Below are 497,010 nucleotides of genomic sequence, written 5' to 3'. Positions count from 1 at the left end.
TATTTTATACCTAGTATTTCTACCTCTCATTCCCCTTTCCCCTCTCCACTGGTAACCACTAGTTTGTTCTGTGTATCTGTTAGTCTGCCTTTTTTGTTGTTGTTGTTATAGTCACTAGTTTGCTTTGTTTTTTAGATTCCACATATAAGTGAAATCGTATAATATTTGTCATTCTCTGCCTTATTTCACTCAGCATAATGCCCTCCAAGTCCGTCCATTTTGCTGCAAATGGAAAAATCACATTCTTGTTGATGGCCGAGTAGTATTCCACTGTATACATACATATACCACCTTTTCTTTATCCATTCATCTATTGATATGGTCGTTTCCATATCTTGGCAATTGTAAATAATTCTGCTGTGAACATTGAGGGTGCATGCAGCTTTCCAGGGTGGCCTTTTCAGTCTGTGAATTTGTGTCACTGAACTCTGGGAAGTTTTTAATCATAGAATTCTCTAGGCAAGAATACTGGAGTGGGTAGCCATTCCCTTCTCCAGGGATTCCTTTCGTTATGATTCCTCTATTATTTCTTTTTGGAACTATTATTTGACTGTTGCACTTTCTGGATTTATCTTCTAATTTACTTCTGTGGTCTCTTTGTGATTTTTGTTTGCTTTCTTGGAATTGTCCCTTAAGCTTATCTTCCAACTTCTCTCTCAATATTTTTCCTGCTGCCATAATTTTAATTTTCAAATGCTTATGATTAAGTTTTATTTGTTTTTAGCATCTTTTTTCTGTTTCATGGATGTAATACCATCCCCTACTGTCTGAGGATGTTAATCATTTTAAGGCATTTTTCTCTGTCCATCTGTATTGTCTCTGAGCTCTCCACTCCTTTTTTTCTTTACTTCTGTCTTCTATATTGAATGCTTTCTTCAGATGTCTGGTGATCTGTTGTTTTTCATCTTATATTTCTTTTCTTTTCCTTTTTTCCTTTCTTTGCCGTGCTATGCAGCTTGCAGGATCTTGGTTCCCCAACCGGGGATCAAACCCATGCCTTCTGCACTGGAAGTGCAGAGTCCTAACAGTGCTTATGTGTCAGTACTTAGAGATCACTGTCCTGGGGTCCTTGTGTTTCTCTAGGGAAGAATGTTCCAGTGTCCTGCCTGAGGTGTACCCATCGGGCAGAGAGAATTCTGAGAATGGGGTGGCAGAAATCGGGAGGACTTAATCTCTCACTTAATCCCTGTTTTAAAATACAGAGCCTTGGGGTTTCCCTGGCAGTCCAGTGGCTAAGACTACACTTTCCAAGGCAGGGGGTGCAGGTTCCCTGGTCAGGAGCTAAGATCCCACATGCCTTGTGGCCAAAAAGCCGAAACATGAAACAGAAGCGCTATTGTAACAAATTCAGTGAAGACTTTAAAAATGGCCCACATTAAAAAAAAATCCTTTAAATAAATAAAGTAAAACACAGAGCCGCATCCCTTCCACTGTGCCTGTTTCCCCGATTCAACCTCTGCTCAGAATAAAAGCCCAGCTTCCTGTGTGGGTGTCAGAGGCTGGGGCATGCTTGGGGCTGCGTGGAGCGGGCCAGTGGGTTGGGGACTCCACTTCCAACCCTGCCTTCGGCCCCACCTCCATTCCTACCTTCTGCCGGAACAGGTGCCTCTGAGTCCTCGTGGTCCTGCCTTCTTGGCTCTGCCACCTCCTTCCACTGCTTCTCATCTTCCAAAACATCAACCTCTCTTCCCCCTGTTGTTGCTGCTCCCATCCTCTTTGTCCTTCCTATTTCATCAGTATCTTGTTTCTCTCCCGTCTATTTCGCGGGGCTTTGAGAACAAACAGCTGAATGCATGTGCTCCATCATCCACGTTTAGCTGGCAGACCGGCGTCTGCCATGCAGGAGCAGAAGGGCAGGGTGAAGTGAGAGGGTGGGCTCCAGAGCCAGGTGCGCCTATGGCTGAGCTGCGGCTTCACGCCTCCATACCCCTGTGTGACCTTGGGCAAGATGATCAGCCTCTCTGAGCCTCGGATTGCTTATCAGTAAAATGAGCCGAAAATGACCTGTTAACTCACGGAGGTGTTGTGAGCACTAACTCTGATGAGGCCGGATTTTCACCCCAGGCCTGCTGGAGCGCAAGGCCGCACTCTGAGCCATCACACCGGCCTGCTTCCCTAGAGAATGGCGCAAGTCAGAGAGGGGCTTTCTTGGCCAGCCAGGGCTCTGGGGTGAAGACACATGGAACAGAACAACCCCCAAGCTGACTTAACAGTTAGTGAGATAAAAATATATATTTTTAAAAATTGTGAATGGCCTGTATAAGAGGAAAAGTTCTTTAACAAATTGAAATGACAAAATTATTCTATTATCACTCCAAATTGCATGTTTGTTAGAGAGTTCACAGCAATGCCAAATCCCATATAAACCTTGTGTTCACATTATGTACTTGTCATGGTGACAACTATTGGGTTAAAAATGTATTTGGTTAGCATTTTTTTTTAAAAGATATATTGATTTATTTTATTTTTTTGGCTGTGGTAGGCCTTCGTTGCTGACAAGGGTTTTCTCTAGTCGCAGCTGCCAGGGCTGCCCTCCAGTTGCGGTGCGCTGGCTTCTCACTGCAGTGGTTTCTCTTGCTGTGGAGCAGGGGCTCTAGGCACCCGGCTTCCGTAGTTGCAACATGTGGGCTCAACAGTTGCAGCAAATGGGGGCTCTAGAGCGCAGGCTTAGTAGTTGTGCTGCACAGGCTTACTCGCTTCAAGGCACGAGGATAGTTGAGTGGCTGATTCCAAAGACTGCGACTGGAAGAAAGGGAGGAGGGTCCCTTGGTGGAGGAACAGCAAGGGGCGTCCCTGGGTCTGTTTCATCCAAACCCTGTTGAAGCAAGGGATGGATTCTCGGGACTGCGGAGTGCGCTACCTGAGACCCAGTGTCTTACCAGTTCAGCGGTATAGTGACTTTGAGTCAGATTTAAATTGAATTAGAAAAAAAAAAAAAGAAATAGGCCAGACCACTGCAGGTTTGCAGTCCCTAAGCCTGGTGCTTGCTCTCACGCCCACCAGCAAGCACGTGGCTCCCTTGTGGCCCTCCCTGCAGCAGTAGATGCCCACTGATTGTGTGCTCCTGAGCAGGGCCCCTCAAAGCCTCCATCCTGAGGTCCCGCTAGAATGGCCTGTCAAAACACCTCCTGACCAGAGGGACGGGGGCAAGCAGGGCCCAGCTCTGGAAGCAGGGGAGAGGCCACCGCACCCAGTGGTGGGCAGGGGGTGGGACGCCCGTCACCCCGTGAGTGGCAGCGGGCAGGGCTGGTTCATCTTCAACACTGGCCTGGCCTGGATACCTTCCTGGGGGTCCTGGTACATCTCATCTTCTACCATCTGCCACTGCCCACCAGGCCAGTTCATGACGGCACTGACTCAGGACACGCCGTGGACGACAGCTGAGCGGTACACAGGTACCTGGGTGGCTAAGAGGCAGGAGGTCCAGGCGTCCTTTCAGGCAGTGTCAGCTCCTCATCGTGGCTCATGAAGACTGTTGTGATCCACCTCCTGATGACCCCCCATCATTCCATCTCTAGCCACTTCCCAGCACAGCTTCATATGACGCAGCCATGAAAAGGAGTGAAGCTCTGACACAGGCTACAATGTGGATGCCCCTTGAACACGATGCTCAGTGAGAAGGACGCACTGTCTTAGTCTGCCTGGGCTGCCATAGCTAAACAGAAGGCTGGGGGCTTCAGCAACAGGAACGCATTCCCTACAGCTCTGGAACCCAGACGTCTGAGATCAGGGCGTCAGGATGGTGAGGTTCTGGTGAAGCTCTGTTATTGGTGTGGGCCGGGGTCTTCACTGCGTCCTCACGTGGAGGAAGGGCTGAGGAGGCCTCTTGGGGGTCTGTTTCATAAGAGCACTAATCCCATTCATGGGGTCTCTACTGTCATGACCTCATCACCTCCTCAAGGCCCCCCTCCTCACACCATCACCGTGGGGGTTAGGTTTCAACCTGTGAATTTTCAGGGAGGACACCAACATCCAGCCCAGAATAATCACAACCTATATGGTTCCATTTACAAGAAACATCCAGAACAGGCAAATCCAGAGACAGGAAGTTGGTGAGTGGTGCTAGGTGCTGGGGGAGGGGAAGGGCAAGGGCAATGGGAGGACCTGAATAAACCCTGCACTTTAGGATGCTCAGGAATAAGCCAGTCCTGACTCCACAACTGTTGGAACTGTGTCTTTGACTTGCTCTGTTACTTTTGTTACTATAATCATACTTAAGGGCCGGCCTGCCTGGGAGAATCCTGCCTCTCTGCCTGGCTGCTAAACTGAAGTGCCTTTGTTCAGAACCCTGTCTAAGTGTAGATGGCAGGAAGGGAGAAATTAACATATCCCCTGCCTGAGGCTTGCCTTTCTACCAGATATTTGCAAGATTAATGGCCTTTTTAGTTTGTTTCTTCACCTCCTCCTTCTCTAATTTGTAAAAGAACCTGGCATCCAGACCCGGACAAGATGCTTATTTGGAGACATTAATTGGCCATCTTCTTGGTCAGCCGGCCCTTAGGATACAGTTGTATTCCTTGCCTCAACACCCCGTGTCATGGAGGGAGCATAGCAAGCTTGGACTTCTGCGTGTCCACACCTGAGGGACCCCTGACCCTGCTCCTGACCTCTGTCCTTGGCTGATTTTAATCTGCATCCTAAGCAGCTCTGTGCCAGCTGCAAAGAGAGGGAGACTGTTCACACGCCCCTCCCAGGGCAGGCAGAGGGCCCCTCCCAGGGCAGGCAGGGGGCCCCTCCCAGGGCAGGCAGGGGGCCCCTCCCAGGGCAGGCAGGGGGCCCCTCCCAGGGCAGGCAGGGGGCCCCTCTGCTAACGTGGGCAGAGCCCTCCCAGGGCAGGGGGCCTGTCTGGGCAGGGCTCAGCACACAGGAACTGTGCAGAGCACACTTGCAGAGCACCTCCCAGCCCTCTTCCTGAGGTCAGGAAGAGCTGGCCCTGAGCACCTCAGAGCAGGACCTGGACTAAAACAGCTAGCTGCTCCTGGGCAGGTCAGTAACCCTGGACTTCACTCTGTGCGCCCTCCTTCCAGCGGGTCTTCAGAGGCTTCCACTGCACCCTGTCTGCACCTACCACCCCTCTTCTCCCTGACTCCTGGGTTCCTCTCCTTAGGAGAAGGTCTTGAAATTTTCTCCCACTCCTGGGCTAGATACAAGGATTAGAAATTAAGTCAGAGCTGCAGCCCCATGTCTATCCCAACCCTCAGACCCACACTTGTTCCTTGCACCTGGCCAGCACGACAAGGCCCATTTTCTGCAACTATGAGCCCCTGATGGGTGAGGATTGGCTGCCCTGGATGAGTCTGCCAGCCCTTCCCAGCAGCGCCTGGGTTGAGGTCTTTATAAACAAGTCCCCTCCAGGCAGCAGGGCTTCCCTGGTGGCTCCGGTGGTAAATGAATCTATCTGCAATGCAGGAGACACAGGCTCGACCCCTGGGTCAGGAAGATCCCCTGGAGAAGGGAATGGCAATCTACTCAGTATTCTTGCCTGAGAAATCGCATGGACAGAGGAGCCTGGTAGGCTATAGTCCATGGGGTCACAAGAGTCAGACACGACTTGGTGACTAAACCACCACCACCACCCCCTCCAGGCAGCAAGAGTGCCTGCGGCTGCACCTGACTCCCTCTTCTCTGCCCCTTAGGAGCATCGCTGGGCTGGTGACAAGTGGTGAGGGGCCACACCTTGTGGGCTGATTTCTTATTTTTGGTTTATTTTTCATTGTTCTAAGAGGTGGATCCCAAAAGAGCTTGCTTCAATGAATGTCATAGCTTCTCCTGCCTGTATTTTTTCCTCAAGAATTTCATAGTATCCAACCTTACATTTAGATCTTTATCCTCCCTTCTCCAGGAAATCTTCCCGACCCAAGGATCCAAACCCGAGTCTGTTGCATTGGCAGGCAGGTTCTTCACCACTGAGCCATACTAAGGTGGGGTCTTTATCTGTTGTTCAGTCGTTCAGTCATGTCTGACTCTTTGCCGTCCCATGGACTGCAGCATGTCAGGCTTCTCTGTCGTTCACCATCTCCCAGAGTTGCTCAAACTCATGTCCATTGAGTCGGTGATGCTGACCAACCTTCTCATCCTCTGTTGTCCCCTTCTCCTCTGCCTTCAATCTTTCCTAGCATCAAGGTCTTTTCCAATGAGTCGGCTCTTTGCATTGGGTAGCCAAAGTGTTAGAACCTCAGCTTCAGCATCAGTCCTTCCAGTGAATATTCAGGGTTGAGTTCCTTTAGGATTGACTGCTTTGCTCTCCTTGCAGTCCCAGGGACTCTCAAGAGTCTTCTGCAGCACCACAGTTCAAAGGCATCAATTCTTCAGTGCTCAGCCTTTTTTATTGTCCAGCTCTCACATCTGTACATGACTACTGGAAAACCCATAGCTTTGACTAGGTGGACCTTTGTAGGCATAGTAATGTCTCTGTTTTTTAATATGCTGTCTAGGTTTGTCATTGCTTTTCTTCCAAGGAGCAAGCGTCTTAATTTTATGGCTGCAGTCACCATCCACAGTGATTTTGGAGCCCCAAGAAAATAAAGTCTGTCACTGTTTCCATTGTTTCCCCATCTATTTGTCTTGAAGTGATGGGACTGGATGCCATGATCTTGGTTTTTTGAAAGTTGAGTTTTAAGCCAGCTTTTTCACTCTCCTCTCACTTTCAACAAGAGGCTCTTTAGTTCCTCTTTGCTTTCTGCCATAATGGGTTGTGTCACCTGCTTATCTGAGGTTATTGATATTTCCCCCGGCAGTCTTGGTTCCAATTTGTGCTTCATCCAGTCCAATATTTTGCATGATATACTCTGCATATAAGTTAAATAAGCAGGGTGACAATACACAACTTTGACATACTCCTTTCCCAGTTTTTGAACCAGACAGTTGTTCCATGTCCTGTTCTAATTGTTGCTTCTTGACCTGCATGCAGGTTTCACAGGAGGCAGATAAGAAGGTCTGGTATTCCCGTCTCTTTAAGAATTTTCCACAATTTGTGTGATCAACACAGTCAAAGGCCTTAGCATATCAGTGAAGCAGAAGTAGAGGTTTTTCTGGAATTTTCTATCTCTATCTTATTTGGAGTTTATTCTTGTGTGTGGTGTTTGGGACTATTCTAATTTCATTGTCGTTTCCACTATTGAAGGAACCAGTGAGGTAGGAGATAGATGGGCTCCAGGTTGGAAATTCACAATCAGCCGGCCTCTTCTTTTCATTTCCTGAGGCAACATAGGTAGGTTCCTGTTGAGAAATATACAACCAACCCCGTTTGCGCTTGGAAGTTGAAGTAACAACAGAAACAGGTAAATAGCCAGTCTTTGTCTCTTGTAAACACCTCAAGGGAATAATCTTGGCAAGGACAAAGGCAAAACCCTGTCTGAGTAAAGGATAAGGGAGAACATACGTGTGCAGCAGAAAGGCTCCTTGGAGTCAAAAGTCAGAGGATGATTCCAGGCCATAATGAGTCTTGCTCCTCCCAGAAGCCTTCACTTTGAGATCCATCTTGGCTAAGGTGTGTGTGTGCACCCCAGGGGAGGGTCCTGAGACACAGTAACTGGGTCGGTTGGTGGGGGGAGACAAAGCAAGATGATTGGCCTGAAGGAAGACAAGGACCCGGAGAACTGGCCCCTTCTAAAGAATATCAGCTTCCAAAGGCAAAACTCTGTCTCTGAGCTCGCCCGTTCACCTTTCTGCATATACTTTTCTTTTCAGTAAACTTTTTACTTTACTTTCCACCTTCTGTCTCCTCACCTGAATTCATTCTTGACCAGGCAGGCAGGACTAGGAACCTTAGCCCTGACTGCTGGCTCTGTGGTCCAGTGGTTAGGACTCCTGGTCTGGGAAACTGCGACCCTGTTTCCAGGTCCCCCTTGCTGCCGCTTACTGCTGGGCACATCAGAAATGACCAGCGCACTGTCCTCCAGACTGGCTGTCACAAATTTGTATTTCCAGCAGCAGAGGAGGAGGGTTCCCTTTCCTCCACAGCATCTGCAGCATTTAACCTTCGTGGCGTGTGTAACAGTGGCCGCTCTGACTGGTGTGAGGTGATGGCTCATTGTAGGACTGACAGGCCTTCCTCAGCGATGCTGACATCATGTCATGTGACTTTTTTCTTAAAGGGCGTGAGTTAGAGGTGAAATCAGCTCCCTGAACATCGGCCCAGTTTTGAATTCTTTTTCGTTGACCACCCCTGGGGGACAACTGGAGGGCAGTTGTTACTTACCTCCAGGCCCAGGGACCTTTGGAATAGGAAGTGCCAATCAGCACAGTTGCTGTTACAAAACATGTCCACAAGGAGGCAGGATTTCTTCGTGTCCACTTTAATTTTTCCTTTTTCTGGACATTGTTATTTGGCAGTAGAGTTGCTTTCTGACATTGTGTTTGTTTCAGGCATATGGGAGCTTGATTCACTTATACACAGACGTTTATCAGTTCCTTTGCGGTTCTCTTTCCCATATAGATGATTAAAATGTGTTCCGTAGACTACCCTGTATGTTTCAATGTATTTATTTTGATCAACTGTTCAATATATATTAATGAGCATGTGGTATTTGCAAAATCTTAATTTATGCCTCAATCCTAAGATCTTTTTGGATAATCATGTTTGTTTTCTAAGCTTGTGAGTCTGTTTCTATTGCATAATATCCGACATTTGCATTCATTTCAAAACTATACCTGTCGGAGATGCCCTGTGGTATTTGTCTCTCTCTGACTTGCATTACTGAGTCTGGTAATCACTGTCCATCCACGCTGCTGTCAATGGCGTTATTCTGTTCTGATTCACGGCTGAGCAGTGTTCCAGTGCAGAGGCGCACTACTCGGTCCTCATTTTTCTGTCGATGGATTTCTTGGTTGAATTTGTTGCAGGGAAAAGGAAGAAAAAGAGGAACGAGTTTTTTCTTTCACTTTCCTGAGAACACAGACGATAAAGAGAACAGTGAGCAGACCCGCCCATTCCTAGTTTTTTCACTTTAATGCTCCTAACTCTGCGTGTCTGTGACTAAGTTTGCTTTTCTGCCCCCTAACTCTGCAGGAGCCACACTTTGCACCCATTTTCCTTTGACTCTGTGCTAAATACACCCCCTATCTGGTGTTTACTCTTCTGCTTGTAGTTGCACCTCAGAAAGAAGGCCGCAGAGCCCCCGAACCCCAGACTCAATTACTCGGTTACTGATGTCAGTCTATGACTGTCTGAAATGATGCAAGAGGAAGGAATCAAGACCCTATCAGCTTTCCTCATGACTGATTCCTGACTGAAGCCCTCATCTTATATAAGCCCCTAAACTCCTCATGGTGGGGAGGCACAAAGTTCTTGAGGCACGAGCCTCCTGTATTCCTCTCTCCACTAGCTGAGAATTAAAGTCACTTTCTGTTTCCTCCAAACTCTGTATCCGTAATTTTTATTTGGTTTCAGTGGGCAGAGAAGGCCATTATTTTGTCCAGCAGCAATTCTAGTTCTTGGCCGTTGTTAACCGTGCTGCCCTGAAAAGAAGGGTGCATGGGTCATTGTGAATTCTGATTTTCTTTGGGTCCACGTCCAGACGTGGGATTGTCGGACCATGTGGTTTCTGGATATTAAGTTTATAAAGGACCTGCTTGCTGGTTTTTATAGTTCCTGTACCCATTTACATCCACACCAAGACTGTAGTAATTTCCCTTTTGCCTCCATGCTCTGCAGCACAGATTCTTTGTCAATGTTTCAGATGGTGGCCGTTCTGACCAGTGTGAGGTGACTTTTCATAGTAGTTTTGATTTTGTTGTCATTGTTCACTCGCTCAGTTGTGCCCGACTCTTTGCAAGCCCATGGCCTGCAGCACACCAGGTTCCCCTGTCCTTCACCATCTCCTGGAGTTTGCTCAAACGCGTGTCCATTGAGTCGGTGATGCCATCCAACCATCTCATCCTCTGTTGTCCCCTTCTCCTCCTGCCCTCGGTCTTTCCCAGCATCATGGTCTTTTCCTATGAGTCGGTTCTTTATATCAGGTGGCCAAAGTATTGGAGCTTCAGCTTCAGCATCAGTCCTTCCAATGAATATTCAGGACTGATTTCCTTTAGGATTGACTGGTTTGATCTCCTCAAAGTCCAAAGGACTCTCAAGAGTCTTCTCCAACACCACAGTTCAAAAGCATCAATTCTGCAGCGCTCAGTCTTCTTTATGGTCCAACTCTCACATCCATACATGACCACTGGAAAATTAGTCATGTAGGACTTTTAATTTCATGGCTGCAGCCACCATCCGTAGTGAATTTGGAGCCCAAGAAATTATTATAGTGTCCTCATTATACTGCTGCCTGATCCATTTATGATGTACACATACAGCATATCTCTCTTTTTGGATTCTTTTACCATAGAGGAGTTGCAGAAGGTCTAGCACAGTTCCCTGTGATGAACATCAGGTCTTTGTAGAGTATTTATTAGAGATACAGATTTCTGTGTATATGTTAAAGATACAGATTTTGGTAATATATGTTAGACATACAGACTTTTGTTTATATCTGGAGGAAGGAAGCAAGGAAGGAGATAATCTTGCAGATTATTTCTTACAGATATAGATTTCTGTGTATATGTTAGTGATACAGATTTCTGTGTATTCACAGAGATTCTGAGATTTCTCTATTTGTGGGAGGAAAGTTTAAAAAAAAAGTGAAAGTGTTAGTCTGTCATGTCCAACTCTTTGCTACCCCATGGACTGTGGGATTCTCCAGACAAAAATACTGGAGTAGCCAGTTCCTTCTCCAGGGGATCTTCCCAACCCAAGGATGGAACCTAAGTCTCCTGTGGCTCCTGCATTGGTAGGAACAGCCCCAGAGCCCTTGTTAATTGGAGGTGCTCGTAAACACGCAGTGGGCAAGTTGTAGTCACAGGAAATGTCCACAAGGCGGCAGCACTTCTTCATGCCCAACTCTGGTTCCACCTGCAACCAGAGCCTCAGGGCAAGCGGGCTTCCTGGTCTATGAATGAGTGAAATGTGCCTGAGCAAACTTCCAGAGGCTTGTGTCTCACTAGTGCTTCCCCCTGAAGCTGCGCCCCTTCCCTCCAGCCTCATCTGAACCTGGGGCACGGCTCCCTGCTGAGGCTGCGCTCTTAGGAAGGAGGCTTCAGCTGGGACTCCAGCACCAGTGAACCTGGATTCTTGGTGACTTTACCCTGGTCCAGAGGGTCAGGCCACCATCGTTAGGGGGCACTAGGGATTCTGGTTCCAGCCAGGGCAAGCCAGACAGTGCGGGTTTAACAGGGGTGTCAGTGAAGGGCACCTCCCGGCCTGTCTCAACCCCACCCCAATCCAGCCCTGGGACTCAAGTCTACTCAGGTTCCAGGAATGAGATATCAGCCCAAGTTAAGGAGGTGGCAGGGTATAAACTAGTAATTCCCTTTCTTTAATCTCATGGGTAGCTGTGCTGGGACAGTTTTCCGGTTTGTGCTTGTTGGCAGTGTACAGCCACCTGAGTCAGTTGTGACATATACAGACAGCATATCTGTTGTTTCCTTCAATTCTTTTCCATAGAGGATATTGCACAAACTCAAGTAAAGTTCTGTGTGATGATCCTCAGGTCCTTGTGGAGTGTCTATTAGAGATACAGAGTTTCTGCACATGTGGAAGGAAGGAAGGAGATAAAGCCTTTATTTATTCATTTCTTTTGGCTTATTTTGTTTGTGTTGGAAATCTCAAAGTCTCTTTTTGTCTTGTAAATTAGTTCCCTGTATCTGCTTTTTTAAACTTTCTAGAATGGACTCATATGCTATGGTCATTCTCTGTCTGGCTGGCTTCACTTAGTGTGTGATCTTCAAGGTCCATCCCTGTGGCTAGCAGTGGTGTTATTTCAGTTTCAGTGGCAGTTTCTTTCGGGTGAGTGACAGTCAATTACCTACATGTACTGCACCTTCTATAAGTTTTAGCCCACGGGCGACATCTTGCTGGTTCTGTGTCTTGGCTATTGTAAGGAGTGCCACAGTGAAGGCCAGTGTGCACATGCCTTTTTGAATGTTGATTTTCTCAGGATATCAGCCCAGGTGTGGGAAGGTCAGATCAGAGGGCTGGCTGTCTAAAGGGGCTGTTTCTACCCCACCCTAGTCCTTCTTTCCTTGTTTATCTTTTTTGGCCAGGTGTGTGTTTCAATCCTTACAAAATTTTATTCCGGTTGTTTGGTATCGTTTGAGTACAGATCCTTTATCTGATATGTGGTTTGAAAATAGTCTCTTCCAATTTGTGGTTCATTTTTTGATTTTCTGAATGAGGTGTTTCATAGAGTAGAAGTTTTTAATTTTGTAATTTTTATTTTTCTGAGGAAGGTTTTAATTCTCTAAAGAAGTTTATTTTAATGGTATGAAAGTGAGTAATTGGATGGAAGTGAGTAATTCTATGAATATTATTAATGTATGAAAGTTATTTATTTTAGGAAAGTTAATAATTTTGTGAAAGTTATTCAATATATGATAGTTATTCAATTTATGAGAGCTATTCATTTTATGGAAGTTTTAATTTTATGGAACTTTTCAATTTTATGGAGGCTATTAATTTTATGGAAGTTATTAATTTTATAGAATATCTATCTATGTAGCAAAGTAAGTATTTATCTACCAAGAGATAAATATCTATCTACCTAAACGTGTAAACATCTATCTACAGAGAGATATAAACAATTCTCTATATATTGATATAAATTTCTATGTACATATCTGTTTATATTCTTTGGCCAGGTATGTATTTCAATCTTTATCAAGCTTTAAGGAACTGTTTGGTATCATTTGAGCACAGATCCTTTCTATGATATGTGTTTTGGAAATAGTTTCTCCCAGTCTGTGGTTCATCTTTTGGAGTTCTGAGTAAGGTGTTTCATTTCATGGCTGTAGTCACCATTGCAGTGATTTTGGAGCTTGTTTCCATTTCTTCCCCATCTCTTAGCCATAAAGTGATTGGACCAGATACCATGATCTTAGTTTTTTGAATTTTGAATTTTATTCCTGTTTTCTCACTCTCCTCTTTCACCTTCATCAAGAGGCTCTTTAGTTCCTCTTCACTTTCTACCATTAGGGTGGTATCATCTGCGTATCATTACGGAGTAGAAAAGATGGCAGAGTAGAAGGACGGGTGCTCATCTTCTCCTGCGAGCACTCCAAGTTGCAACACGTTGCTGAACAACCATCGACCGGAAAATGTTGGATCCCACCAAAAAAAATACCCCACATCCAAGGGCAAAGGAGAAGCCTCAGCAAGATGGTAGGAGGGGTGCAATTGCATTTAGAATCAAACCCCATACCTGCCAGAGACACTCAAAGGGCTCAAACAAAACCTGGTGTGCACCTGGACCCAGAGACCCCACAGAGACTGAGCCAGACCTGCCTTTGACCTGCGGAGACACAGGTCAGCAGTGGCCGCACGGGGACGGGGCTCTGGCTGCAGCAGTCCTGGGAGGCGCCGCATGTGGCATGAGTCCTCTTGGAGGAGGTCACCATTAGAGCATAGAGCAGACGACCCATAAACTGGAGAACAATTATATCAAAGAAGTTCTCACACTGTTGCAAAAGTTCTAGGGCCCACAACAGACTTCCCAACTTGGGGATCTGGCAAAGGGACTGAGAACCCCCAGGGAATTTGACTTTGGAGCCAGTGGGATTTGATTAGAGAACTTCTACAGGACTGGGGAAACAGACTCTTGGAGGGCACAGTCAAAACCTGTGTGCACCAGGACCCTGGAGAAAGAAACAGTGACCTCACAAGAGACTGACCCGGACTTGCCTGTGAGTGTCCAGGCGTCTCCAGTGGAGGCGTGGGTCAGCAGTGACCAGGGGCATGGAATACGACAGTCCTGCGAGCTGCAGGGTGTGCTAGCATAAGCTCTTCTGAAGGGGGTCGCCATTACCCCTACCATAGTTTGGCCTGGGGCCACAGCCTCACCCTGAGGAGGGAACACAGCCCCACTTGTCAACAGAAAATTGGATTAAAGATTTACTGAGCATGGGCCCACCCATCAGAGCAAGACCCAGATTCCCCTACAGCCAGTCCCTCCCATCAGGAAGCTTCCACAAGCTCTTATCATGATCATAGATAACTAACCAAACTGATCACAGGGACCACAGCCTTGTCTAACTCAGTGAAACTATGAGCCATGCCATGTAGGGCCACCCAAGACGGGGGTCATGGTGGAGAGTTCCGACAAAACATGGTCCGTTGGAGAAGGGAATGGCAAACCACTTCAGTATTCTTGCCTTGAGAACCCCATGAACAGTATGAAAAGGCAAAAAGATAGGATACTGAAAGATGAACTCCCCAGGTCAGTAGGTGCCCAATATGCTACGGGAGAAGAGTGGGGAAATAGCTCCAGAAGGAATGCAAGAGGCTGAGCCAAAGTGAAAACAACACCCATGTGGATGTGACTGGTGATGGAAGTAAAGTCTGATGTTGTAAAGAACAACATTGCATAGGAACCTGGACGGTTAGGTCCATGAATCAAGGTAAATTAGAAGTGGTCAAACAGGAGATGTCAAAAGTGAACATTGACATTTTAGGTATCAGTGAACTAAAATGGACTAAATGGGAAAATTTAATTCAATGACCATTACATCTACTATTGTGGGCAAGAATCCCTCAGAAGAAATGCAATAGCCCTCACAGTCAACAAAAGAGTCCTAAATGCAGTACTTGGGTGCAATCTCAAAAATGACAGAATGATCTCTGTTCGTTTCCAAGGCAAACCATTCAGTATCACAGTAATCCAAGTCTATGCTCCAACCACTAATGCTGAAGAAGCTGAAGTTGAACAGTTCTATGAAGACATATAAGACCTTCTAGAACTAACACCAAGAAAAGATGTCTTTTTCATCATGGGGGACTGGAATGCAAAAGTAGAAAGTCAAGAGATACCTGGAGTAACAGGCAAGTTTGGCCTTGGAGTACAAAATGAACCAGGGCAAAGGCTAACAGAGTTTTGCCAAGAGAACGCACTGGTCATAGAAAATACCCTGTTCCAACAACACAAGAGATGACTCTTCACATGGACATCACCAGATGGCCAATACTGAAATCAGATTGATTATATTCTTTGCAGCCAAAGATGGAGACGCTCTGTACAGTCAGCAAACAAGACCAGGAGCCGACTGTGGCTCAGATCATGAACTCCTTATTGCAAAATTCAGACTTATATCAAAGAAAGTAGGGAAAACAACTAGATGATTCAGGTATGACCTAAATCATATCCCTTATGATTATGCAACGGAAGTGACAAATAGATTCAAGGGATTAGATCTGATAGACAGAGTGCCTGAAGAACTATGGACAGAGGTTCATGACATTGTACAGAAGGCCATGATCAAGACCATCCCCAAGAAAAAGAAATGCAAAAGGACAAAATGGTTGTCTGAGAAGGCCTCACAAATAGCTGAGGAAAGAAGCAAAAGGCAAAGGAATAAAAGGAAAGATATACCCATTTGAATGCAGAGTTCCGAAGAATAGCAAGGAGAGATAGCAAAACCAATACAATATTGTAAAGTAATTAGCCTCCAATTAAAATAAATAAACTTATATTAAAAAATAAATTAAATAATGCAAATATTTGAAGAAGAAGAAAAAAAAAGAAAGCCTTCCTCAGTGATCAATGCAAAGAAATAGAGGAAAACAATAGAATGGGAAAGACTAGAGATTGCTTTAAGAAAATTAGAGATACCAAGGGAACATTTCTTGCAAAGATGGGCACAATAAAGGACAGAAACAGTATGGACCTAACAGAAGAAGAAGATATTAAGAGGTGGCAAGAATACACAGAAGAACTGTGCAAAAAAAGATCTTAGTGACCCAGATAATCACAATGCTGTGATCACTCACCTAGTCAGACATCCTGGAATGCAAAGTCAAGTGGGCGTTAGGAAGCATCACAATGAATAAAGCTAGTAGAGGTGATGGAATTCCAGCTGAGCTATTTCAAATCCTAAAAGATGATTCTATTAAAGTGCTACACTCAGTATGCCAGCAAATCTGGAAAACTGAGCAGTGGCCACAGGACTGGAAAAGGTCAGTTTTCATTCCAATCCCAAAGAAAGGCAATGCCAAAGAATGTTCAAACTACCACACAATTGCACTTATCTCACACACCAGCAAAGTAATGCTCAAAATTCTCCAAGGTAGGCTTCAACAGTATGTGAACCAAGAACTTCCAGATGTTCAAGGTGGATTTAGAAAAGGCAGAGGAACCAGAGATCAAATTGCCAACATCCGTTGGATCATAGGAAAAGCAAGAGACTTACAGAAAAACATCTACTTCTGTTTCACTGATAATTTAAAGCCTTTGACTGTGTTGATCACAACAAACTGTAGAAAATTCTTAAAGAGATGGGAGTACCAGACCACCTTACCTGCCTCCTGAGAAATCTGTATGCAGGTCAAGAAGAAATATTCAGAACAGTACATGGCAACATGGAATGGTTCAAAATTGGGAAAGGACTACATCGAGGCTATATATTGTCACCCTGCTTATTTAACTTATATGCAGAGTACATCATGCAAAATACTGGACTGGATGAAGCACAAATTGGAACCAAGACTGCTGGGAGAAATATCAATAACCTCAGATAAGTAGATGATACCACCATGGCAGAAAGTGAAGAGGAACTAAAGAGCCTCTTCATGAAGGTGAAAGAGGAGAATGAAAAAGCTGGCTTAAAATTCAACATTAAAAAAATGAAGATTGTGGCATCCAGTCCTATTACTTCGTGGCAAATAGATGGGGAAAAAATGGAAATGGTGACAGACTTTCTTTGGCTCCAAAATCACTGCAAATGGTGACTGCAGCCATGAAATTAAAAGACACTTGCTCCTTGGAAGAAAAGCTATGACCAACCTAGACAGCATATTAAAAAGCAGAGACATTAATTTGCCAACATAGGTCTGTCTAGTCAAAGCTATAGTTTTTCCAGTAGTCATGTATGGATGTGAACATTGGACTATAAAAAAAGCTGAGATTCAAAGAACTGATGCTTTTAAACTGTGGTGTTGGAAAAGACTGCTGAGAGTTCCTTGGACTGCAAGAAGATCAAACCAGTAAATCCTAAAAGAAATCAGTTCTGAATATTCATTGGAAGGACTGATGCTGCAGCTGAGACTCCAATACTTTGGCCACCTGATGCAAAGAGCTGACTCATTGGAAAAGACCCTGATGCTGGGAAAGATTGAAGGCATGAGGAGAAGGGGACGACAGAGGATGAGATGGTTGGGTGGCATCACTGACTCGATGGACGTGATGGACGTGAGCGAGCTCCATGTGTTGGTGATGGACAGGGAAACCTGGGTACTGCAGTCCATGGGGTCACAAAGAGTTGGACATGACTAAGCAACTGAACTGAATAGTTACTCCACAGGGAACTGATGTTCGGCACAGAGAACTTTACTCGACCTTGTTCAATAACCTCTTGGCAAAAGAATCAATAGAAAGTAACAAAAACTGTATGTATATGTCATAACTGAATCAGTCCATTGTATACTGAGGACAAGCACAAAACTGCAACTGACTAGACTTCAACATAGCATCGGCATGAGATGAAAGAAAAGAAAAGGAAAGAAAAGAAATTCCCTCCAACCTCCTTGACTTGAGATGCTATCCGATCCCTGGAGCCTGAGGAGGCACGAGACCCAGGGCTGGACTCATGTGGAGTCAAGGTGAATGGTGTCCTTCATACAGGCTCCCCTTAAACCTGTGCTGCCTGCTTTTCTCTGGCTGGGACCAGAGTCCCTAGTGCACCCCAAAGATGGTGGCCTGACCCTCTGGCCTTGAGGACCAGGGTAAAGGCACCACCAGGCGTTGGGGTACCCAGTTGCAGCCTCCTTCCTGAGAGTGACACTTACTAGGACCACAGCAGGGAGCGCTGTCCCAGGTGCAGAACAGTCTAGCAGGGAGGGGTGAAGCTTCAGAGGGAAGAAGTAGTGGGATTCAAGCCCTCAGGTGTTTGCTCAGGCACATTTCACTCTTAATTCACAGCCCAAGAAGCTGACTTTCCCTGAGGCTCTGGTAGCAGGTGGAACCAGAGTTGGACATGAAGAAGTGCTGCCGCCTTGTGGACATTTCCTGTACCTACAACTTGACCACCAGCGCTTCAGTTCAGTTCGGTCTCAGTTGTGTCCGACTCTTTGCGACCCCATGGACTGCAGCAAGCCAGGGCTCCTGGTCCATCACCAACTCCCGGAGTCCACCCAAACTCATGTCCATCGAGTTGGTGATGCCATCCAACCATCTCATCCTCTGTCGTCCCGTTCTCCTCCCACCCTCAAACTTTCCCAGCATCAGAGTCTTTTCCAATGAGTCAACTCTTCGCATCAGGTGGCCAAAGTACTGGAGTCTCAGCTTCAGCATCAATCCTTCCAATGAACACCCGGGACTGATCACCTTTAGGATGGACTGGTTGGATCTCCTTGCAGTCCAAGGGACTCTCAATAGTCTTCTCCAACACCACAATTCAAAAACATCAATTCTTCGGCGCTCAGCTATCTTTATAGTCCAACTCTCACACCCCTACATGACTACTGGAAAAACCATAGCCTTGACTAGACAGACCTTCGTTGGCAAAGTAATGTCTCTCCTTTTGAATATGCTATCTAGGTTGGTTATAACTTTCCTTCCAAGGAGTAAAAGTCTTTTAATTTCATGGCTGCATACCTGGGTCTATATTACGAAAAATCATCACTCAAAATGACACATGCATGACAGCGTTCACTGCAGTGGTACTTCTGGTTGCCAAGACACAAACCAGAGTCGGGAATCGAGAAGTGCTGCCGCCTTGTGGACAGGTCCTATAACTACAACTTGACCACCAGAGCTAAGTTCCGTTCAGTTCAGTCGCTCAGTCGTGTCCTTAATTGCAGCACGCCAGGCCTCCCTGTCCATCCCCAACTCCCGGAGTTCACTCACACTCACGTCCATCGAGTCGGTGATGCCATCCAGAGCTAAGGGCACCTCCAATTCACAAGGCTTGTGGGGCTGCTAATGGCGTTGCCCTCAGGAAAGGTCCTGTGGTGGGTATTGCAAAAATAAATTCCAAACACAACCGACTTATGAGAAGTCAATTGAAACAGGCAAATTTTCCCTCATCTTTCAAGGGAAAAAAAAGAAAAAGCCAAAAACCAAACAGCCACAAAACAAGATGCTCAAATTCCCTAGTTATTACAGGAGGAATGTCAGTTAAAATGACAACAAGAAACCAAATCGCATCTGACAGAGAGCCATCCTATCTGCAAACAGTAAATGGTGGAGAGAGCTGAGAGGTGATGGAACCCCCCCCCCCCCCACACACACAGAGGTTCCGTGGGAATGGACATTGGCAACAGTCCCTAGAAAGGATAGCCTCAATAGGCCAGAAAGAAAATTTCGAGAGAGCTAAGCCTAGGATTTTCATACCCACAGCTGGGCCTATATTACAGAAAAGCCATCATTCAAAATGACACGTGCAAGCCAACATTCACTGCAGTGCGACTTCAACAGCCAAGATACTAACCCCAAAAATCGTCCATGAACAGATTAAATCTTAAAGAAATGTGGTACTTATACACAATGGGCTTTACTGAGACATGAAAGACCACCACTGAAATTATGAAATTCTGCCAATGGTCCCCACAAGGATGGAATTTGGAGGATCGTACACTTAAGTAAAGTTAGCAATAGACGAAGAAACTAGAAGATGATGTCTCTTCTAGGCAAAATTTTAAAAAGAAATACAGGGTAAGTAATTTACAACACAAGAAGAGACTCTGAGAATTAAAACACAAAGTTTTCCCAAAAAAAGGGAAAAGCCAGGGATGAATTGGGAGGCTGATACTAAGATATACCCAAAAAGCTGTATCTGTAATAGGTAGTCCACAAGGATTATCTCCTTCTTTCATTCTTCCACATTTACACAGAAATCTGTGTATCTAGCAGATGCTGCACAAACACAGGGAACTATGTTTGAAATTCTGCAATAACCTCTAGGGCAAAACAATCCAAAAAAGAACAGATATGACATATGTTAATATATGTCTTACTGAATCAGGCGGCTGTATAATGACCGCAGGCACCAAATGGCAAATCAACTATATTCCCACATAGCATCACCATTAGATTAAAGGAAAACAAAGAAAGCCAAAGCATAGTTAGTTTCCTCCCACCTCCCTGACTTGGGCTGCTCTCCCATCCCTGGAGACTGGGCAGCCTTGGATCCCGTGACTGGCCTGGAGTGGGACTGAACAGCCATGCTGACTGTCTTGAATTGAGCCCCCTCTTAACCTGTGCTGTCTGGCTGCGACCAGACATCCTAGCTCAACCAAAGGATGGTTGCCCGACCTGCTGGCCTTGAGTTTTAAAAAGTAACCTAGACTCCAGGTCTCTTGGTGCTGGGGTCCCCAGATCAATCCTCTTTCCTGCGAGAGGAGCCTCTTTAGGCATCTCAGTAGGGTTCTGTGGGCGAGGTAGGGATGAGTCGGGGGGTAAAGAGTGAAGTGAAGCTTTAGGGGGAAGAGGCAGCGGGACACAAGCCCTTGGGTGTGTTCAGCTGCCCAGTCGTGTCTGCACTGGAATCTCCCCATATTGTTGGGGATCTTCCCAACCCAGGGATCGAACTCACATCTCCAGCACTGCAGGCATATATCCTTTACCACCTGAGCCACCAGGGAAGCCCTTTGGCTTCCTAAAGGTTTTCTGAACATTCCCTAGGAAAGCACGTCACTTCGGAGATAACGTCCAGCCATCTCCAAAGGTCTTGGCATTTCCTTTTTTCCAGGGCATACGTGACCTTCCAGAGCCCCTCTGGGGAGGAGTCAGGAAGATGTAGATAGCCTGTATTTGCAGCAGTGTTGCAGGTCTCTTCCTCAGGACACCAGGCCTGCCCGTTCATCAAAGGCCTCTGGGTCTGGGAACTGACTTCAGTCTGGAAATGTGGCAGCTGAGCCACTGGGGAAGCCCAGCGGTGAGTTAATTTGCCTGGTCCTGGGAATGTTTAGTACAGGGGTGGGAAAGTATTTTCACTTCAGCTGTCCAAGCTGAGTGCAGAGGACAACTCAGCCATGCTGGAGCAGGTCACGAGGTTTTGGAGGGACACTTACAAACAAATGAAAGTGACAGCACCCCTAAGAAATGCCCTAGGGACGTCTCAGCCTCTTGAGAGAGGTCAGGATAGATCAAAGTCTGGGATCCCATATAAGTAAGCGAGTAGACAGACAAAAGTCAATTATTTACTCAAGGGAAAACCAAAGCATTTTGCAAGGATGGAAATCATAGTACACTATATAACTCCATCATGATTATGCATAACTGTAAAAATGGAGTGTAGGGAATTCCCTGGGTAAGGATTTAAGGTTTTATTTTAAGGTTTTATCAAGGCCTCAGAAAGAGGAAGAGAATCAGAGCTACTCGACTCTGAGATTCTGACCTGCAGGCAGTGATGAAAAAAACAGTAATTCTGCAGCATTAACACACTCAGAAGAATATCCCCCAAAGGATGGTAGAAACAAGGTAGCTCTCACTGCTAAGGGCACAGGTTTGATTCCTGATCCAGAATTAAATCCCACAAGCTGCACAGTGTGGCAAAAAAGAAAAGAAAAGAAAAGAGTGTAATAATAGTATAATACAAACACCTAAAAATGTTAAAACTAAAATTATGTTGGGGTGTGTAGGGACTGGATTATCAAGGAGAAAAGCTGAAAAATGGAAGGGACAGCGAATACATGAGGAGAGTCAGCAGCTCATGAGAGCCCCAGCCACCTGGTTCTAGACTCACACGTTCGGCCCTGGAGGGGCCTGTGACTCTCCGTGAGTGTTGTGAGCAGACTGTCTGCTGAAACTTGAAGATGAGCATCAGCATACAGGGTTGTGAGCATGAAAACATGTGATGGAACTAAAGGCTTTGGGTTGGCGAACATGGAGTACGTTTTTGAAACCTTGGTATTTTTTATTGTATGTTGCAATGACTCAGAAGGATTTTGTTCTTTTCACTGAAGAGTCAATCTGTCTTCTCCAGAGACACCTGGGAATGCCTCTTGTTTATTGGCAGCCTTCTTGTTTGTTTATTGGCAGCCTCGGCCACAAACAATAGAATTGCTCCCTCCAAGCCTTGTGTGTGTTGTCAAAGAGAGATGCTTTTAGAAAAACTAGCTAGGAAGCGGTCAGCTGGCACTCAAGCCCAGACAGCCAGCTCCAGGAGTCTGAGGCACGTGCTGGGACAGTTCCCCGGGGCGCCCAGGGAGTGATCAGGCTTTAACCTGAAAAGAAGAGGGGCATATGGACAGCAGGGGCACACAGCACGTGGTCGAAAATGACCGTTACTGGGGAGGAGGGCAGGGGAGCGAGGCAAGTTCCAGACAGGGAGAGGTGGACTGGAGGGAGGGGATGGGTGCAGAGGAAAAGTGATCTAGACGTAAGAGGGAGAGTGCTGACTGTGTTCTAGAAAGAGCGGGGCGACGTTCTGACTGGTACAAAAGGTCAGTGTGGGAAGGAGGTGGGATCGTGGAGGGTCCTTCGGTATTGGGGGGAAATTAGGATCTCCATTTGGAGGCAGGAGCCTCAGTCGTCTTCACATCCCCGATGCCGATGCCTGCTGTAGAGCCTGACCTGCCCCAGGTGCTCAGCGAATGTTTGCTGAGTGGCAGAAAGGGAGAAGGAGGAGGGAACTGCAGGAGGTCACAGCGCAGCTTCTCAGCCGGCTGTTTGGACACTGATCTCCTTGGAGCCCAGAGAGAGGAGAGGAGACTCTGCACTCTGAGTGGTTAGAGTAGGTGTGGCTGGACAGGGTAATGAGCATTTGGGCGGGGCACCGTGTCCCTGGTTGGAAGTGGAGAAGCGGAGTCAAGGCTGTTCCTGAGACAGGAGAGCTGTGCCCATGCAGCCCATGTGTGGTCAAGACTGCAAGAGATGAACGGCCCACTCCAGTATTCTTGCCTGGAAAATCCCATGCACAGAGGAGTTCATGGGGTCTCAAAAGAGTCAGACATGACTGAGCACATACACACATCTGGTTTGTCAGCCTCTGTGTCATTTCTGCACAGAAGTATCAAATTAGATAAAGTGTTTTAAGTACTGTCATTTATAGAAACTCATTATGAAACAGGTGTGACCAGAGATTGGAAGGCAGCGTATATCAGGAGCCTAAAAGTGTCATAGTTTGTCTCAGAATTTATGTTAAATAATAACAGTGGAAAATTATGAGTGTGAATTGCAGAACACTCAACAATAAAATCTAGATCATCTAAATCAGCAACAGGTCAAACCTTAGGGCAAAATTCCTTTACATCTGTGAATCAGTGAACCATGACATCAACAGGGCCCTTGCTTCCAAAATACAGCAATGGGATAGGCTTATTGTCAGGCGAGTGTATGCTCCTCGGTTCCGTCTCATCACAACAAAGATGTGGAGTGACGGACATTAAAGCCTTCGGCGTGTCACAGCTCTCGGGTCTTGGACAGACCGTGTTATAGCTCTCAGGTCGCGAACGGACCGTGTTATAGCTCTTAGACAAATCAGTGTTGCAGCTCCATGTTACAGCTCTGTGTTATTTAAAAAATAGCAGAAAAATCCATCCTTGACGCGTGAGGGCGTGTCGACCCAAAGACACAAAAAGAGCGCCCCAGTGTGTCGGGGCGGGGCTGGGGAGGGGTGGTGGAGGGAGAGAGAGAGTGAGAGCGAGCCCTTTGGCTTCTCTTTTTATATGTTTTTTCCTCCCCACGGGCCTGCCCTATGTAAATTGGGCTGGCCAGGAGTGTTGTTCTACCTGAGGTCCTCACTCCAGTCCTCGGACCTTCCTTTGTTCTATTTTCGTGGGTTTTTCCCGTCCTCGTCTTTTAGACACCACCATTCTGGACTCTGTTTCCTATTCTACCTACCTAACATTCCCCCCTTAAGAGATGGGAGGCCCAATTATTTGGGAATAGGGGCGTTGAGGTCTTTCTGGCTACTTCCTGCTGAACTGGGATGGCAAGGGGTATTGGGCCTCCCCCTCGGCTAGTCACAAGTCTCAGAGTCCTTATAGCGGTGTCCATCTAAGGGTGAGTGATATTTTCCGTGGTCGGCTGTAGTTTTATATCTTTGTTGAGCTGGCACTGCATGTTGTAGCTTGTTGACCTGGGCAGAGACAAAACGGGTTAGACAACTGATAATACATGGAGCAATCATAAGCAGCATCAATATGGTATAACAGGGACTGCTGCTGCTGCTGCTGCTAAGTCGCTTCAGATGTGTCTGACTCTATGCAACTCCATAGACGGCAGACCACCAGGCTCCCCCGTCCCTGGGATTCTCCAGGCAAGAACACTGGAGTGGGTTGCCATTTCCTTCTCCAATGCATGAAAGTGAAAAGTGAAAGTGAAGTCGCTCAGTTGTGTGCGACTCTTAGCGACCCCATGGACTGCAGCCCACCAGGCTCCTCCATCCGTGGGATTCTCCAGGCAAGAGTACTGGAGTGGGCTGCCATTGCCTTCTCTGATAACAAGGACTAGTAGGGGCATTCAGTTCAGTTCAGTTCAGTCGCTCAGTTGTGTCCGACTCTTTGCGACCCCATGAATCGCATTAGCCAACTCCAAATTCCCATCGCCAGGATGGCTCAAGTCCCTCCCTGTTCAGGGATCAGAGTATCTATCTCCTGTCTGTTTTGGAGTACAATCCCTGCCAAGCTGTGTTGGCTCTATAGAGCTATCCTGAGAAATCTTATCCCCAGAAACCAGATTTTGGGGGTGTTCACTAGAATGGCACTCATCTGTAGTCCTGAATAGGTATCTGAGCTCTCCCAGGGCTCACAGGTGTATTGAGTGTCCTCTTCTGTTTTCTTCCATGGCTTTACTAGTGAGCAGTGAATCCAGGAGTCATGTCCTGGTACCTTGACTGCTGTGGGGGTAGAAAGTATTACAGGGTAGGGGCCCTTCCATGTGGGCTGGAATTGAGCCTTTGGGGACCCATCTTTCCAGACTTTAATTAGGACTTGAGTCCCTGGAGCATATAGTGGTGACCCCTTAGAATCTTTTGGGTCCTGGTTCATACCCCACAAGCGTATATCCTGTTGGAATTGCCCAATGGCCATGGTATAAGACTGGAGGGTCTGAATCTCTGAATCTAGGAAGAGGTCATTGACATAAACAAAAGCTCTCCCATATAGCATCTCATAAGGACTAAGACCAACCTGTTCCTTAGGGGCAATACAGGTGCGGAGGTCTCCTCGTTATCGCTGATTTTAAGAATTGGTTGGCTCTTTCTACTTTTCCTGAAGACCTCCTGAGGCCTCCAGGCACAATGGAGATAATAAGGAATGCCCAATTCTTTAGAGACTCCTTGGGTGACCTTAGAAGTAAATGATGTCCCATTGTCACTTTGTAATGACCTGGGAAGACCAAATCTTGGAATGATTTCATGGAGCAGTTTTTTTTACCACCTCCTCAGCCTTCTCAGTCCAGGTGGAAAAGCCTTCAATCCATCCTGTGAATGTATCTATCATGACTAATTGGTATTTATACCCTTGAGAAACTGGCATCTGGGTGAAGTCCATCTGCCAGTCCTCTCCTGGGTAGGCCCCATGTCGTTGGACGGGCTGGGCCAGCTGGGGTCTTCGAGCTCCTTGGGGGTTGTTTAATTGGCAAGTGGGACAAGAGGAGACAACTTTCCTTATAGTTGTTTGGAGGCCTGTTCCTCTGAAGAATCTTTCTAGTAATCTTTGGAGGGCCTTTTCCCCTAAATGAGTGGTGGCATGTAAGGAGTTAACCAACTTCTATTGGAGGTTCCCAGGCAGAAAAGGGAGTCCCTCCTTTTGGAACCACCCCATATGATCTTCTTGAAAGCCCCCACTCTTAGCTTTAAGAGTCTCACCTTCAGTATATGAAGGAGTTTCTGGCAAATTAGTCTGTGGAACTAGGGTGGCAAGCCCTATTAGGTCATTGTTCTGTAATGTTGCTCTCTTAGCTGCCTGATCAGCTGCTTGGTTCCGTCGTGCCATTTCTGTGCTCCCTTTTCGGCATCCTTTACAGTGGGAGACTGAAACCTCAGTGGGCATATGGACTGCCTCCAAGAATCTAGGAATTTGATCACCATATTTGATTGGGGACCCTCAGGTGGTCAAGTGGCCCCTTTCTTTCCACGTGGCGGCATGTGCATGTAGCACCAGAAAGGCAGACTTGGAGTCAGTGTAAATGGCTCCTCTTTTTCCTTTTCCCAGCTCTAAAGCTTGAGTCAGGGCTATGAGCTCAGGTGATTGGGCTGAAGTACCTGGTGGCAGAGGCTTAGCCTCTATGATCTCAAAATTGGAGACTACTGCATACCTGGGCTCTTCTTTTTCTATCCAAGACAAAGCTGCTTCTATCAGTGTACCAGATTTCCTCAGGATTGGTCAGAGGATCTTCCGATAATCCCTCTTGGGGTTTTGTTCAGTGGTCCAAGGTTTCTAGACAAGAGTGAAAGGGGAGAGAGCCCTCAGAGGGTTGGCAGGAGGGTGGCTGGGTTAAGAACCTCACACGGGGATATAGTGAGGCCCGGATTTTCCATCAGCATTACTTGATATCTGAGGATTCTTTGATCAGATGTCCTCTCCCATTTAGGAGTTGTTTTACTTGGTGGCTGGTAAAAATAGTTAGTTTGCCCCCAAAGGAGAGTTTTAAAGCATCTTCTATCATGATTGCAATAGCTGCAAGATTTAGAAGGCAGGGGGTTGGGGGGGGGATGGGGAGGGCAGCCTTGGGCAGTTGGATCGAGCCTCTTGGATAAGTAAGCTACAGGCTGGGGCTCAGATCCCAACCTTTGAGTTAACACTCCCAAGGCTATTCCCTCTCTTTCATGGACAAAGTTGGAATGCTTTTTCTGGGTCTGGCAACCTCAAGGCAGGTGCCCGAGTTAAGGCCTGTTTTATTGTAGCCTCTGCCTTCTTTTGAGGAGTTCACCACATCAGTGGGATTGAATCAACCCATCTGTTTAAGCTTTCATATAAGGGTTGGGCAATTAGACCATAGTTGGGTATCCAGATTCTACAATACCCAGTTAGCCCCAGGAAACCTCGCAATTGTTTTCGAGTCGTGGGAGAGGACAACTGGAGGATTCCTTGTACCCGATCAGAGGACAGCCTCCTGGACCCGTGTGTAATCTGAACTCCTTTGTCCCAACCATCTGTTCCTTAGCGTGGGAGACTTTATATCCCCTTTCTGCCAAAAAGTTTAGAACCTGAATTGCATGTTTTTGGGCATTTTTCTCATCTGGAGAGCAGATTAGTAGGTCATCTACGTAATATTTCCCAGGTCCAAATCTAGGAGATCCCGGCTGAGGGCCTGTCCAAACAAGTTGGGGTTATCTCCAAACCCCTGAGGTAATACTGTCCAAGTCATCTGTTGGTGTTTTTCTCCTGGGGCCTCCCACTCAAAGGCAAAAAGATATTGGGATAATATCAATAACCTCACATATACAGATGACACCACCCTTATGGCAGAAAGTGAAGAGGAACTAAGAAGCCTCTTGATGAAAGTGAAAGAGGGTCGGTGCTACCGTTTGCCCAGCCAGTCGGCTCCTTTTTGAGAGTGGTTGCTCGGTTTCCTGGGCTTGGAGCGGGGGCTGGGTTTGTGGCTGGAGGGCTCAGGTTGGTGCGAGGCGGACGTGGCGGTCAGTCGCGGTTCCTGGGCGATGGCGATTTCCGCAGGCGCCCGGTCTGCGCCTGACCGCTCCGCGCCCCACGGCGCCTGGGTCCGTGGCCCGGCCTTCTTGGGGGACGGTCATGGCGTCTCAGCCGAATTCATCTGCGGGGGTAGGGATGAAGCGGGGAGGAGCGTCCAGGTGGTGGTGAGATGCAGACCATTTAATTTGACAGAGCAGAAAGCTAATGCCCTTTCGGTAGTAGAATGTGCTCATGTGCGGAAGGAAGTTAGTGTTCGAACTGGAGGACTGGTGGACAAAAGCTCAAGGAAAACATACACTTTTGATATGATTTTTGGAGCAAATACTAAACAAATTGACGTTTACAAAAGTGTTGTTTGTCCAGTTCTGGATGAAGTTATTATGGGCTATAATTGCACTATTTTTGCATATGGCCAAACCGGCACAGGCAAAACCTTTACAATGGAAGGTGAAAGCTCCCTAATGAAGAGTATACTTGGGAGGAGGATCCTTTGGCTGGTATAATTCCACGTACTCTTCATCACATCTTTGAGAAACTTACTGATAATGGTACTGAATTTTCAGTGAAAGTGTCGCTATTGGAAATCTATAATGAAGAGCTCTTTGATCTCCTTAATCCATCTTCTGATGTTTCTGAGAGGCTGCAGATGTTTGATGATCCCCATAACAAGAGGGGAGTGATAATCAAAGGTTTAGAAGAAATTACAGTACACAACAAGGATGAAGTCTATCAAATTTTGGAGAAGGGGGCAGCAAAAAGACAGCCGAGCAACTTTGATGAACGCCTGCTCTAGTCGATCCCACTCAGTTTTCTCTGTTACAATACCTATGAAAGAAACCACAGTTGATGGAGAGGAGCTTGTTAAAATTGGAAAGTTGAACTTGGTTGATCTTGCAGGCAGTGAGAAGAACATTGGCCGTTCTGGAGCAGTCGACAAGAGAGCTCGGGAAGCTGGAAATATCAGTCAGTCCCTGTTGACTCTGGGAAGGGTTATTACTGCTCTTGTAGAAAGAACACCTCATGTTCCTTATCGAGAATCTAACCTGACTAGAATCCTCCAGGACTCTCTTGGGGGACGTACAAGAACATCTTATCATTGCAAAAGTTTCTCCTGCATCTCTCAATCTGGAGGAAACTCTGAGTACATTGGAAACTCTGAGTACATTGCTCTCATAGAGCAAAGAACATACTCAATAAGCCTCAATTAACCAGAAACTCATACTCAATTAACCAGAAACTCACCAAGAAAGCTCTGATTAAGGAATATACAGAAGAGTTAGAGTGTCTGAAACGGGATCTTGCTGCAACTCGTGAAAAAAATGGAGTGTACATTTCTGAAGAAAATTTTAGAACGCAGGGAACTATGAAACAGGAAGGTCTGGTTCCTTCAGAAAATTGCAGACAAAATCCCTCTCCTCGGACAGCACAGGAAGAAGCCCTGCAGCAAAGCCCAGGGCTCGGAACCCTGCAAGCTCGCCCTGCCTGCATCTCACCACCACCCGGATGTTCTTCCCTTTTGGTCTTTCTTCTTCGCGGATGGGTTCTGCTGGGACGCGGTGACTATCCCCTGGGAGGGCCGGCTCGCGGACTCGGGCACCAAGGGGCGTGGAGCGGCTCGACAGCTGACGCGGACCTGGGTGCCCTCCTCACCTGGCGGGTGCTGGCGTGCCTGCGGAGGTCGCTGTCGCCCAGGAACCGTGACTGACCGTAGCGTCTTCCCCGCACTGGCCAGAGCCTTCCAGTCGCAGACCTGGTCTCCGTCTGGGCCCGGGGGGCCAGGCAACCACAGGGCGCCTCACTTTTGGAAGGGAGCCGACTGGCCAGGCCAATGGCAGCGCTGGCGGGCAAAGCACCATGGGACGCAGTGTCGTCACCAGACCCTGCCCCAGGGCGTGGCCCGCGGAAAAGCAAATATCTGGTCTTTCGGTGCCAGCCTGGAACTCGTAGTCTAGTGGGAGACTGTCCCTGAGTAGTGAACGAACGTCTCTAGGCCAGAGTTTCCTCATCTGCAGAATGGGACTGACAGCAACTGTCTCAAACTGTTGTGTGAAAATTACTGAGCTGGTGAGGGTAAATAGTTTAGGCTAGAACGACCATGTAAGCGCTCGGGAAACCTAGCCGTGATTGTATATGATATTAGAGAATTGTAAGATAGTGCTGTGGAAGCACAGAAAAGAGAAGTCCAAAGCAAGTCCCTTTCTCGGAGGAAGCATCCAGAATCGTCTTGAAGAATAATTAGGAAATGTTAAGGCTACCACGGGTACTAAATCATGATGAAAAAGACACAATGTTACTTTGGGACTATGAATTTATCCTTTGAGTGATGAGAACTCATCCTCGCCAAATGATTCCAAGCAAGAAAGCAAGGTCAGATTTGTGTTTTCCGACCACGGTCCTGCAGTAGCTGTTGCAGGCTCAATCTACATGGCACAGCATCCCACAGTCCTCTCAAGGAGGTTGCGCAAACGCCTGTGGCCGTCAGCCTACAACTCCCTGCAGGCAACACTACCCGGCTCCTCTGGTGCTCAGTGACCGCCGGCTTCCGTAGGCGTACTCTGGGCGTTTTGGCAATGTTTACGGTTACTCGACCAGATTAGATGTGGGTCGCAGACCCAGGAAATAAAGAATCATGGGACTGTGCTAAAAAAAAAAAGAAAAGAAAGAAAGTGAAAGAGGAGAGTGAAAAAGTTGGCTTAAAGCTCAACATTCAGAAAATTAAAATCATGGCATCTGGTCCCATCACTTCATGGGAAATAGATGGGGAAACAGTGTCAGACTTAATTTTTCTCGGCTCCAAAATCACTGTAGATGGAGATTGCAGCCATGAAATTAAAAGACGCTTACTCCTTGGAAGGAAAGTTATGACCAACCTAGATAGCATATTGAAAAGCAGAGACATTACTTTGCCAACAAAGGTCTGTCTAGTCAAGGCTATGTGGTCATGTATGGATGTGAGAGTTGGACTGTGAAGAAAGCTGAGTGCCGAAGAATTGATGCTTTTGTACTGTGGTGTTGGAGAAGACTCTTGAGAGTCCCTTGGACTGCAAGGAGATCCAACCGGTCCATCCTAAAGGAGACCTGTCCTGGGTGTTCATTGGAAGGACTGATGCTGAAGCTGAAACTCCAATACTTTGGCCACCTCATGTGAAGAGTTGACTCATTGGAAAAGATCCTGATGCTGGGAGGGGTTGGGGGCAGGAGGAAAAGGGGATGACAGAGGATGAGATGGCTGGATGGCATCATTGACTCGATGCACATGACTTTGGGTGAACTCTGGGAGTTGGTGATGGACAGGGAGGCCTGGCATGCTGCGATCCATGAGGTCGCAAAGAGTCAGATATGACTGAGCAATTGAACTGAACTGAACTAATGCAAAAAAATGCATCTTTGAGATCCAAGACTGTAAACCACTTGGCACTGGGTGGGATTTCTCCCAAAATTACATAGGGATTGGGTACTGTGGGATGGAGGGAGACTACAGCTTCATTTATGATCCAGAGATCTTGAACCATTCGCCAGGTTCCATCCTTTTTCTTTACTGAGAGGATTGGGGTGTTACATGGCGAACTGGTGGGGCCAATAGCCCACAAGCAAGGAATTTATTTATTAAAGGCTGTAGTCCCTCCTGAGCCTCTCTTTTGAGAGGATACTGTTTCCGGTTAGGAAACCGAGTGGGATCTCAGAGAACAACGATGACCAGTTCAGCTTGGTGGGCTCGTCCAGGAATCCCCTGGTCCCACACATGGGGGTTAATTTTGTCTTCCCATAGTTTTTGGTCCCTCTCTATTGGAGAAGGTGTAATGGGTTCTTCAGTAGTAATCAGAAGCTGTAGGGCTCTAGGGGCTGAAAAGCTTCCCATCACAAGTCTTTTCCCCAGTTTAGTGAGTGTATCTCTTCCCAATAAGGGAGTAGGACACTCAGGGACCATCAGAAACCGGTGGGAAAATATTTGTCCATCCCAGCAACAAAGAAGTGCTTGAGTGAATCTTTTAGTAGTTGTTTTTCCTGTAGCACCCAAAATGGTACAGGCTAATCTCCAGATTAGGAGATCAAGACAGAGTAGGTAGCCCCCGTGTCAACAAAGAAATTCTCAGACCTACCTGCCACATCCAGTTGCACCCTTGGCTTCAGCCCCGTGATGGTTATCTGTGACAGGCGGGCTGGCTGGAGCGGGTCGCTTCAGTCCTGTTGAACCATTGTGAGGGAAGGCTTGGCGCTTGACCTTGAGGCTCTTGGGTCCCCAGGGTAGAGTACCGCCCAATGTCCCAGTTGATGGCATTTGTGGCAAGCCATTTTAGGAGACTTGTTATGGTTTGGACACTCTTTGGCCCAATGTTCTGCCTGTCTACAGATTAGGCTTTTGCCTCGTGCCTTGTCCTTCAAGGACTCGCGGTTTGCCATAGGGCTTCCCTGGAGGGCGGCCAGCATCTGGGCATGCCTTGTCTTTTTCCTTCTCTCCCTCTCCTGGGCCTGGGCCTCCTTCTCCTGTTCTCTGTTATAAATGGTGGCGGCCTGGACCATCTCATCTCAAGAGACAGCAGGGTCCTGCTGGTGTAACTGTTGTAACTTAATTCTGATAGCTGATGCACACTGGGACACCAATTTGTCCTTTAAAATCACCTGTCCCTCGTAAGAGTCTAAATCCAGATTGGTAAACTTTTGGAGGGCCTCTTTTAGCCTTTCCAGAAAGGCAATGGGGTTCTCATTGGGCTCCTGAGTTATTGCTGAGACCCAGGCACAGCTAATTACTTTTTGTTGGGCTGCTTTCAGTCTTGCCTTCACATAGATTAGAATATGATCTTTTTCCCAGATGTGCTCAGGGTCATTATAATTCCAATTAGGGTCCGAGGAGGGGACTGCAGTTTCCCCTACTGGGTATTTATCGATTGACATGTGAAGTCCTGTTGCACACCTTCGGGCTTCCTTTAAGACCCTAGTATGTTCAGGGTCACATAAAGTTTGACTAAATATGACCATGATGTCCTTCCACGTCAAGTCAAAGGCCAAGGTAATATGTTGGAATGTATCTATATATTTGCCTAGGTCATCTGTATAGCTTCCCAGGTCTTGTTTGATCTGTCTTAGTTCTAAGAGGGAGAAGGGCTTATGGACCCAGGTTGGTCCAAATTCTCCTCCAGTTTCAACTAAGGGACATACTCCAGCTGGCTTTTGTGGAGGGGGTGCTCCTGGATATGGGGGCACGTTTGGATACAAGGAAGGAGCACCAGGCAACTCGGGAGCTATGGAAGGCTCCAGTCTCTTTGGGAGTATGGGAGGTGAGCCTTTACGGGGTGGGGGGGGGGGGGGGCGGGGAGTTCCTTCTCTTGGTTGCCTGTGCCTAACACCATTTGCCTAGTGGGCTCACTTTTAGGGTGTACAACAATCTCATACTTAAGACAGAGTTCTTTCATATCTCTTAGTTGGAAGAAAATATAAGGGGTTTCTGTCCATTTCCCTTGTCTTTTGCAGAATAATTCTAGTTGCAGGATAGTATTGTAATTTAAACTCCCATCCTCAGGCCAGTGTTCCTCGTCCCCCAGTGGATACTGTGGCCACGCAGTGGCACAAAAGAATTTTAAGCGACTTCTCCTTAGAGGATCGGACAGCTTCCAGTTATCAAGGATGCATCTCAAGGGCATCTGCCGGGAAGTGGATTGGTTATTTCCCATCTAAAAGACAGTCACGACAGGGAGAAAAAGAAAAAAACTAATAGGCCTCCTTCAGTTTCCATGGGTGGACTTCCTTAGGGGTGAGTCTTTTTGAAGCTTATTGTCACGCGGTTCTTTGTCTTGTCGCAACAAAGATTTGGAGCGACGGACATTAAAGCCCTCGGCGCGTCACAGCTCTTGGGTCTTGGACAAACCGTGCTACAGCTCTTAGGCAAATCAGTGTTACAGCTCTATTTTATTTAGAAGACAGCAGGAAAGTGAGAGAGAGAGAGAGAAAGAAAAGAGCGCACGCATGCGGGAGAGAGAGTCCGTGAGAAAGCGCTTTGGCTCCTCCTTTTATATGTTTTTTCCTCCACCTGGGCCTGCCCTATGCAAATTGGGCTTAGCCAGGAGTGCTGTTTGTTCTGTTTGTTCTGCCTGAAGTCTTCACTCTGGTCCTCGGACCTTCCTTGTCTTTTAGCCACCGCCATTTTGGACTCCTTTTCCCTATTCTACCTACCTAACACTTATCCTACCCAGTACTGTTGCAACCTGAAAGCCAGGTGTCCCCCGGTCGGAGTGCAGATCTCCAGGCAGGCTAAGGCGTGACAGCCTCCTGAAGATCGAATCTCTGGGCAGGTCGAGGCAAGTCGGCCTCCCAAGAGTTGGGTCCCTGGTCAGGTCGAGGCGTGACGACCTCCTGGGACCCCTGGACTGGCGGATCCCAAAGCAGGTTGAGGTGTGACAACCTTTCGAAGACCGACCCCTAGGCATGTCAAGGCAGGTCGACTTCCTGGGACCCCCGGACTGGAGTTGGGCGTCCCCAAGGTCTCCAGTGTGACCAGTGCTGGGTAGGATTAAGGGGTTGTGATCTTAACTCATTGCTGGTTTGTCCACCGTAGATGGGAATAGATATCATGATGTAAAGCAATCCAAGCCTGTGCCCTGAGACTGGGAAACAGTGTAACAGTCATAAGCCTTGTCCTCTTACTCTAAGGGAGTGTAAGTCACTGATTTCTTCCCCTAGTCCTTCTTAAGACCAGGTTAGGGTGTCTCCCCTGGTAAGCATTTCATTGTCATAGACCCACTTTAGGTAATAACAGAAGTAGTGACAAAGGAGTGGGTTATCTGGCCCTGTTAGGGACATTAAGGTATTTTAATAATAGGCTGGGTGGAGCAATGTTGCCTACAAGGGGGTAGGGTCCTGATTATGAGTTAGTAATTGGCTTAAGAGCAAACTTGTTAAGAGGCAACAGACCAGATGTTCCATAAAAGTGGAGTGGAGATTTGATCCAAGGGTTTGTTTGTAACTTTAGGAGAAGGGTGGTAAGGGTTTGGGCCCAAACGGACTGCGGGGCTAACTCCCAAAGTGGCAAACATTATCCCTGGAAGCCCAGTTGCCTTTGAAGGGATGCCAGCTGATGGATTTCTAGCAGGCATTGTGTGCCTGGCGCCCGCCCTAGCGGGTCCACTGAGAGATGCTGGTGCTGCATATGTTGTAGGAAACATGGAAGATGAAGGGCTGAATATCTAGAGGGGTTGGATATTATAGAGCATTTCCCTCCCAAGGGCCATCTATTTTCTGGTTGTACCTCCAGAAGATTGTAGAGGCGACATTATGGGTCTGGACGGGGCTCAGGAAAAGAGCATGAAACAGGAGGGAAGGGGGCAGAGCACAACCTTTGAAAGAATGACATAGCACAAGCGCATAATGTAAACTGATGAAAATCAGTTGGGTCCAAGACGACAAGTCAAATTCAAGTAAACCTTAATCCCCAATCTATAAACCAAAAGACACACCCAGAGGTGGCAGGACAGCTCTAAGGCACTGTCAGGAGACAGAGGAGTGGGTGGTTCCCCAATGGCTGCGCTGATCCTCCCACTCATTAGCATATGAATTTACCCGGCACGCGCGCTTGCAAAACCTAGCCAGGCCCCATTCCATGGCTTGCATCCTGCAGAGTGTGCTTCTCTCTGAATCCTAAGCAATCTACCTCTTACCTATTGCTTTTGGCCGGGCTCAAGTCTCGGGAGAGAGAGCTGAAGGACAGGACGAAAAAGCAGTGGGAAAAACGTGGCAAGGAATCCCCTTCATAGCCTGCTGGAAAATCTAAATATCTGACTGGTGCTCACAATTTCATTGGCCTGATCCTTGGCACAAAGAAGAGTAAGGACAGAAGAACCCCCACCGGCTTGGGTAACAGCTACTGGGGCTCAGCAGATAGTGCCTTTGGGACATACCAGAGAGCAGCCTCTCCAGAGTCCCTCAGTTGCGCCCACTGCCGCCCACCTGTTCTCCAATTGGGGGGGTGGGGGTGGGGGCTGGTTCGAGGAAACAAGAAACGAGAGATTGTAAAGGAATTAAGATTTTGTTAGGCATATGTCCCTCCAGCTATAGGAGCGAGGACCTCCTACCTTAACCAGAGGTCTTCTGGAATCTGAGACTGAGCTGTGTGAGCTTTCTGCTGAGTTCGTTTTTCGGTGTTCCGGTTTCCAGCACGATAGGCCTCTTGTCACTTCCCTTGCACTGGGTTTTCTTTGCGTTCCGCTTCTACCGCCGGAGCTTTCAGCTTTCGCTGAGTTGGCTCCTGCTGTGCTTGGCCTCTTTGCGGCCCTGCTGAGGTTGCTTCAGCCAGGTTAAATCCGAGTCACGGCACCATAGATGTCAGGCGAGTGTATGCTCCTGGGTTCTATCTCGTCACAACAAAGATGTGGAGTGACGGACATTAAAGCCCTCGGCGTGTCACAGCTCTCGGGTCTTGGACAGACCGTGTTATAGCTCTCAGGTCTCCAACGGACCATGTTGTAGTTCTTAGACAAATCCATGTTACAGCTCCGTGTTACAACTCTATTTTATTTAGAAAATAGCAGGAAAATCCATCCTCGAGGCGTGAGGGCATGTCGACCCAAAGACGCAAAGAGAAGAGTGCCCGTGTGTGTGGGAGGGAGGAAGGGAGGGAGGGAGGAAGAGAGAGAGAGCCCTTTGGCTCCTCTTTTTATATGTTTTTTTTCCTCCCCCTGGGCCTGCCCTATGTAAATTGGGCTGGCCAGGAGTGTTGTTTGTTCTACCTGAGGTCCTCACTCTGGTCCTTGGACCTTCCTTTGTTCTATTTTTGCGGGCTTTTCCCTTCCTTGTCTTTTAGCCACCGCCACTCTGGAACTCCTGTTTCCTATTCTAACTGCCTAATACACAAGATAATAGTTACAGACATTCCTATTCCAGGAAGGAAGTAAATGGAACAGACATAGAAAGGAGTTCCTTGTCCTGATGAGTTTCAGAATTTGGCCCGGCAGAATCCCTTTCCCTGGTGGCTCAGATGGTAAATGTGGGAGACCTGGGTTGGGAAGGTTGGTCCCTGGCTGGGAAGATCTTCTGGAGGATGGATTGGCAACCCACTCCAGTATTCCTGCATGGAGAATCCCATGGACAGAGGAGCCTGGAGGGCTACAGTCCATGGGGTCACCAAGATTCAGAAACGACTGAGCGACTAAACACACAGCACAATAAAATACACCACCATTAGAAATGATGATCACAGACAATTTAATTACAGGGGAGGAGGAGCACTTTCATGATGTAATCAAATCCCACACCTGCAGAGGTTCTCCCACAGGAATGAGTTCTGAGCCCATGTTAGGCTCCCAACCTGAGGGTCTGGCATTGGGGGGAGGAGCCCCAAGAACATTTGGCTTTGATGGCCAGCTGGGTTTGAGTGCAGGAGCTCCACGGGACTGAGAGAGACAGACTCCATTCTTGAGGGCACACACAAGGTTTCATGAGCAGTGAGGCCCAGGCCAGAGGAGTGACTCCATTAGAGCATGAACCAGACCTACCTGCAGGTTTTGGAGGGTCTCCTGGAGGTGGGGGTCGGCTGTGGCCCACTGCAGGGGCAGGAACACCAGTGGTGGAGGCCCTGTGGTAAATTCCTCAGCTGAGCTCTCCTAGAGGTCACCGCTTTGGCACTGAGACCTGTCCCCCCCACCCACCCCCACCAAGCAGCCTGAAGGCTCCATTTCTGGGATGCCTCTGGCCTTCTTGGATTGGAAGAATCAGTATTGTCAAAATGACTATACTGCCCAAGGCAATCAAATTCAGTTCAATCTCTGTCAAATTACCAATGGCATTTTTTACAGAACTATAGCATTTTTTTTTAATTTGTATGAAAACACAAAAGACTCCAAATAGCCAAAGCAATACCAAGAGAGAAAAACAGAGCTGGAGGAATCAGTCTCCCTGACATCAGGCTATATTGCGAAACTATAGTCATCAAAAGAGTGTAGTATTGGCACAAAAATAGAAATACAGATCAATGGAACAAGATAGAAAGCCCAGAAATAAACCCATACACAGTGTGCATATTTGTGTGTGTGTGTGTGTGTGTGTGCTCAGTCATGTCTGACCCCCTGGACTGTAGCCTGCCAGGGTCCTCTGTCCATGGCATTCTCCAGACAAGAATACTGGAGTAGGTTGCCATTTCCTTCTCCAGGAGATCTTCCCAACCCAGGGACCGAACCCACATCTCTTGTGTCTCCTGCACTGGCAAGCAGATTCTTTACCATTGCTTGTGGGAAACAATAACACTAGCGCATGGGTATTGTGAGGCTTAGATGCAAAATTTCAGTCCGAGGCCCAGCTCGGTGTGGCTAAGCTGGTGGTTCAGGCCTGGATCTCTCACGAGGTTGTGGTCAGACTGTTGGTTGGGGCTGCAGACCCTTGAAGGCCTGATCAGGTCTGGAGGGTGCATTTCTAAGATGGCGCCCTCCTAGGCTGTTGGTTAGAGGCCCCAGTTCCTCTGTACATGGGCCTCTCCTAGAGCCGCCTGAGTCTTCATCCCACCACGGGCTTCCCTGGAGGCTCAGGTGGTAAGGCTGCCTGCAATGCAGGAGACTCTGGTTTGATCCTTGGGTCTGAAACATCCCCTGGAAAAGGGAATGGCTACCCACTCCAGTATTCTTGCCTCAAGAATTCCATGGACAGTGGAGCCTGGGGGGGCTACACCCCACAGTGTCACAGAGTGTTGGACATGACTGAGTAACACTTTCACCCCACCTCAGCTGGCTTCCTCCAGAGTGAGCTGTCCAAGGGACAGAGCGAGGTGGAAACCACAGTGACTTCATAGCTTAGAAGTCACCTGCTGACATTTCTGCAGTGTCCTGTCATCTTCACATCACAGCAGTACTTAACATGAGAGGGATCACACAAGGGTGCAGGTACAAGGAGGTGAGGGTCATCGGGTCATGTTGGGGGCTGGGAACTACGTGACCCCTCTGAGCCACCGAACCAGTCCTGGAGCACCCGTTGCTTCGCTTCTTGTTATTCAACATGAGAAGTCCTGTTATTATTGTGCTATTTAGAGGCTGAAGCATCCTGATAGCCTTTCTCCCAAATTCCTTTTTTGCTTAAAACAGCCAGTGTCGGATTCTGTGACTCACAACCTAAGCCCTTGGCAGATACAAGAGAGGAAACCTAGATCACCAGCCTTGTTTAGGGAAGAGGGAGAGGTGGGTTCCTAGGCTGCAGGCCCCCCTGTGGCCATCACTCCAAACCTCACAAATCTGACCTGGTCATCTAGGGTCTAAGAACAAGCACTGCAAGGGGAAAGAAAACTTGGCTTTTACATGCCTAAGTAGTCACAGTTAGGTGAGAATACAAAAGAAAGGGGCTTCCTTGGCAGTCCTGCAGTTAAGGGGCTTCCCAGGTGGCTCAGTGGTAAAGAACCCACCTGCAATGCAGGAGATGTAGATTTGATCTTTGGGTTGGAAAGATCCCCTGGAGAAGGGAATGGCAACCCATTCCAGTATTCTTGCCTGGAGAATACCTCGGACAGAGGAGCTTGGTGGGCTGCATTCCATGGAGTCGCAAAAGAGATGGGCACAACTGAGCAAGTAAACAATGACACCCAGTGGTTAAGACTCCGAGCTTCCACTGCAGGGGCCACAGGTTAGTTCCCTGGTAGGGAATTAAGATCCCATGTGCCACGTGGCACAGCCAAAAAAGAAAAGAAAATTGCTTGCTGTAATGATACAACTTTGGTGCTGCCTGCTTCTCCAGCTAGGTCTGTGACTAAGTGTCTGTGGAGGGGTGGAATCCTTCCCCTCCTTCTCTCCTGTCTGAGATTCCTTGCTCAACTTTGGAATGGAGCTGATTCCAGCAGAGACTTCCAGCTTCTGTCCTTTGGATGGCCAGAAACCCAGAGGATCTCAGAATTTGCCACCAAGAGCCAGGAGAACAGTAAATTTACACAAGTCTGGTCTCCTGGGCTTCCCTGATGGCTCAGATGGTAAAGAATCTGCCTGCAATGCAGGAGACCAGGTTTGATCCTGGGTCAGGATGATCCCCAGGAGAAGGGAATGGCAGCCCACTCCAATATTCTTGCCTGGAGAATGCCATGGATGGAGGAGCCTGGCAGTCTATAGTCTACAGGGTCGAAAAGAGTTGGACACGACTGAAAGACTAACTCGAGGTTCTCCTCCTAAAGGTGGGCCAGAAATCAGAATTCCCTGAGCTCTTTGTATCCTTCATGTGGGTGCTGGCGGGCTCTCACTTTTCAGAAGGAAAAGGACTCTTTTTGAACTCTGATCCTCTGATCAGCTGCAGCTGGGAGCACAGTCATCGGGGGGGTCCATGGAGGCCGGCAGCACCCTCACTGCCAAGGTTACTAATTACGAGCTGGGAAAACATCCCGCCCCCATCCAGACTTCTGGACATGTTCTTCTGGGTCTCAAGGGCACACATGCAGAGGGGCAGGCTGCAGGGCGGGAGATTATCTAGGATCGTCTTTATCCAATCTTGTATTCCCCTCCCACTCAGAGAAGTTGTGAGTGACATGATGAAGCATTTCTTAGAAACAAGAACTGACCTCCATCATTGTAGTAAGGCCCAGACAAAGCAGGTAAGGTGGGGGAGGCTGCAGCAGCCTGGAGTCTGAATTCTGTCACACACAGTGTGGCCTTGGACAAGTCCCCTCTTGCCAACCCTGCTTCCTTCTTTGAAAAGAGAAGCCAAGTCAAAGAATGTTAGATCTAAAAAGGACAGGGAGAACTTCCCTGGTGGTCCAGTGATTAGGAATCCGCCTGCCAGTGCAGGGTACTCGGGTTCAACCCCTGGTCCAGGGAAGATCCCAATGCTGCGGGACAACTAGGCTCATGGGCCACAGCTGCTGAGTCTGCACGCCCAGGGTCTGGGGAGGATGGATACGTGTCTGTGTACGGCTGAGTCCCTTAGCTGTTTACCTGAAACTATCACAGCATTGTTAATCGATTATACCTCAATACAAAATAAAATGTTTGAAAAAAAAAAGAGGGAATTCCCTGGTGCTTCAGGGGCTAAGACTCTGTGTTCCCAGTGCAGGGGCCCAGGTTTGATCCCTTGTCAGGGAACTAGATCTATCATGCTACTGCCAAGACCCAGAGCAGCCAAATAGATATTTTTTTAAAAAAGAAAAGCCCGCACAGCACCACTAGAGAGTGGCTGCTACTCGCTGCAACTAGAGAAAGACCACAGGCAGCAACAAAGACCCAGCGCAGTCATAAATAAATACATAAATTTTTTTTTAATTAAAAAAAAAGTAAAAGAACAGGGAAATTCAACTGGTGGCCTTGTATGTCAGGTAGAAGGCTTTGGGCTGCAGATGACAGGAGACCCAGCTGAAAGTGGCTCACACAATGAAACTTTTACACCATGTAACAAGGAGTTCAGATGCTGCGCAGGTCTCTGATGCCCCGGGGACAGTGACGGCACAGTTTCGGTCCATCTTTCCGTGCCACCATTCTCAGGCGTTGGAGGCTGTCCCCTCACGGGGGCCAGGTAGCTGAAATGGCTCCGAGCATCCTTTTCTCACCCAGTCATTCCAGAGGAAGAAAGCAACCAATCTCTCTCTCTCTCTTGTTTTTTGGATATGGATCATTTTTAAAGTCTATTGGATTCGTTACAATATTGCTTCTATTTTATGTTTTGTTTTTTGGCCTCGAGGCATGTGGGAGCTTAGCTGCCCAACCAGGGACCAAGCCTGCACCGCATACATTGGAGGGTGAAGCCTTAACGACTAGACCACCTGGGAAGTTCCCACGTGTCTTTGTTGTGTTTCTGTTTCAGTGAGCACACCTTCCCAGAGACCCCTCTCCACACCCCCCACACCCCCAGAGCACCCCAGACGTCGCATGGGCCAGGGGTATGTCACATGCTCATGACCAGACCAATCTCTGATGTGGGGAAAGGCACGACCACGATTGGCTGGAACCAATCAAGCATCACCCCATGGACTGGGAAGGACCTGGGAAGCAGGTGAGAGGGGGACAGCTACCTGTCGGGGAGGAAACAAACCTTGTCTGCCATGGCTGGGCTCCTCCTTTTATAGATAGGGACCTGAGAGTGAGGGGGCCTTTCTCTAGTCCATGGCCTTTCTCCACCAGGAGTTGGTGGCAGTCAGGGGTGAATGTAATTCTGACTCTCAGACAAACTATTTCATCACAAGCTGTTGGTTTCAGCCTGGGTGATCTCAAGTCTGGAACTACACATCTGATTCTCTGAGAAAATATTTTTTCTCTGGAGTCACCGCAAGTCCATGGTCATCCTGGGACATAATTCTTCTGTGTTAACTCAAGCCCTTGAAATGTGTCTGCCTCCAAATTCAGTATAACCTTAATGAGAAGTTGCTGTAGCACAGTGGTTAAAAGCTCCCAAGGCAGAGCAAGCAAGATTAAACCCCATCTTCCTCTGTCTTATCTGCTATTTCCTAAGCCAGCAGACTACCCTGGCAGCCACTGGGAGTAACACCTTCTGCCAATGAGAGCAGCGGTTCATAACAGTCACCCCATCGGTGATTACATCCATCAGTGGCCAACCAGGAAATTACAAACCTCTCGAGATATCTCAGGCAAAGGTAACAATTTAATGAGGGGAATGGGCCAACAGGTGTTGAAAGAGCTGGAGACATAGAAACGTGACAAGGGTGTTTCCCAGGGGTCAAGAAGCTGCTTGGCTCCAGGAGGACACACACCTCACTGCTGAGCTGCTAGAGGTCCTGCCCCCTATGCTCACCCCACCCCCCACTACTGCTGCCACCAACCCAGCCACAGCCACTGCCACGATGCTGCCAGAGCCAGACTGGCTTTTCCCTTCCTCCTGCCCGCTGATCCCTTCCCTGGTGGCTCTGATGAAAAGAATCTGCTTGCAATGCAGGAGACCCAGGTTCGACCCCTGGGTCAGGAAGATCCCCTGGAGAAGAGAATGGCTATCCACTTCAGTATCCTGGCCTAGAGAATGCCATGGACTGTATAGTCCATGGGGTCACAAAGAGTTGGACACGACTGAGAGACTTTCACTCACTCACTCATTCACTCACTATTATATATCCTATATATGACTTTCTGACTCATCCTTGTAGCTCAGATAGGACATTTTTAGTTGCAAGAGACCAAAATTTTAGACCCACAAAGAGGCTTAATCAAAAGCAGCAGTTATTAAAGCTGAAAAGTCCAAATGTAGTTCTAACTTTAGGTATGGCTTGATCAGGGGTTCAACCAATAACACTGACACTCATTAACTCTGGATTGGATCATGTGCCTATTTCTAGATTAATTTCTATAGCCAGGGATGTGGTGCATCCTAAATATTCCACCCAAATAGCTTGAGGTTATACTAGAGGTGAAAATGAGATAGCTTCAAGGATGAATGCTGGAGAAGACTCTTGAGAGTCCCTTGGACTGCAGGAAGATCCAACCAGTCCATCCTAAAGGAGATCAGTCCTGAGTGTTCATTGGAAGGACTGATGCTGAAGCTGAAACTCCAATACTTTGGCCACCTGATGTGAAGAAATGACTCATTGGAAATGACCCTGATGCTGGGAAAGATTGAAGGCAGGAGGAGAAGGGGACGACAGAGGATGAGATGGCTGGATGGCATCACTGACTCAATGGACATGAGTTTGAGCAGGCTCTGGGAGATGGTGAAGGACAGGGAAACCTGGTGTGGTGCAGTCCATGGTGTCACAAAGAGTTGGACACAACTGAGCGACTGAACAATAAGGATGAATGGGTGCCGGGCATGGAGAATAGCTATCTAGTCATATTTCAGCTTAGGGAAAACATCCTGGTGCTCACCCTCCTCTATCCGAGGTTAAGTCATTTCCTGCTGTGATACACTCTCAGAGCTCCTCGTGCGTCACAGCACTCATCAACTTATAATTATACTCTTACGAAGTTGAACGACGCCTGCCTTATGAGCAGCTTATGAGCTCCATTAATAGGCAGGGGCTATGTTGCCATCGCTGTGTCCCCAGTATCCAGCCTAGTGCCTACACGTGCTAGACACTTAAGAGAGACTGTGCACGAGGGGATAAATCCGGGACCCTGGTTATGATAATCAGACTCCGCCTGTCACCTTGACTTTTTCAAGCTACACTTGCCTGTTAGGCTAGAGTCTTCCCCCTCGGAAGCCTTCTCTCCCCTGCAGGCAGGCCTGGGAACACTTACATAGGACACACCTCCCCAGGGAAGCAAATGACAATTTTCCCATGGAACCTGGGAGGCCTGAGACCCAGAACTCTGGACTGGTGATTCAGGCAACTCGATGAATCAGGAGAGGAGCCAGCGGAAAAAGGAGGGTTACTCTGGATTAAGGGCTTTAAGAGGAGTGATTCACGATCATCGCGGCTGACATTTCAAAAGCCCCAAATACTTTTGGTAAACAGTGTGCTGCCCTGCATTTCATCTCCCATTTATCCTGGTAGTGAAGCAGCCTGTATTTGCTCTGGGATGTGTCATATTTCACTTTCTGCCTCTCGAGTATCCATGATGTTCAGCTCCTCAGTTTCCCATATGTAGCTTATTTATCAGGGCTGCCTTGGTGGCTCAGCAGTAGAGAATCTGCCTGCTAATGCAGATGATGTGGGTTCCATCCCTGGGTCTGAAAGATACCCTGGAGAAGGAAATGTCAGCCACTCCAGTATGTCCATGGGAAAGCCCATGGACAGAGGAGCCTGGCAGGCTACAGTTCATGGGCCCGGACAAGACTTAGCAACTAAATAACAAGAACAACAACTTATTAAAAATAAGCCAAAGCTTATTTTTGTGGAAATGCTGGCACAGTAGGGACAGGTTGGGCTTTGGCGTCAGCTCGGGGAGCCTGGTTCTGCTGTCTGGTGTCTGTGTGACCTAGGATAGGTTATTTAACCTCTCTGAGCCTCCCTGTCCCCCTCCAGTAGATAACATTAACCTCATGGGGCTTTGGGGAGATGTAGATGGTGATGCTTCTATGTAGGGCAGGCTCCACGTTTAGCTGATGCTGCGGCAGGTTGACGGAAGGGGTGGGAAGGAGCAAACTGTCTGGTGAGGGTGGAGCACAGGGCAAGTCACCAGGCTCTGGGGTCTCCCTGCACTACCCAGGCACGGGTGTGAGTCTGAGTCCCCAAGAGGAAGTCTGTGGACTGACGCTGGAAGGGTTGCAAAAGTAGCCATACATGTTTTGCCCAAAGTTTTCACTTTCGTCTCAGGTTTAAAGGATTTGTTAACAAAAGAAGCCACTCATTATATACAAATAAATAATACATATATTTATTAGAGAATTATCTAACTTACTTTCAATATACTAACATTAAAAGAAAAGAGAAATATAAAAAGCAGAGGACACATCATCAAACTGGGTTTTGACCAACATCCAGACTTAAACAGCGCTGGCAAGTCCCTTGTCAGCACGTCTGAAGCCCAGGTCCCAGGCAGCACGTCTGCTCCGTGGTAAGACTTCAAAGATTGCAGTTCTGGGTTCCTGCTTATAATCCCAGGACTCAAACTGATATCATCATCAGTGACCAAATCGCAAGCCTGGTTTCATTTTAATGCTGTTTGTTTTGTCTTGTAAAACTTGGAATGTTGTTAAGCCTGGGGCTTGGTTGGCCAGGTCCCCTCCAGGGGCTCACTAATCTCAAAATGCTTCCCCCATGTTATCTATGGTGCTGCAAGTCTTGCACTCACAGCAGGCAGTCACTCATAGTCAGGGCAGTGTCCAGGCAGGTTAGAAGCAAGGGTCAGAGGCCTGCTCTGCTTTGCTTCCTAAGCCTAAACAAAATGATTTATTTAATTTCCCTAACAATAGACAATGTGTAAACAAGCGGGTGTGACTGTGTTCCAGTAAAACTTCATATATGGATGCAGATATTTGAATGTCATAGAATTTTCAAATGTTAATATATATATGTGTGTGTGTGTGTTTAGTCATGAAGTCATATCTGACTCTTTATGACCCCATGGAGCCCACCAGGGTTCTCTGTCCATGGGATTTTCCAGGCAAGAATACTGGAGCAAGTTGCCATTTCATTCTCTAGGGGATCTTCCCTACCCAGGGACTGAACCCCAGTGTCCTGCCTTGCAGGCGGATTCCTTACTGCTGAGCCATCAAGGAAGCCTGGAAGGGCTCTTTGCCCAGATATAAACTCTGCAAGACACAGGGCACAGACAGCATGGCTTTCGGGCCTAGGAGACAATGTGAGACATTGTGTGTGTGTTTATATGTGCACGTGTGTGAGTGCATACATGTGTATGAAGGAGGTGTAAGATGATCAACCAGCCTGGTTTGCCTGGATTGCGGGTTTCCAGGGTGCAGGACTTTCAGTGTTCAAACCAGCAGAGTCTTGGGCAAACTGATACATGGCTGGTGACCCTGTAAGTGTGTCCTTTTTCCCCAGTGTGTGCCTGGAGCCCAGTGCCCTGAGGAGCTTCAGTGCCCTGAGGACCCCAGAGCCTCAGCTCTCACAGCATCAGGAGTCTGTGCCAGAGGCCCTGCAGTTACCATGCTACAGGGGTACCAGCAACGAGAGGATGGTGGGTGATCTCACTACCTTCCCTCAGACCCACCTTCAGACACTCCCAGAAGTAACTGGGGGAAACGTGGCTGGAGGCCTGCCTTAGTAGAGGGGAAAGAGCCAGCAAAATGTGGGTTATGACCACTATGGTGACCCAGGTGAAGTCTGGGGAAACCTGGGTTCCATTTTGTCATTGTATTTTCTGACGGGCCATTGATAGTCTAGAGTATCACTCTTTTACTTAGTTAAGTTATGTATTTATTTGTGGCTGCGCTGGTTCTTTGTGTCTTTGCTTGGGCTTTCTCTAGTTGCAGTGATGGAGGGCTACTCTTTGTTTGGCGTGTGGGCTTCTCTTGTTGTGGGCAGGCTTCAGAAGCCGTGGCACGCTGGCTCAGGAGTTGTGGCGCACCGGCTTAGTTGCTCCACAGCATGTGGAATCTTCCCAGACCAGGGATCGAGCCAGTGTCTGCTGCACGGGCAGGTGGATTCTTAACCACTGGACCACCAGGGAAGTCCTCCCGGTCCCTTTTAGATCTAACATTTTGTGATTCAGCTTCTCATTTCAAAGAAGGGAAGTCTCACTTATTTACTTCTAATCTCGTCACTTTAGAGAAATCTTTCATCTTAATAACTCTTGCACTGATTACTGAGTATCTTACATATAAAGCTATATTGTCCACCATTAATGATCAATTTTCTCTCCAGTCCAAATATCTGTGCTGTCATTTCTAAGCCATACCTCATTGCATTTCTCAGACCATCTAGACAATACTAGGTAACAGTAGCGAGGGTGGTTGCCCTTTGTTTTATTTCTGAATCCATTAATTATGCTCCATTCAAGTGCTTTTTGGTCTTGGGACTCTCTTTAGAGTAGACCTGCTGTGTCCTAGCCCTGGGGAGTATTCTAGGGCTTCACTATTAAATGTCTTGAAAGCTCTTAGCTGGAAATAAATACACTTAATTGTATTAAAGAAGCATCCTTCTGTTTTTCATAGCCTTTATAGAGGATAGGTATTGGGTTATTAAAGACCTGCATCAGCCCTCGTTCTAAAAAGCCTCAGTGCCTTTGGAATAAATGAGGTCACACACGTGGTGTGCTTGGCAGAAATCCTAACACAGTCTGGCTGGCTAGTATCATCAGGGTCCCATCTCAGGGCTGTCTGGACACACTGCTCTCCTCCTCTAGGCTGGGGGACCCTGTGTTGCTCCCCTACTCCTGCTCTCACAAAGGGGAAGCCAACAGTTATCCAACCCCTGTGGCCTGCTTCTTGAGGTGACCATTCCTGAGGCAACCTGAGGCCTGTCCCACCTGCCAGGGAGGTAGGGTGAGGCCAGAGGCTGAGCCGGGCTGGGGTGCTGGGTCCAGGGCAGATGGAGACAAGGACTGTTGTTGTGAAATAACAGCAGGACCTTCAGGGAAGGCCCTGTGAATTTTTCCTGAGACACCACCTTCTTTGCTGGCACTACCCTGTGCTTCTTTCCCCTGCACACACCTGAACAAAGCACTTCTCAGAGGAGGGAGGCAGAACCAGCTGCAGAACTTGTGGGGCCCAGTGTGACAGGAAAATATGGGGCTTCTTGTTCAACACTTGTTAGGAATTTCAAGATGGTTGAGCATCAACCAAGACTGGGGCCTCTCTAAGCATGGGGTCCTGAGGGTAGGGAACCTACCAAATTAGGAACCTCGGACAAGGAACTTACTCTGCAGTGGAAACCGACAGTGTCATTGTGGGGCTGGGAAGGTAGAGATGGGAGTTCCGAAAGGTCATGTTTTCAGCATCACAAGAAATTATGTCGAGAGTCGAGCAGTCAGGACTGTGAGATGGTCCTAGTGGCATCTGAGGCCCTGATCTGCGCTCCCTTTCCCTTCCTGTATTCTGAGGAAATGAAGCAAGAAGTACCTGGGTTCGATCCCTGGGTTGGGAAGATCCCCTGGAGAAGGGAATGGCAACGCACTCCAGTATTCTGGCCTGGAGAATCCCATGGACAGAGGAGCCTGGTGGTTTATAGTCTATGGGTTCACAAAGAGTCGGACACAACTGAGCAACTAACACTGGCTGAACTGGCAGAGTGTGGCTCTGACCTTTACAACCAGATACAGCAGTGTTTGGAATCTGAGACTGTTTCTAGTAGGTGGGAGAGGTGTGACCCCCTGACCTGGTGGGAGAGTGTGGTTGGAGTCAAGGGTGGCGGGGAGCCAGCACTGGAGGCAGAGCCCCCTTGTTGGGGAGTCTGAGATGGCAGGAGCGAATATGGTCATTCTGAGAAAGGGGTGCATAGTGGGTGGTCAGTTCTAAGCTCCAGAAGAATCCTGAGTACCAAGATCCAGAGCCAGAGGAGAGAAGTGCTGGGGCGCACCTGGGTTGTGGAGTCAGAGGACAGCATCCGGGGGCTTCTCTCTGCCGTCCTCACCTATGGGAACTGCTGCTCTCTCCTTGCAGTTCTGGCCTTCAGGGTGGATCACCCAGTCCCTTACCCGAGAAAGGCAGGAACATTCAAACACAGTACTCAGGGCTTGGGAGTACGGAGAGAGATGAATGTAAGCCGGCCAGGGGCCTGGAAAGGATGATCAACAGAAGTTTTGTATCTGGGGTGGCTAGATCCTCCCTACCCAGGTGCAGAGGGTGTGGCTAAAGGGTTCCCCCTTTCAATCGCACAGCTAGTCCAGCTCTATGTTTTCATTTCCTTCCATCCCTTCTGGAGCTGGGATGGGATGAGAGGGTACATACCTTTTCACCAAACAATTCAACTTTTAGGAGTCCATCTTAACAGAAAAAGATGCATTCGAGGATGTTCACTGCAGCCCTGCTTGTGATATTCTAATAGCTGTGTGTGTGTGCGTGTGTGTGTGTGCGTGTGTGTGTGTGTGTGATTATTTAACATAGAAACAGGTCTGGTAGCCTATGGTCCAAGCTGTTGACAATAGTTACCTCTACGGAAGGAAGGGAGTGGGGAAGGAAGAAAGGCTTTCCTTTGCCTCTGCACATTTTATATACTTCTGCTAAGTTTAATTTTTTTTTTTTTTTACTATTTTTCTAGCACATATGAACGTGATTTAAGAAGATTTAAAAATCACATTGTACAAAACCTTGCAATTTAGAGAGATGAACCGAAGTCTGACGCCACAGATGTATAGTGGTATGGATCCTCTGGGTAATTTTATTTCCTCCAGCAGTTTTTGGCAGTCTAGGGGCAGGCCTGCAGGAAGATGGTGTTGAAAGGACCCAGGAGAAGCTGGCAAAAGCTAAGACACAGGCGCTCAGTAATTATTCTGGGCATCTGACATCAGTTAGCCTATTTAATCCCTGAAGGGTAGATATCATTAATCCTAGATTTACAGTGAAGGAAAGTGGCTTGGAGAGAGGGCGTGTGGCAGGACTGGGATTCGCACCTCAGGGTGTGGGATCTCTCCCGCTCTTGGCTGCTTCCAGCCCAGTTCAGGGGAGGCAAGGAGAGGAGCGGAACACTGGGTGCCATGGCTGCCAGGAGCAGCCTTTGAATGCTGACTCCCAGGGGAGGAAATAAAGCCGGAGGGAGCACCAGTTGTAAAGAAAAGGATCAGCTTACGAGTGAGAGGCGAGGAAAGTAAGCTGGTTTGGGTTTTACATAGAATAAAGCTGCGTGGAACGCTGCATCTTCATGTCTCTCATGAACTGGGGAGGGGGTCAGAGGACTGAGGAGTCTCCTGGAAATGGCCTGTGTGTGGGGGGGGGGGTGGGAGTGGGGGTGCCAGGCTGGCCTCTGTCCCTTGGCTGAGTCCTTTCCCAGTCCCGTAGACCTCATGCAGAATAAGAACTGAAGTCGACATTCATTGACAAGTTTGAGCCTGGTGAGGGGTCAAGCAGTCCTGTTTGGGGGTCCCTGCAGTTGTGGGGGAGAATGGATTGGGGTGGTGGGGGAGTATGTTCTCCTGCATGCCACCAACTTCCAGGTACCCACATGGCTGGGGGTGCTTCTCCTGTAGCAGGAGTGGGGTTGTGTGTGAGCTCTCTCCATACACATCCACATGGAGGGATTCTTCACAGGGGCTCAGGAGTCCTGGGTGAGCCAGTGAGTGGCACATGCCAGTGAGGTTTGGGTTAGTTCTGTCACCGTGACTCCTTTTGTGTCCCTTGTCACTGAGGTCTGGGGAAACTGGGTAGAGAAGTGTTCAGGGACTTTGAGGTTCAGATGATGGCCAGGGAAGGAGGGCTGTGGTGGAATTGATGCTAGGCAGTCGAAGCTGAGGTGAGGGGGGAAGCTGTGACTTCCTGGAGTGTTCCAGACTGAGTTCCAGAGTATGGATGAAAGTGAGTGGGGGGTTGCTCCTTGTGACCCCAGAAGTAGGCAAATGTCTCCCACCATTCCTGCCTTCTCCTACTTCATTCTTGGTTTTAGGTCTCTAAGTTTAGCATTCCTAAATTGCAGACCTGGAAATCAGTTAATGTGGCTATGCAACAGTTCTCTGAGAACAGAGGGTAAGTGACCAGCTCAGGACAGCACAGGGCAGCGCAGGAGGCCAGCTATGGATAATGGGATCAGGGTCAGCTGGGGGTAAGTGTCCTCACCCGTAATTAGAGCAGGGCTCAAGGATTTCCAGAGAGAGGCCAGGACAACAATGTCCTGTATTAGAAGGTGGGCCCAGGCAGCACCCTGGAGTGCTGGAAGGAGGCAAGGTCAGTGCTGGTAGTCATCAAGGCCAGACTTCTCAGTGAGGCAGGGCAGGGAGGACAGAGGATTTGAGACAGACTTTCAAACTCTGTGATGGTTGAAAGCATTTTCTTCACCAATTACTCTTTATTTAGAAGAGTCAGGTTCTGCCTGAAAAAATTACCTTCTAAATCCAGGAGCACTGAGGCAGAAAATACTGCAGTTTTGGTAGAATTACTGGTGATAGTAAAAATCATCCCTTGTGTCTTTTAAGACATCGTCATTAAGCCGTTGGTACTTTTATAAGGCAGGGAGGGTATTATGATTATTGCTAAATGTGCTTGAACTTGATAATGTAAATCATGTGCCAGTGGATTGGGCCAGCTAGGCTAATAAAGAGGGCCGATAGCGGTAGCGGGTAGCGGGAAGCTGCTCCCCGGTTACCGGGCCTTTCTGCTCGGCTGCCCTCGGGGAACTGCCCGGTGCCCACCTCGGGCCCTAAAGATCCCTGCTGGAGGGGGCACGGGGGCTGTGGATCTTCGGTTCCCTGGTACCCTGAAGCCTGAGCCGCCGCAGGGTACCCGGCGCTGGAGCCCCTGCGGGAGTGCCAGCGCCGCAGCAGGGACTCCAGCCCGGAATACCCCTCCAGGTCTTCAGAGTAGCCGGGACCAAGGCGGGAGTGGGCGGCACCTCAGGGTCGTTCCAGGGCCGCGCTAGGAAAGGTGTGGACGGCGGCAGAGGAAAGGGACTAGCCGTGCTGTGCCGGGGTCTCGGCTGACCGCGAGCCGCAGGGATGGAGGGGCGGGAGTGAGGGTGGGTCCGAGGTGGGCAACTCCAGGGTACGTGATGCACACCCAGGGGTGCCACCCTCCAGTTTATCGTGGGAGGAGACCCAGCACAGAGAGGCTAAGGGATTCGCCCAAGGTCACACAGTGAGCGGGTGGCGATGTGTGTGGGGTGCCCTTCTGCCAACGCGTCTGGCGTCATCACAGGCCTCCTCTGGTTAAGGACGAGTAGGAGGGCATCCCCAGCCTGCCACGAAATGTGGCTTCTTGTCATCCCAGCCTCCCAGTCGCCGGTGTAGGCGGGCCTAGGGCTCCAGGTCTTGGCGCGCGAGGACACGGACTGAGCCCGAGTCAGTAACACCCGTCACCGCCCCCGCCCTCCTGGCTCTTGAATGGCTCAGTGACAGGGCCCTGACCGAAGTCACACATCTGCTAAGTTCCGAAGCCGGGATTCGAACCCTGCGGTATGGGTTTTAGTGGCCACAGGCCGGAGATCAAGACCACTGGCTCGGGGGTGACCACGTGCAGCCATGGGTAAGTCCTTTTCCCTCCGGCAGCCTGGCCGCGCGCCCCTCCCGTCGTGGCCGCGCATGCTCCGTGGCGGGCGGAGCCGGGAGGCGGCGGCGGGCACCCCAGCTGCTTTGCATTGACGCCAGCACCCGCTGGAGGTCACCGCTGGGGGCTGGGCGCGGCGTGCTGCCGGCAAGACCCGGCCCGGAATGCGGAGCCGGAGCCGCGCCGCCCGCAGCTCCTGGGCGAGCGCCGCCGCTTCAGCGCTTCTCGACGGCGCGGCCTCAGGTCCGCGTCCCTCCGTCCCTCCCGGGGTGGACGCGGCCTTGCTGTCCCGACGGGATTCTTCCGGCCCGCACCGCTCAACCGCCAGAGATCTAGTCTAGGTTTCTCCGCCACCAGCCCTCGGACCAAGGGCATTTATCCGTGGGGCGGCCGGCGGAGGGACGTGAGAGCCCGGGGCCTCCGGAGGTGCCGGCCACAGCGCCTCCGGAGCCGGAGCGGGCGTAGCCGGGAGCACACCTCCCCCGGGGGGTCGCGCCGCCTCACGGCGAGGGCGGCGTCGCTCGCGCGGCGGGGACTTGTCGGCTCTCGGGCCGGGAGAGCGCAAATCTCCTCCCCCGAAATTCCCCGGAAGCGCGGCGCGGCCGAGGCGAGCGCGGCGATGTGAGGGAAGACGGCCGGCGGCTCCCTCCTCTGGAAGGGCATGTTCGGAGGGGCGGCCGCGGTGCGCTGCCCGCCCCACCGCCCCCTCCCCGCCGCCGCAGCCGCCTCCGCCGCCGCCGCGCCCGCACCGCGATAAAAGGGGCGGCCGCACTTCCTGACGGGAGACCCGCGCTCGCCGCCGCCGCCCGCCCAGGCGGAGATGACACGGCGCACGCGGCGGCCCCGAGGCGCCGGGCGGGCCGTTTACTGACCGGATCGCGGCTGCCCGCCAGCGTGTCCGCGGCGCTGCCGCCAGCATGGGCTGCGCCCCGAGCATCCACATTTCCGAGAGCCGTGGGGTGTACCCCGGCGGCAAGGAGGCCGAGGACGTGCCGGGCCCCGCGGCGGCGCCGCTCCCGCCCGGTGGGCCGAGCCTCCCACCCGGCCAGAAGACGGCCGCCTCGACCCGGGCCCCCGGCTCCAGCCTCGCAGAGTCCGAGCCTCGCGGAGGCAACGGCAGCAAGGTAAAGGGGCGCCGGGCGGGCGGGCGGCTCCGGGACTGCGGTCCGCGGTGAAACTCGGGCCCCGCGGGGCGGCAGCCTTCCCGCAGGGCCGGGCGGGGCTCCGTCCTCGGCCGCGTTGCCCTCTCGCTCGGCTTTGACGGACGCCCGCGGACTGTCCTGGCCCGGGCGGCGCCGGGAGGAGGACCGACCCCGGTCCTGGGGGCCCCGCTTAGCCGAGTTGTGAGGAGGACGCTCCCTGAACCGCGGCGTCGGTTCCTGGGGCACGTCTGTCGTGCCGTCTTGTGAACTTGACCGAGGCGCTTGAATCCATTCCCTACCGGACAGCGGGTGCGGAGGACGCCCCCCGCCCCGGATATTCTGGCGCGACCCTGAACGTTCAGTCAGTGTGAACTTTGTTCTTCTGGTTCTCCCGGTGGAAGGGAAGGGCGGCCAGCCTGCGAAGCCGGGGTACTGGACCCTGCCGCCCAGTTGTGTTTTCCCGGTTTGGGCTTTGCGCAAGCCTGCAGTTGCAGTTTTCCATTTTCTTTGAACTATTTAAAATGTAATCTGGAATATCAGCTTTGCTTCATTGCACATGTATTTGAGGTCCCCGTTTATTAGCATACATGTTGTTCTTAAAGCCTGTGTAATTAGAAAATACTATCAGAAACACAGTTTTTGAAGCATTCAGCAGAACGAAGTTAATTTATCAACCAGTCTTACTGGGACATTTGGTAACTTTTTTAAATTGCGTGTCTTCTCCAGCGCCTGTTGCCTTGACTGTGTTTTGCCAAAGTTTCTGGGCTTCGTCTTTGTTAAGGTTTTCTAAAGGAAAGGTGTTTTTCCTTTTTTAAAAAAGGAAAAAAAGTTCGTGAAGACAGACTGCAGACGCTTTCTGGTTCTCTGATTTGAAATTTTAGAGCTGGAATTCATGCTTTTGTTTATGTATTAATCTAGGGGGAAATATTCCTGTATGCACGGCTATATAGATTGTTGAGGCTCATCAGTCTCTTTGCTGCTGTGTTTTAAGAGTAATTTGTAGAATTGTCTTGATTTTCTTGCTTACTGCTAGATCTTCCAGTTAGAGGGTTAGAAATTGGTTCATTTTCTCTCTTAAATTTCCAGCAGTCATCATTCCTTTTCTACATGAAAGTGAAAAGTCTTTTTCAGTGTTGCATAACGTAGATGCAACACTCTTCCCCTCTCATACGCTCTCTGAAAATTCAGGTTCACTCTATTCCTCCGATTTGGGAGTCCTAGAGTCATTGAAGAACTCTGTGATAGTTTTGAACTACTTACCTAAGCTGCACTTAATACCTTTGTAATGCTTGTGGGTTAAGTAAGCTACCTAACTGGCTTTTTCTTTTTTTTAAAGTGTTACACAGGTGAAGTTGAATAGCGAAGCTTTAACTGCTTTCAAGTTTTTGACCCAGATCTGATATTGGTTATCTTGCATTAAGTAATAGTAAGGTTTTAGTTAACACCAGTAGTTTTTCAAGAAGTCTTGTGCCTTATTGGCCTACTGGGGGCAGTTGTGGATGTCCTAAATTCACTCAGGTGTCTTGTAAGCATCTGTAAGTGCAGCAGTTTGCTCTCTGCCACCCACATTGTCAGGAGAACCCCTGAGTTTCTAAGAGTCTTGTCAGACCATTGTCTTGAGTGGGGACCCGGAAAAATACATTCATCATTACAGTGCTTAATCCAGTGGCATGCATATAATAGGTGCTAAATAAATGTTGAGTTTGATTTTTGTTGTTAACGGAATGATGAAACGTTTTCAGTCACTGGAATTGGATTCTGTAAAACCTCCGGTGCAGGATTTAAGGTTAGTTTTTCAAGAGGAGGAGCCAAATTATAAATAACACCACAGCCACAGAATCAATAGTCCCATGCTTGTTATTCATGAACTCCAGCATGTTGATGCCGCATCTCAGTTACAGATGTTTGTGATTAGGCCTGTCTAGTGAGCCACCAGGGAGCCCAGATCAAGTGATGGTGGTGGTTTAGTCGCCAGGTCACGCCCTGTCAAGTGACAGGCAGAGGTAAATATCAGCATATTTTTAATTCACTATTTTTCCCTTTAAAGGAATGAGTCTTCTGAAATTAAGATACTCAGTATGTTCTGGAAATTTAAAAACCCATGTTTAGAGAAGATAAGCTTTCAGCAATTTAGCAAAGTCAAATTATTACACAATGAACTTAAATTCCCTTATATAAACATACAAAGATCCAATTTTAGCTCATTAAAAAATAACTTCTTATTAAAATATAGTAAGTCAGCTTATTGAGTGAATTCCAGTCAGAAATTCACTGGGGAAGTTTTTGTATTTCTATACCATGTAGTAAACACCAGTTCATCAGAATGCTTGGGAGATTGATAATCAGTTGTATTTTCAGATTAATTAAGCACTGCATCCCCTGCACCTGTAGCGTATCCCACGTGTGTTCCATGAAGCAATTTGTGGACCATTAATAAGTATTAAATGAATAAAGGGTCTGTGGTCAAGTTAGGGAAATACTGGCTCAGGCTAAATTTGTCAGATTTCTGTAATACAGGATTTGTCGAAAACTTAATTTCCTGAAACACATTGTGAACCTCCAAGCCGTATTCAGAATGTGCAACACTTCCCAAATGTGTTTGATTATGGAGCCCATTTGTTGCGGTGTACCTTAGGCAGGCCACATGTTAAGTCGTGATTCCTAACATGAGATAACCAGTATTCAAAGTGCAAGAAATATACTGAACAGTACAACTCAGTAAATATAACTTGCTTCTTAATGATTCCAAAGGTACTTCAGGATCTCGTAATACAGGAGGTTGGCTCATCTTTATGAACTCATTTAAGTATTACTAAAAATACGCTGGCTGTTTATTCATTTCAGGAGTTATAGTCTCTGTGGTTACAGATAATGAATGCTGTGTTCAGTTTGAACACTTACAGTTTTGTTTTGTTTTGAATCAGGGTGCACTTTAACTGTAACATTTAATATTTTCTTGTCAGTCTTTAGATTTACTCCGTTTTCCTTCTCCTTGGCTAGGACTCTGAGTTGCCCTTGAAAGATCTGAGTGTGGGGGCGGGAGTGTCCAAGGAGACCTTCTGCTCCCCAGCTCCCTTTCTGGAGACACGCAGGGAACAACTAAAGGTGGGTCCGCCCTCCCCCTGTGTCACTCATCAGCCCTGTGAAGGGGCAGCCCCTCTGTTTTGTTCTGCTGTGTCCGCCCCACTGTCCGCCCCCCTTCCCCCACCCCAGACAGTAGGCCTTCCACAGACATTGGTTGAATTGGAGAATTGTGTGAACTAGGCTGTTAGAAGTGGAAAATCCAGCCAGTCCTAGTAAAGGAGAAATAGAAGCCAGTTTTAACTAGAGTGAAGGCTGTAGAATTTAGACTTGAGTTTTTGCAAGTGTCTGGTATTCCTCTTTCAGCGCTTTTGTACCCAGGAAATAATCCATCTTTGCTCTGGTGAGCCCAGATTTCCCCGTGAAGACTTAAGGATTAGTGCAGCCGGGTGGGCAGTACACAGAGGTGACCGGTAACGGCGCGGCCAACGCTGACCTCTGACCAGGGGTTACTGCCGTCAGCTCTCAGGCTGACTCGCCGTTTGTCCTTCTCTAGTATTTGCTGTGTCATTTTCTTTCCCTCCACCTAGTTTTCTCTTAATTTTTCACCACCTTCTCCTTCTTCCCAGTCTTTTCTCCCTCCTTTTCCCCGCCAGCCCACCATCCTCCATAAAATTGGTGACATGAATCATCCTAGGCCATCAAAATTTGCTGGTTTCTTAGTGTTTCCTAGCTCTGGAGTAAAATTTGTTGTCTGCTGTTAATATATAGAGTGGATTAATCCAACTCTTATATTTCCCTAAAAGAAAGTGAAGTCTTCTTTTTGTGTGACCTGAGTGACCACTCTCCCTGCACCGCCCCCCCCCCAAGTTAGGGTCATTGACCCTTGAATTATAGATTATATAAAGTACTGAAAGTTTCCCTGTAAAAGCATAGTTGAGAAAATGGGACCCAACTTTCTGTTCCTGAAGTAAGTGACTAGAATTTTATCTTGAGCTCATGGGCTCTGAGTTCTCTAATCCCTTGTGTTCTTATGCCTTTTGGTGTATAGAATCTCATTATCTTGCTAAGCCTAGCTATAAAGATAACTGCTTTTTAAATTTTCTTGAATGCCTATTATATACATAAAATATTTTGTATTATACACTTTTTTTTTTAGTGCCTAATGTCATTACCACCATAACTGTAAAAGCGTGATGTGATGAAGGTCACAGCTCTGTCAGCTCAGACCTACCCTCGGCCGGCCTTGACTGTCTCCTTGCTGAAGTGAGTGTTCGGTCCCTTCTGGCACAAACGTTCCCTGTCAAGTGTCTTGTGATGCTGGTGACCCCTTGGACTGCTTGCCTGTTTGGATTGGGTTCTTCCGTAGGGGATGGTTCGGGATGTGAGGCCATGGGGTGAGGCAGTCATCTCAGAATTACCTAAAATGCCTTAAAGGACAGAGTATTTTTAAAAATTAAAAAGAAATCAGAGAACAGAGGGAGAAGTTGACTGGCACATGGGTAAGCCCTTGGGTGTGTCCACCGTTGGTGGCTCCCGCCTGGTTTCTCCGTGCACAGGGGTTGGTGGTAGGAGGCCTCGGACTCTGAGGTTCTGGAGTGCAAGCTCTTCGTCCGAGTTGCACCTGGCTTTCCTCGATGCCTCCTGTATTGTAGGCACTTTGCTGGATGCCTTGCGGACCTTATCTCTCTTCAGCCCTCTGAGGTGGCTGGTGTCATTTCCTTTCTGCAAATAAGGTGCCAGAGGTTAGAAACTCACCCAGGGCAAACAGTTAAGCAGGGATGCAAATCCGTTGTTCCTGGTGCTTATCTCCTGGCTGGTTGCTCTGATAACCAACCACCTGTCCCAGTGTTATATCCACCATTCTCTGGCCTCCCACTCAGCTATGAGCATCGTGGGTCCACCTGGGCTTTAAGCAGGCATCCTGAATCTGTTATTAAAATTTCAAGTCTTGATTTACTGTGGAGATCCAGTCCTAGCTTAGGTTCTCATGTCTGTGGATGTTGCAGCTGTATTTGGCCCTGTCCCAGGTAATGCCTCTAATCTCCCCTCTTAACTCTCTATAATCAGTCGGCAGGCATCCCTCGGGGCTGCTTTCTCCTCCCTTTCCTGCTCAGGCTGCAGGTAGCCTTCCTTAGCTAGGACCTCCGTAGGAGCCAGCCTGGAGGGCAACCCCTCACCCCTTCTTCTGCCCCCAGTTCCACACGTACATGTCCTGTCTTGAGCCCTCGGTTGCACTTGCACTCTCCTCTGCTCTTGCCACCTCTCCTATAGCTCTCGTGGGCTCAGAGTTCTCTCCCAAGCCTGCTGCTTGATGATAGGCCTCTGGAGGTCAGGGGCTATGCACTGGTTTCAGTACAGTTCCCAAAGCATTTGGTGCACTGAGTAGGTGTTTGGATAAATACACCCGTCTCTAAGGCTGAAAGGGCTTTTATTTCTATTCCATGGATCTATCTCACCTGTTTAAATTTAACAGAAATTATTGGGGTGTGTTATGCTTTAACAAAAAGCCAAAATACCCTGAAGCCAGTGATTAATCCGCAGGGTGATCAGTAAAGCTTTTGCCTCTCATGTTGGCCGTGTCAGGGTTGAGCAAACGTGCCTGGGTCCCGTCCCTCTGCTCTGCTTCTGTTCTGCTCTATAAGATGAGTGCTGGACTATCTTGGGAGAGAGCTGTTTTGACAAGTCTTGTGCTGGAGTTTCTTTGCTACAGGCCTCATCCGCATAGACGGAAAGGCAAGCTCAGCTTTCCCCACACTTTCTGGATGGGCTCAAAGAACACCAGGACTTCCCTGGTGGCTAAGACAGTAAAGAGTCTGCCTGCAATGCAGGAGACCCGGGTTCAGTCTCTGGGTCGGGAAGATCCCTGGAGAAGGGCATGGCAACCCACTCCAGTATTCTTGCCTGGAGAACCCCATGGACAGAGCGGGAACGGTCCGCTTTTATTCTGTGTGGGTTGAAAATTCACCTTCGGTTAAGATGGTGCTCGTTGCCTGTCAGCACGCATCTCCCTTTCGTGTCCTGCTCGTCAGTGCAGCACTGCTTCAGCCTTGTCCTTTGCTCCTGGGACGAGCGAAGGGCTGGAGGCCCATGGACGGTTTCCACATGGTCTTCACATGTTTGAGGTTTATAGCAGCTCCCAAGTAAGGTGTGTTGGAAAGAATAGAAGTGGAGGAGCCACAGGTGTGTGTTTTTAAAGCCAGCACCATGAGGTACCAGCTGTGTGATATTTAGCAAGTTCTGACCCACATTTTCTCAAGCATAAAATGAGACTAGAATACCTGGATTTTGGTGAAGATCATTTAAAATAGTCTGTGTGCATATGTTTTGTTAATTCCAAAGCACCAGTACATGTAAGGATTGATCTTTTTCTTTCAGTTACCTTTCTCAAGGACAAACTTTGCTTAAATATATTTGCTTATATTTAATTTTTTTTTTTGACTGTGCAGCACAGTGTGGGAGATCTTAGTTCCCCGACCAGGGGTTGAACCCAAGCCGCCTACATTGGCAGTGTGGACTGGACTGCCAGGGAAACCCTCTATCTGCTTCTTTTTTAAAGCAAATCTCTTCCTTTTAAAAATATATTTTTATCTTTCCCCTAATATTTTATTAGTTTGAAAAATTTCAAACATATAGCAAAGTTGAAAGAATTCTCACATGTGTACCCACCACCGAGATTCTGTAGGTAACACTTGCCTTTGTTTGCTTTATCATTCTCTATCCACCCAGAAATCTGTTTTATTTTTGGAGCCATTTCCAAGTAAGTTGCATACATCAATATACTTAACTCCTAAACACTTCACTATGTATATCACCTAGAATTCAAAATTTGTCTCTTTTTTTTGACAAATGTGTATGCTTATGTAATGCAGAATCTCTGTCAGGATACAGAATATTACTGTCACCCCAGAAAGTTCTCTGTGCTCCTTCTCCATTCCTAACCCTACCCATCAGCAACCACAGTTCTTATATTTTTTTCCATTATAAAGTATTTTTGCCTATTCTAGGCTTCATAGAGATAGAGCCTTGAATGTATTCTTTTGTCTAAGGCTTCAGCATAGTATTTTTGAGACTCATCTGTGTCACATGGGTCAGTAGGTGGCTCCTTCTTGCTGAGTCGTACTCTGTTGTGTGACTAGATCACAGTTCACGTACTCATTCTCTTGTCAGTGGATGCTAGGCCTGCATTCCATTTTCGGCTACTAAGAGTACAGCTGCTATGAATATTTTGGTATAAATTACTACGTGGGCATGTACTTTCATCTTTCTTGGGTTAATGTCAAGAAGTGGAATTGCTGGGTCATAGGATAGCTATTATCTATTATGTTTAGCTTTCTAAGAAACTGCTTGACCTTTCTTCAGGGTTCCCCAGTTTCACCTTCCCACTAACAGTGTATAATGAAAGTTTGGTTGGTCTACATCCTTGGCCCAGTTTGGTGTTATCAGTCTTAATTTTAGCCATTCTGGTGGATGTGTAGTGATATGTCCTTGTGGTTTTGATTTTCATTTCCTTGATGGCTAATCATTTTGTGAATGTTTTCATGTGTTAATTGTTTATATAACTTCCTTTTTTGAAGTTTTCATTTTAACAGTGTATTAAAAGGAAATATAAATGTGTCATCACGGTTTCTGGGTTCTGTTGTTCAGTCACTAAGTCACCTCCGACTCTCTGGCCACCCCATGGATTGTAGCCTGCCAGTCTCCTCTGTCCATAGGATTTCTTGGGCAAGAATACTGGAGTAGGTTGCCATTTCCTTCTCCAAGGGATCTAACTCTCCCAGGGATTGAACCCAATGCTTCCTACATTGGCAGGTGGATTCTTTACCGTTGAGCCACCAGGGAAGCCCAAATGAGAAACAGTCTCCTGTTTGCACTAAATAAGTTACTCAAAGCATTTACGTGGAAGGAAAAGGGTGATAAATTCAAGTAGGTTAAAATAAAGAACTTCTCAACAAAAGAGAGTGAAAAGGAAGGAAACCATAAACTGAAAGATGACATTTGCAACACCTAATACCAATGAAGGATTAGTATTCAGAATATATATAGAACTCCTACAATAGATAAGAAAAAGTTTAATTGAAAAATAAGCAAAGACTTGGACAAGGAGCTCATTAAAGAGGAAACCAAATGGCCAATAAATGTGTGAAAAATGTCAGCCTCATTGGAGAAATGCAAATTAAAACCACAATGAAATAACATTTTATACCCACCAAATGGGCAAATGTTTAAAAGCCTTACAGTATTTTAACTTTTTATTTTGTACTGAGGTATAGCTGATTAACAATGTTGTGACAATTTCAAGTGAACAGTGAAGTGACCCAGCCATACATACACACATATCCATTCTCCCTCAGATCTCCCTCCCATCCAGGCCACCACTTAGCACTGAGTCGAGTTTCACGTGCTATACAACAGGTCCTTGTTGGCTGTCTATTTCAAACCCATCAGTGTGTGTGTGTCTGTCCGAAACTCCCCAATTAACCCTGCCCCCCATGCCTTCCTCCACCCCGGCAACCATAAATTTGTTCTCCAAGTCTGTGGGTCTCTTTCTGTTTTTAAAGTTTATTTGTATCATTTCTTTTTAGATTATACATGTAAGGGATGTCATACGATATTTCTCCTTCACTGTCTGACTTATTTCGCTCAGTATGACAGTCTCTAGATTCAATCTGTATTGGTGCAAATAGCATTATTCCATTTTTTTTTAATGGCTGAGTAATACTCCACTGTATTTATGTACCACATCTTGTTTATCCATCCCTCTGTTGGTGGATGTTTAGGTTGCTTCCGTGTCTTCTAAAAACCTGACAGTATTTTTGAGGAATTCTTCAACAGTGTAAGTAAAAGTGTAAATCAGTTCAACTGCTTGGAAAACCATTGTCATTACCGAGGAGAGCTAAACATGCGACCCTGTGAGCTGGCAGTTTTAACCCTAGAAATACATGTGTGCTGAGATATGGATACGAATGTTCATAGATGCATTGCTTTTATTGATAATAGCAACCTTTTTGATAAAACACAAGTATCCCTCAGCAACATAATGGATGAATAAGTTGTACTGTGCAAAAGAATGCTTTTCAGCTTTGAAAATGAATGGCTTAACATGGAACTCAGTGTTATGTGCCAGCCTGGACGGCAGTGGGGATTGGGGGAGAATGGATACATGTGTGTGGCTGAGTCCCTTTGCTGTTCACCTGAAACTATCACATTGTTAATTGGCTACACCCTAATACAAAAGAGAAAGTTCAAAGTTCAGGGAAAACAAGCAAAAAAATGAATGGCTTATAGCTTATAGCTACCGGTGTCAACATAGATCAGTCTCAAAACAATGTTGAAAGAAAACTTAGAGAAGAATTTGTAAAGTGTGACCCTTTTAAAGATTAATAGCTAAGCAGTATATTATGTGGGAATGTATGTGATATGCACATGCATATTATATTAAAACTATAAAGAAAACCCAGAGAAATAATTACTATAAAATTCAGTTAGGCAGAGAAAGTTTATTTTACAGACTGAAATGATTGGCAGGTTGATTTGAGTGCCTCCTACAGAAGATCTGGAGCCAAGCAGGAGGCCCTGCCCTCAGGACAGTAGTAGTCTTCCCTGGAAAGGTGGGGCCTCTGACCTGGAAGTGAGGGTGGCGCCTGAGGGGTGGAGTGGGTGTTCAGGGAACAGGCAGGATCTTGGTCTGGGCCCATCATCGGTGCAGAGGGCGGAAGGCGGGAGGGGCTTGGCCTGCCTGGGGCTCGGCTCAGAAGACCCGAGGACTTGGGTGGGTAGAGAGTTGACTGTTCCACAGGCAGTGAGGAGTTGACCAGGGGCAGGAGGGGAGGCTTGAAAGCCAGGATGAGGTGTTCGGAGTCCATCCTCTGAACCTCAGCATTTTCATTTTCAACACTGTGGTTGCAGGATGAATATATTATATGAAGTTTTAGGAGAAAGATGCACTGATGCTGGAGGTGGGGTGTGCCTCGGGGCTGTGGTGCTGGGCCAGGCGCAAGGTGTGGTGCAGTGCTCTGGGAAGGGAGGCAGGGCCTGCCCGCCAGCCGGCTGGGGAGTGGAGTGGGTTCAGCGGGTGAGGGGTGAGGGGCGGTGCAGACGGGGTCTGCAGCTCAGGACTGATGGCCTGCCTCCGTTTGTACTGTGCTGTCCAGGTGACTGGCTGCTGGTTTTTAAAAATGGAAATATAGTTGGTTTGCACTGTTGTGTTGGTTTGCACTTTGTGTTGCTTTCCACTGTATTAGTTTCTGGGGGACAGCAAAGTGAACAAGTTTATATATATATCCTTTTTCATTGTAGTTTATTACAAGTTAGTGGATATAGTTCCCTGTGCTATACAGTAATAGGACCTTGTTTATTTTATATGTAGTAGTTTGTATCTGCTAATCCCAAACTCCAGATTTATCCCTCCCCTCTTTCCCCTTTGGTAACAAGAAATTTGTTCTCTTGGACTGTGAATCTCAGAATTGTTTCTCTCCATGGAAATCTTCATTAAAAGGGGAAAGATTTATTTGATCTGAAGAGAAATCAGATTATACTGAGTGCAGTTTTTATCCATTATCTCATTTGATGTTCTCCAAACTCCTGTGAAGTAGAAAGGACAGCGTTATTTTCCCTGTTGAAGACCTAAAAGAAGCAGAACTTTAAAGAGATCAAATGACTTGCCCAAGGTCGTGGTAACTTATTTCAGCAGCAGGTTCCTGTAATAGCATAGGGTAGAAGCCAGAGGAAAGAGAGGCTGGGGAGTTTTTAGAAAAGCCTTTCTTGTCTCGTGGTTCTGGATTTATTTCATAAGTGTTTACATATATATTACCATATGTAAAATAGATAGCTAATAGGAAGTTACTCTATAACACAGGGAGCTCAACCCAGTGCTCTGTGACAGCATGGAGGGGTGGGAGGGAGGCTCAAGAGGGAGAGGACGTGTGTGTACTTAGAGCTGACTGACATTGTAGTACGGCAGAAACCAACACAATATTGTAAAGCAGTTACCCTCCAATTAAAAGTGAAATAGAAAACAAAAAACCCCACAAACCAAAACAAGAAAAGTAAGCTTTTATTTTTCTCATTACAAAAGTAATATTCTTCTTAGAAAACTTGCAAAAGGACATGGATCACTTGAATTGCATAATCAGGAGATAGATAACGCGTAAATTGGTGGTGTTGCCTTGCGTTCATGTAGATTAATTAAAATATTTCTTGATAGTTTTATTCTTCACTTGTTCTTTATTAGTTCTAGGAAACACTTAGCTGTTCTTCTTTGGATCGGTGCTCTCCCACTCCTCACTCCCCGTCTGCAGCTTGCTCCCACATGGGAGTAGGCACATCTTTGTGCTGTATTTCTGTACTACTTGTGCTTCCCCATCTCTGTGCTGGCATCTGTAAAGGTTTTTGAACTCTCTTAGCTCACTGAGTCATTCCTCAGGGTCTACTCAGCTATCTAGTCCATTGAGTTTTTAAATGCTGCAGTTTCTGTGTTCAAGATTTATGGTGTGTGCTTTTTATAACTGCTAATTCATGGTTTTCTTTCTTTTTTGGTTAGAGCATACTCTGTTATCTTTTTGAGTATATTAATTACATATGCTTTGAAGTCCTATTCTGAATGCTGTTTATTTAAACATTTTTTGACGTATAAATGCAGTTAGCAAAGTATATAGAATCTTAAAGAGTGTGGCTTGATTGAATTGTACCCATATATGCTACATATAATGACCACCCAGACCAGGAGGGAATATTCCAGCACTCCAGAGGACTGCCTTGTGGCTATTGACTATTATTTAGTATTTCTAATATTTCTAACATTTCATTAGACACTATGTCAAAATTCTTGAAGGAATTTTGCAGTGAACACTTGTATACCCCAAACTTCTGTATTTTATGGTAGCATTTTACTCTACTTGCATATATGTTGCATCATATATGTTCTTTACTGTACTTTATCATATATGCTCATCCATCTGTTTCCATGGGTTCTACCTCTGGGGATTCAACCAATGAGGGTGTGAGAGGGGGGTGATAGGGGAAATCTAGAACGTTCCAAAAAGCAAAACTTGAATTTGCCTTGTGGTAATGATTTACATATCCTTTACGTTGTGTTTCCAGCAATTTATGTAACATTTACATAGTATTAGGTGGTATAAGTAATCTAGAAGCCATTCAAAGTACAAGCATACAGAAGGCTGTACTTAGGTTGTGTGTAACTTCGGTGCCTCTCATATAAGGGACTTTTGCATCCATGGACTTGGTATCTGAGGGAGTCTTGAAAGCAGTGCCCACAGAAGCCAGGAGACAAGCGTGTGTCAGTCTCTGTCGTCTCTACTTCCTTTTCCTTTGATGCATTTTATTTTATTTTTTTTTCCTTTGATGCATTTTAAAGTAATTGCAGACATCTGTACTTTGCCTATGGAGGAGGAAATGGCACCCCACTCCAGTGTTCTTGCCTGGAGAATCTCAGGGACGGGGGAGCCTGGTGGGCTGCCGTCTATGGGGTCGCACAGAGTCGGACACGACTGAAGCAACTTAGCAGCAGCAGCAGCAGCAGCAGACTTTGCCTAAAATATTGCAGCGTGTATATCATTAATTAGTCCAGTATTTAGATTTTTCTTTTGAGATAAAATTTATATGCAGTCAAATGCATAAACATTTATTGTGCATTTGCTGAGTTTTGACAGATGCATACATTTATCTGTGTAAGTCAAACCTCTGTCAAGGTTAGAATATTGTCTTTCCAGAAAGTTCACTCTTGCTCCTTCCCAGGCTCTTTTCCTGCCATCCTTGCAACCACCTTTTCATTTTTTTCCCCACCACAGGTGAGCTTTGTCTGTTTAAGAGTTTCGCAGTAAGTGGAAGTATGTAGTATACAATCTTTTATATAATATTTCTTTCACTTCGCATTATGTTTTTGAGATTCATCTGTTTCACGTATGAGTGATTCATAGTACTGTGACTATTAACTTTTTTGTTTGGGTCTTTGTTGCTGCGCCGTGCTTCTCTAGTTGCTGGGAGCCAGGGTTGCTGTTCGCTGTGATGTGTGGGCTTCTCATTGAGGAGGCTTCCCTTGCTGCGAGCACAGGCTCTAGGCGCGTGGGCTCAGCATTTGCAGCACACGGGCATTGTTGCCCTGAGGCATGTGCAGTCTTGCTGGATCAGGGATGGAACCCGTGTCCCCTGCATTGGCAGGCGGATTCTTACCTATTGCACACCAGGAAGTCCCATGACTGTTAACTTTTAAAGGCTCATGATCCACATTGTTAAATTGCCCTCCAGAAAGATGTGATCAAATTTTAATATCACAGGAGTATATGATAGTGCTTCTTAGGCTTTCAGCAATCCGATTGTGGGAGAGTGATATTTTGTATTGGTATTTTAGTTATAATTTATTTCATTTATGGTTACCTTTTTATTTTCCAAGTGTGTTTTGAACACTTGAACTTTGCCTTCACTGAATTTATGTCTGTTGCCTATTTCTCTGGGTTTTAGAATTTAAAAAATTTTATAAGAGCTTTCTAATGTGTTTGGGAATTAAGTTTTGATCACTCATGCTTATTGCATATCTTTTTCTCTAGTCTTTTTCTCTTTACTGAATATTTTATTTTTAAAATTGTAAACATTTTATGTTTTTGTGAAATCAAATCTATACTCTTCCTTTTATGTTTTTTCTTATTTGCTTTATACAACATCCTGTCTTACTACAGAGGCAGTATACAGAGTATGGAAAATTAGCTAGTGCCTCCACAGCTAGAGATCACTTATTATAACATGTTAGTACATGTCCTTCCAGATTCTTTATCTCCCCCTCCATCTCCTTCTCCTTCTCTCCCTCCCCTGTCTCCCTGTCCTCCCCCCATCTATCTTTGTATATAATTACATTTTTCCACTGAAATTAGATTACACAGTACATAATGGTTTTTAAAAAAATTATAAAGTATACATAACATTTACCAGTTTAATCACTTTTAAGTGTACAATTGAGTGGCATTAAGTACATTCACATTTTTCTACAGTCTCCACCTCTGTCAACCTCTAGAACCCTTTGATCTTCCAAAGCTAAAACTTCAGACGTTAAACTCTTAATTTCCTCCTCCCCAGCCTCTGGCAACCACCATTCCCTTTGGACTACCCTAGGTCCCTCATGTAAGTGGAACCATAGAGCACATACTTTGTCACTGTCTGATTTCACATAATACAGTGTCTTCAGGGTTCATCCATGTTGTAACATGTATCAGAGTTTCGTTTCTAGGGCTGAATAATATCCCATTGTATGCACACACCACATTTAGTTTATCCGTTCATCCATTGATGAACACTTGGATTGCTTCTGCCTCCGGGTTATTGTGAATAACACTGCATACAGACATGGGTATACATATCTATGAATTCCTGCTTTCAATTCTTTTGGGGCGTGAACTTGATGGATCATATAGTAATTCTGTTTCTAATCTTTTGAGGAACCACCATAAGTACATACTGTTTGGCAGTAGACTTTTTGCAGCCAGTAATCTGCATATTTCCATTTTAGTAATTTGTTTTATCTAATAGCTGTATCATACCATACCAATATCCCCGGTGATCCCAGAAATGTCTCCTGCATTGCATCTGCTTGTCATGACCCTTACCTTGCTTTTAAACTAGCCTGCCCATCCCCACCTTTTACATTACACTGAGTTGTTGAAGAGACCTGACCACTTCCTTGGTCCTGATTTCTGGATTCATCTTACTGGTTCCTTCTTTTCCCCTCTATCTGCTGTATTTCCTATAAACTAGAAATCACATCCAACATGGATTAAAGTTAGATGTTTTGGGTTAGGCTGTATCATTGGCAAGTCACAAATCACATCAGAAAATACACGATGTCCTGTTGGCCCACCGTTACAGATGCTCAGATTGACTGCTCGGTTAGGGTGATGACCATCTGATTACTCCACTAGAACTTATAGATTCTCTTCATATGACTAGAAGGTGACCTTGTGGCCCTTGGCATAATATAGATGTGTGTGTGTGTGTGTGTGTTTAAAGCGTATCTGTCTATTTATTGATTTGGCTGTGCCCCAGGGCATTTGTGACTTTAGTTCCCCAACGGGGGATCAGCCTGCACCCTCTTCGGCGAAGTGTGGAGTCTTAACCACTGGACCCCCAGGGAAGTGCCTACAAATGTTTAATTCACCATAAGCTGTTCACCTAAGCTTTCTCTTTCTGCCTGCCTCCCTTCCTTTATAGCACCACTTGATAATCCTTATCTAAAGTAACAGTTCTCCCTGGTATTAGGAAATGATGTTTCCTAATTCATTTTACTTTTCCATGAAGTAGTTAGTGTTCTTCTGTAAAGCAGAAGTTTCTTCAACAGTTAGGCCTATCACTACTATAAGATACAGTTCCTATTGGAAAGGTATAAGTATAAGGTATAAGTGCTTGATTTTTCCCTTTAACAGTTTTAATAGTAAGGAGTTGGTGCCTCAAATGGTAATGAATGTGTTGGGTTTTAAAATATTACTTTTAGGGCTTCCCTGGTGGACATAACTCTCCAAAATAGTCATTATTCCAGCATCTTTTTATGTGGATGATTATTTTTATTCGCAGTTGATTTATACTCTCACCTTTATCATATCTTTGCACTATTTTTAATTACCTATCCTTACTCGCCCTGTTACAGCACTGACTTCATTTTTATAGCTTTATATGTTTTAATAGTGTCTGATAAGGTTAAGAAGAAGGAGGCTGAGCGCCAAAGAATTGATGCTTTTGAACTGTGGTGTTGAAGAAGACTCTTGAGAGTCCCTTGGACGGCAAGGAGATCCAACCAGTCCATTCTGAAGGAGATCAGCCCTGGAATTTCTTGGAAGGAATGATGCTAAAGCTGAAACTCCAGTACTTTGGCCACCTCATGCAAAGAATTGACTCATTGGAAAAGACTGATGCTGGGAGGTATTGGGGGCAGGAGGAGAAGGGGACGACAGAGGATGAGATGGCTGGATGACATCACTGACTCGATGAATGTGAGTCTGAGTGAACTCTGGGAGTTGGTGATGGACAAGGAGGCCTGGCATGCTGCGATTGATGGGGTCGCAAAGAGTCGGACACAACTGAGCGACTGAACTGATAAGGTTAATCCTTTTTCTCATTATGCCCCATTAAAGAAAGCTTCCTTAACCCATTCTTCTCTATCCTTCCATATCAATTTTAGAATGATTTTGTTCTACTCTCAAATTTGGGGGAGATTTTGTTTGTATTGGAGTTAGTGAGTGCAAGTCACTCAGTCATGTCTGATTCTTTGCAACACCATGGATTGTAGCCCACCAGGCTCCTCTGTCCATGGAGTTTTCCATGCAAGAATACTGGAATTGTTTGCCATTCCCTTCTCCAGGAGATCTTCCTAACCCAGGGGTCAAACCCAGGTCTCCTGCATTATAGGCAGACTCTTTTACCGTCTGAGCCAACAGGGAAGCCTGTATTGGAGTTAAATCCACTGTAATTTGAGAAGAATCGGTAGCTTTATAGGATTCTTCTGTCATAAGTATGAATTTATTATTCATTTATCTTTAAATATTTTAATATGGGTCTCATTCCTTTTTATTAATAGGATAATTCTGTTGTAGCCAGAATCTTTATTAAATCTACTATTTCAATTAGATGAAATATATTGATGTTACCTAATTTAGTAAACAATCGTGTAGTTTCTCAGTTGATTGTCTTTTGTTGTTGTTGTGAAATATATGAATTTTAACTGTATAGTGTCTTGGGTTTTTGAGGTAAATGTTCATGTTATTAGCTGACTGATGGTTTTGTGTTTTCCTTTGTAAAAGTAATACTTCATCTCTTGTTTTCTTATTGGCTTGGAGTTTCAGAACTTTGTTAAATAATAATGGTGTTAATGTGCATCTTCGTTTTATCCTGATGTTAATAGCAACATGTCTCGTTCTTCACCCTGAGCTGTGATATTTGCTTTTGGTTTTAAGACAATATGCTTCAAGATATTTGTACATAATATATTAGTAACTCCTTGCATTCTTTGTTCTTATGCATGCATAGGAAATTTTAAATTAAAAAAATTGTTTTTTGCTATTTTTTTTAAATTGAAGTATAGTTGATTTAATCTTCCCTGGTGGCTCAGACAGTAAAGAATCTACCTGCAATGCAGGAGACTGGATTTGATCCCTGGGTCGGGAGGCTCCGCTGGAGAAGGGAATGGCAACCCACTCCAGTATTCTTGCCTGGAGAATTCCATGGACAGAGGAGTCTGGTGGTCTACAGTACAGTCCATGGGGTCGCAAAGAGTCAGACACAACTGAGCAACTAACACACACACACACACACACACACACACACACACACACACAGAGTTGATTTACAGTTTTCAGGTGTACACCAAAGTGATTCAGTTATATATATATAGCCTTTCCAAATTTTTTTCCATTATAGAGTATTATGGGATATTGCATATAGTTCCCTATGCTATACAGTAGGTCCTCGTTGTTTATAATTTTATATATAGTAGTGTGTATCCATTGAATCAATTTTTAAATGTAAATTTTAAGCAGGTACTTTGTACAGTTTTATATCCTGACTTTTAAATTTAATAATAAATTGAAACTGTAGTCGATCCTTGGTTATCTTTTTTTTTTTAAAGATCCGTGGTATCTTCAGGAGATTGATTCCAGGACCCCAGTGGTTTGCCAAAGTCCGTGGATGCTCTAGTCCCTTGTATAAAATAGTATAGCACAGTGGGCCCTGTGTACCTGTGGGTTCTCTACATGTGGGTACAGAGAGCTCACTGCATTTTCCCATGTCATTAAAAGTTATTCAAAACCTAATTTACATGGCAGTACTGTGCTGCCGTGTCGATCTTAAGTTTTTATGCATATCTGTGACCATTTTATTAGGGTTTATTTTTAGGTGGAGAATCTATTATTTTTGAGTCTTGATTTAAAAATAATTCTGGTACAGCATGTTTTAAGACCTTTTGGGGAGTCTGTAATGAAAAAGCATTGTGTTTTTTGTAAAATTTTTATTTATGAATTTGGCCAGATAAATTACATTTACGTATCGAAATCTTTCATTTTGTTAGAATTTTATTACTTAGTGAGATGTTTAACTTTACTCTTGCCAAGCTTCCATTTTATGGAGGAGGAAATGGCATAGTGTACTCTGCTGCTGTTGCTGCTGCTGCTAAGTCGCTTCAGTCGTGTCCGACTCTGTGCGACCCCATAGACGGCAGCCCACCAGGCTCCCCCATCCCTGGGATTCTCCAGGCAAGAACACTGGAGTGGGTTGCCATTTCCTTCTCCAATGCGTGAAAGTGAAGTCGCTCAGTTGTGTCCGACTCTTCGAGACCCCATGGACTGCAGCCCACCAGGCTCCTCCATCCATGGGGTTTTCCAGGCAAGAGTACTGGAGTGGGGTGCCATCGCCTTCTCCGTCTAGCGGTTTGATTGTATCAGAAGCAAAAAAGAAATCAAACACGTGGAATTTCTGATATCATTTGGGTATCAGAATTTGGATATTGTTAGTGGAGTTGGGTATTGCGGAATGGTTCTGTATTCATTTTAATGTCATGTACAGATATCTGTCTTTCTCTCTCTTTTAATTTTTAAATTGAAGGATAGTTGCTTTACAGATACCTGTGTCTTTATTCTCTTTATACCTGTGTATTTATTCTCTTGTAACTCATACGTTTGGACTTGGAGTTGGCATGCAGGGAACCTACAGTGTTTTTGTAGTCATTCAATACGTACTTGACCAGCTCTCTTTACTGCCCTAACATTTGTAGGGAAAAGCAGAAGGTTTTGTTTCTTTTTCTTCCCGAAGCGCTGAAGTCATGTCTTTTTGTTATTCTAGCATTAAGAAATAGTCTTTAAAAGCCAGAGATTCCAAGTGAAGTAAGCTGCAGTGAAGCCTTGCCTGGGATGAAGGTGTGCATGAGGTTTGGTCAGCCTGGCAGTGAGTCGAGCAGTGTTATCAGAGGCTCAGAACACTCTTATGGGGACACCTGGTAGGTGACAGTATGAGCCAACATACACTCACTTTTAATACTCAAAAAAGTCAGTCAGTACTTCTACGAGACTCTGATCTCCAGTGAGATTAGTTTTCAGAGGCTGATTTGGAAGTGTTTTAGAGGTCTTCTGGTCTCATTTCTCCCCAGTGTAGGAATTTCCGCCTCAACTTTCCATCTCCATGAAGAACTCTGGTTTGGTGAGTTGGCATGATGGTCCCTGATTCTTTATTGGACCACGAGGTATTGGATCATAACAAAGTCTTGCTTCATTCAGGCCACATTTACGTAGAGCTCCCTGTGCACCAGAGTCTGCAGTAGGCATGGCAGTAACGCGAGATGAGTGCTCGTAGCCCCCCACTTTAGGGTACACATGCCAGGGAACTGGCTTGCCTCTGTTTGTGTCTTCCCAACCCTTGATTCTCCAGTGCTTGTCCAGAAATCTGAACATACCTCTTTCAGTGATACAGTCAAAGAGGAGAGGGAATTGGCATCAGACTTGGGTTTGCATTCTGGTGTTGGTACTCAGCTGGGACAAGCTGTGTCACTTGTCCGTGAACCACAGTTCCTCATAGTTGAAACAAGTGTTGGAGAGAAGGTGTGGAAAGATACTTGTCAGGCACCATAAACGTGACAGACTTTTCTGGTGTCTGTTTGCTTATGGATCAGAATTGCATTTTCTCACCAGTGGGTTAGGAGAGTAGGAAGCTGTTACGGTCCTTTCGGTGCTGCTGAATATACAGATAATGGAAAAATAAACAGCGGTGCCGTGGTTTGCTGGCCTGTAAACCAAAAAACAGTTTTCAGTGCCAAAACCTGTGTTTGTTTTGAGAGGCCAAGGATATTTATGCCTCAGATCCCAAATGGATCTCCGGGTACTCCCGGGTCATCACACAGCTTTGGTTTGGGGTCACTTGTTTATATGGCTAGCTTTGCTACAGTGTGAAAGCTTGCTTACTGTGCTCGGTTTCTGCTGGAATAGAATCGTGTAGGCTGGCCGGAGGGGGTCTCTGGTCAGGGCTAGAGGGCTTTGACCTTACTCTTCCAGTGGGCAGGCACTGGCCAGTTCCAGCAGCACTCCTGACCCCTGGCTAGGCTCTAGAAAGCCCTGTGGGCCTGACACTCTTGCTGGGCCCCTGTTCTTCCCCACCAGGTTGCTTTGGAGTTGGGGGTTTTTGATGGGTGTCCTGAGGGCTTTGCCCCCTCCCAGTGTTCTTAGCCTTCTCCACGTCTCCAAGTTTCCAGAGAAGCGGGCCCCACATGCAGATGTCTGGAGGCAGAAGTTCAGAGGAGGTGCAGAGGGGTCGTGCCATTCCCTGCCTCAGACCCTCTGTGGCTGCCCACTGCCCATTCCTTTCCATGACCTCAACACCCATCCTCCTCTAGCTTCATCCCATGCCTTTACAGACTGAACACTTCAAGCTCTTCCTTATACTTCCAGGGACTTAATAAACTGTGCAGTTTCCAGAAAAGCACTCTGCTGAGAATTTCTCCCCAACTTAATCAGCAGAGAGAGCAAAAATAACTTTGAAGGCAGAGCTCTATGAAGGAAGTAGGTGATTGTCATAGGAAGCATCTTATGTCTGGAACAAGTACCCTCAAACTTTTGTGTTTGTGAAATTCCCTTATGGGGAAGGGAAGACAAGCCTAAGATGGGATGAAGGGTTCAAATGGTCAAGATCACGCATGCTCAGAAGATGGATGAGGTCCCCATGGGCAGGTCTGGGGCTGCATTTGTGTCCCTGCCGCCCCCAACCCTGCTATCTCACTGTGGCTCCTGGGGGCCCAGGGAGTTGAAGGAGATTGGAGAGAACAGATACCCTGGGGGACAGAGGGGCATGCTGGTGTCTGATACAGCGCATCCTTGCTCACCTCCCAGAGAGCCTGAGGTGGTTGCTATCCTTAGTGGGCACCTGAAGTTGTCCCTTCCTTACAGATGGAAAGAGCGTCAGGATTAGATGGTGTGCTGTGATGGTGAGGTACTGTGGGACAGACGTGTTTTCTTCTGTGGTCAGTGTGGTGCCTGCTTTCACCTGGCTTGATCCACCTTGACTTGCTTGGGGGTCACTAACAGCCGTCAGCTGATGTTGACGGAGCGTAACAGTAACGCACATGTTGACTGCTCACTGCATCCCAGGTGTTGTTCCAAGTGCTTCATGTGCATTAACTCATTTAATCCTCAAGGAAACCCAGTGGGCTTGGTGTTATCCTAAAGGCTCCCCTGTAGGAGTAAGAAAACCGAGGCAAATGGGAGGTTTAAAACACTTTCCCCGAGGTTTCCTGGCCGGAAGCTGGCAGCACTTGGGTTAAACCCCAGTGCCCTGGTTTCTGATTCCACACTTGTCATTGCTATACTTGTGTACTTTTCATTTCACTTTAGGAGATCTGTGAGATGTTGTGAACTTTTTTGTCTTAGCTCTTGAGGCAGTTTTGCTGATTATATTAGTCAGGATTTTGTTTTTTTTCTTTTCAATTTTTTATTTTGTATTGCGGTAGAGCTGATCAACAGTGTTGTGACAGTTTCAGGTGAACAGCCAAGGGACTGAGCCATACACGTATGTGTATCCATTCTTCGCAAAACTCCCCTCGCATCCAGGCTGCCACATAACACTGAGCAGAGTTCTCTGTGCTGTACAGTAGGTCCTCGCTGGTTATCCATTTTAAATATAGCAGTGAGTACATGTCCATCCCAAACTCCCTAACTAGCCCTTTCCCCTATCCTTCCCTCCTGGAAACAGTTAGTTTGTTCTCTAAGCCCGTGAGTCTCTTTCTGTTTTGTAAGTAAGTTCATTGTATCATTTCTTTTTTAACTCCACATATAAGGGATGTCATACTATACTTCTCCTTCTCTGACTCACTTCATTCGGTATGACACTCTCTAGGTCCATCCATGTTGTTGCAAATGGCGTTATTGCATTCTTTTTAATAGCTGAGTAATATTCCTTGTATAGATGTACCATATCTTCTTTATCCCTCCTTCCGTAAATATCCGTTTAGGTTGCTTCCATGTCTTGGCTTTTGTAAATAGTGCTGCAGTGAACACTGGGGTGCATGCATCCTTTCAGATCATGTTTTTCTCTGGATACATGTCTTGGTCTGCTTTTTTCTGCTTAGCAAGAAGCAGTGCCCACCGCTAGCTCTTGGCTTTAAATTTCACAGCTTTGTCAGTGGAGTGGGACTGAGTCTCTTCCAGTAGAGGCTAAACTCTCTACTTAAGAGTCCGTAGGAGGAACCAAGACGAGCCTAGCTCGGAACATCTACCTTCCCAGTGGCCAGCAGTGGCTTCTCTGATGAGCAGCGGCTTTCACCGAAGTAGAAAGTTGGATGGGAGCAGCTCTCACAGGAAGAGAGGAGTGTTGGTCAGACAGACAGTAGCCTCCCCTACACTGGGATCCAGCCCAAGTCCCCAAATGCTTTTCAGCTTGAGAATTAATCCCACTTTTATGTGTAATGAGAGTTATTGTTCCTAGCTGTGACTCAGAGGCAGTTTGCATTCTCACTTACCAGAGAAACTTTCCAGTAATTCTGTTCAGTAAAAGAAAAATGGATGACTTGTGGGGAAATTTCTACCAGTTTGGACATAGAAAGGGCTTCCCGGTTGACCTGCTTCCTTACTTGTGCATTGTGCCTCAAAGATGCTGTGTTGCTCATCACTTCTCATTTTATCTGGTGCTTATATCTGTCACTTGTCTTCTCTTCCCTTTTTGCATTCTTGTGGCAGGATCATTGCATCCTGTTTTTGTGTTTGTCAGTTAAGTGTATCTTGGGCAAGTCATTCAAACTTGCAGACCTTAATTTCTTCACCTATTAGGATAGGCTGATGTAACAAACCCCCAAATAAACAAAAGTCTTAACCTCCAAAGAAGTTGCTCAGTCACGTAAAGTTTAAAATTGTTGTTGTTTAGTCACTAAGTCATGTCCAACTCTGTAACCCCATGGACTATAGCCCACCAGGCTCCTTTGTCCATGGGATTTTCCAGGCAAGAACACTGGAGTGGGTTGCCATTTCCTTCTCCAGGGGATCTTTCCAACCCAGGGATCAAACCCATGTCTCCTTCACTGCAAGTGGATTCTTTACCACTGAGCCACCAGGGAAGCCCAAAGTTTAAAATAGGTGTTCCCAATCAGTGGAGGACTCTTCTCTAAGTGGCAGCTCTGAGACTAAGGCTCATTCCATCTTGTGGCTCTGCCATCTTCAACACACGGCTCCCTGAGATCACCCTGCCTGTCTGCACAGACAGCTTGCAGAAGGGGAAAGAGCATGAAAGATTGTGGGTGAGAGGTTTTGAGGGACCAGACCTGGAAATAGTTCATGTCTGTCCGTTCCATTGGCCACACCTCCCTGCCCTGGAGGCTGGGGAATATGATCCGTCTACGCCTGTTGTGCCCAGCAAGGAGAGGAACTGGCTTTCAACAGCCAGCCAGTCTCCACCACACCTCTTTGGAAACATTTGTAATTCTTCTCCTTTCCCTTCTCTTGTGCAGAGCACTAGTAAAGTTTGGTTGGGATTGAGCCCACCCCCAGCTCCAGGGGGCTCTCTCATGTCCTTCTTGCCACAGTCATTTGTTCAGCAGTGGACGCATCACCCAAGCTGAAGCCAGAGTTCAGAGGCAGCCACATGACATAAACTGTCTCAGTCAGACTGCAGTAATTGGAGGGTGGATGTGCCCACCTCCACCCCCCAGTGAGGACCCTGCCAGCTCGTGTAGGAACAGGCTTGGGGAATTGCAGTCACAGAGCCAGAGCCTTAGGGAACTGATCCTGAGGCTCGGAAGATCTCACCCTGCCCTTCGCATTTGCATGAGTCCATAAATCCACTTTATCATAAAGTATTTGAGGTTAGTTTTCTTTACCTGCGGCCAGCTGTGTCCTGACTGATAGAACTTATGAAAGATCTCATGAAAGGGAGGGGGAACAGGGAAAGAGAAAGGATAGAATCTGGATCTCTAAGTTCTGCTTTGGCTCGTTGCTACCGTATCTGTGATGTTTCTCCGAATTCTTGAACACCCAAGCAGAACCTCAATGGACGTTATCCTAGTTTGACTTCTCAGTTACCTGGAATTACAGCTGAGATAAGTATTTTTTAACATTCTTCTCCTTTTTTTTTTTTAAACCCTTTAAACAATGATTTCTCTCTGAATTGAAAGATAATTTCATTGAAGAATAAATTCAGAATTTTTATTTATCTTCTACCAAAGTGAACAGAACATAGTTCATATGCTTTCTTTTCCCGTGTTTTATTTAGCAACTTCTCTAAAGTTTTCTTTTTCATCAGGAAAATATTACGGAATAAATATATCGTACACATTACAGGATACATTTGGTTTATATAGCTGAGTGTTATCTCTATAGTGTATATAGAGATATATATGTCCCTTCTTTATTTCTTGAGTTGAAGTGTTTAAGCCTTTCTGAAATTTGAACAGTTTGTCAAATTTGTTGATTTTATAGTAGCTCTATCTTTAAAAAAAATTGCCACATGGTGTTCTTTAAAAAACAATTTGGGAGAATTATGTGGTACTCACTAAGGCAATTGAAAATAATCTGGTATTTAGAAATTGTTCAGGAAGCTAATTTGCACAGCCAGAAGCCATCAGCTCAGCACACAGACACCTCCTGCCACTGTGGTGTCGAAATGTGAACCGTGGAGGTCCTGCCTGACTCACTCAGTCCGGAGAACAGCAGAGGGCTGACAGCCCCATCATTAGAGCTGCCCTCCTGTGCTTATTTCAAGAGATCTGAGGTAAAGAACACTTACTGTAGGCTTAAAAAGCAAACAGAGAGGACTGGGGCCGAGGAAGCACAGGGACAGGCGGGAGTCAGGTTGTGTGCAGCAGCGCCCGCCAGGGGGACTTGGGCGGTCACCAGGGGGTTGGGTCACACGTCTGGCGGGAGCTTCTGCAGCCTCCACAAATGGGAAAACAGCCCGAGTTCCCAAGAAGTCACAGGGGCTCGTGACTCAGGGGAAGGTGGTTTCTGAGCCGAAGCCTGAAGAAAGCCCCCTCCTGGGCCCTTTCTGAGGGTCAAGGCTCTCAATAATGTTCACGTAATAAATACGGTGGAGAGGGCCCCTCAGTGCAAGCTGAGGGCATCATGCTCCACGTGGGCTCCAGGTCAGACCAGAGTCCGTGGGCCCAGGCTCCCGCTAAGTGGAGTCAGGGATTAAAATTCATTCTCTGTGAGAATGATATTATCACTTCTTTTTTTTTTTTAAACAGTAGAACAAATTTATTTTTAAATGAAACAAAGGAGGATATTTTTATTGATAAAAGGTATATCATTTTCTAATCTTGGCCAATTTTATTTACATTTCTTTGATTAGAAGTCTTTTTCCAGATATTTATAATTGCTGTCTTGTATATTGTCTTTTACTTTGGCCATTTGCTATTGGAGAACCTGGAAGGAGCTCTTTTCTAATTTGCATGAAATTTCTTAAAAGTTAAGAATCTTATTAGTCCATTTGTCTTTTATGGTTAATAACTTTTTTTTCTAGTTTGCCTTTGAAATTTGCATATGGGAAACGTTTCTAGGATTGCCTACTGGAGTGCTATACTCGACTGTGCTGGGGGGAGGATGGGGTTAGGGAAGCTGGCTTGAGAAGGGGGAATGTAGGGAGCTGCCTCTCCGAGGAGTGGAGAAGGAGTGTGCAGGATGTACAGAGAGCGCCGTGGGCTGCACGGGCCCCCAGCCATCCCTTGACACCGTCCTGCAAGGTCATGTGACTCCAGCAGTGCTCAGCCAGTCTTGTGTGTGTGGGCCCGAGCTGGGCAGTTGGGCTCATCTGGAATTAGAGTCTGGCATTTCTCACAATGTCCACTAGCTATTGACAAGGCAGATGAGAGGGCAAGAGTAAGGGCTGTGAGTTTGGGTTTAACAGGAGTACCCGACCGAAGAAGAGGCCTGGGCACCCAGGAGAACAGGTGGGCTGAGACCCGGTAATCCCCGTGAAGGGAACACGAGCCTAGTGCTGAGCGCAGCGTCTGCCGTGTGGCCCCTCTCAGCTCTGCTGACTGTCCACAGCAGCCTGCCCCGGCGGCGAGCAGCGAGGCCAGCAGAGAGGCTTGGAGGCGGTAGACGAATCCTGCCCTTAGAGGTACACAGTGGCACCGGAAGGGGAGCCCGACGGCCTCCAGGACACTAGGAATGTGGCTTCTTCATCTGGTGCTGGTTGTACAGGGTGTTCAGTTTGTGAAAATTCACCTACTAATGCATTTATGGTATATGCACTTTCCTCTGTGTGTGTTCAGTAGAATGTAAGGAAATGAGAGAGCGAGAGCACACTTTGCGCCAGACCACTTGTTCTCAAAGCTCTCTGTATCCACTTAGAGCTGCGAGACCTTGGGAAAGTTACTCGCCTTCTGCACCTCAAGTTTCAAGTCATGTCATGTGAGATAATAACCGCACTCACACTCCAGGAGAACTGTGAGGGTTAAGTGAGTCAGTACACGTCAAGTGCTCTGAATAGTGCCTAACACATAGTAAACGCTCCTTAGTATTTGTTACTTTTGTTAACAGTGGTTATTGCTAGCATAAACTGAAAAGATAGGAGACAGAAGTGATGAATTGAGAATATGTGGTCAAAAAAAAAAAAAAAGAGAATATGTGGTCATAGAAAGCTGGTGGACACTCTGTTAGTTGATGTCCTGAGTGGGGTGGGGTGGACCTGGGAGCAGTCAGAATTAAATGGAAGGAACCCTGGTGTGCTGGCGTGGCCACATGGACCGTGGCCTTGCCTAGGACTCGCAGTGGAGAAGGCTGATGTTGAGAGGCCAGGGCCCTTAATGAGTGTGAGCGGCCCGTGGCATTTCGGGGTGGTGCAGATCTCAGACGGTCAGAGCTGGGGGCTGACTAGGGTGATGCGGGGGGATGAGGAGTGGCCTCCCTCTGACAGCATGGTTTGAAGGAGAGCAGCTGTGGCCTTCACGGAGTTTTATCCCAGGGCTTTCCCAGCAGTCTCTGTCGTGTAGCTAGCTGGTGGCCCAGAGAGATGTCAGAGCCAGGTGACGTATGCTGGGTTGTGGCAGTGAAATATAGGTTAATGACATCTGCTTTAGTGTTTTTTTTCTGAATTCCACTCCCAGTCTGCTCACACCTGTGGTGGTCTGCCTGGCTTCTTGTCAGTGCCTTTCTCCTTGGACCTTGGCTAGATTTGTTTGGCCCCACCTGACCGTTCCTTCTCAATGTGTAATTCCTCCCCCGCAGTTTGTGTGTGTGCACTCTGTTGCTTCAGTTGTATCCGACTCTTTGCGACTGGGGCCCCCCAGGCTCTTCTGTCCGTGGGATTCTCCAGGCAAGAGTACTGGAGTGGAATTTAGTTGGAGGAAATTAAAGTCATCCAAGTTCCACGCTCTGGGACAGTCTCATTTCTGGCAACTGGCCCTTGTTGCTGCAGACGTACTCCCATCTTTAATTCCACTGCCAGGTGTGGGTCTGGCTCTGACATTCTCTCCTAGATTCCTGCCAGTGCCCTGGCTTCCCCTCAACAGCTGAGGCCTCTGTTGAATTTGGCCCCAGCCCCCTTTTCTGCCTGCAGCCACAAGGGTGAGGTCCCAGCACCTGGCAGACGCCCACCCTCGCCCACCCTCTCCCTGAATCTTCTGCTGCCACCTCCACCCCGCCCCATCCTGCCCAATGCTGAGCCATCGCCTTTCACTGAGGCTCCCTCAGGCAGGGTCTGCCAGCATTGTGTGCCGGTTTGGTCTCTTCCTGCTTGAGGGAGCCTCCCTCTTGCAGTGTCTGAGGAGCCAGGCACCTACTCCACCTTCGTGAGCCTGTGAGGCAGGCCGCCCGCCTGCCTGGCCACCTCCCAGGCCAGCCGGTCCTTTGTCTTCAGGGCTGCTCTGCTGACAATGGGCACATGGGAGGGACAGATTTTTGAGTCCTGAAAAAAGAAAAAGGAAGGAAGTGCCCTTCACAGGACTTTTGCGTGTTTTTCCTTGTTCTTCCTGGGATGTTGTGTGTGTGTGTGTGTGTGTGTGTGTGTGAAAGAGAGAGAGAGGGAGAGAGATTTTGTTGTTTCGGGCGGGGGTGTGTGTGTGTGTGTGTGAAAGAGAGAGAGAGGGAGAGGGAGAGAGATTTTGTTGTTTCGGGCGGGGGATATTGAAAATGGAGAAGGTTGGGTGGGCAAGTGGAAGAGGAATTTTTACTTTGTGAGTAGGCAAAGGAAGTCTTGTAGAAAGTTAACCTGAGACCATCTTAGCTCCCTTCCGCCTTTTGATAGAGTACTGGAAGACCTTTCAGAAGTATTTACTCTCACCCATCGATTCCACTCCTGGATATATACCCCACAGAGATATGTGCACTACTCTGCAGCACTGGAAATGAAAGAACCATGCCACATGCGACAGCGTGGATGAATTTCAGAAGCCAACTGTTGAGTGTAAAATTTGTATTAAGAACCTCAGCTGTGTATCATCTTCGAGTCAGAGTTTTCGTGGACGTACAACATCTGTCCGTCTCGTCTCCAGGACTTGCTTGGCACGTGCCTTCACCCCAGTCTAAAATGTAAAAGTCTTTCACTCCCTCTGCCCTCAGCTCCTTCTCATCCTTTTGAGTCTCCCGTGATGACCTGCTTGCCTCCCTTCTCCAGTAACGCAGGGTCCAGTTTTCCTGTCACAGGTTCTGTTGGCACCATGTCCTGAAGCACAGCTTTGACGCCACATGTCTGTGTGAGTGTTTGCAGGCCTCTTCTGATCTTAGGGGCTTCCCAGATGGCTCAAAGGTAAAGAATCCGCCTGCCAATGCAGGAGACTCGGGTTCAATCACTGGGTCAAGAAGATCCCCAAGAGAAGGAAATGGCAACCCACTCCAGTTTTCTTGCCTGGGAAGTCTCACGGATAGAGAGGAACCTGGTGGGCTACACCCCATGGTATTGCAAAGAGTCGGACCCAACTGAGTGACTGAACATGCACGCACGCCTCCTGAGGCTCCAGGAGGACAGAGGCCAGGCCTGGCTCCACCAGCCACGGTGTCTCCAGGGCTGCCCCAGAGCTCACATCCGTTGCTAGTTGTCAAATGAATAAACTGAGTGTGCTGACTTTAAAGGGAGCAGCCTTTTTTCTCCATGCTTTTCTACTTTTAGGTGGGTGAAGTACAAGCTTGAAGGAGCTATGAGCTTGAACTTTCCTTATGAGATTGTGTGGAACGTTTTGAGATTATGGTGACTTTAATTGCCTTCAAATTTGACCTGTAGAGGAGTGGAAAGAATGATACAGAGCTGGCTGACCAGCCACTGTCCCTTAACCTAGTTTTGAGCTCTGTGCCCACTAGTCATGTTATTGAGGACAAACAGTTTATATATGATGACTTCATTTCTCCTGGCTTTTCTCATGACAGTCCTAAGGTCAAGCCTATTTTAAGCCTGAGAAATATGTCCTGGAAGTTCATTCCAGAGTCCCTATTTCCTTTTTCTTTCCTTAGTATTGAAATCTTGGCTGTCTTCCCTACACTTCCCTCCTAAATTGTTCTCTGAAGCAACTTTGAAAGAAATGTAAATATCTTCTATGTTGATCTCTGAACTTCAGTTGTCCCTTTCAACTTGATGTGGGAAAATGGAGAGTTCTCATATACTGTTCTGACCGGCAGCATTAAGCCAAGAGCTTTGCTCTCATTGACCCAGAAAGAAGCGTTTAAGACAGTGCATTTACATTAAGTTGGTTTGTTGGATGATTTTGTAGATTTTTTTCCTTCTTGTGTAAAGTGGTCAGGAGCCGAGTTGTAGAGCCAGGCGGTACTGGTCTGAATCCCAGCACTGCCTCTCCCTGCCTTTTGACCTTTGGCAAGTCACATAACCTCTCTGAGCCCAAGTGTTTTATTTTTAAAGTAAGGGTAGTCATCACAGTTTGATTACATGATGACTATAAAACAATCTGCTCAATGCCTAAAAAATTATAAACACTCAACAAACAGCAGTTGCCTAAAATGAAAGATTCAGCTTTGTCATAGTTTTAACATATAATATCTATTAGAGTCTAAAAAATAGATTAGGGCCTTTTGTTTGTTTCTTCTGTTTATTGGCTTGGGGTTCTCAGTTCCCTGACCAAATATTGAACCTGAGCTCCAGCAGTGAAAGCACAGAGTCCTAACCACTGGTGTGTGTGTGCATGAGTGCTCGGGCATGTCTGACTCTTTGCTAACTGTAGCCTGCCAGGCTCCTCTGTCCATGGACCACCAGAGAAGACCCTCAGGAATGCTTTTATACTTCTCTGCATAGAGGGTCTTATTAAGCTTAAGTTTAAAATTTTTTTTGCTTTTATAAGTAGTGTTTTCTTTTTGATTGTATTTTATAACTGAATTTCCTGTAAATGAAGCCCATTGGTTTTTGGTATGTTTATTGTATAACCTGCTACATTTTCTGATTTATAATATTTTTTCCATCAAGTCTTTGATAATACTATGATATTATGTGTATTGTTTTACCTCTTCTTTCCCAGTTCTTAGATCACTAATTGCAGTCTCTTGACTGAACTGAACTGACCCGGTTACATTAGATGGTATCTCCAGTGCAGTGTAAAATAGAAAAGAAAGTGTTTTGTTTTTAATATAAAATAGTATCTTATTTCTAGTTTTTCAGGAAATTTCTAGTTTTTCCTCCATTTTCTTCCTTAAACTTTAGCAGACTTTTACATTGAGAAAAGGAACAGTGGCAAGAAATTACATGGAGAAATTTTTTATTTGTTTTTCCTTTCAAAGTGGGGTAGGAATATACTCAAGGATGGTTGTAATAAATGTGATCATCTGTTGCTCTCAACTTTATAGTATCTAATCATTTTCTCAATAGTTGATGAAATTTCAATGGCTGTCTTCAAATATGTGAAAATATATACTATATTTAAGTGATTTAAAAAATAGTAGTGGCTTTTCTGGTGACTCAGTGGTAAAGAATCTGCCTGCCAGTGTAGGAGACATGGGGTCAATCCCTGATCCAGGAAGATCCCCCGTGCTTTGGAACCTCGAAGCCTGTGTACCACAACTATAGAGTCTGTGTTTCCCAAGACGAGAAGCCGCTGCAATGAGAAGCCTGCACACCCCAACCAGAGAGTAGCTTCTGCTCGCCACAGTTAGAGAAAAGCCTGAGAAGCCGTGAAGACCCAGCACAGCCAAATAAATAAATAAAATTATTTTTAAACAATAGTAGAACTGTTACTGTATAATTCTAATTTTAAAAACAATTGTATAGGAAAAAAGATAAATGAAGGTTTATCAGGGGCTCTGCCATCTTACGTCATTGCCATCTCAGCACCTCGTTCAGGATTTTCTGTGGGAGGTGCAGAAGACACTGGTGACTTGCACACCATCCAGTACGTGCCTCACTGACATGCATCAGTGCACAGTCTTTGGGGTAGAACTAGCTTAATGGCCTCCTTGCATGGGGTGGGAAGAGTAATCCTTGTGTGTGCCAGGAGAGAACCAAATATGGGTGAGTGTGAGACGTCCCTGCCACGCTCTAGAACCTTTGCTAGTGCTAGTTGTATAACCTTTTCAATTTTTCCTTTGGTTATTGTCCTGTTCTGGTTTTGTCCACTTTTATGAATTTCAGTTTGTTTCTAGAAAAAAAATTTTTTTCAAGATTTTTAAATGTATTTGCAGTGTATCTTGAATAAGCCTGGTTTGATGGGCATTTCAAAATGATCATTTTGATTCTCTCTGAATGAAGCTGGGGGAGAAAAAGCCCCAATTACTTTGGCTGCTGAGTGGAAAATGGATTATAGGGGACACATAAGTAGCAGAAGGCTAAGTCCAATCACAGAGGTAGTTTGGGCTTGGTGGTAGCAGTAGATTTGGACAGATGTGGGCAACCTTGGGATGTGATTTTGGGAGGTCGAGTCTGTAGTGGTGCTGTTCAGGTAGTCACGTAGGCAGACCGTTTCTGTCTCAGGACAAGGTCAGGAGTTTGTGCCAGGTGTAAATCAACACGCTGATTTCTTCATTGAGAATATCCTGCTGTTAAAAATTTTTTGTGGTTGATTCACATTCTGGCTCAAAGTCTTTATTTCATTGTGAGCTGGTAGCAGCAGGTCTGTGGGCCACTCTTTGAGCAGCACCAATCTCTAGTACTTTTGTTTTAATGCTACAATTTAGTTAACCAGTCTCTTACTATTGGACATTGAGATGCTTCAGCACCTCTTCCCCACATCTTCTTTTTGGTATTAGAAATAAATAATACTGCTTTGAATTCTTATTTAGTTAGGTGTGTATTTCTTATGATTCCTTTCGTTTAAAATGTATTGATTATTTTTGGCTGTTCTGGGTCTTTGTTGCTGCGCCTGGGCTTTCTCTAGTTGCGGTGCGCGGGGCTTCCCTCATTGTGGTGGCTTCTCTTGGTGTGGAGCACGGGTGGGAGGGCTTCAGCAGCTGAGGCACTTGGGCTTAGTTGCTCAGTGGCATGTGGGATCTTTCTGGACCAGGGATTGAACCTGTCCCCTGCGTTGCAAGGTGAATTCTTAGCCCTGGACCTCCAGGGAAGTCTTCTTGTGATTGCTTTAGCACAGTTCCTGGAAATAGAATAAGAGTTTTGGAACATATTGAAAAAATGGTTCTCAAGAAAGATTGTACCCACTTACAGAGCCGTATTTTTGCTATCACTGAATTTTTTTTCAAGAAATTTTTGCTAATTTAGATGACACATAGCAAGTCATTATTTTAATATGCATTCGTTTGATTACTGTAAGACTGAATAGTTTTCATGTATCTTTTTGAGAATTGATAGTTCTCTCTTTGCTAATTTTTTACGTTCTTCGATCATTCTTATTTTGGGATAGGACATTTACTCTTTGACTCTACAGTGAAAATATTTTCCCCCACTTAAAAACAGATTTTCATTCAGTAAAATATTTTTTTGCCTATGCTGCACGGAAGTGGGATCTTAGTTGTGCCATCAGGGGTCAAACACTGGCCCCCTACATTGGAAGTACAGAGTCTTAACCAATGGACCACCAGGAAAGTCCCCTCAATAATTTTTTTTAATAAATAAATAAAATTAGATTTTCATGCTTTTGTGTTACTTAGAAACTGTTCTGTGTAAGAGTCTCAGCAGCATAGTTAGTTGGGTGGGAGTGGTCCAGGCTCTCTGAGTCTTTGTCTAGAGAGGCTGCCCTCTGAAGCAGTCATTTCACTGATGGTCTGCCATTCTGGGCTGAAGGTCTTGGTGTGAGAAACTTAGGAGTTAAAAGCTCTTGTGTCAGGGACATGTGAATGGATGATAGATACTAATAGATTATTTTTAATTTTGTTAGACATAATAATGGAATTTTGGGGTAGAAAAGTAGACACACACACAAATCTTTAGGAGTGAAAAATTTCAGAGATGTGCCTTAAAATACCATATCAGAAAAGGCATAGATACAGCAGGTGTGTCCAAATGATGGTGATTATTGAGTCTGAGCCATGTGGAGGTTCTTTATACCATTCTTTATTTTTGTGTATGTTTGAAAGTTTTCATAATGAAAAGTTTTTAAAAGGCTCTTCTTGGATCTTTACAAGGCTGCTGGGGGGTTTTCTCTGGAGTGTCTAGAATTCCTCCTGAGCCCCTTTCTCTTGGCACTCTGTAGGTGATGACCCACATACCACAGATGGAGCTACCGCTGAAGTCAGTTTTGAGTCAAGGAAGGAGGCTCATTATTGTCCCTTTATTTAAATAGCCACGGTCATTTGCAAATAATGTATGTTCTCTGTTAGGTACAAAGTTCTGAGTGTGTCAGTTAAATCAAGGGGTTATTAATCTTCTGAATCCTGTGTCTGTGTTTATTTTGTACATGCCTAATCTGCCAAACAAGGGGGGTGGCATTTTGAAGTCCTTCACTACAGTTGTGGTTTTGGCCAGTTTTTCCTTATAGTTCTCACAACACTGGGCTTTAAAAAACAAACAAAACAAACAATTTTTAAAATAAATAATTTCAGATTTAACAGAAAGGTTGTAAAAAATATAGTACAGAGAATTTCTGCATACTTGTCACTCAGATGCCCCGAATGCTGACATTTTAGCAGGTGTTTTTATCATTCATTCTCTGCATCCATATTGCTGTTATTTTCAGAACCAGTTGAAAGTAAGCTGTAGATATGACACTCTTTTACCCCAGAATACTTCATTGTGTTTCCTAAAAGCAAAAACATTTTTTGTTCCCTTAACATTTTAAATTATATTTTTAATTGGCAGATAATTGCTTTACAGTAGTGTTAGTTTCTGTCATTGATCAACACGAATCAGCCATAGGGGGGTGTGTGTGTGTGTGTCCCCTCCCTGTTGAACCTCCCTCCAGCTTCCCACCTATCCATCCCTCTAGGTTGTCACAGAGCACCAGGTTTGAGCTCCTGTGTCACATGCAGATTCCCACTGGCTTCTCTGTTTTGCACATGGTAGGGTTGGTTTCAGTGTTACTCTTTCAGTTAGTTCCTCGCTCTCCTTTCCCGGTGGTGTCCACAGTCTGTTGTCTTTGTCTGCATCTCCATTGCTGCGCTTCGTATAGGTTCATCAGTACCTATGATGCATATATAGTGCATCAGTGCATATATATGTGTTAATATGCAGCTTGTTCTTCTCTTTCTGAAAGACATTTTCTGTAATCAATCCAGTTATTAAAATCATGAGATTAATGTTGTTACAATACTGTTACCTAATCCATAGATGTTATTCATATTTCATCAGTTTTCTCACTAATTTCCTCTGCAGCCAAAGAGAAAGTTATTATATTTTCTGATCTAGGATCCAGCCCAGGATCACACATATAGTGGTCATGTCTCTTTAGCCTTCAGTTTGAGACAGTCCCTTGGTAATTGTCTATTGGGATCTAGGCATTTTTGAAGAGTACAGCAACTTACTTTGTAGCATTGTTGTTATTTTGGTTTGTCTCATGTTTTCTCATAGTAGATTCAGATCATGCGTTTTTGTTGGAGTACCACCACAAGTGACGTTGCAGCCGCCTCAGTGCCTCGTATCGGAGGGCACATTTGTTCCATTATGGAAGCTGCTCACTGTGCTTCCTTGATTAACATGGTGTCTGCTGGGTCCCCTAACACATTTCTGCCTTTGAAATTAATGGATAACTTCTGGGCAAGTATTTTGAAGCTATGTAAATGTCCCGTTTTTTTCTTTGAACTTTGACCAATCAGTTTTCTTACCCGTTAATAATTTTTGCCTGAAAGAGTTCCCATGAGGATCACCAAGTGGGAAGTGTAGATGCTGGGCAGCATGCTTTGATGCTTTGTTTTTCAGCTACTCCAGGTCTGCTTCTTGCCTTTCTAGTTGAGGTACAGCAGCTTTATGGAAAAGAGCAAGTAGGTCTCGACAGTGGTCCAGGCACGCGGGTCCTTGGCGGTTCTGTTATACTTCCTTAGAGAGGACTTGTTGCTGTTCAGTTGCTCAACTGTGTCCGACTTTTTGCAGCCCTGTGGACTCTAGCATGTCAGACCCCTCTGTCCAGAAAGAATGCTTGAGTGGGTTGCCCTTTCCTTCTCCAGGGGATCTTCCCCATCCAGGGATTGAACCCGCATCTCCTGCATTGTAGGTGGATTCTTTACTGCTGAGGCACCAGGGAAGCCCATAGAGAGGACTGGTTGGGTCCATTTCTCCCCGCTGCTGCATGGGTGGGCACTGAGCTGCCTCTGCCTGTCTACTGTCCTCTGAGCTCCAGCACCAGTTGGTCCAGACAGCCATGTCTGCGTATTGGGAGCTGTGTCTAGTTGGTTTGTTCTGTGTCATGTAGATTAAGCTAGTTGAGGTTGCTTCGTTCAGGAGGGTGTGTGTGGGATGGTAGCATGTCGTGGAATTATAGCCAAAGGGCTTAAGGGAAGATTTGTTCTTTTTTTTTTTTTTCTTTTTAAAGTGAGAGCTATTTATGAGCATGTTAACATGCCAAAGAGAATAAGTCAGTAGAGAGATTAATGATTAAGGCAGAGGGTCCTCTGGTTGGGCTCTGAGCAGGAGGATGGACATTTCTTTTAGGAAGGCGTTGGAAGGAACAATGTGAGTGTGGAAGTGAACATCGTTTTTTTATATAGATTAGAAGTAGGCACAAATATGAAGGAATTGTGGCCTGATTGCCTCATTTTTCTTACGAAATAGGAGCTAGATCATATCTTGAAAGTGAAGAAGACATATCCTGAGAGTGAGAGGGTACAGACCTTGAAGACATCCCTGGATAGGGAGGAGGAAGAGCTGGCTGGGCTCGCAGAAATGCTTCCAGGCATCTGAGGGTAGAGATGGCCTCATTCTGTAAGGCTGTGTGGTTTTCTCCAGCAGTGTCCAGCAGTCCCGGTATAGAAATAGAGGAAATGAGCAGCTGCACTGATTGGGGCGTGTGGCTTTGCCACGTACTGTGTTGGAAAGGCAGGAGGAGGTGGGAGACCAGCAGGTGGGTTGGGAGTGTAGAACTCTGGAGCGGTGGTCTGTGTAATGGACCATGTGGCCTGTACAGGATGGGAGGTGGTGACTTGGGAAGAAGGAAGAGTGACAGGACTAGAAGTCAGAGAATTAAGGAGGAGGAATAAGTGTTCCAGAGAGCTGGCAGAGCCAGGTATGTGTCAGAGAAGAAGGACGTTGGAGTTTAGCATTTCACTGCGGGACAGTTCTGGGTGATGAGAGGCTGGCGTGGAGTAGGGTGGAGGTAGAGGTCGGAGGTTGTCAGGGACCTTGGAGTTGCTGGAAGGGCTGTGTACCTGGATGTTGACACCACCAGGGTACAGCAGGCCGTAGTTGGTGGAGGGGGAGGGCTGACTGTCCCAGTTCAGGGAAGGAGGGAGAGTTTAGCAGGGATGAAGCCGGGCAGCAGGAGCGCATGGACACCTTCAGGGAAGGTGACAGATCGTCTGCCAAGGTTGACTGTGGATGTGTGCTGGAACTGGCTGTCCACAGCTTCCACGGATGCCTGGAGGTTAGGGGAGAGTGCCGTTTGCTCGGGTTTCCAAACGGTGGTCAGTAAGTCTTTGCTGACATCGTTTCTTCTTCCTGTAGCCCCCTTTCCTGCACATTGTATATCTTCATTGTCTCTCTCCGGGACCCTGTAACCTCCTTGATGGAGGGTGGGACAGTGTCTTTGCATCCTGGGCACAGCGCCTGGCACACATTTGGTTGAACTGTATGGAATTGCCATCTCCTAAGTGAGTTTGCTCTAGTTTGTGATTTCTTCCCTAACAGATGACCTTCCTTTGTTAGCCCATGTTGAATCTTTTTTTGACGTCACAAGACTCTTTCTTAGTTTGAACTTAGCCAAGTTCCTTGGGCTGAGGAGGTGTTTCAGTGGTAAAGAACCCACCTGCCAATGCAGGAGACATAAGAGACATGGGTTCGATTCCTGGGTTGGGAAGATTTCCTGGGGGAGCGCATGGTAACTCACTCCAGTGTTCTTGCCTGGAGAATCCCATGGACAGAGGAGCCTGGTGGGGTCATGGGGTCATAAAGGGTCAGACAGGACTTAGTGACTGAGTAGCAGTAGCAGCCAAGTTCCATGCAGGTGAGTGAGTTGTTCCTTAGTGACCAGCTAATGTCTATGCAGGCCACAGTCCATCTCCTCATCCTGCTCAGGCTTCTGTTTTTGTTAACTTCCCTTTTGCTCCCTTCTGCATGTAGTAGAAGAGGTTAAAAGAAACTAGTTTGTCTTCATTCTTTCCCAGTTTCCCCAAAATTCCTAGCCTCTTTGTCCATGTATTTCATTCTCCTGTGGATTCTTACCGAGTACCTACATGCCAAGCAAAAAGCAGGCCTTTTTCTGTACTTCCTGTCTGTCTCCTGCTGGTGCTCACTGGCTTACATGTGTGAATGGGCCTGCAGTTGTGGTTGCTCCCTACTCTCGTCAACAGTGACTTCAGTTTATTTACCAGTTGCCCCAGACACAGTTTTTCAAATACCCAGTGACCTGTGCGCATTACACGTTAAAGAATTAATCAAGCAGCAGTACATCTAGATTAAAAAAAAGAAAAAAGGACTCAAACCAGATTTCTCTCAGGTAATAACAGTACAACATTTTCCTTTAGAGGTTAGGGGAAGACATGTATAAATCAGTTAAGTTTGCTTAGGCTTCTTCACTGGTTTCCAGTTTACCTTTCTGGTTGACCTTCCATTGTCTCAAGCTCAGATGTGTGTGTTCTTGGTTTTGCGGTCACTGAGAATCTAATATAGACTCTTCATATCCCAAGGCCACCATAAGTCCTGCATCAGATCTGCTGCCCTTGAAGTCACCTGAATTGTGACTTGAGAGCCCCTCAGCCCCTACTCCCACTACTTCTCTGATCTGGACCTTTCCTTTCAAGGGGCACTCCCTCGAGGCCAGTCCCTTGAGAGGTCCTGCTTCCATGAGGAGGGTGTGCTTAACTCGCTGCCCCTCCCTGGGGGGGTTTCCTCACAGTTCCCATCTGAGGCTGTCCTTCCTGGCAGTCCTGTGCTACTCATGAATTTCCTGCTTTTTTCCTCAGAGGCAGTACTGTAATATTAGGATAACATTTAAAGAAAGAAAAGCCCAATTAAAGAAAAGCCCAATGACAGTTAAAATCTCTGGCCCCAGACCCACTGGACATTCTCCATTCATCAGAAATGCTTTCATCCCCATCCTGTCTTTTTAAGAATCTGCTAATCCTTAACAGATTGATCTGAGTTTATATTTAGATAGAAGTTATCCATTGACAGAAAAGTCTGAAACCATAGGGCTCTGACAGCATTGAAAGTGGATATAAGTAAATAGGCAGCTTTTAGACCAAACCATTTTCGTGGAGACCCATAAGTATCCGTTCTGTCAGCTGTTCTGCAGTGGCACTGTGCCATCCCTCAGAAGCTGGGGACACCTGGAGAGTCAGACGAGAACAACGTGATCCAGCTTTCAGCATCATTCACCATGTTTCAGAGTTTGGCCCGAGTGAACTGGAAACCTTTCTGATGCTGGCACATTTATATGGGGTCCAGCACTCCACTGTCTACCTTACCCCACTCCATCCACCCTGTTTGCTCCCAGTTGTAAAAATTTCAGCTTGTCTGGGTGTGCACAGACTCAGCGGAAACTTTGGTTGCATGCCGGGCTTCTGGTACTGAGTCAGTGTCCTCTGAACCAGTCTGCCCGGATGGATCATGACATCGAGTTTGCAGGTTATGCCCAGCACTGTTGTTCTAGTTATTATGGCTGTGACCAACCCACCCCAAACTTAGTGGCATTCAACGATAGTCTTTTTCTTATACTCATGGATTCTGGGAGCAGGTATTCAGACAGGCATGATAGGGAGTAGATTGTCTCTATTCCAGGAGGCCTGGGGCCTCAGATGGCAGGGAGTGATTCAAATGACTGGAATTTAGAATGCTTTGAAGTCTCTCTCACCCGCATATCTGATCTTGGGGCTGGGATGCCGTGAAGACTGATGGGGGACCCACTGGGGTTGAGCAGAGCACCAGAGTGCCTGCATGTAGCCTCTTCATCTGGTTGGGACTTCTCACAGCGTGGTGGCTGGTTTTCTAGGAGAGAAGGTTGCTAAAGGAAGTGTCCAGAGAGCATATATTCTCTGTCTGAAACAGTCTTGACCCTGCCCAGATTCAGGGGGAGAGGTCAGGGTCGAAAAGTGTGTGATTGTCTTAAAAACCGTTACAGGTTATCTTATTTTTTGTTTTGTTGAAGTCTTTATTGAATATGTTACAGCATTGCTCCTGGTTTGTGTTTTGGTTTTTGGCCTCAAGGCACGTGGGATCTTGGCCTCCCCCGACTAGAGGTCAAATGTGCACCCCCTGTAGTGGAAGGTGAAATCTTAACTGCTGGACCACCAGGGAAATCCCTGTGTTATTTTTAAATGAAATGGAATATAAAATAAAGAAGTGGCCCCTGTAGTAAGAATAAATACTGGTGTGAAACTGGTGCTTCAGTTGTGTGTATCTGTATATTCTGGTTCATGATGTAACTTGTTTTCCTTACATTTCTACAAAATGTTTTTCTGAAACACTGCTTAACTGTAGTAACATCTAATTTGGTTTATGAACACCACATTTTATCTCTTAACACCTCAACTAATAGGTTACCATGTTTAGTTCTTGGTCACTGATGAAGGCCTAAGGAATTGATCGTTATTGCCTCTGAGGCCTTTCCTGTCTGGGTCTGTTGTCTCCCACCAGGAGAAACTTGAGGCCCCGTTGGAGAGTGAGTGCGCTTCAGAATGGGCTATGGGCTGGACTGGCAGCCTGAACGTCCCCTGAATTCTTTTTATTTTAATATTTATTTGTTTGGCTGCTCTGGGTCGTAGTTGCAGTACGTGGGATCTTGGTTGCATCGTGTGGGGTTGTGGGGTCTTTTGTCGTGGTGCACAGGATCTCGTCGTGTCACACGGGCTTCAGTAGTTGCCCCTTGGCCCCCGACCAGGGATCAAACCCACGCCCCCTGCATCGTAAGGGTGGAGTCTTAACCCCTCGACCAACAGGGAAGTCCCCTCCTTGGAATTTTAATCTAAGCTTTGCCTGTCAGTTTCCTAAAAGGGTAGGCAAGAGGTGCGAAATGAAGAGGGCATACTTCTCTCTGTAGATGGTCAGGAAATATTTAAAGATATGTTGGCTGAAGAATGACCCCGCTGTGAGGAAAGGGAAGTTTGCCGTAGACCGGTCTCAGGAGAGGTGTCCCCCGTTGGTGTTGAAACCACGGTGAAGTATTGATATTGGACTCTGCTAGGAATCTGCTTTCCTCTCTCCTCCCTGCAGTTACTTCTGTCCCTTCAAGGAAATGTGTAAAGTTGACTGAGCAGTGACATTCACTGTCATCTCACAAAATGTACTGTATTTGAGGAGTGAAGTGAAGTGAAAGTCACTCAGTCGTGTCCAACTCTTTTCAACTCCATGGGCTACACAGTCCATGGGATTCTCCAGGCCAGAATACTGGAGTGGATAGCCTTTCCCTTCTCCAGGGGATCTTCCCAACCCAGGGATCGAACCCAGGTCTCCTCCATTGCAGCTGGATTCTTTACCTACTGAGCTATCAGGGGTAGTACCATAAAAAAGACAACATTTTAATTCAGATATCTTAAAAACTTACATAATTCTATGTTTTCCTCAAGGTGAAAATGATACAGGTTCACTTTAGAAAGCTAGAAAATACAAATAAGTCAAAATAAAAATTGTCTGTTATTTTACCACTCAGAGAAAATCACTGAATTTTTTTTGTTGCATATCCTTCTTGTCATTTTTCTATGTCTATATATACATTTAAAAACAAATGATGGGCTCTTATAGTACATTTTCCTGAAACCTTTCTTAAAACTTATGTTAACACATACCATGCCAACTAATGTACTTCTATTATTTTAAACACTTCATAGCATCACATCGTATACGGATAGAACTTAACTACTTGCTGACAATATTTGACTGTTATAAACAATGTTGTGGGGACCCTCCATAAAATTAAATATTTTTTGCCACACCATCATTATTCTCAAGTTTTTCTGAGTATGTAATATATGCATTTGATACAAAATACTATGATTTCTCTTTAGGAGAAGTTTATGTAACTTGAACTGCTAAATCAAAGAGCATGAACATTTAGAGATACTTTATACTGCTGAATTGTCTTTTATCAGTTTATACTCCTACCAAAAGTGTCGTCTGTTGCTAGTATTTGGCAGTTTGATAGGGAGAAAGCTCACTTCTTGCTTGCTTGTGTGACTTGAGTTGTAGCCTCCTCTTTGCCCTTTTGGCGTCTGGAAAGCCTGCTTGTCCTTCAAGGCTCATCTCCAACCCCATCTCCTACTTGACCCCTCCCACACCTGCTCCCAGCAAGACAAAGAATTCCCTTCTGCTCTGCCCTGTGGGCTTGTCTGGTTCTTTTCAAACACCTGTAGTTTGCTTGAGAGCATCAGACACTATCTTTCTTATTTGATTTTTAAAAAGATTTCTTTATTGATTTCTGGCTGTGCTGTGTCGTCTTGCTGCATGGGCTCTTCTCTAGCTGCGGCGAGTGGGGGCTGCTCTGTAGTTGCAGTGCGCGGGCTTCTTGCATTTCTTGTTCTTTGGGATGGTTTTGGTCACTGCCTCCTATACGATGTTGTGAACCTCCATCCATGGTTCTTCAGGCACTTTGTCTACCAGATCTAATCCCTTGAATCTCTTCATCACCTCCACTGTAGAATCATACGGGATTTGATTTAGATCATACCTGAATCATCTAGTGGTTTTCCCTAATTTCTTCAATTCAAGCCTGAATTTTGCAATACGGAGCTCATGATCAGTGCCACAGTCAGCTCCGGGTCTTTTTGATGACTGTATAGAGCTTCTCCATCTTTGGCTGCAAAGAATATAATCAATCTGATTTCAGTATTGACCATTTGGTGATGTCCATGTGTAGAGTCGTCTCTTGTGTTGCTGGAAGTGGGTGCTTGCTATGACCAGTGTGTTCTCTTGGCTTGTAATTGCAGTGACTTCTGTTGTTGTGGAACACAGGCTCTAGGGCGTGTGGGCTTCGGTAGTTGCAGCGTGTGAGCTCAGTTGTGGCTCCCAGACTCTAGAACACAGGCACAGTAGTTGTGGTGCACAGGATCAGTTGCCCTGTGGCATGTGGCATCTTTCCAGACCAGGGACCATCTACAAAGAGAAGTATGCCCTCTTCATGTCACACCTCTTGCCCACCCTTTTAGGAAACTGACAGACAAAGCCCCTGAATCGGCAGGCAAATTCTTCACCACTGAACCACCAGAGAAGCCCTGTCTTTCTTATTTTTTAAAATCTTCTTTTGCATGCAGCATATTTCAGTGTGGGTGTTTAGGACTTAGTAAATACTGAGTTAAATTGGAGTCCACCAGAAAGGATTGATGGCTGCAGAAAGTAGGCTCTTAGGAGAGAGAGATACAAAGAATAAAAACGCCCATCAATTAAAGACCATGCAGAGCCCTCTGGAGAATGAATGGTATTTCATTTAGGCAGCCAGCCTTGAAATGCTTTGTTAATAATAACTGACATATTTTGTCAGTTACTTATTTTAACCATAGGTAGTAAGATCTCCTTAAGCCAAGAATTTTCTTTTAAATGACCCAACTTTCCATTAAAATTTCTTTTCTTAATAAATTGGGGAAGGGAGCCCAGTCTGGCGCTTGTGATGACCTAGAGGAGTGGGATGGGGGAGGGAAGGGAGGTGAGCTGAAGAGGGAAGTGGGGGGTGTGTGTGTGTATATAAAATTATGACTGATTTGTGTTGTTGTACAGCAGAAAACAACACACAATTGTAAGAATTTCCCCAATGTAAAAATAAATGAAAATTTAAAAATAAGTAATTTAGCATTGGCTGCAGTCAGGAAGTTAACGTTTCTTATTTTTATTGCTTTTCTCTTCCCTCCACACCTTGTATTTGCCTCGAACTTTAGTCTGTCCTCATGGGTGTTTTATTATTATTATTATTTTAATTGGAGGATAATTGCTTTACAATGTTGTATTAGTTTCTACCATATAACATCATGAATCAGTCATAACTATATATATATATAACCCTCACTCTTGAGCCTCTCTCCCATCTCCCACTCCTCATCCCGCCCCTCTAGGTCATCACAGAGCATCCAGGCGGAGCTCCCTGTGCTATGCAGCAGGTTCCCACTAGCTGTCTGTTTTACACGTGACAGTGTATATATGCCAATGCTACTTTCTCACTTCGTCCCACCCTCTCCTTCCCCAACTGTGTTTACAAGTTTGTTCTCTGTCTGTGTGTCCATTCCTTCCCTGCAATTAGTTTCATTTGTAAAAATTTTTCTAGATTCTGTATATATTCTTTAATATATTACGTTTGTTTTTCTCTTTCTGACCTACTTGACTCTCACAGGCTCAAGGTTCATCTAACTCAGTTCACCTGACTCAAATTCATCCCTTTTTTATGGCCGACTAATATTCCATTGTATATGTATACCACAACTTCTTTATCCATTCATCTGTCAGTGAACATCTAGTTGCTTCCATGTCCTGGCTGTTGAGAACAGTGCTGCAGTGAACATTGGGGTGCATGCGTCTTTTTCGATTGTGGTTCTCTCAGGGCATATATATGGCCAGTAGTGAGATTGCTGGGTCATATGGTAGTTTTATCCCTGATTTTTAAAGACCTCTCCATACTGTTCTCCATAGGGGCTGTATCAGTTTACATTGCCACCTGTAGTACAAGAGGGTTCTCTCTTCTCTACATCTTCTCCAGCATTTATTGTTTGCAGACTTTTTAATGATGGCCATTCTGACTAGTATAAAGTAAACCTTGTTGTAGTCTTGATTTGCATTTCTCTAATAATGAGAGATGTTGAACATCTTTTCATGTACTTATTGGCCATCCATATGTCTTCTTTGGAGAACTCATGGGTCTTTTTTAAACTTTCTTTAAACATCAGCACATCATTTACAAATTTGCAGAGATTTTTTAAAAAATATTTATTCATTTATTTGGCTGCACCAGGTCTTAGTTGCAGCATGTGGGATCTAGTTCCCTGACCAGGGATCGAACCTGGGCCCCCTGCATTGGGACCTGAGAGAGTTAACCACCGGACCAGCAGGGAGGTCCCTGCAGAGATATTTTTTAAACCAAAGGTTCTTTTCTGTACTTACAGTGCCCATTGCATTTACCTTCTATCCTACTTCTTCCCAAGTATACAGCATTCTATTTCCACTTTTTTTTCCTCCCCCTACTGGGATACTTTTGGTGATGCTGAGTAGAACTATGAGAAGGTCCAGTAGTGAAACCTTGGGGAAGACACATGTTCTGTGCCAGACTCTGCTTTACAGTTTCCCTTCCAGGCCTCAGCCAAGACCTTTCTTTGAAGCTGCCCCTTCTGGTCTGTTCTTCTCTGAGTCTTGGACTGTCTGTGCTGCAGCTAACAGCATTCACAACTACAAAGCTACTTACTTTTCTCGCGTAACAAAAAGTCTGGAGGAGGGGTCCTGGGATGGTTAATTCTATATCCCTGAGGCAGCCTGTCTGCCTTCAACTGCAGGGCAGCAGCTCTGTCCTCAGCATCATGTACTCACACGATATGGTCTCAGGCAGGAAGGTTCACTTTTTTTTTGTTTGTTTGTTTGGCTATGCTGGGTCTTCATTGCTGTGTGGGCTTCTCATTGCTGTGGCTTCTCTAGAAGCGTTTGGGCTTCAGTAATTGCGGCCCCCGGTCTCTAAAACTCAGGCTCGGTAGTTGTGGTGCATGGGCTTAGTTTGCTCCACAGCAAATGGGATTTTCCCAACCCAGGGATGGAACCCGTGTCTCCTGCAGTGTGGCAGGCTGATTCTTTCCCACTGAGTCACCAGTGGGAAGTCCAGAAAGCTTCATTCACTCTTTCAACAGGGAGGAAGCGGTTTCCCACCAGACTGTGTCCCATTGGGGCTTCCCAAGTGGCGCTAGTGGTAAAGAACCCACCTGCCAATGCAGGAGATGCAAGAGACTTGGGTTCAATCCCTGGGTCAGGAAGATCCCCTGGAGGAGGTGATGGCAACCCACTCCAGTATTCTTGCCTGGAAAATCCCATGGGCAGAGGAGCCTGGTGGGCTACAGTCAGGCTTTCCCCATTAGCAGGCTGCCCCTCAGGTCCCATTGGCCCTGAGCTCTAGGTGCCTGTGCTCCACAGAGGGCCACAGCATGAAGCGCCAGCGGGGAGGAGATGGGGAGATGCTGTGGAGAAGGCATCCTACAGAGGCCGTCTCAGGCATTCTCCTCTCTTTCATTCAGCTCGAACCTCTCTATCAACTTCTATGGGCCGGGCCTACTAGGCGAAATCCCACAGCCATTTCAGCTTTTCTCTCCGTGTATGAAGTCCTTGAGAAGTCTGACAGCGGCTGTCATGGCTTTTCCTGAGTTGTCTTCCTGCCTGTGAGGTATCTTGAGTTTCCTGAACCTCAGCCTCCACTGAACCCGACCCAGTTTGCCTTGATGTCCCAGCTGCTGCCTGCACCAGTCCCCCAGCCCACTGGTCTCCTCCTTCTGTGAGACTTAGTTGCTCACTTCTGGTTCTGGCTGTGATCAGAGTCGGGGATTTGGGAGCGGCTCGAACCTGCTGCTGGGGGTTGGGAGCCATTTTATTATTTTTACCTGGAATTTGTGCCTGGGCCCTTGAGTACTCACCTGACTGGGGCACTGCTAAATGTTGAGGCCTGCTGGTGAACCTGGCCGTCTGCTCTCTGACCCGAACCCTCTGCGGCCTCACCTACCAGGGAATCTTCCATCTCAACCACAATGAGCCACTGGCTGTTTCTGAACATGCTGGCTCCAGCCTGCCTTGGTACATAACATTTTCTTTTTCTAGAATGCTCCTTTCCTTCTCCTTACTGGGCACAGCCCTGCAGTTCCTTGAGGATTTACCTGAGTAGGCATCACTCTCCTGAACACAGTCAAGAATTTTGCGTCCCCCTCTGCCCCCCTGCCGGCAGGTTAATCAGTCACTTCTCAGCCATGCTCTGTACAAGTGTTTGTTGTTAAACATTCACAAAGTGTTGTAATTATTTTTTTTTATGTTTTTTTGCCCTTCTATGTTTATTCTATATTTAGCTTCTGGAAGATAAGATCCATATTTTTATTTCTATAACCTCAGTATTCAGTAAGGTTTAGCCCATAAAAAGTGGCTCTATAAATATTTGTTGGATGAAGGAATGACAATTTCCTATCCAAACCTGCTGATTAAATACCTAATTTCATATCCTTTTTACAAAAGGAAATTTATATATCCTAAAAGATTTTAAAATACATGAGATACGGTTATGGTACCTGAACGTGATTGCCCATTACATTCCTTACTTGGCTGACCAGACAGAGGCCCAGAGATGTAAGTGACTAACCCAAGGCCACATAATGATGAGAGGCAGAACTGGGACCGGACTCCTATCTTTGTCTCTCACACATCTCGTCCTCCAATTTCTTGAACGGGAGTTTGCCAGATAGATGGGACGCGGGAGGGGGCGGGCGAGGGGGAGGAGATTGTGTAATTAGCATCACCCACATGGCTGTCAAAGACTGCCTCTGCCTTCCTTTTCTGTATGCTTTTGCTTACAAGAACTTTGCCCTTTCTCTGCCTGCCTGCTCGCCCAAGTCCAGCCTGCCTCTCCAGACCCAGCCTGATTCTCGCCTCTTGTGCCTTTTTTGATCAAAGGCACCTTACCCCTTTTCTGAGTTCCGTTAACTGTTTAGCTCGTGAGGCAGTGTAGTGCAGTGCAGGTGTGGGTCTTGGGGTGTTACTCAGCTCTAGTTCCAGGTTCCGTTCCCCCACTTACAGATTAACGTTGTTGAGTCTGTTTAGTCTGTAATCAGGAGTAGTGATAACAGTTCCTATTTCATAGGGTTAATGAGAGTATTGAATTAGAAATTCCTTGGTACATAGTAAACACCCAGATGTTACAGGCTGTTATTGGTGGTGGTAGCTTGATTATAGTAAACCATTGGAGGCAGATCACTATGCTTCTTGAGCTCCAGGTCTTCTTGGGCCTGACTGCTTTACTGCTGAATCAGGCGTTGCCCAGTTTTGTAAGGTGCATATCCTAACCTCCAGGCTATGCTCAAGTACTTGTTGGAGTATTTTTGTGAATAATATTCACTCACAACTGTCGTTCCTTGGTGCCTGCCAGTGCTCTGCCATTTGGAGGTTTGCTTATTTGTGTCAGGGATGTTTTGTAGAAAGAAAAAATGTCTCTGTGGTCTGCTGAGCGAAAGAACAGAATGTTTTCTCTTTACTGAACAGCTCCAACCAGCTTTGAGGGTCAGTGTTTATATAGTTCTAAGTCTCTATTGTCAATAATCAAGGAAATGGATTAGAAAAGGCAATTTAGTGAAATCTCAGACTGCAGGCAATTTGCATGCATTCCCTGGTTTGACACCATGGTGCAGGCTCACCTTGGGTTGTGAAAGGAGCACCCTGAAATTCTCTAGACTTTCTTCTTGATTAATAACCTGTAGAGACTGTCCTTAGTATAAAACTTGGATAATTTTGTTGCTTGGATTTTCTCCCTCTTGTAAATGAGAAACCAGGAAAATACAGTGTACTTATTATATACAGGGAACAAAGGTCTTGGAGACAGTAACTTTTAAAAAGAACCCTTAGTAACCTAGCTTTTAAAGACCTAGGCCTCCTTGTTTTATTTCTAAAAGCCAGTGGAATAAGTCCCTCATTTTCTCAGATTTATACAGAAACTAAAATGTGGAAAATTTGGTCTTTAAAGAGGCACAACTTCTGGTTTTATTGGGTTGTTTCATTTTAAAGTTTAAACATTTCAGTGTCTCATGATACTCTCAGTTAAAAGGAAGTTCTTGTGAATATCATGTAGCTATTAAAAATTGTAACTTAGATCCATATTTGCAAGAAAATTCTCAGTTTTAAGGGAAAGGGTGGGAAAAGTTGATTTATGTGTGCATCAGGATATGTGCTCATTTGCTAACATGGAGTACTACTTTAGGTTAATGAGATAGATTTCAGGTCACAGCTCTTTTTTCCTTTGCATCCTTTTTGTACTGTCTGGATTTTGGAGTGACCATGTATTACTTTAGATTCAAAGAAACTATAAAAGCGTTTTCTTTTTGGAGGAAAAAAAGGAAAACTTAAGATTTGAACGTGGTAAAGTTAGCCTTTCTTCATACTTCCCTTGAAAATTATCCCAAGCAACTAGGGAGGGGGTTGAAAAAAATCCTGGAAATGAAAACTCTGTCTTTGGAGAAATTAGGAGATGTCTGCAACCCCAAACCAGAAAACAAGTGGAAAAAGTTCTTGAAAGATTGGACCAGGGATAGAGAGGAAGTAGAAAACACTCGTAGCTGCAGACCTCTGGAAAAGAAAACTCAACTAGCAAATAGCACTTTCCAAGGTGAGGGATACACCCTGGGGTTTAGAACCAAAACGTCTGGTTTGAAAGAGTGGAAGCGACCACACAGGCTGGTGGCGGGAGCTTTACCGGATCCAGTTTGATTCCAAGACGCAGAGGAGGGTGCACTGAACGAGGACTTACACAAGTAGTGTTTGTGGGGGCAGGAGGGACAGGACTCTGCTGTGAACAGCGCCCACAACCACCTGGGTGGGGGACGAGAAGCTCAAGAATATCTCCCCCCACCCTGAGTTGCCCACGTACACCAGAAAAGGAAAGAGTACTTCCACCCCCCTGGACGTGGCTCTGGCTCCTCTCCCAAGTGAACCTTCTTCAAATAGCTAAACCAAGATAGATAAAAAAAATGGACCAGGTCAGGATCTTACCAAACATAATTATTTTTTTTTAATGATGAAGAAACATGAAAATAAAGAGCTGACGATGAACAGTACTCACTAGAGAAACACTGGCACAGAACAAGTGAAAATTTGACCAAATATTTTACAATTTAAAGAAAAAAGTCAGCTCACTGCTGTGAAGAGTTGGAGCACAAATCAGAAATACAGGAACTTTGGGAAGAGGTGGCAGGTCGGCAGGCAAAGAAATCTAAATTCAGGAATGTGAAGCTAAAAATGAAAGCCATCTAAGAAGTGAAGGCAGAGTTAGCAGTGACATAAGACAATGTATAGAAAATAGTGAAGTAAATAAGTGAAGTGAAAATAGTTTATAAATCTGATAGTTATGAATGAAAAGTACAGAAATTTGCTGAAGGAGGAAAAAAACAGTAGACAAAAATTTGAAAATGTAAAGCATCAAAAGTGCCCAGAAAAGAGAATTTGAATCTGTAGTTTGAAAGGATGCACCATACTCAGGAAAAATTAGCAATGAATGGCCAGCCTTGCAGGGCATCCCAGTAAAGTTACTGAGCTTTACATTCCAAGTCCAATTTGGGGGCTTCCCTGGTGGCTGAGTGGTAAAGAATCCACCTGCCAGTGTAGGAGACATGGGTTCGATCTCTGGTCCAGAAAGATCCTATATACAGCAGAGCAACTAAACTCATGCACCACAGATATTGAGCCTGTGCTCTAGAGCCTGGGAGCAGCAATTCCTGAGCCCGTTCACCCTTGGGCCCATGCTTGGCAACAAGAGAAGCCACCACGATGAGAAGCCCACACATCGCAATTACAGAGTAGCATCCACTTGCTGTAACTAGAGAAAAGCCTGTGCAGCAATCAAGATCCAGCACGGTCAAAAAAAAAAAAAAAAGAAAGAAAAAATTATTTGGACAACTAGGCCAAAAGATGGACTAATGTATAAAAGGGGAAAATTTGGCTGCTGCTTATAATCAGTCAATCTGGGAAAAGACTGACAAAATCCTTAAGAAGGTAAGTTTGACTCAAGGATTTTATATTCACTGAAATTGTATTTTTTAAGAAGACAAGTTCTTAAATAGATGAAATTGAGAAAGAATATTCCCCTGAATTCTTCTTAAGGAATCTAGTCAAAGACAAACTTCAGTCCACCAAGTGGTAACTGGAAAAACTCCAGCAAAACAACTGCTACAAGCTCTGTTTACCTGTAGGTTGAAACAAATTTGAAGATCAGTGCAATAGAACAGAAAGTAAAGGTTATATGACCTGAAAATATGAAATTCTTTATCTAACCAAATTTGAGAGAAGGGGAAAGAAGACAGTTGTAAGTTTAGAATCTTTTCCCCTCATCTCTAATAGCTGAGGTTCAAAGGGTATCGTTTACAGCTAACAGACAAACTAATAGAGGTGTAGGTATATTTTCTGGGCTCCAAAATTACTGCAGATGGTGACTGCAGCCATGAAATTAAAAGACGCTTACTCCTTGGAAGGAAAGTTATGACCAACCTAGATAGCATATTCAAAAGCAGAGACATTACTTTGCCAACAAAGGTCCGTCTAGTCAAGGCTATGGTTTTTCCAGTGGTCATATATGGATGTGAGAGTTGGAGCGCTGAAGAAAGCTGTGAAGAAAGCTGAGCGCCAAAGAATTGATGCTTTTGAACTGTGGTGTTGGAGAAGACTCTTGAGAGTTCCTTGGACTGCAAGGAGATCCAACCAGTCCATTCTAAAAGAGATCAGCCCTGGGTGTTCTTTGGAAGGAATGATGCTAAAGCTCAAACTCCAGTACTTTGGCCACCTCATGCAAAGAGTTGACTCATTGGAAAAGACTCTGATGCTCGTAGGGATTGGAGGCCGGAGGAGAAGGGGACGACAGAGGATGAGATGGCTGGATGGCATCACTGACTCGATGGACGTGAGTCTCAGTGAACTCTGGGAGTTGGTGATGGACAGGGAGGCCTGGCGTGCTGCGATTCATGGGTTTGCATGTGATTCATGCAAAGAGTCAGACACTACTGAGCGACTGAACTGAACTGAGGTACATATTTGAGTACAAAGTTAAACATGCTATATAGTATGATGGACTAAAATAGGATAGTGGAGCGATGGTGCAAGAGAAGAAAATACCTTAATTGCATCATTCCTCATGGGGATACCCTCCAAAGAAAGATGTTTTCCAGCTATTAATAAAAGTAACTACTAGATTATAAACCTAAATATCAAAATATAGACACAAAGGAAAATAAACAGTCTCTACAAAGGGTAACAGAACTAACTGATGAAACTAAGGCCACAGACTATCATGTCAGTAAATATAAGTGGAAATTGGAGGTCATCAGTCGTATCACATACTCCACTGATACGGATCCCTAACAGCAGAGGCACTGCAGTGGGAGGGACACAGTTGGACACCCCAGAGAAACCACAAAACTCTGCCTCCTTGAGACAAAAAGCTTTAAAACTCAGCAGGCTCCTAGAGAGAGAGATGGGCGAATAGTACCAGTCAGGGGAGACCTCCTCTCTGGTCCTTCGCTCCCTGTCTCCTCTAGAAGCAGCTGGCAAGTAGGGGAGGAGGTGGGGGGGAGGAGTGACACCCCTTCCCTGGAGGCATGCTGCCCACCCTACCCTGCTTGGGGAGAGAGAACCTTCCTCAGCCGAAAACTGAAGAGCCGTTAAGCTGCTGGACGGGTGGTTTTCTTGTTAAAGTACCTAAACTCTTTTTGAAAGTTAATGCAGTTAATGCGTAACTCAGAAGTGTACAACCTGATGAATTTGGTAAATGTAATAACCAGCATCCCAATCAAGAGCTAGAACATTCCAGGAACCCATGAGGCTTCCTGGTATTCTCTTTCAGTCACCCACTGCCTCCCCCCTCCCCCCTGCAACTACCTCCCTGCCAAAATATGCTACAGATTAGTTTTGCCAGATTTGAGCTTTATGTGAATGAAGTAGACTGACCATTTTTAATTACTAAATTGAGGCTATACGAGTGACTTAGTGTACTGGGTTGAGTAGTGTCCTCAGAATGAATGTCCACTGGAACCTCAGACTGTGACTGACTTCAAAATTGTCTTTGCAGGTGTAATTAGTTCATTAAGGTCATACTGGATTATGTGTGCTCAGTCATTTCAGTTGTATCCAACTTTTTGTGACCCTGTGGACTGTAGCCTGCCAGGCTCCTCTGTCCATGGGATTTCCAGGCAAGAGTACTAGAGTGGGTTGCCATGCCCTCCTCCAGGGGATCCTCCCCACCCAGGGGTCAAACCCAGGTCTCTTATGCCTCCTGCATTGGCAGATGGGTTTTTTAACACAAGCACCACTTGGGACGCCCCATATTGGATTTGGGTGGGCCCTAAATCCAATGACTGTTGTCCTTCTAAGAGGGCCTTGCCATGGCCAAGGCAGAGATGGGAGTGACACAGCCACAGCCAAGGACTTCCGGCCACCACCAGAAACTAGGAGAGAGCCGTGAGATGGCTTCTCCCTCAGATCCTGCAGAAGGAACCAACCCTGCTCACACCTTGATTTTGGACTTGTAGTCTCCTGAACCATGAGAGAATGCCTTGCTGTTGTTTTAAGCCATCTAGTTTGTGGTCACTTGTTACAGCAGCCCTAGGAAACTAACAAAATGCAACTCTAGGATTAGGATAGAAAGGGCAGATCTGGTTCTCCCACCGCCCCCACCATGGGTCCTAGCAGCTTTGGCAGGGGGGAGGAGAGGCAGCGGTCAGGCTACTCTGCTTTGCAAAGGCTCTCGGTGAGCTGCGGCCTTCAGGCACCTGCCCTGCGCTATGATACCCGAGAGGAAGGTCACAAAGGAGGAGCTCAAGAGGAGATCGGCCTAAACCGGCTCCTGCAAAAGTGGAAATGAAGCCAAAAAAGGTGGTGGGAAAGGATAAGTCTTCAGACAGATAAGTGCAAACAAAAGGAAAAAGAGAAGCAAAGGGAAAACAGGTGGAAGTGGCCAACCAAGAGACTAAAGAAAACTTACTTGCAAAAAATGGAGAGACTGAAAACGAGGAGAGCCCACCTCTGATGAAGCAGAAGAAGCCAAGTCTGACTCATACCATACCCGGTCCTCTCAGTGGTCCCTGTTCCCTTCTTGTATAATCCAGAGGAATATTTTTATCAACTATTTTGTAGATGCAGGTTTTTTAGTAGCTCTAAAAACATTTTTAAAAAGGAGGGAATCCCACCTTATCCCATTTTTAAAGTGTAAATGCTTTTTATTAGAGGTGAAATCACTTGCTGGTTGCTTATTTTTTGGTACAACCAGAAAATAGCGGGATATTGAATACGGGAGGCTTTGATTGTCTTGGGTGTCAGCTTAACATTCCATAGATGGGAGATAGCTTTTATATCCTATAATACAAAGCATAATGAATGGCAGTTTGGAGTCAGTTGTGCATTTAATGTCTTGAACACTTTAAATTACTTCTCTTCCCATATTGTTTTGGTAGTAGTATTTCCTACAGCAAACCACTCACTCCTTGATCTTGGCTCTCCTGGTCAGGATTTTGTGCACCCTATAACATCTTTGGTTGTGGTGATCCAGTTTTCCTAGTTACTTCTTTAATGTGCTGTGAACGATTGACAGTTTGAGTATGTACTGTATATGATATTAAAATGTGAATCAGTGGGACTTAGGATGTAACAGCATATCAATATTTGAAGGTATTGGTACTTAATATCCTGTTAAGGAAAATATGCTCCAAATTTTAAGCTGGAAAGTCACTGGAATAACTGTTAAGAAATACAACTGCATGATTTTTTAGATTTTTGGTACATATGTGAAGAATTGCGTACATTTTGAAATGTCTATGTACTGATCCTCAAAACAACCAATAAAATCTCAATTATGAAAGAAAAAAAAAGGGCAGAAAATTTTACAAGACATATCTTTGTTTTGGGCTTCCCTGGTGGCTCAGTGGTAAAGAACCCGTCTGCCAGTGCAGGAGACAAAAGAGATGGGAGTTTGATCCCTGGCTTGGGAAGATCCCCTGGAGGAGGGCATGGCAATCCACTCCAGTATTCTTACCTGGGAAATCCCATGGATAAAGGAGCCTGGCAGGCTACAATCTGTAGGATTGGAAAGAGTCGTTCACAACTGAGCGACTGAACAACACAATTCACAGATATAGACACAGACATTTTCATTTTAGGAGTAGAGGAAGTACTCTTTCCATTAACAGGTTTAAAGTGGGGAAAAGATTTAAAGTCACTTTTGGTTACCCTGCACAAGAGCCTGGCGTATTCAACATACCAGTTGCAGACGCAAACTTTTGGCTCACTGGAATATCAAACTCTCCAGTGTTCACCTCCAGAAGGGCCATAGAGATAAAACTTTTCCCACATTTCTTTCATGCATTTCATTCACTATCAGCACTTTCTTCTGAATCCCCTTTCCGCAAGCACATTCACCTCTGTGAGCAGATATTCAGTGATTCCTGTGGGGCCCTGACTTCAGATCCACCACAGTTCAGATGCCCTGAAGTGATTGCTCTGCCTGGCAGTGCGTAGAGCTAATCCAAGTTAAATGGCCATGAAAACAAAACCACATATTCAGACTTTTTTGTTCTTTTCTGTTGAAAGTCGTTTTTCAGACTACCTATGGTATGGTAAATTAAGCTAGCCCCACCATGGATTCCCATAGTGTCTTTCTCTGGAAAAGTCTTCAGTGTGCTAGGAATCTGTGTGTTTCCCAAAATCCTTCAGCCACCTGTTTACTGAAAATTGTTTGTGAGAAATTAATGTAGAATAAATGAAAGTAGCTACTTATAGAAGTGGTCTGCCGTCATTTATTTTCTGAGGCTGATTTATGAATATAACTTCATGTTTTAGATTTATTCCTTATCACTGCCATGTATGTTTGATATTTTAACACTTTTTCATTTAAAAAAATATTTTTTATTTATTTGGCTGCACCAAGTCTTAGTTGCGGCACGTGGGATCTGGTGCCCTGATCAGGGATAGAACCCAGGCCCTCTGTGGTTAGCGCACATGGGAGTGCTTAGCCACTGGACCAGCAGGGAAGTCCCCTCTAATACTTTCTCTAATAAGTCTTTTTATTGGGAAAGTTTTCCTACACTATTAAATCAGTATGATAAAATTCAAGTTTTATTTACTTTGGTATGTAAAGATATTTTGAGTGTATATAGGTACACATTCAAAATTTGTTATTAGTCTCCAAAATATTTTTGCTTTTATTTATTGATTTTTCTTACACATTTTTCCACGAGTCATATGGTCATATCCTAACATTTTTATATGGAAATTGTGCCTTTGATTGATGTAGAGAGGGCTTACATCCTGTTTTTTTATATCATGCTTTCTTTTGAGAGTCCATTATGCATGCTCAAAACCAATGCTATTTTTCACTTATTATATGTTATAATTTAATGGAAAACAATTTTTCAAAAGGAGGTCAGGCCCTTTCTATGATACCTAAACAAAAGTGGTTGACAAGAGCAGTTCAACTAGAGAGCCAAAATGCCCAGAGCAGCAGCAAGACAAGAATCTAATCAAGCAGAACTTAGTTTGACTATTGGACTAATTGAGAATATACTTACCAGTAACAAAACTAAAGATTGGATCGTTGCTTTGGAGACCTTTGAGAGTGAGATGGAACATACATTCAGCTGGAAAGATCTCACAGTGAAATTAGAAAGAGAGCAGAGTGACTTATCAGGAAGCCTATCAGGAGACCTAGTCCATCTTGATATTACTCTAACATCTGGGATTATTGTTCATCCTTTATTTTCTTAGGTATTTCCTTTAGGAACATTTAATATGGAAACATGGGGCAATATTGGGGATTTCAGTCATTTAGTAATTGAGTTCAGAATTCATTAGTTGATTCAGCAGTTACCAAGCGCTCTACTTTCTTAGATTCCAGTTTTTTTAAAGTGAGGGATGGTATGGGGAGGGAGGAGCGTTCAGGATGGGGAACACATGTATACCTGTGGCGGATTCATTTCGATATTTGGCAAAACCAATACAATATTGTAAAGTTCAAAAATAAAATTAAAAAAAAAAAAGTGAATAGAACTCAGAAGCCAATTTGGTAGGAAAAACAAGTGCATATAATCCCACTATGATGGAGATAAACCCAGGATGCCTTGGAAACACATTGATGTGCGACACTTCATCCAGATGGAGGTTGGGGCCAGAGGTGTAGGTAGGGTTTCCCCTTGATACAGTTTAGAAAGATGGGGAGGAATTAGGGGAGAAGAGGAAGAAGTCAGGAATGTGCCACACCAAATGAGTGACGTGGCCGCAGCAAGAGACGTGGACTTCCAAGGAGTTCTGAGAGACTGGGGCAGTTAAAGTTCAGGCTTTAAGCACTGCAGGAGCCTTGAATGCCGTAACAGAGTCCAGGCTTTACCTTGGGCAGTGTGGGGCCATTGAAGGATTTTACACATACTGTATTTATGGCTCGTATGATGTTTCATTCCTTTGGAAACTTAACATTCTGATATTTTTGTGCTTTGGATTAATATGCATTCCTTACCCCTCCCATCTCCCACAGTATAGTTTATCTGTTAAATTCAGGTAGTGATGACAGAAGGAAGACAGAATTGACATTTTTGGTCTTACTGTTCACAAGACTGTTTAAATGTAATAGATGTGAAATGAGCAGGAAGACATCTTGAAATGTTTTATGTTAGTTCTTTATGTATTTTCGTACATCCTGTAGAAATGTGTCATTCCCTGTATATTTTCAGGCACTTGTGAAACTTTAGGGGTATGAATTCATTTTTAGGACTTGTGTGGATGTATTCTCATTATTAATTATTACTGAAGTGCAGAGGAAATGATATCAGCAGATGTGCAGAGCTTTTATTCGCACTGAATACACTATTCATTTAGACAAAAAGATCATTTCTCAATTCAAATCGGAATATTCTAATTTAAGGCCTAAATCAGTTGTGTCATAATCTCTATGGAAACAAAGCTTTCTACTGTGTAGTAATTGCATAAGTAACTCATTTCCCCTTGTAGATACACAAATTGTTAATGCAGATGCTTTTTCCATTTTCTCTCAAGAACTCTCTTAAAATAGAAGAGATTTTAGCTAATGACATTTGTTTATGTTTTATAAGGTTTAAAATATCTGTTCAAATTTCCTACTTACATACATTCTTATAAAATTGTTAAAACTTAAATTCTTGATGAGCTCACTTTCTTTTCCTGGTTGGAATTCCGACACAGAGGACTGAATTATCCTTCCCAGTTCCTAGCGTATTAACATCATCCGTCTGTGCAAGACTCTCTGCAGTCGGGTTGTCTAGTTTTGTCTTGCTGATCTTCAGGCATTCTTTATATATTATGGGTATGCATCCTTTCTCAGTTATATGTTTTGCAAATACATTCTGTTACTTAACCTTTTCAGTCTCAGACTAGGGTCTTTTGATGAACAACACTCCTAATTAAAAAATCTAATTTATTAATCTTTTTCTTTATGGTTATTACTTTTTAAAAAATAATTTTTATTTATTTTGTTATTTGTTTGTTTGGTCTGTGCTGGATCTGTTGCTGTGTGGGCTTTTCTGCAGTTGAATGAGGGGGTTACTGTCTAGTTGCCGTGCACGGGCTTCTCATGGTGGTAGCTTCTCTTGTTGTGGAGCACAGGCTCCAGGCACGTGGTCTTCAGCAGCTGAGGCACGTGGGCTCAGTAGTTGCGGCTCCCGGGCTCTAGAGCACAGGCTCAATAGTTGTGGTGCTTTGGCTTAGTTGCTCCACAACTTGTAGGAGCTTCCCAGATCAGGAATCTGACCTGTGTCTCCTGCATTGGCAGGCAGATTCTTTACCACTGAACCACCAGGGAAGCTTGGTTATTGCTTTTCTTTTTTTTTTTTTTAATTTTATTTTATTTTTAAACTTTACATAATTGTATTAGTTTTGCCAAATATCAAAATGAATCCGCTACAGGTATACATGTGTTCCCCATCCTGAACCCTCCTCCCTCCCCTGGTTATTGCTTTTCGTGTTTAACAATCCTTGCGTATTTCCCAGGATTCCTCTCTCATTTTGTTGTTTGGCTTGTCTTTATTTGGCTCTCCACCCCCTCCCTGCCTACCGCAGGTGACCGTTCTAATGTATTTACTGTGTGTCATTTTGTTTTTATGTATTCTTAGAGAATATGTTTTGTTACGTACTTAAGTATTTTAATTTATATAAATAGTACTGTATTCCAGATCTCATTCTGTTTTCTTTTTTCACTTAGCATATGCTTCTAAGATCTGTGACATTGAACTTCCTGGTGGTCCAGTGGTTGGCACTCTGTGCTTCCACTGCAGGGGGAATGGGTTCAATCCCTGGCTGGGGAACTAAGATCCTGGTGCAGCAAAACGAAAAAGGGTCTATCATATTACTGTCCCCCAGTTAGATATATCCGTATCACTTGTAACTCCTTGCCACTGTATAACCCTGGACAAACATCTTTGCACATGTCCCCTAAAGATCTTTGTGAATAGACCCAAAATTCTCACCTCTGGAATGTAGGGTATGCATAGGCAGTTTTGGCTTAACCTTAATAGTTGGTTCCTGAACATCACGTACTCTAAGTGAAAATTTCAAGTAGGAGTCATTTCTTACTATTTCGAATGGGAAAGATTACAATTCATTATAAGTGAACTCAAAACGCTGAACTTACTTCCTAAAGCATAACTGAAACTGACTAAACTACCACACATAAATAAGTCTAGCATATTAAAGTGTAAAATGCTTAAAATAACACCTTCAAATCACCGTGGTTATTAACCAGTGGTTGCTTTGAAGGCACTAATAAGGACCGTTTGCCTGCTTCCTGCAGCCCCATCACCTGTCAGAGGAAGCAGGGAGTGGGCCCAGGGAAGATGGTTCTAGGTTGGCCTCTCTGCAGCATTTCAGAGATGCACATCCCCTTAGACACTTCCTACTTTCCAAAATGCTTATACAGTTATGGCTACTGTCATCTAACAAGTATATTTGGATAATAATTTGAGACTTCCTGCACGTAATTTTATTCAAAATGTATTGGACTTCTGATTTCCAGTTCTGTATATAAGGTGTTTGGAAGTCAACACTCTGACCTAACAACTAAAGCTGTGTGTTAATCACTCAGTCGTGTCTAACTCTGCAACCCCTAGCCTGCCAGACCCCTCTGTCCATGGAATTCTCCAGGCAAGAACACTGGAGTGGGTTGCCATTCCCTTCTTTAGGGGATCTTCCTGACCAGGGATCAAACCTGGGTCTCCTGCATTGCAAGCAGATTCTTTACCATCTGAGCCACCAGGGAAGCTTTTAATGAGTAAAGCTGAACAGAGGCACTACATATGATGGAGAGATCAACTCTCCTAGAAGACATAACAGTTCTTAATATATATGCTCCCAGCAACAGAGCATCAGACTGCATCGGACAAAAACCAGTGGAACTGCGAGGAGAGATAGTGGATTAACATAGTAGGGAACTTCAGCACCAATCTTTTAGAAATGGACAAATCTAGCAGGCAAAAATCTATGTAAGGACATAGTTGAACTCAATAGTGTTGCTCAGTCACGTCCAGCTCTTTGCGACTCCATGAACTACATGTAGGCTGCCAGCCTCCTCTGTCCATGGGATTTTTCCAGGCAAGAATTCTGGAGTGGGTTGCCATTTCCTTCTCCAGGGGATCTTCCTGACCCAGGGATTGAACCTGTGTCTCCTTCATTAACTGGCAGATTCTTTACCACTGTGCCACTTGAGAAGCCCTGAACTCAATAGGACCATCAGTCAATTGGATAAAATTGACATCTATTGACTACTTCATCCAGCAGTATCAGAATACACATTTTTCTTAAGCTCTTATGGAACACTTATTAGAACCACATTCTGGGCCACAACATCTTAACAGATTTCAAAGACTAGAAATCAAACAATGTCTGGCCTCCAACCATGGTGGAATTAAACTAGAAATGAATAACATAAAGGTAGCTGGAAAATCCCCAAATAATCGGAGATTAAATAATATACTTCTAAGTAATACATGAGTCAAACAAGAAATTTCAAGATAAATTTTCAAATATTTTGAGCTGAATGAGAATGATAACATAGTTTATCAAAATCTGTGGGCTGCAGCAAAAGCAGTGCATGGAGAAAATTTTGTGGCATTGAACGCACATGTTGGAAAAGAAGAAAGATCTAAAATCAGTAATCTAAACTTAGAGGAAAAGAAGAGCAAATTACATCCAAAGTAAGCCAAAGAAAAACAATAAGAATTAGTATATTCTTTGCAGCTGAAGATGGAGAAGCTCTTTACAGTCATCAAAAACAAGACCTGGAGCTGACTGTGGCTCAGATCATCAGCTCCTTATTGCAAAATGCAGGCTTAAATTGAAGAAAGTAGGGAAAACCACTGGATCATTCAGGTATGACCTAAATGAAATCCCTAATGATTATATAGTGGAGGTGACAAATAGATTCAAGGGATTAGATATGGTAGACAGAGTGCCTGAAGAGGTATAAGCAGAGGTTTGTAACATTGTACAGGAGTTGGTGACCAAAACCATCCCCGAGAAAAAGAAATACAAGAAGGTAAAGTGGTTGTCTGAGGAGGCCTTACAAATAGGTGAGGAAAGAAGAGAAGCTAAAGGCAAAAGAGAAGGGGAAAGATACACCTAACTGAATTCAGAGTTCCAGAGAATAGCAGGGAGACATGAGAAAGTCTTCTTAAGTGAACAGTGCAGTGAAATAGAGGAAAACAATAAAGTGGGAAAGACTAGAGATCTCTTCAAGAAAATTGGTGATAGCCAGGGAACATTTCACACAAAGATGGGCACAATAAAGGACAGAAATGGCAAGGACCTATCAGAAACAGAAGATACTAAGAAGAGGTGGCAAGAATGCACAGAAGAACTATAGAAAAAATGTCTTAATGGCCGGATAACCACGATGGTGTCACTCACCTAGAGCTAGACATCCTGGAGTGTGAAGTCAAGTGGGCCTTAGGAAGCATTATTATGAACAAAGCTAGTGGAGGTGATGGAATTCCAGCTGAGCTATTTCAAATCCTAAAAGATGATGCTGTTAAAGTGCTGTATTCAATAAGCTAGCGAATTGGAGAACTCAGTAGTGGCCACAGGACTGGAAGAGCCCAGTTTTCATTCCAGTCTCAAAGAAAGGCAATGCCAGAGAATGTTCAAACTACCAACAATTGCACTCATTTCACATGCTAGCAAGGTAATTATCAAAATCCTTTAATCTAGGCTTCAACAGTACATGAATTGAGAACTTCCAGATGTACAAACTGGGTTTAGAAAGGCAGAGGAACCAGAGATCAAATTGCCAACATACATTGAATCGTAGAAAAAGCAAGGGAATTCCAAAAATATATCTACTTTTGCTTCATTCACCATGCTAAAGCCTTTGACTATGTGGGTCACAAAAAACTGTGGAAAATTCTTAAGGAGATGGGAATACCAGACTACTTTACCTACCTCCCGAGAAACCTGTATGCAGGTCAAGAGCAACAGTTAGAACCGGACATAGAACAATGGACTGGTTCCAAATTGGGAAAGGAGTACATCAAGGCTGTATATTGTCACCCTGCTTATTTAACTTATATGCAGAGTACATCATGCTAAATGCCAGGCTGGAAGACTCAACAAGCTGGAATCAAGATTGCTGGGAGAAATATCAACAACCTCAGATATGCAGATGACACCACTCTAATGGCAGAAAGCAAAGAGGAACTGAAGAGCCTCTTGACGAGGGTGAAAGAGGAGAATGAAAAAGCTGCCTAAAAACTCAACATTCAGAAAACTAAGATCATGGCATCTGGTCCCATCGCTTCATGGCAAATGAATGGGGAGATAGTGACACATTTTATTTTCTGGGGCTCCAAAATCACTGCAGACGTTGACTGCAGCCACAGAATTAAAAGCCACTTGCTCCTTGGAAGAAGATCTATGCCAAACTTGGACAGCATATTATAAAACAGAGCTATCACTTTGCTGACAAAGGTCCCTATGTTCAAAGCTTTGGTTTTTCCAGTAGTCATGTACAGATGTGAGAGCTGGACCATAAAGAAAGCTGAGTGCTGAAGAATTGATGCCTTCAAATTGTGATGCTGGAGAAGACTCTTGAGAGTCCCTTGGACAGCAAGGAGATCAAACCAGTTAATCCTAAAGGAATTCAGTCCTGAATATTCATTGGAAAGATTGATGTTGAAGCTGAAGCTCCAATACTTTGATGCAACACCTTACATGGTCAATACAATACCTGATGCGAAGAGCTGACTCGTTGGAAAAAACCCTGATGCTGGGAAAGACTGAGGGCAAGAGGAGAAGAGGACAACAGAGGATGAGATGGTTGGATGACATCACTGACTCAGTGGACATGAATTTGAGCAAACTCCGGGAGATAGTGACAGACAGGGAAGCTTGGTGTGCAGCAGTTCATGAAGTTGCAAAGAGTCGGACACAACTGAGCACCCGAACAAGAACCGAAATCAGTGAAATTGAAAACAAGACATCAGTAGAGAAAATCCTTGACACCAAAAGCTGGTTCTTTGCAAAGATCAGTAAAATGTATTAGCCTCTGTGGAAGGCTAATTACAAAAGAGAGAAGATACAAATTACTCATTCCAGAAATGAAAGAGGAGACTTCACTACAGATCTCATGGAAATTGAAAGGATAGTAAAAGAATACTTTCACAGCTCTGTGCTTGCACTTTGATTACCTGGATGAAATGGACCAATTCTTTGAGAAGACAGTATCTGCCAAAGCTCACGTGAAAAGAAATAGATCTGAATAGACCTATCTACTGAAGAAATTGGGTCAGTAGTCAGTAACCTTCCAAAACAGAAAGCCCCAGGCCCATATTGTTTTACTGGTGAATTCTACCAAACATTTTTAAAATTTGTATTTTATATTAGAGTATAGTTAACTAAGAATTTTTTTTTCAGGTGTACAGCAAAGTTATTAATTTATACATATACATAAACATGTATCTATTCTTTTCCAAATTATTTTCCCATTTAGGTTATGACAGAATATTGACCAAAGTTCTCTGTGCCGTACCATAGTTCTTTTATCTCTCTTAAATATAGCAGTATGTACATTTCAGTCCCAAACTCCCAGTCTGTCCCTCCTCTTTCCCCTTCCTCCCTGGTAACCATAAATTTTTTCTGTAAATCTGTCAGTCTGTTTTATAAATAAGTTTATTTTAATTATTTTTTTTTTTTTAGATTCTATATGTAAGCAATATCATATAATATTTGTCTTTCTCTGTCTGACTGACTTAGTATGATAATTTTCTGGTCCATCTGTGTTCCATCTGTGTTGCCGTAAATGGCATTATTTTCATTCTTTTTTCAGTGGCTGAGTAGAATTCTGTTGTAGATATGTACCACATCTTTGTCCGTTCAGCTGTCAGTGGACGTGTAGGTTGCCCTGTGTCTTGGCTTTGTAGACAGTGCTGCAGTGAACATTAGGTGCGTGTGTCCTTTCAAATGTTTTTCTCTGGGTATATACCCGAGTGGGATTATTGGATCAGTATGGTAGCTCTATTTTTAGTTTTCAAAGATACCTCCATACTATTCTGCATAGAGAGTGTACCAATTTACATTCCCACTAACATTCTAGGAGGTTTCCCTTTTCTCCATACCTTCTCCAGCATTTATTGTTTGTAGATTTTTTGATGATGGCCATTCTGACTGGTGTGAGCTGCTATCTCATTGTAGTTTTGATTTGCATTTCTCTAATAATTAGTGATATTGAGTATATTTTCATGTGCCTCTTGCCCATCTGTCTTCTTTGGATATGTCTATTCAGGTCTTCTGCCCATTTTTTTAATTTTTTTTTTTTTTTAATATTAAGCCCCATGACCTGTTTGTGAATTTTGGAGACTAATCCCATGTCGGTTGTACTGTTTTCCAATATTTTCTCCCATTCTGTGGATTGTCTTTTTATTTTGTTCATGGTTTCCTTTACTGTGTGAAAGTTTTTGAGTTTAATTAGGTCCCGTTTGTTTTTATTTCCATTACTCTAGGAGATGGATTGAAAAAAGATATTGCTGCAGTTTATGTCAGAGAGTGTCTGATGTCCAAAATACATAAACAAGTCTTAAAAACTCGATAATTAGAAGTGAACAATCTGGGATTGACATGTACACACTACTACGTATAAAATAGATAGCTAATGGGAACCTACTGCATAGCACAAGGAACTCGACTCAGTGCTCTGTGGTCGCCTAAATGGGAAGGAAATCCAAGGAAGAGGGGAGATGAGTATATGTACAATTGGTTCACTTTGCTCTACAGCCAGACCTAACACAACATTGTGAAACAACTATACTCCAATTAAAAAAAGAAAGAAAAGAAAATGAATAATCTGATTAAAAAATGAGCCAAAGGCCTTGACAGGCACCTCACCAAAGATATACAGATAGCAGATAAGCATATGAAAAGATGCACCCCATCGTGTGTCAGGGGAAATGTAGATTATAACAACAGTAAGATACTGCTCCACACCTATTTAAATGGCCAAAATCTGGAACACTGACAACACCAAATGCTGACAAGGATGTGGTGCAACGGGCCGGGGTGGGGTGGGAAATGTAAACAGTGCTGGAGGGAATGTAGAATGGCAGCCACTTTGGAAGACAGATTGGCAGCCTCTTACAAAACTAAACAGACTCCTGTCATAGATCTAGCATTTGCTCTCCTTGTATTTACCCAAAGGAGTTGAAAACGTACACTACGCAGACACCTGCACAAGGATGTTTTTAAGCAGGTTTATTCATAATTGTCAAAACTTAGAAGCAACTGAGGTGTCCTTCAGTAGGTGAAAGGGTAAATTGTGGTACATCCAGACAGTGGAATATTAGTTAGTACTGAAAAGAAATGAGTTATCAAGCCACAAAAAAGTTACGGAAGAACCTTAAATACATATTACTAAGTCAAAGAAGCCGATCTGGAAAAGGTACATACTTGTGTGATTCCAACTGCTTGGTAGTCTAGAAGAGGCAAAGAACCGTTGAGCCTGTGCTCTAGAGCCCAGGAGCTGCAGCTACTGAGCCCGCGTGCCTAGAGACTGTGCTCTGCAAGAGAAACCACAGCAATGCGAAGCCTGCGGACCACAACTAGAGAGTAGCCCCACTCAACTAGAGAAAAGCCCGTGCAGCAATGAAGACCCACACAGCCAAAAATAAAATTATTAAATATATATATATATATGTAGTTTGGAGGCTATAAATATGCATTTTAAAAATACAAATAAGACAACTTCTGGTCAAGATTTTAGCTTAAAACCATTAGGAAGAAGCAGCCCTGGGAGAAGACAGCCTCCCCAGGGAGCCTCTCGCCTGGGCTGTTTGCTGCTGTGAGCACTGCAGGGATTTTCCATGACTTAGGGCCAAGGCTCTAGCCATTCTCCCCTCAACCCCAATGCTGAACCCCCATCCTGGATCCAAGGCTTTCATCTGCCCCACGGGTTCCTCATCTCTGTTGATAATGTTACTGTCTTCACTATTTAATATATACCTCCCTCTTTTCCTAGTGGTTTCTCTTCTGAAACTCAGAGTAGAGTTCAGTTTTCTAAACCGAAAATGACTTCTTCCTGGATTTTTCTGAGCTGGTTATTTGAAATTTGGAATTAGACATAATTAGTAGTGAAAAATGTTCCAAAAGAAAGTTTTAAAGAAACCAGTATTATTTGTTAAACAAAACCATGTAGGCCCATTACTGAGACTCTCTGGATAGCCCTCGTAAAAGAGGACTGGGAGATGGTTTCAACAGTAGACCCTCGGGTTGAGAACTGCTGTGTTCAGGGCGTCTGATGATTTAACACAGGAAGGAGGTGAGGATGAGCAATGTTAACTCTGTGTCTTTTTAAAATAGCTTTCAGTTTGGAAGCCCACTTTTCTGCCAACACCTACGTGTTTAGCTTCCACACCTAGCAAGGATTTCGTCCTTGCTCTGGAAGCTGGTGAGGGGCACTGCGAATGTGTATGCAGCCCCTTTCACTAGTGATAATGGCTCTATGCCGGCACCATGCAGAGAGCTGCGAATCTGCTACTCATTTCTGCTTCACAGCCACTGCTTTTCCCAGGCGAGACTTAGCAAAACGAAGAAACTTGCCTAAAGTTACCGTTTTTTGAGGGAAGAGAGGTCAGAGTTCAAACCCCTCTCTCTCCCACCTCCCTTCCCTGGTGAAGGGAAGCTTGGGTGATAGTGGAGAATTCATTTTGTTGTGTGGGTTGCCATTCTCAGTGTAACCCACTTCAGAGAGCATTGAGGTTTATGAAGCTAACCTGGTAAAACCTGGGCTGGTGTTTGCTTCGGGATGGCTGGTGTGGTCAGCTAGCAGGCAGGCAGCTGGGGCTTTCTGAACAAGGTGGGCTGCTGTCTGAGTGTGCCGGGTACGCAATAAACATGACCTGTTCATGAAAATATGCCGGAAATAGACTTGTCCCAGACAGAGGCAAGGTGCTAACTTACTTCTTTGGTCAGGAATATCCTCTTGAATGCACGTCATCCATGCCTTCTGGATTCAGGTTTTCTCTGGGAGGGAGCTGAGTCAATAACACTGAGTTCTCAGCGTCTCTCTTTGCACTCCCTGGCAGCCTGTATAACCTTCTTCTCGTTCTGACCAGTTCATACAAGTGGTCATTCTCCTCTTTTAGGAGGATCTGGGGGAGAAGTGGGCTTCCCCCTTGACTCAGCAGGTAAAGAATCTGCCTGCAGTGAAGGAGACACGGGAGAGTCAGGAAGATTCCCTGGAGAAGGAAATGGCAACCCACTCCTGTATTCTTGCCTGAAAAATCCCATGGACAGAGGAGCCTGACAAGCTACAGTCTAGAGGGTTGCAAAGAGTCGGACACAATTGAGCGACTAAGCAGGTATGCATGGGTGAGAAGTAGACTCTCGTCTGGCCTCCGTGATGTTACATCTCAGATTTCTGCTGTTGGATTTGAGGGATTCTTAAATTTCAGTGACACAGTTAAAGAGAGGCACATGGGTTGGGTTATCCTTCAGTTGGCTAGCCTCATTTTTTTCTGGGTTGGTTCTTTCTGTTTTCACCTTCAGAGGCAGTCAGTCCTCTTCAAGGGTTTCAAGAAAACCTTGATTTGTCCCCTGTACCAACTACATTAATATTTAAGAAGTGGGTCCTATTTTGTACAGTATTTCAAGGTATTATGATGTTCATGGTTCTTACTAGCGATTACTTGAGTGCTCTGCAAGAAATAGCTGTTTGGAAAAATATAGTTTTAAAAATGCCTCTGTGTGTGTGTGTTAGTAAAAGTATACTTTCATAGCAAAAACTTCTTGGAAAACCTTTTCTGTAGATATTTAGAGTTTACTGCACATTACTCACTATCAGGAATTGTGTTAAGCTCTTTAAATAGCTCATTTAATCCAGACACCATTTTTTGCCCAACACTATGGGGTTTGGGGAAAAAAGAGCCTGAACAGTTTCACTGTAGCCTGTGACTTGATGTTGGAATCCAATTGAGATAACACATAAAAGGCTTCTTGTAAATATGTGCTGTGTAAATTGACTGGAGGGCAAATTAAGAGTAGGTAAGCGGAGAGAAGAGACTAGGACATTGGAAGTAGATATTGGGTTTCCCAGGTGGCGGTAAACATCCCACCTGCCAGTGAAGGAGACAGAAGAGATTCGAGTTTGATCCCTGGGTAGAAAAGATCCCCTGGGGGAGGAAGTGGCAACCCACTCTGGTGTTCTTGCCTGGAGAATCCCATGGACAGAGGAGCCTGGTGGGCTACAGTCCAGGGGGTCGCAAAAAGTCGGACACGACTGAAGCAACTTAGTACGTACACATGGAGTGCTTAGATTGCCCCGAGACAAGGACCAGGGGAAGAAGCTAGGAGGGAGCTTTGCCTCAGGGTAGCTCTTGGTGCCATCTTGTGGGTGGATCTGGAAAAGACCAAGCAGATCCACACCGCTTCTACCAGGATGCCCTGCTTCAGAACCCCAGATTTCTACACAACGCAGATACAAAACTTTTAGTCAGATATGACAGCTGTGATCTGGGAATCAGTGGATTTGGTTGTATTCTGTTCATCAACAAGTCCTGATCAGTCCATCTCCAAAACACTGCAGATTCATCTACCCATCTCCATGGCAACTACCAGGCCAAGCAAGCATCTTCTCTTACCTACCTGGACTACTACTCCAAGAGCTTTATTCCTGTTTCTCTGCCTCCCCTCTCACCCTCTCACTGACTCTTCTCCACAGGTAGCTGAAGGGATCTTTTTAGAAAACAAAAATCGGATCATATCATTCCCTTGTGTAAAACTCCCTGGTGGCTTTTCATGAAATTTAGAATAAAACCCTGGTTTCTTGTCCCGGCTTAGAAAGCTCTGCATCTTACAGCTCCTGCCTGGCCTTAAGCTCATCTCCCTCTCTCCCCCTCCTTTCCTCAGATGTCTTCCCTGGTCCCACCCCCAGTCCTATGCTCTGCCTGGTGCCCCCTGTCCATTCCCGGCATGGCTGACTCCTCGTCCAAATCTCACCTTCCACAGTGCCACCCTGTGCCACCTCAGAGAGACTTCCTTGACTCTGATTCCAAACAGCAGCCCACTTACTCTCCATCAGATCCCTCCCTGCTGTGTAGAGATGTTATTTGGTCTCTGTTGAATGCCCAGTGCTTGGGAAACCATTTGATACCTTGTGGGTGCCTGACAAAGGTTTGTGGAGTGGACAGATGCTGCTTTCCAGGTTCCTGTCTTGTTTCAGTTAGATACAGATTACAGTCAGGTGTCTTTCCCAGTAGATCATGAAAAGACCACGAGAATTAAGCTCCCAAGAATTGGACCCAGTTGCCACCATTGCCTGTTACCAGCGCTTTAACCATACTGCTCTAAGCTTCAGTTTGGTGGTGGTGGTGGTAGTTCAGTCATGTCTGACTCTTTGCTACCCCATGGACTGTAGCCCGCCAGGCTTCTCTGTCCATGGGATTTTCCAGGCAAGAATACTGGAGTGGGTTGCCATTTCCTCCTCCAGGGATGCTGTAGTTTGGTTATCAATAAAATGGAGTTGATGAGCTTATCTTACTCATAGGGTAGGGACATTCCCTGGTGGCTGAGATTAAAGTGTCTGCCTCCAATGCGGGAGACCCGGGTTTGATCCCTGGGTCGGCAAGACCCCCCTGGAGGAGGAAATGGTAACCCACTCCAGTATTCTTTCCTGGAGAATCCCATGGACAGAGAAGCCTGGTGGGCTACAGTCCATGGGGTCGCAAAGAGTCGGGCACGACTGCGTGACTTCAATTTCACTTTCAGACACCTTCTTTCTCTTTTAAACCTGCACCACATTGTCATCATTTACGTATTCCCCTGCTACCACTCAAGGACAGGGTGGGCATTTGGTCTTTGCACTCCTAGTACCTGGCTCTGTGCATGCCTTGTGGTCCACAAATGTCTGAACTAATTTTGACTCTTCCCACCTAAGAACACACCTGACTCTTTCCCAGGCTGGGCCCCTTTGATGAAGTTGCCACTCTGCTGGGAGAGGCAGAGGCAGACAGCCAGCCACTGGCTGCACCCGCAAGCCTGGAGGGCACGGACAGTTAGGCTGAAGACAAAATCTGATTTACATCTTCACTGTAGTTCCTGGGTTTGTAAACAATTAATATAAATTGATCCCAGCATAACTTTCTGTTTCTAATAAGGGGATGTAGGACAAAGATAGATCACATGATTCTTTTGTGGTTCCTGGTGTTCAGGCTTTTCCGAAGATTCCTCCCTTTCTTTGTGTTCCTTTAATAAGTGAAAATACTCTGAAACCTGGAAGTGCTGTGTTATGTACCCGTGTTATGTATAAGCTTGTATGAGTATGATTTTTAGATAAATGATTGGTTAAAAAAGATTAGCTGTTGAGTAAACATTGATTCAGAAATACTTTTTGACTGCCTACCATGTGCCAAGGACTGTTTTGGGTATTGGAAATTTAGCAATGAATAAGGCAGATAAATCTTGAGACACTCTTTTAATAAGAAGATAACAAAACATGTAGTGTGGGAAATGGGAACTAAAGCTACAGGGAAAAAAAAAAAGCAGGCAAGGGACAGGACAGGGAGGGTCAGGGGAGTAGAATATGTAGACAGGATGGAATTATATATCTCTTTCCTGTCCTCTCCCACTGTGATCAAGATTCATAACACGGTAACTTTGCCCTGCAGTGTCATGATGTTAGGTCAGTTAGGCAAACAAAAGAACCACTGAAAGGTGGTTCATCAAGGCGTCTAATAATAATTTATTTTAGACTTCCATGAGCCATATTAACAAAAAATTACTTTGAATTATTAAAGTACAAACATCATCCTAATCTAATATCCCAATTTAACAATAAATCTTAACAAACATATAAATATTAAAAAACCCGAAAGACTAACTCAGCCCCTTGTATAATTACTAATATAAGCCCACAAATATAGTGTTGTTTTTATATTACCTAAAAGTATCAATTGCTTTCGAAGCTGATAGCTGTGTTATTAAAATTGAAAATGACTATTCCCTTCTAAAATTAATGTGAAAAATAAAAAATTAAGAGGGCCGTGGTCTGAAGTATTAGGTCAGTTTGATTCTGATTTTGATACACAAAGAAAGAATGGATCCACCAATTCTAGTCATTCCGATCCCCTAATCCAGAGCTCTTGGGAAGTTGTTTACTCTCTGAGGACCAGCTGCTGACGTCTGCTTGCTGAGTAATGTCATCAGATTTCCTGGTGGTGGTTATTTTGGGGGGGCAATGGTAAGTAGCTGTCTGGCCCTGCCGGTACACCGCTCAACAGAGGTCCTGAGAGCCGGACATACCCCATAGACAGGATGTAAGGTTAGAATGCAGTCAAGTTAAGTAAATACAGTCAGTGTTCATGACAAAATAGAATTGCTGAGACATTAATGTTTGAAATGACACTGCTAAAATTATATTGAGGTGGAATCTAAGATCTTTAAAGACAATCTGGAGCTTCTTTTCCTTCTTAGAATTAATGCAATGGTGAGTTACTTTTATAAGTTGAGATCATAAAGTTACATTGTCCTTCGTAAAAGTTGCTTCATCCACTTTTGGTGAAGACCATATCCTCAGAATTGTTTTCCCAGGAGGAGTGGGACTTTTGCCCTTAGCTGCCCATATTTTTATCTTGTCCTTCAGCTTGTGACCAACACTATATACAAATACATATGTATTTTTAAAAATCAAGCTAGTCATTAGCATTTTAAAGTTTTGCTAATTATTGCCTTTAACTTATTGTTCTCTCCCCTACTTCTAAAGTTTAAACTGTTGATTTTCTCAAATTTAGTGAATTGGAAGCTTAGTATATTTACTTAATTCTTTTTTTGTGACAGAAAGATCTAAGACTAAGTTTTGCCTCTGAGTAAAATTTCCTAGTATCCTGTAGGCCTCGTTACATTATATCTTGTTTTTATTATTTTCCAAGTAATCTATGGGTAGAGTTTGTATTCCCCTCTCTGATCCAGCAATTACATGAGTTAATACTTTTAAAATTTCCAGGGAGGGGCCATTTCTTATGTTTTTATTTTTGGTTTGATTGCTTTATGGTTGGAAATAAAAACTGTACAAGTTTTGCTTTTAGGAATACGTTTTAAGGTTTTCTTTGTGACCTGGTACATATTTTTATGCTATTCATAAGTACTTTTTCTTCCCCTTTCAGACTTCATTTTTTTTCTCCTTGATCCTTCACAGCAAATGTCATGAGCATCCTTTGTAAGAGGCTGCAGCCCGTGGTTCACATGGAGGACCCAAGTGTTGCAGCTGCTTTATCCTGGGTGGTGACACAGCCCTCTTGTTGACTGTTTTCTCTTTTCTTTCATGAAACTCCACCTCTCAACACTGTAGAAAATTAGCAAAATGAATTTTCCTTCTTTTTCCTGTCATTTTCTTCCTTCTTCCTCAGTGGCTTCACTGTCTTCTTCATGGAGTAGGCTTCTATCATTTCTTGTTCTTTGATTTCATTCATTTCTTAATAAAAAACAACAAAAACCTCATTGTTCTTTGGTGTCTCTTGGTGCCTCTTGCCTTCCTTCCTAATGAATGCCTTGTGAGAGTGACTGTACAGAGTGCCTTTCTCTCTCTTGAGACTCTCTTGGGGCCTCCTGGATCATCATCTCTCAGAAATTCTGGCAGCATCCATCTGTGGCTCCTGATGAGGTTGGCCTGTGGCCGCCCAGCTCTGGAGGAGAGACGGTGCCATGGGATGTATGTGCTCACCCTTCCTTCACACTGCAGAGGTCCATCCTCAGTCTTGGGTCTAGAGGAGCAGCAACCCTCATTCTTACACCTTCTGAGAGATGAGGTCCCTACAAAGCAAGGAGACTGAGCCTTTGTCCCGTAATTAGTAGATATCAGCTTCTCACAGTTAGAAATAGACACGGATGTCCTCCATCACTCCACAGGTTTTGTTACATGGATTTGCTGTAGGATAGGAGAAGGCAGTGGCACCCCACTCCAGTACTTTTGCCTGGAAAATCCCATGGACGGAGGAGCCTGGTAAGCTGCAGTCCATGGGGTCGATAGAGTCGGACACGACTGAGCGATTTCACTTTCACTTTTCACTTTCATGCATTGGAGAAGGAAATGGCAACCCACTCCAGTGTTCTTGCCTGGAGAATCCCAGGGACGGGGAAGCCTGGTGGGCTGCCGTCTATGGGGTCGCACAGAGTCAGACACGACTGAAGCGACTTAGCAGCAGCAGCAGATCACTTCTTGAGGGGAGAGTTGTGACCTGGGCAGGCAGGTAGGAAGTTATCTTGTGAGAAGGTTTCCAGATCTAGTTCTACTGCTGCTGTGCTTTTGGTTTGAAATCGTACCATCACCCAGAGGCCTCAAGTAGTGTAGGAGTCCTGCCAACACTCACAGTGTTTCTGGAGAAACTGCAAAAATGTGTCTGTTCTTCGGGGTAGCAGCCCAGGGCCGGGGCTCATGGCTTGGGGCTGGATTTCAGCCTCCACTCCACCTCCCTTGTGCTCCTTTTGTAGCGCACAGACTTCCCAGCCCTTCCAGTGGCCCTGGGCTTGCAGCACAGTTTATAGAACTAAACAGACTGGTTGGCGCAGTCCCAGGAACTGTGTGGCCTTAAATGAAGTACTTGGAACCTCCGTTTCCCAGTGTGAACTCCTGGCATGTTGCAGAGATGCAGTGAGATATAACATATGTTCAGCCCTTAGTGCAGCACCCAGGTATGCTGAGCTCTCCATTGGCACTGTGATTCTTATTACTTGTTGGGGTTGGGTTATGACATTGTATTTTAAAAAATTATTAATTTACTTATTTATTTGGCTGTGCTGTGCCTAAGTTGCAGCACATGGGATCTTTTTTATGTTTGCGGCATGCAAATTCTTAGTTGAGGCATGTGGAATCTGGTTCTCTGACCAGGGATCGAACCTGGGTCCCCTGCGTTGGCCACGTGGAGTCTTAGCCACCAGACCACCGGAGAAGTCCCCAATGATACTGTATTTATCTTTGTGTGTTGGTTTTAAGTTCTCAAGTAGATAAGCTTTTTTTTTTTTTTCCTCTGTGTGCCTTGTGGGATCACAGTTTCCCTACCAGAGATCGAACCCGGACTCCAGCAGTGAGAGTGCGGAATCCTAACCAGTGGACTGCCGGGGAATTTCCAATAAGCATTTATTGATAACCATCGCATATAAGGAAGGTGTCTTTGGTTCTGATGTCCTGTGGTTCTCCTCACTGGATTTCATGATTTTTGTGCCGTTTTAGATGTAAGGGTTTATTGTCCGTCAGGGGAAAGATGGAAATAGACATGGAAGGACCCGGTGTTCGTTCAGTGTCTGATTTGTGGGGTTCTTTATAATTATATGCCTCTTGATCTCTGTAACAAGTGAGGAATTGAGGCTGAAGGTGGGCAGTTCACTTAGAGTCACACACAGCTAGAAAAAGAAAAGCCGAGAGCAGACACATTTTATTTGTCCTTCTCTGTGCTCCACCTTTCCTGGGGTTTATAAGGAGAAATCTGGGCTCCCTCCATCTAATAAGTATTTATGTAATTTCCCTCTAGAGTAGAAATTTCACTTTCATCTGTGGCACTGATTAGAGAGAGCAACATTTAAGCAAGTTTATCTTTTTTTTTTTTTTCTTTTTAATTTTAAGCAGATCTTTTTCTTTCAGGTAGCAATAGCTGATGTGCAATTTGGCCCCATGAGATTTCATCCAGATCAACTCCAGGTAATAATACACAGCGCTATAATCCTCACCTTAATTGTCTCTAAAGATGGGGAGGGAAAGGATCTAAAGGTATACACTGAAAGTAATCTTCTCTTTTAGATAAAACGTTGGATCCATGTTAAATTCCCTGAACTTGATAGCAGTACCAGAGTTATATCAGGGAATATTTTTTTCTTAGAAATATAGATGAATTTATTCTGTATTTATTCTGTATGAATCATCTGTATTTACAGATGAAGAAATGTCTGCAACCTACTTTAAAAGTTAAAAGGTTCAGCAAAAAAATAATAATAATTGTGTGTGTGTGTGTGGAAAGAGAGAGCAAAGGTGTAAAATGTTACCAGTTCATGAAATTAGAAGAGGGGGTCACTAGCATTCACTGTCATTCATAACTTCCTGTAGGTTTGAAATTTTCTAAAACAGAGTAAAAGCGTAGTCTATGCAAGGGTACTGAATCAGCTCCAGCAGAGAGAAACTATCTGCAAATTTTCTAGTTCAAAATCTTAAACAAAATAACCAACTGAAATTAAGCTCCAAAGTGACCTGATGCCTCACGTACACAAACTGTTAGACTTTTTAATATGTGAAAAACACTGGTGGAAATTTGCTGTTTGCTTTTGTTGTATTTGTGCACCCGAGTAAGCTTAGAGGAACCCAGTCCTCAGGAACAGGGTTTCTGTCGGCTTTGCATTCTCTTCTCCTGAGGCTGGTCAGCCTGGGTGTGAAGGGGGATGGGGCGGCACGCCTGTACCAGATTGGCACAGGGACCTGGCCGCACAGGGCAGAGGCAGCCGCAGGCCTCACCTGCCCAGGCAGGGCACAGGGACAGCCAGCTGCTTCTTGCACCTGGAGCTGTTCCCGTGTCACTAAATGAGCAGGTTTGAAAGTGTCACGTTTTGGTCTGCTTTGAATCTCCTCTCTTACAAACAAAGTAGTATTTTTTTTTAAACTCGGAGGAATTATGAAGTCTTGAGTCAGATTATTTAATACTTTAAATATTATTTAAAGTATTAAGTATTTTAAGAGCTTGACTGAAATATTGGTGTTTACCATCTAAGGACTTAACCTAGTTAACTTCCTGTTAACTAAAATTTGTGTTTTGATCAATTTGGTTTTAAGATGAAATACTGTCTTTGTTGATTCTTCCAGTGGGCTTATTAGCAAAAGAAATAAGCATTTGACCCATGCTTTGACTTCCAGACTCAGAACAGCTAGAATAGCACTTGTTTCAGGGAGCTGAGCAGTAACGTTGCTGAGTTACATGGAGGAAAAGGATTTACTCAACAGATTGTAATGCTTACATCTGTATACTTGCCTTGAAAACACCTGGGAGTTTTCTATGGGCTTCTAAGACATCACAGTTCTAACAGCATCTTTTTTTTTTTTTTTAAAGAAGTGTTCATGCTTTTTTGATTCAGGTACTTTTAGTGTTTACCAAAGAAGATAACCAGTGTAATGGATTCTGCAGGGCGTGTGAAAAAGCAGGGTTTATGTGTACAGTTACCAAGGAGGCTCAGACTGCCCTCGCCTGTTTCTTGGACAAACACCATGACATCATCATCATAGATCACAGAAATTCCCGACATCTGGATGCTGAGGCACTGTGCAGGTGAGCCTGAGAAGTGGGCCTCAAGAGTCCTGTGGCATTTGTGACAATAAATGCAGTCCTGAAATACATTCAGTTGAATTCACTGTCTTTTAAGGTGCCTTCCATGCTTGTAAAGTGAACAAGACGTTAGACTATATTATTGGGCTTCCCTGGTGGCTGATACGGTAAAGAATTCATCTGCAATGTGGGAGACCTGTGTTTGACTCCTGGGTTGGGAAGAGCCCCTGGAGAAGGAAATGGCAACTCACTCCAATATTTTTGCCTGGGAAATCCCATGGTCAGAGAAGCCTGGTGGACTGCAGTCCATGGGATCACAAAGAGTCAGACACAACTAAGCAACTAACACTTTCACTTTAGAATTTTATTACTTCTAGGAGTGGTCTTTATCTCTTTTGTTGCGTTTCACGTTGCTTAAAGCAGTAAGAAAATATGAATGTAAACTGTTAAGGGTTAAGATGAAATCCTATATGTCATGAACCACAACTGTCACCTGCATAGGACTGCAGCAACAGTTACTGTCATTTTCTAGATGTTTTAAAAGTTACGACACATTTGAAAACTGTCTTCCAGTCTTAGGCAAATGTGCCTTGTTTTTAATACTTGCAGAAAATCAATATCATGAGAGAATTTGTGTAGCAGACATAAATCTAAGAAAGGTACTTTCTCAAGAAAAGTCATTTGTTGCTGATGGAAGCAAAGCAAAAGTGAAATATCAGTTTTATTTAAAAGGAGGCTTTACTTGGGGGAAGACAAATCACAATTTGAATATAAAATTTTATAATGTGTTAATTTTCCAGTTCCGGTTCAGTCACTCAGTCGTGTCCAACTCTTTGCGACCCCACGGACTGCAGCATGCCAGCCTTCCCTGCCCATCACCAACTCCCGGAGCTTACTCAAACTCATGTCTGTTGAGTCGGTGATGCCATCCAACCATCTCATCCTCTGTCGTCCCCTTCTCCTCCTGCCCTCAATCTTTCCCAGCATCAGGTCTTTTCAAATGAGTCAGCTCTTCCCATCAGGTGCCCAAAGTATTGGAGCTTCAGCTTCAGCATCAGTGCTTCCAATGAACACCCAGGGCTGATCTCCTTCAGAATGGACTGGTTGGATCTCCTTGCAGTCCAAGGGACTTTCAAGAGTCTTCTCCAACACCACGGTTCAAAAGCATCAATTCTTCTGCGTTCAGCTTTCTTTATAGTCCAACTCTCACATCCATACATGACTACTGGAAAAACCATAGCTTTGACTAGACAGACCTTTGTTGGCAAAGTAATGTCTCTGCTTTTTAATATGCTGTCTAGGTTGGTCATAACTTTCCTTCCAAGGAGTAAGCGTCTTTTAATTCCATGGCTGCAATCACCATCTGCAGTGATTTTGGAGCCCAAAAAAATAACATCTGCCACTGTTTCCCCATCTATTTGCCATGAAGTGATGGGGCTAAGAGTTAATTTTAGGGATGTTTAAATCTTGGCTTTTAAGAGCTAGAAAAGATTAAAAGCTAAATATTAATGTAACGATTTAAAAACTGAGCTGACAAGAAGTTGACATCCCATCAAAAGGCTGTTTACAGGTACATGGTGACTTCCTGTGTACTTGAGAATTTACCTGTCAGGTGGTCAGACAGGGTAGCTTTTGCCTTGGTGTGATCCACGTCTGTTCAGACTTGCCCCCGGCCTTGGTCTCAGGCCTGCTGTGCTGCCTGCGTCCCTTTCCTGTCGGGTTGATTACAGTAACATTGTCCCTGGAGCCAGATCTGTCAGACATGCCATCTGGCAGTGCACCCGTGAGGGCTGCGGAGGTGTGGAGGGAGTCCTGACCCCGGGGCCTAGCCTCTGGCCTTCAGGTCACTTTACATCTTCTCTGAGGATGTGTTTTCTTAGCTGTAAATCTGGAACATTTGGTTTCCACAATCCTTTCTCTCTCAAACATTTGATGGATGGCATTCAGAGGAAGGGAAGAAAATGTCTCAGTTACATGGTGCTTATAGTCTTGATGGAGTGCTGCGAGGCAGGAGAGGTATCTGAAGAGGGCCAGAGAGCCCAGATAGAAGAGGTGAGAGGGGTGAGGTGCTGAGGAAACCCTGGCTTCCTTCATAGTCTTATTCAAGTCCATACCTGGCCACAGGTGTGTGCAGAACAGTGACCTTCACACTTATAAACATGGCCTTGCTAGACCGTCCAGGGCTCTAAGGGAGAGATTAAATTGTGGTAGTTATGTTCTGCCTTTTTTTTAACTTTTTGTTTTCTGTGGGAGTATAGCTGATTAACAGTATTGTGGTGGTTTCAGGTGCATAGCAGAGCAGCTCAGCCACACGTGTACATGTGTCCATTCTCCCTGAAACTCCCCTCCCATCCGGGCTGCCTCATAACACTGAGTAGGGTTCCTGGTGCTGTACACTAGGACCTTGTTGGTTATCTACTTTATTTATTTATTTTGGTTATCCATTTTAAATATATGCTCTACTTTTTTTTTTTTAAACTGTGGAATGCAAAAGTAGGAAGTCAAGAAACACCTAGAGTAACTGGCAAATTTGGCCTTGGGGTACAGAATGAAGCAGGGCAAAGGCCAACAGAGTTTTGCCAAGAGAATGCACTGGTCATAGCAAACGCCCTCTTCCAACAGCACAAGAGAAGACTCTACACATGGACATCACCAGATGGTCAATACCAAAATCAGACTGATTATATTCTTTGTAGCCAAAGATAGAGAAGCTCTATACAGTAAGCAAAAACAAGACCAGGAGCTGACTGTGGCTCAGATCATGACTCCTTATTGCCAAATTCGACTTAAATTGAAGAAAGTAGAGAAAACCACTAGACCATTCAGGTATAACCTAAATCAAATCCCTTACCATTATACAGTGAAAGTGACAAATAAATTCAAGGGATTAGATCTGATAGAGTGCCTGATGAACTATGGACAGAGGTTCGTGACATTGTATAGGAGACAGGGATCAAGACCACCCCCAAGAAAAAGAATTGCAAAAAAGCAAAATGGTTGTCTGAGGAAGCCTTAAAAATAGCTGTGAGAAGAGGAGAAGCGAAAAGCAAAGGAGAAAAGGAAAGATACAACCATCTGAATGCAGAATCCAAAGAAGAACAAGGAGAGATAAGAAAGCCTTCCTCAGTGATCAATGCAAAGAAATAGAGGAAAACAATAGAATGAGAAAGACTAGAGATCTCTTCCAGAAAAGTAGAGATACCAAGGGAAGATTTCATGCAAAGATGGGCACAATAAAGGACAGAAATGGTAGGGACCTAACAGAAGCAGAAGATATTCAGAAGAGGTGGCAAGAATACACAGAAGAACTATATAAAAAAGATCTTCACAACCAGATAATCACAATGGTATGATTGTTCACCTAGAGCCAGACATCCTGAAATGCAAAGTCAAGGGGGCCTTAGGAAGCATCACTATGAACAAAACTAGTGGAGGTGATGGAATTCCAGTTTAGCTGTTTCAAATCATAAAAGATGATGCTGTGAAAGTGCTGCACTTAATATGCCAGCAAATTTGGAAAACTCAGCAGTGGCCACAGGACTGGAAAAGGTCAGTTTTCATTCCAATCCCAATGAAAGGCAATGCCAAAGAATGCTCAAACTACTGCACAGTTGCACTCATCTCACATGCTAGTAATGCTCAAAATTCTCCAAGCCAGGCTTCAACAGTGTGTGAACTGTGAACTTCCAGATGTTCAAGCTGGTTTTAGAAAAGGCAGAGGAACCAGAGATCAAATTGCCAACATCTGCTGGATCATCAAAAAAGCAAGAGAGTTCCAAAAAAACATCTATTTCTGCTTTATTGACTATGCCAAAGCCTTTGACTGTGGATCACAACAAACTGCAAAACTCTTTAAGAGATGGGAATACCAGACCACCTGACCTGCCTCCTGAGAAATCTGTATGCAAGTCAGGAAGCAACAATTAGAACTGGACATGGAACAACAGACTGGTACCAAATCGGGAAAGGAGTACGTCAAGGCTGTATATTGTCACCCTGCTTATTTAACATATATGCAGAGTACATCATAAGAAACGCTGGACTGGAAGAAGCACAAGCTGGAATCAAGATTGCCAGGAGAAATATCAGTAATCTCAGATATGCAGATGACACCACCTTTATGGCAGAAAGTGATGAACTAAAGAGCTTCTTGTTGAAAGTGAAAGAGGAGAGAGAGAAAGTTGGCTTAAAACTCAACATTCAGAAAACTAAGATCATGGTCTCTAGTCCCATCACTTCATGGCAAATAGATGGGGAAACAGTGGCAGACTTTATATTTTTGGGCTCCTAAATCACTGCAGATGGTGACTGCAGCCATGAAATTAAAAGACGCTTGCTTCTTGGAAGAAAAGTTATAATCAATCTAGACAGCATATTAAAAAGTAGAAACATTATTTTGCCAACAAAGGTCCATCTAGTCAAGGCTATGGTTTTTCCAGTAGTCATGTATGGATGTGAGGGTTGGACTATAAAGATAGCTGAGCGCCAAAGAATTAATGCTTTTGAACTGTGGTGTTGGAGAAGACTCTTGAGAGTCCCTTGGACTGCAAGGAGATCCAACCAGTCCATCCTACAGGAAATCAGTCCTGAATATTCACTGGAAGGACTGATGTTGAAGCTGAAGCTCCAGTACTTTGGGCACCTGATGGGAAGAGCTGACTCATTTGAAAAGACCCTGATGCTGGGAAAGATTGAAGGTGGGAGGAGAGGGGACGACAGAGGACAAGATGGTTGGATGACATCACTGACTCAATGGACGTGAGTTTGAGTAAGCTCCAGGAGTTGGTGATGGGCAGGGAGGCCTGGCATGCTGCAGTCCATGGGGTCGCAAAGAGTTGGACACGACTGAGCAACTGAACTGAACTGAAAAATACATATAAGACTTCCCTCGTAAAGAATCTGCCTGCCAGTGGTGGAAGCACAGGTTCCAAATCCCTGGGAGTAGTAAGATCCCCTGGAGGAGATGACAACCCACTTCAGTTTCTTGCCTGGGAAATCCCATGGACAGAGGAGCCTGGTGGGCTACAGTCCATGGGGTCACAGAAGAGTCGAACACAACTTAGTGAATAAACAACAACCAATACATATAACATGCAATTATGCTCCGCTTTTTTAGGTAGGAAAATGTTCTATTTTTATACATTTTGGGAATGGAATCTTCCCGACCCAGGGATCAAACCTGGGTCTCTCACTTTTCACGCAGATTCTTTACCATCTGAGCCACCAGGGAAGCCCTGTAAACAAATAGGGTAAGTTATTCCGTAAATTTTTATTGATATATAAATGTCCAGTTTTACAGTTTGAAAATAGAGAAAGTGGCTTGAGTTGCTTCCTATGTGGTTTTAGAGACATATAGACTGTCATGTGTGCATGTCCTCTCCAAGTCCCCACCACCATCCGTCTAGCCTCTCCTGGGGGTTAGGGGTCCCAAGGGGCAGTCCTGAGTTTCAGAAGTTCTCCGTGTTGAGCCCAGCTTTGTCCATATTTGGCCCAGGGGTCACTAGAGCAGTTCTAATCCCTTTCCCCCACTCTCCAACATTTGAGGGCAGTGATGGTCTTTTCGGGGTGGCACATCCTCACTGCTGTCACAAAGTGTGGTCTCATATTCCAGTCCCAGAAAGAGGGTCTCCTCTCCATACCTTCCTCCAGTCAGGAGCTCTTGTCAGCCTGGCTCCAGAACTGAAAAGCCCACAGGTTTGGGAGGACGAGTGTGGAGCAAGCAGAGCAGTGTTCCCCCCTGTGTTGGCTGGAGAGCTGACCTCTACACACGCACCCCAGTCACGTTCCCTTCCTGATGGCTGTGTCACAGCCCCGTCGAGAATCCGGAGTCTCTCTCACTAGCTGTTTTCTACCACATCATATTTGTCTTGTTGGCTGAGGATTTGCAAGGGGGAGGGACCCTTGTGCCATTTGTAACGAGTTTTCTAGAGGCAAGAATGGGCCTTGATTTATCTTGCTGGTCAGTTTCGTCTCCATTTTGGCCCTTACCTGGTTTATGTCCCTTGAGATCATCCCTTTAAGGGGGCCTGCCCACTTTGGACTGTCCCTTCAAGGACTCTCTCCAGGATCTCCCTCCTGCCTGCTTGACTGTCCCTTCAAGGACTCTGTCCAGGATCTCCCTCCTGAACCTGCTCTCCACTTAAATGTCTCATGAGACCTTAGCCCTGGCGGAGCTCTGTCTATCCCTTCATCTTCCTTTTGGGACACCTGATCAACACCCCTGAGTAGGGTTTTTTGTCAGTTGCTGACTTTTCTCAGCAGTCGTGGCTGCCACCTGGAGAGTGAAGTAGGAGATGGACAGGGCCGAGCCCAGCCAGCCCGCTGAGGCCAGGGCCACCTCCCAACTTACCATGGCGACAAAAGCTGACCACAGCCATTAGCAAACCAAGATAAGATGACAGATGTGTCAGAAGTCGGGAGACAGAGGAGGACAGGTTCCCTGCCAAGTCTCTTATGCTATGGGGACTAGTAGAGGAGCCTGTTCCAGGAATGTCCTCTGCAGCTGAAATCCCAGGCCCTAGAGGAAGGAAGAGGGAAGAAGCTACCTTCACTCCGACTGCGTACCTCTGAGCCTGCTGCTGGAGCCACACCCACCAACCAGAGCCGAGCACCACCACTTCTGTGACTCGCTTTCTACATCCACTGGAAACACAGGACAGGGAGCAGAGGGAGGCAGACAAACATCTGGTTTCTCTTGCCGTGTTTAAGAAGGCTGGAGGTGTGAGGAGCCTGGTATCAGTCCTTCACCTACTACGGTATCAAAGCAGCGAACTGCATTAATTCTCAGTTTAGAGAAGGAGAGAGAGAGCAGGCCAGGAGGCCGCTCTGTGTAGCAGACCCGTGCACACCAGCTGGCGGCACGCTCTGAGCATGAACTTGCTCCTGTTGACTGCTCTGCAGGCCCAGACCTAAGAGAAGGATGGCTGCTAATGCCCAGGGAGATGCCTCCAACCCTCCCTGCTACAGACATGCTGCCTGGTTGATGATGCTCCAGTTCAAGAGCAAAGATGGGGCCCTGTGAAAAGCTGCCAAGTAATGGAGGGGGAAAGAATGGCCTTAAAGACTAAGAAAATTATTTTCTATAAGCAACTGAAGGGACTTCCCTGGTGGTCCAGTGGCTAAGACTTTGTGCTCCTAATGCAGGGGGCCTGGGTTCCATCCCTGGTCAGGGCACTAGATCCCACATGCTGCAGCTAAGAGTTTTCAGGCGAGAGCTAAAGACGCAGCATGCCACAACTGAGACCCAACACAGCCAGATAAATAAATCTATTTTTAAAAGCTGCCACAACCCGCCCCACTCCCCCCACCGAAGAACCTTTTAGAAGACATACACTTAGTGTCCTCAGAAGAAATGAAGAAATACTCCTCTGTGCAACAGGAGCAGGGCACCGTAATGAAAGGGGAGATTTTTATAAAAGGAGATGGGGGAAATAAAGCACCACACAGAAACCCCACATACATGGACAGAATGTTCTGTGTTAAGTGTAGAAGCGAGACTGCACTCAAGAGTGCTGGATGCTTTCATAACCATCTCTGCACTTACCGTGGTCTGAAGATCATCCTTTATTTACTACTGTAAATTCCATTCTTCTCCATGTGAACCTCATTCCCCATGGCAGAGGGAACAGTGTCAAAGTACATGTGATGGAGTTGGGCTTTTGTAAAATTTAACTCATGGAAAGGCTTTGCTGTGTTCTTACAGTAAGCCTCCGGCTTGTGGCCTTCCTCTAGTTTCGTGTCAAGACCATCATCAGAATTATTTGTAGTTTCCTGGTGCATCTTGACACTGGTAGTTGCCCGCCCCCCTCCCCCCCCTCCATATCCAGTTCTGCTCTTTTCATTTCTTCTTTTGGCCGTCCCATGGGGCATGTAAGATCTTAGTTCCCTGACCAGGGATCGAACCCACGCCCCCTGCAGTGAAAGTGCAGAATCTTAATCACTGGACCGCCAGTGCAGTCCCTACTGTTTTCTAAATAGTAGAATTTCTAGTGTTTGGGTGGGAAGACAGCCACCTGGAACATACACTGCGCCCCCTAGCTTTTCTTGCCGCTGGGCAGTGGGCATGTCACATGCATTGTCTGGAAAGTGTCCATGAAGGGAGAAGCATGCCCTTCTTAACGGTTCTCTAGATTATGGCTAGAGCTCGGCATCTATCTTGGATTATGGGAAGAAACCAGGACAGGAGAAGCCAGGTTCCTGATGTTGCAAAGTGCCATAGCAGCTTGGATTCCCTGCCTCTGCACATCTTCCATGTGGGAGCTGAGTCTTGCTGAAGCCGCTTTCTCTAGAATTTTCTGTTGTGCGCAGCTGAGTCAGACACAAGTGTCACACCAGGGAGCCTGGTTCTGGGGGCTTCCCAGTGTGCTTGCGCAGCCTGCAGAACATCACGCTGTGGACTCACGCCCCATCTTTTCTCCTGACTTCCTGAAGTCTTCCTTCCTCACATCTGGGGGTACATCTTGATGGCACCATGTCATTTCTTTCTTGGTTTTCATGAATTCTAAGGTAAAGAGGCTTAGTTTTCAATCCAGGTTCCTGACATTTCTATTTCCTGGCCAGTTCTTCTTTCTTATGGACCAGAAAAAGCCTAGAATACACTCCTACCTTTTTTTTTAATTTATTTTTTAATGGAAAGATAATTGTTTTACAGAATTTTGTTTTCTGTCAACATCAACATGAGTCAGCCATAGGTATACACATGTCCCCTCCCTCTTGAACCTCCTTCCTGTCTCCCTCCCCATCCCACCCCTCCAGGTTGATACAGAGCACCTGTTTGAGTTCTCTGAGACATACAGCAAATTCCCATTGGCTATCTATTTTACATATGGTAATGTAAGTTTTCATATTACTCTCTCCATACATCTCATCCTCTCTTCCCCTCTCCCCGTGTCCGTAAGTGTTCTCTGTCTGTTTCTCCACTGCTGCCTTGCAAATAAATTCATCAGAACCATCTTTCTAGATTGCATATGTATGTGTTAGTATACAATATTTCTCTTTCTCTTTCTGACTGACTTCACTCTGTATAATAGGCTCTAGGTTCATCCACCTCATTAGAATTGACTCAATTGTGTTCCTTTTTATGGCTGAGTCATATTCCATTGTATATATGTTCTACGACTTCATTATCCATTCATTTGTTGATGGGTCTCTAGGTTGCTTCAGTGTTCTAGCTATTGTAAATAATGCTGCAGTGAACATTGGGGTACATGTGTCTTTTTCAGTTTTGGTTTCCTCATATGCCTAGGAGTGGGATTGCTGGGTCATATGGTGGTTTTATTCCCAGTTTTTTAAGGAATCTCCATACTGTCTTCCATAGTGGCTGTATCAATTTACATTCCCACCAGCTGTGCAAGAGGGCTCCCTTTTCTGCACACGCTCTCCAGCATTTATTGTTTGTAGACTTTTTGTTGATGACCATTCTGAGCAGTTTGGGGTGGTACCTCATTATAGTTTTGATGTGCATCTCTCTGATAATGAGCGATGTTGAGCATCTTTTCCTGTGTTTGTTAGCCATCTGTATGTCTTTGGAGAAATGTCTGTTTAGGTCTTTTCCCCAGTTTTTGATTGATTTTTTTTTTTTTCTGGTATTGAGTTATATGAGCTGCTTGTATATTTTGGAAATTAATCCTTTGTCAATCTTTTCATTTGTTATTATTTTCTCCCATTCTGAGGGGTGTCTTTTCATCTTGTTTATTGTTTCCTTTTCTGTGCAAAAGCTTTTAAGTTTAACTAGGTCCCACTTGTTTTTATTTTCATTACTCTAGGAGCTGAGGTAAAGAATCTACCTGCAATGCAGGAGACCCCGGTTCGATTCCTGGAGAAGGGATAGGCTACACACACTCCAGTGTTCTTGGGCTTTCCTTGTGGCTCAGCTGGTAAAGAAGCTGCCTGTAATACAGGAGACCTGGGTTTGATCTCTGGTTTGGGAAGATACCCTGGAGAAGGGAAAGGCTACCCACTCCAGTATTCTGGTCTGGGGAATTCCATGGACTGTATAGTCTGTGGGGTCACAAAGAGTCAGACACAACTGAGCAGCTTTCAGTCTTTCAGGAGGTGGGTCATAGAGGATCTTGCTTTGATTTATGTCATCAAGTGTTCTGCCTGTGTTTTCCTCTATGTGTTTTATAGTTTCTTACATTTAGCTCTTTAATCCATTTTGAGTTTATTTTTGTGTATGGTGTTAGAAAATGTTCTAATTTCATTCCTTTACATACAGCTGCCCAGTTTTCCCAGCACTACTTATTGAAGATGCTATCTTTGCTCCATTGTATATTCTTGCCTTCTTTGTCAAAAATAAGGTACCTGTAGGTGTGTGGGTTTATTTCTGGGCTTTCTATCTTGTTCCATTGGTCTGTATTTCTGTTTTGTGCCAGTACTATACTGTCTTGATGACTGTAGCTTTGTAGTATAATCTGAAATCAGGAAGGTTGATTCCTCCAGCTCCATTCTTCTTTCTCAAAACAGCTTTGGCTATTCAGGGTCTTTTGTGTTTCCATATGAATTGTGAAATTTTTTGTTTCAGTTCTGTGAAAAATGAAATTGGTAATTTGATAGGGATTGCATTGAATCTGTAGATTGCATTTGGTAATATAATCATTTTCACAATATTGCTTCTTCCTACCCAGGAACATGGAGTATCTCTCCATTTGTTTATGTCATCTTTGATTTCTTTCATTAGTGTCTTAAAATTTTATGTATACAGTTCTTTTGTTTCCTTAGGTAGGTTTATTCCTAGATATTTTATTCTTTTTGTTGCATTGGTGAATGGGATTGATACCTTTATTTCTCTTTCTGATTTTTCATTGTTAATATATAGGAATGCAAGTGATTTCTGTGTATTGATTTTGTATCCTGCAACTTTGCTAAATTCACTGATTAGCTCTAGTAGTTTTCTGATAGTATCTTCAGGGTTTTCTATGTATAATATCACGTCATCTGCAAATAGTGAGAGCTTTACTTCTTTTCCAATCTGGATTCCTTTTATTTTTCTTCTCTGATTGCTATAGTTAGGACTTCCAAAACTATGTTGAATAATAGTGGTGAGAGTGGACAGCACCCCTGCCTTTTCATACAGTGTTAGACCTCCTTTGGAGGGATGTGCTTGTCTCTGGGAAACATGGTCTTTCCTTCCACTTTGTCCTCAGCCTCATGTCCCTTATCCCCGTGTCCCAACCTGCTTACTGAGGTCATCTGTGTGGTTGCCTACCTGCTCTGTTACCACTCAGATCTCTGTTTCTCCTGTAAAAAGACATGAGCTGGTTTGAGGTGGCTGGTGGCATACTTCAAAGTTGCCATTTCTCCCTCTAAATCTTCATGATATGATAGAAATATAAACAGATGAACAACTAGAAATGTCCTAAAGAGCCATGGAACTACTATTTGTGAGTCCACATCTTTCATTCCCTGTTTAAGGTTAGTGCTGTGGTGAGTATCAGCCAGTAGGTTTGAAAAGTGGCTGGGGCCCGTCTGTGTGAGTGTCTGCCATGCCAGTTATGCTTCTGAGCTCACACAGCCCTTTCCATGGCTCCTGCTCCAGGAAGGTAAGCTCGGCTCTGTTCCAAGCAGGCAACCACGGTGGGACTGGGGCCTGGTCAGCAGGCCCTGCAGTGACCTCCCTGATAGAGCCATGCAAGAAGCGCCCTTTAAGTTGGTTCCCTTTGGAGAGGCTAGGCAGAAATGGAAGCTATAGCACTAGAGTGGACACTGGGAAAAGCAAAAATGTTGACAGAGAGTGTGTATGTGTTATGAGCCGTGTGGCCCATGAGAGAGACTGGTTGTTCCCTGGAGATGGAGAAGCATCTCCACACTGAGCAGCTCCCCAACCTCAGAGCTGTTCTGCATATACTGTTGGATTCTGAGCCTTCCTCTGCCTGAGCTCCAGAAGAAAACTTAGCCTCAATACCCTGAGGCAGGGGTAAGCACAGGGGAGCACAGGCAGGCCCATTCATTTATGTTTTGTGTGTGCCTGCTCTCATGCTTCAGGGGCAGGACTGAGTACTTGTGACATAGTCCATATGACATGAAAAGCCGAAAATACTTACTGTCTGGCCCTCTGCAGAAAAAGTTTGCCCAAACTGAGGCATCCTTTGCATATGATGGCTTTTCCCTTACACATCTGGAATGGTAATGTGTCATCCTTGGGACAGTGGAGAAATAGTCATGCCAGTCATTTTCTATATTCTGTGATTCAGAAGTGACAGGAGTGATTCTTGAACCAGCAGAACTGAAGTAAGGCCGTGAGTCTTGGCTCTTCTCTGTCCCATCGTGGACACATCCTCCAAGGGCCAGCCTGCTTCTGTCTTGACAGGGGGAGTCCAAATCCAGCCCTCTGCATACCCCTCCATCTGCAGTCACCCTCTTATGTGTGTCTTCCTTCCAGACCAGGGGCCAAGTTCCTCCCCGTTCCTATGGCCTGCCTCTTCTTCTCCAGAGAGTCCTGCTCTTTCCTGCAGTGTAGGGTGGGTCAAAGCCATTGCACGTCTCAGTGGGCAGTTTATATTGCTTCTGCTCTTCTCCGTCATGTTTATCTCTGCCCTCTCTCATCTCATGGCTGAATTTTCATTCCCCATGGCTTCCTTGGGAGCTGCTTCTCCAGAAGGGTTAAATTCAGTCCCTTTGGAAGCCTCGTTGTTTAGTTGTTAAGTCGTGTCCGACTCTCTGCAGCACCATGGACGGCAGCGCAGGCTTCCCCATGGGCCCCACGAGCAGCCAGGCTTCCCTGTCCTTCACTGTCTCCCAGGGTTTACTCAGACTCATGTCCGTTGCGTCAGTGATACCATGCAACCACCTCATCCTTTGTCATCCCCCTCTCCTCCTGCCCTTAATCTTTCCCAGCATCAAGGTCCTTACCAATGAGTTGGCTCTTCGCATCAGGTGGCCAAAGCATTGGAACTTCAGCTTCATCATCAGTCCTTCCTATGAATGTTCAGACTTGATTTCCTTCAGGAGTGACTGGTTTGATCTGCTTGCCATCCAAGGGCGGCCTCATACTCCTTGGGTAACTTCAGTAGAGCAGTCAGTCTTCTGTTCTTAGTTTTGCCTGTGAGGTTTGATTCTCCTCTTTCTGATGCATAAGAATACTTTGCATTTCTGAGTTTTAAATATTTATTGTTACTGTTGTGCCTGCCTCCTGCTCAGGAGCCCTTCTCTGCACTGCTTAGGATGCAGTGGAGAGCTGGCCTCGGGCTGCCTCACCCCCACTGTAACGGTTGCCATCCGCTGGCTGTGATACATGTAGACCTGCATCTTCCTTTGACAGGAAGAGACGAATGACCCTTCTCGTGTAAGGGAGATTCCCCAGGTAGGGAAAATTCTCCATCTGAAACAGCTCAGACCAGAACAAGAACAAATAGAAGGCATGTCATCAGAGCTGGCTGCTGTCTTCATGCTCCATAATTTTGAGGGTCACCACGGGCCACTGGTTAGCAGTTTGTCCCCTGAAGAAAGAAAGGTCAGGTTAGCCAAGAAGGCGACTCCAGAATATGGAGGGATCTTTCGCTTTCCCCCAACTTTAACTGTTCTACCAAAATTTAGGTTTAGGTGTACTTAGTTTTTAAAGAATTGCTTTAAATTTATTTTAAAACTTTTTTTTAAAGGTCAATCAGATCATCAAAACTCTCAGAAAACACAGTTATTATTGGTGTAGTACGCAGGTAAGATAATTTTATTTTTTTAGTGTTGAAATTCAGATGTCAGTGTAATGTGTGTTCTTAACAGAGGCCTGAGTATCAGCTTGTGTCCTGTGATAGGCATCACCCTTTCTAGTTTGGCCTTTTCCTCTTTCTCATTTTCTTTCACTTTGGCAGTTAAATTCATGGCTGGAGTTTGTACTTTCACACTAGGTTTTGTGATTTTGGACTGTCTTTCACTTTAGAACAGGGCCAACCAAGGGAGAATGCCATTCCTGAAGTATGAATGTTTTCCGGATATATTTCTTAGGGACTTCTAAAATATCTATGAGAATTTACATTATACATAATTTGGGGAAACCTTATATTTCATTTTAAAATGAGAGGTAAGAAAAGAATAAAAATAATTTAGTCTAAATTAAAATTTTTACATATCACATAGCTACGTGCTCACTCCTGTGTTCTGGCTCTTAGTGTAATCTCTGTATTTCAAGCATTAATATCTATTGCCAAAAAGCCAGTGTGAAACTAAAACAGAAAATTGTTTTAACTTTGTACATTTGATTTGTATGTTAATCTAATTCATCTAAAACTATTCATTATATGCCAATGATAATATTATATAAATTAGTAAATAAAGATGTGAGCTGTACCTGATTAGACAAAACTGTCTCTAACCATGTACTTGTTCTTTTCAAGAGTGGAGAGAGAGGAGTCGTGTGTAATGTCCCTCATTGCTGCTGGCTTCACAAGGGTATGTACTCACTTCTTTGTTATGCAAGTGTAATTCAGCATGACACATTATTTTATCTCAGCTTTAGAGCCTGGCAATAGTTTTGAATTAATTTGAAAAAGAAAATTGTCCTTGTGCTGTGTTATAGTTTGATTTAATTTTGTAATCTGGTAATCTAATAATCCACAATACTTTGCTTTCTCAGTTGCTCAAAACTTTGCCTACTAAATGCATCTAAACATAAAAAAATCTCCTTTAATTAGTTTTATTTAAACTAATTAATTAATGAGTACTTAATCTCCTTTAATTACTTATTAGTTAAAAGTTGTACCGTAGGATGTGTTGTCATAATGCTTACAGGCAGACATGCAACTTTAAAGCCAATTCAAGGATTCTGGAAGTAAGACCTCCCCAACATGGCTCCATTTCTTTCTACCCCTGGCTCTAATCTCTTGGTTTCTCTTAAGCCAAAGAGCTTATGCAGGTCAGCTAGTTGCTAGTGAGCCTTGGGAATCATGGTGGAGAGAGCTCACGTAAGGCTGATCACTGGGCAGACTTGTAGCCCAAATATCAATGAGGTCATGGAGAAACCAGACCCCTTGATTCTGGCTGGTAGCACTACCGAGTATCTGGAAGAAGCAAATACCCATCCTCCCAGAGGGAGATTCCTTCGTCTTCGGCCTCAGAGAGTCTCTGCAAATAATCATTCAAGGGCGGCAGGCAGCCCTCAGTCAGCATTAACCCATCCATCAGGAAACACAGCATTGCAAGTGGGAACTAGCAGGGGAGAGAGGCAGCGGGAGCAGGCCCTCACAGTCCTCAGAAATTAGAATTGTCAGATAAAATTGTGAAACGATTATGCTTATTATATGTAAAGAGACAAAGACAGGACAAGCTTGGAAATATCTTCAAGGAATAGGAAGCTATAAAAAGTGACGTAGCAAATTTTAAACAGAACACAATTGAATTTTGAGAAATGCACATATAATAACTGAAAATTTTAAAACTTAGTAGGTCAGAAGAAATTATCCAGCATGTGGCACAAAGATCTAAAAACAGAAAATAAGTTAGAGAAGTTTAGAAAAGTGGAGGATAGAGCGGATGGTTTAGAATCTGTATAACTGGAGATCTGGAAGAACAGGAGAGAGAATGGGGTGTTATATTTGAAGAGAATTTTCCAGAACTGATGGAAGACTATAATCCACAGATCCCAGAATTCCAAAGTAGAATACATAAAAAGAGGACATATCATAGTGAAAAAACAAACAAAGAGACAATATTAAAATCAGCCAGAGGGGAAAAAGATTAGAGCAGTAGACTTAACAGCTGGCTTCACGGCAGCAGTAGGTTGAAGTTAGAAAACAGTGGAGTAGTGTTTTCAATGTGATAAAAGAAAATAACTGCCTTCCTAGAGTGTTATACCTAGCTTGTGCTCAGGTGCTCAGCTCAGTTGCTCAGTCATATCTGACTGTTTGTGACCCCATGGACTGTAGCCTGCCAGGCTCCTCTGTGCATGGGATTTCCTAGGCAAGAATAACTACAATGGATTGCGTCTCCTGCATTGGCAGGCAAATTCTTTACCACCGTGCCACCTGGGATCCCTTATACTTAGCATAAATACTTTCAAAAATGAAGGTGAAATCAAGACTTTCAGAAATATGAAAATTGAGGCAATTTGTAACTAGCAGATTCTCAAAGGACAATTCTGGAGGATGTACTTAAAGCAGAAGCAAGATGAGTCCTAAGTCCCAAGTGGGAGGCCTGAAAGACAAGAAAGAGGAGCAAGAACCTGAATGTGGGGTGAACACAAACACACTTGTTGTTGTTGTTGTTCAGTCGCTCAGTCGTGTCCAACTCTTCACGACCCCATGGTCTGCAGCACACCAGGCTTCCCTGTCCTTCACCATCTCCCGGAGTTTGCTCAAACTCATGTTCATTTGAGTCGGTGATGCCCTCCGGCCATCTCATCCTCTGCCGCTTCCTTCTCCTTTTGCCTTCAATCTTGCCCAGCACCAGCATCTTTTCCTACTGTGTAAAGCAGTAATAACAGCATCTCATCTGACTAGAGATCACAGATGGAAAATGACCATAACCTGAGAATCCCACAGCAACCAAGTGATTGTTACCCAGCAGGGCACAAGAGGCATTCCTTTGGGCATTATATTGATACGTAAAACTCAGAGATGTATTTCCCCAGAAGCCCTGTCTGAGGAAAATAATTAAATAAGGACTTCAACCATTCAACCAATGAAGTAGAACAGAACTCTAAGATGAGGGAGAAAGTATTGGAGAGAGGTGGTGTGTGCACATAACACACATTTGTGTGTGTGTGTGTAGTGTAGAATATGTATCTTTATATGTAACTATATAACATCCAATAATACCTCAGTCTTTAAATTCTAGGGTATCTAAGTACACCCTGCCCTAGGTGTCTTCAAGGTTTCAGGGGACAAAGTGGAAGTAAACGCATTCTTGTGGCTCATCTCGCAGACAGGGAAGTGGGTGGGCAGTGAAAGGATTCTGAAGCTTTCTTCTTTGTGGGAAATGTGCAGACTAGAGCACTGCTCATGGGAGAGACTTTGTTCTGGAACTAATTGGTATCTTGTTTTCAAATAATAGTAAAGAAATCTGTGTCTACGTTTGAGATCAGTGAAAAGGAAAGTAACCAATAATAGAAAAGTTTAAGAAAACTTCTGGGGGCTTTCCTGATGGCTCAGTGGTAAAGAACCTGCTGCCTAAATAAAATACATTAATTTATTATTAAATAAATTAGATTTATTTAATAATCTAAATCCACTTAGGTTATTAAAATAATCTAATAAATTTTAGACTCTTATTACACAGTTTTATGGTTCAAACCCAGGAGACATTGGTTTGATCCCTGGTCCCTGAAGATTCCACGTGCCCTGGAGCAGAGCAGCTAAGCCCATGAGCCACCAATACTGAGCCTGTAGAGCCCAGGAGCCGCCACCACTGAAGCCCGCACATCCTAGAGCCCGTGCTCCACAATGAGAAGCCTGCCCACCGCAACTAGAGGGTAGCCCCTGCTTGTTACAGCTTGTTACAGTAAAGCCCTCACAGCAACGAAGATCCAGCATAACCAAAAATAAATTGTTTTTAAAAAGAACTGAATTAATAAAATATGGAGTTTGTGGGAATTCCTTGGTGGTCCAGTGGTTAGGACTCCACACTTCACTGCTGAGGGCCCACAGGTCAATCCCTGGTCAAGGAACCAAGATCCTTTAAGCTTTGCAGCAACCCTTGCCCAAGAAGTATGGAATTTTTAGCAACTGGATACCATTGGCATATCCTAGGAAGAGGAAACAACAGTGCGAAATCAGTGATAAACAGAGGAAGATGGGAGCAAAAGCAAGTGCATGAAAACGGGCTGGATTCTCCCATTAAAGGATAAGCCATTAGACTGGGTTATGAAAATACAATTATATGTTGTTTATAAGATAGTGATAAAAGGAAGTTAATAATAAAGAAAAAGGTAACAAGTAAATGCAAACAAAAGGAGCACAGGAATTCCAATATCAACATCAGATATGGTGGAACTTAAGACTTTGTTTTAAATACACATTTTATATACAAATTTTACATTGTTATTATTACATAGTTTTGTGGTTCTCCTTTTTTGACACCACCCTCGCCAACGTTCACACATGTCAGCACCTGTCCGCATTCCCTGACTTCCATTTGAACTTGTATGAGAACAGCCATGCTAGCCAGCGTGCAGGTGAGCATCATAAGGATACGAGGTTGGAGGTTGTGGGTCACCTGTTCCCAGCGGATCCTTGGGTCACCCCTCCTTAAACTGCCTAGGGAAGCATTCACATGAGGAAGAAACTTCCCCTGAGAACTCTGAAGTTCCTTGTGTTAGTACTCTTAGGCTACAGAACTGGCCATTCTTAACAAGGACCTTTGATGTTTCTGACTTCCCAGTGAAGCTAATGAAACTAGGAGGACAGATTATTCATTTTGCCTCTAGTTGTTTGCTTACCTATAGCTGCCATAAACAGTGACAGACTTTGTTTTCTTGGGCTCCAGAATCACTGCAGATGGTGACTGCAGCCGTGAAATTAAAAGACGCTTGCTCCTTGGAAGAAATGCTATGACCAACCTAGACAGCATATTAAAAAGCGGAGACATTCCTTTGCTGACAAATGTCTGTCTAGTCAAAGCTATGGTTTTTCCAGTAGTTATGTATGGATGTGAGAGTTGGACTATAAAGAAAGCTGAGTGCTGAAGAATGAATGCGTTTGTACTGTGGTGTTGGAGAAGACTCTTGAGAGTCCCTTGGACTGCAAGGAGATCAAACCAGTCAATCCTGAAGGAAATCAGTCCTGAATATTCGTTGGAAGGACTGATGCTGAAGCTCCAGTACTTTGGCCACCTGATGTGAAGAACTGACTCATTTAGACAAGACTCTGATGCTGGGCAAGATTGAAGGCAGGAGGACAAGGGGACGACAGAGGATAAGATGGTTGGATGGCATCACCGACTCGATGAACATGAGTTTGAGCAAGCTCTAGGAGTCAGTGATGGACAGGGAAGCCTGGCATGCTGCAGTCCATGGGGTAACCAAGAGTTGGACAACTGAGCAACTGAACTGAACTGATAGCTGCCAGGAGTCATTAAGCTTTTTATTTGTATGAAGTTGCATAAGCAATATTGGAAATACGTGTTTAAAATTCTGTACAAGGAAGTCCATCAGCATAGCTTCATGGACTGCAAAGTATATCCCGGTAGAAAGTCTAGTTAACCATGGGCCTCGTGTTTTCATAGTACAATTGTGTTATCATTAAACTAATTGTAAAATTCAAAGGTTACTGACACATACTCTCTCCCTGCCCTCTCACCTGCACTACTTAATCAAGGTATTCCCTGCTGCCTCTGCCAGAATTGTGGTTAAGTGCATGTCTCTATGAAAAACACTTCCATGCAAAAAGTACAGGTTTGAAATAGTCATTTTAGAGGTCTGTGACTTAGGAAATATGGATGTAGTAGTCTCACCACTTAGTAAGTGACGAATCCAACTAGGTGACCAGTCCTCCAAGACCACACGAGGTAACTTGTCTTCTCACGCAGAGTCCCATACTGTCGGGTATCAGAAGGATACTGAGGTGACAGAGGGCACAGATTGCAGAGCATTCAGGCCTGGAGGCAAGGTGGTTTTCCCAAGTCTCATGGCTGGGAGGCAGTGTGGCCCAGGCTTGAGCCCAACCTCAGACCTGAAAGCCATCACTGCACTGTGATCTCTGGATTCATAGGGCAGACAGCTTTTCTGTAAATGGCCATAGTTCAGGATCCACAGTGGATGCACACTTGCTTACCTCCTCAGTTGGACTTGGCAGTTAAGCTTTCTGACTAAAATCTCAGAGGTTAGGGATTTTCCCCCCCTCTTTTTTATTTTTTCAGTTATGAAAACATGATAACACATTTACAGGAGACTTGGAAAATACAGAACAAAGTTACATATAGTTCCAGTATATATATTACAATTGTTTTTTTTTAAGTAGATAAATTAAGATTTTTTAGTTGTAGTTTCAATATCAAACTCTTAAATTAATAGAATGCATGTACAGAGAAGTAGAATCTTATGTAGACCTGAAAAGCACCATGAACCAATTTGAAATAATTATGATTTATTATACAATTTATTATACAATTATACAATTTATTATACAATTATACAATATATTATACAATATTATACAGTAGGATACAAATTCTATTCAAGCTCCCATAGATTATAAACTAGGAGACACTGAAAGATAGATATCCAGGGACATAAGACCAGGTGCAAAAATTTGGTGGTCTAAAGTTATTAAAATCATACAGAGTCTGTTCTCTTATCACTGTGAAATTATGTTAGAGATCAATATCAAAAGATATTTGAGAATAACCCAATCCACATATTTTCAAGTGAAGTGTAACTTTACCAAGAGAGATCTTTGACTTAGCCATTGAGAGCCTCAATAAAGTAAGAAGACTGAAAAAACACAGGGTGATTCAAGATAAGAAAGCATTTAAATGTGAAATTAGTATCAAAATTAGAAATTAATATCAAAGATACCTTAAAAATCCTAGGCATTTGGAAATTAAATGTCCACTTTTAAATGATGGATATATCTAAGAAGCCATAGCAAGGAAAATTAGAAATATATTTGTATTGGAATAAAAATGAAAAGAGAATTTACCAGAATTTGTTGCATGCATCTGAAGCTGCTCAGTGTAATTAAATACAGTGTGGAGTCTTGAATAAGGTATGAAAACAAATAATGGACACTAACAAAATTTTGTGAAATTTAACAAAATCTGTATTTAGTTAATAATACTGTATCACATGTTAATTTCTTGTTTGTTTTTTATAATATTGTATTTCTTTATATCCTCAGAATTGGATTAGAAGTTTCAAGCCTCATTCAAAAAAATTGTTTTAATGTGACTAAGATAAACTTTCTAGACTTTTAGCAGTGCAGTAATACTATATGCCAGAATACATGGAACTATGTCAAAGTTTTGAGTGAATATAAATTAGAAATCTAGCATCCTATTCATACTAAGTCAATTAAGTAGAATCAAAATGTCATAAATGTTTTAGATAGGCAAACATTTATGTTTTCTAAAATATATCTAATACATACTATTTATGTTTACAAAAGCTTTTTGACTGCACTTGGTAAAGGCTTGAGAAAGAACATTAAAAAAAGATGAGAAATTGGAAAACGTAAGTGAAATATGAACACTGAATATGAAATAGAAAAAGTGAAACCATCTAGATAAAAGTAAAAGATCATCATATAATCCAGTTGTTTCTAAACATAGCTGCTCATTAGAAACACATCTGGAGCTTTGGAGAGAAAAAGCAAAACCTGGGCATTTGTATTTTTCAAAAAATTCCAAGATCATTCTGATACACATCTGGATTTTAAAAAGTGATTACAGATTTTCTTATTAAATGGTAGTTTTAGTGATACAGAATTCTATTATTTTCTGTTGACCAATCATAGTACAATGGTATTAAGCAAATGATAGTTACATAATCCCTGTAGTAAAAGATATTTATCAGTTTTCACAATCAATAGTCTGACAAAAAATAAAAGATCATTACAATTGCAAGCCATAAGGAAAACATGATTAGCTGAACAGTATAAAATAATTTCATACGGTTTGGGGGTTAAGTAGAGTGATGTGGTAAGAGGAAGTGCATACATGCACATGTTTTCATCTGCCAGCCAGTCTATGTCTTTTTGTTGGTGCATTTAATCCATTTACATTTGAAGTAATTATCGATATTTATGACCTATTACCATTTTAATTGTTTTGGGTTTATTTTGTGTAGGTCTTTTCCTTATCTTGTGTTTCCTGCCTAGAGAAGTTCCTTTAGCATTTGTTGTAAAGCTAATTTGGTGGTGCTGAATTCTTTTAACTTTTGCTTGTCTGTAAAGCTTTTGATTTCTCCATCAAATCTGAATGAGGGTCTTGCTGGGTAGAGTATTCTTGGTTGTAGGTTCTTCTCTCATCACTTTCAATATATCATGCCATTCCCTTCTGGCTTGTAGAGTTTCTGTTGAGAAATCAGCTGATGGTCTTATGGGAATTCCCTTTTTTGCTGTTTGTTGTTTTTCTCTTGCTGTTTTAGTATTTTATATTTGTCTTTAATTCTTGTCAGTTTGATCACTGTGTGTGCTTGCTCCTCCTTGGATTTTTCCTACCTGGGACTCTCTGTGCTTCCTGGACTTGGTTGACTATTTCCTTTCCCATGGTAAGGAAGTTTTCAGCTATTATCTCTTCAGATATCTTCTCCCGTCCTTTCTCTCGTCTCCTTCTGGGACCCCTAAAATGCAAATGTTGATGCATTTAATGTTGTCCCAGAGGTCCCTTAGGCTATCTTCGTTTTTTTTTTCCATTCTTATTTGTATATTCTGTTCTGCATCAGTGATTTCCACCATTCTGTCTCCAGGTCACTTATCCATTCTGCCTCAGTTATTCTGCTATTGATTCCTTCCAGGGTATTGTTCCTCTCTGTTTGTTCTTTACTTCTAGGTCTTTGGTAAATGTTTCTTGCTTCTTCTCCATTATTTTTCTAAGATCCTGGATCATCTTTACTATCATTATTCTGAATTTTTTTTTTTCTGGAAAGTTGCCTGTCTCCACTGCATTTAGTTATTTTTGTGGGGTTTTATCTTGTCCCTTCATCTGGGACATAACCTTCTGCTTTTTCATCCTGATTAACTTTCTGTAATATGGTTTTCATTCTAGCCACTATGGGATTGTGGTTCTTCTTACTTCTTATGTCTGCCCTTTGGTGGATGAGGCTAAGAGGCTTGTGTAAGCCTCCTGATGGGAGAGACTAGCATGGGAAAACTGGGTGTTGCTCTGGTGGGCAGGGCTCAGTAAAGCTTTAATCCAATTATCTGCTGATGGGCGGGGTTTCAGTCCCTCCCTTTTAGTTTTTTGGCTTGAGGCAACCCAGCCCTGGGGGCTACAGGCTCTATGGTAGGGTTAATGGCGCCCTCCAAGGGGCCCCTTCCAGGATTGCTGCTGCCAGTGTCCCTGTCCCCTCGGTGAGCCACTGCCAACCCACGCCTCTGCAGGAGACCCTCCAACAGTCACAGGTAGGTCTGGTTCAGTCCCCTGCATCCTCCCCCTGGGTCATGGTGTGCACCAGATATTTTGTTTGTGTCCTCCAAGAGTGGAGTCTCTGTTTCCCCCTGTTCTGTGGCAGTCCTGTGATCAATTCCCGCAGGTCTTCAAAGTCAGATTCTCAGGATTCCCAGTCCCTTTGCCAGACCCCCAGTCTGGGAAGCCTGATGTGGGGCTCAGCCTTCACAACAGCAGAAGAACTTCTTTGGTATTATTATTCTCCAGTTTGTGGGTCGTCCACTCGGCAGGGATGGGATTTGATTTTATCATGATTGCATCCCTCCTACCATCTGATTGGGGCTTCTTCTTTGTCTTTGGACGTGGGGTATCTTTTTTTGGTGGGTTCCAGCATCCTCCTGTTGATGGTTGTTCAACAGCTAGTTGCAATTTTGGTGCTCTCGCAGGAGGAGATGCGCGCACGTCCTTCTACTTTGCCATCTTGAACCAGAACCTTGAGGTTAGGGTTTGGTGTCTCTTGCCCTAGTCGTGCATTAGAACTCCCTCAGAAGCGTCCCTGAGGAGGTCCTGGTTCTGTTGGTTTGGGGAGGGGCCTGCACGCTGGTGTTACTTTTTAGATTGCAGGGAGTTCTAATGTGCAGCCAGGGATGCAGATGCACTGGGGGTGGGGGGCCCCCGTGTGGGTGATGTGTTCTGGGGAGAGGCAGGTTGAGTTGGCTGGGTGCTAGTGGCCCTACCCCTCTCATGGGCTGGGATGGGGTGAAGAGACCAGCTGCTGCTCAAGCTGAAGGAACAGCAGCCTGATTCCTGAAGCTCCTTTGGCCTGACGCCCTTCTCTACCCTCCACAACCCCATGGAATCCTCAGGACATGAATGAAACCTGCAGAAGGCAGGAAAGACAGGATGTTTAGACACAGAGCCAAGCAGAGGTAGCAAGGTGGGGAGCAGACGGCAGGAGAAAAATGCAGTCCTTCTATCCACATGCACTGGTTTTCTAGCCTGAACATCCACCTTTGGGATAAAGATGTTTGGATGTACACACCCAGTGAGAACTCTGGCCACATGCACAGGAGGCTGTGACACACGATACACATGGCTCCCTGTCCCAGGATGTCGCCTGCAAAACAGGTGAGGCCGGGCAAGTGTGGGGATAGCTGGGGACCCCTGCCCATCTCAGGTCCCCCACCTCTTGTCTCCTGGCGTGGCACACTCTGTGCCCCAGAAATCTCACTGCTGTTCCTGCCCTGTCAGCGGTGGGCACCTGTGCAGATGAGCAGTGTTCTTGGGTGTTCCTGTGGGGTCGTGACTAACTGAGAGAGCTGCAGGGCCATTACTCTCTCTCTCTCTCTTTTTAATAATTTTGTTTATGTATGGCCTTCCTGGATCTTCATTGCTACACAGGCTTTTTCTCTAGTCCCAGCGAATGGAGGCTCCTTTCTGGTTGTGGTTCACAGGTGTCTTATTGCAGTGGCTTCTCTTGTTGCAGAGCACAGGCTCTAGGGTACATGGCTTCAGTAGTGGTGGTGTGAGGCTTAGTTGCTCCGTGACATGTGTGATCTTCCTGGACCAAGGATCAAGCCTGTGTCCCCTGCACTGGCAGGTGGGTTCTTAACCACCAAGCCGCCAGGACGTCCCAAGGCCAGCACTCTTAGCCCTCCCAGTTGGTGGGAGCTGGCGGGCATGTCCCCTGTCTGACTTGTGTGGTTAGGAATGGTTGTGTTTGGCCTGCGGGCCTAGGGACCATCATGCCCAGGGCCAGCAGGGCTGGCTCTCCCTCCCAGGGGCCCGCAGTGCCTGTGTGTTCATGCAGCAGTCTGCAGGCACAGTGCTTTCTCGTGGTCATTGTCAGAGATGTAGGGTGGTCTTGTTTTGCGGGTAAGGAAGCAGGCTCTGGAAGCTTCAGGGCCTCGTAGAGGATCATACAGCTCTAAGACATGAACCAGGGGCTGGGCTCTTAGGTTACTTGACACACAGATAAGATCATGGTTCCAACAGGGGGATGTCTGCCTTCACTGGTGGTAGAAGGAGCACCACAAGAGGCCCCATGCCCCAGGCTGGTCTGGCTTTGGCTTGTGGATAGTGACCTTCATATACCCTACCTCTGAGGCCTCAGCTTCCTCCTCACCAGATAGAATATTATCCATGTGTTGAGCAGGTGAAATCAAGAGTGTGCCACAGAAACGGGGGCAAGTAAATACAAATATTACAGCAGAGTGGAATTATGCGATGGTACATAGTGACGTGTAAGATGTCTTCATGAAATTCTTAATCTGGTGGGATGGGCTCAGGCTTCCTATTTCCATGTGGTCTGCTTTGTTGAGATGTTTTCATCATGTAGAGAATGGTTAGTGTCCGCAGGAATAGGAGCGCCTGGGGGAAGCCATGGCTCTGCAAGTCCCTCTGCTGTGAAGGATGATCCTTTGTCAGCTTAGCTGAGCTGCTGTTTGATGTTAGTACAGGGAAATGTTGCCTAGTGGGAGTGACTTCTGTGACACAGCTGCGAAGAGGTGTGCAAGTATGTTTTTGCTTACTGTGAGCTTGTGGAGCTCGAAAGAGGACAAAATACTGTTCATCTAAGTGACGAGACTCCAAAAGTTAATATAAATGGGACTTGCGTTAATAAATTTCTTCCTTTTGCATATTCTAGCCTCTACCAGTGACATGTAGACATCAAAAAAATCCTCATAGCTCAAGGCACTGAAAGAAAAGTATTCTTAAGCCCTGGTTTTTTTCCCTTGAGCTTTTTTTTAGTGGAAGAATAGTTGATTTACACTGTTGTGTTAGAACAACACAGAAAAGTGTACATAAAAGTGATTTAGTCATATATATATATATATGCTGTTCTTCAGCTGTTCAGTCATGTCTGAGTCTTTGTGACTCCATGGACTACAGCATGCCATGCTTCCCCATCCTTCACCATCTCCCAGTTTGCTCAGATCTGTGTCCATTAAGCTGGTGATACCATCTAACCATCTCATCCTCTTCTGCCCGCTTCTCCTTTTGCCTTTAATCTTTCCCAGAATCAAGGTCTCTTCCGATGAGTTGGCTCTTTGCATCAGGTGGCCTAAGTATATACATACGTGTATATATACTTTTTCAGATTCTCTTCCATTAATGGTTTTACAAGATACTGAAATGTAGTTTCCTGTGATACATAGTAGGACCTTGTTTTCCTGTCTTCCATACAGTAGGGTGTACCTATTAATTTCAAGTTCCTACTTTATCCATCCCCACATCCCTTCCCCTTTGGTAACTGTAAGTTTTTTTTCTATGTCTGAGTTTGTTTGTGTTTTGTGAATAAATTCATTTTTATATTTTTAGAACCCACATATAGGTGGTATCATATGATATTTGTCTTTTTCTTTCTTACTTCACTTAGTATGCTGATCTCTGGGTTTATCCATGTTGCTGCAAATGGCATTGTTTCATTTTTTATGGCCGAGTAATATTCTATTACACACACCCACCCACACACCTTCTTTATCCATTTGTCTGTCAGTGGACACTTAGGAGGTTGCTTCCCATCTCAGCTTTTGTAGATAGTGCTGCTATGAACTTGGGGATACACACACCTTCTTTAACACACACACACCCCTTCTTACTTGGGGATACACACACCTTCTTTAACACACACACACCCCTTCTTTATCCGTTCCTCTGTCAGTGGACACTTAGGAGGTTGCTTCCATGTCTCGGCTGTTGTAGATCGTGCCGCTATGAACTTGAGGGTGCATGTCTTTTCAAATTATAGTTTTCTCTGGATATGCCCAAGAATGAACCCTGTTTTTCTTATTCATTTATTGACTACTTAATTGAGATACAATTCACTTTCCATGTAATTCAGCTATTTATTTAAAGTTGATATAACATTTTTATAGAAGAAATACATAACTAATTATAACATGATTTTCCATGTCTTCGTTTCACTTGACGGTGTATCTTGTGCATCATTCCATATACGTTCACATCCCCACCACCGCGTGCTGTTCCGTTAAATGGTTATACTAGTTTTAAAAAACTATTTTAAAGATTTTTAATTTTATTTTTCTCTTTCCAGCAAACACTTTCCCTTTTCTTTCTTTCCTCCTTTCTGCCTTTTTTTCTCTAATGAGGTACAGTTGATCAATTCAGCCACTTAAAGTATACAATTCAGTGGTTTCTTAATATGTTCTCAGGTATGTGCAAGCAGTATTTTTTAAATGCTGATTTGGTATTGTAAGTTTTCATCTCATTTCCTGTTTATCATTGAAGATAAGTTATTTTTTAGATGTCAGATACCAAATTGAGAAGTCTGTTGGAAAGCATTATTTGTGTATAATAATTTAAAGGTACATGTGTGTTGATCCACACCATCCCCTTTCTGTTTGTAGAGGTATATAGAAAACCCCAGCCCCATGGCCTGTTACAATGAACTGCTCCAGCTGGAGTTTGGAGAGGTGCGCTCACAGCTGAAACTCAGGTAATTCTGCTGCTTCGGGAGAGCCCACCATACCGCCCAGGGTGTGGCTGCAACTGAGGTCTTGAGTGTGGGCAGCTGGCTCCATTGTGGCTGTTACTGACTTCCTGCTAAAATAGGATGGAGCGGTGGGAAAGCACCTCTCCTTGCATAAGACTTTCAGAGTCTGCCTGGATGTCTAACAGATAGGCATGTTAGTGATGTGAGACTTAACGTTTAAAGACGGGGCTCCAGTGGGGACTCCTGGTGATCCAGTGTTTGAAATTCAGTACTCTCACTGCCAGGACCCCAGGTTTGATCCCTGGTTGGGGAACTAAGATCCCACAAACTGCATGGCACAGCCAAAAAAAAACAGATGGGGCACCAAAATAATAGCAAATGAAAAAGCAGGATGTGAAAGTATATATATTGAATTACCTGTTTTGTTTTTTAATTAAAAATTCTTTTTGATATGTACATACATATTTCCGGTAGGTGACATGTTTTCTTTTCTACAATAAACATTTTGTAATTTGCTCTTGCTAAACAGTTTTTTTTTTTTTTTTACCTGAAAAGAATATAAACCTAGTTCTTTGTAGAGTGAGAAAAGCAGCAAAATTAGTAAAATTATCTGAGGTTGACAGAAGTGGAAAAAAAATGTCAGTAGCTCTTTCTCATCCTCAGTCTCTTCCTTGGGTTCTGTTTGACATTTCCTTTACCAGGATCCAAGAGAGAATGGAATCACTCTGTCTGTACATGCTCAGGGGGAGATAAGGGAGTTAGAATTTGGAGTATAAAGATTGGCGGGGACCAGCACAGGGTACCACATGCGGAGAAGAAAATACTTCATAGACGAAACGAAATGAAACGTGAGGTAGCAGAGAAGTGCTGTGAGCAGAGATGTTTCAGGGCTGGTGAGGTCTACAAAAGAGCTCCTTTTTGTTGCTAAACTCTTCAGGGTAGCTTGAGATGGATGGCTGGCCTTGAGCCTGCCCCTTTCCTTACTCCTGGGTCTTCCACAGCTTGGCTGCCACAGTCCCGCTGTGAGCCATGGAGCTTATTGTTGGCAGAAACCGATACCCAGGGAGGTTAACTGCCTTTCGTCCCAGCTCTCACACGTGGCACAGGACAAAGGTCATCCTCTGGCTGTAACCCACAGCTTCAGAGCTGCACTCACCGTCTCTCCTCATGCTGTGCTTTGTCTCTGGTGTGCCAGCTGACAGCCAGAGGGAGAGGTCTGCTGTGCAGGGAGATAGGATGATAGGACAGGGAAGGGGTGAGTGTGGGGCTGAGAATTGAGGGCCATAGAGAGAGACTTCATCTGAGATACTAAAGTACACTAAAAAGCTATGTGTCACAAGCATCTCTGTGTTACTGCTAGATCAGTAACCTAGAAATGTAAAGTCTAGAAACGAGCATGAGTGTATTTAAGAACTGAGAACATAAGTATATATGTTCACCATGGCAGTTCAAATCCACACAGGAAAGGGTAAATTTTTCCAGTGAACAGAATTGTGACAATTTATTAACTATGTGGAAAGAAAATTAAGTTATATCCCAATCTCACACCCAGTTCCAAAATAAACTGCAGGGTGCATCATGTTAAAAAGTAGGGCCACAAAAGTACTAAAAGTGTAAGTGAACATATGTCATTGGATAATGAAGCCTTGGTAAACCCAGTGTGGTGTTAAAAAGATTGCATAAAGGAAGAGAAGCAGATTAGGCAAGATAAAAATGTTAAGCTTGTCCCAGTGAAAACACCTTGTGTGTTAAGTTGCTTCTTTCGTGTCTGACGCTTTGTAACCCTATGGACTGTGGCCTGCCAGGCTTGTCTGTCCATGGGATTCTCCAGGCAAGAAACCTGGAGCAGGTTGCCATTTCCTCCTCCATGGGATCTTTACAACTCAGGGATCAAATGATCCAGTGATTGAATCCACATCTCTTGTGTCTCCTGCATTAGCAGGTAGATTCTTTACCACTACCTCCACCTGGGAAGCCCTGGTGGCTCAGACGGTAAAAATACCTTAACACCAGGCTCCTCTGTCCATGGGACTTCCCAGGCAAGAAACCTGGAGTGGGTTGCCATTTCCTCCTCCAGGGGATTTTCCTGACCCAGGGATTGAACCCACATCTCTTGCATCTCCTGCATTGGCAGCTGGGTTCTTTACCTCTGGCACCACCTGGGAAGCCCACATAATGTTAAAAATTTAGACAAATAGCAAACTAGGAAAAATACATTCATAACGTTCAGGACAGACAGATGAATATCCTAAATATGTAAAGAGCTTTGATGAATCAGTTTAAAGATAGAAACACCCAGTATAAAAAAATTACACGTGTATACTTGTGGCGGATTCATTTCGATATTTGGCAAAACTAATACAATATTGTAAAGTTTAAAAATAAAATAAAATTTAAAAAATAGTAATAAAAATAATAAAATGGAAAAAAAATTACAAAGGACATGTCATAAACAAGCAGTTTATAAGAGTTATTAATGGCCAGTGAACATGAAAAAAATGTTCAGCTTCAGTAGTAACCAAAGAAATTAAAATGATTCACCATTTTTTATTTACCAGATCAGCAAAAATTTAAAAACGTGATAAAACCCAGTAGGGCTTCTCACAGATCCATCTCCTCCTAGCTTGCTATATCAGAGGTAGAAACTTCTTATTTTTCATTCTTGTTTTTTTAAATAATAGCTTTATTGGGCTAATTCACATATATGCCAAGAAAGAAGGACTAGTTTTTATTGGCTAAGCTGTTTTGTCTTATTTACCTAGATAGCTTAGTAATACCAGGAATAATGTAACAGCACTATATGAACAATTACGAATTTTATGAAGAAGTAGACAGTTGCATTCTTTTTTTCATCATCTGAGGCATATGCAAAAAAAAGAAAAAAAAGCTGAAAGCAACCTAAATGTGTAGTAATGGAAAATTTGTTTGAATGAATTATTGTATAACTTTAGAATATTACATATGTTATTAAAAGTGATGATAAGGAACTAATTAATGATATGGAAACATATTAATATATTTTTTCAGTGGGACAAGATTATAAAACTGTAGGGTATGATTATATTTTTATAAATATATATATATTTTGCATGTATATTTATATAAGAAATTGCGTAGAACACCAATTGATTTGTGTAGGTGTTGGGATTTCAGATGATTTAATCTCATTTATTTTTAAACAGATTTATTGAGATATAAATCTGTATAAGGAGAAGGTAATGGCACCCCACTCCAGTACTCTTGCCTGGAAAATCCCATGGACGGAGGAGCCTGGTAGGCTGCAGTACACAGGGTCGCTAAGAGTTGAACATAACTGAGCGATTTCACTTTCACTTTTCACTTTCGTGCATTGGAGAAGGAAATGGCAACCCACTCCAGTGTTCTTGCCTGGAGAATCCCAGGGACAGGGGAGCCTTGTGGGCTGCCGTCTATGGGGTCACACAGAGTCGGACACGACTGAAGCGACTTAGCATTAGCAGTAGCATTGAGATATAATTCACGTTCTATACAATTCACCCATTTGAAGTGCCCCGTTCAGTGGCTTTGAGTATATTCACAGAGTTGTGCAACCACCGCCACAGTTTTAGAACATTTCCATGACCTCCGGCCCTAGATAACCACTAATCTAATTTCTCCGTATATATAGATTTGCCTATTCTGGACATTTCATTAAAATAGAATCACGCAATATGTGGCCCTTTTGTGACTGGCTTCTTTTAACTTAGCATCATGTTTTTTAAGATTCATCCATATTATGGCACACGTGAGGACTGTGTTTCCTTTTATATCTGAATAGTATTCCATTGTGTGGACACATCACATTTTATTCATCCATTCATAAGTTGATGGACATTAGGGTTGTTTCCACTTATGGGCTGTAAGTTTTTCTGTGGATGTATGTTTTCTTTTCTGTAGGGTACCTACCTAGGAGTAAAATTGGTTACTCTGTGCTTAACAGCTTGTGGAACTGCCAGACTGTTTTCCAAAGCAGCTGTATCATTTTACATTCCTACCAGCAGTGTATGAGGGTTCCTTACCAACACTGTCTTTGATTATAGCCATCCTAGTGGGTATGATGTAGTATTTCATTTATTTTCATTTTCTAATTAAAAAAAAAAAAACCGTTGTTACCTGTGTAACTCAAAAATGTTTTCAACCACCAAGGACAGGGAGAATGCTCACAATATAAGGCTAAGTAGAAGCAGGGAACAAAGCCAGTGATCCTGGTGATCTGTTTTGTGAAAAGAATTTGTTGAAGGTGGCAGCTGCAAACGATGGGCCGCCTCTTTTCTGCCAAAACTTGAGTCTGCTTTCTCTTTGAGTCCTCATGAGGACTCTGCACGTGGTGAGAAGGGAGACACCCAGGGAGGTTGAGTCACGTCCCACAGCCAGTGAAGGGCTGTGCTCTGACCCTTGTGTGGGCTCCCCCGGCCCACCTGTCCTTGGAATGGAGAGAAGAGCACCAGGTTGTGCAGAGTCATGATCCCAAGTGGCGGGGTTGCAGGAGGCGTTTATTTCTTCCTTCTGCTTTTTAATCTTCCCCCCTTCTTTTTCTCAAGTTAGCATCAGTTACCTTTATAATCAAAGAACTCAAGTAAGTTAATGTAGTATCCTAAGACTATAATTCATTTTATAATATTTATATTAATCAGTCCTTTTTCTTTTCTACCCATAAAGGGCTTGTAATTCAATGTTCGCTGCATTAGAGAAAAGTCAAGAAGCAATTGAAATTACAAGTGAAGACCACATTATCCAGGTTTGTTATTTTGGAAGTTTGTCCTGCATTTCTGGTTTATGTGCATTTTTAGGGTTGAACCCCTTTGGTATTTTTTTTTTTTTTCTTTCTCTCTTTGAAGTTCAAGGGACCGGTTTTTCCTTAGAGGTTTATCAGAACAAAATCTGTAAAATACAAAGTCTAAGATAAGTTCCCTCTGGGGTAAGAAAAGTTTCTTTCTAATAATTACTTAATGTGCTGGAAAGTATTCTGTAGACATATGGCACTGGTGTTTACTTTTTCTCTCCTTTTTGCTTGTTTATTACGTGAGGAGGGGCTTTTATCCAGGACTTTGGAGCTGGGTGGGGAGAGACTGTTGCAACAAGGAGAGGCCCTGCCCATAAGGGCTGTGTGCGCTTTCCTTTCTTAACTGTTTTTGATGGTAGTTTACTATAGAAACTATAGAAATTTACTGGACACTACTCAAAATTTCAAAAATAATCTAGTAGCTACTTAACAAATTATTAGCAAAGTGGCTTCATATAAGTGACTTAAGATAATATAGCTTTCATTTAAAAATGGTCCACAGTAAAAGGAAATAACCTTTAAAAAAATAGATAAGCAACAGGACCTATAGTACAGCACCAGGAACTCTACTCGGTGTTTTGTAATGACCTATATGGGAAAAGAATCTGAAAAGGAATAGATATATGTGTATGTATAACTGAGTCCCTTTGTTGTACAGTGAAAGCAATATTGTAAATCAACTAGACTTCAATAAAATTAAAAAGTAAAAGAGGGTCACATGGCTTTCAGATAACAGCAAACAGATAACACGTGTTCTAGATGACAGCAAAAGAGGGAGTTGTGCCAGGGGAATGTTCCTTGTGTCTGAGAGTGAGCCCCACTTTGATTTTAGTACTGAGCACTGCAGTTCTTCACTGTAACTGTGACTTTCTTGGTAAAGAGTCTGATGATGTCCACATTCAGGAGTCAGGGCCCTGAGACATGACACTGGCCGGTGGTTGAGAGCACAGGCTTGGTGTCAGTCAGGCCTGCGTTCCATTATTCTCGGCCTCTCCCGAGCTGAGCATCCTCAGGCAGGTTACTCAATCTGTCTGAATCTGCTCTCTCGTCTGTACAAATGGGAATAATATTAATGCTGACAACCACCTGCCTTTCGTAAGAATGTTCTGAGGACTGAAATGAGTTAATGTGTATAACTTGCTTGCTGTGGTGCCTAGCAAGGAAAACAGACCTTAAACAGCATGGCTGTTGTTTATCATCATCATTATTTGTTATTTTTATTAGCACACACACAGCTTTCCCAGGCATTTTCTTGTACTCTTACAGTCCTATTTGAAACTTAACCGTAAAGCCTTATATTTGTAAACACTTCCTCTGTCACAGCCTGCTTTCCAAACTCATTTTTCATTTGCATCATGTGAAAGAGGCTAAATAAATGTTTCATCCCCATTAAACAGGTGTGCAGACTGAAACCTGGGAGGAGCTAAGTGACTTTTGGAAGTAGGGGCTGGGTGGGTCAGACTCCCAGACAGTGCTTTCTTTCAGTATCGAAATCCCAACAGCCTTTGTGCAGCAGCCCCAGCTGTCTCCATGTGCCTTTCCTCCAAGGACATTTAAGTGGGAGCGAGCCTACCACCCTCCCTGGGCCTCAGGAGGACGGGGCAGCAAGCCCAGCCCAGCATCACTAGAGCAGAGGCTTCTCCAGACTCCAGGCTTTTCCTGGGCTTGTGCTCTTGTAGCTTGAGAACCGTCATAGTGAGCGCCAGGCTCCTGGCTTTCTGGGGGGAAAGTATGATGGTTTAGGTTGAACACCTTTGATTGTCCTCTTTACAACATTTCTTTTAATTCACTTGATTTTTTCTTTTGTCTCCCCACCCTCCCAGTATGCAAATCCAGCGTTCGAAACGACAATGGGCTATCAGTCAGGTGAATTAATAGGGAAGGAGATAGCAGAAGTGCCTATAAACGAAAAAAAGGCTGATTTGCTTGATACTATAAATTCATGCAAGGTGAGTAAGAGAGTGGCACCCTGGTCCCTTCCACAAACAGAGAGGGGTGGAAGGAGGTTGAGCACTCACTGAGTACTGCCAGAGCTGGGGGACCTCAGGCCTGGGGAACTGTAGGTGGTGTTATCCCTATTGTGCCCACTTTGCAGATGAGGAAACTGAGGCTAGGAAAGTACATACAACCTGCCCAGCCAGGAAGAGTAACTTTGACACATAAAGTCATTGTTTTCATTTTTGTAATAAGTAAGTTGATCTTTCTAATAATTAATCTTGTCAGTGATGGATATTTCCAGCGGTCAGGGTAAAGGATGGCCAGTGAATCCACACGTTCTCAGAACACAGCTGAGCCCATCAGTTCTCTGGGCCTTGTTCACTTGGTCAGCATTTTTTGAATGTCAGGCACTGTGCGGAATTCCCGTATAGAAAGACGAGCAAAGAAAAACTGCTCAGAGAATACATTCCAGGACACAGAACAGACAGATAAACTGTGACAAGAGAAGTCGCAGTTCCACGGTACTGAGGACAGGCAGAGAGGCGGGCTCCAGCTGGAGGTTGTTTCTCTCTCTGAACCATGGCTTCTGTCAGCGCCTCACTGGCATTAGCTTTTAAAACACGCCAGGAAGGAAAAGGCCACTGCTTTCCATAGTCATTCTCAGGCTTTTCTGCTGGGCTCTTTTTAACTTTTAGGAGTTGGGACAGTGAATGTGATTTTTTAAAACATTTGAGAAATTTGTGAGCTGCTGTCCTGCCGGCCATTGGAGACCCATGGAAGCCCTGTCCCTGGGGCACGTGGCCCCATGCCTGTCTGGTCACCCACGAGGGCAGGCTACCAGCAGGGGCAGAAGGGCTGTGCAGAGCTCATAGCCCCACTTGGCTTGGGCCTGCCAAGGACCCTGTGAGTGGGTGGGTGTCCTGTGCGCTCAGGGGTGGCTTTGCAGTGAGAACAGGGAAGGGACTGGCCAGCTGCAGGGCCGGGTGGTGCACCGTCGGGGAGTAGCTGATGTGGGCGCTGCACGCATCCTGATTTCCTTCAGCTCTTCCTTCTGTCAAGGATGAAGATTTTCTTACCCGAATGAGTGGCAGGTTCTCTGGAAAGAGAAAGAGGCGGTAATAAACAAAGAGAACGTAGGAACTCAGGCCCACTGGTGTTTCTTTGCTGGGCTGAGGGGGCCGTCCTCCAAAGGCAGCCACAGAAGAGCAGCCATGCAGACCCATGGTGGCCTCCCCAGTCCTGGTGCCCAGGTCCAGGGCAGCCACGGGGTCAGCCTGCGGTTCTGTCGCAAGGCTCTGTGGGGTGTCACACAGACACGAGGGCTCTCGCACCCCTCCATCTGGCAGCAGCAGGGTCAGTGAGGCACTCCTCTCCCTCTCAGGAGAGCAAGTGGAGATGGGGTGGGATGGGGGAATCCAGCGGATTAGCTGCAGGCCCAGGGATCCCCCCAGACCCCTGTGGGCAGCGTCTCACCTCCTGAGTCATGCCATGGGGCACTAGGTATGAAGGGCCTCAAACGCAAACAGTAGGACACGTGTTCTCTAACATCTGTGTTTGCTGTGAGCAGAGAATATGACATACTATCCTATTATCAAGCTCTATACTTAACTGCTTTATTTCAGAATGGAGCCAGGGCATTGGTTCTGCATGGTCTTGAGTTCCTGGGGAGAGTGTGAGAGCTGCCACGTGTCTGTCGTTGGTCATTCCTAGTTGGCTGGCCCTGAAGCAGGACAGACCACTTAGCTGGGCAGTTGTTTTTTTTTTTTTTTTGAGGAGAAAGATACATGGCCTTTCTAATGGAGTCTTCCCAGGGAGAAGAAGGGGTTGTTGAGAAGGGGCCAGCCTGGACAAACAGTGGGCTGTGGTCCGTGGAGAGGGTTCAGACCTGTGCTGGGGACTGGGCTGGAGCCTTCACAGGTCAGATGATGGGTGGGGACTTTGGAGTGTCAGGTTCTAGGTGTCCAACCAGCCAGATATTCTTGGGGGCACAGGAGAAATTCCAGTGATGTTCAAATGGAAAATATTGCAAACAGGGAGCCCTTCAGCTTTTTATAATTTTTTTTCTTTTGGCTGCGCTGTGCAGATTGTACCCTGAGCAGTGGAAGTGCAGAGTCCTAACCACTGGGCAGCCAGGGAGTCCCGGCTTTTCACCCCTTGTGCCCTCTGCAGCCCGCGGGAGTCTCCCACTCACCGCTCCAGCTCCCCTCTCCCATCCTTTCCTCCCAGATTTACAGGGCGCTTTGTCCCCTGCTGGTCCCTCAAAAGCTCTTGTGTCGTTGCGCATCCTTCCTCCTCTGCATACATGGCTCCCATTCCCCAGTTTTCACCCGAAGGTCTTTTCCAAGGTTTGTCTCAACACCTGCTGTCATCTTGGAACCAACATGTAGAGTGATGATTCTCTCTCATCCCCCACTGACAGAAAACCCAGTGTCTCTGGGTCCTCATCTGTCTTTGCTTGTTGACTGTCTTCACACTTGCTTGGACTTTGAATCCTGGAGTGGTTTTGGATTCTCCCTCGCCCTTCGTCCCCTCTTTATCAAATCCATCAGCAGGGCTGGGTCCACGGCCTGGTGCTGAGCACACTCAGGGCCTCCTCCCCACACTCCGAGACAGCGGTGGCTGAGCGCAGTGAGGCCTCCCGACCCGGGACCCACTCCCAGGCAGTCCCACGGCTGCTGGAGACGGTCTCGCCAGGTCGTCGCGCTGATGACGTCACCCCCTCGTGGAGCGCTCAGGTCCCTCAGCCTGGCCGCCAGGATTCCATGGTCTCACCTTGGTCTAGCTTTTCTGGTCAGTAAACGAAGGCCCCAAGTGGTCCTTGACCGTTTACCATGTGCCAGCTCTGTGCTCACCCTCGGGTAGGACAGCTGGATGGCGATGATGGAATTGTTCAGGCCGCGGACCCCACCACGCAGGGCCTGTCCCAGTAGTCAGAGACGTCCCGCTCGCTGCCGAGCTGGCTCTGGAGTAGAGGGAGGTGCAGGCCTCGTGTCATTCTGAGAGGAGCGCAGACAGACAGACACGTGCCAAACCAAACAGGCCACTTGCCGTCTGTGTGTCAGCACTTGGTGAGGAGTTTGTGAGTGTTACAGATTTTCTCTTCATGATAGCTTTCTAGGTAGGACTTTGTTATTTTCAGGATCTGAAACTTTGACTTCTGTTGTATTTTTGCTAAGAAATAGGATCTGTGTTGAGTAAATACTTTTTGTTTCCATCTGACTGGAAAACTTACAGGCAACTCTGCTATCTAAGCAGAGTCACTGGCTGAATTGTCCTCCTGAGCTGGATCTTGTTCTCCTAATTGCTCTAGTGGCCACTGGGAGTGAACAGGAGCCTGGGGTGGAGGATGTTCTTAGGTTCATGTTTGGAACACAGTGTATAATGATGCTCACATTCCATTTATAGGAATGGCAAGGAATTTACTCTGTCAGGAAGAAAAATGGAGATAACGTACAACAAAATGTGAAGATAATACCTGTCATTGGACAGGGAGGGTAAGTAGAAAAAACAAGTACTTCAGTCGGTATACCATGTTTGGCTTATTGCAGCATATGCTTTAAATACTTAAGTAAGCTAAGAACTGCACATGGAAACTTCCAAGAAGGACTGGTAACCAGGTCAGTTACCACCAAAGTGTGACCTTCCAGGGTGGCTTCCCCATGGTCACAGCCCGACCCTCCTGCTGGCAGCCCAGAGCCACCAGACTCCAACAGTCCTGCTTAAGCTGTGTGAGCACATACATAAAAGATGAAAGCATTTAAATCCGATGCCACCTCACTGAGTTTTGTGCCAAGAACACTCACTGGGACTCTATATTTAAAAGTTTTCTGTCTGGCTTAGGTAAAGAATCTGCCTGCAGTGTAGGAGGCTCAGATTCGATCCCTAGGTTGGGAAGATCCCTTGGAGGAGGAAATGGCAACCCACTCTAGTATTCTTGCCTGGAAAATCCCATGCACAGAGGAGCCTGGCAAACTACACAGTTCATGGGGTCTCAAAAGAGTCATACATGACTGAGCACATGCACACATCTGGTTTTGGTAGCCTCTGTATCATTTCTGCACAGAACTATCAAATTAGATAAAGTATTTCCAATACTGTCATTTATAGAAACTCATATGAAACAGGTGTGACCACAGGTTGGAAAAGGCAGTATATATCAGGAGCCTAAAAGTGTCATAGTTTGTCTCGGAATCTATGTTAAAAAATACAAACAGTGGAAAATTGAGTGTGAATTGCAGAACACTCAACAATAAAATACACCACAATTAGGAATGATGATCATAGAGAATTAAATCACAGGAGAAAATGTTTATGATGAATACAAAAGTCAAATGTAAAATCATACCTAGTGTATGTTCTTGGTCATGAAGACGAGGAGGAGGTGTGGAGACAGTGTTGTAACCACGCTGCTGTCTGGGAGCCCTTCCCTCCCTGGGCAGGTGCTCAGGGCCTGCTGGGCGTCCCTTCTCCTCCTCCTCACCACGGCCCTGCAGTGGTGGCACTGTGACCGTCTCTGGTTGACAGATGAGGAAGCTGAGGCTGAGAGAGGTGGGCTCAGCCCAGGGCCTGGTTACAGCGCTTGGTGGAGCCGTGCTACAGACCCCCACACTGCCCATGAGGCTCATGTGTTGGTCAGCAGACCTGGTTGCCAGCTGGCGACTGCCTCAGGGAAATGGCTCTGTGTGCGCTCTCTGTTCTGACTCTGCCTTTTTATGTCCTTCCCTCGTTGGGTGGGGGCTAACTGTGTAGGGATTGGATTATCAAGGGGAAAAGCTGAAAAATGGAAAGAACAGTAAATAAGTGAGGAGAGTCAGCAACTCGCAAGAGAACCTCAGCTGCCTGGTTCTAGACGCGCACATTCGACCCCAGAGGGGCCTGTGACTGTTTCCACGAGTGTTGTGAGCAGACGCAGCTGAAACTCGAAGACGAGCATCAGAGTAAAGGCTTGTAAACATGAAAACATGTGACAGAACTAAAGGCTTTTGGTTGGCTAACGTGGAGTATATTTTTGAAACCTGGGTATTTTTTTTATTGTATGTTGTGATGACTTGGAAGGATTTTGTTATTTTTACTGAAGAGTCAGTCTCTCTTCTCCAGAAACACCAGGGAATGCATGTGGACTCTTGTTTGTTTATTGGCAGCCTTGAACACAAGCAATAGAACTGCTCTCTCCAAGCCTTGTGTGTGTTGTGAAAGAGAGATGCTTTTAGAAAAACTAGCTAGCTCTCCACCAGAATTGTGGGCCAGGAGGAATATAATGCATTGTTTTCTACTTGCAGAAAAATTAGACACTATGTGTCCATTATCAGAGTGTGCAATGGCAACAATAAGGTATGTAGGGGGGGCCCTGGGGGCCCTAGGGGCCCAGCAAGATTTCCCTTACTGCGTCACCAGGCACTCAGAACTAATGGCTTCTGATATTCATTTCTAGGCGGAGACGATAGCTGAATGTGTTCAGACGGACAGTTACGCAGGTACGGTGCCCTGTATTCATCCTTAGGGTTCATTGAGCTTTGGAAAAACTGAAAACAGGCCCTACCTCCGATGAGCTCACCTGGTGCGTAGGTGGGACTGTGTTTTCCTAGCGCTGTAGCAGCATCTCTCTCCCTGACTCCTGGGTCCTGAGCACAGGAGGGCATTCTGACAGGTGTCCTGGGCAGGTCTTACCTCCAGTGCGTGCACGTCCGTGAAGTGTGTTGAGCAGAGTGTGGTCTGTCAGCCTGATGCTTGAAGAGGCAGTGGTGTTGGTGTCGGACCACATGTCTTCAGCAGGGACACCCCATCAGACCTGCCTCACCTCAGGGCTGTCTCCAGAGGACTTAAGTGCGGGAGACACCTTACAGACCAGGTTCCCTTTTTACAGACAAGGAGATGAAAAGCCCCATGATTTGCTCCCGGACATCTAGCTACGAAGCGGTCAGCTGGCACTCAAGCCCAGATGGCCAGCTCTAGGAGTCTGAGGCACGTGCTGGGACAGTTCCCCGGGGCGCCCCGGGAGTGATCAGGCTTTAACCTGAAAAGAAGAGGGCCATGTGGACAGAGGGGCACACAGCACGTGGTCGAAAATGACCGTTACTGGGGAGGAGGGCAGGGGAGCGAGGCAGGTTCCAGACAGGGAGAGGTGGACTGGAGGGGAGGGGACGGGTGCAGAGGAAAAGTGATCTAGACGGAAGAGGGAGAGTGCAGAGTGTGTTCTAGAAAGAGCGGGGTGACGTTCTGACCAGTACAAAAGGTGGGAAGGAGGTGGGATCGTGGAGGGTCCTTCGGTATTGGGGGGAAATTAGGATCTCCATCTGGAGGCAGCAGCCTCAGTCGTCTTCACATCCCCATGCCTGCCGTAGAGCCTGACCTGCCCCAGGTGCTCAGCGAATGTTTGCTGAGTGGCAGAAAGGGAGAAGAAGGGAACTGCAGGAGGTCACAGCACAGCTTCTAGCCTGCTGTTTGGACATGGATCTCCTCTGAGCTCAGAGCAAGGAGACACCACAGTCTGAGTGGTTGAGAGTAGGTGTGGCTGGACGGGGTAATGAGCATTTGGGTGGGCACCGTGTCCCTGGTTGGAGGTGGAAGAGCGGAGTCAAGGCTCTTCCTGAGACAGGAGAGCTGTGCCCATGCAGCTCACATGTGGTCAAGACTGCGAGAGATCAACGGCTGGCTGCAGCCAGCACACTGCTCCTGTCCTTGACTGCCAGGGAGTTCCTCTTTATCTCCAAGGTGCTGAGGGTGTTGAGCAGGTGAGCCATGGACTCGGAGTGGTTTGTTAGTGGTGCTCTGGTTTGTGTGTGTGCATATGTGTGGAGAAGCAGACGCGTGTCTGTTGAGCATCTGCAACGTGCTGGCAGTGCTGGTCACCCAGGAAGGGGCGGGGAACGTCATTTCTGCCTTCACGTCGTTCACAATTAGTGAGCTGCAGAGTAAAGCCAGTGGTTCCTGGCGGGGTGGGGTCGGGGTGGGGCTGAGGCATTAGGGGTAGGCTCCCCAGAGGGCAGGATACCTGAACTGCATCTCCAAGAGGACTGAGTGTTAACCAGGTGGAGAAGGCAGAGAGGGAGGAGAAGGCAGCCGGGGAGGGGCGCCCTCCTAAGTGGGGGTGAGCAGTTAGTGCCACGGCAGAGAGGTCTGGGAGGTGGCCTAGCACATCCTAGGTAACTCATGGTAGCTGGAGAGACGAGGTTCAGACACAAGGGACCCTGGGTCCACACTGGGGAATTTACATCTGACCCTAAAAACAGTGAAGCACCATTAAAATGTTCTAATCAGAACAGTGAGCACTGTCTGGAGAGAATGGGTCGGAGAGGGCAAGGTTGGGCCTGGTAGGACCGGTGAGGCAGGCTGTCCCTGTAACCCAGAGGACGATGACAGGTGTCCGAGCCTGGACAGTGAAGGAGCGGGAAGAGATGTTTAGGAGGTAGAATCTAGACAGTTACCACACCTGCGCACTTGAGGGAGAGCGGCAGGGAGGCGTCACGGACGACTGGCCTCCAGCTGAGTGGACAGGTAGATGCTGCCCAGTGACTGGGATGAGGAGTGGCCTGGAGAAGACGGCTAGCTCTTCTGAAGCTCTGAGGGCCGTCCGCATGGAAGTGACGAGTGACTGGGGAGGATGGAAGTCTGGGGCTCGGGAGAAAGGCCCAGAATACAGTAGCAGCACGGGACTGAGTAAAGGCTGTAGGGAAGAATGAGGAGACTGTGCTGTCTGAGAAGAGAAGGGGGTGCAGAGGATGAGCCTATGGGAACAACAGGGTGCTGAGGAATAGGAGACTTGGTGATGGAGACCAGGAAGGAACAGCAAGAGGCACAGAGAAAGCCAGGGTGGACGTGTGCGGACCAGAGTTTCCAGAAAGCGAGCTCAGTCTAGCACTGACTGGTGTCTAGTACACAGGTCAGACGAGTCAGGTTACGACTGACTCGAGTCCTTCAGAGGTAGCAACAGGGAGGTCATCAGCGACCTTGGCAAGGTCATTACCAGTGCCCACAGAGAGGAGAACGTACCAGCGAGCAAGTGGAGAAGGTTCTGGATGGTGGAGAGGAGTACCAAGGGCCGGATCCTGTATGCAAGCAAGAGTCCAGGGAGGAAGCCAGGAGAAGGCAGAGACGAGCTCATCTCACGGGGCTCCCAATGTCCTCATCTGTGAAATGAGGACAGGCTGGAGAGGCCTGGCACCACGGGTGACACCGAGGAGGGCTCAGGAAGGAAGGTTACCTTGGCCTTGTCATTGATTGGCGAGGGGTTGCGGGGAGAGAGGAGTCGGACCCCTCCTGTTTGGGCTGGAGGGTCAGTGGTGCCATCCACAGGAAGTGGGAGCAGAGAAGTAGACCCCAGACCAGCGCTCCCTGTCCTGCCTCCAGAAGAGAGGCACAGTCTCCCCCGGGACATTTTAGGGCTTGTATTGTAGAAAAAACACAGAAAAGATTTTTTCACTTTGGGACAAGGGTGGACGGGGATCAAAATTTTCCCACCACTTGCCCAACTATGTAGAAGTAGGTGAAATTCTCCTGAGTTCATTTCTGACAGTTTTTGTGGCCTGAGACCCTCGTTTATGGTGAGTGGAAAATTTTTTGAGAAAGTTGGTCTCCCTTAAACCCAGTTGTTCAGAGAGTTCATCTTGGTGTACTGTGTTGATTTTTGCAGCATCCTAAATGGCATTCTAAATCTTAAATTTTGCCTTTTAAAGCTTTCATATTGGTAATTTTACTAATATGTTGTTAAAATCTCTTCATGGAGGTAATTTATCATTTATTTCCACAGATAATCAGTCAGGCAAACATAAAGACAGGAGAAAAAGCTCCCTCGATGTCAAAACTGTTGCCTCTCGAACAAATGAAGGTAGGTGACAAAGATGAGGAGAAAAACATGCTCCTCTGAGTGGTGGGCCCGTGGAAACATGAGGCTCCCTTCCTCATCTTGTCTGGGTCACTGCCCCACCCTCAAGCTCAGCAGGCAGGGGGCCCCTATAGAAGTCTGCGTGCGTTTCTCCCTCGCCCCTGACTCCTTTGCCAGTAGGTTCATCTGACCCTTCTGATGGAGTCAGGGAATAAAGAATAGATGCCCCCCTCTGCTGCAGGGGCAGGGGGCAGAGGTGGTACAGGGAAGTGTGTGGGTGCAGGCCTCAGCTTGACCTTGGTTCAGGTCCCAGCTTCATCTACTTTCTGTGCAGCCTTGGGGGTGGACTTGAGTTCTTCCATTTCCACGTCATCAGATGGGGATAATTCTGCAGTCCACAGGGGACAACGTAAGGATTAACTGAGTGTGTGTGGTGCCTGGCAGGGGTCATGGCAGCTGCTGGCACCATCTTCACCATGGTCCTCCCTGTCACGGCCCTTGAGCAGAGCAGAGGTCACTCGGGTGCCCCAGACCATCTTCACTGCCACACTGTGACTCCTCTTCATCCTTTGCATTCCTTCGTCCCTTTCTCTGTTTTGAAGAGTTAAACATTTTTCTTTTAATGTTTTTGGGTTTTAACCTTTGTTCTTTTTGATTGCCTTGAAATTTACATATAATTCATATTAAGTGTTGAGTTCAATAAGTTTTGACAGTTCTGTACCGTTGACCTGTATAGACTGTTACCACCCACCCCAAAATAGATTCAGAAAATACACACCTGCAGGCCTGCACTCGTGCACAGGTCCCACCACACAGAGGCATCCACTCATTTCTTGCACATGAGTTAATCTGGCCTCTTCTTGTGCCTCACAGAAATGGAGTCATACAGCATGCACATAGCATGGCTCCTTTCACTCGTCTTCGCGTCTGGAGGTTCATCCACGTTGCTGGGGGTGGTTAGCAGTTGGTTCTTTCCTATTGCTTGGTAGTACTTCATTGTATGTGCCACGATTTGTTATCCATTCTCTTAGGAATGGTCCTTTTGTGTTGACCTTTCCATTTGAGGGCTGTTAAGGGTAAGGCTGCTGTGCATGCTTCTATGCAGGTCTTTCTTTGTGGACATGTGGGTCCGTCGCCTAGGACTGGCACCTTGGGCCTCTGGGCACCTGTGCACAGTTCTCCCTCATGCCATCCCTCATCTTCGAGCGTTCCAGTTGCTCCTCATTCTCTCACACTGGGTTACACTAGGCTCTAAACTATAGTTACTCTACCAGATGTGATTTTAATTTTAATTTTCCATGTGACACCCCTTTCATATGCCTACTGGCCATTTGGATATCCTCTTCTGTGAAGTGATATACATAAATTTTGCCCACTTTTTTCATTGGGTTATCTCTTGCTTGTTGGTTGTAGGAATTCTTTTCATATTCTAGATGTGGATATAAGTATTCCAGACACACTGATCTTAGTTTGTGGATTGCATTTTCACTCTTAATAGTCTTTTAATGAACAGAGGTTCTTAATGAATCTTAAAGTTCATTTAATCAGTGTTTTCTATTACACATAGTGCTTTTTTGTGTCGTGTTTAAGAACTCTTTCTCTATCCCAAGGTCATGAAGACTTTTCCCACATTTTCTTCTATAAGCCTTATTGTTTTATCTTTCAGTTTGGCTCTATGATTCATTCCAAATCAATTTTTATATTGAGTGAGGGTAGGGATCAAGGATGAATTTTCTCCCTACAGGGAAACCCAAACCGGCCCATCACCATATGGAAAAACCATCTTTTGCTATAGTATCATTCTTGTAACCAGGTGACTATAAATACATGGTCTGTTTCTGGACTCATGGGTTCTGTTTCATTGTTCCGTTAGTCCTTGCTTGCACCAATACCATGATCAGTTACTACAGTTATATGGTAAGTCTTGATATCTGGTAAAGTTCTTCAAGATTATCCTGATTATTCTAGGTTCTTTGCATTTCCATATAGCATTTAGAATCAGCTACTTAGTGTACACACACACACACACACACAACCTCCTGGGATTTTATTTGGGAGTGTCTTAAATCTATAGATCAAGTTGGAGAAACTTGAAATCTTGATAATACTGAGTCTTTCAAAACATGAACATGCTCTTTGTCTTTATTTAGGTTGTCTTTTTTCTCAGCAGTGTTTTGCATTTTCAGTATAGAAGTCCTACACTTAGATATCCATTAGATTTATTCCTGAGTACTGATTTTTTTGATGCTGTCATAATGGTTTTTTAGTTTCCAGTTGTTTGTTGCTAATATGTAGAAATATAATTGACTTTTGTGTATTGACCTTCCACCCAGTAATCTTGATAAACTTAGTGATTGTAAGTGTAGCATTTGTAGAGTCTTTCAGATTTTCTGCAAACATAGTCACAACAATCTTTATTCTTTTTCACTTTATTGTATTTACTGTATTGTTTGGTTTTTATATGTCACCTTCACTATATTTTTTAATGAGAATAAGTCCTGTTATGACATAGTGATAGAATAGTGGTTTCTGGTTTTGGTTTAATGACCTCGTTGGGTAAAATGGAAAGACAGCATCCATGTGCCGGTCACCAACATTAGATTTTGGTAGTTTTTGTTGGTCTCTGCAATTTGAAGCATGTGAGAGCCCCTGAGTAGGTTAGTCCTGGTGGTTTCTCCTCAGGCCCTTGTTTGGTAAAATAAGGCCGACATCTCAGGCGGGTAGAGCAGTGTGTGGTCCTCTCTGGCCCTTGGTAAACAGCATGTGGCTGGACAGTGGGGCTTTCAGGGAGAGACAGAACACCACGTGAGTGTCTTCCTGCCTGTTCACCGCCCGGGCTTCTCCCCACCCCAGAGGAACTGGGTCTTGACAGGAGCAACAAAAAATTAACAAACATTAGAGCATAATACTGCCACCTACCTCAGCTAATCTAGACGGATTAGGTAACTGTCTCAAGCAGAACAGTGAAAAGCACCCAAGGATGCCTTGAAAAACTGAACCAGAAATACAGATTTCAGTTAATTGAGTTGTATGTATTGTTCCTGCCATCTATGAAACAAAGGGCCTGTGTGGCATTGTCTTTCAGAACGTTTCTCTCCTGGGTAGCAGCAAGCTGAATTATAAAACGTTATTGTTACAGACACAGAGGGGCTAATGTGTGGCCTCAACTTGCTAGATTGCTTCCTCTGTTCTCTCGATGGCCTGTGACCTCAGAGGTTCAGTCTAGGGGGTCACATGCCTCCCAGTGCCTTGAACTGAAGGAGGCAGAGTTGGTCTGCCAGAATCCTGGGCTTGGTAGGATGGGGAGGGAGCTGAGCCACCTGGTAGCTCTGGTCCTGCCCCTTCACTCGGGCCTGGAAGAGGGTGGGAGGCAGTGAGTGAGGCCACGCTCACCCTGATCCCTGCACCACCTGGTCTCTCCACAGTTTCCAGCCAGAGACGACACTCTTCCATGGCCCGGATCCATTCCATGACGATCGAGGCGCCCATCACCAAGGTGACACAGTGACCCGCAGCAGTGATGAGGCTCTCCTAGGTGTATGGAGCTGCTGCCTCTGCGGAGGGAGGAGGGTGGCAGGAGCACTTTGGCTTTCTTAAGCTAACAATGAGCCCTGCTGCCAGCCTGACTCTTTGGGTTGCTCTCACATTGCCTTTAAGGTGATGAGAGTCAGGACTTTTCTTTCCGTATTATTATAGGTCATCAATATCATCAATGCTGCCCAGGAAAGCAGTCCCATGCCTGTGACAGAAGCTTTAGACCGTGTGTTGGAAATTCTAAGAACCACTGAATTATATTCACCACAGTTCGGTGCTAAGGACGATGATCCTCACGCCAATGACCTCGTCGGGGGCCTGGTGTCTGTGAGTGTCCTGACAGGCCGCTGGCTCCATCCCGCTGCTCTCATTCGTTTTCTCAGAGGTCACTTGTTGACAAGCTGTCCTACACAGTGCTCTGTGTGTGGGGTCAGCCATGGCGTAGATCATGCATTGCCCAGGCTCAGCTGCCCTCCTGCTGAGCCGTCACCCACTTGCTGCCTATCCAGGGGGGTGGTGGGTACGGGGGACCTCAGCTTGGAACAGGAGGAGAGTGTTCAGGACAGCCAGCTGGTCTGCTGCGTTAGGTCTCCATTTTTACTTAAGGGCTCTACAAGTAGTTGATTTAAATAAAACTTGAAGATTTTGAAAACTGGGGCAGAAAAAAATACGAAGTGTTTCATACCGTGTTACAGAACAGGACGACTGGCTCCCTCCAGAGTGTCCTGTACAGACTAGGTGACATCGTGGGAGGAGGCTGGGGGATCATTTTGTTAGCTGAAGGCTTTGGACCACGGGCTCTAGGTGCCGCCTCCAGCTGTCTAGGATAGAGGCCTCCAGCTCTATGGAAAACAGACCATTCCATTACCATCTGTCACCTTCTGTCTTGGTGACAAAGTTCAGAAATAAAAATTCACCTCCCTGCCTAATTGGTGCTTGCTAAAGCCACTAGATTTCATACCAGTAAGGCTGTCAGCAGTCATCAGACGGGTGATCACAGGGGAGCTTCGGTGTGCGCGTGTGGATGGAGACAGCCGCCCGCAGCTGTCCTCTGTGACCGGCTGTCCTGGGTTTTCAAGGAGTAAGGAATACTTGTGATTTCCCTGTTTATTTCCTTGATTTTTATCAGGATGGTTTGCGAAGATTATCCGGAAATGAGTATGTTCTTTCAACAAAAAGTAAGTTTTTCCTTTTTAATGTATTGGATTGCTATTAGTATTTTAGCTAATACTATTGGGGTTTCCCTGGTGCCTCAGACAATAAATAATCTGGTTGCAATGCAGGAAACCTGGGTTCGATCCCTGGGTTGGGAAGATCCCCTGGAGAAGGGAAAGGTTACCCACTCCAGTGTTCTTGCCTAGAGAATCCATGCACAGAGGAGCCTGGCAGGCTATAGTCCATGGGGTTGCAGAGTCGGACACGACTGAGTGACTAATACTTTCATTAGTATTATAGCCACACTTAAGTAATGAAGATAAAAAAAAAATCTCAAAATTTTTATCTGAAACTTTATCAGTAAGAAGTTTTTGGTTTATCATAAACCCTAAGAAACAAAGCATCCTCCCCCAAAGCTCTGCTGCTCCCCCTGAGGGACAGCAAACGCCGTCAAGCCTGTTGATCCCGTTCTGTTTACCCTGCAGACCTTCAGCAGGCTCCCAGCAGCAGCATTGTCCCCATCTCCCTTCATGATGTTCCATCACAGATAACTCGGGCCATGGAAAAGGAGGAGTACTGGGACTTCAGTATTTTTGAACTGGAGGCTGCCACTCATAAAAGGTGAGCCCACGGAAGCTCAGCAGACCGGGAGTTTGATTCCAAGGGCCAGTGTGGAGAAAGCCTCTCCGGGAGTGTAGGCTCTGCCCAGAGCCGGTCCCTGGTCAGGGAGGAGGCCCCAGGGAAAGAGCAGCAGATACCTTGAGTCTCCAGGGCCTCAGCGTCAGCAAGGGATCAGGGAGAAGCCAAGGGGAATTCGCCTGGCCATGACTGCCACAGAGAGAGAAAGTGACTTACTTGGAGTCTCCAAGTAGCAGAGGTTTTCTTTTTGTAAGATACGGTTATTAATTTCTCCTGTAGGTATTAAGTAGTGATATGTTGACACTGCAGCAGAGTCTCATTTCAGAGCTCAGAACCATTGGCAGTCCAGTGGTTAAGACTCCACACTTCCAATGTAGGGATCTCAGGTTTGATCCCTGGTCAGGGAACTAAGATCCCACATGCTACTCAGCACAACCAAAAAAATAAGAGCTGTCCCCAGATCTTGGTTGCTGTGTTGGTGACAGGCATGGGGACACCCCACACTCCAGCATCCTGACCTGAGTGTGGTCCCCTAGAGCAGGGAAGGGTTGGGTTTCCCCTCCCATTTTATACCTCACTGGAGAACACTCAGCCAGAGGAGTGTGGTTGGCTTGGCACACGGGAAGGGCATTCAGACCTGATGCCAGCCAGCGTTGCCCTTCAGGAGGGTGAGGCATCAACCCCAGCAGACAGGCAGAGAGGGGCCGTTACAGGAGACTCGTCAGGTCTCATCCCATGTGGGTGGTGGTCCCTATGACAGCCCCTGCCCTTTGCTCACACTCAGAGCAAGTCAAGCTTCTAAGACATTCTGCATCTGTGTGCCCCACAGGGCCAGTGACAGCGGCAAACAAAGCTGTGGGCACTGGTTTACATCCTAATGTGAACTGGGACAGGGCAAGTCTGCCGAAGTCCTGGGAGCCCAGCCAGTTTGGCCACTGCCTCAACAGAGCCAAAAGCAAAGGCCAGAGGCTGGATGACGGTGACTCTCAAGGACAGGCCTCATTTGGCACCAGCTGGTCACCTGTCTGGGGAAACCCCCACCTCCAGAGTGTTGAGACCGTCACATGATGTGTGCCAGCGTCTGGCTTGTGTGCTGCCGTGGGGAACTGGTATCTTCTTCCAACAAGACGTCTGGCCAGTGACACACGTCCAGCAAGGCCACAGGGGAGGACGCAGTTAGCCTGGCAGCACGTTGACCTGGACACCCTCTTGGTGCCGGGAGTACTCTGCAGCAGTTAGGGCAGTAGGAGCACCAGGCAGGTGCCCCCAGAATTGCAGCTGGGCTCTGCCCAGGGCTGGTGCTGGCCACCAGGAGAGAGGGCGACAGGGTGCCCCCTGCAGGCCACCCTCACAGGCTCCATTTTCTGTCCCGCTTACTCCCGGAAGTCTGGCTCAGGTTTGCCTGTTGGATCTGAACAGATCAGACACTCTACCTGTTTCTCTACTTTGATTTAATGCTGTGTATGTTTTTCCCTATAGGCCTTTGATTTACCTTGGTCTCAAAGTGTTTGCTCGCTTCGGAGTCTGTGAATTCTTAAAATGCCCCGAGGCAACGCTGAGATCCTGGTTACAGGTGATCGAAGCCAATTATCACGCTTCCAACCCCTACCACAACTCCACACACTCTGCTGATGTGCTGCATGCCACTGCCTACTTTCTCTGCAAAGAGAGGATCAAGGTGAGCTGTGTTGGTGCCCTGTGCTTCACAGCAGGGGTGAGGGTGCAGGGTATAGGGTGCAGTCTGGCCCGGGAAGGGTGCGGCCTCCTGAGGAGCAGAACCACACCCTGGCTCTGGGGAGTGGATAACTAATTCCAAATGTGGCCCTGGGCATTCCGCCTTCGAATAGGAGCCACTTTAGCTCCAGCTTTGAGGGCTCAGGAGCAAAGGGAATGGGAGTGTGTCACAGTAAGAGTGTCAGAGAAGAAAGTGCCATCCAAGGCACTCTGCTCACTGCCCACTTCCAAACCAAGCTTCCTAAGAAAGCTTTTCACATTGTAAATTGTTTCATTAGGGAAATGTTTGAAGCAGCAACTAGACCTGCACTGCTTTGCCAGAGTATTTGTGTTATTAGTATTTCCATCAGCATCCGCCATAAACTGGCACAGAAGACCAGGGAGCGCTGGTGCACGGCCGTTTCACTTTCAGAAGCACCTGAAAGCGGAAGAATCAGTGAGAATCGGGGCCTCGTGAGGAATGAGACAGGTCAGCCTCCCGGCACGAGTGCAGGGCAGGCAAGTCCAGCCCCCCTTAGCTGTGTTCTTTGGTGGTTTTTTGTTGTTGTTTTACTAAAGGTCACGACTAAGACCGTAGGTAGAACAAGAGTCCAGGGAGAGGTCTGTTCTCATGAAGTGTGAACACAGAGGGCAGAGGAGAGACATCTGCGTCAATGTGGTTCAGCATAAAGGGAACCTAATTTTTGCTGTAATTTAATGCTTTTGAAACTCCCTGATAGATAACATACAAATATACATTCAGAAAGCTATCAATAACTTAATTTTTAACATAATTTACTGATGTAATTCACATCATAAAATTCACCCATTTAAAGTTAAAACTCCCTGGGGACTTCCCTGGTGGTCCAGTGGTTGAACTCCATGCCTCCAGTGCAGCTGCTGCAGGTCCAGCCCCTGGCTGGGAAACTAAGACCCCACATGCCGTGCAGCACGGCCAAAAAACCTTTTTTTTAAGTTAAAACTATTGAATTTCAATGTAAATAAATTTACAAGCCTGGTTAATTAGATACACACCTTTTCTTCAAGTGTTCGTAGGATATTTCCAAAAATGATCTTGATACTAAGACACAGTTTTGATATACTTCAAAACACTTTAAAAATGTCAGCCACTACAAATGAGAAAATATTTCGAACAAATTGGGGTTAAACAAAGAAATAAAACCAAAAATAACAGAAAACAACAAAATGAGAAACCTATGTATCAAAACCTATAGAATGAGAAGAGCAATGTGATCATCTGGGATTGTTCTTTGAAATAACCAAGAGAATTCACTGCAAGTCAGACTAATCAAAATACAGAAAACAGGAATATACACATTAGAAATGGAGACTACTAGAAGAAAGTACCCTGCACTTCTGTACTTAAAGTTTTAAATGAGAACTTTTGGCCATGCTGTATGGCATGTGGGATCTTACTTTCCCAATTGATAATTTTAAATCAAAGTAATGTTCCAAGTAGAAAGTCAATACCTCAGACTAAGGACCTTTTTATGTGATGGGTCTAAAGACAGACTGGCTGAGGAGGTGACTCCGGTCTGGTAAGGACACCCTGTGTCTTGGTAAATCCCTAACTTGTGCGAGACTGAGAATCAGATAATGTTTCCTCTGAAACATGCAAAAATGAAACTGTTTCTGAGTAGAGTTAGGAAAACTGGATTTGCTCAACACTATGCTTTTCTCAGAAGTTTGAAATATTCTTACCTTAAAGCCAGAAGGGCAGAAAGAGAACTACACAGAAGGCTACCTTGCTTTCAGTGCCATGCCGCAATTTTTAAAAGAACTCTTGTTTTCAGCAAACTTTAGACCCACTTGATGAGGTTGCTGCCCTCATCGCAGCCACTATCCACGATGTGGACCACCCCGGGAGGACCAACTCCTTCCTGTGCAATGCCGGGAGCGAGCTGGCCATTCTCTACAACGACATGGCTGTGCTGGAGCACCACCACGCGGCCTTGGCCTTCCAGCTGACCACCGGCGATGACAAATGCAACATCTTTAAAAACATGGAGCGGTAAGAACAGTGAGCTGGAAAGTATGTTTACTTTTGCTCTTTAAAAAACAATTTGTTAAGATATAATTAGGTACTATACAGTTCACCCATTTAAAGCGTGTGGGGTTTTTGGTATATTCCAAGTTGTGCAGTCTTCCGTATAGTCGACATTTACATTTCCATCACCCCCAAAGGAACCTCGAACTCACGAGCAGTCACTGTCCTGCCCCCCCGGTAGGCAGTCGCAGATCTACCTTCCGCCTCCGTAGCTTTGTGAGTTCTGGGCATTTCAGACGATTGGAAGCACCCCAGGATGTGGTCTTCTGTGTCTGGCTTCTTTCACAAGCATGATGTTTTCAAGGTTCAGTTCCGTTGTGTCCTGAACATTTCAAGACAACAGTGTAAGGCTAACACCTTGATAGATTCAGAAGCTGTCATCTTACATCTCTGCCTGGCAGACTCCCAACATACTCTGCCCAGCAAACGTCTCATGTCTGATTGGTGACGCTGTGAGATTAGTGTCTTCTCTTCTTGATGGTGCCCTCACTGTCTAGGGTGGGGCTGTTAGAAGTGATCTGTCATGAGGAATACTTACTAATTGGGATTTTAAGGAAAGTTATTAAACCTAAGGGATTAAAAAAAAAAACCTTTTTTTCTATGTTTTAGAATTTCATATGTGGACTTAAAGGTTTTTCCATAGTTGCTTACATATACATCAGTTATCACTGGAAAATGCACAAGACCCTGACAGCTATGCCTGTCTCCAGGGAAAAGAACAGCATAGCTGCATAGAGTTCAGTTTATACTCTTTGTACCTTTTATGTTTTTAATTAAATGGTTTCCATCCTCAAAACATAAATTTTTAAAATAAATATAAAGGGCTAGAGGAAGAGGCATCAGGTACGCACCATTGATTCTCTCAGCTTTCAGATGGTTCACCCTCTGTTTCTGGGCTCTAAGATTGTTGGGTCTCAAGGTTCCTCTGTGTGGGATATATTCTTAATAACCCCAGCTGGCTATGTTCTAGCTTTTCTTTAATCTTAAGAACTACATGCCTTTTGCTTATGAGAACACTATGAACACTGTATGTATAGTCTTACGCATGTGCTGTGCTTAGTCACTCTGTCATGTCCGACTTTTTGCAGCCCCATGGACTATAACCCGCCAGGCTCCTCTGTCCATGGGGATTCTCCAGGCAAGAATACTGGAGTGAGTTGTCATGTGCTTCCCCAGGGGATCTTGGGATAGAACCCAGGTCTCCCGCATTGCAGGCAGATTCTTTACAGTCTGAGTCACCAGGGAATCCCAAGAATATTGGAGTGGGTAGCCTATCCCTCTTCCAGGGGATCTTCCCAACCCAGGAATAGAACTGGGGTCTCCTGTATTGCAGGCAGATTCTTTACCAGCTGAGCTACCAAGGAACCCCATAGTTTTGCCCAAAGATTCTCATTTTAACTTCTGTTCAGGTTCTCCTTACTAATAGCAGTCTAGGCAGCAACCTTTAACCTTCACATTCTTTAAAGCATGGCCTGCCACTGCTGCCCAGTTCATTAGAATTTCAGCCGCAGTGGACACAGGGCCTAGATCACAGCTGGTTTCCAGGAGCACCTGTCTGGTCTGGATCAGTAATCAGCAGCAGCCTCTCCTTTTTTGTCTGAAACAGGAACGACTACCAGACGCTGCGCCAGGGTATCATTGACATGGTCTTAGCCACAGAAATGACAAAGCACTTTGAGCATGTCAACAAATTTGTCAACATCATCAACAAGCCCTTGGTAGCATTAGAAGAAGAAGAGGTAAGTGAGCTGACTGCAAATGGAGTCTGTGTTTAGGGCTCTTCCTCCTGTGTGTTGTGGGGAAACCTCGGCTTAAGAGATCATGAGTATTATCATCCCTGCACTGGGCTCACTGCATATAAATACTTTTTTAACCAATGGAAATTAAAGTACAAAGACCTGGCAAGACATACAAGAAAAAGCATGACAATTCTGAAGGGACTTGACGATAGAGAGGTGGGCCATTCCTGCGCCCTTGTTCAACAGTTGCCCCGTCCCCCGCCTCTGAGTACTTTGGGGCCAGTTGGAGACCACGAGGTCTCTCGCCAGCCACTGCCCATTGTGCAGCCGACCTGTCCTCTGCTGATTTGTGTCACAGGAGGGTGGGGGTTGGGGAGGCTCCTGGACTTGGACCACAGGGTGCTGGTGGTGTTGGATTTAAGGCATGGAGTCCAGAACTTTCTGGCAAGAGAAGAACATTAACTGCTTCCCCAGACAGGAGCCCACAGCTGAGAAAGCAGGCATTCTGAGTTCTCGGCTCTTTTTCACCACTTGCTTGTCTCTAGTGGGCACAGTAGCCCTCGAGGCGCAGCGCTGAGGACACGGCACAAGGTGTGCTCTGGATAAACAGCACCCGCTACACTAGGTCAGTGTGAGCGCAGCACCCGCCTGAGGCCCACAGCTGCCCGACCACCAACCCCAGGCTCCTCCCCACTCCTGTCGCCCCCTGCCAGTCTTCACCGAGCACAGAGACGACTCATCCTAAGATAGCCCCTGAACTCCAGCTCTACTGCTGCAGCTCAGTTGTTTGGCCAGGGCTTCTGTCTGTCCCTGGCTTTCTAGCTTATCACCCTTCAGACTTGTCCCTGTCTCACCTGAAACCTGCTGAGAACTCTGCTCTCCTCACCCTCTCCAGTCTGTCAGACTTTACGCCCTTTCCAAGGACTCAGTCATTCTCCCATGCACAGATACCCCAGCTGACCCCACCCCACAGAAAGAAACCACGTACCTCGCAGACTTGGCTTCCTCCATTCATTCTGGGAAGTTTCCAGACTCAGCAGAGTTTTCATTCTCCTTGACAGTCATGTTCCTCCTCTCTGCTGTCACTACTTAGATTTTTACTGAGAGACTGGAAACCAGGATCCAGTGGGTCATAGCAGGTGGAAGAAAATAGTCACCCAGCGGGCAGTACAGAACAGTAGTCACACACCTGCACAGAGAGAAGGGTCAGCACAAAGCTGGTGGGCAGTGGGAGATGAGAATCACTGAGGTCACGGTGTCTGTCACTTTTGAGGAGACCAGGCAGCCTGGGCTCAGGGTCCCCCCCACCCATCTTGTCCCCACCGAGAGGGGATGACTGTGACTGCTTACAGAAACCACGTGGCTGACTCCTCTGGAAGCTGCTTGGTGGCTCAGAATCAGAGGAGATGCTTGCTCATGTCTTTGACCTACTACTCACTCTTCCAACCTGAATTTGTTTCAGAGGCCCCTCACCCCATGGGCTGAGGCTCCATATCCAGAGGGGCTCCCTGTGAGTCAGACACAGGCACTACTGTGGAGAGACAAGAGTCCAGACTAGAGGCAGGGCTCACGCATTGATCCTGGGCCAGCTCAGTACCTCTGGCTGAGTCTCTTCACCTCTCAGAGTCCTGTCATCCTCATCTGTAAAATATAATGGTAAATTATACTGATTTTCATGCCTACCACAAGATATCTTTGTGAGTGCAGATCACAAGACCATGACTAAGTCCTCTGTCCACCATAAAATGTGAGGGCAGAGTTTAGGAACATCAGTGTATCCGACACGCTGTGCACACCGGTGGCGGACTCCCAGGATCATGCCTCTCCCAGGGCTGGGTGGGGAGCAGCAGAGCCCCTGGCGGACCACAGGACCGTCAGTGGCAAGGGCAGAGAAAGGTTTCACTTTCCAGTTCAGTGTTTTTTAATGAATGTAAATAATACAAGATAGAGCCAGTCTTTTGAGTACTTAGTGAGTGATAGAACAGAAAGAAAAGGCAACTGTGAGAAACAGAGAAAGAGTCAAGATGGGGAAAGGTAGATATGCCAGCCTCCAGTGCTACGCTGTACTTCCGGGTTCTGCTGGAATCTCACTGGACCTTGGTTTTCCCCACTGCAGAGTGAGAGCCAACCTCAGAGCATCCCCGGCACTATTTTGAGAGACCCTAACCGTAGATCCCAGACAGAGCCCCACCGTGGTTAACGGTGGGGCCACAACAGTAAAACAGAGCTTGGTACCTGGGGTCCCGTTTTGATTGCTTTGAATTCCACTCATGCTTTAGGAAACTGATAAAGATCAAGAAGCCATAAATACCATGCTCAGGGCTCCAGAGAACCGGACTCTGATCAAAAGGATGCTGATCAAGTGTGCTGACGTGTCCAACCCCTGCCGGCCCCTGGAGCAGTGCATCGAGTGGGCTGCACGCATCTCAGAAGAGTATTTCTCTCAGGTAAGATGCAGCTTCTGAAGTTCCCTCAAGTAAAAGAAACACCATGAGGACCATAGGAAGTAATGGACTTAAAACTAGAAGTGGAGTTCTAAATGAAATTCTGTCCTTGAAGAACATTGCTTAGATTACAGGCTTACTGGCAGTGAATTCTGTTAGTTTTCCCTTATTTGAAAATGTGTTTTATTTTGCCTTTGCTTTCATTCTTTCAGGATATTTTCAACACATATTTGACGTTTTCTCCTAATAACACTTTAAAGATGTTATTACACTGTTGGCTGCCCCTCCCAGTTTCTCTAGGTAGAAAAAAATTCTCATGGGGGAAAAATATATATATATAAAATGGCTAAAATTTTTCCAAATTTAGTGAAAGATAAATCTGTATGCATATGAGAAACTCAACAAATCTAACCCATGCCCAGGTATGTCATACTCGAGCAGCTACTAGCCAAAGATACAGAAACAAAATTGAAATCACTCAGAGAAATGACATATTACTTACACTAACTTCATGTCAGAAACTATGGAGGCCAGAAGACCTCAGAACATCATCTTTAAAAAGTTGTTAGGAGAAAACTGTCACCCTAAAATTCTGTAACCAGTGAAAATATCCTTCAAGGATGGAGGCAAAATAGACACTGTCAAACTGTGGAGAACGGTGTGGAGGTTTCTTAAACTCTCACTAGGAGTAAAAGTACCCTGTGACCCAGCAACTCCACTGCTGGGCGTCTACCCTGAGAGAACCGGCACTCAAAAGCTGCATGCACCCCAGCATTCACTGCAGCACTGTTTATGATAGCCAGAACATGGAAGCAACCCAGATGTCCACTGACAGATGAGTGGATAAAAGAAGTTGTGGTGTGTGTGCGCTCAGTCGCTTCAGTAATATTCCATTGTATGTAAAAGGAAAGAACTCGTCAGTTCTAATGAGGTGGATAAACCTAGAGACTGGCATACAGGGTGAAGAAAGACAGAAAGAGAAAAATATCGTATATAGTGCATATATGTGGAATCTAGAAGAACGGTGCTATCTGCAGGGCAGAAATAGAGATGCGGATGTAGAGAACAGACTTGTAGACACAGCGGGAAGGACAGGGTGGGACAGACTGAGAGAGTAGCGCTGAAAATGGTGAATCACAAAACCACAATGAGATAGCACGTCACGTCTGTTAGAATGGCTGTTATCAAAAAGATAGGAAGTATTGTCAAGGATGTGGAGAAAAGAGAGCCCTTGTGCACTGTTGGTGGGAATGTAAATTGGTGCAGCCACTATGGAGCTGCCTCCAAAAATTAAAAACAGAACTACCATGTGATCCAGTAATTCTACTTCTGGGTATTTATCCAAAGAAAACAAAAGCACTAACCACCCCAAAAGATACACACACTCCCACATTCACCGCAGGATGACTTACAGTAGCCAAGTTGGAAGCAACCTAAGCACCCATTGATAGGTCAGTGAGTAAGGTGATGTGGGTATGTGTGTGCACATATAATGGGATATTATGTAGCCATTAAAAAGAATGAACTCTTGCCATTTGGTTTATGCTAAGTGAAATAGAAAAAGACAACTATTATATCATCTAACTTACATGTAGAATCTTACAGAGAACAAATTTGTGGTTGCTAGCTTAGTGGATGCAAGATGGTTAAAGGGAGTCAAAAGGTACAAACTCCCAGCTATAAAATAAAGAAGTCATGGGGTTGTAATGTACAGCATGGGAACTGTAGTTAGCAACTTTCAAATATGCAGTACTGTATTACTAAGAGAGTAGATGTTCAAAGTTGTAATTATAGGAAAAATTCTGTAATTATATATGGTGACAGATGTTAAGTAGATTTATTATGGTAATCATCTTGCAATATACAAAAATTTTGAATCATTATGTTGTACATCTGAAACTAATATAATGCTATTTAACAAATTCCTCAGTAAAAATAAGATAAGAACACTTTAAAAAATGATAAATAGCTGGGTAACTATAAAAGTTTTTTTCCTTGGAATTTCTCTAAATACATAGGACTATTTTAAGTATAAGTTATAATACTGAATTGTAAAGGATATAATATATGTAACCATAAGCTATATGGCAACTATAGCATAAAGGATAGCAGAAAGTAAAATGGATCTACCTGAATCCAGGGTTTCTACATGTTACATTAAGTGTTATAGTATTAGCTCAGTAGACTGAGAAGTGAAAGATATATTTAGTAATCCCAAAATGTATTTAGTAATCCCTAGAGCAATCAGTGTACCTTAAAAGCTAATAGATATATTACTATAATGGAATTCTAAAATTTATTAAATTATACAAAAGCAGCAGGAGAAAACAATAATAGAAAAAACAGTCAAATGGGAGCTCCAGCTCTACTCATCAGTACTTACTTTAGTGGACTAAACCCTCCAATACAGATCATCAGGATGGATCTTGAAAAAATAATCCCAACTACATGCAGTCTACAAAAGACACACTTAAAATATAAAGAACAGAGAGGTGTAAAGTGAATGGATGGAAAGAGATATACCATGGAGACTGTAAATATAAAGATTAGAACGGCTATATTAATCTCAGACAAAACAGACATCAAGACAAAGAATAGTACCAGAGATAGTGAGAGACGTCATAGTGATAAAAAGTCTTATAGGAAGACATAAGCATAAGTGTGTGTGTATCTAATAACAGAGCTTCAAAATAAATGAGACAAGTACAACATGGTTGGAGATTTTAGTACCCCCTTTCAGCAATTGATAGAACAACCAGATTAAAATATCAGTAAAAACACATAATCCCAACAACACTGTTAACCACCTTACCTTACTTAATGTTTATAAAACACGTATCACATGTCTACAGAATATTTATTAAGGACACTGATATGTTCACCAATATGCATCATGCTGGGTCACAGACAAGATTCAGTAAATTTAAAATAATTGAAATCATACAGAATCTATTCTCCAGGCACAGTGGAATTAAATCAGAAATTAGTAAGAATAAGGTACCTAGGTAAACACCAAATATTCAGAAACTGACATTTCTAAATAGTCTAAGGTTCAGATAAAGGAAATTAATCAAAGTATATTAAAATTGTGGGATGCAAGCAAAACAGTTATCAGAGGGACATTTATAATTAGTGGAAAAGCCCTAAAGTTAACATCTTAGGTTTCAGTTTAAGAAACTAGAAAGAGACAAAGTAAACCCAAAGTAAGTAGGAAAGAAGTAACATAAGAGCAAAAAAAATGAGCAAACAGTAAAGAAACACTAGAAAAAATTGAAGGGCAAATGGTGGAGTAGAACGACTTGAGCTCATCTCCTCATGAAAACCCCAAAATCACAACTGCTGGACAATCTCATCAAAGAAGGATTGGCACCTACCTAGAAAGATGCTCTACACCCAAAGACCAAGAACCACAAGACAGGAGGACGAGCACTTTCACGATGTAATCAAATCCCACACCTGCTCAGGTTCTCACCAGAATGAGGTCTGAGCCCACGTTAGGCTCCCAGCCTGGGGGTCTGGCATCGGGGGGAGGAGTCCCCAGAGCGTTTGGCTTGAGTGCAGGAGCTCCACAGGACTGGGAGAGACAGACTCCATTCTTGAGGGCACGCACAAGGTTTCATGAGCACTGGTGCCCAGGCCAGAGCAGTGACTCCGTTAGAGCCTGAACCAGACCTACCTGCAGGTTTTGGAGGGTCTCCTGGAGGTGGGGGTCGGCTGTGGCCCACTGCAGGGGCAGGAACACCAGTGGGGGAGGCCCTGTGGTAAATTCCTCAGCTGAGCTCTCCTAGAGGTCACCGCTTTGGCACTGAGACCTGTCCCCACCCAGCAGCCTGCAGGCTCCATTTCTGGGACACCCTGGCCTTCTTGGATTGGAAGAATCAGTATTATCAAAATGACTACTGCCCAAGGCAATCAAATTCAGTTCAATCTCTCCCAAATCACCAATGGCATTTTTCACAGAACTAGAACAAATTTTTTAATTTGTATGAAAACACAAAAGACCCCAAATAGCCAAAACAATCCCAAGAAGGAAAACCAGAGCTGGAGGAATCAGTCTCCCTGACATCAGGCTATATTGCGAACCTATAGTCATCAAAACAGTGTGGTATTGGCACAAAAACAGAAATACAGATCAATGGAACAAGATAAAGCCCAGAAGTAAACCCATACACCTGTGGTCCTTAATCTATGACAAAGGAGGTCAGAAGATACAATGGAGAAAAGACGGTCTCTTCAATAAGTGATGCTGGGAAAACTCTCAGCTACATGTAAAAAATGAAATTAAAACATTCTCTAACACCATACACAAAAACAAAACTGAGTGGATTAAAGACCTAAATGTAAGACCAGATACTATAAAAGTCTTAAAGGAAAGCATAGGCAGAACACTCTAACATAAATCACAGCAATATCTTTTTGGATCCACTTCTAGATTAATGAAAAAATAAATGGGACCTAATTAAAAGCTTTTTGCACAGCAAAGGAAATCATAAACAAAATGAAAAGACAACCCACAGAATGGGAGAAAATATTTGCACATGAAGTGATTGATAGGGATTCATCTCCAAAATATATAAATAGCTAATGTAGCACAATATCAAAAAACCCAAATAACCCAATAGAAAGATAGTGAAAGTGAAAGTGAAGTCGCTCAGTCGTGTCCGACTCTTTGCGATCCCATGGACTGTAGCCCACCAGGCTCCTCCGTCCGAGGTATTCTCCAGGCAAGAATACTGGAGTGGGTTGCCATTTCCTTCTCCAGGGGATCTTCCCGACCCAGGGACCGAACCCAGGTCTCCCGCATTGCAGGCAGACGCTTTAACCTCTGAGCCACCAGGGAGCCCTAATAAAAAGATAGCCAGATCTAAATAGACATTTCTTCAAAGACGACATACATGTTCATCATGACTAATTATTAGAGAAATACAAATCAAAACTCTAATGATTTACCACTCACAGTGGTCAGGAATGTTCATCAAAGTCTTCAAACAATACATTCTGGAGAGGGTTTGGAGAAAGGGAACCCTCCTACACTGTTCGTGGAATGTAAATTGGTACAGCCATTATGGAGGTATAGAGGTTCCTTAAAAAGCTAAAGACAGCTACTATATAATCCAGCAATCCCATTCCTAGGCATATATCCTAAGAAAATCATAAAGTATACATGCACCCCCGTGTTCATTGCATCACTATAATAGCCAGGACATGGATGTAATCTAAATGTCTATCGACAGAGGAATGGAAAAGAAAATGGAATATTATTTAGCCATAAAAAATAAAACAATGCCATTTACAGCAACATGGATGGACCTAGAGATTATCATACTAAGTGAAGTAAATCTGAGAGACAGATATTAATATCACATCAGCTTTTATGTGACATCTCAAAAAATGATACAAAGGAACTTATTTACAAAACATAAACAGACTCACAGACTTCAAGAGAAAGGGATAAATTAGGAGTTTGGGATTAACAGATACACACTACTGTATATAAAAGAGATAATCAACAAGCTCCTATGCACCCTCCACCCGTTGCCACACATGCACCAGGGCAGAGATTCGCACGGAGCTGACCCTGCTGAGCCAGCACTGGCCTGACAGCAGAGGCTCCACCACAGCAGAAGCCCAGACTTGGCAGTATTCCCCACTCATCCTCTGCCCAGAGCCCCCGACCCTGCCTCCCACACCTCCTGGGGTGTGCTCCTGGCCCAACAGCTGGTGTAGATGGTCCCTGCCCTGCCTCCCAGGAAAGCCTGGCCTGAGCAGTCACAGCCAAGCTTGTGTGCCTCGGCCCCCAGGCCTGGAACAGCAGCAGCCCCTCCTGCTGGCTCCTGCCCTGGCCCGGAGTCTGGCACCGCCCACCTGCACAGGGAGCCCAGGCCTCTTCCTTGGCACTGTCCCCAGCACTGTCCGCAGCTCCTCGCACAAGCGTGTCTCTGCAGCATGGTGCTACGTGCAGAACGGCCCTTCCCGGGAAAACCCCCAGAGGTTGCCTGTTGTCCTCCAGTGGAGATTTCATGTTGAGAGCTGTAGCGAATCACTGTCACTTCCAAGGAAAGTCACCTGCCTTCAGCTGTGGAGCCAGTTCTTCCAGTGTCTCGGGCCTCGGACCCATCGATGTGCAGGGCGAGGTGGCCGTAACTTCTCACCAGTCCCTGCCACCCTGCTTGTGATTGCCAGGCCTCGGAAAAGACAGAAGCAGAACGGAACCGGGGAGGCAGCTCCTGGCCAGCTGTCCAGAACAGCCCTGGGCTGGGGGGACAAGGAGGACTGGCCCGGTTTGCCCTGTGGGAACAGCTCCAGGTATAAGCGTTGGAGGGACAGGCTTCCAGCCCCAAGTGTAGGTCTTCTTTTGCTCCCGTGGAACACCTGAATTCTGGTCCCCGTATTAGACGCTTAACAGAGGTCCTTCACTTTCCCACAGCCCCACATGGCCCACAGAGCTCATTCACAGAGCCAGGTTCTGGCTGATGGCTGAATGCACTGCATACCTCCCATCCTCAGCCCTTGCTCTCACTGACCACTGTCCAGAGAAGCCAGGATTGGTCAGCAGGTCCACTCGTCCCAGGATCTCCACCCTCCCTGCTGGGTGCCCCTAGAGAACCAATTCCTGCACCCACACCAGGCTTCCTAAGTGTTAACTCCCAGCCTGTCTTCCGTGTTGAGCTGCCCCTTCCATCACTTTCCCACTAGCTGCCCACAGGGGCAGCCTGCCCAGACCAACAGAACAAATACCCTGGACCCCTGAGGATAGCTGTGCCTCCAGAGCCAGGAGATGGTTCCAGTCCTCTTGCCTGGCTCACCCCAGCCATACTTGGTCCTGCACTCAAGACCCCTCATCCTGCCCCTTGGGTAGCCATCTATTTAACTCTCATCCTTGGCTGCCTGGCTCCCCAGGGATCTCTCAGTGATTCCCATGGTGCTGTCAAACCCTCCAAGTTCATACCTCACTCCAGGAAGGACCCCCTGCTTCTTCATCACCCTTTGGGCATCACTTCATCCTTTCTCCTGGATCCTTTGATGAAAGCAACATGAGGAAAACAAAAAACAAGAAATTCCCTTATATCTTTTAAGATAAACTTGCGTCCTACTTCCCACTAGGATCTTCATTATATTTCCAGTTTTGTACACATACTATTGGAATACTGAAGATGTTTCTAAGGGTCTATCAAAGTACATAAAATCTTCATCCTAGAGCTTTTTTGCCTCAAGGGTGTTTAGACCTTTTTAAAATGAAACAATCTGGCCTGAGGTAAGAAGCAGACACTCGTCCCTTCTCTGTGAGGGGGGCTGTTTCTCACTCCGCACTGTGGCCCTGGGTCAGGCCCCTGACATGCCCACAGGTGGGAGACGGCTGGGCAGACTGCTGTGCTCCTGCAGTGCAGGAACTCCACACAACACCTGCAGGAGCTTCAGCAGGAGCCTTCAGGTGCTGAAGATGTAGGTTGGGTGGTCCCGTCGGGGACAACATAACATGTCATGGAGGGTCCGGGTGCTTCGCTGGCGCTGTGACCGGCTTCTCCCACGAGCTCCCTGGGCTGCCCGGAAAGGCTCTGGTGGAGGGAATGCTTCTGGTGGGCATGGAGCCTGGTCCTGGGGTCTCCTAATTCTGGCATTTTCTGCCTTGCAGACAGACGAAGAGAAGCAACGGGACTTGCCTGTGGTGATGCCGGTTTTTGACAGAAATACCTGCAGCATCCCCAAATCCCAGATCTCTTTCATCGACTACTTCATCACAGACATGTTTGATGCCTGGGACGGTAAGAATGCACCGAGTGTATCTCCCTCAGTAACGGGGAGCCCACGTTAAGGACCGCATAGTGCTGTTCTGACTGTAGAGTATGTTCAGCGGCTCAGAGTGTGCAGAGGCCGAGAAGCCAGGCGCTGTCAAGGAGGTCCCGGCAGGTGGGGTGCTCTCTGCTTTCTCCTCAGCTGCCCCCGGCTCCGGGGCTACCTGTTGTCCCAGTCGCAAAGATGAGAGCATTGAACGTGGGGCTGAAGGGGCTGCTGGTCAAAAGCCTGGGATTCAACATTCTGAGGGAGCTCTTCCGCTGTCCCCTCACCCAGCTTCTCCACCTTCTCCAGTAGCCGACCTGAGGGCAGGCTGGTCTCTGACGGGGGCACGGCCCTCCTTGTAGCCCTCAGCATGGGCGGAGCCCCCTGGCAGGTAGAGGGCTTTTAGGCAAGGGGCCCCTGCCGGGAGGCAGACCCATGTCCAGTCTGGATCCCGTCAGCAGGAGACGAGCCCATGCTGAGAGGCAGGGGACGGAGGACTGAGGTGGCGGAAGGCGCTGGGGCCTCGGGCCAGATTGCAGGCTCTGCTCACTGCTTCTGGGCCCAGACCAGATGTGGCCACTCCTGGCCCAAGTTTTCTTCACTAGCTTGCTGCTCGTGCCACGAGCTGCAGGTGGAAGGGGACAGGCTCAAGGAAGGGGGATGGGACGCCCCAGAGAGCTGGTCAGGGCTGGAATCAGGCAGCCCAGGCCCCAGGGTGCTGATTAATGGTGATAAAACGGGCGAGCCCCCTCCACTCTGTCCGCTGGTGGCAGAGGCGCGGCAGGCACTGGGTGCAGATGGGGTTTCAGCCTATCGTGGGCCGTTCCATGTCTGCCGAGCACGGAGCACTGTCCCCTCCTGTCTGTCCCTCTCCTTAGAAAGCCTCCATGTGCACCCCGGGAAGGTGCAGTCTTATCACACTCCTGTCTTTCTTGCAGCCTTTGTAGACCTGCCTGAGTTAATGCAGCATCTCGACAACAACTTTAAATACTGGAAAGGACTGGATGACATGAAGCTGCGGAGCCTGCGCCCGCCTCCCGAATAGTGCGGTACCCCTGTGGTCACCAGGGAAGGGCGGCCAGAGTTCCTTTCAGTATTAGCCAATCAGCCCCCCGATGCACAGAGCCTACGAGAGCACCCAGGGACGCGGTCACCTTTCCTAACCACCACCTGATGCCATTGCCGTAGAGCGAGGCTTCGTCCACTCACTGCGCCAGCCTGCTGCTGGGGCTCTGCGGAGAGTCTCAGAGAACACGGCTTGCATCAGCGTCCGTCTGTCCAAACCTGAGCTCGGGAGGCCCAGCCAAGGACGCTGACAGAGTTTCTGCTGATGACAGAGAATTTCTTGTTGCAGTTTCTCTCAATTATATTCAGCGCTTAAGAAGAGCTAATGGCAATAGGATCTTTTCCACATCATAGAAGGTGCAATCATTCACTTTGGAACACTACTGAAAGTGACTTCTCTTTTAAAATTAAACGGCAAATGAAAAAGACAAAGAAATTCTGAAGTTGATTATTAATATCAATTATTAAAATGTTTTATTTATTTTATTAGAAGTTCACTATTTTCTATGAATTTAAAAATACTTCAAAGCCAAAGCCAACTTTAGATGCCATGACCAAATTTACATGATTCATAGTCATTAAAAATACGTATCACTTGGTGTATAGACTTATTTTCATAATGCAAATTTAAAATAAATGATACATTTTTACTGCACTATAGAAATATCTGTGTATGTTACGTGTACCCCAATGTTCATCGCAGCACTGTTTATAATAGCCAGGACATGGAAGCAACCTAGATGTCCATCAGCAGATGAATGGATAAGAAAGCTGTGGTACATATACACAATGGAGTATTACTCAGCCATTAAAAAGAATACATTTGAATCAGTTCTAATGAGGTGGATGAAACTGGAGCCTATTATACAGAGTGAAGTAAGCCAGAAAGAAAAACATCAATACAATATACTAACACATATATATGGAATTTAGAAATATGGTAACAATAACCCTACATGTGAGACAGCAAAAGAGACACAGATGTATAGAACAGTCTTTTGGACTCTGGTAGAGGGCGAGGGTGGGATGATCTGAGAGAATAGCATTGAAACATGTATATTATCATATATGAAACAGATCGCCAGTCCAGGTTTGATGGATGAGACAGGGTGCTCCGGGCTGGTGCACTGGGATGACCCTGAGGGATGGGATGGGGGGGTTCAGAATGGGGAACACATGTAAACCCATGGCTGATTCATGTCAAAATATGGCAAAAACCACTACAATATTGTAATTAGCCTCCAACTAAAATAAATTTTAAAAAATAAGTAAATTTCTAAGTGAAAAAAAAAAAATTTGTGTATGTTAGGCTTTTCTGATTGATGTTAATTGGGAAAACTTTTGAAATCCAAGAAGGCACAATGGTTGTCTGAGGAGGCCTTACAAATAGTTGAGAAAAGAAGAGAAGCGAAAAGCAAAGGAGGAAGGAAAAGATATACCCATCTGAATGCAGAGTTCCAAAGAGTAGCAAGGAGAAATAAGAAAGGCTTCCTAAGTGAACAATGCAAAGAAATAGAGAGAAACAGTAAAATGGGAAAGACTAGAAATCTTTTCAAGAAAATTAGAGATAACAAGGGAACATTTCATGCAAAGATGGGCATAATAAAGGACAGACATGGAATGGACCTAACATAAAAAGATTAAGATATCTAAATTGAAGATATGAAGAGGTGGCAAGTATATACAAAAGAACTATACAAGAAAGATCTTAATAACCCAGATAACCATGATGGTGTGATCACTCACCTAGAGCCAGACTTCCTGGAATGCAAAATCAAGTGGGCCTTAGGAAGCATCACTACAAACAAAGCTAGTAGAGGTGATGGAATTCCAGTTGAGCTATTTCAAATCCTAAAAGATGATGCTGTGAAAGTGCTACACTCAATAAGCCAGCAAATTTGGAAAGCTCAGCAGTGGCCACAGAACTGGAAAAGGTATATTATTATTGCAATCCCAAAGAAAGGCAATGCCAAAGAATGTTCAAACTACTGCACAATTGTACTCATTTCACATGGTAGCAAAGTAATGCTCAAAATTCTCCAAGCTAGGCTTCAACAGTACGTGAACAAAGAACTTCCAGATGTTCAAGCTGAATTTAGAAAAGGCAGAGGAAGCAGAGATCAAATTGCCAACATTTGTTGGCTCACAGAAAAAGCAAGAGAATTCCAGAAAAACACCTGCTTTGTTGACTACACTAAAGCCTTTGACTGTGCAGATCACAACAAACTGTGGAAAATTCTTAAAGAAATGGGAATATCAGACCACCTTACCTGCCTCCTGAAAAACCTGTATGCAGGTCAAGAAGCAATAGGTAGAACCAGACATGGAACAACAGACTGTTTCAAAATTGGAAAAGGAATATGTTAAGGGCTGTATATTGTCACCCTACTTATTTAACTTATATGCAGAGTTCATCTTGTGAAATGCCAGCCTGGATGAAGCACAAGTTGGAATCAAGTCTGCTGGGAGAAATATGAATAACCTCAAATGTGCAGATGATTTGCCCCTTATGTCAGAAAGTGAAGAGGAACTAAAAAGCCTCTTGATGGAAGTGGAAGGGGAGAGTGCAAAAGCTGGCTTAAAACTTAACATTCAAAACACAAAGATCATGGCATCCAGTCCCATCACTTCATGGCAAAGTGATGGGGAAACATGGAAAAAATGACAGACTTTATTTTCTTGGGCTCCAGAATCAGTGCAGATGGTGATGGCAGCCATGAAATTAGAAGACGCTTGCTCCTTGGAAGAAAAGCTATGACAAACCTATACACTGTATTAAAAAGCAGAGACATTACTTTGCCAACAAAGGTCTGTATAGTCAAAGCCATGGTTTTTCAATAGTCATGTATGGATGTGAGAATTGGACCAGAAAGAAAGCTGAGTGCTGAAGAACTGATGCTTTTGAACTGTGGTGTTGGAGAAGAGTCTTGAGAGTCCCTTGGACTGCAAGGAGATCAAACCAGTCAACCCTAAATGAAATCAGTCCTGAATAGTCATTGGAAGGATACTTTGGCTACCTGATGCGAAGAGCAGACTCATTAGAAAAGACCCTGATGCTGGGAAAGATTGAAGGCAGGAGGAGAAGGGGACGACAGAGGGCGAGATGGCTGGATGGCATTGCCGACCTGATGGACACGAGTCTGAGCAGCTCCAGGAGATAGTGAAGGACAGGGAAGCCTGGCGTGTGGCAGTCCATAGGGTCGCAGAGAGTCAGACACGGCTGAGTGACTGAACAACCACTAGTGGCCCCAGAAGCGCTCCAAAGGGCTCTTCTGTGCAGCAGCCAGAGCCCCAACACCAGCTCTGCAGGCGACTCCCCAAAGTGAAAGAAATCGGACTTCACACTTATTTTTCCTAAAACTCTTATACTTGAATTTCTAAAAGTCTGCCTTATTTTGTATACAGTGTTTCTATAGAATATTCCTGATAAAAAACAGAGAAAATGGAATATTTCGTGAATTGACATTTTATAACTAATATGTTTTCATCTGTATTTGGAGTCTTTGATTCCAGAAATTTATAACAGTTCTGTATCTTCACATTTTGAACAAGTTATAGTACCGTTTAAAAAAAAAGACAACAGTGACATGTCAAAGATCTTGCTGTTTCCTTTAAACTTGTATGCTTTTTTTCCAGATAAAAATGAAATTAAAGTATTTGTTTTAAAGAAAACATGTGTCACCTTTTCTTTGAAGTCTTATAGTTAAAATACTCTATCTTTTTCTCCGTATAAATAAAGAAGATACCTTTTTTTTTTTTGACAGAAGAAATAAATAGTTAAATGACTTTTTGGGGTCACTAAGGGCCAGAATATGTTGAAGAATTCTCAGCGATACCTTTAATTCACCACTAGGTGCCCATTCAGAGAGACCATGTGCCCCGGAGGGCTGGCAGAGGGGCTCCCAGGGATGGTCCTGGCTTCCTGATGCCCATTCACTCTGGAGGTCTGACAAGGCCAGCCCTTCAGGGTCTCTCTAAGGAAACAAACCCCGCCCTTTTCCTGTGTGGAGACAGGTGACCCAAGTTGGTAACTGTTGACTGACGTGGGAAGAAAGTCCTCTCCCCTCCAGGAAAGAAGAGAGTGATCCCACGAGGAACTCAACCATGATGAGGCAGAGATAGAATAATCAGCAAGAGACTTTAGGATGAAAGCACTTAACATGTTTGAAGCAATGAAAACCATAAGGTAAACCAAGGTAGTTTTGGAAAAAAAAAATCTGAAAAAGAACCAGAGAGACATTCTAGGCATGAAGAACATAGTCATTAAAACAAATGGAAAACTTCTGTGTAGGTTTACCAGAAAACCAGACATAACTAAAGAGAGAAGTAGCCAATTGGAAGATTTAAGGAAATGACTCAATGTGTAGCACAGAGATTAAAAATGGAAAATGTGAAACCAGTGTTAAAATATGGAGGGTAGAATGAGATGCTCCGAACTGTGTCTAAATTAGGTGATCTGGGGGGGAGGAGAAGTGGGGAGAAGCGCTGTCCAGAGAGCGCCTGGGAGTCCCTCCAGACCTGACAACCAACTCCTCATGTTACAGGGCACGTCAGATCTCAGACAGGATGACACAACACCGTGAAAATGCAGAGTGTTCGGCTTCAAGAGAAAAACCTGAAAGCCGTGAGAAAAGACAGATCACTTACAACGGAACGAGCGGTAGACTGCCATCAGAATTCTTATTTGCAACAACAAGACAAATAGTATTTCAAAATACTAAAGGAAATTGTCAGCCTAGAATTACATACCAAACTGGTTCAAGAGCGAAGGTAAATAAAGATTATTCCAGACATGCACATATGTTAATCATGAACAGAACACTATGGGGAAAAAAAACTGCTGAAAGATGTACTTCTTTAACGAGTTCAGAAAGAGGAGGTGGGGTATCTATAGAAAGCAATGGTAAGCACAGATTGGTAAACATCCAGACAAAATTAAGTAGGTATAGTTGGGGGAGCAGGGAATAATAGCAAGAAACAGGTCACATTCTGAGGTTTCAGGGTATTTGAATTTGGGGGGAGATTATTCAACCTGCTCGGCTTCCCAGGAGGCTCAGTGGTAAAGAATCTGCCTGCCAAGCAGGAGATGTGGGTTCATTCCCTGAGTTGGGAAGATCTCCTGGAGGAGGAAATAGCAACCCAATCCAGTATTCTTGCCCGGGAAGTCCCATGGACAAAGCCTGGTGGGCATTAGTTCATGGGGTTGCAAAAGAGCTGGACACAACTGGGTGACTAAACCACAATTCATTACAGACGGTGACACCCACCCTGCTCTCTCTCTTGTTCTTATCTGCTTGCTCTGATGAGGCAAGCTGCCATGCTGTGAGCTGCCCTGTGGAGAGGCCTACATTGTAAAGAAGCCAGCCTTCAGCCCACGGCCACCATGGAGTCATGCAGCCAACAATCATGCGAGTGTGCTGGAAGCAGATTCTGCCACAGCTGGGTCTTTGGATGAGACCACAGCTGCAGCAGACACCTGAGACCCTGGGCCAGAGGACCCACCTCAGCCACCCCCAGGTTCCTACCCACAGAAACGGGGAGATGGTAAACACTGTTCCTTGCCAGTAAATTTTAGGATAGTTACACAGTAACAACTAATACACAGACAATACACAGCAGTTAAAAAGAATGAGGTAGAGCTGCAGATGTCAACAGGGAAAGGCTTAAGAATACTGAAAGAAAAGGCTAAGTTGCAGTATGATACCATTTGCGTCAATGTTTTGAATACCCGAAACAATACTCTATTGCTCATGGAAAAATTAATAGTAGGAGCATTAAAACGTTCAGGAAGTTTACCAAAGCTGTGAACTGGCTTGTGTGATACCAAGCTCCTGGTGTAGACACAAACTAGAAAAGCAAGTGCTTTTCCCTCCATACTCCCTTAGGTTCCCCTGTAAGATGCAAGGGCTTTCCAGTAAAGAACCCACTTGCCAACGCAGGAGATGTAAGAGACGAGTGTTGGATCCCTGGGTCGGGAAGAGCCCCTGGAGGAGGGGATGGCAACCCACTCCAGTATTCTTGCCTCGAGAATCCCACAGACAGAGGAGCCTGGTGGGCAGCTGTCCATAGGGTTACAAAGAGTTGGACACGAGTGAAGCGACGTAGCACATACACGGGCAGAGATGCAAGTGTACAAGGCTCTATGTAGAAATGTTGCACAGGGACTTCCCTGGCGCTCCAGGGGTTAGGACTCTGTGCTTCCACTGCAAGGGGTGCAGGTTCGATCCCTGATCAGGGAACTAATGCCGTGCTGCGCAACCAAAATTAAAAGAATCACGTCATAAACGGAGAACACGTGAAGAGCTGTTGACTTTGCATTCTCCCCACTGGCAGCGCTGACTGCAGTGGAAGCAAGGGGCTCTGGGGTACAGCAGCTGACTCAGCCCAAGCCCTGATCTGTATTTTAGGGAGACTTTCCAGGAAACTCATTCAAGAGTTCTGATAAATCCCTTCCAGTGCAGCTAGCCTGAGGGGGTTCTTCAGTCTGAAAGTCAAGGCCCCCGACCATGACCAGGAGGGCACACTGCAACTTCACAAAGGCAGTGATCTCAGGGGCAGGGGAGGCACTGTCACTGGAGGGACGTTCAAAGGGACGAATCTAAAGCAGACACGGCAAAACGTTACCATTAGTTCTGGTGATGGGTATGTGCTGCATGCTAAGTTGCTTCAGTTGTGTCCGACTCTTGTGACCCATGGACTGTAGCCCACCAGGCTCCTCTGTCCATGGGATTCTTCAGGCAAGAATACTGGAGGGGGTTGCCATGCCCTCCTCCAGATCTTCCCAACCCAGGGATCTCTTACATCTCCTGCATTGGCAGGAGGGTTCTTTACCACTAGCACCACTTGGGAAGCCCTGGTGATGGGTATATCTGTCTTTTAAAAATGTATCACTGTACTCTTCTAAATGTTGAAATAGTTCATCATTTTTTTTTTTTAATGTGGTCACCATGCCTGGTGATTAGATGGCTAGGAGAATATGTTAAGTAGAGAAAGTCTAAGCGGTATATATACAACACAGGGAAGCCATATGAAAAAACAGTAATGAACTCAACTATAAAAATATTCTAGATACCAACCACAATAAATCAAAAGAAACGAAATGTTTCTCATTCATTTTACAAAAAGTGTACTTCCCAAAATACCGATTTTTGTGAACTCAATAACCAGTAGGAAAAAATAGGAAAATGATATGAACAGAAAGTTCAAAGCATAAAATGATTCCAGTTTATGCTAAGTCTCACTGATAGTGATTGAAATGCAAAGTAGAACCAATTTGAGATATTTCTCACTTTTAAGGTTAGTAAACAAAAGAGACAGTGTGGACACAGGCACTCTTACATGTGGCGGCGAGTGTAAACGGTATAACCTCTGGAGGGCAGCACTGCCGAGGGTGCCCGGATCACAACTGTAGGTGCATCATGGCCGAGCAGTTCCACTTCCAGAAACACCTTCCTAAAGCCATGTTCAGTCATGTCCAACTCTGTGACCCCACGCACGGTAGCCCGCCAGGCTCCTCTGTCCATGGGATTCTTTCTCCAGGCAAGAATACTGGAGTGGGTAGTCATTCCCTTCTCCAGGGGATCTTTCTGACCCAGGATTCGAACCCAGATCTCCCACACTGCAGGCAGATTCTTTACCATCTGAGCCACGAGGGAAACCCCAAAGATATGCTCAATATGTGGGAAAAGATACATACACAGAATTGTTTATGACAGCCCTGCTCGTACTAGTAAAAGATTGAAAACACCTTAAATGTCTATGATTTAAGAAGGGTGAGTAAATAAATGATGGTTTGTCCCTGCAATAGAATCCTATGCTTTTTTTAGGTATAAAAAGGAATGAGAAGGTTCCTCACGTGCTAATATGGAGAGATTGCCAAGATATAACAGAATAATGCACACACACGCTAGCATTTGTCTAAATGCTACATGAACAAAATCTCTGGCTATGCACACACGGAACAGGTGACATGGATTGCCTGTGGGGACCAGGGGTCACTCTGTGTCCATATGTGAATTTTGAACGGTGCTCCTGAGGAATGTAAAAGATCTGAATAAATGAAAAGGCAAACCCTACTTTCAGGATAAGTTAATTTTGTAAAACTGTCAATTTCTCCCTAACTTATTCTATGAATTCAAAGTCGTTTTAATGGAGTTGTCATTCTCACGTTAATCTATCATATGAAGGAAAATCAGGAACATTCTGAAAATGATGAGTGAAGAGAAAGGACTAGCCCAAGACATGAAAATAAAAAGCTGCCATGATTAAAACACTGAGACACTGACCCCTATTTACATGAATACATAAAACTGAATAGAGCCAGGAGTATATCAGAACAGACACAGGGGTTTAGTAGAATAGTACAGATGCTGCTTCACACCACTGGAGGGAAGATGGATTTATTCCATAAATGTTGTGAGGAGGACTACGTAGCTATCTGAGAAAGTGATTCCTAGTGGCCAGCGCTTTAGAACTGAAAATGAGATGGTTGGATGGCATCACCGACTCAACGGACACGAGTTTGAGCAAGTTCCAGGAGATGTGAAGAAAGCCTGGCATGCTGCAGTCCATGAAGTCGCAAAGAGTCAGAAAGACTTACCAACCAAACCACAACTGGTGGCCCTGAGGCTAAGACTCCACGCGCCCAATGCAGGGGCCCACGTTTAACCCCCGGTCTGGGAACGAGATCCCACATGCCACAACTACAAGTTCGCAGGCCACAGCTAAAGATCAAAGATCCTGCATGCCACAACTAAGACCCCGTGCAGCCAAAATTTTTTTAAAATTATAGAAGTGAAAATTAAACATACAAGCATTAGGAAAAAAATGAAGAAAATATCCTTATCACCTCACAGTGGAAAAGGCATGATATAAAATACAGAGTTTATTTCACAACAGAACAACAAAACCCTGCTAATTTCACCCAAGTTTAAGAGACAAGACAATCTGCCCCTGGGCCAAAGCCAGGAGGGGCTGGAGAGGGATGGGGAAGCTGGAACACAGCACTAACTCAAGCAACAACCAGTGAGATGGGGACCACAGGGAAACCTCAATGGTGTGCACCACAGCTGTTTATAAGTTAGAAACTGGGAACAATCAAAATGCCCAGCAAAGGGGACTGTTGAGAAGAAAAGTTTGGTGTGATTCCAAAACAGAGTTGCTTGCAGTCACTAAAAATAATGATTTAGCAAATCAGGGAAACGGGACAACCTCAAGGCTGTGTTATTAAATGAAAACTCATTGAAGAATATGGAATGACCCATTTTGGAAGGAGAGGAGAAGATTCATGTGATTAGGAAAAAAAAACTAGAAGGAAGGAAATGCACTGGCATTTTGTGGGGGCTGTCTGTGGAGGCGGGGGCTGTCTGTGGAGGCAGGGGTCACTGGGGCTTCACTGCCAGCCTTGTGCTTTTCTGGGTTTCTCTAAATGTAATACCTGTGGTTATTTCTATAACTCCAAGGTTTGAAATCTGAATGACGGATGAGGTGGTGTGAGTCCATAACCAGGATTCGAGAGGGGAACCACCAGTCCAGACGGGGATGTGACCGCTGAGGGCCTGTGGACACCAGAGGAGGGAGGCAGCTGGAGGTGGACTCTGGACTCTGCAGTGAAGCCTACCTCATGTTTAATTCTGTGGACACGACACAAGCTTGAGGCAGTCAGGGGCAAGGCGGGGAGGGGGCAGACGAAGGGCGCAGCTCTAGTCCCTGCTGCTGGGGTCCCTGGGGCGGCCGCGGGCAAGGCCTGAGCCCCCAGGCACTCCGAGCCGGGGGAGAAGCAGAGCAATAACCGTGTTCCACACCTTCCACCTCCTGCCTGAGCCTCACAGAGGACTCGGCAGGAACGGACAGTGGTGAGTGGGTGCTGCCCGTGTCTCCTCGGGAGCAGAGAGAAAGGTCTGTCTGCCCACCTTGTTTGAGCTGAACCTTTCCAGCAAGGGGAGAAAAAGGTCAAAGGAAAGTAGGAAGCAGTCTTGCTCCCCCATCTTCTTCAAAGAAATAACTGGATGTGGAAGAACGGGCTTCTGAGTCACAAGGAAACCTTGTCCCCAAGGATCGGGATCAGAAACAATGGGGAAAGGAGTTATTAAAACCATGGGCTCACAACAAGCTCAGGAAGAAGCTGAATAAACTTTGAACAGTTTGTCTCATCCTGCTATAAAAAGAGGAAATTTCAGAAAGTCAGGGACCATCACGTGCGTACAGTTAGAAGCCCTTTCACTCCACCGACACGGTCACGGCTCGCGTCACGAGAGAAAAGCGTGTCTTTGCTCCTCCCACAAGGCCTGTGCACCAGAAAACGAAACCTCTCAGTGCACCGGCAGTGTGGGCACTGCCAGCAGCTGGCTGGACACGTCGCCTCCTGGCCTTTGACCTGCTGCCCAGAGCCTGCCCTTCAGCAGTCTGGGCCCAGCACGCTGATTTTGAAAAGGTTTAACAGACACTCTCTTTGTAGAATGAAGGGCCCTGCAACATGGTGTTCTCACAAGCCACCCTTCCCATTTCCTGTCACCCCCACCTCACCAACCCCTCAGACCCCAGCTGAAAGGCCCCATTCTTGTCCCGTGGAAAAGATCCTATTTAAAACCGAGAAAAGGAGGAAACACACTCAGCCGTCAGGAAGCAATAGCATTAACTCAGGGGCCAAAAACAACACTGCAGGCCGAGAACAATGCAGGAGGCGGCGTGGGGAGGACTGAGGCTTCGCCGGGCGCTTCTGTCCCGGAGACTAAGAGGGGGCCCGAGCGCGAGTCGCTCACAGAGTGTGGAGTAGGCAGTGTTTCTAATAATAGAAGAAATAAGAATTTATCTGAGCATTTTCATATATTAAAAATATGTTTCCTTCTGGACAGAGATTGGCTTCACATGAGGCACTGGTCTCTCACTCCATTGTTCAGCTTAAAATATCCCCAGGTACCTAGTGATGTGGCCACAGACCTGCAGGTGTGGTGGAGCTCTCAAAAAGAAAATGATTTCGGAAGAGAAAAAAAATTTACCTTCCAAATGATTTTACAAAAAGTAAAGACTCAAGTTTCCCTTAAGATTAACTTTCAAAAACTGAAAATTAAAAATACTATTTTCAATAAGCTCCACTCCAAGAATGTAGTTTCCAGAAATTTCACACACAATTAAAAAATGAAGATAAAAAAGCTAATGGGAGGATAAAACATGCCAGGATGTCCCATAATTGCTCCAAGTAGCAGCAAGTTTAGCTTAGAGTTTCCTGGCAAAGGGAAAACAGAACAAGATCGATGTCAATTCTTAAAGAGATGGGAACACCAGACCACCTTACGTGCCTCCTGAGAAACCTGTATGCAGATCAAGAAGCAACAGGTAGAACCAGACATGGAACAATGGACTGGTTCCAAATTGGGAAAGGAGTACGTCAAGGCTGTATATTGTCACCCTGCTTATTTAACTTATATGCAGAGCACATCATGCGAAATGCCAGGCTGGGTGAAGCACAAGCTGGAACCCAGATTGCTGGGAGAAATATCAGTAACTTCAGATAGGCAGATGACACCACCCTTATGGCAGAAAGCAAAGAGGAACAAAAGAGTCTCTTGAAAGTCAAAGAGGAAAGTGAAAAAGCTGGCTTAAAACTCAACATTCAAAAAACAAAGATCATGGCATCCAGTCCCATCACTTCATGGCAAATAGATGGGGGAACAAGGGAAACAGTGACAGACTTTATTTTCTTGGGCTCCAAAATCACTGTGGATGGTGACAGCAGCCATGAAATTAAGATGCTTGTTCCTTGGAAAGAAAGCCATGACAAACCTAGACAACGTATTAAAAAGAGCAGAGACATTACTCTGCCAACAAAGGTCCATATAGTCAAGAAAGAAAGAAAAGAAAGAAAGTGAAGTCACTCAGTCGTGTCTTACGCTTTGCGATCCCATGGATTATAGCCTACCAGGCTCCTCCATCCATGGGATTTTCCAGGCAAGACTACTGGAGTGGCTTGCCACTGAGTCTAAGCTATGGTTTTTCCTGTGGTCATATACGGATGTGAGAGTTGGATCATAAAGAAGGCTGAGCACCAAAGAATTGATGCTTTTGAACTGTGGTGTTGGAGAAGACTCTTGAGAGTCCCTTGGACTCAAGGAGATCAAATCAGTCCGTCCTAAAGGAAATCAGTCCTGAATATTCATTAGAAGGACTGATGCTGAAGCTGAAGTTCCAATACTTTGGCCACTTGATGAGAAGGGCCGACTTATTGGAAAAGACCCTGATGCTGAGAAAGATTGAGGGCAGAAGGGGACGACAGAAGATGAGACAGTTGGATGGCATCACTGACTCAATGGACATGAGTTTGAGCAAGCTCCAGGAATAGTGAAGGACAGGGAAGCCTGGCGGGCTGCAGTCCATGGGGTCACAAAGAGGTGGGCACGACTGAGTGAGTGAACAACAACAACGTGACATAAAGACCTTAGAACAAAGCTCCAAGTTTAGGTTTAATGCTAACTCTCACTGCCTGCAGGAAGGCCACCATCTCTGCTTCACTGATGCTGGGGTTGCCTCCCGCACCGAATGCTTACCCTGTAGCTATCAGTGACGGTTTCAGCAATGGACAGGTGACCCTATCCTGCCCAGTAAGCCATAAGGAGAAATCTGCAAGAATGATTGTGAATCAAGTTCTCACTCCCCCCAGAGAGCCACAGAAAGAGTCTCTCTCTCTCTCCCCTCTCTCTAGGTGGGTTGGGTCTGGATGTGATACCCAGCACTGTTGCAGCCATATTGTTCCTAGTTCAAGGATGAAGCCACCTCCAACAGAGAGAGTGGTGAAGGATGGAAGAAACCTGGGTTTTCAATGTTATCAACCAGCCCTGGAACCCTCAAAACTCTAGACTTCCTGTTCAGTGAGATAACTGCCTGTCCTGTGGGAGAATACTAGATTCATTCAGGTTTTTTGTTTCTATGGAAACAAAATGTAAAAGCTCAGGTTTTAGAGGGCAAACACAAAACTAGAAATGGGAATTTTCTACACAGAAATCTTGAAGAAATAAGACTATTCATCCCTGCATTATGCTTTTTTTTTCTTCAAATCCATCACAGGAATGGAGGAACACCCCTCAGCAGACATTTTCCTCAAGCCAGACAGGTCTATGTCAGCCTGTCTGTAAGGACATCAACTTATGACATAGCCTGCCACATGTGGGAGCCCGTCTCTGGTGCAGGAAAGGCTAGAAAGAGACCTCTTTGTCATCAAGCCTCTGCCAGCTCCTATAAACATATGTGGCAGAGCCAGGCCCATTTGAAAACTTAACACATGTGCCAGAAAGAAAACTACCACAATCCAGCATTATTTAAAACAGCAGAAGACTGGACACAGTCTTAATATACATCATTGAGTGAGTAGAGGCAGATATGCATCATAAGTTACTCGTCAAATGTATGCACAGTATCTGAGAGAGCCATAAAAAAGAAAGGGGGAGACTTCCCTGGTGGTCCAGTGGTTAAGAATCCACCTTGCAATGCAGGAGTCACTGGTTTGATCCCTAGTCGGGGAGCTAAGATGCCACATGCCACAGGGCAGCTGAGTCATCACGCAGTAACCAACGAAGCACACGCGCCACAAATAGAGTCCGTGTGCCACGGCAGAAGATCCTGCATGATGCAACTCAGACTTGATGCAGCCAAATATTAAAGAAATAAGAAAGAAACCACTATTCACTAAGTAAAAAACTTGTAGAACATGGTGTAGAGCGCTCTTGCCTGGAGAATCCCATGGACGGAGGAGCCTGGTGGGCTGCAGTCCACGGGGTCTCGAAGAGTCGGACACAGCTGAGCGACTTCCCTTTCACTTTTCACTTTCATGCACTGGAGGAGGCAATGGCACCCCACTCCAGTACTCTTGCCTGGAGAAGCCCATGGATGGAGGAGCCTGGTGGGCTGCAGTCCACGGGGTCTCGAAGAGTCGGACACAGCTGAGCAACTTCCCTTTCACTTTTCACTTTCATGCACTGGAGGAGGCAATGGCACCCCACTCCAGTACTCTTGCCTGGAGAAGCCCATGGACGGAGGAGCCTGGTGGGCTGCAGTCCATGGGGTCACGAAGAGTCGGACACAGCTGAGCGACTTCCCTTTCACTTTTCACTTTCATGCACTGGAGGAGGCAATGGCACCCCACTCCAGTACTCTTACCTGGAAAATCCCATGGACGGAGGGGCCTGGTGGTTTATAGTCCATGGGGTTGCCAAGAGTCAGACACAACTGAAGCGACTTAGCAGCAGCAAGAGGAGAGAAATATATGTATTTCCTTACAAATGGTATCATGACCTAAAAAATTACTCAAACACTTAGCAACTTAAAAGAACAGACATTTATTATCTTGGTGTCTGTGGGTCAAGAATTTGGGGGTGCCTTTGTAGGATGGTTCTGGTTTAGTCTCTCTCTCAGAGTTACAGTCAAGATGTTACCCAGGCAGTGGTATCAGTAAAAGTGGAGTAAGGACCTTCAAAAATTCTAACCAACCTCCAGAAAGGCAGTAAGAAAACTGACAAAAGTGGTCAGAACCAGCTTTTCAGAATCTGGAAATTAACCAGAAGATTTCAGCAATCTGGGAAGTTTCAATCAAGAAAAGTGACCAAAACTCAGTAACGACAGTGAGCTTTGGGGCAATTTAACTTGTCTTATTTCCACCCCCCTCTCTCCGGCTCCATGATAGCCTTGAAAATCAACAACCACAATCACAGTGGAAAACAGCAGCCTGGCAGACAGCAGGAGAGGCAAGCCGGGGTCGGCGCTTCTTGAAAGCCTCATTCCCACAGAACTGCCATCATGTGACCTGTCTGGTAGCTCCCGGAAGCCTCGATTGCAAGGCTGCCCTAATTGATTAGACTTGGAGCTTGTCCAGTGAGGAAAGTCTTTTCCCTGAGGGTGTTGGTAAAAACATTTCAAGGTAATTTTTTTTGATGCTATGGCTACTGCACGCTATTGAGGCAAACAACAGGCTACCTCAAAAAGTTTAAAAGTAAAATCTAGGGCAGGAGATGTCCATAAGGGCTTTGAAAATCTGAAATGTTCCCCAGAATCCAGAAGGCTGAGGCACAGGTAGTAGGATTGTGTAAATGCTCAGAAAGGAACTGATAAGGCCCTCTCACCACAAGCTGACACCGAGGCTCTTTACAAGCAGAAAGTGAAGTGCAAGGCAGAGATATTACTAAGTCTCTGGCCGAGTGTTGAAGGCATACCACGACAAGCATACAGAACCCCTTGGCAATGACCAGGTGATTTATTGTTCCAGGCATTAAAGGAAATCTTTGACCAATTGTTAGCACTAATCTAACTAAGCAGAGACGTCAGTGGACACACACCGAAAAGCATACAGACCTTACAAAAATAGTTCAGAGAAGTTACCCAACAAGTAACTTCAGCAACTACAGAAACCTCTGAGGATGAGGGAAGAACCTGATTTCCAAAGCCACAACATTATATTAATTTAAGTGGCTAATTTTCATGAAAATATCACAAGACATGCGAAGAAACAAAAAAAAATGTGATCCAGATACTGGGCGGGGCAGGGGGCAAAACCTTATCAATAAGAAATAGTTTCAAAGACCAGACTAGAGACTTTAAATCAGCTACTTAAAATATATTCAAAGAACTAAAGGAAATACTATTTGAACTAAAGGAAAGTATGAACACAATGTATTACCAAAGAGAGTATCAATAGAGAGAGAGAAATTATAAATAAAGAGTCTAGAGTTATAAAGTACAATGACTGAAATGATAAATTCACTATAGCTATTCAACAGCAGAGTTCAGCAGATATAAGAAGGAATTGGTAATCTTGAAGACAGGTAAATCGGGTTTACCAGTCTTGAAAAGCAGAAAGAAAAATAACACTGAACAAAGCTTCAGAGACTAGGGCAGCATCAAGTGCACCAGCAGAGCATAAGGAGAACTCCAGAAGGAGAGGAACAGGGCAAAAGGGGTGTTTGAAAAATAATGACAGAAAATTGCCCAAATCTGATGAAAAACATTTGCCTACAGACCCAAGAAGCTCAATGAACTCCAAATATGATAAACTCAAAGACAACCATACCAAGACACATCATAATCAAACTATTGAAAGTCAGAGAAAGAGAATCTCAAAAGCCAGAAGAGAGAAGTGACTTAGTACATATTATGTGTAAGACATCCTCAATAAGAGCAGCAGCCGATTTCTCATCATAAAACTATGGAGGTCAGAAGGCAGTGACATGCCATGGCACTGGGATGTGGGTGGGCATCTGATATATAAAGATTTAATGTGGATAATAATAACACAAAGCAAGGGAGAAATAGAAATGCATATGAGCAAAATTTTACATGTTATTGAAATAAAGTTGGTATTAATCTGAACTCAATGATCAGATTATTAGAAATGAAGATATCCAGAACAACCACTGAGAAAATAATTCAAAAGACACAAAAGAAATGACAAGGTAATTTAAATGGTGCACTAGGGAATATCTGTTTAACAGAAAGAAGGCAGTTGTGGAAAAATAGAGCAACAGAAAAGATGTGAGACACAGGGAAAACAAATAGCCAAAAGGAAGGCGTAAATCCCACCTTGTCAGAAAGGACACTCAAGTGGACCAAACACTGCAACTAAGGTGGAGACTGTCATAAGGGACTTTTTTTTGAGGGGGGGGGCGGTTATAACAATCAAACTACATGCTATCCAAACTACATGCTATACAATCAATACACACCTTAGATTCAGAGACAAAACATGTTGAAACTAAAAGGATACAAATGATCTATCCCTCAGCAACTGAAAGAGAACTGCAGTGGCTATACTGATATCAGACAAAATACACTTTAAAACAACAAACAATTGTTAACAGGGACAGAGAAGGACATTTTATCATGCTAAAAGAAGCACTCTATCAAGAAGATTTAACAATTATAAACATATACCTAATAAGAGAGCACTAAAATGCATGAAGCAAAGACCGAAAGAACTGAACGGAGAATTAGACAATTTAACAATAATCATCGGCTGCTGCTGCTGCTGCTGCTAAGTCGCTTCAGTCGTGTCCGACTCTGTGCGACCCCATAGACGGCAGCCCACCAGGCTCCCCCGTCCCTGGGATTCTCCAGGCAAGAACACTGGAGTGGGTTGCCATTTCCTTCTCCAATGCATGAAAGTGAAAAGTGAAAGTGAAGTCGCTCAGTCGTGTCCGACTCCTAATCATCGGAGGAGTCCTCAATACCCCGCTTTCAATGATGGGTAGACAGAGGATCAACAAGGAGATAGATTTGAACAACACTATAACGCAACTGGGCTTCAAAGATGGCAATAGTGGCAAAGAACCCGCCTGCCAATGCAGGAGACATGAGACACAGGATCAGTCCCTGGGTCAGGAAGATCCCCTGGAGGAGGGGTGGCAACCCACTGCAGTATTCTTGCCTGGAGAATATGACAGCCCATGATACAAGGCTCGATAAGTTTAAAAGGACTGAACTCATACAAAGTATATTCTTTACTCAAAATGGAATAAAACTAGAAATAAATAACAGGAAAATTTGAATATTCACAAATACGTGGAAGTTGAACAACATAATCCTTAATCACTAAAAGATCAATGAATAACAAGAGAAATTAGAAAATACTTTGAGATGAATGAAAATGAAAATATAAGGGGCTAAAATTTACGGAATGTAGCGAAAGCAGTGCTTGCAGAAAAATTTACAGCTGTAAATTATACATTAAAAAGATGACAACTCATATCAACAGCTTTCTACCTTAATAAGTTAGTAAAAGAAATGGAAAACTAAATCAAAGCAAACCTTAGGAAAGAATAATAAAGATTACAGCAGAAGTAATTGCAACAAAGACAGGAAAACAATAGAGAAATATCAACAAGACCAGAAGTTGATACTTTGAAAGATGAACAAATTGAAAAGCTTTGGGCTAGATAGAAAATAAAAGAGAGAAAATCATGAATGAAAGATGGGGTCACAACACTACCAGCCTTACAGAAATAAAAAGGATTATAAAAGAATACTATGAATAACTGTATAACAACACTTGAGATAACTAGGTGAAATGTACAAATTCCTAGAAAGACACAAAATAATGAAACTGACTCAGTAAGAAATTGAAAAGCTGAATAGATCTATAATAAGCAGAGGTAGAAGTAGTGATCAAAAAATTTCCCACAAAGAAAACCTCAAGACCAGATGGCTTCACCACTGTATTCTACCAACATCTAAAAAAGGATTAACACCAATTCCTTTCAAATTCCTCCTAGAAACAGAAGAGGAAGGAACACTTCCCAGATCATTTTGTGAAGTCAGTATTACCCTTCTGGCACCAAAACTAGACAAATATATATCAAGAAAACTATCAATCAGTGTCATTTATAAATACAGATGCAAAAATCCTCTACAAAACGCTAGCAAACTGAATGCAGCTACACATAAAAAAGTGAGATTTATCTCAGGAATGCAAGATTGGTCCAATGTTGGAAAGTCACTGTAACACATTTTACTCAAAGAATAAAACTACACGATTATCTCAAGAAGCATTTGATAAAATTCAACACTCTTTCATGATAAAAAAAAATACCAATAAACTAGACATAGAAAAACCCACAGCTGACTTCTTGCTTAGTGGTGAAAGACTGGAAACTTTCTGCCCAAGATCAGGAATGAAACAAAGATACCTGCTCTCAATACTACTCAACATTGTACTGAGGCAAAGTACCAGGAAAACTGGGGGGTAAAAAGAAAGAAAAGTCTGCAGATCAGAAAGGAAAAATTAAAATTATGTCTATTTGCAGACAATATGATCTTGTATATAGAAAACCCCAAGGAATACACACACACACAAACCCATTAGACCTAATGTTGGGGATCAGAGGGGTTTCCCTGGTGGCTCAGATGGTAAAGAATCTGCCTGCATTGCAGGAGACTTGGGTTTGATCCCTGGCTTGGGACGATCCCCTGGAGAAGGGAACGGCTACCCACTCCAGTATTCTGGCCTGGAGAATTCCATGGACTGTATAGTCCATGGGGTCACAAAGAGTCAGACACGACTGAGCGATGTTCACATTCATTTTCACTTGTGATCAGAGCAGGCCACTCCAAGATATGCCACCATGGCATACTGATGATCTTGAGTTGAAGTTCCTTGAGAAATAGAGGACAAAATGATATAAAAAATACTCTGACCTCCCTGTTTCCCCCTTAAAGAGGGAAGACAATCTCTTCCCTATACCAGGAGAACAGAAAGCATCCTTATCACCAGAGTTAGGGAATTCAAGGCTAAGAAAGCTGTATAAACAAATTTTACAACTTTAAGCACAAGCCCCTTCATTAAATTTTCACAAATAATTGTTTCTTTGTTCAAAATTGATATATAAAATATCCTGCTTTGGTCACTTTGGGAGTCTCATTTGTATGAGACCTCCATGTGTACAAAATAGTTCCTTTCCCTCCCATTAATCTGTTTTGTGTCTATTCGATTATTACACCAACCAAAAGAACTCAAAAGGGGTAGGGGGAAATGTCCTCCTTCCAAAAGCAGCAAGGTTGTAGGATACAATTTCAATATATAAAAATCAAGCCTATCACTTCACTGCATGTACAGCACAAACTAACACAACATTGTAAAGCAATTATATTTCAATAAAAAAATCATCTACTTCTACACACTATGAATGATTAAGAATGAAATTAAGGAAATATAGGTAATATCTTATAATAATCTATAATGGAAAAAGATCAACTATATATACTGTTTGAATCAATAATAAATACTGAATAAAGAATCAATAATATATACTGTTGTGGTTGTTCAGTCACTAAGTTGTGTCCAACTCTTTACGACCCCGTGGACTGCAGCACGCCAGGCTTCCCTGTCCTTCACTCTTCCCTGGAGTTTGCTCAAATGCATGTCCATTGAGTCAGTGATACCATCCAAACATCTCATCCTCTGTCGCCCCCCTGCTCCTCCTGGTATATTAAATATACCCTTCCAATAGCCACATGTTCAAATCTCAACCCCATGCCTCAGAAGTGACTTTATTTGTAATAGGGTCACTTGTAGATGTAATTAGTTAAGACGAGGTCACACTGGGATAGGGTGGGCCCCTAAATCAATATGACTGGTGTCCTTATAAAAAGGTGCCACGTGTGATGCACCTACACGCCAATGAACACCAAAGGTTGCTGGGAAACCACCATAAGCTAGGAAGAGACAAGGATGGATCTGCCTATAGGATTGAGGAGGCATGGCCCTGAAGATACCTTGATTTCAGACTTCTAATCTTCAGAACTAAGAGAAAGCTGATCCCTGTTGTTTTAAGACACCCAGTTTGTAGTCCTTTACTATGGCAGCCCTAGGAAGCTAATACAATCCACAGATTGATCTATGGATTCAACACCACCCCTTTTAAAGGCCCAATTGCCTTTTTTTTTGTCAAGCTGATCCTAAAAATTCATATGGAAATACCTAAGACCTGGATAGCCAAAACAATCTTGAAAGAGAACAAAGTTGGAAGATGCACACTTCATGACTTTAAAACTTTCTATATGTGCTAAGTTGCTTCAGTTGTGTCTGACTCTTTGTGATCCTATGGACTGTAAGCCCACCAGGCTTCTGTCCATGGGGACTCTCCAAGCAAGAGTACTAGAGTGGGTTGCCATACCCTCTTCCAGGGGATCTTCCTGATCCAGAGACTGAATCTGCATCTCTTATGTCTCCTGCATCGGCAGGAAGGTTCTTCATCGCTAGCACCACCTGGGAAGCCCAAAACCGTCTATAAAGCTTCAGTAATGAAGACTGTGTAATATCTGCATGAGGACAGGTGTACAGGTTAATGGGGTAGAATTGAGAGTCCAGAAATAAACCCTTACATTTATGATTAGCTGATTTCCTACAAGCATGCCAAGATCTTCCAATGGGGAAAAGAACAGTCTTTTCAACAAATGGGGCTGAGATAGCTGGATATCTCCATGCAAAAGAAAAAAGTTGGACCCGTACATCACACCACATAAAAAAATTAACACAAAGCAGATCAAGGGCCTAAACATGAGAGCTAAAACTACAAAACTTTTAGATGAAGAAGTTTCCCTGGTGGTTCTTATTTCCTGGGCTTCCCTGGTGGCTCAGCAAAGAATCTGCCTGCAATGTAGGAGACCTGGGTGCAATCCCTGGATTGGAAAGATCCCCTGGAGAAGGGAACAGCTACCCACTCCAGTATTTTTCCCTGGAGAATTCCATGGACTGTATAGTATTTAGATGAAAACACAGGCATGAATCACAGTGACCTTGGGTTAGGAAATGATTTTTTAAAGCACAAGCAACCAAAGGAAAAAACAGATAAATCAGATTTCAACAAAACCTAGAATTCTGTGCTTCAAAGGACACTATTAGGAATGTGAAAAAAAACAATGCATAGAATGAGAGAAAGTATTTGCAAATCATATATCTGATAAGGTCCCAGTAAACAGAATATATAAAGAATTCTTATAACTCAACAATAAAAAGATAAATAATCCAGTTCTTAAATGAGCAAAGGATTTGAATAGACATTTCTTCAAAGAATATACACATATGGTCAATAAGCACATGAACAGATGCTCAACATCCTTAACCATCAGGGAAATGCACAACAAAACTACAATAAGACACCATTTCACACACTCTAGTATGACATCACCAAAAAAGGACAGGTAATAAGTTTTGCTGAGAATGTGGAAGAACTGGAAACCCCATACATTGCTTGCTGGAATGTAAAATGGTGCAGTTGCTCTGGAAAACAGTTTGGCAACTTTTCAAAAGAGTCAAACATCAAGTTACCATGGGACATCAACAAGTACACTCCTAGATACACACCCAAGTGAAATGAAAACTTAGATTCATACAAAAATTTTACATGTTCATAGCAGCACTATTCACAATAACTAAAAAGCTGAAACAACCAAAATGTTCATAGACTGATAAATGTATAAACAAAATGTGGTATCATCCATACATTGGAATATTATCAGGCCGTTTAAAGGAGTGAAATACTGATATACTGAAACATGGTTGAATGCTGAAAACATGATGCTAAGTGAGGGAAGCCAGGTACAAAAGACCATAATATTATACAATTCTGTTTATATGAAATTTCCAGGCAAATCCATAGAAATTAAAAGCAGGTTAGTGGAGACATCCCTGCTGGCTCAGTGGTTAAGAATCCACCTGCCAGCGTAGGGGACATGGTTCCATCCCTGGTCGGAGAAGATTTCACATGCCTCGGAGCAACGAAGCCCACGCACCGCAACTACTGAAGCCTGTGTGCTCCAGGGGCCATGAGCTGCAGCTGCTGAGCCCGTGTGTGCCACGACTACCGAAGCCCACGCACCCTCGAGCCCGTGAGCCGCAAGCTCCAAGCCCATGTGCTGCCACTACTAAAGCTTGTGAGCCCAGAGCCTGTGCTCTGCAATGAAGAACAGCCCCTGCTTGCCACAGCTAGAAAAAGCCCGAGCACAGCAATGAAGACCCAGCAGCCCAAAACCAATGAGTACTGTTTTACTTATTTATGTATTTTTAGGTAAGAGCTGGGGGTAGACAAATGGGGAGGGAATTGGTACGAGGCTTCCTTTGGGGATGATGTGCATGTTCTGAAATTAGATAGCGGTGACGGTTGCACAATCTTGGGACTATACTAAAAACCACTATGTTTATACTTCAAAAGGGCAAACCTTATAATATGTGAATTATGTCTCTATTAAAAAATAAGATGTTATCTGGGGTGCAGTCACTGGGGCTGGAGGTTTGGCCCACATCCAAGGTGACTTTCTCCCATTGTGGTTGTGGGTTCAGTCCCTCACCAGGTGGACCTCTCAAAAGGCTGCCAAAGTGCCTTTCCAACAAGGCAGCTGGCTTCGCACAGAGCAGTTAATCCAAGGAAGTCACAAAGTATTTGGATGACCTAGTCTTGGATGTTACAGACTGCCACTTCTGGCATGTTCTGTTAAGTGAGTCACTAAGTCCAGCCCATAACCAAGGAGAGGCATGAAACCTACACCTCTTGAAGGGAGGGAATCTTAATAATGCGTGGATACACGTCATGGATCACTGCCTTGTCGTGGTAAAGGGCCTTGCATAACTCAATGAACCCATGAGCCATGCTGTGCAGGACCACCCAAGACATCACACTGGAGAGTTCTGACAAAATGTGATCCACTGGAGGAGGGAATGGAGCAAAAACCTCAGTATACTTGCTGTGAGCGCTCCATGAACTGTATAAAAAGGTAAAAAGATATGACACCAAAAGATAAGCCTCCCAGGCTGGAAGGTGTCCAGTATGCTACTGGGGAAGAGTGGAGAAAGAAAGAAGAGGCTGGGTGAAAGCAGAAATGATGCCCAATTGAGGATGTGTCTAGTGATGAAAGTAAAATCTGATGCCATAAAGAACAGTATTGCACAGGAATCTGGAATGTTAGGTCCATGGATCAAGGTAAATTGGAAGTGGTCAAGCAGGAGATGGCAAGAGTGAACATTGACATTTCAGGAGTCAGTGAACTAAAATGGATCAGAATGGGCGAATTTAATTCAGATGACCATTATATCTACTACTGTGGGCAAGAATCCCTTAGAAGAAATGGAGCAGCCCTCATAGTCAGCAAGAGTTTGACATGCAGTCCTTGCATGCAATCTCAAAAACGACAATGATCTCGGTTCATTTTCAAGGCAAACCATTCAACACCACAATAATCCAAGTCTATGCCCCAACCACTGATGCTGAAGACGCTGAAGTTGAATGATTCTATGAAGACCTACAAGACCTCCTAGAACTAACACCCAAAAAAGATGTCGTATTCATCACAGGGGATTGAAATGCAAAGGTAGGAAGTCAAGAGATACCTGGAGTAACAGGCAAGTTTGGCCTTGGAGTACAAAGTGAAGCAGGGCAAAGGCTAACTGAATTCTGCCAGGAGAACGCACTGGTCATAGCAAACACCCTCTTTCAACAACACAAGAGATGACTCTTCACATGGATATCATCAAATGGTCAATACTGAAATCAGATTGATTATATTCTTTGTAGCCAAAGATGGAGAAGCTCTATATAGTTAGCAAAAACAAAACTGGGAGCTGACTGTGGCTGAGATCATAAGCTCCTTATAGCAAAATTCAGGCTTAAACTAAAGAAAGTGGGGAAAACCACTAGGCCAGTCAGGTCCGACTTAAATCAAATCCCCTATGAATACACAGTGGAGCTGATGAATAGAGTCAAGGGATTAGATCTAGTAGATAGAGTGCCTGAAGAACTATGGACAGAGGTTCATAATATTGTATAGGAGACAGTGAACAAACCCATCCCAAAGAAAAAGAAATGCAAGAAGGCAAAGTCATTGATCTGAGGAGGCTTTACAAACAGCTGAGGAAAGCAGAGAAGCAAAAAGCAATGATGAAAGGGAAAGGTACACTCAACTAAATGCAGAGTTCCAGAGAACAGCAAGGAGGGACAAGAAGTCCTGCTTCAATCAACAGTGCAGAGAAATAGAGGGAAACAACAGGAGAGGAAGGACTAGAGAGCTCTTCAAGACCACTGGAAATGTCAAAGGCACATTTCACCCAAAGATGCGCACAGTAAAGACCTAATAGAAGCAGACGAGATCAAGAAAGATGGCAAGAATACACAGAAGAACTGTACAAAAAAGCTCTTAATGACCTGGACAGCCCCAATGGTGCAGTCCCTCACTCAGAGCCAGACATCCTGGAGTGTGAAGGCAAGTGGGCCTTAGGAAGCACTGCTGCCAGTAAAATTGGTGGAAGGGATGGAATTCCAGCAGAGCTATTTCAAATCCTAAAGATGATGCTATTAAAGTGCTACACTCAATATGTCAGCAAATTTGGAAAACCCAGCAGTGGCCACAGGACTGGAAAAGGTCAATCTTCATTGTGAGCAACTTCACTTTCTTTCACTTTAGCAAGGCAAAGGAACCAGAGATCAAATTGCCAACATTTGCTGGGTCCAAGAGAAAGCAAGGGAGTTCCAGAAAAACATCTACCTCTGTGTTTCATTGACTACGCCAAAGTCTTTGTGTGGATCACAACAAACCATGGAAAACCCTTTAAGAGATGGGAATACCACACCATCTTACCTGGCTCCTGATCAACCTGTATTCAGGTCAAAAGGCAACAATTAGAACCTTATTCAGAACAACTGACTGGTTCAAAACTGAGAAAGGAGTAGAACAAGCCTGGTTACTGTCACCATGTTTATTTAACATATATGTAAAGCACATCATGTAAAATGTCAGGCTGGATGAATTTGCAAGCTGGAATCAAGATTTCCGGGAGAAATATCAACCAACTCAGGTATGCAGATGATACCACGCTAATGGCAGAGAGCAAAGAGGAACTAAAGAGCATCTTGATGAGGGTCAAAGAGGAGGTGAAAAAGCTGGCTTAAAATTCACTATTCAAAAAACTAAGATCATGGCATCTGGTACTATCACTTCATAGCAAATAGAAGGGAGAAAGGTGGAAGCAGTATCAGATTTTCTCTTCTTGGGCTCTAAAATCACTGCAGATGGTGACTGCAGCCATGAAACCGAAGACGACTGCTTCTTGGCAAGAAAGCTATGACAAACCTAGACAGTGTATAAAAAGCAAAGACATCACTTTGCCAACAAAAGTCCGTATAGTCAAGGCTGTGGTCTTTCCAGTAGTCAAGTATGGATGTGAGAGCTGGACCATAAAGAAGGCTGAGCAATGAAGAACTGACTAAAGAATTTATGGTTTCAAACTGTGGTTCTGGAGAAAACTCTTGAGAGTCCCTTGGAAAGCAAGGAGATAAAACCAGACAGTCTTAAAGGAAATCAAACCTCATTGGAAGGACTGGTACTGAAGTTCCAATACTTTGGCCACCTGATGTGAAGAGCTGACTCGCTGGAAAAGACCCTGATGCTGGGAAAGGCTGAAGGCAGAAGAGGAGGGAGACAGAGAATGAGATGGTTGGATGGCATCACTGATCCAACGGACATGAACTTGGGCAAACTCCAGGAGATGGTGAGGGACAGAGAAGCCTGGTGTGCTGCAGTCCATGGGGTCACAAAAAGTCATGACTTGGCGACTGAACAACACTTTAAAACCTGCCACATGTATGTGTAACATATCTAGGACATATTAGAAGCTGACAACAGGGCTCCATGTGCAAAGGGGGAGCCAGCAGGATGAAGGAAATGAGCTGGATGGAAACTGCTCACTGTAAACTCATTTGTAACTTTTGAACTGTGAACCACGTACATGCTGCCTGTTCAAATAATTAAAAAAAATTTTTTAATTAAAAATATTCATTTTCTTTTAAGAAGGAAAATAGTCTTAACCTGTAACTTGCTTTGCTAGCTGAATTTGTTAAGTCCTAAATCAAATTGCACTTTTATAAACACAAATTTATTTTTATACATTTATATTTACCTCTCCATACATGGACACTTTCTCACACCCTAGCTCTTAACAGCCAAGGTTTAACAAAAGAAAGAACTGGAATCCTTTGGGCTCTAAAATTGGGTAATCTGGATGAAACTGACAAATTCCTCGAAATACACAAACTACCTAAATTGACTGAAGAAGTAGAAAATCTCACTAGACCTATAACAAGTAAAAACATTGATTCAGTAATCAGTAACTTCTGAACAAAGAAAAGTCTAGGGCCACATGGATTCACTGGTGAATTCTACCAAAAGTTTAAAGAAAAACTGACACCAGTTCTCAAACTCTTCAAAGAAATAAAGTAGGAGAGAACAGTTTCTATCACATTCTATGGGATCAGCATTTCCCTGATACCAAAGTGATATCAAGATAATCACAAAAAAGAAAATTAGAAATCACTACTGCTTATGAAAAGCAATGCAAAGATCCTCAACAAAATACTAGCAAATCAAACTGAGTGTGTTAAAAGGATTATATACCATGATAAAGTGTAATTTATAATAGAAATGCAAGGATTCAACATAAGAAAAAAATGAATGTAATATATCACAGTAGTAGAAGGAAGAGAAAAAATACTGTCATCTTAGTTAATACAGAAAAGGCATTTACAAAAGCCAACACTCTTTCATGATAAAAATGCTCAGAAGCTATGAGTAGAGGGACGATTCCTCAACATGATAGAGGGCATTTACGAAAAAAACACAGCTAACATTATGCTCCACAAAGAAAAGATTGCAAACTTTACTTGTAACTTCATGAATGAGACAAGAATGCCTGCTTTTACCACTGCTATTTAACACTGTCCTAGAAATTCTAGCACAGCAATTAGACAAGAAATAAAAGGCATCCATATTGGAAATGAAGTAAAGCTATGTGTATTTGCAGGTGACATGATCCTACACACAGAAAATCCCAAGGAATGTACCATAAAGTTATTGAAGCTAATCAACAAATTCTCAAAATTGAAAAAAAATCAATTGTTCCTATATACCAGTAATGGCTAGAAAACTGAGAAATCAATTCTATTTACAGTAATATCTGTGTGTGGGTTTTCCACACCAAGCAATTCTCAGATTCTCTGTCGACAACATCTGATGTCCTACAATTTCATTCAGTTCTGACACTCACTACCCAGAGTTAGCACAGAATCCCCCCCTGGTTTAAAATCTCAATCCACCTACTTCAGCCATGAGCCCCCAGGTTATCCACACTTCTGTCTGACTTGGTTACAAATTGGGGGCTCCCTTGACCCCATCTGAGGTTCAGTAATTTGCTGTAACAGCTCACAGAACTCAGGGGAAAACATTATTATTACGGGTTTATTATAGAGGACACAGGTGAACAGCCCACTGAGGAGTTACACATGGTGGGTTCTGGAAGGAGCCTGAGCACAGGATCTTCGGTCTCCAAGGAGTATGGAATGTACCCTCCCAGCACTCATTCACTAACCCCTATCACTTAACAGTTTTTATGGAGGCTCAATTATATAGATGTGATGGATTAAATCATTGGCTACTGGTGATTAACTCAATTTCTAGCCTCTCAGCACTCTGCATGAATGGATGTGAAAGCTGGACCATAAAGAAGGCTGAGCACTGAAGAACTGACAAGAATTTATGCTTTCAAACTGTGGTTCTGGAGAAGACTCTTGAGAGTCCTTTGGACTGCAAGGAGATCAAACCTATCAATCCTAAAGGAAATCAACCCTGAATATTCATTGGAAGGATTGCTGCTGAAACTGAAGCTCCAATACTTTGGCCACCTGATGCAAGGAGCTGACTCATTGGAAAAGACCCTGATGCTGGGAAAGATTCAAGGCAGAAGAGGATGAAGAGGATGAGATGGCTGGATAGCATCACCGACTCAATAGACATGAGTTTGGGCAAACTCCGGGAGATGGTGAAGAACAGGGAAGCCTGGCGTGCCCAAGTCCATGGGGTTGCAAAGAGTCGGACATGACTTAGCGACTGAACTGAATAGTTATATGGAGAAATAATCTCCCTTGTGAGTTATAGAGGAAATGCCATATAAATTCATCTTCTACTGAATTAATTACAAAAGAAACTTGGGCAGTGGAAAATGAGAGAGGTGAGGGTGTGAAGAAGCAAGGAGCTCAGCACACCTGGATGATGGTTTCTCTGCCTCAGTGGATTCTCTGAGATGCCACCTTTTAAAGAGCAGTTACAACCTTTCATCCTCTGATGCAACAATTCCAATTCTAGATCTCTTTAAGGAAACAGCCTCTCCCAGAACTTTATAGATACAAATGCATGTTGCAGCATCATTGGCCAAAAACTGAAAACAGTGAAAATATCAATGATTGTGTTACATAAATTACTCTACGTTTATTGATGAACTATTATATCACCATCAAAATATTGTTTAGAAAGGGTTTATGATAGTCTGGAAAGTCTTATAATGTTCATTGTTAAAGTGGATACCCAAATTATAAAACTTTTCCCCTTGCCATGATAAAGATTGCTACTTGCACTATTTTTCTGGGAAAGATTGAGGGCAAAAGGAGAAGGGAGTGGCAGAGGATGAGACAGTTGGATGGCATCACTGACTCAATGGACACAAGTTTGAGCAAACTCCAGGAGACAGTGAAGTACAGGGAAACCTGGTGTGCTGCAATTCATGGGGTCACAAATAGTTGGACATATCTGAATGACTAAACAACTCCCCTCCACAGAAATCAGGGGTGGGGCTTAAAGTTCCAATCCTCTAATCTCCTGGTTGGTTCCTCTAGCAACCAGCCCTCATCTGGAAGCTATACCCAACCAAGATTCACTTGATTAGCATAAACTTAGGTATGGTTGAAAAGGGCTTATTATGAATTAACAAAAAAGGGTCCCTGAAAAAAGAAAGAAAAAAAAAAAAAGGGGTCCCTGGTGGCTAAGACAGCAAAGCATCTGCCCAAATGCAATGCAATGTAGGAGACCTAGGTGTGATCCCTGGGTCAGGAAGATTCCCTGGAGAAGAGAATGACTACCCACTCCAGCATTCTTGCCTGGAGAATTCTTGCCTAGTGGGCTACACAGTCCATGGGGTGCAAAGAGTCGGACACAACTGAGGGATTAATATTTTTACTTTTCTTCTCTTCATAAATAATAAATCATGGGCTTCCATCTTTAATACTCAGGAAATCCCAAGGGTTTTAGAAGATTTTGTGCCAGGAACTGGGGAGAAAGACCAAATATGTATATATTTTTTTTAATATAAATTTATTACATCACAATGGGCTTCCCAGGTGGTGCTAGTGGCAAAGAACCTGCCTGCCAAGGTGGGAGACAGGTTCCATTCCTGGGTAGGGAAGATCCCCTCAACTAAGAAATGGCAACCCACTCCAGAATTCTTGCCTAGAGAATCCCACGGATAGAGGAGTCTGGCAGGCTATGGTCCATAGGGTCACAAAGAGTTGGACATGACTGAAATGACTTAGCACACATGCACTTATCACAATAGCACAATCTGAAAGAATAAAATGCCTGGGAATAAATTTAAGCAAGGAGTACAAGAAACTGTTCCCTGAAAATTACAAAGTATTCCTCTAAGAAATTAAAGGAGATGTAAATAAGTGGAAAGACATCACATGCTCATGGATTAGAACACTTAATATTGTCAAGATGTCAATACTACCCAAAGCCATCTACAAAATTCAGAGCAACTCTTATTAAAATTCCAGGGGGCTTCTTTTGCAAAAACAGAAAAGCTGATCCTCAAATGCATGGAGTCCATGTAAGAGGCTGAAGTGTATTCCCCAAAATTCACATGCAGGAGTCTTAACCCTCAATACCTCAGAATGTGACTACATCTATAGACGGAGCCTTTAAAGAGGTAACTATGTCACAATGAAGCCCTCATCCACTCCTCCTGGTGTCCTTATACGATCAGGAAATTTGGACCCACAGTAAGACCAGGGCTGTGCATGCAAAGAGAAGACCACTTGAGGCCACAGCAAAAAGACAGCCAGCTACAAGGCAAGAAGAGAGAAATCAAAGTCGGGAGAAATCAAAGCTGCTCACATCTTGATGTGGGGCTTCCAGCCTCCAGAATGGTAAGAAAATCATCCAGTCTGTGGTGTTTTGTTATGGCAGCTCTAGGAAACTTACACAGCCCAGGGAAACAAACAAACAAAAAATCTTGGAAAAGAACAAAGTGGGAGGACCTCTACTTCATAGCTCACTCAAAGCTACAGTAATCAAAACACTGTGGACTGATGGAAGGACAGACTTACAGACCAGTGGAACAGAACTGAGAGTTCAGAAACAAACCCATACATTCATGGCTAACTGATTTTTGATAAGAGTCTCAAGTTCAATCAAGGGGAAAGGAACAGTCGCTTTAACAGATGATGCTGGGGACAACTCGCCTTCCACATGCAATGAAAATGAAGCTGGACACCCTACCTCACTGCATATACAAAAATTAACACAGATGGATACATGTATATGAATGGAGGAGTCCCTTCACTGTTCACCTGAAACTACCACAACATTGTTAATTGGCTACACCCCAACACAAAATAAAGTTTAGAGGTTAAAAGAAACTACAATCACACCCCAAAATTATCACAAAATGTATCAAAGAATTAAATATAAGAGCTAAAACCATAAAATTCTTGAAAGAAAACATAGGGGTAATTCTTCATGAGGATTTGGTAAAGGATTCTTAGATATGACACCAAAAACATAGGCAATGAAAAAATAACTCATTGAACTACATCAAAATTTAAAACTTTTGTGCATCAAAGGACACTATCAACAGAGAAGGCAACCCACAGCGTGGGAGAAAATACATGCAAACCATATCCAATAAAGAATTAATATCCAGAATATACAAAGAACTCCTACAACTCAATAACAATAAAACCCAGCTTAAAAATGGACAAAGAACTTGAACAGATATTTCTCCAAAGAAGATATACAAATGGCCAATCAACACACTAAAAGATGCTCAACATCATTAATCATTAAGGAAATGCAAATCAAAACTACAATGAGATACCACTTCACACTCATGAGTATGGCTATTATGTGTGTATACATATATATATGTGTGTGTGTGTGTATGTGTGTGTATATATATATATGTGTGTGTGTGTATATATATATATATGTGTGTGTGTGTGTGTGTGTGTGTGTATATATATATATATGTGTGTGTGTGTGTGTATATATATAGACCTAACAGGGGCATCCTTGGTGACCCAGTGGTAAAGAATCTGCCTGATAATGCAGAAGACACAGGTTCCATCCCTGATCTGGGCAGATCCTACATACTACAGAGTGACTAAGCCCATGTGCCATAACTACTGAGGCTGTGCTCTGCAGCTGGGGCGCTGCAACTCCTGAGCCCATGCAGCATCACTCCTGAGCCCGCGCGCCACAACTAGTAAAGTCTGCACACCTAGAGCCACGTGTTCCACAACAACAGAAGCCAAAACAATGAGAAGGCCACACACCACAACGAAGAGCAGTCCCACTTACTGCAACTAGAGAAAAGCCCACATAGCAACAAAGACCCAGTACACCCAAAAATAAAAATACTTTAAAAAAAAATCAAAAAATAAACTCACAAAGAAGCTTTGGCAAGGATGTGGCGAAATTAGAAATCTTGTGCACGGCTAGTAGGAATGTAAAACAGTGCAGTTGCTGTGAAAATAGTACAACATTTCCTCAAAAAAATTAATCATAGATTTACCGTATGATCTAGCAACTCCACTTTTTGGTAGGTACTCAAAACAACTGAAAGCCGGGGTTTGAACTGCCATTTGTACACCTGTGTTCATAGTGGCATTATTCACAAGAACCAAAAAGCAGAAGCAACCAAAATGCCCACCATAAAATGAATGGATGAACAAAATATGATATGGGGGAATAAGGAGTTACTGTTTAATGAGTACAGAATTTTTGTTGGGAATGATGAAAGGCTTTAAATATAGCAATTGTGGTTACCATAACACTGTAACCATATTTAATGCCTCCAAACTGTACACTGTACTCCAAACTGGTTAAAATAATAAATATTGTATGTTTAAAAAAACTTTACCACAGTTAAATAACACTTGACCAAAATTCATGGAAATGATGATTAAGTCTATGAGTAAAATTCATTGTGAACAGTTACTGGTTCAGTAATTGACAGATTTATTTTCTGTAGAATATATATTAATGAGTAATGCAATGAACAGCACAGGTTTTAAACACTTTCCATTTCTGCAAGCTTTGAATTCTGTCCAAATAAGGTCCTTTCTGCTTTGCACATATTTCTACCAACATCAGCTATAACATTAGCTCAGCCAATTCCCACTTCAGGTCCTATTGAATCAGTAATTTATCATCTTTAAAAATATTCTCACCAGTAGCTGTTCCATGCAGATTACTCTACAGACTAATTCTTCAGACTCTTCAAAGTTGGCACAGACTGTTGCATAACTGAGCAGTATTGGTAACATTCTTTGACTTATCAAGAGTCAAGAAAAACCATTCAGAATTATCTACTTTTTTTTAAATTGACTATTCATATTGCTCCCAATGTTTTCAGCTCTTTAAACAACCACTCTCACCCAAAGACTAACAGTTTTAAATAAGCTAATTTATCTGGAAGAAACATGTGCAGAGAAAACAAACTCAGCACTGATAACACTTCCCCTGCCCACCTACCGAATGAGCCACTCATACCTTAACATTGAAAGCCCACTTTTCTCTTTTTTTCAATGAAAGTGTGCACTAACAATTTGTAAAAAAAATAAAACGTGACGACATGGTGACCAGTATGGCCCTCACAACACTGCAGCGTTATAAATGTGTAACTGCAATCTGTAGTGTGAAGTGATCACAGTGCCTCGTTACTGTCTTCTGTGGCAACTATGAAATCCAGCCACTGAATCAGGAACACAGCCGTCTACAGTTTGTAAACAAAAGAATGTGGCTGCGTCCCAATGAAATTCTGTATGTAGACTGACTTCAATTTAACAGAATTTCCACAGCCCACAGGATTCTCCTCTTGCTGCTGCTGGGTTTTAAAGCAGTGGTCCCCAACCTTTCTGGCACCAGGGACTGGTTTCGTGGAATTTTTTCACGCTATTATTATGACATCAGCTCCACCTCAAAACATCAGGCATTAGATTCTGGAGGTTGGGGATCCCTGTTTTAAAGCATTTAGAAATGTGAAAATCGTTTTTAGTTCACGGCTTATTCACAAACGGGCAGCTGGGCACAGTTTGCTGACCCCTGCAGGTGAAAAAGAGAAAACGAGCTTTACTCACATTCCTCACAATTGAATCCGGCTGTTTGTTTCCTCCAGCGTCTAATGAGGAAAAGCGGCAACTTCAAGTAAAAAGAAAGTTAAAACTTCAGAAACTATCAATAAAATAATCAAACACCTGACACATTTAACTTAGAAACCAAATGTAACATTTAAAATGATTCACAGTAACAGGGAGTTTTCCTACTTATGAGAGAAAAACTGCAATTATATACTAATAAAACTGAAAATCTTAATGACATAGGCAATGCACAAAATATGAATTCACATATTCACGGAGATAGGATATACCTCCATGAATTTTGCCCTCAGGTAGAGGCGAAACTTGTGCTTCAATTGTTAAACACAATGACCGCCCCCCCCCCCCCGGCCCCCCCTCAGGTGGGAGTCTTTCTTCCTTTATCTTTTCAGAAACTTTTGGCAGTGGGAAGCTTCTCCTTAGGGGCATATTAAAATCAACCTCGTCACACACAAAGGTGGAAGTGGAGCTGCTCTGTTCAAAGACCGGGTAAAGGACCCTGACTGTTGCTCTATCTCCCCCCTGTCAGTCAGAGAGACTACTTCACAGCGTCCTGGGAACCCATAAAAGGTCTGAGAACCTTCAGTATAAAGACCACTGTCAGGGAGACCCAGATTCTCAGTTAGACATGGAGCTCAGGCCAAGTTGTCCCATGGTAGAAACCAGGACGACCAGAATGACCTAGGAGCTCAGACACTGTCTCAACAGCAGTGAGTCAGCCAAGTGGGGGAAGGACGTTGGCAGAGCTCCCATGCTTCAGCCAGAGGAGCTCCTCTTACCACTGTTTTCTTTTTTTTAACTTAAAAAAAATTTTTGTTGTTTTTTGATTTTTACAAGTGTTGCTATACAACAACGCCAATCAGGCTATAATTATATACACATCCCCTCCCTCCCCAGCCTCCCTCCCATCCCCAACCTGGGTTTTGATTCAGATTCTAAAGAAAGGCTCTGCATCTTTCTCTGTCTTAGAGCTATTTTACAACTCTCTAAGTTGTAGATGCCTGACAATGCAAATAATTCTTACCTATCAGATCAAATCAGTCGCTCATTCCTGTCCGACTCTATGCGACCCCATGAATCGCAGCACACCAGGCCTCCCTGTCCATCACCAACTCCCGGAGTTCACTCAGACTCACGTCCATCGAGTCAGTGATGCCATCCAGCCATCTCATCCTCTGTCGTCCCCTTCTCCTCCTGCCCCCAATCCCTCCCAGCATCAGAGTCTTTTCCAATGAGTCAACTCTTCGCATGAAGTGGCCAAAGTACTGGAGTTTCAGCTTTAGCATCATTCCTTCCAAAGAAATCCCAGGGCTGATCTCCACAGACAAATGTAAATAAATTCTGTTGGCTAGAGGTTTAGCTGACTTCCCTCTGGTGGAAGAAGTCAGTCTTGTGTCCATTTATAAATTCAACATTCCCTTCCTCCAAATTTGTCTCTGACTTCTCCTTTCAACTGACTGTAACACCGGTTTTTTAAAAATTAGGGTTTTAAAAAATACTTACCAAGTTCATTTTATATCTGTATGACAGTCATTTCACTTTGTTGAAAACTGTACTTTAACAAAACTAAGGACAATATGGGCTCCCTGGAGGCTCCGCGGTAAAGAATCAGCCTGCAATTCAGGGGCCGCAGGAGACATGGGTTCGATCTCTGGGTGGGTAAGATCTCCTGGAGAAGGGCATGGCAACCCACACCAGTATTCTTGGCTGGAGAATCCCCATGGACAGAGGAGCCTGGAGGGCTACAGTCCATGGGGTCACAGAGAGTCGGACACGACTGAGCGACTTAGCACAGCCCACAAGGACAATATAGGGGAAAAAAAGAAAATTACCTTCAAAACGTTCCTGGGACTCTTTGAAATCTTGAAGCAGCAGAGTAGGTGACACAAAAGGCAGAAGTCTATCATATTTCATGCCATATGCCAACAGACATTATCAGACGCAAACAACACCGGAGAGACGCTAGTCCGGCGGCGTCCAGCCCAGCGGGGATGCAACTGCCCGCGAGCACACTTAGCCCCACGGGCACCTCGAGCGGACACACATGAGCCGCGACCCCGCCCCACCACGCCTGAAGCCGCGCAATCTCTGGCTGGGGGCAGCGCCTCACCACCTGCTTTTAACAAGTTCCACGGGAGGTTCTAACGAGCCCAGGGCTGATTTTACAGATGCAAGAACTAAGGCCTAGGAGAAGCTCCTCAACGTTAATGGAGAATGAAACCGCTTCTCTGTGCCGCCCCTGCTCCTCCCCGACCCTTCCCATCCCTCGTCTCATTCACCTGGAGCACGGGGCCTTAGAGGCGATCCAGCGTGCAGGTGTGGGTCAGCGATGGCACTGCCTCCTAGTGGGGGAGCGCGGCAAACACCACAGCACGCAGCCTTGTATTTTAATTTTCTTACCCACTGGTCATTTTAAACTAGCTCTAGTTTCTCTCCCATATAGAAACCAAAAGAGGGAAGGCTTCTTTACACATAGCCGTATTTAGAAGGCAAAGTTACTTGCTGAGAATGCCCGACTCCACACCAAGAAATGGAAAGAAATGTTCTTGGTGAAGAAGAGAAAGCTCCTTCCCTACTGTACAATACTAATAAATATAAGGTAATCATGGAGGTAAAATAACAATAGATGCTAAAACCAGTGAGTGAAAAGTTGAAGAACAGGGTATTTAACCACAAAATTCAAAACACCTTCTTACAACTTAACAGCGGAGAAACTTGAGAAATACACCTTAATCCAAGCGCTCAAAGTAAACATCACTAAAACTGTGACAGATATTGTGTCTCTCAGTATGATGCATCGAGTACACAGTATCACTTCTGTGATACAGATGTGCCTTGACTTAGGATGGGGTTATGTTGCAATAAACCCATAGTAAACTGAAAATACCCTAAGTCAAAAATATATTTAATTCACAACCTACTGAACATTATAAATCTTCTTGCCCATGCGGGAGAAGCAGGAGATGCCGGTTCAGTCTCTAGGTAGGGAAGATCTCCTGGAGAAGGGAATGGCAACCCACTCCATTATTCTTGCCTGGAAAATCCCATAGACAGAGGAGCCTGGCAAACTGTGGGGATGCAGAGTCAGACATGGCTGAATATCATAGCCTACCTGAGGCTGTTTTTAACATCCTAACACATTAACCTCAGTTGAGCCAAATCAACTAAGACAAAGTCCACTTTGTAATAAAGCACTGGGTATCTCTCATATGTGAAAGATCAAGCCAATCACTCCTGAAGGAAATCAACCATGAAGAGTCACTAGGATTGTTGCTGAAGCTCCAATGCTTTGACCACCCGATACAGAAAAGCCTACTCATTGGAAAAGACTCTGAGGCTAGGAAAGACTGAAGGCAAAAGGAGAGGGGGCGTCAGAGGATGAGACGATCAGAGGTAGAATAAGCAACTCAATAGACATGAATTTGCGCAAACTCTGGGAGGTAGTGGGGAACAGAGGAGCCTGGTGTGCTGCAGTCCATGGGCTTGCACTCAGACTCGAATTTGTGATTGAATGTCTCATGTACTGAACACTGTACTGAAATAGAATGTATAACTACAGAATAGTTAAATGTATTTGTTGCTTTGAGATCACATAAGCTGACTGGGAGCTGTGGCTCACTGCCACTGCCCAGTCATAAGTTACACCACTATCCTAACCTGTTAAAAGATAAAAACTCAGTTATCTGAAGTAGTTTCTACTGAATGCCTGTCACTTCCACACCATACTAGTCAAAAAATCTTAAATCAAACCACCCGTATTTCTAAAATTAAAAAAAAAAAAACCCTAAATTAAATCTAAGTGCAAGACAACATCAAACTGAAATTGAAGGACATTCTACAAGGAGTCAGCCAACACTTTTCAAAAATATCATGAAAGACATGGAAGGAAAAAAACATGAAAAGTAGATACAGTGATTCTGGGTTGGATCCTCAACCAGGAAAACTGGAAGAAATTACTGGGAATACCGGCAACATTTTACATTGGACTATGGATTAGAGAAGAAAACCTAAAGGCAAAGGAGAAAAGGAAAGAAATACCCATCTGAATGCAGAGTTCCAAAGAATAGCATGGTGAGATAAGAAAGCCTTCCTCGGTGATCAATGCAAGGAAATAGAGGAAAACAATAGAACGGGAAAGACTTGCGATCTCTTCAAGAAAATTAGAGATACCAAGGGAACATTTCATGGAAAGATGGGCACAATAAAGGACAGAAACAGTATGGACCTAACAGAAGCAGAAGATATTAAGAGGTGGCAAGAATACATGGAAGAACTGTACAAAAAATATCTTCATGACACAGATAACCACAATACAATGGTGTGATCACTCACCTACAGCCAGACATCCTGGAGTCTGAAGTCAAGTGGGTCTTAGGAAGCATCACTACAAACAAAGCTACTGGAGGTGATGGAATTCCAGCTGAGTTATTTCAAGTCCTAAAAGATGATGCTGCACTCAATATGCAATTTGATCTGGTGCCTCTGCCTTTTCTAAATTCATCTTGAACATCTGGAAGTTCTTGGTTCACATACTGTTGAAGCCTCACTTGGAGAATTTTGAGCCTTACTTTGCTAGCGTGTGAGATTGAGTGCAGCTAAAGTGCTGCACTCAATATCCGAGGAAATTTGGAAAACGCAGCAGTGGCCACAGGACTGGAAAAGGTCAGTTTTCATTCCAATCCCAAAGAAAGGCAATACCAAAGAATGCTCAAACTACCACACAGTTGCACTCACCTGGACATGGAATAGACTCTTTCAAAATTGGGAATGGAATACGTCAAGGCTGGACATCATCACCCTGCTTATTTAGCTTGTATGTAGAGTACATCATGTGAAATGCCCAGCTGGATGAAGCACAAGCTGGAATCAAGATTGCTGGGAGAAATATCAATAACCTCAGATATGCAGATACCACCACCCTTATGGCAGAAAGTGAAGAGGAACTGAGGAACTTCTTGATGAAAGCAAAAGAGGAGAGTGAAAAAGCTGGCTTAAAACTCAACATACAAAAAACTAAGATCATGGCATCAGTCCCATCACTTCATGGCAAATAGATGGGGAAACAATGGAAAGTGACATACTTTATTTTCTTGGGCTCCAAAATCACTGCAGATGGTGACTGCAGCCATAAAGATGCTTGCTCCTTCGAAGAAAAGCTATGACCAACCTAGACAGCATATTAAAAAGCAGAGACATTACTTTGCCGACAAAGGTTTGCCTGGTCAAAGCTATGGTTTTTCCAGTAGTCATGTATGGATGCGAGAGTTGGACTATAAAGAAAGCTGAGCGCCAAAGAATTGCTTTTGAACTGTGGTGTTCAAGACTCTTGAGAGTCCCTTGGACTGCAAGATCAAACCAGTCCATCCTAAAGGAAACCAGTCCTGAATATTCATTGGAAGGACTGATGCTGAAGCTCCAGTACTTTGGCCATCTGATGCAAAGAAATGACTCACTGGAAAACACCCTGATGCTGGGCAAGACTGAAGGCAGAAGGGGATGACAGAGGATGAGATGACTGGATGGCATCACTGACTCGATGGACATGAGTTTGAACAGGATCTGGGAGTTGGTGATGGTGAAGGAAGCCTGGCATGCTGCAGTCCATGGGGTCGGACACAATTGATGGGTTAGGTAGCAGTTATCATATCCATGTGGATTTCCTGATTACGATCATTCATCTATGGCTGTTAAAAGAATGTCCTTGTTCTTAGGAAACTGACAAGATATTTCAAACAAAACGGCACATCTATAACTTAATCCCAATGATCAGAAAAAAGATGTGTATATAAAGACAATATATAAAGCAATTGGGAGAAAATGTGAACTGAGAGCTCTGGAAAGAGTATTTAAAAGTTCTTTATACTATATTCTTGCAACATTTCAAGTTAGAAATTATATCAGGTGTTATGACTTTGTGTATTTACAGTAGATGTTTTCAGAATGTTTCCCAGGATCAGAGTGCTCCAACTGCTCCTCCAGCTACTTGTGAGCAAGGACCAGCCCAACCTAGCATTCTCCACCACACAGTTGGACCCACTACCTCAGCAGGATCCCTAAGCTCAGAACCATCTCCCAGGATCCACCTAGCAAGCTCTGCCTCCCTTAACCTGACACATCCCATGGTCTCACTGATCCTTCCACACACACATCCATTCACACTCAAGTCTCCTGTGCTCCACATGTATTCTATCTCCCATCCCCAGAAAACCCAACCCTCATACATATGAGGAACATTACCTTTTCAAGACAAGAAGGTTCACTAACCCAAACTGCATGTACCCAGGAGGGGCTGAGCTCAAACACACAGGACACATGGGCTAAAGAGGGAAAAGCATCTCCTGACTTTTGCCCGAAGCCAGAGTGAGCACGCGATGGCACCCCACTCCAGTACTCTTGCCTGGAAAATCCCATGGATGGAGGAGCCTGGTAGGCTGTAGTTAATGGGGTCGCTAAGAGTCGGACACGACTGAGCGACTTCACTTTTCACTTTCCTGCATTGGAGAAGAAAATGGCAACCCACTTCAGTGTTCTTGCCTGGAGAATCCCAGGGACGGGGGAGCCTGGGGGGCTGCCGTCTATGGGATCACACAGAGTCAGACACGACTGAAGTGACTTAGCAGTAGCAGAGTGAGCATGCAGGACCTGCCAGGACCAGGCCTTCTCATACATACACTGTCTGTATGGGCACTGCCCACAGGTGCTCTGCAGGACACTTCTCCTGGGAGAAAGAATTCCTGTCCTTAGTTCCACCAGGACCCAACCCCATAGATGACACAGGCAAGGTTGTTGTCTGAGGTTTATTGAAAATATTACAGCACAGCAGAAAGACTCAAACGGCTCCACGTGGTGTTTTGAAGTTCATCCCAACTGTAGGCTGAGTGACCTGCAGGTTGGACAAACTGCCAAAGTCCTGTAATGATAAAAACGGGCTTAATGTGGCTGTTCTGGCAAGATCTGTGTCCAGAGTCCCAGCACCACCATTAGGCTACGCTTCACCAACCTCCTCCAGCTCGGGTCAGACTGCTGGGACCCTGCAGAAAATTGACAGCCTTCTCCCCACCCCAGACCAGTAAACTCACAAGGGGGTGGACTCCATCTGAAGGATCCTACAACCCAACAGTCACAAGGGAGCTGTCCTGTGCATTCTAAGACTTTTAACAGCATCCTCAGCCTTTACCCACAAGTCTGCTTGTACCCCCAGCTGTGACCAGGCATCGCCAAATGTCCCCTGGGTGCAAAATCTATCCCTTTGAGAATACTGCTCTAAGGCTAACGCAGTGCCCCTTCACTTTCAGGACCAGTCTCAGATAGGATGCATCACTCATGCAGTCAGCATTTGTGAAGCAGGAAGAGGAGTGGTGGGACAAGGGCAGGGCCTGCCTCTGAGCTGGCTCAATGTAAGTGCAGTGAAACCAAGGCCCCACCACATAACCAGAAATTAATTCCTCATTTCATGCTCAAAGATCAATTTTACAGTTGAAAATAAAAAGCTACATTCCAGGATAGTGGTTATTTCAGGAGAAAATAATCTGTAACAGGCTTTAGCTATACTGGTGATGTTTTTCTGAAGCCGGGTGGTAGGTATACAGGAATTCATGCTATTACTTAAACATTTCATCATCATAAAAAAGGGAAAAATGAAGTTGCTCGAAATCAACTGCCTCCTGGACTTTGAAGCTCATGCTTTCACCAAAATGCAGAAGTACTAAGATAAATCACAGAAGAGACACTTATCAGTGTGCTGAAGACAGCTGAACCACTCAAGCAGTGCCCTGTCAGCACCAGAAATGAAACCAGAGCTCATGTGAGTGGCTAGCATGTGGACACAGGAGAGCAAGAAGAGCAACGGTCACTAGATCTGGGAGTTATCATCACGTGGACAGCAAACTCAACCTTTAGCAAGCAGCTAAACCCCCTCTGGAGGTAGTCTAGCTTAGTGGTTACAAGTGTGGATGGATTCCCACCTCTGCCGCCCACTAACCTGAAATTACCACTCCAACATTTATAAAATGTAAACAACAGGAGATGCCTCGAGGGATACAGTGAGGAAAACATATAGAAAATGTGGAGATTACCTGATATATTTTAAAGATTCAACAAGTGTTACCTAGTGGTATTACAGATAGTAGAGAGCTACTGATAGTTGGTGACCAGGGAAACCCTACTTCAGGAATTCATCAAACACTCACCAAGAGCTTCAGCATTTCCTTAGTGTCAGGATCTACTTCAATGATTTCCTGATCCAGGGCTGAGACCTAGGAGAAACAAGGCAGGCCCCAAATAGTAATGAGTTAGAAAATCTCTCACCTTCCCTGCCTTTTCTACAAGATTCTTAAATGAGAAAGAAAAATTGGGGGAGGGGGGAAGCATAGAGGGGATACAATAGAAAGTGAAAGTGAAGTCGCTCAGTTGTGTCCAACTCTTTGGAACCCCATGGACTGTAGGCCACCAGGCTCCTGCATCCATGGGATTTCCCAAGCAAGAATACTGGAGTGGGTTGCCATTTCCTTCTCCAGGGGATCTTCCTGACCCAGGGATCGAATAGTATCCCACAAATTCAGTACTTAAAAAACCTTAAGACTGGGTTTATAGCTGTACTCCAGAAATATTATGCCAAAGCAAAAAAAAAAAGCCAGAAGACATGGTAAGTCACCAATCATTCAAGGTTCTCATGTACAGAACTTACATGATCCTAACAGGGCAGAACACAACATACAGGCAGGTATTAACAGATTACCGGCACCAACAGCTGCTTATGGGCTTCCCTGGTGGCTAAGATGGTAAAGACTGTGGTAAAGAATTCCGCCTGCAATGTGGGAGACCTAGGTTCCACTCCTGGGTCGGGAAGATCCCCTGTAGAAGTGTATGGCAACCCACTCCACTATTCTTGCCTGGAGAATCCCATGGACAGAGTAGCGTGGTGGGCTACAGCCCAAGGGGTCTCAAAGAGTCCAAGGCGACTGAGCCACTAAGCACAGCTCAGCTGCTTAAGGAGCGGGGGTGGGGCTAGGGGGGGTGGTCTATGGAGATGCAGCTGAGGTGCCCCTGGAAACCAAGTACCTGAAACGGTTCTCAGGGACCTGCTTTTATCTTTCAAGATGAACCAGAGGTCCAGAGTAAGCCCCAGAAAGTTTACCTCAGGCACGTAATTGTCTCTCCTCTCTCTCTCCTCCTCCTGCAGCTTGATGGAGATACCTCTCACCGGGCCTCTTTGAATCCGCTTCATCAGATGTGTGACGTAGCTACAAAGCGCCCAAGAACACACATTGGTCCCCACGGTACACAGCACGTCTGGATGTGCACGTAGGAGCTTCAGTTCTTTTCCCGCAGTGAGAAGGGAGAGTCATCATCATCTTGGGAGTCCTGGCTCTAAGAATCTTCTACATAAACAGAACCTCTACACGCAGCTCCGCTTAACCAGGCATGCCTGTCCTCTGTATTCATGTTCATTTGTAAAACCACCAAATACTCCAAAAAACTTTCGCGATCCCTCCCAACCCTCATCTGCTTTCCTTCGAGCTCCAATTTACGCAATACAGCAATAAATCAAGTAGGTCTTTAAATATTCTCTTCCAGAGATCGACTGGGGCTAACTTCGTCCAAGCGCCATTGCTGTCAAACAACCAAGTATCAATGCAACGTGAACACAAGACAACTTCACCAAGAAACCCCACCGACGCACAGCTCCCAGGACCCACCCGGGGGCCACGGAGGCCTTGGAAGCCGAACGCAGACTCGACTCACCCTGCGATCTTATTGCGAAGCTTCTTGCTGGGAATAATGGCGATTTCCTCGCACACACGCTTGTTGGTGTGGAAGTCATTGCCCAGGCGCGTGTAGTACTTCTCAATGATGACCCGGGCCGCTTTCTTTACCGTTTTGGTGCGAACGCGGCCCTGCGGGTGGAGAAAATAGGGTCACTCGCGAGCCAGGACCACCCCGCTCCAGGAAACAGCGCGGCGTCACACCCTGACCCGAGATGGGTTCGTGGGCTGGGGCTGAGCCCGGTACAGTAAAGGCCCGGCCGGGCAGTGGTGGAGCGCGGGGTCAACGCGGAAACCAGCAACGTAAGAAGGCTTCAGCCTCACAGGGCAGTGCGCGCCTCCTTACGGGCTGGGAGCTGAGGGAAACGGCGGATGGAGGACGATTCTACTGGGCACCAACTTGGAGCCAAAACACCTACCATGTTGGCGGGTCCTTGGTAAAAGAGGAAACAGGAAGCACAAGAGAGACCTATAAAGCGCAGGCCAGAAAGCCGCTTCCGCCTAGCCTGGGACGCGCTGAGCCTACTCCAGCGCACCACAGCGACCCCTAGCGGGGCGGAGGCAAAATAGAACGGAAATGTGGACGGCCCGTCTGCATCCAGTGGGCGAAATGAGCTATTGATCTGCCCCATGATGGGCAAAGCTCCTCCGCTCCGCCCCGCCTATGGTCGTCTTAGGCTGGTGTCTGAAAGCCTTCTACAGTGGTTTCTACTGCTTCTACATCGGTCCTGAGTACTCATTGGAAGGACTGACGCTGAAACTCCAATACTTTGTTGGCCACCTGATGCGAAGAACTGACTCATTGGAAAAGACCCTGATGCTGCGAAAGATTGCAGGTGGGAGAAAGGGACGACAGAGGATGAGATAGTTGGATGGCATCACTGACTCGATGGACATGAGTTTGAGTAAGCTCCAGGAGTTGGTGATGGACAGCGAAGCCTGGCGTGCTGCAGTCCATGGAGTCGCAGAGTCGGACACGACTGAGAAAATGAACTCTACAGAGACTGGATCGCCCAAGGGCTTGGAGGAGAGGTGCATCTCTTCCACACATGCCAGGGGCGGTGTTTGTGTGTTGGGGCGGGGCGGGGTGGGGTGGGGTGGACAGCGGCAGCCCGTGGAAGTACGGAAAAGTGAGAAGGTAGGGGATGGCCTCGCACACCAGGTCCCCACCAAGGTCAGAGACACAAGTACAACTAGGAAATGATTATCTCATTTCCGAATCTTTGCTCAAATGTCACCTCATCAAAGGGACTTTTCCTCCAATTTATATATTAAGTAGCACTGTTATCCTTTTATAACTTTTCTCTTAGCACTTCAGTTCAGTTGCTCAGTCGTGTCCGACTTTTTGTGACCCCATGAACCACAGCATGCCAGGCCTCCCTGTCCATCACCAACTGCTGGAGTCTACCCAAACCCATGTCCATTGAGTTGATGATGCCATCCAACCATCTCATCCTGTCATCCCCTTCTCCTGCCCTCAATCTTTTCCAGCATCAGGGTCCTTTCAAGTGAGTCAGCTCTTCACATCAGGTGGCCAAAGTACTGGAGTTTCAGCTTCAACATCAGTCCTTCCAATGAACACCCAGGACTGACCTCTTTTAGGATAGACTGGTTGGATCTCCTTGAAGTCCCAGGGACTCTCAAGAGTCTTCTCCAACACCACAGTTCAAAAGCATCAATTCTTCCAATTCTTCAGTGCTCAGCTTTCCCTATAGTCCAACTCTCACATCCATACATGACTACTGGAAAAACCATAGCCTTGACTAGATGGACCTTTGTTGACAAAGTAATGTCCATATGCTGCCTAGGTTGGTCATAACTTTCCTTCCAAAGAGTAAGCATCTTTTAATTTCATGGCTGCAATCACCATCTGCAGTGATTTTGGAGCCCTAAACAATAAAGTCAGTCACTGTTTCCCCATCTATTTGCCATGAAATGATGGGACTGGATGCCATCTTAGTTTTCTCAATGTTGAGCTTTAAGCCAACTTTTGCACTCTCCTCTTTCATCAAGAGGCTCTTTAGTTCTTCACTTTCAGCCGTAAGGGTGGTGTCATCTGCATATCTGAGGTTATTGATATTTCTCCCGGCAATCTTGATTCCAGCTTGTGCTTCCCCCAGCCCAGCATTTATGATGTACTCTGCATGTAAGTTAAATAAGCAGGGTGACAATATACAGCCTTGACATACTCCTTTTCCTATTTGGAACCAGTCTGTTGTTCTATGTCCAGTTCTAACTGTTGCTTCCTGACCTGCATACAGGTTTCTCAAGAGGCAGGTCAGGTAGTCTGGTATTCCCATCTCCTTCAGAATTTTTCACAGTTTATTGTGATCCACACAGTCAAAGGCTTTGGCATAGTCAATAAAGTAGAAATAGATGTTTTTCTGAAACTCTCTTGCTTTTTCGATGATCCAGCACTGCTATCCTTTTAATGTTGCTCTAGCATTTCTTAGCATGTGTCAGTGACTTGTCTCAGCTAAGCTAGGGATGAATTCTGTTGTCAGCAGTGTTTTGCGTTGAACAGCGCCTAGCACAAAGTTCGTTCTCAAATATTTACCGGCAGGGCCCAGTTCACCTGCAGTGCCTCCAACTGAGGCGCCTTCTCCAACCACCACTGCTGTCTTCAGGCTGTTCCTGTCTTACCCATCCTCAAACGTAGTCCTTCTGAAGCCAACAGCACTGGCTCCTTGCTACGCTGGCACCCCCAACAGCCTCAGGAGTACTGCTCCTTCTCTCCATCTCTGCTGAAGTGGGTTCCAGGCCCTCACCTGACTTAAGGAAGGGCTGGGCTGCCCAGGTTGGATGAGGTTAGGGGCACCAGGCTGTGTGCCTCATCCCTCAATTCCTGGACAGTCCAGTCAGTCCCTCTAAACTGAGAATGGAAGGCTGAAGGAGAAGCAGCTCGTGCCCTGAAATAAAAGCAGCATGTGGACCAGAATGAGACAAACGGGGAAAAGAGATGACTCTGAACAGGACAGGACACCAAAAGGGCGTGTCAGAGCCCCTGCCCCGAGAGAGCTGCAGGAGTTTACCAGCAAACTTCAAATTAGGCTGCAGCCAGCTGCACCTTGGCTGACCAGACTCCCCACCCACGACAACAGTGAGTTCTTGCATCTCTTCACGGAAGGGATGCTTCAGCACACAGAGCTCCCTCCACTAATGATTAAAATGGAATCTTCCAGAAATTGCTCCAGCAGCCAGGCCCAGGCACAACCTACCTGAAAAAATCATCAGTAGACCAGGATTAAATAAATCCTGGAAGCCTGTGAGGTAAGAGTCCAAGTGATAGTCCCGAATAGCAAAAATTTACTCCCGTTCAGTAAAGAACTGGGTCAGCACAGATGACTCCAATAGACAGGAAGCCTCCCAAGAAGAAGAAAGCTCTGAGGCGTAGAGGAGGAGCTGAGAACAAGTGGCCTGTGCCGACTCCCAAGGAGCTAGCCTCTGGTCCCTCCAAGGCCGGTCTAGGATGATGAGAAGAGGAGCCCCCTGCCTGCTGCCTGCTAAGTCACTCGGCTCTTAGTCTTCACAACCCCATGGACTATAGCCTGACAGGCTCCCCTGTTCCTGGGATTTTCCAGGCAAGAATGCTGGAGTGGGTCACCATGCCTTCTTCCAGGGGATCTTCCCGATCCAGGGATCAAACCCACGTTCTCTTCTGCCTCCTGCATTAGAACCTCAGGCGGGTTCTTTACCACTACCGCCACCTGGAAAGCCCAAGAGGAGCCCGAGAAAGTTTATTTGTGTGGCCTTTTTACATACCTGGACCAGAGGTACCCACTTACCAGAAAGGTACCTTCAAGGTGCACGAAGTGAACCAGAATGACTTAAAGGGGCAGGTCCCCACATGGCCCCTCCATTAACCTGGGCAGGAATCCTGTCCATTACAGAAGATGCAAGGAAATGTGCGTCTTTACTCTGAAATCCTAAGTGTCTCACTGTTCCCATTCCCCCACCTCAGACACAGAGACAGAACCGGAACTCTGCTGCAACGTGTTTATTATGTGCCAAAAAAACTACACCACAGCTTACTCCACACACCTGTAGGAGAGTGCAGTCTTGCCTGCATATACTACAATGAGGTAGAGACTTCACACACAGCTTCACGAAACCCACAGAGTAGCTGGGATATGCAACAATGCAACGTCAGCTCAGCAGGAGGGAGGAGGGGCATTATGACACTGGTTCTTTGGCACACAGCTTCCCAAAGAGGGGCAAGTCGTTTTGTTTTTTTTTTTTTTTAAAAAAAAGAAAGGAAAGAAGAAAGAAAAAGTCAAGTTTTCAAATTCCAGTAGCATTTCAGTCGACCGCAACTGTTGCTTCATACGCTTCTCAAACGAAGGAAATCAGGGTAGGGTACTTGTCCCCTCTGAGAGAAAGGGCTCCTGTGAGCCTTCATCTGCCCCCACCAGAAAGCAGCCCTTTTTTTTAGCTCAGTTACAAAAGAAAAAAGTCCTGTGACTTTGTGATTAAAAACTTCTATCAACCCTCCCCCCCCACATAAGTGCAACTTAAGAAGGTGCAATAAACCATTTTAAAACTATATACAGCAGCCGCTCAAACATCATTCATCCAGTCCAGTTTCAAATCCAAAAAAAATTTTTTTCTTGGTTGCAAATGCCTTGATTTGCAACTGTGAGAAACAGTGACCAGCAGTCCCCCAGACACAAATTTGCTATAATGTTAAAAGCTGCCAGGAAAGAAAAAAAATCTCTTGTTCCAAACGACTTAAAAACTGTTTTAAGGAGTGTAAAAAGGAACCGGTAAAAACCCTCGAGCGTAAAATATGAAATATGATTTTGGTTTAAATGAAGAGCAAAGTCTCCTTGTTGTTTACAGTAAAAAACACCAGCTGAACACTCAGTTTATGCCGTTCAGGTGGGGGTTAAATAAATGGAAAGGCACTGTATGGCAACTGCAAGAATGAAACCAATGAGACCTGCACATCATCACCATCAGTATTGCAAGGAATGTAAAAAAGCGCTTTTAATAAATAAACCTAGATGTAGGCGTCGTGTCAATACCTTCTGGACACGTAGTTCTTTTTTTTTTTTTTTTTTGCTTTTCATCGGCAAAATGAGGAACTAAAATCTGGGAAAACTACAGAGTCGCTTGGAGGGCGAGCCAGAGGGTCCTTGCCCTGGCACACCCTCTGAAAACAAAACCCGACAAAACTCATTGTGCATTAATTAGTGCAGAAACAAAGACAGATTCAGCAAGTGCAAAGGTGACTACGATTTCCCTTGTCCTCGGGAAGCCAGCTCCCTGGTCGCCGGTGGCAGGTGGGCCGCAGCAGAGGCGGCCGGCCCTGGGTGCACAGGCCCCTCTAGCTGGAGTCGCGGTTCTTCTGGTTCCGCATCAGGGGGCTGTGGTGACGCAGGCCCTCCATGCTGTGCCGCCAGTGCCAGCAGCTCCGGCAGAAGTACTTGAAGCACACCTGCGAGGGGAGAGAGGAGAGGAGCCAGGCCTGCGTCAGACCAGCCAGGGGGGCGGCTGCGTGCGCTGTCTGCTCTGACCAGGAGGGCGTGGGCATTCCTGATGGCCTCTGCGGGGTCACAAGAGCTGGCCCCAGTGACTCCTCTTGTCCCCAACACGGGTACCTGGAATTAACTGCGCACGCTGGGCTCCTGGTGTATAGCGGCCATGCCAGCTCCCCTCCTCGGTTCTGAGCACCCAGCTGCTCTTCCAGTCCCTGCCCATCCTACCTCCTGTGGAGCACTTGTGTCACATGGCCACATACATCACGGGAGAGCGTTCAAAGACAGTGACTCCAGGCCCTAAGGCCAGGCAGCATGGCTTCAGCGTCACACTCAGTGAGGAGAGGTGACTGTGCATGTAGATCAACACCTCAGCCCCAGCCCCTCACTCCTGCTGGCTGTGTAACCTCAGGCAGGCCACTAACTTCCAGATATCTGAAAATGGGGACCATCTGTGAAACACACTGACACACACAAGCCTGTGAGAAGAGGCTGATCAGACCCACACGTGATCTCAAGCTCTCCCCAGCAACCCACACTTACTTCACATCCTCCTCTTGCAGCCTCAGTTTAACTACCATCTACTCAGACTCCAAACCTGAGCGACAGCACCACTGCAAAACTAACTCCAAGTGCACACACAGTGCTGCGTCTGCCCAGGTCCCTGACTTCTCCTGTCACCAGCAGCACAGGCACCACTTGGAGACTGGTCACAAACGCGAGACTCAGGCCATGCTCCAAACCTGCTGAATCAGACTGTGCACTGACACAGATCCTCAAGTGATGAGCACAGACACACCACAGAGGACGAGATGCTCCGTCCAACACATCCAGATCTGTGCTCCACCCAGAAGCATGCGACAAAGCTGCCGTGCTGCTTTCTGCCTGCTTCTGACAACTGGGTACAAACCAGGTAGCAGCACCGAAACAGCCCAGAGATTCAGAAGTCAACAGAGACGGATTCCTTGCCTAAGAAGAATCAACCTAAAGGGCTTAGAGCTACAACAGCAGGACCTGCCTGGCTCACAGGTAGTGCTGACCACACCTGCCCGGGTCTCTGTCATCCTCAAAACCACCCATGAGCAGCAGTGCCCCACTGCACAGCACCCCCAGGACAGGGAGGCCACAGCACCAAGACTCAGCTCCACGGGCTTTCCCGCAGTTCAGGGTCAAGCATCACTGCTGCTTCTGCTGTGCTCTAGGAAAACCAGGAGGAGCCTGAGACCTCCGAGTTCCACGTGATGAACGTGAGGTGACAACGTTTAACTGAGAGCAAGGGTTCTGTAAACTTCTCAAGTGCCCAGGGGACTCACCTGATCCCGACAGAAGAATGGGCCAGGCTGGGAGCTGCAGATATGACACACAGAGTCTTCCAGGTAAGGGTCGATCTGAACCTGCAGACAAAGGCAGAGCAGGATCACTAAGGGGCTGCTTCTCACGGGGAGCCCAGAGGGGCCATAAGAGAAGGGTGGGTATGGGTCATCTATATGAACACAAGGTGGTTCCTATTTTAAGGGGCCCAGAAAGAACTAGGGCAGAGGACCCAGAGATCCTCGAGAGAGACAAGATCACTGCAGCAGCTTCCAGGCTGGCTGTGCACAGCATGGCAACCCCACACGTTACTGCCTGGCCTTCTCGGCAAACCTGACCCGCAACGCACTCACTCAGCAAAAAGCAAGCACTCGGAGGATGCAGGTTAGGATGGAAGTCAGCTTAGCTCGCTGTGCTGGTCAAGGACCACAGTGAGGGAAGGTGACCCCATGCTGAGGCTCCCATCCCCTCTCATCAACCAAGACCAGGCCCACCTTCAACCCTGACCCTCGGGTGCATCAGTGGAAGCCTGGCTCATAGCCAGCATGGCACAGCTCTCGTCTTGGGCCGGCCCTGAGTGGTGGCTGCCCAGACCTCTCAGATGGCCCAGAGGAGGGTACAGACCAGCCCACTCACCTTCTTGGTGAACTTGGTGGTCTTGATCTCCACAAAAGCAGCACTGACTGCTTTCAGGTAACTGCGCTGGTTGTTGAAAGTCACACGACCAGAGCCTACGGAAGACGGGAAACTCACCCTCGAGCCCGTCTCCCAAAGGCCACGTGTCAACACTCAGGAAAGCCTGCTCCTAGATCAGCACGGCGCTGCCCAACAGAAACATAAACGCGGGCTACTCGTGTGACTTTACCGATTCCCAGTAGCCACCTCTAAGGAATGTAGTGGAATGAATGAAAAGAATGCAGGAGAATTAATTTCAGTAATATTTTTTCTTTAACCCAACATATCATCATTTCAACAGGTGGCACTAGCATGTTTCAAGCCCTCGGAGTCACGTTCAGCTGGTGGCACCTGTCAGACTGCAACTGCAGACCACGGTGGCACAGCCCCTCAGGAGTGGCCCCTCGGGGGAGGAAAGAGACTCCTTTGTGTGGGCAAACCCACAGGCGTGGTTATTCCAGGTCAGAGCAGAAAGCCAGACACAGGCAGAGCACAGCTGAAGGCAGGCCAGGCAGGGGAGTCAGAAGCAGCACCCCCTGCCCAGCACCACCTCTACCCTATGGGCTCTGAGGTCCCCACCCTCAGTGTGCAGTTCCGCTGCGATGAGCACACAACACTCCTTCCTGCCCAGACACGCTGTGGGTGGGCAGATGGTGCATGAGGGCAGGGGGAGCATGTTGATCAGGAAGGCCAGGTTCTGTTCCACCTCCAAGCCCCAGCACTGAGACGATTCTGTCACCACTGGGAACCTGACCTTTCTCAGTGGTCAGGCCCCCAGACTCCCCTCCGCTAGGACAGCATGAGCTGTGACCACACTCTACTGCCTGGGTCACCCTGAGTCCTGCCTCAGCCTGGCTTGGTCTCTGACCCTGGACAAGACCACTTTTCAAGGCCTCTTAATAGAGGAAACCAGGCAAGTTCAGGAAAGCCCCAGCCTTTTAATAAAGTATTACCTGTTGTCTGTCTTAGAATGGTTTGGCTGTGAATGCTGACCTTCAAACCAGTGTTCCTGTTTTGTTTTCACCTCCTATCACCTCCTATAGGGCTCCTATCAACTTTCTTCCCCTTCAAGGGAGGTGGGGGGAGAGGAGTGGGTATAGAGAGGTCAGTACTGGTGGCATACCTAGAAAAAGATGCTAGATTGCTGGTATATGCTGATGAGCAGGCCTAGGTCAGGCCTCGCCTCCACTCCCATAGGAGAGTGTCACAATCTTGGTCTACACCCTGGGGGCCGCCCAGCTGTCCCACACAGAAGTGGGACACTCACCAATGGGATACTTGTGCTTATCTGTGTCAATCCCAGCATACACTACACCACCAAATAGGTCGTTGAGAATGGCGGCCAGGGCCTCGGCGTTGAGCATCCCGTGCAGCGCACCCACGAACACCGTCCTGCTGGGGTCAAGCCTCTGGGAGGGACTCTGCACAAAGTTGCTGTCGGCCAGGACCCAGGGGATCACCTGCACCTGAAAGCACCCACAGGTGTGTCAGTCCCGGCGGGGAGCCACGGTGGGGCTCCCGCAGCAGGAGGCGTGCGCCGCAGACGAGGCTCAGCCCCACACCGTCCCAGGCACCCTCAACCCCAGCACAGCGAGACCTGAATCTCACTGAGGCCGTGAGTCCAAAGTGGTGCAAAGACAACAAATGGTCGAACAGTAGCCACTCATTCTGAAGAGAAAGAACTGTCCCGAACCATCACACCCAGGATCCTGGTTCTCTGTCACAACCTTCAACAGTGGGGTTCCAACAAAGGACCGTGGTCACTGATGAACACACAGCATGGTCCAGAGTCCCTGGACAGGAAGGGCTCGCAGAGGAACGACAGGACAGGAGCTTGAAGGACAGAGGGTGGGGACCCTTAAGGTATCTGTGAGGAACGCTTACTGGTCCAACATGTGTATCAGAGGGCTTGGACAGGAGCAGTGGGATAGCCGGAGAGACGCAGGGTCACAGTCATATACAGGAGGTCACTGTGGTTCAGCAGAGCAGAAAGACACCAGGGCAGGAGCAGACTGTGCCCTCTGCCTCCAAACCCCTTGAGCCTAGAACAGAATCTGGCTGGCAAAGCAGGCAGGAGGCTCCAGAGGGTTGACAGATGATCAGTAAGTGTTCTTGGAAGATTAATCTGTGAAGTTTTTTTTTTTTTTAAAAAAAAAAGGTCTCAAAGTAGAAGAGATTTGAGGCAGAAAACCAGCAAGGAGGCAAAACAGTAGTACAGAGGACAGGTGATGAAGACCGGGAGAAGGCTGGGGAAGCTGGGCACAGAACAGGCCACGACCAAGAATATTCTTCTAGAGGAAAATCTGCAGAATGCAGACCACCTGGGCATTGTGGGGAAAGAGAAGAATCAGGACTGATGGGTTGCAGACCGAGGTAACCATGGGGAGCCGATTTCACTGAAGATGCAAAAGCCCATCTTGTTTTTTCCATTCCCATGGGAAAGTATAGCATCCCGGGTTGCCACCAAGCTTTCCAAAGTGAAAAGTGAAAGTGAAGTCGCTCAGTCGTGTCCGACTCTTTGCGACCCCACGGACTGTAGCTCACCAGGCTCCTCCACCCATGGGATTTTCCAGGCAAGAATACTGGAGTGGGTTGCTATTTCCTTCTCCAGGAGATCTTCCCAATCCAGAGATTGAACCCAGGTCTCCTGCATTGCAGGCAGATACTTTACTGACTGAGTCACCAGGGAAGTCTCTTCCTTAAACGTCAGAGTACATGATCACAGGACATCCTGAAGAAAGGCCCCGCAGGATGGTGGGGCTCAAGTTGGACCTGAACCTACAGAGAGGTGAGTCTCGGTCGAAGGTAAGAGGAGGGCCACAAAAGTGAGTAGTTTGTCTGACTGGGAAAGAAAAGGGGGCATCAAATACCTACTACTATGGAGAGGAGATACAGGAAGGAAGACGGTCAGAGAGGGATGAGAACCAGGGCAGCCTACAGTCCATGCACCCAAGAGAGACACTACAGCACTGCCAGGTGATGAGATGGGACCAGGACGCAGGAAGGCGTCTGCAGGGGCACTGGAGAGGGGGAGGGTCTGTGGTAGCCTCTCACTGCGAAGGCAGTGATAGCTGTGTGAGCTCCATGCAGCAAGGACGGACAGAAAGTAGGGAAGCTGTGGGTCACTGTGGGCAGCCAGAGGACAAAATGCGTACCAACACCAAGAAACATCTGTAAAACCAAGAGTCAGCTCTGTAAGGTAGATCTCTTATTTTAAGCCAATGTGACCATCTCAATGAAGCAGGCATCTTCCCCCTTACCCTACAGATTTCAACAGACTTCACTCTCTAGAGCAGCTTTAGGTTCACAACAAAACTGAGCTGAAAGTGTGGAGTTCCTGTATACCCACTGCCTCCACAGCCTCTCTGACTCTCAGTGCTCCGCACCGGAGTGGTACATTTGTTCCAATCATGGAGCCTACACTGACATCACTGTCCGAACTCCATGGTTTACATCAGGGTTCACACTTGGTGTCTGTTTTTCCACTGTAACTCTATGGGGTTTTTGGCAACCGTATAATGGCATGTTGGACACGACTGGGCGACTGAACAACAACAATCTACCACTTTAATGTCATAAGACAGCAACTTTACCATCCTCACCGTCCTCAAAATCTTCTATGCTTTGCTTGTTTATCCTCCAACCCTGTAAGCCCTGGCAACTGCAGACCTTTTTACTAATATAGGCATTTCAATCTTCCATTTTATAAAGGAGGAAATGAAGTTTGAGAGATATTGACTATCTAGTCCAATATCACAAAACACACTCTAGAATCAAATTTTTAAAAGTTTTAACACCGATTCCTGAGTTCAGAACTTTGACAAGTGGTTCTCCAACACCACCCATTAGCACCACCTGGGGAATTTGGTTAAGGTGCAGATTCTCAAGCTCCAACCAAACTGACAGAGATCCTGAGGCAGGGTTCAAGAACACGCAGTGAGGCCCCAGGTAGGATGACTCCTTGCTTGAGATTCAAGATGCTAATCGCACACAAGGTTGACACAGCAGAGATGCAAAGGGAGAGAGAATCAGACGGAGAGAACCTCGTACTAAAAAAGCCCTGAATGGTAGTGCAGAAGTCACCATGGGCGGCGGGGGCGGCTACAGAGGGATTTACCCCAGGTTGGGAGGTCAGCAGGCACAGCTGGAGGGCAGGACTAGGAGGAACCAACTGTAGATGTTAAGACCAAGCAGAGTCCATCTCATTTCTAAGAGAAGAGGTTTGGGAAGGCAGTGTTGGCTAGAGTAGGAAGGAGACTGAGAGCTGGGACACAGTCTGATTTCCATGAGCAGGAGCACACACAAACCGCTCATGCCCAGAGGTGGCAGTGGCGGCTTTAATACATCAGAATGTTTGCTACACTCACCGCAGGGCAAGAAGAGCAGCCCTTTCACCTCAGTAGGAATTAGCGTCTGCACCTGCGTACCCACCTCCCCATGAAGCCCTCCTTCTCACAGCCAGGCCCCTGATCCAGCAAGGGCTCTGCGCCAGCTCACCTCCTTGCAGCGCATCCTCCGGCTGGACATCTTGAAGTAGTACTCGCTCAGGCCGTCGGGGCTCAGCGGGTCATGAGAGCAAGCCTGAAGCAAGGCCCGGACAGACTTCTCCAGTTCGAAGACCAGATACACATACCCTATTACCAAGGAAGGAGAAAGTGCATTAACATCCCTCGGGGGGGCTAGTCCTCAGCAGGGGATTTATGGCAGGGTGTTGTTGCTGGTTTTTTTTCCCCCCAAGAAAGATGGCATATGGGTAAGACACATTTGTGTCCTACTTCCAACGGGGGGAAGGGTGGGTGTGGCAGGACAGAGGGTCCCGTCATCACCACACAGCTCCTCACAGCACAGCACAAAGTATGCTCACATTGGCAAGCCTGGCTTTCCTGGGCGAAGGAGCGACATGGGGTCTGTGGCGTGGGGGCGAAGGTACTTCTTTAAAAGCCTAGTTTGATCACTGGTTCATCAGTGAAGATGGGGCAGCGTGAAAATAGCACCTGCTCCTTTCTACAGGGAGGGAATCTCATTTCAGACCAGTGAGGACTCAGACACTTGGTCCTCATTCCTGCTAACTCCAGAGGGATCTCAGAATCAGGTCAGGCGACAACGTCACTGGGCAGGAAAGACAAACACCTCGCTTTGAGAGGACAGGAACTACTGGGGTTCAGGTTGGAGGGAGGTGTGCATGGGCTTTTCCAGGCAGCCCCCACTGCAGTGTGAGTCTGGATGGACAGGTGGAACGTTAGCTCAGAAGGAACACAGGGGCGTGCTGGGTGAGGAGAAGTGCCAAGAGCTCTGTGCTCTGGAACGCCCGAACCACATTACCAGCATGCATGTGCCATCCCAGCGTCCCTCAGTGCAATCAGGTACTGGGGAGGGAGAAAAAGCTCCTACCATGTCTGCATTACCTTTCGGCATATTACCTTTGGGAGGACACCGGGGGTGCTTGCCATCCTTACCAGGCCACTCCACACTCAAAGAGCCGAAAACACGGAAGGTGTTAACCAATCCAGCTGCAAAGGGATGGAAACAATGGCAGACACTTGGGCACCTTTCTCCCCAGGACGGCACAAGCACAGGGCCATCACTGTCGCTCGCCCTCCTGGACAGGCAGCTCTGAACTGGCCCTAGGTCTCCGGTGACACGTGTGGGCACCAGACGCAGCAGCACTGCAGGCTCTGTGAAGGCTCCTTTCCCCTCACAGCTGTTCCTGTCATACCCTGAGCCCGGGCAGAGGCTCAGGGCCTGGCCTGGCCTCAAGGCCAAGTCTCATCCTCTGGAAACACAGGGCCACCTTCAACACCTGAAGCAGAAGGACTCAGAGCTCACCTTCCGTAATGTCCCAGGGGACACCTCCTAGGAACACCTTGCAAGAGTAGATGGGGTTCTTGTAGTTCCGGGGAGGGAGCTGACCACTCCATGTGCAGGTGGCTTCATTCACAGCTTTGGCAGAAGACAAAGAGAAACTGGAGTCAGAGAAGCCACAAAGGCACTGCCCTTCTCTGTGGTGAACCTGCTCGGGAAGGAGACAGGCCACAGTTCCCTAGCCTGGCTGCTGGGAGAACATTCATGACTACTCTGAAAGGCAGGAAACCGGACACCTCTCCAAACCTGTCAGCCCAGTATGGTAACCCTGATTCACCAGTTCTGTTTCTCTACTAAAACTGGGAGGAATGGCAAACCACATGTGCAGGGTGAAAACGATCACAACCTGAGCAATTGTCAAACATAAAACTGATACACTAACCAGAAGACAGTTTTATCTAGTCACTGCTTACAATACCAATTAATTTGAATTTAGAATTATAGGCATACCTCGGAGGCATTGCAGGGTTTTGTGCCAAATCACCACAATAAAATGAACATTGCAATAAAGCTGATCATACAAACTTTCTGGTTTCCCAGTGAATATAAAAGTTGTATTTATACTATATTATCATCTATTAAGTGTATGACCACATCATGTCTCAAAAAAACATTTTATTGGCTAAAAAATGCTAACCACCATCTGACAACACACGTCACTATAAACCTTCAATTTGTTAGGGGAAAAAAAAGCAATCTCAATAGATTGGAAGTTTGGGATTGACATGTACACACTGCTCTATTTAAAATAGATAACCAGTAAGGACCTACTGTATAGCACAGGGAACTCTGCTCAATATTCTGTAATAACCTAAATGGGAAAAGAACCTGAAAAAGAACGGACACATACACCTCTCTAACTGAATCACATCGCATACACTTGAAACTAACGCAGCAGTGTTAACCAACTGTACTCCAAAAAAAATTTTTTTTTAATTCAGTATTTGTAAAGTGTAATAAAGTGAAGTTCAATAAAACGGTATGCCTGTACTTGAAAGCAAACTGGACAATTTTTCATACAACATCCTAAATGCTTCCTGGTCCAAATGGACCTTCTCTGCAAATGTTCAAATAAGGAACATCATTCCGTTCTCCTGTCTGCTCCATGAAGTCATCACTCACAGAAGTCAGGACACTGACAGTAAGAACCCCACCAGCAAGACAAGAATGTGGTCACAACTGCTCCAAGTCAGAACTATTCCGCACCATCTCTAGACATATCTTTGCGGTACTGAAGGAGATACTGGGCCTTCTTGATCCCAGCACTGTAAGATAAGAGATTTTCTCCCAATCCCGCAGCTTCCTGTTTATACCAAACAGAACCCTGTCCAAACCTCTTATAAAGTTTCTCTGACACAGTTAAGAAACCCTTGTTGCTGTATAGAGTTGAAACTATCTTCTGTTTGGCCTGCTCTAAACTTTCTAGAGTCCCTGCTCTTCTTGGTGACTGACCAGTTCAGCATCCTATTGGAACAGTCTTCAATCCTGTTCCCACTCAGTCTATGCCCTTGCAGATCGGAGACTGACCTCAGCGTGGACCAACTAGTCCTTGCCTGTTTTACTCTCCTCCTCCACAACTGGACTGCACAGCCAGTGAAATGAACCATCATTTTCATTCAGGACAATGACATGGAAGGCCACTCTCTGAAAGGCGCAGGTCCAATGTGTTGCTACAGCAGGAAATTTAGGCACCATCAGCAATATTTGGTGAACAAAAACAGAAGTAGATATAATGGCCTCACCCAAAAGCATGGTAAAGTTACTTCATAGGGGAGCAACGGCAACAGACATCCGTTACCTTGGAGGTGGACAAATGGACAACCCACACATCCCTTGGCTACCAGTCAGAAAGTCTTGGGGAAGGAGGCTCCAGTGTGGGTTGTGCCTGACACGTCTCTGAATGAGGAGGGGTGGGAGGGAGGCAGACAAAATTCTAGGCATCACTGCCAGGGTTTCTCTTGAAGCATCCACCCAGGAAAAGACTCACAATCAACAGCAGTGCATGATCTCCATGGAAGAGAACAAGTCAGAGATGGATCCAAACGCTAAGGGGCATGACCCTGTGGTTCTAGGTCATCACGTTCCCTCTCTGCTCCGATTCAAAGGCGTTCCCGAGTTTGTCCCCATTAGCACTTACTCCTCAGAACAGACCATTCTGTGCACATGCAGAGACTCCACCATGCAATCAAGTCCTCTTCCGGACAGGTCACTTGTCTGCCCTGAGAACGAGGGCTCGGGCCCCACTGCAGGTGCATGCCCACACTTACCTGCAGCTTGCCTGTGTAGTCTGGCCTCTCTCTCTATGCTGAAAGGGTCTTTGGGAGCTTCGAGAAGGTCCCAGGACGGCCACACAGAAGCTCCTGGCCATCTCTTTGATGCACTGGTTGGGGAGGGAGTGACTGCAGCCAGAGCAGCTTGCTCTTGGTCCATCCGGGACCCAACCCCCATCTTTAAAGGGTCTCTGGGGCCACCCCCCGTCAGAGACAGGAAGGGCAGGGGAGGGGAAATTCGGAGGCTTGACTAGGGAAGGAAAAAGGAAGACAGAGGTTTTTAAATGACAGGTGTTATAAAAGTAATAATTACACTATAGAAATTATGAAAAATACCATTTAGTATTTGATACATTTTCTTTTAGACTTTCTATACATTTTTAAGAACAGCTGCTCTTACATCATAATTTAAATAAATTTTTTTCTCCCCAATTCAGTTTTTTCCTTCCTACTGCCAATCTTCATAACCATTTTTAGTTAATTTATGATATTCTTTTTAGGGAACAAGTTACACTTCACTGACCTATTCCACGTACTGCTAAACATTTAGATACTTTCCAAGTTTCCAGGATTATAAATAAAAACTTTAAGGTGTAGTTTCTTCTTATTTTGTGTCTTCTCTGGTCACATTCCTAGACGTAAGATGTCAAAATGCTTTCTATGAGGGTTCTGTGTTCTGTCAAAAGCGTGTGAGGACACAAGTTTCACTACACGCTTTTGTCAAGGCTTTAAAATTCTACTAATTTAAGTGGGTAAAAATATACCACATTATCAAGATAGAAACTGAATGATTACTCAATAAAGTATCTCCTTAAGTTGAAATACTGCCTCTATTTCCTCTTCTGTGAGTTGTCTGTCCATATCCCTTCATCAATCAACTTTTGGGGCAGGGATCTGAGAAAATTCTTTAAACAAAAATCTCAAAGTATCAATATTAAAGCTGGTTACCAGGCAGATTCCTAAGACTGAGCCCCATCTAAAGCAACGAACAGAATTAGGAGCATCTCATCTAATTCCACTTTGTGAAGTGAAGTCAAAGTCACTCAGTCATGTCCGACTCTTTGTGACCCCATGGACTATACAGTCCATGGAATTCTCCAGACCTGAATACTGGAGTGCGTAGCCTTTCCCTTCTCTAGGGGATCTTCCCAACCCAGGGATCGAACCCAGGTCTCCCACATTGTGGGTGGATTCTTTACCAGCTGAGCCACAAGGGAAGCCCAATCTTTATAGGGGAATAAACTGCAGCCAGAGAATCAAAGGGACCTGCTCATGGTCACCATTTAGGGTCACCCCTAGGGAACAAGTTACACTTCAGAATCCCACCAGGACTCCCCTATTTACTCTCGAAACTGTTTCCTAACAGCTCTTGGAGTGACTGGTGAAGAGGCTTCAGCTCAGGTTCCAAGTGCGCTGCTCACTGGGAGCAGTGGGGACACAGGGCACCCTTTGTTCTGCCGACGTTCAGAAGTCCTAGAGCCTCCCATCGCCCCACCTCGCAGCCTGCAACCCACCTGCTCAAGCTCACCTGCCCTCCCCATCGACCCCCCAGTAAGCTACATACGATCAAATCTGAGAGATGATCTGATCCCGAGCTGAAGCCACTGGTGTCCGAGTCAGAAGGGCTGCTAGAGCGAGAGTCCAGGATGGGCCGGGTGTCCAGGCGTGGTCCTCTGATGGAAGGTGCTGGAAATTTGTCCACCAAGTCAGATCCAAGCGGGTCCAGAGGCAGGAAGCTCAAGGGGGGCTTTCCCAAAACATTGCCCAGTGGGTTATGGAGCATGCTCAGTACTAGGAAGAGGAGGGAAAAGAATCTCATGACCTCTTAGTTTTCTTCCCAGACAAGCGCTTTCCCTTTACACCCAGAGCAAGACACACCAAGGCAGGACCACCAAAAGCCTGAGAGAACCACAGTGACAAGTGTAACGAGCAGATGTACACCCAGGGTATCTAATGAGAGGCAGGAATAGGATGGCTTTCTGAAGACCCAGGTCCCTGGGACAGTAGCATTTGGGACATTCTGTGCCACTGGGGGGCCCTTGTGACAGCCGCTACCAATGTCTGAATACACATGCCCATGTCATCACAGGAGACACCGTCAGCACAGTTAGGAAGCCCAAACCATACTCCTTCCTTGCTGCCTGCCAACACGTCTATCAGAAGAATGCACCGCGTGCCCTTTCTAACACTACGTAGCTAAGACACAGAATTCCATGCCATGCCCCAGAAGTCCGGCAGAGCATAAGCATCCATCTCATCCGAGAGGCTACTGTGTGCAGAATTCCAGCCCATGCAGATTCTCCTAGACAACCCTGGACTTCAAACATTTAGGACGGAAGCAGTGACGTTGTGGTCGAGCTGCTCTGGCTGACAGCAATCCTGGCTGAGCCTGATACCACCTTCATACACCTGCCTGCTCTGGGAAGCTCCGAGTCTCCGTTTTCTCATGGCATCTTGGGTGGAATACCAACTGCTTCATAACATGGTCAGGAGGGGTCGGTAATTAAAATAGCAGATGGAAAGCGCTCAGCACAGCAGAGCCCAGTGCACAATATTTAAATATTAAACATCAAAAAAAGAGTGAATCCAAGGCCAGGAGAGATAAGGGAGGTAAAGAGGACAGCAGAAGACAGCAGCACTTTCCCACACTTGGCCCTGGGGAAAAAGGAATCCAAAGCAAAGCAGAACACCCTTTTATCCACTGAGAGGGGGTAGGGGGGTGGGAGAGGTACGGTGGCACTGAGGTTAGAAAGAAGCCTCGTTACTCTGATGTTTTTATTTTCATCTGAAGAAAGGGGAAAACACTCCCCTCAAAAAGGCTATGAAGTGAAACCAAAATAACGTGTTTACGTGTGAAACTGTTCAATACACAGTGGCTGTGAGTGGCTCCACCTCACAGTTAGTCACTAGTAACTGAGAGACACAGGTCACCTGAGCTGGTTTCCTCTCGGGGTACAAGTCAGTCTGAGTGTCTGGCTGGGGCTGTGGTGGGTTCTCAGGAGGCACAAATAAACCTCTCCAAGCATGAAATCAAAGTGAAAGCATGCTTCCAGGGTACACCATTCACCACGGAGCATTTGTACAGGATCAGATCAACCCGCTCCCCCCTCAGCCAACCATGCGTCCCTCTCAGATCAAGACAGGTAGTGTATCCTTAACTTGATCCACAGACAGAGAGGATCAAGAGAAGGCAGTGTATCCTTAACTCTTTCTTTTTTTTTAAATGCAGGGAACGGTCTCGGATGCATTTATTTATTTTATTGTATTTATCCTTAATTTTTAAAGAAACTGTCCTACCATTCTCCAAAGCAGACATACCAGTTCACCTTCCCACCAGCACGGGGGAAAATCAGTCCCTCCACATGCTGGCCAACAATCAGGAGGGCTGGAAGCCAGTCTAATGTGTGTGTGTGTTGGGGAGTTTATTACTTAAAGACTTCATTTTTTAAGGAAACATTCTTTTAACTAGTTTCCTGAGCACAAGCACTTAACTGCATACTGAAACCAAATGTCTCTCACGCTTGAATTCTGACACCCATCAGAAATTATCTCTGTCAAGTTTCTCAAATATGCCTGACAAAGCCCTGTCTCAATGACACACGAAGTCCAGACCCCTGGAACCCATGCTGAGAGGGTAGCGGGGTGGGCGGTGTGAAGATTTATTCCAGGCTCCTCCTGGGAGCTGCAAGATGTGGCAAAAAACAAACAAACAAAAAGCACTGTGAAAACTGACAGTTCTCTGAGAATACAGATCACGTGTGTTGGTCTTCAAAGTGGTACCATTGCCCTGAGGGGCCTCATCTTTCTTCACATTTTACAGAAACAAGTTTATGGTGGTGAATGAAGAGGTAACAATCAAATCTTAGAGAGCTTTGAAAGCCAGGTTAGGGCGTTTAGACTTTCTCCTGAGGGAGGGTGGAGACGCGTGGCAGCTCCTGTGGAGACAAGCCAAGGGGGCTGACCAGGGACCATGGGAAGACGGGGCCGGCAGCCAGCACCTGGCTGAGGCTGAAGGTCTAGTCAGACATGGGCGGCTCGCACAGGCAGTGGCAGGAGCCTGCGGAGACACGGGGCTGTGGGGTCTTTCCAAAGAGAATGTGGAGGAGGAAACGTGTCCATCGGTGGGCTGATGGACCAGCCACAGAGGATGGAAGATACGGCCACGTGTCACAGGTGAACGACACTGGACGCAAATGGAGAAGCAGCAGCAGCCACGTGCTGTCAGCTACCAGAGGAGTGAGGGGCAGACAGGAGAGACAGGGTCAGGGGACCGAGAAAACTGAGTCCCAAGGGTGGTGCCGCCAGCCCGTGTGATCACCGGTGGCTGAGGTGGGGTGTGTGGAGGCTACACTGCTGGATGGCATCCTTAAACGGACACACAGGGACAAGCAGGCCTGGGGTTAAAATGTAACATAGACACTGAACTCCTCAGAAGGTAAAGGACTGGGGAACTGGGAAGAAGAACAGAAAGAATGACTGTGAGGGAGACGAGGCTTGGGGCAGAAGCCTCCACCCAAGAAAACATCACCCTGAAGGGAAAAACCATCCATCCACCCACCAGGGACAAACAAGATACAGGGCAGTTTGTTGATCCCAGAAAAGGGTGGCACCGCAGAGCGCTCCAAGAGTTGTCGAGGGAAAAACGGCATGAAGCAGGATGCAGAAAAATCCTTAAGGAGATGTCAGGCCCAAATGACTTGTGTCTGGGGGCACCGAGGATGACAAATGTGGACTACGGTGACCGTCTTCACCTAACGTTTTAAAAAGGTGTGTTTGAAAGCAATGTCCGTGCCAGTGTAGACCACATTTCTCATTCATGTTAATCTGTGTTCATGACTGTTATTCATGCATCTAATAATCACAAACCCATCCACCTCAACTAGCTTACAAATATTTTTGACATGCTCACAAAGATATTTGAGGCTTTATCAAATTCCTATGTCAAAGCTAGAGATTATGTCTGTAACACTCCAATTGGATAATAAGCCTGTCTAAGAAGAAAATGGCATGACCACCGATGATGGCCACTAATGAACTCCACTTTCTTAAGGGCTCAGAGTTCATGGTCAAATCATCTGCTCGACAATCTGGACCAGGTTCAAGGAAGCTCCAACCACTAACAGCAGCTTCCACTCACTGTACATCTAGGATATTCCAGATACCGAGTCAGAACCACTTTAGATAAATACTCTTACGCTGAATCCTAAGAACTGGGTATTATTACCCATCTTAACAAAAGGAAACCAAGGCTCAAAGGTCAAGTGTTTATAGTGAGTCTGTCAGGTAGTGAGTGACAGAGTGGGACCCAGTCCTTTCTGATTCTTTGCTTTATCCTCTGCAACACACCATTCACTACTTTTTTTTTTTTTTTAATACTCCGGACTTTACATCTTCTGGTCTTGACATTTCTCTTTTGTTCAAATTCCTTTAAGACCATCAACTACAGATAAGCTATCTCTGGATTCCAGAGGTCAGTACCTTGGGATCTAAATCATCCAAGTCTTAAAATTTCTCTAGGACCTTGCTGCTGTAGGAACTCATTAAAAATGTATCCTGGCCCCCACTCCAGACCTATGGAATCAGAACCTGCATTTTAACACGATCCCCAGGAGATTTGTGTACACATTAAAGTCTGAGAAGCGCTAATCTAGAAAAATCCGAGGCTTGCTACTTCAAGCTTCTAATAAGTTCCCCTTTACCACACCCCTAAACCTTTCCTAAGTAAGTCTTTGCTTGACTTAAAAAAACTTTGGGTTATTCAAATACAGCTTTTACAGCACAACAGCGACTGACACCCAGGAGGAAAAAAGAAACCAAGGTGGCTACACACGACACGACCCAGGGAGCTTGATCTCTCAGACACCCCCTTAGCCTGCAACCCACGTTACGGGGGAGATGAAAGAGGGAGAGAGGTCTAACCAGGAACAAACGAAGAATTTTAAAGAGATTGGCATGGATTGTGATAACAGTTTCAGGAAATTTGACAGCCAGGAACAAGCTGAACATTGTGAAAAACATTCAAGACGAGAACTCTGTAAGCTCACACCCTCATACGGAGCAAATACAAAGAGAGCCTGGGCCTAATGCTTCAGGCAGACAACTGCTAAGAGACAAGGAAGAGAAAAATGCTGTGTGGACACCACTGGGTCACCGGGCAAGACTGCAATGTGAACAGTGAGAGCATGAGTTTCATCAGAGTACACTTATCAATTTTAAGTTGACTGACGTTCATAACTTTTGTTGTATGTCAATGTATTTTAGAACATCTCTAGTCCTCATGGTACAGAAAGAAATTATATAAAGAGATATATAAAGAGAGAGAATTGCAAATGATAAAGCAAATGAGGTAAATGTCAACAACAGGAGAATCTGAATAAAATACTTTTGTATAATTTTTATACTTGTGACTTTCTGTAAATTTAAAATTTCCAAACAAAATTTTTTAATGACAGAAAGGAAAACTAATCAATTCTCATTTGACTTTCTTCATCTTTTTCAAGGCAACTGATCTGACCAGAAAAGGGAAACCAAGCACCACTAACTGGGACTAGAATCCCAAGGGGGAAAAATGGCAACTGAACCTTTGGAGCCTCTGCCTATAAGAGAAATCTTCTTTTGAACTAGCTTTTTAAAGGGTCAAAAACACTTGTATAAATATTTGCAGGCACACATGGGTACAGAGTTCTGCCTTCTCTACCAAGCACACCAAAGGCCCATCTTTACCATTCATTCCAGTAGTAATTAGTCAACATCTGGCAGAAAGCAGGTGATCAATGCTTGCTGAACAGCAATGCAAGAAAGGCAGTACTGTATCCCCAGGAGCAGTGTGCTCACTGAGGCTATGCCCTTTCCTATCAAGGTTACTCAATTTAAGGACACAGTGCTGCCTTAGATACAATTCAGAATTAGAGGAAAAAACCTTACTTAGTTCATCCTGACCCTGCCCATCACCAAAACAGTGGTTGAGAGAAGAATAGTTACTTGACATATCAAATTTGTGACAATATTCCTTCCACTAGTTTCAAATACTTTCTCCAAAGAGAATTAAAGACATACAGATACAGGTTGAAGAGGGTCACTCTCCCCGGGATCCTCACAGCCTCTGAAAAAAAACACTTCTACACTGAGAAACAAGAATCACGGAAGAGCCCCCACTGAACATTACACCAGCCACACAGGCAAACAGGGGAGGGGGCAGTGCCATCGGACAAACATGTAAGATCAGCGTGTACCAGAATTAACACACCCAGTCCCATCAGCACCTCCTCACATCAGTTTCCTGCAAATACTCAACTGGAAGGGGCCAAGAAGAGAGGAGTTTCACTAGAAGATATGAGGAAGACAAGAAAACCTATTATCAAGAGGCAAGGATTTTCCAGGGGGTTTGATATTTCCTTCCACCCACAGAAGGAGACAAGTTTCTGACGCTCTATGGTGGCCTGACTGTTGTCTTTAGCCCAATCTCACAAAGGACCTGGCCAGACAGTTCTCTGAGCATCTACAGATCAAAGGAGGAGAGCAGCAGAGACACTGGGCTTCTCGGGGAGGTGGCACCTCACCTCGGCCCATGAGACCACATCTCTCCTCTACAAGGATGCTCAGTGAGCAGCGCTGGTTCCCACCAGCCAGGAATCGAGATGGAAGGAGCCAGCCTGTCTTCCTAACTTTAAGTATAAAGTGTACCCACTGGAAAGGCACACTCTCTTCAAGCCATACAACCTAAAATCTAGTGGACGTGACAGGTCCCTTATGCTATAGGCCAGTGACTGATCTCAACCTCCACTCCCCATCACAGGGCAGAGCGCTTCATCAAGGTCAAATGTTGAATGTTAACCTAGATGGATTAAGGGTCGTGTAGGGAGTGCCCTATAGGCACCTTGTAGTGACTCTGACTTCTTTGCTCTGACCAAGGCCAAGGCCCTGATCTCTTTGCTCTGTTCCTATCCTGACCTCTACAACTCAGGGAACACAAAGTCTTGAGGTTTACCAGGTGTCCCCAGCCCTGGTGGCCAAGCGGATGGTGGATCCTCATTTTGCAAATGTGACTAAGGAGAACCATGTGCTCTGCTGGAGCCCCCCGCACACGGGCAGGAGTCCGCAGCAGCTACGGACGGCTCTCAGTGAAGTCGCAGGGAGGAGAGGGCCTGGCAGGGGGCTCCAGCTCATTAGCACTGCCTCAGAGGGTACAGGAGACCAAAGCAGCAGCAGTGTCTTTAGACTGATTGTTAACTTTCTCCACTTTCACCCTTCTGCGCCTGCTCCTGTGGGTTTTACAGCTGAGTCACGGCTAGTTTTCGGAAGCCTTCCCTGAGAGCACAAAAGCACCAGAGTCTGACTGCAGCGGCAGCCAGGCATCAGGGGTCCACACTGTCAGACACCGAGCCTGAGCTCAGCTCGGAAGAGCCCATCACAGCTGTGTGCCACCTGTCTGATGGGAGAAGTCCTGAGAGACACCCAGACCAGGAGCCATTATGTCTAGCCTGAGATGATGATGATGTTATTTAGTCGTTTAGTCCTGTCTGACTCTTTGTGACCCCATGGACTATACCCTGCCAGGCTCCTCTGTCCATGGGATTTCCCAGGCAAGAATACTAGAGTGGGTTGCCATTTCCTCCTCCAGGGGATCTTCCCGACCCAGGAATGCAACCCTTGTCTCCTGCATTGGCAGGAAGATTCTTTCTTTCACCAACCCACCTGGGAAGATTCCCTAGTCTGAGACACAAGGCCGCATACCTGGAACCTTCTTCCCTATACCAACCCTTGGTTCTAGGCTGCCTGCTCAAAATCTACTTGAATGCACAGGAGGAAGGCGGAGAGAGCAGCATGCATTGCAGACATAACAGAAAGCTAACAGAATGCTCTTTTCCTGTGACTCTAAGCCTGCAACTCCACATCACACCCCAGCTCAGGCAGTGCTCTTGTGAGTCTGAACTCCTTCCACCAATTCTGGATCCCACAGGTTCAAGGTGGTACCCAACACAGCCTTTCTCCCCAGTCTGAGTCACTGGACAAGTTTCATCCCCTGAAGAAATGGCCTGCTCGAGCCCCAGGGAAGGATAGCAGTACCTGGCCCCTGCACCCAAGCTCCTCAAGTCCCCTCCGCAGGGAGGTGTCCTGTTGTCACAGTGCTGCTCGGGGCCCCTCCACTCTGCACTGAAAGTTACTCCTCAGTAAACTACCTGACTCCACAGCAGAATTCATTGCCCGGAGTATGACAGAAACCTTCTGTAAGGGCACCATCATGCCCTAAAAGCTATGGGGGCTCAGAGATACCGATCGTTTGGAACCATCTGTCCGTCAGGATGATGATCAACACAAGTAGGAGGCAGAAGAGAGACCTTGTCTGAACTCTGCAGTTCAAACTTAGAGAATTAACTCAGCACTTATCATTCATTCAATAAATACCTGCTGAAACACCAGGACCAGGCACTGTGCTACATACTGGGAACAGAGCGGTGAAGAACTGGACAGCCAAGGTAGACGTGAGGAGAACTTGGCTGGGCCCAGAAGGCCATGTTCCACAGGGAAGAACCCAACCCTGTTTTGAATGTTGCCTCAGAAACGTTATTTGAAAGCAGAGCAGCAGCAGGAACAAATTGCTGAAGATGCCGCTCTCACCCCAGGCTCAATTGGCCTGCAGACAGCAGGGAGCCTGCAAGTTCTCCAGCAAAGGGAACATGCTATTCACTAGTGAGCAGCCGGGACAGAAACCAAGGAGGGTGAACAGGTTAACCTCAAGGACTTCTAAGGAAAGTGGGCGGGAACAGGACATGTCCTTTGGCACCCTCAGACTGAGCATCTGGTCAGCCCACTGGGCTTCTGCACAAGGCATTCGTTAGGAGCCCTTATTTCCAGGTCCCCTGAAGTAGGTTCTCAGTCACCCCACTTCCTGCTGAGTAATGCTGCGTGCAAAAGAGTCACTGGGGGAAGGCAGGGAGACAAACACATCAGGTGCACAGCTGACGGGCTGAGACACAGGGTGAAGAGGGAGTCAGAACCATCTGCCTCGTGCCCTGGCCCTGGGGACCTCTGCAAAGGAGACCTCATGGCCAAGCAGCCCTGGAGTTGTACACACAGACAACCCACTGTGAGTGTTCTTGCTCAAGAGTTTGGGCTCTGCCCACAGGAGCCAGGTGGGAGAGAAAGCCCAGGAGGCTTGGGGTCAAAGAAACCCAGGTTCAAATTCTGGTAGCTGTGTCGCTCTTGGCATTCCACAAGCTCTGTGAGCGTTTCTTCCTCATCTTTCAGATGGGGACAATAATAGTATGCACTTTACAGGACTGTGAAAGCATTCAAGCCATGTGACACACTTCACATAGGAAACAGTCGCTAAATGGTGATTAGTCACTCTCTCCCCATCCCAGGACATTAAGGATCAGGGCCTTAACAGCCCTCCTGTTCCATTACAGGACTTAAGACACTGCAAGTAGGACATGTCACTGGGGTCACTTGTAACGTTCATCTTGCCCTCATGGGCAGGAAGGCTTCCTTCCCAGCCTGAGTTGAGGCCTCAAGGGTAGGCACAGTCTGGAAGGGCGGTGCCTCAAAGAGCACCACACCCCAACCAATGCTGGCCTTGCAGGCACAATGCTCAAAAACAGATTCCACCCCAGGGTCTTCCTGCAGGTCCCCCAGGCCAATGAAACCCACAAGGCAGAAGGACTCCAGCCCCTGGAGACAGGTCTCCATGGGAGAATCCAATGAAATGTTGCCTCAATGCTAAAAAATTCCTTAGGGGAGAAAATGGAGCCCCTGGGCAGAGCAGCTGTATGCTGTATGCGGTATACAGTCCCATCTATTTCCCCTCAATAGTCAAAGGCATTTTTAAGGGAAACAATTTTATCACTGGTGTACCTTCAGTGCCTAACACAGTGCCTGGCACACAGCCAATGCTCAGTATACGTTGAATGAATTTAGCCAAGATTTCTCCCGCAAGAGCCCTGCTACCTCCAACCTTGCCCCCTACACACTGCTCAGAACCTGAGAGTTGTAGAAAATGGTCAGATGTGAGCCAACAGCCACATGGGGCAATATATCACCCAGCAGAGCCCAAGGAAGAAGCCTGCACCACGTGCTCCTCACAGAAACAGCAAGGTACCAGGCTGTCTGCAAGGACGACTCCTCGACTGTCCAGAGCTGCTGAAACGCCTCCTCCCTCCCTGGAGAAACCGAGCTGGCTGCTCTTCAGATGGGAAGGCAGTGTAGGCACTGGAATGTGGGCTGCATGTTCCCGCATCGCTGGCAAGGGTGCAGCTGGCTGGTGGGAGGGCTGCGTCCCACTCCAGGAGGCAGTACCCTCTGTGGGCTTTCCAAGAAGGCCCAGGACTCAGGCAAAGAAGAGAGATGGCCATCACCTCAGCTCCAAAGTCCAAGGATAACATGGGGATCAGGGATGGGTGGGTGTGTCCTCAGCCCTCGGAAAGGAAGGCATACCCACACTAACCCTGCCCAGGGCCATTTAAATCGTACCACTGGGATAACCTTCTGGGTTACCCCACGGATGCTAGGGCCACAGAGTATAGGATCTCTCTGATGCAGAAAATCACATAATATTTATAAGTAAAGTGCTTGAGATTTGGGGAAGTAAATCCATCTCCACTGTAGAGACAAAGAGCTACGAGCACAGGCCTTTCAGGTGGGTTGCTGGGGAAGCCGAGGAAACTGTGGCTGGACACAAGCTTTTTTTTTTTTTTCCAGCCTGATTTCAGAATGACTTTCAGGCCAACCTCTCCAAGCCCCAAGTTGGCCTCTGCTGCATTTCTACGTGCTATAATGCATTCCAGAAGGGCCCCTGTAGCTAAGAGAAGCCAGAGCCAAGGAAGGGCCACACCCAACGTGAGACCAGGGAAGGACGGTGCCCTGGTCAGACACTGGTCAGCTCCTGTGCAGGGGGCTCTTCAGTCTTCTGCTCAGAGTCAGCAGTGAGGGTGGAGACAAGGTCAGATTCACATGCCCCCCTCACCCCCCGGCCGGCTTCAGGGTACCAATGTGAAACAAACTACCATGGCCTCAAAGCCGAGATATCCAGGCATGGGACACGAAACAGTGACACCATACTTCCCAGCCCAGAGAAAATCCTGAATCAGCTAAACACTAGTAGTTCAAGAAATTCTACCTTAACCCAGAGGTAGTTACTTAAGGTAAAGCTCTTCCTCACCTGAGAGAGAAAAAAAAACAAAAAAACAAAAAACAGCCTCTACCCCCCCACTTCCCCAATCAAAAGGGATTTACCAAAACAACTGGGCACTGAAATGCCAACAGACACAACAGTCCTAGGCTCTGCAAAGCATTCTAAAAAAAGACCTGCGCCAAACAGGGTGGAGGCCAGAGGAACCTTGCCGCCCGATTCTGGAGCGGGGGTGGCTGGTGGGGACAGCAGGCTCCGTGAATCCCATTGTCAGCACCAATGGTAAATGGCTGCCCCGACCTTCGCTTTCCATCATTTAAAGTATCTGCTGCCAAGATGCTCCTTATTAAGGTGTAATGCACATAAAGCAAAATACTTAAGATTTTTATGTATAGTTACAGTTATTTCTTAAGTTCACATTTCTTCCTGAATGCTCCAGGATTTGCGTCTGGCCAACCCACCCCCTTGAACCATGAGAGGGAAATTAATGGGCAGTAGGAAGGTCTGAGCAGAAGCAGTTAGAGGGGCTGCCAAGAAGCCCCTTCAATCTGTCCCCATCGAATCCTTCCAGGATGACAAGGGACCCTAAGGGGAATGGCTCCCCCTTCATCCACTTGGTCACCCTTAACACAAAGAAAAAAAGAAAGAAAAAAGGCCTCCATAGCCGAGAGTTACTCCACCCGGCTCACCATGCCTACCCCCTTTTCCAGGATCAACGCTCTCAGCCTCATGTGAAGCCAATTCCAATACCCTAGGATTACCCAGCCTCACTTATGGCTAAAATTCTAACCTCGCCATGATTTGGGGACCACCCATCCTTTACACAGAGCTCCCTAGTTTTAAAAGCCACTGGGAAATAGAATCTGGACATCCAGTCATCAGCCCCTAAAGTCCCCTCCCCCGCCTAAAAGTGTTTTGCTTCATCATCTCCAAGGCAGGCCTGGGCACTAGGGGTTTCGCTGGATCTTTTCTGCATAAGGCTATCACCTTGGGGACCCTTCTCAGGGCCACTTCAGGTACAGACTAACAACTCCAGGGAATTTATCAGGGTAAGTGCGGAAGCGGTGCCTGCCTTTACGAGCCACCATCTGTCCTACCACACTCACAGCCAGCATTTCCATCTTTTGCAAAACAGCTCCATGTTGTATGGGGGGGCGGTGGGGGATGCAAAGGGGAAGAGAACAACTGTTGCTGTGGATATCTTTGCTCCACACCCCATGCACCCCCTCCCCCCGCTGGCTCATCTTCCGGCACTCACCCGAGTGTGTGCTGCTCTGGGCTGAGGAGTCTGAGTCCTGGGTGCTCCAGGGTCGGTCCCAGCCTGTGAGGCTCAGGGACTGCAGGCCAAGGCACAAGTCATTTGCATCTGGGAGGCCACGGGAAGAATCTTGCGCAGAGGTGGGGAAAAGCATCCTGCTTGTGACTGTTTCTTCTGAGTCCTGGAAGTCTGCTTTGGACAGGAAAACAGCAGAAGCCCAGAGTTAAGGGCTGCTTCCCCAGGATTATCAACAATAAATAATATTAAGAATAGTTTCCTCAGGCTCGAAGACTAGACATCCAAGCTGGCCGGATGCTGCAGCCGCTGCCTCTGCACTTTTGGGGGTGTTAAAGCAGGAGCGGCTGCCATACAGCCCCCTCCCCACACACACACACCCCTATCCCGTCTGCATTACAGACTGGGCCAGCATGTGATCAGGCTGCTGATGCTCCCCGCTGCCAGTGACATCAGCCGGCTGAGCCGTGCAATGGAGAGCGGCATCACCCCTCAGAGAGCGGGGAGGAGCAGGGGACGGCAGGGAGGGGACTTGCCTCCCAGGGAAGAGACGGCACAACAGCCACTGGGAACAGTCCGGGTGCGGTGCTGGTAAGTCCGGCTGCGAGGCAGCGCCCTCCGGTCTCCAGCAATGGTGGCCAAGCGGCCCGAGGCACGACTGAAGTCCTCTCTGCTGACAGCGGAGCCAAAGCAGCAGGCTGCCTGCTCGGCCAGCTCTGCCCTCCTGCCCCTCCCTCCCCTCCCTCTGCTCTCCGCCCCCAAACCCAAAAACACTCTAGTCCTGGACTCTCTCCAGCTGCTTGCTCAAGCCCTGGTTTTGCAGCCCGATGCAAAGCTTCACAATTCTGCTAGCAAAAATCTGTGTGCTCCAAGTGGCCCCTGAGCCCTACCCTGACACAGCAGTGTTTACTGCCAGGGGTGGGACAGGCTTCAGAAAACACAGCTCGCTCGAACCCTGGGGAACGACACCTGGTGCTCCAGGCTTGTCAGCAGCAACTGGCTACCAAGAAAGGGGTCAGTTTCGGCAGGGGGCGGGGGAGTCACTGGGCCACCCAAATGCCAGAGTAAGACCTGTCCTGACAAGGACGTGCTCAATCGCTCAGTCCTGTCCGACTCTTTGGGACCCCATGGACTGTAGCCTGCCAGGCTCCTCTGTCCATGGGGATTTCCCAGGCAAGAATTCTGGAGTGGGTTGCCATGCCCTCCTTCAGGGGATCTTCCCAACCCAGGGATTGAACCCAGGTCTCCCGCATTGCAGGCAAATTCTTTACCATCTGAGCCACCAGGGAAGTCCCCTGACTAGGATACTTACTCCCTGTTCCCAAGTTCCCTCACTCCAAAAGGGTGGGCATCAATCTCATAGCAGAACCAGCTCCCCCTCCTGCAACTGCAGGCACAGGCGAGGAAACACTCCCCTCACAGAGTCTGATCAGACCCAAACAGCAGAAGCGATCTTGGAGGTAGTATGTGCCTTGTCAGAAGACCCAGGTTTAGGAGCTCACAGCCCCTGGCCCTGCTCCTCCAGAGCACAACGGCCACGGGAGGGGTCCTGGTACCTCAGGCTACCCAGACCCTCTCTCCAGGCAGGGGAGCTGCTTGGAACCACAGCCCTATTCCCATGACCAGTCACAGCCCCAGCACCAAGTCCAGCTTTGCCCAGAACCTCTGGGACCTCTGCCACTTCCTATCTGCCAACGTACTCTCCTGTATCCATCCGTCTCTTCCAACATGACCTCCAGTCACAAGGCCTCGTCCTTAGAAAGGAGGGTACCGTGAGGGTCCCGGCCACATGGCAGGAAGGCTGCTTGCACTGAGACCAGGGACCCTGCTCGCTCTGCCATGCTACAGCGAGAAGGAACCGGACACAGGAAGCATGCCCACCTGGGACCACCCGGGACAGGGTACAAGGTGGGCAGAGTGGGAGCTACTGCTGTTAGCCACAGGAACGGCTGGCCAGAGCCTCCAGAGTGTCCCCTTCTGTCCACAGGCGCTCAGGCACAGCTGAGAAGGGGAGAACGGCCAGTCTGTGGGAGGGACTCCTCCCCTCGGAGGGTTTTTTTTTTTTAAAGAGCTTTGCTGCTGTGTCATCCATCCATGTTATTCCTGTCTGGCTGTAGATACTCTGCCTGCTCCAAGCCTGTGTCTGTCAAAACCTCTTCACCACTGCACAGGCAGAGCAAGAACCCACCCATGCTGGTGCTGCCCCCACCCCAGACCACTCCCCCACCAGCTTCTCTGTCCACCCTTCCCCCAAGCTTAGTACATACTTTAAAAATAACCCATATGTAATAGTTATAAAAACATAATGCTTCCTTTAAAAACATCCAAATATAAGTACCCATTCCCCCTTACAAACTCTCTGTATGGTCCCTTCCACCACACTGTGAGCACACCCACATCTAGAAGCAATCATTTTTCCCATCCCCGGCCAAAATCAGGGCCTTTGTGTTTACGGGGACTCCATGCCGCACGCAGAGAGAATCTAGATACCAACTATGCTCTTGCTACCCAAAGTCTAGCATGGCCGACCAACAAAATCAGTATCACCAGAATCATGTTATACAGCCTCTCAGCCCCCACCTAAGACTTCTGGAATTGGAATTGATCTACATCTTAATAAGATTCCCAGTTGACATTAATTCACTTAAAAGTTTGAGTAGCACTGGTCTATACAATTACCCTCTTTTCGACCCCATGGACTGCAGCACGCCAGGCCTCCCTGTCCACCACCAACTCCCAGAATTTACTCAAACTCATGTCCATTGCGTTGGTGATGCCATCCAACCATCTCATCCTCTATCGTCCCCTTCTCCCGCCTTCAATCTTTCCCAGCATCAGGGTCTTTTCAAATGTGACCATTAAAGGTCACTTAGGAACAAATGGCTGCAAGCCATCCAGGAGCTTGGAGGTCTAAGTAGAGCATGCCTCTCCCTCTACTACCAGCACTCCCACTGACGCATCACCTTTACCTTTACCCAGACCTTCTCCATCCCACTGTTTCTTTCAGATTAAGGCTTGCACTACCATTGTAGTATTCCTTCACTAGTTCCTCCGATTAACAGAAGACACACCTGTTAAACCTTTAGTGTGGTAGGCTAGGAAAAATTAAGTGGGATTTATAAGTTTTATAGATCTTGCTTTACTCACAAGATCTGCCACTGCGTGATCTCAGTCAAGTTACTAAAGCTTTCTGAGCATCTTTCACCTGTAAAGTGGCAAAAGCAGCTCTCTCTCAGGTGTTTTGTTGAGGATCACGCTGTTTGGCACAGTGTCTGGTGCAAAGTATTGTATTGGTATTTTGGTTTCAGTAGGTGACCATATAATTTATCATCCAAACCAAGGCACTTCTGAGAGAGAAAGGGGGCAAATATTAATAACCCTACCAATGCAGCAAGTTCAAACTGTCCTAGGTGGACTGGCAGGCATGATTCAGTCTTACCTGTGGCCATTTGTGTTCAGAAACATTTTACCCCCAAAGCCTCTTTTCTAATGATCCTAACTCTCCAAATTTACCCACTCTGCTCCCTACCCCTTCTGTATTGACAGAAAGTCTGAGAAGTAAACTGTCAACATGGGCAAATGCTCAGTAAGCTGAAAGGGCTGAAATTGAAACACTGATTTTACTGAGGAAAGCCTGTCTTTGCTTCTCGAACTCATATCTGATGCTGGGCAGGAACTTGACCCCTTTTATTGGAGGATATTCTTTATAATCTTTAGCCAAGCACACATCAGACACTCCGAAGATACTAGAAGCTTGGAACCAGCACGTGATGAGGTGAGACTACTTCTAAGGCAATCTGTTTGAACAAAGACTCTCAGCTTAAACACTTTCTATATCAACCCGAACCCTGCCAAGTTTCCATATCAATACCTATGCAACATTTCTGATTAAGTTTCTTGATTTGGTTCAGAATTTTAAAATGATCTCCCTTTGAAAATGTTACCTTCTTAATAATTGCCCAAATTTCTTAGCAACTGAAAAACTCCAACTGACCCAAAGTCCAAAGTCTGTCACAGTCTAGAACAGAATGACCGCTGAGAGGATCAAAATGCAGAGGTGACCCAAGGGCTCTGATTCTAGGGCTCAGAGTTGTATGCATGCAGGCATGCACAGTCTTATCTAACTCTCTGCGACCCCATGGACTGTAGCCCACCAGGCTCCTCTGTTCATGGAATTCTCCAGGCAAGAACACTGGGGTGGGTTGCCATTTCCTCCTCCAGGGGATCTTCCTGACAGAGGGGTCAAACCTCGGTCTCCTCGCATTGGCGGACAGGTTCTTTACCACTGAACCACCTGGAAAGCCCTCAAGACGAGTACAGCCTCACCTCTAATCTTTTCCATCCTCAGTCTAAGAACCTGTCTGTCCGCTGATGGCTCCTCTGTCAACAAGACTTGGCATGACATTGCTCATGGTCCTCTACAACTATCATTCTTGAGCATCTGGCAACTAAGGAGGTGAAACAAGGAGAGAAGAGTCACTTCAGGCCTCCATTTATGAAACCATTAGGCAGGTTCCATAGTGTAAAGGTCCGTGGTGCTTACAAGTAGTCAGCTGAGGCCCCCAAGAAACACAAGGTGGCTTTGCAGAGCAGATGCTGCATTAGCTGATCCTAGGGGAAAGGGGATCTAGTTCAGAGGAGTTAACAGGAGAGAAGATAAGCAAGGTTTGTTTGGGCCAACCAAGCCAGGAAGAACTGAGGCAGGAAAATGAAACTGATGCTCAAGAGTGTAGTGAACTGTCTCTTTACACTGCTAAACAATAATTAATCTGGCAAAGGGCTCAGGATGAACCAGAGATCAGAGCTAGGGAAGTGGTCAAGGACATATGAAATGAAAGGGAGGAAGAGGGCAGAAAAGCCGATGGATAAGGAGGGAAGAAAAGGGGTTGGGGGCAGAGAAGTATGTTAAATGACTTAACAGACTACAAAGCTGCATCTACATCATGACTATAACTATGTGAAAATGTTGTTTGTTGATAGATGTTGGTAAGGGAACACAGAAAAACACAGCTTAATGTGTGAGGGTAGCAAGCCACTCATGGATTTATCTTCCTTTAGTCATTGCACAAACAGTATCACAAAAGTGGTGTTCTCCTTTCTTTTTCCTCTTTAGCCTTTTGACAAGCACACTATTACAGTCTATACAGCAATCATACTTGAACTCTTTTACAAAATCTCAGCTTCTCCTCCAAATCCAGTCCCTGGGAACAGGAGAGAAGGATGCTGCGTCACTGGTCCCCACTAGATTTCTTCTGAATAACTGACTTTACAGTAAGCTGAGGCTACTTAAATCAATGCTTTATGTTCTTAAAAGTTTTTTTAAAGCTCATAAAGTGGCATTTCTAAGAATGCATTTCTAAAAAGACCATTTGAAAGACTATCCCCCAACCCTGCCACTTCTGCCAAATCAGGAAAACAGAAACGATTCTGTAAATCCGTTTTGGTAACCTGAAGTGAAAGAGCCACCATGCAAGAAGTCAGACACCTGTCAATATCATGTCAACCACTGTTGCACTGGGGCCCTTGACCACTCACGCCAGGAAGCCTGCATGTTCCCCTAAAGCAGTGCTTCTCAGACTTTCAAGGGCATAGGGGTGACTCGGCAATCAACAACACTGACTGCCTCAGTAGGTGGGGTTGGGCCCTGGAATCTGTGTTCTTAACTTACTCCCAAGTGATGCCTGCACTACTCACGTGCTGCACACACTTTGAGCAGTCCGAGTTTCAAGTGGTCTTCCTACCTAGTCTCTGTCTTCTGGGTAATCCACCCCATTCTTACTCAACACCCCCCTCACAGTGCTCACTCTCCCCAGCAGGTGGCCCGGCCAGTGTCCTGCTGCCTCGCACATCAAGCTGGTCCTCAGGCTGCAGCTTACTCACCAACCTTTCCTTACACTTGTCATCAAACTGTAAAGGCTAAACTCGAGTCAATCACAACTCCAAGAGACAATGTACTGTTAACCTGAGCGTTAATTACAGTAGTTCAGAAGAGAAGAGAATGCATGATGCATAGATGCTCAAGGAAACCTTCCTTATAGTTTCAGCTACACTTTAAGTCACACGACAGGTTAAGGTATGAGAGACACCAGGTTTACTTTGTACTTCCGACCACAAAAGTATGATCATTGGCTTATTTTAGCCTTGACCACACTAATAATCTTCAAATGAATTCTGCAATTTATTTCAAAACGATTTCTATAATGTTTCTGGAAATAAATACTAACAATGTTTAAATTTTTAAATGGCATACACCATGTTCACAAAGCGGAAAATTCAATACTATTAAAAAGCTAATTCCTACCAAATTGATCCAGGTATTCAATGAAACCCCAATAATATACATGCCTTCAGGTTATTCAGGGGGAAGGGCTTTTTAAACAAATGGTGCTTGAACAACCAAATATCGCTGGGGGGTAGGGAATGAACCTTGACCTCCAACTCACACCACATGTAAACATTAGTATGAATCAGAGAGACCTGAAAGTTTTAACTTTTTAAAACTTCTCTAAGGAAACGTAGCCTATCTTTGTGAGCTTGGGTGGGGGGATGCAGAGCAAGGTTTCCTACGGAGGACATACAAAGCAATGATCGGAGAAAGTTTTGATACACAGGACTTACCAAATGTCTGCTCATCAAGACACAATTAAGAAAATAATTATGCAAATTACAAAACGGTAGAAAATATCTTTAACCATATCTAACAAATGGCTAGTATCTAGAGTATATAAGAAATCTTAACAACTCAAAAGTTAAAGAAAGAAATTTTTCAAAAAGCACACTTAAAAAAAGAGCACAGAATCCTCAAAAGGCATTTCACACACAGATATACAACTGGACAATAAGCATCTGAAAAACTGCTCAACATTGTTAGTCAAAGAAATGCAAATTTAACCACAATGAGATACTACATATTCACCAGATGGCTAAAATTAAAAAAGACTGCTCCACAGTTTGCCAACATTTGGTGCTGCCGATCAGAACTTCCATACATTACTGTATGACGGTTGAATCGCTTTTAGAAAAGCTCTGCCGACTTTTTATACGATTAGACATATACAATTCTGTGACCCAGCAATTCTACTCCAAGGTATTCAACTAAAAAGAATGAAAGAGTATGTCTACAAGGAGACCTGCACATGAACGGTGACAGAAGCTTTATGCATGATCACCAAAACCTGGAAAGAGTTCAAGTGACCACTAACAGGAGAATATGATTCATGGGGTCGCAAAGAGTTGGACACGACTGAGCGACTGAACTGATACACATATATGCTAGAGTATTTCTCAGCAATAAAAAGGAATAGACTACTGATGCATGCAGCAACAGCCTTCCCAGGTGGTTCAGTGGTAAAGAACCCACCTGCCAATACAGGAGATGCGGGTTCAATCTATGCGTTGGGAAGATGCCCTGAAGGAGGAGATGGAACCCACTCCAGTATTCTCATCTGGAAAATCCCATGGACAGAGGAGCCTGGTGGGCTACAGTCAATGGGGTCGCAAAGAGTCAGAAGAAACTGCAACTAAAACAAGATGCAACAAGAGAGATGAATCTCACTACACTGAGTGAAATAAACCTTATGTAAAAGTACCTACGTATATGATTCCACTTCTTTGAAATTCTAGAAGAAGCAAAGCTAATAAACAGTGAAACAAGGTGGTTGCCTCCAAGGGATAGAGGTGGGCACCAACTGGGAAATGGGATGAGGAAACTTTCTGAGGTGATGGCAATGTACATTTTGTGGGGAGTTTCATCCACACATTTGTCAGAATGCACCTAATGACACACATTCTTCTGCAATCCTTGTGCATTTTACTGTTTATTAATTTTACCTCCAAGAACCTCTAAACAAATACCAAACATTAGAGTCAAGATGAATACTCAAGTATTAGAAGTAAATTATACCCATGTCTCCAATTCACTTTGAAATGCATCATAAAAGGAGATGGACTGATAAATGGTTGTGTGAGTGCACATGTCATCAGTCATGTCTGACTCTTTGCGACCCCATGAACTGTAGCCAACCAGGGTCCTCATCCGTGGGCTTCTCCAGGCAAAAATACTGGAGTAGTTTGCCATTTCCTCCTCTAGGAGATCCTCCCAACCCAAGGATCAAATCAGTGTCTCTTTCATCTCCTGCACTGGCAAACAGGCTCTTTACCACTACTACCACCTGGGCTACAATAAATGGTTAGAGGGATACGTAAGAATACTTGATAAATGATTAGGGGGATATATAAACAGACGTGTCATACAGCAAATATGATAAAATGTTCATTGCAGGATCTAGGTGATAAGTGTCACGGGTGCTCACTTTACAATTTATTCATCTTTTCCGTATGCATGAAAATGTTCACAATAAAATAGTGGTGGAGGGGGATGAAGTTACTTTTTCTGACAAAAAGCAAATCTGAATGAAGTAATTGGTTTGATGACAAGAAGCAACTTCATTAAATCAAATTTTACAGTTGACATTTTCCATAAGCAGAACAAGTTAAAATCTATAGACCCAAGGTTTTGACAAAACATAACAACATAATTAAAGCAAGTTGATAAAATAAAAAGCATTTTAAGGGAATTCCCTAGCAGTCCAATGGTTAGAACTCCATGCGTTCACTGCTGAGGGCCTAGGTTCAATCTCTGGTTCAGGAATTAAGATTCTGTAAGCTGCACATTGCAGCCAAAAAAAATTTTTTTTTGTTTTAAAATACTGTATTTGTAAAGCTGTATTTTAAATTTAACAATATTTTAATCTTCTGAATCCTTTAGGTAATCTGAGTTAAACAGGGTCTCTAAGTGAAAAAATAACAATAGTCATTTGTTGGAGACAACAATCTCCATTAAGCATTTTTTGGTATACCTTCCCCAAACTGAGAAATTCAATGACCAATGTCTCAAGTAACAAATCTTTTCACAAGTTAGAGGGTTTCCAATTCCTTCTTTTCAATAAATATGAAGGAATGAATGGAACTGTCGGCAAGTAAATGACTAAAAATAGATGACTGATTTTTTGCATACAAGTTCAAACAATTCAAACAATTGAGTGGCACTGCTCTAACAATGCCTTCATGTCCCATCTACTTATTTATGTGAACAAGTTTACTCAATAGGGCACAGATCTATAAAAACAGAAAAGAGGAATGTATTTGGTGTTGAAATCCTGAGTCATTCTGGCAATAACTGAGTCATCCAAAATTACATGAGTTATAAAGATGCCTCATTTATCTCATTAAGAAGAATTTCCAATAAATAATTACTTATCAAAAATTTTAACCTTTAGATTGTCTTAATCAATTGTCCTAGCAATCAATGGCCACAGCAATCCAAAACACTTATAAGCCTTTCAGTCACAGGAAATAATTTAAAATTTCAATTTATGTACTGCTTTTGTTGCAGAGAAGTATAACATGTGATCAACAGCAGACTGAAATGTAAAACATTTCATTAGTATAAAATTCTGTGGGAGAAGTAGACTAGAAATACAAATAAAGGAGAAAAGGAATAATGAGAAATTCTCTACAATTAAAGAGCTAATTTACAGGTTTCTAAACATAATAAGTATAAAAATCTCTACAATTTTGATTCCATTAGATACCTTTTTCCAATGAAAATATAGATACAAAGTTAAACGTGCCAGGTGTACATTGTATTTTTTAAACTTTTTTATTTAACCATTTTAACCATTTTGAAGTGTATTATTTAGAGGCATTAAGTACATTCACATTTTTATGCACCTATTACCACTAAACATTGCCAGAACTTTTTCATATCAAACAAAACTCTGTACCCATCAAACACTAACCCCCCACTAACCCTTCCCGAGTGCCTGGTAACCATCTTCTGTCTCTAAACTCAACTATTCCAGGTATCTCCAAGAAGTGGAGTCATGTAGTATTTGTCCTTATGTCTGGTTTATTTCACTTAGCAGAATATCATCAGAGTTTATCCATATTGCAGCATGTATCAAAATTTCCTTCCCTTTTAAGGAGGACTAGTTTTCCATTGGATGTATATACCACATTTTGTTTATCTATTCGTCTGTCCATGGACATCTGGGTTACTTTCTTCCACATTTGGCTACTGTGAACAGTGCTGCTATGAATATCAGTGTACAAACAAACATGTGTTTCCATCCTTGAGTTCACTTCTTTTACATATATATACTTAGAAGTGGAACTGCTGGATCATATGGTAAATCCTATGTTTATTTTTTTTTATAGGAACCACCATACTATTTACCACAACAGCTATACCATTTTGCATTCTGCAAAAGCAGAAGTGTTTCTATTTCTCTACATCCTTGCCAACACTTACTATTTTCTGGTTTGGCTTTTTTTTTTTTTTTTTTTTTGGTGGGGGGAGCAGATAATGACCACTGGAGTGGGTGGTGAGAACTCGATCTCACTGAGGGATACACTGTTTTTTAAATTGGATACGTACAAGCAAGTGTTCAAAGACTGCTGCTGCCTAGTGCATGACTCCCCAAAGATGATGCTTTTAAAATTCCGCCACACCCCAGGCTTTTGTTGAACTGTTTTTCTTCCTATACCATCCAAGTGGTCCTAACGGCAAATGTCATCTTTCTTGCTGGTTTCTGCATCACTCATTACAGTATGGTCCACAGGCAGCCATCTGAGCCAACCTGGGTTATAGTAACCCCTCCATGTGACTACAGAAGCCACTCCTAGTATGGGCACAGCTCAAGACAACCTGAGACTCCTTCCCTAAGGTTTTTCTAACTGGGTACTGGAGAGACAGAAGAATTTCCTGACCTCATGATGCCAAAGTATGTGAATGGAGCCCCTTCCTCAGGTAACACAAAACTGTGCAGAGGGTGAAAATGAAACTCACTCTGAGAGAGAGGCAGCAAAGGAACAGAATCGTGACAAAACGTCTTCCTATTCTGTGAGCTTTGTATCAATAGCACCCCCCCCCCAACACATCCCACATTCTGCTAAAGTTAATTCTAATTAGGTGTCTGATTATTTGCAAATTAAGACTGTTCTATGTAATTCAAGCCCCTCAACAAGGACTGACCAAACAAGTAATTGCTACAGGCAGGTTGAGAATCTCTGGACAAAAAGTCCCTGATGGCCTGTCAGCAGGAAAAGAGCTGGAAGACCACCTGGTTAAATCATCTTTTTTCTTTCTTTTCAAACTAGTGAGCAAACAAGGCTCAGACAAGGCCAAAGTGCCAAAGCTGCTAAGTGGCAGAGGTGGGATCATAATGCAGGGACCAGCCTACCTTTCTGCCTCATCCCTACTCTGGGCACTTTCTCAGACCCAGGTCTACACTCACACATGCCCCAGCTCAGACTTGTTTTATCGGTAAATTATTTATTTTCTGAAAACAAATAATTCTAAGCAACTTCAATAGAGTTGGTCTCTTCGAGCTGACTTGACAAATATGCCAGCCATGGTGGAAGCCTAAGTACTTGTACCTTTTTTGTCACATGCTATGTACTTTTTCTGTGTCATGCATTCTCTACCCATCTTTCAAGACCTGGCACTCCTACCATCATTAAATTATTAATGGATTCCGTTCTCACCAGTTAGATCCCCATGGAGCTCTGTCCTAAACCCATCCCATCCTACCAGGAGTTCAACTCTTAATACTAGCTCCTCCCCATTCTTATTATCCTTGCCCCAATCGCCTACTTATTCAGTAAAATGTCAATTTCACACTTTGGTGTTTCCAAGATTCCACTGCCATGTACATACATAGTTTTCGAAGCTGACAATTTAATTTCTTCCTGGTGGAGAACAAAAAAGAAGACTGATGACTGAAGTCTAACTCCACCTACTTTATGGCTTCTGGTACGGAGTTTCTGAAGCAGAATGTTTTCAAGTCTCTAGTCCAGAGCCTTGGAATACAACATGCTGTCCATGTGGTATCCCCTACACCAGTTTTATGTTATACTAAAACTAGTATAACCTAATCAGGCTTCCCTGGTGGCTCAGATGGTAAAGAATTTGCCTGGAGTGGAGGAAACGCAGGAGCTGCAGGTTCGATCCCCGGGTCGGGAAGATCCCCTGGACAAGGAAATGGCAACCCACTCCAGGATTCTTGCCTGGTGAATTCCATGGACAGAGAAGCCTGGTGGGCTATAGTCCATGCAGATGCAAAGAGTTGGACACAACTGAGTGACTAACATCTAAACACAATGAAATATTACTTTCCCTGATGCTATGCTGGTTCAAATTTGGGATTTGTAGAAGTTCCTTGAACATTATACCATATTGGAGACCTCTTACAGGGCCAAACAATAATAATGTTGGTCAGTCGCTCGATTGTGTCTGACTTTTTGCAACCCCATGGACTGTAACACATCAGACTTCCCTGTCATTCACTATCTCCTGGAGTTTGCTCAAACTCATATCCATTGAGTTGGTGATGCCATCCAACCATTTCATCCTCTGTTGTCCCCTTCTCCTCCTGCCTTTGATCTTTTCCAGCATCAGGGTCTTTTCCAAATGAGCCAGTTCTTCACATAAGGTGGCCAAAGTATTAGAGCTTCAGCTTCAGCATCAGTCCCTTCCAATGAACATTCAGGGTTGATTTCCTTTAGGATTGACTGGTTTGATCTCCTTGCAGTCCAAGGGACTCTCAAGAGTGGCCAAAGCACGGGAGCATCAGCTTCTAGAGAATATAAAAGCTAGTGATTTAAAAAGGACTGTGTGGGACTTCCCTAGTGGTCCAGTGGTTAAGACTCCACACTTTCAACACAGAGGGCATGGGTTCAATCCCTGGTCAGAGAAGTAAGATCTCACATGCCCTGTGCTGTGCTTAGTCACGTCTGACTCTTTGTGACCCCATGGACTGCAGCCTGCCAGACTCCTCTGTCCATGGGGATTCTCCAGGCAAGAATACTGAGTGGGTTGCCATGCCCTCCCCTTCAGGGATCTTTCCAACCCAGGGACTCCCGAATTGCAGGTGGATTCTTCACCATCTGCCAAAAAAAAAAGAAGAAGAAGAATTGGGTGTTTCAAGAGAGCAAACTGATACATTTCTGAAGGGCAACCTAACATGTGCACTTAAATGCTTTAAAAACAACTATTTCATGAAAAAATTTTGCTTTTAGAGATTCATCCTATGTCCAAATAATCACAGATATAGGCAAATGTACTTCTACTAGTCTTTAAAGTAGACACCTATTTAAGTAAACTATCTCTAACAATTTGAAATTCTTAACTTTTTGTACCATGAACCATTTGGCAATGTGTTGAAGCCTATGAACAGATACCTTCTAAGTATGATGTTAAATATGTAAAGTAGTGATAATTTCATACTGATGAATGTAAACACTTCAAGGTATGTGCAATGACTGTAAAGGAATCAGACAGGAAATGTCTGATCATCCTACTGATGGTTATTATTGCCAAAGAATTAGATCCTGCTAGTATTATTTTGACTTTGTGCCCACATTTAGGAAGAAATGCTACATTTCGGTTAAACATTGGTGACAATAAATATCTAAGTTTTTATCTGCCCAAGATATCTGACTCCCTGAATTCTATCCATGGACCCAGGTTAAGAATCTACAATGCATCAATCATACAAAGTAAAACGCTATGTAACCCTGAAAAAGAAAGTTAATGACACAGAAAGATAAAAGGAAGAGAAAGAGGCAAATTACTATATAGTACGTTCAGAAAGCTTTCTCTTTAATATGTTATAAAAATATTAGAGAGAGGTACTAAAATAGTAACAGTAGTTATAACTGGGTAGTGGGATTACATATGATTTTTTTCCTTCTAATATATGATTTCTTCAAAAATTTTACAGTGAACATATTATTATAGCCAGAAAAAAGTGTAAGTTATTAAGAAGGGTATGGTAATTCAAACTTAATATCCCAGAAATCAATTTGAAAAATTAAAAATTTCTATATAGAAGTCTATATTGAGACTTTAAATTTAATGCTAGAAGTTCAGTGACAATATAAATTAGGATTAAAATCCTATTCAACTAGAATAAACCACAGAATATTAAAAACAGAAGAGACTTTGGAGTCTACTTAGTCTAAGCCCCTATTTCACGGTAGAAATACCCTATCTAGAACCGATTCCAGAAGCCTCAATCCTTGACCTCTATACTTTCCCTTTTCCCCTTAACTGTACTCATTTCTTCTTCAGTCAAAAGGATGAAAAAAACATCTACATTCATAAACTGGAAAGCACACACTAAAATGGGATTAATTCTACCTGTGATCAAGACATAACCAAGCCTTAGCTAAGCTTTTCGTGGCAGAGCCCTGATATTCCAGCAGATGGGGATGGTACTACAAAGAACAAGCCTTTCTAAAATTAAACACTATGTTCCCTACTTAATAAGAAAAAGAGTAGAGTCTGTGCAAAGTCTCTAGAACAATCACACAAGATATATCTTTGCACGGCCTGAGTTTTAAGGTTGGCCCCCTCCCACTTTCCACTGCAGCGCTTCGACCTCTGTACTTCTCAAGTCCAAGTGCTGTTCTGCCCACTGTACCTGGAAGTGGCTGAGAACGTTAAAGGGCATCAGGTCAGCAGTGCTGACCTAAGTGAGGGTCAGACTCAGAGACGCTGGCAGCGTCCAGCTCTGCTTGTTCTCTGCTCCTTTTGCCTTATAGCAGGCCCTGAAGACAGAAGTGAGCCCAGGACTGCCCCAGGTGCAGCAGCAACCGCTTCCCCCAGATGCTCTGCTAGCAACCCTCCAGAGGCCCAACTCCAGCAGCTGGAGGGGCCTGGCTTTCTGGAGTGCCTCGTGGGCCCCAACTGTCCACCTGCACCAGGGCTTCAGGAAGTTGGCTGGTGAAACTACCCTGGTCTTTCAGCATCCCGGGTTCCTCTCTCTACTGTGTAACGAGAAGGTCCTGTAACAAATCCCTTAGTTCATAATACTCATTGTGGTTCTGCCTTCTGACCATCAGGACACTGAATAGTGCAATGGAAGTCATTCCCACAGGAAACCTGGCAGCCGCCGCTCTCTCTTAGAAAGCCAAGGGCTCGCATGCCTGGGCTGCAGAGCCCCAAGGCGGAGAGGGGAGGCTGCTCGCTGTCCTGCCAGACTCATACACATTCCTCTGGAGCGGTCAGTGTCAACTCAGAAGCCACTGAGCCCTTCAGAAGTAGCTGTGACCAAGTGGGAAATGAATTCTAAACTTTAATTCATTGAAATTTAAGTTAAAAATCTGGCAGTTCTAGTCTGTTACCAGGAAACTTTTCAGTATGATTCAGTACAAGTTAAAGGCGTGAACCTACATTTTCAACATTATGACACCTAAATCATACCAACTACTTCTGATGAAAATTTACAGTTTAAATCAAGATGAGCTGTGAATATAATATATAATGCATATCATGAGAATAAGCCACGTATCATTTCACAAAAAACATGTGTCCAATCACTATGCTGTACACCTAAAACTAATGTTATATCAATTATCTCAATTTTTTAAATTTCTGCATTTTGAAGACATAGTATAAAAAATCAAAAATCAAAATATCTCAATAATTTTCTATATAGAACACATGTTGATATTTTACGTTGAATAATATATATATTAACTGAAGTATAGTTGATGTATAATCTTATATAAGCTACAGGTGTGGCACATGGGTACATGCTCAGTTGCGTCCAGCTCTTGGTGACCCCACAGACTGTAGCCCACCAGGCTCCTCTGTCCATGAATTCTCCAAGCAAGAATTACTGGAGTGGGTTGCCACTTCCTTCTCCACAGGGTCTTCCCGACCCAGGGATCAAACCTGTGTCTCCTGCACTGGCAGGTGGATTCTTTATCACTATTAATGGTGTATGACACAGTAATTCACAATTTTTAAAGGTTACGCTCCATTTATAATTGTTATAAAATATGGTTATATTCCCTGTGTTGTATAATATATCCTTGTAGTTTATTTTATACATTACAGTTTGTATGTCTTAACTCCCTGTCTTACCTCCCCCTCCATACACACTGGTAACCACCAGTTTGTTCATTTGTTCTCTGCATCTGTGAACATGTTTGTTTGTTTTTTTTATTAGCGACCTAAATGTTCATCAACAGATAAATGGATAAAGATGTGGTGTGTATGCACGCACACACACACACAGGAATACAACTCAGCCATAAAAAAGAATTAAAATTCTGCCATTTGCAACAACTTGGATGGACCTGGAGGGTATTATATCAAGTGAAATAAGTCAGAGAAAGACAATTACTGTATGATATCACTTACATGTGAAATCTAAAAAATAAAACCAATGAATATAATAAAATATATTATTAAATTTTTAAAAATACCATATGGAGAAGGCACTAAACCCATTTTACAGGTACTGATTCCAAGGCTCAAAAGAAGTAAAGCAATGTGAGCAAGGTGAAGCTAACACTCAGTGTGGACATACACATTATGTTTTTAAAAAAGACAACACACAGTATCCTGCATCGAACCCTATTTCTTCCTCTAATAAATCTGTGCTTCATGTAAAAAAAAAAAGACAACACACACATAGTATAAAAAGTAAAAGATCACTTTTACATTCCTGCAACACTTCTCCATCCTCAATTCTACAGTCTCTGAATTAAGTTTACTCTATAGTCCTCTCATAACATTTCCTATTTATTTTTGAATACCTTTTACCAACACTGATACTATCCAACTTTAAGTTCTGCCAAAATAACGGGTTAAAAAATGTATTTAGGGAACCCTCTTACACTGTTGGTCGAAATGCAAACTAGTACAGCCACTATGGAGAACAGTGTGGATATTCCTTAAAAAACTGGAAACAGAACTGCCATACGACCCAGCAATCCCATTACTGGGCATACACACTAGGGAAAACAGAATTGAAAGAGACACGTATACCCCAATGTTCATCACAGCACTGTTTATAATAGCCAGGACATGCAAGTAACCTAGATGTCCATCAGCAGACGAAAGGATGAGAAAGCTGTGGTACATATACACAATGGAGCATTAAAAAGAATGCATTTGAATCAGTTCTAATGAGGTGGATGAAACTGGAGCCTATTATACAGAGAGAAGTAAGCCAGGGGAGGGAGGTGGGAGGGGGGTTCAGGATGGGGAACACGTGTACATCTGTGGCAGATTCATGTCAATGTATGGCAAAACCAATATAATATTGTAAAAAAATAAATAAAAGCAACTCAAAATGGGAAAAGAAAATGTATTTACTTATTAAAGGAGATTCTAGTCTCCTAGCTAGTCAGGCACTAGCTAGGCAACAGGAATATGGTAAATAAGGAAAAACAGCTATAGCTCCTGCTTGTATGGATTTACATCTAGTGGTAAAGACAACCTACATAATCACGGAAGTGATAAACTATCATGTGAGCCAAGTGCAAGGAAGGAAAGAGACAGGATGACATAAAAGTATTAACTGGGTCCCTGGCCTAACAGGAATGTTGGTTAAGATTTCCTTAACTATGCTTTTCAAATATCTTGCTAATCTAACTTACAGCATTTCATACTAGATAGTTGAGGCATTCCCTCCACCCCAAACTAAAGAAATAAAAATAGACGGTAGCTATCAATGTAATTTCCTCTGCTCTCTTTTGAGGATGAGTTCTTACTGGGTGGCCTTTCCTCTACTTTAGCAAGCTAGCGTTATTGTATTCTGTAAGGTTAAAAAGAAAATTCTAAAAATATTTTGACAACATTTTCCAAAGCACTCTGCAAGATTTAAAGCACTTTAAACTATAGCATTGTCCTAGAAGCCTCTAGTTTTAAATATTAATTCCCTTTTTAAAAGGGCACATTAAATAAATTTGACCTCTCCCTCCCTGGGTTTTGGTCAAAATGAAAAGTTACTTAAGTTACATTTTGTCTAGAATAGCCAGATAGATGGTAAAAACCAAAACTCAACTGATCTGCATAAGAATAAACAGTACCACTTACAGGTTAGCTTGTACTTTTGTGTTTAAGGGGAAAGGAATTTAAGGATATAGTTAAAACTGATTTCACAGCTATTCTAAATTTGGATTCTCACCTGTACACACACCTTTGTACACATCCTTTACAGAACTATACAGGTATGGCTTTAAAATGATTTCTATTCCCAGCCATCATTAACATTTCAGAGTTTAAGCTGCCTTTAAGGAGTATCTCCAGTCTAAACCCACTTGAAAGCATTTTCTCCCTGAGATTTGATTCATTAGAAATAGGATAACAATGAATTAAAAACCGACATATCTTGTTTTAACTTAATAAAGTAAGGAATCACAACTGTCTTTAAGGTAGTTTGATTTTTCAGTGCCCAGGGTAGTTTCCAGCCCAGAAGGAAAAAGAAAGGTCTGGGGACTTTCCAGGCGGTCCTGTGGTTAACACTCCACACTTCCAATGCAGCAGGCATGGGTTGGATCCCTGCTTGGAGAATCCCCACAATCCGTGAGGCTCAGCCAAAAAGAAAAAGGAAAAAAAAAAGTCAGCAGGAAATTCAACAAGGAAAAAGAACTTATAGTGCTTGTTTTAAAAAAATTTGTATTCCACTTTAAAAGAAACAGAAATTAAAATAAGAACTCTAGTTACCAAACCAGAAAACTAAAGATATGATAGTCAATGGTGCTCATTTGATAGTCATTTTGATATTTTTCTTCTCTGCATATGTGGTGAGACAAGCATTCTCATCTGCTAGAGGGCTCATAAAAGGACAGTATATCCAAAAAATATCCAAAATGTTAAAAATATTAACTGTTCAACTTAGTAATTTTATTGCTAAAAAAATCTCTAATTAATTATACTCATAAATACAAAGAAATATCTACCTATAAAGATGTTTGCCACAAAGGCAGATGGTGAAAAATTAATTCCTTCATAATGGAGTAGGAACTTAAACATTAAAATTCATACCTCAGCACATGATAAAATGAGAATGCAATAAGAGTTGGGAACAGAGAATAAACTATAGAAAGCACGATCATAACTGCATAAAAATATCCAGAAATACATAGAAACAGACTAACAGTCATCTAAACAACTGAAACAGACTGTAGAGTATATCTGTACTTGAATTTTCCAAATTGCCTACAGCAAAGGTAAATTACAAAATCAATTCAGAAAATGATTTTAAGAATTTAAAATCTGGGTATGACTCTGATAAAGGAACTCACAATATAGTAAAGGAAAAACCAAAAAAAAACACCACAGAACATTTAAATAAAAATGAACTATGTTCTTTTAAGAAAACAATTTTGTGAAACTTCTGGGATGCTCTTAAGTCTCTTTTTGTTTATATTCAGAACAAATTGTTAGTGTAGTACTTCTGGGATTTTATTAGAATGAAATACAAAGACTTTCTTACAGGGAAGCTTTGCCACATGAAAAGTTATTAGTGGGACTTCCCTGGGTCCAGTAGTTAAGAAACCACCTTCCAATGCAGGGGAGACATGGTTCGACCCCTGGTCGGGGAACTAGGATCCCATATACCACAGAGCTACTAAGCCTGCACACCACACCTACAGAGTCTATGAATCCAGAGTCTGGGAATCCAGAGCCCATGGGGCACAATAAGAGAGTCCATGCACTGTAACGAGAGATCCTGTGTGCTGCATCTAAGACCCAACACAGCCAAATAAACAAATTTTTAAAAAGTTATTAGTGGGATTCCCTGGTGGTTAAGAATCTGCCTGTCAATGCAGAGGACACGGGTTCAATCCCTGGAACAGGAAGATCCCACATGCTGTGGAGCAACTAAGCCCATGTGCCACAACTACTGAAGCCCTGACTCCCTAGAGCCTGTGCTCTGCAACAAGAGAAGCCACTGCAATGAAAAGCCTGTGCATTCCAACTACAGCAGCCCCCACTCACTGCAGCTAGACAGCCCGAGCAGCAGCAGAGACTCAGCACAGCCAAAAAACAAAAAAGTAAATCTTTTTAAAAAAGGTTATTAGTCACAGTATGCACAACTTCATATTCTTCTTTCTTACCTAAAGTGAGAATAATCTCCTTCTTCAAATTCCCCAGCCCAGAGGTGCCTTTCAAAGATTCTTTCATGCACAGAAACATATAAATGAACATCTTTCTTCTTAATGTACACAAAGCATCAAATATATTATTTCACAGGTTTTTTTTCCCCCAAATAATGTATTTTGGAGAGCTTCCCATATGTGCACATAGAGACTGTCTTTCTTCTTTGGTGACAGGTAGTTCATTCTATGAACATAATATTGATAATATATATAATAATTTCTCTATTGATGGACATTCAGGTTGGTCCTAGTAGCTGTTATTTCTTCTTCTATAAATTGTAATAGGGCAATAAACATTCTTCCACATTTATTTTGACTTTCTCAGGCAAACATACTTGATAAGTGCAGACACCTTATGATCCAATAGGTTTACATTTGATAAGGCACTGGCCAAAACTGCCCCAAGTCAAACCAGTCTAAATTTTCAACTACATAAGCACTATTTCTCCATGGCTTTGGCAAACTTTACTTTTTATGAATCTAACAGGTAAAAAAATAAAATACCATTGTTCAAGCTTGTGATAAGATTCTGAAACTGAATGACAAAGGTCTACCATACCTCCTTAATTTATTTTTCTATAATTCAGCATTATTTCATTTATTTGTCCCCATTTTCCCTATAATTTCTGGCTCATAAAATGATCCACGAAGTATGCCAGAAAAAATTTGATTCTCCCTCACAACCAGCAAGTCTTGTTAAACCAACTTCTGAAATCCACACTGAATCTGTCCGCTTACCTTGTCTGCATTATCACCAAACCAGTCCATGCCTACACACACTTCCTGTGGCAGCCTCCTGACCCTTCTCTGCTTCACCACCTCCCACACCCTCAAAGTCCTGACACCCTTTAAATGCACCAGATTCAGGCCCATCCACCCACTCCAAGGCCTTGCAGTTCCCTCTGCTTGTACTGATTTTCTCCTGGTATCAATCCAGTTTCTTCTCTACATGGCTGGCTCATCACTCAGGTCTTTAGCTGAAATGTCACGTCCTTAGAGACAGGCCTTCCCTCAGTAGTACATAGGGAAATAATTTATGCAACCACTAAGCCCCACCCCTGGTCATTCCTTATCATATCCCCTTGTTTAGTTTCTTTTCCTATTACTTAGCATAAACCGAAATATTATGTCCCTTACTCCCCACCATACTTCTGCATTTATGTATAGCTCACACCTCTTTACATAAGCACAGATGTTCACAACTGTATTCATAGCACCTAGCGCAGTTTATTCGGAGAAGGTGATGGCACCCCACTCCAGTACTCTTGCCTGGAAAATCCCATGGACGGAGGAGCCTGGTGGGCTGCAGTCCATGGGGTCGTGAAGAGTTGGACATGACTAGGCAACTTCCCTTTCACTTTTCACTTTCATGCATTGGAGAAGGAAAAGGCAACCCACTCCAGTGTTCTTGCCTGGAGAATCCCAGGGACAGAGGAGCCTGGTAGGCTGCCGTCTATGGGGTCGCACAGAGTCGGACACGACTGAAGCAACTTAGCAGCAGCAGTGCAGTTTATTATATGTTGACTAAAAGAACTGTCTCTTCATGTGTGTCTCAACCATTTTACCAGGGTTGTTAGTCTCATTAATTCATAAGAATACTCTAAGAAAGCTAATGCTCTGTTATGTAATGCAAGTATCTTTTCTCCTTGATCACATATTCACCAATTAAAAGCACACAATTCAAAGGTTTTTCGTATTTCCAGAGTTGTGCAATGATCACAATTAAATTTAGAACATTCCACCACCCCACAAGGAAAACCCTTCATCAGTCACTCCCTTTCCCTCCCACCTCTCCCAGCCCTGAGCAACTCATTCATCTCTTTCTGTATTAGCCTACACTGGGCATCTCACGTAAGTGGAATGAGAGAACACGTGGTCTTCCTTAACTAGTTTTTTTCACTTTAGCACACTATCTATGGTTCATTCATGTTTTAGTATGAATCTGGTCTTCATTCCTTTTTACTGGCAACTATTCCACCCTATGGATATACCACACTTTGTTACACCACTCATCAACTGACATCTGAATTGTTTCCATGTTTTGGGTATTGTGTGGATTCATGTTTTCATTACTCTCAGGAAAAACTTCTGGGTCATTCAGTACCTCTATGTTAACCTCTGAAGTAACTGTCACACTGTTTTTCAAAGCAGTTATAATATTTCACATTAGCAATGCATGACTCCAAAGACAATGCCAAAGAATGTTCAAACTACCATACAATCGAGGGCAGGAAAAGAAGGTGGCAGCAGAGGATGAGATGGTTAGATGGCATAACCGACTCAATGGACATAAGTCTGAGCAAACTTTGGGAGATAGTGAAGAACAGGGAAGCCTGGCATGCATCAGTTCAAGGGGTTGCAAAGAGTCGGACACAACTTAGCAGCTGAACAACAATGTATGGGAGTTCTAGTTTAACAGCTTATTACCTGCCTTTTTTCCCCTTCTTATAGGCATCCTATTGGGTATGAAAAAGCTCAACTGTTCACACACTAGACAATCCGAGCCAAAAAGGATGACTGCAATGGGTCAAGATACAAACACACTAAATCCATGAGTCCACAATGACACTGAAGAACAACTGACTGGTCAGCTTTAGAGAAGTCTGGAAAACCAGCTCAATATTTTCAAAGAAAATAGAGAAGGATAATCAAGCATTTATCTGCCTTTTCTCAGGGTCATCTTTTCAGGTTAACCAAATAGTTGATGAAAGTAAGCTTACTTTTGTAAAAGCATGTCAGCTAATAAATGCATGCATGAGAATTAGAAAATTGCTATTTGGCAACCCCTAATAAATTAGTAATGATCAATAGCTGCCAAGATCACTTTACAGAAGTACGCAATATCCATTATGGACTATTCTTCCCATTCAGAGGGCAGGCTGGTGCAAACCTATACAGTATCTGCAAACACACTTTCAGGCAATCCCTAATACAAAAGCCCATTTTAAAATACAAATTATTATATGAAAACCTATTGTATAGCACAGGGAACTCTACTCAGTGCTCTGTGGTGACCTAAGTGATAAGGAAATCCAAAAAAGAGGGGACATATGCATATGGATAGCTGATTTGCTCTGCTGTACAATAGAAAATAACACAACACTGTAAAGCAACTATACTCCAGAAAAACATCTTTTTAATTGAAAAAAAATACAAATTACAAGCAGTATTGACAGAAAACTAACAGATTAAATGAAGCATCAATCTTAACATAAAACCTATACTTGAAATACAATATTGTAAAGTTTAAAAATAAAAAATAAAATTGAAAAAAAAAAAACAAACCAACCTATACTTGAGGAAAAAAGGATCATAAAGCCAAAAACAAGATTTTAAAATAATTATTGGGCTTCCTTTGTGGCTCAGCTGGTAAAGAATCCACCTGCAATGCAGGAGACCTGGGTTCGATCCCTGGGTTGGGAAAATCCCCATGAGAAGGAAAAGGCTACCCACTGCAGTATTCTGGCCTGGAGAATTCCATGGACTGTCTAGTCCATGGGGTCACAAAGAGAGACATGGTTTTTCCAGTAGTCATGTATGGATGTGAGAGTCGGACCATAAAGAAAGCTGAGCACTGAAGAACTGATACTTTTGAACTGTGGTGTTGGAGAAGACTCTTGAGAGTCCCTTGGACTGCAAGGAGATCCAACCAGTCCATCCTAAAGGAGATCAGTCCTGAATATTCATTGGAAGGACTGATGCTGAAACTGAAGCTTCAATACTTCAGCCACCTGATGCGAAGAACTGACTCACTGGAAAAGACTCTGATGCTGGGAAAGACTGAAAGCAGGTGAAGGGGACAACAGAGGATAAGATGGGTGGATGGTATCATTGACTTGATGGACATGAGTTTGAGCAACCTCCGGGAGTTGGTGATGGACAGGGAAGCCTAGCGTGCTGCAGTCCATGGGGTCACAAAGAGTTGGACACGACTAAGCAACTGCACTGAACTCAAAGTCATTACTGTATTCCCAGAAAGATACCAGAAGATCCACTGGAGACACCGAAAGGTAACATTTGATTATACAATAAAGCCAGTATGTGGTCTGATTGGTAGGAAAGACAGAGCAAGAGAACTTAATAGTGAGGTGGAAAGACAAAGTAGTTTCTGCAGAATTATATTAAGCAGAAGGACAGTGCAGGCTGAAAAGTGGAAGAACACTGCAAACACTACACTACCACTCAGGTGGATACTTCCCAAGCTCTTTCCTTGTACTACCTCACTTCTCTTTACAGCAACTGTTCACAATAAGTACTAGTACCAGAGGACAATTAAAATAAGGGTTAATAATTTTTAAACCATTCAAATTTAATTTGCAGTAATGACTGGCAAGTTTATTCAGACTTATCTTCATCCTAAAATTAGAAAATCCTTTAATTAGTAAAAAAAAAAAAAAAAAAAAATCATTGTAGATCTTAGAATATAGTAGAAAACTACCAGTCTAATCCTGGGGAAAAAAAAAAAAGCTAAAATCCAGAAGAGAAAGCAAATTACCAGAGCACCAAAATCACCGATCCTATGAAGGTATCTGCCCATTCAGTAAAGTTTGCTCTCGGTTCTGAGACTTGAAGAGACAAAGGGAGAGAAGTCAAGACCCAAAGCCTGTCCCAGCGGCAAGTCTAATAGGACACGGTATTTACTGAGCTGAGACCCAAGAGTACCTTAGGTAAAAATGAACCAGAAAGAAGTCAAGGCCCAAAACATCTCCCAAGATACTGGAAATTTAAATCTCAAAGGTGGACTGTGGCAGCAAATGAGGCACAGTTCTGCAAAAGTAAACTACAGCATAGGACCAAAATATCCAAAATGCAAGGAAGAAACCGAAAAAAAGTGGGGGGAGAACCAAAGAGAGGGTGAGAGAAGGACAGAATGAGAAGGCTGAATGTATGTTTAATCAGACCCACAGAAGAAGAAAACAGCAAAATGAAACAGAGGAAATACATGAAGAGATAATGGCTATAAACTGAGTGCTGAAGATACCAATCCATACATATAAGAAGCCCAAGAACTCATAAGCAAGAAAACAAAAACAAAACAAAACAAAACAAAGATGTCATATGTAGACTAAAGTGTGAAACAGCAGAGAAGACACAGGGAGAATTAAAACAAACAGAACAAGAGATGGAGATGAAAAGAGATTTCAGAAAGAAAAGAGTGATTTGTCCAGGAAATCCGGAAAACCTGAAGATAAACATCTTATACAAATTGAATGAAAAATGCCAAGCAAGAATTCTATAACCAGCAAAAATAGTCTAAAAAGGAAGATGAAATAAAGACATTTTCAGGGAAAATAAAAGAGAATTCATTACTGGTATATTTACACTAAAGAAAACACAAAAGATGTTCCTCAGCCAGAAGGAGAATAGACCCACATGAAAGCACAGAAAATCAGAAAAATAAGCATGATGAAAGAACAATATATATGAGCAAGACTAAGTAAATAATGATTATGTAAAATAATTCCTTATGGAATTTAAAAATACATATACAATTAAAATGCGTAGTAGCAACAGCACAAAAGCTGTGGTGAAAAGGTAACTGGAGTTCTATAAAGTGAAGTGAAGTGAAGTCGCTCAGTCGTGTCTGACTCTTTGTGACCCCACGGACTGCAGCCCACCAGGCTCCTCCGTCCATGGGATTCTCCAGACAAGAACACCGGAGTGGGTTGCCATTTCCTCCTCCAGGGATCTTCCCAACCCAGGGATCAAACCTGGGTCTCCCATATTGCAGGCAGACGCTTTACCATCTGAGCCACCAGGGAAGTCAAGATCCTCCCATTTTCCAGAGGGGATGAAAGCACTAAATTTGTGAGATACTAATATGTCAAAGATATGTGATGTAATCCCTAGGGTAGCCACAAAAACAACAGTAAAACAATATTTAATCACAGAAAGGATAAGTTTGAATAAAGAACACTTCATTAATGCAAAAGAAAGCCACACAGAACATGATGTACAAAGAGAAGACCCAATAAAGGTGATAAATTTAAGCATAAAGTATACTAATAGTTCGGGCTTCCCTGGTGGCTCAGAAGGTAAAGAATCCACCTGCAATGCAGGAGACCTGGGTTCGATCCCTGGGTTGGGAAAATCCCTTGGAGGAGGGCATGGCAACCCACTCCAGTATTCTTGCCTGGAGAACACCCATGGACAGAGGAACCTGATGGGCTACAGTCCATGGGGTTGCAAAGAGTCAGACACAACTGAGTGACTAAGCACAACACATATAATAGTTCAACTACAAATTAAAAAAAAAAAAACCCCAAACTTCAATTAAGACACCTTTTAGAAGAATGAGTTAAAAATAAAAATCTCAACTGTATTGCTGCTTACCAAAGTCAGGTCTTAAAAATATACAAGATTACTGACAAGTTGAAAAATGTGAGAAAAGATATGCCATGCCAGAATTAATCAAAGAAAGCTTGTGCAACTGAACAAATATCAAACAAAATAATGCTAAGGCAAACCATGAGAGACAAAAGAGGACATTTCACAAGTATAAAGGGGACAATCCCAGAGGAACAATTCTAAAGCTTACCAGTCTACAAAAATCTATAATGGGAAAAAAAAAAGATCAACAAACCTAAAACAAGAAGACAGTCAAGACTACAATAAAAGCTAGCAATTTAAACACATTTCTCTTGGCAACTGACAGAATAAGATGATCAAATGTAAGGATCTATAAGATTAAACATAAAATTAACAAATTTGGCTCAACATAAAACTGCATCAAATGAGGTCAACACACTTTCCCTATAACTGTACATACAGCCTCTAACAAAGGGCATAAAGGAAGTCCCAACAAATTCTGAAGACCAGAATCACACAGAAGACTTTCTATGAACACAGTAGAATTAAGCTAAAACCCCATCATGAAAAGACAACAGTAAGGGACTTCCTTGGTGATACAGTGGCTAAGACTTCGCTCCCAATGTAGAAGGCCTGGGTTTGATTCCTGCTCAGAGAACTAGATACCGCTAGCTGCAACCAAGAGTCTGCATGACAAAACTGAAGAACCGCATGCTGCAAAGACCGAAGATCCCACAGCCACAACTAAGACCCAGCACAGCTAAATAAATATTCTAACAGTAATTTTTAAAATAAGCATACAACAAAGTTCCAAATGTTTTGATGTTAAACCACACATTTCTGTAGTGTTAACAAGGTTAACACTAACAAGGTTCTGTAGGTTAACAAGATATTCAATAGAATTTAGAAAGTATTTTTACCTGAATGAGAATTAGAAGACATCACAAGTCATAGAATGCACTTAAACCCACGTGCAGAAGGAAACGTACAGCCTGTGGTGCTAGTATTTGAAAGATCAAAAATCAATGATCAGGATGATGTCAGTGAAATGGCAGAGCAAGGACCTCTTGAAAATTCTTTCCTCCATATAAGCAGTGGCAATGTAACATGGAAGAACAAAACCTGACTCCATGTCGGACCTGTTTCTTCCACTTTAACCTTTGCTTCCTTTTGTTATTGATAACTCTCCTCACTGAAAGGATGCCGTCAGTAGCTGTAAGCATACATAATGGCCTGCCTCAGGGAACCCTGCCCTCCGCCTGATATTAAACTGAAGTGCCTTTGTTCAGCTCACAGGGAGACACCGTGGCCTTGCCCACCTGTGAGTGCCTGCAGGAGGAAGAAATGAACACATCCCCTTCCAGAGGTTGGCTAAATTAGGCGATACTTAGCAAGACTCATGGCCTTTTTACTTTACTTCCTCCTTCCCTTCTCTGTTCCCAAAGAACAACCTGGCATCCAGACTTTAAGTCCAGTATCTTCTCAGACACCCAGCTTTCCAAATACAGTCGCTATCCCTTGCCTCAACACCTCAACTCCTGATTCCTGGCCTGGTGTGTGGCAAGAAGACTGAGCTTGGACTTGGTGACAAGAAAATCAGCAGAAATTGTCAAATGAACTTTTTCAGAACTCTGAAAATTAAACAAAGGTTTGCAGGGATCGAAAACATGATTTAAATCGCAACTACAAAAGATCTGAAGCCCAGTAAAAACAGCACACTTTGTGGCTTTTTAATTTGGACTATTCCCATCTCCTTCTCCCTAGCTCTCCAGCAAGCTTGAAAACCAAGAGCTCCGTGTCACAGGGAATATTATTAATAGCATCCTGGAAGCCACCAGAAGGGGCAAAACAGGACTGGAGCTCAAACCTCATTCCCAGAGGTTGTCATTACTTGATTTTTTCCGGTAGTTCTGTGGAAGTTTTCATTTTTCTAGGCTGTCTTTGGAGCTTACCAAGAATGAGTAAGCTTTCTCTAGGTTAAGTTTGTCAAACAATCAAAGGCAATTGTTAAACATCTGGTGCCTCAGGTAGTAAATAACAGTTCAGGCAAACAGACTACCAAAAAAGCTTACTGGGAAAAGCTGAGGAATAAGATACCCACAGGGGACTTGAAATAGCTCAACATGCTCCCGTGAAATCTGGAAGGCCCTAAGCTCTCAGTTCAATTAACTTTGAGGCTCTGCACCAGCAGGGAAGTGAAGGCTACTGTAGAGTCAATAAGCTGTAAGGCTCAGTGAGGAAGGCACTCTGGCAAAGACCAAGGGACTGACCAGTTCTAGGCATGTAAGGAGATTTCTGTCCAGTCATTAGCTGGCCACTAAAATAACCAAAAAGATTTCAGTGGACACATGAAGGAAAAAAAAAACCTTCATGGAATTAGCTGAGAAAAAGTCACTGAGTAACAACAAAGAGAACGGCAAACTCTGAGAACAGGTAATCTGATTTTCAGATTTGTCATTTAAATAATTTAGTGTCCCCCTTTCAATTCAAAATTTACAAAATATGCAAAGAAAATGTTTTTTTATCATTCACAGGGGGAAAAAAAAAGAGATGACTTAGATAAGGCATTTCAAGTATTAGATCAAGACTTCAAGCAGCTATAATATTTTAACTATTTTTAAGTCTTTATTGAATTTGTTATAATACTGCTTCTGTTTAACTTTTTTTTTGGCCACAAGGCATGTGATATCTTAGCTCCCCAATCAAGGATTGAACTTGCACTCTGTGCGTTGGAAGGTGAAGTCCTAACCACTGGACCACCAGGGAAGTCCCTATGTTAACTACGTTTGAAGAGCTAAAAGAGAAAATGGCAGAAAAACTGTAGTGTAAGAACAATGTCTCACCTGTGAAAGGAAAACCAATATGCAGTTTGTACTGCTAAAGGAGCTGTCTACAACAGTGCCGGAGGCCACTGAGGAAGCGACTTACACATGCCTCAGCCTGAACAGAACCTGACCTTCTGACCATATTTTCTTAACACAGGCATCCAGAACATTTGCCCATGTTTCAACTCTAGATACTTACTGAATCCTCTAGACAGCCTATCCCTTAGAAGCAAATATTTCCTTTCTTGTGTCAGGGCCAATCACAATTTTTGCTAGACAATTCTGACAACCTTGTAGCCCTTGTGGTTTCTGCCATTGTCATCCCAACTGCTTCTCTTCTTTGGAACACTCTCAGTTTTACCTCAATCTGTGTCTCCTAAATTTCATTTACTAAGACTCCAAGTAAACTTTTATTTTTTCTTCTGTTTTTCTTGGCAGACATGCCAAACAAAAAACCACTAAAGAAACATAAATTACATATATATATATATATATATATATAAATAAAAATATAAATAACCAATTAGGAATTGTGGTACTGACAAGTACAACAACTGAAATGAAAAATTCCCTACAGGGTCTTAGGACTTAAACAGGCAGAGGAAAGAGTCAGTGAATCTGGAGATAAGTCCACTGAGATTATCCAGTCTGAGGAAGAGAAAGAGAAAGGAATGAAGAAAAAGGAGAAGTCTCAGATACCTTTGGGATAACAATCTAGAAGTCCCAAAAAGAGAGGACAGAGAAAAAGGGGGAAGAAGAATACGTGAAGAAAAATGACAAAAAATATCCCAAATTTGATGAAAACCAATTGATACATCCAAGAAACTAAATGAACAAGTAGGATGAACTCACAGACAACCTAACCCTAAGACAAAGAGAATCTTGAAATGTGCAAGAGAAAACCAACTCATCATATAGACTCCATAAGATTAACATCTGATTTCTCATAAGAAATCATGGAGGCCAGGAGACAGTAAGACAACATATTCACAGTGTTAAAATAACAAACTCAACCAAGAATTCTATGGCCAACAAAACAATCTTTTAAAAATAAAAATATTCCCAAATATAACCAGAAAGAGTCTGTTGTTAGCAAACTTGCCCCTACATAAATACTAAAGGCAGTCAGTCCTTCAGATTAAAATGAAAAGACAACCAAGACAGTTACTTTAACCCACACAAAGTAACAAAGACATCACAAAAAGCAACTACATAGGTAAATGCTAAAGATACCATAAAAGTATTTTTGTTTAAAATTTTCTCTTATTAAAAGATAACTGAATAAAACAGTAATTTTACATCTGTGTTGATGGGCATACAATGCATGTCATGTAACTTGTATGACATCAGCACAGAAGAGGGAGGGAATGCAGCAATACTGGAACAGAGTTTTTACATACAATGCAGGGGTTAACCTTCACATACCTTCTATTCAGCCCTCCATCTCCATGGTTCCTCCACATTGCCAGAATTCAACCAACATTGAAAAATATCTGCATATGAATGGACCCATGCAGTTTAAACCCATGTGCAGGGTCAACTGTACTACTGAAATTAAATTATTATTAATCTGAACTACACTGTCATGAATTCAAATGCTAGTTGTACCCTCCAAGGCAGCCATTAAGAAAATAACTCTGAGAAAATAACTCAGACAATACCATAAAAGGACTTCCCTGGTGGTCCAGTGGTTAAGAATCTGCCTTGCAATGCCAGGGACACCAGTTCAATCCCTGGTCCAGGAAGATCCCAAAGCCACTGGGCAACGAGGCCTGTTCGCCACAACTACCGGGCCTGTGCTCTGGAGTCCATCAGTCGCAACTACTGAAACCCAGGCACCATGGAGCCCATGCTTCGCAACGAGAGAGGCCACCACAGTAAGAAGCCCGTACACTGCAACTGGAGGGTGGCCCCCCCTCTCTACAGCTAGAGAAAGCCCGCCTGCAGCAACAAAGTGCAGTCAAAACAAAAATACTATAAAGGACAAGGAAATTAAAATGATACACTAGAAAGTATCTACTTAAAGCAGTTAATGAGGAATAGAGAAAGAAAAAAACATGATACCTGGAAAACAAACAGCGGGATGGTAAAATGTATACCCTGCTGCTGCTCTTTAGTCACTAAGTTGTGTCTGACTCTTTCGTAACCCCATGGACTTAGCCCACCAGGTTCCTCTGTCCAGGAATTTTCCAGGCAAGAGTACTAGCGTGGGTTTCCATTTCCTTCTCCAGGGCATCTTCCCGACTCAAGAATCAAACCCATGCCCCCTGCTTGACAGGTGGATTCTTTACCACTGAACCACCAGGGAAGCCCTAGATGTATATCCTACTTTACCATTAATTACATTAAATGTGGACAGACTAAATTGTCCAGTTAAAAGATTTTTTTTAATGGATTTTAGAAAACCATGATCCAAATATATGCTGTGGAGACACTTTAGGTTCAAAGAAACAAACAGGTTAAAAGTAAAAAGATGGAAATACATACATACATACATACATACATATATATATATATATATATATATATATATATCCTGCAAAGAGCAACTAAAAGAAAACTGAAGTGGCTACACTAATATCAGAGAAAATAAACCATGAGACAAAAATTGTTATTAGAGACAAATAAGGACGTTTTATAATGATAAAAGGGTCAATCCATCAAAATATAGCAGTTATAAACACAGATGAACCTAAAAGCAGAACACTAAAATATACGAAGTAAAAACTGACAATTGATAGGATAAATAGGTATTTCACAGCAGTAGTTGGAAACATCAATACCACAATTTCAATAGTGAAAAGGACAAGGAAACAGAAGATCAGCAGGAAAAAGAAGACGTGAACACTATGAACCAGCTAGAACCAAAGCCATCCCTAACACACTCCATCCAGTAACAGCAGAAATCACAGCTTTCTTAAGTGGATACTGAACATTCTCCAAGACAGACCAAATGTAACTGCATAAAACAACAAATTTGAAAGGCTTCAAATCATACAAAGAATATTCTCTGAACACAATAGAGTCAGATCTGTAAAAGAAAAAAATGGAAAATTCATGAATATGGAAATTAAACACAGGCAGTAGCTCAAAGAAGAAATCACATGGAAAAAACAAAATGAATGAAGAAACAAAATATTAAAATTTAAGTCATACAGTGAAAGCAATACTTGAAAAGTTGTAAGTGCCTATACTAAAAAAGACCTTTAATGAATTACCTAACATTATGCCTTATGGAACTAGAAAAACAGCCAGGAAACAAACAAAACCAAAAAGCAAGCAGAAGAGACAAAGTAACAAAGATTAAAGCAGAAATAAAGACTAGAAAAACTATAGAGAAAAGTCAATAGAACCAAAAGTTAGTTCCTTGAAACACTTGCAAAATTGACAAACCTTAAGCTAGACTGATCAAGGGGCGGGGTGGGGAGGATCAAGGACTCAAATTACTAAAATCAGTAATGAAAGTGACAACATTACTACCAACCTTAAAAGAAATAAAAAGGGGTTATAGAAACTAAAAGAGGTCACTATCTCTTGTATAACTGTATGTCAAATTAGAAAACCTGTTTGAAATAAATTTTTACAAAGGCACAAATTACTGAAACTGATATAAAAAGAAATAGGCAATTTGAATATATCTACAATAAACAAACAACCTGAACAATAATCAAAAAACTTCCCACAAAGAAAAGTCCAGGGCCAAATGGCCTTATTGGTGAATTCTTCAAATTCACCAATTGAAGTATTCTTCAATTCTTAAAAAGAAATTACAATTCTTCATAATTACAATTACAATTCTTCATCTTCCCACCCAAAAAAAGGGAAGAGAAGAGAATACTTAACAATTCAGTCCTGAGGTCAGTATGCCCCGATAACCAAAAGTAGACAAAGACATCACAAGAAAATCAGACCTATAGCCCTTACAAATTTAAACACATAAATCCTTCACAAAATGCTAGCAAAACAAATGTGGTAGCATATAAAAAAGATTACACATCATGACCCAATCAGACTTTTCCCCAAAATGCAAGGCTGATTCAACACTTGATAACTGATCAGTGAAATATACCATACTAGGACAAAAAGTACTTAATCATCTCAATAGACCCATAAAAAAATATTTAACAAAATAAAACACCCTTTCCTGATTTAAAAAATTCCATAAACTAAAGACAGAAAGGAACAATCTCAACCTGATAAAGTGAAAGTGAAGTTGCTCAGTCGTGTCTGACTCTTTGTGACCCCACGGACTGCGGCCCACCAGGCTCCTCCGTCCATGGGATTCTCCAGGCAAGAACACCGGAGTGGGTTGCCATTTCCTCCTCCAGGGGATCTTCCCTACGAGGGATCAAACCTGGGTCTCCCGCATTGCAGGCAAGTGCTTTACCTCTGAGCCACCAGGGAGGCCCCCAAAACCCCATATCTAACCTTATATTTAATGGTCAAAGACTGAAAACTTTCCCCATATGACTGGAATAAGACAAGAATACCTACTTCTTACAATTCTTATTCAAAATTGCATTGAAGTTTCTAGTGAGAGCAATTGGGCAGCAATCTAAGTAAAAGACGTTTAGATTGGAAAGGAAAAATTAAACTATTTGCAGAAGACATGATCTTAGATAAAGACAGTCCTAAGGAATCCACAAAAAAACAATTAGAGCTAACACTCAGTTTAGCAAAGTGGCAGGTATTAATACAACATCAATACATAAAAATAGTTCTATTTCTATACACTAGCAATGAATAAACTGAAAAGGAAATTAAGAAAAAAATTTCATTTACAACAGCATTAAAAAAAAAACTTACAAATAAAGTACAGAGACATACATAGAAAACTATAAAGCACTGCTGAAAAGAAATTAACAGTATCTCATGCTCACTGGTTGAAAGACTTACTATTAAAATAGCAACAGTTTGCAAATCAAGCTACAGATCAAAGTCTCAATTGCTTGTTCTGCAGAAATTAACAACCTGGTCTTAAAATTCATATGGAAATGTAAGTGACCATGAATACCTCAAGCCACCTCAGACTTGTTGGAAGACTTATATTTCCCAATTTCAAAATGTACTACCAGGCTACAGTAATCAAGACTGTGTGGTACTGGCTTTATCAATGGGATAGAACTGCAAATTCAGAAATAAATCCTGGCATTTATGGTCAACTGATTTTCTACAAGAATGCCAAGATCATTCAGTGGGGAAAGAATATTCTTTTCGACAAATAGTTCTTGGACAATTGAGTATCTGCAAGCAAAAGAATGAAGTTGGGATGCTCATCCTACAACACATTTAAAAATTAACAAAAAATGGATCATAAAGCTAAATGTGATAACTAAAGCTAGAAAACTTTAAAAGACAACATAGGGATAAACCTTTGCAACACTGATGAGCCAATGGTATCTCAGATATGATACCAAAAATACTAACAACCAAAAAGGGGCAAAAATAAACAAATCAGACTTCATCAAAATTAAAAACTTTTGTGCTAGGAGAGAAGACACTATCAAGAAAACGAAGAGACAAGCCACAGAATGGAGAAAATATTTGCAAATCATACATCTGGTAAGAGTGCAACATCTAGGCTATATAAAGAACTCAAAGCTCAACAGTAAAAATAAATAAATAAATAAAATTAGCTAGGGATTTAGAGAGATATTTGTCCAAAGAAAATACAAAACAGCCAATAAGCTCAACATGATTAGAAAAATCAAAGTGACAATGAGATAAAACGTCACACCCACTAGAATGGCTATAATAAAAAAGATAATTAAGAGTACTGATGAGGATATCGAAACCCTCATACACTGCTGGTTGGAAAGGAGAATGGGGCAGCTGCTTTGGAAAACAGTTTGGCAGTTTATCAAAAAGTTAAGCAGTGAGATACTACATGATCCAAAAACTCACTCTAGGTATGTACCTAAGAAAAGTGAAAACATATTTCCATGTAAAAACTTCTGTATAAATGTTCTTAACAGTGTTATTCATAATAGCCAAAAGCAGAAACCACCCAAAATAGTCGTTTTGATGAATGGATAAAGAAAATGTGACAAGTCCATATTATGAAATATTATTCAACCAGAACAAGGAACGATGTTCTGATTCATGGTACAACACGGATGGATGTTGAAAATACTATGTTAAGTGAAAGAAGCTCAACATAAAAGACCAAATAGTCCATCATTCCACACATGAAATACTCAGGGTGGGCAAATCCATGGAGATTAAAAGCAGGTTAGTGGTGCCAAGGTATGGGAGAATGGTAGATAGGAGTGACATTTAATAGGTAGGGGGTCTTCTTTTTGATGTGATGAAAATGTTCTGGAACTAAGAAACGAATGATACGGTTTCACGATTTTTTGAGTACACTAAAACCACCGAATTGTACATTTTAAAATGGTCGACACATTATATATGTGTCGGCCGTTATATATAGTATCTAAAATACCATACTCTAAGTACGTCCTCTTCAAGAATTTAGAAAAACAATGAATAAAGCCCAAAGAAAGCAATAGGAAGAAAAGAAAAAAAACTAACTGACATATAAAAATACATCAGCGTGGGGTACAAAATTCAAAGCCAAAAGTTCATCTTTAAAACAATTAACTAAAAGGAAAAAAAAGTACAGCTTATCATTGTCAAGATGTCAGTAAATATACTGGCAACAAAATGAAATAGTGATCTACTGAACGGAAGAAAGTATTTGCCAATCATATATCTGGTAAGAGGTTAATATTCAAAATACACAGAAAATATATACAACTTAAAAGCAAAAAAAAAAAAATTTTTTTAAGAAAAAAATGGGCAGAGGACCAAAACAGACATTTTACAGAGAAGATACACAGTTGGCCAAAAGGTCTATGAAAAGATGCTTTACACATCTCTAATCATCAGGGAAATGCAAGCCAAAACCACAATGAGTTATCACCTCACACTTGTTAGAAGGGTTACTATCAGAAAGATAAGAAATAATGAGTGTTGGTGAGGGTGCAGACAAAAGGAACCCCTGTGCACTGTAGGTGGGAACTGGCATAGCCGTCACAGGAAACAGCATGGAGGCTTAAAAATTAAAACTGGAACTATCATATGATCTTGACATTCTATTTCTGGTTATTTATCTGAAGAAAATGAAAACACAACTTGAAAAGATACGTGCACCCCCAGGTTCACTGCAGCATTTGTTACAAGAGCCAAAATATGGACACAACCAAAGGGTTTATCAACAGATAAACTGATAAATACAATGTAAATAGAATATTCACCAGAATATTGCTGCTGCTTAGTTGCACAGTCATGTCCCACTCTTTGCGACCCATGGACTGTAGCCCACCAGGCTCCTCGGTCCATGGAGATTCTCCAGGCAAGAATACTGGAGTGGGCTGCCATGCCCTCTTGCAGGGGATCTTCCCAACCCAGGGATCAAAACCAGGTCTCCCACATTGCTGGCGTATTCTTTACCGTCTGAGCCACCAGGGAAGCCCGAATATTATTCAGCTGTAAAAAAAAAAATGAAATCTTGCCATTTGTGACAACATGTATGGAGGGCATTATGCTAAGGGAAATAAGTCAGAGAAGGACAAGTATTACATGATCTCACTTACACATGGAATCTAAAAATGAAAAAAAAATATTGCCACCAAGTTCACAGATACAAAGACACATTGGAGACTGTCAGATGTGGGGTGGGAAGAAATGGGGAATGAGTGAAGAAATGGGCAATTTCCAATTACAAAATAAGTCAAAGGGATGTAATGTACAGCCTGGTATCTACAGTTGGCTCAGCAGTAAACAATCTGCCTGCCAAGGAGAAGACTTGGGTTAGATCCTTGGGTCAAGAAGATCCCCTGGAGAAGGAAATGGCAACCCACTCTGGTATTCTTGCCTGGGAAATCCCATGGACAGAGCCTGGTGGGCTACAGTTCACAGGGTTGCAAAGAGTTGGACATGACTTAGTGCCTAAACAGAGGCAGCAGCACTGCAAATTTTAAAACTGCTAAGAGAATAAATCTTAAAAGTTCTCATCACAAGAAAAAATTCTTTAACTATGTATGATGATATGTTACTTAGGCTTACTGTGGTGATCACGTCACAGTATATACCAATATCAAATATGTTATACACCTAAATTTAGTAACATTGTAAATGTCAATTATACCTAAGTAAAAGGAAATAAAGAATACTGGTAACTTTAAAACAAAGAATAGCTATTATATATAAATTTATGTCAATGAACCTGAAATTTTAAATGCAATGGAGAAATTCCTAGAAAAACTCAACTTACCAAAACTTAAAAGAAACAGAGTATATAAATAATTCTTTATCTAGTTAAAAAAAAAAAAAACTGAACCCATAATTTAAACCATTCCCTCAAAAAATAAACAAAACACTCCAGGCACAGGTTGTTTCCCCAGTAAATAAAACCAAAACTTAAGGACAAGTACTGTAAATTGTACAAACTTTCTCCCAAAGAACAGGAAAAAAAGGAACTTTCTCTTTCGTTTCAAGAGGCCAGTATAACCCTGATACCAAGATATTTTAAGGAAGGAAAATTACAAGCTGATCTCAAATGCATTAACACAAAAATCCTAAAGACAACATTTGCAAATCAATTCCAGCAATACACTAAATAAACTACTTAATCACCAAGTTGTGTTTATTCCAAGCATGGTTTAATGCCAAGTTGGGTTTACTTGGGTATTCTTTTCTAAACGTTATCTACACGTGTTGTTTTGTTTTTAATTGCTTTAAATCTTTTGGCTCCGCTGGGTCTTCACTGCAGCACGCAGGCATCTCTTGTTGCGGGTTTAGTTACCCTGCAGCACATGGGATCTCAGTTCCCCAACCAGGGATGGAACTGTATCCCCTGCATTGAAAGGCAGATTCTCAATCACTGGCCCACCAGGAATGTCCCAAACCCACATATTTTTTTTTTAGAATGAGAAAATTCAAATGAACAGATGCAGAAAAACCTGAAATCATTTAACATCCAATCATGACTTTCAAAAAGCCTTCTCAGCAAATTCTAAAAATAAATTAATTTCCTTAGCCAAGTAAAAGAGTATCTAAAAAACTTCAGCTAACACTCAATGGTGAAATGCTGAAAACGCCCATTCCTGTAACCCCTCCCACAAGACCAGAAACAAGACAAAAGATGCTTGTCATTGTCACTTTTATTCAACACTCTACTGCATAACCGAAGCCAGTGAAATAAGTAATGGGAAAAAAGTAGAAGGACTGGAAAGAACAAAACATTCACAATCTGCAGACAATGTATTTGTGTATGTAGAAAATTCCTTAAGAATCTATAAGTAAACTCTTGCTGGTGTTTAGCAAGTTTATGAAGTAAATTTATCAAGTTCACTGAAGGTAATATGCAAAAAGCTTTTTTTCTATGTACTAGAAAATAATTAGGAAACAAATTTTTAAATAATTCCGTCTACAATATTATCCAAAGAGTCAACCAAGAAGGCTTCTCAAAGATTAACACAAGAAACATCCTCGTTTCCTCAAAAGAGAAAGATTTCTGAAGTATGGCATGAAAATGCTAACTGAAAATTTAAAAAAATCAATTAATTGGAACCATCTTAAAATGAAGAACTTATCATCATCAAAAGACAACATTAGGAGACTAAAAAGATAAGCCCCAAATGCGGGAAATATTAGCAATGCATGTATCCAACAAAGGTCTCCGCCAGAATAAATACTGCCTACAAATCTGACTCGCCCAACTGAGAACAGCATCCACGACTGCGTAACTACACGGTAGGACAGTATTTGAAGTGGCCAACAGCATGAAAATGTTAAAACCTCAGTAGGTATTCGGAAGATACAAATTTTAAACCATAATGGGTAACATTCTATCCACAAGAACAGCTACATGAAGAAGAGTTGATAATTTCAGTACTTGATGCTGGTATGAAGCAGCTGGCATTAACACACCCTGCTGGTGGGAAAGTACTGTAAAATAGTACAGTTTGTTTGGGAAGTTTGGAATTATCTATTAATTTTAAAGAATCTCAAACTTAGGGAGCTTGTGTGTCAGGATTCATGCACAAAAAAATCATTCCATCACTGTTTAACAGCCCCAAACTAGAAACAACCTAAAAGTTGAACATCAAAACTGAAAACTGTTAGGTATTTCATGATACTCTATACAGCCATCAATGTTAACAAATTACAGTTGCATGCAACATGAATGAGTTTCATAAAAGCATACAATAAAGTTCAAATTTTAGATACATTTTAGTTTTATAGGCATGGGAATAACATACATCAAAGAAAACACAGAAAAATAATGATTGCATCTGGAGAAAGGGAAATGTGATCTTTAGGGAAAACATGGGGGTCTTTGGGGGTACTGGTAATGAGAGTAGTACTTATGTGGGTACTGTATAATTTATTAGTGTGTACAATGGTTTTAGCAATTTCTTAAGTATGGTACCCTTAATTTAAGAAAGTCAAGCAAACCAGTCCAAAAATGAACTAAGTAAAAAATGATAATCTAAGAAACCAGTGGAAGTTACTAAAATCTAAATACATGATGTATGCATATCACACATCAAAACTACAACTAAAATCCTAAGTGTTAGGAGGGTTCTGGGAAGACGGAAGAGGAGGAAGCACCAGGAATCTGTCTCACCAGCTAGGCAACAACTGTACTAGCTGAATCTATAAGGATGCAACTATTTCAGGACTCTGCTGAAGTCTGTTGAAGGTTTGCAACTTCAAAGGGAAAACTCAGAAGGTAAATGGCTGTTAATTTCAGTCAATTTCATCTCTCAGCACAGTAAAAGCCATCTATGCCCACATGTTCCTGTAACAGTTAGGACAGTTTGTGGGAGTAAGAGTATGCAAAAAGGACCGTCTCCTGCAAATACTGTGATCTGTGCTCTGATCACTGACTGTTCCTTCTGATCACAAAGGTCCAGACACAGGTAGGCAGCCATTCTTGCATCTTGTTGTTGCACTATTCAATTGCTGCAAGGCCCACCGCCTCCAGCTGAAGTGGCTTGCACAAGATTAAATGGGTTGGTGCCATTCCCCCAACCTTGCCCCTCACTTTCATCTTTTATTTTTCACCTTTTCTCATGGGAGCCAGATATTAAAGACTACGGCATTCTAAAACAACTGCATGTATGGGGAAAATTAGATGCGGCTGCATGTGCCCAGGGCAAGGCTCAGTAAACACCTGTGGGGACTCCTCAGGCTGATCCTTGACAAAAGCAGGCTACAATAACCAAAACAAAGCAAAACCATAAAAACAGCAAACTATGGGTGAGAAGGAGAATTAATTTTCCAGACTTACCATATTATTAGATTCAAACATACAGCATCCAATGAAAAAAATCACAAGGCATACAAAGAAATAGGATAGTATGGCCCATTCAAAGGAAAAAAAAAAAAAAAAAAATCAGTAAAACTGTCCCTGAAAAAGACCTAATGGCAAATATGCCAAAGAATTTAAACAATGATCTTGAAAATACTCAAAGAACTAAAGGAGGATGTAGAGAAAGTCAAGAAAACAATGTGTGAAATGAACAATGGAAATGTCCACAAAGAGAGAAAACCTAGGAATTTCCTGGCAGTCTGGTGATTAGGACACTGAACTCTCATTGCCAAGGGCCCAAGTTCAATCCCTGGTCAGAGGACTCAGATCCCACAAGTTGCACAGCATGGACGAGAGAGAGAGAGAGACAGAGAGAGAGAGAGAGAGAGAGAGAGAGAGAACCTCAAAACAAAACGAAAAAAGAAATTCTGCAGCTGAAAAATGCGCTAACCGAAATGAAAATTTCACTAGATAGTTTCAACAGTATATTTGACCAAGCAGAAGGAATCAGTGAACCTAAAGATAGCACAATGAAAACTGTCAAGACTTACGAACAGAAAGAAAAAAGATTTAAGGGATTTCCCTCATGGTTCAGTGATTAAGAATTTACCTTGCAATGCAAGGGCATGTGTTCTATCCCTGGTCTGGGAACTAAGATCCTGCATGCTGCAACTAAGCCCATGCACTCTGGAGCCTGTGCTCTGCAATGGAAGAAGCCACTGTAATGAGAAGCCCACGTGCCACAACTAGAGAGTAGCCTCGACTCGCCACAACTAGAAAAAGCCTCTGTACCACTACAAAGACCCACCAGAGCCAAAAAGTAAATAGATACTTTTAAATAAAGATTTAAGGTAAATGAACAGAACACCAGGGACATGTGGGACACCATTAAGTAGACTAACAAATTCATCCTGAGAATCCCAGGAGGAGGGGATGTGGGGATGGAGGCAGAGAGAATATCTGATAAGAGATAATGGTTGGGAACTTCTGAAATTTGATTAAAATGAATATAAACAATGAAGGTCGAAAAAACTCCAAGTGAGGTGAACTCTAAGAGACTCACACCAAGCCACATTATAATCAAATTTTTAAGAAAAAAGACACAGAGGACCTTAAAAGGAGCAGAGAGAAGCAAATCATCACATACAAGGATCCTCAATAAGATTATCAACAGATTTCTTATCAGAAGCCATTGAGGCCAGAAAACTGAGGGCTGAGAGTCAAATTGTTAAAAGAAAAAGAACTCTCAACTGAGAATCCTGTACCCAGCAAAACTGTCCTTCAAAAGTGACGGAGAAATCTAGGATATGTCCAGATAAACAAAAGCTGAGGGAGCTTGTGACCAACCTGCCCTGTAAGAAAAGCAGCCCAGCAAGGGGAAATGAGAGGACACCGGGCAGTAACCTGAAACCACATGGAGGAAAAAAGATCTCAATACACAGAAATACACAGGCAATTACAAAAGCAAGCATGACTGTTAACAAGGGCTGGTAGCTGTATCCTTTTTCTACATTATCTAAGAGACTGATACATTTAAGGAAAAAAAAACAATGTAAAAGCTAATATTACTGTAACTTTTGTTTATAACTCCCAATCTTATTGTCTACATAATTTAGGGGACTAACGCATCTGAAAGAATTTTAAGTTTATCTTTTGAGGTACACACTAGTATAAAGACGTAATTTTATGACATCAAAAACGGAAAGGGGTGGGAACAGAGCTGCAGAAGAGCAGAAATTTTTCTATGTTATTGAAGTTAAGCTGCTGTAAACTCAAATTATAGTCTTATAACTTTGACATTAAATGTAATCCCCATGGCAACCACAAAAATAGCTACAGAATTTACACACCAAAAAATTAAGAAGGAATTTAAACATTTCACTATAAAAACATCAACTAAACACAGAAGACAAGAATGCAGAAAAATGAGAGACAAAAGGCTATAAGGCATATAGGAAAAATGGTAAAAGTCAGTCTTCTCCTTTGTTGCTGTTTTTCAGTCACTTAGTCATGTCCAACACTTTGTGACCCCATGGACTGCAGCACACCAGGCGTCCCTGTCCTTCACCATCTCCCAGAGCTTGTTCAAACTCATGCCCATTGAGTAGGTGATGCCATTTAACCATCTTGTCCTCTGCTGTCCCCTTCTGCTCCTGCCTTCAATCTTTCCCAGCATCAGGGTCTTCTCTAATGAGTCAGCTCTTCACATTAGGTGGCCAAAGTATTGGAGCTTCAGCTTCACCATCAGTCCTTCCAGTGAATATTCAGGATTGATTTCCTTTAGGATTGTCTGGTTTGATCTCCTTGCAGTCCAAGGGGCTCTCATGAGTCTTCTCCAACACCACAGTTCAAAAGCATCAATCCTTCGGCACTCGGCCTTCTTTAAGGTCCAACTCTCACATCCACCATGACTACTGGAAAAACTATAGCTGTGACTATGTGGACCCGTGCTGGCAAATTAACATCTCTCCTTTTTAATATGCTAAGCTGGTCATAGCTTTTCATCCAAGGAGCAAGCGTCTTTTAATTTAAAGGCTGCAGTCACCATCTGCATTGATTTTGGAGCCCAAGAAAATAAAGTCTGTCACCATTTCCATTGTTTCCCCCATCTATTTGCCATGAAGTGATGGGTGCCATGAACTCATTTTCTGAATGTTGAGTTTTAAGCCAGCTTTTTCACTGTCCTCTTTTACCTTCATCAAGAGGCTCTTTAGTTCTTCACTTTCTGCCATAAGGGTGGTGTCATCTGCATCTCTGAGGTTATTGATATTTCTCCCTCTGATCCTGATTCCAGCTTGTGCTTCCTCCAGCCCAGCATTTTGCATGATGTACTTTGCATATAAGTTAAATAAGCAGGGTGACAATATATAGCCTTGATGTACTTCTTTCCCTATTTGAAACCAGTCCATTGTTCCATGTCTGGCTCTTAACTGTTGCCTCTTGACCTGCATACAGGTTTTGCCAGGAGGCAGGTAAGGTGATCTGGTATTCCTTCCTCTTGAAGAATTTTCCACAGTTTGTTGTGATCCACAAAGTCAAAGGCTTTAACGTGGTCAATGAAGCATATGTTTTTCTGGAATTCTCTTGCTTATTCTGTGATCCAGCGGATGTTGTCAATTTGATCTCAGTCTTCTCCTTATCAGCAATTAAATGATATAAATGGATTAAACTCTCCAATCAAAAAACAGAGATATGCAGAATGGATAAAAACACCTGATCCCATAGATCTCACTACAAGAGACTCACCTGAGATCCAAAGACAGAAACAGAAGGAAAGTGAAAGGACATAGAAAGATATTACACACGAACAGCAACCAGCAGACAGCCGGGATGCCACACTAAAGGCAGGCCAAACAGACACGGAAAAGTTAATACAGACAAGAAGAGACTCTGTATGTTACTAAAACCCTCAATATAACTATACAATATATAATTATCAAAATGTATGAAGCAAAACTTAAGAACTGAAGGGAGAGAAACAGTTCTACAATAACAGTCAGAGACTTAAATATCCCACTCAGAATAGTGAATAAATGACAGAAGATATTTAAATAAGGAAGTACAGCAGCTGAACAACAAAATTAACCAATTAGATTTAACAGACATATATGGAACTGTGTGTGTGTGTTCAGTCGTGTCAGACTCTTTGCAACCCCATGAACTGTAGCCCACCAGGCTTCTCTTGTCCATGGAACTTTTCAGGGAAGAATACTGGGATGGGTTGCCATTTTCCTCATCCAGGGGATCTTCACCACCCAGGAATCAAAACTACTTATCTTGTGTCTCCTGTAGTGGCAGGTAGATTCTTTACCACCAGTGCCACCTGGAAAGCTCATGGAACATTCTATCCAACAACAAATACACATTATCTAGTGTCTATGGGACATTTTCCATACTTCAGGCAACAAATAAAGTCTCCATATATTTTTAAAGATATCAAACAAAGCATCTTCTCTGACAACAACAGGACAGAGTTAGATAGAAATCAGTAACAAAATTGAAACTGAAAAATTTACAAAACTGAGAAAACTGAGTAACACTTTTAAACAACCAAGGAATCAAAGAAGAACTGAGAAGGGAAATGAGAAACCTTCAGAAACAAATGAGAACAAAAACACAACATACAAAGACTTAAGGGCCACTGCAAAAGTGGTGCAATGAAAGAAATCTGTATCTAGAAAAGATGACATTAAAAAACAAGAAAGATCTCAAAGCAACACCCTAACTGCAACTAAGACCTGATGCAGTCAAACAAGTAAATAAATGTTATTAAAAATTCAACATCCTTTCCTGAACAAACCCTCTTTTTTAACAGAATAGGAACAGAATGAAATTACGTTCATATAATAAATGCCATATATGTAAAACCCACAGAAAATGTCATATTCAATGGTGAAAGATTGAACACTTTTTCTTTTAAGATCAGGAACCAGACAAAGATGTCTGCTTTCACCAACTTTTATTCAACATATTACTGGAAGTTTCAGCCAGAGCAATTAATTAAACAAGAAACATAAAAGGCATCCAAGTTGGAAAGCAAAAAGTAAAATTATCTGTTTGAGTAGAATACACTCTTATATGCAGGAAATCCTAGTCTCCACAAAAAATGCTGTTAGAGCTAATAAATGAATTCAGCAAAGCCAGCAGATACCAAGCCAACACACCAAAATCAGCTGTATTCATATACACAATGAACAATTTGAAAAGGAAATTACAAAAACAATACCATTTATAACAACATCAAAAAGAATAAAATACTTAGGAATTAACCAAGAAGGTAAAAAACTTGTAAATTAAAACTACAAAACACTGCTGAAAATAATTAAAGACAACATAAATAAATGTAAACACATCCCATGTTCATGAATTGGAAGACTTCATATTGTTAAAATGTTAATGTTATTCAAAATAATTCAATGCAATCCCTATCAAAACCCCAATGACTTTTTGTAGAAACAGAAAAACCTGTCCTAAAATTCATATAGAATCTCAAGTGACCTGAACAGTCAAAACAATTTTGACAAAGATCAACAGAACCGGACTCAGCATTTCCTGATTTGAAAACTTACCTCAAAGATATGGTAATCAAAACGGTGCAGTATTAGCATAAAGACAGACATACAGACTCAATAGAAGGTCTGGAAATGAAAAACCCTTGCAGACATGGTCAAATGACGTTTAACAAGATGCCAAGACTACTGAATCAGAGAAGGCGATGGCACCCCACTCCAGTACTCTTGCTTGGAAAATCTCATAGACGGAGGAGCCTGGTGGGCTGCAGTCCATGGGGTTGCGAAGAGTTGGACGTGACTGAGCAACTTCCCTTTCACTTTTCACTTTCATGCATTGGAGAAGGAAATGGCAACCCACTCCAGTGTTCTTGCCTGGAGAATCCCAGGGATGGGGGAGCCTGGTGGGCTGCCGTCTGTGGGGTCGCACAGAGTCGGACACGACTGAAGTGACTTAGCAGCAGCAAGACTACTGAATAGGGGAAAGAACAGTCTTCAGTAAATGGCGCTTGGAGAATTGGACATCCACTTGCAAAAGAATGAAGTTGGACTCTCACCCAATGCCATGTTACTCAAAGTGGATCAATGAACAAAATATAAGACCCGAAACAATGAAACTTAGTAGAAAACACAGGACAAAATTTTCACAACACTGGGTCTGGCAATGATTTCTTGAATATGACTTCACAGGCACAAGTAACAAAAGAAAATAGACAAATGAGATTTCATGAAAATGTAAAAACTTTGTACATCAAAACACACTATTCTAGTAATAAAATAAAAAGTCAACTCACAGAATGGGAGAAAATATTTGCAAATCAATATCCAATAAGGAATTAACATCTAGAATACAGAGAGATACTCCTAAAACTCAGTGAGAAACCAAACCACTCAATTTAAAAGTGGGAAAGGGCATGAACAGATACTTCTACAAAGAAGATACAGACATGACCAATAAGCACATGAAAATATGCTAAACATCACTAATCACAAGAGAATGCAAACCAAAATTACTATGAGACACCACCTTACACCCATTAGGATGGCTACTATCAAAAAAAAGAAGAGAAAAGTGTTGGTGAGGGTGTGGAGAAATTGTAACCCTTAGGCTACTAGGAGATGATGAAAAACAGTAGAGCCTCTGTGAAAAATAGTATGGCAAATTAAAAAAATTACTGTGTGATCCAGCAATTACACCTCTTGGTATATACCCCGAAAGAGTTGAAAGCAAGATCTCAAGGAAATACCTGTACACCTATGTTCATTCACAGCAGCATTAATCACAATAGGTAAAACGTGCAAGCAACCCAAGTACCCATCTGATGGATGAATGGATATGCAAAATGTGCTGCATGTGTACAATGGAGTATATTATTCAGCCTGAAAAAGGAAGGAATCTGCTATACGCCACAACATGGATAGACCTTGTTAGGATAGGACATTACCCTAACTGAAATAAGCAAGTCACAAAAAAGACAAACACGTGTATGATTCCACATATCTGAAGTTGGTCAAAACCATAAAGACAAAGTATAATGGTGGCTGCCAACAACTAGGGGAAGGAAGCATGGGGAATTACTGCTCAATAGGTAGAGTTCCAGTTTTACAAGATGAAGAGTTAGGCCGATAAATAGTGGCGACTTTTGCACAACTATGTGAATGTGTCTAGTATCACTGATTTGTACACCCAAAAATACTTTAGATGGTAAATTTTATTTTTGCCACAATAAAAAAAATCCTAGATGTTATCAACATTGAATGTGCAAACAGAATTTAACATAAAAAATCTTTTCTTTTGGCCATGCTGCACACCATGTGGGATCTTAGTTCTCTGACCAGTGACTGAACCTGCAGCCCCTGCAGTGGGAGTGGAGAGTCTTAGCCACTGGACCACCAGGGAAGGCTCAGAAGTCCACCTTTTAAAAAAGACATGACCCAGGTGAGTTTGGGGGAAAACAGATTTAAGTGTATGTATGGCTGAGTAGTCCCTCTGCTGCCCACCTGAAACTATCACAGCATTGTTAAGTCACTTCAGTTGTGTCTGACTCTGTGTGATCCTATGATTGTAGCCTGCCAGGCTCTTCTGCTCATGGGATTCTCCAAGCAAGAATACTGGAGAGGGTTGCCATGCTCTCCTCCAGGTGATCTTCCCAACCAGAGATCGAACCCTGTCTTCTGCACTGACAGGTGGGTTCTTTCACAAAATAAAAAGTTGAATTAAAAAAACACATGAACACAGCAATGCTCTCACGACTGCATGCTATATATACACACACCATCATAATCATATACTACCAGCATTTAGTAAGTGCAGTTACAGGCATTATTTAGGTATTCAATACACGTATCTTATTCAAGCGTCACAAAAATCCTATAAATGTGTATTATTACTACTCCTGTGTCATGAAAACTTAACCTTTAAGGTTAGATCAAGTCAGTAGCACCGCCAGGATTTGTTCTCAAGGAACCTGCATCCAGAATCTGCACTTAATTTGTGTATGTTTATTATGAAATGGGCAAACTGAGTATGTTTTTCTTCAAACTATAACCTCCCCACTTAGAGAACATACATGTTTATATTTATACCACCACATAGTGGGTCGGTAACAATCTGCAACAGCCAAGAATGATCCTGCTCCATCTAACAGAGCCAAACAGACAACAGAACACGTGAGAAGCTTTTCAGAGATGAAAACCAAGTCACTCTTAAATAAAGGTAGGATTTTTCGAGGCAGAGAACATTCATTTAAGCACCAGAACAGCATTCCTGCCATGATTTCATCTGAGTCAGCAATTTTAATTACACAACATACAGAAACACACCAGACAGTATAAAAGAAAAGAACTCTGGGGCACAGTTCTGGAGACCTTTTTGGGCTGATACCACAGCTTGTATGCTACATGTATTCTTTTAACTACACAAAGTATTTTTTAATATAAACAAAACTTTTGCATCTCCACATAGTCATGGATTCAGCTTGACAAGTGTCATGTCGTTCCACCCCATCACTATGTGGAAATGCAAATGTCCAAGAGGAACCAAGGATCACGAAGGATAAAAATAGAGCACTTCACAACCAAGTATCAAAATCGACTAGAAAGCTGTGGTCTCTAAGACATGAGGACAGATGAACAATGGAAGAGAAAAGCCTCCAGAAACAGACGTGCACATATAATACAGATGCTTGACTTACGAGAAAGGCGACAGCAGTACAGTGAAGAGAGATTTTTTTTCCCAACGTGGTGCTGGGTCAACTGTCCATCTATGCAGAACAAAACGAACCTTGACCTTCCACCTTACATTGTGTACAGTATGAAATCTAAGACGAGTTGCAAATGTTAAGACTGAAAGGTAAAACAGTAAGTTTTCTTAAATGAAATGCAGAATATCTTCATGACTTTGGAATAGGAAAACACTTCTCAAACAGGACACAACAAAGCATTAGCCATAACTGAAAAGTTGATAAACTGCACTCCATAAAATTTAAATTGTTATTAAAAAATACCAATTAAGAGTATAAACACAAGCCACAGGTTTGGAGAAAAGATTTTTTATTATATATATCAGACAAAGAACTCATAGTGTAGAATATATAAAAGAGTAAACAGAAAATAGCTATAGCTAAACAGGAAAAAGGCAGGTAATTCTAAAGAAATATTAGTGTGTAAGACTTGAAGAGGCACTTCAGGAAAGAGGATATGCCAAGGTCAACAAACATTATGAAAAGATGCTCAAGTTCATAAGTCATCAGGGAAAGGAAACTTAAAACCACAATAGAGATGCCACTACATACTCACCAAAATAGTCAAAGGGAAAAAAAAAAATACCAAATCTTGGTGAGGACGCAGAACTAACCCAAACCATCTGACAGTGAGTGTCACAAGTGTAAACTGGTGCAACTGCTGTGAGAAACTGGCAGCACGCATTAGTGCTGAAATCACAGATACTCCACCAGCCAACACTCCCAGGATACACCCAATACAAGTAAGTTCACCAAAACACACGTTCAGAGTAGCACTATTCAGAATAGCCCTAAATGTCTGTTAACAGTAGAATAAGCTGGAATATATTCACACAACAGAATACAGTACAGCAATGGGAACAAATGATCCACAACCACTGGCTGTGAATAGGTGAATCTCACAGCTGAAGAGCACACATTTATGGTTCTATGTATGTAAGTTCAGAAACAGGCAGAACATATGCATTTAAAAGTTAGCACAGTGGTTTACCCTTCACTAGTTAAGAGGCTGTAGGGCTGCCGGGGGCTTCTGGTCTACTATCTCTATATACAAGTGGATATACAAGATCTGTTCAGTGCGTGAAAACTCACTAAATTTGCATATTTATCCTAGTAAAAGTATCATACTTTTAGGTATATATCATACATACTTTTCTGTATATAGTGTCATACTCAGACTAAAATTTAAAATTTTAACTGTTAAAGCCATATATTAAAGGTTTCAGGAAAAAAAAAATTATTTTATGGGACGTAAGACTTCCCAAGAGTAATTTCAACTGTCTCCTGTTAGCTGGGATTGAATATATTAAAATTTATTTCAGAACAGCTTTTAAGATAATTTAGGGATGATACTCTCAGAATAAAAAAGGAAACCATCTCAGTCAGAAATTCAATATATCCGGCTACAATTATATACTTCTTTGGTCCTAAATTGAAAGCTGGCAGTTCATCTAGATCTACATTGCTGGTTACCTGCCTATGTTCAGCTGGAGACAGTGTGAGCTCTTCACTTATGATGTGGACTTTTCTGTATGTGTATTACATTATAACAAAATAATATTAATCAGCGTTTCAGTCCCACCCCTTACTTGCTGTGAACTACTTTAACTTATCTATTCCTCTTCTGAGCTTCCAACTACTTTAACTAGTCTCTGAGAGGTCTCATCTCAGTGAGTTAACATGAAACTTTTCCCTCCAGACACTGCGCCTCAGGCCCATCCCATAGTTAAGAAGTCCCTTAAAGTCGTCTTAACAGTTTTCACACTTGACAGACACGTAACAATAACTCAGTTCATTTATGTTTCAATCACATGTCCATTTACAGCCCATTTCCTTCCTTCCTCAGAATTTTAAAGGACTAGGCGAGGAGTAGGGAAGGGCCCCTGAGGAGGCAGGCACCCTCTCTGAGGAGCTGCCTGGATGAGGGGTCCAGCTCTGGCCTAACCTCCCAGCCCCACCCCAACCCCACCCACAACATCAAAGGTCTTGCCGCAATACCAGCCAGAAAACTCCAGCCTCCCGCAACGTCTCCGGAACCAGAGGAAGTTTCCCTGTGCGTCAGCTGGTGGGCATTCAGACAGCTCCAGCCGCCCTCCCGCCCTCCCTGCCCCACATCATCCTCTCAAGTTCTCTCTCACCTCTACTCAGTCAAGGACAAACAGCAAGTCTACTGCCTTACAAGGGGTTCAACAACCTTGTGTTCCTTCTTAGAAGCAATTTCCATCTACACAAATGCTCCTCTCTGGAGACACTCCCCTCACTCCGCTTGACAGCGGAAGCAGCGCCCGTCTTGCTGTGCTCCAGCAAGAGGGGAGAGAGTTACCCTGCATGCTGCCTGCCCCAGTCTTCCTAGACAGCTCAGGGAAAGGCTGAGGTGAGGTCTGTGGTAGAGCGACAGCTCTGTGGCCTCTTTGGAAGCCCCCAGTGAGGTATCTGGCTCCCACTCTTGGGGACTGTCACTGTACCACAGGTCATCTAACCATCTTCGACCTCAGCTTTGGACCCCAATGTCAATCCTGAATCAACAACAAACCTAACTCAATATCCAATTACACTGAAGTAACTTTTTCTTCTTCAAGGCTTATTTCAAATGCTGCATCATCCAGACAGTGTTTCTTCACTCCCTAACCAACACAGTCTCTCTCTCCCTCCTTGGACCTTGTTCACAGCACTTTTCCAGTAACACCTTACGAGCTGACTTGCAAAGTTCTGATACGACTCTCACTGCATACTATATGCAATGAAATTCTGTCACAGATAACACAAGCCTTCTAAGTGATAAATCAAACACTTGTTCAAATGAAAAAAACAAATAGCATATAACTACTGCAAACTTAAGTGTACCTATATGAAGCAAGTTGCACAATTAAATGTACCTGTGCAAAATCCAAATATCAATGCTGAAACACTGTGCCAAGAAATACTCTTTTTTAACAAGTTGTTCTTATTATAAAATGTTTGTTACAGAAGAATTAGTGGGGAAAAGCACACAGGAAAAAAAAAAATTAGCCATTACACCTTCACTGTTACATTTACACCTTGCCATTCCAGTCTTTCTATGCATATATACATCCCTGAGACCACACTGTTTTGTACTTTGCTTTTTCACTTCAGGTACTGTGACTATCTACATCATTAAGTAATCCACTACAAACGTATTAATAACTGCAGGACATTCCACTGTACGGCTACTTTAGCTTTTGTTGTCACCAAACTGCTCCTAGTTATAACACTGTTCTAACCAATCTTGTTCTTGGGTTTCTATAATGCTGATTATCTACTTAGGTAACAAGATTACCTGTTTTACCAAATATTTTCAAGGTCCATTTAAAAAATTAAAAACATGTTCGCTTTCATCTAAAATAAGTCAAAGAATAGTCCAACAACATTCCCATAATATGTTGCAACTCCCACAAAAAGATTATAAAACACTGTTGGGACATCCAAGCCTCCTTGAGAAGAACTGTCTTCAGGAGACACTGCCCTCTCCCTTCACTGTTCTGTGGAACACCCTAAATATCAGGAAAACCAAATGCTTGTTGACTTGCACGCATTTTAAAAGCAATTAAAATATCCAAGAGCTGCATCATCCAGTATAGTAGCCGCTAGTCACATGTGACTACAGAGCCCTTGAAATGTAGCTAATTCAAACGGAGCTATACTGTAAATGTAAAATATACATTGGCTTCTGACGTCTTAACACTAACAAAAGACTCTCTCATTAACAGCTTTTATATGGATTATACATTGACACACACTATTTTGACTATGTTGGGTTACATCAAGTATTAATCACTTTTTAAAATGTTTCCAATGTAGCTATAAGAAAATCTACTGTAACATGTAACTCATAATTGTATATATAAATAGTCTTGTCACCTCTGACCTACTTTTTTCACGTAATCAAAGGATGTCTTCACCCCACTGGGGACCCAATCCACAAGGCAAACTATGAAAGGGGTGAAGTGCTACCTGAGATTCAAGGTCATTCATAGACTTCACAAGGAAGCGGCCTAGGAACAGCAATGCTCACGTGTCTAGCACACCCAAGTTTTCAAATCCAAGTCACCTGGCAAATGATCATGAATTCCTCGATTTACGGGTGTAGTGCAGACTCTACTGAAATCCAGAGAATTATCCAATATGGCATTTATCCTTCGAAAGATATTGGCATTTCTACACGTGGAGAGTGCAGGTGCTTCCTGGTTGTCCCAGCAATCTTTTATCCTTCCCGCTTCTTCTTCCTAGACACAGAAAAAAGGTGTTTAGGTTTTCTATTCTCCCTGTTGAGAGAAACTTCACACCTCCTTTTCCTCTATAGCCCAAAACAAGTTAGACAAAGTAACAAAGACTTGAGTTTCTTGCCTGTATACTAACATACTTAACTCTCAGCAGGAACCCTGAGAGATCAGTAAGAGGGAAAAACACTGACATGTAAGATATAAGAACCGTCTAACATAATGGGACTTGCATAGAAGCAGAACGGCAGCAACATGAGCATTAAGAACCAGACACACCTGGTTCAAATTGTGAGTTTACCTATACAGTAGATAATGTGGCAATAAAAGAATGAAGTACTGATACATACTACAATATGAGTAAACCTCAGAAACATGAGGTGAAAAGAAGCCAGTCACACAAGACCACATACTGTGTGAGCCCAATTATATGAAATGTGCAGAACAGGTAATCTAAAGTGGATTAGCTGCCTTCAACTAGGGAGGTGAGGAGGTGGTTAGCCAGTTGTGTCTAAAGGGTACAAGGTTTCTTTTTTCAAATGATGAAAATAATCCAAAAATAGATCATGGTGAGGGTTGCAAAATTCCATAAATATACTAAAGGTCAATGAATTGTACTTTGAAAAGTGAACCTTACAATTATGTAAATTATATATTAATACAGTTGTTTCAAAAGTTTGATTCTGCCATTTATTGGCAGTTACTAACCTCTGTGCTATAGTCCCCACTTGTGAAATGGGGAAGAGCACCTACCAAACCTTTTGATGGGATGTATACAGTACTTAGCATGGTGCTGGCATATGGTAGCTGCTATTTTTACATTTTAAGATATACCTATAGGAAAAGACTTGGGCAGGATCAAGAGTGGTACAAAAACCACCCAAAGGGTTGTTTAAATAACTGATACAATCTATGTGGTCATTAAAAGTGCACACAACTCATGTAACACATCACTGAATGAAAAACAGACTCCCAGGTACATCAAAGTGAACTGAACCCCCACACAAGTGATTTTTGGGTGTTCTCTATCTCAGTCAATAAGACCACCATCCTCCAGGTGCCTGAGACAGAAATCTAGGTACCATTCTTCTCTGTTCGATCTCCCTCACTCACCACATCCAACATGTAAGCAAAGAAATACTGGCTGACAGACTCAATCTTCTAAAGGGAGTCAGACTCATCGCTTCTATCATTCCCAATTACCTTGGGGAATATACAAAAACAAACAACAACAAAAGTCCAAGCACTGAAACTAGTAGGGTGTCCCTGGTGGCTCAGTGGTAAAGATCTGCCTGCTATGCAGAAGATGCAGGTTCTATTCTGGGTCGGGAAGATCCTCTGGAGCAGGAAATGGCTACTCACTCCAGTATTCTTGCAGGACAGACGAGCCCGGCAGGCCACTGTCCACGGGGCTGCAAGGTATTGGACACAACTTAGCGACTAACAAACAACAACAAAAGAAACTAGAACCTGAGACCCTGTAGCTGAACACATCAAAACAAAATTTTTAAAGCCTGGTGTTATTCTGTGTAACTTATTAAAATCCAGATGTAAGCATGAGAATGACCAGAAATATTTAAGACTTTATAAACTCTGCAGCATGGCCTTAAAGGGACAAACCTGAATTCCACATCATTTTCAAGCTCTTGAAAGACTGGTCCGTATTCTTTGCAAACTGTGAAGATACCCAGAACACAGTTGTTTCCCAAGCCCTCCAGGGAGGTGCCACTGAGAATGGTTAAATCCACTGACACAGGCCGTTTTCACAACTGCAGATTTCTAAGGTTAATATTCAACTTCACAAAGGCTAAGATACAAGGATTTATAACCAGTCTGCATACCTTAAGGCTACATGCTTCATTCATTCACTGTCTAACATACATTAACCAACTGCCTGCTATCCACAGTAGCATTCTAAGGATAAGCAGATTAGACCAGCAACATCCACTGGGGAACAGACGTATCACTCTCCCGACATGTACAACAGGGATAAAAGTAACAATACTATCTCAGAGGGCTTTTTGTGAATTAATACACATAAAGTGGTTCACATAGTACATGGCACCTAACTATGTGCCAAACAAATAAACGCTGGCTCTCAGTAGTGTTATTATTAAACCAAGGGGTTAGAAGCCGCCACAAGGATCCTTGAAGAAAAGAATCTACCTGCTCATTAAAAGGAGAAAAATGAACTAAAAACCTACGTCAACTATTCCTTTGAAGACCCCAGGCCCTTCCATGCCTAATTTCTGTAATAATTTGATTTCAAAAGCTTAATTAGGAACCTCCTTGGTGGTCCAGTGATTAAGAATTTGCACTTCCACTGCAGGGAGTAAGGGTTTGATCCCTGGTAAGGGAACTGAGATCCTGCATGCCACCCGCATGGTGTAAATAAAAATTTTAAAACTTAATTAAAAAAGACTAAAGACATGATTAAAAAAAAAAAAAAAAGATCAAACTGCCCAAAAGCTGAACCTACCACAGAATACAGTGATCCTTTTAAAATTCTCCAGTTATATAATTCTTAGTTTCTCATTTTTAAAACAGAAACCTTTTATCCATCCCTACCCTTAACAGGTAGCATATTGAAAAGCAGAGACATTACTTTGCCAACAAAGGTCCATCTAATCAAGGCTATGGTTTTCCCAGTGGTCATGTATAGATGTGAGAGTTGGACTGTGAAGAAAGCTGAGCGCCGAAGAATTGATGCTTTTGAACTGTGGTGTTGGAGAAGACTCTTGAGAGTCCCTTGGACTGCAAGGAGATCCAACCAGTCCATTCTGAAGGAGATCAGCCCTGGGATTTCTTTGGAAGGACTGATGCTAAAGCTGAAACTCCAGTACTTTGGTCACCTCATGCGAAGAGTTGACTCATTGGAAAAGACTCTGATGCTGGGAGGGATTAGGGGCAGGAGGAGAAGGGGATGACAGAGGATGAGATGGCTGGATGGCATCACTTGATGGACGTGAGTCTCAGTGAACTCCGGGAGTTGGTGATGGACAGGGAGGCCTGGTGTGCTGCGATTCATGGGGTCACAAAGAGTTGGACATAACTGAGAGACTGAACTAAACTGACCCTTAACAGGCCCATTACTCTGCATATTCTATCTTAACTCTGATCAATTTATAGGTCTGAGTTCATATCCATGTTTTACCACAACCAAAATTGGGTATTTTCCCTTGATTTTCTACTACTGCCTCATAGATTTCACTGTTATTTGTGGCATTTTTGCCATGAAGTAAGATCACTTGTAGCTTTTTTTGAACTTTGTCTTTCACTATAGACAGGAAAGCAAGCTTTAAAGACACATTACAGACTCAAAAGAGAACACAAACCTTAATACTACTGAGAATCATGGATCAATAGGAAGGATTACTTGGTAGGGCTAGAAAAGAAAAACAGTAATTCTCTATATTCACACCTAAAGCAACCAGAGAAAGGAAAACAAAACCCAAAGTCAGTAGAAGTAAAGAAAACATTTAAGATCAGAGTAGAAATAAATGAAATAGACAAAGAAAATAAATAGCAAGTGTCAATGAAACTAAAAGCTGGTTCTTTGAGAAGATAAACATTGATAAATCTTTAGCCAGACTTGTCAAAATAAAAAGGGAGGATTCAAACCAGTAAAATTAGAAATGAAAAAGGGGAAGTTACAGCTAACACCACAGATATACAAGGAATCAAATAGACTACTACAAGCAACTATATACCAATAAAATTGATAACCTGGAAGAACTGGACAAATTCTTAGAAAGGTATAACCTCCGAAGACTGAACCAGGAAGAAATAAAATATGAACAGATCAATCACAAGTAGTGAAACTGAAACAATTATTAAAAAACTTTCAACAAACAAAAGTTGAGGACCACATGGCTTCACAGGCAAATTCTATCATTTAGAGAAAAGCTAACACGTGCCTTTCTGAAACTCTTCCAAAAAACTGCAGAGGAAGGAACACTCCCAGGCTCATTCACTAACACCCTAATACCAAAACAGACAAAGGTATCACAAAAAAGAAAAAATTACAAACCAGTACCACTGATGAACATAGGTGCAAAAAGCCTTGACAAAATACTAGCAAAATGAATTCAACAACACATTAAAAGGATCATACAGCATGATCAACTGGAATTTATCCCTGAGATACAAATATTTTTCAATATCTGCAAATCACTGTGAAGTATATCAACAAATTGAATAAAAACTATGTGATCATTTCAACAGATGTAGAAAAATCTATTGACAAAATTCAACACGCATTTATGAGAAAAACTTTCCAGAAAGTGGGCTTAGAGGGAACCTACCTCAATTTAATAAAGGCCATATATGACCAACTCACAGCAAACATCATTCTCAATGGTGAAAAACTGAAAGCATTTCCTCCAAGATCAGGAACAAGACAAAGATGTCCACTCTTGCCACTATTATTCAACAAAGTTTTATAAGTCCTAGCCATGGCAGTCTGGAGAAGGCAATGGCACCCCACTCCAGTACTCTTGCCTGGAAAATCCCATGGACGGAGGAGCCAGTAGGCTGCAGTCCACGGGGTCGCTAATAGTTGGACACGACTGAGAGATTTCCCTTTCACTTTTCACTTTCATGCGTTGAAGAAGGAAATGGCAACCCACTCCAGTGTTCTTGCCTGGAGAATCCCAGGGACGGGGGAGCCTGGTGGGCTGCCGTCTATGGGGTCGCACAGAGTCGGACACGACTGAAGTGACTTAGCAGCAGCAGCAGCAGCAGCCATGGCAGTCACAGACGAAAAAGAAATAAAAACACTCCAAACTGGAAAAGAAGTAAAAATGTCCCTGTTTGCAGATGATAGAAAATCCTAAAGATGATACCAGAACACTACTAGAGCTCATCAATAAATCTGGTAAAACTGCAGGATAGAGAATTAATGCACAGAAATCTACTGCATTCTCATACACTAACAGAAGATAAGAGACATCAAGGAAACAATCCTATTTACCACTGCATCAAAAAGAGTAAAATACCAAAGAACAGACCTGCCTAAGGAGACAAAAGACCTATACCCTGAAAACGAAAACATATGGATGGAAGAAATCATAGATGACACAAACAGATGGGGAGATATATCACATTCTTGGATTGGAAGAATATTGTCAAAATAACTATACTACCTAAAGCAATCTATAGACTCAATGCAACCCCCATCAAACTACCAATGGCATTTTTCACAGAATGAGAACAAAAAAATTTTAAATATGTATAGAAACACAAAAGATCCCAAAGAGCCAAAGCAATCTTAAGAAAAATGGAGCTGGAAGAATTAGGCTCCCTGGCTACAAAGCTACAGTAATCAAGACAGTATGATATTGGCACAAGAACAGAAATATAGTTAAATGGAGCAGAATATAGACAAAAGCCCAGAGATAAACCCACACACCTATGGTCATCTAATCTATGACAAAGGAGACAAGAATACACAATGGAGAAGAGACAGTCATTTCAATAATAAGTGGTGCTGGGAAAACTGGACAGCTACATGTAAAAGAATGAAATTTAAAAACACTTAACACCATACACAAATATAAACTCAAAATGGATTAAAGACCTAATATAAGGCCAGAAACCATAAAACTCTTACAGGAAAACATATGCAGAACACTGACATAAATTGCAGCAAGATTCTCTTTGACCCATTTCCTAGAGAAATGGAAATAAAAACAAAAATAAACAAATGGGATCAACTTAAAAGCTTTTGCAGAGCAAAGGAAACTATAAACAAGATGAAAAGACAACAACTAAGAATGGGAGAAAATATTTGCAAACAAAGAAAAACAAAGCATTAATTTCCAAAATATACAAACAGCTCATACAGCTCAATATCAAAACAACCCAATCAAAAAATGGGGGAAGTATCTAAATGGACATTTCTTCAAGAAGACATACAGGTGGTTAAAAAGCACACTAAAAGATGCTCAGCATCAATAATTATTAGAGACATACAAATCAAAACAATATACAATGAGGTATCACCCCACACCAGTTAGGACGGCCATCAATCAAAAGATCTACAAATAATAAATGCTAGAGAGTGAGTGTGTGAAGAAAAGACAACCCTTCTACACTGTTGGAGGGAATAAAACTGCTACAACCACTATGAAGAATAGAAGAATATGGAGATTCCTTAAAAAAACTAAAAATAGAGCTACCATATGATTCAGCAATCCCTATCTAGACATATATCCAGAGAAAATCTTAATTCAAAAAGACACATGCACCCCTATGTTCACTGCAGCACTATTCACAATAGCCAGGATATGGAAGCAACCTAAATGTCCATCAACAGAAGAACGGATAAAGAACATGTGGTACATATATACAACGGGGTATGAACTCAGCCATAAAAAGAATGAAATACTGCCATCTGCAGCAACATGGATGGACCCAGAGATTGTCATACTGAGACAATAAGATAGAGGAAGACGTATATCATATGATACTGCTTATATGTGAAATGTTGAAAAAAAAAGGGGGGGGTACAAATGTTGTTAAACAGAGACTGGATTACCAGGAAGTGATTGTGGAAGGGATAAACTGGGAGACTGGGATTGTCATATACACACTACTATATATAGATAGATAACTAATAAGGGCACAGGAACTCAATACTCTGTAATGACCAATATGGGAAAGAATCTAAAAGACACACAACATTGCAAATCAACTATACTCCAAGAAAAATTTTTTTAAAACAGTACTTCTGTTTATCAGTACTATTTTATCAATAGATAAAACTGTTGATAGTTATATTTACTTATATTGGGGAAAAAAATGGTTCACTAGCAATTTCTACTAATAGAAGCTATTTTACGGCAGGTCCACAGTTTTCTCCTCTTCAACAGAAAAGGGCTGACACCCCCATCATGAAACAGTGGCTTTCTCTAGCAATAATCCTCAACTGGAAGGGGGGATGGCAAAGAGCCTACCATCTGAAAAAAGCATTTCCCTTTTCCACAGAGGAAGAGTCCTCCCCCGAACCGTGAATCACTGTTTTGAAAAGCAGAAAGAAAGCCCCTGGAACACAAACACGAAGTTTACCGCTTCAGTATCTTCTCTAGCTTCCACTGGCTCAGGTGTAAAAGTGGAGTGCTACCTATTTGCAGATTTGGTGATAAGAAGAAATATATAAAGTACCTGAAAACGCTCAATAACTTATTAGGGACAAATGTCCCCCAACTCCATCACTGTTATTCAGAAGTATTCTTTCAATTTATCCTACTAAAGTTCACCAAGAAGCCTATAGCACATAATTGGAGGTTGCTACTCATAATACTGTAAAATCTGAACCCTCACCATGCAGCTATGCTTGCCTGTTCAAGAATAAGACCCCAAAATGTTATACCTGTTTGTATGCTATTACAAACCTAGACTTGGCTATTTGGAAACCTCCAGCCTTGCTTTCACATACCATATAACCCACAATCAACATGGCGATGAAATGGCCATTATTTTAGGTCAAAATCCTGGTTTGGGAATATTTAACTGTCATAAATGAATGCCAATTTTACCATCCCTGGTTTATTTTTATTGTCTTTAATCAACAACAAACAATATCTACACTGCAGACCACTTCAAGACTATTACTGTTAATCATCTGTTATGGAGTCTTCAAAAGCTAGGTGAAAGATTACAGAAGACTGACTGAATGGCACAAAGCTTATCTCCTGATGGGAGTGTTAGTGTGGGGTTCCATGGACAGGGATCCACCAAGGCCCCTGGCAAAATTGTTCATCCTAAAAATTTTGCTAAGAATAAAAGTTTCTAATTAATCACTTATTTTTTAGTTAAAAGCCCTGGTCTTTAAGTCTCTTTAACAAATGGGGTTGAGAAAACTGGACAGCCTCATGAAAAAAATTAAACTAGATATCATCCTTTAACACCACACACAAAAATAAGCTCAAAATGGATTAAAGACCTAAATGTGAGATCAGACACTATAAAACTTCTACTATAGGAAAACACAGGCAGAACACTCTCTGACATAAATCAAAACAGTATCTTTTTTTATTGTCTCCCAGAATAATGGAAACAAAAATAAGCAAATGGGACCTACTAAAATCTTTTGCACAGTAAAGGAAACAACAAGCAAAACAAAAAACAACCCAGAGATTGGGATAAAATATTTGCAAATGATGTGACTGACAAGAGATTAGTCTCCAAAATTTACAAACAGCTCAAGATGCTTAACACCATCAAAGCAAACAACCCAATCAAAACGGGGGCAGAAGACCTAAACAGACATTTCTCCAAAGACGACGTACAGATGGCCAAGAGGCACATGAAAAGATGCTCAACATCATTCATTATTAGAGAAAAGCAGATCAAAACTACAATGAGATAGCAGCTCACACCAGTCAGAATGGCTGTCATCAAAAAATCCATAAACAATAAATGTTGGAGAGGGTGTGAAGAGAAGGGAACCCGCCTACACAGTTGGTGAGAATGTAAACTAATACAGTCACTGTGGAACAGTATAGTTTTTTAAGGTTCCTTCAAAAGCTAAAAATAGAGCAACCACATGACCCTGTAATCCCATTCTTGCACATATATCCGGAGAAAAACACGATCCAAAAGGATACATGCTCCCAATGTTCGTTGCAGTACCGTTTACAACAGCCAAGATATGGAAGCAACCTAAATGTCCATTATCAGAGGAATGGATAAAGATGATGTGGTACAGGGATGTCCCTGGTGGTCCAGTGGTTAAAAATCTGCCTTCCAATGAAGGGGATACCAGTTCAATCCCTGGTCCAGGAAGATTCCACACGCCTCAGAGCAACCAGGCCTATGCTCCACCACTGCTGAGCCCGAGTGCCTAGAGCCTATGCTCTTAACAAGAGAGAAGCCGCCACAGAGAAGTCCATGCCCTGAAACAAAGAGTAGCCCCATGTGCCACAACTAGAGAAAGCCACCATGCAGCAGTGAAGACCCATCACACCCAAAAAGTAAAATGATTTAAGATGTGGTATATATATACAATGAAATATCACTCAACCATTAAAAAGAATGAAATAATGCTATCTGCAGCAACATGGATGGATGTAGAGATTGTCACACTGAGTGAAGCACCTGACAGGGAGAAATATCATATGACATCGCTTATATGTGGAATCCAAAAGGAAATGATACAAATGAACTTACTTACAAAACAGGAGGAGACTCAAGACTCAGAGAATGAACTTACATGGTTGTTAAGTGTTTGGGATTGACATGTACACACTGCTATATTTAAAATGGATAACCAACAAGGACCTACGGTATAGCACAGGGAACTCTGTTCAGTGTTATGTCTCAGCCTAGATGGGAGGGGAATTTGGGGGAGAATGGATACAAGTATACGTATGGCCAAGTCCCTTTGCTGTTGACCCGAAACTATCACAACAATGTTAATTGGCTATACCCCAATACCAAATAAAAAAAAGAAAAAAAAGCACTGGTCTTCAACATTTTTTTAACTTATTATACAGCAGTAGAAAGTAATATACTTAGATAGCCCCAAAACACTGGTTCTGAGAGGTAGTCTGGCAATCTGATTTTAGTTTTTAGTAAGTAATGATAAAGCTGAATAAAACCTGTTCAGCACTTATACTCAGTATTTGAAGGATGTCGTCTGCAACAATTTGAACAACACTTACATGACCATCCACTCAGAAAAGTGTCACTCAGACCAAGACCAAGAAACGCCAGTTTCCTCTGAGGAACTGATATCTCCTTTACATTCATTCTTTATGGGAAAATGTAAATCTAGCAAAGTTCCCATGTTTGCTTTTGTCACTGGTCACTCGAAGCCAGTTTTGGCTGAATTTCAATATGACTAGACAGTTGTTAAGAAATGCTTCTCTAACTTTCTCTTTGGTTCTTGTCCATTCTTAACTGAACTTTCACCTCAAGTTTTCTGTGCAAGAATGTAAGGAATAAAAATATTAGCTTGATCCATATGAAAATGTCAGTATCTCCCCTTTTCTGACCAACAAAATAACAGCTTAGCATAGCTCAATATTTCACAAATACTAAAAAACTTGCTACATCAGATGTTGAAATTACTGAGATAAATAAAACATAATCTGGGCCCTGGGGAAAACTAGGTAAGAGGGAGAAAAGAATAAAAGTCATCTAGATAAGTGGAAATGAAGACAAGTTTGTACAAAACACTGCAGAAGAGAGAATATTAAGGTATCTGAATTGTTTGACAACTCAGATTTTTAAATTGAAGAATAATGAAAAAGCAGAATTTCAATCACCAAGTCTGAGAAAGAACGTAACAGACAGGCAGAGAACAAGCACAGAGTGGATACAGAACACAGTAAATTCAAGGAAAGGAAAGGCAGGCCAGACTGGGCAGGAAGGCTTGCCAGGAATGAAGGAGAAATGGCAGCAGGTCCTTAACTGCAGAAAGAGAAACTGAATCCATCCAGAAAGAGAAAGTGAACCCATTACCAGACACAACACTCAAGAGACCCCCTCCTCCATTAATCATCTTACTTTCCTCTCTCCCCTCCACTGGTTCCTTCCCATCAGTCTGTTAAGTATGCCCAAGGCTCTCATCTTAAAACAAAAAAACACATCTTCCTTGACTTAAACACTCTCTTAAACCACTGTTTTCTTCCTTTTGCTCTACCATGTAGAAAATACATCTATTTCTTAACCTCTTGTTCATCCTTCCTCTCAACCCACAATGCCTTGCCAGCATGTCCCTCTCCCCCTTCAAAAGACACCACACAACTCTGCTTAATCACTTGAGTTGCCAAACCCAACCCATACTTCAAATCTATTCTACCTGGCATCTTTGGGGATCTGATCATCAGCTACTCTCTACTCATATAATTGAGGAATCACTTTCTCCTTCCTGGTTCTCCCTTTACTTTTCTGATTATTCTTCAGTTTCTACATGATGCATTTAAAGCCCAATATTCCTTTTGCTCTATAAATTCAGTCTGAAAAATGAAATACTACAATCTCAAGGGCAGGCTTATGAGAACACTAAGGAAATATTTAATAGCAAAAACTGCTCAAAAATACACAGAATATACGGTCACTGTAATTGTAGCTCCTGTCACATCTGTCAAACTGTTTGCTGTATGCATTGTCAGCACTGCATTTGATAAACTGTAGGATGGCACCCCACTCCAGCACTCTTGCCTGGAAAATCCCATGGATGGAGGAGCCTGGTAGGCTGCAGTCCATGGGGTCGCTAAGAGTCGGACACGACTGAGTGACTTCACTTTCACTTTTCACCTTCATGCATTGGAGAAGGAAATGGCAACCCACTCCAATGTTCTTGCCTGGAGAATCCCAGGGACGGGGGAGCCTGGTGGGCTGCCGTCTATGGGGTCACACAGAGTCGGACAAGACTGAAGCAACTTAGCAGCAGCAGCAGGATCTTTCAAGGCCTTTATCAACGCAGAACCCAACATAGTATCTGCTAAATTTGCAGGCACTCAATACAGATACCACAGAAAAGGCAAACCCATATCATCCTTTCATAGGTATTTTTACCATCACAACCTCTGTAAGTTGTAATTTCTTTATTAAATGATAAGACAAGATCAAACTGTCAAAGCTCTTGGCCACTCATTTCAGGACTTGCAATTTTAAGCTTGGAGCAGAGACAATTCCATATGAATGAAAAACAAGGAACCCATGAACAATATGACTTGATGCCTAGGGACCCAGAAATTACAATTACTGATTTCATTCTCACACACCTGGAGCCATTCTGGGGAGCAGCTCCCAAGAAATTAGTCCAGTGGGAACATAAGCACACAAACAAGTTATATGCTACATTGTAAGCCTGGGCTTCCCAGGTGGCACTAGTCATAAAGAACCTGCCTGCCAATGCATGAGATATAGAAACGTGGGTTCGATCCCTGGTTCAGGAAGATCCTTTGGAGGAGGGCACAGCAACTCACTCCATTAGTCATGCCTGGAGAATCCCATGGACACAGGAGCCTGGCGGCCTACAATCCATAGGGTTGCAAAGAATCAGACATGACTGAAGTGATTTAGCATGCACATAAGCCTAATGCCACATACATATAACAACTACAAGAGTAGCATATAGGTAGGTAAAAATTCACACTTAAATTGAACAAAGTAGGGAAAACCACTAGACCATACAGGTATGACCTAAACCAAATCCCTTACGATTATATGGTGGAAGTGACAAACAGATTCAAGGGATTAGATCTGATAGACAGAGTGCCTGAAGAACTATGGATGGAGGTTCGTAACACTGTACAGGAGGTGGTGATCAAAACCATCCCTAAGAAGACATGCAAAAAGGCAAAATGGTTGTCTGAGGAGGCCTTACAAATGGCTGAGAAAAGAAGAGAAGTGAAAGGCAAAGGAGAAAAGGAAAGATATACCCATCTGAATACAGAGTTCCAAAGAACAGCAAGGAGAGATTAAAAAAAAAAAAAAAAAAGGCATTCCAAAGCGATCAATGCAAAGAAATAGAGGAAAATAGAATGCAAAAGACTAGAGATCTCTTCAAGAAAATTAGAGATACCAAGGGAACATTTCATGCAAAGATGGGCACAATAAAGGACAGAAATGATATGGACCTAACAGAAGCAGAAGATATTAAGCAGAGGTGGCAAGAATACACAGAACTATACAAAAAAGATCTTAATGACCCAGATAATCACAATGGCGTGCCCACTCACCTAGAGCCAGACATCCTGGAATGCGAAGTCAGGTGGGCTTTAAGAAGCGTCACTACAAACAAAGCTAGTGGAGGTGATGGAATTCCAGTGGAACTATTTCAAATCCTAAAAAATGATGCTGTGAAAGTGCTGCACTCAAAATGCCAGCAAATCTGGAAAACTCAGCAGTGGCCACAGGACTGGAAAAGTTTTCAATCCAACCCCAAAGAAAGGCAACGGTCAGCAAATGTTCAAACTACTGCACAACTGCACTCATCTTCAGTTCAGTTCAATCACTCAGTCGTGTCCAACTCTTTGCAACCCCATGAACTGCAGCACGCCAGGCCTCCCTGTCCATCACCAACTCCCAGAGTTCACTCAAACTCATGTCCATCAAGTCGATGATGCCATCCAGCCATCTCATCCTCTGTCGTCCCCTTCTCCTCCTGCCCCCAATCCCTCCCAGCATCAGAGTATTTTCCAATGAGTCAACTCTTTGCATGAGGTGGCCAAAGTACTGGAGTTTCAGCTTTAGCATCAGTCCTTCCAATGAACACCTTGGACTTATCTCCTTTAGAATGGACTGGTTGGATCTCCTTGCAGTCCAAGGGACTCTCAAGAGTCTTCTCCAACACCACAGTTCAAAAGCATCAATTCTTTGGCACTCAGCTTTCTTCACAGTCCAACTCTCACATCCATACACGACCACTGGAAAAACTACAGCCTTGACTAGATGGACCTTTGTTGGCAAAGTAACGTCTCTGCTTTTTAAAATGCTATCTAGGTTGGTCATAACTTTCCTTCCAAGGAGTAAGCGTTTTTTAATTTCATGGCTGCAATCACCATCTGCAGTGACTTTGGAGCCCCCCAAAATAAAGTCTGTCACTGTTTCCAGTTTCCCCATCTATTTCCCATGAAGTGATGGGACCAGATGCCATGATCTTCGTTTTCTGAATGTTGAGCTTTAAGCCAACTTTTTCACTCTACTCTTTCACTTTCATCAAGAGGCTTCTTAGTTCCTCTTCACTTTCTGCCATAAGGGTGGTGTCATCTGCATATCTGAGATAATTGATATTTCTCCCGGCAATCTTGATTCCAGCTTGTGCTTCTTCCAGCCCAGTGTTTCTCATGATGTACTCTGCATATAAGTTAAATAAGCACTCATCTTACATGCTAGCAAAGTAATGCTCAAAATCCTCCAAGCCTGACTTAACAGTACCGCTAAGTCACTTCAGTCGTGTCCGACTCTGTGCGACCTCATAGACAGCAGCCCACCAGGCTTCCCCATCCCTGGGATTCTCCAGGCAAGAACACTGGAGTGGGTTGCCATTTCCTTCTCCAATGCATGAAAGTGAAAAGTGAAAGTGAAGTCACTCAGGTGTGTCCGACTCTGTGCGACCCCATGGACTGCCGCCTACCAGGCTCCTCTGTCCATAGGATTTTCCAGGCAAGAGTACTGGAGTGGGGTGCCATTGCCTTCTCCGCTTAACAGTACATGAACCGTGAACTTCCAGATGTTCAAGCTGGATTTAGAAAAGGCCAAGGAACCAGAGATCAAATTGCCAACGTTTGTTGGATTATAGAAAAAGCAAGAAAATTCCAGAAAAACATCTACTTCTGCTTCATTGACTATCCTGAAGTTTTTGACTGTGTGGATCAAAACAAAACTGTGGGAAATTCTTGAAGAGATGGGAACACCAGACCACCTTACCTGTCTCCTGAGAAATCTGTATGCAGGTCAAGAAGCAACAGTTAGAAACAAACATGGTACAACAGACTGGTTCCAAATCGGGAAAGGAGTACATCAAGGCTGTATTTTGTCACCCTACTTATTTAACTTATTTGCAGAGTACATCATGTGAAATGCCAGGCAGGATGAAGCACAAGTGGGAACCAAGATCACAGGGAGAAATAACAATAACCTCAGATATGCAGATAACACCACCCTTATGGCAGAAAGCGAAGAACTAAAGAGCCTCTTGATAAAAGTGAAAGATGAGAGGGAAAAAGCTGGCTTAAAACTCAACATTCAAAAAACTAAGATCATGGCATCACTTCATGGGAAATAGATGGGGAAAAAAATGGAAATAGTGACAAGACTTTTATTTTCTTGGGCTCCAAAATCACTGCAGATGGTTACTGCAGCCATAAAATTAGAAGACGCTTACTCCTTGGAAGAAAAGCTATGACCAACCTAGACGGCATATTAAAAAGCAGAGACATTCCTTTGCCGACAAAGGTCTGTCTAGTCAAAGCTTCTGGTTTTTCCAGTAGTCATTATGGATGTGAGAGCTGGACCATAAAGAAAGCTGAGTGCCGAAGAATTGATGCTTTTGAACTGTGGTGTTGGAGAAGACTCTTGAGAGTCCCTTGGACTGCAAGGAGATCCAACCAGTCCATCCTAAAGGAGATGTTCACTGGAAGGACTGGTGCTGAAGCTGAAGCTCCAATACTTCGGCCACCTGATGCAAAGAACTGACTCAATGGAAAAGAATCTGATGCTGGGAAAGATTGAAGGCATGAGGAGAAGGGGACGACAGAGGATGAGATGGTTGGATGGCATCACTGACTCGATGGAATGAATTTGAGCAATTTCCGGGAGTTGGTGATGGACAGGGAAGCCAGGTGTGCTGCAGTCCATGGGGTCACAAAGAGTTGGACACGACTGAGCGACTGAACTGAACTGAGGTAGATGAAAAGATTTTGTCAAACAGGCACACTGAGGATGGGGAGGGCATTCGAGACAGAGTTGACATGTATAAAGGCCAGAACTACTCTTAGGTGACTGAAGTACATGACCGCTACAATTTTAAGTTTAAGGGACCCTACCCCTGACCTAGCAACGGCACACAGTGTCCTATACGTGAGAGAAACAAACACATCGATGATACAAGTGCACACACAAGAACAGTCACAACAGTTTTAGTCATTACACTCAAAATGTGAAGAGAAACAAAAACTGATGCCCGTCATGTTATTATGGTCCCCAAGACCACCCCCAGGTTCAGTGACTTAGGAGGAAGACTCACAGGACTCAGCATTTAGGTGTACTCAGCATGTAAGAGGAAGGCTTACTACAGCCGGAGAACAAAGAGCAAAACCAAAGGGAAGCAGCACGTGGCGCAAAGCCTGGGCTACCAGGTGGAAATTTCCAAGGGTCTTCCTCCCCAAGGGCATCATGCAGGACACAATTCCCCGGCCACACGCTGTGACAACACGTTTCAGTGTTGCCAACAAAAGAAGCATGGCGCCCCAGGGATTTTACTTAGGGCTGGTCACAGAGGCAGCCTGTGTCTGTAAAATAGCAAAATTCAAGACTCCAAGAGGAAAGCAGATATTCAACACAAACCATATTCCCTGTGCAGTTTAGGCACACTAAATCATTCTTACCAGTTCTTGAAACAGTGAGAACTCAAAATGTAAGTTCCCAGACACTAGTCAAATGACAGCCATGAAGCCTGCCATGTTACCTCTTTTTAGCATATCCATAAGCTTAAGTACAGATAAGCCGTTCACATCTGTAACATGCATTCAGTTCAGTTCAGTCGTGTCCGACTCCTTGCGACCCCATGAATCGCAGCACGCCAGGCCTTGCCTTGAGAACCCCATGAACAGTATGAACAGTAACATGCATTAGATGGATAATTACTCACATCTCTAATGTAGTACTTACTATACAGGAAAAACAACTGCATCTCATCTTACAGAAACCTCACAGATACTAAATTAAGTGGGAGAAAAAAGCTTAAGAGTACATGCTACACGATTTCATTTATAAGAAATTCAACGACAGCCAAAATCAACTGATGACAAAGGAAATCAGAGAAGTATTTGATTGTGGGATGAGGTGGGCTATAGAGTGGAAAGGGCACAAAGGAACCTTATGGAATGTTAGAAATGTTCTGTGTCTTGATCTGTGTGATACATAAAAATAATACATGAACATGTAAAAGTTGATCAAACCATACGGTAACAACTAATGCCTTTTACTGCAAGTACGCCATCACTCAATTTTTTTAAACATTTCTCTTTTTTAATATTTATTTGGCTGCATCAAGTTTTAGTTGCAGCATGCAAACTCTTAGTTCCTTGACTAGGGATCGAACCCCTGCATTGGGAGTGTGGAGTCATAGCCACTGGACCACCAGGGAACTCCCTCGCTCAATTTTCTGAAAGTTCAAGGAGTTGTAGACCAGGGCTCAAACTTGGCCACTAAAGTGAAGTCACAACATCATGGACTCTGTATACTAACTAAGGATCTTGACCTTATTGTGTGACCTTATTGCAGCAGTTCTCAAAGCAAGGTCTATGGACCCACTCTTTCTGAGGTCCACCAAATCAGAAAAACTTCTTGTAATTCTAAGATATCCGCTCTTTTTTCACTATGCTGACGTTTGCAGTGACGGTACAAAAGCAACAGGAGTAGATAAAACCGGCACCTTAGCAGGAATCAAGGCAATGCCAACCAACTTTAGCAGCAATTACTGTATTCTTTATGCTATGAATTCCCAGAAAAAGCCAGATTTATTTACAAATTTCCTTGGATAAACAGGAGAAGTTTTATTAAATCGCAACCCTTGAGTACATGTCCTAGTATCTATGAGACAAATGGACAAGAGTATAAGGCCCCTGCTTGATACTGAAATATAATCATGGTCTCAAGAAAAAGTGTTTGTGATTGAGTTTCAAGAAGAATTAGCCTCAGGAGTTCCCTGGTGGTGCAGCAGATAAAAATCTACCTGCCCATTGAAGACACACAGGTTTGATCCCTGGTCTGGAAGATTCCACACGTCACGGAGCAACTAAGCCCATGTGCCATAACTTGTGAGCCCACGAGCCACAACTACTGAGCCTGCATGCTGCAGCTACTGAAGCCTGCACCCCTAGAGCCTGTGCTCTGCAACAAGAGATGTCACCCAGTGAGAAGTCCACATACAGCAACAGAGTAGCTACAGCTCACTGCAACTAGTGAAAAGTCCCTGCTCAGTGATGAAGACCCACTGCGACCAAAAATAAAATTTTTAAAACAGAATGTCTTTTTTTTTCCATGAAACATTTTTTGTACTTGAAAATACAACTGACACGCTATGGTTATCAACTTTGGGTATTTAGCAAACATTATATACCTTGAAAACAGAGTAAGCCTGTAGCCTCAAAAGTTAAGTAACTGTCACTATCTGTTGCTAATGATAAAACTAGAGCCTTGGAGAAAAAATAAGAATTCTGGAAACCCTGGATTTGCCACCACTTGAACTTGACACCTTACTCAGTACTTTAGAAGACTTTTCTGATGAGACTGGTGATGCTATTAACCAATGCTACACATAACCACATAACTCAGTGAACCCACATTTGTCAAATGATGTTACAAAATCAGACATGAGTAGATAGACACCCAAAGCACAACAGGGACAAATGCATTTTGATGTAACACCGCATGAACAGTACATCCATATGGCTTCAGATTTCATGTTGCAACTACAGTCAATCCTTTGTATACCTGAGTTCCTCATCTGCAGATTCAACCAACCACAGAGTAAAAATATCGGGGGAAATATTTCAGAAAGTTCCAAAAAGTGAAAGCTGATTTTGCTGTGCAGTGGCAACTATTTAATTGGCATTTACATTGTATTTACAATTATTTACATAGTATTGCGTATTATAAGTAATCTAGAGATGATCTGGTGTAACATTTACAGGACTGTGTATGTTATAGGCAAATACTACGTCATTTTATGTAGGGAACTAGAGCATCTGCATTTTGGTATCCACAGTGGTCTTGGAACCCATGTCCCTTGGACCCTGAAGGATGACTCTGACTTTTAAGAAGTTACCACTTGTTGGCACCAATAACCGTAATTATCTGAAAAGGCTATTAGAATATTTCTCTTCTTCCAAAAAAGACCCATGGAACAATCCCAAAACAATTTGGAAAACGGTAGCAGAAACATACATGTCAAAAATTACCTTGAATGTAAATGGATTAAATCCTCCAACCAAAAGACACAGACTGGCTGAATGGATACAAAAATAACATCTGTATATATGCTATCTACAAGAGACCTACTTCAGACCTAGGGACACAAACAGACTTAAACCGAGGGGGTGGAAAAAGAGATATTCCATGCAAATGGAAATCCAAAGAAAGCTGGAGTAGCAATATTCATATCAGATTAATAAACTTTAAAAACTGCTTCAAGAGATAAGGCAGGTCCCCACATTAACAGCAAAGGATCAGTCCAAGAAGAAGATATAACAAATATTCATGCACTCAACATAGAAGCATCTCAATACATAAGCAAATGCTAACAACCATAAAAGGGGAAATCAACAGTAACACAGTAATAGTGGGGGACTCTAACGCCCCACTTATATCAATGAGCAGATAATCCACAAAGAAAATAAGCACACGCAAGCTTTAAATGACACAACAGACCAGATAGTCTTAACTGATATTTATAAGACATTCCACCTGAAAGCAGCAGAATACACTTTTTTCTCAATTGCACATTGAACATTCTCCAGGATAGACATCTTGGGTCACAAATCAAGTCTTGGGAAACTTAAGAAAACTAAAAGCATATCAAGCATTTTTCCAACCACAACACTATGAGATTAGAAATCAATTACAGGGAAAAAAATATAAAAATCACAAGCACATGGAGGCTAAACAATACACCACTAAAAAACCAAGAGATCGCTGAAGAAGTCATTTCCTCTCTTACATTCCTACACACTAACAACACAGGACCAGAAATAGAGATTAAGAAAACAACCCCATTTACTACTACAATAAAAAGAATAAAATATCTAAGAATAAACCTACGTACGGAGAAAAAAGATCTCTACTCAGAAAAGTAGAGTAAAACGCTATCTTTTTCTAGTGCAAAAAACTTTTTTTTAACAACTACTTTTTAAACAAGTAGTTGTAAAAAAACCTACTAAAAGCAGAAAAGTAAAACACTGATGAAAGAAATCAAAAATGACAGAAACAGATAAAGATATACCATGTTCGGGGACTGGAAGAATCAATATTGTCAAAATGACTATGTTAACTAAAGCAATACAGATTCAACACAATCTCTATCAAACTACCAATGACATTTTCCCCAGAATAAAAGACTTTACAACTTGTTAAAAAAACACAAAGACCCCAAACAGTCAAAGCAATCTTGAGAAAGAAAAATGGAGCTGGCAGAATCAGCCACCCTGATGTCAGACTATACCATATACCACAAAGCTACACTAATCAAGACAGTATGGTACTGGCACAAAAACAAAAACACAGCTGAATGGTACAGGATAGAAAGCCCAGAGATAAATCCTCACACCTATGCTTACCTAATCTACAACAAGGAGACAAGAATATACAATGAGGACAAGACAGTCTCTTCAGTAAGTGGTGCTTAGAAAACTAGAAGCTACATGTAAAAAAATGAAATTAGAACACTCCCCAACCATACAAAAATAAACTCAAAATGGATTAAAGACCTAAATGTAAGGCTGGACACTGTAAAATTCTTAGAGGCAAACATAGGAAAAACACTCTTTGACAAAAACCTCAGCAAGATCTTTTTTGACCCACCTCCTTGAGTAATGAAAATAAAAACAAAACAAACGGGACCTAATTAAACTTAAAAGCTTCTGCACAGAAAAGAAACCACAAACAATATGAAAAGAAAACCCTCAGAATGGGAAAAAGACCCATTTGCAAATATTTGAAAATATCTGCAAACAAAGCAACTGACAAAGACTTATCTCCAAAATACAAGCAGCTCATGCAGCTCAATATTAAAACAAACAATCCAATCAAAAAGTGGGCAGACGACCTCAACAGACATTTCTCCAGATAAGACATTCAGACAGCCAAGAGGCACATGGAAAGATACTCAACATCACTAATTTTTAGGGAAATGCAAATCAAAACTACAATGAGGTATCACCTCACACAGGTCAGAATAGCCATCACCAAAAAATCTACAAATAACAAATGCTCAAAAAGGTGTGAAAAAAAAGGAACACTCCTACACCACTGGTAAATGTAAACTGATATACCCACTATGGAGAACACTACTGAAGTTCCTTAAACAAACAAACAAAAAAAACTAAAACTGTAACTACCATAGAAAAAAGAAAGTGCTAAGTCGTCTCCGACTCTTGCGATCCAATTACCTACAGCCTGCCAGGCTCCTCTGTCCATGGAATTCTCCAGGGAAGAATACTGGAGTGAGCTGCCATTTCCTTCTCCAAGGGAACTTCCCCGACCCAGGAACTGAACCCAGGTCTCCCACATTGCTCTCCCTGGTGGCTCAGACGGTAGAGTCTGCCTGCAATGCGGGAGACCCGGTTTGATTCCTGGGTTGGGAAGATTCCCTGGAGAAGGCAACGGCAACCCACTCCAGTATTCTTGCCTGGAAAATTCCACAGACAGAAGAGCCTGGCAGGCTATAGTTCATGGGGTCGCAAAGAGTCAGACACCACTGAGCAACTTCATCTTCTTTCTCCCGCACTGCAGGCAGATACTTTACCTACTAAGCTAAGTGGGAAGCTTCAAAACCACCCCAATGTTCATTGCAGTACTATTTATAATAGCCAGGACATAGAAGCAGCCTAGATGTCTGTATGTGTGAGTCACTAAGTCGTGTCCGACTCTTTGCGACCCCATGGCCTGTAGCCTGCCAGGCTCTTCCGCCCATGGGATTCTCCAGGCAAGAATACTGGAGTAGACTGTCATTCCCTTCTCCAGGGAACCTAGATGTCTATTCACAGATAAATGAAGATGTGGTACATATTTACAATGGAATATTACTCAGGCATAAAAAGGAATGAAATTGGATCATTTGTAGAGACATGGATGGATCTAGAATCTGTCACACAAAGTGAAGTAGGTCAGAAAGAGAAAAACAAATATTGTATACTAACATATATGTGCAACCTAGAAAAACGGTACAGATGTACCTATTTGCTGAGGAGGAACAGAGATGCAGATGACGAAGACAGACATGTAGACACAGGCAGGGGAGAAGGGGAGAGTGGAACAAATTGAGAGAGTATCACTGATGCATATAAACTACCACATGTAAAACAGATAGCTAGTGGGAAGCTGCTGGAAACCAACAGGGAGCTCAGCTCGGTGCTCTGTGATGACCTACATGGGTGGCATGGGTGTGGGGTGGGAGGGAGGTCCAAGAGGGAGAGGATATACATATACAGATATGTATATATACACACACACACACACACACACACACACACATATATATACACACACATATATATGTCCAAGAGGGAGGAGATACATATAGCTGATTCACTTTGTTGTACAGCAGAAACACAACATTATAAAATAATTACATCCCAACAATAAGGACTTCCTTAAAGCTCAAATGGTAAAGAAACCTGCCTGTGATGCAAGAGACCAGGGTTCAATCTCTGAGTTGGGAAGTTCCTCTGGAGAGGGGAATGGCAATCCCCTCCAGTATTCTTGCTTGGAGAATTCCATGGACAGAGAAGCCTGGCGGGCTGCAGTCCATGGGATCACAAAGAGTCCCAACACGACTGAGCGATTGACTAACACACACACACACTCCAATAAAAATTAAGTAACCCTCCAAAATTTTTCCTCTTCCAACTATATACTTGTGTTTGAGACCAAAATTTCCCTATATACAACTAAAATGACACATGGCAACAGATTAAATACAGAGGCAGACAACAAAATTCAGTTATTACAACAGATACTAAAGAGATTAGCAAAAAATGTAGACGAATGCTCACTTTTCTCACTCATTTTTTTTGTTTTGGGAAATATAATTATTAATACGTAATGGATTTGTTATTTTTTAATGACTAGTAGATAAATGGTTTCAGTTTAAATTTCTAATGGTAAGTATTAGCAGATATGATCCACATGCACAAAAGCTCTTGAGGCTCTCAAAATTTTAAGAAGTGTACAAGAATCCTGAGATGAAAATGCTTTGAGAACCACTGCCTTATGGAGTAGCTGATCAAATTTGCACTTTTCAAAGATCTTTTAAGAACATCTCAGAAGGAATGCAAACATCCTGAAAGGCTCAAGAAAACATCTATAAGATTCGACAGGGCACAATGAACTTGGTAAAACAAACAAACAAAAAGTTCCAAAATAGAATGTGAGAGAGGAGAGTTTCATAGGATGTCAGAGCTCAAGAATTTAAGAGAGGACTAAAGGGTGAGGTAGTCAGGACTGGAGGAGGGTTACTCTGTAGGAAGCTAAGGAAAGCCAGTGAGGCTGGTTGCTGGAGGAGGCTGCTGAACCAGGAAGATGTACTGCTCTCACATCTCTCTGAATGTAAGAGAGACAGGACCATGTTCACCGACAGAGATGAACCATGTGGTAGGGACAACCGACCCAGAGGTCCCTAAGGTATCAGAGAAGAGGGACACCAGGACACAAAAGTGCTCTTTGAACAGGGATGAGGACACTCCTTCAATAGCCAGAGAAAAGAGACAGTAAAGGAAGCTCAGCCCAAATAGAGGGCAAGAATAGGGCCTCTAATGCCAAGCGCCCAGAGCCTTCTGATTCTTCTGTTCATCACAAGAATGGAACCTCTCTCAGTCTCATTACAAGAGACGCTTAGCAAAACTGAAAATCCTTCCTTAAGCTAATGTTTAACAAGGTACTAGGACTCAAATCAGGATCCCAAACTACGAACCTCCTCTTCCTTCTGCATCAAGGCAGCCTGAGAAACATGAGGAGGACAGGAAAGAGCAGGTCAGGGAAACACTCTGTAACAACTCTGAAGCTGTGGGGGAGCCTCTTACAAGGCAGGGGAAGACTGTTCTCAACATCCTCTGAAACATCCAGAAGCTTTAGCACTAAGAGAACCTCCGGAACTCGGGCAGGGCACTGGGAGCAGGAACAGCAGCAGGATGGTGGAGCTGGCGTAAGCGCCTGACCGGCAGAGACAAATTCAGCCTCTTCAAGCCCAGAGTGCCAAGGGAAGTTTGAATTTCACCTTAAAACTCCTGTATTTAATCAGTAACACCTCAGTAGTTACTCTGTGGAGGGGTGGGCAGGGGGTTAGAAAGGATACAGGCAAAGACCCTCTGATCCAGAGCTCACCATTCAGCTTGGGAGATACAACTACACATTAAGACCCAAGGACCAAGGGTCTGAGGGATATGTCTGGGGAACAATACGGCCATTAGTATGGCGTAGCTCCACAAAGAGTGGTGGCTGTGAACAGGCAGGAATAACTAAGGAGGAAGGCAGGAAAAGCAGACTGAAAATATTCATCCAAGGGATACCTGAACTAGTGGCAGAAATGGGAATGGAGAACAGATGAAAGGATCCATGGGCCAAGAGTTAAATCACATCAAGGCTTTATTGTTATAGGAGCTGGGGAGAGGTTTCTGAAGGAAAGCTATAGGTATTTATTTACCTAGCATCCATCTGTACTGGGGCCTTCGGGGTTAAAAGGAAAAAAAAAACCCAAAACACTCAAACACAGTTCTTTCCCCCAAGAGGACACCAGCATCTAGTCAGAAAAAAAAAAACACTCGTAATTGGAGGGAACAGAATTAGATTAGCCCCAGGAGGAGAAGAAAGGGAAGACGTTGGCTGTTTTGAGATCGTCTGCATTTAATATGCCTCACAAAAACATTCATTCAGTAGGCTGATCAGAACCATGGTTCTTGAGAACAATCAGGACTATAAAGAGCTCAACCTAAAACTCGAAAAGCAGTGCTACAGGAATACACAGGCCCCTGTGAAAGAGTACAGAAATGAGCAGTAGAATGAGCCACAATGAATGTGGGCTTCGGGGGCGGGGGGTGTAAGTGCCAAGACAAGAAAAGACCAGACAGAAGAGAACTAGGAAAAGGAAGCCATTGAGTCTTAGGAACCAAGTGGAAATTTTAAGTAAGATGAGATAATCAGAGACCTACATAGCCAAGGACAAGGTGCGTGAATTCCAGAAACACTTGTCTGGAAATAGAGAGACCTGGGTTCCAGTTTTGGCTCTATCATCGCCTCACTGTATAAATGACCCTTTTTCATTCTCAGCTTAAATCTCCTCGTCCGTGAAAATAGTGAGACACTATCATCTGGACTTGGTGTCAACTCAGAGTTATACCAGGGAGGCAGAGAGGTCTCCAACACCTCCTGAGCTTTAAAATAATTCCAAAATTACAGCTTAAAAACAAAGTCTCCGGGGAAAGGGCAGACTCAAGAGACAGATGGTGTCAGATCCAGAAGCACAAAGCCAGAATGCAGAGAGCACAGGTGTTAAGCAGTAAGAGATTAAGTGTTCAGTCAAAAGACACCAAAAAAACCCAACCTGCCCTTCAAGGTAACTTCTTTGCTTCCACAAGGGGAGAGCTACTCCCACACCTCATCAAAGAGACTTCAGGCCATCGTGCTAAACCTGTCAGGATGGGATCTTTGTCAGCATATTACGCTGGCCAAGAATAAGGAAACCAGTAGCACTATTGAAGTCAAGTTACTCCCAGAATCAGCAGCTAGATGCAACTGTGACCCATTTTTAGCACACAAATCAATCTTCAGATCTGTCCTCTGGGAATTCTCCAGTTACTTCAAGGAAAGTCATCACAAAATGCCTTAAAAATCACAAGAGAGTGTTAATTCACTGTAGGCGAAAACAAAAACGGTACTCTAACCATACAGGAATACTGAAAACTAAAGCAGAATGCAGAGGCTATACATGCCTAAGCGTTCTTCTGCATCACTGAAAGCAAAGCTCAACCTTACTTAGTCAGGAATATTACCTCCACACCTGCGTTACTTAAAATTGCATTCTACTGGGTTGGCCAAAAAGATGATGTTGCAGAAAAACCCAAACTTTTTGGCCAACCAATATATTAAGAAAACAAACTAATCCCTAACAAGAGCCTTTTTAAATCCCAATAACAAAACTGAAAACTATGCCAACAATGTAAAATTAACACTCTCAAACTTGGAAATGGCTTTTTATGGGAAATCATATAATTTTCCTATAAGAAATATGAAATGTTTACTTATTATATATACCTTCAAGTTCAATTGTTTCAGCCAGTTCACTGTAATTGAAAAATGCCTCATTTTGGCGGTCCTATCTTGAACATAAAAATTTCCAGCATTTGGAATCTGTGCGCTTACAGAGGATGACAAGCTCTCATGCAGGAATAACTAAAATCAGGCTGCAACACTGGCAGGAAAGAAAACAAAGAGCATTCCCAAAGCAGCAGGTGTGGGGGCAAAGGAGGTGCGGCCAGCAGAATGCAAATACTGAAAGGGTGCAATCAGTGTCTCCTGGTTTAATTCAAACAGAGACGAGCAAAAATTCTTTATGTGACTTCCTCCACTCCAACCTCTTAGCCCAACCCTCTTTCCTATCCCGCATCCCTTACCCCAGGGCTTTCTGGCAAGCTCTTCCCAGAGTCCATACAGCTTAGATACTACTGCCCAGGAAAAGGAGATTTGCAGAACAGGATGGGATTAGCACAGCTCTGCCACAGCAGAGAAAATACCTTGCTATTTGATCTCATGATTCTCTTACTGCCTCCAACCACGAGCTACTGAAGACAGCAGCCTAAATGTGAATATCTGGGTTTGGCATGTATCTCTATCCCAAACTTTAAAGGCAGAAATACTACCCACTAATTAACCTGCCCTTTAAACAAACACATAACAATTTTAGGAAACAGTCATTTAGCTGAAAACAATAAGAAACTCTGCACAGTTATTATCTAGCAAATAAACACTAAAATTCCAGTGCAGACCTACTCCAGTCATCTCACCTTTCCCCTCCAACACCAGATTCACAACAGTGAATTCATGGCTGAGTGGCCTGTAAAGGTAACTAAAAAAGCAGGAGGGGACAGGAACACTTTAAAGTTTTCATCTTCCCCAAAACTTCCCAGTTCACAGGTTAAAAAGAAAAGTTATCTGGTTTGTATTTGAGTCTGCATTCTCATGGAAAAAATTCCCTTTGGCAAGTCTCTGAACATTGTCTTTACTTCTTTATGTTTAAATCCTTTGGGAATAAGATACAGAAATAAAGGCACATATCTTTTTACATCTGCCAGTGTGGCTTATACACTGCAAGAAGGATTCTAACTTGTCCAGAATGAAACCCCAGCCCCTCATTTCTGGTACAAGAGCTCTTTTTATGTCCTAGGAGCTTATTCCAGATTTTACCACGCACTGCTAAAATCCTTATTAATTCTTCCTGGGAATCTAAGAGACAGGATTATGGGAATTTTAGCTAAGAGAGAAAAGCTAAGATTTAATAAGCCCCATTCTACTTTTATAACTCTACAACAATCATATGATTTCAAATACGTTTTTTCTCAGAAGGAAAAAGGTGGCTGAAATTTAACTGTCCTGAAAGAGGACAATCTTTTGTGCAGAGGGCTAGGAGGGTCACCCCCACAGTGGGAGGAGCCTGACTTCTCCAGACCTCTGGTGCTCTCAGAATCGGCTAAACTGCTCTGACACATATCATGGAATGATAGACACAGCACATTCCTCCTGACATCAGCACCACAGCACTAATGCTCGGAAGACCCACACTGACTTCCACAGCAACCCAGGTTCCCTCCAATGCAGTTAAAGCTCACTCTTGCCTATGAGTGAGACCAGCCCATAGACCACTACCTTTTCTGTACAATATATACCACCAATAACCCTCTTGACCCCTCTAACATACTAGAATACACACAGTATCATAGGCTGAACTACCGCACCAGAAAGACCTAGGTTCACACAACCAGTTTTATCACTTGGTGGCCTTGTGATTTGATTTCTAAGCCTGTTTCATCACCTGCAAAACGGGGAGGGGGAAATCTAAAAGAGACCTTTTGAGACAAAGATCCCAAACTAGCTCTCAGGTTAAATACAATCTTCAGAGACTTTGATTCATCACAATGTTTTCAATTTTTTAGTTGTTACATTTATGAATTAAGAGACTGGCGGCTTAGCTAGGAAAAAACAAAAGATCCATGAACTCTGGCCCCCCATTTCTACATAGCCAACAACCAGCTACTGGCTCTCCTTTAAGCAAATTCTGTAGTTCAGGGGGCACTGCTCCTCTTTCTTTCCCTATACTCATTTATGTTACCTCAGGCCCCTGGAGGGATTTGGGTCTGTAGCCCATTTTAATTTTTAAAAACAAAATAAATAGCTTGGGTGACCCCATGAAAATACTTACAAAGACAGCTATTATCATTAGCCTGGAGTCTTACTGCTGTGATCACCTTCCTCCACTTCCTGCCTCACAGACACTGGAAAGCATATCACAGCAAAGACAAGACCATAGAACCCTGCCTTCACTGAGTGCCTAAAGGCCCAATCCAAGCTGCTCTCTGTTTCCACGATCCCTCAGCACACACACTAACTCTCTAACCTCCTGCCTGCTGCACAGGCTGGCACAGATCCCCTTCCCCAAAGGGGAGCCTGGCCAGGAAGATGTTCCTAAGGCCACCCACGGGAGAAGGGAAAGCAAGTATTTCCACACGGTTAATACAGAGTGACTTACACACAGGGCAGTCAGCTTCACATCCTGCTTCTAACATACTGAACATGTACTGCGGCCAGACCACTGCTCAAGCTTAGATTACATCACCGTGGCAAGAGCCAAACTCTAGAGCAAGGGGCTCTGGGAACACAGTGTCGTCCCAAGCAAGCTCGAAGAGGAGGGTTGGCCCTGAACTCTCCTGTCCCGGGGGGGTTGGGGGTGGGGGTGGGGGGGGTGGAAGCCGACAGCCCAGAGCTCCGCGGAGCTCCAGAAGCAGAACTGCCTTCCACTCCCCTTCCACCTACGAGCAAAACCAACCAACCAGGGAAACCACCGCCAGCCCGAGGTTTCCAAGGTTTCCTTCCGCTTGTTTGGATGTATTTTTGTTTTTAGCCCAGCGTGGGTCCCTAGGCTCAATCACAACCTGAGCGTTAAGGGTGCACACCCTCCTCAGGAGACACTCGCGGCCAGCTAGCACATGTCAGCGCTGTCACCTGGGGGGCAGACCCGAGGCGGGCAGTGCACCTGGGGCTTCAGCTCCAACCTGCTCGCCCCTCACCAGCACATGACGCTGGCCAGCCGCGTACTCAGGTGCCAGCAAGAGCGCGAGGCGGCTGATCGGTAGCCAGGGAGACCAAGGGAGGCAGCTGCCAGCAAAACGCAGCGCTAAGCACAGCCCAGCCCGGCCTGCGGGACGGCTGGGGGAGGGTGTCAGGCCTCCGCGTCCCCGCCCCCCACCCCCACCCCGGGGCTCTGAAAGCTGCTGTCCCAAGTCCTCGTGCTTCCCACCCGCCTCAGAAGGGCAACACCGTGCAAAGGGGGGTAAGGCCTGCAGGAAGCTGAGTGCCACCAAAAACTAACCCATGCACGCCAGGACTTGCTCCTGAGCCCCAGGTTTGGCTCGGACTTCTAGGTCCCCGGGGTGGCACTGAGCCACTTACAAGAACCCTGGCCTGGACCCTGGGGGGATGATGCAAGAAAGTCAGGGTCGCCTTGACTGTAAACACCACCCACACGAGAAAAAAGCCAGAGAATGGGGCCACGTGGTACAACCCACGGGGAGCAAACTCCTGGGTCTGCGTCCCCACTCCCCCCGGGATTCCAGGCAGGCAAAGGCCTTCCTAACCCCTGACTGGCCAGGCCAAGCAATCCGGCTGTCCCCTAAGGCAAACCCGGGACCAGGGCGGGGCCCCACGCCAAGCCCCCCACGCGAGTCTGGGCACCTGGCCCAGTCCAGGGCTGAGGGGAGAATGACAAGGCCAAGGTCACTTGCACGCTTCTCCGCTACCTAGAGAGCCCGGGTTAGGAAAAAAAAGTCTGGCGCGGCCTAGCTTGGCTCCACGGGCGCCTCCATATCCTGCAAGACCCATGCCTATGCCTCCAGGACCCAGCTCACCTGCGCGGCTCCCCAGCTCCAAGCCGCGCCGCACGTGCAGGTCAACCCACCCACTGGTGCTGGACCCCACCTAGCCAACCCTGCCCCAGTATTCCACCTCCAGCAGAACGTGTGAAGCCACGTGACCTCCTGGGCCGGGGAAGCGCGTGCAGAAGGCACGAGGGGCCTAATCCCTCCGCCTTAAAGGAGCCGCGCCCACTGCCGTCGTGGCGGTCTCCCGTGACCCGGGGCCCTGCGCGAGGGCCTATGTCGCCTGCGGCCCGGCCCCGCCCCGCCCTCCCCCGCTGTCCACTGGGTACGAACGAGGCTCGCGTGGGACGTGGCGAGGCAAGTGAGCTCCCGGCGCCGGTGGCTTCGGCTCTCACGTGCGACGGCTGTGGGAGAAGGAAAAGTTCCGGGCGCGGAGGCGCCCTTCCGTCCGGTCAGCTCCCGTCTGGACATACACTCGAGGCCGACGGGAGTCTGCAGCGCAGCTCGGAGGCCTCACCGGCCGCCCCCGGAGGGCCGCGGCGCCTTTAAGCCCAAAGGCCCTGAGTCACGAGGAGGCTCCCTACCCCTCCTTCGCCACACACCCCTCCACGAGGCCCCACGCCCGCAGGCACGTGACCCGTGCCCCGCCCGGGACTCGCGCGCACGGGTGGGGGCGGGGGAGGAGGGGACCGCGGTACCGGCCGAGGCTGCGCGCGGACCGTTAGCTACCGCGGCCCTGACCGCGGCCCCGCCCAGCCCCGCCCCGGCGGGCGGCGGGCAGCTCTTACCAGTGGAAACGCCATGGGGATGGCGTGGCCCTGCGGGACGGACGGACCGGCCGGCGGGCGGCTGACCGGCTCAGCGAGGGACGCGCAGACACGTGGGCACTATTTTTGCAGCGAGCCGCTCACAGCGCCGCACTCGCGGCCGCTTATAAAGCCCCGCCGAGTCGCTCCCCCCACCCCCCCCCACGGCCGGATGCGAAGCACCTGTGTCGGCCCCGCCCGGGGCCCCGCCCCTTCCAGCAGGCCGGGCCGAGGGCTCAGCCGCCCACCCAGAGCCGGGCGCCCAGTTGGGGGCGCGCTCGGCACCCCGCACCCTGCCCCCCGCCCCAGGAGTTCAGGGGTCCAAGTGGAGCATGCCACTCACCTAGTGACCCTGATCACGTCCCTTATCTCTTAGGGCCTCAGTTTATCCCTTACAGAGCGCCATTTACAAGCCCCTGCGACGGGGCGGCAACGCGCTTTGTCAATAAAGCTCTCTTTACGGTGTCCAAGCTCCTTTTCTGCCAAAGAACCCCTCCTTGGAGACAGCCTGCGCGACGCGCCCCTGTCCAACCCCACTCCCCGGTTCCAGCAGGCGTGCTCACCTAGATCGGCTGCTTCGTGTGCTGGACCGGGGGTGGACTGCGCGGGCGTCAGGGGATTCCGGAAAGTTCCAAGGACATCAGGGATCCCCTTATGGACTGTAGTTCCCCGGGAAGCCGCTTCCGACGCTCTTTCCAGACTGCGAAAGGAAAACTTCCTGGAGAGTGGAGGAGGGACCCGGCGGTGGGGTCAGACTGTGGTCAGGGAGGGCGTCTTTGGGGTAGGAGCGGACCCCGGGCTGAAACCCCGGGCAGGTACGGAAACGGAGGTGGCATTCCAGGCAGAAGGGCAGGCAAAAGCTGAGAAAGAGTGCAGAACAGAGAGGCTCCTGACCAGGGCAGAGGATAATGCGTGCTGATACCGCAGGAGGCAAGCTTGGGCCCAGTTCGTGAAGGGCCTTTATTTTGCAGACATCTGGGAACTATTAAAAATGGTGAACAGGAGAATGATAGTATCAGATATCTTTTAAGATGTTACTGCAGACTTCGTAGAGGTTTGACAGTGAAAGGGGAGAAATAAGGGACTGTGGTAGGGAGAAAAGGGATGGGCGTTGTTGAGCCTAAGTGTTCACGTATATTACCTCAGCATCACCATCATACTATTTTATAAAGCACTTACTCTGCTTAAGGTTCCTCCTGGCAGTTGGGGAGACAGGTCTGCTGCCTTCCTGGCAGGCTGATGAGGTTGGCCTGGATCTAATGGATGAGGGGAGGGAGTCAAGGTCTAGCTTTTTGTGGTGGGAGGATTAATGGGAGAAAGGGTAGGAACAGACGCTGGAGTAGTAAGTCCACAGAAGGACTCAGAGTGACAGTGAGAGCTGGCCAGTCTCCATCCGTAGAATGTCCCCGTGCAGGAGCTCCCATGGGTTGCTGAGGTTCTGGGCAGAGAGGTGATGGCGGCAGGGGAGTGCAAGAGGGGACCCTGGCACCCCCTAGCCATAAACTGCTCCACTCTCTCTTCCCCTTCAGAGGGGCTGCTTGAGCGTTTCCCCCTCCCTCCTGAAGATGCCCCATTTCAGCTGCCCAGGAATTCCCTGCCTCCTGGTTTAGTTTCCCTGGAACCCTCCCACACCAGCCCTATCTGGAGCTCTTCCTTCTCTACGAGCAACCCACCCACAAGTCCCACCCTGGCTCACAAACAGCGTAGAACAACTCATCTGAGGTGATGTATCTTGCTTGTCCTCTCAGGGAGTGCCACACCCGGATACCTACAGCACAGGAGCCAACTGAGGGTGTATGGCAGCACCAGGAAGGCCCCAGTTACATCTAAGGAGGATTAGCTGATGGATGCTGTGCAGGAATGACATCTCAGCCCGGCCGAATCTTTCAAGACAAGCTGGAGAAGCAGTTTTTGTGTTTTTGGGGGGTTTTTTTAATGTGCAATCTTCCTAATTTTAAATTTGGTCATTAATTCAAAGAATCAAGCCCAGCCTATCCAGGGGCCTCATGCAGCTCATGCTTTTTCTTCCCTGACCCAAAGCTGAGCAAGAGAAGAACCGGAAACTGGAATAGTGCCCAAGGCAACAGTACCTGGGAGCTCTTTCATATTTTAAAACTCCCAGCTGTAAGAAAAGGAAGGCATCTTTCAGGTGTCTTGGAACAGAAATTTGTGCTGCATAAAATCCCTCTTGTTAAAACTTTATGTTGCAGTAATAATGAGAATACAGTTGACCTTGTACTTGACTGAGTACTTGGCCTGTGCTTGGCACAGTTCCAAGTGTTTCACCTGCATTAACCCATTTAACCCATTTGCAGACAAGGAAACTCAAGCTCAGAGAAGTAACTAGCTTAAGGACTCCCAGTTAGAAGTAGAAAAGTGAGGACTCAAACCCAGGCAGTCTTCTGGCTTCAGAGCCTAAAGCTTTAACCAGATAAGAACAAAATGTCCAGCACCCTTACATGTGTACTACCTTCTGACTGACCCCAGAGCGCAATGTAGGCAATGAAGGAAGGGGTGGGTGCATGCACATATACTCATGCGTTTGGTGAGTCCTGGCTGCCTGCTCTGACTTGGCCAGGCTTGCAGGTTATACAGGAAGAACAGTACCCCTGACTAGATGCCTGTAGTACACAGGGCCGGGTGCGGAAAGAGGCAGAGGTAGAGGTATTACATGACTTGGTCAAGTCCCCGCAGCTGGTCACTGAAGTAGCAGGAACAAACAGGCAGCATTATCCATTCTCCTAGTCAACAAATAGCCTTTGAGCCCAGCCATGCCTGGCACCATCTCTGCAGTCAAGCCCCAGATTTATAACACAGGTTTTGAGTGTAACTGTAATTGGCTGGACTAAGTTTTAAATGCATGTACCAGGAGGGAACCTGGTATTCTTTTATATGCTCAGGTGTTTGGTGCCTCCACAGCAGGCAGAGAGCTAAAAGAAGAAAAGAGACTGCAGGGAGAAAATAACTTTCCTGGCTGGAAAAGATCAGAAGGGAGATTCCTTTAGGAATTCAAGACCACAAAGTAAAGTAAGCATATAGTGTCTACTCAGCTTTTGCCAAGCTCTTTTGCTCTGTGCAAAAGAAACCACTTTGTTTTTTTTGAGTTTTTTTTAATGCCCTTTTAAGTGGAATAAAAGAAACTAGATCAGCCCCACCTTTCATCATACACAAATGGAAATTTTAAGTGGGCTAAAAAAGCAAATGTATACAGCATTACTTGGAAATTTTTTGTTGTTCGGTTGCCAGGAAATTTTTTTAGAAAACAATATTAGGAAAATATTTTTATTACACTGGAGTACAGACAAGATTTGTGAATGTGGAACAAGCACAGAGTATAAAGGAAAATTGATAACTTTGACCACATTGGAATTAAAACCTCTGGGTTCTCAAGTTTAAAACTTGAAAAGTCATACACTGGAGAAAGGTATTCGCAATATATGATCTACAAAGGACTGGTTTCCAAAATATGTGGGAACTTCTACAGTGAGGCAAATAGAAAAATAGACAAAAGATGGGAATGGGCCATTGACAGGAGTGGAAGCGCAAGCGTCCAACAAACCTATCTCAAGATGCCTACACTCACCCACAACCAAGGAAATGCAAATGAACACAGAAGGATACCATTCCACACTCCCTGGACAGATGCAATAAAAAGGCTCACTCTCCCGGCGGCAAACTCACTGCCAGTCAGGGTGTAAACTGGTTCAGCCACTTTGGTTGTGGGTTTTATTTTCTACATTTTTCAAATCGATGGCTAACCCACATACAGAATGCACAGAGTACACAGTCTTTGGTATCCAGTTTGATGCTTTTTTCCTACATATACACCCAGGTAACCACTACCCACACCAAGGCATGGACTCCTTCCAGAACCCCACAAGGTTCCATCATGCCCCTTTCCACTTCATCCCCTTCTCCTTGAGATAACTAATCCTGTAGTCACTTTTCTCACAGATTCATTCTGCCTGTTTTAGGACTTCATCTAAATTTTTAGCTTCTTTCATTCAACAGGATTCATCCATGTTGATGCAGGTAGCAGTAGTTAAGCCCTTTTATTGGTAAGTGATATTCCATTGTATTGCTATGCCATATTTGCTTCTCCATTCTCCTGGTGATTGGCAATGTGAATTGGACTATTATGAATGATGATACCATGAGTATTCTTGATGTGAAGTACAGCTACCCTGGAAAGCAATTTGGCAATGTTAAGTTGCAGGTGTGTATGTGCTACCGCCAGGAATCCCACTCCTGGGGTAACGTGTTAGAGAAACTTGCCCACATGTTAAAGAGGCAGGAGTTGAGGTTAGAAGTTCCGATAGGTGTTATTCAAAATTGCAAAAATAAATACCTTACATACCTATCGACAGGAGAATGGATTGATAAATTATGGTCTAGTCATACAAAATGGCAACCCACTCCAGTACTCAACTTGGAAAATTCCATGGACAGAGGAGCCTGGTGGGCTACACTCCATGGGGTTGCAAAGAATCAGACATCACTCAACAACTGAGCATGCACACACATACACAATGGAATACTGTATATAAGTAAAAGTACTGAAATAAAGCTAATCGTATCAACATGGATGACTCATACACAACATTGAATGAAAAAAGCAGAATGTAGAAGAATACATACTCTACGATGCCGTTTATATAAAATTGCTAAACAGGCAGTATATTACAGTCACAAAGTACAATATATTGTTTAGGAATACATCTGTATGTAGTAAAAGTACCCCAAAATGCATGGCCTTGATAAACATAATAACATTTAGAACACTGATTTATTCCAGGTGGGGAGGGAAGGGCTCTTGAGACGAGGAATCCAGTGGGTATCTGCTGAATTGATGAGTGCTTTAGTTCTTAAACTGGGTAAGCAGACACAGGTGGTTATTTTACTTTTTAAACTTGAAATATAATTGTTTAAGGAGATACAGGGATGGGGACAGTTCAGGGCAGAGGTGTGCTGGTAAGTGTTGACAGTTGGCCACAGGGAGGGGAGTGACTTGCAGTATTCACCAATTTCTGTGGCATAAAGACCATGCGTGCAGCTAAGAAGCTTCAGTCATGTCTGACTCTTTGCAACCACCATGAACTGTAGCCTGCCAGGCTCCTCTGTCCAAAGGATTCTCTAGGCCAGAATACTGCGGTGGGCTGTCACACCCTTCTCTAGAGTATCTTCCCAACCCAGGAATTGAACCTGTGTCTCATTATGTCTCCTGCATTGGCAAGCGGGTTCTTTACCACTATCCCCACCTGGATAGTGGCTGATTTCAACCTGCCAGTGTGATACCAGCGGATGCTCCCAAGCCGGCTCCAGCACACCACTGACACTGAATGTGGCAGAAGTTTGCTCCAAAGGCCAGAGCTGGGAGCCCAGGCTTGCTCTGAGGACGTTTCCAAAACCCTAGGACCTGGGTCAAGGGCTGGATTGTATTCATGTACGCTGTTAAGTTATCCAGAAGTGAGGCTGGTTAGAACAACAAATATTCATTTTCACACAATTTCTGAGAGTCAGGAATCCAGGACGGACTTATCTGGGTGTTTCTGGCTCAGGCTGTCTCCTGAGGTTGCAGTCAAGCTCTCAGCCAGAACTGCAGTCATTTGAAGCTTTGCCTGGAGCTGGATCTGTCTCCCAACTCCACCCACCCCAGATTCACTTGGTTCCTCCTTACAGGGACTGCTCCAGGGGGCTGCTAAGATGGAGGTGAGGGGAGTGTCATAAGCTCATCTCCAAAATAACAGACTCTGGCTTCTACAGTATTCTGTTGTTTACACACGCCAACCGTGATGAGATGCAGGAGGGGATTACTCCAGGCGGCAAATGCCAGGAAGCAGAGATCACCAGAGGTTGGCTCACTCATTGGTCACAGTGGGAGGAGAGTGCTGGTTGTCATGAGATGCTTGTAAAGGGGTAAGGGGATGCCTAGGGTCTCAACGAAAGGAGAGACAGGAACCTGAGGGGCCCTCCCCCTCATTTTATAGCTGAGGAGACTGAGGTTGAGGGGTTTCCCGGAGCACGGGGTCTCCGTCTGGCCTTGGTCCAAGTGAGAAGGACCATGCCTCATCGTCTCCCTGCCTGCCCTCTGCAGGTGCAAATCAAGACCTCCATCAAGGCCACCTTGCCCACGAGTTCCTCCTTAGAACTGTTTCCTCACATTCTCCCTCAGCCAAAACAAGACAACCCCCACTTATTTCCACACACCTCATCCCCTGCCACAGGGACCCCAGAGAGCCCCATATGGTACCATGTTGGCATTACCGGACACAAGTCTGTGCTGGCCTTCTGGGATCCCACTGCCATTTGCAGACCGGGGTAGAATCGTTTCAGAGCTCTGTGATTGATCTCTGACCAAAATATCAACGCTGCTATCTGTTTCTTGATCTGAATACTAATTACATGGGTTATTCGGTCTACGAATAAAGTTGTTTTTTGTTTTTTTTTACCTAGTCCCAAAGACAGGGACACGTGTCTGGGAAGATCCCAGACAGAAGCATTTTGCTGAGCTGTTAGCAACCTTTATTCTTCAGGTACCACTGGGAAGTACCACTCAGGTGGACTCACGGGCAGATCTGAAAAGGGACTAAAGTTAGAGTCCCTGGCAGCAGATAAGAAGTGATATTCAGGGTGAAGGTGCCATTCAGGTAAGTAACCCCCAGCATCGCTCACCTTCCTCCACACCATGCCGAGGCCCAGAGACGCCCAAGCATCCTTGGTAGTCATGGGGCCATCAGGGTGGGGTTCCCAGTGGTCAGGATTAACAATGCAGGCCCCAAGTGCTCTTTCTTGGTAGACAGGTTAGTGGGATGAGGGGAGAGGGGAGACAATAGGGTAGAAGAAAACAGGTTCAAGCCAGCACCATCAGGTAGAAGATCCAGGAAGGTGCACATTTCAAACCTCTGTCCTGAGCCCCACCCTTCCAGGCACTGGCTCACCATCCTTCTCTTGGCCCTGGGAGATAACACTGACCAGGCTGTGGAAGAAGGAAGACCAGCTCATCTCCTTGAGGATGCTGGTCTGTGCATACCCTCCCTCAGCAGCTCTCCTGGCCCACCCCTGAGCTGGGGCTCTCCCAGTCCAGCAGGCTCTGCAGCCAGTTGCAGGCTGGTGGCATGAGACAGGATCTACTGGGATGAGCAGTCCCTCCATGGTTCACACCCCAGTCCTGGGTGGTTATCAGCCCACAGCCTCTTTGCCACCACAGTGCCGAGCACTTGCTGGCTGCTCAGATGCTTGACAAGGAAGAAGATACCTGAGGCGGGCCTTTCCCCACCCCCACCCTGCTTCATGTGTAGCCACAGTAGAAATGGGAGTGACAGAGAGGGCCCTGAATGTGGCTGGGGAGGCGGAGAAGAAACTGATGGTGAGGGGGACTTCCCTGGTGGTCCAGTGGTAAAGAATCTGCCTTGCAATGCAGGGGACACAGGTTTGATTCCTGGCTGGGGAACCAACACTCCATATGCCACAGAGCAACTAAACCCCTGCATGCGCCACAACCAGAGAAGCCAAGTGGCATCTAGTGAGCCTGCATGTGGCAACGGAAGATCCCATATGCCGCAACTAAGAGCTGACTCAGCCAAATAAGTATTTTAAAAAAGAAACTAGTAGTGAGGACCCTGGCTATCCAGGAGCCAGGCCTTGGGGGCGGGGGGTGGGTCAGAAGTCTCCTTTGCCCAGTAAAGCCAGGGGAAATCCTGGGCACAGTGAGTTACAGACCTAACATCCCCTCCCTTTGATCTGAAGACTCTGCCAAAGAGGTGACTCTCAAGATGCCCAGGAAAAGGTGCTGAATTAGCTTAGGGGCTGGGGCGGGGTAAGTTCAGACCTGGGCAAAACTAGCACCGCCCCCCTCACTCTGGGATCCTTGTTGCAGATACTTCCTTAGGGTCCCTAGATGAATCTGTCCCCCAGACATCGTGGCTAGCCAGCTATAGCCGCCTGGCCAGAAACCGCACCCATTCCTTGTACCCATTTGCCAGGACACTGCTTTGAAGCGATCCTGGACTGGGTTCCCATTCTCAACCCCTCATGGAGTTCATTGTCCTGTCAAGGCCTGTGTTCTGGCTCAGACCACACTCAGACTTTCTGGTCCTCACTAATGCTCTACCCAACCCTCACCAGGGGCACCTTCTGCCTCAGTGCCAATCCCTGGGCTTCTGTCCATTTCTGCCCCCACCCCAGTCCTCCCTGAGCACCAACAGAGCCCTTCCTAGGTTTCTCTGTCATCCTGGGCCCCATGTGAACCCCCTAGTCCTGGGCCCAGCTCTCTGGCTGCCCCTCAGCGCTGTCACGGGATACATGAGATAGAGGAAGCCTGTGGCCACAGTGGCAGACTTGAATCAGTGACATGATCCAGGATATGACAGAGATTGGAAAGAAGAATATTCTGGGGAGAAGGGAGCCCCTTCCAGGTCCTGCATGTCTGATCTGTGTCCACCAGGGAGGCTCATCCCTGCCGACACTCACTCAGGGATGCTGACGTGGCAGGGCCATAGGAGGTTTGGCTGTTGATCTAGGGGTTTTAGAAGACACAGGTTGGGCTGAGGGCGGGGTGGCCCAAAACCCTTCCCCTCTGACCGACATTTAATCACTGCAGACCATCCCCTAAAACAGAATGGGGCCCTTTTGCTTTCCTTGAAAGGTTGAAGATTGCTGCTTCTGCCTGCTTCCTCAGTGCCAGCTTTCCCAGCAAGGCTCCTCCTCCTCACCAGCTGCAGACCCAGACTCTCCCTGCTCATGCCCAGCTCTCCTACCTCTCCCGAGGCTGTCTCACGCTCGAGAACCATCTTCTCAGGAATGGTTGCTGCTGCTAACCGCACAGCCTGGGATTTGCTCCAGGGGAACCAGCACAGGGCTGTGACTGAGGTTCCTGGGCTCTGCACTCTCACTTAGGGGCTGGAGACCCAGGTTCCCTTTCCACAAAGTTCTGGGAACCTGGGCTGTGGGCTCCGTGGGGGATGGCAGAGGACATGCCTTCTGTGCTTCTGGTTCCTACAGAACCCACTTGGGGGCCTGCACTGCAAAGTCCAGGTTGGTAAGGAATTCTCGGATGGTCCTTGTTCTGATTTTTTAGAAAATTGCCCTCACGTTCTTTCTCCTGTTGCAGGCAGTGCTGATTTAGAGACACAGCAAGAACCAGTCCACCATTTGAGTGACCCCTGAATGGTGGATCAGTCCCCTCTCAGAACCTGCAGTGATAAAAACAGTGATCTCAGGGGGACTCTGGGGCCCCAAGGCTCTCACACAGGTAGCAGCCCCAGCTGCCCTCTGGTGCCACAGAGCCTGGCAAGTCCCCGGAGGCAAGGGCAGGGCTGTCCCCTGACACCGCCTTTGTTCTCCTTCCCTGAGAAGAGGGCCACACTGGCTCCACCCTGTCTGTCCCTAAACAGACCTGCTCAGGGCCTCTTCCCTGACAGGGCTGGGGGATGGGGTGGTCAAAGGACTGAAGTCTTGGTTATGGAGGATCAGGGCTGAGGTCCTACATCTCCAACTGTCACCGGAGTGTTTTTCCTGTAACACAGTCCATCAAAGGGTCCTGGGACAAATGCATTCCGAGGTCAAGAGCAAATGGAGTCCCAATGCACATTAGCGTAGTAAAGGCACTGAGAAGGCCTGTGGGAAATTACCTTACTGGGTTTCAATCTGTGATTCCTAAACTTATTGGATTACAAGCTTTCTATTTGTTTTTGGCAGAACACATGCTTATGGATCCCCTTTTATCCATTTAGGAACCATTGCCTGCTCAGGCTCTTTCCTCACCAGGAAAAGGCCCTGACCCCCACGGCCACCCCCGGAAGGCTTGTCCCAGGGTGGAGGCTCTATACCTTATTCCTCTAGTGTGTGTGTGGAGCAGCAGCCATGGTTGCTGGGATCTCGTTAGAAATGCAGACTCTCAGGCCCCACTCCAGACCCACAGATATGAATCTGCACGTTAACAAGACCCCCAGGCCATCTGATGAAGCACTGTTCTGCATCTCCTGTTCTTCCCTCTCCAAGACGCCCCTTGAGTCATCTCCCCAGCAAACTGGGGGCTTTAGGCCCATCAAGATGCAGTTGACATACTTTGAACCTTGCACCTATGTTTGGGAATTCTCCAGATTATGAGTTCTCCTTCTCCAGGGCCCATGAGGGGAACCAAAAGGGACAGTCAGATGTTGAAGAGGAATCTTTGCTGAGGCTTGTAGAGGACCAAGGAGTTCTTCCAGCTTGGCCTCTCCATCCTGATCAGGTGTCTCTTCCATAGAGATGCGTGGAGACTTGAAGACAGTCATCTTGGGGCTTCAACCTAGAAGGCCAGTAGCGGTCATTCACAAGGGTCAAACACTGTCAATCTTGGGAGCTAGCCCCCCAGTCCACCCCCTTAGGTAGAACCCAGAAGAAAGGGAAGGTGAGCCAGCCTCTAGGGAGAAGATATTTTATTGAGCTTTTGCCACATAAATAGCTACACCAAGCTGGGAGGGCTGAATGGAATCCCTCTGCACAGATCACTAAGGAACCCTTGGGGAGGGGGACCAGAAGGGAGCCTGGTAATGACCAGAGAGAGAGAGAGGACTCCGCTGGATGCTATATGGAATGAGGAGAGAGAGAGAGAGAGGCTAGTAGCCTACACATCACGAGGGAGGGACAAGAAGGGGTCACACAGGTCACAGCCCTTGGTATCACTGGGTCAGGGCCTGCACCACGTCCTTCACCAGCATGGTGCCGATCACCATCTTCTCGCTGTTGACCGTCAGCTGGGCAGCTCCAGTAGGCCGGGCGTCCAGAGTCAGCAGGACCAGGCTCCCACTGGTCAGCGTCCTCCCTGCAAACCTGGCGTAAGGGTGGAGGAATGGGCTCAACACTGGGGCCCGGGGCCCCTCCTTCCAATCAGGCCCAAGAGCCCATCTCGTCCCCCTTGCTGGCAGTCAGTACCTGTACTCGTCAGATGTCCCACAAGGGACACGACCCAGGTTGGCTGTGGCCGTCACTTTCTGCACCACAACGTGGTCACTCCGACAGGTGTCTGGCAGCGTGAGCTTCTCTGTGATCTCGTTCATGCCCGTCAGCTTTGCTGGGGGCAGAGGTCATGGTGAGGGTGAAGGCCATGGTGGGTGCCCCTGGGCCTGCACTGAGCATTCTCACCAGGGTCTACGCAGGGCTCCCTCACCAGTCTTGGGGAGGGGCTACTTCCCTCTTGGGCCGTGTCCTCCCCTAGGGAGACTGTCAGCCTCTCCCCGCCCCACCCCGGGGTCTGTCCATACTGCAGACCAGAGACCGACTTGGTGCTTCCCTACTGTCAGACATCTGGGCTACCAGCCACTTGGGAGTGGCCAGTGGTTTTGGAGGCCAGTCAGTTCTCAGAGGTTTCCTCCGTCTGGCCCCCACATCTTTTGGTCTTTCCTGGTTGGCCCTCCAACCCAAGTTCAACTCTCCCCCAGCTCCTGGAGGCTGACTCGTTGCAGATAGGTCACTGGTAGCTGCTGTGGGTCCTCACCAGACAGGCCCGAGTCCAGGAGTCACAAGCAGCCCTCATGGGTGGACCCCTGATTTCACACAAGACAACAGCTCCAACCATGGCCCAGGCTCATGACGTCCCCAGGCCTTCAGAGCATCCCTGGAAACCCTCACTCCACAGGGCTGGCATCTCTGCACTCCTGTGCTCTCCCCAGCCACACGAGCTCCTCCGTCTGCCCTGCCCACCTTCTCCTCAGCCTCTCTCCTCCCTCTGCTACTCCCTTCATTGTTCTCCTTTGGAGAACAGACACACCCTTCCTGTTTCTTTCATCCCCTCCATTCCTATCTAGTGACATTTTCTTGTCCTGTACTTTTAGTTTCTCCTCATCAAGTCTCCTCATTCCTAAGTCCTCCCTAGAAGCTAGACATGCCATGATGCCAATACTGTTTCTCCTTCACTGTTGACCTCCAGGGGCCTCCAAAGAGAACTCACTTCCTCAAGCCCCGCTCTCTAGAAACCCACTGCAGTTGGCCTCGCTCTCCCCTTTGGCGATGACCCGCTCTCTCTGATGCTGGCACCAGTTTCCTGTATGCTGGACCTGAAGGTCTCTGGTCATCTTGGCCTGCAGACTATCCAAGACACATTTCTACCTCCTCATCCCTCCTCCTGCCTACACCCTGCTCCTTCTCTTTCCCCTCCCTTCCTTTTTCTCCTGAAGGATACAAGTTTTCCTCAAGAAAGGTCTATGGCCTCCTTATCTCCCCATTCATCTCTCCCTCAGGGTGATCTCACTTATAGTCACAGCTTCAGTTATCACCTCTCTGCTCCTGACTCCAGCCTAGGAGTGTTTCCTGGGCACAGACTCACATTTTTCAGTTGTGTATGAAACACCTCCTCCTGAATTTCCCACGTATATTTCAAAAAGCAGCTCATCCAAAACTATCCAAGATCTTCCCCTCTCCCTTGCCTGATCCATCCTTATTTCTTCTAGATTAGGGGTTTGGCAAATTAGAGCCTGAAGGCCAAATACAACATACCACCTGCATGGTCCACAATGTGGTTTTTGTTTTTTTTAAATATTTTTTAAGCATTGGGGGGAAAAAAATCAAGGCTAGATATTTCATGACACATGTAAAGTACATGAAATTCAAGTCTGTGTCCATAGATATAGTTTTATTGGAATACAGCCACACTCATTCATGTATATATTATCCATGGCTGTTCCTGGGTTACAAAGGCAAATTGCAGCAGAGACCACATGACCCAGAAAGCCTAAAATGTTTTCTGGGACTTCCCTGGTGGTCCAGTGGCTAAGACTTCGCCCTCCCAATGCAGGGGGCCTAGGTTCAATCCCTGGTCAGGGAACCAGATCCCATATGCCACAATCAAGAGTTCACATGCCGCAACTAAAAACCCTGCATGTTACAACTAAGACCCAGCACAGCCAAATAAATAAATATTAAAATGTTTAATATAAATAAAACATTTACTTTACCGCCCATTACAGAAAAAGTTAGCCAACCCCTGGTCGAGGTGAATAGCACCACCATTCTCCCTGCTCTCTAAGCCAGATATTCTAGAGACAGCTTCCACGTCTCTGTCTCCTCTTTCATTCGGCAAATGCCCATGGAGTCCCTCTCCCCTACCTCAGCCTTTCATTCTTTTTGCTGTGGCTCTAATCCTGGTTCTCACCATCTCTCATCAAATCCACGTCAACAGCCTTATAACTCGTCACAGGATTTAGTCCAAGGTCACATACCAAGCAAGCAGCAGGTTCAGAACTTAAATCCAGGCTCACGAAGCCCCATGATTCCTTCCACTTTTACTGTTCTGCCTCTTTTTCCTGCTGCACATTCTCTCAATTCCAGTCCTAACTGTAAATGTTGCCAGATTTCGCTTTCTGAAGCCCAAGACTGAACTTTGCCCCATCTTTGGAGAAGGAAATGGCAACCCACTCCTTGCCTGGAGAATCCCATGGATGGAGGAGCTTGGTGGGCTACAGTCCACGGTCTCAAAGAGTTAGACACGACTGAGCGACTTCACTTTCACTTTTGCTCAAAAAACTTCAATAATTCCTCTACTGCTAGAAAAATGAAATTTGTACTCCTTACCCCTCTATTAATGGAGTTGATACCAAATAACCTCTGTGACCCCTTTCAGCTCTGAAATTTTAGGATGGAAATCTTTTAGCACAGCATTCAAAGTTTCCAGAAACTAGACCGAACATATTTTCAGCTTTGTTTTCCCTACCTCCCAGTGCTAAGGATCCCTAGGCCCCAAGGCAAATTGCACCCCTGCTTGCTTCCTGTAAATTTTCATTAACACCTACTCATAATGCTTCCCCAAGCTGGAATCCTGGCCTAGAATCTTCTGCCTGGTTGCGTCTCAACTCTCTCCAAGGTCTCACTGAAGTGTCCGAGGGTCTGGGAAGCCTTTGCTGGAGTCATAAGGGGCGAGGCCTCCCTCTGTGTGCAGCAGCTGAGGCTCCCACAGCATGTCTGTACGGTGGAGCTGAATAAGCCCCAGAGGAGGGTCCTGAGCACCCGTCCCACCCACCCCCAGGGAGCACTCACCCTGTTCCTTCTTGAACTCATTCTCACTCAGGAACACGGGGGCCATCAGCTCCCCAACGGGTGGCTGAATGGAGACATAGAACTGTCGGGTTTGGGTGCTAGGAAGGCCGGAGGAGACAGAGAGAGGGAGTCAGGCCGGCTTCTCTCCCCTTACCACGCACTGTGTCTGGAGGTAAGGCCCGAGGTCCTGGGACACTGTCCAGATCATGATGCCTCCCCACCTAACACCACCTCCAGTCCGTTTATTTTGACCCCTCCTCTTCCCAGCCACGCTCCCGCTCCTTCACAAGCTGGACACATACCATAGCTGGAAGTTGGCCGCCTGGGTTGAGTCACAGAAATTAATGCCCATGACAACAGTGGCAGACTCTCCAGGTGCCAGGGACTCTGCAGCAGTGGGAGGCAGGAGCAGGGGGAGATGGAGACCCCATCACCTGATGGGTCTGGAACCCACACTCCTTCTCCCCTCCACTGCCTCAGCTGACCGCCTTCTATGGAACCTGGCTTTCTGGGCTGCTGGAGACTCTTCCTGGTTTCTTCCTAAAATCTAGACACCCACCCCCACCTGCCCTCACCCCACTGAAGTCAGCGCTGAATCAGTCAAGCCTCAAGCTCCTCCTGTCCTGATATGGACTTGCTCGTTTCCTAGTCTGTCTTGTCCACCGGGGCGTGGATTGTGGCAGATGCCATCTCTGTACTCCCAGAGCCTAGCTGGGCACAGAGTGGACTGTCAGCAGCCACAGGCAGACCCGTGGACCTCCCCACCCCCGTCCCCGCCCCGGAGCTTCCTCAACCACTCCGCGCACGGCCCTTCCGCACCGATTTCAGGGAACTCCTGGATGCTGATGCCGGGAGGCAGTTTGGGGGTGCCCAAGTGCAGGGCCTTGATGGGGGTGTCTGAGCTGTTGGAGAAGTGGATGTGCACAGACACCATGTGCGGGTCCCCAGAGAAAGGCTGGCGGCTGAAGGTGTAGTCCACAGCCAGCCCCTCGCCAGCCACACGGTGCAGCAGCTCCTGTCTCCCAGCTCCTGACACGGGACTCAGCAGCTGGTGGGGATCGGGTAGGGGGGTGGGAAGGATGGAAATGATCCACCAGAAAAGGGCCAGCCCCAGCCTCGTCCCCGCCTGTGCTCACGGAAATGGGGACTCAGAGTTACCACTCCATCACACCCCCTTCGCACAAACCCATACCGTAGGACACACCACAGAGATGTATTTCTGCCTAGCCCACTCACCGAGGGCACCAGCGGGGAGTCTGTGAGTGTCAGACCCTCCAGGTCAGCAGCCAGGCTAGTGGACATGACTGTAGGCGGGGACACAGGCTGGACGCTGGCCGGGGTGACTGTGGGGCATACAAGGAATGTGATGATAAAGGAGAGGCAAAGTGGAATTGGCTTGGATAGGGCCATGGAGCCTAGGGCTCAGGGCGCAGACAGTTCAGCACCATGGACAGCGAGATGTGGCAACTGGTGCCTCCAGACAGATGTCCACCCTTGACTTCAACCCTGTACCTGGGGAGGTTGACCCACTGCCCTCTCAGGCTCAAATATATTCAGTCTGCTCCCATTACCCTGAAGCCCCAGGGAACCTAGCCCAGGGTGCCATGGACCTTCCTACATCATCCTCCCCAGACCTCCTTCCCCCTGACTTCTACCCAAACTCACAGTCCTCTAGGTCAAGCAGGGAGACCTCCTTGGCTGCAGGGGCACTTTTGCTACTGGGAGGCTGGAAGAGAAAAATTGGGTGTGAATGTGGAAGGGGAGTACCCTGGCCCGTTCTGGGTTGTGAGGAGACATCTGGGCCTGGCCCAGAGGGTGGAGGGGGCCCTGGGCCATGAGCCAACCCCCTTTCTACCCCAAGGCTCTCACTGTTTTTTTCCTCCAGGAGGCAGGTTCCACCTGCTCCTCCTCGGTCTCTGATGTCATCTCAGACTCTGAGGAACTGCTGCTGGAATCGCTGCCCTCATCCGAGGACAAGCCGCCTTCTTGCCCTTCTGGCACCTTCTTCCTCTTCTTCATTTTCTTCTTCTTACCTTCCTCCTCACTCTGTTCACTGGAAGAGAGGGGGCAAATGGGGCTTGGGTCCAGCCTGGATGGCCCCTTCTTGCCTCACAGAAGAGCAGGGAAAGCTTGAAAACTGGGGTGAGGGTGGGGAGCCCGGACCACAGGACACCACACCTGGGCTGCAGTGAGAGGTTCAGACCAGCCGGCGCCAGCTCAGGCCCTTTCCCCGAGTGCTTCCCCAGGCTGCAGCCCTCACGTGAGCAGCCCTGAAGGACTGCAGGCCCCAGCAGCCCAGGAGGTGGCTTGGGGGCTCTTAGGAGACTGACTAAGGCTGAGTGTTGGCCCTTCTTTCCCAAAGGAGACCCTGAAACCCCCCAGTCACTTCACCTCTCACTGGTCCTCCCTTTCTCCTCGTCCTCTTCCTGGTCTTCGTTGTCAGACTCGCTGCTGGACTCCCCGGAGCCGCTTTCACTGCTGCTCTTACTTTCCGATTCACTCTCGGACTCGGGGTCTGTGGAGGGACAGTCTCAGGCTTCCCTCTTCTGGGCTGGCCTCCTGGGGAGCCCTGGGCGCTCAGGTTCAGACTCTGCACTGATGCAGCAAACTCACCTCTTCCCCCTACCCGCCTCCGCCCACACCCTGAACTGCTCCCAGCCAGACGCCAACCAGACCAGCTGGGACACAGATGGACCCGTGTGGATAGAGGCCTACACAAGCACACACGTGTCTGGGACATGCAGTCAGTCCCTCCGGTGCATAAACACACATACTGGTGCACGTTCCCTTGGACCCATGACCATGTAACACAACAGCACACGCTTGCACCAGACAGGTAGCCACAAGACGCATGCACAGGCCCCAGCCCTGCCCATCTCCTCACCGCTGTCTGCAGACTCTGTGGGGCCCGATTCTCCCTCCGAGTCTGAGTAGAAGGGTTTCTCCTTCTCCTTCCTCTTCTCCCTATTGGAGCACTTGGTCCATTCAGGTACCTAGAGATGAGGAGTTGTTAGTCGCTTCAGTCGTGTCTATTCGAGACCCCATGGACTGTAGCCTGCCAGGCTCCTCTGTCCATGGGATTCTCCAGGCAATACTGGAGTGGGTTGCAATTTCCTTCTTCAAGAGACCTTCCTGACCCAGGAATCAAATCCGGGTCTCCTGCGTTGCAGGCGGACTCCACCATCTGAGGCACCAGGAAAGCCCCTCTTATCCTTCACTTGGCCCTGGCCCTGGCCCTGAGAGGGAGTAATGGGGGGCAGGCAGGGGCACTATCCCTGGAGGGTGGGGGTGGTGCTCACAGAGCCTGGCTGCCAACAAGGAAGGGACAGAGCTTGGGGCAGGCACGGCGGACAGCACACAGGGGAGAGGGGGCAGCAGAGGCTGGGGGAGCACTGCACACAGGGCAGGCCGCACGGCACACAGGGCGGGGACCTCTGTGTACTCGCCCAACAGGCCCACGTGGGTCTCCGTAAGGGAGAGGTCTTCTTCCTGCACGTGGGGAGGGTGTCAGGAGGGCCGGGCACACCCCCGGGGCTCCCTGCTGTCCACCTCTCTCTGCACACCCCTGCCCACCCCACTCCTGCTGACCTCCACGTTGCGCACAGATGGGTCTGGGGCTTCCTCTGGCCAGTCTGGCAGCTCCTGGTAGCCCGTGGCCTTGGCATTGAGCAGGTGGGACAGGGAGCCCAGCTGGAAGTGGTCCCGGTCTGAGGACAGGGTGAGAGGTCAAGCCAGGAGTGGCAGTAAGGAAATGCCCTGGGGGTTGTTTCCTGGGTGGGGCCGGGTGATGATTCTGGTGGGAACATCCTAGCTAGACGGAAGAAGGGATGGTCGTGTCCCCTAAGGGCTCTTCAGCCCTGACCACATCGGCAGGTCCACAGGCTGGGAAGAAGGTTGTATGACCGACAAGAGCAGGGCTGAGGGGCCAGGGAGGGTTGGGGGAAACTGGGAGCTCAGAGGAGATGGGAGGGCACTGGGCCCAGAGCTGCTGCAGGCCTGTCTGCCGGGGTCTGCCTGCTGAGATGGGGCGGGGAGGGAGGAGTAGAAATGCAGGCGTGGCTTCTCCCAGGGCATGGTGCGGGTGGGATGAGGGCTATATGGCCGCAGTGCCAGGCTCAGGAGGGAGGCCCGCTTGCAACAAGGGTATCGCCTCTAAGAGACTGGCCAGGCTGAGACCAAGGGCAAAGAGCTGTGTCTGGTCAGGCTCTGGCCTGCGTGGGGAGAGCTGAGCCGTCTGCGCAGGAGTGGGATGGGATCAAAGCCAGAGGACGGCAGCACAGAGACCTGTAGTGGGGATGAAAAGCACCGCCCACTTCCTCCCTGGGGCTTTTCCCATCTGCCCCATGGCTCTGAATCTCCTTACTCCAGGGGTCCAGGGCAGAGACAAAGCAGAACAAGAAGATACGTAGGAGAACCGAGCTTGGTGAAGGAAGCTCCCTCCTGAGGAGATTCCTGGGTCCAGAGAGCCAGCTGGGTCCCTCACCCCCTCGCTGTCAGAGCCCTTGTCACGGGAGACCCACCTGAGAGATGAGGCAGGGCTGAGGGCCTGGGAACTGGGCTGATCTGCAATGACAGCCCAGCCAATGCTGGAAACCGCTTTCTCAGGACCCTTACCAACATACACCCCTCCTTTGTATGCAGTTCTACTTCCTGCCTTCCTAGATATGCCTGCTCAGGGAGGTGGATGGAAAGAGGAGTCTGAGAGCTGAGGAGCCAGCGGCCCATCCTGCCTGGGAGGGCAGAGACCAAGTGAGATGATGCTAGTGGTGGTGGTGAGCGGGTGAAGGAGCAAGCCTGGGGCGCCACAGGACTGGTCCAGCCACAGGGGCAAAGGAATCCTGCCCACCAAAGGCTGGTGCCTGGCCGAGACTGAGACCTCAGGGGGAAGAGCCAGGCCTGGGGTGCTGGCCAATTCTCCCCTTCCCCCAGGAAGGCTCCTTTTGATTTCAGCTCCCACCTTTGAAGGACGACTCCAAGACTGGAGCTGGTTTGGGTGCCAGGAAGAGCTTCTTGGCATGGCGGCTGAGAGCCCCGCCCTGCTCCGAAGGGACAATGAGCTGCCGGGTGAAGCGTGCTCGGTCACGGATATCGTAGTTCTGGTCATACTTGGCTAGGCTCAGCACGTACTGGGTCAGCAGCTTGGTCTGGGACACGAGAGGTGAGTCAGCAGCCATCACAGAGGGTGGGGACACAGGAGGTGTCCAACCAGATTCTTTTTTTTTTTTGGCCATGTCCTGTAACATGCAGGATCTTAATTCCCTAACCATGGATCGAACCTGTGCCCCCAGCAGTGGAAGCACCGAGTCTTAACCACTGCACTGCCAGGGAAGTCCCAGAACCAGATTCTTTAAGCCAACAGCTCCAAGCACTGCTGCCTCCACCCAACTTTCCCTCCAACCCCACCATTGTGTCACTGTGTCAGGGCTTCCCTGGTGGCTCAGATGGTAAAGAATCTGCCTGCAATGCAGGAGAACCAGGTTCGATCCCTGGGTTGGGACGATCCCCTGGAGAAGGGAATGGCTACCACTCCAGTATTCTTGCCTGGAGAATTCCATGGACAGAGGAGCCTGGTGGGCTACAGTCCATGGGATTGCCAAGGGTCAGACATGACTGAAGACAAACACTTTCACTTTCCTCCGTTGTGTCAGACCTACATTTTCCCTCACCTCCCCAGCCCTGACCCCTGACCCCGACATTGACAACTGCCTTGGACAGGACAAGAGGCTGCCCTTTTGGAACCCTCCCTCTTAGCCCTGGGGAGGCCATTCTTCCTCAGGTTTGTGGTCCCCACTGCCTTTGGCCCACTCCTAACTCACTAGTCCAGACTAAGCCAACCTCTCCACCCTGAGGTCTGGAACAGGTTTCAAGACCTCACCATTCCTAGACTCCATCACCCAGGGGAAACCAGACGACAAAAAGACAAAGGGGGACACAGAGGAATCCCCTTGGCAGGGGCTGTCCGCATACCCCATGGACCCACAGACTAGAATCTGGGCAGCCCAGGGGTTTCAGAGGCCATAATCCCCTGCTGCTGCTGCTGCTGCTAAGTTGCTTCAGTCGTGTCTGACTCTGTGCAACCCCATAGACGGCAGCCCACCAGGCTCCCCCGTCCCTGGGATTCTCCAGGCAAGAACACTGGAGTGGGTTGCCATTTCCTTCTTCAATGCATGAAAGTGAAAAGTGAAAGTGAAGTCGCCCAGTCGTGTCCGAGTCTTAGCGACCCCATGGACTGCAGCCTTCCAGGCTCCTCCGTCCATGGGATTTTACAGGCAAGAGTACTGGAGTGGGGTGCTAATGAGGTTGGAGCAAACCGCAGCCACTTTAGGGTCTGCTGAAGTAAACATGGGGCTCACAGTCTGCAGTCAAGGGAGCTAGAGCCCAGGACCCCAGATCTCAACTTCTGCCCTGTTCCTATCTTCACAAAATGACAGTGGCAGCCACTATTTATGGAGTGCCTTCTTGTGCCCAGTGCTAGTGGGGCCTTTCACTGCCTCATGGAATCTCCACAACCCTTCCGAGAGGTGGCGCTACTGCCCCCATTTCCAGAGGAAAATCAGAATCACTAAGTGACATCTCCTGGGTTCAGGAACCAGTTAGTGCTGCACCCAGGCCTGGACCCACCCAAGAGTAAATAGAGTGTCTGGACCCGGCACTCTATTTACCTGTTTACCTATTTACAGCCTACGCTCTGTGGCTGACCTCATCCAGGTCTCCATCCCTATGGCAAAGACAATCAAAATCCACCAAGTACATACATCCCGTGTCACGATGGCCACAGTATCTGGGGGTATTCTGAAGGATGGGACCAGCAAACTGACTCTGGTCTTCCTGACGTTCTGGTTACACGGTGTTACATCCAGCCTTGGACACGGCTGAGCCAGGTAATCTGGCAGGGCCATCAGCAAGATGCTGGCCCAGAATCAGAGTAGCTGCTGTGACAAAACTCTAGAGAGCTGCTGTGATTCCACTCCTTCTACAATGGGGGCTTTGGCGGCCTCATGTTCAGCTCAGTCCCTTCCAGCACAGCACCGCCTGCAATACTGTTCCCGTCACAGGTAAGTACTCCAAACCCCACACTCCCTTTAGGATGCCCCCATCAAAATGGACTTCATTGTAGACCTGCCTCTCCTTGGCCAGACACCACCCTGCGTGCCAAGGCTACCAGATGTCCTTATCCACACTGACTATTATCAAGCAGCTGCTGATCCAACTCTATGGATTTCCCAGCTGGCCGATCATAGACCCTCTCTCCCTCCCCTCAAGTCCTTGCCTAATTCTGGAAAGAAGAGTTCAAGGTTTCAATCCATCTGTCCACAGCCTTAACTGCCCATCAACAACCAACCCAAGAAGGGGCTAGTCCCTCCACCTCAACACTGCAGGATTTGCCTATAGTTCATTACCCTGGACCATTCCCCAGGGGTCATCATATCCAGTCTGCAGCCCCAGGACACCTGCCTTGCCTAGCCAGTATGCACAAGAATTACAGGCTGTTTAAGAAGGCCTATAACACAAGCTCCAGTGCACGAAGAACTGAACAAAGCTCCTAGTTGGACCCAAGGGCTCCAGCTGCCAGGAAGAATTTTAAGTGGGGAACATCGATGCCTTTTCAAGAACTTATGCCAGGACTTCCCCAGTGGCTCAGTGGTAAAGAATCCACCTGCCAATGCAAGAGTCTTGGGTTTGATCCCTGGTCTGGGAAGATCCTACATGCCACAGAGCAACTAAGCTCATGCGCCACAACTACTGAACCTGTGCTCTAGGGCCTGGGAGCCACAGCTACTAGAGCTTGTGTGCCTAGAGCCTGTGTTCCGCAACAATAAAAGTCACAACAAGGAGAAGACTGCGCATGGCAACCAGAGCACTCATCACAACTGGAGAAAAGTCCTCACAGCAACAAAGATCCAACACAGCCATAAATAAAGAAGCAAAATTATTTTTTAAAAAAGAACCTATGCCAACATACCTGTTACCTTGAAAACACCTGTTAAATCATGCTAGGGAAACTAGCTCTTCAAAAAAAAAAAAAGGAATTAAAATACATTCACACCTGACATGCTACACCAAAATAAGCTCTAGATGGATGCGGAGGACAGATGCCCAGGTCCTCTCCCACAATCCCACCTCCTGAAGCCCAGTCTTGCTCCCCTCCCGAGGGTGGGTGTGACCTAAAATGTGATTCTGACCAACAGAATATGGCAGAAGTGACCAGGGGCACCATATAACCCCATGACTGTTTCCTTACGTTCAACTCCAGTTTTGCTAGCAGACTGGCTCTCGACACTTTTATCCCTTGCGGCTCTGAAGGAGCAGGCAGCTATGTTTGGAGACCATGTGGCAAGGAGCTGAGGACGATCTCCAGCTGACAACCAGCGAGAAGCCAGGGCCTCAGTCCTACCATCGGGCATGCAAAACTGGATATGAATGTTTGCCCAACACAGCCTCCAGATGAGAATCCCAACTTGACCGGTTCCTCAGCTGTAACTATAGCCTTGCATAAGACCCAACCCATGTGGCGCTAGTGATAAAAAACCCACCTGTCAATGCAGGAGATGTAAGAGATACGGGTTCAAACCCTGGGTTGAGACGATCCCCTGGAAGAGGAAATGGCAAGCCACTCCAGTATTCTTGCCTGGAGAATCCTATGGACAGAGGAGCCTGGGGGACTACAGTTCATGGGGTTGCAAAAAGAGTCGGACACGACCGACCGTGTGTGCATGCTCGCACGTATACTTACAAGACCCAACTAGGCCATACCTGGATTCTTGATCCATGGGAATAGAAAGTAAATATGTTTTTTTGGCCTACTAAGTTTGTGGTAATTTATTACACAGCACTAGAAAACCAATACAATGGATTAAAAATAGAAAAAAAAAGTCTGGAGGAAATTATGCATGAAAATTTTAATTGATATGTGAACGAGGAAACAACTTTCTAAATATAAGGCATTATGAGGAAATAGAAACAAAAATATTAATGTACTGAACAAGGCACAAATGTACAATTTCTGGATGATTATATCTAGAAACCAAATTAAAAAAAAAAACAACCTAAGAAAATATAAAACCAATGCTGGTTTTTTCTAAGTGGTAGACCTATAGCTAATTTAAATATTTAACTTATAATATTTCTCTGGATTTTCCAAACATTTTTTGATGAACATGCATTATTTTTACGATATCAAAGAAGTTAACTAAAAAAAAATAATGCAGAACTTGTCAGACTCTTCCACTCACTCTAGAAGCCAGATTTTAGCTCCCACCATGACCTAAGCTGACCCTCCTCCCAGGTATCTCATCAAGCAGACAAAAGCAAACCTACCTGCCAAAAGCATTCAAGCAGGCAGTTGCCCGAAGTGGCTGTAATGGTCACCTTCACTAATCCTGCCACCCCAAGACCTCTGCCAGTGTGTCTTCTGTTAGACCCTCTGGTTATCTGCTCAGCCACAGAAGGGCAGAGCTCATCCATCATCTCCTTAACTCAGCCTGGGCCAGAGTCTGGCATGCAGTGGGAGTCAGCACATGGGAGAGGGGGCAGTGGCTGGGATTGCTGTGGCCTGTGGCAGGTTGAACATGTCACCCTCTTACTGGGAAGAGGGGAGCATCCTTGCTCTTTTGCAAGGATGGCCATGGGCACATGCAAACACTTCCCTCCTGGAGTACAGAGAATTCCTATTCTCCACCACTCTCAGGACAGGCTGAGAAAGAAGAAAAGAGAAAGACAGGGAGGGTAGGAAGGAGGAAAGCTCTCTTTACTGAGTCCAAGAACCATCCTAAGGAGCCTGTAGGACTGGCCTTAGGATGAAGGGTGTGTGGAGGTTCCATCTGTCTGAACAGCCTACTCAGAGTGGCCTGATGGGGACCGGGACCCCGTCCTGCCTAGGTGAGGGGCTAAGCCATCTGTACCCATGGCTCTCTGTGCCAGCTCTGACTATACCCTTTGTTGTTTAGTCACTAAGTTGTGTCCGACTCTTTGTGACCCCATGGACTATAGCCCGCCAGGCTCCTCTGTCCATGGGATTTCCCAGGGAAGAATCCTGGAGTGGGTTGCCATTTCCTTTTCCAGGCTTTCTTCCTGACCCAGGGATCAAATTCGTGTCTCCGGCATTGCCAAGTGGGTTCTTTACCATCTGAGCCACCAGGGAAGACTGACTGCAGCCCTTACTGCTCTGCATTTTGTGCTGTTTCCTCTACTTGGCTGTGAGCACTTGAAGGCCGGTAAACACGTCTCGCTTGTTGTCATCACCCAAGGACATAGCTCAGTGCCAGGCACAATAGGCACTTGCAAAATGTATGTTAATTATGGTCATGAATAAATGCACAAGAAGCTAACAGGGACAACTTAGGGAAGAGCCACGTGGGCACACCCAGACTTATGCAAACATGCTGAATCACTATGCTGGGGCTCAGGGCTCTGGTGTGGTATTGAGCTTTTCAGACACCCCCTCTACCCAGCAGCCACCCACCTAGCCTGCTTCATCTTTTCAGACCTTCCTCCCACCTGCTCTTTTCTCCTGTTTGCATAAAGGAGGCGCACAGATATTTGTTCCAAGGCTTCCCTGTGGTGCCTTTCCCTCTAACTTGTCTCCAATCTGCTTCTCCCACAATACTGACACCCACAGACCCAGCCCCTCACAGCTTCCACACGACCACGGTCCATCCCAGCTCCTGACAAGAGGCCCCACATGTGACAGCCCTGCCCCCCAGCTGGAGGCCCTGGGGCCCACCCTGTCCACCGTGGGTCACAGAAGATGCACAAACACCACCATCCAAAGACTCCATGGGACGGCAAAGAGGCCACCTTCAGGCCGGCAGAGATGTCACCACCTCCAGGGGATGGCCCACATGCTTTGTTTGCTCTGAGGGTTGCCAAATCGTTTCTACAAAAGGCCGAGGACCTATTTTAGGATTTGCAGGCCATATGGACTCTGTTGCAGCTACAACATCCATAGACGATAAACAAATGAATGAACGTGGCTGTAGCCCAGTAAAAGTTTATTTACAACAACAGGCAGCAGGCCAGGTTTGGACTATGGGCGGTGGTTTGCCAACCCCTGCCTCGCCTGACTGAGCAGAGCAGTGAGCGTGGGAACTATCATGGCGCCTGGTGTTCTAGCACCTTGAAGAGCTCTGGCACGTTACACTTGACTCATAGCAACGTGTCCTGGGACCATCTCAGAGGATGCTGGACACTCAAGAGGCTGTTAATATCCTGATATTCCAGCTTAGCTGAGCCGTGTTCTTGGTGCCTTTCATAATATTTCACCATGGGAATGACAATGACCACCAGTACCACCCAGGCTTGTGCCCTCTTATCGCTGGCATAGACTGGTGAAGCATCACCAAGCTTTGCGGGGAGGAGGACAGACCACATCTCCTGGGACATGTGGTCTCCCATCAAGGCCTGTCATTGCACGTCCCTCCCTCTGGCCCCAGCATCCTGAAGGCAGCAAGTAAGGACACTCCCACTGGCAGACTGGAAGTCACAGCCCCACAGAAGAGTCTCTTCAACATGGCCACCATCTCTACTATGCCCTTGGGCCTCCAGAGTAGTCGTGGACTCTGGGGAACATTGGGTTACATGGGCAGACCAGCCACCTATCTTGAACTCTGTCTTCAGAAAGAGGTGCTGATATATGTATAACTGAATCACTGCGCTGTACAGCAGAAACGAACACAACACTGTATATCAACTATACTCCAATAGACATTAATGAAAATACAAAATGAAAAAACTGACAAAAAGAGGTACTCAAGTTCATGCCTACCTGGTGAGGACCCACAGAACACCACCTGGGCCGTTTCTGGGGCCCAGAGAGCTTTGAGAGGCATCTCTCAATCAGTACCTGCTTTGAGTTGGTCAGGTAGAGCTTGGCTGCCAGGTTGATGACCTGCAGTTTGACGATGTCCTCTTCGGCAGTGAAGGATTTGGCCATCTTTCTCAGGACGTCTGGTGCAATCCTGGGGACGTGCTCACAGTACTCGCCGATGAGCCACAGGATGCTGGCTCGGGCCATGGGCACCTATGTGGGTGGGAAAGGAGTCAGGACTGGGGTGCATGTGGGAATGTGGGTGGGCATGTGGCCTGCCAGGGAGCCAGCACTCCTCCCATCTGCGCTCACTTCTCTAGAACTGGGAGTGGGAGGTGGTGGGAGAGAAAATACTAGGTGGGCATTTCTCAGGCAGCATCTCCCCTCCTCCCCAGGGTTTCAAGAGCACGCACAGAGCCTTGGAAGTTCAGTCACAGTTTGGTATAAAAGACTGGCTTTCTGGATCCACTGTGCCCTTGATGCTTTCTATCTAAGGATGGCATGTTATCCTTCCTGAGTCTTCAGGAATGCCTTGTCTGAATGTTTCAACTTGGCAGCGCAACACAAAAACACACGCCTGTCAACCAGCCACCCTGAGCCAGAGCTTTAGAGAAAACATGAGTGTGGACCAGGCTGGAGCTCAGCAAGGGGTCCCCAAAGGGAAGGCAAACCAGGGTCACATGGTCTCGTCTTTCCCCTTCTCCCACCCAAAGACCTTCCAAGCCAGTAAGAATGGTTTGGAAGTTGATTTTTTTATTTAAAAAGTGAAAGTGTTAATCACTCAGTCGTGTCCGAACTCTTTGAGACCCCATGCTCTATAGCCTGCCAGGCTCCTCTGTCCATAGAATTCTCCAGGCAAGAGTACTAGAGTGGGTAGCCATTCTCTTCTCCAGGGGATCTCCTCCACCCAGGGATCGACCTGGGTTCAACCTGGGTCACCTGCATTGCAGGTGGATTCTTTACTGTCTGAGCCACTAGGGAAGCCCCTGATTTTTTCTTTTTCTTTTTGATTTTTATTAAGGCCAGTTTAATTAGAGGATCTTTTTTAAAAAAAAATTCATTTATTTGGCTGCATTGGGTCTTTAGTTGTGGCATGTGGGATCTTCGTTTGCATCATGTAGGATCTTTTGTTGCAGGGCACAGGCTCGTTAGTTGTGGTGAACGGAGTTAGTTGCCCCTTGGCATGTGGGACCTCAGTTCCCCAACCAGGGATCAAACCCGGGTCCCCTGCCTTGCAAGCCAGATTCTTAACCACTGGACCACCAGGGAAGTCCCTAATTATAGGGTCTTAAGATCACGGGGAGGTTCCTGGGTTGGGGAAGCCAGTGGGGTCACCCCCTCACCTGGATGTTGTCTGTGAGCTTTGCCAAGTGTTTGATAATCTCTCCATGCTGGGCTGGCTGCATTTGCAGCAGCTTCTTGATGACCACCACTGACTCTGCAACCACAAGCTCTGTGGAACAGGAAATGAGCCCAGGACAGTCAGATGGCCACACACAATGGGCAGACACACCTGCAATGCCCCCAGGCCCTTGGCTTTGCTCCTCAACCTCCTGTACTTCTCCAGTGGCCCTCAGAGAGGCAGGGGTACAAGGATACAAACTGAGGCCGATGGACTGATGAACACGAATTGTCACTGGCCAGACAGGAGAATACCTGCTGGCCATCAGTCAGACATGCAGGCAGCACCCACAAGTCATCAGAGCTGGACATGCAGACAGACAAACACTGACCATCACGGTTGGACAGCAGCTGCACCAGGCCGTTGAGGCAGGTGTCGCGGACTCGGCCTATGTTAGTTGCGCAGCGCCCAATGGCCTGGATGGTGGCTGCCACAAAGTCCTTGTCCATGCTGCGAATGTAGGTCTGCGGGAGGCCACAACAGAGTGAGCCCCAGAAGGTGGTGATCCCTCAGACTTGACTCGGCAGTGACTCTGCAGACTTGAGGGTGACCTTCTGGAAAGCTGTTACCCCTCATTCAGTGACCAATCATGCCAGAGACTAAACTTTGGGGAAAGGAATGACACCCTCATCCATTACCCGGTGACTCCCTGACCCAAAGCCTGCAGACGGCATTGGGAAGGGACATGAAATAACAGTTTCTCCATTTTGGGTTCTAAAGAGAAGATTTAATCCACCAAGATGATTCTCATTGAGCATAAGGAGCTACAGGGCAACTCTCATGGGCCTCTCTGGCTACAAGCTGGTCCCTAGCCAGTACCTGGAATTCCCGGAGGACAGTAGGAATGTTGGTCTCATTGGCGAGGTTAGTTAACACTTCCAGCTGCAAGGAGGCAGAAAAGGGGCACGGGGTGCCAGTGGGCTTTTTGTGCTTTCATTTGTTTTTAGTATTTATTCATTTGGGTGCATCAGGTTTTAGTTGTGGCACAGCAGGCTTAGTTGCCCTGTGGCATGTGGGATCTTAGTTTCCTGACCAGGGTTCAAACCTGTGTCCCCTGCATTGCAAGGCAGATTCTTAACCACTGGACCACCAGGGAAGTCCCTCTGTGCTTTCCTTAATCCTTCATTAAGGCCACAGGCATGACTGTCCGTCACTCACCTTCAGAATCTTGATCTGGGTGGGGTCAGTGGACCTGATGTAGAAGCTCTTCAGGTACGGCTCAAACATACCCTGGCACGAGAGAGGTGGTCCCAGGGAGCGCCACCAGAGCCCTGCTCCTTCTCCAGAGCGCCCCTCCCCGAGACCCTCCCCCATCCAGGGCCCAGCGTCCTTCTTGCCCCTGCACTCTCTTCCACTGTCAGCTCTTCCCACCCCCTCAGCTCCGACCCTATCTTTCTTCATCAGGGCTTCTACCCTGGGGGTCCGGGTCCTGCATCTCCACCTGCATTTACGGCCTCCCCCTCCCATGCTCCACACTGCCAAGGCATCATCCCATCCTGCGTTCCCCAGCGCCCCTGCCCCGCAGAGCCACCCGTCGGACCGCGAGGGCAGGCCTGGGTCACGTGCTCACCCGGCGCTTGATGGACATGGTGGCCACGTTCTGGAGCACCACGTACTGCACTTCACTGCGGAGAGGAACAGCAGAGGAACCGGGTCCCTAGGCCAGGGCCAGGCCAGGAGGCGCGGGCAGGGAAGGGAGGTGGGCCCGAGAGGAGGGAGGAGAGGGCGGGTGTCGGGGAAGGTGGTAGGAGGGTGGGACTGGCGTCATTGTAGAGGGGCCGGTGGGCTGGGGTGGAGGGCGCCGCACTCTAGGTAGGGGGAAGCGGAGAGGCAGCCCCCTTCCAGGCGTGGCTGGGCCGTGGGCGGGTTGGGGTGTGGGCGGGGCGGGCACGCACCTGTGGCTCCTCAGCAGGCGCACGAGGGCCTTGGCGATGACGCCCACCTCTGCCTTGGGAGCCAGGTGGAAGTAAAGCTGCGCCACGGCCATGACCACGGCGGCACTGCGGCTCTGCAGGAGCGGTTTCGTGTTGCGCAGCAGCAGCCGGTGGTCAGGGTCCATGACGTAGGGCTTCCGGGCGGGCAGCGCCGTGGAGGCTGCCTCCTCAGACCCCGGGCCCTTGGCCTCATCCTCCTCGGAGCCATAGAAGGCTTTCTCAGAGTTCTCCTCCAGCAGAGATTCCTGGGGGTGGGGTGGGAGGGGTGGGGAACAGGCGGGTGGGGCAGGGGACACCTCCTCCTGGAAGCCCTCCTACCCACTCTGCTAGGCCACGGGTCGCGGTTGCGCCTGGGGGTCCAGGCCACTCACGTTCTGGGTGGGGCTGAGGAACTGCGTGCGGGCATAGCGGGTGAGCATGCTGATGATGACCACCTGGCCCCACTCCTCCACGTCGATGAGCAGGTTACAGAGCTTCCGGTAGTTCTTGTGGATCAGGTCGATGCGCTCGGGGCACACCTCCTCGAAGGCCATCACCACACTGCCCGCCACCAGCTGGGGAACCCACAGAGGCAGGAGCACATTAAGGGGAAGGACAGAAGGGGTTGGCCTGGCACCTTTCCACCACCCACCTCTGTGTGTCCATATACACACCGTGGTCTTGTCAGCCAGAAGCTTCTCGATGACCTCTATCAGCTGGTCCTTCTGGTCAGAATCCAAACTGAGGGAGAAACTGTTGTTTGCCCCTCCCTCCTCTCCAGCCTTCCCAATACCCGCTGGAGATGTGCTCCCCTTTCTCCCCCCAACCCTATTGATCAAGAGGTGTGAGCCACTGCTTCCAATGTCCTCCTTCTCTATCTGTTCCCCAAACTGTCTTAAACCACCTAAAGACTTAAAAACAACAAACAACAAAATCAGCCTTCAAAACTGGGAGAGGCCAGGGATGGGCAGTGGCTTGGGGCATACCTGTAGAGCTTAGGGATGGCATGGGCAGCTGTTTTCCGCACATAGGGAGACATATCTGAGGCAGCTTCCTTGATGGCCAGCATCATGATGGGCACGATGATGGGCACACGAATGCTAGACAGGACGCGGAGGGCACTGGCTCGAATCAGCTGGTTGGGGTCCTAGGGCAAAGGTGGCAGAGGCAGAGCCATGGGAGGGCAGCGGGCGCCCTGATGGGAGGGGAACTCACTGTCCCTGGTTGCCACCCACTCTTGTTTCCTTGTCTGTCTTAAGCCTAGATGATGAGGTGCTGGTGCCGGGTGCCTGGGGAGCTCTGCCTGAGGGCACTGACTCGGCCCTGCAACAGAAATCTGATATCTGGAGGGATGTGCCATTGGGCTGCTTCACTTTCAGGGAGAGTGACAGACTTTCAGAATGCCTAAAATTCTTGAAGCACCTTGTTTCTTAGGAGTGTGTGCAGACTAGGAGGGTGTCTTTGTGTTTATGGTGGAGGAGACTGCCAGCAAATGCAACCTGCTCTCCCTTCCCAAGAGTTCATCCTTTCAGGGACTTCCCTGGTGGTCTAGAGGCGAAGACTCTGCTCTCAATGCAGGGGGCCCAGGTTTGATCCCTGGTTGGAGAATTAGATCCTGCATGCTGCAACTAAGACCCAGCACAGACAACTAAATATTCTTTTTAAAGTTCACCCTTTCAGTCTTCTCCCCCAGCAAACTCTCAAAAGCTGCTCTTCTTCCCCTTCCTCCACATGTTTAAAAGAGAATAGGTGTGTAAGCCCCTCCTCTTTGTGCCTACTGCATCCTATAGACACCTGAAAGGAGTACGTCAGGCTGTGTATTGTCACCCTGCTCATTTAACTGGTATACAGAGTACATCATGCAAAATGCCGGGCTGGATAAAGCACAGGCTGGAATCAAGAGGTGCCAGGAGAAATATCAATAACCTCAGAGACACAGATGCCACTGCCCTTATGGCAGAAAGCAAAGAGGAACTAAAGAGCCTCTTGATGAAGGTGAAAGAGGAGAGTAAAAAAACTGGCTTAAAACTCAACATTAAAAAAACTAAGATCATGGCATCAAGTCCCATTACTTCATGGCAAATAGACTGGGAAACAATGGAAACAGTGAGAGACTTTATTTTCTTGGGCTCCAAAATCATTGCAGATGGTGACTGCAGCCATGAAATTAAAAGACGGTTGCTCCTTGGAAGAAAAGCTATGACAAAAGCTATGTCAAACTTAGACATAAATTTGACAAACTTATGACAAAGCTATGACAAACCTAGATGGCATATTAAAAAGCAGAGACGTTACTTCACTGACAAAGGTCCATATAGTCAAAGCTATGGTTTTTCTAGTTGCCATGTATGGATGTGAGAGTTGGACCATAAAGAAGGCTGAGTGCCAAAGAATAGGTGCTTTTGAACTGTGGTGGTGTAGAAGACTCTTGAGAGTCCCTTGCACTGCAAGGAGATCAAACCAGTCAATCCTAAAGGAAATCATCCTGAATATTCACTGGAAGGGCTGATGCTGAAGCTGAAGCTCCCAATACTTTGGCCACCTGATGAGAAGAGCCAACTCACAGGAAAAGACCCTGATGCTGGGAAAGATTGAAAGCAGAAAGAGAAGGGGACGACAGAGGACAAGATGGTTGGATGGCATCACTGACTCAATGGACATAAGTTTGAGCAAGCTCTGGGAGATGGTGAAGGACAGGGAAGCCTGGCAAGCTACAGTGTATGGGATAGCAAAGAGTTGGACACAACTGAGCGACTGAACAATAAGACACCTGAGAAGAGCCTTAGACACAGTGTACTGTAGTCGTGAGATTATGAGAGCAGCAGCAGATGTAAATTACTGTTCATCTTGAAGGTCAGTGGGCAAAGGAAGAGGTCCTGGAACACTAAAGAGTAGGTGCTACCATGAGTTTCTAAAATAGGCAAAGAGGAGAGCCACAGAATTACAGGTGAAAATGATGGTCCTCCTTGCTAAAATTCCAGAACTGGTTTTTGAAAAGGTAGTTTCAAAGCACTTCATTTATTTTTAAAATATCTTATGAAGTCATGATTTTACTTTATTGTTTATTTGGTTGCACTGGATCTTAGTTGCTGCGTGTGGGATCTCCCTCAATTGGGACGGAACTCGGACCCCCTGCATTGAGAGTCCGGAGTCTTAAACACTGGACCCCCAGGGAAGTTCTTCAAAGCACTTATTTTAAAAGCAGGAGTCTGTATTTTCTTAGAGTCAAGTCATATCACATCCACTGCTGAAACCTATTTTCTTTTTTTTTTAACATTTGGAAATGATTATGGATTCAACAGGAAGTTACCCCCCCCAGATAAACCCCTTTCCTTTTTAGTAGGGTAATTAGGCTGGCATATATTAATACTATATATCTTGATATCAGCAAAGCACCATGGGGGTCTCTCATAGCATTTCCTAGACTGCCATTTTTGATGTAGGCCTTTTGTTTCATTTAGTACGTAAGCATTTTAAGAGCAGAATTCATGTCTATTTTATCTCTAGATAACCACAGCCTTTTGCACATAGAAGGTGTTAAGAAATTTTTTTTGCTGTTGAGATCCTTCTAACAAGATGGGAAAATACCAGCTGACTGCAGTTAGGTGGATCCACAGTTTGGTAAAATGCAATACTTGGGGAAGATTTACTAGCAGATCAGTGTCAACCTGGAAACATGATACATGGGATTTAGTCTGTTGCCCTGGTTGGAATAGCTTATTAACATCTTAGAGGAAGACATAAAACCAGGAGGACAAAACCAAGATTCAGATCCACCCTGGCTTAGATCTTGTGCTAAACCTAAATAATGAAATCCTCACAGAGGATTCAAGGAACCAACTGCATAAAGACAGGATATAGGGACACTTGGATTAACTGCTTGCGAACTGGAGGTTTGTCAGAATTGAGTCAACAACATTAGCCGGCCGCAAAGCAAACAGAGTCTCAGTCTGGGCTGACAGAAAAGATTGGTACTATTGTGCAGAAGAGCCCCCTAAACAGTAATAATAACAAAAAGAAAGTGAATTTTAGAGGAACACATATATGATGCTGTTTATAAAACAGTATTATACATTATTTCAATTCAATTCAATTCAATAAGTCGCTTCAGTCTTGTCCGACTCTGTGCGACCCCATAGACGGCAGTCTACCAGGCTCCCCCATCCCTGGGATTCTCCAGGCAAGAACACTGGAGTGGGTTGCCATTTCCTTCTCCAATGCATGAAAGTGGAAAGTGAAAGTGAAGTCGCTCAGTCGTGTCTGACTCATAGTGACCCCATGGACTTCAGCCCACCAGGCTCCTCTGTCCCTGGGATTTTCCAGGCAAGAGTACTGGAGTGGGGTGCCATTGCCTTCTCCAATGCATGAAAGTGAAAAGTGAAAGTGAAGTTGCTCAGTCATGTCCAACTCTGTGCGACCCCATAGACAGCAGCCCACCAGGCTCCTCCGTCCATGGGATTTTCCAGGCAAGAGTACTAGGAACACATAAATAAGTAGTAAGAGAATAAATGCACACATACGAATACTATTCTTTATGCCTTTGGTGGATCTGATATAAATTTTAAAAAATTAAGGTAATAGACATTTCAACACAATATAATGGTTTTTAAAAAGTTATAATCACTTCACATCTGTCAGAATGGCTGTCATTAGAAAGACAACAAATAACAAGTGTTGGTGAGGATGTGGCAAAAAGGGAACCCTGTACACTCTTGGTGGGAATGTAAATTAGCACAGCCACTGTGGAGAACAGTGTGGAGGTTTCTCAGAAAGCTAAAACAGAACTTCCATATGATCCAGCAATATCACTCTTGGGTATATATTCTGGGTATGTTTTCATTAAACGAATGAGTATGACAGAACAGAAACTCATAGAGAACAAACTAATTGTTATGAGTGGGGGTGGTGGTGGTGAGGAGAAGCAAGATGGGGTAGGGAATTAAAAGGTACAAAGTATTAATACTATGTATAAAATAAAAAGCTAAAAGAATATATTGTACAGCACAGGGAGTATGGCTAATATTTTGAAATACATTTAAATGGAGTATTAGCCACAAAAATGTTGAATCAATGTATTATACACCTGAAACTAATTTAACATTGTGAATTGTCTATACTTCAATAAAGACAAAAATGAAAAGCAGTGGTAGTTGTCTTAAGATGGAACTGCCTTATGAAGGAGTAGGTCTGTACCACTGGAGATGACCTGTCAGAGATGTTCTAGAGCAAAGGTTGGCATACTACCGTCCACAAACCAAATGTGTCTTCTGCCTTTTTTAATAAATAAAAATGTATTCAGGGACTTCCCTGGTAGTCCAGTGGCTAAGACTCTGAGCTCCCAATGCAGCGGGGCTGGGTTCAATCCCTGGTCAGGGAACTAGATCCCATATGCTGCCACTAAGACTTGATACAGTCAAATATTTTCTAAAATATGAATTCAAACCCAGTCATGCACACTCATTCATCACTGCTTTCACACTGTTAAAATACAAGGGCAAAGTTGAGTCATTGACGGTTGAGACTAGACGGTCTGCACAGCCTAAACTACTATCACCTGGCTGGATGCAGAAGTTTGCTGACTATTATTCTAGAGAAATCACTGCACTGAGTTGAACTAAATGAGCTCTGGTTTTCTAAATAGGGTAGAATGTGGCAACTTCAGGTCAATGTAAAAATTTGTGCAAAATTTTCAGAATGGCTCTTATAAAATGATTTTAATCCTGATTAAACCAATCTGAAAGCGAGAGAGATCGTATGGTTTTCACTTGATAAAAACAACCTAGCACAAGGACTTCCCTGGTGGTCCAGTGGTCAAGACTCCTTGTCTCCACTGCAGGGGGCCAGGGTTCCATCCTTGATGGGGGAACTAAGATCCCCCACGCCTTGCGGTGCAGCCAAAAAATTTAAAACAAACGAACAACAAAAACGCCTGACACAGAGTGAGGCATAGAGATACCCAAGTATTTGCTGAATGAAAGAATGGTAGATGCAAGTGCCCAGGCTTTCTGCCCCACCTCAGAGGAGCAGACTTTGCCATCACCTCCTGCTGGCCAGAGCAGAATGAACCAGGGGTGAACCTCCAGTTTGGGCAATCAACTCTCAGTCTGCTCAGCTAACCTACAGAATCAGCTAAACAGGAAAAGAAGCCAGAACTTTCAGTGTCCCTCTCACAGGAATTAGAACTAAGTGTCTGGAAAGACTAGAGGAGTTAATGGCTGTTATCAGAGCTGGAGAGTCTGATTGGACAAAGACTAGAAAGACAGTGATGCTGACTTCTTTACCCTAGAGATATCTTATCCAAACCACAAAAGCAGCCAGTGGAGATTATCATGCATGCATTTAACATACAAAAGATGAGAATATTCAGTTTAAATATGTATGTGTGTGTTTGTGAGGGGTCAGCCTCCACTGCATACGAAAGAACTTGAATCTTCCCACTGTCCCTTCCCGTAACAGATTCAGTTTCTACCTGCCTCAAAGGGCATTTTATTTCCACAAAAGTGATCCAGGTCTTTAAAATATATATATATATATATATATATATATATGCATATATATATATATATATATATTTTTTTTTTTTAATTTTGAGGCCACGCCATAGGCCATGCAGGATCTTGGTTTTCAGTACAGGGATCAAACCCATGTCCCCTGCATTGGGAAGGCAGAGTCTTAATCACTGGACCAGCAGGGAAGTCCCGATTTTGGTCTTTAAAGGTGGATATTTTACATACACTGGGGCATCTAAGACAAGCCAATTATTTCTTCTGGTGCTAAACAGAATAATCAACTTGTTCCTACTTTCAAGGAATCATTGGCTATACTAACTTTATTGAAAATGGAATGGTCTTGTCTTTATGTTCTCTCTGCAGACTGTCAAACCCAGTCTCCATGTCTGAGGCCACTCTCCAGCTTGGTGAGCTTTGTCGTTTTCCTCTCCATGGAGCTCATTTGTTCCCAATAAACCCTTTTGTCCTTCTCACCCAGTTTCAGGTGAAAAGGTTCCAAAGCCATTGTTCCTAGCAGATACTCAAACCAGGTGAGCCAGCCAGTGCCAAGGCTCTGACACCCAGAGGTGAGGAATCCAGGTCAGCAGGCTCCCCACACATTACTCTGTCTTAAGAAGGCTGACTTCTGCCTGGCTGTGGGCCTCAATCCCTTTACATCAGTAGGGTGAAGGCCAGTGTCAGGGGCTCAAGTGATTCATAGTTGAGGCAGCCATTAGCACAGGCGCCTCTGACTCGCCTGACTTTAGGCAGGTAGGAAAGGGCCTCCAGAGCCTGACCCCCCCCAACCCCTGCACTCAGACCTCTCCCTGGGCCCACTCCTCTGACAAATGGAATTTATTTCCTGCCCTATTGGTAAACATAGGATGTCACAGTCATCAGCAATTGCAGCCACCATAGACAGTGAGCTGGTGATCCCTGAGGGAACTCAGCAAGAAAGAACACCTGCCATCTAGCAGCCATCAGACTGCAGCCACTTCCCATGGTGAGCCCTGGAGAAACTCAGGATATGAAAATACAGGATACTGGCCCCAGATAGCTGGGGTGCATATCAAAGGAATGATTTCAGTGAGCCCAGACTCTTGCATCTTCCCATGCACAGAAAATCACCAAACTCCTTAACCTGGGTTATCTGGTTTTCTTTCATTAACAACTGTTTTTTGATGTTAGACCACCTGCCCTTTGTTGCAAAACTTCTATATAACCTGACTTCTCCCCTTGCCTCCTTGGAGCAGTTCTGTCAGTTACTTAGATGCTGCCTCCTAGGCTTGAAGTCCTAAAAACACCCACCTAATGAAACCTAACTCTCAGCTTTGAGGTTGTGAATAAGTCCACACCTCCAATAGAGCCCCATCAAGGCCCAGACCCCAGGGAGGCAAATGGAGACCTCTGACCTTCAGGCCACGCTGGAAGGTGGAGATAGACAGCAGGGCTAGGTCTTGCTGCTCCTCAGCGTAGCGCACCAGGTACACGTAGACGAGCTTCTTCACCTGGGGAAGAGGGGGTTTCTCAGCAGGGACTGGTGCCCCTGCCCTGAGAGATGTCCTCACCCCGGGTGGCTGTGCTCCACAGAGAAAGCATCCAGGGTACCCTGGCCCCATCATGCTGATCCACATCTGGTTCAGGGACATCTGGGAGGTGTCTTTTCCTGGACCAGGGACATTCTGAGCAGATTGGACCTCCAGGGACTGGGATGTCCCCTTTCTCATCCCCAACTAGCTCCAGTTTACTCCTGGAGGTGGACAAGGGAGACCCCTCCCTGGGAGCACTCACCTCTATGTTCTTACAGGCCACATTCTTCACCACGGCGGGGAACAGGTCTGAGGCGTTCTTTCCCCGGGCAATCATCTAGGTGGTGGGGTCAGGGTCGGGGGAGAACGAGAAGGGAGGATGCCAGCACTCACTGGGGGTTAGGTCCACAAGCAGCCAAGGAGGGCTCTTGGATCCTCAAGCTCCTCCCCCAAGGGATCCCCTTTGACCCCCCTCACCGCCACAATTCTCTTCATGGCCTCCAGCTTGAGGGAATCCTTGTTGGTGTCCAGCATCGCCTTCAGGTCATCGTGCCTGGTGGGGACACAAAAGGTCAGCTGAGGGCACAACGGTGGGGACGGGGCTATCAATCAGTAGGATTCAGACAGAAAGAAGCGACCTGGGCAGGGAAGGCAGGACTCAACCACAAGGGAAGGTGGTAAAATACAGATCAGGGGACTTGGGGTGGGGAGAAGCATGTGGGTCAGTCAATGTTACGGGGCTGAGCTGTGATCCCCTCAAAAAAGAATGTACCCAGAATGTAATCTTATTTGGAAACAGAATTGTTTCATCTGTAATTACGATGAGGTAATACTGGAGGCCCATTCTGAAGGAGATCAGCCCTGGGATTTCTTTGGAAGGAATGATGCTAAAGCTGAAACTCCAGTACTTTGGCCACCTCATGCGAAGAGTTGACTCATTGGAAAAGACTCTGATGCTGGGAGGGATTGGGGGCAGGAGGAGAAGGGGATGACAGAGGATGAGATGGCTGGATGGCATCACTGACTCAATGGACGTGAGTCTGAGTGAACTCCGGGAGTTGGTGATGGACAGGGAGGCCTGGCGTGCTGTGATTCATGGGGTTGTAAAGAGTCAGACACGACTGAGCGACTGAACTGAACTGAATACTGGAGGAGGATGGGTCTCTAACTCAATACATCTGGTGTGCTTTAAGAAGGCGGCCCTATGAAGACAGAGATGCAGGGAGAATACTGTGAATACAGAGAACTGGAGTGACTCATCTGCAAGCCAAGGAACATCTGCAATATTGCTTCTCTCTTAAGGTTTGGTTTTCGGCTGAGAGGCAAGTAAAATCTTAGCTCCCCAATCAGGGATCAAATCCATACTCCCTGCATTGGCAGGCTAAGTCTTAACTACTGGACTGCCAGGGAAGTCCCGGGTAAATGATGATGTAAATAAATAACCCCTTGCACTTGGTGGAGGGGAATAATGTTAGTCTCCAAGCCAGTATCTAAATGTCATGCAGTGGCCATTGAAATTTCAAGGGAGACCTTTGGTCAGACTTCCTGAAGTGACTGCAAAATTCACCCAGAAACAAAAATCAATAGGTAAGAACTCCAGAGAATTTGGGGGCAAAGGGGGATGGAAATGAGAAAAACGGAACAATGACAGACAATTCACCTAACCGGAATTCAAAACACAAAACAAATGACCATGATAAAAGCTGTGTGGTGCCAGATTAAAAATTTCACAAATGGATCTAAGTTGATACATTAGGAACAATTAACACCAATTGGAGAAAGAAACTTTTGCCTCCCCTTAAACAAATGCTGTTGGGACAACTGCTATTTAGCAAAGAATTTAACTTGTACATGTATTTCACACCAAAATAAATCCCACATTTGTTTAATAGTTAAATTATGTTGGGTTTCCCTGGTGGTCCAGTGGTTAAGAATCCACTTTGCAGTGCAAAGGACATGGGTTTGATCCCTGGTCTAGGAAGACCCCACATGCCTCAGAGCAGCTAAGCTCATGTGCCAGAACTACTGAGCCCGCACTCTAGAGCCCGTGAGCTGCACCTATGGAAGCCTGTGAGTCCAGAGCCTATGCTCCACAAGTGAAGCCACAGTAAGAAGCCTGCACACGACAATGAAAAATAGCCCCCCACTCGTCACACCCAGAGAAAGCCTGCGTGCTGCAACAAAGACCCCACCACAGACGAAAGTAGATGAATCATTTTAAAAAATTATTTTAATGTATGGAAGAGGGAGAAATTTTAATTTTCAAGGTCATAAAATTATCAGTAATAAGATGCTAGGTTTTTTTTTTTTCAACTCTTGTGTATAAATTTAAGAAAAAAAAACAAGGCAAAACTGTATTTGTTCACTAGGGCTGCTGTAACAGTACCACAGAGTGACTGGGTGGCTTAACCACCTCAATGTATTTTCTTGCAATTCAGGAGGCTAGAAGGCTGAGATCAAGGTGTCAGCAGGGCTGGTTTCATCTGAGGCCTGTCTTCTTGACTTGCAGATGACTGTCTTCCCTTATCTTTACATGGTCTTCGCTTTGTGTTTCCTCTTCTCATAACAAGTGAATCGTCTTGGATTAGGACCCACCCAAATGACCTCCTTTTCACTTAATCACCTCTTAAAAGACTGTCTCCAGACACAGTCACATTCTGAGGTACTGGGGGTTAGGGCTTCAACATATGAGAACACAATTCAGCCCACAATAGCAACAGAAAGGAAAATATTTGGGATATGGTGAATAGAAGTTTAATATTAAAAATAAAGCACTGATATAAGCTTAGGGTCTATATTCAGGATTCACTGTCAGGGCTGCCCACCTGCCATCCCCTTGCCCCTCCAGGTAGACACAGCCCTGAACTGCTGCTCCCCAGTTGGTGAGTGGAGCGTGGTCTGGCATTCCTTGGCCATGTGCCCTTGAGCAGTGAACAACCTGCCTAAGCATACTCAGAGGCCCAGCAGCTGAAGGCCAAAGAAGCAAGCAGAGAAACATGTAATCAGCTCATGGAAAAATGTGTCTCTACACAGCTAACAGAGCTACGGGACCACAGATGCTCTCATACTGTCCAGGCAGTTCCAAAATGTGATGAGCAGCTGTGAATGGAGACCTGTATATGCTCTGACCCCCCAGATGATACTCAGATAAACCACAGCTTTGACCCAGGCAGGAGAACCCTGCCAGCAGAGGTATTACCAACGGCAGGAATTAAAAAGCAGTGTGTGCAAAGTCAGTCATGGAAGTGAAACACCGAGAAGCAATAGAAAATCAGAAAATAGACGCAGCCATTTTAGGAGAGGGAAGAGCATGCTAGCAGTCATAAAGAGGCAAGTGTGACTAGGGCTGATGCTGAGACATGAGTAAGTGATAAATGCTGAGAGCAAGGGAAGAACCTGACGTACCAGACACCAAGTCACAGGGCTGCGTTTTGCAGAAATGTGCGCGTGCTTAACAGATAAAATCAGAAAAGACAGGAGGAGTGCTAAGAAACTGATGTTCCCAGGATTTTACAAGTGTCTCTCGTGAAGACATTTCTGATGGGAAGCAAAGTAGAAAGATGATGATTTCCAGAACACAGAGGACCTGCTAGCTGTTGGATGAGGGTTGGAGATGTCCAGCCCCACACATATTGATCTAGAACGTCTCCATTCAGGAATACCACTCAGCCATAAAAAGAACGAAATAATGCCATTTGCAGTAACATGGGTGAACCCAGAGGTTATCACACTAAGTGAAGTAAGTCAGAGAAATACCATGTGATACCATTTATATGTGGAACTTAAACTATGACACAAATGAACTTATCTATGAAACAGAAACAGACTCACAGACACAGAGAGAACAGATTTACGGTTACCAGTGGGGAAAGCGGGTGGAGGAGGGGTAAATTAGGAGTTTGGGATTAGCAGATACAGACTACTATATATAAACAGATAAACAACAAGGCCCTACTGTATAGCACAGGGAACTAGATTCAATATCCTATAATCAACCATAATGGAATGGAAAACGAAAAAAAAAATATATGTATGTGTGTTTGTGTGTGTATATATCTCTAAATCATTTTGCTATACAGCAGAAACTAATACAACATTGTAAATCAACTATACTTCAGTTAAAAAAAAAAACAGAACGAGCATCTCCCATTCAGGAAGATGTCCCCCCAAACCAGGGGACATTTTCTACTGCCTATGGCCAAGTGAGGGTCAGAAGACAACCACCTTGTCCCTCTCCCAAATACAAACCAGGTGGTCAAGTCCTAGGCATGTTGAACTCAGGACAGATGGGTGTAGACAGAGGTTCAGACCATTTGGCCGGGCCTGGGCAGCATGGAGGGTGTGGGGAGAATGACAGAGCTGGGCACCACCTTCCCCAATACACAAACGCACCTCACGCACCCCAGGATCCTCTGTACACACCTCCACACAGTCAGCTCGCCCCCGCAGATCCCCATCACCCCAACGCCCCATCAAACAAACACTGGTACCACCAATATACGCTCACATCTATCCCCACAGACACACCTACACCCCAGAGACATACTCATACCCCCAAAGACACACTTACATCCCTCAGATATATACAGTTCTTACATAAACCCACACACACTCAACAAACCCCCTGCAGACACACCCATAATCCCCAAGAAACATACGAAGACACATATACCACACATACACTTCCCACAGAAACGCTCAGCACATAAACCCACACGCCTGTGGACTCACATGCCTCACCTGCAAACGCCTACAGACACCCACAGACATACATCCACCACAAGCCCTCTCTACCTCCCCACACCCTCATCTAGACATGCACACCCACACATGGCCCTCCACAGACACACACACCACCCACATCACGCACACATACAGCTTTTTGACAAAACTGCGTCACTCCAACCCCATTCGCCAAATGGCCTGTGGACTCCTAAGTGTGATTCCTGATGATAAATTTAGGCTTCTAAGATCACATATATCCAGCCTCACAGATCCTCTGACCTCCTTAGGGGTCAGACAGGCACCAGTTGGAGCTGACTCTGGGGTCCTTTAACTTCAGGAATTCTCTGCAGCAGGTTTCCTCACACCCAGGCATCCTCACCGCCCCTACAGATGCCACAAGCCCATATCAAGTGCCCACACCCAGGGTGGTGCTGGGCACCCACACAGATCCTGCCCTCCCAGCCTAGTACCCACCTTCCAGGCTCCTGGGAGGGTCCAGGACCCTAGGAGAGGGGAATCAAGGGAAGAGAGGGGCTGTGGGGACAGAGCACAGGCAAGACTGTCAGCTGCCCACTAGCAGACGGCAGGCCCCACCTGAGGTCTGACCACCCTGGGTCCCTCACTTTCGCTCCCACCAGCCGACATTCCCAAGATGGAGAGGAAGGGAGAGATACATAGCAACACTCCAAGGCCATGAAACATTCATCTCCTGGAGTCAGATCCCTTTACAAGGCTCTCACTGTGACCCGAGCCCTGGCCTGACCTAAGGGACTCTGTGGGTGACTGGGGCCAGCCGGTGGGGTGGGAGGAAGGTAAAACCTGGCATTTGAGGCCGGATACACTCACTTCATGTGATAAACACCCCCCCTCCCCTCACCATCCAAGTTCCAACCCACTAGATGGGAGCTGCTGCTGCTAAGTTGCTTCAGTCGTCTCCAACTCTGTGCAACCCCAGAGACGGCAGCCCACCAGGCTCCCCCGTCCCTGGGATTCTCCAGGCAAGAACACTGGAGTGGGTTGCCATTTCCTTTTCCAATGCATGAAAGTGAAAAATGAAAGTGAAGTCGCTCAATCGTGTCCGACTCAGCAACCCCATGGACTGCAGCCTACCAGGCTCCTCCATCCATGGGATTTTCCAGGCAAGAGTACTGGAGTGGGGTGCCATTGCCTTCTCCACTAGATGGGAGATGCTGGTCAAACTATCCTGCTCTTATCCTGTCTCCAAACCTCATCAGGAACCCTCACCTAGCCAGGACCTGGGGAGAGGAAAAGGTCAGATGTTTTATTCCATCCTCAAATATTTTACTGTCCTCCTCTCCTCAGAGCTACCAGGGAGTTAGGAGTTAGGCTCATTTCCCCCCACTTAAACTCTCAGTCCCCATAACATCCCCCACGCCCGCCCCCCTCCTGGACACTAAATGCCAGTCCAGTCCTCCTGCTAAAGAGGTGGGACTTAAATGGTTCCTGCTGGAAGAGATAGCTTCCCATCCCTGGCCTTCCTATCTGCCTGGGGGAGAGTCTCTGAGGGCTCCTCTGTACCGTAATGGCTGGCTCTGGCTCTGGCCCTGGCCAGGCTCTGGGCAAGGTCCTCCCAGGGATTCTTCTGGGGTCGTGTCTTCTTCTGGGGCTTGCAGCCACCGAAGCTCCTCCGGCTGCAGGGCCTGGTACCAGGGTGGGGGCCCACCTTCGGGGGCCAGCACAGGGCTGGCAGCCTCCTGATTGGCCTCTCTGGCCCCTGGCCTCACTGGTGCCCCTGGGAGCTGCAGGAATCGCTGCATCAGGGCACCAGATCCTGCTTCGAAATGAGACTGAGCTGACCGGGGAGCTGGGGGTGCCTGTCCCAGTCACCAGAGGGCCCGCCCGAAACTCAGAAACTGGACACTGGCAGGAGGGAGGCTCTGGTTTCCTCTTTGCTGCTCAGAGACAAGGACTCACGTGGTGGAGGAGGGCAGGGACTAGGGACAGAGCCAAGTCCCGGTCTGCAGGCAGGGGACTGGCAGGCAGGAGAGCGGATCCAGACACAGGTGAGGCATCTCTCACTTCCCCCTCAGGCCACAACTGAACCTCTGCCCCCTCAAAACTCCTCCTCCTCAACAATCGTGTTCACCCCCTTCCCACTCTGACCCCCACCGTCTTGATCCTCACCTGTCTTTCCATGGCCAAGTCCTTGATGTTTTCCTTCCTATCGGCATTCTCTTATCTCTACTTCCTCCATGCCTAGCTGAGGCCCCTCACGTGCACGCCTTCAACTGCTCTTCAATTACATCCTTGGCCCTCTTGTCCCCAGGACCGCTACCCCGCCAGGAGTGGTTGGCTTTGTTTGCTGTGTTTGGTGCTCCTCAGATTCCCACCATCCTTGCCCTAGCAGCTTCACTACTTGTCTCTCAAAGAAAATAAAGGCTTTAGATCAAAATCCCCACAGCTCTCAAACATCTCCATCTACTCTTTCCCTTCCTCTTCCCTCTGGGCAGAGTTGGTCCTCCTTGAGGCCAGGCCAGTTCTCCCACCCGGCTCTGGAAGCCTCCCCTCCCATCAGTCAGGGATCAATGCCTCCTTCAATTCCTTCCAGCCTCTTCCACACTACTGGCTCCTTCCCAAAGGCAGTTAAACTTGCTCTGGGCTCTCCCAGACTAATAATAGACAAATAAAAATAACAACAAAAATAAACAGACATTCTTGAACTGACGTTCTCCTCTGGCAACTCTTTCCCTTTCCCCTTTATAAAAAATATATATTTGTTCATTCATTTGGCTGATCTTAGTTGCAGTGCACAGGCTCTCTAGTTGTGGTTCATGGGCTTAGTTGCCTTGCAGTAAGTGGAATCTTAGTTCCCAGACCGGGGATCGAACCTGCATCCCCTGCATTGCAAGGCAGATTCTTAATCATTGGACCACCAAGGAAGTCCCTATAGTCATACTTCTCGAAAGCAAAATTCCCATTCACCGTGTTTTATTCATTTACCTCCTCTTCACTCTCCTATTCACTTTTAATCTGGCTTCAGATGCTGATTAGAATTTAGGGCTCAGTGGCCATGATGTCTACAACTTAAATGGGTCAGCCAAAAATATTTATAGATAGATGGTTAGATAAAGCAAATACCACAGAATGGCAACAACGACTGAATTGAATCTAGGTGGAGGGTATACATATATTCATTATATTATTCACTCAAATTTTCTGTATGTTTAAAATTGTTCATCAAAGAATGCTGGAGAAAATGAACCTAGCCCCTCCTCTTTTGACTTTGCCAGAACTAGTCTCTCAGGGCCGGAGGTGGGGAGTGGAGCAGGAAGGGGTAGACCTGCTGTTTGTCAAACCAGTGGACACGATTTCTTTCCTTGTTTGAATTGACCTCAGAGGGCATTGACACTGCTGACGGCTTCCTTCTTGAAACAACATTTTATTCCTCCTGCCTTTGGCTTACTTATTCTCAGTTATTCTGAAACACTTTCCCCCTGCTCTCTGGTCACTCTTATTCTATGTCTTCAGGGTTCTTACCTGTGCTTTGTCTGAATTCATTTTATAAATGCTCCTTAGGTTATCTGGCTATCTTCACTTCCTTCTGTGGCTTTGATGGATGGACACGCACGTGTGTGTGTGTGTGTGTGTGTGTGTACTAATAATCTCTTGGAATCCAAATCCTAACATCCAGCTACCTACTAAACTCTACCTCAGAGTTTACAATCTCACCATCTCAAAAGCCAGGCTCAACATTATTTTCCACAAATTTGCTTGTAATATCTTTATTTCCAATTACCCTGTCTGGCATCACCATCTATCTACTACAAGAACTGGTAACCTGAGATTATCCTCATCTTCTCTCAGCCCCTTCCTACTACCTGTCCCCCAGGTAATCAAGTCTGTGGCTTCTACCATCTCAAGAGCCCCCCCAAGTCCTGGGCATCACCCATAGCCTAGGCCACCATCATGCCCACCCATCCAACTTCAACACCCCTTCACCTGTCTTCTGCTGAATCCGGCACACCTCAGATCTCTTCTCCACAATCCAGCCTGGGACCCTTCTAAAATACAAATCTGCTACTGCCTGCTTAGAAACCTTCAGTGGCCCTGCACCCCCCTCCCTCCACCTTGGCATCTCTTTACCTTCAGTTCTGGCCATTCCCGTGGCTTGGACAGAGATTCTGGCCACACCGTATTAGCACATACAAAACCTGTGATCTGGCTCTCCTTTACCTCCACACCTTGCCTAAAGCTCTTTGTTCTGCCTGAAACATCCTTGGCTCTCCCCTACTCCCTTCTCTCCAGGCCCAGGGACCGGCTCCTCTCACCCCTCTGAGAGCCCCACCACACTGCACTGTCACTCACAGGCTCTTCCCTGTGCCCCTCTCTAGACGGGCTTGCGGAGAAGACTGTGTCATGTTCACGGGGGCATCCACGCTGACTAGAACGAGACTTGACACAGCAGGCCCTTAATAACGCTTGTTTCAGAATTTACGAATAAACAAATGAAGGATGGAATGAGCCAAAGGTGGAAGGGAAGGGGAGGAAGTTAAGGTAGGGTTGAATTATAGGGGCAACGTGGGGAGCAGGAGTGGGAGCTCCAGACGCTCCCCAGAGATGGGGATGAGGACGGGGGACCAGAATAAGGGGAAATGCATTTGTAGGAGCGGCTAGGCCTGGGAGGTTCTGAGTCTCTCTATTCCAGGGCGGGCCTTCCTGGACAGGCCTCCAGGCTCAAGCTCGAAGATCTGACCCCTTCCCCGCGTTCTTTTGGAGTCAATTCGCCACAAGCGAAAAAAGGCAGAGACCCTGTAATCCAAGTCCACGAATAGGAGAAACACTTGGGCCGGGAGGATTGGTCTTTCAAAAACAGAGCTGGCCGGCCCATCCCCCACCAGTCTCCACCCCCACCCTCACAGGTCCCAGGCCGGCCCCTCGCGGGGCGGGGGGCGAAGGGGGGACAGGGGTCGCGAGGGTCTGTGTCCACGGCCGGAGGGTGCCGTGCAGGATTCCGGTCCGCGCCACCTGGGCCGCCGCGGACCGGCCTGGGCGCTGTCCATGGTACCGCAGCGCGTGTTCCCAGGCCCGGCCGGGCCCAGCCCCCCTCTCGCCCGGCTCCCTCACCGCTTGTAGTCGGAGGAGAAAATGCCGCCGCTCGCCGGGTCGTGGCCATACTCGGGCTCCCCGGGGCCGGCAGAGCCGCCTTTGTCTTCGTTGTAGGCCGGGGCGGCCGACATAGGGCGGCAGGGCAGCGGGCTTCGCTAGGGAGGACGCGGCGCCGCCGGGATGCAGCAGGGACCGAGTAAGAGCGCGCAGGCCGGGCAGGCGAGATCGGCGGCGCTGCCCGGGCTCCGCAGAGGCCGCAATCTGCGGCGGCGGAGGCAGCAGCGCGCGGATTTATCAATCAGGACAGAGCGCGTTGTAGTTCTTAAAGGCACCGGTTCCCGCGAAGCGGAGGGCGTGTCCGCGGAGGGAGCAGGAGGGGCGGTGCCGCAAAGCCTGGCCCCGCCCCAATACCTCGGAAATCCCTCCACCCACCCCAGTACGGAAGGTGCCAGCCCTTGAAAGTAATCATGCACCTCCAGGTCTAGGGGTGGGGAGGTGGGGTGGAGTTGCTGGACTGATGTTGGGACAGCCGTCTGGAGATGCAGAACGCCATTACTCATCCCTGACCACCCGGTCTCGGTGGGACGGTCTCTAGGAGCTTCACTCATCCCAGATACTACGCGGATTCTCACCCACGCTGTGGAAAGAAAGGCTGGGTCTTGGGTGAGGGGCGGGTAAAAGAAAGTTGTGCACGACAGCTTCCTAGAGATGATGGAATTTAAGGAAGGTTGGTTCAAGAGCGCCGAGGTTGCAGATGTAGAGAGATGGGGACTGAATAGAGGGAATGGTGAACCTCGAATTGGCTTTGGAAAATAGTTTAATGATCATTTCTGAAGCCCCTTGCCCACTAGGAGTGCCTGAGGTCACAGCTAGTCCACGGTCAAGTCCACATCCACGGAAACCTAGGAAAGAAGGGGGAGGGAGGAGGTTGGGTTAGGGTATGGTGTGACTGTCAGGACTTTTGGATCCTATGAGGCCTCCAGCTCCTCCCTCAAGGTCCAAGGTCCCCCCAGGGAAGGCAGCCTGGATCTAGAGAGAAAGTAGTGATTGGGATGGGGGAAGGGGGTGGGTTCCAGTTGAGTTGGGGCATCAGGTTGAGTGAGTGGGGTGAGGGTGGGGGGTTGGTCTTTTGCCTGGGCTTCCCTGGTGGCTCAGACAGTAAAGAATCTGCCCACAATGCAGAGACCTGGCTTCAATCCTTGGGTCAAGAAGATCCCCTGGAGAAGGGAATGGCAATCCACTCCAGTATTCTTGCCTGGAGACTCCCATGGACAGAGGAGCCTGGTGGGCTACAGTCCATGGGGTCACAAAGAGTCCGAAAGGACTGAGAAATTAACACTTTCACTTTTTGGGAGGTGAGGCCCGGATTTGGAATGTGGAAGGGGCCATAGGACTGAGTCTTGATCTATAGGCTACCGGTGTCTCCAGAACCAGAATTGGAGGGTCTCGGTGGAAATGGAGGGGCCCAGAAAGGTAGGGCTTGACTGCTTAGGTAGGTTCCATTGGAGAATGGAAATGAGGGTTAATCAGGACCACCGCAGCACCTGGCTGAAGAATGGGAATGGGGGTTGACCAGGACCACCACAGCACCTGGCTGAAGGAGGCTGAAGTAAATAGATGTGCCTCATATCTGTGAGAGCGGATCTTTCTGGAGTGGGCCCAAAAGAGTTTCTGAGGAGTAGAACCTTGATGAATGAGCAGGCCTAGTTTGCTTCTGGGGGCTTTGGTTATGCCAAAGTAAAGTGGATCTCCAATTTGAGTAACGTGGCCTGGGTGGGGAGAGAGGCCCTAAACTGTCCAGAAGCTCATAGTTTAGCTACAGTTGTTAATTGGTTCTAGAGGTGATGTGCGGTCCTATGTGGGTAGCTGGGCCGTGCTCACCGAAGTCATGGGAATCCGGACTACTTGTACAGGGTCCAGGTTGGGCCCTGGACCCAACAGTTGCAGAGCAAAATGCACGCAGTTGCTGCGCATGGGGTGATAGGGAGGCGGGTCAGTGTCCATGGCTTCATGCCCTCGGCGCTCCAGTGCTACGTGGTCAATGCCATCGCGTCTATGCAGCACCCTCCAAAGCAAGCGGGAGCGCAGCATTGGGCGCTGCCCTTGTTTGGATACAATGCCTTCACAGGAGCCGAGAAACAGGTGCGGCCCATGGCCACGAGGGTTCTTGCCTGCAAGGATCACGGGTCAAGTGTGATCAGAGCTGGCTTCGGTCCTGTGACTCCAGCCCCAAGCTCCCACCCACACCCCCATCTCCCAGGATCCCGTGGCCCTGAGCCCCATGCCCTGGGTGCCCAAGCGACTTCCATCAGAGACCTGCACCATGAGCTGGGGGTGGCAGTCTTCGTCCCTATGAGGCCTACTTGCTGGTGGAGCAGGCTTGATGGGCAGCCTCTGTTCCAAGCCCAGGGCCTGTCCTCTCACCCTCAAAGTGGATGATCTCTCCGTGGCCACAATACACACCAACATGGGCCCCGCATCAGCGTCCAGTGGGGGACATCAGCCTGAATAGGAAGAGGTCTCCTGGCTCAGGTTCATTGTCCTTCAACTCCACAGCCTCGAAGTGCTGGCCCAGGAAAGCCTCAGAGAAGAAGAACGTAATGGTGCTGACTGCCCGTGTCACAGCCTGGGAGGAAACATGGACCAGACCACAGGATGACTGCAGGCCGGGATGAAAGAGAAGTCAGTTCCTTCTGCTGTTCATTGTGTCAGGTGGGCCACCCAGGGCCCAGGGAGATCTGGTTTGGGGCCAAGCCCTGGCTGAATGTCTTCCCTACCCCACACCTGCCTCCCTGTGCTGAGGAACTTCAGAGGCCTGGGCATCATGGGTAAGTCCTGCCCTGAACCATCCTTCAGTTTCCAGCCATTGAGACCTCCTGAACTGTTTCATCTCATCTGAAATTCCAGCCTTGACATTCCCCCCGCCAACTCCCACCCCCTCATCAGGATCCCCTTTCCCACTCATCTATATTTCCATTCCCTGGAGGCAACACAGGGAGCATGCCTACCTGAGATGAGCTGAAGTCCTAAAGAAACGGAAACAGAAACTCGGGTGAGATCTGGACCCAAGACAGGCATCTCCTCCCAAGTCTGGGAGAGAAAGACCCCTCCACAGCCTCAGCCATCAACATCTACTAAGCAGCTGCTCATTTGATGCTTAATACAGTCCCACAGATGGGCACAGTATCTGCATTTTCAGGATTAAAAGAAAAAAAAAGACAAAACACAGGTTCACATTCATCTGTTGGACATTTAGGTGGTTTCCACGTCCTGGCTACACTATCAAGTGTAAAACAGAAAGCTAGTGGGAACCTTCTATAAAACAGGAAGATCAGCTTGGTGCTCTGTGATGACTCAGAAGGGTGGGATGGGGAGGGGGTGGGGGGCAGTGAAGCTCAAGAGGGAGGGGATATATGTATATTTGTAGCTGATTCACTTCATTGTACAGCAGAAACTAACACATTGTAAAGCAATTATATTTCAATTAAAAAAAAAAAAAACAGGTTCACACGATATATGTTGCTGGAATGCACACAGCTTAACGTAGGTCTCCTTCTTGTGCCCTTCGACCTAAACATCAGTCACCTGGTACCTTCTTTTTCTCTATATGGAAGGGAGCAGTACATTTAGAGCAGGTTTCTCCTATCTTTACTGGGAACAAAGGGCTTTGGGGACTCGGGAGGATAGCCTGCTGAAATTGAGCCTAGGCTTTGGTCTCAGAGAGAGCCTGGAAAAGGAGGTGAAAGTGGGGCCGGCCTCTCCCGTCCCTGACCCTCCCCTTCGCCCCTGGCCCCACTCCATAGTCTCCGTCTCCTCTATGTATTACAGAGCGAATCTCATTTTCCTGAACTGGGAGCTGTGAAAGACTCAGGGGACCAACTCATCGCAGTTTGTGTGGGACTTTCCAGGCTCTAAAATCGAAAACCCAGCATCCCAGGAACCCAGGAAAACTTGGGACGACTGGTGACCTTGGGGTCCTCTCTCCCAGCTCTCTTGACCTCAGGAGACCACAGGGAGGACCCAGTCATGTGAACAACTCTTTGGTCACACTCTCCTGCAATCCACCAGCAGCCTCTCTTGTTTCCTACTCGCCCCATACCCATCAGGCCAAGCAGAGATCATAGCTGTGGGCGAGAGTGGTCTGTCCTGGCCCCTGCTAGGGCAGCAGGAATCCGACCTGGAGAAAAGGTAAGACAGACAAGCTGAGGACCTCTGCTCCAGTCACCTGGGATGTGAAGCTCATCTAGGGAGGGGGAAAAAAAAAACCAAAAAACAGCTGTCACCCCCTGGCTCCTGAGGAGTCAGGGTCCAAACCACCGCGCCTCTCACCTCTCCCCACTCAGGTTGCGCCCTTTGCATGAGGGGCTGTCTGTGTGTTGATGCATGGCTGTGCATTTGCTGTGCCCGTGAGTCTGCTGCAGTACTGGATACAGGACTGGGAGACTGAGTCTGGGCAGTGCCCCTTCTCTGTATGGGACATCAGATAGGCCACTTCCTCCCTCTGGGCCTCAACTTCCTCATCTGTGAACTGGGGATAATAAGCCTGGAAGACTGGGCATCACAGGACTATTGTGAGGCACTGAGAGCTCTTTGTGAGCAAGACAAGGCAAGTCGGGCAGGGTTTGTTTATCTTCAGTCTTCGTCTGAGCATGCAGAGTTGGGCATCAAGGGAGGAGGGGTGGGGAGAAAGCGTCTTTCTCAGCTCAGTGGAGAAAAACAATGGGCCCTCAGAGTTGGGCTGCCTCCCTGTGACCCCTGCTCCAGAGCGCTCAGGAAGTCGCCCAGTTGGAAAGGCTCTGGAGAGCAGGGCCCTACCCCTGACTCCTCCTCTGAAAAGTTCCCAAGTGGTAACCTGGGTGAGGAGGCACTTTGGCCACCACCAGCTGGGCCCCTGGACTTGAGTCTGGGTCCAAATGAGGAGCTGCCCCTTCAGGTCGGGGATCTAGGTCCATGCATGGGGCTTCATCTGTAATGATAACGTTTATTGTCAGAAATTTTGTGATTAAGTTTCTGTGCTAAAATGCCATTTAGCCCTAACAGTAATGTCATGAAATGGGTACTGTTGTTATCTTTCTAATTTAACAGAAAGGGAAACAGGCTTGGAGAGGTTGCCAAGGTTCCAAACTAGTAAGTGGAGGAATGAGGATTCAAGCCCAGGTGGGTCTTGTTCCATTGCCCAAAACCTTAACCACTGTACAGGACTTTCTCTCTCACGCTGCTGGCACACAAGCACCCACTTCCCCAGACTCCTCCACCAGGAATTACTGACCCCCTCGGTTCTTCCTGACCTCCCCCTCAGCTTTCATTGAGCCAAGCTGCCATTTTCTTTGTAAGAAAAGGAGTAAAGAGCAAGATCCCCGGGGACAGACTGTCCTGCTCTATGGGCACCTTGCCTGGCAATGCTGCCCACCACACTGGGGCTTCTCACTGGGGACCTGGGCTCTTTCTCCCCTCATCCTGATGGAGAATTTCAGAAGACCAGTTGTGAGAGTGGCCTTGCAACTGGGTGTGGGGCTGGTCTCCTTGGGGCCCTGGGCCCTGCCCTCCCCACAGAGATCCCTGAAGGACCTCAACTCAGTGGGGTGCTACCACTGGGCACAGGGCTTGTGGTAGCCCTTGGAAGTGTGTCTGTGGTCTGGCCTGAATTTCTAGACCCTTCTGTCCCCCTTTGGTCTAGCCCTGGACAAAGGTCCCTCTGTGGGAAGCAAGTTTCTGGGGTCACTGCTCTCAGCCAGTCATCTCCAGCCAGAGGCTCCCCACTGGGGCACAGCAGGCCCTTCCTTTAAGCCCCCAGCACACCCTGGGGCTGCCCCTTCCTTCCCTTAAAAGCCTTTGGTCATCCCCTCCCTTTTGGCCCAGTGATCCCACCGGAATCCTGGCCCCCAGCTCGAGCAGCTCACCTTGCAGCAGTCACCTCTGTTCCTTGCTAGGTGCTCTCCTTCTGTGGCCAGAGCAGGGAAGGCTAGTTGTCCGCCCCTGAGACAGATAAAAGAGCCAAGCAGGAAGCCCTGGGGCCCCGTTCTGAGCATCACCATCTGTGCCAATCTAATGGCAGCCCTCCCCACTCCTGGCAGCTCTGGGAACAAGCAGCAGCCAGAAACTGAAAGGCTGGAGCCTGGAGTGGGTAACTGGTGCCCTCACCCACCTCTCTCCCCCCCTCCTCTTCAGCCCCCACCCCACACCTGCTTCTGCTGGCACTGCCATTTGTACCTGCTCTCTGGACCTACCCTTCTTCCCTTACTGGCCTCCAGGGTATGCAAATGCCCTGAGAACAAACTCCATACAGATTTCAGTTCCTTTTAATTTGTTGATACTTGGTTTTATTGACTAACATATGGTCTATATTGGTGAATATACTACGTGCACTTGAAAATGTTCATTGTACATTTAGGGTATGGTATTCTGTAAATATTAGTTAGGTCAAGGTGACTGACAATGCTGCTCAGATAGTCTGTGTCTTTACTGACTTCTTGTGTAGATTTTCAATTAATTAATAGAGGGATAATAAAACAGAGGATGAGATGGCTGGATGGCATCACCGACTCGATGCACATGAGTTTGGGTGAACTCCGGGAGTTGGTGATGCACAGGGAGGCCTGGCGTGCTGGGATTCATGGGGTCGCAAAGAGTCGGACACGACTGAGCAACTGCACTGAACTGAATAAAACTTTCAACTATGATTGTGAGACTGCCCATTTCTCCCTTCAATTCTGTCAAATTTTGCCTAGTGGATGTTAAAATTCTATTATTAGATATTTGATTATTGTTATGTCTTTCTGATGAATTGACCCTTCATGGTTATGCATGGGGTTCTCTCGTGGCTCAAACTCTAAATAGTCTGCCTGCAATGTGGGAGACCCAGGTTCGATCCCTGAGTCAGGAAGATCCCCTAAAGGTGGAAATGGCAACCTACTCCAGTATTCTTACCTGGAGAGTCCCATGGATGGAGAAGCCTGGCAGGCTACAGTCTATGGGGTCTCAAAGAGTCAGACACGACTGAAGAACTAACACACATGATCAGTTATGCATGTCACTCCTCTCTCTGCTAATAAATTTTGCTTTGAGGTCTATTTTATCTGATGGGGCTTCCCTAGTAGCTCAGTTGGTTAAGAATCCGCCTGCAATGCAGGAGACCCCGGTTCGATTCCTGGGTGGGGAAGATCCGCTGGAGAAGTGATAGGCTACTCACTCCAGTATTCTCAGACTTCCCTGGTGGCTCAGCTGGTAAAGAATCTGCCCACAATGTGGGAGACCTGGGTTTGATCCCTGGGTTGGGAAGATCCCTTGGAGAAGGAAAAGGCTACCACTCCAGTATTCTGGCCTGGAGAATTCCGTGGACTATATAGCAGAGAGTCAGACACCACTGAACCACTTTCACTTTCTATGATGTTATGCTCACTATTCGTAGTTGTATCTTTTATCATTCACTTTTGATCTGTATCTTTTTTGAGGTGCATCTCTCCTAGACAGAACATAGTTAAATCTTGCTTTTTTATTTATTTTGGCAATCTCTGTGTTTAAAATTGAATCATTTGTTCCATAGATATTTAATGTAATAATTGATATGGTTGGATTTTGATATAGTATTTGTTTTTTTCCCTTCTGATATTTGTTCCTTTCTTCTCTCTTTCCTGACTTCTTTGGGCATATTCAACTTTTTTTAAGAATTTAATTTTATGTATTGACAGCTGTACCTCTCTCTATATATTAATATTTTAGTAGTTTCTCCAGTATTACAGTGTAACTATTTAAATTTCCACAGTCAACATACTGATGATATTGTATGACTTTACACAAAATGTAGAAGCCTTGTAACCAAACAGGTCCATTTACTACAATCCTCTATTTGTTACATGCATCATATCTACACACATTATAAACTCCACAAGCTAATGTCATAACTTTTGCTTTAAACTGTCCTGTATTTTAAAGAAAGCAGGAAGAAAAGTCTTTCATATTTACCCAGATATTTACCATTTCTGATCCTCTTCATTCATTCTTGAAAGTCTAAGATTTTCCCTGATATCATTCCCCTTTAGCCTGAAGAATTTCCTTCAGCATTTCTTGTGGTGCACATCTGCTGGTGATGAATTCTCTTAGATGAATTCTTTTGTCTGAGAGTAACTGTATTTCATCTTCATTCATACTATTGGATGTAGAATTCTGTATTTAATCTTTGCTTTCAGCAGTTTGAAGATTTGCTGCCACTGTCATCTGACCTTGAGTTTTCGGTGAGAAGTCAAAGACAACTATCATTAAGTTATTAAAGATAACTCCAGCATGTCATGTTCTGTTTATCTTTGCTATTCAGATTTCATACTCGTTTTTAGGACTGTGACTGCGACTGTACCTAGGAACGGTTGTCTTTATATATCTCATTGTGGTGCCTTGAGATTTTTGAATATGTACATTTTTGTCTTTACCAAATTTAGGGATTTTTTACCATTATTTCTTGACATTTTCTGCCTTGTTTTCCCTGTCCTCTCATTTTTAACTCCAATTAATATCATCACCTTAATGCTGTTTGATATGTCATTTTTTTTCAATCTTTATTCTCAATCTTTTGACTGAGATGTCTCTTTGTATTTCTTTAATTTCATTGACTCTTTCTTCTGACAACCTTGACTTGCTGTTAATAAACCCACTCATTTAATTGTTTTCTTATTTTCAGTTTTAGAATTTTATTTAAAATATAATTTTCCTTTCTCTAAGATTATCTATCTATTCATTATTACTATCTTTTGCTTAAATTTTTTTTAACCAACATTTCTTTTTTTTCTTTTTTTTTCTTTTACCATCTTTTTTTTTTAAATTTTATTTTTAAACTTTACAATATTGTATTGGTTTTGCCAAACATCGAAATGAATCCGCCACAGGTATACATGTGTTCCCCATCCTGAACCCCCCTCCCTCCTCCCTCCCCATACCATCCCTCTGGATCGTCCCAGTGCACCAGCCCCAAGCATCCAGCATCGTGCATCGAACCTGGACTGGCGACTCGTTTCATACATAATAGTATACATGTTTCAATGCCATTCTCCCAAATCTTCCCACCCTCTCCCTCTCCCACAGAGTCCATAAGACTGTTCTATACATCAGTGTCTCTTTTGCTGTCTCGTATACAGGGTTATTGTTACCATCTTTCTAAATTCCATATATATGTGTTAGTATACTGTATTGGTGTTTTTCTTTCTGGCTTTATCTTTTGCTTAAAGTTTTTTGTAGATATTTAAAATAAATGCTTAAAGGTTTTCACGCCCCCCACATTTGGGTGGTGTGGGCATACACTGTCATTGTCTAGTTTTTCTAATGATGTTGAGTTATGTTTTCCTTTTTTTTTTTTGCATGTCTAGGATTTTAAAAATGTGTATAATGGACACTGGAGATGATACATTGTACAGATTCTTTATTCTTTTATCTTCCCCTGAAGAATATTGATTTTTATATGAGCAAGCTGTCACATTAATAGCTTGGACTTGATTTCAAGCTTGTGGAGTTCTGGTTCAATCCTCTATTATGGTGAGTCTAAGTTTCACCATTTTTATTAGGGTGTATTCCTTAGTCCCAGCCCATAGTCTAGTAAGGAATAGCCCCTATGCGATTTCAGTGGGCAGTCCAAAGGGATTCACCAAGCCCCTTTAAGTTTGTTGAAATCAAACTACATATTCCATCTCCCTTGCAGTTGACAGCAGCTGAAATATCTCCCCTTCAGCTGTTGCTTTCCACTGGGCTCCTTGGAGTCTCACCTAGTAGGCTGCAGTAAAAAGAGTTATCCGAGGATTTGTAGGGACTTTATATGCAGATTTAGGGGATTCCCCTCTCTGTAGATACCTTCTTTCTGGTATACTCCACCCTCAATTTCCAGCTGCTCCATTCTGAAATTTATCCACTGATGTCTTAAGCCAAGAAGTTCTGTGGCTTTTTGTGTGAGGTTTAACCATCCCATGCTGGATAGATGGGGGAGGGCCCTAAAGGAAAAGCTTGAAATTTTCAGCCTCACCTCCTATTCTTCAGGGAGGGGAAGGGGACTAGCAATGGAGTTAATGATACATCATACTCACTGACCCATGATGCAGCCTCCCTAAAAATTCCAAAAGTATCGAGTTCACAGAGCTTATAAGTTGGTGAACACATGGAGGTATTGAGAGAGTGGTGCCCAGAGAGGGCATGGAAGCTCCCAGCCCTTTCCCACATACCTTGCCCTGCGTGTCTTTCATCTGGATGTTCACCTGTATCCTTCATCATATCCTTTCCTAACAAAGTGATACATGGTGATGACTTGAAACAAATAGACTGCCAGGTACTTCTCAGGCAAAGATGAGTTTATTTGGGATCCGCAGAGAATGGCAATCCAAGGTCTGCAACCCTGGTAGAGCCACATGCACGTCCCCATCAGGCAAGGGAAGGAGAATGCTTTTATTGGGAAGAAAAGGAAGTTCAGAGGGCTAGAGCTAGCAGAGTCCAGGGCTTTTCATTGGCTGAGTGCTTTCCAGGAAGGAAGAGCCTGCTTTCTTTCTATTAGGCTTAGATACCGTTACAGGACCAGTCGGGTGTGCTGCAGTCCATGGGGTTGCAGAGTCGGACACAACTTAGCAACTGAACAACCTTTACAGGACGTGAGAGCTCCCCCTTCTGGTTTCCCAACTCTACTTAGTTAAGGTTTCTGTTTATTAATTTTTTACAACAGTAAGTAAACTGTTTTCCTGAGTTTTATGAACCATTATAAAAATTAATTGAATCCAAGGTGGAGTCAGGGAGGACATGGGAAGTTCCAATTTATAGGCAAGTCAGACAGAAATTGTAGGAAACCTGGGGACCTAGTACTTGAGGTTGACCGCTGACATGGGGGGCAGTCTTGTAGGGCTGAGCCCTTAACCTGTGGGATCTGATGCTGTCTCCAGTTAGACAGTGTCAGAACTGAGTCAAATTGTATGACATGCAGCTGGTTTCACAAAATTGCTTGGTGTGGGCAAAGCTCCATACAATCTGGTGTCAGAAGTTTTGTGAATGTGGTACTAGGGTGAGAGTAAAGGAGACTCACACAGGGGAAAAGTGAATCCTTCCTATTCAAGAAGTAACTACGAAGATAAGGGTTGGTTTAACAAAGTTTGCCTGTATAGATTTCTCTGCCCCAGATTCCCCACCTCTGGTGGTGAGAATGTCTTCCTTCCTCCTGGTACAGGGAAAGTACTTCTCATGTGGGACTTTTAGCTCCAGCTTTCAGAAAGAAAAGGAGGGTCAGAGTGTTCTTCTTATACCTGCTATTTTCTCTTGCCTTTAATTCAACATCATCAATATACCAAAGTGGCATATTTTGAGGTGACATGGTCTGCTTTTCCTTCACTAGTACAGTGTGTGTGTGTGCTCAGTCATGTCTGACTCTTCTGCAACCCCAAGGACCATAGCCTGCCAGGCTCCTCTGTCCATGGGATTCTCCAGGCAAGAATACTGGAGTGGGTTGCCCTCCTCCAGGGGATCCTCCCAACCCAGGGATGCTACCCATGGCTCATGCATTGCAGGGGGATTCTTTATCTGCTGAGACATCAGAGAACCACTCACTAACAGAGTAGGCGAAGAAAAAGTAGAAGGCAAAACAAATAAAACATGTGGTCCCACCTCTCTTGGACGTCGCAGTCTGGGACTGTATCCGCACTTCATGGAGAAAGAGGAGGGAAACAAACACGTGTCTCGACTTCTGCCCCATCCACTAGGCTGCCTTCAAGAGCGTGATTTCTCTGGATTTATAAGAATGATTTTTCTGCAGGTATTCTCTTTTAGATATGGAAACTGATGGTCCTCAGTCTAGGAGATGAATTTAAATGAATTTTTAGCCTACAGCTACTGTTGTTGTTATTATTTAACTACACCAGATACACTGAATTCTATGTGTCAGACATTACAAAGTTAATGTTTAAAACAACCCTGAAAAGTACATTGCAAGAGACCTTAAATATCATGGAGAGCCGTCTATGGGGTCGCACAGAGTCAGACACGACTGAAGCGACTTAGCAGCAGCAGCAGCAGCAGTGGCCAGTTTGAAGGATAATGGAGAAGTAGGTTTTTGGGGTGGCTGGGTGAGAACAAAAGAATAATTAAGAGATGATTGTGAACTGAGGCAGTGGCAGTCAGAATAAAAAGATGGGGACATAAAAGACAGATTGAATCCTCTTAACTGGGTTGTCCTAATTAAATCTCCCTTCCTAAATGAAACAAGTTGAGATTTAAGGTTTCTTCCACTCTACTTCTTTACTCATGTTCACTTTATACTCTTTCAAAATGCTGTACCATTAATGATTTGATGCTGTCAATGCAAGGACAGGCAAGCATTTTAGAGAGAACGATTTTAAGGGGTCTTTTTCAAGGTTCAAAAGGCACAATCAAGACCAGACCCCCGATGTTCTGACAGTTCACCCCACGAGTAAAAGAGGAACTGGTTTGCTTGGCTGATAGGCTACTGAGAGAACAGAACATACATCTTTATGAGGTTTCACTTCTGTTTTAGTACACACAAAGCTCCCCTCATCTTTATTCAAGGTCATCCCGTGAGAATACATTTACAGATCTTAAAATCAGGAAGATCACCACCAATGTTGTTTTTGTCTTTCATGATCATTCCTAACTTTCCCAGTGACCAGGTGGGGCTTCTCTCATAGTATCTGGATAAGACGGTGGTGTTTCACCAAGTGACCCCTCCCACAGCCTAGGAAAAGCAGAGAGCACCTATCTATCCCTTGCTCTGGATTATGTCACTCTCCCTGCCCCACGGCTGGTTCCTGCCTCCAGTGGAATGCTAAATGGTTGGTTGCCCAACCAATAAACAGGCTGTAACAAAAGAGAACCATCTTTCCTCTAAAATACTGTTTTATCACGGATCATTGTCATAATGTGATCTCCTCAAAAGATAATGAGTTTTTATCTGCACGTAATCCTAAATGAAACATTCAATGTTTCAAACATACAATGAAGACACATATAGATGAGAAGTGATCACACTGAAGTTTGGAAAGTAAGCAGTAAAGCTATATGTGAGGCTGAAATGGAGAACCCTGTGAAAATCTCAAAAAAGACAATCGTGGGATCAATAAAGGAACTCATAGTACATGTATACAATTTATTTGCTTCTAAGTGGTAGTTTAAGCAGAAAATTTTGCTTTTAATCCTGATACTTATCCAATCCACAAATCACAAGTTCACCTTTATTTTTAAAACTTTTGGTGAACTAGTGTTCTAAATTTTGTATCTCAGAGTGAAGAGAGAATTTGTTCTTTTCATAACCATAGAAACAAATGAGGTGAAACACTGAAGGCAAATTAAGAAAACAATTTGCCTCCTACTGCTTTGTACACTCCAAGTTAGTGAAGGAATGGATAATCACCAACAAACTGTTGGCTAAAGTCACAGAGATGACTTTCCAAATGTCTTCTCTCAGTCAAGGAAGTTATACTACAGGAGGAAACAATCCATGTCTAATCCCAGGAAGAAATTGGCAAAACAGTATCTTAACTCTATTTCAGTTCTGTGGTGTCATAAGGACAGACTAGCTCTTCCTAAGAACAGGTCATTCTGCTTGAGAAAACATATACCCATCCATGTAGTTATCATTGCCGAGGTGCTTCATTTCTTTGAGTAGATCTAGGTTTCCATCTGGTGCTATTTTCCCTCTGCCTGAATGGCTTCCTTTAATATTTCTTGCAGGGAGGGTCTGCTGCTGATGAATTCTTTTAGCTTTAATAGGTCTAAAAATGTCTGTATTTCACTTTTTCTTTTTTTGAAAGAAGGTATAGAATTGGTAAAGAATTCTAGCTTGAGAGTTTTTCTTTCAGTACTTATGGCGAGAAGTCTGGGATCAGGGTATCAGCACAGTGGAGGCCTGCTGAGAGCTCTTGTCCTGGCTTTGAGATGACTGTCTTCTTGTCATTGCTATTTCCTCACACTAACAGGGTGTGGGGAGAAATCTTTGGTTTCTCTTCTTATAAGGGCACCAATCCCACCACAAGGGCCCCACTTTCAAGATCTCATTTAAACTTTATTATTTCCCAATGGTCTCACCTCCAAATACTATCACATTGGGGGATTATGGCTTCATATATAAATTTTGCAGGGGAATACAATTCAGGCCATAGCATTATAACAGTCACAATGAAAACAAAAATAAACATAATTTAAGAGCTTCCCTTGTGGTTCAGTGGTAAAGAATCTGCCTGCCAAGGCAGGAGACACTGGTTTGATCCCTGGGTTGAGAAGATCCCCTGGAGAAGGAAATGGCAACCCACTCCAGTATTCTTGCCTGGAGAATCCCATTGACAGAGGAGCCTGGCAGGCTACAGTCCATGGAGTTGCAGAGTCAGACACGACTTAGCAAAACTAAAGAATACAACAAGAGTCTGTTATGTACCAGCACTGTGTCACATGCTTGTACGGATACTTTCACACTCCTTATTACACAGACGAGGGAATGAGTTTAGTTCATTGATCACCTTAACAGATGGTTAAGTTGTTGTAGAGCTATAATTAGAGCTCAGGCAATCTGACTTCACGTCCCAAATTCCTAGTTCCCTCCGTATACTGCCTCGACCAGGGGGAAAACATTTTGAAATCTAATGAACTGAGTTCAGGAATTTGTTTTAGTTGTCACATTTTTACGGTAGAGAAGGGCTCCAAATATTAAAGTGATCCTTTTGATAACTACTCATAAGAAAGTAGACCAGGGCTTCCATGGTGGCTCAGTGGCAAAGAATTTGCCTGCCAATACAAGAGACATGGGCTTGATCCCTGGTCTGGGAAGATTCCACATGTTGTGGAGCAACCAAGCCCGTGCGGCACAACTACTGAGCCTGTGCTAGAGCCCGGGAACTGCAATTATCAAGCCCACGTGCTGCAACCACTGAAGCCCCCACACCTAGAACCCATGCTCCGCAACATGAGAAACCAAGGCAATGGGAACCCCGCACGCCGCAACTAAAGAGTAGCCCCTGCTCGCGGCAACTAGAGAAAAATCCCACGCATGATGAAGACCCAGCACAGCCAAAAATAAATAAATAAACAAAATTATTTTTTAAAAAGAAAATAGATCAGACAGACCAAAAAAAAAAAAAAAAAAAAGTTGACATAAAAAGAGCTAAAAGCAAAGGAAAATTCTGGAAAGTGTACAAATACCAGTTTGTACCAAGGACCCATCATTCCTTGGCTCCGGTATGGGTCTGGGAAAGGAGCACTGTCAAATACTGCTGCAAATATGTACTTGCATCCTCTCTGGAAAGGGAATTTGAAAAGATGGATTAAAAACTTCAAGGAATGTGTTCTCCTGAACAAATAACTTAAATATGGGTACCTCGCTTAAGGAAGTCAAGATGTACACAAAACTGTATGTACCCAGATAGTCATTATTTCAAAACTAGACTTACATATATTCTGGTTATTAAAACCATGCTATGGTTTTTCCAGTGGTTATGTATCGATGTGAGAGTTGGACCATAAAGAAGGCTGAGTGCCAAAGAATAGATGCTTTTGAACTGTGGTGTTGGAGAAGACTCTTGAGAGTCCCTTGCACTGCAAGGAGATCAAACCAGTCAATCCTAAAGGAAATCAGTCCTGAGTATTCACTGGAAGGACTGATGCTGAAGCTGAAGCTCTAATACTCTGGCTACCTGATTCAAAGAACTGACTCACTAGAAAAGAACTTGATGTTGGGAAAGATTGAAGGCATGAGGAGAAGGGGATGATAGAGGATGAGATGGTTGGATGGCATCACGGACTCAATGGACATAAGTTTGAGCAAGCTCTGGGAGTTGGTGATGGACAGGGAGGCCTGGTGCGCTGCAGTCCATGGGGTCCCAAAGAGTCGGACACGACTGAGCAACTGAACTGAACTGAACTGTTCTAAAGTTCAGAAGATACAGAGATGTCTAAAGAAATTAAAAAAACAAATAATTTTGGCTATTACCTCTCAGATTTAACCATTGTTATAACTGGGCTCCCCTCTCCTCTTAGTCACATGTATGTTATCTAATTTATATTTCTATAACTCAGTGCTTTGTAATTTGCCTTTTCCCCATACTCATCTTGCCTAGTTATTGATGCCAAAATGCAGTCACATCATTTTTAATGAATCTTAGTATTTCTTGAATGAATAAACCAGTTAATTCATGATGGCCTTTCAGTTGTTTTTAATGGTAAGAATTATAAAGCAGTGATATAGAATTGTCTAGTTATATGTGGGAGACTGAAAACATTGATTTATCATCTCACTCTCTTAAGATCTTGTTAAAATAACACCTAAGAAATAAAAAGAGCCATAAAGATCTAAACAGAAGAATGGGATAAGAACCATCAGTGAGAAATTAAAAAACATTCCGGGACATAGAAAGTTGATGCGGGCACGATACTTGATAAGGAAAAGTAGAAGGAACTGTAGAGGGTGAGAGACATAGCCAAGGAAGAAGTCAATTCACCCTACAGAACACTAGAAGGATGCAGAACTAGGAAGTATCAGGAACCGTTGAGTCCAGGAGGGCGATACAGGGCCAGGAATCCACATATGAAAACAGTGGTCCCTCCCTCCTACCAGCATGCCTTACAGTCCAGTACCACTTCAAGAGTGAGGGTGTGACAGGAGGAACAACATGTAGAACTTCCCAAGATGTTTATACACATTAAACACTGAAATGTTATTCACTAAATAAATTCGCTGGCTCCATAGAAAATATCCTGCATCCTTCCATTCAGAATATCAGCATTCCTGTCCCATCATCTTGGCCCAGCGACAAGTCTTACCCAGTACAGAGAGCTCACATCCACCTCATTCTTAAATATACACAGTCAAGATTCCCCCAGACAGTTGAAGAAGCTTTCAACATAAAGTAAAACAGTTACTTCAGGGAACAGGAGAGAACATGCATCCGTATGTGCACACACACGCACATACACACACAGAGTGAGAAAACTGCACACTTAAAATAATAACAGACACTATGAAAGAGTAACAAAGAACAAAAACTGAAAGTTAAAGCTAGTGCTAAAATTAAATCAACGGAATGGGAGAAGATATTTGCAAATAATATATCTCGTAGGGGGTTAATTACAAAGAACTCATATAGCTCACATCAAAAGAATAATAACACCTTTAAAAAATGGGCAGAGGACCTGAATGGACATTTTTCCAAAGACGACATACAGATGGCCAACAGATACATGAAAAGATGCTTGACATTACTAATCATCAGGGAAATGCAAATCAAGACCACAAAGAGATCCCATTCATGCCTGCTATCCAAAAGACAAGATACAAGTGCTGGGGAGGATGTGGAGAAAAGGGAACCCTTATGCACTCTTGGTGGGAATATAAACTGGTGCAGGCGCTATGGAGAACAGTATGGAGGTTCCTCAAAAAAAACTAAAAATAGAACTACCATATGATCTAACAATTCCACCTCCAGGTGCTTACCTGAAGAAAAAGAAAACACTAATTAGAAAAGATATACATACTCCTATGTTTGTTGCACCATTATTATTGCCCAGGTGAGGTGCGGGAGGAGCAGGCACTTGCCAAGAATCCTACATCGCTAACTCTTAACATCACTGGCACACAGGACACCATTTAATGATTCACCCAAGAATGCTCTTCCAGAGTACTGGCAGCACCTGTTGTTAAAATGGGTCTCCTTTCTCTTGTCTCCCTGATGCCCTTACAAAGATGTTTACAAAGATGTCCTGAATTGATTGAAAACCCATTACAACGGAGCATCCTGGCGTTTTCTCCTGTATTCATCATACAGGAAACCTGTTATCTCTTCCCATCAAGATGTCGCCCTTGCTCTTAGATGAAGCTTACACTGAGACCCAAAAACTGATGAAAATTTACAGATAACGAATGATGGGAGTTTCTACAAAGCTCACGCAGGTGAGGCAGTAGAGATAACACTCTGTTTTTCTGACCATCTGTAAAACAAGACCTTTGACCTTGATGCTAAGGTTTCTTTCACGACTCTGAAATTCTATGAGTTTCAGAGAAGGAAGAAAGGGCAGTGTATCAGACGTGCTCAAAACTTACCGCTTAAAGAGAAGGAGACAGGCATGTAAAGAAAGAAAAGCCGAGGGAGCAAGATAAGCATCGTTGGTACTAACCTGGAGCTTCTTCAGCAGGAAATTGGAGAAACCCCTAAGAGGACAAGGGCCGCCTGGCTGCGATCTGATTGGCTCTTGAACTTCCAGTCCTGGAAACTCTGTCTTCCAATTGGCTGTTGTTGAGAGGGCTGACCAGAGCGAACGTGGATGTTTGCTGTTCTCAAGCCTTATTGTGCTCACCCTAGGGCTTCCTCATTTCAGGGAAGAGACCTCTTTTTCCCCACCACTGCAAAAGCCCTCGTAGGGCCTCTGACTCCATCCACTCCTGATAACTGAGAACTAGGTGGGCAGCCTAAAGGTAGGGTGTGAAGAGGCCGGCGTGGTCCCTGACAGGGAAAAAGGGAAAGCAAAGAGATAGTGGACCTGGGTTTTAGGGACCTACTGTCAATGGGAAAAAAAAAAAAAGAATCAGTAGTCAAACCAAGAAAGAAATGGAAAATTTTATTCTAGCCAGCCTGAAGAGACATTTTTTCAGAAAACTCAATTATATAAGAAAGTACAATTATGTAAGTTTTTGAGACAAAGGGTTATACATCAAGTGATGTATCATTTACAGTTTACACAGTCCAAATGTACAATAAAGCAAGCAGTGGTCATGGGCCAGTGACCCCTTACAAGATTAAGAAGGAATACTGTCTCCTTAGGAGGTCTGGTTAATGTAGATGCACAACAAATACTAAAGGGAAGAGAGAATGCCAACATGGGCAAAGAAACGTTTTATATTTAAATTACTCTCATCTGGCCATAAAACATGGATTTTATTTCATCACTACAAAGTCCTTTCCCAGGATACCTGAAATATATAAAGAAGGAATACAATCTTTACCAATGGAAAGTCAAATCCATGACTCCACACAAATCCCCTGGTGACTCATTAGAATAAACTTCCAGCTGTATGCTAAACTGTTTTTGTCAAGTAAACTTTGAAGTTATAAACATGGTGTGAGGGGCTGGCTGCACATTTAGACCTCAGTGTCATCAGTCAGTATATGAAATCTTAACAAGGTTATGCAGGAAATGGAGATAAAAGACACACACTGAAGTTCAATGAACTTTGAAGGATATACTTTAGACATAGAAATACAGATGGAATGAGTGGCAGTGTGGAGATGTCAACTATGGGAGAAGATGGCACAATGAACTCTTGTGGAAATGAAACCTCCCGTTTGAAACATACCAAAAGATTGTTTGTTTTCAGTGTGCAGTCATGTCTGACTCTTTTGCAACCCCATGAACTGTAGCCCGCCAGGCTCCTCTATCCATGGTATTTCCTGGGCAAGACTACCCGAATGGCTTGCCATTTCCTTCTCCAGCGGATCTTTCCAACCCATGGATTGAACCCAAGCTTCCTGCATTGGCAGGCAGATTATTTACCACTGAGCCATGTGGGAAGTCCAAGATGCTAGATAAAAAAAAAAAAACCTAAAAAAAAAACTAAACATATATTTGAGCCTGAAAGCAGACTTTAAATATGTATATCTAAAGCAGGTTTTTTCTCTCTCCGTCTGTATCCTGATTGCTTCTAATACACACACACACACACACACATATATATAAATATCCTGCCTGCTTCTATTTTATATAAATAAATATATAAAAACACGTATGTATTTGTGTGTGTGTATATACAATGTATATTTTTCCAAACCAAACTTGGATATGCTTGCCTGCACGCTTAGTAAAGCCAACCTATCAATCACACCAGGTTGTGATGAAGGAAAAATGCAGCATTTATCACAGAGAACCAAGCAGTCTGTCCAGGTAGCTAATGCTCAAAAGACCCAAATTCCCTAATGGCGTTCAGGGAACCATTTTTGAAGACAGGGTCGGGAGGTGGGTTGCAGGGTGTACGATCAGTTCGGACATTCTTCTGATTGGTGGATGGTGAGCTAATTGGGAGTTAACATCATCAACCTTCTGGTCTGGGGTCGATGTGCTCCGGGTCAGCAGTCAGTTAACTACTTCCACCTGGTGGGGCTTTCAGTGTTTGCAAAACAGCTCAAAGGATTTGGCTCAGAATATTATCTACAGACCTTGAGAAGGAACTAAAGGTCCTTGACTTTGTTTAATGGCTATTATTATTTTGTCTGGCTGAAATGTTTTCTTTTGTTTCTGCATTTTCTCACTTCTCTGATTTTTTTTTAACTTGGGGAAGGCCTAGGCGGCTAGAGTTTTTCTAAAAACAAGAGGCAGGTGGAGTACATGGTGGGGAGCGGGTGTCTGTCCTCCTTATGGGGAAAGGCCCATAAGGCCTTATAACAGTGGGGAAGCCGAAACTGAGGCAGGAGCCAGGAAAGGTTAGTCCCTTCCATGAACTAAAGTAATAAAAGCTCTAAAAAAAAGGGCAGTTTAGCAAATAAAAATACAGGACAGCCATTTCGATTTGAATTTCAGATAACAAATATTTAAGACATACATACTAAATAATTATTCATCGTTTATCTGAAATCCAAATTTAACTGAGCATCCTGTATTGTATCTGGTAACCCTACCCCAGAATGAAGTGAGGGGGAAAGTCATACATACATTTTAGGGGAATGATGGTTCCAGGCAGAGACAGTTGCAAGTACAAAGGCACAGAGGTAGGAATACAGTTGATATATTTGAGAAATAAGGAAGCCAGAAGTGGTGAGAGAAAGGGGGACAGTGGTAGAAGACGGGTTGGAGAGGCAGTCTGGGATCTCACAGGGCCTTGCAGCCCATGGTAAGGATATAGGATTTTATTTTAAAGTATGATGAAAAGTCATTGGGCAGTTTTGCACAGGGGAGTGACTGGTGACTCAACAGGATTACTCTGGTTTCTGTGCAGTAGAGAGTGACAAGGGTAGAGAGAGAGAGTCCAGTTAGGATGCTCAGCCAGCAATCCAGGCAAAGATGTTGGAGGCTAGGACTAGGTTAGTATTTACTGTGGGGACAAAAAGTGATCAGATTCAGTATATGTATTTTAAAGTAGAACTCATTTGCTGATAGGTTTAATGTAGAATGTGTTTGAAAGAAAGGCATCAAAGATGACTTCAAAGTTTCTGACCTGACTGACGGGGTCAATGCTGGTATCACAAGATGAGGAATACTATAGGAAGAGCAGTTTTGAGGGTGGCAGAAATAGAGAGTTCAATTTTAGACATGTGAAGCTTGAGATATCCATTAAGTATCAATTGGAGAAGTGAGGTTAATGTCTGGATGTGGGAGTGGAGAGTTCAGGGGAAAACTGCCAAGACTAAAGAGTTAATTTGAGGCTTATCAAAATAGAGATGATTAAGGTCATCACAAGATTTCCCTAGTGGCCCAGTGGCTAAGACTTCACACCCCAATGCAGGGGGCCTGGGTTCAATCCTTGGTCAGGGATCTAGATCCCATATGCCACACCTAAGACCAGGCGCAGTCAAATAAATAAAGTTATTACACTGGAGAAAACCAACTAGAGTGTCAGGGTAGAAAGGAAAGAGGGCTGCAACCTCGACTGAGGTATTCAGAGGCACGTTTATGCCTTTAAGATGTCTTCATTAAAAACAAAAGACTAAAAATGAAGGCACTTGAAAAAAATAAAGAATCTTAGATTCGTGTTTAGGGACTCGCCTGCTAAGTTCAGTGATTAAGAATCTGTCTTCTGGGGCTTCGCTGGTGGCTCAGTGGTATAAAGAATCCACCTGCCAATGCAGGAGACACACATTCAGTCCCTGGTTTGGGAAGAGTCCACATGCTGCGGAGCAGCTAAGCCCGTGTGTCACAACTACTGAGCCTGTGCTCTACAGCCTAGAAGGCGCAACTCCTGAGCCCCTGTGGCCTCCAGCCGGTGCTCCACAACAAGAGAAGCCCCTGCAATGAGAAGCTGGTGCACCTCGAGAACAGCAGTGAAGACTCAGCACAGCCAAAAATAAATAAATAAATATAAAAAGAGAATCTTCCTTCCAATGCAAGGGATGGGGGTTTGGTCCCTGGTGGGGGAACTAAGATCCCACATGCCTCAGGGCAACTAAGCCTGTGCTGCAACTAAGGCCTGACATAGCCAAAAACAAATAAATTTTTAAAAAGTAGATTCAGATTTAGAAGTTAGAAAAGAAGAACAAATAAGAGTAGGAAGAAGAACTATCACAAAAACTAAAACAGAAAAATACTAGAAAAACAAACTCCAAAGGCACTTCCTTGAAGAGTTCAAGAAAATAAATCCCTTGTGAGCCTGATTTAGAAAAAAAGAAAGAAAAAAATATGTAAGGTTAGCAACGAGAAAGGAAACAACCACGTGTGCAGAACAGATTTTTTAAATCATAAGAGAATTCTACGTCTAACATAATGACAACTGATTTAAAAAACCTTTTGGAAATGGATGACTTCCAAGCAAAGTATAAATTATAATTGACACCAGAAAAAGTAGAAAAGATGAGTAATTCAATTATCACAGAAGAGAGTAGACACTTTATTTAAAATTCACATATAATAATGCTTCATACAATATAGTTTCACAATCAAGTTCTCTGTTTAGTCTTAAAAGAGCAGATAATTCTAAAGTTACTTCAATTATTTCAGATCATAAAAAAATGAGAAATGCTCCCTATTTTAAGGAATCTCATATAATTTTAAATACCAACATGTGATTAATATAGTACCATAAAATCCTACATGCCAATCTCACTAATAAGAAATATATCCTAAATAAAATATCAATAAATTGCACATAGGAGTATATAAAAAAATAATATACTTTGGCCAAATAAAGTTATTTGGACAGCCTATCAGTATTTTAATAGGCACAGTATCAAAACCTTTTGTCATAAAATTTTATCTTTAAAACACTTAATTTTTCCAATCCTGGAACATGAAAATCTTTATTTAATTAAACCTTTCATGTCTTTCAATAATATTCATATTGTTGTACATCTTTTGTTCACTGTATTCTGATGGATTCTTTTTTTCTATTTTATTACTGACATATAACAAAATGTTAAGTTTTTATATATTGTTAGCCACTTTGCTGAACCATTTAATTAGTTCTAATAGTTTGTCATTTAATTCTCCTTCATTTTTTAGAAAGAAAATCGTATCATCTGAAAATATTTTTGCTTCTTCCTTTCCCAATCTTGTCTTTTTCTTGTTTTGCTGCACTGGCTACAAAATCTAAGACCATGTTAAACACTAGCAGTGAAAGTGGCTATCTGTTTCTTCAAAGTCTCTAATGTTTCATCAGTATGCACGATGTTTACTATAGATTTATGGTGTCCTTTATCAACTTGCTATTTATCCATTCCCATTTTGCTGAAAGTGTTTTAAGTAGATACTGAATTATTTCAGAAAACATTTTATCAGTTGAGGTGATCATATAGTTTTTTAAAACCTCTAAACTATATAAATGATTTGTAGCAACAGATTTTCTAATATTAAATCATTGCATAAATGCTTTCTTGTTCCAAATGGAGTATGGGATTAATTTGCAAATATTTTACTTTAGAAGACTATATCTATGTGAGTTTGGTCTCTAGTGTTTTTTGTTGTTGTTTGTGTGCTATCAGGGGGATACTAACAATATAAAATAAGGATGAACTACAATGAAGTATCACCTCACACAGATGAGAATGGCCATCAACAAAAAGTATGCTGGAGAAGGTATGGAGAAAAGGGAACCCTCCTATGCTGTTGGTGGGAATGTAAATTTGGTGTAACCACTATGGAGAATAGTCTGGAGGTTCCTTAAAAAACCTCAGAGTTACCATATGATCCAAAAATTCCACTCCTGGACATATACTCAGAAAAGACAAAACTCCAATTCTAAAAGATCCCTGTACCCCACTGTTCACAGCAGCACGGTTTATAATAGTCAAGACACAGAAGCAATGCAAATGCCTGTTGGCAGACGATGGAGAAAGAAGACAATATTCCATATATGCAATGCAATACTACTCAGCCGTAAAAAGAATGAAATAACGCCATTTGCAGCAACATGGATAGACCCAGAGATTAAGTGAAGTCAGTCAGACAGAGAAAGGCAAATAGCATATGATATCCTTTATATATGGAATCTAAAAAAATGATACAAAACATTTTTTATTTACAAAACAAAAATAGACACAGACATAGAAAGCATTTTTTTATTTATAAAATAAAAATAGACACAGACATGTAAAACAAACTTATGGTTACCAAAAGGGAAGAGGGGGGATAAATTAGGACTATGGGATTAATACATACACGTTACCATATATAAAGTAGGTAAACAACAAGGGAATACATAGGGAACTAAAGTATCTTGTAATAACCTATAATGGAGAGGAATCTGAAAAAGAATATACATGAATCACTTTTCTGTACACCTGAAACACAACACTGTAAATCAACTATACTTCAATTAAAAAAAACAGTAAGTTGAACAACTGTCCTCCCCACCTCATATCACAGCACAATTTCCATGACAAAAAAATCAACAAGTGAAAATCACATGGGCTGAAAGCAGCATTCCAGAAATAAAGGACAGCATGAGCAGGGACACCAGGAAGAAAAAGCACAGGGTATCAGAGGGTGGGATTAATACTCCTTAAATTGGAGTAAGTAACACAACAGAAGTTTGGCTCAAGTTACTAACTAATCTTCCAAGCACAACCCCCACATCCTGAAACATTTCGATTTATTCTTTTAACATACAGAGCAGACTCCAAACTCTTCAGCCTGCATTTAAGATCCCTCCTGCTTTAACCTAACTTCTTTCTACATTTCAACCAGTGCTGGTCAGTGCTGTCTGTTTGCCAAGCACGCTGTGATGGTCTACGAATGACACGTCCAAATTCTACCCACCCCTCATTCTGTGTGTGTGTGTGTGTCTGTGTGTGTGTGTGTGTGCGCGCGCGCGCTAAGTCGTTTCGTTTGTGTCTGACTCTTTGTGACCTTATGGTCTATAGTCCACCGGGCTCCTTTGTCCATGAGGTTTTCCAGGCAAGAATACTGGAGTGGGTTGTCATGTCCTCCTCCAGGCGATCTTCTGACCCAGGGAGGAAACCTTGTGTCTCTTCCATCTCCTGCACTGGCAGCTGCATTCTTGACCATTAGCGCCACCTGGGAAGCCCCATTGTCCATGAAAACTTCTCAAATCCAACTAAAATATGTTTGAGTTCACTTGTACTACAGCTGTTGATTGTATTTGGCTTGCCTACTTCTTAAGCTCTTTGACAGCCATTCTGGGTTGGATAGTGTCAAATCCTCTCCCCCACTCCCGTTCATGTCCTTCTTGGACCTTAGAATGAGACTTTATCTGGAATCAGTGCCATTGCAGATGTAATAAGTTAAACTCAGGTCATACTGGAATAGGCTGGGCCCTACATCCCATCTTTTAAGAGAAGAAACATAAGGAGAACAGAGTTAAGTGACTGGAGTAAGGAGTAGCTACAAGCATAGAACATCAAGGACTATTGGACAGCACCAGAAACTGGAGAAGGGCATGGCAAACCACTTCACGATTCTTGCCTTGAGAATCCCATGAACAGTATGAAAAGCCAGAAAGGTATAACACTGAAAGATGAACTCCCCAGGTTGGTAGGTGCCCAATGTGCTACTGGAGAAGAGTGGAGAAATAGATCCAGAAAGAATGAAGAGATGGAGCCAAAGCAAAAACAGTGCCCTGTTGTACCTGTGACTGGTGAAGGAAGTCCAATGCTGTAAAGAACAATATTGCATAGGAACCTGGAATGTTAGGTCCATGAATCAAGGTAAATTGGAAGTGCTCAAACAGGAGATGGCAAGGGTGAACATCGACATTTTAGGAATCAGTTAACTAAAATAGACTAGAATGGACGAATTTAATTCAGATGACCATTATATCTACTACTGTGGGCAACAATCCCTTAGAAGAAATGGAGTAGACTTCACATTCAACAAAGGAGTTCAAAACGCATTACTTGGGTTCAGTCTCAGTAACAACAGAATGATCTCTGTTCGTTCTAAGGTAAACAATTCAGTATCACAGTAATCCAAGTCTATGCCCCAACTGCTATGCCAAAGAAGTTGAAGTTGAACAGTTCTATAAAGACCTACAAGACCTTCTAGAACTAACACCAAAAAAGATGTCCTTTTCATCATAGGGGACTGATATGCAAAAGCAGGAAGTCAAGAGATACCTGGAGTTACAGGCAACTTTGGCCTTGGAGTAAAAATGAAGCAGGGCAAAGGCTAACAGAGTTTTGCCAAGAGAACGCACTGGTCATGGCAAACGCCCTCTTCCAACAACACAAGAGATGACTCTACACATGGACATCACCAAATAAATGGTCAATACCAAAATCAGATTGATTATATTCTTTGCAGACAAAGATGGAGGAACTCTATACAGTCAGCAAAAACAAGACCAGGAACTGACTGTGGCTATGATCGTGAACTCCTTATTGCCAAATTCAGACTTAAATTGAAGAAAGTAGTAAAAACCACTAGACCATTCAGGTATGACCTAAATCAAATCCCTTACGATTATACAGTGGAAGTGACAAATAGATTCAAGGGATTAGATCTGGTAGACAGAGTGCCTGAAGAACTATGGGTGGAGGTTTGTGATATTATACAGGAGGTGGTGATCAAAACCATTCCCATGAAAAAGAAATGCAAAAAAGCAAAATGGTTGTCTGAGGAGGCCTTACAAATAACTGAGAAAAGAAGAGGAGCAAAAGGCAAGGAAAAAAGGAAAGCTATATCCATATGAATACAGAGTTCCAAAGAATAGCAAGGAGAGATTAAAAAAAAAAAGCCTTCCTCAGGGATCAATGCAAAGAAATAGAGGGAAACAAAGAATTGGAAAGACTAGAGATCTCTTCAAGAAAATTAGAGATACCAAGGCAACATTTCATGCAAAGATGGGCACAATAAAGGACAGAATGGTATGGACCTAACAGAAGCAGAAGATATTAAGAAGAGGTGGCAAGAATACACAGAAGAACTATACAGAAAAGATCTTCATGACCCAGAGTGATAGTGTGATCACTCACCTAGAGCCAGACATCCTGGAATGTGAAGTCAAGTGGGCCTTAGGAAGCATCAGTACGAACAAAGCTAGCAGAGGTGATGGAATTCCAGCTGAGCTATTTCAAATCCTAAAAGATGCTGTGGCTAAAGTACTACACTCAATATGGCAGCAAATTTGGAAAATGCAGCAGTAGCCACAGTACTGAAGAAGGTCAGTTTTCATTCCAATCCCAAAGAAAGGCCATGCCAAAGAATGTTCAAACTACTGCACGATTGCACTCATCTCAGATGCCAACAAAGTAACGCTCAAAATGCTCTGACCTATGCTTCAACAGTACATGAACCATGAACTTCCACATGTTCAAGCTGGATTTAGAAAAGGCAAAGGAACCAGAGATCAAATTGCCAACATCCACTGGATCATAGAAAATGCAAGAGAATTCCAAAAAAAATCTACTTCTGCTTTATTGACTATACCAAAATCTTTGACTGTGTGGATCACAACAAACTGTGGAAAATTCTTCAAGAGATGGGAATACCAGACCACCTTACCTGCCTCCTGAGAAATCTGTATGCAGGTCAAGAAGCAACAGTTAGAACCGTACATGCAACATCGGACTGGTTCCAAATTGGGAAAGGAATACGACAAGGCTGTAAACTGTCACCCTGCTTATTTAACTTACATGCAGAGTACATCATGTGAAATGCCCGGCTGCCTGAAGCACAAGCTGGAATCAAGATTGCTGAGAGAAATATTAATAATCTCAGATATGCAGATGACACCACCCTTTGGGCAGAAAGTGAAGAGGAACTAAAGAGCCTCCTGATTAAGTGAAAAAGGAGAGTGAAAAAGCGGCTTAAAGCTCAATTTTCAAAAAACAAAGATCATGGCATTCATTCCCATCACTTCATGGCAAATAGATGGGGAAACAATGGAAACAGTGGCGGACTTTATTTTCTTGGGATCCAAAATAAAAGCAGATGGAGACTGCAGCCATGAAATTAAAAGACACTTGCTCCTTGGACAAAAAGGTATGACCAACCTGGATGGTATATTAAAAAGCAGAGACATTACTTTGCCAGCAAAGGTCCGTCTAGTCAAAGCTATGGTTCTTCCAGTGGTCATGTATGGACATGATAGTTGGACCATAAACAAAGCTGAGCCTTGAAGAATTGATGCTTTTGAACTGTGGTGTTGGAGAAGACTCTTGAAAGTCCCTTGGACTGCAAGGAGATCAAACCAGTCAATCCTAAAGGAAATCAGTCTTGAATATTCATTGGAAGGACTGATGCTGAAGTTCCAATACTTTGGCCACCTGATGCAAAGAACTGACTCACTGGAAAAGACCCTGATGCTGGCAAAGATTGAAGGTGGGAGATGGTTGCATGGCATCACCACCGACTCAATGGACATGAGTTTGAGTAAGCTCCGGGAGTTGGTGATGGACAGGGAGGCCTGGCGTACTGCAGTCCATGGGGTCGCAAAGAGTCGGACACGACTGGGCGACTGAAGTGAACTGAACCAGAAACTACCAAGAGGCAAGTGGGGAGGGGGTTTACCCAGTGTCTTAGAGGAAACATGATGTTGTTGACACCTTTAGTCTTTCTGGCTTCCAGCCTCCAGAACTGCAAGAAAAGGAGTATGTTTCTTTAAGCCACCCAATATGTGTTACTTCTTTATGACAGCCCTAGGAAACGAAGGCAACAGCAAGAGTGCCATACCCACAGACCACGCCAGTACTACGTAAGCGCTCAATCCCGTCGCTGGTAAAGGAATGAGTTGAGCTTCAGCAGTCCTACTGGCCAAGAATTACCAGGCATTTATGAACTAACTGCTGGGAGATGCACAGCCAACACTCAGCATTACTGAAGCAAGATATGGGACCACACGGAAAACCGAAACACAGTGAGGAACTAAATACAGCATGGGACAAGTGGAGCAAAGCGAGAAACACAAGCAACTGACGGGGTACGTGGGCCTCGATTTCACGGAGGACCTCTGTTGGAGAAAGGGGTTATTTTCTGAGAAGATGGCGTCTCCAAGTCGCTCTCTCAAGCCCCGCTCAACGGCTCCCAGACTTCTCCCCACGGCCGTGGACCCAGCAACAACAACCCACTGTCCAGCGTTCCTCCGGTCTGTACTACCCAGCAGAGAGCATACCTCTTATAATATCACAAGCTTAATTCTCCGCGCCTGCGCACGGCGCCTCGACGCGACGCACCGCCTCACGCTGCCGCGTGGGGAGGGACTTCCTCTTGGCGCCCCGGAAACCGAAAGGAGCTGATTTGTGCAGGAAGGAGAAGGGAGTTGCCACCGACATCGGACACCGGAAAGCAGGCTCGTTGTGTTGCGTAAGGTAAGGCTAATCTCTGGCCACTCGGCGGAGTGGATGACTGCAGCGACCTTTTAGGCAGGCTGTCTGTAGCATCGGGCTTCAAGCGATGCTGCAGGGAACCGGAATTAGAGGTGAGGGGTTGGTGTATCTGTCGCCGGGTCAGGCCACCAGCGACCGAGGTCTCATTACTAACTCATTGTCCTCAGCTCTTTCGACCTCGTCTGAAAAACGAGCTTGATAGCTCACGGAAAAGTCGTGAGGATAGATGCGGAAGGGAGAAATTCACACTCAGAATGAAGTTTAAGAAAAAACTTAAGTAGGTGTAATTTCACGGGGGCGAAATCTGTGTTGCGTAAGCTATGTAACGTGAAAGTCTATACGAACCCTGCCTTTCTGAGTCGATGATTCCTGCCTGGTAGCAGCGCCTGTTGCATTAATTTGAAAAAGTACACTCACAGATGGTCATTTTTAAGCTTCCCGAATTGGCCAGCAGCGTCATCATTTGGTATTAGAGGTGGAACAGGATCGTCTAGGTCATTTACCCCTCCTTTCATCTTAGATTAAAGCACAGTCTCTGAGAGGAGACAGACTGAAAGTAACACAGGTTGTTAGTGAGACAAACTAAAAGTGAGATTTCATTTCCAACCCAGAATTCTTCCCTCCACACCGTGCTATCTCTTTGGATTGCTAAACAAGTCTTTGGGAGAAAAAGTGAGTAGGAATAAAGACGGAGGTGTTGTACATTTAGGTGCAATATGAATCCATCCAAGGTATACTGGGACAGAAGAAAGGTTGAGAATCCTTGTCCCTGCTCCTGCCTATACACAGAAATTTGAAACCCACTTTCTAATAAAGAGGCTTGTTATTTTGGAAGACAATTTGATGTCTCTCTCTCTCTTTTTCAGGTATATGAGGGCTTTGAAAACAGAACACCGTTGTTTCTGTGATTCGATCATTCAGAAATTATGAAGGCACAGTTCTTGCCTTTGATTGACTTATAGTCAAGTGGAGTAGACACAGGTCATGGTGGCAGTATAGCCACTTAAGTATTCCGAAGGAGGTGAGTGTGTGGCACTTAACAGCCTGAGAGAGGGAGAAATTAGTGCTTCTAAGAAGCGACTTTTATACAGGCATTTATACAGGTGGACAAGGAACGGGGAGGGTGGGGGCCGGGGGTGGGGTGGGTCATTCCAGATTTCCAGGAATCTGTGGCTGAATTGTAAATTGTACAGAAGACACTGTCAGGTGTTTTACCTAGAGTGTTAGCCTTATTTTTGGCTCATGCTTCTCTTGTTTTCCTTCTCTCACTGCTTCCTCCCCCTTAACTGGATGGGTGTTTGGGATATGAAAGGAAGTCAGGGTAGAAATCTTTCAGAGTGGCAGAATAATAGGATGGTTATATGAAAAAGTAATGTATCTACTCAGTAAATCCGTTTGTAAAAACTAAGTTCCTGCTTTGTTTAAATGCATAGCTAGGAAACCTCAATTTGTTCGTTGGATTCTTTCCCAGTGAGTGGATTATGTTCTTGTCTCCAGTTCAGTCTTTTTGAATATAAGGACATTTAAGGTGCTTTCAAAGAAAAGATCCCCACATTTAAGTTTAGGAATGAGCACAGGGGAGACAGCAAGATTAGAATCCAAGTTCATACTACAAAAACATTTTTGTTGGCTCTATCTGGGTGACTGCATGTTGTTTTAATCAGCTGCAAGCTGTTAAATTGAATTTGCATAGCTCGCATAAATGACAGTTTAATTCCACCAGGATTTGAGTGAGGTGGAAATAGAGCAGAAAAACCTGAATTTGTCAAACTGGGGAAAATGAAGAAAAGGCAATCAATTAGTAAGTTGGGCTTAATGTTTTTTTCTGGGATTGGGGAATTGCAGAAAAGCAGCTCTGTAATAGTAAGACATGAACTGTTCACTAGCATTTCTAAAATATTTGGGAGCATTTTACTGACTTGGGGCATAGTTGTGCCCTGCTCATGGTTAATGCTCCTTGCAGGAGACTTCCTGATTCACAGAAAAGATGCTGACTGGGTGGACTCTTTACAAATCACAAAGTGTCTTGCATCTAGGTTCATTAACCATTGGTTGCTGTGAAGGAAGCATATGTAAGAGTTCTAATCTGTTAAAGCTTTAAGTTATAAAAGTAATAAATGACCATTCCCTCAGTATCTTGACATGCTAGAAGACAGTGTTCTAAAAGCTGGACTTGTCATGTTCTTCTGGAGACTAACAAAATAGAGTCCTTGAAGTCAAGCTGACTCTGCTTTTAGCCTCCTAAATGAAAAGGTAGATAGAACAGGTCTTGTGTGCAAAATGAATTCAAGACCTACTTATCTACCAACAGCAATGATAACAGTTTGCATCATCTTCCTGTAGAACATAGGAGTAGTAAATACAGAGATGAGTGAGGGTGAAGAGAGACTTAGCGAACCTATGAGACTCTTACTCTTTAATTGATAGGAAAGCGATTGGAAATTGGAGAGGTTGGTTAGGAAAGTGGAGGAGAGGACCTTTCCTGTAGTGCAGGCTTCAGAGCGTCCAGGAAGTCTCCAGATGGCTAAACTTCCTTGGATGGAGACCAGCATAGTGTTGTTTACAGAATGCTGCATCATGGTGAATCGTGCTGGGGGCAGCTGTCAGTGTGTGAGCCATGTAAGGTTTTCACATGTGCTGGAACATGGAAAGAGCAGACCGATGACCGAGCACAAGCTTCAGAAATATTTTATTGGATGTGTACAAGTGCTTGCAAACTGTAGTTTGAATCAACAGGGAGTTGGTTATTAAACATAATACTTCTCCAAAGAAAAGGCAATTCAGTTTTACTAGAAACCAGTGTCATTTTATATCCCAAGTCTCTAACCAACTTTGCAATCTCATCTAATAAGGGTGCCTTAGGTTCTGAGTGTTCTAAATCTTTGAACCCCTGTTAGTCTACACCAGGATTCTGTGGTGGTTTTACATATTCCCTTTCCCCTTTGTTAAGGTGGGAGGCCAAAGCTTACGTTAATTACTTGCTCAAGAGTTATATGGTGATATAGGTAAAGCTAAGAAAAGAACAGATTTTGATACCTTTTGTCTTAATTGCCCATTATGAAGGATTGTGGCTACAGTGGTCTGATTTTTTTTAATCTTTTTCTGTTTTGTTTTTTAACAGATTTATCAGCAGGTTGCAGGTGAACATGGCCTTGAGGTAAATCCTGCCCCTTGTTGAAATGTAGTTTCAGTAGATAGTTCTTGGCATTTTAAGGAATTAGAATATTTACCAAAAAAAAAAAAGTTTTGGTTCTTTTCTAGACTTTTTTTTTTCTTGTAGAAGATGAGAAACATATTAAAGGTTCTTTATAAGCTGAGTAATTGTGATACTTGAAGTTGGTCATCTGCCTTGTTTAAATTAAATGGATTTTAAATGTCAGAGCTAATTGTAGACCATTTTTCCTTGATCAAAATAAAATCTTATTAAAACCTTATATATGCCTAGTTTTTATCCATTTTATCTTATATGTGAAATAAAGCCTGAAAAACCCTGTGTTCAAACTTATTTGATCTGTGAGGTCCAACCTCCTACTCAGTAGTTTTTTTAGTAGCTGAGAGCATTTTTGAATACACACACACACACACATATGCACACACACATATTGCAATTTGAGCCATCTCTGTGCTACTTCCTTATTTTAGGGTAGGGCAGAGATGTGTGTGTGTGTGTAAGAAGCTTTAAGATTGTCAGGTTGAGTTGTGAGTTTAAGAATCTGAGTTCTTACTTATATAAATAGGCAGGGTTTTGAGATAGGAGATAATAGGGGTTCCTTGTGTCAGATTCAGCATGTACTGGGAAGCATGAAAGATTTTTCAGTTAACACAAAACCCTAAGTGATGGGATCCGGGCATATATGTTTAAAGAAGTACCCATAGGATATGATACTAAATTGTCTCTGAGAACTGGCACCGGAAACTTGAACTCAAGAACCAAACCAGAGATGCAGCCGAGAGGGCTGGGCGTGGACCTCACAGAACGCAGGAGAGCAGTGAGGCAGGAGGCCCAGAAGCTGCTGGCAGGAGACCTCTCCCCACGGCGCTCAGCTCTGCACTTGGCGGGCTGATGTTTTCTCCTAAAAGACTTGTGCATCTGCTCTCTGTCATACGTGGTTCTGCATTCTCATGTTTGTCATTAAATCTCTCCTATAAGACAAGGGGCTCCCCAGCTGGTGCGAGTGGTAGAGAACCCGCCTGCCACAGAAGGAGACATGCGGGTTTGATCCCTGGTTGGGAAGATCCCCCGGAGGAGGAAATGGCAACCCACTCCAGTATTCTTGCTTGGAGAATCCCATGGACAGAGGAGCCTGGTAGGCTACAGCCCATGGGGTCACACAGAGTCAGATATAAGTGAAGTGACTTGGCATGCATGCACACACATAAGTGTTATTTTTCTCTTTGTTCAAAGGGAAACAAGCTCAGGGAGATAGTGTGACTTTTCTAGGGCCTAAAGCAAAGTGGCTGTAACACAGCAATCAAACTCAGGTCTTCCAATTTCAGATATGGTTCTCTTTACCTTATAGGTCAGTTCGTAGAATCAGTTACAAGTACTGGTGTCTATGCTGACCAGACCTACGAGGGCCCCCCGGCCCCACACCATGTCCCCAACACGCACACAGTGAAAGCAACACATGTAGTATTCGTGTGTGACACCAGGAAGCACGGGATGTTGCGTCTTTACCGACCAGGCCACCAAGCCCCGGGTGCCCCTCTTCTGTCACACTGCCTCCCCTCCATCTCCTGGTCATAGGTCTTTTGCCGCAGCTTGAACGAGCCCTGCTGTCCCTCACGTGTAGAGCAGTGATAGGCTGAAGAGCGGTGGGTGGATGAAAAAGATGCTCTTTTATTCAACAGATACTCAGCGTGCACGAGTCAGCCCTCAGGGACTGAGTGCTGAACAAGACAGACACTGTCTGACCTTTGTGGAATCAGGCATTACAAAGGTCACTTCAAAATTAAGAGGGCATAAATACCATGAAGGAGAGGAACAGGTTTTTAGAAAGTACTTGATGGGAGAAACCTCACCCTCCAGACTGCCACTGGGAAAACGAGAACGCCATTGAGAAGACCATATGGCTTCCCTGGTTCTCTTTGCGGATGGCCTCTTGCCTTCTCAAGCCAGTCCTTGGCCAACTAATGAGATGTCACAAGTGCTGGGGCAGCCTGGGCCACTAACATGAATCTTCCCTCCTCCTCCCCCAAGCTCCACAGGCCTTGGGGACTCAGTTGCATATACACAAATAGACCAATGCAGTTTGACAGCCTTAAAGACCTTTGAGTTTAGTCTGAAACTTCATTTTAGAGCCAGGACTAGAACTGAGTAACCAAGCCTCACAAGGTGGCAGTGCACAGGATCCAAGTCAGGTGAAATGAATGCCAGCACACCAGGCTGCCAGATAACCAGCCGTAAGTGACACGGTACATGGTGCTTGAATGCCAAGTTCAGGCAGCTGAGGCGTGAGTGGCTGGGAGAGGGGTTGGCACGGAAGAGAGACAAGCAGAGTGGGCTAATAGAAAGTGACGTGCTTTGGCATCGAAATGCCATTGTGTATCTTCAGGCAGCCAGGCTTTTCCAGGGAAAAACAGGGATGCACAAACTGGTGAAGCTGACAGCTGAATGTATACAGATGCTGAGAAATGTCCACATTGAAAAATGACAACTTTGCATTTTCATAGTCTAACAGGATACCAATCTTCTTTGGGGGAACCGTTATTCTTATGTCTGGAGTCATCTTGTTGTGTAGAAATTCATACTTATGCCTGAAGATTAAATGTTGATATAGCAAAACTTCAGAAACTCTGTGGATGGGCTATTTACAGAACATATCAATTTTCAAATACTCCTATATTATTTTCCTTCATTAAATGAATATCAAAGTAACAGGCCATTTCTAAAACTATACATCTCTTTGTCCTAAGGAACTTAGGTTTCAAAACTCTGTTTTTGAGCAGCCACTTAACCTAGAAAACTTAACACACAGTATCATAAACTCATACTGCATCAAAATTTGTATAGAAATCATATGTTTAAAAATGTGAATTTCAAGGTTCAGATGTGTAAATCCCCTGAAATAAAAGACATTTGAAACAGGGAACTTCACGATCTTTCATGCAGTAAACGGGGCCTTTACGTATAATCTGCACGTTACTGTGAGGCATCCCGTTCTTAAACTTTCAGACCAAGCGGGGCACCTGGGGGCTGTCACCGCTCGGTACTGTATGCACTGGCACCCTCTCCTGCCAGGGGAGGGTTTCACCACAAAGGGAGGTTGCCTCTCCTGTGTGCTTGGAAGTGGCTGAAGCCAAAGCCCGCCAAGGGAATTGCCTAACACTGCCCCACTATGGGCACGTGAAGAGCTCTGTGTGCTGGCATGGGGGTCCACACAGTTGGGGTGAACACTTAAGAACATGCTGGAGCAAACCAGCCCATTTCCCTCCCTGTTCACCTTATTTTTTCTCAACTGAGCAGTCACTCTCTACTTTCCCTCCCACCATCTATAGAGTCTAAGACTATGAGTCAAAAAGTGCAAGTCCTCCATTGTGAACACACACACACACACACACCCCCCCCAACATCTTTGCAAGGTGGGACTTCAAGCCTGCTCAAGCGCTCAGCTTTTTGCCCTTCCTGTCCTACTCTGTCTGTGTTCCCACCCTTCTTTTAGCCTTACCCCTCCCACTCCACACAGATGCCCACTCTTCCTTTATGCCCCTCGTTCTTAACTAAGAGAGGAGACTGATTTTTAGTCTTACTTCAGGCAGAATATTCAAAAGCAGTGTGTGGCTCAGTGCACGGTGTTTCTTGCATTCTCTGAACTGGGTCTGAGGTCTAGCAGAGTGCATTTTAGAGCACATTTTAGCCCTAATGCCTTACAGGAGGAAGGCTGGTCTCACAATTGCTTGGGCATGGCAACATTTAACTAACCATGATTGAGGTTTCACTGTGAAACATTAATAGGTTTCAGCAAGTTGAGGGTCAGAGGCCCCATAGTACACACGATGCTGGGAAAGTGGGGTGATAAAAATTTTTTGCCATTTTTGAGATGGAGGGAGGTTGCACTCATGGCCTTCTAAGTCTGAAGTGTCTATTGGCCTGGGCCTTGTGGATTTTCCCATTAGAGGACAGAATGCTTTTAGCAGCAGAAGCAAACCAGAATTAATCATAACCATTAAGCTTCTGCCCACATCTACCAAAAAGGTTGGATTTGGGGCTTCAAGTCAAACTTCATTTAGTAACACTGAAGTTGAACATAAATGTAAAACCAATCGCTTAGTGGTGAAGAATGCTGTCTTTGGAGCCAGACTGCCTGGGTTTGAATCCAAGCCCTGAATCCATGTTGGCAGTGGCTCTGTGTAAAGAATCCACCTGCCAATGCAGGAAACACAGTTTCCCTCTCTGGGAAAGTCCCACATGCCACAGAGTAACTAAACCCGAGTGCTACAACTATTAAGCCTAGGCTCTAGAACCCAGGAGCCACAACTACTGAGCCCACATGCTCTAGAGCCTGGGCTCCGCAGCAAGAGGAGCCAAGGCAATGAGAGGCCCGCACACTGCAACTGGAGAGTAGCCCCTGCTCGGCGCTTCTAGAGAAGAGCCCGAGAAGCAACGAAGACCCAGCACAGCCAAAACAAGTAAATGGGATAATACAACTGTGAGAAGTAAACGAGACAGTATGTGTAAGGTTGTTGAGCAATGCTTAACACAGAATAAGCGCTCCATTAAATTTTAGCTATTTTATCAAAAGTACCTAGAGCTGCTTTCTCTTTCTAGCTGGACTTTAGGGAAAGGGGCAGGCAATGAATCCTGAAACATCTTAGCGTATTTTAGAAAACATAACATGGGCCTTAGTTATTACCTGTGAAAACCTCTCGCTCTATTCTCAGCAAAGCACGTTTTGATCTCGGGTACCCAGATTTCGCCTTACCTTGATGACGCAAATGCGTGCCTCATGCACCACGAGAGGCGGTTTGCCCCCAGGTCCTCCTGTCTGGGGACATCTTCAAAGGCCACACCCACCGTGTAGTCCAAACACTCGTCCACCTCCACCTCCCAGTAATGGCGCCCTCGGACTGGAATTAGGTTTCCCATGACTGCAGCACACCTGGTTTTAGAAAGTAGAAGTATGTGTCATTTGGGGTGACCCATGCCTGGCTGTGCAGGTGAGCGACCTCAACTGCTGGGGTCAGTCAGTAAGTGGTCAGGAAGGGTGGAGGCAGGTGTTCAAACACCCCATTTGTGGGGCGGCACAACCTTTGCTCTCAAAGCTCAGCTGCCCGATGCTGAAGATCAGAAGATTAGTATACTACTGGTCACAGGTGAGGAGGAGACAAGCCCACTCTGTGTGCTTTTTCAGCAACAGGGCTTTTAACAGTAACAAAAAGATTTGGTTCACTTGTTCCTTAAAAAAGAAAGAGATTGAGGACTTTGCTTGTGGTCCAGTGGTTAAGACTGTGCTCACAATGCAGGGAGCCCAGGTTCGATTCTTGCCCTGGAACTAAGAGTCCACATGCTGCAACTAAGGCTCAGTGCAGCTAAATAATTAAATATTAAAAACAAATGAACAAGATCACAGGCCCAGACTGGAGCTCTGTGTGCCAAGCCCCATGTCACCAGTCAGTGACAACTTAGTTACAGTTTTACCTTTCACCTAAATGGAATTTTAAACCAGTCAATCAGAACACTAGTTAGGTAATATGCCTGAGAGACCCCTGACCTTTCCTAAAGGAAAGTAACCTTACCACAGCCAACCTGCTTTTTAAAAAAAAAATTTTTTTTTAATTTTGTATTGGGGTATAGCCAATTAACAAACAATGTTGTGATAGTTTCAGGTGAACAGTGAAGGGACTCAGCCACACATATACCTGTATCCGTTCTCCCCCAAACTCCCTTCCCATCCAGGCTGCTGCGTAACAGTAGGTTCTTGTTGGTTATCCATCTTAAATATCGGTGTGTACACATTCATTCCAAACTCCCTGACTATCCCTTCCCATACCCCCTGACAACCAAAAGTTCGTTCTCTAACTCTGTGAGTCTCTGTTTTGTTATCTTGTTTGTGTAATTTCTTTTTAGATTCCACATAAAAGGGATGTCATATGATATTTCTCCTCCTCTGTCTGACTTACCTCACTCAGTAAGACAATCTCTAGAGCCATCCATGTTGTTGCAAATGGCATTATTCCATTCTTTCTAGTGGCTGAGTAGTATTCTATTGTATATATGTACCACATCTTCTTTATCCATTCCTCTGTCGGTGGACATTTAACGAACCTGCTTTTTTTGCCTGGAAGTATAATTTCCTTGTTCCTGATCCCTTCCACCTGAAAAAGTCTTTCATTCTGTACAGCTCCTTGGACCTCCTTTCTACCTCCTAGATTTCAGGGGCTGCCCAACTCAAGAATTATTGGAAAAAAGTCAATAAGAACTTTAAGATTTGATCAGTTTCATTTTGTTTCTCAACGCAGGTAAGAACTTTATTGTTTCTTATTCCTCTCTGCCCCGCCAACCCAGTGTTGAATTGGTGGAGGCGAGGAGGGATAAAGTTGGGTTCCATTGTACTCTGTGCTGCTCTGCTGTCACAAGCTGGCACAGATGTGTGTGTTGGTCGCTCAGTCGTGTCCGACTCTATGTGACCTCGTGGACTGTAACCCGCCAGCTCCTTTGTCCATGGGATTCTCCAGGCAAGAACATTGGAGTGGGTAGCCATTCCCTTCTCCGAGGGGTCTTCCTGACCCAGGAATCAAAGCAGGGTCTCCTGCGGTCTTTACCATCTGAACCACCAGGGAACAGATAGTAGGTGCATAACACACATGCAGTAAGGTCAGGAGGGAGCCAGCGTCAGAGGAAGAGACAGTTATGAGACAGCCCAGGACGCAGGCAGGGAGGCTAGATGCAGTTGTTCATCGGTAGCCCCTCTGGCCTCCTAAGTCCTTTCTTCCTTAGAAGATCCTCCTGACTGTGAGACCAGCCCACCAAGAATTCTTTCTATCCTGATTACCAAGAAGCTGAGAACTGTGTTTAATAATTAATCTTAAAAACAGAAATTAGCCCTTGAAGTTAAGCCATGTTTTTTTTTTTTCATCCACTGCTGTGATTTTTCTATTTCAGTAGGGTACATTTGCCCCCCCCCCCCGCCATTTTTTAGATTTCTTTTTATGTGAACCATTTTAAAAGTCTTTATTGAATTTGTTACAATATTGCTTCTTTTTTGTGGGGGGTGGGGGGGGGCACTGAGGCATGTGGTATTTTAGCCTCCCCACAAGGGATCAAACCCACATTCCCTGCACTGGAAGGCACAGTCTTAACTACTGGACTGCCAGGGAAGTTCCTTGGCCCCTATTTTAAGTCTTCTTTAAATAGTTGGAAAGAAGTAAGGTATAAATGGGGGCTTCCCAGGTGGCACCAGTGGTAAAGAACCATGGACAGAGGAGCCTGGTGGGCTACAGTCCGTAGGGTTGCAAAGAGTTGGACATGACTGAAGCAATTTAGCACTGCATGCAAGGTATTAATAAATGGCACCCCACTCCAGTACTCTTGCTTGGAAACTCCCATGGACGGAGGAGCCTGGTAGGCTGCAGTCCATGGGACTGCTGAGAGTCAGACACAACTGAGTGACTTCATTTTCACTTTTCATTTTCATGCATTGGAGAAGGAAATGGCAACCCACTCCAGTGTTCTTGCCTGGAGAATCCCAGGGATGGGGGAGCCTGGTGGGCTGCTGTCTATGGGGTCGTACAGAGTCGGAAATAACTGAAGCGACTTATTAGCAGCAGCAGCAGCAAGGTATTAATACATCATTTCGACCTTAAGCACTAAGTTCTGAAAATAGCATCAGTCCAGACAGACAGGGCGCATCTTTGATGGACACCCCTCCCTCAGGTCTTGTGCCTGCATAATCATCATTCCTTCCACCAGCTTTGGTTTTTCACCAGGAGTTTTGTTAGAAAGTATTGCCCAGTGGGGGAGAGAGCTCTGGGCTCCGCACTGAGGGGCTGGGTCCTTGTTCTCCCACTGCTCTGGGAGCCCAGGACTCCACTCAGAAGCCACGTCTCCCCTTCTGACATTGGTTAGACTCCTACTACCCCTCCCCAGTCTCCCCTCCTCCCCTCCCTCTCCCTCATTTCTGGGAGTCAGAGCCTGAAGCCCCTTTCAAGGCTGCATCAGTCATAATCCACCAGTACCCGAATAACAGCACATATTAGGGGGGTTCATGAGCTGTTCAGGTGAGGGGCTGGTACAGTACCTGGTAAACTGGGCGTCGCTGGGGACTGGCTCCTTGGCGGGGCCTCTCCTCTCGCTTCGCACAACCGTGAGCCCATCTTCAGATACAGTCAGCCGGGGATGGCAGGTGTGCTCGTCCAGGGAGAAGTAGCTGCCTGCGAGGGGGGAGGCACACGGAGACCCCCCAAGCCAATCACTCCACTGCTTTCTCCACGTTGCACTCCACACAGGCCGGGGCCTCACCACGCGTGGCCGGGGTTAGCTCCCTGTCTGACACTGGTGAGCCTGGACCTTGCCTGGTGATGCCCCTCGTGCTAATCATGATGGCAGTTTACATGGGTCGGGTGTTACTGGGTGTCTAGTACTGAGCTAAGCGGTTTGTTGAGTCTTATCCCATTCACACCTTACAAGTATCCAGGTGTTAGTATTTCCATTTTGTAGAAGAGGAAACAGAGGGGCAGGGTGGTCCTATCATCAGCTGTAGATGCTAGAACTCCAATTGGAACCCCAGAGACGTCCCTGGTGGCTAAGACTCCATGTTCCCAATGCAGGGGGCCTGGGTTCCATCCCTGGTCAGGGAACTAGATCCCATGTGTCACAACTGAGACCCAGTGCAGTCAAATAAATAAATGCTTCAAAAAAGAAAATAAAAATAAACATAGGGAATAACAACAACAAAAAACCCAAACCCCAAGCCCATCTGATTCCAGTGGCTGCACTCTTCACTGGGAGGCTGTAAATACCTGCAGGTGAACAGGAATTTCTAATCTGCTTGCCAAGGGGAATAGGAATTGAGGGAATTACTAGTGATCAATTTGACAAAGGTTAGCAAAATCCAACTTCCAATGAGCGCAGTGAGAGAGAAGGGAGGAGATCATACAACCATCTCTGAATTATGGTTAAAACAAAGCACGTCAAAAAAAAAAGTTACAGAATGGGGATTTCCCTGGCAGTTCATGGGTTAAGACACTTCCAATGCAGGGGGTGCGGGTTCGATGTCCAGACGGGGAACCAAGTTCCCACGTGATGGGTGGTGCGGCCAGAAAAAATAAAGTGGCCCCCTTCTGTAAAATGGGCCCCCAGGGCTTTGATCACCCCTGAGTCCCTTTGTAGCCTGATTTGCCATGTGTTTGTATTAGTGAACGTTCATCGATTTTTCCAATGAAGTCACAGCAGCACTGGGTCTGCCACGAAGGGGTAACTTTGGGTCCAGTGAGTGTGTGGCGGGGGCACAGACCTGTGGTGTGGATGGTGGCGGGCTCACTCCTTGCGCTGGGGCCGCCCACGTTGAGGGCTCTCACATAGATGGTGTAGTTCTGTCGGGGCTGCAGCTGCACCAGGCACTCACAGGTCGGGATGCCCACAACAGACCTGGGTGAGGAGACATGCTGACATCACCGAGGGGCTGTGGCAGACAGACCCAAGCACCAGCCCCTCCCCGCTGACCCCCAGCAGCGGCACAGGCAGGAGTGAGGCTCTCCTCAATGCTCCCTCCCAATCGGGTCCCCTTTTCCCATTTTCTTGTATCCTTTCTGTCTGTGGCTCTCGCCCCTCCAAGCTCCCCACCCAGTGTCCCAGGCATCCAGCACTGCACTCAGTCTGGGTCTAACACTGCATCAGTGGGGTGTGCATGCAGTTGAATCCAGTGTGTGTCAGCCTGTCTGGCAGGACCACAGCCTCTCTGAGGGCAGGGGCCAAGTACCACAAGCTAAGCACAGAGCCGGGCTCACAGCAGGCTCTCAGTCTGTGTTTATGAACAAATGATCTGACTAGAGCTGATATAGAGGGGCCCTGGGGGAAACGGAATGTAGCCACTGCCCTCATAGAGCTTCCAGTCTAGAAGAAAGGCACTTCTCAAGCCATCACTGGAAGAAACGTAAGATGGTAACATGACAAGTTGATGGTGTATTATGGAAGGTACAACTAGCTGACAGGTGTTTTCGAGCTGAACTTTGAAGAATGACTGGGAGGTAAATGGATAAGAAAGAGAATAGAGGAGTCTCTTTCATAGAAGAAGCATGTGCAAAGGCCCTGTGGCAGGAAGAAGGATAGAAAGTAGAAGGCACTATTAATAAAATATGACCCATGTGGTTGAGGAAGGGGAGCTGGTGGGGATAAGCTTGACAGGCAGGAAGGGGCCAGAGCCAGTGAAGGAAGTTTGTCTTCTTCAGGGATGCCATGATTAGATCTATACTAGGAGAGTAAGCACTGCCCAGGTCACCTCGGTCCCCAACCAGCTTTCTGATGACCCCCAGTGTAAAGGGTTTAAAGTATCAGCACAAGTTGCAAAGGAAATCCAAACCATTTGGCAGGGGCGGGGGGCGGGCGGGGGGAGGTTGGTCAGACCACTGAACTCCCTTCCCTGCTCCTGAGGATCCCTGAAATAGATAACCCAGGTTAGCAAGCCCTGATGTGGTTGTGGACAAATGAATTTAGGCCGGGGTTTGGGGGCAGGGGGTGGGGCATATGGCCAGGTCCCAAGCCCGGAATTTAGTGTAGAACAATCTGTCTCCCTAACAGTTGACACCAACCCCTCCTCCTCCATTTCTCTAAAGTTGGGTTGGTGCACAGTAGGGCAGCCCCTGGACTTGGCTGCCTTTCATAAGCTTCTGGACTGCCTTGTTGTAATCCAGAGGCCTAGCCATAATTCCTCCACTGTACACAGCTATAGACTTGTAGGATCTGCAGGCCCTTGTGGTTCCTGAGTCTAGCCCTCTTCTAGCTATGAATTCTTCCAAATCTCTGCCAACCAGAGGGGAACATGAGCCTCCAGGCAGCTGACCACCAGGGACATAATGTTCTTTGTACGTTGAATTCAATTCTCTTTCATTTCTGCTTCTCTTGGTTCTTTCTCCTCCTCAAGTTCCAGCCAGGTGGGTTTCTTGGTTCCTCCAGTGCAGGAAGCTCACTCCTGCCCAGGAGCCAGGCCTTGCCTGCACCCACTCTTCTCAGGCCTCCTCCCTTCCCATCCGTCTGGTCTCAGTTCAAATGTCCACTCTCTCCAAAGTAAGCCTCACCTCCACTACATTCCCTATTTCATTGTGTTTCTTTTCCCTTCATGCTACTGTGTGTTTTAAGCATTTGTTTTCTTGGTTAGGGTGGGGAAACAGTGGAAACAGTGTCAGACTTTATTTTTCTGGGCTCCAAAATCACTACAGATGGTGACTTCAGCCATGAAATTAAAAGATGCTTACTCCTTGGAAGGAAAGTTATGACCAACCTAGATAGCATATTCAAAAGCAGAGACATTACTTTGCCAACAAAGGTCCGTCTAGTCAAGGCTATGGTTTTTCCAGTGATCATGTATGGATGTGAGAGTTGGACTGTGAAGAAGGCTGAGTGCTGAAGAATTGATGCTTTTGAAGTGTGGTGTTGGAGAAGACTCTTGAGAGTCCCTTGGACTGCAAGGAGATCCAACCAGTCCATTCTGAAGGCGATCAGCCCTGGGATTTCTTTGGAAGGACTGATGCTAAAGCTGAAACTCCAGTACTTTGGCCACCTCATGTGAAGAGTTGACTCACTGGAAAATACTCTGATGCTGGGAGGGATTGGGGGCAGGAGGAGAAGGGGACGACAGAGGATGGGATGGCTGGATGGCATCATTGACTCGATGGACATGAGTCTGAGTGAATTCCAGGAGTTAGTGTTGGACAGGGAGGCCTGGTGTGCTGCAATTCATGGGGTCGCAAAGAGTCTGACACGACTGAGCAACTGAACTGAACTGAACTGAACTTTCTTGGTTTTTGTCTATTTCCTCCAACTCAGACCATCAGCTCTGTCAGGGTGGGGAATTTGTCTCTCTGGGTCACCAGTGCCCAGGCACCATCTGTACACTCAATACTTGTTGAATGAATAATGGGAAACCCTGGTTGGACTAAGAAGGCAAATCTGAGGTTTACCACTTATTCACTTCTTCACTCATCCATCATTTATCTTCAATCACAACATTCCACTTACTTCTCATGAAACTAAGCAATCTAAAATCAGGGTTCCTGTGTTCAACTTTCTCTGCAGATGCCACACTTTTCCTAAGCTGTGTCACTGTGTCGAGGCCTCTCGTGCCTAGCCAACGCCCTTTGTGACTCACTCAGTTACACCCGAGGCCCCCGGCGTCTCTGCCTGGGTCAGCTCCACCGTGTATGAGTCCACAGGGTTCAGGTTTCCAGACTCCCAGGAGATGAGCGCAGCCTCCTCGCAGCTCCTTATCTCTTTGCTTTTTATAATGGGGGGACAAGGCGCTAAATGCAGGGGAAACGGAGAGAGGAACAACCCTTCTGTCACATCCAGCCTAGTGCTCCAGAACACATCACAAGCTCTCTCTTCCTACAAGAGGTTCAGTGCAATAAAAGGCAAACCAGGTGTTTCAGCCTAGACAATCATGTCCCCCTCCAAATTCATATGTTGAAACCTATTCCCCAGTGTGATGATAACTGGAGTCTCCAAGAAGTGCCTAGGTCCTGAGAGTTGAAGGGGTTTATTATACAAGGAAACCCAATGAACCCTCTTGCCCAGTTCCATCATAGGAGGACACAGCAAAAGAAGACCACTCTGAACCAGACAGTGTCCTTCCTAGACACTGAATCTGCTGGCACCTTGATCTTGGACTTCCCAGCCTCCAGAACCACGAGGAATACATTTCTGTTGTTTCTAAGCCATCCAAAGTGCAGTATTCTAATAGCCCAAAGGAACACCAGGGAATCACTTGCAGATATCTCTGGAGTGGAGGATGGTTGCATGGTTCAAATGTGTCTGTGAAACTGTGTCCAAGGGCAGTACTTTATCTTCTTTTGAGACCAACTGTGAAAAAATGTCCCTGCCATATCAGGCATACAGATTTGGTGTACTAAATAAAAGGAAAGAAGCGCCAAGCTATTCCTGTCCTTCCAAGTGACATCAAAGCCCTGCCCCCACCAAGAAAGCCGAGACTTCTGGGTCCCCTTCAGTGAAGGTCCTACAAGTGGCCCCTTACCTGTCATGTACACCGCACGCTCACTGGTGGGGCTGAGGCCGGCCCTGTTCTGAGCTGTGACCCAAAATTCATACTGCGTGTTTGGCAACAGGTTTGTCACTGAGCAGTATGTTTCTTTGACGGTCATTGTAACCTCTGGGGGGAAAAATGATAGGAATTAAAGCCTAGAACTTCCCTGGTAGTCCAGTGGTTAGGAATCTACCTGCAAGTGCAGGGGACACCAGTTTGATCCCTGGTCTGGGAGGATTCCATATGCTGGGGGGCAACTCAGCTCATGTGCCACAACTACTCAGCCTGTGCTCTAGAGCCCTTGAGCCATGACAAGAGAAGCCACCACAGTGAGAAGCCTGCATACCACAACTAGAGAGTAGCCCCCACTCGCTGCAACTAGAGAAAGCCTGTGCACAGCCACAAAGACCCAGCATGAACATAAATAAATAAATGGAATTCAAGCCCCAAATAGGTCAACTGGCTCCAAGTTCACTGCACTATAATCTATCTTCCCTGAGGTAGATACAGAACTGGCTACCAGTCCCCGTTGGCTGTGTATGCATGCCCTGCTGCAATGAGACTCTGCTGATCCTTCCATTGAGAGGACTGGTCTTTCCCACTATCCATTGCAGCTGGGCTTAACCACATGACTTTCTTTGGCCAACGGGACCCCTTCAAACATGGTGCAAGCAGAGGTTTGGGCAGTGCTGGGGCACGGGCGCCTTGTCTTCTTCCTGCCAGGAATGCTTCCATTTCCATGAAATGACCCTGGGCCAGCCTCCTGAAGAATATGATCATGATGTGAACAGAGGCCCCTAGTATTGCAGCTGATGCCCTAGACATAAGAGCAAGGCCATCCTAGCCTGTCCAGACCCTCCCAAGCTGGCACAGACTAGATCTAGTTCATAGAATTATAATAAATTCCATCCATTTCAAAGAATTGGATATAGTTTATAACAAAACTATCCAATTCATAGAATTATAATAAATAATAAATGTAATTTAAAAAGTTGAAGTGTCATTGATTTACAATATTAGTTTCAGGTGTACAACACAGTGATTCAATATTTCTATAGCTCATATTCCAGTTAAAGTTATCATAAAATATTGTATATATTCCCTGTGCTGTACAATATTGCCTTGTAGTTTACTTTATACATAGTAGTTTGTACCTCTTAATTCCCTACTGCTATCCTGCCCCTAGCAACCAATGAATGAACATAAAATTTGTCATTTTAGCTTATATGTTGGGTATATGTGTGTGTGTGGGGGGGGGGTGTTACACAGCACAAGCTAACTGATACACCTCTAAACATGCCCAGACTCTTAAGGCAGTGACAGGTCATTAATCCACTCTCTGATATCAGTTCCTTTATAACAAAGTGCTCATTGAAAAGATCTTTACTGGGATGCCCCCAGCAGTCTGGTGGTTAAGACTTCGCCTTCCAATGCAGGGCGTGCAGGTTCGATCTCACATACCTTGTGTCCAAAAAACCAAAACATGAAACAGAAACAATATTGTAAGAAACTCAATAAAGACTTAAAAAAATTTTTTTTAATGTGATCAAAACATAAAAAAAAAAAGTCTTCATTAATCACCAGGACAAAGCCCCCTAACAATGGCATTTTCTGCAGAGGGTGCCAATAGGGCTGATGTGTGGCAAAACCTGCTATGAATCAGATCTGACTTTCTGGTCCTCAATCTCCCCTCCCATGTCCTCTTTAGTCCTTATTCTCTCCCTCATCATGGATTAAACTTACTTTTCTCAAGAACCCCCGTTCCTTCCTAACCGCTGAGCAGACAAATCATCCTCACCTTTGGCATTCAGAAATCTTCTATCTGCATGAATGGGTACAAGGGGAAGAGCTCCAGGCAGGGCGCCTGCAGACTCAACTCTCATTCTGGTTCTGCCATAACTTATGGTGCTCCCGCATGTCCGCTTATCTGTCTCTAGGTCATCCATAAGATGATCTCTGAATCCCTTTCCCACAGTCTTGCTCTGACCCCATGTACACAGAACAGGCCCGGCCAGGCTGGCCCTGATCCTTCAGATGCTCAGCTGGAGCTCCTCTGCTGTCTGACCCCCTTCTCAACAGGAGACTGGCTTATCTACAAAGATGGGGCATCTCCCTCAGCCCTAACCCTGCTCCAGCCAGCTCTACTGTCCTGAAAAGAGGATGAGCTGAGGGCTGCATGAAGTGGAGGCCACGGCCTTTCTACCTAGGAATGTGGGTCAGATTAGCAGCAGCCCTTCCAGGCTGCAGAGCCCTCCTCGACCCCCTGGGGGTCTGCAGACTAACCACCTCCCCCCACCCCCCGCCCCCCGCCACCAAGGTTCTCCCAACACAGGGTGACCTCAAGGAAAGCCCAGCCACCCTTGCATGACAGGATCTGCTAGAACCCAGCCAGTCCCGCTGGGCCTCCTCGAGGAAGGGTGTCCCCACACGTCCTGCACATGGTGCAGCCAGAGACCCATTATTCCCAGGACAACCCCGATCTGATGGCTGTGGATACACTCCACTTATCTGAGCCCGATGATTCTCCTCAGCCAGGCCTCAACTTGTCCTCCCAGCCCTTCCTGCCATGCTTACCTGCCTGCACGCCATCCTGCAAGGAGCTAGGTGTGCAGATTCACCCCATCGCCGCCTCCCCAGGGCCCAGGCTGGAGCTTGTTTCTGCTCCCGGCAGACCTCACCTGTTTGTTCCTTCCCAGGCGAGCCGTCCTGCACTGGCCGGTAGGACAGCTGATAGCTCTCCACGGTATCATCTGAGTACAAGCTCCAGCACACTCGGACTGAGGAACCTGTGGCTGAGTTAGGGGCCTGTGGGTTTATCACTGGAGCAGAAGGAGCTAGAAGAGGAAAAGGGAGGAAAACAAAGACAAGTGAGGATCCTTCACTTAGAGGCACCAGATGGGAATGGCCGCTTTTACAGGACAATCCATCCCTCAAAGCATCCCATGGGCTTCAGAGATAGGAGAGGCAGTCGGGGTGGCCAGGGTGGGAGGCCAGACCTCTCGACCAGGAGCCTCAGTAAGAACTGGTTGTGTCCATCTTGCTCTGACCAACCCACATGAGCTGGGGGAGGCAGGGTTGCTGACAGCCCCTCAGGCTGCGGTGTTTGCAAGTCCTACCCTAGGGAGGGATGGGTCCTTGGATCCACCACACCATCCAGAGGCAGGATGGCCAGGACCACAGCACCGCTGCCCTCAGTCCTACAGTGAACAGAGGAGGGAAAGAGCCTGCAACAACTGGCTCCTTCATTATGATTTCATTACAATGAGAGATGATTAGGTTTGGAAAAACTATGCTTTTTCAGAACCAACTTTTTTTGTTTTTTTTGGACTGTGCTGTCTTCATTTTGGCACGGGGGCTTCTCTAGTTGGGCATGCAGGCTCCAGAACACATGGGCTCAGCAGTTCAGAAGTTGCGGTGCTTGGGCTTAGTGGCCCCGAGGCACATGGGATCTTAGTTCCCTGACCAGGGATCAAACTTGTGTCCTCTGCATTGGAGGTGGATTTTTAAAATTATTTATTTATGGCTGTGTTGGATCTCTGTTGCGGCACAGGCTTTTCCCTAGCTGTGCCGAGTGCTTGGGCTATTCTCACTACAATGGCTTCTCTTACTGCGGAGCACAGGCTCTAGGGCACACTGGCTTCAGTAGTTGTAGCACATGGGCTCAGTAGGTATGTATTCTGGGCTCTAGAGCACAGGTCAGTAGCTGTGGTGCATGGGCTTAGTTGCTCTGTGGCATGTGGGATCTTCTTGACCCAGGGATCGAACCCATGCTTCTTGCATTGGCAGGCGGATTCTTGACTGCTGAGCGACCAGAGAAGCCCTGGAAGGCAGATTCTTAACCAATGGCTCACAAGGGAAGTCCCCAGAACCAACTTCTTTTGAGTCCATCTACTGAGTTAATACTTTTCTTCTCTGTGGGTTAATAATTCTTCCTACCCCACCCCACACACATCCAAGAAACATTCCTTGTTTGTCTTCTGTAATTCTTCACCCATGGCAGCATCTCCTTCCATCCGGGGCTTTAAAGAACATCCTTATTTTCAAATTCTGAAATTGTTCAGACCAGGTAGGACTTCATGGAATGTACTCAGCTTTTCCTTGCTGGTTAGGGGGTGGAAGGCCCCTAATATGACAGAAGTGAGAAGAAGAGAAAGAACCTGTATCCCCACGTGATGTAGCTCAGGATGCACAGCAGATGCCCTGTCATACCCTGCAAAGAAGAGTCCCCTCCGGGGAGGCAGTAAGAAGAGGGATGGCCCTGGATACAGGCTGGGGGCTGATGGTCTGCCTGGGCCCCAGACACGGGAGGGTGAGGAGAAACCACCACTGTGTGTCTCAAACACTGACTTAGGCAATAGTGCCTTTCCTTCAAAATCACTGGGTCTGATTATTTAGGCAATACCGTCCTCAGATCATCTGAAGGACTTCACAGCTCAGCAAAATCTCCCCTCAACCTGGGGAGTCTAAGAATGGCCTCCAAGACTCCGATTAAGGATGTTCATTATAGTATGGTTTATAAGGATGAAAAACCTAGAAGCATCTCGGCACCAACAGTTGAGGATTAAGATATACAGCCATTAAAATGATGTTGCAGAAGGATTTATCAGTGAGAATTAAGTACACAGATTAAGGTATAGAGCCATTAAAACGATGTCATAGAAAAATTTATCAGTGCAAAATAATATTCATCACAAATGTTTAGCTAGGAAAAAAAAGCAGGTTATAAAACAGGATGATTTCATTTTTATTTAAAAAAACAACACGTGTATAAAGGAAAAACCTAGGACTTCCCTGGTGGTTCAGTGGTTGTGAATCTGCTTGTTAGTTTAGGGGACACGGTTTGATCCCTGGTTTGGGAAGATTCCACACGCTGTAGGGCACCTAGGCCCATGTGCTGCAACTACTAAGCCCATGCTCTAGAGCCCATGAGCCCTGGCTCCACAAAAGAAGCCACTGCAACAAGGAGCCTGCGCACTGCAGCTAGAGAGTAGCCCCTGCCTGCTGCGGCTACAGACAGCCTGCATGCAGCAACGAAGACCCAGCGCAGCCAAAAATTAATTTTTAAAAAGATTGTAAAATCGTCTTTTGAAGAAGGAAAATCTAAAATGATAATATAAAACATTTTTCATAATGTTGCTGGGTGTTGCTGGATGAAAAAGGAAAGATGGTTTTAAAGTCTAGTATCAGTCTTAAAAAATGAGTCCTCATAATAAGATTTTTAAGAGCTACCTGGCACCGTGTGACATGCTATACATACATTACTCATTTATTTTTCATCATGTCCTCATGAGTCATTGTTATGTCCATTTTACCAAGGAAACCAAGGCTCAGAGAGGTTAGGTAAGTTGTCCAGGGTCACACAGGTAGGAAGTAGCAGGGCTGGGATTCTCACCAGCTCCATAGGATTCTAAAATCCATCTCTTAATCCTATGCTAAAAACTACCACTTGAGAGGGACATAAATACAACATTCAAGGAAATAAAACTTGGGATACTTGTTTAGAGTAAGACAGGCTGATGGGGACCAGATGCTGGCACCCTGGAGAGGGATGGAGGATATTTATCCCAGGAAGGTCAACCTCTGTTTTCACCCTTACATGCCATAAAGACAAAAACACGAAGCTCATGCAGCTGGTGGGGGAAAATGCCTGTTTCTAGATCTTTATGATTTTTTTTAGCCTTCAAAGTTTTTAACTCAAAGCTCAGAGAAACTGGTGTCAAGTATGCATCCAGGTGAGACACGCACCTGGGATGGTGTTTATGGAGCCCATCAGCTCCTCCACATCAGAGAAATCCAAGGTCTGGTCTTCAAAGTCGGGCTGCGCTGAGATCTCCTCATCTGTTTTTGTTTTCAGGAATTTTCCAAGTCTATCAGTATAAAAAGACACACTAACAAGAATGGAGGGATACTCTTCCCCAGGGTCACTAGCGAGCAGCAACTAGGGCCTCTTTACTGAACTCTTTTTTTAAATAATTATTTTGTTTTTGGCCGCACCAGGTGGCATGTGGGATCTTAGTTCCCCAACCAGGAATGAATGAACCTGCACCCCCTGCATTGGAAATGTGGAATCTTAACCATTGGACCTGCCAGGGAAGTCCCCAGCTGAACTCTTATTTGCTTATTTTAAAATGCTGTGGGCGGCCTTCTGGCCTATGCTTCAGTGACTGACCTATGAAGTCACTGGAGGGGATAGGTGTGGCTGGTTTACACCTTTGAGGAGAGAAGGGGTAGGGTCATGTCAGAGAGTGGGGGGCTGGGGGATGTGGGCCAAAAAGCCCCAGATCCACACCTTCTGGAAGATCCTTAGATGCTGACCTGGGAGCTCCCACCTCCACACCACCCCAGGACCCAGAGACACGCAGCCTCTTAACACGGTCAAGTGCCCTCAAGTTGATGAGCATGAACTGGGGCTCTGGGTCTCCTGCACCTGCTCCGGGCTGTCACACGGTTTGTAAGGAGCAGAGGCAGAATTTGAAACCATGTCTGTCTTTTGCCAAAGCTTATGCTCTGAACCCTGATGTTATTAAACTTCACTGTTTGTGTTGCTTTACAGATATTGTCTGATTTTATTCTCACAAAGCTATCCCTGTTTGTCAGTAAGGAAGGTGAGTCCTAGACTGGCTGGACTTGCCCAAGGTCATGGGGGTATCAGGATTTAAATTCCTGTCTGACTCCAGAATGTGCATGCTTTCTGCTGCACACAGTCTGGGTTCTGGCTTAGCTGGGGGACACTGGGGACACTCTGACTTTTTTGCTTTTTGACCACGTGGCATGTGGGATCATAGCTCCCCAAACAGGGCTCAACCCACGTCCCCTGTGGTGGAAGTGTTGAGTCTTAATCACTGGACCACCAGGGAAGTCCCACTCTCTGGATCTCTGTTCCTCCTGGTGAAAGGAGGGGCTCGGGGAAACCCCATCCCGGCTTGAAGGCTGAGTCTCACCATATGCTCCCTTCCAGCTCTGCGATTCTAAGCTTTGGTACCAGAGGGTCCTTGTGGTCCCACACTATCATTCCAAAGCCGGTGCTATTTACTCTTAGGGGCAGACACAAAAGCTGAACCTGGGAGCATATAACCAAGGGCAACTGATACCTAGTCAGGTATCTAGAGGTAAAAGGAACAGAAAAAGAAAATACATGTCAGAATAAAAGTACTACCTGTCAGCCATAGCCACAGCATCCTAAAAAGCAGGAGAAAGAGAAAAAAAAATCAAACTGATTTTGGAAATAAATTTCTTTTTCAAACTGTAGAATAATATAAATGTATCTTAAAACTTGGAAGTTAGTAGAAGAGAAAAATCAGCCACGTCCACACCCTAAACAAAGACGACTCTTACAACACCTATGCAGTTTCTTCCCATTAACATGACGTGAGCACTTTCCAGGTGACAAATGGTCTTGGGGATCATCAATTTGAAAGACTGCGTCACGGTTCATTGAATGGGAACTCCATCATTTACTCTATTGTTGTACATTTTGGCTGTTTCTAATTTCTCACTACTATAAATAACAGAGAAGACATACTCATATATCTCACTTTCTCCACATTCTAGATTATGTCTGTGAGCTACAGTGATATTGTGGACAAATTGGTTCAAAGGTCTGAGTGTTGAGGGCTCTGACAGTGGCTGCCAACCTGCTGTCCAGCTTCCATCACGCACCCCGCCCTCACCCCAGGCATGGCAGGAGGGAGGGGCTGTGGGCCTTGGAGGACCACTATGGGCGTGGCCAATGGAAAGGGCATATTTGGCAACTAGGAAGCTCTGGAGGCTAGGGGCCCCTCCCTCACATCCTGGATCCCACGTCTGCCCCATATTCCTGTGGGACCCTAAAGAAAGGAGACCCCAGCTCTGGCTGAGATTGAAATTCCCAGTCTGGCTGCATGGGAACTTGGAGTCAGATTGAGGAGGATTTTAAGGACTTTTTTTGCATGTCTGAGCTTATGAACTAAGATGTCTAATGGCAGCACTTGTTACTGAGAAACAGGAGGTACCTTTCTAGCCTGGACATCTTTCTCCCCCGACCTCTGAGAGATCATCTGAGATGGCCAGAAAAGTCTCAGAGTCCTGTTTTTGCCCCACTCCACGGTGAGAGCACCTATCTCTGGATAACCAGGACAGCGGAACAGACTCTGGTGTTAGCTGAGCAGTGGTGGAGGGGAGGGTCAGCTGTATATGAGACTGCTCGGCTACCCACGGTGAAGCTGTGCAGTGAGATGGGGGATGTGTTGTCATGGTTACACATCCAGTGGAATAGATGGATGCTGACCATGAAAGTCAGTTCCAACCCCAGGCAGAGAGGGGACAATCTAACCTACTCTGGCCATGACTGTGATTCCAGTTCATTATTTCGTTTCACTTCATTACTGACCTTTATGAAATCAACCTTCTCTTCATGACACATCTCCTCTATTGTTTCCATTAGTTCTTTGCAGGTGTCAAGATTTTCTCCACAGTTGACCAGTTGTCCATACAAAGCTTCCAGTTTCTCTTTCTTTTTCTCCCCTAGAGCTTGTATTTTTTCTTCGTATTTTTGGGCAAGTGTTTCCAAGATCTCATTGTAATGAGACTCAAAGTTTTGTTCTTGTCTTCCAAAATTCTCCTGCAAGATATAGTTGATCTCAGCTGTCATTTCAGTGCATGTATGTTGACTGCAGAGTCATTTGGGGCATGAAAATGCATCTACTCAGAGATGTTTTGGTCCCTCCCTGTTAATCTTATTGTCTCTTGCCAGGGTGCTGAGGTGGACAAAGGTGGAAGTAGGACCAGGCGTCTCCAGCTAGAACCCCAGGGATAATCTTAACAAGCAGTATTGCTTTCTTTGCTGGTGGCATTTCACAATCCTCTTCCCCATACCCCACCCACCTCTGGTGTAGCCACCACCCATCACCATGACAACCGACCTGGAAGATTTTCATGATTATCATTACCTTAATGAGTCAGCCTGCCACTGGAACTCTGGACCTTAACATGAAGACGTCTGCCCTGGAAGAGTCCTACCTAACTTGCTTTCCCTCTTGAGCTCTCAACATCTCATGACATTCACCTCCACTCCTTGATGGTTGAATTATACAAACATCAGGATCACACAGATCCTCATAACAACCAAGAAACAGATGCAGGGGGAGGGGAATAACCCAGATGGTGCCGCCTAACAGATCAGAAAAAGCAGGAAGACAGAGAGAGGGCTGTGCCAGGATTTAATCCTGGAATGCAATGGATGGGGAATATTAATTAAACTTTATCAACTCCTGGTCCCCCTTAGACTGGAAACTCAGGAGAGCTCTGTGGGTTCAGGGAGTACTTACTGAGTATTGACTGTATATGTAAGACTTGCTCAGAATGCTTGAAGAGAGGGAGAAGTGGTAGATGACCCCCACCAGTGCTGAGTGTAAAGGAAGAGGTCAGAGTCCTTACAGAGGGTGGAGACACCGTGAACTGAGAGCAGCGGGCAGCATGGAGTGTAGGGCGCTTCTTCCTGGCTGCTGTACACTTACCCTCCTATCGCCCACCACCCAATGCTTAGATGTGGAAGGGCTGGTCCTTTCCCTGTGTCTCCCATAGGAGATTAGTGCAACAGCTCCCCTCCCTTTTAGGACTGGGGATGGGGAGGAAAGTCTAGCTTAATGGGAAAGGAACCCAGGGCTTAGTTCATTCACACAAGATGCTCCCACTGATGCACTCTGAGGCTGCATTAACAGAGGTAGAGCACCCACACGAAGGGAGGGGACATAGGAAGTCCTCCGGTCCCGTTCCTGGGCTACCTCATCCGGATGGCTAGGTTGTGTGCTGGTGTCCAGCAGTAGATGATACACCTACTAGGCACACCCAGGGAACTGTGACATGTTTGGTGACAGGCACAGAAACTTACTGGCGGTGTGAGAAATAGGTAACATCTAAGGAAAAGAACACATCAGTGACAGGATGGGTGACTTGCAATGTCTGCTTGGCTGGCCCATGAAAGAGTCCTAACTTATAGTGTGAGTGGAGATGTAAAGATACTGAAGACCCAGCCCGTGAGAGCTAACAGTTCGGTAGGGAATGCTGCCAGGTAATTGGTTCCACGGGATTATGCCCCTGTGCTCGGGAAGGCTGGAGAAGGCAATGGCACCCCACTCCAGTACTCTTGCCTGGAAAATCCCATGGACAGAGGAGCCCAGTGGGCTGCAGTCCATGGGGTCGCTAAGAGTTGGACACAAGTGAGCGACTTCACTTTCGCTTTTCACTTTCATGCCTTGGAGAAGGAAATGGCAACCCACTCCAGTGTTCTTGCCTGGAGAATCCCAGGGACGGGGGAGCCTGGTGGGCTGCCGTCTATGGGGTCGCACAGAGTCGGACACGACTGAAGCGACTTAGCAGCAGCAGCAGCAGCAGCAGCTACGGGAAGGCAGACAGAGGGGTGAGGGAACAGGAGCGGCATCAACACCATACATTCCAAGAAACAGGTTCCCTAATTCATACCAGACACAGCTGCTGACTCAATCACTCATGGCTGCATGTATCTGAGTCATTGAGCATGCTCTTACCTCCACCGTGATGAAAACTTCTTCTAAGTGACTTGCAAAGTTTTCCATCTCAATAATTTGCTTTTCCAACTTGTACATATTTTTGTGAATTTCATCCTGTCAAATAGAGGATCCCAAGAAGACATTAACACTATGTTTTCTCTCTCTCTTTCATAGAAGGCATTTTAGATTCATTTCCCACCTACATACTTGAGATACAAATACAATCTCAACAGAAAGAAGACCTAAGCAGACCTACTTACCTTGGCGCTCTCCAGGGCTTTACTGAGCGGAGTCACCTCATGCTGCTTGTGTTCATCCTGATCCTTCTCCGACGCTCTTATTGGAGTTTTGCAAGTGACACAGAAGACGTCAGCCGCTTCTTCCTCGTCCTCCTCCTCTGGGATGACGTAGCACTCATACTCCTCGCTGGCACGGCCGTGGCTGTACCTGTAGGCTTCCCGCAAGTCCTGGCACTGGCCTGCTGAGCCCCACCCCATGAAGCCCAGGTCCTCACCCTGAGCCGCCTCACCAGTAAGTCTCCAGTCTCTCTGCTCACTTCCCATCATCATATAAGAAGGATATTCTGAAACCTCTATTCTGGGTGTGTTTTCCTCAATAAACTCATCCCCTAATTCGTGATCATCTTCAAGTCCATAGAGATGGACAAGTTCATCCACTTCCTCTCCAAGGTCTCTCGGAGCCTTCACTTTCACGCCCCCTCTCATGGGCTCATGGGTCATTTCAGCTTGGACACCTTCTCTTCTCATCCGAGTACTCTCTTCTGGGAAGATCTGCAGTCTGTCTTGAGAGTCATACAGATCCATGTGATAGAAGCGGAAATCCTTAGAAGCAGCAGACCTGCCCAGCCCCGGTGCCTCCCCAGCTCCCTCCTCCATTGTAGCTCCAGGCAGCACCTCTGCACAAGGAGGACTCTTCCTGGACAGTCCTTAGTGGATCTCCTGGGTCCTAGAACACAAAACCCCATTTCTGAGAAGGTCGTTGCAGTAGATGGTTATTTTATTGGGCTCAACTCATTCGCATTAAAAAAAATAATTTCATCTGAGCAGCTCAGTTGTAGTTTCTCTTTCAACAATCTGTAAGGAAAGGTTTGCTTTCTGCAGGAGGATGGACTTCCTGAAGCTCCAATACTTTGGCCACCTGATGCCAAGAGCCGACTCATTGGAAAAGACCCTGATGCTGGAAAAGATTGAGGGTAGGAGGAGAAGGGGGCGACAGAGAATGAGATGGTTGGATGGCATCACTGACTCAATGGACATGAGTTTGAGCAAACCCTGGGGAATAATGAAGGACAGGGAAGCCTGGCGCACTACAGTCCATGGGGTTGCAGAGTCAGACACGACTGATAACTATACAATGACAACAAAGCTTAAAAGAGACAGGAGAAATTATGAACAAAAATATAAATTGGGGGCTTCCTTGGGTGGCTCAGTGGTAGAATGCCAATGCAGGAGACACGGGTTCAATATCTGATCCTGGAAGGTCCCACATGCTGCGCAGCAATCGAGCCCGTACACAACTACTGAAGCCCGCGTGCGCCAGAGCCCATGATCCGAGAAGCCACCGCAGTGAGAACCCGTGCATCACAACTACAGAGTAGCCCCTACTTGCTGCAATTAGAGAAAGCCTGTACAGCAACGAAGAAACAGCACAGCCAAAAATAAATAATTAGTTAATTAATTTAAAAAAACAATCTGAGTACCTCAGTTGCAGTTTCACTTTAAACAATCTGTAAGGAAAGGTTTGCTTTCTACAGGACCATGGGCTTCCAAAGCTTGAAAGAGACAGGAGAAATTACGAAACAAACAAACTATAAATTGATTTGATTAACAAATGATCTCTATACATTTAAAAACCTAAAAATCCCCAAAGGCAAAATAACAGGAAGTGTTTCAGGCAATTATTATTAAATAAATTATGTAGATTAATTGAAAAGAAAAATCTCAGTAGTAAGGAATATTCACAAAATAATTTCCTTTGCATATAATGTTACCTATAGAAAACCATTTGGAAAATAGTTCATCCTTATGAGTAACAGGGGCTTCCCCAATGACTCAGTGGGTGAACAACCCACCTGCAATGCGGGAGACACAGCAGATGTGGGAGACTTGAGTTTGATTCCTGGGTTGGAAATATCCCCTGGAGGAGGAAATGGCAACCCACTCCAGTATTCTTGTCTGGAAAATCCAATGGACAGAGGAGCCTGGCGGGCTGCAAAGCGTCAGACATGACTGAGCACATAGACTCATGTATGAATAACAGAGAATAAACATGTAGATGCTGTTTTGCCTTTCGAGCCCCAAGACTGGGGAAGGATCCATGAAATGAACACTCTTATATGTTGTTGGTTAGAATGTACACAGTCCCACCTTTCTGGAGAGTGAATGTGGCAACATGGATCAAGAGCCTTAGAGATGTTCCCGCTGCTCAGGGACTTCCCTGGTGGCCCAGCGGTTAAGACTCTGCTTCTAGTGCAGGTGGTGCAGGTCTGATCCTTGGTGGAGGAACTAAGAGCCCACAAGCTGCGCAGCCAAAAATAAAAAAGAGTTCATACTTTCTAACCTAATAGACCTTTTCTAGGACCCTAAAGAAAAAAATCTCAAATATAGCAGAAAACATTATTTCTATACAAAAATGTCCACCACAAAATTTTTTTATAATAGCTGAAAAATAAAAACTGTAAAGCTCTAATGATTAGGAGAATCATAACAAAACTAGAATATGTACACCCTGTAAAATATAATGTAGCCTTTAAAATGTTAGGGAGAGCAAATGGTACCTTGAGGAAAGACTTATAATATGATACTAAGTAAAATAAACAGAGTACTCAGTATATATAGACTATGAGGTCTACTATTTTAATGGAGGTGCATAAAATCTAGAAATAAATAATAATAACAGCAGCAAATACAATATTAGTAGTAGCTACTGCATGTTGAGCACTTACTGTGTATTTTCTCCTGTGCTAGGCAATTAATTAATTTTTTTTTAGCCACAGGGCATGTGAGATCTTAGCTCACAGACTAGGGATCGAACCTGTGCTCCCTGCAGTGGAAGTGCAAAGTGTGAACCACTGGACCACCAGGGAAGTCCCTGTGCTAAGAAATTTTACATACAGTTTTCTGTGCGGTAGCCACTATTATTATCCCCATTTTACAGACTGGGAGACAATTGGCTCCCAGAGGGTATCTTGTGCAAGGAAGGTCACATGGCTAGTAAGTTGTTGAACTGGGATTTGAATCTGAGTGTGTGTAGTGGTCATGAGACTGAGCCTTGCAGACATCCACTTATAGGGGCCATAACCAGGGGTTTCAGCTACACTCTGAAAGTCACTGTCACATTCGCATGGAGGACACTCTTCCTGTTGGCGTCTCCCATCCGATGACAAAGCGTAGCAGGGACACTAAGGCAGATCCATTTCTGATTGACACAAAACTACCCTGGTGGCAAACCTTGGCTGCAGGACTCCTTGACAGCCATGCCAGACCTTTCCTAGAGTGTGTGGTGGGCTAGTACGATTCTCCAACCTTCCTTCCTTCTATCCATATCTGACCCCAGCCTTTCCTATCTTTCTCCCCTTTATAATCTCACACAATAAAACAGCGTGAGATTATAATTTATAATTATAGTCCCCTAATAAGACATAGTCCCCTATGTTTTATTTATATTTATCTAGTCCCCTAGATTATAGTCCCCTAATAAAACAGTGTGTATCTAACTTCTAATTTGGTGCCTGCTTCTTGGAAGGCCTTGTTAACACAGTCTGTTGGACTATAAAGTCCCTGCTTGCTTCTTGGCACACAACTGCCATTATATTACTTTTTGGTAATACTTTAGTGTTCGTTGCTCAGTCGTGTCCAACTCTTTGTGACCCCACAGACTGTAGCCCACCAGGCTCCTCTGTCAATGGGATTCTCAAGGAAAAAATACTGGAGTGGGTCGCCCTTTCCTTCTCCAGGGGATCTTCCTCCAGGGGAATGAACCTGAGTCTCCTGCACTGCAGGCAGATTCTTCACCATCTGAGTCACCAGGGAAGCCCCTTGCTTTAATTGATACGTAGTTTACATGAACAGAGGAGCCTGGCAGGCCACAGTCCATGGGGTCACAAGAGTTGGACATGACTTAGTGACTAAACAACAACCCACCTGCCTAAAGGCTGTAGTTCAGTAATTTTTAGCATAGTCACAAAAACGAGCAATGATCTCCACAGATAATTTTAGACCATTTTCATTACCTCAAAAAGAGACTCTGGGGACATCCCCAGTGGCCCAGTGGTTAAGACTCTGAGCTCCCAAAGCAGCAGGCTCAGGTTTGATCCCTGGTCAGGAAACTAGATCCCACGTGCTGCATGGTTTACACGCTACAATGAAGATCAGTGATCTCATGTGCTACAACTAAGACTTGGCACAGCAAAATAAATAAAATAAATATTAAGAAACTCTGCACTCATTAGCTATCATGACTCACATCCCCTCATTTCCACTAGCCCTAAGCAACCACAAATTTATTTTCTATCTCTACAGATGCTCCTGTTTGGACATTTCATATAGATGGAATTGTATGGTATGTGGTCTTTGGTGACGAGCCTCTTTCTTAGCATAGTTTTCAAGGTTCATCCAGGTTGCAGCATATGTCAACAGTTCATTTCTTACTAGAGCTGAATAATATCCTATTGTATGGATATATCATATTTTGTTTATCTAGTCATCTGTTGATTCGCACCACTTCCCATTTCATTTGGGTTGATTCCACCTTTTGGCCATACTAAATAATGCTATTAAAATATGTACAAGTTTTTGTGTGCATATATGTTTCATCTCCCTTGGGTAGGTAGATGCCAAGGAGTGGGATTTCTGGATAAAATAGTAACTCCCTGTTTAATTATTGGAGGAATACCAGACGGTTTTCCAAAGTGGCTGTATTATTTTACATCTCTACCAGCATTGTATGAAGGCTCTGATTTCTCCACATCCCTGTCAACACTTGTTACTGTCGATTTTTTTTTTTTTAAATCATAGTACAAAGGCAGAAGTGAGCCAGGTTGGCAGGCAGATGAGCAAAGAAGAGTAGGAAGCACTGTACAGGCATAAAGTGCATTGCACTCCAGGATCTAATGCCTGATGATCTGAGGTGGAGCTGATGTAATAACAAAAGAAATAAAGTGCACAATAAATACTATGCCCTTGAATCATTCTGAAACCATCCCCCGATCCCAGTTCATGGGAAAAATTGTCTTCCATGAAACCACCCCTGGTGCCAAAAAGGTTGGGAACTGCTGTGGGAGGAATGACTGAGAGTGGTCACCAGGCCTCACGAGAGACCCTCAGCTAGAATCTTGTAGTTGAGCTGCTTCCAGATTCCTGGCCCTCAGGAACCATGGAAGACAATGAACATTTGTTTACTGTTTGAAGCTATTCAATTTTGGCAAAAAATTAACATGCAGCAATAGACAACTACTATACTGTTCCAGCCTAAAATAAGCTTTTTCCCTCTTGTTAAACTTCTCTCCCTCCTCTATTTTTTTTTTTTTCCTTTCACATTGGGCTTCTCTAAAGGGTTGCAGTTGTGCTTCCCGGGTGGCTCAGTAGTACAGAATCTGCCTGTCAAAGCAGGAGACACAGGAGATGTGGGCTTGATCCCTGGGTCAGGAAGATCCACGGAGAAGGAAATTGCAACCCACTCCAGTATTCTTGCCTGGAGAATCCCATGGACAGAGCAGCTTGGTGGGCTACAGTCCATGGGGTTTCTAAGAGTTGGATGCAATCAAGCTACTGAAAACCAAAGGGTGCAGTTAAACTGTTGATCTGCAGACTACAGCATTTGTACACTAAGGCTCTCCAAGGGGGACATGGACACGGATAGTTTTAAGAGTACCAGATGTGCAACGTAATATTTAATCTTTCCCAGAGCTGCTCAGCCTGGCAATGAGCCAGCAGTCGAGGCTTCCTGCAGGTGATCTTTTCATAATAGCCCTTCATCTTTTTATTAGAAACGTAGAGCTATAACTCTCACTCATCCTGAATATTACATTCCACTGTGAGATTTCATTGCTTTGGAATTAAAAAAAACCCCAGTGGGCTAAATGAAAGGACAATTTGAAGTATTGGTATCAGTGTAGAAAGAGTGAGTGACGTTTATTGAATGGATAAGGAAATTTTTTGTAAGTTGAGTGGTTTCCAATTCTTTGCTTTCAACAAAATTGAAGGAAGATCTAATCAAATGTCATCTTATACATGGTCTAAAATGACTTTTCATGATATATTACTATGTAATTTTTGGCATACACTTTGGGAAGAGTTCAGAGAATTGAGTGACTTGCTATAATAAAACAGCTTCATTTTCCATCTACTTCTGTAGTGAACAGGTTCGCTTGGTGCTTACAACTACAAAATGAAAAATAGAAAGACAACTGGCACTAATTTCTGTTGCATTATAGAATATGTCATCTTCATCCATGGATGTACAAACTAACTTTAAAGAAAGTCCCACCCACTTTATTAAGAAATGCATTTCTCTTTTACTTTTTTCTTTTGTTCAATAATTATTTGCCAAAATGTACAATGCATTATGTCATACTGCTTGTGTGAATGTGCTCAGATGCTCAGTTGTGTCCAGCTGTTTGTGACCCCATGAACTGTAGCCTGCCAGGCTCCTCTGTCCGTGGGATTTCCCAGGCAAGAATACTGCACTGGGCCGCCATTTCCTTCTCCCCAGGGATCAAACCCTATCTCTTACATGTCCTGCACTGGCAGGCAGACCCTTTACCACTAGGGCCACCTGGGAAGCCCTGTGATTAAAAATTGTATTGATAAACTTGATCCAGAAGGAAAAAATATTATTTTATTCTTAAATTTTTTAATTTATATTTTATTTATATTTTTTTGGAGGGGCCAGTCCTCTCCTCTCCTCCTTACCACCCTTAGCCTTAGTCTTGTGAGCTCACAAGACAGAACTCAGACTGTGTGGGGGCAGGTGGCAGGAGAAGCCTGGTGGGCTGTCTTGGGAATGAGGATGGAGGTCTGGGCCAACTGGCAAAGTGTCTCTGAGCAGCCTTGGCTGCATGGACAAGTCTTTCCCCAAGGGTGTGGGTAGAAAAGCTAAGTGATCCTTGGGCTCTGTAGGCAGAGACTGAGAAACGAGGATGAACCTGAAGGCTGATATCAGGAATATCCAGGGCGGGGACTGGGACCCCGAGGATCAGTTCAGGACCTCATAGACACTAAGGCCAGAGAGCGGAGAGGCTGAAGAATGTGGGTTCTTTGGACAGCTGCTGAGCCAACTGGGCCTCCAGCTGTCTCCTAGAGTGGTCTACAGAGATGGCTGCAAGTGTGTGGCTTGAGAGACAGGGTCAATGTCCCACCACACATAAAACTAGAAAGAAAAGAAAAATGAGAGGTGACAACTTTGGCCACCTGATGCAAAGAGCCAACTCATTGGAAAAGACCTGTGGGAAAGACTGAGGGCAGGAGGAGAAGGGGGCGACAGAGGATGAGATGGTTGGATGGCATCACCAACTAGATGGACATGAGTTTGAGCAAGCACGGGGAGATAGTGAAGGACAGGGGAACCTGGCGTGCTGCAGTCCATGGGGTGCAAAGAGTTGGACACGACTTAGTGACTGAACAACACGTGAGGGTGTCAAGTCTGAGGCGATGGGGGCTTTTCAGGAAGGCGGCTCCTCCTCTGGGCTCTGCCTGCGCCTGGGGAGAGCTGAAGGCCAGAGACAAGGGTTTTGAGTCATTTTCAGACCAGGGGACATGGAAGCTGTGAGTGTGGCCAAGATCACCCGGAGCACATGGACAGTGAGCAGAAGGACCAGATGGAAGCCTGGGGACTGCCAACACATGAGGAGCAGCTAAGGGAGGCAGTCAGCAAAGATTCCAGCAGGCGGTGGCCTGAGGTGATCACAGCTGAGCCAGGGGAGAAGGAAGGGTGAGTAGGAGCAAACGACACAGAGCAGTCAAGGAAGCACAGGGCAGTGTCCCTGGATTTCACAATTAGGCCATCAGAAAATGTGATATTTAAATGGCAATCAGGACTTTCTTGGCATTAGTGGTTAGGACTCTGTGCTTCCACTGCAGGGGGTGCAGGTTTGATCCCTGGTCAGGGAACTAAGATCCCACATGGCATGGCTCCAAAAAAGTAATAATAAAAAATAAAATAATATTTTTTTTCCTTCTGGATTAATTTATCAATACAATTTTTAATCACAGGGCTTCCCAGGTGGCCCTAGTGGTAAAGAATGTGCCTGCCAGTGTAGGAATCCGCAGATTCGATCCCTGGGTCAGGAAGATCGCTTGGAGAAGGAAATGGCACCCCACTCCAGTATTCTTGCCTGAGAAATCTCATGGACAGAGGAGCCTGGCGGGCTACAGTCTGGGTGCGTGCTTAGTCATGTTGGACTCTTCACGACCCCATGGACTGTGTAGCTCTCCAGGCTCCTCTATCCATGGGATTCTCCAGGCAACAATACTGGAAGTAGGGTGCCATTTCTTCCTCCAGGGGATCTTCCTGACTCAGGGACTGAACCCACATCTCCTGAATTGGCAGGTGGATTCTTTACCACTGAGCCACCTGGGAAGCCCCTCTTTATCTGGGACATTGCACCAAATGTCTCTCTCCCAGTCATCATCGTTATGACCCTGCTGGGAAGCCCCTCACACACCCCTCCATGGTGTCACCCTGGCTTTTGCTGACAGCAAGACAAAAATACAAGAACCAAGTGTCCCTCTCTGACCATGGTGGGGACAGTGGGGGTGTGACCACACGGACGCAGTCCTGCTGAGCTCCCATGGGTCTTGTCTCTTCCCTCCTTCACTCTGATGTGCCCATAGGATGCTGTTCCTCCATCTTCTCCATCAGTACCACACAGAGAGGTAACTTCCAGCAGCTATTAGGGGACAAAGATGCTGGTATCCTAACCAGCCCCATACCACACAGGCAACTGGTTTCTAGGCTCTGGATCCCCATCAGGAAATTTCACTCCTGAAACTCCAGGACAGGGCACATAGCACTTGGGGGCCAGAAAAGCTTCAGTCCCATCCTCTAGTGCTGCCAAACTCTTATTTAGGAAAAGAATGGTAAACATTGCTTCAGTCATGTCTGCTGAGGCTGAGTATAATGACTACGCAGGACTGATGCAAAAGATACGGGCTCCACAGTGTGCGGGTCCACCACTAGGTCCAAGGACACCTGGCCACTTCCTGGGAGGAGGAAGGGATGAATGAAGGTCACTCCCAGGGGCAGCATCACCAAGCAAGAGGCTCTGGGACTAGTGCTTTGTTCCCAAGCCCAGCATCCAGGACTTACGAAGACGGCGAGAGCCTGGATGTTCTTTGGGGTTGCTGCTAAGAACCCTGCTTACTACTAGACTGGCTGGATGGTCCTGGAATGTCCTCATCAACACAGCCTGTTGTACGGATGCGTCAAGTGAAGCAGGACACATCTCATGATAAGTCTGTATCCCAACAGAAACAAAAGCCAAGGACATACACACACACACACACACACACACACACACACCAGACCCAAAGGATTGCTCATTCTTCCTGGGTAGCATGTTCATTGCCAGGGACTACTTTAGCCAGGGTTTCCCTTAAAATGTCCCCAAAGTCAAAGAGTGAGGGGCTTCCCTGGTAGCTCAATGGTAAAGAATCCACCTGCCAATGCAGGAGACAAGAGTTCGATCCCTGGGTCAGGAGGATCTCCTGGAGAAGGGAATGGGAACCAACTACAGTATTCTTGCCTGGGAAATCCCATGGACAAAGGAGCCTACCGTCTATGGGGTCGCAAACAGTTGAACATGACTTAGCGACTAAACAACAAGGCCAACGGGGTCGTACAACTATGGAAGCACTGCTTTGCCTTCTCCCTGGATTACAATCCATCCTAGGTCCCCACATTCATTATATGGTCAACAAAGCAATCAGAGTCTGCTGTCCGAAGGGGCTCTAGGTACTGCCTCCACTCTCCTGTGTGTCTGTGTAACTAAGCAGGATTATTCCATTGTGTGAAGGGATAGACTCTTCAATAAGTAGTGCTGGGGAAACTGGATAATCACATGTAAAAGAATGAATCCTGACCCCTATCTTATGCCACTCATCAAAATAAACTCAAAATGGATTAAAGACTTAAATGTAAGAACTAAAACCACAGAAGCCCTAGAAGAATACATAGGGGGAAATTTCCACATATACACCAAAAGCACAAGCAACAAAAGCAAAAATAAACAAGTGGGACTACATCAAACTAAAAAGCTTTTGCCCAGGAAAAGAAACAATCAATAAAATGAAAAGGCAACCTATGAAATGGGAGAATATATTTGGAAACTATCTATATGATAAGGAGTTAATTTCTAAAACATAGAAGGAACTCATACAATCCAACAGCAAAAATCCCCCAATAATTTGATTTAAAGTTGGGCAGAAGACTTAAATAGAATTTCACCTTAAATCTTACATCTTAGCATGGCTATTATAAAAAAGACAAGAGATAAGCGACACAGTGATCAAGACCATCCCCAAGAAAAAGAAATGCAAAAAGGCAAAATGGTTGTCTGAGGAGGCCTTCCAAATAGCTGGGAAAAGAAGAGAAGCTAACGGCAAAGGAGAAAAGGAAAGATACACCCATCTGAATGCAGAGTTCCAAAGAATAGCAAGGAGAGAGAAGAAAGCCTTCCTCAGTGATCAATGTAAAGAAATAGAGGAAAACAATAGGATGGGAAATACTAGAGATCTCTTCAAGAACATTAGAGATACCAAAGGAACATTTCATGCAAAAATGGCGCAATAAAGTACAGAAATGGTATGGACCTAACAGAAGCAGGAGATATTAAGAAGAGGTGGCAAGAATACACAGAAGAATTATACAAAAAAAGATTTTCATGACCCAGATAACCACGATGGTGTGATCACTCATCTAGAGCCAGACATCCTGGAATATTAAGTCAAGTGGGCCTTAGGAAGCATCACTACGAGCAAAGCTAGCGGAGGTGATGGAATTCCAGTTGAGCTATTTCAAATCCTAAAATATGACGCTGTGAAAATGCTGCACTCAATATGCCAGCAAATCTGGAAAACTCAGTAGTGGCCACAGGCCTGGAAAAGGTCAGTTTTCATTCCATTCCCAAAGAAAGGCAATGCCAAAGAATGTTCAAACTACCACACAACTGCACTCATTTCACACACTAGTAAAGTTAAAAATTCTCCAAACGAAGCTCCAACAGCACGTGAACTGAGAACTTCCATATGTTCAAGCTGAATTTAGAAAAGGCAGAGGAACCAGAGATCAAATTGCCAACGTCTGCTGGATCATCTAAAAAGAAGAGTTTCAGAAAAACATCTACTTCTGCTTTACTGACTATGCCAAAGTCTTTGACTGTGTGGATCACAACAAACTGTGGAAAATTCTGAAAAAGATGGGAATACCAGACCACCTTACCTGCCTCCTGAGAAATCTGTATGCAGGTCAAGAAGCAACAGTTAGAAACAGACATGGAACAACAGACTGATTCCAAATCAGGAAAGAAGTATGTCAAGGCTGTGTTTTGTCACCCTGCTTATTTAACTTATATGCAGAGTACATCATGTGAAATGCTGGGCTGCATGAAGCACAAGCTGGAATCAAGATTTCCAGGAGAAATATCAATAACCTCAGATATGCAGATGACACCACCCTTATGGCAGAAAGTGAAGAGGAACTAAAAAGCCTCTTGATGAAAGTGAAAGAGAAGAGTGAAAAAGTTGGCTTGAAGCTCAACATTCAGAAAACTAAGATCATGGCATCTGGTCCCATCATTTCATGGCAAATAAATGGGGAAACAATGGAAACAGTGATAGACTTTACTTTTTGGGGCTCCAGAATCACTGCAGATGGTGATTGCAGCCATGAAATTAAAAGGCTCTTGCTTCTTGGAAGAAAAGCTATGACCAATCTAGACAGCATATTAAAAAGCAGAGACATTACATTGCCAACAAAGCTCCGTCTAGTCAAAGCTCTGGTTTTTCCAGTAGTCATGTATGGACGTGAGAATTGGACCATAAAGAAAGTTGAGCGCTGAAGACTGATGCTTTTGAGCTGTGGTGCTGGAGAAGATTCTTGAGAGTCCCTTGGACTGCAAGGAGATAAAACCAGTCAATCCTAAGGAAATCAGTCCTGAATATTCATTGTTAGGACTGAAGCTGAAGCCCTAATACTTTGGCCACCTGATGAGAAGGACTGACTCATTGGAAAAGACCCTGATGCTGGGAAAGATTGAAGGCAGGAGGAGAAGGGGACGACAGAGGATGAGATGGTTGGATGGCATCACCAACTTGATGGACATGCGTTTGATTGAGCTTTGGGAGTTGGTGATGGACAGGCAAACCTGGCATGCTGCAGTCCATGGGTCCGACACCACTGAGTGAGTGAACTGAACTGAAGTGTGGATAAGGATGTGGAAAACGGGGGATTCTTGTCCACTGTTGGTCTGAGTGTAGTGTAGCCACTATGAAAAACAGTATGGAGGCTCCTCAAAAAATTAAAAATAAAACTATCATACAATCCAGCAATCCCATTTCCATGTATGGATCCAAAGGAAATGAAGTCATAATCTTGAAGAGATATCTGCACTCATGTTCATTGTAGGTTTCTTCACAATAGTCACGACATGTCCATCAATGGATGAATGTGTAAAGAAACACACACACACATACAATGGAAAATTATGCAGCCATTAAAGGGAAAGAATTTCAGTCAGTTGAACTGAGGTGGATGAACCTAGAGTCTCTTATACAGAGTGAAGTAGGTCAGAAAGACAAATACCATATATTAACACATATATATGGAATCTAGAAAAATGGTACTGATGAAACTATTTGCAGGGCAGGAACAGAGATGAAGACGTAGAGAATGGACTTGTGAACATGGCGGGAAGAAGAGCATGGGATGAATCTGGAGATTAGCAGTGACACATATACACTACTGTGTGTGAAACAGGTGACTCACGGGAAGCTGCTGTGTAACGTAAGGAGCTCAGCGTGGTGCTGTGAGGACCGAGAGGCGTGGGATGGGGATGGGTGGGGGGAGGCTCAGGAGAAGAGGGATGTATATACACATATATGTATATATACATATACACAAAGCAATTCTCCTCCAATTAAAAAAATTTTTTTAAAGAACCAAATAAATAAATAAAAGTATTATATGGGAAATACAGCAACAATTTAAAAAAAAAAGAAGGAGGAGGAGTTCTTCCACACCAGCTTTCGTCCTTTGAATGAACCAGCACAAACTGGTTTGGGAGCTTGGCAGCAAAAGGAGAAACATTGTGACACACCCCAGAGTTACATTCACTTTTCCCCTTAATATCTAGACTCTTTCCATTTCTTAACAAAATATTCAGAACTGGGGGAGAGAGGAATATTAACACTAAATTGTCATTTGATAAGTGTAAAACCAAGGCTCAGAGAAATACAGTAATAAATCATAATTTATAAAAATACATTAGGGATTTCCGTGGTGGTCCAGTGGCTAAGACTCTGGACTCCCAATGCAGGGGCCCAGGTTAGATCCCTTGTTAGGGCACTAGGTCCCACGTGCCACAACTAAGACCTGGCACAGCCAAATAAATAAATAAATTAAGTAAATGTTAAAAAAATACATTAGTTGGGTAGCTTCCAGTCTATGCAATTGATCTGTAGTTAAAAAAAGAGACTTTTGCCTAAGTCTTACATAGGAGGTGTGTTCCTGCACTTTAATTAGAAAAATTCCCGATAAAAACAAGTCTTTTAACCTTTTATGGGCCATGGATATCCCTGAGAATCCACTGAAAGCTGTGAATTCTTTCCCCAAGAGTAGCCGATAAGGGCACAGATATAATTTTGTCTACAATTTGAGAAGCTCACCCATGTATCTCTTGGCAATTTCTGAGTCGAGGCTAAAGAAACCTGCTTTAAAGTGTTAGCTGTACAGTGTTTATGTTTTTTGTTTTTAATTCTGGCAGTGTGGCAGGTGGGATCTTAGTTCCTCAAGCAAGGATTCAACCTGCGTCCCCTGCACCCTTCCCTACATTGGGAGCACAGAGGCTTAACCATTGGACCACCAGGAAGTGCCCAGCGGTACAGTTTTGCAAGATGGTTCAAATCTGCACAGCCTACACCTGAAAAGTTTCTAAGGGAGGAGGGGGATGCATAACAAGTAAAAAGTGATTATGATGCTGTTTTTCAGTATTTGAATCGAAGCTTAAAATTATGGTTTGGCAGCATAACATGCAGATTAAAATAAAAGGTATTTATCAACCTGGTACCATAGCCAAATGGTATCCACATTCAAGGTTCCAAACTGTTCTGACAAATGGACCCTACACTAAAAATACCCTAAGGACACCCTGCAAGAACCACTAGCTTCTCTCTGTCTGCATCTGAGGCTTTCACGCCCTGTACTGAGGCCACATTCTTGAATCCTTGCTATAAGAAGGCACAGGAAATGTTCACATCGTTTACTGCAATGTACACACATCTGCGATTTAAGACGACATCTCTTCCCACCTAAAGGAAGACATTGTGGCACTAAGTTACTGGGTTTCTAGTAAACATTTTGCATTAGAAGAATGACTACACAAAAACTTGCCTGCTAAGTTAAGGATCCATAAAGTCTTCTTTTAACTTGGAGGCTGTGGTAACTGCTAGAAACTGCATTCGCGTTCAGCAGGCTTTCCCTCCTGGTGACCTCTGCGTGCCCAGCAAGCTGCCCCTGCCCGTTTTAGCCACAGTTCTACAAGTGGTGAAGGTGATGGTAACATGAGCTGGCTCCGGCTGCAAATAGCAACAGGCCTGCCATGAGTGAAAGCCCAAATATAGACCTGCCCACTGCTGACCGCTCAAGTGTCACCAGCAGAAGTTACATGCTGTCCCCTGAATTACTTCCATTACCGTGGGGACTGGAGTCTGGTGCCTCCATGGAGGGGATTCAGATGTCTAGTCATGTATAGAGGGTGGAGGGCTGTCACAGCAAGGGCAGGAGGCTGGCTGCAGGCCACAAAGAGGAAGAGGACTTCTGGGAGCCCCCAGGTATCCACCTGGCCTGAGGGGCTTTACCCAGAGTCTTTTCAACAAGCGCAACTCCGAAGGTAATCAAACACAACTTAATTTTTTTCTCCCACAATTCCTTGAACATTTACTCATGTATTCTCCTCTCAGGATAAAAATCCAGCACACCGGGGACTTCCTGCTCCCTCTTAGGTAACACAGTCCTAGGGTCATTTGAAGGCATAGTCTCCATTCAGTAACGGAAGGTACAGTCCAATATGTTAATTAAAAAGTCAAAGTTAGTTTGGACTTTTCAGGCGGCACTAGTGGAAAAGAACCTGCCTGCCAATGCAGATGGAGGAGATGTAAGAGTCGTGAGATCAGTCCCTGGGTTGGGAAGATCCCCTGGAGGAAGGAATGGCAACCCCCTGAAGTATTCTTGCCTGGGAAATCCCATGGACAGAGGAGCCTGGTGGGCTACAGTCCACAGGGTTGCAAAGAGTAGGACATGACTAAGGTGACTTAGCATCTAGCACAACACACAAAATTAGTTTGGCCAGCGTCAAAATCTCCGTTCCCAAGCTGAGGCCTCTGCAGCTAGAAATCTGCTTTTTCTCCCTGTACCTCCTCCCAAAGCTGCTGGTTTGTTCACCAGGGGCAGGAGGCGATAACGTGATAAGGCAGCACCTATCTGAGCTAATGCCGCCGAGGGTGGATGCTAGCTTCTGCTTCTCTGGGGCAGACACTCAGATCACTCTGAGCTTTTCTACACCTCTGGGAACCCATGATGCTCTCCCCTGGAGTTCCCACCGCCAGGCTGAGAACCCCTCTATTTCAGGGGGTCCCTTGTACTCCTCCTCCAGGCTCTGGGGGGCCACCCCTAAGATTCCTCAAATGAGGTCTCCTCACCCACGCAGCTGGTTCTCTCAGGCAGGATCCAGGTGCCTCCTTGCTGGCTCAGTGATCCAGCTGGCCCACATTTGGATCTTGGGATGCAGGCTCCATCCTTGGTCCTGGCAAACTCTGGGATGCAGACACTTCCAATGCAGCCACTCCACCAGCTCAGCCACCAGAACTGCCAGGAAATACAGCCTCTTTCCTCTGGCCACCTGCAGGAAATACAGCAAACTCTCTGAAGGGTCCTGTTTTTGAAGACCCCTCACAGGGCTTAGGGGTAGAGGGTAGGATTTCCAATACCGCCCCTGCCCCGCCAGTCCAACCACAGCTCTCTCCAGAAAAATTGCTCCACTAGCCTCCCTCCCAGTCACCCTCTCTTCTTCACTCTGATCCCTTTTAATTTTTTTCCATTGGTGCAGAGTTCTGGACCATTTCCTTTAAAAGTCTGCATGTGGTGATTTGATCTTAGAATTTGACATCTATTGCTTTTTTAAACCTTAATCAAAATTTTATTTTAAAAAACATTGTTACTGCCAAGTATCTATATGCCAAAAATATTGGATGCAAATAAAACATCAAAAGCAAAAGATTTGAAAGAATAAATTATGCAAAGATGCATGTACTCTAAGAAGGTTCACCACAGCATTATCTCTATTGACAGAAAATTGAAGTTAATCTATTTCTACCAAAACAGAATCATTTAAATAAATCACAATAATGTCAACTCAGTATTGGCAAGTATTAAAATAATGATGTAGATACCTATTTTTTAAATGTGGAAAATGCTCACAATATATTTGTAGAAAGAGTAGAAAGTAGAAAGACTATGCAAAATATTAGGGACAGGGGTGTACCTATGGCTGATTCTTATTGATGTATGACAGAAAACTACAAAATTCTGTAAAGCAGTTATCCTTCAATTAAAAAAATAAATTAAAAAAGAGTATGCAAAATATTTGGAGAAGGCAATGGCAACCCACTCCAGTACTCTTGCCTGGAAAATCCCATGGACAGAGGAGCCTGGTAGGCTGCAGTCCATGGGGTCGCTAAGAGTCGGGCACAACTGAGCGACTTCACTTTCACTTTTCACTTTCATGCATTGGAGAAGGAAATGGCAACCCACTCCAGTATTCCTGCCTGGAGAATCCCAGGGACAGAGGAGCCTAATGGGCTGCCGAATATGGGATTGCACAGAGTCGGACACGACTGAAGCGACTTAGCAGCAGCAGCAGCATGCAAAATATTATTACAGTATAAAACCACCTGACGCAAAGAACTGACTTATTGGAAAAGACCCTGATGCTGGGAAAGATTGAAGGCAGGAGGAGAAGGGGACGACAGAGGATGAGATGGTTGAATGGCATAACCGACTCAATGACAAGCTCCAGGATTTGGTGATGGACAGGGAAGCCTGGTGTGCTGCAGTCCATGGGTTCGCAAAGAGGTGGACATGACTGAGTGACTGAACTGAATAAATATATATACACACACAAAGTGAAAGCAAGGTTTACGTCTTCTGAGTTATATTACTTTTATCTTTTTATCTCTGATGTGTCCATTTTATAATAATTATATTTACCATGTGCTACTTTTAAAAAGTCTTTATTTCCTGTTTTAAATAGTATATAGTGTTTGACTTAGAAAAAAACAAATACTACAAAAGAACCAAAAAATAAAGTGAATGTAAACCAGTCATAGGAGAAGGCAATGGCAACTCACTCTAGTACTCTTGCCTGGAAAATCTCATGGACGGAGGAGCCTGGTAGGCTGCAGTCCATGGGATCGATAGGAGTCGGACATGACTGAGCAGCTTCACTTTCACTTTTCAGTTTCATGCACTGGAGAAGGCAATGGCAACCCACTCCAGTGTTCTTGCCTGGAGAATCTCAGGGACGGGGGAGCCTCATGGGCTGCCGTCTATGGGGTCGCACAGAGTCAGACACGATTGAAGCAACTTAGCAGCAGCAGCGAACCAGTCATACATCCTGGTAACAACAATTATTAGGTTTGGTGTATACTTATCTGTATTTTTTCTAAGAATATATACATTTATTCCCCTCACATGAAATAAAAATTGTAGAAAGCCTGCTAATTTCATTTTGAAAAAGCAAATAATTTAGAAAGACTAATAGAAATGATAAAATAATATAAAAAATACAGTTAAAAGACATTCTATAAAGAATATACACGGGCTTCCCTGGTGGCTCAGTGGTCAAGAATTCGCCTGCCAATGCAGGAGACATAGGTTTGGTCCCTGATCTGGGAAGATGGCACTTGCCACAGAGCCACTAAACCCATGCAGCAAAACTATTGAGTGTATGCTCCAGAGCCTGGGAGCCACAACTACTGAGCCCATGTGATACAACTACTGAAGCCTGCTTGCCCTAGAGCCAGTCCTCTGCAAAAAGAGAAGCCACCACAGTGAAAAACCAGGGTGCCGCAACTAGAGAGCAGCCCCTGCTCATTGCAACTAGAGAAAAAGTCCACTCAGCAATTAAGACTCAGCACTGCCAACAAGTAAATTAACTAAATTATTTTTTAAAAGAATATACAAAAAGATATTAAAACAGACTAGTTCAGTTCAGTTCAGTCATTCAGTCATGTCCAACTCTTTGTGACCCCATAGACTGCAGCACACCATGCTTCCCTGTCCATCACTACTCCCGGAGCTTACTCAAACTCATGTCCATTGAATCGGTGATACCATTCAACCACCTCATCCTCTGTTGTCCCCTTCTCCTGCCTTCAATCTTTCCCAGCATCAGGGTCTTTTCAAATGAGTCAGCTCTTCGCATTAGGGGGCCAAAGTATTGGAGTTTCAGCTTCAGCATCAGTCCTTCCAAAGAATATTTAGGACTGATTCCCTTTAGGATTGACTGGTTGGATTTCCTTGCTGTCCAAGGGACTCTCAAGAGTCTTCTCCAACACCACAGTTCAAAAGTATCAATCTTTGGCCCTCAGCCTTCTTTATGATCCAACTCTCACATCCATACGTGACTACTAGAAAAACCATAGCTTTGACTAGATAGACCTTTGTTGGCAAAGTAATGTCTCTGCTTTTAAATATGCTGTCTAGGTTGATCATAGCTTTTCTCCCAAGGAGTAAGCACCTTTTAATTTCATGGCTGAAATCACCATCTGGAGTGATTTTGGAGCCCCCAAAAATAAAGTCTGACACTGTTTCCATTGTTTCCCCATCTATTTGCCATGAAATGATGGGATCAGATGCCATGACCTTAGTTTTCTGAATGCTGAGTTTTAAGCCGACTTTTTTACTCCCTTCTTTCACTTTCATCAAGAGGCTCTTTAGTTCTTCTTCACTTTCTGCCATAAGGGTGGTGTCATCTGCATATCTGAGGTTATTGATATTTCTCCTGGCAATCTTGATTCTGGCTTGTGCTTCATCCAGCCCAGCATCTCACATGATGTACTCTGCATATAAGTTAAATAAGCAGGGTGACAACACACAGCTTTGACGTACTTCTTTGGCCACCTGATGTAAAGAACTGACTCACTGGAAAAGACCCTGATGCTGGGAAAGATTGAAAGCAAGAGGAGAAGAGGAAGATAGAGGATGAGATGTTTGGATGGCATCACCGACTCAATGGACATGAGTTTGAGTAAACTCGGGAGTTGGTGATGGACAGGTAGGCCTGGCGTGCTGCAGTCCATGTGGTTGCAAAGAGTTGGACACAACTGAGCGACTGAACTGACTGAGATGTTTTTGTGGAACTCTCTTGCCTTTTCTATGATCCAATGGATGCTGGCAATTTGATCTCTGGTTTCTCTGCCTTTTCTAAATTCAGCTTGAACATCTGGAATTTCACAATTCACGTACTGTTGAAGCCTGGCTTGGAGAATTTTGAGCATTACTTTACTAGCGTGTGAGATAAGTGCAATTGTGCAGTAGCTTGAACATTCTTTGGCATTGCCTTTCTTCGGGATTGGAATGAAAACTGATCTTTTCCAGTCCTGTGGCCACTGCTGAGTTTTCCAGATTTGCTGGCATATTGAGTGCAGCATTTTCACAGCATCATCTTTCAGGATTTGAAATAGCTCAACTGGAATTCCATCACCTCCACTAGCTTTGTTCGTAGTGATGCTTTCTAAGGCCCACTTGACTTCACATTCCAGGATGTCTGGCTCTAGGTGAGTGATCACACCATCGTGGTTATCTGGGTCATGAAGATCTTTTTTGTATAGTTCTTCTGTGTATTCTTGCCACCTCTTCTTAATATCTTCTGCTTCTGTTAGGTCCATAGCATTTCTGTCCTTTATTGTGCCTATCTTTGCATGACATATTCCCTTGGTACCTCTAATTTTCTTGAAGAGATCTCTAGTCTTTCCCATTCTATTGTTTTCCTCTATTTCTTTACATTGATCACTGAGGAAGGCTTTCTTCTCTCTCCTTGCTATTCTTTGGAACTCTGCATTCAGATGGGTGTATCTTTCCTTTTCTCCTTTGCCGTTAAGCTTCTCTTCTTTTCCCAGCTATTTGGAAGGCCTCCTCAGACAACCATTTTGCCTTTTTGCATTTCTTTTTCTTGGGGATGGTCTTGATCATTGCCTCTGGCACAATGTCACAAACCTCCGCCCATAGTTCTTCAGGCACTATCAGATTTAATCCCTCGAATCTATTTGTCACTTTCACTGTATAATTGTAAGGGATTTGATTTAGGTCATACCTGGATGGTCTAGTGGTTTTCCCTACTTTATTCATTTTAAGTCTGAATTTGGCAATAAGAAGTTCATGATTAGAGTCACAGTCTGCTCCTGGTCTTGTTTTTGCTGACTATATAGAGCTTCTCCACCTTTGGCTGCAAAGAAAATAATCAATTGGATTTAGATATTGACCATCTGGTGATGTCCATGTGTAGAGTCTTCTCTTGTGTTGTTGGAAGAGGGTGTTTGCTATGACCAGTGCTTTCTCTTTGCAAAATTCTGTAAATCTTTGATCGGCTTCGTTTTGTACTCCAAGGCCAAATTGCCTGTTACTCCAGGTATCTCTTGACTTTTTACTTTTGCATTCCAGTCCCCTATAATGAAAATGACATCTTTTTTGGGTGTTAATTATAGAAGGTCTTGTAGGTCTTCATAGAACCGTTCAACTTCAGCTTCTTCAGTATTGCTGGTCAGGGCATAGACTTGGATTACTGTGATATTGAATGGTTTGCCTTGGAAATGAACAGAAATCATTCCATCATTTTTGAGATTGCATCCAAGTACTGCATTTTGGACTCTTTTGTTGACTATGATGGCTACTTCATTTCTTCTAAGGGACTTTTGGTGGAGAGTTCTGACAAAATGTGGTCCACTGGAGAAGGGAATGGCAAACCACTTCAGTATTCTTGCCATGAGAACCCAAAGAACAGTATGAAAAGGCAAAAAGATAGGACACTGAAAGATGAACTCCCCAGGTCGGTAGGTGTCTAATATGCTACTGGAAATCAATGGAGAAATAACTCCAGAAAGAATGAAGAGATGGAGCCAAAGGAAAAACAATACCTAGCTGTGGGTGTGACTGGTGATGAAAGTAAAGTCCGATGTTGTAAAGAGCAATATTGCATATGAACCTGGAATATTAGGTCCATGAATCAAGGCAAATTGGAAGTGGTCAAAAAGGAGACGGCAAGAGTGAACATCGACATTTTAGGAATCAGTGAACTAAAATGGACTTGAATGGGTGAATTTAACTCAGATGACCATTATATCTGCTACTGAGGTTAAGAATCCCTTAGAAGAAACAGACCTGAATTGTAAGTAAATCATATTAGCTAACGTGATACATTAAAAAATAGTTTGAGGGAAAATAAATCACTTCAGCTAAAAGGTTGTCTCTCCAAATGACAACCAGAGCAGCTGTTAGGAATCCAAGACCCAGAGCCCCACCGTTCTTTGGTATTAAAGGGAGGGACTTTCAGATAGAGGCAATTTTATCTTCAAGCTACTTTCCTAGAGTCTCCTGGTTACCTTGGGGCTAGATCATCTGCCTTGGGATTGTCTTCAGCCTGGGAGATGCCCTAACCATAGTTTCAGCCTGGCCCTGTTTTTCTTTGCCAGGGGGAAGGATCATTGTTGGAAATCTGATTCCAGGCTTTCCTAGCTCAAAAACTTCAACAATCCCTTCACTGGTTCCTGAATCAAACTTTTGCAAACCTTGTTTAGATGAAGGGCTTCTTCCCTGCTCCCTGAGCTTTTTGTTCCTTCCCCTCTGTCCTCCAACCCCAATACCACTCTAGCAGCTCTCGCAGGATGGGAGCTGACACGTACTGTATTTCCATCTACACTGTACATTTCCTAGATAGAGACCAGTGCTGCCTTATTCCTTGTTGTATGAACAGGTTCAGCTCCAACCCACACTCCATCCCCATCTGAAAGTACATCACCCCATCTCCTTAAACAGGTCTTCAATAGCCAGGTGGTCTGAAGCATCTGAATTGCTTGTCTGGGTATCTTAAGAAAAGTTTCTTTTCTGGATCTCAGTTTCCTTATCTCTAAAATGACAAGTTAGAACATGGATTGTATTTAAACATGTTGGTTGGGAGCTGGAAGGATTTGAAGATGGAGGTATCTTTTTTCTTTTTTGGGGGGGCATGCCCCCTTCGTGCCCAGCCTCCCCAAACATTATACATTGCATAAAAGCTTGCTGAATTGATACCAACAAACTTGTGGCTTCTACCTAGTGCCTGGCACTTACGCCCTCAACAAGTAACTATTAAGTTTAATGTTTTACCTCACCATTCTTGAGCTCAGGAACGATGTATTCACTAGGGCCCCGATGATAGAAGACCAAGTCAACGGTTTTCCGTTCTCAAGAGGCTCACAGTTTAGTGTAGGAGGCTAAGACAACAACTAGTTCGTTTAACAAATATTTTTTCAATGTCAGTGTGTACACAGGTGGAAAAGGTGAGGCAAGAGTGGTAATCCCAGAATCCGGACGAGGTTGCGACATTGATTGACTCCGAGCGGCGACCTCCTGACCATTTCATTGGTTGTCGCAAACCCTCCCATCTATCATCCAACCAATCGCGGAAGCGTTGTTGGAACCTCCCAGGCAGCAGACAGCCAATCAAAAGTGCCGAGGGTGGCGGTGGTTGGGGTGCTGACGCCGATTCCAGTTCAGCGAAAAATGACGCCGTCCGGACTGTGCAGCGGCTTCTGGTGCGAGGAGACCAGGCTCGGGAGAGCCGAGCCCTCCGGGCGCTGACCGCTGGCGGCCATGGAGGACGAGCAGCCCGACAGCTTGGAGGGCTGGGTACCGGTCCGCGAGGACCTCTTCGCTGAGCCCGAGCGGCACCAGCTGCGCTTCCTGGTGGCCTGGAATGATGTGGAGGGCAAGTTCGCCGTGACTTGTCACGACCGCACGGCGCAGCGGCGGCGGTGGCGCGAAGGGAGCCAGGCGGGGCCCGAACCCGCGCCCGAGCCCGAGGCTGCCGCGCCCCCGCCCAGTTGGGCGGGCCTGCTCTCGGCCGCCGGGCTCCGCGGCGCGCACCGTCAGCTGGCAGCGCTGTGGCCGCCGCTCGAGCCCTGCTTCCCGCGGTTGCCGCCGGAGCTAGACGTGGGCGGCGGCGGGGCCTGGGGCCTGGGGCTTGGGCTGTGGACGCTGGTGTGGCCGGCGCCCACGGGCCCGGGCGAGGCAGCGCTGCAGGAGCTGTGCAGGCAGCTGGAACGCTACCTCGGCCAGGCGGCCGACGGCTGCGGCGGCGCGGCCGTGCGCGACGCGCTCTTCCCCGGCCAGCGCTGCGCGGCCGACTGCGAGAGCACGCGAGAATTCCGGGAGCGAGCCCTGCGCGCGCGGCGCGACGAGGCGAGCGCGCGGCTGCGCCAGGTACGCTCCCGCCGGGCCCACGCAGGTCCTTTACGTGTTCCTTTGCCTGGGGAGGGACGAGTGCGAGAGTGGGGTCTGCCCGTTATCTGCGTGATGCGCGGAAGGGGCGCGCAGCCTCGCAGGTGCATCACCTGTCGGACAGCAGCGAGGGGACTTCCCGAGGAACCCGCACGGGGCCTGGCGAGAGGACTGAGTTAAAGTTTTATTCGCAGTTAAGAGCCAGAGTAGGCTCTTTAACCTTTCCCCTGGAGTTATTGGCGGAGGAGGCTGTTGTGACCGGAAATGCCAGAGAATACTGAAAGAGAAACTAGAAACATCCTATGAGTGTAGGAAGTTATAACAAGGACTGAATGTAAACAAAAGCAGGTTCCCGTGTATGAGGGGAAGCCCCATAAGGGAGACAAGATGTGTTAGAGGATGAAGGAGCTTCTAGAACCCAGGCTTTTGAGGTAAGAAAGACTTGGTGAGGAGATTTCCTTGCTGGTCCAAGGAAAGGACTCCCCTTTGCACTGCGAGGGGGCTCTGGCTTCCAAGACCCCGCATGCGCAGTGTGGCCAATAAAACAAAATAGACTTGGTCCAGTGGAAAGCCTATAGGTTACGAGCTGTATTCATCAGTTTGGAACAGCAGCAATAGGAAAGCAGTTTTAAGCTTGAAAGAGGTTGTTAGAGTGATTGAACGGTTCATTTTTTGAGCGCTAAGTTTACAGAACTGAAGAGGATTCAAAAAAGGGTTTAAGAGGAAAACATGGCTCATATATCCACAATGAATTGACTATTCCTAAGTCAAGACTAAGTTCTCTGTGCTACACCCGGACATGCCTCTTGCCTGCCCTTTGTATTTATTGTTTTAGTCGCTAAGTCGTGTCTGACCCCATAGACTGCAGCCCACCAGGCTCCCCTGTCCCTGGGATTCTCCAGGCAAGAACACTGGAGTGGGTTGCCATTTCTTTCTCACTTTAGGTCGTTCTTAATCAGAATGATTTTTCTCTGCATTCATTTGAGGAAGGGGAGGTGTAAGAACAATTTAGCCACATTTCAAAATCTTATATTCTCTCAAGCTAAATACAGAATGAGCTTTTTATACACCCACTTCTCATAGGTTTATTTCACTTGATAATGAGGAAACCACAGGGCAGTTTCAGGCTAGTTGGCCTTAGATCTTCAGCTTTATCATGTTGAATCACTTAATTTTCAGACACCTGGTTTCTCAGAGAGAGAAGTGGTTTTCCCCTAAACTAACATATGTTACTATTGTAAAAGTTATATACACTTTATCCAAGTTTGAGTTCATTCAGAGGTATTATGCACTAGTATAGTTCATACTGTTAAGCTAGCTGTTGACACTGGTATAGTTCACCTGTTCACCTGGAACATGTGGGGGGGAGGGTGAAGGCTTAAATATGAAATACACTGCATCCATGGAAGAGCATGTAATAATTTTAGTACTCAGCTCATATTTAGAACAGGAAAGCAGTTGATTCTAGAATTAGACCAATTACTAACATTGCTAGAATACAGAAAGTGAAACTGAATGTTTTGAAGTCTGAATAGTCTTAAGAAATAAGGCTGAAAAACATCATTGTCTTAAGTTTACTTTTTCATGTGTTTTAATTTTCTTGAGGGAAACTTTTGCTTTCTTTTTTTGAGGCAGGGCATAATCCTACTGTTATCACCTGGATAAAATGACTACTGAACATAGATCACTTTATCCTTAACGGAGGGAAGGAAATAGAAGAATTTAAGGATATACTGACCGAGGGGTGGGGGTGCGGAGTTTATACTATTAATTGATTTTATTTCTCTTCTCCTGGGCAGTAAATTAGTTTCTTACCAAATGAGTTTTTCTAGATTATAAGTGTTCGATTTATTTCTTGCCCTGCCTCAGAAGCATTCTTCAGAGGCTACAGCCCCATTTGTGATGCTGTGAATGAGTCTACTCTGCTGGGGAATTGGTGGGAATACTAACCTGGAGAAGTACTTGGAATCATCTGTATGTCCTTATGAGTTTGTCTGTCTGTTTTTGTTTTGATTGCATCACACGGCATGTAGGGTCTTAGTTCCCTGATCAGAGATTGAACCTATGCCGCCTGCAGTGGAAATGCAGTCTTAACCACTGGACCACCAGAGAAGTCCCTTAGCAGTTTTAAAAAAGGAGTGCATTCTCACAATACCTTTATGGTCAAAAAAGTGATGGAAAAATATCCTCTCTCAGGCCCTTTTCTCTGAGTCCTTAGTACATGTACTACATACTTAGGACATAAATTTTCAACTCTACATCCTCCTCTATTTCCCATTTATTATTATAAAAGTGCCCAGATTACAGAACCGGTCTTCAAAAGCACAGTGCTGAATAAATGATTACAATAATAATATTTCTACTATGGATGTACCATGATTTATTTAACCATTCTTCCTGGGCATTTTGGTTGGAGGACAATAGCATTTTCATGTTTAATCAGCATTTTAAATTGATGTGTTAATGTTAGGAACATTCAGGTTTCTTTAGCTCTGTTGGTTTGGTATCATCTTATCCTGTCCATAATTGAACTTTATTTACATTTTGCCTTCTAGTTGCTTCAAGGGCATGAAAAAGCCAACACCATGGTAGCATTAATGAATGTGTATCGAGAGGAAGATGAAGCGTACCAGGAATTAGTTACTGCGACAACCATGTTCTTTCAATATTTACTGCAGCCATTCAGGGACATGCGAGAACTTGCAACTTCATGTAAGCTTGCTATTTTGGTACGTTTTATGTTTTTACTTTATCAGATTTACTGTTTATGACATACTGTTTCTTTAGTTGCATTTATGATTCAATCTGTGTTTCCACTTTGGGTTCACCCTGTGTTTCGATAATATTGTAGATACATCGAATTTATTTTTTAAATTGATTTAAAGATGAAGACATTTAAAAAATGTATTTATTTATTTTTGGCTGTGCTGGGCCACGTGTGGACTTTCTCTAGTTGAGGTGAGCGGGGACTACTCTCCACTTGTGGTGTGTGGGCTTCTCTTGTGGCTTGTGGGCTCCAGAGCATAGACAAGGTAGTTGTGATGCACGGGCTTAGTTGCCCCATAGCATGTGGGATCTTCTCAGACCAGGGATAAAACCAGTGTCCCTGGGATTGGCAGGTGAGCCACTGGACCACCAGGGGTCTCCAAACAATATATATTATTATTAACAGAGAAACACAGCTTGACAGTATTGCCTTCTAGAAAAAGTTATTTGAGTAGTACAGAGTAAAGTAGGGTATTTTTTCCTTTATGCTCCAGAGTATCCCTTTGTCTTCCAGAGAATGCTGCACTTAGAGCCTTGTTTATACTCAGTAAGGAACTGATGAGTGAATGAAATTTAATTGACTAAGTAGTAGTAATAAAAGTAGTTTAAATAATCCACATGACCAGTTTCCTTTCGATTTTCTAATGGTTCTACATGATTCTTCTCTCTTACTGGTACAACTTGCCCTTCTTTCTGTAGAAGTCTTTGGATGAAGATGATCTAGGTCCTAAAAGGATAGTTGCCCTGCAGAAGGAAGCCCAAGAATGGACCCGACAGGCTGAAGAAGCTATAGTCTCTATTCAAGATATTACAGTGAATTATTTTGAAAAAACGGTAGAAGCATTAGCAGGTAATAATGTTAAAATGCTATACTAAGATACATGTAATTTTCTTTGTACTCAGAAAACACTTGAGTGCCTCTTAAGCACCAGATTCTGTATTTTCTAGGTACTGAGGATTCACTATAAGGATAAGCATAGACACTGTAAAGTCACATGAGGGAAGAGAAATCTTTATTATATATTCATTCAAACACATGGAAAATGGCAGTGGCAACAAGCTATATGAGGGAGAGAAACATGGGGCACTGAGAGCCTAGGAGAGAAAAATGAGGCTCAGTCAGAGTGGTCACAGAAGGCCTCTGAGAAGTGGCATTTGCCCTCCTATCTGAAGGCTAAATGGGAGTGGAGAGAGCAGAAAATTGATGGGACGGTGTTCAGGCAGGAGTAGCATTTACGAAGGCCCTCTGGTCTGAGGGAGCTTGACAAGTATGACGAAGCCACGGGCTGGAGCGCAGCACGGACACACCTCATCTCACTGCTCATTTCGTGGTGCTGTACCTTACCCCACTTCACAGATAGTATGATTTTTACAGATTGAAGGTTTGTGATAGTCCTACACTGAGCAAGTCTGTTATAAAATAGCAAGTGCTGGGACCTCCCTGGTGCTCCAGTGGTTAAGATTCTGTGCTGCCAGTGCAGGGGGGTGTGCAGGTTCGATTCGTGGTTGGGGAACTAAGATCTCACATCCCATGTGGTGCAATCAAAAGATAAAAATAAATTTTAAGAATAGCAACTACTGTTTTTCCTACAGCATTTGCCCCACTTTGTGTCTCTGTCAGTCACATTTTGGTAATTTTCAAACTTTTACATTTTGTTATGGTGATCTGTGATGAGTGATACTTGATGTTCCTATGTCAAAAAGATTACAGCTCAAAGCTCAGATGATGGTTAGCACTTTTTAGTAATAAAGTATTTTTAAATTAAGGTTTGTACATTTTTTTAAGACATAAGGCTGCTGCACACTTACTAGACCATAGTACAGTGTAAACATAACTTTTGTATACAGTGGGAGACAAGAAATCCGACTTGCTTATTGTGGTATTCACTTTACTGTGTTGGTTGGGAACTGAACCTGAACTACCTCTGTGGTCTGCCTGTACAGAGAATGTGGTGTGAGAGAATGCTGGCAGACAGGCAGGGACAAGACCAGATGGTCCTGTAGGCTGGGTGAAGTACTTTTTGTTTATTGGTTTTTTTTGGCCATATCACTGAGGTGGAAGTGCAGAGTCTTAACCACTAGACTGGTAGGGAAGTCCCTGGGTTGAGGTACTTTTATCTAATCTTCAGTCATTGTTGATAGTAGTTACAAATAGCAACAACTTATTATCTATCAGTTTGTTAAATTATAGTACATTCATAAAGTGGAATACTATGTAGCTATTAAGCATGATTCTCTATAACAATTTTTATGAATAGCAAAAATTCTGTGATACAGTAAGTGAAATAAACAAGATATAAAGCAGAATGATATCCTGGGTGCAGGGAGGGGGGTTGGTGGTTTGTTTTGGTCAAACTGTATCTTCCTATTAGTCTAGTTAGACACAGAAACAGCCCAGAAGTATTTGCACCAAGATGTAAGAAGCAATTGTTTTAAGTATGTGAGATTCATGATTTTCTTTTTTTAAATGAATTTATCTAAAATTTTATACTAAATAACCATGTATTATTTTTGTGACAATAAAAAAATCACTAAAATACATGTTTTCTTTTAAAAGGGATGTTTTGCAGGTAACATAGAAGGCAATAAACAGAATTCATTCAGGAAAAGTTTCTTTTTTTATTATGAGTTGTATTTAAGTTTTATTTTATTAATTACAATCCAACAGGAATGAAGAAACAGATGGCGCAGGATGAGAAGAGATTCGGCCAGGCTGCCTGGGCCACAGCAACTCCCAGGTTGGAAAAACTCAAGCTGATGTTAGCCCGGGAGGCTCTACAACTCATGAGAGCCAAAGAGCTGTGTTTAAATCACAGAAGAGCTGAAATTCGGGGCAAGGTAAGACAAACATAAGTGAAGCTTTGTTTTACAAATACACTTTTATTTTAGGTAGCATCCTTGCTCACTTGTTCCAACACCATCTTTTTTATCTTAAAAAATTTTTTTATTTAAAAAATTGTTTGTAAGTTTCACCATTTTATTTATTTATTGGGTTGTACCGGGTCTTAGTTGTGGTTCACGGGATCACTGATCTTCCTTGCGGCACGTAGGATCTTTATTTACAGCATGGGAACTCTTAGCTGTGGCGTGGGATCTAGTTCCCTGAGCAGGGATTGAATGCAGGCTCTCTGCATTGCAAGCAGAGTCTTTGCCACTGGACCACAAGGGAAGTCCCCAGTACCATCTTCTTTTGTTATTGTCCAGTCACTAAGTCGTTCCAGCTCTTTGCAACCCCATGGACTGCAGCACACCTAGCTTCCCTGTCGTTCATCATCTTCTGGAGTTTGCTTAAACTCATGTCCACTGAAGTGGGTGATGCCATCCGACCGTCTCATCCTCTGTCACCCCCTCCTCTTCCTGTCCTCAATCTTTCCCAGCATCAGGGTCTTTTCAGAATTTAGAGACTGAAAGTTTGGCCGTGAAGTTTCAGTTAAAATGTTTTTGAAATATTGTATTGTCGCAGTCACTTGATCACATTGACCTCAGAACCAAAGTAGGTAATATACTTGAAAATCAGTCAAGCCATGTTTTCAGCACAATTTTATAATAATCAAAGAGGTGCTTCATCTTAGGAGCATAGTCAATTTTATTTCCTATAACATTATGACTTTAAAGCAGAAAACATGTGAATACTTCATTGCCATTTATTTGCTCAAAACCTAAATGTTTTCATATGTTTCAGAGATGAGGTAAAGTATTTGTGATCAACGCTGAAGAAGGCATTTTTATCCCACTAAGTGAAATGGAAAAGTGTCTCTTCTCTCTTTGCTTTTTTCATATTTGATACTGAGAAGAGAAGGAATGGCAACCCATTCCAGTATTCTTGTCTGGAGAATCCAGGGACAAGGAGCCTCCCAGGCTACAGTCCATGGGATCCCAAAGAGTTGAACACAGTTGAGCAACTAATACTTTCACTTTCACTGAATAGAAAATAACTCAGATGCTTGTAAAGTTTGCTTTTAATGTCCTAATTATTTTAACTTGCTCTTATCTTTTTCATGAAAACAAGATGGAAGATCTTCCAGAACAAGAAAAAAAAATAAACATTGTAGATGACTTAGAAATACAATATTATGAAGTTCAATTAGAATTATATGAGGTTAAATTTGAGATATTAAAATATGAAGAAATACTGCTTGTTACACAGTTGGACTCCATTAAAAGACTTATAAAAGGTAAAATTTATATTTCAATGTATATCTTGGTATGTTTAAATTACACATTCAAGGAAATACAGACCATATTATCAATTATTTCTTGTATATTGTATACTGAAATTTTCTAATACAGTTTCCCTTCAGTATTTTTGTTACTGAAATAATATGTTCATTGGTAAACACACAGCAAAACAAAGGGAAACTGTTATTACTCCAGTTCCATCATCTAGAGATACTTTGTAGACTCTGTAGTTTGTAGCTTTTTTTATATGCTAATGTTTAGAAATATCTATCAATTTCTTAAACCGAAACTGCATATTCTGTTCGGTAACCTCTTTTTCATTTAATATATAATAGTCATCTTTCCATTTCAAAAAGTTATAAAATCATCAAAAATTTTAATGGCTTCATAGTATTCAATTAAATAGATATACTGGGATATCCGCTTTTCACTGTTGTGAACAATGTAGTGAAGAACCTTCCTTTACATATGTCTCTGTGTATAGGACATTCTTTCCTCTGGATAAATTTCTAAAGACGGAATCAGGTCAAGAACAATGTACGTTTTACATTTTGACACTTAATTGTTAAAACAACACTATAACAATCATTTGATATACATTTTCCCAAACCACTATTATTTTCTAATTTCTAAATTTCATTCTACTTAATGATGCTCCTATCAGCTGATGATGAAAATGTTTCCCTGTACTTATTCATTTAAATTCTTTGCCTGTGTGATGGGGAAAAAAATGGCATCTTCTAATTTTCATTTATTTCATTCACAAGTGATGTTGAACACAATTTTGTATGTTTACTGGTCATTTGTTTTTATTTACTGCCTATTTATGGTCTTTGACCATTTTTCTTTGGAATATTCCCTTTCTGTATTAGAGATGTTACTTTATTATCTGTCATATGTTGCAAATCATTGCTCTGTCATTTGCTTTTTCGGAATATTTAATCTTTATGAAGTCACCTCTCTCAGTCTTTCTGATTTTGTGTTCTAAGTCCTTTATCCCAAAATTACACAGGTATTTACTTTTGTTTTTAGTATTTGTATGATTTTGCTTTTAAAAACATGTGGCTCTTTAATCCAGATGAAGTTTATTTTGATGTGGGTAGCAATCTAAACTTTCCCCTCCGAATCCTTAAGCAGTCCCACCCACTGATTTTAAAAACATTTCCCCTGTTGCTTTGACTTGTCACCTGTCCCATATCCAGGATTATCATACTTGTTTTGATCTATTTATGAACTGTTATTTTCTTTCACTGATTTGTGAATGGCTCCTGGTAGCTGGTACCATGCTGTTCCTATTATTATGTAAAGCAAATCCTTCCCTCATTAATCTACTTTTCCAAAAATTTTCTGACTCCTTATCACTCCTTTATTCTTCCAGATGAACTTTAGAATCATTTTGACAAGCTCAAAACAAAAAACCCAAAAAACTCGGAATTTTTATTGGGACTGCAGTTAACATTAGAGATTAATTTGGGAAGAATTATCGTCTTTTCAATTTTGAATCTTCCCATCCAAGAACATGGTATGTCTCTCCATTTACTCCAGTCTGTTTTTTTCCCTAAAGTTCCTCCAAGTTTAGTTATTTTCTTCATATAGATCCTGAACATTTAATTTAATCCTAGGTATTCAAAAACTTTAGCTTCACGTTATAAGCACTTTGCATATTTAGGAAGAAGTTCTGTTAGAAAAAGGTTAATCTGGAAGGATCCATGCCAAACTATTCATATTTTCATCTGGGAATAAAAGGACAAAGATTTGGTGAGGAAAGAGGAAAATTTTACTTTCTATTTTTATGTACTTCTGTAGGACTTGAGTTTGTTACAGTCAGCATGTATTTTTAAAAAATCAGTACGTAATTAAGATTAAATATCATTAAGGTACCTTAATGACATACTGCTGGTAGAACATATGTTCCCTTTCTCGAGGAGGGTGATTTGACAACAGTGATCAGGAGTCTTAAATATTCATCTGCAAAGGAAGTAATAAAAAATGTATACAAAGATTTATATTCAAAGATGTTCATCACAGTGGAAATGATACTAATGGAACATTGTGACATTCTAAGAACAGAGAGTGCTTAAATTCGAGAATACTGTGTTGCCATTAAAACTGTATTTCTATCACATGGAAAAGTTTCTCTAATTATCTTTATTGATACATGTAACTATGTAAGTTGCATGTGTGTGTGTATACACAGACACATATATATACCTGTTAATTGTAAGAACCTTTAACTATCCTTACATTAAAAAAAGTATGCATGGGCTTCCCTGGTGGCTCAGTGGTAAAGAATCCACCTGTCAATGCAGGAGACACAGGTTCGATCCCTGATCTGAGAAGATGCCGCGGAGCAACTAAACCTGTGCACCACAACTGCTGAGCCTGAGTGCCCTAGAGCCTGTGCTCTGCAAAGAGAAACCACTGCAATGAGAAGCCCGTGCACTGCAACTAGAGAGTAGCCCCACTCTCTGCAACTAGAAAAAGCCTGTGCAGAGGACCCAGCACAGCCAAAAGAAAAAAAAAGTATGCATTATTTTTAATAAAATGTTTTTAAAAATCATTAATATGCTTCTAGATAAACAGGATGAAGTGATCTACTACGACCCGTGTGAAAGCCCAGAGGAACTTACGGTCATGGATGGTGTAATGGGGCTACAGGAAGGGAAGCAGCTGGAGGTGGGGGTGCTCAGCCGGCAGTGCCAGCAGCTGGAGTCAAAGCGGGGCAGCATCTGTGCCAGGAGAGCCCGTCTCAGGAACAGAAAGGTGGGTGCGCCCGGGCGGCCTTCTTGTCTCACAGCTTTGGGGGATTTCTTCTTTTACAAAAGATAGGTTCGAAAATAAGGCTTTTATGAATGATTCATTTTATGTGTGTTTAATGTAGATATCAGTGGCTACAATTAAAATACACTACAGTTTTTTTTTCCTTAAAAAGATTCTTTTTTCCTTTTGGATTTAATCATCTTTAGATTTTAATTAAGTCTTTCAACAACTATTGATTGAATGTCTATGACATACATAGGCATTTTAAAAAATCACAGTAGGTAGAAACTTCTAAGAAGCTATAATAAATGATAACAATTTTTTTTTAATTGATTATAAAATGTCAATCAGACAATATTTGGCTTGTTTCAGTCCTTATAATTGGTGAGTGATTTTTTTCCTAATTTTTAAAAACTCTGTGATTACATAAAAAGGTAACATACTAAGAAGGGGTAAGCATACTTGAGATACAGTTTTTTTTTAAAGTTATTTATTTACTTATTTTTGGTTGCACTGAGTCTTCATTGCTGAGTGGGCTTCCCCTAGTTGTGGTGAGTGGGGGCTTCTCTTGTTGTGGAGCACAGACTCTAGAGCACAGGCACAGTAGCTGTGGTGTTCGGGCCTAGTTCCCCTGTGGCATGTGGGATCTTCCGGGACCAGGGACTGAACTGGTGTCCCTTGTGTTGGGAAGTAGACTCTTAACCACTGGACCACCAGGGAATTCCCAGATGATATAGTTTTTAATATAATTGTTCAGATATTATAGATTGGATGTGTTATGTAGGTATGTTTGGAAAGTAGCTTGGATGTGTTATATAGGTATGTTTGGAAATATTTAGAACATTAGGGGGAAATGTGTTTATACCAATTGCACTGAAACAGATCCTTAGGACACTTCCCACTTAAGGATGTGGGGCTCCTGTATGTCCTCTCATTTCTACTTGGATGGAGGACTTGCTTTTTCATCTCTCAAAGCACTGCATCCCAGCCATGACGTTCCTGACCAGGAACAAGGGATTTCCGTAAGCAGCCAATCAGCCCATGTCATGTGACTGAGGAGGAGGCAGATGTACTGAATCACACCGTAACTCCTATTAATAAATGCCTTATACTACAGCCCAAATGCAGTGCTTTTTTTCTTTCAACCTTTTATGCCACCCCATGGTAATATTAAAAGCCATGCAGTGTTCAATTTATAACCAAGTTAAAAAACAGATCAGTGAAATTACATTATTCCCCTAGGATCAATGCAAAGAAAATCATCGACTCAGATTGCAACAGGCTGAAGAAAGAATAAAATATTCTCATCAGCACCACAGTGTTCAGAGGGTGAGTGGTCGAAGAAAAATGTTTTATGTTTGCATAATGTGACCCATGGGCTTCAGTTTGTGCAAAGTGGAGCCCACTGCCTGGTCAGCCTGGATCCTGAGGGCCTGGTGCAGTGTGGCCCTGCAGCCGGGGTGGGGGTGGTGGTACGGACATGGCAGTGGGCGGGGGGTGGCAAGAATGTTAGGTTACAGTCTCTCAAGACTTTTGGGAAGCTTACAGATATGTGTTTGTCTAAATATAGAAAAGAGACAAGAAAAAAGAGGAGGAACAAAAGAAAAGAGAATGGATAAACCAAGAACGCCAAAAAACCCTCCAACGATTAAGAGCATTTAAAGAGGTGAGTTCTATAAATCCTCGCTTCTCCTGTGTTTTCTGGGAAAATAAATGAAGATCACCTACCCGAGGAGAAAAATATTAAGTATTAGGGAGAGATGATTTGGGACCTAAAATGTTCCCCAAATGCCATGATTTGTAGTCTATAAATAAAAAACAAAAGTATTAGAAATATCAAGATGTTTTTGACCTTGCCACTCACCCTGCTGTTAACTGGCAGGGAAAACCAAAAATAGTTAAATTGCCCTCAGCTCTAGCTGGCTTTTCCTCATTTATAATAAAGAAGGCTTTAAAATTTGGTCGAGGAAACATTGTGACATTAGTTAAGTGACCTGTTAAAAGTGAACAGGTTTAAGAGACAGGGAGAACAAACGTGGATACCAAGGGGGTGTGGGAAGAACTGGGAGATTGGAACTGACATATATACACTATTGATACTATATATAAGATAGATAACTCACGAGAAACTACCGTATAGCACAGTTAACTCCTCTGAGTGCTCTGTGGTGACCAAAATGGGGAGGAAATCCAAAAAAGATGGGATATATGTATATGTAAAGCCGATTCACTTTGCAGTTAGCAGAAACTTAACATTGTAAAGCAACTATACTCCCAATAAATTCTTTTCTTCAAAAGTGAATAGGTTTGTTTTTTTTTAAGTAAATAGATACTTAAAGTAATATTAAACTTGTTGAACATAAAGTGTAAACCTGTTCTCGTCATATACCCTCATAATGACCCAAAATAGAAAACCACCCACTCCCAGACATAAGTCTGGGATGAGGTACTGAAGATGCATGGTGCAATACCAACAAGAAAAACAGGGGCCACCAGAGTGAATACATCATATTTTACAACTTCATCTTCTCTCTTTTTTGATTTTGACTGCACTGTGTCTTTGCTGTGGTGAGTCGACCTCTCTAGTTGCCATGCGTGGGCTTAGTTGCCCCAGGCATGTGGGATCTTAGTTCCTAGACTAGGGATCAAATCCACGTTCCCTGCATTGGAAGGTGGATTCTTAACCGCAGGACCACCAGGGAAGTCCCTGATACACTTTCTACTCTGATCCCTGCTGTATAGCACGCACTGTGCTAGGCGTTTACATTCATGCTCATTATCTTTTTTTTTTTAAAGCAGCTTTATTCATGGACGTTGCACACTATACAATTCTTCCATTTAAAGGTTTTATTATATTCACAGAGTTGTGTAGCCATCACTACAATCAGTCTGGAACATCTTTACTGTTCCCCAAAGAAATCTCATATCCAGTAGCCGTCATTCCCTGCTACCTCCCTGGGTCTGGGCAACTATTAATCTGCTTTCTGTCTCTATGGATTTACCTACGGTGGACATTTCATATAAGTGGTCCTTTATGGTCAGTGGTCTCTCAGCGTAATGTTTTCAAAGCTCATCCATATTCCAGAGGGTACTGATGAGCACAGCAGAGTCACTGTGCAGGAGGGGATTCAAGGGATCCAAGTCCAGCTCCATGACCCTGAACTAGTCAGAGCCCTGATTTTCACATTTACATGGTATGAAGGTGAAAGAATCCACCAACAAACTGGAACAAGTTGACCTTAAATTGGTGAAAGTTGCAGTTTTTTTGGTCCATGGAGGTGTACACCCCTCAAGATTAGCTCTTTGTAAGGTGAGGTTTTTCTTTAGCAAACTATACCTGTGAGAGTACAACATCTTTAATTAATATTTTTAAATTATAAAATTTACTTGAAGTCTAAACATTAGAGAAACATCTGTAATACCTGTTTTAACTGTCACTTGGAGGTCCACACTGCTGGTATTTGTCATAGATCTGTTTTTACATGGTTATGCATTGCACACCATATCATCTGCATTTTTTTAAAAGATGTTTCACAAACTTTGTACTATTTATGATTTTTCATGGCTGCCTGATATGTTAAACTCACCATAATTTTTTCAACTGTCTTTTGTTTGTATTTGTTTTCTGATCTTTCATACTAAAAATATGATGAGTGTTTTCATCTGTATGTATCCTTTCATATCTTTATTACAGAGAAAAATATTATATGAAAGCATACAAATGTTTGTTCCTCAATATATAGGTTTAGTAGCAAGGGTGGCTGTGCAAAGTGAGAAGCAGCCGCTTTGTGAATTAGAATGATCCACACAAAGAAAGTCTTTGGGTTTCCTTTATAGAAAGCTCTAGCATTTTGATGGTTTGTGATCGTAGCCAGTTTCTCAGAATGGTTTTTCATTTTCAGAGATGTCCAGGCCAGCCTGTCCTAAAGAGCTCTCGCTCACAACCTGTGACTCCAGACCTGCCGAATGGACTACCCAAGCAGACACCCGCACCGACTTCTCAGATGACAGCCGTGATCCGTCCATCCTGTAGGAAAACCAGAAGTGCTCCCTTGTCTGAAGTCAGTACTGTGAAAACCCCTGAGCGTGAAGACTGTGCTGGAGACAGCCCTGTCCCGACTTTGGTTCCAACTGGTGACCAAACACATTCCACGTCAAGTGAGGAACTGCTGCCGCCGCCGCCGCCTCTGCCTCCCCCGCCACCTCCTCCCCCACCACCACCGCCGCCCCTCCCTGCTCAGCCCTTTTCTTCTCAACCTGCAAATCATCGGAATTTACGCTTCGGGACTTCAGTGAAAGATGATCAGCCACTTCCACTAGTGTGTGAATCACCCACTGAGAACCCACGTGGTCCCGCAGACAGTTTTAGTGGCCCAGGTAATCTTCCCAACTGTCCCCACTCAGCCGAGGTGGTTAAGTGGTTAGAGGGTTCCAGCTTTAGCAGCCATCATCTTCAAATCAAAATCTTTTTCATAAAGCTCTACAGTCTTAAAATATTCTAGTACGTGTTACCTTGTCACTTTTATTGCAAAATTAGCAGAGCCTAAATCTGAGCCTAAATCGAGGAAACATCTCTATACAATTAGTGGTCACATGACTTGGGATCTCTGAGGCTGTTTAAGAATCAACCTGTCTCAGGTTCTTTTTTTTTTTTTTTAATTTATTTATTTGGCTGAGCCAGGACTGAGTTGCAGCATGTGGTATCTTCTTAGTTGTAGCGTACAAACTCTCAGTTGTGCCATGTGGGATTTAGTTCCCTGACCAGGGTTTGAAAGTGGGCCCCCTCCATTGGGAGCTCAGAGTCGTAGCCACTGGACCACTAGGGAAGTCCCTTCTCAGGTTTTTAAGACATCGGTGTTTGATTTCTGCCACATGCTTAGTGTTGCTTTGAATTAAGCTCACTGTTGCACCTGTGAGTCCTTCATGGAATTAAATTGTTACATCTTAAGCAGAATACTGGTTTGGAATTATCTTGGAGGAATTTTAGACTATGGAGGGCTGTTCTTGTAGTCTGAGTGGTGGTCAGAGAAACCTTACTGTGGAAAATCTTTGTAAAATGAAGTGGTCAAATACAAGGGGACTATGACAGATGATGGGAATTATATAACAGTTCCAACTGTGGTTCTGGTTAATGTGTATTCTGGTCATTGTGAGTTTAAGGTTTCACTGTACCTAGAACCAAGTACAAATGAAAACATCTACACTACTAAGTGGAGACCAGATGGCCCATTTCCATGGGCTTTGCTGCAACACTGTGGTAAATGAAAGTGAGAGCTCACGGGCCTGGACAAGAAATAGGACATGGCAGGTCTTTGTGGGGGTGCCTCGTTCCCGACCGGGGATTCCCTGGTGGCTCAGCGGTAAAGAATCTGTCTGCAATGTGGGAGACCTGGGTTCAATCCCTGGGTCAGGAAGGTCCCCTGGAGGAGGAAATGGCAGCCCACTCCAGTATCTTGCCTGGGAAGTTCTGTGGACTGTGGGCTGCAGTCCATGGAGTTGCAGAGTCAGATACGACTTACCTGCTGAGCACATGTGCACACGTTGTTTCCTGACCTGACTCGTAACACACCCACTGCCTCACTGCACTAAAAGCATAAGAAAGTGTGAGTTAACACCATAAAATGCCCTCGATGGTGCAAGTCTATCTTATGACTCCTAGAAGGGAAGTGGAACAAGTTATAGGTTAAGATCCAAGGTGTTTGTTAGCCATGGCATAGCTTTTCAGTTCTGAACTAGAAATGACCTTTAAGTCTCACATGGAAGATCCCTAAATTAGTGGCCACAGTCACACCCTTCCAGCAGGTGGTAAAAGATTTTACCCACCACAGGGGGCTCAAGGTGCCAAGAGTGAAAAATAGCTTCTCCTCACCAAGGCTTTGAAACTCTGATCTAATTTGTGTTTTGACAGCATTTCACACCCTTGAAAGTAGAGAGCACATTAAGTTACCTCAGGATAATGTAGGTGGAATTAAAACACTATATACAGACATGCCAGAACCACCTGCTCTGGGTTCACCAATTCAGGTTTTCCTTTAAACCTTTTTGTGTGTGAAAACCCGCTCACTTCAGTGTCACAGAACAAGTAATCACTGACTAATATTCAAGACTGAAGTTGGAGAATTACGGCGGGGTACAGTCAAAAGATTTTAAGTGGGAAAGGAAATGGAGGAGATAGAATGTCAGAGCTATCGATGCACACTGGGTCGGACTAAAACACCCAGCTGTTCATAACTGTCTTCAGAGACACCTGAAAAGGTGATAACACCTGTGTCTTCAGAAACAGCCGTGCTAACCAGGAGGTATGGTGACTTTCAACTATGCCTGGGAGTTGCTATGGATTTGAAGAAGTGGTGGAAGATCAGTGGTTAAGGTAAAATATTACGATGAGACTATCCTGGATTCAAACAGGGAGCCGACACTAGCAGATAGCAGATATCCTAGAGATGCTCAGAGCATTTGTCTAATGGGATGATGACCATTTGTTTAAATCATGGCTTAACTGATGGGCGACTTGACACCTTTAACAAGTACAAAATTGTCTTGGCACTTTGGGGAGAAAGAGTATGATTCCTTGACTCCTTGCTCTGTTTACTCAATTTCAGGGTCGATGGACGAAGTGCTGGCCTCCCTAAGGCATGGCAGGGCCCCTCCCCAGAAGGTGCAGGCGCCTGCGTTGCCCCCTCCCCGAGCCTCAGTCAACGAGCACATTCTGGCTGCCATAAGGCAGGGGGTCAAACTGAAGAAGGTCCACCCTGCCCCTGGCCCGAGCCCCAGCAGTAAACCCACCAGCGACCTGGAGAAGAGCATCAAGGCAGCACTGCAGAGAATCAAGAGGGTGTCTGCTGACTCGGAGGAAGAGGGGGAGGAAGGCGATGAACAGGGTCCCCACGAGTGGGATCATTAGGCTCCTCTCCAAGGGCCCAAGGCCTGTTCTGATACAGCGTGTGATGGGGCACTGGTAGACAGGCTGCACAACACCCCAGAAGATCAGCTAGGGCATGGTGTATGATGCTGCAGCTTTATTTAACGCTGCGGCTCTTCAAGTCAGGGAAGGAAGGAGACATGTGGTGCCTCTTGCACATCTGAGAACCCATGATGAGCACTGGTGGCATGAGAAACAGTAATCACTGTTCACCACAGATAACCTAGAATCATTCCCTTATTCTGAAAAAAGTTTACACTGCTACTGTAGAAAGCACTGCTGACCAAGCGTGTGCAGTGGTTTGCTGGGATTGAAAGGTTTGAATGTGGACATTATTTTAACAATAATCAGAGTAAATTGCTTATAAGTAAGACTTATTTTAAATATTTTAAATGAAATGTATTTCATGTATCAAGCACAATATAAACTCATAATAAAGAACTATTTATAATGCCTCTGTCACTCATGAAGAAATGAAACTGAGTATCTTAACACAGCCATTCCTGCTTTGGCTGGGTTTAGCTGAAATCTTATTAAAAACATTGAATGTTTTTTTAATCAAATACTAAGGGTGGGGAATAGTGTCATTCTCCTCAGGCACTCATGCTGGAATCTTTTCTCCTTCTTGCTTTGTGTTAAAATTAGCAAAGGAGTGGGACTTTCCTGATGGTCTAGTGGCTAAGACTCGCTGCTCCCAATGCAGGTGACCCGGGATTCTGTCCCTGGTCAGGGAACTAGATCCCACATGCCACAACTAAGAGTTTGCATGCTGTAACTAAAGATTCTGCATGCTGCAACTAAGACCCAGTGAAGCCAAATAAATAAAAATAGGAAAGGGGAAGAGACCAATACAAGGCAGTCCACTCTTTTCACTAACCTCATTGCGTCACTCTCGCCATGGCAACCCTGGGTTTTCTCAGAACAAGATGAATTGACCCTCCTTGGTTTCCACAGAGTTCTTACAGACCCAAACTGTTCCTACCTACAGCTGCTTTGCTGACTGACGGGCCTCAGGCGGCACAGCTGGGAGAGGCTTGGGTGATTTTTCAGCAGCTACAGCCTGATCTCCGTGCGCAGCCACTGCCAGGGGTCCTACCTTCCCTGACCGTGAGTGATGCAGACCCAGATCCGGCTCCCAGGCATGAAGGTGCCTCACTCCTCTCCCTGGGCCCAGGCCCTGGTCCCCTGACACACAGGTCCCCTTTCCTTCCTGTAGGTTCCCAGCAGGGTTTAGGAGTGTGTGTTGCATGGGGCCACACTCCTGCGTAGGTAGCATCTTGCAGGCTACTTGCTGGGCTTCCGTCAAAAGCCCCAGAAGCTGGCCCAGTGGCTGTGTCCCTGGCCTCCTTCACCACCAGAGACAGGCCAACCTCAGCACAAAACTCTTCTCTAGAAAGAATTTGGTATTTTTAAAAATGGCCAAATCAGAGCTCTGTTGGACTTCGCTTGTGCTTATTTTGCAATTCAGTATTTTTAATTATTGTAATTTCAGTATTTTGAGACACGATTGAGCTTATTCAGACTTGGATAATTCTCAGAATTTGCTTTCTAAGGGCTGCCAAAAATGAGAAGCTTTTAAAAAATAATCCTTTTCAGAGAGTTCTCCAAAGAAAATTCCTCACCCAACCATCTTTAGTGCATCAAAACTTCTCTGGAACCTTCTCTCCCTCATTTTTCTCCCTTTTCCCCGCTTCTTCCAGCCAAGCTGGGAATTAAGTCCAGATTCTGGCCTCAACCCTGAATACTCATTGAAATGACTGATGCTGAAGCTGAAGCTCCAATACTTTGGCCATCTGATGCAAAGAGCCAACTCACTGGCAAAGACCCTGATGCTGGGAAAGATGGAGGGCAGGAGGAGAAGGGGGTGGCAGAGGATGAGATGGCTGTATGTCATCACCAATTCAATGGACATGAACTTGGGCAAACTCCAGGAGATGGTGAGGGACAGGGAGGCCTTGCATGCCACAGTCCATGGGGTTGCAAAGTCAAGACATGACTTGGCAACTGAACACACACACTGGCCTCAGAGGATCCAGAGTCACAGTGGGGGACAAGTAGTGTCTCCTACTGTCTGGCTTCAAACCTCCCTAGTCCACCCTCCAGAGTGCTATCAGTCAGTCTCCACCACTCCCTGTGATGTCCTTCTCTACTCTCCTACCCACACGGGTAAAGGCTGCCCCTTGGTGTGGCGTGCCAAGCCCTCAGGACCTGGCTGTTGCCCCCCACCGCCCCTTCCCCCACCACACATTTTACTCCAGCAACACCAAGCAGGTTGCCACCAGCTTCCACACGGCTCTGCTCTCTTGAGCCTCAGTGCCGGGGATATACCAGGCCTCTGCCACCTGGTCTTGGCAAATCCACACCCACCTTTCAGTCTCAACTCCACGGCATCCTCCTTTCTGAAGTCTTCCCTGGCCCCTGTAGGACCACTGCATCCTGTCCAGGACACCAGTCACAATGCCTTCCCCGTCCATAGCCCCAGCCACAAGGGCAGCCTGCGCTGGCCAGGTCTCATATCCCACGATGGGCCTTCTGGCCAAAGCTGATTCTAGGACAGCCAATCCCTAACTGGAGGCATCCTGTGGATGGTCCCAGAGTGAAGGACCATGAGCTGGGCCAATCAGACTGACTTATTCATGTGCTCTTTCATTCCCTCTCCTGCATCCGAACTGGGGAATCAAGCAGGTAGTAGTAGCAGGAGCCAGAATCAAGAGGTTTTGATTAATGACCACCCATCATGTGAAGCCATGTAGTTGACTGAATTGACATAGCAGAGTTTCTCAACTCTCAGATACGTAAACTCATGGGAAGAGTATATTGGTTTATCTATTTATAATAATATTATTATTATATCTATCGGTATTATCTATTGCTGCCAGAACTAACTACAGAAAATATATGGCCTTAAAACAGCATAGATTTATTATCTTACCATTCCATGGGTCTGAAGTCCAGTGTGGGTCTCCTTGGGCTAGTATCCTGGTGTCAGAAAGGCTGAATTCCTTTTTTGAAGCTTTAGGGGAGAAGCTAGAAGCTCTTTCAGTTTTTGGAGGCAGCCTACAGTTCTCGATTTGTGGCCCCTTCATTGATCTTCAAAGTCAGCAACACGGCATCTTTCTGATTCTTCTTTCATTACCATCTCTTTATGACCACAGCCAGGAAAGGTGCTCTGCTTTTAAGAACTCATATGAGGACTTCCAGGTGGTCCAGTGCTTAAGGATCCACCTTTCAATGCAGGGTACAAGGGTTCGATCCCAGGTCAAGGAACTAAGATCCCACATGCCACAACTAAGGGTTCGAATGCTGAAATTAAAAGAAGATCCCACGGTCACATGTGTCACAAGTACTGACGCTCACGCGCCTAAAGCCCGGGAGCCACAACAAGAGAAGCCACCTCAGTGAGAAGCCCGTGCACTGCAGCTAGAGAACAGACCCCACTTGCTGCAACCAGAGAAAGCCTGAGCACAGCAACAAAGACCCAGTGCAGCCATAAGTGAATTAAATAAATAAATATTTTTTAAAAAAAGAATTGGAAAGGAAAACTTCATTCATGGGAAGATTATTGCAAAATTGAGGTCAATTTTCCCAAATGTTCCAGAGAAGGGGCATTTGGTATTTGGTGCCCCAAACACAGGGCCTCATTGGTGTAAGGAGGCCCCTCTG

At 44.9% G+C, this 497,010-nt stretch overlaps 7 protein-coding genes, 5 long non-coding RNA genes, 2 other non-coding genes and 2 pseudogenes across 90 annotated transcripts; 6 read left to right on the top strand and 10 right to left on the bottom strand.

The window, feature by feature from the left end:
* Nucleotides 1-22,987: 22,987 nt before the first annotated feature.
* Nucleotides 22,988-36,150, bottom strand: LOC147349605 (uncharacterized). Of its 2 annotated transcripts, XR_015150035.1 has the most exons (4): nucleotides 35,626-36,150; nucleotides 31,663-31,747; nucleotides 26,226-26,347; nucleotides 22,988-24,045 (listed from the first exon to the last, which is right to left on the bottom strand). It is a non-coding gene; the product is annotated as an uncharacterized LOC147349605 (long non-coding RNA). The 2 variants fall into 2 exon arrangements; XR_015150036.1 differs by lacking the exons at nucleotides 31,663-31,747; nucleotides 35,626-36,150 and adding an exon at nucleotides 29,213-29,380 and having other exon boundaries at nucleotides 23,627-24,045.
* Nucleotides 27,662-29,188, top strand: LOC147349606 (kinesin-like protein KIF11 pseudogene; annotated as a pseudogene).
* Nucleotides 36,151-49,441: 13,291 nt separating the features above from the next.
* Nucleotides 49,442-197,824, top strand: PDE8A (phosphodiesterase 8A). Of its 21 annotated transcripts, none has more exons than XM_086364371.1 (24): nucleotides 51,352-51,955; nucleotides 56,119-56,223; nucleotides 57,299-57,405; nucleotides 127,367-127,423; nucleotides 128,842-129,032; nucleotides 142,625-142,681; nucleotides 143,357-143,411; nucleotides 156,371-156,459; nucleotides 161,134-161,212; nucleotides 163,081-163,206; nucleotides 166,601-166,689; nucleotides 168,475-168,526; nucleotides 168,627-168,669; nucleotides 171,942-172,019; nucleotides 175,442-175,512; nucleotides 175,713-175,877; nucleotides 176,680-176,728; nucleotides 177,191-177,326; nucleotides 178,824-179,022; nucleotides 180,872-181,089; nucleotides 182,732-182,864; nucleotides 185,144-185,311; nucleotides 192,942-193,071; nucleotides 194,026-197,824. In XM_086364371.1, exons 4-24 carry the CDS (start codon nucleotides 127,397-127,399, stop codon nucleotides 194,130-194,132), a joined length of 2,262 nt encoding a protein of 753 aa, XP_086220497.1. In that variant the 5' UTR covers nucleotides 51,352-51,955; nucleotides 56,119-56,223; nucleotides 57,299-57,405; nucleotides 127,367-127,396; the 3' UTR covers nucleotides 194,133-197,824. The 21 variants fall into 21 exon arrangements, with proteins under 21 accessions (XP_086220501.1, XP_086220499.1, XP_086220495.1 ...); XM_086364368.1 differs by having other exon boundaries at nucleotides 51,939-51,955; nucleotides 180,857-181,089; XM_086364370.1 differs by lacking the exon at nucleotides 51,352-51,955 and adding an exon at nucleotides 52,575-53,100.
* Nucleotides 63,566-63,675, bottom strand: LOC147349604 (U5 spliceosomal RNA; annotated as a pseudogene).
* Nucleotides 181,100-229,946, bottom strand: LOC147349601 (uncharacterized). Of its 9 annotated transcripts, none has more exons than XR_015150019.1 (6): nucleotides 229,707-229,946; nucleotides 227,857-227,917; nucleotides 185,176-185,325; nucleotides 184,215-184,505; nucleotides 183,853-184,053; nucleotides 181,100-181,447 (listed from the first exon to the last, which is right to left on the bottom strand). XR_015150019.1 is itself a non-coding variant. In XM_086364422.1 (6 exons), exons 1-5 carry the CDS (start codon nucleotides 229,779-229,781, stop codon nucleotides 183,954-183,956), a joined length of 354 nt encoding a protein of 117 aa, XP_086220548.1. In that variant the 5' UTR covers nucleotides 229,782-229,916; the 3' UTR covers nucleotides 181,100-181,447; nucleotides 183,853-183,953. The 9 variants fall into 9 exon arrangements, 1 of the variants encoding a protein (XP_086220548.1); XR_015150021.1 differs by having other exon boundaries at nucleotides 184,338-184,505; nucleotides 229,707-229,848; XM_086364422.1 differs by lacking the exon at nucleotides 185,176-185,325 and adding an exon at nucleotides 226,165-226,212 and having other exon boundaries at nucleotides 184,436-184,505; nucleotides 229,707-229,916.
* LOC147349602 (small nucleolar RNA SNORA12) lies at nucleotides 207,307-207,453 on the bottom strand. The gene has a single exon (XR_015150783.1). It is a non-coding gene; the product is annotated as a small nucleolar RNA SNORA12 (small nucleolar RNA).
* Nucleotides 229,947-234,657: 4,711 nt separating the features above from the next.
* On the bottom strand, nucleotides 234,658-238,679 carry RPS17 (ribosomal protein S17). Its single transcript, XM_086364421.1, has 5 exons — nucleotides 238,058-238,679; nucleotides 237,619-237,770; nucleotides 237,011-237,116; nucleotides 236,064-236,129; nucleotides 234,658-234,784 (listed from the first exon to the last, which is right to left on the bottom strand). Exons 1-5 carry the CDS (start codon nucleotides 238,268-238,270, stop codon nucleotides 234,704-234,706), a joined length of 618 nt encoding a protein of 205 aa, XP_086220547.1. The 5' UTR covers nucleotides 238,271-238,679; the 3' UTR covers nucleotides 234,658-234,703.
* Nucleotides 238,680-241,620: 2,941 nt separating this feature from the next.
* Nucleotides 241,621-349,990, bottom strand: CPEB1 (cytoplasmic polyadenylation element binding protein 1). 36 transcript variants are annotated; one of them, XM_086364392.1, is made up of 13 exons: nucleotides 349,870-349,990; nucleotides 319,376-319,550; nucleotides 302,992-303,223; nucleotides 266,619-266,810; nucleotides 254,798-255,024; nucleotides 253,231-253,483; nucleotides 250,928-251,041; nucleotides 250,507-250,611; nucleotides 249,599-249,735; nucleotides 246,369-246,567; nucleotides 245,063-245,157; nucleotides 244,429-244,509; nucleotides 241,621-243,075 (listed from the first exon to the last, which is right to left on the bottom strand). In XM_086364392.1, exons 3-13 carry the CDS (start codon nucleotides 303,113-303,115, stop codon nucleotides 242,965-242,967), a joined length of 1,638 nt encoding a protein of 545 aa, XP_086220518.1. In that variant the 5' UTR covers nucleotides 303,116-303,223; nucleotides 319,376-319,550; nucleotides 349,870-349,990; the 3' UTR covers nucleotides 241,621-242,964. The 36 variants fall into 36 exon arrangements, with proteins under 36 accessions (XP_086220518.1, XP_086220539.1, XP_086220523.1 ...); XM_086364413.1 differs by having other exon boundaries at nucleotides 250,522-250,611; XM_086364397.1 differs by having other exon boundaries at nucleotides 250,522-250,611; nucleotides 266,619-266,807.
* A 171-nt stretch (nucleotides 349,991-350,161) lies between these two features.
* On the top strand, nucleotides 350,162-352,089 carry LOC147349598 (uncharacterized). The gene is made up of 2 exons (XR_015150034.1): nucleotides 350,162-350,702; nucleotides 351,636-352,089. It is a non-coding gene; the product is annotated as an uncharacterized LOC147349598 (long non-coding RNA).
* An 8,201-nt stretch (nucleotides 352,090-360,290) lies between these two features.
* AP3B2 (adaptor related protein complex 3 subunit beta 2) lies at nucleotides 360,291-397,126 on the bottom strand. Its single transcript, XM_086364356.1, has 26 exons — nucleotides 396,846-397,126; nucleotides 387,513-387,588; nucleotides 387,298-387,372; nucleotides 386,919-387,014; nucleotides 380,005-380,165; nucleotides 379,693-379,759; nucleotides 379,411-379,593; nucleotides 379,001-379,284; nucleotides 378,676-378,730; nucleotides 378,264-378,335; nucleotides 377,925-377,987; nucleotides 377,437-377,569; nucleotides 377,047-377,156; nucleotides 375,740-375,916; nucleotides 368,855-369,041; nucleotides 367,486-367,604; nucleotides 366,782-366,890; nucleotides 366,289-366,412; nucleotides 365,767-365,950; nucleotides 365,563-365,623; nucleotides 365,134-365,240; nucleotides 364,717-364,945; nucleotides 364,200-364,284; nucleotides 363,898-363,995; nucleotides 360,802-360,940; nucleotides 360,291-360,699 (listed from the first exon to the last, which is right to left on the bottom strand). Exons 1-26 carry the CDS (start codon nucleotides 396,956-396,958, stop codon nucleotides 360,549-360,551), a joined length of 3,258 nt encoding a protein of 1,085 aa, XP_086220482.1. The 5' UTR covers nucleotides 396,959-397,126; the 3' UTR covers nucleotides 360,291-360,548.
* Nucleotides 397,127-397,626: 500 nt separating this feature from the next.
* Nucleotides 397,627-398,998, bottom strand: LOC147349596 (uncharacterized). Its single transcript, XR_015150033.1, has 2 exons — nucleotides 398,709-398,998; nucleotides 397,627-397,729 (listed from the first exon to the last, which is right to left on the bottom strand). It is a non-coding gene; the product is annotated as an uncharacterized LOC147349596 (long non-coding RNA).
* Nucleotides 398,999-400,287: 1,289 nt separating this feature from the next.
* LOC147349595 (uncharacterized) lies at nucleotides 400,288-408,629 on the bottom strand. Of its 6 annotated transcripts, none has more exons than XR_015150030.1 (4): nucleotides 408,444-408,629; nucleotides 404,802-405,046; nucleotides 402,728-402,803; nucleotides 400,288-401,070 (listed from the first exon to the last, which is right to left on the bottom strand). It is a non-coding gene; the product is annotated as an uncharacterized LOC147349595 (long non-coding RNA). The 6 variants fall into 6 exon arrangements; XR_015150027.1 differs by lacking the exon at nucleotides 400,288-401,070 and adding an exon at nucleotides 401,441-401,793; XR_015150032.1 differs by lacking the exon at nucleotides 408,444-408,629 and having other exon boundaries at nucleotides 400,299-401,070; nucleotides 402,728-402,835; nucleotides 404,802-404,949.
* A 16,927-nt stretch (nucleotides 408,630-425,556) lies between these two features.
* LOC147349593 (uncharacterized) lies at nucleotides 425,557-429,690 on the top strand. 2 transcript variants are annotated; one of them, XR_015150017.1, is made up of 4 exons: nucleotides 425,615-426,238; nucleotides 427,123-427,277; nucleotides 427,980-428,057; nucleotides 429,378-429,690. It is a non-coding gene; the product is annotated as an uncharacterized LOC147349593 (long non-coding RNA). The 2 variants fall into 2 exon arrangements; XR_015150016.1 differs by lacking the exon at nucleotides 427,980-428,057 and having other exon boundaries at nucleotides 425,557-426,238.
* LOC147349594 (small Cajal body-specific RNA 15) lies at nucleotides 428,443-428,569 on the top strand. The gene has a single exon (XR_015150781.1).
* A 1,386-nt stretch (nucleotides 429,691-431,076) lies between the features above and the next one.
* Nucleotides 431,077-475,956, bottom strand: FSD2 (fibronectin type III and SPRY domain containing 2). Of its 4 annotated transcripts, none has more exons than XM_086364339.1 (14): nucleotides 475,608-475,956; nucleotides 468,887-469,086; nucleotides 453,215-453,920; nucleotides 452,973-453,068; nucleotides 450,818-451,048; nucleotides 449,606-449,628; nucleotides 448,195-448,316; nucleotides 445,128-445,283; nucleotides 442,441-442,575; nucleotides 441,559-441,709; nucleotides 438,709-438,842; nucleotides 437,494-437,626; nucleotides 434,179-434,355; nucleotides 431,077-432,013 (listed from the first exon to the last, which is right to left on the bottom strand). In XM_086364339.1, the coding sequence occupies exons 3-14, from the start codon at nucleotides 453,848-453,850 to the stop codon at nucleotides 431,761-431,763; spliced, it is 2,247 nt and encodes a 748-aa protein (XP_086220465.1). In that variant the 5' UTR covers nucleotides 453,851-453,920; nucleotides 468,887-469,086; nucleotides 475,608-475,956; the 3' UTR covers nucleotides 431,077-431,760. The 4 variants fall into 4 exon arrangements, with proteins under 4 accessions (XP_086220465.1, XP_086220466.1, XP_086220464.1 ...); XM_086364340.1 differs by having other exon boundaries at nucleotides 475,613-475,956; XM_086364338.1 differs by lacking the exons at nucleotides 468,887-469,086; nucleotides 475,608-475,956 and adding an exon at nucleotides 467,580-467,686.
* Nucleotides 475,957-475,995: 39 nt separating this feature from the next.
* WHAMM (WASP homolog associated with actin, golgi membranes and microtubules) lies at nucleotides 475,996-493,802 on the top strand. Of its 4 annotated transcripts, none has more exons than XR_015150009.1 (10): nucleotides 475,996-476,702; nucleotides 479,276-479,449; nucleotides 480,186-480,336; nucleotides 482,155-482,324; nucleotides 483,496-483,661; nucleotides 485,975-486,428; nucleotides 487,668-487,754; nucleotides 487,996-488,091; nucleotides 490,328-490,802; nucleotides 493,028-493,802. XR_015150009.1 is itself a non-coding variant. In XM_086364335.1 (10 exons), exons 1-10 carry the CDS (start codon nucleotides 476,094-476,096, stop codon nucleotides 493,327-493,329), a joined length of 2,418 nt encoding a protein of 805 aa, XP_086220461.1. In that variant the 5' UTR covers nucleotides 475,996-476,093; the 3' UTR covers nucleotides 493,330-493,802. The 4 variants fall into 4 exon arrangements, 3 of the variants coding, with proteins under 3 accessions (XP_086220461.1, XP_086220463.1, XP_086220462.1); XM_086364335.1 differs by having other exon boundaries at nucleotides 486,241-486,428; XM_086364336.1 differs by having other exon boundaries at nucleotides 476,671-477,151; nucleotides 486,241-486,428.
* The last annotated feature ends 3,208 nt before the right edge of the window (nucleotides 493,803-497,010 follow it).

Source organism: Bos grunniens, chromosome 21 (assembly GCF_055505025.1).
Source record: "Bos grunniens cultivar Pamir isolate PY7600 chromosome 21, Bosgru_T2T1.0, whole genome shotgun sequence".
In the NCBI taxonomy this organism is placed as follows: domain Eukaryota; kingdom Metazoa; phylum Chordata; class Mammalia; order Artiodactyla; family Bovidae; genus Bos; species Bos grunniens.
Note: the sequence above shows the minus strand (reverse complement) of the source record. Positions and strands in the feature narration are given on the sequence as shown.

Bases quoted from the DNA above. Each gene is read 5' to 3' on its own strand.
- PDE8A (XM_086364357.1), top strand. From the start codon at position 52,894: ATGGGCTGCGCCCCGAGCATCCACATTTCCGAGAGCCGTGGGGTGTAC. The intron at 56,224-127,366 runs GTGGGTCCGCCC...TTTTTCTTTCAG, and splicing joins CACGCAGGGAACAACTAAAG to GTAGCAATAGCTGATGTGCA. The intron at 163,207-166,600 runs GTGAGTAAGAGA...TTCCATTTATAG, and splicing joins ATACTATAAATTCATGCAAG to GAATGGCAAGGAATTTACTC.
- LOC147349601 (XM_086364422.1), bottom strand. From the start codon at position 229,781: ATGATAGACTTCTGCCTTTTGTGTCACCTACTCTGCTGCTTCAAGATT. The intron at 226,213-227,856 runs GTGAGTAAAGCT...CATTCCTACTAG, and splicing joins CGGATTCAATTGTGAGGAAT to CCGTGCACAAGATTTCTAAT. The intron at 184,506-226,164 runs GTGAGTTTATTT...TATATTTTACAG, and splicing joins ATCCTTGCCAAAGCTTCTTT to ATGAGGATGACAGGACTCTG.
- RPS17 (XM_086364421.1), bottom strand. From the start codon at position 238,270: ATGGGGCAGATCAATAGCTCATTTCGCCCACTGGATGCAGACGGGCCG. The intron at 237,771-238,057 runs GTAGGTGTTTTG...CTCCACCCGCAG, and splicing joins ACCAAGGACCCGCCAACATG to GGCCGCGTTCGCACCAAAAC. The intron at 237,117-237,618 runs GTGAGTCGAGTC...GGCGCTTTGTAG, and splicing joins CTTCGCAATAAGATCGCAGG to CTACGTCACACATCTGATGA.
- CPEB1 (XM_086364380.1), bottom strand. From the start codon at position 349,552: ATGTCCAGACGGGAGCTGACCGGACGGAAGGGCGCCTCCGCGCCCGGA. The intron at 249,736-250,506 runs GTAATGCAGACA...CCTTGGTAATAG, and splicing joins CAAAGGTAATATGCCGAAAG to GGTATGTGTATCTGGTCTTC. The intron at 243,076-244,428 runs GTGAGTCCCCTG...CTCCCCTCGCAG, and splicing joins CATTCTTCTGTCGGGATCAG to GTGTGCTTCAAGTACTTCTG.
- AP3B2 (XM_086364356.1), bottom strand. From the start codon at position 396,958: ATGTCGGCCGCCCCGGCCTACAACGAAGACAAAGGCGGCTCTGCCGGC. The intron at 379,285-379,410 runs GTGAGTGGCCTG...CCCCACCCCCAG, and splicing joins TCCTCAGCCCCACCCAGAAC to GAATCTCTGCTGGAGGAGAA. The intron at 366,891-367,485 runs GTCAGCAGGAGT...CCTCATCTCTAG, and splicing joins CATCTGTGCGCAACGTGGAG to GTACCTGAATGGACCAAGTG.
- FSD2 (XM_086364339.1), bottom strand. From the start codon at position 453,850: ATGGAGGAGGGAGCTGGGGAGGCACCGGGGCTGGGCAGGTCTGCTGCT. The intron at 438,843-441,558 runs GTGAGTCACAAA...CTCCTCACCCAG, and splicing joins GGGGCCTCGGGTGTAACTGA to GTCTGTTGTGGGCATCCCGA. The intron at 434,356-437,493 runs GTACTGTACCAG...TTCTAAAACCAG, and splicing joins AGCGACGCCCAGTTTACCAG to GTGTGCTGCAGTCATGGGAA.
- WHAMM (XM_086364335.1), top strand. From the start codon at position 476,094: ATGGAGGACGAGCAGCCCGACAGCTTGGAGGGCTGGGTACCGGTCCGC. The intron at 480,337-482,154 runs GTAATAATGTTA...ACAATCCAACAG, and splicing joins AACGGTAGAAGCATTAGCAG to GAATGAAGAAACAGATGGCG. The intron at 482,325-483,495 runs GTAAGACAAACA...CATGAAAACAAG, and splicing joins GAGCTGAAATTCGGGGCAAG to ATGGAAGATCTTCCAGAACA.